This window comes from Gorilla gorilla, chromosome 1 (genome assembly GCF_029281585.2).
Source record: "Gorilla gorilla gorilla isolate KB3781 chromosome 1, NHGRI_mGorGor1-v2.1_pri, whole genome shotgun sequence".
NCBI lineage: Eukaryota > Metazoa > Chordata > Mammalia > Primates > Hominidae > Gorilla > Gorilla gorilla.
In genome coordinates, this window is record NC_073224.2 from 117,783,584 (window position 1) to 118,271,004 (window position 487,421).

At 37.8% G+C, this 487,421-nt stretch overlaps 5 protein-coding genes and 1 pseudogene across 19 annotated transcripts; 3 read left to right on the top strand and 3 right to left on the bottom strand.

The window, feature by feature from the left end:
• Nucleotides 1-5,876: 5,876 nt before the first annotated feature.
• Nucleotides 5,877-301,903, top strand: MAGI3 (membrane associated guanylate kinase, WW and PDZ domain containing 3). Of its 3 annotated transcripts, none has more exons than XM_055356397.2 (22): nt 5,877-6,742; nt 157,619-157,735; nt 188,632-188,751; nt 193,472-193,681; nt 198,556-198,730; nt 202,556-202,635; nt 223,388-223,445; nt 228,520-228,614; nt 231,593-231,781; nt 250,454-251,059; nt 252,282-252,313; nt 255,029-255,185; nt 257,784-257,875; nt 259,564-259,756; nt 262,380-262,568; nt 267,627-267,812; nt 279,914-280,016; nt 280,790-280,916; nt 281,498-281,641; nt 289,383-289,521; nt 290,376-290,494; nt 291,091-291,203. In XM_055356397.2, the coding sequence occupies exons 1-21, from the start codon at nt 6,427-6,429 to the stop codon at nt 290,483-290,485; spliced, it is 3,438 nt and encodes a 1,145-aa protein (XP_055212372.1). In that variant the 5' UTR covers nt 5,877-6,426; the 3' UTR covers nt 290,486-290,494; nt 291,091-291,203. The 3 variants fall into 3 exon arrangements, with proteins under 3 accessions (XP_055212372.1, XP_055212374.1, XP_055212351.1); XM_055356399.2 differs by having other exon boundaries at nt 290,404-290,494; XM_055356376.2 differs by lacking the exon at nt 290,376-290,494 and having other exon boundaries at nt 5,878-6,742; nt 291,091-301,903.
• LOC115933969 (heterogeneous nuclear ribonucleoprotein A3-like) lies at nt 64,510-65,842 on the top strand (annotated as a pseudogene).
• Nucleotides 301,904-305,373: 3,470 nt separating the features above from the next.
• Nucleotides 305,374-367,075, bottom strand: PHTF1 (putative homeodomain transcription factor 1). Of its 12 annotated transcripts, XM_063695673.1 has the most exons (21): nt 366,498-366,635; nt 366,135-366,324; nt 365,112-365,168; nt 361,689-361,820; nt 356,914-356,997; nt 346,156-346,225; nt 345,530-345,688; nt 334,262-334,418; nt 332,602-332,736; nt 321,148-321,307; nt 320,106-320,279; nt 319,912-320,001; nt 318,420-318,641; nt 314,743-314,871; nt 314,042-314,314; nt 312,818-312,949; nt 312,233-312,319; nt 308,966-309,121; nt 307,878-307,973; nt 306,415-306,540; nt 305,374-305,891 (listed from the first exon to the last, which is right to left on the bottom strand). In XM_063695673.1, exons 6-21 carry the CDS (start codon nt 346,199-346,201, stop codon nt 305,871-305,873), a joined length of 2,163 nt encoding a protein of 720 aa, XP_063551743.1. In that variant the 5' UTR covers nt 346,202-346,225; nt 356,914-356,997; nt 361,689-361,820; nt 365,112-365,168; nt 366,135-366,324; nt 366,498-366,635; the 3' UTR covers nt 305,374-305,870. The 12 variants fall into 12 exon arrangements, 10 of the variants coding, with proteins under 10 accessions (XP_063551743.1, XP_063551746.1, XP_063551737.1 ...); XM_063695676.1 differs by lacking the exons at nt 356,914-356,997; nt 361,689-361,820 and adding an exon at nt 350,373-350,501; XM_063695667.1 differs by lacking the exon at nt 356,914-356,997.
• Nucleotides 366,766-369,339, top strand: LOC115936018 (uncharacterized). The gene is made up of 3 exons (XM_063707423.1): nt 366,766-367,243; nt 368,507-368,575; nt 369,284-369,339. Exons 1-3 carry the CDS (start codon nt 366,766-366,768, stop codon nt 369,337-369,339), a joined length of 603 nt encoding a protein of 200 aa, XP_063563493.1.
• RSBN1 (round spermatid basic protein 1) lies at nt 369,337-422,099 on the bottom strand. The gene is made up of 7 exons (XM_004026374.5): nt 421,261-422,099; nt 404,772-405,445; nt 385,119-385,256; nt 384,663-384,805; nt 375,734-375,901; nt 374,611-374,719; nt 369,337-373,960 (listed from the first exon to the last, which is right to left on the bottom strand). Exons 1-7 carry the CDS (start codon nt 421,961-421,963, stop codon nt 373,487-373,489), a joined length of 2,409 nt encoding a protein of 802 aa, XP_004026423.4. The 5' UTR covers nt 421,964-422,099; the 3' UTR covers nt 369,337-373,486.
• Nucleotides 422,100-423,363: 1,264 nt separating this feature from the next.
• Nucleotides 423,364-480,713, bottom strand: PTPN22 (protein tyrosine phosphatase non-receptor type 22). 2 transcript variants are annotated; one of them, XM_031009065.3, is made up of 21 exons: nt 480,474-480,713; nt 468,264-468,372; nt 467,922-467,998; nt 467,396-467,491; nt 466,656-466,694; nt 465,468-465,539; nt 465,302-465,361; nt 463,832-463,974; nt 463,388-463,454; nt 460,934-461,011; nt 457,474-457,560; nt 447,799-447,875; nt 446,845-447,662; nt 444,150-444,233; nt 443,550-443,680; nt 442,351-442,378; nt 439,185-439,265; nt 438,829-438,944; nt 434,695-434,725; nt 429,131-429,208; nt 423,364-424,524 (listed from the first exon to the last, which is right to left on the bottom strand). In XM_031009065.3, exons 1-21 carry the CDS (start codon nt 480,558-480,560, stop codon nt 424,460-424,462), a joined length of 2,424 nt encoding a protein of 807 aa, XP_030864925.1. In that variant the 5' UTR covers nt 480,561-480,713; the 3' UTR covers nt 423,364-424,459. The 2 variants fall into 2 exon arrangements, with proteins under 2 accessions (XP_030864925.1, XP_030864928.1); XM_031009068.3 differs by having other exon boundaries at nt 443,634-443,680; nt 480,474-480,696.
• Between the last annotated feature and the right edge of the window lie 6,708 nt (nt 480,714-487,421).

Genomic DNA, 487,421 nt, shown 5'->3' on the forward strand with positions numbered 1-487,421 from the left:
TCAGGGATCTTGAGGTCTACTGGAAAAGATAAAACACATAGATAGAAATAACACTGGAGAAGGAAGAGATGACATCCACCTGTAGGACATCCAGGCCAGCCTTGGGGAAAAGGTGGCCTTTAGAAAGATGGGCATTTTGGCATTTTCCATTTCTTTCAATGTTCTCTTTGTCCTGTTTTGTTAGACAAACTTGACACCTAACTGCTTAACTAACTCCACTTTCCAAAACATGTTGGCACTGAAACTGATTTTCTTTTTTTTTTAGATGGAGTCTTGCTCTGTTGCCCAGGCTGGAGTGCAATGGCAGGATTTCAGTTCACTGTAACCTCCGCCTCCTGGGTTCAAGCGATTTTCCTGCCTCAGCCTCCCGAGTAGCTGGGATTACAGGTGCCCGCCACTACGTCTGGCTAATTTTTGTATTTTTAGTAGAGACAGGGTTTCACCATGTTAGTCAGGCTGGTCTTGAACTCCTGACCTAAGGTGATCAGCCTACCTCAGCCTCCCAAAGTGCTGGGATTACAGGCGTGAGCCACCGTGCCTGGCCAAAACTGATTTTTAATGTTCCTGTTGTTCTCTGAATTTGGGCTGGATTCATTTGGTCATTTGTAGGTAAGTGCACCTATGGGTAAAAATGCATGTTTATGTGTGAAACACAGTAATACTGATTTTAAACAATGAATTAGTTTATTTAACTGAAATAAAAATTTCCATGTTATTGCTTTTGTAATTGAGCATACTTTAGCATTGGCATACAAATTGGCCCATAACCTAGGCAAATAAAAACACTAACAAAATATAAAGTACAATAGAACATTAATACTGAATTTGGCTAAGCTCTTAATATTGGACTACATTACATATATTATTTCCATTATATGTGTAAATATAAATATTTTCTAACCCAGTGAAGGATTTTGTGAATCAGAATTTTAACAACTTAAGATTATTTTATTATAATTATCTGCGGGAAAAAAACAGGACACATTTTCTTATATTCTGTATAAAAGGTGCATATTTGTTCCATCTGTCCACTCCACCTTTTCCCCACCCTCTGCCACCTCAATAGTTGAGAATGACTTCATCTACATAATGATGGTTTGATTTATTCTTACTAGAAATTCAGGTTTCCATGAAACTAGTGAGAATATAAATAGAAATGAAATCTAACATTTCCCCCTCCATTTGTCTTGCTTTGGCACAGAGCCATGAACAACTCCAGGGCACTACTCACATAGACTCTGAATTGCACCACCATATGAGGCATCTCTGATTTTACAAAGAAGTAACTAAGTATGGGTCACTTCCAAAAATGGGAAATTTATACTTCCACTCTGAAGTTTTCTACTTAAAGGAATGGGTTTTTTGAGATGGAGCCTCACTGCAATGCCCAGGCTGGAGTGCAATGGTGCAATCTTGGCTCACTGCAACCTCTGCTTCCCTGGTTCAAGCGATTCTCCCACCTCAGCCTCCTGAGTAGCTGGGATTACAGGTGCCTGCCACCATGCCGGGCTAATTTTTGTATTTTTAATAGAGACAGGGTTTCACCATGTTGGCCAGGCTGGTCTTGAACTCCTGACCTCAAGTGATCCGCCTGCCTTGGCCTCCAAAAGTGCTGGGATTACAGGCCTAAGCCTCCGTGCACGGTCAGGAGTGGGTTTACTTAACTGTCATTAGAAACATTAGGCACAATATTATGAAACAAAACAAACTTTCCACCTTGCTTAAAAAAAATTATTAGAAGCAAATCAATGCAGTGTACACGTGGCAGACACTGTGAGTTGCTTACCCAAAAGCTAATCTCCCCTCCCTGTATTTACTAAGAGACCCCTCCCCGCCAAGTTTTGTCCCTATATTGTGCAGCCAAAGAGGCAGGGCCCCCTTCAGAGTACCAGAGGTGACACTGGATAAGTAATAGGATATTTCATTACCCTTGGCAAAGATTCATTTAGTAAAAGAAATTTGGGAAACTGTGGCCAAGAAGCTAGAGGAGAAGTCTTGCTGGAGGCCTTTCGGGGAAAGGCTTCCTTGATCTACAAAAAGGAAATGAGGAAAGGAAATATCCTTTTCCCTCCTTTCAGTCTTTAGCCATTATTGTGTGTGGATGTGATACTTGGAGCCTCTGCAGCCATCTTGGGACTGAACTTGTAAAGTTTCCATAGTGAAACATATTGATATGTTTTGGATATTTGTCCCCTCCAAATCTCATGTTGAAATGTGATCCCCAGTGTCGGAGGTGGGGCCTGGTGGGAGGTGTTTGGATCATGGGGACAGGACGGATCCCTCATGAATGGCTTAGTGTCGTCTTCTTGGCGATGAGTGAGTTCACACCTGACCTGGTTGTTTAAAAGTGTGTGGCACCTCCACCCTCTCTTGTTCCCACTTTCACCATGTGATGTGCCTGCCACTGCTGCACCTTTCACCATGACTGAATCCTACCTGAGGCCTCACCAGGAAGCCAAGCAGATACCAGGGCCATGCTTGTACAGCCTGCAGAACTGTGAGTCAACTAAACCTCTTTTCTTTATAAATTACCCAGCCTCAGGTATTTCTTTATAATGACACAAAAATGGCCTAACACACATAGCTATCTCTAGCTCTATAGATTAGATAGATTAGACAGGGATAGCCCAAAGAAACCTTGGAGATCACCAAATTCAATTGCCTCATTTATTTTTATTATTTTTGTTCCATGTTGTTTGGTTTATTAATATTCCCCAATGGAAATCACAACTATTAAACCAACCATTATTTTTGGAAAGTCGTGATAAACATGAATACGATTATTTAATTAGGTGTCATTTTAGAGATAGAAGCTTAAAATATGACCCCTTTATGTAATAATTGCCAAAATAATATCCTACCAGAATTAATTCAATAGCATGGGTAGCTTATTTCTAGAATATTTTAAAAACTGAACCAAAGCTTACTAAGAAGGGTGAATTTAATACAATGTTTTTAGCTTTGTCAAAGATAGTATAATTTAGCACAAACTAAAATAAAAATTTACTGTTTGCTCTATGCTGCACCCTATGTTATCAAATAGCTTGACTCAAATTACTTGACTCAAATAGCTTCATACAGTTCTCACAACAACTCAGGTAAACACTGTCATCAAACCCATTTTGTGGATGAGGAAATTGAGGATAGGCAAGGTTAAATAGCTTGCTCAAGATCACAGAGCTAGTAAGTAGAAAAGCTGGGATTTGTAGTAAGTAGAAAAGCTGGGATTTGCAGTCTGATTTGCTCAAGCTCTGAACCACTGCAGTTTTCTGCCCAAGAATGAATACAACTTATTCATGGTTGAGGCACGTGGCAAACACTGTTGGATGCCTACTTAGCAACTATTTCCCCTTTTCTGCTCTCAATCAGAACACTCATTTTGTTTAGGGGTGACTTGTGATCAATTTAATGAACTGTGGCCAATCCTATCTCTTTTTGCCAGTGACTGGTCTGATGTGGCATATGACCATTTTCTGGACAATAAGGAAGATTCTAAAGTCTGGGAAATATTTTTCTCCTTCATAAAAATGGGGGACAGCACTTCCTTTTCTTCTGTTCCTGCTCTGTGCAGTGACCTCTGTGGATGTGATGTCTGGAGCTATGGCAGCCACATTGCAATTAAGAGGTGACAAACCTGGAGACAAAAGCTCACATGCATGTGATGGCAGAGAGCAAACACAAAAAAGAGCTTGGGTCCTTGATGACATGATTGTGCTGCTCAACTAACCCTGAAACTATCTGCACTTGAAATTTATATTGAAGATACAGTAAATGACCTCATGCTTTAAGCTACTGCCAAATATTCTGTTCCTTGAGGCCAAAGGCATTCTAACAGATGCAATCTAGACACGGAAAGATGTTTTCCCAGAGTTCCTGCAAAAACAGATGATGTGTAGGTTATGAAGATTTTATCCAGGAATCCATTAGTATAGGTAGTAGTTTAGAAAAAAAATACTCCAAGCTTTGTCTCAGATATGGTTAAATCTGAGCCACCCACATGGTGTCTGTGCTGAATATTTTCCCCTCAGATGCACTGTTTCCTTTTCTGAAACTGACTGATATGAACTATATCAAAAGCCTCCCTTGCCCTCTGGCTTCTGGTTGGACTTGGCCATTGACATGCACCAGCAGGAGACTGGAGGAGGGTGGTGAGTTAGATATAAATCCCCCAGGTCCTTTGCTGGGTGTTTACTTAGGCTGACTGCATCCGTTGACTGAAGGTCACAGACTCCTGTCAGGTGGCCCTCTGTGTCTGGATTTTTCGGTAACTGTTCTTTCCCCTGATTGGACAGATCTAGGAGCTGTAGCCTCAGGGTTCCAGCTTCTCTTGTGGTTTCCCACACCCTGCCCACATCTTTGCAAAATGCCATTTGTTTCCTGCCAGGACCCTGACTGATACAATGGTGTCAACGAAATCACTGCAGCTATTGAAGCTTGGTCCAGTCTATCTGAGGTGTGGAGTTAAATAAGGGCTTTCACCTACTATTAAAGGGAGACAGGAGACTACACAAATAAATGTCATGCTGCAAAAGTGAAACAAAGATCATAGCTCAGAGAAAACACTTTCCACTTGAGGGCAAGAAATCAGAGAAAGCTACCTGGAAGAGCTGGCATTTGGGATGAGGACGGAGAGGAGTTTTAAAAGAGATGAGATGAAGGGCATTCCAAAGACAGGGAAGAGTGTAAGTCAAGCCGGGGAAGAGAGAAAGCTCAAGTGAAATTTCTGAAAAATTAGAGCTGGAAGGGATCTACGATATCTTTTATTTAATGTTCGTTCTCCCTTCACCTCCTTTAACTGAGATTTGGCCAAGGTCAAACAGCAAGTAAGTAGCATGTCAGGACTCCAACCAGATCTGCTGGCTACCAGGTTAGTTCTTAATAATCCACCTTCTACCTCCACCCCACTCCCTCACCTCAGACAGTCTGCTTACTTCTCAGTCTCTCCCACTAGACTGTAACCTCCTCAATAGCGGGGCTTCTGTTTTCTTCACCCTTGAATCCCAGTACCTAGCACAATATCTAACACAAAATCGTCATCGTCATCATCATCATCAGCAGCAGCAGCTACCAAACTTTAAGAGGCATCCACCCACTGTCAGGCACTATGCAGTTATTTTGTACATCTTCTGTAATCCTCACTTTTCACTGAGGACGCTGCGGCTCAGAGAGGTTGTCTAATTTGTCTTAGGTCACACAGCAGTGCCGGAATCTATTTCATAATATCTTTCATCAACCGGACTCCGAAGCCCTGCCTCAATGGGCGTTCAGTAACATTTGTTGAATGAACGAATGAACAAGCAATATCCACTCAATGCAAACTATCGGCTGTAACAGGCCACCCTAAAGGCCCCGGAACCTCGGCCGGCTCAGGACTCCGCACGTTGTCTTCCAATCTAAGCACACCAGCCCCTCTCTGCGCCCCGCACAGGCTCAGAGGCTCCGCCCGCGTCTCCGCCTAACTCGCCGGCCACGCCCCCACTTCGGGGAGCTCGGTCCCTCTCGGATTCGAGTTTTCCTCGGCTCCAGCCGCCGCGCAGAGGGCCTCTCCCGGCCCTGCGACCTACAGCCCGTTCCACTCCCCTGCCCCTCCTCTGCGCCCTCCCTCACTCTCCAAACTTCTTTTTTTCCACCCTCTCTAAACTTCAGTCATTCTAGTGCCCGCCTCCTCCACTCGCACCGACCAACCAGTGGTCCCCATTCTCGTTGGCGGTCCGCCTCCTGCCCGCCGGGGGCCAATCCCTGGCGCGAGAGTCCGGTGCCGGGGCTCGTTCCCAAGCGCCCAGCCTGTGACGGCAGCGCGCCGGGCGCCGCGCGGCGGGAGGGGGCGGGGCTCTGGATGAGGGATGGGCGAGGGCAGGGGGAAGGGAAAAGGGAGGAGGAGGAGGTTGCGGCTGGTTTGAAAGCGGCAGTTTCCTGGCAGCTTGGGCAGGCGTTGGTCTCCGCGCTACAGCTCCGCAGCGGCCACGATCGATCCCGCGACGGGTCTACGCGCGCTTCTGCGCGCCCCCGACGGATTTTTCCCGTTCCCGGCTCTTCCCCCTTCACCTCACCGCCCCCCCGCCTCAGCCTTTCCCGCCGCTCGGGCGCTGAGCCCAGGGACCAGCCGGCGGCAGTGACCCCGCCCGAAGCCCCCTCTGGAACCTCCTGGGGACAATTCCCTTTTCCTTTCTTCAGCCTAACCCGCGGTGGCCCTCGCGGAGTCCGGACAGCCCCGGGGAGCGCAGCCGGGAGGGGCGTCCAAGGGGCGTCTCGGGTCTGGGAACGGCCGGGCCCCCAGCGGGCTGTGGTCGCCGGGTGGGGGCCGGAGCGGCGAGGCCCCCCTTACCGGGCTACGCGGGCCGCCCAGGGCCCCCGGGCTGAGACGGGGCCGGAGCGGCGCCCGGGCCGCCCGCGCGGGGTCTCCCCCATGGTGCAGCGGGGTTCGGGATGTCGAAGACGCTGAAGAAGAAGAAGCACTGGCTCAGCAAGGTGCAGGAGTGCGCCGTGTCCTGGGCCGGGCCCCCGGGCGACTTCGGCGCGGAGATCCGCGGTGGCGCGGAGCGTGGCGAGTTCCCCTACCTGGGGCGGCTCCGCGAGGAGCCCGGCGGGGGCACCTGCTGCGTCGTCTCGGGCAAGGCGCCCAGCCCAGGCGATGTGCTGCTGGAGGTAAACGGGACGCCTGTCAGCGGGCTCACCAACCGGGACACCCTGGCTGTCATCCGCCACTTCCGCGAGCCCATCCGTCTCAAGACTGTGAAACCAGGTACGCCGGCCCTGCGTATCTGTCTCGGGGTGTTGGGGAGAGGGGCTTCAGGGTGGGCGTCCTGGGAGCGGCGGCACCTCCCCACCGCGTAATGTCCCGGGTAATCTTAGACCTCTAGGGTGTGCCTGACTCCTTGACGAGGGGGAGGGGTGGCGTTGGTGAGTCCCATTTTGCCGATGGGAAAACTGAGCTCTGGCTTGGCGCGGTTGCTCTGCTAGCTGTGCTAGCTGTCACAGAATTGCGACTAGAAGCTGGGTTTCCTACATTTGTAGCTCCATCTCCCCCCGCAGACAAGAGTTTTTGACTAGAGAAAGCCAGCCTTTTCCTCTCTCTGTTGTGCAAAAAGGCCCTTAGGATTGTAGCATTTTCTTTGGAACGATCTTACGCATCTTCTAACAGGGAAAAAGGGACTTTTCTATAGAGGCACTTGGTGCCAAGGTTACCACCTGGTGTACCTGGAAGGGCTTAGCTGCTTCAGTGGTTCTTGCACTCTAGCAGACATCTCAGAGCTGACAGCCTAACTCTGTCAGTCCAGGTGGTTCAGGTATCTGAGTACCGATGACGGTACAATATGTGATATGTGGCAGACTGGTGTGTTCTTGCAGGGAGCTGTTGAATAGAGTCTGGGTTTTGAAGGAAGACCTAGGTGCCTAGCGGAGTGAAAGCTTCTGTAACGCTTTTGATTTTACAGAATTTTGTTGAAGTGGTAGGTTAAAGGAGCCTCTGTTGCCCTGGTATCTTTTATGCTAGTAAAAATTGCTGCAAAGCACGTTATGTTTATGGCATACTCGTCAGTTTCAAAGCATTGATCCGAGACAGCATACAGTGAGATCTGATAGTATGTAGTAGTTCTTATGAATTTGTTATAGACAGCATTGTTGGTTTTGTTTCAGCATAGATAGAATGTGGTTCTGTCGTCTTAGACGTTTGTGGGAGAGAGAATTGTGATTGTAACATTATTAGAAACCAAACTGTTTTTCCTGAATGTGCTCTACTGAGTATACGGTGCATCAAAATATAATGGGCTGGTTAATTGTTACCTGGGCTAGGTAGCAGTCCATCCCTTGATGGCAAAATGCTAGAAAATTCTGGATAAAAATTTAATATGTTATCTTCTTCTCATTTCTTTCTCAGCAGCTCGCTTTGGAAATATTAATATATCTTTAATAGTCCTTGAGCTTAATGGGGCTTGATGGTTTGTGGTGCAGTTTACATATGTCTGTGTATTGTGGATATGTATACACACAGACTCACATGCTCCTAAGGTCATAATTAAGATTTTCTTTCTATAGCGTATTCCATCGTATTCATTTTAAGTGTATGGGTTTATGTGGTGAGGTTTTCTTTTTATTGTTGTTAATTTTTTAAAACTTTGGCAGACTTTAAACAGCTTTTTCTGTATAGTTTTGAGAATTTGTAAATTTTTTTCTTAACTCTAACTTTTACAGCCATGTGTGAAAGGCAGAGGAAAGACTTTTGGGGCTGTAATTCAGCTAGTCAGGCACTGTCCGTAATATGCAAAAGGCTATATAGACAGCATTTACTAGTCTAGCTGCCAAATCTTAGTTCAAATCCCATGAGTTAGTGAATAGTGAGAACATCTGCATCATTTCTTTGTGTTTTGTTTTGATTCGTTAGGGCATGGATGAGAATATAACTTATTTTTAGAAATTTTAAAGTTGATATATTGAAATGGAAGCTGGAGTATTCTAAATTATTGTGATCTTTTTTAGAAGACTGAAGAGACGCCTATTTCATAACATTAGTCTAATCTACCTGTTACACATTTTTCTCAACCTCTATATTATATTTAATAATAATTCAAGATTTAGAGCATTAGTAATATTAACTGTGTTGAATAAACATCCTATGCCCCCTTATGTAGTTGACATTATTAGAGTAATACACTTTTGCCCTCTTGACAGCCACAGACACTGTTCTATTTTAAAGATTTAGCCAAAATAAAGGGAATAACGTATTAATGGCCACAGAACATTTTGTAGTCATTAGTAATAAAGTTCTGAATACTACACTTATTTTTTGAAGAGACACTTTGTGTCAGTAATTTCTCAAGATACCATTATGTCTGTGTTATTAGAGATTAATATTGTTTCTAAGCAGGTTGTAATTTAAAATTTTTAATCTCTTTTAAAAATAGTATTCTTAGCTTCTTAATAGCCTCATGTTAGGTATTATATTAAATGGCTTTCTTAAATGGCTTTGCTTAAAAGCAACATTTGTTATAAAATAGCAAGATTTTTGCAGGTTAAACACAAGACTTTAAATACTAGAAATTAAGAATTTGAAGAGGTTATCTGTAGAACTTTTGAGTTTGATTAAAAACAAATATTATTTTCAGAAGAGGCAAAGATTCTTTATTGTGATTCATTTTGGAAAGGATGAAAATAGAGTAAGGGAATTTAAAAAGAAACTTGCCATAAACATTGTTTTATTTTTTGCTTTTATCTGAACTTTGTGACAGAAATTGATTTTTCAATTTAATAAGGTATTGTAAAGTGTACTTAGCACTCTCTTGTCTTGACTAGTTGCTTTTTATTAAACCATATTCATAACATGACATTTAGAGACTAGCACAGTGAAAGAGTAAAATTTAACCATTTTTGTAAGATGTAATACTAATCGGAAATGTTCTCATATTGTCTTCTGACAAAGTCCATGGCAGAAGGATGAGCTGGGTTGTAGAACATGGCTTTTGTAGCACTGATTCTTCCTAGCCTTCTTTTCACTTAGGTGCTAAGGGTCGCCCTCCCAAAGCCAGTACTATCAGCCAGGTGACTTAACATCTTTCTGGCAGCTACTGTCTTTAGCTTTGATTTTTTTTCCCTTTTTTTGTTGTTATAATCTTTAATAGAGAATTGAAAGTTACTCTTTAAAATACGGTTTCTAATCTGAAGCTTTTCCTGAATCAATTAGGTAATTTCTTATTGTTTTAGTATTAGTGTAGTACTTAGTAGTCAGTACTTTGCCCGCTTATAGAAGAATCTTTGGTTTCACCTATTGCTTGGCTCAATTAGTTACCTGTTTCTTAATTATGACCCTGTTGTTTATTTTTCTGCAAAGAGAAAAGTTGTCATTTGAGTTTGAACTTTGTCTTTTCCCAGTAGTAAAGTTGAACTTTGGACCTCCGGTGAAATTGTTTTGTGATATACTACTATGACTAGGTTTAGTTTCTTTGATTTTACTACAGAGTATATATTCTTAAACCATTTCTATTCTGATTAATATACAAGTAGTGAATTTTGTTCTAAAATTCCCCAGACTCTAACTGTGCAGAGTTTTATGCTTCTTCATACACCTTTAAGCTCATATTTCAGCAGTTTGCTTTCAGTAAGTTTCGGTAAATTATGTGTATTTTATTCCAGAGATTAAGTATCGGTACAATAAATACATGAAATCATTGTCTACTGCCATATGCACACATTACATTCAACTACCCTAAGCAAGTAGTGTATCCAGGGATGGAAATCATAGGAAACAATGTTATAGTTTGTTTAAATAAAAACCAAGTTGAAACAGTTCCTGGGTAATGTTAAAGGTAGGTAAAAGTCTTCACTGCTGACTCCTTGGGACATCCAATTTGTAAGGGAGTTTTGTTAAAATGGGCTAATTCCTAGAAATACACTTCCTGTTGGTGAAGAAACATTACTGGATGCTTTAAAATAAGAAATATTTATGTTATTCAAATAAAAATAATGCTGTGCCTTTCTTATCTCTTGAATCTTTTTGTTAGTTTTTTTTTTTTTTTTTTAGTGGGAAATTTGGGATTTTTGATGAGTTTTGTTTAGGTGGTTGTAATACATGAGGATGGGAAAGGTAAGAGAATTTAGAGTTAATTGTTAGCCTCCCAGGCTTACAATACATTTCTTCGTACCTTTTTTAAAACAAGAAAATCTAGAGACCTAGAGATTATTTTAGAAACAATAGAAAAAGAAGCAAGCCAAGCCCCTTTGCTAGGGAAAGTAGCATTACATTTTGATAAACCTTGAAGTTGAAAATTTCCTATTTCAAATTTTGGTAGTTTTTTTTCCTTTTTTCCCTAAAGCTCTTAATAACTCAGGGGTTCAGGTTTTGGATTCTGTTCATTGACACCTTCAATTCATATGAGTAATGGGCTTACACCTTAGCAATTGCAAGCTGATTTGCTTGCATGATATTTGATGACTTTTATTATATCATTAACATCTTTGTACTTAAAAAATATTTTCTCTCCATCATTCTCTAAGAGTACTATATCCAAATATCTCAGTATGTATATATGTATATACGTGTTATATATATATTATATGCATGTATGTATATGTACATACACACACACATACTTTTGTTAACTTTTCTCGTATATCATTTTCTAGTATATCATTTTGGGTACTTTATTGATCCTGCCCTCACCCCCAGACTTTTATAATTTAGTTTGTAAAACTTTATTTTCCTAGGTTGAGACATTTTAATAATTCTTTAATTTCTTGCTATCTTACTGGTACAAAGAAATACTTAACATTTGGCCATTTGATTTTTAGATGATTTTAAATTTTATTCAGTTTATTGCTAAAACTGATTTTCATGTAACATAACTCTGTGTTCCTGGGACGTATACATTATTTTTCCTCTGAGATCCTGGGACATACTTTATAAAACCTTTTGTTATGAGAGACAAATTTTTGTGATTTTTTTCTGCTAATTTATGTAAACTGGCGGCAAAACAAATCTTCTAAATTCATTCAAGTGTCTGACTTATGAAGTCAGTGCCTAATCTTCTCAAGTGATAGTTTCATACAGAGTCTTTACTATGTAACCCCTAAGTGCTTTGTAATTTTTGGGGGGACTTAGTGTTTTGGGAGTATGTTGAAAGAGAATCTTGTTTTTATGGATTACTTCAATATTATTTACCAATTTCAAAATCTGTGAATGTCAGGGTTGTGTGTGTGTGTGTGTGTGTGTGTGTGTGTGTGTGTGTGTAATTTGACAAAAGGTAAGTGTTTTGGTATTGAAGACTAGAACCGTTTCGCCTTTAATAAATTATTTTTTGTCTTCTGAAATTTTAAGCAATAATTTTCTTGAAATACTACATTTTGGTAGATAGAGTGAATGCCCTGAATTTAAAACTATTGTCTAAAGTAAGAGTTTCAGAAACTTAGAAGCTGGTGTTATGAGACATGTTTGTAGGGAAAGACGCAAATCTATTCATTGCTCTTCTAGCTAATTTTGCTAACAAAATATCTTGCTAATATTTTGTTTTTGAAGAACAACTATTATTCAGAATGTTTTCCAAGAAAAGATGCATATTTTATTTAATACAGAAAAAATAAGAAGTCATGTTACGGGCATGCATTCATTCCCTCAGCAAATACTTAGTGGTGCACCCACCAAGTGCCAGCATGGAGCTAGCACTGGCGGTAGAAACATGAGTCAGAAATTGTGTGTCTTCAAGAAGCTGGCAATTTAGTGGGAGCTTAATGACTCATTGGTAAGGAATACCTGTAGTAAGGGTTTTGCCTTTTTCACTTTTCTGCCAGTGTTTAAAACTCTTTAGGTAGGTCTTAGTATGAATTTTGGTGAAAATGAGACTAACTGGCTGCGTAGTATGCTATTCGAAAAAGTAGTGGAGCTGCATTTTAGAAAGGATTTGGGTTCTCAAGTCATCACAAAAAGAGGGAAATCAAATATAAGCAAAACTGTCTTTTCAAAAAGCTCTTAAATTGTGCATAAAATACTATATTGTACTGTTTGTAGGATGAGTCCTACATGCCACTTTTCCACCCATGTTGGAACCAATTGCAGTTTTTTGGTCGAATACCAGAAGAAGTAATTTGCTTACATTAAAAAGATATGTTTTACAAAAAAACTTTTAATTCTAAGAAATTATCCTCATCTGGGTATGTACAGTGAATTTATGGAAATTAAATGTGTACATGAAGTGAAAGAATGATTTCTTTTCTTTTTTTCTTTTTAATATCTTGGTAGGATCCACGCCATCTGCCCTTGTTTTCTGACTTGACTGGTTGAGGAATGAATTGTGAATAATTTTGAACTTGTTTGGGTTTTGAAAGATGACAGATTTTGGTTGACTGGAATTAGGATCTTTCCAGTAGTAGGTAAGAAGCAGAGGAGGAGAAAAACACAGGGCAAAAATGTTCCATACAGAAAGGTTTACAGTGTGGTCCATTTCAATAATTTTGTGTGTGTGTGTGTGTGTACAAGGGCACAAAATCCACATTATAGAATAATTGGAAAATAGAGGGAAGATCATATTAATTGTTTAAATGTGTAGGTAGTTCCATTATGAATAGTCTCCTGTAAGTTTTTTTTAAATGTGTTATCTCCTCGAAATAATGCTCTAAGGTGCTTCATGCTATTTCTGCCTTCAGCCTCATTCCACTCCTAATGTTATACTATGAATATTTTTATTTAACTGTTAATGTACCATTAGTTCTGTTCTTTATGGTTAATAGCCCTATTTGTGTTGTTTTGGAAGTCTAGCCAGTTTTATGGGAAAACACAATTTGCTAGCCTAGGAAAAAGGGAATTGAAAAATATATTTTCATCTTAATCCCGCCTTCCCTTTTGTTACAGCCACAGCCGATTGGCTTCCAGTGAGAAGGGTGGCATCATTATATCTCCATTCTTCCCTGAACCCTAGCAATTTATCCTGATGCAGCCACTCAGCTGCATTGCAGTGGTTTCCAGGAGCAACCCACTTACCTGCAGCCCCCACCCATTTCGGTCATCCCAACATGGCCAGGGGAACATAGATTACATTTTGAGGACCATAATTTGACTTATGACATATCTAAATACCTGAGAAAGGACACGCTGTCCTTATAGGTGATTAGGTACTTGTTTTATTAACACATACTGAGAGATATTGTTTTAGAGACTCTGTATGGGTTATAAAGGGTTAAACTTTTTTGCCATAATTTATTTGGAGTTTAGGGTTTGGTTTTAAAAAATATCATGCAGTGGTAATTGGAAAAAATTTTGTTTCAAATTTATTAATAATTAAGATCTTTTCTATTTGGAGGCTTCCCTTTTTATTGTCTTGGGTATACAATGTGAACGGTAACCGATCTACTTAATTAAAACTTTCTGGCATTGTAGCCTCTTTGCTTTTGCTGTTTTTTTGCACAGAATTTGAAACACATAATTATTATTTTCTGGCTTCAGGGGAGTTTGTGAGAGGCAAGCCTGTATCTCATTGTTGTTCTGATTGGGAATTACACATGACTATGAAAAATGGGATTTTACTATACATAATGGCATTTAACAGAAGTAGTTTTATGAAAGGAAAATATCCTACAAGGTAGGAAAAAAACAAGTATTTATTAATGCTTCATTTTCTGAACTTAAATAGAATTAAGCTAAATTGGCTTTGCTTTTTCCTCCAATAAAATAACTTTTAAAAATTCACTTTAATGGAGTAGTTCCAGAGATATATTACTCTTTGGATATGGTTATCTAGTTTGCAGCAAGTATCTTGTGATATATAGCTTAGATCTCAGCAGGAAAGAAAAAAATCTTAATTTACATATCAGTTTCTGTATTTGTAAGAATTCTGTAGCAAGTGACAGAAACGCTGTTGAGATTAATGTAGGCTAAGAAGAAATTTATTGACTTACATACATTAAAATCCAGGCATAGATCAGTAACAGCTAAGTTCATGTTCTCAAGTGTTGGTTATTAGAATTATTATTTGGTTCTCTTTTCTTCTGGGTTGGATTTTTTCTCAGCTAGACTGTCAGTGTAGCAGTGAAGGTAGCTCTGAACCCCCAAGTCATACAGGGTCCTTAAAGCTTCTCATCTTTTTGGAGTCTAATAACAAATCTCATGCAGGGACTTTGGCCCTGTGCCCATCTCATGGACCAATTATTGTAGAGAGAGGAGAGGACAATGAAGTGCCATGATTGGTCAGGCGTGGGGATATGTCTACCCTTGCAGCTGGGTATAAATAGCATAATATGATTAATAACTGTAGCAGAACCCCAAGACATAAGGGAGGGGGAGTTCCTGAAAGGGTGGGATGCCGAGGAATCAATACTACAGGAAATGATCTCTTTTAAAACATTTAATCTCTCTTACTTGGAGGCCAGCAGTAGTACACAGTTGTCATAAAACTATCATTTTTAGAAAAACAGATATTGGCTGTAAACCAAAACTGATTTGATTTCTAGGCACTGCTTTTACTCAAATATTTAAATAAAAAATTGCTTTTATTTAAAAGTTATTTCTTTTAAAAATTGAAATACTGATACCTTAATGTGCACAATTTAAAAGTATTTCTTGTAATTTTTATTTAATTTTCTTTGAAAAAATCAAATAAGATTCTCTAAAATCAATGCTGTTGATTTTTAGGGAGATGGAATACTTTGGAAGATTAACAGTCTTTGGCATTGAGAAAAATATTATTAGCCTAGTTAAACAATTACGTTTTTAAAACAATTTTATTCTACCATTTTGAAAATGAAATTCTAAACGAATTACTTTCCAAGGTGTTTTGCTTTTAAAACAATGGTCTTTTTAAACACAAATTGAGACAATGTCATTATTGTAGTATTTCTGAGGGCTCCCTAATAATACTTTTTAACCATGATTTCGTGGAAATTATGTGAAAGGAACTACTTCACTGACTCTTATATAAAATGGGTATATAAGAGTTTTGAAACATTACTTAAGTATGGTGTCATGTGGTACCTGTTTAATTACCAAAAATGTTATTTGGCAGATATTGCAGGATAAAATCTGATCCCCTTTTTAAAGTTTTTTATAGCCTCCACTGGGAGAACAGAGGTACTCAGAGCAGGGGTAGACAGTTGAAAGAGAGGGGTGGGTGCTCCAAATAACATTTCATACTATTTTTATATTCTATTACTGTATCAATGTCTTCAGCTTTGGTGCCATAAAAATAATAATTTTAGTAATAACTTTGAGTGTATATATGCCATGCACAGTAGGAGTTTTGTAGTTTTGCCAAGTGTCATCTGGTAGTTGGATCTTTAGTGAATATTAAATGTTGGTAGATTATTGGTGAATGCACTTATTGTACATAAAAATGAACATTCATGGAATTGGGTGTGATTTGCCAATAAGAATCATCATAGCAAGTACTTTGTATTGTTAGATTAGTTTGGGCACCCTTCGGATGACTTTAGACCATATTTGGAAAATTACTGCTTCTACTTCAAAAGCCTGTAATAATTAGAGTTCTCCAATATTAATTCCATATATTGATTAATTAAGCCATGAAATCTAGTAAAATGATATAGTCTTTATTACCTCTGTTCACAGAATTGTATCTCAATCCAACTTGGTAGCTTTCAGTAGAACACTTTGTCAAAATATTATTAACTTTAGCTAAGAATTCTATTCACTAATTTCAGTGTTTAAGTTAGAATGCACATGCTAGTGAAAATTTTAATTTCCTTCGAATAGAATTAGATTTGCTAACTAGAGCAATCTCACAATGTAATGCTGATGACTGAAATGACACTTCAGCCTCCCTTGGGTGACAACCCTAAGTTCAGACAACCTTACTCTAATAGGAATATTGAGGACTTACCACAACATATTAGCTGTCATTTAGAGTAATAACTTCCGTGTCAGGGCATTTTATACCTGTCTTATTTGGTTTATAAGGATGTATATATTAGCATTCATGTTTTCTTATAAAGAACTTTATATATTTTTATTCTCTATGAGTCAGATATTATCATCTTCCTTTACACGTGAGAAAATTGAGTTTAAGAGAGAGATTAACACGTGAAAGTTCACACAGACTCACAGGAAGAATTATGAACTGAAACAGCATTGAGTCTTTCTTTACTTTCTGGATAGAATATTAGTTCATTATATCCAAAAAACCTGTCTTCCTTTTTCTAGTAAAAGGAAAAAGCACAATTCTGAATTGTTTGCGTGGGTGTTAAATGCAGTAAAACACTGGGCAAGTACTTACAATAAAGGCTTCACTGCTTGGTTCTGTTTCAAAACAGAGTTTGTGGCCGTGCAGTTTAATCTGTACAGCTAAGCTGCATGATAAAGTAGTTATTTCCAAGAATTGCTAATCAAGCAGAAAGTTAGTATTCTTGCTACATTTGTAAGAGAATATTTTCGGCAGAATATTTTTATTGCTGAAAATATTCTCTATAATATGTAAAAGCCCAGATAAATATATTAGATACATATTTTAGGATAAATATACTTGGGAAAATTGCATATTAGAAATAATATTTTGTTCTTGTGTTTCCTTTCTACTTCCTCTGTAATTCACTCACCAGGAAGGTGTTAGCACATTTACTGAGAGCCTAGAAAATGTTCTGGTGAATGTAGAAAGGAACGTACTTTAGAATTAGGGATCTTTTATAAGTATGCAGACCCTTCTCACAAAAGTACACTTTGCTTGAATAAAATTTAGCTAAGCTAGATAAAAGAATAACTCATTGCATTTAAGTAGACCTTTCTCCTTCTGGGCTTCGAGTATTGCACACCTAAGATGGATCCTTTGAAGAGGCAGGTAAAGCGGGTTGTGGATTGTTGGAACCTCTTATTCTTTAAGTGTTTGCGCTGTTATGTTTTCTCTCTGGGCTAAAGTCAGTCACTTGAGTGGAAGGAAACACAGCAATCCAATCTTAGTATATGGATAAACAATTCGAGGCTTAGCAATGGCAGAAGTCATAGCATAAGCATGGTAGAGCAGAGACTAGAACTCAGATTGTTTAGTTCCTTTCATTGTTCTAGTTTCTGGCATAAGAGTTTGTGTAGAAAATTGGCGAAAAAAGGACCTGTTAAACATATTCTGTTTCTTTATGAAATCTGCATTCTCTTGGAACTAAGTGTAATGTGCTAGACTCAGTTTGTTAGGCCATCAGTGTGCATGAATGTGGTTAGAGGCAGTGGTATCCCCGAACCTGCAGCACAGGAAAGAATTTTAATCATTATATGCCATGGATTTTCAGGGCATTTTAAGCCTTTATAATGGTGTAACTTATGATTAAGATTTACACAGTCAAAATTGTTAGCTGGTATAATAGCTGAATAGTTAAGTATTTATTTTGGTTAGTTGCTTTAGCTTTAGCTTTGAAAAATCATTTTTCCTATCGGAGATTCTTCACAATGCTTTCAGTAAAATGTTTCTGAATAGTTCCTGCTATATGGTAGACTGCTAACACTGTTTCTTGCTCTCTCTGTGGGGCTGATGCTACAAGTCTGATTTAGAGTCAGCTGTGCTTTTATTTTTTTTCCTTGAGTGACTAGGGGATGCATTGGGGGAAGATAAATTTTAGGGCAAGAGGACACTCAGGGTTGTGGGAGATGAACTGTCAAGGATACCTTTGGCTCACTGTCCTCAAGCTTGTTCGGCTGCAGTGATGGCATAACTGAGAAGAGGGATTGTGCTCTTGCTGGGTGCAGGACAAGAAGATGTCTCAGGCCACGTAAAGCTGGCCACAGCAGAGGACAAGGTATTCCCTATGAGGCAAAACTGAAGAAAGGGGATTGAGGTGGCAGTTCTGGGGAAACTATGTTTGTTAGGTAGACTAATGGGAATGATGGAGTCTCGCTTGGGCTCTTTGTAGGTCTGTGGAAGAACAGCATGAATGTGGACATGAAAAAATCTTTCTGCAATCCATTTACCACATACTCCTTTGCAATATGAGTCAGGGTTCAGTGCAGGAAACAGAAAGGGATATAATGCAGGGAATTAATTGCTTAGGGAATCTTTTGAAAGGGCTGGAGGGCTGGGCTCTAGACTGAGCCTCTGAGAATGATTTCCAGGACACCTTGAAACAGTCCACAGTGGGAGCTGCCACCTCTGCTTGAGTCAGGAAAGTGGCAATCAGGAGGTTGCTACTGAAACAGTGGCAAGAAAATGCTACTGTAGCTGTGATCCAGGTGATCACGACAGCCACTGCTGTTAGCATTGTAACTGCTGGAAGTCTGGAATGTAGGATCTGGCCATTGCTGTGACAGCTTCTCCTTGATGCTGGTGAACTGGTGACTAGATGCTGTTATGATGAATCTGGTCCCTGCTGCCTTTTCCATTGTCTGTAAAATAATTAGAAAATGATGAATTATGTTTTTAATATAATTTAATTGTAATTTTATGCAACTAAATTCTTAATAGTGGCTGTGTTTGACAACTGATTTGTGAAATTCATAAAAATTTAATAATTGGCCTTGCAAGAGAGTACAGCCAACTCCATTGCATCACTGTAAAACCTCCTAGCTGACGGTTCTACTCCTTAATTGAAAATTCTCTCTTTTTTGTTTTAGTTCAAAGCTGGAGACTGGATACTGACATGTTCATGACCTTGTGTACAAGCTGAAAGCCGCTGAAAGCTACAGGCCAATGGGGCTCTGCTTTACTTCTGCCTTCCATATCTTGTGTCCTGCATCTTAATGGTGGAATCAGATTTGCATCCAGAATACTAGCTATAAAGGAGTCTGGAAAAGACAGTTTTTAGTTTTCCAACTTCTGCGTTTCAGGAAGGCATACTACAAGGAGGAAGTTGCTGAGTGATAGCTGATCCTTTCCCAAGCACTCATCTTCTTAAACATAGTATATTAATTACAATTTAGCCCATTCTTGATGACTCATTGTCATTTCTGTGAGCTTCTCTTTTCATAATGGCCTGTAGTTGGAATGATCATAGGACCAAGGGATTTTAACATCTGTAGTAACTTTTTGTCCTAGGTTAGCTTGTATCTCTCCCACCTCCCATAACTGCTGCTGAGACATCTATGTTTGATATCATTTGATGTCAACCTCCCCTGCAAGCCACAGGCAGGGAGAGCACCTCGCCCAAAGCAACCAGTTTATTGGCTGGTCAGCAACCTGTGATTTCTGTAGCTTAAAAAGATGAGTGGGGCTTACTGTCTTTTGAACTAAGACAAAAAGGAAAGAATTTCCAATTAAGGGTGGGAGCTTCAGCTGAGAGGTTTTGAAGTGAGTTGGCTGTATTCTTTTGCAAGACCAATTGTTAAATTTTCAAGAATTTTGTGAGTTGTCAAACAGCCATTTTTAAGAATTAAGTTGCATAATAATTTAATAAAAACAAAGATAATAAATACTCAAAACAAATTATTTCCTAATTATTTGCCCACATTTTACAATTATCTATGCTTTTGAATTTCTTTATATCTACTATATCTGTATGGTAGAAACACTATATAGTGGTTTGCTACTGTGCATATCTTCCCAGCTCCCTTTTCACTGTTATCACAGTTGACTATGGTGGTAGTTGTTGGCATTTCCTGAACATATCACACTGATTGTGGGGGCGGGGAGGGAGAATCAAAGTTGGAGAGGCCATGAGAAACCATGTACAAACTAAAATTATGGGAGAAGAAACTATGAGTGAAACGATGAGAAAAACCTAATGCATGATGTAGAACTGAGTGGTGTTAATAGCAGAGCACTGGAGGGAAGGGCCACAAAACTCTTCACCCCAAGGTCTAGAATCATTCTAGAATCATCCTACAAGCCTAGTTTTCATGAGACAGCCCTATTTTATTTATTGCTCTTGGAATTATATGAAATTACGAGTTTCTGTGTGTTGCCAGCTTTAATAGAATACCCTGGAATTTTATTTACTTTTAATTTTGTTTATTTATGCTTATGTGCCATCTTCTCATGAAAAGGAGGCAGTATGTTAAAAGTTTGAGTTCAGATTTTCTGATGTAGATAAATAAGCTAAAGAAGGCGGGGAGAAGTGTGATATATGAGAATTTCCAGAGCAGGGTATTCGTAACTTGTAAGTATTTAGTCCAAGTTCCCTCTCCCAACACATTTTACACTAGAATAAGATTGAAAGGCCAGATGTGGTGGCTCACGCCTGAAATCACTTTGGGAGGCCAAGGCAAGTGGATTGCTTGAGTCCAGGAGTTCAAGACCAGCCTGGGCTACATGGCAGAACCCCATCTCTACAAAAAAATACAATAAAAGGTAACTGGGCATGGTGGTGTGTGCCTGTATTCCCAGCTACTTGGGAGGCTAAAGTGGGAGGATCACTTGAACCCAGGCAGGTCGAGGCTGCAGTGAGCCATGCTTGCACCTGCATACTGCCTGGGCAACAGAGTGAAACTGTCTCAAAAAAAAAGACTGAAGGCTGTCTTGAGGAATGCCACTTATAAATACATTTTTAAAAATTCAGTAATATTTTTCATGTATAAACATTGTGGAGACTATTGTAGTTGCTTGTACAATACTGGGGCATTGGTGATATCTGTCTCTTTACTATTGTAGCTCCTGCCTACGCCTTTAGTAACTGCTAAGGTGCAGACTGTAGATCTGGACTGTCTGTGTCTGTGGCTCACAACCTCAACTTCTCTGCTGCCTTTGATTTGCTCCCTCTGCAGTTTTGTTTTCTCTGTACTCCGATTGCTTCTCCCATGCTTCTCTGCTTTCCAAAGAAAAAACTGGCCTTGTATAGATCCTGTCAGCTGATTGCAGTGCTCTTAACTTCTCCATTGTGAGTTGTTCAGTCTGAGGGGTTAGGTATAAACCCAGAGTGGTATTCTCTTTTCTGTTGTGTTTGGTTTTGCTTACATATTCAGGAGTTGCTCTTTACCCCCAGAACATCGGTATATATGTTTTTTTCTGTTTCTAGATTTAAAAATATTCCAGAAGCCTGGCCTCAAGATAGATAATATTTTACTTTTAATTTGGTGCCCTTGTTTTAGAGATTTGAACTGGATTGCATTTAGTAGACCAAACCCCATCTTTAAAAAAATCATCTTAAAAAAAAATAGTGGGCCGGACATGATGGCTCACATCTGTAAATCCCAGCACTTTGGGAGACTGAGGTGGGAGGATTGCTTGAGCCCAGGAGTTTGAGACCAGCCTGGGCAACACAGTGAGACCTTTTCTCTACAGAAAAAAAAAAAAAAAAAAAAAAATTAGCCGGGTGTGGTGGCACGTGCCTGTAGTTCCAGCTACTCAGGAGGCTTAAGATAAGAGGATCACATGAGCCCAGGAGTTGGAGGCTGCAGTAAATTATGATCGTGCTACTGTACTCCAGCCTGGATGACAGAGCAAGACCCTATCTCTAAGAAAAAGAAAAAAGGAAAAAAAAACTGGTTCAAATTGGATTTTTCTATTCTTTCATAAGATGATAAATGAAAAAAAAAAGAAAATAGATTTTTGAAAAGCAAATAATCTCTTGGAATTTCTTATTAAAGTATAAAAAATTATCTAATTGAGGCATGTTAATCCAATATTAAAGTATTAAAGGCTGAGTGTGGTGGCACAGGCTTATAGTCCCAGCTACTCATGAGATTTGAGACCAGGTGAACTGCCTGAGTTCAAGACCAGCCTGAGCAACATAGTGAGACCCTGTCTCTAAAAACAGGTAAATAAAAAAAAAATTTCCTCTGATTACAGGAGATAGGTAGAAAAAATGTGTTACAGTGCAGATGAGAATTTCCTTAGCACTTTTAATGTGAAGTTTATTTAGATTGGGTGGCCAGGGAAAGCATCCCTGAGGGGGGGACATGTCCATTGTGAGTTGAATGACTGGGAGGAAGGCATCTGCCCTCTGAAAATTTTTTACTCAGAGAGAATTGTAAAACACAAATATGAGAACCTGGTTCGATATAGGAATAGAAAGGCTGATATGGCTGGCACCAACTAAATGAGGGGTGAAAGTGAGAGGGATCAGATTGAAGAAGTAGACAGGGACCAGTGGGGGTCTGTTAGCCACAGTAAGGGGTTTGGATTTTATTTATTCTTAATGCCACTGGAAAGTATAAAGTTGGAGAATGATTGGTATGTATGTCAAAAAGTCATTGTTTGTGATGTGGAAGGAGGGCAAGAGTGGAAGAAGGGAAACCCTTTAGTTTGGATGAAAATAAATGATGGCTTGGACTTATAAGAATAGTGGCAGTGAAATGAAGTGGATAGATTTGAGATATGTTTTTAAAGAGGAACTAAATAAGACTTAACTGATTGATTGCAGGTAAGGAAGGGAGAGGACTTCAAGAGAACCTCTAGGTTTTTGCTTTGAGTAACTGGTGGTGGTACTATTTCCAGGAATAGGAAAGACAGGAGGTTGGGTGGAGTGATCAGATTTTTTGTGTGAAGGAGATATATCTACCACCAAGATTATTTTCTTCACTTTTTACTGTACTTGCTTTATTATACGTTAACCTATTCCTCCATCCATCAATCTGTCTTTTTTTTTATGCCTTTCAATGTAAATTGCAATGCATTTCCACAAGAAAGGCTTTTAAATGCCCAGTTTTTCTAATTTTACAGATGAGAAAACTAAAGCTTGGAGAAAAATATGCTCAAGGTCGTATAGCTAGTTACTGGTGAATCTAGGATCAGCATGCAGATTACCATTATTCCAGGACTCTAATTTGATTATATTTTAGCTTGTAAGAATAAAAGTGAAATTTGGAAATGGGACAGGTTTTCCCACGAACTCGTTTATGTGCTAAAATGTCTTAGACCCAAATTTCTATGACAAAAATGCAAAAGATGTAGTACTACAGTTGCATTTGACTGGATTACAATGTTAGCACGGCACTTAGGACTTGTTGGAAAGTACCTTCTAATGTTGTAGAATTGGTACATTTTCAGATGTTTGGTTCAGGAAGGTAGCTTGGGATTCTTCCAAGCATTAATCCTCTTATTGGCAAGGCATTTGCATTTTAATTAGCAAATGTGCCTTGCATACCTACTATGCACTAAGCCCCATGCAAGGCCCAGATATCATAAAAGAGAATGATTCAAGTTCCATACTTCAAAGTAATTCAGCCTTTGACTTCTGTGTCAATTTTCTGAAATTTCTCTTTTTTTGCTGTATGTTTGTTTAAAAATATAATAAAAACTGAAGTTCAGAAAGGAAGAGAAGCTTATTCAATCTAGGCAAAACTTCAGCCTCCTTGTTAAAATTTTATGCATATGACTGACATAGGCTACTGAATTGAATCAATAGCTAGTAGTGTGAAGGGCAAACAGATTTTTCATTTGCTTTGTGTAAGCACTTTATTTTCTAAGGAGTGAAAATAAGCTGTTTTAGTTTCTGTCCTATGGAATTAACTAGCTAGGTTATCAGTTAAGTTGGTATCCAACCTGGAAGTTAATGACTTAAGTTGGTACAGAAATATGAGACATGTTTGTCTTTAAAAGTCAAACTAATTGTCTGTCTTTAAAAGTCAAACTAATTATCTCATATTGATATTATTTTTATGCTTTCTTGTAAAATAAACATTTTCACTGTTGAGCTCTGAGAATTTGGATTTTGAGGAAATTAACCCAATAGAGCATTATGTTCTTTCCTTGAAGTGGTCATTCTCTGTTCTAAAATTTAATATCCTCCAACAACTCTCTCAGCTCATATCTTCCCAAACTCATTTCCCATTAGTACCTAATATGAATACTCAGTTACAGCCAAAGTATTTGTTACACATCTTCAAAATCCAGTCCTAAATTTATTTCCTTCAGAGATTTTTCTAGGATTAATCTATTACTTTTTATTTCTGTATTTTTCACCCCCAGGATACCTAAATAGTTCTGTACTTTGCCATATATTATTATTAATTTTATAGCTATTTAGTGCAGTAATTTAGACCTACCCAGCAGACTGTAGTGATAAAATTGATCTATTTATTACTGATGCTGAAAAAAACTTACCAAATTTAAGTTAATCTGTAAACACTTTCTATACTGGAAGGCGTCTTTATACCTTTGACAAGAAGAGTTTCTCTTTGGTGGAAAGTTTCAAGAGGAACACACATGGGTTAAAAAAGGATCTGTTCTTTTTTTTTTTTCTTTTTTTTTCCAGTTCACTCTCCCAAATTTGACAAGGAAAAAGAGAAATGGAATGGAATTTAGTTCCTTGTTAGTAAGAATTAGAAAAGTATAAAGGTAGAGGAGACCAAAATTGACATCAATTTGAATTTATTTGGGATATATCTTTCAACTAGAAGTTTACTTTTAAAAATCTTCTCTTTTTGGCTGGGTGTGGTGGTTCACACCTTTAATCCCAGCACTTTGGGAGGCAAGCAGGAGGATTGCTTGAGTCCAGGAGTTCAAGACTAGCCTGGGCAACATGGTGAGACCCTGTCTCTACAAAAAATAAAAAAATCAGCCAGGTGTGGTGGTGCATACTTGTGGTTTCAGCTATATGAGAGGCTGAGGCAAAAGAATCACCTGGGCCCAGGAGGTCAGTGCTCCAGTGAGTCATGTTCAAAATAGGTAAGATTGTAAAGTGAAATTAACATTTGGTACCTTGTTACTTTTTTTCTCCTATCCCATTCTCATTTTTACTTCTTGGTATTACTTTTCTGTGTCTGCACACTGTCTCCTGACTGTCTAGTCTCAGCATCCTTTCTTATTGGCACACACTATCACTTGGCATTTTTTCATTGTGTAATAGGTGGGTGTCAGGAAAGTTATTTGATTAATCTGTTCTATACTAGGTTATACTATACTGATGTGAGGAATTATCACTGCTAAACCTACTCAGGGATATTTTCCTCTTAACTTCCTGTGTGACCCCGAATAACAGAATTTCAAGCAAGGCTGTAGGAACTTTTCTGCAAGTCACGCCGTTAAACGTATTCTGCCTAATGTAACTGATTCTGGAAAGTATGAGGAAGATGTTAGTGGTTCCTAGCCTCCTCTTTTATCACCACATTTCTTCAGGCAGCTCCACTTGTCTTGCCTGAAGATGGTCTTTCTCCATGTGTTGTTTTTCTCTGTGTTCTTACCAGAGTCCTCTGTAACAGTATTTTGTTGTTCAAAATAAATTCATTACGGAATACCCTGCATTTTGAGATTCTTTGTATATACTGAAATATAAGTCAGCTTCATCTTTTCTGAGTGACAATTCTTTTGAGGCATTGGGAAGCCTCTTATATTAGAAGAAGGTCTAGAGCCTGGATTTTGGTTCTTAGTCCTAAATTTGAATCCTAGGTCTGCCACAGTTCTGTATTCAAAAGTTCCATAAAGAATCAGGACAAAAAATTGCTACTAACCATTTACCACCCAGAAGCCATAATAATAATTAATTTTATTTTTCTTTTACTATTTTAAATTATTTTGGCTGTGACCATCCTAGACGTGTGAATACATGGTCAAAAAATGTGAACTTTTTGGGAGATCTTGATAATGTTACATTGTATCTTTCTGGCTCTAGAGCTCATACATTTTTCATACTAAATTGTCTCAGTCTTTGGGGCTTTATTATTATTATTATTATTTTATTAGGCAGTTAGATCTTGTAGCCAAAAAAAGATTTTTTTTTCCTCTTTTGGTTCCAAATAGTCATCTGTTATTTTGGATTATTTGCTGGATTGTTAACTATACGGGAAACTTCCAGGCCTCATCTCACAGCAATGACTGTCATGTTGATAAACAATTATGATATCCCAGGTTATGTTAACCCTGCCTAAGTAGTTACATGGCCCAGTGAGGATGCCTAGTAGCTATAGGTGATTGGTTCTGTTTTGTCTCCTACACCTAAAATTTTGCCATAGGTAACTGTTTTGATAAACATAGGATAGCGTCCTTTTATTCTGTATGTAAAAAAGTACTATATGTAAAAAAGGAACTTAACTCCTCACTACCCTGTTTCTGTCCTCTAGACAGCCAGATGGATCTTGTGTAAAAGTAGAAGTAATCTTGGCTATAGAACAAGAACTGTTGATATTTCCATTTTAAAAAGTTGAATCAGTCTTAAGTTTGAGTTGGTGAGTAAAACAAAACCAAAACCAAACCTGGGATAAGCTACCAATAAGTTACCAAAGTATTTAAAAACTTGACAGATGTAAAACGTTAATATATAATTTATTCTTAGCAACTTAATCTGTTTATTGAGTGGCAGTGTTTCAGTAATAAAGCTGAGCTATTTGGATACAGTGACCTTAATCTAGTGGAAAACAGGAGGCTTTTAAATTGGCACATACACAAATCATCTTAGGATCCATAAAGTGCCTTATTGTTAAATTACTGTTTTTGAGTCTTGTATTTTCTCTGACTACTTCTGATAGTATTAGTAGGCATCTCTTACTGTATTTTTTTTTCAGAAGGCAAATTTAGGCTGTTTTTATAAGGTGAATGTAGGTAGATTTTCATATGTATTCTGGTATATTGGGAATTACTGCCAATGATTACTTCCCAGATAATCCATTCTAACCATCGAGTATCTAGAAATGATATGTTTTAAGTCACGATGATTCTTAAAAAACTGCTGAATTAAATAAGCTACACATTTTGCTGGAAATAAAACAAAACTTACTTGCTTCTTTGAAGGAAATTGATTTATTCCTTGATTTCTTCTCTGAATCTTGAATACAAATTAATTTTTTGGTTTTTTTTTTTTTCTGTAAAAGTGAGCTTGGAGACCAGTATAGCACAATATAAAGCACGGAAAGTTAAAATCAATTAAGAATGCTTTGTTTAAAAAGAGAGAAGACAGAAAATGTACAATTTGTTTGTGAAAGAATTCCATAGAAATAACTTATTTATTTATTTTATTATACGTTAAGTTCTGGGGTGCATGTGCACGATGTGCAGGTTTGATATATAGGTATAAATGTGCCATGTTGGTTTGTTGCATCCATCAACTCGTATTTACATTAGGTATTTCTCCTAATGCTATCCCACCCCCTCCCCCCCACCCCCTGACAGGCCCCAGTGTGTGATGTTCCCTGCCCTGTATCCAAGTGATCTCATGGTTCAGTTCCCACCTATGAGTGAGAACATGCAGTGTTTGGTTTTCTGTCCTTGTGATAGTTTGCTGAGAATGATGGTTTCCAGCTTCATCCATGTCCCTGCAAAGTTCATGAACTCATCCTTTTTTATGACTGCATAGTATTCCATGGTGTATATGTGCCACATTTTCTTAATCCAGTCTATCATTGATGGACATTTGGGTTGGTTCCCAGTCTTTGCTATTGTGAATAGTGCCGCAATAAACATACGTGTGCATGTCTCTTTATAGTAGCATGATTTATAATCCTTTGGGTATATACCAAGTAATGGGATTGCTGAGTCAAATGGTAATTCTAGTTCTAGATCCTTGAGGAATTGCCACACTGTCTTCCACAATGATTGAACCAATTTACACTCCCACCAATAGTGTAAAAGTGTTCCTATTTATCCACATCCTCTCCAGCACCTGTTGTTTCCTGCCTTTTTAATGATTGCCATTCTAACTGGCATGAGATGGTATCTCATTCTGATTTTGATTTGCATTTCTCTGATGACCAGTGATGATGAGCATTTTTTCATGTGTCTCTTGGCTGCATAGATGTCTTCTTTTGAGATGTGTCTGTTCATATTCCTCTGCCCACTTTTTGGTGGGGTTTTTGTTTGTTTTTTTTCTTGTAAATTTGTGTAAGTTCTTTGTAGATTCTGGATATTAGCCCTTTGTCAGATGGGTAGATTGCAAAAATTTTCTCCCATTCTGTAGGTTGCCTGTTCACTCTGATGGTAGCTTCTTTTGCCTTGCAGAAGCTCTTTAATTTAATTAGATCCCATTTGTCAATTTTGGCTTTTGTTGCCATTGCTTTTGGTGTTTTAGTCATGGAGTCCTTGCCCATGCCTATGTCCTGAATGGTACTGCCTAGGTTTTCTTCTAGGGTTTTTATGGTTTTAGGCCTAACATTTAAGTCTTTAATCCATCTTGAATTAAGTTTTGTATAAGGTGTAAGGAAGGGATCCAGTTTCAGCTTTCTACATATGGCTAGCCAGTTTTCCCAGCACCATTTATTACATAGGGAATCCTTTCCCCATTTCTTGTTTTTATCAGGTTTGTCAAAGATCAGATGGTTGTGGATGTGTGGTATTATTTCTGAGGCCTCTGTTCTGTTCCATTGGCCTATATATCTGTTTTGGTACAAGTACCATGCTGTTTTGGTCACCGTAGCCTTGTAGTATAGTTTGAAGTCAGGTAGCATGATGCCTCTAGCTTTGTTCTTTTTGCTTAGGATTGTCTTGGCAATGCGGGCTCTTTTTTGGGTTCCATATAAACTTTAAAGTAGTTTTTTCCAATTCTGTGAAGAAAGTCATTGGTAGCTTCGTGGGGATGGCATTTAATCTATAAATTACTTTGGGCAGTATGGCCATTTTCACAATATTGATTGTTCCTATCCATGTGCATGGAATATTCTTCCATTTGTTTGTGTCCTCTTTAATTTCATCGAGCAGTGGTTTGTAGTTCTCCTTGAAGAGGTCCTTCACGTCCCTTGTAAGTTGGATTCGTAGATATTTTATTCCCTTTGTAGCAATTGTGAATGGGAGTTCACTCATGATTTGGCTCTCTGTTTGTTAATGTTGTATAGGAATGCCTGTGATTTTTGCAGATTGATTTTGTATCCTGCGACTTTGCCGAGGTTGCTTATCAGCTTAAGGAGATTTTGGGCTGAGACGATGGGGTTTTCTAAATATCCAATCATGTCATCTGCAAACAGGGACAATTTGACTTCCTCATTTCCTAATTGGATACCCTTTATTTCTTTCTCTTGCCTGATTATCCTGGCCAGAACTTCCAACACTATGTTGAATAGGAGTGGTGAGAGAGGGCATCCCTGTCTTGTGCTGGTTTTCAAAGGGATGCTTCCGGTTTTAGCCCATTCAGTATGATATTGGCTGTGGGTTTGTCATAAATAGCTCTTATTATTTTGAGATACGTTCCATGAATACCTAGTTTATTGAGAGTATTTAGCATGAAGGGCTGTTGAATTTTGTCAAAGGCCTTTTCTGCATCTATTGAGATAATCATATGGTTTTTGTCATTGGTTCTGTTTGTTTGATGGATTACATTTATTGATTTGCGTATGTTGAACCAGCCTTGCATCACAGGGATGAAGCCAAGTTGATTGTGGTGCATAAGCTTTTTGATGTGCTGCTGGATTCGTTTTGCCAGTATTTTATTGAGGATTTTCGCATCGATGTTCATCAGGGACATTGGTCTAAAATTCTCTTTTTTTGTTGTGTCTCTGCCAGGCTTTGGTATCAGGATGATGTTGGCCTTATAAAATGAGTTAGGGAGGATTCCCTCTTTTTCTACTATTGAAATAGTTTCAGAAGGAACGGTATTAGCTCCTCTTTGTACCTCTGTTAGAATTTGCCTGTGAATCCGTCTGGTACTGGATTTTTTTTGTTGGTAGGCTATTAATTATTGCCTCAATTTCAGAGTCTGTTATTGGTCTATTCAGAGATTCACCTTCTTCCTGGTTTAGTCTTCGGAGAGTGTATGTGTCCAGGAATTTATCTGTTTTTTCTAGATTCTCTAGTTTATTTGCATAGAGGTGTTTATAGTATTCTCTGATGGTAGTTTGGAATACAAATTAATTTTTAAAGAATGTGAGTCTTCTATTTTATTTTATAAAAATTACAAAACATGATATAAAAAATAAAAAATAAAATAGTTACATTTACTACTTAGTATTAATAATAAAACTGTTTGGTGGGTTAATTTATTTCAATCCAAGCTAACATTTATTACTAAAGCAGATTTAAATAAATGATGCTTATGTGTAAGACACTGCTGGATATTATAAAAGACTTTAGAGTTCCTTTTATACCTGTAACATTAATTCCAATTATTATGTGAAATTTGGTGTATAATTTTCCTAATGAGATGACATTATTATCATTACAAGTTTCACAGTATTTGTATAAACGTGTTACTAGACCAAATAGTGTAAATCTGCGGCAAATCTTTGCATTTATAGAAACTAGAGCAACTTTAAATCCCAGATCCTCTTCCCTATAATGTTTTTAGTAGCTTTCTTCTAAGTGCTTTGCCAGTAGGACCTTTAGTAGCAGAAGTAATACTAATAAAGTAAACAATTATAGTTCAAGCAGTCTTTCTGCCAAAAGTTCATTCACATTTAAAGGAAAGTAGGAATGTTGGGTGTTTTTGAATTGTCTATGCCATTGCTTTCCAGACTGATTAAAACTGGCAGAAATTACTCAGATACTGTGAGGATGAATTTTGTAACCATCCCCATTCCCCACGCCTGATAGAACATCTAACACTAATTGGCTATTTTCAGAGGTTTGTGTATACCAGCAATAGTTGAGAATGAATAGTTTCTCCTTTTTTTCCTATCACTTTCTGCCTAGATTGCTTTGTGATGGCTGTGATCTTCCTTTGCCTCTCTTTTCTATTTCTCCGCTCCTATTATACTCCAGCCCCAATATGATTCTTGAGCATCACTTTTGTTTAGTTGTTCCTGTTTTTTTCAAATCCGTGATGATGTCTCCTATTGCCAACTAAAATCTTCAGTTTAGCATGCAAATCTTACAAGTGTGGACCCAGCCTACTCTTCCAGCCTCACATCCAGTTATTCTCTCCTACACCAATGACATTGGTCTGTTTCTCACCAGAATATGCTTTGTACTTCTTTTTAAGCTTCAAAAGTTTTAGTATGTTATCTCCTTACTCCCTCTCCCAATAGCTGCACCTTCTGTAGTCTTTAAATGAGTGCATTTTATATTTATAAGGTCGTACTGTATATGTAGTATTGGGTCTGATTATGGAGGATTTGAAAGCTAGTCAGACGCTAAAGCTAGTGAAAGTAGCCAAATGTTTTTGAGCAGGGGTCAAAAACATATATTAATTATATATAATTAATATATTTAATTATATATTAATTATATATAATATATTTAATTATACATATTAATTATATATATTAATTATATATAATTAATATATATTAATTATATAGTATTAATTACATATTAATTATATATTAAGTATATATAATTAATAAGGGAATATGTGATTAATCTGGCACTGATGTGTAAGAGACACTAGAAGAGTTAAAGATTAGCGTGGAAACCATTAAAGGAAGAGTCAAATTTCCCAGGATAGGTAGAACTGATGCCTGGGATGAGGAAGAGATATCAGGTATAAAAGTTAACAAATCTTGAGATACAGATAATGACAGAATAAGGGAGATTATGAAGGAGAGCTGGTTTTAAGGAGGAATATGATTTAGATTTTAAATAGGTTTGGTTGCAATGATGATATAAATGTGGACTTCAGATTAGAACCTGAGCATTAAGACTTATTTCTCAAATTCAGAATGGAATGCTTAGAGTTCTATTCAAATAAAAATGACAAAGTTGCATATTTATTAAGAAAGTATTTGTTGCTGGGAGAGTGGTTATAAATAAAGTACTATAAATAGTAAGGGTGATATTAGCATATACTTTGTTTCTAATATAATATTAAGTAACTATTGAATCACCTTTGACTAATTGTCATTGAATTAGCAATTAGTAATTTATTTTTTTAAAACTTTTATTTTAAAATTTCATTTATTTTCTTTTTTTCACTTCTCCATTGTTCTTTTAGACCTTTTTTAAAGTGTCAGATTTATTGGGTATAATTTACATACAATAAAATTCATCTATTTTAGGCATATGGTTCTATTAGTTTTGATGAATGTATAGAGTCATATAATCACTATCCCAATCAAAATACAGATTTAAAAAATCCCCCATAAAATTCCCTGGTTCCCCCCTGTAGATTGGTGATCTTTTGAGAATGCAATTTCACCTTATAATGTATTTCAATGAAATAAAAGTTTTCAGTTTTAATCAAATTATTATAGAAGTGGATTTTGGAGTATAGCCACGTCTTAAATTGGGGACCACATTTATTGATTTCTGATAGGTTAATTTTTATTTTCAGAGACAGGGTCTTGCTTTGTCACCCAGGCTGGAGTGCAGTGGTGACATCACAGCTCACTGCAGTCTTGAACTCCTGGGCTCATGGTAGCTTAATTTGAATTTCTTGTGTTTAACTGAGCAATTTAAGAACAGGACTTAATGTAAATCTACACTTTTACTTTCCTACTCCCTCCTCCCCTATCCTTTTTCCCATTTAATTTTCTGCCTAAGATCAGTTTCTTCTTATGATCTCTGTGTTGGGCTATGTATTCCTCCTGTATATGTTTCTTCCCTCATTCATAGCATTTATCACACTATTATAACTGATAGTTACTTGTCTGTCCCGTTAGTCTGTAAGTCTCACTGAGGTGCTTCATTGTCTTGATCATTATTTGATCCCTATCATCTAACTCAGTGATTGGCATAGTAGGTAATAGATATTTTCTGAATGTGTTTTTCTTGTCACCTAGACTCAAATACTTTAGAATAATATTAGACTCTTTAAAGCCTCTTCCTAAAAGAAAGAAAACCTAATTACCAAGTTTTATCAATTTTTCTTTCTTTATAATTTTTTTATATCCTCATCCATTCATTTTTATTTTCATATTCACTTCCTTGTCTGGGCTTTTTCGACCTAAGACCTGGGGTCCTTGGTTTCAGTCTTTTGTTTTTGTTTTTTATCTTGTATACTACCGCTATTTCAGTTTTGTGTAAATTTTTCTCTTATTCAGAAAGCTCAGTGGGATCTGTGTTGTTTACCACAGAAAATGTAAGCTTATGTGTCTAGCATTCAAGACCTTTATCATTTATTTAAAAGGTTTTGGTGTCTGATAACTTCAAATGCACTGTGATGGGTGATTTGTTAGGCTGTGTAGTTTGTCCCCAACCCACTTTTCCTGTTATCTTTTTCTACTTCCCTACTTAAAATTTTCCACAGTGTCTAATTTGGTTGCTTACTTTTCTCTGAACATGCTTTTTGCTTTCCAGCCATTACTTGTGCTATTTCACTAATCTGGTATGTTCTTCTCTTCCATTTCTTTCTGAGTCTTACCCAAATCAAGTCCCACCTTCAACATCTTTGACCATTCTATTCCATAGAGCACTCCCTTTTGACCTCGTTTAGGGGATTTAACTATCTATGCTATTCATTTGTAATACTGCCTTGTAGTCTTCTTCTTTCTCTTTTTTTAATTTATAAATATGCCATCTTCTTACACAAGATGGAAAGCACATGGAGTTTGAGGACCATTTCTTACATGTGCTTGAATCTCCTGCTGTCTTTAACATAGGGCTTGTGCCTAGTGGTCCTCAATAAATATATATTTGATTAGAGTATTTAGACACCTGTTTGCACTTATGTATAGAAAATTAATGAGAGAATATGATAGTGAATCATTTTATATCTGATAAAATTCCAAAATATAATGACTAGTACACTAAACTTTAGCATCTATGAACAGAAGTGTTGTAGAACAACTTTAAAGATTTTAAAGTGAATTTTACAGGAACAATATATATTACAGTACATTTATCAAACACTTATTTTTTTGCTACATCATTGTTTTCCTGGAAGAAATTAATGTTGGCAGATAAAGCTATTATATAACTAAATATTTTGTAAAAACATTTGGCTTAACTAATGCAGTGCTTGTTTAATTGATTTTTGATTTTTATAATTCTTATACTGTAAATAGTTTACATGATAAGTAAAAGTAAATATAGAGTTTAGGGGGCCCATTTTTAGGAAATTTTGATCATACACATTATATAGGGATTTTCTACTTTTATCTTCAATATCCACATTAGCTTTATTAATTAAGGAGTCATATGACTGAAAGTCTCAATTGAGAAGTCATTTATCAAATCTACATTCTGTACTCTTAAATCCTTATAGATGGGAAAAACCTGGGGACTCTACAGGTTAACTTATATTTTTATTACTCAGTTTGGGAGGAATAGAGGAATAAGGCCTTTTTATCTTTTAGAAGATCAGAATTGTTCAGAGTTCTGAACAGTTGTTTCATTTCAACTTGATATTGAGCAGTGAACTTTGTGATTATGCTTGATGAGGGCAAGTAAACCAAATGGATAGGGCTTTAGGCATCTTTGTTGGAGAGAAAGTGTAAGAGGCTCTTTTGGGCCGGGGGTGTAGAGTTCAGGGCTAGGAGGAAGAGAAAGCATGGAGTTTTAGAAAAAAGAAAGACTGGGAATATCCCAAGAGCAAGACCTGTATTTTTGGAGAGTGGTTGGAGACATCTTTTTCTTTTTGGTTTGCAAAGAGAGTGATTGGTTTCCATTACTGCTGTAACAGATTCCCACAGATTCAATGGCATAAAATAACATAGATTTATTATCTTACAGTTCTGGAGGTCAGAGGTCTAAGTGGGTATGGAGGGCTGCATTCCTTCTGGAGGCGCTAGGGAAGAATCCATTTTCTTGCCTTTTTAAGTTTCTAGAGCCTGCCTGCATTCCTTGGCTCATGGCCCCTTCTTCCATCTTCAGAGCGTTATCAGTCTAGCCTCTCCTTCCGTTGTCACATCTCCTTCTCTCACTTTGACCCTCCTACTACCCTCTTAGAAGGATCTTTGTGATGATACTGTGCAGTCCAAAGGGATAGAATTAGAATTTGTGGGTGGAAATTACAGAGACAGATTTGTACTCACATTAAGGGAGAACTTTCTAACCATCAGCTGTAAGGATGGAGTGGGCAGTCTCAGAAAGCAGCAGCATGTCCTAGACATTGGCAGTGTTGAATAGAGGATGAACAACCTCTTCCCAGAATTGTTGTAGATAGGATCTATAAACATTGGTGGGTCTACACGAGCCTTAGACCCTTGCCAACCCTGAGATCAAATGATTCTCTATGCATAGCTCAGTGCTATTATAATTTGGATATGAAACAATTCCTGCCTTAAGGAATTCAACTTTTACTCCATTAGTTGCTGTATTGCTTTATTGCCCCCTTTCAATACAGCAGTAAACATAAGGCCTAAAAGAAAGACTGAAAACAAGGGCTGTAGATTTAGGAACCTACTGCTTAGACAATCAAACCTACTTTTGTTTGATGAAGTTCTTTTGGGTTAAATATATTTTCACTTGTTTTGAATGACTCATTCTTCCATTCAGGTGAAAAATACTCAGACTTTTTAACAATTTGAATGGATGGCATTCCTAAAAAGTTATGTGGAAAGGAGTTTGAATATTTAATCTTACACTTTTCCAAATAGGAGAAAAAATTTTTTTTGGAATTTAATAGGCCTATGTGAAGGCCTTAGGTGAGGAACATAGCATCTGTTCATCTGTGTTGAATATTTCATGGTTTTGATTATAACCAACCAATATGAACCAATTTCAGTAGTTTTAGTTGAGAGATCTAGTTAGTAGTTCACTTTCAGGTAGACTCAAAAAGCTTTTCTGTATCTCAGGGAATACAAGTCAAATGTCTGTAAATGAGGGGAGTGGCTTTTATAAGCTGGTAGTCAGTGAATATTGCACTGGGAGAGCTGAAAAAGTTTATGTACTTTCAGACATCTTATAATGTATTATGTAGCAAATTTGTTTTCTCCATACATTTTTAATGACCTTATAGATTAAAACTTTTTTTTTTTGAGAGGGCTAACTGTATTTTTTTCTTGAAAGGTATTTTTGCTGAAACAGAGTGAAATTGAACATATTTTCTAACCAGTCTGGTATAGTGCAGCATCATGGTATTTACCTTTTTTCCCTGAGGCTGTTGTGCCTCATGTTTTCTATTTATGACTTACTAATGATACACAAAAAATTTCCATGGTTTCTGTAGCTTCTTCCTTATACTTCAAGCCTGTCCCACATGGTAAATATGCTTAGGGGTCCTCTTAGATAAATCCAATGTCAAGTTAAAAATTTTGTGCTATTCATTTGACAGTGAAAAAGAGATAGTCCCATTTGAGGATATGACCAGAGTATAAATCATTAAGTAATAGTGTTAGAAAGGGCTTTGACAAGTTGTCTCATCTAACTCTCTGCTTTAAAGAGGCAAGTGACCTAATTCATTAGTTTCCTCAAAATGCAGACTCTAAACCAAGGTTTCATAAAATCCAGGCTTTAGAGCCTTCAAGAACCCTCTGAAGCTGCATGCAAAATTTCTGTGATTGTATCTTTTTATGGGATGAGGGTCCATCAACTTTTATGTATTCATTCATGAATTATTCCCTACCTTTCTTCAGTATTTTAATAAATGTTATGTGAAGCTTGTACCAGGTACTTGGGCCATACTCTTAATATATGATTCTTCATAAACTTGATCTTTTGTTTTATCTACAGCCAGTAGGAAGTAGCCAATCTTAAAACAAGGAACCAGATATAAGGGACTATGGCTCTGTAATTACTTCTGTATTTGCTTTGAGGTGTATTTCTGGACTGCTCTTGGATTCTTGCTATACGCTAATGTCTGAAACCACCTTGATTTTTTTTTTTCAATCTATATGTGTTTGGATTTGGCTTTGCTTACTGATTGTCTGATGTGGAATTTGGTGACCTGGATGCTGGACTGAGTGCTTTCTTAGAATTCATGTTGTTTTTGGAATTTCACCTCTCATCATTAGTGTGAACTGACTTTAAAACTTTATGTAAAACATGCCCTGCCCATCTCTCTCTCTTTACCCTTTTACTGACTGTAAGGGAGTAAGCTTAGATAGCAATTCTTGTTTTTTATTTAATTGGAACTTTTATTGAGATAACTAAATTCACATGTAGTTATAAGAAATAATAGAGATCTTGTATACCTTTCCCTTAGTTTGCACCAATGGTAACATTCTTACAAAACTACAGTATAATATCACAGTCAGGATATTGACATTGATACCACCAATCTTGCAGATTTCCCTAGTTTTACTTCTATTCATTTGTGCATGTGTACGTGTGACAGCATCCTTAGGGTGTTGCTTCACTAGCCGGAAACTTCTGTGCCGGTGGCACCTCTACTTGAGTTTTGCTCGCACCTGCTGGGCTCGTTCTGCCCACTTGGCCTGGCAGGCTGCGTTTGGCTCATGATGCCTGCCCGGATCCCATACCTGCCAAGGGTGAGCCAGGACAGAGCGGTGAGGGGCATGTGAGTGAGCGAGTGCGGGGTCTGGCCACTGCGCACAGACAGGCATGCCAGCTGCTGCGGGGCAGGGTGGCGGGGCAGGCAGCTCCCGGCGCTGGCACAGGCGCCTGCTCCATGCAAGGGTGCATGTATACCAGACATACCGCAAGCAGCTTCTGCTGCGGGCACTAGTGTCTGGATAAGGGAACGTGGTGGCGCCTGAAAGCTGAGAGATACCAGGAACAGCAGAACCCTATTGCCCTCAGTGTGGCGAGTGGGGGAGGCGTGTTTCGGGGGGCATGTTTTGGCCCAATTGTGTTATAGCTCTTTCAGTCTCACTACCCAGCTCTGGCTTGCAGCTCCTGGGCTGATCCGGCCCCACCGCTACTTCCCATTGCATGTGTGGCTGCCTGGTGCTAGTGGAGGGCGGGAGGGCTATAGTGTTACAGAAACTCTGGCTTGGGGAATCCTGAGGTCTGGGCCGCCAGAAGGGTTGCCACCCTTCACTTCTGCAGTCTGAGAGTATGTCACTGCCCACAGCTTGGTGAGCCGACCAAGAATGTGTTACATACCCCTTTGGCTCCTGCCATTCAGTAGGTCCTGAGTTCTTGTCCCACATCCAGGAAGAATGAGATTATGTGGACAACTAGAGGATGAGCAAGGCAGAGAAGAACTTTACTGAGCAACAGAACAACTCTCAGTGGAGAAGAGACCCAAAGCACGTAGTTCCTATCTGTAGGCAGGTTGTCCTGGTAAGTATTCGGTTTTTTTTTTTGCGTGGGGGGGTTGTTTTTGTTTTTGTTTTTGAGATGTAGTCTCGCACTTTTGCCCAGGCTGGAGTGCAGTGGCCCCATCTCAGCTCACTGCAAGCTCCGCCTCCCAGGTTCACGCCATTCTCCTGCCTCAGCCTCTCGAGTAGCTGGGACTACAGGCACCCGCCACCACGCCCAGCTAATTTTTTGTACTTTTAGTAGAGACGGGGTTTCACCATGTTAGCCAGGGTAGTCTTGATCTCCTGACCTCATGATCTGCCCACCTCAGCATCCCAAAGTGCTGGGATTACAGGCGTGAGCCACTGGGCCTTGCTGAGTCTGGGGGTTTTTATAGGCACAGAAGGGAGAAAGTGTGTGCTGATTGGTCCATGCGCAGCCATGGGTAGGCCTGGAAAAAGCACCATCCCATTGGCCAAAAGGCATCAAGGAAGTTCTCACTCCTAGTCTCAGACTCCACCCGGTACTGGCAGCCCGGCCTCCAGGCTTCAGGCCTTCCCTTGCTTGAAGGTGAGGTTTCACCAGGGACCGTCCCTTTCCCGCCTGGGAATCTGTCTGCCAGGAGCCTCCCTTCCATGCTTGTCGGCATCCAAAGTTTCAGCCTCAGAAGCAGTGTCTGGAGGGGACTGAGGTGGCGGGTGGGGTGGGGGCGGGGGCTGGTTTGTCAGCGCCACCCCAAGTGCTTGCACACCCGGCCTAGTTGTGAGCCTGGGCAGGGAGAAGCCAGGGAGCAGGTGCAGGCACTTCTGAGCCCACGGGGGCAGGGGGTTTCCCGCCCTGCAAGAGCGCAAGCATACCCAGTCTGGAGCTGCTGCTGGGCGGCACCTGTGCTAGGGAGTGCGAGCTCCCACTTTGCCAAACCAGTAGGGCGCAGGACTCCTGCTGGGATCACCTGTTCCTAGCCCCTGCCAGCTCCAAGGAGTGTGCAGCTCCAGCCACCCCCGCCTCCTCCCTCCCCGCCCCCCGCTGCAGCTGGCATCCTCGCAGTGACCACTCCACATGGGCCGCCACTGACATCATATGTATATTTAGTTCTATACAATGTTACCATTTTTGTAGGTTTGTGTATCTAGCACCACAGACAAGATACAGAACAGTTCCATCACCAAAAGCGTCCCTCGTATTACTGCTCTTTTAGAACCATACCCACCTCTTTGCCACCCCTCCTTCCTACCCCACATCCAGGAAGAATGACATTATGTGGGCAAAAACAAGAGCAGTCCAGAAATACACCTCAAAGTAACCACTAATCTGTTTTCTATTTCTATAATTTTGTCATTTCAAAACTGTTATCTCAATGGAATTATGTGATATATAACCTTTTGGGAATGGCATAATCTCCTTGACATTCATCCAAGTTGTTGCATGTAGCAATTATACCAATTTTTCATTACTGAGTAGTATTTTTGTTTAACATTCACTTGTTGAAAGACATAGACTGATTCCAGTTTTTGGCTATTATGAATAAAGCTGGTATGAGCATTCATATAAAGGTTTTAATGTGACCATAAATTAAAAGGTAATATTGGCTCATGAGTTGGGAAATGTTCCCTCTTTTTCTATTTTCTAGAAGCGATTAGCACGTTATGTAAATCTGGGGCCAGGCGTGGTGGCTCACGCCTGTAATCCCAGCACTTTGGGGGGCCAAGGTAGGTGGATCACCTGAGGTCAGGAGTTTAAGACCAGCCTGACCAACATGGTGAAACCCCGTCTCTACTAAAAATACAAAAAATTAAATAAGTAAATAAATGAAAAATTAGCCGGGTGTGGTGGCAGGTGCCTGTAATCCCAGCTACTTGGGAGGCTGAGGCAGGAGAATCACTTGAACCTGGGAGATGGAGGTTGCAGTGAGCCGAGATCACGCCATTGCACTCCAGCCTGGGCAACAAGAGCAAAACTCCGTCTCAAAACAAACAAAAAACTGGTATTAATTTTTGTTTACATGTTTGGTAAAATTATCCAGTGAAATAGGCTAGGCCTGGAGATTTCTTTTTTCAAAGCCTTTAAATTACAAATTCAATTTTTTTTTTTTTTGAGATGCAGCCTTGCTCTGTCGCCCAGGCTAGAGTGCAGTGGCGCGATCTCAGCTCACTGCAAGCTCCGCCTCCTGGGTTCACGCCATTCTCCTGCCTCAGCCTCCCGAACAGCTGGGACTACAGGCGCCCGCCACCACGCCCGGCTAATTTTTTTGTATTTTTCAGTAGAGACGGGATTTCACCATGTTAGCCAGGATGGTCTCCATCTCCTGACCTCGTGATCTGCCCACCTCAGCCTCTCAAAGTGCTGGGATTACAGGTGTGAGCTACTGTGCCCGGCCTACAAATTCAATTTTTAAAATGTTTATAGGACTATTCAGATTTTCTTCATCTTGGTTGGGTGGTTTTTGAGGAATGGTCCATTTCTTCAAAATTATTGAATTTATGAGTATAAAATTGTTCATAATATTCCTTTATTATCCTTTAAATGACTGCAGGATCCGTCGTAATAGACCCTGTTTCATTCCTGACATTGGTGATTAGTATTTTCTCTATTTTTGTCTCTATTTAGTCTTCCTACATAGAGGTTACTAAATTTTGATGTTTTTAAAAACCTTCCAAAGAACCAGCTTTTTGTTTAATTGATTTGTTATTTCCAATATCATTTATTTTGCTTTTATCTTTATTTTCTTTCTTATGCTTTTTTGGGTTTATTTATCTCTTCTTTTTCTAGTTTCTTGAGGTAATAACTTATTGATTTGAGACCTCTTCTTGTTTCTACTATAAATTTTTAATGCTATAAATTTTCCTGTCAGCACTGCTTTAGCTACATTCCACATATTTTGATTTTATATTTTCATTTTCATTCAATTCTGTGTATTTTTAAGTGTTCCTTTGAGACTTCCTGTTTGTCATATGGATTCTTTGCAAGTATGTTGATTAATTTTCATATGTTTAGAGATTATCCTGTTGTCTTTCTGTCATTGACTTTTAGTTGGATTCCATTATGGTCGGAGAACACAATCTATGATTTAAATTTTAAAACATTTGCTGAGGTTTGTTTTCAGGCCCAAGATATGGCCTTTCTTGATGGATTTTCCATTGGTGCTTAAAAAAAAGTATATTCTGCTGTTGTTGGGTGGGGTGTTCTATTTATGTCAATTAAATTGTTAGTTAATTTTGCTGTTCAAAATAACCTTGCTGATTTTCCTTCTAGTAGTTTTATCAGTTGATGAGTGCAGCATGTTGAAGTCCCCATCTATAATTGTGGACTTGTCTGTGTCTCCTTTCAAATCTGTCAGGTTTTGCTTCGTGTATTTTGAGGCTCTGTTATTTGGTACATACACATTTAGAATTATTATGTTTTCCTAGTAGATTGACCCTTTTATCACTGTGTAATATTCTTGTTTGTCTCTAATAATTTTCTTTGCTCTGAAATCTACTTCAGCAGATGTTGATTTAGCTAATTCAGCTTTTTAAAATGTTTACATGATATAATTTTTTTATCCTTTTACTTTTAGCTTACTTAATGTTGAATTTGGACCAAGTTCTTGTAGACAGCCTATAGTTTGTTCATCTTTTTTGTATGCATGCTGCCAATTTTAGTCTTTTAATGAGTATGTTTAGACCATTTACATTTAAGGTAATTATTAATATGTTAGAGCTTAACTCTGCCCTTTTATTACTCTCTCTATATATATATATCTGTATCTATCTATATGTATATATGATCATATATATGTCTGTCTCCCCCCTCTCTTTATATATTTGTGTATTTATACATATATTACTTGTTACAGACAGTCACCCTGTTTAGGTTTAGCATGAAATCCTGCCACATTTTGTGGGCTGTGATTTCAATGATGTTTAAGTCCCAGAGTCTTTGTAATGTTATTTTGATCTGTGAAGTTTATCTGATACCACTGGGGCTCCCATGGTTCCCTCTTGGTACTGCCAGAGGAGGCAGAAGGGTTTTGCCCAGGCTGGGCCACCTCTGGGTGAAAAGGGAGTCTCAGGCCTTTGAGGCCAAAGATGCATCTCAGGAGAGACGCTTTTGAAGGAATCCCTCTTGCCAGTGCCATCTGGCCCCCCAACCCAGTCTCCCTTTGTGGGACAAGAGAATCTCAGACCTTGTGGGAGAAGGAGATTGCTTCCCCTGGCTGCTTATTAGCAAGCTTCCCAGTCATAAACCCTCTTGCCTTTGGCTTGTCAGCTTTACCTGGTGTTGTTGAAAGTATTCCTGTTCAATCCTGGGGAGGAATGAGCCTACCTGGACTGCCTTCTGTACCAAATTGGGGGTTGGGTCATGCTGAGACTGGCTGTCTTTCTTCTGTAGAGTAGAGGGCACATATAGTCCTGAAATCCCAAACTAGTTTGCTGTCCTCTTACTACCGTACCTTCCAAAGTTTTCTTTTGGCTGTCTCTTGCAGTATTTCTTGGGTTTATAGTTGTATATACAGGTGAAGAACAAGAGAAATCAGTCTAAGCTAGCTTGTCAGGACTGAAAGTCTCAATCATGTTTTAAAATATTTTATTAATTTTAATTTGAGGGTAACTTTTTCCAACGCTGCCTTTTTTTTGAGGATAACTCCACAACAAGAAATACATGTATATAACTATTTTAAAAATGAATCAAAATTGGCTCACTAAAATTTTGTTTCTTGAATGGGTAAACTTTAGTTACTTGAACTTTTTCTTAAGTGGAACATATTAACAGGAAAGCAATAGTCAAATGTTGAGGCATTAAAGTATATACAATGAATGTGTTCTGTGTTTGTGCGTGTCCCCATTCCTCATATTCTCCATTTTTTGTGCTTTCTCTGCTCTAATGGCTTTTTTCCTCACTCTGGCTTGCCTTTTCACTCTCTTAATGGTATCTTTTGATGAAGAGAAGTTCTTAATTTTAGTGTAGTTCAACTTGTTGTTAAAAATGATTAATACTTTCTGAATTCTGCTTAGAAATATCTGGCAAGCCCAAGGTAATGAAGATACTCTTTGTTTTCTTCTAACAGCTTTATTGCTTTGACTTTCACATTTAGATACACAGTCTATCTGGAATTGGGCATTTTTATTTATTATGTGAGGGCTCAAGATTCATTTTTTCCCCATACGGATTTTTAGTTCGTTCAGCTCTATTTATTGGAAAGACATCCTTTGCTCACCACGTTTGCAGTATTGCCTTTCTTATAAATCAGGTCTCTATATGTGGAACTCTTTCTGGACTCACTGTACCAGTGGCAACTGGTCCAACTCTTTCTGAACCACTATAGTGTTCAGTAGAAATATAATGCAAGCCACAAATGTGGGCCATATATGTAACTTTAAATTTTCTAATGACCATATCTTAAAAAGTAAAAAGAAATTTATGAATTTTATTTAATGACGTGTTTTATTGAACCCTACCTGTGAAAATATTAACATGTAATCAATAGGAAATTATTAGTGAGATATTTTACATCTTTTGGTACTATGTCTTTGAAATTGGGCATAAATTTAACATGTGTGGCACGTCTCAAGTTAGACTCTAAATTTTCACCAGAAATACTTGATCTGTATTTAGGTTTCATACAATCACAGTTGAATAAGTAGGTTCATATGCCCAAATTTGTCCAAATCATACTTCAGAGTTTTCCAGTAACTGAATCACTTATCAGTTCTTGAATTTAAATTAATTAAAAATTTAAACATTACAAATTCAGTTCCTTAATTACACTAGCTACATTTTAGGTGCTCAGCACTCACATGTGTCTTGTGGCTCTTATATTGGACAGTGCAGCTCTATTCTATTCTATTGTCAGTCTTTACTGTAGAACATACTTTTGTAATTACTGTCACTTTATCATAAGTCAGAGTGGTAGTATAAGTCCTCCAACTTTGTTTTTGGCTATTGCCTCAGCTATTACTAATCATTTAAATTTTCATATAAATTTTGGAATCACCTTGTCAATGTCCACTAGCATTTTTTCATCACAATTTACTACTGTTTACATTGTTAGCTGCATATGTGACAACAAGAAATCCAAAGTGATATTGAGCTATTGTTACCAGTGGAGGGTGCCCAGGCTCTTGGCATTTTGAACAAAGAATTGGACAAAATGCACAAAGCAATGGAAGAATGAAGCAACGAAAGCATATAGTTATTGAAATGAAAGTACACTCCACAGAGTGGGAGTGGGCTCCAGGAGGTGGCTCAGGAGCCCCTGTTACAGAATTTTCTGGGGTTTAAATACCCTCTAGAGGTTTCCCATTGGTAACTTGGTTTACACCCTATGTAAATGAAGTAGTGGCCCACAATCAGTCTGATTGCTTGTGAAGGTGACCAATCAGAGGCTGAAGTGAAGTTACATAGTTACACCCTATGCAAACGTGTGATTGGTTGCGGAAAGTGACCAGTCAGAGGCTGAAGTGAAGTTACAAAGCTGTACTCCTATGCAAATGAAGACTGGGCCCGTGACCAGTTTGGTTGCAGGAAAAGACCAGTCAGAGGTACTTTCATTTTTCATCTGCAACTGCAGAAAAAGTAGGGGTATTACAAAGGGGGTGGCCTCTGATCCCTTTGTTACTTGGATGTGGAGAGGTAGGGTTTTCCTTTTAATTCAGTTCTGGGAAGTCAGCATGAATTGGCCTTAGGTTCCCTGCCTCCAGACCCTATTCTCCTGCCTCACCATGAAGGCTGGATAGTTGACTTGGTTCTTTTCCTAACTAAACAACTGGTTCTGAAACACTGGCCTTAGTGTTTCAGAAACACTAAGTGAAACACTTAGTGAAACACTGCCATTCCTTTATCTGCACCTCTGCAAATAAGCTTTTCCAGATAATTCTGAATATCAGTTATTCAGGCCACAAATGCAAACCACAGGGTAGGATTTTAACATATAATATAGAAGTAAGGGGAAAAAAAGTGAATAAATACATTTCTTTTTTTCTTCTTATTTTATCAGAGTGGAGTCTATGAAGGTGTTAGGACCAGGGAAGAGGTTGGAGTAGCTGCTGATTTTGGAAATTACATACTGCTCTATCATTTCTAGTACTTAGCACAAGGCCTGGCACATACTAGGTATTCAAATTTTTGGCAAATAAATGGAAGCGTTATACTTAGCAGAACTCATTGATCAGATATGGTGCCATTGTTCTTGTAGTTCATGAGTGAGGCCCTCTATTACTGTAAACTGAGACTTTTTGGCTGAAATGTGTAAGTAATATTATACAAAGTCATATATGGCATTTGGCTTTGTGACTTTTTTTAGAATATGAAAAGAGGTGTTTGGGGACATAATTACAATAGAATTACTGTTTAATTTGGTATAACTCATGATTCATGATATGTGACTGGAAAGTGAATTGTTCTGATTTAAATAGAACACTATTGAAGTAAATCATCTCATGTTTTTAAAATAGTTCTCAAATTCTGTTCGTACTAGATCAGTTATCTGGCTGATTGTTCTAATAGAAGTATCTCTACATTTAAATGTCTTTGATTTCTTCATCAACCAAATGAACTGACTTATTAAATTCTTGTTCTAAAGGAATTTTCCTGTTGGAATAGACTATCCCAAAGTAACTTCTACAACAGTTGTTTTAAGCTAGGACATGTTCAAAAGCTTCATATGACTTATGGCATTAGGTTGAACAGTCAAGAAAGCATTAATTGGATTTATTTTTCTGATAATATGGCTCACTGAATCAGTTATAAAACATTTAAAACATATTTGATTTAAAAAGGCATGACAACAAAGGGTCATTTTAAATGAATAGATAACTACAAAAATGAATGAGCAGGAGACTAGGGAAGCCAGCGAGCTTTGAAACCACTGGATAACCTGGGGACATACACAGACCTAGTAGGTAACCTGGAAACTTGGAGTAAAAAGGGGCTGGGGCCTGGGCGATGGAGTGAGACTTCATCTCTACAAAAAAATAAAAAACATTAACCTGGCATGGTGGTGTATGCCTATAGTGCTAACTACTCAGGAGACTGAAGCTGGATCATTGCTTGAGCCCAAGAGTTCAAAGTTACGGTAAGCTATGTTCATGCCACTGTGCTACAGCCTGGGTAACAGATACTTGCCTTCACTATTTCTATTTTATATTAGACATTAATATATAACTTATTTGTAAGTTATTTAAAATATATCTTCAGTTGGAAATTGTAGCCAGTGTAATGACACAGGGCAGAGAGATGAAAGGTATAAGAGTTGGAAAGGAAGAAACAAAGTGGTATTATTTGTAGATGATACTATTGTCTATGTAGAAAAGTCCAAGGAGTCTACAGAAAAATCAATAGTTTAGCATAGTTGTTGGATATAAGGTAATGATTAAAAATAAATAGTATTTAAGTAAACCTAAAACCAAAATCTATTTTAAAAAAGACAATATTTATAATTTCACAAAAGTATATCGAGATGTAAGTGTGAACAGACATGTGTAAGATCTTTTCAGAGAAGGTAATAAGATTTTATTGAGTGAAAATTAAAAATCTTAAATGGAGAGAAAAAATATTTTCAGATAGGGCGACTGAATATCATAATTATGTCATTTATTCACAAAATGATTTGTAAATTCATGCAATTTCGTGCAAAAATTCCTGTGGTTTTTAAAAATGAAATTTGGAAACTTATTTTAAAGTTTGCAGAGGTTAAATTATCCTGGAAACTTGGAGAAGAACAAGTTAGGGAGCAGGCACTTGATCTACACTATGTAGTATTATATTACTGATGTCAATAATTTATAATTTTATGGAATGGTAGCTTCACAGAGATAGATAAATAGACTAGTGAAGCAGAATATAGGCACAGAAGCAGACCTTTATGGAAACTTAATGTATGTCAGAGTGACACTGCAAGTTTGTGGAAAAAGAATAAACTGTTCACTATATATTGCTGGGACAATTGGTTATCTACATGGGAAATAATGAAGTGGAATCTCTACTTCCCACCCTATATAAAAATCCATTTCAGGCAAATTAAAGGCTTAATAAAAATAGCCAACACTTATGTTGTACATATCATATTATTGACCTTGTTCTAGCACTTTATATACATTTACCCTTTTTATCATGTCAGTTACCTTCATTTTTTAAAATAAGGAAACTGAGGCAAGCACAGAGAAGTCAAGTAATTTGCCTAGGGTCACAGTAGCAGAGCCACATTTTAACCAGGCAGTTTGGCTCCAGTGTCTATGCTTTTAACCACTATGCTATACTTTTTCACTTAAATGTGTGGAACGAAACTAAAATTTTCAATATAAGGGCATTTGTTTATGACCGTAGGATAGGGAAGGGTTGTTTTTAAATTTTTGTTAATTTTTTTTTTTTTTTAAATAATTGGGTCTTTATATGTTTCCTAGACAGGACTGAAACTCCCTGCCTTCAAGTCATTTTCCTAAGTAGCTGGGACTATAGGCTGTTTCTTTTTTTAAAGGATGGATTTTATGTTTATAATGAAGGAAAAAAATAAATTTGGCTAACTTAAAGAGTTATTTATCAGGAGACACTAAAAAAAAGGCAAATCAGAAATTTGGAGAAGATATTTTTAATACTTATAATAAGACAGGATTGTACCCTGTAACCATAAATATGTAGAATTTCTACCATATCAATAAGGTATAAGTTTCTGTTGCTCCACATCCTCTTGCACGGTTGGTATTTTAGACTTTTAAAATTCTTCTGCCAAGCACGGTGCCTCATGCCTGTAATCCTAGCATTTTGGGAGGCCAAGGCAGGGGGATCACTTGAGGCCAGGAGTTCAAGACCAGCCTAGGGAATATAGTGAGACTCCATTTCTACAAATACTAATAATAAATAAACATTATTATTGTTATTATTCTGATCCTGGTGGTCATAGAATGGTATAGGTATGGTTTTAATTTGCATCCCTTGATTTTTAATGAGGGTAAGCATAATTTCCTCTATTAATGGCCATTTGTGATATTTTCTTCAGTGAAGAACCTGTGGGAGATGGAACATGGGGCTGACAGTTGGCACTATGTTGAGCTTGTGAGAGGTGATGTGATTCTACCTTCAGGTACTACTGGGTCTGTGCATTTTATAAAACCAGAGAGGCAACTATGATCAGATCTCCTGCTCTGGCTGATTTTTTATTTCTAGGAGATTTTTCGTTTGTTTGTTTTCATTTAGAGCTGTACTCCTGAGTCATTAAATAGAACACTATAGATTTGCTGGTGCAGTTCATAACATTTGAAGGGATTAACATTTGGTTTATTCTCTCTAAATCCATAGCTATTAGGAAATAACCTAAAACTTCGGGATTTACTTTGCAGAAATGATTTCCTTCTAATGTATGCTCTCTCAAAGGAATTTAGAATCCTGTTACATAAGAGGCTATACAGCTTTAATCCCATTCATTGATATTTAGTGACCAGTTAAACTTCAAAACAATTTTTAAAAATTTCCCTAATTTAAAAAGTAATAATAATTATGTGAAAAAATTTTGGAAAATACAAACTCATAGATAATAATAAACCATTTAGAGAACTGTGACTTAATACGGTATATTCTTTTGTCTTTTTTTTGTAACCTTTGTGTACATAGTTGAGAATAACAGCCCCATTTTAAAAGAGGAGCTTTAAATTCTTATTATGCCCCATTAAAAACCCCACAGGTAATCATAATTATTTAGAAATTTAATCACACAGACATTGAGTCACAATTTGTGATTTAATTTGATTACTTACGTATTTTCTTATTTTTATTCTTATCTCTTTCCTGGATGTGATTTTTTAAAAAGTTGTGGCCACTTTAAAGTCTTTTGAGAGATGAAATGGGAGCATGTGCCAGTTACCAATTAATTGCCTCTCAGCTCCAAATTCATCCTTCATTGCCCTGATTTGTGATATTAGAGCTGTACCCTGGTAGCTGTACTGTGCTACCCAGAAGATACCAGATTATCTTCTGACCACAAATGTATAAATGAACCTAGCCAAAACCAAAAGAACCACTTGCTGAATCTAGTACAAATTGTCAACATGAGCTAAATGGTGTTTGCTGTTTGCCACTACATTTGGGGTTGTGAGTTAATCATTAAAAGCACACTGATAGGCCAGGCAAGGTGGCTCATGCCTGTAATCTCAACACTTTGGGAGGCTGAGGTGGGAGGATGGCTTGAGCCCAGGAGTTTGAGATCAGCCTGGACAACATAGCGAGACCTTATTTCCACCACTACCACACACACACAAAAAAAAGCGTACTAGTTATACTACTCTATTTTCAGTGCTTAGAACAACACCTGTTACTTAGTAAGCATTCCCTAAATAATTAGTGAATAAAACAAATCAGGTCAACCCAAATTCGAGGGATGGAACAAGACCATTCAGTTTTTACAGCTGCTCTCTTTATTGAGAGAATCTCCTCTGTCCTCTGTGCCTCTCTATGTTTTATAACACACTGTATTATAACACTGGTTAATGTTGAATTGTGATTAAAAATTTATCTCCTAAGTAAGGTGTTTGAAGACAAGGATCAGTTTCTTATTTACCTTTTGCTGTTCAACAAATATTTATTGTATGCCTACTGTTTCAGTCACTGTGCTGAAGTAAACAGAACAGACAAGGAAGGTTCTTGCATTCATGAAACTTACTGCAAGTGCAGTATTTTTAATCATACTGCTTTTTACCAAGTTTAGTATCATTCTCCTTTATAGCAAGGCCTTGTTTTTTCATTTTGGCCCCAAACCATTTTTTATCCATGAGCCTTTTAATGTTATATTCTTGCAAAATTTTTATCTTTAGTCATCACTTTTGATTTTTATAGTTACATATTTAGTTGTTATGCAATATGTATGTTTTACATACCAAGTATGTTTAAGTTAATATACTATTTTCCTTAGTAGTTAACTCTTTTATTGGTAATTCACTTTTGTCCCCCGTTAGCAGTATGTCTTACGTATTTTAAGATTCAGAGTTGAAATTCTAAATTCCTTTTACTCACGGGAAATTAGATTTTAGTGTTTTGCACAATGCCAAATACATAGTGGACACTTAATAAGCGTTCGTTTGTAGTAGTAGCCTCTTTGGTTTTCTATTTCATAGAATTTCACCAAAGATGATTATTTTTGACTGACTTTTAAATGGCTACATGAATTCTTGACCCTCAGCCTAAGTAAATTTTTTCATTGTGGATCACAATGACACCTACTTTCTCTTTTCCTTCTTCATTTTACTCTTAAAAATATTAATGTGCAAATTTGGAAGTGTCAGTTTCACAATTGCTAACCTACTTGAAGTGTTTTGAAAAATGAAATTAAGGAAAATTTAGAGAAGTGATTTATTACCTTAAAATAATTAATAGCAAGATTCTTCTTAATATGTTATGTCATAGTCACATCATTTATTTATTTATTGATTCATTCTTGGTTCAGCCAGTCATCCATTTAATAAATGTGTTTCAGTCCTTATCATATGTGCAAGGTGCTAGTATTATGAAGAGGAATTCAACACAGCTGATATGTGGAGGGATGTCTTTAATTTATATTTAAATCTCTGTGTGAGATTTGAAATATTACAAAAGACTAGAGTATAAATCAGGTGGAAAAAGGGACAGCAAAGAACTGCAAGGAACTTAACCTTTTCTAGCATCCAGCTTGACCATTCTATAAAATATATTTAGCAAATAATATTCTGATATTTTGATTTGAAAGCATGAGGCTGTAGCTCTTTCATAAATGAAAGATTTTTAGAGGTACTTATAGCATCTGCTTATTACTCTAAATCTTTGTGTCATATATTGTTGCAGTGAGTTTGTGAGGATTGAATTCAGTATTTAGAAATAATGATTATTGAAAAACATGAATACAAATGTGCATCTTAGGAAAGTTATGTCAGATGAATTAGTTAATACCTGAATAGTTCAAAATGATGAATAATTGTTAGAATTATAACATATTATAAATTATCTTGACTACAGATTTAGGGATGTTATAATTTGATAATTCAGAAAAGGGCTGAATAACAATCATTCTCCCATTAATCTCTTTACAATTCCAGTGTGTTTTGTAAGAAATAATTTTCCATGAGTGAAATAATGTAATTGCCTTCTCTCTCTCTCTATATATATTTTGTATATAGATGACCAGATTAAGACATGAAAACATTAGTGAGATAAAAACCAAAGATTTCTCTAATGGGCAGTTTGTTTGTAAGAATGATGGAGATGATACAGAGTAGCTCATATATTTACATGCCTAAGTGAATTTTATTCTGTGTTTTTATTTAAACATGAATAATAAATGAATCTGTAGATCAGCAAGGAGGTTTAAAGTATTCAAAAAGCAAAAGTTAGGACATTTGGGGTTTAATTTTTTTCATTTACTTAAAATGGAAAGGATATTATTTAACCATTGAGCTGGATAATGTTAATAGTTCACGGAGGATGCAAAATGATTCTTTTTTCTCTTTTGGTGCTCCTTTAATGAATAAACATCATTTTTTTTAATACTGTCAAAGCACTTTGGAGAATGGAATTGTAGCTGCACAACTTATATTCAAGTGAAGTTACTCTTACAATTCTGTTATTCTGTTTTCTTTTTTTCCAAATTTTATTTTAAAGACAGTCTTTTTTTTTTTGAGACGGAGTCTCACTCTGTCGCCCAGGCTGGAGTGCAGTGGCACTGATCTCGGCTCACTGCAACCTCTGCCTCCCAGGTTCAAGCAATTCTCCTGCCTCCACCTCCAGAGTAGCTGGGACTACAGGCGTGTGCCACCACGTCCAGCTAATTTTTTGTATTTTTAGTAGAGACAGGGTTTCACCGTGTTAGCCAGGATGGTCTCTATCTCCTGAGCTTGTGATCTGCCTGCCTTGGCCTCCCAAAGTGCTGGGATTACAGGCATGAGCCACCGCGCCCGGCCTGGAAAATATTTTTTATCTCCCTTTATTTCTTTGATTATCAGCCCCACTCCCATGCTTAGCCTAGTTTTTACATACTTTTATTTAATATTAATATTTTATAAGTTTTAATATTTATTTTCAGTCTTTTCTTTCTCCTTCCCCCTCCAAAACAGGCTTGGAACTAAACTCATCTTTATCTATTAGTGTTAAATGAGAATAGTAAAGTTGGAATTAGAGCAAGTACATGTTATTTCTAAACTGATTACTAATTCAGTAATTCATAACTAATTAAATGTCTTTATTTTTCTAGACCCTTACTCTCCTCCTTTTTTCTTTCCTGCCCATCTCATTATCTTATGAGTAATTTGTGTTTTTAAGTTTTTTTCTCCCTAGATAATAGAAAGGGAAAGAAGGTAGAACATAAATAAGGATTACTTAATAATTTTTCATTCAGTTATTTAGCTGTGTTTGCCACTGGCAAAAATATTTCTCTACTATCTTTGTATATATTGAATAATACATTATTTTTAAACTATATATATCAGTTACTCTTATCAGTCCAAAAGCTTATAGAATTAATCCTCCTCCTCCTTTTCCTTTTCCCCTTCCTCCTCCTCATCTTCCTCCTTCTCCTTCTTTCTTCTTCCTTTCCTCTTCTCCTTCTTCTTCATTTTTCTTTCTTCTTCCTTCTTTCTTCTTTCTTCCTTCTTCTTCTTCTTCTTCTTCTTCTTTTCTTTTTTGAATATATAGAGACAGGGATCTCTCTATGTTGCGCAGGCTGGTCTGGAACTCCTGTGCTCAAGTGACCCTCTCACCTGAGCCTCCTGAGTCGCTGGAACTACAGGCATGAGCCACTGTGCCTGGCTCTGCAAGACTGATGTAGCAATCTTTTTGTTTGGGGCTGGGGGGACAAGATTGTTGCTATGTTGCCCAGGCTGGCCTCCAATTGCTGGGCTTAAGCAACAAGCCCCCTTCTCTTATCACTCCCCATTACTAGCTCCACCTGTTCCTATTTACTTATAGTCCTGAAATACAGTAGTCCCCCTGTATCCTGAGGGGATATGTTCCAAGACCCCCACTGGACGCCTGAAACTGGGCATAATACTGAATTCGATTGCTGGCAATCAGAACATGTTTCTGTTCGCATCTTCTACCCATAAATTTAATGCCTTTTCCATCTTAACTAAGCACTTATCACATACTGTGGCTGTAACTTTTGCAGTTTGAGGTGCTATATTAGTCCATTTTGTGTTGCTATAAACGAATACCTGAGGCTGGGTAATTTATAAAGGAAAGAGGCTTTATTTGGCTCACAGTTGGGCAGGCTGTACAGCAAGCATGGTACCAGCACCTGCTTCTGGTGAGGACCTCAGGAAACTTTCAGTTATGGTGGAAGGCAAAGGGGGAGCAGGTGTGTTGCTTGGTGAGAGAGAGATCAAGAGTTGCCAGCCTCTTTAAGGCAACTAGCTCTTACGTAAACTAATACAGTGAGAATTCACTTGTTACTCATCACCTCCCACTAGGTTCCACCTCCCACATTGAGGGTCACATTTCAACATGAAATTTGGAGGGGACAAACATCTAAACTCTTATCAGGTACAGTAGCAGAATTAGTACAAATATCTTTTTCCTTCTTCACAATCTCACAGATAGAATATTCATTGTTACTGTAGATCTTGGCAGCCTCAGAATTCGATTTCTTTTTCCCTTGTTAAGTTGAGAACTTTTACCTTTTCACTTAAGAGGAAGTGCTTTATGGCTTCCCTTTGGCATATCCAAATAGCCAGCATCACTGTTCTTGAGCTTTGGGGCCATTATTAAATAAAATGAGGATTACTTGAACACAGGCACTGTGATACCATGACAGTTTATCTGATAAGAGAGCAAGCTACTAAGTAACTAATGAGTGAGGAGCATATACAGCATGGACATGCCAGACAAAGGGATAATTCACATCTTGGGTGGGATAGAGTGGAACAGCACGAGATTGCTACTCTGAGCAGTGTGCAAGTTAAAATTTATGCATTGTTTATTTCTAGAATTTTCCATTTAATATTTTTGGACCAATATTGACTTCAGGATAACAAACTGGTAAGCGAAATCATGGATAAGCAGGGACTACTGTATTTCCAGATTTCTTTTCCCTCTGTGCCTTTGCACATACTGTTTCCTCTACTGAGAGCGTATTTCTGCTATTGCTCTTCCCTTTCTTATCACCTGGCAAGCTCTTTTTAGCCTGCTCAGAGGTTATTTCCTGAAGCCAGTTTATTACACTTCCTCCTTTTCTGTATTCCTCCTATAGCATCTGATGTATGCCTTTAAGATGACTATACTGTAGTGTTTTATCACCTCCCTTGACTTTGAGCTCCGTGAGAACATAAATGGATTATTTCACCTCTCTTCATGATTTGGACAGAACACTCAATTGTTAGACTGGAAAGGAGAAAGGAAACTAAAGTTTGAGTGTCTCTTATGTGCCAGGGAATGTGCTTCATTGTGTTGTTTCAGACACAATGGAATAAATTCAATTGCCACAATAAATTTTGTAAGAACATACTATCATAATTAGTATATATTTTTATTACATATTATCTCCATCTTATAGTTCAGAAAACTGAAATTAATTAATTTCCCCAGTTATTAAATACTAGAGCCAGGACTCGAACCAAGGCCTGTTTTGACTCTACGGTCTCCGGTTATTTCATTTTACCGTGCTGTTTCTTTACTACTAGTGTAATAACTGATGATATGATCTTGTGTAATGTAAAGAACATGGACTTGGACATCATACAGACCTGGATTTGAGTTCTAGTTTACCATTTAACTAACGTTGACAAGTGTCTTAATCGCTATAAATCTCTGTTTCCCCCCTTTAAAAAATGTGGTTGTTATCATTATTTACTTTAGAGGATTATTGTGAGAATTAAATGAAATAATGTATTAGAGGGTTTTGTGCAGTGCTGGGCACATGATACATGCTTTATAAGATGGTAGTTGTATCTTATCTGATCAACAGATAAGTTGATCAACAGGTAGTTGATCTTGTCATAGCTACATAGCTACAAGCAACAGAAAAACTTACAGTGCTAAGCTTACAGTGGCTTAGCAAAAAAACTTTTAAATGGCTTCACATAATAAAAAGTTTGGAGATAGTCTTCAGTGACTTAAGTTTCTTTCTTTCTCATAGTCTTAGGTTATCTGTGAAGTTGCAGGTGTTACATTTAAAGCAGAAAAAGGAATGGTATCATCTGTGTCTATATCTTTTATTAGAAGAGAAAAAACCCTTTCCAGATGTTTCCTTTGTGTCTCACTGGCTGGAATTGGTTACATGGACTACTGTAATAGCTTAGCTGCTCTCCTAACCCCAGTCTTGCCATTATCTAAGCTGTGAAAAACACTGGAAAAGTGGAGAACAAGTTGATTGTGATTAGATCAACAATTATTCTTCTACTAGGGATGAGCACATTGCTCCCTCATATAAAGTTACAGAAGTGTCTTGTACAGTTCTGGTGGTGGTGGTGATGATGATGCTATGTGATGACATAGCACTGAAAACCATTGCAAGGTATGCTTATCATTTCATTAGTCTGAAGCAGTTAATAAGTAAGCATTGTGCATTGTTTTAATCCATATCACATAAAGACTAAGAGTAGATCAGCTATGTCCTTATATTTAAGTGCTAACATTTTACAAAATTGGCTTTACAGGCATTTTCTTATCTCATTAGCTTAAGAATGCTTAAAAAAATGCTGCTTCTGTTACTTCTGATTGTTCCTACCCTTCTGACACACACATCAAACAACAAAACCAAGTGGACAACCACCGCTACCAGATATATAACAAAGAAACCCCTTAACATTGCTGGAGTCCCTCTGATAGTTTTTTGTCTCCTGCTCTTTTTGGAGATCTGTAGCTTCAATGTCACCTTCTGGAAGATGATAGTATTCTTAAGGCCACTTTTTCTACCCCTAATATCTCATGTTGGGATTTCCCCTTTCACTCTTACCAGACTCAGTGAAAACAAAGGGATCTGCTATAGTTCTGCCTTCTACCCCTCAGCTTCCTATTATTGGAGCCTTCCACAATTATTAGATCTCCTTCTGCCTTCTCACCCTGTTGATTTTGGGCTGATTGGGAGAGAAGAGGAAAACTGAACTGTGAAGCTCTTGCTGCATTGCCAGTGATTGGGAGGATATTACCCAGTGCTCGCTTGGGTTCTGGAATGAATTTTGCCATAGAAACTGGTATAATGGATGTTTGGGTTGTGTACTATTATTGCTTCTCTAGTTCAACTACATTTTGGCTTTGGAGGACTGGCCTGAGATCTATAAAATACCACTATATATGATTCCTTTAGGGAAATACTTTGACTGCCAACCAATTTGAAAACAAACATTCAGAGTAGAATATATTAATATCATGAGTTGAATGACCTATATTTGGGTTTTTATCATTCTGTACCTTGATAGGATGCTAGAGTAATACACACTCATCCCCAGTAAAAAGGCAGAAGCTAAGGACATGGAGAATTAGTTGCCTGATTAGTCCCTCTATAATAAAAAAGTTAAGAACATGGAAAATCCATCTTGGTTGCAGAATGAAGTATGTTCTTTCCTATGGGTACTTCATATGTATTAATTTTCTTTTTAATATTTACATGTTGAAGCAGTTATTTTTCCATTAGGTCTTTACTCAGAGAGCTTAGAGATCTATATGTGTAGAGAATTAACATCTGATTATTGCATGATTTCATTCTTTGGCTTAACTAAATTGTTTTACAAATCAAATAATTGTTTACTTTTGTATTTTAAAAATTTTCTTCCAGTGTTTTCTCAAGCAAATCAATGTTAATGCCAGATTTTCTAGATCCTTAGATTTGCTAGATGGTTTTCAGTCATTCAGAAGCCACTTATAATTTAGTAGAGTAATAAACATAATAATGATTATCAGGTTCAGCTTCCAAATATTTGAGAGGGAGCATATATATACTTTACTGTGACAACTTTTAGAAACTGTTTTGAGATAGATGAAGAAAAGGCAGAAGATATGTTGAGAAGCAGATGTTGTATGACGGAAGTACCCAGCTGTGCACTAACAAAATGAATCTCATGCCGATTAGTTAACAATTCTTTGGCAGTCAGAGACATATGTAAAGCAGTGAACACAGCATGGGGAAATAAAAAAAAATTAAAAGCATTTTCTAAGCCTAAAACATTGGCAGTATCTAGTCTACCATATGTGTTACTGAAGAATTGGTTTTATTGTGGATAAGTCATACCAAGGTCACTTACAAAAAAAATTGGTTAACCCATTAGAGTCTTCATTCTCAAAAATACATATGTGTATATATATATATATGATCATTATGTATTTCATATATATATACCGTGCAGGCATATTATATGTCATGTATACAATGATCGTATATATAATGATCATAGCAGTGAGTTTATATATGTATTATATATCATACATTTATATATATATAAAACTCCTGGGCTCAAGGGATCCTCCCACCTCAGCCTCTCGAGTTGCTGGGATTACAAGCTACTGTAACTGGCTCCATAGCCTTAGTTTAGATTCTTCATCATCCTTATCTTGACTATTGTGTTAGCCTCACAGCTGCTAGTTTTGTCTGATACAGTAGATAGTTTAGATTGTTTAATGATTTCTTCATAACATATATGTTAAAGTATAAGATCCTCAAAATTTATAATTTACCCTCAGTTTATATTAGCTGAGCATTTCCATCTTGTATTATATTGTAAATTCTTTGAGTGGAGCCTAACATCTTTTTATTCATCACTATGTTGTGGACATAGTAACTACTCAGCTAATAGTTGTTGACTTAATGAGATAGACCTAGGCAGATTCTTGGCTTAGCAATTCAGTATGCCTTGCTCAAATTAAAATGAATTATTCTGTGTAGTAGGAATAATAACATTATTTTAATATATTAATAATTCACACATAATTTTACAGTAGTAATTTATACAGCCCGCTGGTTCTGTTAATTTGAATTAATAAGATGTTAAGCTATTATGTGCAATGGTTCTGAGTTCCAGTAGTTCTGATTAGAGTTGAAAATTTTTAATGCACAGAATATAGTAATGTCTACCTTCTTGAAGACTAGCAGGAAGCTTTGTTTTGGTTAGAATTACTTTCTTTTTCCTAGAAGGGAATTAATGGAATTGAGTAATAACAAGAGCATACACTAGGTTTTGGATATTTATTGTGGTACAGAGTAAAAATTAGCAGACGACTCCTCATTAGAAGTTTTACTCTTGATCAGAAGTTCATAAAGCTTATTTTAAAAGTTTATAATCTTTACCTTGTATAAATAAGTCTTTAACCAAGATCATTTATGATGCTTAGAATGTACCAATGATTCGTTACTTACCCTAATGGAATATTATGAGTAACTGGTACAATCCCATCCGTAGTTTTTGTTTTAGTTTGCAACTTTTCTTTTTAAAGTCCCTTTTAACCTAAAGTTTGATGAATACATTGAAATGTGATAAAAATTGTTGGTTACCAGTTGTGACATTGTTTTTAAGAAAAGTGTTTATATCATGAAAACAAGTTTCTTACAGACAGACTATATGTTTTGTATATTTATTCATTTTGTAAAAATTGAGGTGTAATTTCCATATGGTAAAATTTACCCTTTTATAGTATGCATTTCAGTGGTTTTTAGTGTATTCACAAAGTTATGCAACTATCAGAAAAGGATTTTGGTAAGACGGAGTGGGAAGCATCGGAAGGTCTTACCTCACCTAGACAACAACTGCACTGGCAGAATCTGTCTGATATAACTATTTTGGATCTCTGGAGTCTACTGAAGGCTTTCACTTTCCAGGGAGAAGGTTTGGATCTAATTGTGGTTATTTTTGGTCAGTTTCAGCTCTTCGCATGGTAGCAGCTACCCATCCACTACCCCAGCCCCATGGCAGGCAGTTGTGCCAACAGGTGTTCCAGAAACAGTTTTCACACAGCTCATGGGAGCTAGAGTGGGCAAAAAGCACCTTGTCCTCCAAATATTGGGGATCTGTGCTCTGATTGCTACTTCTGCTCACAGAGGTGCAGAGAGAGGATGGCAGCCTTTGTTGTATACCTACCCCCATTGTTGCAGTCCCCTCCCCCTTCAGCTGAAGTGATTTCCAGGGGATTTAAAGGGTTAGCACCTTTACCTCCTCATTTTTCTCTTTTTGGGAGCAGACATGAAAGGCTAGAATATTCAAAAACAATGGCATATGTGAGGAAAAATTAGAAAGTGACTGTGCATGCCCAGGGAAAGGCACAGGTTTGGAAAAGACCTGGGAAAACCTTAAGTTTACATTTCAGGCTGATCATTGGCACAAAGACAATACCAATCAAGACAAAAACAATAAATAGAAACAGCAACAAAACCCAGCAAACCCTGAGGAAAGAGGAGAATCTGATTTCCAGAGTAACCATATTATTAGATTCTAGTTTTCAACATAAAAATGACAAGGCATACAAAGAAACAGAAAAGTATGGCTCATTCCAAGGAAAAAACTGAATCAACAGAAACTGTTCCTGAAAAAGACCTCATGTCAAATCTACTTGACAAAGACTTTGACCAACTGTCTTAAAGATGCTTAGGGAACTAAAGGAAGATGTGGGGAAAGTCAAGAACATAATGTATGAACAAAGTGGAAATCTCAATAAACAGAAAACCTAGAAAGAAACCAAAAAGAAATTCTGGAGCTAGAAAATACAATAATTAAAATGAAAAATCCATTAGCAGAATTTAAAGGCATGTTTGAGCAGGCAGAAGAATGAATCAGCAAACTTGAAGAGAGAATAATGGAAATTATTGAGTCTGAGGAACAGAAAGAAAAAATATTGAAGAAAAATAAACAGAGCTTAAGGAATCTGTGTGACACTATCAAGTGGACCAACATAAACATTGTTGGAGTCCCAGAAGGAGAAGAGGGAGAGAAAGGGGAAGAGGGAATATTTGAAGGCTTAATGCTGAAAACTTTTCAAAGCTGATGAAATACATGAATATAAACACCCAAGAAGTTCAATGAACTCCAAGTAGTGTGAACCCAAAGAGACCCACACCAAGGCACATAATCATACTTTGACAGCCAGGTGTGGTGGTTTGTGCCTACAGTCCCAGCTACTCAGGAGGCTGAGGTGAGAGGATCATTTGAGGCCAGGAATTCAAGGTCAGCCTGGGCAACATAGTGAGAACCCACCTCTCTAAAAAATAATAATAAAAAAAATGAGTCAGGTGTGTTGGCATGCACCTGTAGTCCCAGTTACTCAGGATACTTGGGAGGCTGAGATGAGAGATTGCTTGAGCCTAGGAGTTTGCTGTGATTATGCCACCACACTCCAGCCTGGGCAACAGAGCAAGACCCTATCTCTTAAAAAATCATATTTTTGATTGACAGAGAATCTTGAAAGCAGTGAGAGAAGCAACTTATCACATACCAGGGATCCTTAATATTATTATTGGCAGATTTCTCATCAGAAACTTTGGAGGCCAAAAGGCTGTGGGCTGGCATATTCAAAGTACTAAAAGAAATAAACTATCAGCCAATAATTCTATGTCTGGCAAAACTGTCCTACCAAAGTGAGGGAGAAATTAAGACATTCTCAGATAAGCAAAAGATGAGGGATTTCATTACCACTGGATCTGTCCTGCAAGAAGTGCTTAAGGGAGTACTGCAGAGTGTAATGAAAGAAGACTAGACAGTAACTCACAGCTGTATGAAAAAATAAAGATCTCAATAAAGGTATATACATGGGTAATTATGAAAGCAAGTATTATTGTAACAACAGTTTGTAACCCCACTTTTTTTGTTTTCTTCATGATTTAAGAGAGTAATACATTAAGAAAAACAATCATTAGTCCAAAAGCTAGTATTATTGTCACTTTGGTTTGTAACTCCACGTTTTTTTTCTACATAATTTAAGAAACTATCACATTTAAAATAATTATTAGTTTTTGTTTTTGGCCACACAGTGTCTAAAGATATAATTTTGTGACATCAACAGCCAAAAGGGGAGGAAATGGAGCTGTTATGGGAGCAGAGTTTTAGTATGTTGTTGAAGTTAAGCTGGTAATAATTTAAATTAGAATGTTTTAACTTTAGCATGTTAAATGTAATCCCCGTAGTAACCACAAAGAAAATAGCTATAGAATATACACAAAAGGAAATAAGGAAGGAATTTAAACATTTTAGTACAACAAAGTCAGTGAAATACAAAGAAGGCAGTAATGCAGGAAATGATGGACAAAAATGTATAAAGCATATGGAAAACAAATAGCAAAATGACAGAAGTATATATCAATAAATGCTTTAAACTTAAATGCATTAAACTCTTCAACCAAAAGACAGAGATTGGCAGAATGGATTAGAAAAACATGATTCACTTATATCCTGTCTACAGGAGGCTCACTTTAGATCCAGAGACACAAATAGATTGAAAGTGAAAGGATTGAAAAAGATACTCCATGCAATAGTAACCAAAAGAGAGCAAGAGTGGCTATACTGATATCAGACAAAATAGACTTTAAATCAAAATGTTGTAAGAGACAAAGAAGGACATTATATATTAATAAATGGTTCAATACAGCAAGAGGATACAAAAATTAAAATCTGACATATGCCACAACATGGATGAATCTTCAGAATATTATGCTGAGATAAGTCTGTCACAGAAAGACAAATACTATATGGTTCTACTTATGCGGTATAGAGTGTAGTCAAAAATCATAGAGACAGGAAGTAGTATGGTGGTTGCCAGGGGTGCAGTGGAGGATAGAATGCAGAATTAGTATTTAATGGGTACACAGTTTCATTTTGGTGTGATAAAAATGTTTTGAATAGTGATGATGGTTGCATGATGGTGTGAATGTATTTAGTACTACTGAACTGTACACTTAAAAATTATTAATATGTTAACTTTATGTTATGTGTATTTTACAACTATGACAGTCTATTTTGTGCTGCTATAACAGAAAACCTGAGATTAGGCCATTTATAATGAATGGAAATATATTTCTCACAGTTTTAGAACTGGGAAGTCCAAGTCAGGGACTGGCATCTGGCAAGGGCCTTCTTGCTGCATTGTCCCATGGCAAAAGGGCAAAGAGAGGGCAAGGGAAAGGAAAGGGGACCAAATTCATTTTTTATGAGAAACCTACTTCTGAGACAGTAGCATTAAATCATTCGTAAGGGCACAGCCCTCATGGGCTAATCACCTCTTAAAGGTATCACCTCTTAATACAATTACAATGGGAATTAAACTTCAACGTAACTTTGGGAGGGGATAAATATTAAAAACATAGCAATCACAATAAAACTGGGAAATTAAAAAAAAAATTGTGCGGCTGGGAGCGGTGGCTCACGCCTGTAATCCCAGCACTTTGGGAGGCTGAGGCAGGTGGATCACCTGAGGTCAGGAGTTGGAGACCAACCCGGCCAAAACTGTGAAATCCTGTCTCTACTAAAAATACAAAAATTAGCCGTGCGTGGTGGCATGTGCCTGTAATTCCAGCTACTGGGGAGGCAGAGACAGGAAAATTGCTTGAATCTGGGAGGCGGACGTTGCAGTAGAGCCAAGATCATGCCACTGCACTCCAGCCTGGGTGACAGAACAAGATTGTGTCTCAAAAAAAAAAAAAAAAAATTGTGCAACTATCATCAATATATAATTCCAGAACATTTTTATCACCCCAAAGGAAACCCATATTCATTAGCAGTTACTTTTCTGCTTAGCCCCTGGCAACCACTAAATGACTAAAAATAAAAGCTGAAGTTATGATAGGAATGTCTTATTCTAATTTTGGTAATATTCATTATATTTTAAGTAGACGGATGTAAATAATGGGCAAATAATGCTTTAATTATTTTCTTTAACCCATCTTAGAGCCAAGAAGCTTCTTTCAAGGCAGTAGTACATGGTGGAGGCTATCAGAGTTTCTAGAATAATTATCTAGGCTGAAAGTCATATCTGGGCTTTTTGGTGATCTTTCTATGTGAGCACGTACAGCTAATTTGACTAATTCTCTTCAAATATTTCTTGAAGATGTATGTTACAACAAGGCTTAGGTTATAATATTAGAATAGGCCTTCTCTTTTGAGTGGAGTAATATGATTATTCTAATAAAGATCCTTTCTTCACTGAGGCTACTGTTTGGGAGTTGAAGTAACTGGGAAATTTGAACCTACCCTTCTCCTTTCACATTATATCACCAGTATAAGAGCAGAATTGTCAGATATTCCGTTAAATATTGGATACGAAATGTTTTTTAATTGATAAATAATTTGTGTGTGGCAGTATTTCTACATTCTTGCCCTATAAACTAATATCAGAGTTCTTTGGTTGCTGTGACATGCCTCCTCAGATTAATAGTGAGATTTCTTCCTGTAGGTAACCCTAATTTCTTTTAAAGCAATCATTTATGGTATTATGATCTAAATGCCTTTTTTTTTTAAGGGATGGGATCTCACCATGTTGCCCAGGCTGAGCTCAAGCTATCCTCCCACCTCACCTTGGCTTCCCAAAGTGCTGGGATTACAGGCATGAGCCACCATACCCGGCCCTCGATGCATTTTTAATGTTACATTAGTTGCTAAAAAATAAAACATAAAAAAGAGGCCGGGCACAGTGGATCACGCCTGTAATTCCAGCACTTTGAGAGGCGAGGTGGGCAGATCACCTGAGGTCGGGAGTTCAAGAGCAGCCTGACTAACATAGAGAAACCCCATCTCTACTAAAAATACAAAATTAGCCAGGCGTGGTGGCGCATGCCTGTAATCCCAGCTACCTGAGAGGCTGAGGCAGGGAAATTGCTTGAACCTGGGAGGCAGAGGTTGTGGTGAGCTGAGATCACGCTATTGCACTCCAGCCTGGGCAACAAGAGCAAAACTTCATTTCAAAAAAAAAAAAAAAGGAATATTTTGCAATATCAGGGGGCAATAATGTGATATACTGGATAGTAAAAAGTTAATGAGGACATAGATGCCTAGTCTAAGCAAAATAGATAAGAAGTTGCTGATCGTAATTGATGATGAGAATGACGTCACAGTGGAATAGCAGATAATGCATGAGTGGTGAATTTCCTCGTTTAGTCTTACTTTGAGGCAGCAAATAAATCCTTTATAAGTGTTGCATTACTTTTATGGTGTGTGTGTGTGTGTGTGTGTGTGTGTGTGTGAGACAGAGAGAGAGAGGCTTCAATCCTTAAATCATGTAATATTAAGAAAAAACAAATGAATTCACTTAGAAGATTTGGGGCTGGATCTATATTTTTTCATCATTTTAACATTTGGGGGCTAAAATTTCCAGACCGTTGGAGACGACATCCATCCAGAACAGAGCAGATCTTGGAGATTCTGGATAAATTATCTGCAAGTGCATTTTTTTTTCCAATAGATTGAGTTTATTATCAACATTCAGTTTGCTGATTAAAAAATTTTTCAGTATATCGATATTGAACTCGAGTTGGAAGAGGCGAGTCCGGTCTCAAAATGGAGGGCCATGATCCAAAGGAACCAGAGAAGTTGAGAAAACTGTTTATTGGTGGTCTGTGCTTTGAAACTACAGATGATAGTTTAAGAGAACATTTTGAGAAATGGGGCACACTCACAGATTGTGTGGTAATGAGAGACCCCCAAACAAAACGTTCCAGGGGCTTTGGTTTTGTGACTTATTCTTGTGTTGAAGAGGTGGATGCAGCAATGTGTGCTCGACCACACAAGGTTGATGGGCGTGTAGTGGAACCAAAGAGAGCTGTTTCTAGAGAGGATTCTGTAAAGCCTGGTGCCCATCTAACAGTGAAGAAAATTTTTGTTGGTGGTATTAAAGAAGATACAGAAGAATATAATTTGAGAGACTTCTTTGAAAAGTATGGCAAGATTGAAACCATAGAAGTTATGGAAGACAGGCAGAGTGGGAAAAAGAGAGGATTTGCTTTTGTAACTTTTGATGAGTATGATGCAGTTGATAAAATTGTTGTTCAGAAATACCACACTATTAATGGGCATAATTGTGAAGTGAAAAAGGCCCTTTCTAAACAAGAGATGCAGTCTGCTGGATCACAGAGAGGTCGTGGAGGTAGATCTGGCAATTTTATGGGTCGCGGAGGAAACTTAGGAGGTGGTGGAGGAGCTATGGTGGTGGAGGTGGTGGCAGCAGCAGAGGTAGTTATGGAGGAGGTGATGGTGGATATAATGGATTTGGAGGTGATGGTGGCAACTATGGCGGTGGTCCTGGTTATAGTAGTAGAGGGGGCTATGGTGGTGGTGGACCAGGATATGGAAACCAAGGTGGTGGATATGGTGGAGGTGGTGGAGGATATGATGGTTACAATGAAGGAGGAAATTTTGGTGGTGGTAACTATGGTGGTGGTGGGAACTATAATGATTTTGGAAATTATAGTGGACAACAGCAATCAAATTATGGACCCATGAAAGGGGACAGTTCTGGTGGAAGAAGCTCGGGCAGTCCCTATGGTGGTGGTTATGGATCTGGTGGTGGAAGTGGTGGATATGGTAGCAGAAGGTTCGAAAAACAGCAGAAAAGGGCTACAGTTCTTAGTAGGAGAGAGAGTGAGGAGTTGTCAGGAAAACTGCAGCTTACTTTGAGACAGTCCTCCCAAATGCATTAGAGGAACTGTAAAAATCTGCCACAGAAGGAACGATGATCCATAGTCAGAAAAGTTATTGCAGCTTAAACAGGAAACCCTTCTTGTTCAGGACTGTCATAGCCACAGTTTGCAAAAAGTGCAGTTATTGATTAATGCAATGTAGTGTCAATTAGATGTACATTCCTGAGGTCTTCTATCTGTTGTAGCTTTGTCTTTTTCTTTTTCTTTTCATTACATCAAGTGTATTGCCCTGTAAATTGTGGTAGTGGTTCCAGGAATGAAAAATTAAGGAATTTTTAACTTTTCAAAAAAAATTTTCAGTATATCTGCATAAATGAAATTGGTCCATCATGTGTATTAGAGGAAGCTATCCTTACTCTGTTTGTTATCAGGATTATGTTAGCCTGAAGAATGGGCTGATAAACTTTCTATAAGGCTTATTACAGGCTTTAACCTGTAAAACTGATCTCATCGTAAACAGCTTTGAGAGTATATAGATAGTTGACTATTTTTCTTCTCTGGTTTCTTCAGATACTCTTCATCATCTTGGATTTGTTTTAATAATTTATGTATGTTAAAGAAAATAATCAAAACTGTGCAGATTTATAAATCTTTAAAATTGTACACAATATTATATATTTTAAAACTCCCTACATATGCAGTTTTATCACCCTTCTCATTTATGGTACACCATAAGACTCACTTATTGATGCCAAGTGTTCTCGAAAATGTCCTAAGGAAGATCATTGCTGGAACAATGTTATTTTTGAGACTTTTGTTCCTTATAAGGAAATAGACATCAATTAAGGAGGGAATTTTTTTTTTTGGAGGTGGAAATGGGTAGTAGGGTCAAGCAACTATATGTATATTTCCCTGGGGAACACGGCATTAAGAAGAGAAAATAATCCCAACTATTAACAATTTCATCTGTGCAGTGGTTTTTATTCTGCAACATTGTCTTTTCTATTTTTGTACATGTTTTCTAGAAAAGGTAAACATGTAGTAGAAATAAATGTGATGTTAATTGCTATGGCAGTGTGTCTGTACACATTACTTTTTTTCTCCTGTCTACCCACCTTCCATTGGCAATCACCCAACTTGTTAGGTAAATGAGGGTGGATGGATAATAAATGTTTCTTCACAATTACTTCCTTAGCTCTCAAAAGGGATTCTGAAGCATTCCATTATAAGTGCTGCTTACAGACATGCTGAAATGACCACTTTTTGCTCTAGAGTGATATTCTTTGCTTAATAAAGAACAAGAGATCACAATATCTTTCTTTCCTGAGCAGAAGCAGGGTAAACTGTTGATTCCTTTTTGTTTTTTTCCTGCAAAGAAAGGACCTTGCTTATGTCACCCAATTTCCCCTTTCAGGAAGGGGAAGTAATTTTTAGTAAGTCAAGGTATGTAGTAGCCATAAGGTCTTCTGTTTAGGATTAAGGTTCAGTGAAGTCATTTGGCATTCATTTATTTTTGGAGTTTTGATCCGAAAGCTGCTTCATTGCAGAATTTTAGTCTGAATTATGTTCTAAAGATTGATGATCTCTCTATGGGACTTCACTGTAACTTTTCCATTAGGACATCAGATTTAGCCAAGTATTTATGTGTTAATTTTGTTGGATTAACTTATGTGCATAGACATACAAACACACACACACACACACACACACACACACACACACACACACACACACTGAAGCCTCATTGTTCCCTTAAATTTTAATTTTTATTTGATATCTTTTCATAATCTATTGAGGAAAGTTACAATAAGAATGCAGTACTGTGAGTTTGCACTGATAATAAAGGTTGATCTATGACAGCCTCTTAGAAGCAACTACTTTAAAATATTTTATAGTGGGAAAAAAACCCACAAATGCAGTTGTTGTTTTGTATACTTTTTTCTCTGTTGACCTGAATAGGATTAAATAACCTCTAGGGTGATTTGCCCATTCAGCAAAGTGGCTCAGGCCAAAAAGTAAGGAGATTAAAGTAGGATGAGGGAGAAACAAGGAAAACATGACAAAGGAAAACCCAAGATTAGAAAGACTCAGTGTAGAAATTTTACTCAAAGAAATAAAGAGGTTTTTTTCTTCCTTCACCATCCCCAAAGCAATATAGCAGGAAATCTTACTTTGATTATCCATCAACAAGCAAGAGTGGAATTAATAAGTTGACCAACAAATTGATACATTCCACTGTGCACACAAAAGTCAGACCCTTATAAGTAAGCAGTTGCATGATATACTTTATAAGTATATACGAATATATGTTATAAGTTCTTCATGGGAAAGCAGACCAGCTCAGCCTAGCCTGAATGCCACCTAGTGTTCTCTCATATGTATAGGATACAAGTGGAGCCAATGGTTGATTAATTGAAAATGACAATTAAGGTAGGGAATTACATAAATTGATATAAATTTTCATGAGCATTTGATTTTTAACTTAAAGCATATACTGACTGGAGACTGCTATCATCTTTCTTGCATAAACAACCTATAATGCTTGTCTCCTGTTTCCAATTCAAATTTCCATAAAGTAGAACAAGAGCTTAGCAAACTGAGTATGGAATCCTACTCGATTTTTATATTTTTTATAACAGTTTTTCTTTTCTAGCATTTTGAGATTTACCTTTCCAAAGCTTTCAGTGTTTTCCCAAAACATTTATCTGTTTTCATAGAAACACCCTTTTTGTACTCATATTTCATAATATTTAATTAAATATTACATTGCATAATCACAAATTGGCATAAAAGCAGTGAGAATGAACATAACTTGGTAAAACAGAATGTGAAGGCATACTGCTATTGGAGTAGTCTGTTTGATTTAGCTTGCCTGTGGGCAGCTGCATGTTTTAAACAGGAAATGTAGAGCTAGCCCTTACATAGTGGAGATAGCCCATTTGGGGAGTTTCTGCTCTGTTTGATTTGGCTGATGCCTGTATTCTTCTTTAGGGATAAGTAGCTATGATAGGCCTTTATGGCTAAGACTTTAAACAATAATACTTGGTGAAGTGAGTTGTTAAGGAGCTAAATATACACATTAGTATGAGAAGAGAGCAACACGCAATCTGATTTCAGAGCTGGTGCACTTAACCATCATGCTATCTACTGCTTCCCCTTGTGGGAAGTATTAGCACGCCACTCTATGTCCATAATATAGCAAGTAGATAAGAAATGGTGCATAGGAAATAATATAATTATGCCGACCCTTTTCTATATTAAACATTATTCTCAAAAAACAGAGCATATACCTCAGATATCTCTAGAAGAGTTACCAAAACTGATCTTCTGTTAGGTTAACAGTATGCCACTAAATGAGTAAGAACAGGAATTATGCAAGCCATTTATGTAGATGAAATTCAAATAGAATTATAAATAACAAAACTGAAAAAGCCATTTGGTTGATAATTATTATTTGGGATGCATATTTTGCTTGTTTTAAATTAGTTTTCAGGGTCTTCTTCCTTTAGGGGTAGCTTAGCTCAGTCTTTAGCCTGATTCAGTTCAAGAGAAGAAAGGGTAACTACTTTTTACCCATAAGAGGCAGTGCAGCTTACTCTCTGGAGTCAAGCTAACAAGTATGACCTGTCCGTACATTTTAATTTCACTTAGTAGCTGTGTGACCTCGGGCAAGTTACCTTAACTCTCTTGTCTCAGTTACCTCATTATAAAATAGGGATTAGTATCTATTACACAGAATTTCTTTTATTTATTTATTTATTTTATTATACTTTAAGTTCTGGGATACATGTGCAGAATGTGCAGGTTTATTACATAGGTATATACATGTCATGGTGGTTTGCTGCACCCATCAACCCATCTCTACATTAGGTATTTCTCCTAATGCTGTCCCTCCCCTAGCCCCCCATCCCTCGACAGGCCCTGGTGTATGATGTTCCCCTCCCTGTGTCTATGTGTTCTCATTGTTCAACTCCCACTTATGAGTGAGAACATGCGGTATTTGGTTTTCTGTTCTTGTATTACACAGAATTTCAATGAGAATTAAATGGATTCATGTGAAGTTCTTACAGCAGTGCCTGGTGTATAGTAAATGCTCAGTAAATGATAGTCATCATCATCCTTATCAACCTTGAAAAAGGGAAATAGTGATATTATTGTTGAAAATATAGCCAGAAACATGAATCTGAAGTATGTAGTATTGGAGATTAGGTACAGAATAAACAAGAAGTAGAACCAGAGAAGGCATACGTGAAAAATTAATGTGTGGTCCAGAATAGATGTCATAGTTCTGGGCGTTACCTCTTGTTCATTAAAAGATAAATAGTGGGTCAGGGTGGAAATAAAAAAATAAGCTGGAGGAAGGAAATAATAAAAATGACATAGAAATACAGTAGGATAAATTCGAGAGTGGACTTTCTGAAAAATCCCAATAATATATGAGTACCTACAGCAAATCTAATTGGAAAAGAAAAAAGAACGGGGGAAATCATTTAAAAAGTTAAAAAGAGGATCAGGAAGAGATCCTAAATAGTGTGAGAGACTGCTATGCAGAGTTGTGCGGTAATATATTTGGAAATCTTGATGAAATCTAAAATTTCCTAGCAGATATAAAAATCAACTAGAGAAATAGAAGACTGTGATTATGTCATTCTTCTGCTTGAAATTCCCCTAAATAGCTTCCCATTGTTCTCAAGATAAAGATAGATACTTTCAACTTGTCTTCCAGTCCTCCCTGATCTGACCTGTTTCTTGCCATCCAGGCCTTGCATTCTTTTCCCTTGGGCTTCTGCACTCTGGCCATATTGATCTTCCTTCTGTTCATCTAATACTGTTCTCTTTTGCACCAGGACCTTTGCACGTCCTGTTTGTTTTGTGTGTTTTGAACACTTAATTTCTATTAATCCTTAGATTTCTACTCAAGTTTCATGTCATGGGGAAACTGAAACTTACTCTTCACAGACTAGGTTTGGGTCCCTGTGCCATCTGCTCTCATAGCTCCTTATACTTTGTTTTCATACTTAACACTGTTAACAATTATTTCTGGGTATTTATGTCTCTTTCTCCCCAAGTATATCATAATTTCTTTGATGGTAGAATTGATGGCTGTTTTGCTTATTCTTGCCTAGCACAGAGAGAGGTACTCAGTATTTTCTGATTAAATAAGGACTTGCATAGTCAAATAACCTTTTCCGTTTTTTCTTTTCTCTCTCTCTCTTTTTTTTTTTTTTTTGGAGACGGAGTCTTGCTCTGTCACCCAGGCTGGAGTGCAGTGGCACAATCTTGGCTCATTGCAAGCTCTGCCTCCCGGGTTCACGCCATTCTCCTGCCTCAGCCTCCTGAGTAGCTGGGACTACAGGCGCCCGCCACCACGCCCGGCTAATTTTTTTTTTTTTTGTATTTTTAGTAGAGACAGGATTTCACCATGTTAACCAGGATGTTCTTGATCTCCTGACCTCGTGATCCGCCCACCTCAGCCTCCCAAAGTGCTGGGATTACAGGCGTGAGCCACCACGCCCGGCCCCATTTTTTCTTTAATAGTGAGATTTAGAAACCCATCCTCTCTCTCTCTCCCTCTCAAACATAAAAAACAACCTAAGTGGTTTCGCAGACACATTCTTGTAAGCTTTCTAGGAAATAATTTTCTATATCCAACTGTTTTGTAACATACCCATATACATATAGAAAGCTATCCAGTTCATTTTATTTCAATCTCAACTTTGATAAAGTACCAAAAAGTAGTAATACAGACCTAGTTCAGTCATGAATATGGATGGGAAAAGTCAATATAAAATTCTAGCAAATCAGATTCAGCAGGATATTAAAAGAACATTTCGTAACATAAGTTATACATTGAATTTAAAAAGTAGGTGAATATTAGATTAAAAATGAAAAACCACATGGTGATCTTAATGCCACAAAAGCGTTTGATAAAACTCAATATTCATTCTTTATAAAGTATTTAATGGTTTGGATGAAGACTTCTTCAGTTAAAGAAAAACAAAGAAGAATTTCTATCCAAACCAATATCCCAGTATCTTGCTATATAATGAAATCATAGAGTCATTTCTATGAAAATAGGATAAAATAAACAGGCTTGCAGACACAGCCTTTTTTTTTTTTCCAAGTTCTAGACAATACAATAAAACATAACAGAAATTAGAAGCAGGGCTTTTGGAAAAAAGGAGATACAGTTCCCATTTATTTGCAGGCAGATTGGTTATACCTAGAAACCAAAGAGAAAATTAAAAACTATTGGAATTAGTAAGAATAGGTATGAATTAATATGAGAGTTGGGTTGGATACACATGTTTTTGAACTGATTCATGCAAAGGCTTTCCAAGCTCCTTTGTGTTTTACTAGGTTGTGTTTGCTTAAAGTTGGCTCGCTAGTATGCAGTCATGAGTCAGGGGAAGAGAAGGAGCCTGACTGGCTCCTATATTGTTCTGAGTCATATTTCTTTTTTTCAATGGAATTAAACCAACATGATTGTTGAAAGAGATCAAAATTTGGCAGGTTTTCATTTGCTTGATATTTGTAAACAGACTTTTCTTTCAGGAAAGGAATTTGGAGGAGGGCAGAGACATCATTATCTCTTTTTTATAAATCTACAATTTCCCATTTGACCCTTACAATTAATCTGAAAGTCAATTTGCGTTTGAGATTATACGACAGTAACAGGTTGATAAGCAGACATTTCTATGTCTTATTCGGTAAGAAATACTGAATTAAGTTGGAGAATGGAGGTCATGTGCTGCCCTGTACATTTCTCATCTTGTCCTCAGCAAGGACTATATGGTAATTTTCATAGATTTTGTCAATTAAATGACCGATATTTGAGTACCTTTTAAGTGCTAGTTCCTGTTCTTGGTGGTAGGATTGCAGTGGTGAGGAAGATATTTTCTGTTCTTAAGAGGATTACATTGCAGAGGGGATAGATAGATAATAAGCTGTGTATAAATAAGATAAATTTCATTATAAATAAGATAATACTGATAAATATAGAGAAGATAAAATAGGTATTGACCAATTATGAATGGCATACTGTATGGCAAGAGCTTTTTAGATGGAGTCAAAGAAGTCTTTGCTGAAAAGGTGACATTTGAATTGAGTCATGAAGGATGAGGAAGAGGAAGCCATGAGGGCACCTGTTCTAAGAGCATTTCCCAGCATAAAGAACTATGTGGTGACAATAAATTCAGGGACAGAAAGGAGGCCAATGTGGCTGAAGAACAGTGAACTAAGTGGGAGAGTAAGAAGAGGTAATGCTGGAGAAGTAGCCAAAAACCAGGTCACTTAGGAACTTGTGGGCCATAAGAAGGAGTTTGGATTTTTGGAAATGTGATGGAAAACCTTTAGATTGTTTGTTTGTTTGTTTTTCAAAGTGAGATGTTTATGATCTGTGTGGAAGACAGACAACAAGAAAACAAAAGTGGAAGTAGAAAGACCAGGTAGGACATCGTTGCTTGTGCTGGTGGCTTGGGTCCAGGTGGGTGCAATGGAGATTCAGGGCAGCAAGTAGAATTTGACTGATGGATTGGAGTGGTATGAAAGAAAGAGTCAAGGATGGCCCTAATTTTTTGATCTGAATAATAAAGTGCATAATGAATGCTGTTTGCTGAAATGGGCAACTCTTGAGATTGGAAGTGAAGCTATGAGTTGAGAGCATTTTCTCTGTTTTGGCTGTGTTAACTCTCAGTATCCCCCGGAAGTCATTATTATCATTTGCCATCTGAATCCATTATACCCTGTTTACTTTCAATTTTTATGTTTTTTACTTTTATATATTTTTGGAGACAGTATCTCACTCTGTTGCCCAGACTGGAATGCAGTGGCATGATCATAGCTCACTGCAGCCTTGAACTCTTGGGCTCAAGTAATCCTTCCACCCCAGGCTCCCAGGTAGCAGCTAGGACTACAGGAGTGTGCCACTGCACCCAGCTAGTTTTAAATTTTTTTATTGTTTTGTGGATACGAGGTCTTACTATGTTGCCTAGGCTGGAATGCAGTGGCACAATTATAGCTCACTGCAGCCTTGAACTCCTGGGCTCAAGTGAACTTCCTGCCTTGGCCTCCCAAAGTGCAGATACTACAGGTGTGAGCCACTGTGCCTGTTCATTTTCTAAGTTATTTTATAAATAATTAACATAAGTAAACATACAGGAATAATGAAAAACAACCTTATTAGAAACTTTAATAAGAATTTAACCATAGCAAACCCAATTTTTTTTATCCTGTAAGTTCCTGGTTTTGAAGACACATACATATTCAAAATGAGAAAAAGTCCTTTGAATATAATCATCAATTGCTATATACAAACCTGTAACATATACATTATATAAATACTGATTTCCAGATTTAAAATGAATCTCTTAATATGTTCTGGGTTTATCATTACTTCTGGTTTTTGCATTTTATTGTCAAAAGGCAGTATTTTTGAAAACTTTGATGGCTAAGATTTTGTTGAAGAAAGGATAAACACTTTCAATTGAAAAGTATTTTTGTTTTTTAGATTTATCAACTAATGAGAATGATCGATTTAATGAAATTTGTTATTTCTACATCAGTTATTTTTTCTCCACACTTTTTATATAGATACTTATCATCAGCATTTGTCTACCTATGAACTTCATCAAGTAAATTTAGCTTCATAAACATCATAAAAAGATCAATGAATACTACCACATATTCTTTTAACTAAATGGGATGGTCTAGGATCTTGTAACGTATTGCACAATGAAGTTTCCTGTTGAATGACTGTCTGGCTAAAAGTACCATAGTTCCTTCTTGTCCTTAAAAATCATATTGTACATTCATTCCTTCTTAAGTTTCAGAAAATTTATCTAGGATATCATCATCTGAAGATTCATAACCTGAGATTTCACTACTACCTGCCTCTTTACATTCACCATCTAATAACTGTGAAATATCTTTCTTTGTCAGTTTTCTTCTCTTTGCCATTATGGGTAGAAAATGAAATATTCTGAATTTTCAACCGTGTTTACTGAAACCCTCAAAAATACAAAGATGGGATTTCCAGCCTTCTTTTCAAAAGATGAGACAATACCACCAACCAAAAAAAGCCTGGGACCTGACGGATTCACAGCCAGATTCTACCAGATGTACAAACAAGAGCTGGCACCATTCCTACAGAAACTATTCCAAAAAACTGAAGAGAAAGGACTCCTCCACAACTTATTCTATGAGGCCAGCATCATCTTGATACCAAAACCTGGCAGAGACACAACAGAGAAAGAAAACTTCAGGCCAGTATCCTTGATGAACATTGATGTACAAATCCTCAACAGAATACTTGCAAACTGAATCCAACAGCACATGAAAAAGGTAATCCACCATGATCAAGTAGGCTTCATCCCTGGGATTCAAGATTGGTTCAACATACACAAATCAATAATTGTGATTCATCACATAAACATAACTAAAGACCAAAAACTACATGATTATCTCAATAGATGCAGAAAAGACTTTTAATAAAATTCAACATCCCTTAATGTAAAAAACTCTCAATAAACTAGGTGTTGAAGGAACATACCTCAAAATAATAAGAGCCATCTATGACAAACCCACAGCCAACATTGAACTGAATGGGCAAAAGCTGGAAACATTACCCTTGAAAACTGGCATGAGACAAGGATGTCCTGTCTTACCACTTCAATTCAACATAGTACTGGAAGTCCTTACCAGAGCAGTCATGCAAGAGAAAGAAATAAAGGGCACCCAGACAGGAAGAGAGGAAGTCTTCTCTGTTTGCAGATGACATGATTGTATGTCTAGAAAACCCAATAGTCTCAGCCAGGCACGGTGGCTCACGCCTGTAATCCCAGCACTTTGGGAGGCCGAGGTGGGCGGATCATGAAGTCAGGAGATCAAGACCATCCTGGCTAACACGGTGAAACCCCATCTCTACTAAAAATACAAAAAATTAGCCAGGCGTGGTGGTGGGCGCCTATAGTCCCAGCTACTTGGGAGGCTGAGGCAGGAGAATGGCATGAATCCAGGAGGCGGAGCTTGCAGCGAACCGAGATTGCGCCACTGCACTCCAGCCTGGGCGACAGAGCGAGACTCCATCTCAAAGAAAAAAAAAAAAAAGAAAACCCCATAGGCTCAGCTTGAAAGCTCCTCCAGCTGATACACAGTTTCAGCAAAGTTGCAGGATACAAAATCAATGTACAAAAATTTACTAGCATTCCTATACACCAACAACAGCCAAACTGAGAGCCAAATCAGAAAGGCAATCGAATTCCTAGTTGCCACGAAAAGAATAAAATACCTGGGAATACAGCTAGCCAGGGAGGTGAAAGATCTCTACAATGAAAATTAGAAAACACTCCTCAAATAAATCAGAGAAGACATAAACAAATGGAAAAGCATTCCATGCTCATGGATAGGAAGAACCCATATCATTAAAATGGCTATATTGCCTAAAGCAATGTACAGATTCAATGCTATTTCTATCAAACTACCAACAGCATTATTCACAGAACTAGAAAAAACTAGTTTAAAACCCTTACAGAACTAAAAAAGAGCCTGAATAGCCAAGGGAATCCTAAGCAAAAAGAACAAGTGCCAGAGGCATCATGTTACCCAACTTCCAACTATACTACAAGGTTACAGTCACCAAAACAGCATGGTACAGGTACAAAAACAGGCACATAGACCAATGGAACAGAAGAGAGAGCCTAGAAATCAGGCCACACATCTGATCATCAACAATGCTGACAAAAACAAGCAATGGGGAAAAGACTCCCTATTCAATAAATGGTGCTGGGATAACTGGCTAGCCATATGCAGAAGATTGAAGCTGGATCCCTTCCTTGCACCATATATAAAAATCAACTCAAGATGGATCAAAGACTTAAATGTAAAATTCAAAACTATAAAAACCCTGGAAGACAACCAAGGCAATACCATCCTGGACATAGAACCGGCAAAGATTTTATGACAAAGACACCAAAAGCAATCACAACAAAAGCAAAAATTGACAAGTGAGATCTAATTAAACTTAAGAGCTTCTGCATAGCAAAAGAAACTATCAACAGAATAAACAGCCAATCTACAGAATGGGAGAAAATATTTACAAACTATGCATCTGACAAAGGTCTAATATCCAGCATCTATAAAGAACTTAAGTAAATTTAGGGGAGAAAAACAACCCCATTTAAAAAGTGGGCAAAGAACATGAACAGACACTTCCCAAAAGAAGATATACATGAGGCCAACAAGCATATGAAAAAAATCTTAATATCACTGATCATTAGAGAAATGCAAATTAAAATCACAGTGAGATACCATCTCATACCAGTCAGAATGGTTATCATTAGTCAAAAAATAACATGCTGGTGAGATTGCAGAGAAAAGGAAACACTTATACACTGTTGGTGGGAGTGTAAGTTAGGTCAATCATTGTGGAAAGCTGTATGATGATTCCTCAGAGACCTAAAAGCAGAACTACCATTTGACCCAGCAATCCCATTACTGGGTATATACCCAGACCAATATAAATCATTCTACTGTAAAGACACATCCATGCGAATGTTTATTGCAGCACTATTCACAGTAGCAAAGATGTGGAATCAACCTAAATGCCCTCAGTGACAGATTGGATAAAGAAAATGTGGCACCTAAATATCATGGAATACTATGCAGCCATAAAAGAACGAAATCATGTCTTTTGTGAGAACATGGATGGAGCTGGAGGCTATTATCCTTAACAAACTAATGCAGGAACAGAAAACCAAATACTGCATGTTCACACTTACAAGTGGGAGCTAAATGATAAGAACCTACAAACAAGAAAACAACAGACACTGGGGGCTACTTGACGGGGAGGGTGAAAGGAGCAAGAGGAGCAGAAAATATAACTATTGGGAACTGGGCTTAATACCTGGGTGATGAGATAATATGTACAACAGACCCCCTTGACACATGTTTACCTATGTAACAAACCTTCACTTCTACCCCCAAACCTAAAATAAAAGGTGAAAAACAAAAGATGAGGCAATACTTTGAGTAATGCAATAAGAAAACTGAAGGAGGGTATAGTAGTACAGCATCCTTTTAGGCAATTCTATTATTCTTACAATTTTAGATTTTTAAAAATATAGTTGGGAATAACTGATAAATAATGATGAAATAATTTTCAGGATGATGGATTACCGAAAGATTTAAGATATAGGAAAAATAAGATCACTGAGGCCCTGTAATATATCTTAGATTTATGAAAGAGTCCAATGGACCCATATGGTAATTGCAAGACAAAATGAGTGTGTTTTAAAAACAAGTAAGAGTTCTGTTTGCTCTTGAATACCTCTAAGAAAGAATAAATTCATGAAATATCAATCCTTACAAATAGAACTGCCCAGAAACAAATTTAAAAAACAAATCTCCAGTCTAGTGGTCCCAGATAATACCAAGGGATAAGTTTGAAGTGTGTATTAAATATCCCATTGGAGATGTAGAGTAGTGGTTGTCTCCAGAAATCTAAACCTCAGAAGAGAGGTCTAGACTAGAGGTTTCAGTCTGAGAGTCATCAACCATTTGAAGCTTTGGATCTAGATGAGATCACCCAGGAAAGAGAGGATAAATTGGAAAGGGAAGAGGGCCAAGAATAGAGCCCTGTGGCACACTAGATTTTAGAAATCTCATTTAGGAGAAAGATACTGAGAGGGTGCAACCAGTGAGGTAGAAACCTGTGATATAACTTGGAGAATAGTGTTTTAGGTGGGGAGAAGTCAATTGGATCAAAAGATAAGAGGAATTTTTTAAAAAGTAAGGTCAGAGAAGTTTGATCATTGACTTTTTTAAGAATAGGGATCTTTGATGACCTTTAGGAGAGCTGTTTCATTGAAGTGATGAGGCTGAAAGCCTGTTTGTGATGGATTAAAATGAGGAAGTAGAGATAAGCAATAGAGGCAAATTTTACAATAGATTTTGCTGTGAAGGCGGGGGAGAGATGGTAGTTGGTGAGAGTTTCTTTTAACCCACTTTAGAGGATTGAGAGGAATTGGTAGAGTACCTGGAATTGGGGATGTCAATCAGGGAGATATTGGTACCTTAAATTAACATATTAAGGCTTGACATTAATACTGTCACATTAATACTGTATAGAATAGAGCAGAATTCTTCTCTCTCCTTTTCTCTTTTATGGATGTATAATAGAGGTACATAGTTTGGGGGTACATGTGAAAATATATTCCTATAACTTACAGAGATCAAATCAGTGTTCTTGGGATATTCATCACCTTAAAATTTGTCTTTTCTTTATGCTATAAACATTCAAATTATGCTAGCTATTTCAAAACGTACAATAGATTAAGTTATAGTCACCCTACTGATCTATCAAAGAGTAGGTCTTATTTCTTCTATCAAACCATATATTTGTACCTATTAATCAACTCCTCTTCATCTCTTCCTTGCCCATATACTTTCTGGCCTCTGTTAACCACCAATCTACTGTATCTTTATGAGATCCACTTTTTTGGCTCCCACATATGAGTGAGAACAAGCAATATTTGTCTTTTACTGCTTGGATTATTTCTTGACATAATTACCTCCAGTTTCATCCACGTTGCTACAAATGACAGGATTTCCTTCTTTTTTGTAGCTGAACATTATTCCATTGTGTATACATACTACATTTTCTTTATCCATTCATCTGTTAATGAGCACTTAGGTTGATTTATATCTTGGCAGTTGTAAATAGTGCTGCAATAAACATGAGAGTGCGGATATATCTTTGATATATTGGTTTACTTTCATTTGGATATATACCCAGTAGTGGAATTGCTTGATCATATGGTAGTTCTATTTTTTATTTCTTCAGGAACTTCTATACTATTCTCTGTAGTGATTGTACTTATTTACATTCCCACCAACAATGTATAAGGGTTCCCCTTTGTTTCCATCCTCACCAGCATTGTTATTGTCTGTCTTTTTGATAAAAGCCATTTTAACTAGGGTGAGATGGTATCTCATTGTGGTTTTTATTTGCATTTTTCCGATGATTACTAACAAGGAGCATTTGCTCACTTACCTGTTGGCCATTTGTATGTTTTATTTTCAGGAATGTCTGTTTAGATCTTTTGCCCATTTTTAAATCAGATTCTTTGGCTTTTTGCTGTTGTGTTGTTTGCGCTCCATAAATATTCTGATTATTAATCCCTTGTCATATGGATAATTTGCAAAGGTTTTCTCTCATTCTGTGGGTTGTCTCTTTGCTTTGTGGTTGTTTCCTTTGCTGTCCAGAGCTTTTAGCTTGATATAATCCCATTTGTCTATTTTTGCTCTGTGGCCTGTGCTTTCGACATCCTACACAGAAAATCTTGGCCCAGATCAGTGTCCTGGAGCATCTCCCCAGTGTTTTCTTCTAGTAGTTTTTCTTCAGTTGTTTGAGGTCTTAGATTTAAGTATTTTATCCATTTTGCTTTGATTTTTGTGTTTGGTGAGAGATAGTGGTATAGTTTCATTCTTCTGCGTATGGTTAATCCAGTTTCCCCAGCAGCATCTACTGAAAATACTGTCTTTTCCCCATTGTATGTTCTTGGTACCTTTGTCAAAGATGAGTTGGCTGTAAATGCATGTATTTATATCTGTGTTCTTTATTCTGTTCCATTGGTCTATGTGTCTGTTTTTTACCAGTACCATGCTGATTTGGTTACTATAGCTTTGTAGTAAAGTTTGAAGTCAGGTAGTGTGACTCTTCTAGCTTCATTCTTTTTGCCCAGCATTCCTTTGGCTATTTGGGGTCTTTTGTGATTCCATATAAATGTTAAGTTTTTTTTCTATTTTTGTGAAGAGTGTTACTGGTATTTTGTTAGAAATTGCATTGAATCTGTAGATTGCTTAGGGTAGTATGGACATAGTAACAATATTAATTCTTCTAATCAATAAACATGGAATATCTTTCAATTTTTTTGGCATCCTCTTCAGTATCTTTCATCAGTGTTACACAGTTTTCAACATAGAGATCTTTCAGTTCTTTGGTTGATTCTCAGGATTTTATATTCATTGTAGCTATTGTAGATGGGATTGCTTTCTTGATTTCTTTTTCACTTTGTTTGCTGTTAGTGTGTATAAAGGCTACTGATTTTTGTATGTTGAGTTTGTATTTTGCAATTTTACTGAATTTGTTTATCTGTTCTAATAGTTTTTTGGTGGAATCTTTAGGTTTTTCTGAGTATAAGATCATGTTGTCTGCAAACAAGACTAATTTGACTTCTTTTCCAACTTGAATGTATGTCCTTTATTTCTCTTGCCTAATTGCTTTGGCCAGGACTTCCAAGATTAAGTGGTATACAAGTGGTGAAAATGGATATCCTTGTCTTGTTTCAGATCTTAGAGGAAAGATCTTCAATATTTCCCCTTTGAGTGCAGTGTTAGCTGGGAGTTTGTCATATATAGCCTTTATTATTTTGAGATATGTTCCTTTTATACCCTTTGTTGTGAGGATTTTATCATAAAGGGATGTTGAATTTCATCAAATGCTTATTTTATCTGTTGAAATAATCATAGGGTTTTTGTATTGGTTCTGTTAATTATCGCATTTATTGATTTGCATATGTTGAACCATCTTTGCATCCCTGGGATGAATCCCACTTAATCATGTTGAATGATCTTTTTAATGTGTTGGTGAATTTGGTTTGCTAGTATTTTGTTGAGGATTTTTGCATCTATGTTCATCAGTGATATTGGCCTGTAGTCTTCTTTTTTTGTTGTGTCCTTATCTGTTTTTGGTATCAGGGTAATGCTGGCCTCATAAAAGGAGTTTGGATATATTCCCTCCGCTTCAATATTTTGAGTAGAATTGATATTTGTTTGTCCTTAAATGTTTGGTAGAATCATCAATAGAGCCATAAGGTTCCACACTTTTCTTTGATGGGAGACTTTTGATTACAGCTTCAATTGTGTTGCTTGTTATTGGTTTATTGAGGTTTTCTGTTTCTTCATGGGTCAATATTGGTAGGTTTTATATGTGCAAGAATTTACTCGTTTCTTGTAGGTTTTTCAATTTGTTGGCATATAGTTGTTTGTAATAGTCTCTAATGATTCTATTTCTGTGGTCTGAGTTGTTACATCTTTTCATTTCTGATTTTATTTGGGTCTTTTTTTTCTTAGTCTAGTTAAAGATTTGTCAATTTTGTTTATCTTTTACAAAACCAACTTTTTGTTTCATTGATCTTCTGTATTGTTTTTTAAGTTTCAATTTCATTTATTTCTGCTCTAATCATTATTATTTGCTTCCTTATACTAATTTTGGGTTTGATTTCTTTTTGCTTTTCTGGTCCCTTAAGATGTATCATTAGGTTGTTTATTTGAAGTCTTTCTACTTTTTGGATATAGATGTTTATTGCTATAAACTTCCCTCTTAATACTGCTTTTGTTGTATCCCATAGATTTTGTTATGTTGTATTTCCATTTTATTTATTTCAAGAAATTTTAAAATTTTTTCTTCTTAATTTCTTCATTGATCCTTTGGTCATTCCAGAGCATATTGTTTAATTTCCATGTGTTTGTGCAGTTTCTGAGGTTCCTCTTGTTATTGATTTTTAGTTTTATTACATTGTGGTCAGAAAAGATACTTGATATGATTTCTACTTTTCTAAATTTGTTCAGAGTTGTTTTGTGGCCTAAGATATGGTCTCTTCTGGAGAATGTTCCATGTGCTGATGAGAAGAATGTATTCTGCTTGTGTTAGGTGAAATGTTCTGTTAGTTAGAGCTAGTGTGTAGTTTAACTCTGATGTTTCTTTGTTGATTTTCTCTCTGAATGATCTATTACTGAGAGTAGGGTGTTAAAGTTCCCTACTATTTTTTCTTTTTAGAGACAGTGTTTCACTCTGTCACTCAGGCTGGAGCACAGTGGTATGGTCATAGCTCTCTGCAGCTTCAACCTCCTGGGTTCGAGTGATCCTCCTGCCTCAGCCTCCCAAGTAGCTGGGATTACAGGTGCATGCCACCACATATGGCTAATTTTTAAATTTTTTAAGTAGAGACAGGGCCTTGTTATGTTGCCCAGGCTGGTCTTGAACTCCTGGCTTCAAGCAATCCTCCTGTCCTGGCCTCCCAACATGCTGAGATTGCAGGCATGAGCCATCACACCTGGCTCCCTCCTATTATTGTATTGCAGTCCATCTTTCCCTCTAGATCTATTAATGTTTGCATATATACTTCAGAGCTCCACTGTTGTATATAAATATTTATAATTGCTATATCCTCTTGCTAAAATGACCTTTCTCATTATATAGTGACCTTGTCTCTTTTTATAGTCTTTGATTTGTAGTTTATTGTATCTGATATAAGTATAGCTATTCTTGTTCTATTTTGGTTTCCAGTTGTATGAAATATCTTTTCCACCCTTCCACTTTCTGTCTTTGTGTTTCTTTGTAGGTGCTAAGTTTCTTATAGGCGGCATAAAGTTGAATCTTGTTTCTTTATCTGTTCAGCCAGTCTTTGCCTTTTAATTGGAGAATTGAGTTCATTTACATTCAGTGTTACTATTAATATATAGTGATTTAGTACTACCATTTTGTTGCTTGTTTTGTAATTCCTCTCTTCCTTTTTTACTGTCTTCCTTTGTGGTTATTTTCTTTGGTAGAATGTTTTAATTCATTGCTTTTTATTTTTGGTGAAGCTATTACAGGTTTTTTGCATTGTGGTCACCATGAGGCTTACACAAAACATCTTATAACAAGGTATTTTAAAGAGATGACAACTTATCTTAGATCACAAAGAACTGAAGTTTTAATTTTATTTACTATAAGTTAAATGTAAGTAGCCACACGTGATGAGTGGATACTGTATTGGACAGGAGAGCTCACCGCTTTTGTCATGTGCCAGTAGGTGAAGAAGGGAAGAATTGGGTAGATCAGAGTTTTTCCGGTAGCATCTGCATTGAGATATGCCGTAAGTGTAAAACACATGCTGAATTTCAAAGATATAAAAAAGAATGAATTTGTCGTTAATAATTTTAATTAATGATTACCCATTGCAATGATGTAATATGAATATATTTGGTTAAATAAATTATAAAAATAATTTCACCTATTTTATTTTACATTTATGTAACCACTAGAAAATTTAAAATTCTACATGTGGCTCACATTTGTAGATCTCATATTTCTATAGGACAGTGCTGTTCTGACAGTGAGCTCCTCATGGGGAAGGACCCTTTTCATTTTAATCTTGACTATTACTGTGTCTTTAATATAGTAGATACTTAATAGTTGTTGAATGAATAACATAGTCTCTAGAAATTGTGACCATAAGCCTTTTGAAGAATTGAGGCTTTGAATTAAAGCATATATATGATAGATACATACATAAACACGCTTGCACATACAGGAAAAAACCTACATCTAGGAATACAAGAGTAATAGCACTTGTTTTGAGCCAAATTCTATTAATAATTGAAGAATTAAGTTCTCATAACAGCATCTGTAAGCAAAATTCTATTAATATTCCTCATTTACAGGAAACAGAGACAGGGACATTAAGTAACAAAATGACACAGAAATATTAAGTGATAGAAATAATTTGAATTCAGGCAGTCTGGCTTTGTAGTTTGTACCTTTAACCAGTATGCTAAAGAAATGTCATGTAATTTTGGTCATCCATAATTATCACTTTCAAAATTGTGAAAGGAGGGGTATGAATGAATCCTGGGCAGTTTTGGACTTGGGGGACTTTTTGATGCCTCTTTTGCTTTCCTGGAATGAAGAAAGTTTACTTAGGCCTTACAATCTGCTTTTAATTGCTTTAAGATTTATTAAAGTTCAGCAAGCAACGTCTTTTTTTTTTTTCTGTTCGGCATCAGCTTTTATGTTTATACTTCCAGTAATATTTTTTCAGCTCTGGGAGAAGTATAAAGAAAGTGTTGCCACTGGTAGTGTATGAGTGAAAAATTATCATTTGACTTTTGGGAAAATGAAATGGTTATTTATATAGTGGTCCCAAGAATCAACTTGTCTCTTATATTATTAATAGGAGAGATTTCTGCTTGGTAATAGATTTATAATACTTTACTTTTGGGGATGAAGCAAAAAGGCAAGAATATAAGTTTATTTCCCTTCAGCTTTCTGTTAACATTTCCCACAGAAAGTTTTATTTCATATCTAATTGTAAATCCAGTATGCTATTATTCTGAATAAATGTTTACAAATAAATAGTTATAAAACAGGAGGGTATAAGGTTCAAAGGAAAAGATGTATTCTTTTTCATTTTTAACATGCTGCCACAATTTCCCATATATGCTAAGTTTATCTGTTTTTTCTTTTCACATGATTCTTTTCAGTAGTGGCATACCTTTTGCTAATTCACACACATTTGTAAGGGTATTCAGGAAAACTTAGCTTAAAAAATATGCCATCAAAAGATTGAGATGGATTCTAGGTAGAAAAATGAATTTATTTGTAGGCATTATCATGTTGCATGCAGAAAATAGTCTTTTTTTTTCTCTCTCTCTTGCTTGCTCAGTCTGAGCTGACAGGCAGTTCTGAATATTGGGCAGCTCTGTTTCACACTGCCATCCAGGGACCTTGTTTTGTTTCTTCTCTCTTGTTCTACCATTCCCTAAGGTGTTGCATGTCTGCAGAGATGAGTCTGAATTGCCACCACCACCACATTCGCATTCTAGTTTGTGGAAAAAGGGGAAAAAAACAAGTGGAAAGCAAGCAGCTTTAGAAAAAGTATGAAGTTTAGAAAACTTCATAGCTACACACAACACTTCATGCTATAACCTATTGACCAGAACTTAATCACATGGACACATCTATCTGCAAATGTGGCCATCACCTCACATGGTAACTATATTAAAAAAAAAATTGAGAACATTTAAGATCTACTCACTTAGCAAATTTTAAGTTTACAATGCAGAATTATTAACTATGGTCACCATGCTGTCCATTAGATTTCTATAATTTATTCATTGTATAACTGAAACTTAGAATCCTGTAAACAACATCTCCCCATTTCCCCATCCCCTGATCTCACTCAGTCCCTTACAACCACCATTCTACTCTCTGCTTCTGAGTTTGAAAATATTCCATATATAAGTGAGATGGAGTATTTGTATTTCTATGATAGGCTTATTTCACTGAGTATAATACCCTCTAGGTTCATTCATGTTGTTTCAAATGACAGGAATTTCTTGTTTTTAAAAGCCAAATAATAATCCATAGTATATAGCCTTTTAGTTTGATGCAAACCTATTTGTTCATTTTTGCTTATGTTGTGTGTGCTTTGAGCATCATATCCAAAAAACTCATTGCCCAGACCAATGTAAAAAAGCTTTTCCCTGTGTTTTCTTCTGGTAATCTTACAGGTCTTACATTTACGTCTTTAGTCCATTTGAGTTGGTTTTTGTTTATGGTCTGAAATGAGGGTCTAATACTACAGACCAAATGGACCTACCAGATATATAAATAACATTCCAGCTGACAGCAGAAAATACATTCTTTTGAAGAGCGCATGGAACATTTTCCAGGAGGGATTATGTGTTAGGGCACAAAACAAGTTTTAACAAATTCAAGAAGATTGAAATCATATCAAATATTTTCAGTCACAATGGTATGAACCTAGAATCACTAACAGGAAGAAAATTGAAAAACTCACAAATATGTGGAAATTAAACAACATACTCCTGAACAACCAGTGGGTCAATGGAGAAATCAAAATGAAAATTTTTAAAAATTGTAAAGAAAAATGGAAACACAACATACCAAAACTTAACGGATGCAGCAGAAGCCTTTCTAAAAGGGAAGTTCATAGCAGTAAACACCTACATCAAAAAAGACTACAGGAAGACCTGCTTGAGGCTGTTTTACAGTTACCATTTTTTTTTTACAAGGAGAAGGAGTACACTCTAAAAACAATGATAAAAGTATAATATAGTAGATACATAAACCAGTAACATAGTTTTTATTATCATTATCAAGTATTATTTACTGAATATAATTGTATGTGCTATATTTTTATATGACTGGCAATACATTAGGTTTTTTTTATACCAGCATCACCACAAACACCTTAGTAATGTATTACAATGTCTACAACATCATTAGGCTATAGGAATTCTTCAGCTCCATTATAATCTTATGGGACCACTGTTGTATATGTAGTCTGTTGTTGACTAAAACATTATTATGCAGTTCATGACTGTATTGCATTGCTGTTTCTCCTTTCACTTCTGTTAATACGTGCTTTGTTTATTAATATTTAGATGTTCTGGTCCATATGTTGGGTGCATATATTTTTACAGTTGTTATATCCTTTTGATGAATTGACTCCTTTATTATTACATAATGACCTTTGTCTCTTGTGATAGTTTTTGACTGAAAGTCTATTTTGTCTGACGTAAGAATAGCTACCTCTGTTCTCTTTTAGTTACCATTTGCTTGGAATATCTTTTCCCATTTCTTCACTTTCAGCCTATATGTGTGCTTAAAGCTAAAGTTCCTTGTAGGCAGCATATAGATAGATCTTGTTTTTTTTTTTTTTTTTGAGACAGAGTCTCGCTCTGTCACCCAGGCTGGAGTGCAGTGGCGCGATCTCGGCTCACTGCAAGCTCCGCCTCCCGGGTTCACGCCATTCTCCCGCCTCAGCCTCCCAAGTAGCTGGGACTACAGGCATCTGCCACCACGCCCAGCTAATTTTTTGTATTTTTAGTAGAGACAGGGTTTCACTGTGTTAGCCAGGATGGAGATCTTGTTTTTTTAAGCCTTCAACCATTCTGTCTTTTAGTTGGAGAATTTAATCCCTTTACATTTAAAATAATTATTGATAGGTAAGTACTTACCATTGCCGTTTTGTTAATTTTTTTCTGAATGTTTTGTGGTTTGTTTCCTCCTCTATTTCTACCTTCCTTTGGAATTTGATAGTTTTTTTTTTAATAATGGTATGCTCTGATTCCTTCTTCTTTATGTTATTGTGTATCTACTACAGGTGTGTGTGTGTGTATGTGTGTGTGTGTGTATTTACCATGAGGCTTACTGAATACATCTTATAACAGTCTATTTTAAACTGATAACAACTTGACTTCAAACACCTACAAAAACTTTACACTTTAACTTTTCCTCCCACCACATTTTATGTAATTGATGTCACAGTTTACATCTTTTGTATTGTATATCCATTAACAAATTATTATAGCTAAGCTGTTTTAATACATTTTAAACTTTTATAGTAGAGTTGAAAGCGATTTACATACCACTATTACGGTATTAGCATATTCTGAATTTGAATTTATAGTAACTTTTTAAAATTCATGTATTTTCATGTTGTCAATTAGCATTCTTTCATTTTAAGTTGAAGAACTCACTTTAGCATTTCTTGTAAGGCAGGTTCAGTGATTACAAACTCCCTTGGCTTTTGTTTTTCTAGGAAAGTCTTTATCTCTCCTTTATTTCTGAAGGACACCTTTGCTAGGTATGGTATTCTTGGTTGACACTTTTTTTTTTCTTCCAGTACTTTATTTATTTATTTTTTTATTATACTTTAAGTTCTAGGGTACATGTGTACAACGTGCAGGTTTGATACATAGGTATACATGTGCCATGTTGGTTTGCTGTACCGATCAACTAACTCATCATTTACATTAGGTATTTCTCCTAATGCTGTCCCTCCCCCAGCTCCCCCACCCCCTGACAGGCCCCAGTTTGTGATGTTCTCTGCCCTGTGTCCAAGTGATCTCATTGTTCAATTCCCACCTATGAGTGAGAACATGCAGTGTTTGGTTTTCTGTCCTTGTGATAGTTTGCTGAGAATGATGGTTTCCAGCTTCATCCATGTCCCTGCAAAGGACATGAACTCATCCTTTTTTTATGACTGCATGGTATTGCATGGTATGTATGTGCCACATTTTCTTGATCCAGTCTATCATTGATGGACATTTGGGTTGGTTCCAAGTCTTTGCTATTGGGAATAGTACTGTAATAAACATACGTGTGCATGTGTCTTTATAGCAGCATGATTTATAATCCTTTGGGTATATACCCAGTAATGGGATTGCTGAGTCAAATGGTAATTCTGGTTCTAGATTCTTGAGGAATCGCCACACTGTCTTCCACAATGGTTGAACTAATTTACATTCCCACTTACAGTATAAAAGCATTTGTATTTCTTCACATCCTCTCCACCATCTGTTGTTTCCTGAATTTTTAATGATCACCATTCTAACTGGTGTGAGATGGTATCTCACTGTGATTTTGATTTGCATTTCTCTGATGACCAGTGATGATGAGCATTTTTTCATGTGTCTGTTGGGTGCATAGATGTCTTCTTTTGAGACGTGTCTGTTCATATCCTTTGCCCACTTTTTGATGGGGTTGTTTGTTTTTTTCTTGTAAATTTGTTTGAGTTCATTGTAGATTCTGGATATTAGCCATTTGTCAGATGGGTAGATCGCAAAAATTTTCTCCCATTCTGTAGGTTGCCTGTTCACTCTGATGGTAGTTTCTTTTGCCACGCAGAAGCTCTTTAGTTTAATTAGATTCCATTTGTCTATTTTGGCTTTTGTTGCCATTGCTTTTGGTGTTTTAGTCATGAAGTCCTTACCCATGCTTATGTTATGAATGGTATTGCCTAGGTTTTCTTCTAGGGTTTTTATAGTTTTAGGTCTAACATTTAAGTCTTTAATCCATCTTGAATTAATTTTTGTATAAGGTGTAAGGAAGGGATCCAGTTTCAGCTTTCTGTATATGGCTAGCCAGTTTTCCCAGCACCATTTATTACATAGGGAATCCTATCCCCATTTCTTGTTTTTGTCAGGTTTGTCAAAGATCAGATGGTTGTGGATGTGTGGTGTTATTTCTGAGGGCTCTGTTCTGTTCCATTGGTCTATATATCTGTTTTGGTACCAGTACCATGCTGTTTTGGTTAAGTCAGGTAGCGTGATGCCTCCAGCTTTGTTCTTTTTGCTTAGGATTGTCTTGGTAATGTGGGCTTTTTTTTGGTTCCATATGAAGTTTAAAGTAGTTTTTTCCAATTCTGTGAAGAAAGTCATTGGTAGCTTGATGGGGATGGCATTGAATCTATAAATTATTTGGGCAATATGGCCATTTTCACAATATTGATTCTTCCTATCTATGAGCATGGAATATTCTTCCATTTGTTTGTGTCCTCTTTTATTTCCTTGAGCAGTGGTTTGTAGTTCTCCTTGAAGAGGTCCTTCACATCCCTTGTAAGTTGGATTCCTAGGTATTTTATTCTCTTTGTAGCAATTGTGAATGGGAGTTCACTCATGATTTGGCTCTGTTTGTCTGTTAATGATGTATAGGAATGCTTGTGATTTTTGCATATTGATTTTGTATCCTGAGACTTTGCTGAAGTTGCTTATCAGCTTAAGAAGATTTTGGGTTGAGACAGTGGGGTTTTCTAAATATATAATCATGTCATCTGCAAAGAGGGACAATTTAACTTCCTCATTTCCTAATTGAATACCCTTTATTTCTTTCTCTTGCCTGATTGCCCCAGCCAGAACTTCCAACACTGTGTTGAATAGGAGTGGTGAGAGAGGGCATCCCTGTCTTGTGCCAGTTTTCAAAGGGAACACTTCCAGTTTTTCCCCATTCAGTATGATATTGGTTGTGGGTTTATTATAAATAGATCTTATTATTTTGAGATACGTTCCATGAATACCTAATTTATTGAGAGTTTTTAGCATGAAGGGCTGTTGAATTTTGTCAAAGGCCTTTCCTTCATCTATTGAGATAATCATGTGGTTTTGTCGTTGGTTCTGTTTATGTGATGGATTACGTTTATTGATTTGCTTATGTTGAACCAGCCTTGAATCCCAGGGATGAAGCTTACTTGATCGTTGTGGATAAGCTTTTTGATGTGCTGCTGGATTCAGTTTGCCAGTATTTTATTGAGGATTTTCGCATCGATGTTCATCAGGGATATTGGTCTAAAATTCTCTTTTTTTGTTGTGTCTCTGCCAGGCTTTGGTATTAGGATCATGCAGGCCTCATAAAATGAGTTAGGGAGGATTTGCTCTTTTTCTATTGATTGGAATAGTTTCAGAAGGAATGGTAGCAGCTCCTCTTTGTACCTCTGGTAGAATTTGGCTGTGAATCCCTCTGATCCTGGACTTTTTTTGGTTGGTAGGCAATTAATTTTTGCCTAAATTTCAGAGTCTGTTATTGGTCTATTCAGAGATTCACCTTCTTCCTGGTTTAGTCTTGGAAGGGTGTATCTGTCCAGGAATTTATCCATTTCTTCTAGATTTTCTAGTTTATTTGCGTAGAGGTGTTTATAGTATTCTCTGATGGTAGTTTGTATTTCTGTGGGATCGGTGGTGATATCCCCTTTATCAATTTTTATTGCATCTATTTGATTCTTTTTTTCTTTATTAGTCTTGCTAGCAGTCTATCAATTTTGTTGATCTTTTCAAACAACCAGCTTCTAGATTCATTGATTTTTTTGAAGGGTTTTTTGTGTCTCCATCTCTTTCACTTCTGCTCTGATCTTAGTTATTTCTTGCCTTCTGCTAGCTTTTCAATATGTTTGCTCTTGCTTCTCTAGTTCTTTTAATTGTGATGTTAGGGTGTCAATTTTAGATCTTTCCTGCTTTCTCTTGTGGGCATTTAGTGCTATAAATTTCCCTCTACACACTGCTTTAAATGTGTCCCAGAGATTCTGGTAAGTTGTATCTTTGTTCTCATTGGTTTCAAAGAACATCTTTCTTTCTGCCTTCATTTTGTTATTTACCCAGTAGTCATTCAGGAGCAAGTTGTTCAGTTTCCATGAAGTTGTGCAGTTTTGAGTGAGTTTCTTAATCCTGAGTTCTAATTTGATTTCGCTGTGGTCTGAGAGACAGTTTGTTGTGATTTCTGTTCTTTTACATTTGCTGAGGAGAGCTTTACTTCCAATTATGTGGTCAGTTTTAGAATAAGTGTGATGTGGTGCTAACAAGAATGTATATTCTGTTTATTTGGGGTGGAGAGTTCTGTAGATGTCTATTAGGTCTGTTTGTTGCAGAGCTGAGTTCAGGTCCTTGATATCCTTGTTAACCTTCTGTCTCATTGATCTCTCTAATATTGACAGTGGGGTGTTAAAGTCTCCCGTTATTATTGTGTGGGAGTCTAAGTCTCTTTGTAGGTCTCTTAAGGACTTGCTTTATGAATCTGGGTTCTCCTGGATTGGGTGCATATGTATTTAGGATAGTTTGCTCTTCTTGTTGAATTGATCCCTTTACCATTATGTAATGGCCTTCTTTGTGTCTTTTGATCTTTGCTGGTTTAAAGTCTGTTTTATCAGAGACTAGGATTGCACCCCTGCTTTTTTTTTGCTTTCCATTTGCTTGATAGATCTTCGTCCATCCCTTTATTTTGATCCTGTGTGCGTCTTTGCACATGAGATGGGTCTCCTGAATACAGAACACTGATGGGTCTTGACTCTTTATCGAATTTGCCATTCTTTGTCTTTTAATTGGGGCATTTAGCCCATTTACATTTAAGGTTAATATTGTTATGTGTGAATTTGATCCTGTCATTATGATGTTCGCTGGTTTTTTTGCCTGTTAATTGATGCAGTTTCTTTATAGCATCGATGGTCTTTACAATTTGGCCTGTTTTTGCAGTGGCTGGTAGTGGTTGTTTCTTTCCATGTTTAGTGCTTCCTTCAGGAGCTCTTGTAAGGCAGGCCTGGTGGTGACAAAATCTCTCAGCATTTGCTTGTCTGTATAGGATTTTATTTCTCCTTCACTTATGAAGCTTATTTTGGCTGGATATGAAATTCTGGGTTGAAAATTCTTTTCTTTAAGAATGTTGAATATCGGCCCCCACTCTCTTTTGGCTTGTAGGGTTTCTGCTGAGAGATCCGCTGTTAGTCTGATGGGCTTCCCTTTGTGGGTAACTCGACCTTTCTCTCTGGCTGCCCTTAACACTTTTTCCTTCATTTCAACCTTGGTGCATCTGACAATTATGTGTCTTGGGGTTGCACTTCTTGAGGAGTATCTTTGTGGCGTTCTCTGTATTTCCTGAATTTGAATGTTGGCCTGCCTTGCTAGGTTGGGGAAGTTCTCCTGGATAATATCCTGAAGAGTGTTTGCCAACTTAGTTCCATTCTCCCCATCACTTTCAGGTACACCAATCAAATGTAGATTTGGTCTTTTCACATAGTCCCATATTTCTTAGCGGCTTTGTTCATTTCTTTTTACTCTTTTTTCTCTAACTTTGTTTTCTTGCTTTATTTCATTAATTTGACCTTCAATCACTGATACTCTTTATTCCACTTGATTGAATTAGCTGTTGCAGCTTGTGCAGGCGTCACGAAGTTCTCGTGCCATGGTTTTCAGCTCCATCAGGTCATTTAAGGTCTTCTCTACACTGTTTATTCTAGTTAGCCATTCATCTAATCTTTTTTCAAGGTTTTTAGCTTCCTTGCGATGGGTTCAAACATCCTCCTTTAGCTTGGAGAAGTTTGTTTTTACTGACCTTCTGAAGCCTACTTTTGTCAACTTGTCAAAATCATTCCCTGTCCAGCTTTGTTCAGTTGCTGGTGAGGAGCTGCAAACCTTTGGAGGAGATGAGGTGCTCTGATTTTTAGAATTTTCAGCTTTTCCACTCTGGTTTCTCCTCATTTTTGTGGTTTTATCTACCTTTGGTCTTTGATGTTGGTGACCTACAGATGGGGTTTTGGTGTAGATGACCTTTTTGTTGACGTTGATGCTATTACTTTCTGTTAGTTTTCCTTCTAACAGTCAGTTCCCTCAGCTGCAGGTCTGTTGGAGTTTGCTGGAGTTCCACTCTAGACCCTGTTTGCCTGGGTATCACCAGCGGAGGCTGTAGAACAGCAAATATTGCAGAACAGTCAATATTGCTGCCTGATCCTTCCTCTGGAAGCTTCGTCCCAGAGGGTCAGCTGTCTATATGAGGTGTCTGTCGGCCCCTACTGGGAGGTGTCTCCCAGTTAGGCTACACAGGGATCAGGGACCCACTTGAGGAGGCAGTCTGTCTGTTCTCAGAGCTCAAATGCTGTGCTGGGAGAACGACTGCTCTCTTCAGAGCTGTCAGACAGGGACATTTAAGTCTGCAGAAGTTTTCTGCTGCCTTTTATTCAGCTATGCCCTGCTCACAGAGGTGGAGTCTAGAGGCAGTAGGCCTTGTTGAGCTGCGGTGGGCTTCACCTAGTTCAAGCTTCCCCAAGCCGCTTTGTTTACCTACTCAAGCCTCAGCAATGGTAGACGCCCCTCCCCCAGCCAGGCTGCAGTCTCTCAGATCAATCTCAGACTGCTGTGCTAGCAGTGAGCAAGGCTCTGTGGGCATGGGAGCTGCCGAGCCAGGCATGGGAGAGAATCACCTTGTCTGCCAGTTGCTAAGACCTTGGGAAAAGCACAGTATTTGGGCGGGAGTGTCCTGTTTTTCCAGGTAGTCTGTCATGGCTTCCCTTGGCTAGGAAAGGGAAATCCCCTCATCCCTTGCGCTTCCCAGGTGAGGTGACGTCTCGCCCTCCTTTGGCTCACTCTCCGTGGGCTGCACCCACTGTTCCACCTGTCCCAATGGGATGAACTACGTACCTCAGTTGGAAATGCAGAAATCACCCGTCTTCTGCGTTGATCACGCTGGGAGCTGCAGACCAGAGCTGTTCCTATTCGGCCATGTTGGAATGCCCTTCCCTTCCTCTTCTTCCTGTACTTTAAATATATCATCTCATTCTCTCCTGGCATGCAAAGTTTCTGCTGAGAAATATACTCATGGTCTTAAAATCGTTCCCTTGTATGTGACTAGTCATTTGCTGCTTTCAAAATTCTCTCCTTGTCTTTGACATTTGAGAATTTGATTAAAATGTGTCTTGGTAAAGATCTCTTTATTATTAATCTATTTCAGGTTCTTTGGGCTTCATGGATTTGGATGTCCATTTTTTTCTTCCAGATTTGGGATGGTTTTCATCATTATTTCTTTAAATAAACTTTATGCCCCTTTCTCTTTCTCTTTTATTTCTGTAATACATATATTGGTTCTTTCGATACTCCATAAGTGCCATAGACTATCTTCACTCTTTTTAACTCCCTTTGCTTTTTGTTCCTCTGACTGGATAATTTTAAATGACCCATCTTACAGCTTGCTGGTTCTTCTTTCTGCTTGATCAAGTGTGCTGTCGAAAGCTCTCTATGGAATTTTTCAGTTCATTCATTGTATTCTTCAGTTCCAGAATTTCTGTTTGTTTCTTTTTTGTGGTTTCTATTTCTTTTTTGATTTTTTTTATTTTGTTCATGCATTGTTTTCCTGACTTCATTTAATATTCTATCTGGATTCTCTTGTAGCTCACTGAGCTTCATTAAGATGTTTGTTTTGAATTCCTTGTCAGGTAATTTGTAGATCTGTATTTCTTTAGGGTCATTTAGTGGTGCTTCATTTTGTGCCTTTGTGGTGTCATATTTCCCTGATGATTCATGATCTTTGTTGCCTTGCATTAGTATCTGCCCATTTGAAGAAGTAGGCACCTCTTCCAGTCTTTACTGACTAGCTTTGGCAGGGAATGCCCTGCAACAGTCAACTATTTACAGATTCTGGTTAGGCCATTTTGCAGGGCCCATAGGGAGGGCTTGCCTAGTGCCTGGGTCTGTTGGGGCTGGCCTGGTACTGGGGGGAGTTCTACAGTTAAGGGCTCTCTGGCCAAGTGCCTGGGTCCACAGGGGCAGGCCAGGAGCCTGGGGCCATGAGAGCTGGTGTGGCAGTGGAATGGCCCTGGAATCTGGGTCCACAGGGGTTGACCTGGATGTTAGCTCTGTAGGAGTGGACCCGGAGCCTGCGGCTATAGGCATTGACCTGGTGCTAAGGTCTGTGGTGAAGTCATGTGCTCACATTACTCTCCTTGCCCCATACAAAGGGTATTTCTCTTTACACTGTGCTATGCAGGGTAGGAATGAATGATACAGGTAATGTGAAACTGTCCTTCTTACCATCTTCAGTGTGCCTTCTTATTTCCATGCTTCACTGAGGTGCTATACTTTCTCACCTGGATTCCTCAGGTCTTGTGAAAGTTTTTTTTTGTGCATGGATTGTTGTTCAAATTGATGTTTCTATGAGGGGACAAGGGCTGGAAACTCCTATTCTACCATCTTACTGATGGCACTCTAGTGTGACTTTTGAATCCGCCAGTAGGAAACCTTTTATCATACTAAGAAGCACAGATGTGTTTAGCTATTTTATTTGAATTTGGAAGGATAGTCAGAAGGACCTGGTCCACAAAAGCCAGAAGAAGGGACTTGATTCTCAATATACTACTATTTAATAAAGTCAGAATTGGAAAGCCTACAGATTCCTGTTTCATATTATCACTACCTCCATATTACTTATACTATGCATCTCTCTTCTTTCCTTTTCTAGAAGCATTCTTTCTAAAGGCTTGCTTGCTTTTTGTTTTGTTCCTAATTTTCCTAGTTTTCTTCAAAAATTTTCTGCCATTTAGTAATGCATATTGCTTTTCTAGAATTATGCATCTCAGCAAAGATTACATGAGGATTCAGAAATACTTTTTAGCATGACTTCTTTCTTTTATACCCCAAATCTTAGAAACCTAGTTAGGTCCGCCTTTGTAGTTCACTGTCTAAATCTATTTTCTTATATTTTGATTGTTCAGGTAAAGGTTTTTTACTAAAATAATGAACACCATACATTGACAGAAACAAATGGATGAATTTCACCAGAGTTACTACATTCAATTATGTTAGCTATCTAATTCACTATATAAAGCTTGTAGCTTTGAACTAATTAGGGTTGTAGATTTTTACCTTTGTTTTTTTTTCTTTTTTGAAAAAGAGAAGCAAGCTTCTGTCTTGATTTTTAATTCTTTAATTTAGTGCAACTGTAACTGGTGGCATGAATTTGTTATTACTATTGGCAAATTTCTAAATCTTGTAACCCAAATTGCTCATTCTATTTTTTTCAGATCAAAGCCAGTGTTTACCATGCAATCCCATAAACAACTGCATAATAAACTTAATTCTATTTTTGTATTTGTTTTTAGTTGATGCTCTAACAAATCACCACACATTCAGTGACTTGAACAACACAAATTTCTTAAATTATGGTTCTGCATGTCAGAAGTCCAACATGGGTCTCATGGGGCCAAAGTCAAGATGTCACAGGACTATATTCCTTTCTGGAGATATTAGGGGAAAACTCATTTCCCTGCTCAAGGTTTAGACAAGCTCTTTCTCATTTCTCTTTCATTCTCTCTTTTTTTTTCATCTCTTTCAATGTGATTGTAATCCCATGAAACATAGTTCAGCATTTAGGAAGAAACAAACTTAAATTATGTAATAGTCATTAATTTATGTAATAAACTTAATATAAAATTAAATTTAAATATTTAAGATTATAACTATAAGATAAAAACTGTGAGTTTTATCTAACTCACAGTAGTATTCCAATTTTCTAGTTATTTCTTTAATTGTGATACTCAGAAGACAGGAGAGAGAGACTATACTGTTGATGGTGATGGTGATGGCTGTTATAATGTTGAACCTTTGAGGGTCTTAGTTTCCCTTTTATACACATGAAAGTCATCTGGTAGTCTTTTGATAGTTGTCTTAGTTATTAAGATATTTGAGAGTTTCCTATTTAATTCAGTTTGTTCAGCCTATTTTTTTTTTCATTGAGACAGGGTCTCACTCTGTAACTCAGGCTGCCACAGCCTCAATCTGCCAGGCTCAAGTGATCCTTGATCCACCTCAGTCTCCTAAGTAGCTGGGACTACAGGTATGCATCACCACACCTGGCTAATTTTTTTATTTTTCATAGAGGCGAGGTCTCACTATGTTGCCCAGGCTGGTGTTGAACTCCTAAGCTCAAGCAATCCTCTTGCCTCAGCCTTCCAAAGTGCTGGGCTTGAAAGTGTGAGCCACTGCACCAGGCCTCAACCTACTTTTTTTTTTTCTTAACAACTGGAGATCTTATTTTCTGACTAAATCTAATAATTTTTTATGGAAAGTGTAAGTATATTTGTGAATTGACAGTAGGGTTAAAGGCATGATGCCCTTTGGAATTGCTTTGTTAACATCAGAAGCAATATCTAAGATCCCTTTTTTTTTTTTTTTTTTTGAGACAGGATCTCTCTCTGTTGCCCAGGTTGGAATGCAGTGGCATGATCTTGGCTCACTGCAGCCTCAACCTCCTGGGCTCAAGCTATCCTCCCACCTCAGCCTCCTGAGTAGCTGGGACCACAGACATGCACTACCATGCCCAACTAGTTTTTTGTGTATTTTGTAGAGATAGGGTTTTACCATATTGCCACTTTCTGTTTTCGAACTTCTGAGCTCAAGAGATCACTTTGGCCTCCAAAATACTGGGATTACAGATGTGAGCCAATGTACCCATGCAGATCCTTTTCTTACCTTTTAAAAGATTACTGGAAAATTTGAACATGCCTCAACATTTTAACATATGTGAATGCCATTTTGATATGAATGCAAACTGGTGCTGATATTTACATATGGGATCTATCCGTAGTAACTGACTTTTGATGCTCTTTCTTTTTAGAGGTTGCTGTGGACTGAATGTTTGTGTCTCCCCACAATCCCTATGTTGAAACCTAATCCCCAATATGATGATATCTGGGGATTGAGGCTTTGGGAGGTAATCAGGTAATGAGGGTAAAGCCCTCATGATGGGCTTAGTGCCATTATAAAGAGAGACCCAAGAGAGTTTGATTTCTCTCTCTGTCCTCTGGCTTGTGAGGGCACAGCAGGAAGACAGCAAACCAGCAAGAGTCATCACCAAATGTGACCATGCTGGTACTGATTTTAAAGTTTCCATCCCCCATAATTGTGAAAAATAAGTTTCTGTTTAAGCAACCCAACCTGTGGTATTCCGTTATAGTAGCCCAGACTAAGACAGAGATGTGTAAATTTTATTGTGCTATTAAATAAAAGTACCGGTGCCTCAAAGCTCTGTTGTTTAGATCTAAAAGATCTAAAGGTATGAAATCAATATTGTTGAGGCAGGATGAGGTGGTTTGGATTTGTTTATTTTTCGCCAACTTTTATTGTGAAAAATTTCACACGTCGGAAGAGTTGCAAGAATAGAACAATACAGTACAATAGTACCAGTGTGTCTTAATTATTATTTTGCTGCAAAAGCACACTTGTACTTTTTCTCTCTAATGTGATTGTGTGTGTGTGTGTGTGTGTGTGTGTGTGTGTGTATGTGTATGTTTATCTGTTTTCTTCCCTGACCCATTTGAGAGTGAGTTGCAGATATTTTACCTCCAAATATTTTAGCATGTATCCCATTTAGGAAGTTTAACATTGATACAATATTATGTATCATATCGTTCATATGCAAGTTTCTCCAGTTTTCAGATTTAGAAATAGCAAATGATTCTAAAAGGGCATAATTACTTTGAAAAATTGAAAATCACTGAAAAATCTGGAGTTTTAAAGATGATTTACCATATGGGAAACTGTGGCAAATTTTAAATGAATATCCTGAAGTATGATTCTAATCCAGATTGAATTCAAGCTGTGAATTTTTGTTTTATTTTATAAATTTTTTTATTTCAGTAGATTTTGGGGGGAATAGGTGGTGTTTGATTACATGAATAAGTTCTTTAGTGGTGATTTCTGAGATTCTAGTGCACCCATCACCCAAGCAGTGTACACTGTACCCAGTGTGTAGTCATTTATCCCTTGCCACCCCTCACCCTTTACCTCCAGTCCCCAAAGTTCAATATATCATTCTTATGCCTTTGTATCCTCATAGCTTAGCTCCCACATATGAGTGAGAACATACGATGTTTCGTTTTCCATTCCTGGGTTACTTCACTTAGAATAATAGTCTCCAGTTCCATCCAGGTTGTTGCAAATACCATTATTTCATTATTTTTTATGGCTGAGCAGTGTTCTATGATATATATGTATATATACCTACCTTTCTCCCTTCCCTTCCCTCCCCTCCCCTCCCCTCCCTTCCCATCCCCTCCCCTCCCTTCCCTTCCCTCCCCTAGAGCCTCGCTCTTTCGCCAGGCTGGAGTGCAGCAGCGTGATCTTGTCTCCCTGCAACCTCTGTGTCCCGGGTTCAAGCAATTCTTTGGCCTCAGCCTCCCAGGTAGCTGGGACTACAGGTGTGCGCCACCACGCCCAGCTAATTTTTTTTGGTTTTGTATTTTTAGTAAAGATGGGGTTTCACCATGTTGGCCAGGGTGGTCTTGATCTCTTGACCTTGTGATCTGCCGGCTTTGGCCTCCCAAAGTGCTGGGATTACAGGTGTGAACCACCACGCCTAACCCATATATACCATATTTTCTTTATCCACTCATTGTGATGGGCATTTGGGCTGGTTCCATATTTCTGCAACTGCAAGTTGTGCTGCTATAAACATGCATGTGCAAGTATCTTTTTCTTATAATGACTTCTTTTCCTCTGGATAGATACCTAGTAGTGGGATTGCTGGATCAAATGGTAGATCTACTTTTAGTTCTTTAAGGAATCTTCACACTCGTTTCCATAGTGATTGTTTGCATTCCCACCAACAATGTAAAAGTGCTCCTTTTTCACTGTATCCATGCCAACATCTATTATTTTTTGATTTTTTTGATTATGGCCATTCTTTCAGGAATGAAGTGATGTCACGTTGTGGTTTTGATTTGCATTTCCCTGATGCTTAGTGATGTTGAACATTTTTCCATATGCTTGTTGGCCGTTTGTGTATCTTCTTTTGAGAGTTATCTATTCATGTCCTTAGCCCACTTTTTTTGATGGAATTGTTTGCTTGGTTTTTTTTCTTGCTAATTTGTTTATTTGTAGATTCTGGATATTAGTCCTTTACCAGATGTATAGACTGTGAATACTTTCTCTCACTCTGTGGGTTGTCAATTAACTCTGCTGATTATTTCTTTTGCTTCGCAGAAGCTTTATAGTTTGATTAAGTTTCATCTACTTATCTTTGTTTTTGTCGCATTTGCTTTTGGGTTCTTAGTCATGAAGTCTTTGCTTAAGCCAATGTCTAGAAGCGTTTTTCCAATGTTATCTTCTAGAATCTTTATGATTTCAGGTTTTAGATTTAAGTGTTTGATCCATCTTGAGTTGATTTCTGTATAAGTTGAGAGATGAGTATTCAGTTTCATTTTTCTACATCTGACTTGCCAATTACCCCAGCACTATTTGTTGAATAGGGTGTCTTTTCCCTACTGTGTGTTTTTGTTTGCTTTGTCAAAGATCAGTTGGCTTTAAATATTTGGCTTTATTTCTGGGTTCTCTATTCTGTTCCATTGGTCTTTGTGCCTATTTTTATACCAATACCATGCTGTTTTAATGACTATGGCCTTATAGTGTAGTTTGAAGTCAGGTAATGTGATGCCTCCAGATTTGTTCTTTTTGCTTAGTCTTGCTTTGGCTATGCAGGCTCTTTTTTGGTTCCATATGAATTTTAGGATTTTTTTTATGGTTCTGTGAAGAATGATGGTGGTAGTTTGATACTGCATTGATATTGAGAATTGCAATTCCAGTTTGATATTGGGAATTGCATTGAATTTGTAGATTGCTTTTCTTTTGGCCGTATGGTCATTTTCACAATATTGATTCTACCCATCCATGAGCATGGGATGTGTTTCCATTTGTTTTTGTCATCTGTGATTTCCTTCAGCAGTGCTTTGTAGTTTTCCTTGTAGAGGTCTTTTACCTCCTTGGTTAGGTATATTCCTAAGTTTGTTTGTTTGTTTGTTTTGCAGCTATTGTGAAAGGGGTTGAGTTCTTGATTTGATTCTCAGTCAAGCTGTGAATTTTCAATATATTTTTGGGCATAAAAACTATCTTTAAATGGTGTGAGGACTTACTATGTATATTTTGATGTTTTCTTATAGTTTATATACTTTCTTGTGAAGACAAAAATAGGGGGTCTTCAAAGTCTTTTTTTTTTTTTTTTGAGACAGGGCCTTGCGATTTCACCCAATCTAGAGTGCAATGGCATGATCATAGCTCACTATAAACCTGACCTCCTGGGCTTGAGTGATCCTCCCATCCCATCCTCCTGAGTGGCTAGGACTACAGTCATGTGCCACCACATGGCTTTATTTTTTATTTTTCCGTGGAGACAGGATCTTGCTATGTTGTGCCACCACATGGCTAAGTTTTAATTTTTTGTGTGTGGCAACAGGGTCTTGCTATGTTGCCTAGGCTGGTTGCAAACTCTTGGCCTCAAGCAATCCTCCTGCCTTGACTTTCCAAAGTGCTAGGATTACAGGCATCAGCCACTGTCCCCAGCCTACAAAGTCTTGAGATACGAATTAGGGGAAGGTTTCTTGTCAAGTTTTCTTTTAACTCTAAAATTCTATGGCTTTCAATAATTTAACAGATATTTAAAGTATTAAATATGTAACATTGTTTTGGGTGCTCTAGGGAATGTGGATAATCCTTGATCACCAAGAATTCAAGGGAATTAAGAAATTATATACAAATAAATGCATGAAAGTAAACTGTATATGAAGAGTTGTAAGAAATATTTTAACAAAGTGCAGTGAAAATTCAGAGACTGAAGAAACTTGGCTGGGTGGTAAGAATAGAACAGATAAGCTTCATTGTATTGTAAATACTTGTTAACAGAAATCCAGGGTCTCTACTATAATTTTCCTGTGTATACAATAATTTTAACTGGAATTAATTGTATTAACCCATTTATGCCAGAGGTTGCAAATTTTTTTTGTGAAAAATCAGATCTTGGTGATAACCTTGAGCAGTAGGATAAAAATAACTCCCACAAGCTTAGTGTTCCAGTAATGGAACACTAGGCATAAATGTATTAATAAGCATGAGGTATGCATAATTCAATTAGATTAACCAAAAATAGGGGAATACTTATGTTTGTGATATATTGCAAGTAAAAATTATTGAAATTTTTGTTGAAAATAATACATTATAACAAATTTAAGTGTACTAAAGTAGAAATTAAAAAGAAAAATGTCATCTATAGCCACCTCATTCATAGATAATATCTATTGACATCTCTGTTTTTTTTTCATTTTTTCTATATTGTGTGCATGCTTATATTTGATGTTGCATTCTGCTTCAAATTAGTTGATAAAATAATTTTTTTTCACTTTAGTACCACACTTTTGCAAGCATTTTTATTGGCAGCATAATATTATATTGAGTAGTTGTGGCATGATTTACTAAAACATTTTTCTATTGTTTAACAAAATAATTAATTCTTTGTAGGAACAAGCAACTGTAGAAATGGTAAAGTTATGATAGAGAACAAACTTGTTCCAAGATCTCTTGGAAGGATCTTCCTTAATTTTTTATCCTGACAATTTAATACACCAAATATTTTACATGATTTTTTTCTTGCTTATTTTTTTTACTACTATTTTAACTTACCGTTATTAAATTATTTATGCTTTTCGTTACATCTAGTTTAGAAAATTTAGTGTTTCATTGACTATTTGGAAAGATTATTCTGTATATGCTCAGAGAAGTGGTAGAAGCATCAAGCCAGCTGATGTGGAGCCCAAAGGGTTTGGTGCAGGAACATCTGTAGTGGTGCATGGCCAGGGACAGCCATCCCCATAGGCTCAACTTGCTCCTATAGGAGACTTTAGTGCTAGGGGAACTGTCAGTCCTCAACTCTGCAGGATGGTCTTGCCCATCAGATGAGGCAGGTCCAACCTGAGCACCCCTTGGTCTGCTGACCCCTCCCAGGCCCCATTCCTGCTTGCAGGGCAGCCTCAGGTGCCCTGGGGGGCCTGCATTATAGCTTCTGTACTGGTAGACCACGGGTGATCAGCGGAGAGTTTCAGCAGGGTGGTTTCTATGGGCATGAACCAGCCTGCATACTCCCTCCCTATATTGCAGTTTCCCCTAACCCATGGCAACTCACTCAGCTGGCGTGTATCTGTGTGGGCGAATTTTGCTTTCCTTTGCCACACCAGTGTGAGGGAGTACAGTCTGACCCCCTCCACCCGCCAACTGCCATTGCAGGCAGAGCCTTGGCAGACACAGCCAGCCTTCTCCAACCAGCACCCTGCCCTTGCACTAACACTGCTGTGGGAGTCAAACTGGGCACAGAGAACAGCAGATCCTCCCCAGCCCTGAGTGACAACTCCTGCTTGCAGGGCACAGAGAAGGCACCCAGACCTGCACCTGCCAGTACCCCGCCCCTGAGCCAACACCATTTCTAGCATGACTGTGCACACAGTAACCAGCAGGGGCCCCCTGCGCCCTGCTCCAGCTGCATTCCCTTCACCACTCTGGTGAACACCCACACGGAGACAGGCACCCTGGCACCTACTAGCACTCTGCCACAGCTGCTGCTACCACTGCTGCTGGCACGTGCAAATGAGGATGGATCCTGCTGTCATTGCACTATGAAATGCTTTCATTCACACCACCTATCAGAGTGTAGTGACCAGCGGTCTGGGAACACCTTAGGCCCCCCCCGCCGACCCCAGCACAGTGGATTTCTAACCTCGAGGAGCCAGAGAACAAAGAGCCAATGCAAGTCCACCAGAGTTAGAGCACACAGTCCAGGAGTTGAGAGCTGAGCAGTGGCCCTCTAACACCTTCCAGAAATGAAGCCAGTCTGCTGAATTCACCTATACCACAGTCAAACTCTTATGGTCATCAAATAGGATAAAAGGAAAAAACAAACACCCAAAGGTCAGCAACCTCAAAGATTGAAGGAGGATAAGCCCACAAAGATGAGAAAGAATCAGCACAAGAACCCTGACAACTCAAAAAGCCAGAGTACCTTCTTTCTTCCAAATGGTCACATCTCTGTTCCAGCAAGGATTCTGAACCAGGCTAAGATGGTTGAAATCACAGAAATAAGATTCAGAATGTGGATAGGAACAAAGCTCATTGAGATACACGAGTATGTTGAAACCCAATCCAAGGAAGCTAAAAATCAGGATAAAACAATGCAGAAGTTGATAGACAAAATAGCTAGTATAGAAAAGAAGGTTACAACCCAACAGAGCTGAAAAACACACTACAAGAATTTCATAATGCAATTGCAACCATTAATAGCAGAATAGACCAAGCAGAGGAAGGAATCTCAGAGCTAGAAGACTGGCTTTCTGAAATAAGACAGATAAGAATAGAGGCAAAAGAATGAAAAGGAAGGAACAAAACCTCCAAGAAATATGGAATTATGTAAAGAGATCAAATTTATGACTCATTGGTGTTCCTGAAAGAGATGGGGAGAATGGAACCAACTTGGAAAACATATTTCAGGATATCATCCATGAGAACTTCCTCAACCTACCTAGAGAGGACAACATTCAAATTCAAGGATTGCAGAGAACCCAAGTAAAATACTTCACAAAGAAGATCGTCCCAAAGATACATACTCATCAGAATCTCCAAGGTCAAAATGAATGAAAAAAATATTAAAAGAAGCTAGAGAGAAAGGTCAGGTCACCTACAAAGGGAAGCCCATCAGACTAACAGACCCCTCAGCAGAAACCTTATAAGCCAGAAGAGATTGGATGCCAATGTTCAACATTCTTAAAAGAAATCCCAACCCAGAATTTCATATACAGCCAAACTAAGCTTCATAAGTGAAAGAGAAATAAGATCCTTCTCAGACAAGCAAATGCTGAAAGAATTCATTACTACCAGACCTGCCTTACAAGAGCCCCTGAAGGAATCACTAAATATGGAAAGGAAAGACTGTTACCAGCCACTACAAAACACACTGAAGTACACAGACCAGTGACATTGTAAGGCAAGTACATAACAAGTCTGAAAAATAACCAGGGTCTGTGACAGTGTCAGGTCCAAACATACTAATACTAACCTTGAATGTAATGAGCTAAATGCCCCAATTAAAAGGCAGAGAGTGGCAAGCTGGATAAAGAATCAGACCCATTGGTATGCTGTCTTCAAGAGACCAGTCTCACACGGAGTGACATACATAGGCTCAAAATAAAGGGATGGAGAAAAATCTATCAAGCAAATGGAAAACAGAAAAAAGCAGGGGTTGCAATCCTAGTTTCAGACACAACATACTTTAAACCAACAAAGATCAGAAAGATCAGAAAAGACAAAGAAGGGCATTACATAATGATAAAGGGTTCAATTCAACAAGAAGTGCTATATCCTAAATATACGTATATACACCCAACACAGGAGCACTCAGATTCATAAAGCAAGTTCTTAGAGACCTTCAAAGACAGATTCCCACACAATAATAGTGGGAAAGTTTAATACCCCACTGACAATGTTAGATAATTGAGCCAGAAAATTAACAAAGATATTCAGGACCTGAACTCAGCACAGGATCAAATGGACCTGATCAACATCCACAGAACTCTCCACCCCAAAACAACAGAACATACATTCTTATCATTGTCACATGGAACATGCTCTAAAATTGATCACATAATTGGAAGTAAAACACTCCTCAGTAAATGCAAAAGAACTGAAATCATAACGAACAATATCTTGGACCACAGCACAATCAAATTAGAAATCAAGACTAAGAAATTCACTCAGAACCATACAATTACATGGCAATTGGATAACCTGCTCCTGAATAAACTATTGGATAAATAATGAAATTAAGGCAGAAATAAAAGAAGTTTCTTTGAAACTAATGAGAACAAAGAGACAACATACCAGAATCTGTGGGATACAGCCAAGGCAGTGTTAAGAGGGAGATTTATAGCACTAAATGCCCACATGAAAAAGTTAGAAAGGTCTCAGCTTGACATCCTAAATCACAACTAAGAGAACTAGTGAAATAAGAGCAAAGAAATCCCAAAGCTAGCAGGAGACAAGAAATAACCAAAATTAGAGTGAATTGAAGGATATGGAGACATGAAAAACCATTCAAAATATCAGTGAATCCAGGAGCTGGTTTTTTGAAGAAATTAATAAAATAGACCATTAGCTAGGCTAATAAAGAAGGAAAGAGGAAATTGAAATAAATGATCAGAAATGACAAGGGTGATATTACCAGTGACTCCATGGAAATATAAATAACCATCAGAGAATATTATGAACACCTCTGTGAACATAAACTAGAAAATCTGGAAGAAAATGGATAATTTCCTGGACACATATACCCTCTCAAAACTGAACCAGCAAGAAATTGAATCCCTGAACAGACAAATAACAAGCTCTGAAATTGATTCAGTAATAAATAGCCTACCAACCAAAAAGAGCCCAGGACTGGACAGATTCACAGCTGAATTCTACCAGATGTACAAAGAAGAGTTGATACCATTCCTACTGAAACTATTCCAATGAAGTTAAGGAGGAGGAACTCCTCTCTAACTCATTCTGTGAGGCCAGCATCATCCTGACCAAAACCTAGCAGAGACACAACAAAAAAAGAAAACTTTAGGCCAATATCCTTGATGAACACTGAAGCAGAAATCCTCAAGGAAATACTGGCAAATCAAATCCAGCATAACATCAAAAAGCTTATCCACCATGATCAAGTAGGTTTTATCCCTGAGATGCAAGGTTGGTGTAACATATGCAAATAAATAAATGTGATTTATCACATAAACACAACTAAAGACAAAATCCACATGATTATCTGAACAGATGCACAAAAGGCTCTCAATAAAATTCAATACTACTTCATGTTAAAAACTCTCAATAAACTAGGTATCAAAGGAACATACCTCAAAATAGTGAGAGCCATCTATGACAAACCCATAGTGAACATCATACTGAATGGGCAAAAGCTGGAAGCATTCCCCTTGAAAACTTGCACAAGAAAAGGATGCCCTCTCTTGGCATCCTTTTTCCATTCTCTTGGAAAAGAATACCACTCGTTTTCAACATAGTTTTGAAAGTCCTGGTCAGGGCAGTGAGGCAAGAGAAAGAAAGAGCATCCATATAGGAGGAGAGGAAGTTAAATTATCTCTTTTTGCAGATGACATAATCGTATACCTAGAAAACACTCCAGTCCCAGCCCAAAAGCTCCTCCGGCTGATACACAAATTCAGCAAGGTCTGAGGATACAAAATCAATGTGTAAATATCAAACTTTCTTATATACCAACAACAGTCCAGCTGAGAAGCAAATCAGGAATGTAATCCCATTCACAATTGCCACAAAAAGAATAAATACCTAGAAATACAGCTAACCAGGGAGATGAAAGATCTCTATGAGGAGAACTACAAAATATTGGTTAAAGAAATCAGAGATGACACAAACAAATGGAAAAACATTTTATGCTCATGGATAGGAAGAATATTGCTAAAATGGCCATACTGCCCAAAGCATTGTATAGATTCAATGCTATTCCTGTTATACTACCATTTACATTTTTCACAGAACTAGAAAAAACTGTTTTAAAATTCATATGGAACCAAAAAAGAGCCCAAATAGCCAAGGTGATCCTAATCAAAAAGAACAAAGCTGGAGGCATTATGCTACCTGACTTAAAACCGTACTACAGGGCTACAGTAACAAAAACAGCATGATACTGCTACAAAAGCAGACAGATAGACCAATGGAATGGATTAGAGAACCCAGAAATAAGGCCATACACCTACAACTATCTGATCTTCAACAAACCTGACACAAACAAGCAATGGGGAAAAGATTCCCTAGTTAATAAATGGTGCTAGATAACTGACTAGAGATATGCGGAAAATTGAAACTGGACGCCTTCCTTATACCACATAAAAAATTAAGCTGGATTAAAGACTTTAATGTAAAATCCCAAACTATAAAAACCTTGGAAGACAATGTAGGCAATACCATTCTGGGCATAGGAGTGGGCAAATGTTCATGACAAAGATGCCAAAAGCAGCTGCAATAAAGGTAAAAATTGACAAATGGGATCTAATTAAATGAAAGAGCTTCTGCATAGTGAAGGAAACTATCAACAGAGTGAACAGACAACCTACAGAGTGGTAGAAAATATTTGCAAATGATACATCTGTCAAAGGTCAAATATCTAGCATCTGTAACGAACTTCGATTTATAAGGAAAAGCAACCCCATTAAAAAGTGGGCAAAGAGCATGAACAGACAGTTTTCAAAAGCAGACATACATGCAGTCAACAATCATGAAAAAAGACTCAACATTACTAATTATTAGAGAAGTGCAAATCAAAACCACAGTGAGATACTGTCCCACACCAGTCAGAATGCTATTATTAAAAAGTCAGAAAACAACAGATGCTGGTGAGGTTGGAGAGAAAAAGGAACACTTATACGCTGTTGATGGGAATGAGTGTAAATTAGTTCAACCATTGTGGGAGACAATGTGGCAATACCTCAGAGACCTAAAAACAGAAATGCCATTTGACTCATCAATTTCATGACTGGGTATATATCCAAAGATTTATAAATCATTCTATTATAAATACACATGCACTTATATGTTCATTGCAGCACTATTCACAATAGTTCGCAAAGACGTGGAATCAACCCAGATTCCCAATGATAGAATGGATAAAGGAAATATACACCATGGCATTCTAAGTGGCCATCAGGAAGAACGATCATGTCCTTTGCAGGAACATGGATGGAGCTGGAGGCCATTATCCTTAGCAAACAAACACAGGAACAGAAAACCAAATACCACATGTTCTCACGTACAAGTGGGAGCTAAATGATGAGAACACGTGGACACAGGGAGGGGAACAACACAGGCTGGGGACTATCGGAGGATGAAAGGTGGGAAGAGGGAGAGAATCAGGAGAAATAACTATGTGTACTAGGCTTAATACTTGGGTTACTAAATAATCTGTACAACAAACCCCTATGCTACAAGTGTACTATATAACAAACCTGCATGTGTACCCTTGAACTTAAATTTTTTAAAAGTTTATTAAGGTGAAAATGGTTATTGAAAAATCTTAATCTCTGAATTAGTAACAGTTCCCACATGCTAAATGATGTATCACAATATCTCTTTATTTAAACTATAAAACTAGGCAGAAACTGAAATTATTTTCTAGTAGGAGAGTCTTTTAAAAGGTAGGATTCATAAGGGTTGTTTACATATTATGCGTGGGTCACTGACAATCAATGTGTCTGTAAACAACTCTGTTGTAGTTAGGGCTCTTTTCCCTTTTGAATTTTGATTGCTCAGCCAAGGGTTCTTTGTTGATAGCTGGTTTGAGTACTTTTATATACTATACTTAATTCAGATTAACGAGCTTTGTTAATACTGATTTGAACTAGCTAGATTTTATTTGTTTACTTGTTTTTGTTATTTTTAAGAACGACTAATTCCAGATCTATGCTAATTTAAATATGTCCTCAAAAAGGGGGCACATATTTAAAAAAACAAACCAAAACATACATTTATGTTGGAAAAATCTTCTTAGTTCATTGTTAGTACCCTAATTTTTGTAGGTTTTCATAGGAATTAATTCTTTCAAAGCACCTTGTAGACTATGTTGTCGGCAGCTAGATGCTCCATTTACTTCAAGAAATGCAACAAAATTGAAACCAGTTTAACTGCTAAGTGATTCGAAGTAATGCAAAGTACACTGACTACTAAATCATAGAGGATCTAATTTTTTTAAAAAACCCATTTGTTAGGCTCTCATATAAATATAACACCTAAAACAATAAGCACATATACTGTTATATAATTCAAGAAGATTTTTAGCTTGTAGACTTCCAAAGAATGTGGCATTTTGTTTTAGTTTTTGAAGTACCTTTCTCTTTTTTTTTTTTAATTTCAGTAGGTTTTCGGGGAATGGGTGTTGTTTGGTTACATGAATAACTTTAGTGGTGATTTCTGAGAATTTGGTGCACCCATCACCTGAGCAGTGTACACTGTACTCAGTGTGTAGTCTTTTATCCCTAACTCCTCTTCCACCCTTTCCCCCGAGTCCCCAAAGTCCATTGTACGAAGATACTGTACTTTTCTTTTAATGCCAGTTTATAATGCATGTTCGAACTTTTAACTTCACTAAGTCTATGAAGGTAAGATATACATAGTAAGAACTAAACCTGCTAAAGATCATCCTGTTTATGCAACATCATTAATTTAACAAATAAGCAGAGTAATGCATTTAGGACAAAAGTTTATGTTCGTTATTAGGGATATAAAGTCTGTTATCCCCAGGATCTTAGAGACTAAGAGAGTAGTATAAACAAATGTTTATAGTAAACTCTATAATTACTATAGAAAATATCACAGAAGCACAACAGCTCAGCTAACTCTGCCATATTAAAGTAGAGCAGTATTATGACTGAATAAATCAAAACAGCTGACATCATTAGACCTGCTATGATTGATAAGAGGTTTTTCTCTTTGACAAGTGGTTGTGATATATGTAAGAATTCCTAGTTTTTCTTTAATATGATAGATAAACCTGACTAATGATTTTGAAGCATTTAGTGGTTGAAATCTTTCTGTGAGCTTTTTGTTTATCTTTTATTTTTAGCCCGATAGTCTGATAAAGGAACTGTGCTTTAATTTGCTTCTTTTTTGCTTGTTGCTAATGCTTTTTATGATTTCCAAATATTTCAACTTCATTGTTGAAAAATGAACATATTTTCAGGTAGATATTATATTTTAATGGATTACAACTTAGATTTTAAATTTGCTGAAATTTTTCTTTGCCAGGGGTAAGGTTTCTGGTCAATATAAATAGAATCATCATGTGTTTTTGTCTCCAAAAAATTAGCTGCATATTTTCTGAATTTGAGGTTTGAATTAAGAATTGGGAATGCCAATTGATAGATGGATGGATAAATGCTTATGATAGCTCACTGTCTATGAAATCCTATATGTGTTTGTTAAATGTGACTGTCAGCACTAAGTAAATCAGTAAATAGATTACTTTCCCACCCTAAGGATCTGCAGAGTGTCTTAGAATTTCACAAAAGGAGCAAACCTCTGACTTGATGGAATAAATTTTGATAATCAGTTTCTTGTTTGTTTCTAGCATTTTGTTTATCTGTTTATTGATCTATTTCTTAGTATAATTATGATTGCATTTTATATTGGACTATTTTTTTTTACCTTTTTAAAAAAACCACATTGAGCCAATTTTCAATTGTTTAAACTTTCAGCATGTTTAAATATTTGTGTTTATAGTTTTCAGAATTTTTGCTCAGTTTTGGAATAGTACCGATTACCAAAGGTAAACCTGACCCTTAATGAGCAAGTAAATTTGTAGGCTGTATACATTTTTTTAAAGTAATTGTTATCTAGGCCAAATTAGCCTTCAAGATACATTGTCTATTGACTGAGGCTCCTTAGATCTCTTATAAAATGCATTATATTGCCTGACTTGCATATTATATTATCTAGGTAAAGCAATGTAATTAAAGCTTAACTGAGGTCATGGGTGGTGGCTCACACCTGTAGTCCCAGCACTTTGGGAGGCGAAGGCAGGCAGATCACTTGAGGTCAGGTGTTCAAGACCAACCTGGGCAACGTGGGGAGAGCCCGTTTCTACAAAAATACAAAAATTAGCTGGGCGTGATGGCGCATGCCTGTAAGTCCCAGCTACTTGGAGGCTGAGGTGCGTGGATCACTTGAGCCCAGGAGGTGGAGGTTGCAGTGAGCTAAGATCACACCACTGCACTCCAGCCTGGGTGTCAAAGCAAGACCCTGTCTCAGGAAAAAAAAAAAAAAAAAAAAAAAAAGCTTAATTGATTGAACCAGATTCGAGAAAACAGTGCTAAATTATAATTTTCTCAATACTGTAAATATCTTTTTCAATCTTCAGCTTCATTAACTTCTATAATTTGAAATTATCCCAATTATTACCTGACATGTACTAAAATTCCCTAAAATGGATCTTGAGTAACATTTTCACAGTACGATAATTTTTCTCTCTGTATGTATTATATTTATATAGTCACATATATGCACATACATTATACAAGCATTACTTTTCTATAACTGTAAGGTCAGAATTTGAAGTTGTGTTTTCTTTATCTTTTTATTTCCAATACTTGGCATCAAGTTGATATTCATTGGAAGTAAAGGAGGAAGGAAGTGAATAATCTTCAGATACTAAGAACATTACACTTAAATTATTATTAAATCTAATTTGCATTCTCATATATTGGCTTAGCTTGGTTATTTGTAACAAGAATATAAAAATATATGTGACTGGGAATGACATGAATAGAAACTTCTGGAAAATGGAATGGTAAGGTCTAGAGAAGTGGTAAATATTTCATCACTGGAAATGAGCAAGCAGAGGTTAGGTTATTCTTTGACATTGATATTGAAGCAGAGAGTCTCTATAATGGGTAGAAAGTTCAAAGTGACCTTTAGGATCTTTTATCTTCAAATTTCTATGAAAAGTATATTTACTTTAATAATAAGGTTAAGATGTTGGAGTGCATACAGTAAAAAACTAGAAAAGAACCAGATGTTAGAAAGGAGATTTCTTAACAAAATACGGTTAAAGAGGATTTCTCGTATTTTATATGGAAAGAAGGAACTTTGATATTTAAGTAGGAACCATCTTCTAGGGGACCCTGTTGATTAAACAGGAAATCTAGAAACTAGACAAAAAAAGAATTTGGCTATATGAAAGTTAAAACTTATATTGCAAAAGAGAACATAAAATTAATAGTCCAAATAAAATTCAGAAAATAAAGTATTTGTAACAGAGATGCCAGATAACAAATTTGTATCTATAATATGGAAACAACTCTTATAATTTGTTTAGAAGATAACCCAATGAATAATGGGCAAAGGATATGAATAGGCAATTTTGGAGGATCAAATTTAGATGGTCAGTAATGTTTCAAAAGATGCTCAGACTTATTAACTGTTAGTGATATGCAAATTAAAATAACACCAAACTATCATTTTACATGCATAAGGTTGTCAAAGATTAAAATAGTCAAAACACTTACTACTTTGGCATGGGGATGTGGGAAGTGATTTGAATACATTGCTGTTGGAAATGTAAGAGTTATTTTATCTCTTTTTTGGAAGGCAATCTGGCAATATTTATTAAAATGGAAAATACACATACTCTATGCTCCAGTAATTCCACTTCAGGAAATATATCCCTAAGAAATAAAAGTACTGGTATGTACAAGGATGTTTATTTCAGCACTGTTTATAATATCAAAAATTACAAACAAAATAATGCTTATTAATGGGATGGGTAAATAAATTATAGTATATTGCAGCACAGATCATTATATTACTATCACGAAAAGCACTATATAAATTAGAGGGACTTTCTGTGAGGTACTATTGAATGAGGAAAGAAAGATATACAGAAGTATGTATTAATATATCCAATTCTTTTGTAGAACAGTGACCAAAATCCTGTGTGTGAGTTTACGTATGAGTGTGTGAACCTACACATTTATATGTTCATATGGCAGGGCAGTATGTAGCAAAAGAGAAGAATTCATACTCAGTGGTTAACATGTTTTTAGGGAGTTATAATAATACAACAGGAGTAGGAAGGAAAAGGGAGGTAGGCCCATACCAGGTAATTAGATGTGAGAATGGAACTCAAAGAGCAAGTCAAGACTCAAGATTTAAATTTGGGAGTGAACTATAGAGGCAATATTAGATGCTAACAAAACCAAATGTAATGGCTAACCCTTTAACATCTATCTGTATTTTTTGTCATATATTTTAATCAGTTTCTGCTTCACCTTGGTCAGCAAAAGCTCAGCAATAGGTTTTGTAATATTTTCTGTTTTAACTAGCTCAAATAAACACGTTAATTGAAAACTTCTAACAGCTTTTATTTATTCAACAAATATTTATTGATTACCTGCTTTCTGGCAGGCATTGTTATGGCCCCTACAATGACAAATAAGACATACAGGGTCCCTACATAATAAATAAATAAATAAATAAATATATAATGTCAGATCCCATAAAAGCTATGAAGAAAAAGCATTTTTTCAATGGATAAAAAGGGACAGAGCAGGGAAGGGAAAAGGAGAGGAGGTTTAACTGCTTTGGATAAGGTAGTGAGGAAAAGTTTTTCTTTCAGAAGGTGAATTTGACAAAAGATCTGAATGAAATGAAGAACCAGGCCAACTGTATATCTGGGAGAAGAACCTTTCAGTCAGATAGAACAAGTAAGAAGACCTTGAGGCCTTGACTTATTCTAGAAACTTGAAGACCAGAGTGACTAAAGCATAGTGTGAAAAGATGAGTTCCAAAAGGTAGGTAGGGCCTGATCTTGTAGGGCATTGTTGCCCTTGTAAAGAGATAGGATTTTATTCTGGTTGTGATGGGAAGCTGTGGAGGGTTACGAGCACTGGAAGATTATGACATTGGAGGCTGCGCTAATTTGGATTTAAGAAAGCTCACTCTGATTACTCTGTAGAAAATTGATTATAGGGTATAAGAGGAGAAGCAAGAAAGACTATTGCTCTAGAGTAGGCAAGAGATGATGGTGACCCTATTAATTAGTAGAAGTAGTGAGAAAGGTGTCAGATTTCAGATACATTTTGAAGGTTAAGGGAGGGGTGCTTGAAGATCATGAGAGAAAGGACTGATATATTTTAGTCGAGTCCACTTTGGAATCACACAAAACTATTTTTAATTTTGAATATACTTTAGTGCCCCCAGCATTAATTATGCAGGACGTTTAAGGCTGTTTAAAAGCAAAGCAGATAAATTAAAAGGAGGTTAGTGGTTAAAACTTCTCTTTCCTATAAATCTCAAAGCAATCACAAGACCCCTCCAAACCTCATATCCGTTTTTTTTTTGCTAATGGTTGTAGATCACACCAGTGTTCTACATTTCATATTCTCTCAGAACTTGCTTTGACCCTCAATGTCATTCTGTTGTAATGATAATGAAAGTTAAGGTAACAAAAACCACTTACTGTTTATCATGTGCAAAGTATTGGTTTAAGTGCTTTTGCTATATTAAATCATTTTATCCTCAAACAACCCTATTGTAACAAAAACCAAGTTCAGTAGCTTGCCACTCACAGAGTCCAATTAACAAGAGCAAGGTCTGGTATAAAGACAGCTACTTTTTATTCCAAAGGTAGCTTATAGGAAGAAGTATAGGCTTCCTGCCTTAAGGGTACCACTTCCCTTTTGGAGCAGAAAGAGGGTGCTTTTAAAGGGGTTGCCTGGCACACCGGCATGAATGGCATGCAGGGGAGAAAGCAAGCAGGTGGGGAGTCGATGTACTAGCTTTGGTGCTTTATCTACTGGGTAGTTGAGCTGGTGACTGCTGGCGCCTTCTTGGGCAGGCCTAGGTTGTAAAAAGCATCCCCAAACTCTCCAGATGGGAGAGAGATTCATAGTGGGCATGCTTTGGGTTGTAGATGGACTGTTGTCTCTTGAGGCAACCTCCTGATGGGTGAGAGTTCTGCTCTGGAGCTTCTAAGTACATAGTTAGATGAACTTGCCCTGTAGGAAATGTCTGGTAAAGAGGAAGTAAAATAGAGCTAAGTAAAAAGTTGGGGAAAGGAGGGAAGAGAAAAGAAGAGAGAGAGAGAAAAAATAATTAAACTATCTCTTGGAAAATTGGGATACACTATGAGGTAGCTGCTGTAGCTGTTTTACATGTGAGGAAACTACTAGTATATATGTACTGTAAGTGGCATTAGATAAACTCAGCACCTAAGCCTACTCAGCATGGCATATTATATTTTATAGTATCCTCTCCACTACTTGTAAGGGGATAGCGTTTATGTTATTTCTCTAATCTTTTATATTTTTCTGTTTTACATGGTATTGAAAAACTGTAAGCAGAAGGTTTGAGGGAATAGATAATGCTTTAAAATTTTGGCGTCTGTAAATCTAACCTTTTCTCTTATACTTCCAAGTTTGAATATCCTGTTGATTTTTTTCTTAGACCACCCAAATATCTTGAAAATTACCTTGCTTTTGAACCTAAACAGTGTCTCTCAGATAACATTTCACCTCTAGAAGTTACACAAAAATCTTTCAACAGATAATGTCTTGATTTTTGATTGACAGAATATAGTCATTGTATTACCTTATCTTTGTATCCTCAGTGCCCACATAGCACTTGGCACACAGAAAATGCTTAGTGAATGTTTACTGAATGACTGAATGGAGAGAACAGTTTCTCTGTATAATGTGATCTCATTTTTACCTACTACAGAAAGACAGGTTTGCTTTCTAAGATGGGAAAATATGATCACTGACTGCCCCAGATTAGACACCCCAGTGGAAAGAGAGAGGTTCTATCTTCCAGTATTCATGTCAACCTTATTGAAGAACTCTGGCCCTTTTGGGGGTCATGTGCCTGCTCTTTGGACCAATCATTACTGCCAAAAAATATGAGCTATTACAACTGGCTAAGCCTAGGTCAAGTTTTCCTTTTAATGGCCATGGAGGTATATTGCATTACTGAAAGGAAAGCTATGTGGAGCTTGAGCAAACAAAGAATGGCAGCTGTAATTATCCACAACAAAAATTATATAGAATTAAAATTTCCAAACAAGTCTCAACTCTTATTTGCAATTTTATGAAAATTATAAATTTATGAAAAAGTGCAAGTTAAAAAGAAAAGAAACATGCTGTGTAAACATGGGAAATGTACATTTTAGTATTTTTGTTAAGGGGAAAGAGAAGCAGAGGTGAACTCTGTGAAGTGATTGAAAATAGAAATCTTAAGGGTAGGCACCTCTCTTTTCAAGTTTCCATACAGAGATTTTAATTCCTTTGGTCAAAAGGCTGCAATTCAAGTTGTTTTTGCAGGTCTGGCTCATTTTTCCACTGTTTTCCTCATGGGCTCAAAGGTCCGTTGAAGTGGTAAATAAACGTGCTTTGAAGCTATCACAACTCACCTTGTGTAGTTGAACTTGCTTAGGGGCCGTTATCACAGTTCCTAGTAAGCCAAGCTTGTTTCTGACAGCTATGGAGGATGTGAGAAAGAACAGAATTGGATAGAGAACCATTTGGGAAATGGGAGAGATGTGAGTGCTGATATGCTTTCCCCTCCATCGCTAATAAACTTCTAGTGCTATTCCTTGTTCTTTTAAATGTACCTATAGCACATTTTGCTCTATGCAGGAAGTATTCCCTAATGAAAGAATGGAGTTAGAGCAAAAGGAAACATCTAAGCTTTATTGATCTGTGCTTATCTTACATTGCTGCTCTCTGCTGAGAAATTGATTGTTTTTTTTAAAAAAAAAACTTCAAGGGCCTTTGTTGGATGTTGCCATTGCTATTGCAAAATAGGAAAACAGTTATGCATAAATTATCTGGAGAAAATATTTTCCTTGATTTTTTTTCTTTCTAAAAATGTGTGGGAAGAAATTATACAAAGTGAGTAAATGGTGGTATTATTTAGAAACCATTCTATTTTCACTTAGGCAACCCTAACATTAAGCAAGAGGATCTTTGTGGGGAATTTACTGTTAATATTGTTTGCATATTTACCCAAACAGCTTGATATAAGGGTTGTTTTTTTTTTAGTTCTTAAATTACCATTTTCAGATCTAGAAATTTTTCCCAGCCCAAATAACAACAAAATCGTTTACTCATTTTAAAACTTTATTATTTAAAAAAACCCCACTAACAACCCTAAAATGAATGACTCCGTAGTTATTTTTACCTTCTTTTTATGAATTCCCTCAGCTGAAATTAGGATAATGTTTTGTTTTTTTCATCACTATTGAATACTATTCAATTATCTTTTCATAGAAATGATGTCGTTGTTATACACATGCAGTTTCTGTGGCATTGGAATGAGCGTGACACCGTAAAAATAATTCTTAAAGATTGTCAATGTAGTGTTTTCTATATCATTGTTTACGAGAGTTATGGTTTCTGTTGTTTTTAGTGCATAAAAATGCAATTTTTAAGTACTTTTAAAAATCAAACATTTGTAAACCATAATCTCCTGCATATTGTTGGTACTGTAAATGCTACTTAGGTAACAGAAATGTTATAAGTATTTGATAAGATGCTTCTAAACATTATACATAAGAACAGTAGGCATTTAAGATAAACAGAAGTGTAAAATACATTTAATCCTAGGCCTTGACTGTTTTTTTTTTTTTTACATTCTGGATAATATTATCTACTCCCATGACATTTCAAGTGGATTTACTTGTGTAAATGTGCACATGATTCAAAGCACCAAATATCTGTTTGGTCTTTTCAGTAATTCTTCTTGGGTAGCTATCCCTTCTGCTAATAACTTCATCTTTCATCAAGACTAAAAATAAACTTTTGAGATATTGCCCTTAAGTTTTTCTCTACTTAGACTGTTTCTCTTTCACGCTGTTGCCAGATTATCTTTCTAAAGGCAAAATCTTGGTCATATGACATTCCTGCTGAAATATCTCCAACATCTTATGTTGTATAGAGGAGAAATTCTAAACTCTAGCATGAACTTAGAGGCCATCAGCAATCTGTCCTTAGCCTAATTTTACTAGTTTCGTAGTTTGCCCAGTGATCCTCCTCTAACCACCATATTATTAAGCCACATTTAACTGCATGCTGTTTCCACACCTGCCTTTATGAATCCATCTTCACACGCACTGTTTGCCCTGAGTATCCTTATTTTGCTGCTCAAATGTCCCTTGATTTCTCTAGGATTCTGCATGCTTATAACACTGTGCCTAGATCACTATAACATTAATACATTACATTATAGTTAATTGTTGAAGTCTTTCTCACTAGGCTAGGGACCCTTTAAAAGCATGAACTAGCCAATATTTTTGTAAATCCCTTATCCTGTGCCCATTGTGGGGACTTGACATGTGGTAGGTGACATGCCTTTATATATTGTATTGGGTGCAGTTGCAGGGTTTAAACATTTTTTCCCTCTGAAAGAACTTGTTTGAACTGTAAAAGTATCTAAGGAATATAGTACCTTTTTCCCCTATCACATTCTTCCAAAGTAGGACCTGTTAAGGATATTCTGGTAATTTAGTTGTGGGTAGGGGGAGGTAACCTTAAAGTATGAAATATAAAATCTTGTTATAATTCACTTGACAGTAAATATTTAAAACTAAGTTAAATAGCCCAAGAGAGTTATCTATACTAACACAAGTTAGGAAGGAATGAAAAGATGGTTGTTAGAAACAAATGCTTCGTGCTGCAAAGAAGAATCAGCACTCTGGCAAAAAGCTTTCTCAGCAAGGCAATTCACTTCTGCAGAAGGGTGCCACTCATACCTGGCGTGGTCACAAGAGCACACCGAGCAGGGTATGGCAGGGGTTTCTATCCCTAACAAAGTTCCTAGCACTTCTGTGTCCTTTCCCCATTGGCTGGGTTTGGACCTCACAACCTAAGCTAGCTTGATTGGCTAAGGTTTAAAATTGAATACAGTTAATTTCCATGTATTAACTTTCTAGACAACCTTGAACAGGTCCTTGTACAATTAAAAGATTGGGTCAGATCATCTGGCAGATTTCTTATTGGGTAGTTACAAATGACTAGATAAATAGTAGTTCCATAAAATTTAATTTCCAAGATAGGACATTTAATGAATTTACTGAAGCTGATATTGGGCTATAACTTAAATGGTTTTGACTCAGTGAAAGTTGAGTTAATGAAGGAAAAATTCACCTTTCAGGAGCATTTGCTCCCAGGGGTGGCAAATTAAACAGCATTATTGTGATTATGATCTTTACCTCTTCCCCCAAACTCCCTTACATAACCAAAGGTTTCCTCTTAAGTCTTCTTTATTTCTCTTTAAATGTAGAGGTCATTTAGTTCTTTAAGGGGGAAAAGACAGTAATTTGAAAACGTTCAAATGCCAACATTTTTTTCACATTTAAAATCAGTAAAATAATTATTCTTAGGGCAAGACAAAATGGGTAAAAATGACTCATATATATTTGCAGGACTACGGGAGTCATAATAAAGCAAAACATTTTTTTCTGTATGTTCAGTGTTAGATTTATAAAATCAAAGTCATACAAAGACAGATGTTTAAGCACATTAATCTTCTATTATAATGTTTAGACCTCTCTTAGCTTGGCTTTAATTGTAAAATCGCAGGCCTTGAAGAGAGAATAATTAACTCTATTACTGCAGCAACCACTTAAAGATCTAAATATTTTGGAGTGTTCTATTTGAAAATTAGAGGGAGAACTAGTCACTACAAAACCATCTACAGATCTTTGTGTTCTTTTTATTCTTTCTCCTCAACATGTAGTTTGTTGCATTTGTAAGGGAGAGAAATAAAAATATGTTTTTGGGCATAAATTTTAAGATTTTTAAAGCCTGTTCTTTTCATTCTGTCTTCTTCAGAGTGGTCTGCTGACTGATGAGGCAAAACATTTGTACCCTTGGACATATCTCAAAATAATAAGAGCTATCTATGACAAACCCACAGCCAATATCATACTGAATGGGCAAAAACTGGAAGCATTCCCTTTGAAAACTGGCACAAGACAGGGATGCCCTCTCTCACCACTCCTATTCAACATAGTGTTGGAAGTTCTGGCCAGGGCAATTAGGCAGGAGAAGGAAATAAAGGGTATTCAATTAGGAAAAGAGGAAGTCAAATTGTCCCTGTTTGCAGATGACATGATAGTATATCTAGAAAACCCCATTGTCTCAGCCCAAAATCTCCTTAAGCTGATAAGCAACTTCAGCAAAGTCTCAGGATACAAAATCAATGTACAAAAATCACAAGCATTCTTATACACCAATAACAGACAAACAGAGAGCCAAATCATGAGTGAACTCCCATTCACAATTGCTTCAAAGAGAATCAAATACCTAGGAATCCAACTTACAAGGGATGTGAAGGACCTCTTCAAGGAGAACTACAAACCACTGCTCAATGAAATAAAGGAGGATACAAAGAAATGGAAGAACATTCCATGCTCATGGGTAGGAAGAATCAATATCATGAAAATGGCCATACTGCCCAAGGTAATTTATAGATTCAGTGCCATCCCCATGAAGCTACCAATGACTCTTCACAGAATTGGAAAAAACTACTTTAAAGTTCATATGGAATCAAAAAAAAGACCACGTCGCCAAGTCAATCCTAAGCCAAAAGAACAAAGCTGGAGGCATCACGCTACCTGACTTCAAACTATACTACAATGCTACAGTAACCAAAACAGCATGGTACTGGTACCAAAACAAAGATATAGATCAATGGAACAGAACAGAGCCCTCGGAAATAACGCCACCTATCTACAACTATCTGATCTTTGACAAACCTGAGAAAAACAAGAAATGGGGAAAGGATTCCCTATTTAATAAATGGTGCTGGGAAAACTGGCTAGCCATATGTAGAAAGCTGAAACTGGATCCCTTCCTTACACCTTATACAAAAATGAATTCAAGATGGATTAAAGACTTAAACATTAGACCTAAAACCATAAAAACACTAGAAGAAAACCTAGGCATTACCATTCAGGACATAGGCATGGGCAAGGACTTCATGTCTAAAACACCAAAAGCAATGGCAACAAAAGCCAAAATTGACAAATGGGATCTAATTAAACTAAAGAGCTTCTGCACAGCAAAAGAAACTACCATCAGAGTGAACAGGCAACCTACAAAATGGGAGAAAATTTTTGTAACCTACTCATCTGACAAAGGGCTAATATCCAGAATCTACAATGAACTCAAACAAAATTACAAGAAAAAAACAAACAACCCCATCAAAAAGTGGGCAAAGGACATGAACAGACACTTCTCAAAAGAAGACATTTATGCAGCCAAAAAACACATGAAAAAATGCTCACCATCACTGGCCATCAGAGAAATGCAAATCAAAACCACAGTGAGATACCATCTCACACCAGTTAGAATGGCAGTCATTAAAAAGTCAGGAAACAACAGGTGCTGGAGAGGATGTGGAGAAATAGGACCACTTTTACACCGTTGGTGGGACTGTAAACTAGTTCAACCCTTGTGGAAGTCAGTGTGGTGATTCCTCAGGGATCTAGAACTAGAAATACCATTTGACCCAGCCATCCCATTACTGGGTATATACCCAAAGGACTATAAATCATGCTGCTATAAAGACACATGCACACGTATGTTTATTGCAGCACTATTCACAATAGCAAAGACTTGGAACCAAGCCAAATGTCCAACAATGATAGACTGGATTAAGAAAATGTGGCACATATACACCACGGAATACTATGCAGCCATAAAAAATGATGAGTTCATGTCCTTTGTAGGGACATGGATGAAATTGGAAATCATCATTCTCATTAAACTATCGCAAGAACAAAAAACCAAACACTGCATATTCTCACTCATAGGTGGGAATTGAACAATGAGAACACATGGACACAGGAAGGGGAACATCACACTCTGGGGACTGTTGTGGGGTGGGGGGAGGGGGAGGGATAGCTTTAGGAGATACACCTAATGCTAAATGACGAGTTAATGGGTGCAGCACACCAGCACGGCACATGTATACATATGTAACTAACCTGCACATTGTGCACATGTACCCTAAAACTTAAAGTATAATAATAAAAAAGAAAAACAACATTTGTACCCTTGGAGTTTTCTTAAACCACAAATCCAAATTCCAAACCTCGAATGTAACTCCAGGATATGAAAGATGGCAAAGAATAATATTACAGTGTAAAATTTGAAGAACAACTAAGAGAGGAATTCTCATACTTCACTAAATTCTCACATCTAGTAGTTCTGTGTCAGTGCCCTTATTGCCCTTACCTGACATTTAAGGCATATATTGTGCACCTTTGTAAGTAAATCTGTGTGGATACAATATAGCTTTTTGAATAGATGTTGATTTTGGTTTCTGAATAAAAGTTTCTCTTCTGATGAACCTCACAGTGGCAAAATGAAGATATGAGAAGGAGAAAACCATTTCTTGAGTAAAAATGGTAAAAAAAAAAATTTTTTTTTTGATCTCACGGCAGCAAACTTCCAAAGGCCTTTGATGTTTGCCATTTTGCTGTGATAGTTGACTAATCTATAATGTTTGGGACTATTGAGTTTTTGTGATTTGACATTTGTTGTATTGGAATCTGATCTGTAAACTAGTAGCATGGCTTGATGTAGAGCTTTGACTAAAGAAAATGAGAGAATGAAGACTAGGAAATAAATTTTTACTATCTCTTCTCAAATGTTTGTCTAAAATTAGTCAAGAACTTCATTTCATTAAAAAAGTTAAAGTTTTTTTATTTATATATGACCTCCAAAAATGATCGAATATTTTTTGAATACAAATTCTGTGCCAGTCAGCACACCAGCTTTTTACATGATTATCTCATTTAATCCTTAAAACAACCTTATGGAATAGATGTTATCTTCATTTACAGATAAGGAACATTGGGTTCAGAGAGAGAAGTATTTTGTTCAAGACCATTTTTTCAGCTGGTAAATATATGACAGAGGTAGGACTGAAAATTCAGGTTTTGTCTGATTCCAAAGCCTGTGTGCTTAGTCACTATTACAAAAACAAACTCATAGTTCTTGAGTGAGGGAATTATTTAAGGCTTAAGTTACATTTACCTTTTAGTTTAAAAGACAGTATATGTAGTGACTGTGTATCATGATGATCCGTGGTACTGATTATTGAAATCATTCCATAGAGGTAGGCATGTGCAGGTTGTTGAATTGTACTATTATAGATCAATTGTGCCTGGCACTGTTAACATTTTGAACTGGGTAATTAATTTGTTGTGGAGGACTGTCCTGTGTACCATAGGATGTTTAGCAGCATCTCTGGCTATACTCACTAGATGCGTATACCACTCCCTTGTGACAATGAAAAATTGTCACGACTTTCAGAAAAATCATCATCCGTCTGTCTCCAACAGAAGAATGAACTCATGTTTAACTTCATGTAGGTACAGATGGGATATTTATCAATATGTATATAGTACATAGATTAATAGACACACATATTTCCTTGTTCTGTCAGCTGACAAGGTCTAGAAGCAGTGACTGCTCAGTAGCAGTAAGCAGACCTTACATTCAAATCTCGGTTTCTAATATTCTCCAACACAAGGAACCAGGACTCCTTTTAGAAATGGCAGATTCTAGGACTGGGTTGGAAAAAACTACAAGATGAGCCTGGAGCATTTTGTAGTGCCAGAAACTAAGGAAGTTCTCACAAAAAAAAAAAAGACAAAAATCCCCCACAATTATAAGAGTATGCCAAAGGGACACAGAAACTAACAGGAGAGCTCTCAACTGCCAAATCTGGAATAATTTATGCAAAAAAAATAAATAGAATAGTATTGGATTATAACCCAAAGTATAAAACAAATATCCATGAGCCCATATTGATATAAATAAATGATCTTGTAAATTAATAAATTGAAGTGAAGTAGACAAATCTCCTGTGAGGAATTCCAAATAATTTATGTAACTACCTGCCCCCAAGGTGTGGGACATGACTCCCCACTCCTTAGGTATGAGCTACCCATAGTGACTTCCTTCCAAAGAGCACAATCAGTATAGGAGAGGGAAAAATAATGCTCCAGTGGAGAAATCTGATGAATACTACCTTAGCCAGGTATTTAAAGTTAACTTCAGCAGTGATAAATCATATTGATAGTGTATGTATCCTTAACATGAAGTAATAAGAATGGCACTTTACCTTACTCGTCTTCCTCTCAAAAACATGTAACCCCAGTCTCATCGTGAGAAAAACATGAGACAAACTACAATTGAAGGATATTCTACAGAATACCTGTTTACCACTCCTCAAAATTTTCAAGGTCATCAAAAACAAGGAAAGTCTAAGAAACTGTCACAGATAAGGGAAGCCTAAGGAAATATGACAAGTTAATGTGGTATTCTGGATGCGATCGTGGAAAAGGGAAAAAAAAACTTCAGGTAAAAAATTAGGAAATTTGAATAAAATATAAACTTTAGTCAATAATGTATCAATATTGGTTCATTAATTGTGACAAATATACCATAGTAATATAATATATTGATAATAGGGGGAATTGGTATAGTATATGGGAACTCTATACTATCTTTACGATTTTTCTGTAAATCTAAAACTGTTCTAAAATAAAAGTTTTATTTATTTATTTTTTAAAAAGGCCTCAAAACATTGCCATATGTCTCTAGGGAGCAAAATTTCACCTAGTTGAGAAAATCACCATTATAGTTAATACCATAGAGAAAAAAAGTATATTTCATTTTTGTTTCTGTTGAGTCCCTAGTGGAGAAATAACATTAATGGAAATGCCTAGGATACCTAGTAGGCACAAAGGTGCAAAGTACATATTTACTTACCTTTTCTAATCTCTCTCCCCTTCCCCCTTAAAATTTTAGTGTCCTTGAGGGTTTTATATTTTTGCTTTTCTTCTCATTCTGGTAGCTGTCTTGGATTACCTCATCTGTGCCTGTAGCTTCACATATCATCCATATGTTGATACTACCAATTCAAAATCTTTAGGCTGATCTTAGCTTCTAAGTCTAGCTTCAGAGTAAGCATCTATCTATACTTTTATGTCCCATAACATGTCAAATTCACTAGATTTGAGTCACAAAACCTGATATCTCCTGCATTCTCTGTCTTGTTCCACCAACTGAATATGTGGGAATCATCCTAGATCTACCTTAAGGCCTGAATTATTGTACCCTCTTTCTCTCACTATGTCTTCCACATCTATGGGTTTAAAACAGAAATTTGATCCTCCTAATACCCTTTCTCTTAATCTTATAATGGTTCCTCATTGCATGTAAGAAACTTTTTTCTCCACTGTCACGTACTTCAATATCTCTAAAATTGACCCCTTCCTGTTTTGAGCCCCTGAATCTATTTTACTGGTTTCTGTGGTAATACAAATAACACACCACTGACATTGCTGACCTGTCTCCCCTTCTACTCCACCTAAGCTCCTAGAGTGCAAAGAGTCTATCTTTCTGTTCCCATATTGGTTCATTTATGATGACTGAATGAGTGAATGTGGTTTCAGATTTATGGTTATAGATTTTATTCAGTGTGTTCAACTTGACTGGTTTCCTGTGTTTTGGTATTTCTCTGAGTATGGCTTTATAAATTCAATAGTGGTAATGAGATGTTTTTTATTTATATTAGCAGTGGCTTTCCATTGAATATTATGATTTACCTCATACTTAGTTCCTTATATACATTTTAGGAGTTGGGAAAAGCAAGGTAGTTAAAAGCATATCAGAAAGGAACCTTACTGTTTTTTTGTGTCTACATATAGTACAATAAAAGCATAATTTTTAGTATCTTTAATGTAGATGTTTGATTAGATATTGAAACCTTTCAACTATAATTAGATTAACAGATCTCCTGCTCCATCGTCATTCCCATTTATTAGTTGCTTCCTTTCAGACTGTGATTTAAAGTTTGAGTGATGCGCCTATTCTTTCTATAGCTAACAGAATTGTTCCAAAGTGCAGTGCAGCTGCTACTGAAGCTCCTTAGGTCAATACATTTTTCTGTAATAGAAAAACATGTGTATTGTGTTTTGTCTCCATAGGGATCTTAAATCTAATCCATTTAATTTAAAATAATTTTATTTATCTAGAATGTTACTTAATATTTTGTATAAAATATGCTTATTCTAAGAAAATGTTTAAGAGTTCTTGTCAGTGATTATTTTAAAATGAAAACAGGTAATGCAAGAGGCAGCTGGACAATTTTTGGATATATATTGTCTCCAAGTTATATTTCTTCAGAGGAATGAATAACAAGTTTGTTTCCCCCATTACTACGAACTACACATTCTTTTTGGAGGGAAATAAAAGGGGGCACTGATGCTTTCTGACATCACCCTAATTCCCTCTATGAAAACAGAAACCAAAGCCTCAAGAATTTGGGCTACTAAAATGTAATATTTGAGCTCCAGAAACCTGTTCTTAGAAGTATGCCGATTGGGATTTATGTGAACTTGGGGGTGGGGGAAGAGGGGTGGAAATGAGATTTCTTAAGAATAATTCCATTACTTTTGAGGCTGAGACCTAGTTCATAACTTCAAAGTATGATTGGGTTTTTCATAATTAATTATCTTTTTGCTTTCTTGCCCCATGAGGGAAGTCTATAGTAACTACTGGATAGAAGTAATTATTGTAAAACATAGTTCAAAGTCAAAATCTTAATGACTCCTATTAAATTTCTTTTTGATATGACTTTTTATGGAAATCTGTTAAATGTTTGATAATTTTCATTATCCCAAAATAATGAGACTATTATCTGATATGGCATACTGTGTCAGAGGTCTCCAAGACCACTTCCAAGTGTGGTGATTTGTTAGGATAACTCAGAGGGCTCAGTGCATAGTCCTACTAATAGCTTTGATTTATAGCAACAAAAGGAAAAGGCAAATGGTGCAAAGACCAAGGAATCCAGGCTCAAGCTCCCAGTGGAGTCACACAGGATGCCCTTAACTCCTCCAGTATTGAGTTGTGACAACACATATGAAATGTCATATGCCAGGGAAGCTCATTAGTGACTCAGTGGCCAGGATTTTTATGGAGGCTTGTCACATGGGCAGCCTTAGCCTAGCACATACCAGATTTCCAGACTCCCAGAAGAAAAGTAAACCACATTGTTTGCACAATTTAGGCAAAATGAGATATTCTTATCAGGGAATAGTAGGAACTCTTCCAAAATCCAGAATCCCAGGGGCTAGCCAAGGGCTAATCTTGCAAGGAAGCTTTTCTAAGGATAGCATCTCAGCCCTGTTTTATTGTCTTTTCACTGCATGTGCAATGTAACTTGAATGCTTATAGGTAAAGTTTGTCTATCATAATTACTGCAGTTTTGGAAGGTGGTCATACATCCATGCCTGTTTGTGATGGCTAATATCCATAGTTTGAAATAAATATAAACATGGTCAGTTCAGACTTCAACACATCAAGCATGTTAACTTTTGGAACAGATGCTATTTTTTTAAATAGAAATAAAAAACTGCATGTTACAAAATGATCACAATAGGAATGAATATATTGAGACTTTTTTTTTTTTTAGTTCTTCATGTGTAAGTTCCATAAATGTGTTTAAACTCAGCAAACATTTGAGTGCCACTGTATGCCTATTTCTGTTCTAGATACTAGGGACATAGAAATGAATCAGGCATGATTCCTGCCATGAAGAAGCCCATATTCTAAGAAAGATGACAGGAATGTAAATAAATATATGTTTATAGATTAGTATAAGGAACATTATTTTGTCAAATTGTATTTTTTAAGAGATTTTAAAATAAGCTTACTTATACTACTATTTATGTGTCAGTGTATATTCCACGGACACTGCTATGTAATCTTAGGGCTTTTAAAAAAATTTTTTAGTGTCCTGTTTTCTTACTTTCTTTCTTCTTCTTCTTTTTTTTTATGAGATGGAGTCTCACTCTGTCGCCTAGGCTGGAGTACAGTGGTGCAATCAGCTCACCACAACTTTGGTCTCCTTGGTTCAAGTGATTCTCCTGACTCAGCCTCCCAGGTAACTGGGATTACAGGCGTAAGCCACCACACCTGGCTAATTTTTATCTTTTTAGTAGAGATGGGGTTTCACCATGTTGGCCAGCTGGTCTCAAACTCCTGACCTCAGGTGATCCACCCGCCACAGCCTCCCAAAGTGCTGGGATTACAGGCATGAGCCATCGCACCTGGCATAGTGTCCTGTTTTCTTCAACTCTCTTGATTTTTGTGCTAGAGAAAGTGAGAGAGGGCATGCTTAATTATAAAGTGGTTTATCACAGTAAGCCACTGTGCTGGAACCTATTTAGGCTCTCCCTACATCAGCCATCACAAACATTTTAGTAACTGCCTTTAAGAAAAATTTTGCCATAGTGCTATTCTTTTTTTTTTTTTTTTTTTTTTTTTTTTTTTTTTTTGAGACAAAGTCTCGCTCTATCACCCAGGCTGGAGTGCAGTGGCTCAATCTCGGCTCACTGCAACCTCCGCTCCCGGGTTCAAGCGATTCTCCTGCCTCAGCCTCTGAGTAGCTGGGATTACAGGTGCCCACCACCACACTCAGCTAATTTTTATATTTTTAATAGAGACGGGGTTTCACCATGTTGGCCAGGCTGGTCTTGAACTTCTGACCTCAAGTGATCCACCTGGCTAGGCCTCCCAGAGAGCTGGGATTACAGGTGGGAGCCACCACACCTGGCCAGTTAGTGCTGTTTTTTTTTTTTTTTTTTTTTAAGATGGGGACTTGCTCTGTCGCCCAGGCTGGAGTGCAGTGGCGCGATCTCAGCTCACTCAGCTCTGCCTTCCGGGTTCATGCCATTCTCCTGCCTCAGCCTCCTGAGTAACTGGGACTACAGGTGCCTGCCACCACGCCCAGCTAATTTTTCTGTGTTTTTAGTAGAGACGGGGTTTCACCATGGTAGCCAGGATGGTCTCAATCTCCTGACCTTGTGATCCACTTGCCTCGGCCTCCCAAAGTGCTGGGATAGGTGTGAGCCACTGCACCCAGCCACAGTTAGTGCTATTCTTAATGTCCAGTACTTGCAGTAGTCATATTTTGAATTTTATATAAATCTATACAAAAAGAAATCAATTATCATAATTTCCTGTTTCCCCCATGCAATCTGCCTTTTTATTCCTGCCTATTCTTCTGAAATAACTGAATTATTAGTCAGTTTTGCTTTCTTTCATTTCTCCTTTTGATATGACTTCCTTAATATAATGAGCTTGGAATTTGCTTTAGGTGGTTGTTCAGTTTATCTTCTAATCATGTATCAGAGTCTTCTATCATGCCCACAGCTCCACAAAATAACTCAAGAACCTGAGCTCTGGGTGTGGAGCTTTACTAACTCTTCTTCTCCTTTGCTTTAAATTTTTACACTAACACGTGTATTTTTTGGTCTGTCGTATATTTATTTATTTCTTTTTTGAGACAGGATCTCGCTCTGTCACCCAGGCAAGTGCAGTGGCACGATCTCTATTCACTGCAACCTCTGACTCCCAGTTTCAAGTGAGTCTTATGCCTCAGGCTCCCAAGTAGCTGGGATTACAGGCCTGCGCCACATGCCCAGCTAATTTTTGTATTTTTAGTGGAGATGGGGTTTCACCATGTTGGCCAGGCTGGCCTTGAACTCCTGACCTCAAGTGACCTGCCTGCCTCAATCTCCCAAAGTGCTATGATTACAGGCATGAGCCATTGCACCTGGCCTGTCATATACTTTTTTATAATTATTCATGTGCTTATCTTTGCCTTCTGTCCTCTCAGACGCTGTGCTTTTTTACCACAATTTATACAACCAGCTGTGTGACTTTGGGTAAGTTACTTAACCTCTTAATACCTCTGGCTACTCACCTATAAAACAGAGATAATAATACTTACCTCACAGGGACCTTGTAAGGATTGCATTAATATATGTAAATATCTTAGAATGATGTCTCCAGCCCACTTGATAAATGTTATCTTCCCCAACTTTTTTTAAAAATTCAAACCTTCAAAAATGGTAAGAGTGAATAAGTATCCACATACCCTTTGCTTGAACTAATTTTTTACTTTATGCCAAATTTTCCTTATTTCTGTAAGTGTGTGTGTAATTTTTTTAAACGAAACTACTTGAAGGTAAACTGCATATATTATGATACTTCAGCACATATCTACTAAGAGTAAGGACATTTTCCTATACAAGCACACCCAGGAAATGTAAGAAAGAGACGATAAAAGTATTTACTATGCAATCTGATATGGTTTGGCTGTGTCCCCAGCAAAATCTCATCTTGAAATGTAACTACTACAATTACCATGTGTTGTGGGAGGAAATTGGATCATGGGAGTGGTTCTTTCCCATGTTCTTCTCATGATAGTGAATAAGTCTCACGAGATCTGATGGTTTTATAAAGGGAAGTTTCCCTGGACAAGCTCTCTTTTCTTTTCTGCCACCATGTGAGATGTGCCTTTCACCTTCCGCCATGACTGTGAGGCCTCCCCAGCCACGTGGAACTGTAAGTTCATTAAATCTCTTTCTTTTGTAAATTGCCCAGTCTCTGGTATGTCTTTATCAGGAGCATCAAAATGGACTAATACAGTAAATTGATACTGGTAGATTGGGGCACTGCTGAAAAGAAAACCAAAAATGTGGAAGCGACGTTGGAACTTGGTAGAGGCTGGAACAGGTTGGAGAGCTCAGAAGAAGACAGGAAAATCTGGGAAAGTTTGGAACTCTCTAGAGACTTGTTGAATGGCTTTGACCAAAATGCTGGTAATGATATGGACACTGAAATATAGGCTGAGGTGGTCTCAGATGGAAATGAGGAACTTGTTGGAAAGTGGAGCAAAGGTGACTCTTGTTATGTTTTAGCAAAGAGACTGGCAGCATTTTGCCCCTGCCCTAGAGATTTGTGGTACTTTGAACTTAAGAGAGATGATTTAGTGTATCTGGTGGAAGAAATCTCTAAGTAGTAAAGCATTCAAGGGGTGACTTGGGTGCTATTAAAGGCAATCAGTTTTAAAAGGGAAACAGAACATAAAAGTTTGGAAAATTTGCAGCCTGACAATGTGATAGAAAAGAAAATCCCATTTTCTGAGGAGAAATTCAAGCCAGCAGCAGAAATTTGCATAAGTAACAAGGAGCCAAATGTTAATCCCCAAGTCAGTGGGGAAAATGTCTCTAGGTCATGTCAGAGACCATTGCGGCAGCCCCTTCCATCACAGGCCTGGAGACCTAGGAGGAAAAAATTGTTCAGGGGGCTGGGCCTGGGATCCCTCTGCTGTGTGCAGTCTAGGGACTTGGTGCCCTGTGTCCCAGCCACTCCAGCTGTGACTAAAAGGGGCCAAGGTACAGCTCGGGCCATGGCTTCAGAGGGTGCAGGCCCTAAGCTCTGGCAGTTTCCATGTGGTGTTGAGCCTGCAGGTGCATAGAAGTCAAGAATTGAGATTTGGAAACCTCTGCCTAGATTTCAGAGGATTTATGGAAATGCTTGGATGTCCAGGCAGAAGTTTGCTGCAGGGATGGGGCACTCATGGAGAACCTTTGCTAAGGCAGTGCAAAAGCAAAATGTGGGGTGGGCATGCCCACACAGAGTCCCCACTGGGGTGCTGCCTTGTGGAGTTGTGAGAAGAGGGCCACCATCCTCCAGACCCCAGAATGGTAGATCCACAGACAGCTTGCACCAGAAAAGCCGCAGACACTCAACACCAGCCCATGAAAATAGCCAGGAAGGAGGCTGTACCCTGCAAAGCCACAGGGACAGAGCTGCCCAAGACCATGGGAACCCACCTCTGGCATCAGCATGACCTAGATGTGAGACATGGAGTCTAAGGGGATAATTTTGGAGCTTTAAGATTTGACTGCCCTACTAGATTTTGGACTTGCATGGGGTCTTTAGCCCGTTTGTTTAGCCAATTTCTCCCATTTGGAATGGGTGTATTTATCCAATGCCTGTATCCCCATTGTGTCTAGGAAGTTACTAACTTGCTTTTGATTTTGCAGGCTCATAGGCAGAAGGGACTTGCCTTGTCTCAGTTGAGACATTTGACTGAACTTTTGAGTTAATGCTGAAATGAGTTAAGACTTTGGGGGACTGTTGGAAGACATGATTGGTTTTGAAATGTGAAGAGATGAGATTTGGGAGGGACCAGGGGCAGAATGATATGGTTTGGCTGTGTTCCCACCCAAATCTCATCTTGAATTGTAACTGCCACAATTCCCACGTGTTGTGGGAGAGACCCCGTGGGAGGAAATTGAATCATGGGGGTGAGTCTTTCCCATGCTATTTTCATGATAGTGAGTAAGTCTTATGAGATCCGATGGTTTTATAAAGGGGAGTTTTCTTGCACAAGCTCTCTTCTCTTGTCTGCCACTGTGTGAGACATGCCTTTCACCTCCCACCATGATTGTGAGGCCTTCCCAGCCATGTGGAACTGTGAGTCCATTAAACCTCTTTCTTTTGTTAAATTGTCCAGTCTCAGGTTATGTCTTTATCAGCAACGTGAAAACGGACTAATACACAGGCTGTGTTCACAATTTCCCAATTGTTCCTAAAATTTCCTTTATAGCTTTTTCCCTTTTTTTTTTTCTTTCTCTCTCTGTTTAAAAACGTCTAGGAACTAAACAAGAATCACATTTGCTTTAGTTGTCCTGACTCTTCAGTCTGTTAATTTAGACCAGTCTTCCTTCCTTTTTTCCTGTCTTCTTGTGACTTTGACATTTTAGAAGACTACAGGGCAGTAGCTTGCTTTGTAACATGTTCTTTTGAAAACTGCACATACTGATTGAAAGATAACAGACTTTGTTAAATTATATTTCCTCTCTGTGGTCTTCATTGAACTAAATAATTAAATGATAGTAAAAGTAGCCTTCATTTAATAGTTAAATTATTTAACTATTATATGAAATAATTTAACTATTAAATGAAGGCTACATTTTATTATTTAATTATTTAATAACTAATGTGGTTTAATTAATTAAACTTTAAAGTTTTGAGAAGATAAATAAATAATGGAGATAATTTGGGTTATGTGAAAGATCATTAAAAATAAAATACATATTGGCCAGGTGTGTAATCCCAGAACTTCGGGAGGCTGAGGCAGGCAGATCACGAGGTCAGGAGATTGAGACCATCCTGGCCAACATGGTGAAACCCGTCTCCAGTAAAAGTACAAAAACTAGCTGGATGTGGTGGCGCATGCCTGTAATCCAATTTACTCAGGAGGCTGAGGCAGGAGAATTGCTTGAACTTGGGAGGCGGAGATTGCAGTGAGCCAAGATTGCGCCACTGCACTCTAGCCTGGTGACAGAGTGAGACTCCATCTCAAAAAAACAAAACAAAACAAAACAAACATATTTTGAGTAGAATATTCCAAAAGATTGGGTTTATAAAGAAAAAAATTAGACCAAAAAAGTTGTTTTATTTGAAAAAGGCTTTAAAAATATTTCAGTCTCATTTTATTAATTCTTTAATATTTATTGAGCTCTTGCTAAGTTGTTCCTGTTCTCCTAATGTTTGAAATCCAGGGAGTGAGGCAAGCTGTTAGGAAAGTGTAGTATAGTGTGATAAGGCATGTGGGTATATGTGATGAGGAGCTTACAGGGTCAGGGGAGCAAATAAGAAGGGCAGCTGACTTAGAACTGGGAGATTAGAGAGACCTCTCCAAAGATATAGTATCTGTGTATAGACATATTAATGTAGGTATAAAGGTATTATGAGACAACCAGACAAGGGGTTAGGGGAAGAGTGTTCCAGAGAAAAGGAACATCACATCCCAAGCTCTACGTAGGAGAGAGAGAGAGAACCTAATATTTGAGGAATGTCAGAATGACGGTGGGTATGCAGTATGGAGAAGGAAGTACAGGGTGGCAGGAGAAGAGGCTGAAAGGGAATGCTGGAGGTCTTACAAACCACATTAAGGGATTTGAAGGCTATTCTTAGCTCAATTGGAAGGTTACGTACAAAAGTAGAAGTATGATATAAGCAGATTTGTACTTTAGGAAAATTGGAAAACAAAGCTGGTGGCAGGGAGTCCAGTTAGGAAGCTGTTGGCTCAATCAGGCTAAAGATGTTGGTGACCTGGATTAAGGTAGTAGTCATTGAAATGGAGAGAACTGAATGAGTTTGAGAAATATTTGGGAGATGGTATCAACCGTATTTGGTGATTGAAGAGGAGGTATAACATATTAATTAAGAAAAAGATTGTAGAGCCCAGACATCTGGGTTCAAGTCCTAAGTCTGTCACTTAGTAGCTTTGTAAATTTGGGGCAGTTATTAAACCTCCCTATGCCTCATTCTCCCCATCTGTAAAATGGGAAGAAAAACAGTACTCATTTTATAGGATTGTTGTGAGAACTAAAAGAATTAATATATGTACAGAGTTTAGAACAGGTGCCAGGTACATAGTAAGTATCATATAAGTGTTCTATAATAGTTATTGTTGCAATTGTTAATATTATTATTACTGATTTGATATGTCAGTGAGGGGGAGAAAAAGAGCCAAGGCTAACTCCTAGATTTTTAAAATGGCAGTTGAGGTGAATTATGGCAGATTTTATGTGTGTGTGAGGGGCGGGCAGGGAGGAGGTATGATGAATTCACATTCGGATTTGCTGAGTTTGAGAGGCTTTTCCAGTTGGCATCGCTCAATAGGCACATGAATTTGGAAGTAGGGAGAAAGAGTTGAGGATATCAGTTTGAAAATTACTAGAATATAGGTGATAATTAAGCTGTGGAAATAGAATGAATTCACCCAAATGAAGAACTAGTTAAATAGGGAGAAAGGCATATAAAAGATTGTGTTATCTTTAAGAATTTATTATTTAGGCCAGAAGCCAAAGTATAAAACTTGGTGCCAAACGGAAAGTTTAGAAAACTTTCAGCATTCAATACAACTTCATTTAAATTAGGTTGGTCTTCAGAGGATATTGAGCTGAGTAAAATGGGCAGCTAGATGAAAGAAAATCATCTATTGAGGAAACTGCAGAGACGTCACTTTGCTAACACAGGGAAGATGTTGCTGATTATTTTCTGTTTTGGATCTGACTTAAGGAAAAAAGATAAAAGATTGATTCTTAATTGGCAGAATAGCAAAGAATGAGTTCTTAAGTCTTTCTATAAATTATTTGTCTTAAGTACCTATTGCTAGAATTAGTTAATATTGTATTTACTAAGGAATTCTATATTTTTTCAACTATTATGAAAATTTTCAAGCATACAGAAAATTAGAAAGAACAGGACAATGAATACCCATATAACCACCACTTAGATTCCATACCCACCTATCTATAAGTATGTGTGTGTATGTGCACATGTCTGTGTTTAGTGAAACCATTTCAAAGTAAATTGCAAATTTTATGACACTTTAATCCTAAAATATTTAGCATGTATTCCATATTATACCTCACAGCACCACTATCACATCTAAGAAAATTGACAGTAATATCTTAATATTAGCTACTATCCAGTTTATAGTCAAATTTTCCCAGTTATCACAAAAATATTTTTTATGGCTTTTTTTTTCCCTTCCTGAACAGGATCCAACTGAAGTTCACATATTGCCTTTAGGTGTTATACCTCTTTAGTCTCTTTTGTTTGAAAATCTTCACCTCCCCCAACCTTTTTTTTTTTTTTTTTTGAAAGGAGGACAGACTTTTTAAGAGAGCAGAATGTTCTAAATTCTAAATTTGTCTGATTGCTTCTTCATGGTATCATTTGTCTTGTTCATCTATCCTTTGTAATTCCTATAAACTGGAATGTAAACCAAGTTGATTCTATTCAGATTAAATGTTTTGGCAAAAATACTTCATAGATGACACTGTAAACTTCATATTGTATTGCATCAAATGGCTATCAGATTAGCAATAATAAGTTTCATCTTTTCTGTGTAATAAAATACTTTTCTCCTTTGAGATTAGCAGGAAATCAGTGGGAATAATTTCATACTAAATGGCTTAGCATTTATTGATGACTGAATCAGTTATTTCATCGGGAGTTGCTAATTCTATCGTTCCTTGTACATTGTTAGCTGGCATTCGTAGGTAAATAAGAATTTTGCACCTGGAAATGAACAACATAATTACTTATTTGCTTTATCCTACTGTACACAAAAATAGGTTTAAAATGACAAAACCCAGTGTTAATACTATAAGCATAATGTGAGGTTCAATATTTTTAATAGTTTTTATTGTCCTTAGAATATATGCCAATAAGAATGTAAGTCAGAATACTATATTCAAAAGTGACTTGAAATATTTTTTGTTCTCACGTGGTTATGTTACTGATTTGACAAGCAATTAAGTTCATTTGTTTCTACTTGTTTTCAGTCAAAGTTTGCTTATTTAGATATTATATTTAGTTTTATTCTCTTGAATTTATAAAACTTTTGTTGGTTCAGAAGTCACACTATATTATAAAGTATAGTTGGAGAAGTTTGGCTTTTATTTTGTATATCTGCCCTCTACCTCTGTCCTTTTACCACCCTGTCATAGGTAAACATTTTTATTCATTTCTAGTTTAGCCTCCTAGTGTGTTTCTATGTGTTGTGATATAACTGTGTAACTGTCCTTGTTAATTAGCGTTGCTATAATGAAAATTCCATAAACTGAGTGGTTCAAACAACAAACATTTATTTCTCACAGTTCTGGAGGCTGGGAAGTACTAGGTTGAAGGTGCCAGCAGATTTGATGCCTGATGAGGGCTCGATTCCTAGTTCAAAGATGTCCATCTTTTTGCTGTGTCCTTATGAGGCAGAAGGTTAAGGAGCTCTCTGGGTTCTCTTTTATTGGACGCTGTTCCCATTGATGCAGGCTCTGTCCTCATGATCTAATCACCTATCAAAGGCCCCACCTCCTCATACCATTACACTGGGGATTAGGTGTCAGCATATGATTTTGGGGGAACATAAATATTTAGTCTGTGGCAGTACTACAACTCTAACTATCCTTATTTTTTCTTCTATACTGGATGTATCATCTTGTACTCCATAGTGGCATGCCTAGTATATTTGATGCCTAAAGCAGATAACTTTTTAATATATACCTCACCTATATGACAAAATTATTTTCAAAAATAACCATGAAATAAAACAAAATATAATAATGGGTAGAAATGAGATATAAACATTATATTTTATTTTATTGAATGTTGAATATATAATCATGCCAATAAAAATAAATTAAAAATAAAATAAATATTACAGTACAGAAAATGTTTATTAAAATATTTTCACCAGAAAATTCATCTTAAGTTTTTCTATTTTGTTTTTTAAAAAACTTCTGAAAGTTTTTCTTTTTCTGGAAAATGCAGAGAAAATGACTGTGTGATAGTGGACATTGATGCTATTTGACCCACTAGTTTATAACTGTGCATTCAAATAAACAGTGCCATTTGGTTTCTTCTAGTAATGTAAAAGCAGCATCTTTTGTTGTTTCCCTTACCATTCTTCACATTTTTGTTCTTTTCTCAATATAAATGTCCATTTCCTCACATTTTATTTTTGCGTAATGATCATAGCCACAGTTTCCATGTACTGTTCTTTAAATAACAGTTTTAAAGCTTTATGTTTTATTGTCCATTGTTGAAAGTTGATTCCAGCTGTCTGCAAACATTTTTGTGTCTGATTAGCTCATCTAAAACTTCCTACCAGAAAGGAAAAAAAAAAAAAAAAAAAAGACAACTTAACGCAGGAACAGAAAACCGAATGTTGTATGTTCTCCTAAGTGGGAGCTAAACAAGAATACATGGACACAAACGGGAACAACAGACACCAGGGCGTATTTGAGGGTAGAGGGTGGGAGGAGGGAGAGGATTAAAAAAAATACCTGTTGGGCACTATGCTTATTACCTGGGTGACCAAATAATTTGTACACCAAGCCCCCATGACACGCACTTATATAACAATACTGCACATGTACCCAGAAACCTAAAATAAAAGTTAAAAAAAAAAAGACAACTTAGAAAAGAGAAACAAGGCCAGGTGCAGCGGCCTTATGCCTGTAATCCCAGCACTTTCGGAGGCTGAGGCAGGAGGATTGCTTGAGCCCAGGAGTTCAAGACCAGCCTGGGCAACATAGTGAAACCCTATCTCTAAAAAAATACAAAAATAAGCCCTGGTGGTGTGCACCTGTAGTCCCAGCTACTCGCGAAGCTGAGGTGGGAGGATTGCTTGAGCCTAGGGGGTCGAGGCTGCCGTAAGCTGTGATTGTACTACTGCACTCCAGCCTGGGCAGCAGAGCAAGCCCCTGTCTCAAAAAAAGAAAAGGAAAGAAAAGAGAAAAGGAGAAACAGCATACACTGATCATTATTTATTTGGAATATATTATTTAAATGCAGAAATATATGGTGTCATAGGGGCTAGAGACATAAACTGTACTCAAAGGAAACTTGAATAATTTTGAAACATTACAAAATTAACTTCTGAAATAAATGTAACTGAGTCCATGTGCATCAGAGGCTAAACTGTGAGTTCTCCACTTTCTTTTTTTTTAAGTTAATTTTCATATATAAATCAGTGTTTATTGAGAAATAAGTAATAAAAATCTGCTAATTTAAAGCTTACATACAGGTTATTAAAACTTAACAGTCACTGGAACAATTATTTAGAATTTAGAACACAAATTCTTTTTCAGGGAGTATTTTTATCACTGACATTGTTTAGAATTGCTGGCACTTGATGATAAAAAGCAGAATAATTTTTAGTTAGGTTTAATTTTTAAGTTCTCTATGTAGAATGCACCCCCTTGTTGTGGGCCTCAAGGGTGATCTGCTTCTACCACCCTACCTTTGGTATGCCACTGTATCCACTAGCAAAGTATGAGACTATCTGTTTCTTCCCAACCTCACCAACAGAGTGTTGTTGAATGTTTCATCAGTCTGATGGTGAGAAATCATGTTGTTTTAATTAGCATTCATCTTATGAGTGAAGGCTTTTATAAGTTTAAAGGTCGTGCATTTCTTTTTCTATAAAATGCCTAGTCATTTATTTTGCCATTTGTTTTGGTGGTAGTTTTTCCCCGACTCTATGTTTGAACATAAGTGGTATTGCGGGGGGTGGGGGGCAGGGGTGGGGGGCTGGGGCGGGGACAGGGTACCTTTCTCGAAACCTTAGTACTCAACATGATACACAACAGAAATCACCATGTCTCCCTTTAAGGTGGCTAGTGCATACTGCAGCCACACTAAGGAACTAAAACAACTTCATATGTATGAGCCTAGGAAACTGTTGAAGTAGAGCTTTTCAAATTGGACTCACAATTTCACCTGTTTTTATACATTGGAATTTCTTACACAGTTTCTTTTAAGATATAATTCAGTTCTTAAGTCTCTGAATCACTGCTATAAAGTGAGAACAAACATCAGTGGTTCTTTTAAATTTTATAATATACCATAATACAATAAGAGCTACATAATTAGAAATTAGTAATTTAACCAATAAAATCAGTTAAATTGGTTTCTTCACTGAATTGAGTTAGGCAATTTAATTAAAATAATTATCACATAAATATAGCCCTACTGCTTAAAGACTATTTATACTTTGCTAAGAAAGAAAAATTGTATATTCATTTTATAGAGTCAAATATGAATGTTTGTATTGCAGTTATTAAACTTTTATATTATATGTAAACAGCTTCCCAGAAACAGAATTGAACATGAAATTTTATCTCCATGTCTGCAAATTCCCTTTCAGTCAGTATTTATATATATATATTATCTTTGTCTTTATAGTATTACCTGCATGTTTGTATTGGACCTTTTCTACTTTTTTTTTTAAGTTGTAAAAATGGTAACAACATTTAAGACAAAAGTGTAAAGACAGAGCATAGCCACTCATAATCTTATCACTAACAGCTTTTTAATTGTCAGTTGTCTTATTTTTTAAGGTCTCTTCTAAATTGTCACATCTGTTTCTTTAAAAATCCTGATCTCTAAGAATAATTTCTCCTCAGTGGCACTTTTTGCCTACTGGTCCCTCTTTTAAATACAATAGTATTCTTCAATAGCAACAAAAGTGTACTTGGTTTTAATTTTGAATTTAAAATTTAACAAAGTATCTCGTGTTTACTGAGGTTAAGGTACTTGTGAATTATTTATTAGAGAGTTTGGAAATGTTAATTTTAAGTGTGTGTATTGTAAATCTATCTCATCATGTCAAAAACAAAGTAATAGAATCATGTAATATATGAAGGTGCATGTTATTGAAGAGCTACAAAGAATTGATGTTAGTGCTTACTTGAACTTACAACAGACTTTTTCCAACTGAATTGAGATTAATTTACATCTCTCTAGAAAGCAGTAACTTTTGACATCCATTCATTTTGACCATGAAAAATAAGGTGGTGTGTGGATTGTACCTCTCCCCTGTATCTATTGGTCTCGTTACCTGTGTGCCTTGTTTTTTCTCATGTGACACCTGTTTATTTTTTCATCACAGTAGCTAAATAACGTAGTATTAGTATTTGCCTACGGCAGCTCTAAGTTATATGGTTTTCTTTTAGCTTTAGTCATAGACCTCCAGATTACTTGTTTCGTGTCTCTCTGAAGAAAAAAATAAAACAAAATGTGGTACATATACACCATGGAATACTATGCAGCCATAAAATGAACAAAATCATGTCCTTTGCAGCAACTTCAGTGCAGCTGTAGGCCATTACATTAAATCAATTAACACAACAACAGATAACCAAATCCACATGTTTTCATTTATAAATGGTAGCTAAACATTGAGTACACATGGATAGAAAGAGGAGAGCAATAGACCCTGGGGTCTCCTTCAGGGTGGAGGGTGGGAGGAGAGTGAGAGTCAAAAAACTACTTATTGGGTAGTATGCTCACTGTCTGAGTGACAAGATCATTTGTATACCATACTCCAGCGTCACTCAATTTACCCGTGTAACAAACCTGCACATGTATCCCCCGAACCTAAAGTAAAAGTTGAAAAATAAAGATAAAAAGATAGATGAAATTTAGCTATATATCTATTAATTTAAAACCACCGTTACCACCACAACTCAGAAAGACCTTGTTGCCAAGCGAGCAGAATACAGATAACACACCGTGTCTTTCATCACAGAGTTTTCATCTTAATCTCCCTTGATTTGGACTGTTTAAATATCTTTTCTTTTTTTTTTTTTTTTTTTTTGGAATCAGATTCCCCGTCCCCATAGCTAAAGAATTTAAATTTGTCTTTATGATGCTGTTGTTTTTTCCTTTTTCTTGGGACACGGTGAATATTAATATTCTCATTTCAATGTAATTTCTTTTTAATTTTTGAGTTTTCTTCAACTGTGCTTCTCGTTTATTAAACATTAGTTCATTCTCTTTTCTCCTGCAGGGACACCTATAATTTGAAGTTTGAATCACAGCACTTCCCCTGCACATCTGTAAGCATTCATTCACTTCACGTCTCAGCTAATTTCTTATGTTTAGTATGTTTCATGACTCTGCCTCCTATTTCACCAATACAATTTTCTGCTGCGTTGATTCTTCTAATGCTGCTTCTACTGCCAGTATTAATTGGTTTGTGGCTAAATTTATCCTGTGCTGCTGTTAGTGCTCTCCAACTGTTCTGCTTTTCCCATAGTCCACATTGTTGCCAGAATGATCCATCTAAAACACAAGTCTGGCTGTGTCATGAATCCTGGTAAAATATTTAGTGACTTCACCACAGAGTAATGCTCTAATCCTTTAAGGTCATGAGTTAGATCCTTCTTTCATCTGAGCCTCCCGCCTATCACTCTAGTCATATAATCCCTTGCGGCCTTGCCTTTCCTTCCATGCCATTCAGCATGCCCTTTCTCCTGCCTGGAATGCCCACTGTGCTCCCTCTATCTATCCTCTCCATTCATTCTTCCAGTCTATGTTGCCTGGCTTCCCCTACCAGTCACAATTATTTTCTCTTGGGTACATGCTCCTATGTACCTTGTACATGCTTCTTAACTGGCTTTTGTAGTTGTTTGTTTAGACTGGTTTATGATATACTATAACACTGGGGTGACCATTATGACACCAAAGACAGGTATTACTTTGTGATTTTTATATCCCCCATGCCTAGCATAGTGCTTGGTATTTTGTTTTATTACCCTTCTGTCCTCTTCGTTTTATTTATTTTAAGGGAGAAAGTAATGATCACCTCTATCATGTGATTTTTTTTTCTTTTTTATGGGAAGTATTTTTATTGGAATCAGACTGTTTAATTGTTTTTCTCCTGTCCATGTTTTCTTGTACATAATTTACTAATCCCTAAGATGTGGTCTTAACAGTAAATTGCCTTAAATCACCATATGGTATTCAGTCACTGGGTCAGGGTAGAGGAACCAGTTCTGTAAGTGGCCTGCAAAAGGCCCAGTTAGTATTCATTTCAGTAACCAAATTACAGGCTTAAGTCAACCAGGACTGACTTCTCTAGCTTAATTGTTTGGTCTGAAGCCTGGGATGGTGCTCAGCTTTGACATGTGTTCCTAGTTATGCAGCTCTGAAATTTGAAAGCAAGCTGTACTTGGCCAGGGTGGTCTTATTCTCTTGTTTTTATTGTTTGCCTCAAAGATTATATTTGCTCTAATTCTTAAGCACTTAAAAGAATAGGGGAAAAAACAGAAGCTTTATAGATTTCTAAAAAATGGTTTACTTTTGTTGTTCGCTTAAAAAAAAAAACCTCTCAATAGAAAGTTATGAAGAAGAGGATAAAAATTCTTCATTGTCTTGCCACTGAGAAATAAGCACATTTTAGAATATGTTTTGCATACACATATAAGAAACGTGTACCAATTTTGTAAATATTGTATACTAAATGCTATTCTGCACCTTCCTCTTTTTTTAACTCAATATATTTAAACATTATAAATCAGTAGTTGAAGACACGTTTCATTATTAATGATGTACTCATCAGTTCCCTATAGTTGGACACATTTTTTTACATTTGTATTTGAATATTACCTTAGTAGATCATTTTCTAAGAGGATATGCAAGTATATGTTAATAGATATTACCATAATGCCTTTCAGAAACGTTGTGCAACTGTATGCCCTCATTAATAGTGCATGAAAATACTTATTACTGCACATCTCTTTCAAAGCTAGATTATTGTCAGTTACTCTCTGTGAGGTAAAGTCTTCCAATTTCCAGCCCTAAATTCAGAGCTCTTCTCTGAATTACACATAGTTATATCCAACAACCTACTTGATATTTCTACAAGGTGTCCGTCTCACCAACATATCAAAACAACATGCCCCAAACCAACCTGATTTCCTGCCTCAATTCTGAAACCTGTTCTTCTCCTTTCTATTTTTCTTTTAATAGAACTTAAATTTACCTGGTTTCTCAAATGAGAAACCTGGAGTCATTATTATTTTTTGTCTCTCCCTCTCTCCCTGAATCTTCCTGTCAAATGTACCACCAAGTATTATGGCTTCTACCCACAATCCCATGTATAGCCAAATACAAGAAGAGCCTGTTCTTAAGCTGTCCACAATTACTAGAAGACATGTGTTTAAAAAAAAAAAAAAATTTGATTAGACAGTATGAATCTAACTGTTAGGGATATAATCAAATTTCTACTTCTAATATTTAATTTAATTATACATATATTTAAACTCACAATTTAGAGATACAGGGTTTGCCACTGTGTCATACAAAAATTTTGTTGGTGCTTTTTCAGCACTGGAATGAGTCATCTAATACAGTTTTCCAGATCATCTCCTCCTCCCTTCCATCTAAGTTGTTTGAGATAATGTATTTTTTGAATCTGTGTATAATGCTGTCTCAGTTCCAAGTACAATTAGGGCAGAATTTTTCCCCCTACTTTGTCTGTTGGCATATATTCATGATCTTGTTACCTAAGCATGGACTGAATCGTTTTTTTCAAATGATCACTGAAATATTGCTTGATGGTGACATCTAACGCACACAGCAGGGAGGTAATACGTCATGGAATAATTACTAAATCTTCTTACTTTGCTTACTTTTTTCTTTTTTTTTTTTACCAGTTGTGTCAAATTATCTCTTGAAGCAATTGTTGTTGGTTCCAGCTAACGTGACTGTTCCAGAGAGTACTTTGTGATTTTTCAGAACAAAATAATTTGTATGTCAGTCTGTAATCTGAAATATTCTAAGGTTCAAATATAAGATGATTTCCTCTTCTAAGGATAGTTTTTGATATTGAAAAACTCTTCATATATATGGGTTTGTACAGTGAATCTCAAATCCATCTCCTTTTCTCCTTCACTACCACTGTAAATCAAAATCATCTCTTACCTGGACAGTGGCCCTCACTGTTTAATTGCATGCCCCATAGCTATTCTTGCCCCCCTGTACATTCTCCACACAAAGTTACTTTTTTAATATGCCAGTCTAATTTTCTTACTTCTTTACATAAAGCCCATTAGTGCTATTTCTTGACTACCTTTTCAGTTTACCTTGGTACCACTTGGCTCTTACCATTAGCACATGAAGTCTTCAGCTTGATATAGATAGCAGATAGCCTCTATTTAGCTATTAAAATGCCTGCATTGGTAGTAGTGGGTAAGGAGGGAGCTAGAGCCGAGGGAACATTTTGGTAGCTTTATCTCCGTTTCTCTATGAATTTTTGTCTTTTGCTCCTAGGCATTGGGAATTTTTGCTTTCCCTGTTGGGAGTAGGCATGGTGGCTTCATTTGGCTACCTCTGCTTCAGGGTGAACTCATGGTGAATTAGAAGGTACTCTGCCACAGCTCATACACTTTTTGTCATGTACTATTCCACTCTCAAGTTACTGTCGTCTGCAGCTTTGAAGTAGGTTTGCCTACTGACATCACACCTCCCAGTTAAGAACCTTGTACAGAAGAAAAATGGCCAATGAGTTTGGCCAGTGAGTTCCACCTTCAGTCCCGCCGTGCTTTCTGATAGCTCACGTAATCTGGGGATGTCAGTGGAGGCCTTCCGGATATTTTCTATTCAGAGTTTGCAAAACGTGCTGTCCTTATGAGCTAGAGAGTTGCTTGTCAGCTTCTGGCATTCCCTCAGTGTAGTCCAAATTGTTTTGTATTTTCTGGAGTTGATAACTTTTTTAAGAGATAATAAATTTTTTCTTTCATTTTTGATTATTTTTTCTCATTTTCTGTGTTGAAAAGAGGGATTTTTGTAAAAGTGACTTATATTGTCATGTTGCCTAGAAGACTCTTCCAGTTCTTGAACAGACATTTTACATTTTGAAGGATCATTTTAAAAAATATTTTAAATGTGTTATTGATTAAAGAGAGATTAGAAATGGAAATTGGAAATACTTAAATTATTTTGTTTGTTGAATGTATGTTGACTCTCTCTGGACTCAGATTACTTTTGATGTGTAATAGAATTTTGGGGCTCTTTAACCATTTACTGCAGAAAAGTTCTGAGGGTCAGTATATATTTTTAAAAGCTATCAGAGAAAAGAAGACTATTAAATTATTCCTTTCATATTGGTTAATTATATCAGCCTACTGCCTGAATCCAGAGGTTGAAATTGTTTACAATAATGAAGTCTCTTAAAATACACTATGAATTCTCTAATTATCATCTTTTTTGGGTCAATATTCCCTTTCAGCTGTCTCTTTATTAGCTGTTGTAATGAAATATCAGTAACAGATCTTCCACCTCAAGTCTTGGACATTCTGTTGAAGCACATAACTTTTGATTTGTAAAGACTACTAAACCCAGTTATTCTGTTTTCAGTGAAAATGACAGTGCACAATAGATGGTTTTGTACCCTCCTGTCAAAAGGATGAAGCATATAATATGACTCAGTTATTGGTGTGCCAGCCAGGCATTGGTTATCTGGCATTACGACAGGTTTGCTAATGATTCCTGATGTGAGCGTCACAAAGAAAAAATTGTAAATAGCCTCAGGATAACACTTCTAAAATGCTGTTTTTTTTTAAGTACTAAATGTTCATAATCCCATAAAAAGTTTAGAAAAGAAAAGGACCCAATTTTGATTATTTATTTTTTCACTTTTTCTACTCTGTTCTGCTAGGAAGGTCCCATCTTACTTTGCCCTTCCTGATATATGACCTTTTAAGGGGAGGTTGTGGTGATTTTGTTGTGTCTTGTCTAGAATGGTGATTTCCATCTTATTTTTCAAACATAGGTTTTAGTTCTTTAGTTTATCCGTTGACTGAGAGTTTCAGTTAAAAGAGAAATGATTGCAATTTATCCTAGGAATGGTGAAAATAATATTTATTTTGAAGACAGCTGACCAAAGAAAAGCCTACACAAATAGTCTCAGCTTTCATGTAGAACTTGGAAGTTTTTTGTCATAATGGTACACTATGTTAGGCCTCCTTTTCCATTAATGACCTTTAAAGGGCACAATTTTTCAAAATTTGGTTTCTAGTTTGTAAAACTTTTTTTTTCATTATAGTAACATATTTTCACTGCAGAAAATTTGAAAAACAAAAGCTATGAAGAAAAATGTTTTTAAAGAAAAAAGTTTATTTAAGGCCGGATGTGGTGGCTCACTCCTGTAATCCCAGCACTTTGGGAGGCCAGGGCGGGTGGATCATGAGGTCAAGAGATCGAGACCATCCTGGCCAACATGGTGAAACCCCATCTCTACTAAAAATACAAAAATTAGCTGGGCGTGGTGGTGTGCGTCTGTAGTCCCAGCTGCTCGGGAGGCTGAGGCAGGAGAATTGCTTGAACCCGGGAGGTGGAGGTTGCAGTGAGCCAAGATCGCGCCACTGCACTCCAGCCTGGTGACAGAGAGAGACTCCGTCTCAGAAAAAAAAAAAAAAAAAAAAAGCAAAAAGTTTATTTAAAATGCTTTTCAAAATCACAAGGTAATTACATCCTTTGATAATACCTTAAGTATTGTTAAGTATTTAAGAATGAGTTTGTTTTATGTGTGTCGCTTACATTTTTTTTAATTTTTTTATTTATTATTATTATACTTTAAGTTTTAGGGTACATGTGCACAATGTGCAGGTTAGTTACATATGTATACATGTGCCATGCTGGTGCGCTGCACCCACTAACTCATCATCTAGCATTAGGTATTTGCATATCTTCAGTTATGTTTAATTTGGATTCATACCAAATATTTTATTTTGTAACTTGCTTTTTTTCATTTAAAATATACCATGAGCATTGGACTGCATTGTCATATATTGAAGCATTACTTTATTTTTTTTTTGAGATAGGATCTCATTCTGTTCCCCATGCTGGAGTGCAGTGGTGCGATCATGGCTCACTGTAGCTTCGACCTCCCTGGCTTAGGTGATCCTCCCTCTTCAGCCTCCCAGGTAGCTAAGACTATAGGTGTGTACCACAACGCCCAGCTAATTTTTTGTATTTTTAAAATACAGACAGCATTTTACCCATCTCTACAAAAAATAGAGATGGTCTCGGACTCCTGGGCTCAAGCGATCCACCCATCTCAGCTTCTCAAAGTGCTGGAATTACAGGCGTGAGCCACCATACCTGGCCAAAACATTACTTTTAATGATGTTGCTTAGTGAAAGGGTTTGTGTGTCTTTGAAGGCTACAGTAAAAGTATTTTTCTAATATGAATTCATTGGAAACACTATCAGTATAACAATCACATTATTTAAAATGTCATTTTTGCACGTTTAAGACAAGTGTTTATTCAGCACTATGCTAGGTATTTTGGAGGATACAGAGACACACAAAACATAGTTTCTGACTTCACACATGCTTAAGATCCAGTGAGGGAAGCAGACACATACCCACTGTTCTGTGGCAAGAACCAATGGGGAGGAGAGATGAAAAGAGGACCTTCTTAGTGTGGACTCCAGAGTTCTGACCACGTCTTGTTTTCAGAGCAGGTGGACAAGTGGTCAATGTGCAGGTCTTTTGCTTTAACCTTATTTATGTGTACACAGCACTGTAGATTTATGTGTACACAGCACTGTAGAGCAGTAGCTAGAGTAGACACAAAACTGAAACCAGTAGATAAAACAATTGGGTGTGGAGGTTAGAAGGGTAGAGCTGGGTGTTGACAGACTGGTGTAGTTGCCTCAGAAGTGAGAATATAGATATAGATGCAGTAGCATTTTCCTCTGGGGCACCACCTCTTTTTCTTTACATCTCAGATCCCTGGCCATGTGTCTGACAGTTTTTTAGAGAAATGATTGTTATTTGTAAATACATCATACACAGAAACACTTGCTTTTTTAAGCAAATAAAAATCATAAAAACAAAAAAAAGTCCACAGCATGATGGGTTTTAGTTATACATAATTTGAATATAAGGGAGCAATTTTGATGCTGCATTAATGTGGAATTCTACATGTGATAAACAGTGTTAGACTTTTAGAATATATATTTTTAGTTTGGTAGAGCTCATGGATTTTCCAGATATATAGGCTACTTAAGCCAAAGAGTTCTTTCTCTAGCTATGATTATAATTCTTCTGATTATAAATGCATTAAATAATAAAGGAAGGACGAAGTGGAGGAATGTAAGAAATAAGAAAGGAGGGGAGAGAGAAAAGAAAACCTTTCTGGGCATGTGTAAGGAAACCAGCAGGCTTGACCTTCAAATGCCAGTGATGTGTAGGACCCAGGGCAACAGATGAAATCTGACCAATATATTTGTGATGGCCCCTTCCAGGAACCTATGGAAAGTGGACACTCCCATTTTAACGTTTACTATTGCCATAATTCGTAATATAGACGAAGAATGTGACCTTTGTTAGCAGGAGCCTTTCTTGTGACTGCTGAGGTGGTGGCTCTATTATGTAGAATATAATAACATTGCTTCATTGCTTTAGTCTGTTTCTTCAAACTGTAACTTGAAAAACTGACTAGTTTTAAAAATGGAAATGGCTCAAGAGACTCCAGAGTATTTAATGCTTTTCACACTTGGGACTGGAGAGGAATTTAATTATATAAATTATTTTAAAAATCCATTAAGTTCCTGCTTGCCTGTAATGAGCGTGGCATACTTAGAGAAATGTGTAGATATAAACCTTCTGAGTTTAAAACCTTGGATATATTCTTTTAAGTAGGAGACAGACTAGAAATAATGAGAAAGCATTTGAGCACAGATGTGGAATATAGAGGTGACCAGAAAGAATATGTTGATAGTTGTTAGCTTATGGGAATTGCAAAGGGTTTTAGTGTCAGACCTGAGTTAGTGGATGTTCTTTTAAATTATTGTTACAAGGTTCTGCGTAACCTACTGGTCTATGGAACTCTTATCTCAGATTGTGTGGACTCTTCCTCACTTTCTAAGAGCCAGCAACACTGGATTTCTCTCAGTTCCTCTAACCACTGTGTTCTTCCCCAGCTCAAGTAAGTGCTGTCGCATGTCTTGTTTCCTCTACCAACATTTCCCCCACTGCCCTTTTTGCCTTGCTGGCTCCTATTTATCTTTCAGATTTCAGCTACAATGGCACTTAGTGAAGTCTTCCCATAACTCCCAGATTTAGGATCTAAGTTGTAAATTCCCACAATACTCTGTACAGTAGTCCCCCCCTCCTTATTCTTGGAGGATATGTCCCAAGCCCCCCCAGTGGATGCCAGAAACCATGGATTGTACCGGATCCTACATATACTATGTTTTTTGATCTAATAACCCAGACAGCTACTAAGATAGCCACTGAGTAACTAATGTGTGGGTAGCATGTATGGCATGGATATAGAGATGATACAGCAGGACAAAGGGATGACTCACATCCCAGGCGGGATGGAACAGGACGGTATGGGAGTTCATTGCAGCACTCAGAATGGCATGCAATCTAAAACTCATTAATTGTTTATGTCTGGAACTTTCCATTTAATACTTTCAGACCAAGGCTGACTGTGGGTAACTGAAACCATGGAAGACAAAACGTCAGATAAAGAGGACCTCCTGTACTTCTCTTTTATAATGTTTCCACGTTTGAAATTTCTTCTTCAGTGTTTATCTTCCCTGCAAGACTTTAAGTTCTCTTTGGGCTCACTCTCATTCACTGAGTTTAGCCCTAAGTACCTACTCCTCAGAACTCAGAAATGACTAGACTGTGTCATGGAAAAGTAGGCTCTTATGAAACAGGAAACCTGTACTCTATAAGCTTATGCAAAAGAAGAAATTCATCAAAAGGGACCATGTCTCTTACACACGTACATACGCGTGTGCACACACACACACACACAGAGAAAGAGAGAGGGAGAGAGAGAAAGAAACAGGGATATTCTAGGACAGCGCTTACAATGTTTACAGTGTAGGCTCTGAAGACAGATTGACTGTGTTCACATCCCAGGTCTGTCACTTACTAGCAGTGTAACCTTGGCCAAGTTACTTGACTTCTCAATACTTTAGCTTCTTACCTATAAAATGGGAATAATAATAACACCTACTTCAAAGGTTATCATGAGGAGTGAGTTAAAACATATAGCATATACTATAATAAATATAATTAATATGTATATAATAATGATAATAATTCTAAAATAACAGCCCTAGTCATCAGCGTTTCCATTTCTTGTTCTTGTCTCATTCCTATGCCTCTTCCACAGAAAGAAGTGTTTTTGGCTTTTCTTGCTGTAGACTTGTTATACCCAATGGTGCCAGAAGATAATCGATTCAAATGGTTAGCTTAGCCTTATTTTATATTTCAGTCCAGATACCATTTTGTGAATATGTTTTAAAATGTTAATAAAGAACAGAATTTGATGAATTGACATATAAACTATAATTAAAACCTACTTTAAAGATTCATAGAGCTTGCTGCTTTAATGAAGAATTGAAGAAATTGATGAAGAATTTATTTTAGTGTTTTGACTGAGCCAAAATAAAATCAGTTTCATTGTTGAAGAAACACAGTTTAACATAAACTTGTAGATAGACTATTAAAGAGTGCTGTATCAGTTAAGTGAGCACTGTCTTCTAAAATTTCATGTATTCAAGGATGGAGAGGGTCAAATGAATAGTTAAAAATACAAATTAAGGCCAGGCATGGTGGCTCATGCCTGTAATCCCAGCCAGCACTTTGGGAGTCTGAGGCAGGCGGATCACTTGAGCTCAGGAGTTTGACACCAGTCTGGGCAACATGACAAAACCCTGTCTCTACCAAAAATACAAAAATTAACCTGGCCTGGTGGCGTGTGCCTGTGGTCCCAGCTACTTGGGAGGCTGAGGTGGGAGGATTGCTGGAGCCCCCAAGGCAGAGGTTGCAGTGAGCCAAGATCGCACCTCTGCATTCCAGCCTGGTTGACAGAGTGAGACCCCATCTAAAAAAAAAAAAAAAAAATTAAACCGATTCACTTATTCTATTTTCTAGGTACACACTAAATCTATAAAAATTAAACTAAATCAGTAAAAATAAACCATAGCCTTGGCCTTTAGATAGCTGACAATTTATGTTTAACAATGTATATGGTATTTTTGAACAGCTTTTGTGCCATAGAATGAATATGTTTTACTATGAAATGTATAGATACTGATTATCTAGAAAAGCATTGTAAATACTTTTATTTTTACAAAGAAGTAGACAGTTTGATTTATTATTTTTTAGGGATCCCCTTCCTTGAGCCAGGGAGCCAGTCTGGCATTAGGCTAATCTCACCACTTTCATGGAGGCTTCCCTTACTGCTATAGATCTCATGAGGTAGAAGAAGTAATAAGAGGGACTGCTATTCTGAGTCCTGGTCTAATGGAAAAGGACTAGTTTGTAACATTGGTTGTGTGTTGATGTGGTTGTATTGAGCAGTTTATTGGGAAAGTCACCAAGTTGTCTTACAGACATCATTGTAAAGAAGAGAACTGAAACATGGTTATGCCCATCCTTTGCCTTTAAGGAAAACAGATATTTGCAAGATTATAGCATCTATGGCTGTGATTTCAAGGCTAGAGAGTTCTAAAAGAAAAATTATTAGAAGAAATTCTTATAGGTGTACAAAATGCCCTGAACAGCTCAGGTTTCTTAAAGGATGTGCATGATTAATAGATGAAAGGAGCACATAATCATCACACAGTTATACAGTGCTAAGACTTTAAGAAATAAACATTTAAGAATTTTCTTTTCAAAGGCCAAAATTTAAAAGGAACTAAGATGCCTCAGAGTGCACAAAGAGCTTTTAAGGTTGTGTTTGGAGCAAGAGCAACAAGAGGGAAGAAATAGCTCACTGTCTGAAGAAGATATTCTTAATGTCTGTTTACAGGTAAAAATCAGACCTATACAATTCTTACTTTGCTTCTATAATCTTGCAATAGGAGAAATCCTTTTCCTATAGTAAAAGGTAAAACAAACAACCTGAAACAGAGGAAATTAAACAAACAAACAAAAAATATGAGAAGATGGAGTATCATTCACTTTAAATGAATTTAAATTTTCAATACTGAAATGTATTGCCTCCCAGGAGTTGACGGACTCAGGTATAATCGTAGGGTTATTGTCACTTTTTTTTTTTTTTTAACAAATATAGTTTTTTTGTTTTTTTTTGTTTTTTTTTACAAAATCACTGAGAATATGGGGTAAATACTTGGAGACGAGAGAGAGACAAATGTCCTAGTTTCCAAAAAGGAATAAAGTATATTGCAAAAACCCAAGACCAATTCCCTATTTTAAACTGTGGTAAAATTTGAAGAGATTGTAAAAAAATGAAATATTGTGTTTAGAAGAGAATGGGATGATCACCATGAATCAATATGAATTTATAAGAATAAGACATGCCAAACTGACCTCATTTTTTTTTGCTTTATTTTTAGTTTTATAATTGCTATTGGATTAGAGAATAGTAAAGACATGTTGTATCTTGACTTTCGCCAAGTGATTGACAGTGTTTCCTTAACTATCCTTGTGGAAACATGATGAAATTAGATTGTAATTAGATTGATTTACAGCTGCTTGCCTGGCCATTGCCATTGCAGCATGCCCAGCGTTTAGTTAAATCATAGTTACTTTATATACTGGTTCCTCACAGAGAACTGGTGGTGAACATTAATTTGCATATATTCAGAAAGTATGGATTTGTAGTTAACGAGTTTTTTTAAGGATTTGTGTGTTGAAACTTGAGTTCCTGGATTTATTCATGATCGAGGTTTCTGTTAGGGACTTTTTTGCAACCAAGCTGTATTTGTAAGATATATAAATCTGTTTTTAATTTACATATGTAACTTTGACTTATAAATTACTTAGAAGCCAAGGCGTAATATCAGCATTTAGAGCAAAGTCTGGCTATGTTAAGAATGCTAACGTTATGAAGAATCTTTTCTTTGTTCAGTAACAACTATATTAAGCTCACTTGGATGTTTTTCATACCCTTGAAATGTCATTCCTGTGAACTATCCCTAAACAAAAGGCAGATGTTCATATACAAATTGATAATACAGATATATTCAGCAGTGTCTTTCTGAGTTAATGTGTCTGTTGGCCTTCTGGTAATCCCACAGTCAGCTGCCTGTTCAAGATATTTACATATTTTTTTAAAAAATACAAATTCCCTGGAATCATATCAAAGAGAGAACCATATATTTTGTCCCCTTAGGAAGTTCTTTTGGCAGTCCATGATGGCTGCTACATCCAATATATTTTTTAATTAATTGTTACTTTTAGAGAATGCAAGTCCATAGTTAACTTATTAAACTTTCATAATTGATATTTCTTTGATGCTTGTAATATTTTGTTTCTAGCCTCAAAAAAGTGTGATAACTTTTTTGAATACTTGCAGATGTTTACATAAAATATCACAATTATTTATTTATTTGTTTATTTTTGAGACAGAGTCTCACTCTGTTGCCCAGGCTGAAGTGCAGCCGCACGATCTTGTCTCACTGCGACCTCTGCCTCCCAGGTTCAAGCGATTCTCCTGCCTCAGCCTCTGGAGTAGTTGGGATTACAGGCACATACCACCACACCCTGCTAATTTTTGTATTTTTAGTAGAGATGGGGTTTAATCATGTTGGCTAGGCTGGTCTCGATCTCCTGACCTCAAGTAATCCAACTGCCTCGGCCTCCCAAAGTGCTGGGATTACAGGCATGAGCCACCGCACCCAGCCAAAATATCACACTTACATAATTGTCCCTCACACTTTTCTTTACAACTGTTCGTCTCGGTGTTACATCCAGAATCCCAGTAGAAATGAAGGGTGAAAAACAGAGTGCAATTCCAGCCTTGGCCTCTCAGTCTTAAGATCTTGTAGGCCCTTAAAACAAGAATTGAGGCCAGGCACAGTGGCTCATGCCTGTAATCCTAGCACTTTGGGAGGCCGAGGTGGGCAGATCATGAGGTCAGGAGATCGAGGCCAACCTGGCTAATACGGTGAAGCCCCGTCTCTACTAAAAAATACAAAAAATTAGCCAGGCATGGTGGCGGGCGCCTGTAGTCCCAACCACTCGGGAGGCTGAGGCAGGAGAATGGCATGAACCCAGGAGGCGGAGCTTGCAGTGAGCCAAGATTGCGCCACTGCACTCCAACCTGGGCGACAGAGTGAGACTCCATCTAAAAAAAAAAAAAAAAGCAAGAATTGAGTTGTTTCAATTATTTTGCCTTAAGAGACCCATTATGCTGTAATTTATGATTTTATTGTGGCTTTGTCCTTAATTATATCTAATTTAATGGTTATTTTATAGATTAAAATGCAATCTGAGTTTTTAGCATTTTATAGTTATCTTTGTACGTTATACCATATCTGACAGTAAAGCTTCAAATTTAAAAAAAAGGAAATCGTGAGTTAATAAAACAAAGTATTGAGTCAGATTGTCTTTTTAAATTATTCATGTATTGTCTTTTATCCAAATTAAGTCTTTTTCTGAAAATACGTTGTATAGCAGATTTTTAGATGTCGGAGCCTACATTATGTTGTTTTTAAGTGGGGGAAAAAACAATGATGCATTCTCTGTCCATTCAAAAACCCTAACCAAACTTCCCCAAATATCACAAAACACCTTTAGACAACTATATAGCGATCTACCAAAAGTTTTGTATAACATTTACAAAACATTTGAGACATCTCTTACCTGATTTTAAAAATACTTAATGAATTCATTATTTGGTATATTTTTGTTCAATAAGTAATGAGACTATACAGTATTGACTATAAATTAGCATTTTATTCTATCCGGTGATGAATAGTATACTGTACGATTCTGTATTATACATTTAAAAAATGAAATAATATTATTTTTATCTAAATAAGGCTTGGGTTAGTGGGATCCCTAAATGCTTAATAGAAACAACCTCTGGGACCACAGATTCTTCTGTGTTCATCCTGGTAAATATCTTTCAGGTTTATTAAAATCACAAAGGCTCCCCCTTGCTCAGCATCTATTTTTAGCAAGACAAAGGAAGGACTTTTTAGGGTTTGTGTTTATTAGTTTAGGATCTGAATATGTTTGCTGAACTTTTGACACACACTGATTTCCTGCTTATATTAACACCGTCTTGCATAGGTTATGTTCATTTATACATATGAGAAGAGCAAAAGAGGGAGTTAGAAATGTAATATTGTGGAATAATAGTTAAAAAAATTAGCTGATCAATAGTATTTGGTTTATCTAAACTTGTCATAAGTGCGTTGCTCTAAATAAAAGAGTATACTTTAATCAACTGTTCTTATTCAATAAAATAATCTATTTTGCCTTAGCATTGATTTTTTCTAATTATCTGAAGCCTTGTCTAATGAAAAATGGTTTGGACTGCTTGGAGTTTCATTTTAAGTTCAACCCTTACTATAAATTCATTGCTATCAGATTTCTGCAATCCTGTTTTTTCTGCTTAATATTTCTTTGAGAGCCCTTATATCTCTCTATTTATTTCCCATTTTCCCCACAAATAATAGAAAATTTTTGACTTTCTTAATTATTCACATTGTATCTAGGAGTCAAGCAAGTGGACAGAAAATGCCTGTTAAATCTAGTGATAGGCAGAAGACCCTAAGGTAGGGCCAGTTTGGCCTTTTCGAAGATCAGAAAGATGGCCAAGAATAGGTGGAGCAGTGTTTGACAGTGGGAAGAGTGGCCAAATTAGGATCAGGGATGGCTGGAGCCAGAACATGTAGGGCCTTCTAGTCCCTGTTCGGGATTTTAGATTTTGTTGCAAGTATAAGATATCTGGGGGGACCCTAAACAGAGTAGTAATTATCAGATTTATGTTTTAAATCTCACTCTGGCTTGTAAGTGGTGGGCAGCAGGAAGGAGACAAGAATGATGCCGATTAGAAGGCTGGGACAGAATTCCAGATGAGGAATCAGTGGTGGCTTAGATTAGGGTGGTGGCAAATGAAATGAAGAAAAGTCAAATATGTCTTGGAAGTAGAACCGACAAAAGTTGCTAATGTGTTGGATCTGGATGGGTAGAAGTGAAAAGGAGAAATCAAGGATGACTTCTAGATTTCGAGATTGTTTTGCAAGTTGATGGTGCTTTCTACAATAGGGAAAATGTTGGGGAGGAAACATTGGGGGCAGATGGAATTAAAAGTTCTGTTTTGGCTATCTGAAACTTGAGGTGCTTATTTGACTTCCAAATATATCTGCAATATATATGCATCAGTTTGATGAGTTTGGAGCTTGGCAGAGGTAGATCAAGGATGGATACATGATATGAATGTGGAAGTTATCATTATATAGATAGTATTTAAAGCCATGGGACTAAATGAAATTACTCTGAATATTTTTGTCACCTTCTCTGACCTGTACCTTCTCCCTCCCTTGCCATGTAAAATTATTCCCACATTATATTGCAGGTACATATTTTAATTATAGTACCTATAAATAATTTGGTGTTCTTTTCTTTTTAGTAAAATTCTCTGATTTCTTTATCCTGTTTATAGCTAACTGGTTTAAGAGTATTCAGTTACTAGCTTCTATATTTAAGTGAACGTCTAAAAATTATGCATTTATTTTCTGTTTTTTTTGTCTTTGCTCCAGGCAAAGTCATTAATAAAGATTTGCGGCATTACCTAAGTCTTCAGTTTCAAAAAGGATCAATTGACCACAAACTGCAGCAAGTGATCAGAGATAATCTCTACTTGAGAACCATTCCATGTAAGTATGTGATGGAATAAAGGAACTGAAGCAGAAATGTCCTTTCTTAACTAATTAAACATCTACAGATAGTTTGATGGAGTATTTCACATGAAATTGTGAAGACTAAGTTGGGAACAAGAATGAAACAAAAATTGGATAAGAAGAAAAATTTTCAAAGAACTTGAGAGGTTTTGTTTTTAAAAGTAGAAAAATGGAAAAACTGGGCCGGGTGCAGTGGCTCACACCTATAATCCCAGCACTTTGGGAGGCCGAGGTGGGTGGACTTGAGGTCAGGAGTTCAAGACCAGCCTGGCCAACATGGCGAAACCTCGTCTCTACTAAAAATAAAAAAATTAGCCGAGTGTGGTTGCGGGCACCTATAATCCCAGCTACTTGGGAGACTGAGGCAGGAGAATTGCTTGAACCCAGGAAGAGGAGGTTGCAGTGAGCCGAGATCATGCCACTGCACTCCAGCCTGGGTGACAGAGCGATACTCTGTCTAAAAAAAAAAAGGCCGGGCGCGGTGGCTCACGCCTGTAATCCCAGCACTTTGGGAGGCCGAGGCGGGCGGATCACGAGGTCAGGAGATCGAGACCATCTTGGCTAACACGGTGAAACCCCGTCTCTACTAAAAATACAAAAAAAAAAAATTAGCCTGGCGCGGTGGCAGGCGCCTGTAATCCCAGCTACTCAGGAGGCTGAGGCAGGAGAATGGCGTGAACCCGGGAGGCGGAGCTTGCAGTGAGCCGAGATAGCGCCACTGCAGTCCGGCCTGGGTGAAAGAGCGAGATTCCGTCTCAAAAAAAAAAAAGTAGAAAGTAGAAAAACTGGAAGATTCTATATTGTGAGTTTTAAAAAGTGATGACTAGAATTTAAGATTATATAATCCCAGCACTTTGGGAGGCTGAGGTGGGCAGATCACCTGAGGTCAGGAGTGTGAGACTAGCCTGGCCAACATGGTGAAACCCCATCTCTACTAGAAATACAAAAATTAGCCGAGCATGGTGGCAGGCGCCTGTAATCTCAGCTACTTGGGAGGCTGAGGCAGGAGAATCGCTTGAACCTAGGAGGCGGAGATTGCAGTGGGCCGAGATCATGCCGTTGCACTCCAGCCTGGGCAACAAGAGCAAGACCCTCAACTCAAAAAAAAAAAGAAAAAAACGAAAAAAAAAATATATATATATATATATATTTACATGTTGTTAACTAGATTTTATTCCTGTAAATCAATTTGTAAAGCCTTATGCAGTAAGAAGAATTTTTAGCTCCCAGTGCCTTGCATCCCAAGAACAAGTATTTTATTAGAACTTTATTTTAAAATAATTTTAAAATCTGCCCCTTCCCCAACAAGAAAAAAAAAAGAAGAAGAAGGAAAGGGACTCTCTCTTACTTGGAATAATTTCTTTTTTCCCTCCCTCCGTGGCTTCTTCCCTTCCTCCCTTGACTATGTAGTGGCAAAGAGCTAAGTAAAATTGAGTTCAAAATCTTTACTTTAGCATCTTACTGGCTACTTTACTTGGGCAAGTTACTTAATGTTCCTGATCCTCAGAAACTCTCTATATAGAATTAGAATAACAAGACTTACCTCATATAGCTGTTACTAGGATTTAAGATGAGAGCATATATGTAAACTGCTTGGCCTAGAGAGGCACTCAAGCAGTGTTTGTCCCCTTCCCCCATTCTAACTGGATCTCCTGCCTCTCATTTCACCTCGATTCAATCAGTTTTTAAAGTGCACATTTCTCAGCACTATAGGAAAGGGAAAAAAATTTAAAAATAAAGTGGACATCTGATTCTTGTCCAAAATCTATAGTTTATCCTTCAAAGATTTCTACTGACAAAGTTCCGACTCCTTAGCATCGCATAAAATATTTTTTGTTTTTTTAATCTGCCTCCTTATCTATGATTTCCTCCTACAAATCTACCTTGTAGCTGCAGATTGTAACTTCTGCCTTTATTTCAATTTGTATTTGCCTGATGTGTCTTTGTCCATCTTGTTATTCTTAAAGTCTCTGAATCTCTGTTTTACAAATAGTTCAAGACTTTACCCAGTAGCCACTGTGAAACTTCTTAAATTTTTATTGATGTGATCAATATCTTTAGCCTCAGTTCTGTCATGGTTTTTATATTTACCATATATAAGCCTTTTGTATGAAAAGCTTTTCACCATGTAGTCATTTTATTTGATCTCTTTTTAGGAAGGTTTGTAGGGATCTTTTTTTTTAATGGTTACCTTGATACCTTTATATAATAATCTTTGTTCCTCCCTCCCTATTTTTTTGCTTCTGTCTCTACTATGAGTAATATTAAAATTACTTAGTCATCTCTTCTTTTTCCTTCCTTCTCTGCCATCATCTGACTTGAAGTAATATCTTTTTATTCCTACGAAATATAAGGTAATCAGTAAGTGTATTCCACTTTGCATGTGCTTTTCTCATTCTTACCCTACTTTTTTTGATAGTTGGGCTGTTGTTCTACATTGGCTAAGCAAATAGTCATTACATTACTGTACTTTCCTCCTTTATAATTATCATTTATCTTTTATTCTGTGTGTAAATACATATTTAATATAACCACCAATCCTTATGTTGTTATTTTTCACTAATTGTAGTTGTCTAAAGCTTTTCCTTTACTCAATTTCCCAGCAAAGGCTCACAAGATCATCTTAGGAGTTTGTTTGTGGCCTTTATACTTTGATGTTTGTTTGGATGGATATAAAATTTTTGACTCATTTTCTTTCCTTGACTATCTTAAATATATTAGTCAACTATCTAACTGTTTTTGGCATAAAGCATTGCTCTTAAAGAGTTTGGTAGCAATCTCATTTTCATTCCTTTGTAAGTAACTTGATATTTTGCCTGCATGGGATGTCTCATTTTTAGTTTCGTAGCTCTAGAGCTTCCTCTTCCCTTGTTGAAACAAGATAATAAAAATATGTACTTGTACTTTCTAAGATAGGTCTTTTTTTTCTACTGCCCTCTGCCACTTTCACTTAAGTTTTTCTTTTAATTTTATTGTTCCAGTTTTGCAGTTTCCTCAGTGTGAGGTTTTTATCCTAGAAGGGAGCTAAAATTTATTTTGTTTCATTTCACAGGGTCCAAGCAGCTGTAGCCCTTTTAGATCTCAACAGGCCCTCTTAACTTACACACAAATTGAAGTGTCCAAAGCTCCCTCTAGGAACCTAGACGCAATGACACATCAGTAGCAGGTAGCATACTGAAGGGTCACATGTGATCTCTAAATATCATACTTTCCTAAAAAGTTTGAGGTCTCCTTGGAGATAGTTCTGATTCTAGGTCTGGTACAAGGAAAGTACAAGATGAGCTTTGGAGCATATAAGTGTATCAGAAAGTATATAGTGCTTAAAACATTATAGAGACATATCAGAAGGACATAGAAGCCACCTAGAAGGGGTGCTTGATACTTACTCCAAAAATCTGAAACAATTTGAGCAACAACGTTGAAAAAAGAGGGCACTTCTATTATTGTCAGATATTGAGCTGTAGGTGGAACAGGACTATGATCCCTGAGAGAAGAAGAAAGGAGACCACACACAGAGGAATCCTATAATTTCCTCAACTTTTTACTTAGAGGCACTTTCTGGACCACAGCACAAGGAGGGAGAGTCCAGGCAGAGTACAATGGACTCTGAGTTGAAGGGACAGAAATATGAGTTCAAGAAGCCTGAGGTATCTGGAATTTGCAGGACAGAATGTCACAGAGGAGAGGGCTATGAAGAAAAAGAGCTCAAGCAATCTGTAAAGGCACCCCCTTGACTCTGTGGCTGAATACTAAGCTGAGAATATGTAGGACCAGACTCTTCAAGGTTAAACCAAAAAATCTCTCGGAGTTTTAAGTTTAACAATTCCCAGAGCTTACCCAGGGGCCAGGAGACATTTGAGTTCTAATCAGCTTGGTGGAAGAATCCCATAAGGGTCCTCCCTTACTAGCAGGGCTAAAATAGTCAGATAAAGCTCCTCTAGGCCTGCTTTAACAAAGCTTAATTAAGCAAGACCCCAAAGGATCAAGTGAATATGCATGCAACTTAACTGCTAGCAAAAAAGGAAGAAAGAAGGAAAGAAGTAAATCAACACTCTTTAAAGAAAGACAGTGTCTGGGCTCAGTGGCTCACGCCTGTAATCCCAGCACTTTGGGAGGCTGAGGCAGGCGGATCATGAGGTTAAGAGATCGAGACTATCCTGGCCTACATGGTGAAACCCCATCTCTACTAAAAATACAAAAATTAGCTGGGCGTGGTGGCGGGTGCCTGTAGTCCCAGCTACTTGGGAGGCTGAGGCAGGAGAATTGCTTGAACCTGGGAAGTGGAGGTTGCAGTGAGCCGAGATCGTGCACTGCACTCCAGCCTGGTGACAGAGCGAGACTCCATCTCAAACAAACAAACAAAAAAATAGAAAGACAACAAAATGGAAACATTGTGTAACAAAATATTCAAAGTGTCCAGCATCTAATAAAAAATTACTAGACCTGCAAAAAGCAGGAAAATGTGACCCATAATCAAAAGAAAAGTCACCTGATAGAAAAAGAAACAGAAATGACACATGATGGCATTACTATACCAGGAGTTTTAGTTATTAGAAATATGCTCAAGGATTTAAAGAACAGTATCAACATAATGAAGAGAAAAATTATATATAAATATTCATATGTGTGTGTGTGTGTGTGTGTGCGCACGTATGAATGAAGTGGAACCTTAAAAATTCACTGAATGGACTCAACAGGAGATTCAAAACTGGAGAAGAAAAGATCAGTGAACCTGAACACGTAGCAATATAAACTAATGAAACTGAAGCACAGAGAAGAAAATGACTGAAAAAGTGAACTTTTTTTTTTTTTGAGCAACCAGATGACAATGGGGAGGGGAGAGATTTCTACTTCTGCAATGAAGTACCAGTATCATAACTAGTACTAGATTTACCCTTTTGTAATAAAGAACTGGAAATTGGACGAGGAATATGTAACAGCTGTTTTCAGACATTGAAATACAGGCAGAACAGGACTATGATGCATTTATATTTACCCTTGGCAAACTATCAAGCCAAAGTGGAGGAAGGAGAAAAAAAAGAAATAGTGACTGAAATGTTTCCACATTTGATGAAAATAATAAGTGCACAGATCTGAGAAGCTCAATAGATCCCAAGGAGAAGAAATGTGAAGAAAACCATATCAAAGGGCATCATAATTAGATTATTAAAAACCATTGATAAAAAGAAAATGATGCTGGGCATGCTGGCATGTGCCTGTAATCTCAACACAGCAGGAAGCTGAGGTGGGAGGATCACTTGAGCCCAGAAGTTCAAATCCAGCCTAGGCAACATAGTGAGACCCCATCTCTAAATAAAGTGAAATAAAATAAAAATTTTTGAAAAAGAAAATGCAAAATACAGAAAAAAAGATAAATTACATGCAAGGGAACAAAGAATGACTGCAGTATCCACAGAAACAGTATAAGCCAGAGTCCATCAAATAACATCTTTAACATGCTGCAAGGAAAAAAAAATGCCAACCTGGATTTCTATGTACAACAAAAATATCCTTCAAAAATGAAAGAGAAGTAAAGAATTTTCAGACAAAAAGTGAAAGAAGTTTTCAGCAGCAGATATACACTGTAAGAAATATTAAAGATTGGACAAAATGTGCAAACAACAAACAAAATGAAATGTTAAAGGAAATTCTTCAGGTAGAAGAGAAATGATATCAGAGCAATAGAACTGAAAGGAAAATAGACAACTTTATAATTACAGTTCAAGATTTCAACATCCCCTTTTAGTAATTAATTTTAAAATTAAGTAAAAAATCAGTAAGGTAATAGAAAACATGAACAGTATTTTCAACCAGCTTGGCCTAGTTACTATTTATTAGAAGATGCCACCCAACAGCAGCAGAATACACATGCTTTCCTAGTGCAGATGATACATTTACAAATATAGACCATATTCTGCACCACAAAACAAGAACTGATAAATTTAAGAGGATTTAGACTTAAATCATATGAAACATGTTATCTGGCCATCATGAAATTAAATTAGAAATTATTAACGATGGTGGGAGGATTGCTTGAGGCCAGGAGTTTGAGACCAGCCTGGGCAACATACCAGGACCCCGTCTCTACAAAAAAAAATTTTTTTAATGAGGCAGGCAAGGTGGCACATACCTGTAGTCCTAGCTACTCGAGAGGCTGAGGCAGGAGGATCCCTTGAGCCCAGGAGTTTGAGGCTATAGTGAGCTATAATCATGTCAGGAGTGAGACCCTGTCTCTTAAAAAAAATAGAGAAAGAAAGAAATTACTAACAGAAAAATATTCAGAAATTAATAATTAATAGCACACTTCTAAATAAACTGAATTGAATAAATCACAAAGGAGATTACAAAATATTACACATATCAACCAACAAATTGAAACGTATCAAACACAATATATGAAAATTTGTAGGATGTAGCTAGAGTAGTATTTAAATGGAAACTTACAGTATTAAATACTTATATTAGAAAATAATGAAGATTTCAAATTAGTGATCTAAACTTCTACCTTGAGAATCTTAAAAAGGAGGAAAATACTTATTTTAAGTAGAAGGAAGAAAATAATAAAAAGTAGAAACCAGTGCAATAGAAAATAGAAAAAAATCAATGAAATACAAAGCTCATTCTTTGAGATCAATAAAAGTGATAAACCTCTAGCTAGACTGCTTAGGAAGAAATTAAGCACAAATTAATGCTATCCGGAGGCCGGGTGCAGTGGCTCATGCCTGTAATCCCAGTGCTTTGGGAGGCTGAAGCAGGAGGATTGCTTGAGTCCAGGAGTTTGAGACAAGCCTGGGCAAATAGTGAGACTCTGTCACTACAAAAGAAAACAATATCAGGAATGAGAGAGGTGACATCACTGAAAATCCTATAGATGTTAAGTGTGTAAGTGTATGATAAAGATTTTTTTTTTTTTTTGAGACAGAGTCTCACTCTGTCACCCAGGTCCTGGAATTCAATGATGTGATTAGAGCTCAACTTCCATTTCTTCCATTTCCTGGGCTCAAGTTATCCTCTTGCCTCAACTTCCTCAGTTACTGGAACTACAGATGTGTGCCACCATGCCCAGCTAATTTTTTTTTATTCTTGTTAGAGACGACGTCTTGCTACGTTGCCTAGGCTGGTCTCAAACTCTTGAGCTCAAGCGATCCTCTGGCCTTGGCCTCCCAAAGTGTTGGAATTACAGACGTGAGGCCCCACACCCGGCCTAATAAGGAATATTCTGAATAACTTTATGCCAATAAACTCAACAACTTAGATGAAATGGACAAATTCTTTAGAAGACAAAAACTACCAGTGCTCACTCATGAAGAAATAGGTGAGCTGAAAAATCCTCTATTAAAGAAATTGAATTTTAGTTTTTAACTTTCCTATAAAGAAAACTTTAGCGGAGAGGGGTAGGCACCATCTCTGCTGTTTGGTCGACTCAGCAATTCTAGCATGCGGGCTTTGGAGAGTCCAAAAGTTTCAGACAAGGGAGGGTCCCCCCAGCAGCACAACACAGTGGCTTTGCCAGATCATGACCAGACTGCTGCTTTAAGCAGCCTGGATCACTTCCTTCTCACTGGGCAGGGACTCCCAGCTGGGCCCTTCAGCCATGCCCACTGGCACATACTATGGACAGAGCTCTGATCTCTCCCTGGGGTGGAGTGCCCCGGGGAGGGGAGGGCTGCCACCTGGGTTGGATGGATGACTCAACTGTTCCAGCCTGCAGGCTTTGGAGAGTCCAAGCTGATGGGCAGAAGCGGTTCTCCACCAGGACACAGCTGTTTTGTTGAGGTGTGGCCAGACTGTTTCTTTAAGCGGGACTCCGATCCGCTCCTCATCTCAGCTGATCCTCCCAGCTGGCTCTTACCAGCCAGGGCCTCCAGCCACCACCCATGTTCTATGGAACTGACAGAGCTCCAATTTCTCCCTGGGACAGAGTGCCTGAGGGGCGGGCAAGCTGCCACCTTGGCCGTTTGGGCTCGTCAACGGGTCCAACCTGTAGGCCTTGGAGAGCCCAGCCCAATAGGGAGCTGAAGGGATCCCCAACACAACACAACACAACTCCTTTACCAAAAAGCAGCCACACTGATGCCATTCATCCTGACTGGGTGAGACCTCCTAACTGGAGTATCCAGCCACCTCCTACAGGTACGTTCGGGCTGGCAGCGGTTCAGTACCCACCCGGGACAGAGCTTCCAGAGGAAGCAGCAAGCTGCCATCTTTGCTGTTTTGCAGACTTCACTGGCAATACCTCCAGGTACAGGAAGAACCAAGGCAACTAGGGTCTGGAGCAGACCCCCAGCACGCTCCAGCAGCCCTGCAGAAGAGTGGCCAGACTGTTAAAAGAAAAACAAACAAATAAACAGAAAACAGCAACAAAGAAAAACCACAAAAACCCCATCCAAAGATCAGCAACCTCAAAGATCAAAGGTGCATAAGCCCACAATGATGAGAAAGAATCAATGCAAAAAAAGCTGAAAACTCAAAAAGCTAGAGTACCCCCTCTCCTCCAAATGACCACAACACTTCTCCAGCAAGGTCTCAGAACCAGGCTAAGGCTGAGATGGCTGAAATGAGAGAAGTAGGCTTTAGAAGATGGTTAATAATGAACTTCACTGAGCTAAAGGAGCACATTGTAACCCAATGCAAAGAAGCTAAGAATTATCATAGAACAGTACAGGAGCTGACAGCCAAAGCCATTTTAGAGAGGAACATAACCCCCTGTTATAGCTGAAAACACACTACAAGAACTTCTCAATGCAATCACAAGTATTAATAGCAGAATAAACCAAGCGGGGAAAAGAACCTAAGAGCTGGAAGACTGGCTTTCTGAATTAAGACAGGCAGACAAGAATAAAGAAAAAAGAATGAAAATGAATGAACAAAACCTCCGAGAAATCGGGGATTATATAAAGAGATCAAATCTACGACTGACTGGGGTACCTGAAAATGATGGGGAGAATGGAACCAACTTGGAAAACATAGTTCAGGATATCATCAAAGAGAACTTCCCCAACCTAGCAAGACAGGCCAAGCCAACATTCAAATTCAGGAAATGCAGAGAACCCCAGTAAGATACTCCATGAGAAGATCATCCCCAAGACAATTCATAATCAGATTCTCTAAGGTTGAAATGAAAGAAAAAATGTTAAGCACAGCCAGAGAGAAAGGCCAGGTCACATACAAAGGGAAGCCACCAGATAAAAACAGTGGACCTCTCAGCAGAAACCCTGCAAGCCAGAAGAGATTGGGGCCAGTAGTCAACGTTACCAACCCAGAATTTCATATCTGGCCAAACCAAGCTTCATAAGCAAAGGAGAATTAATATCCTTTACAGACAAGCAAATGCTAAGGGAATTCATTACTGCTAGACCTGCCTTGCAAAAGCACCTTAAGGAAACACTAAATATGAAAAGGAAAAACCATCATTACCAACCACTACAAAAACACACTGTGGTGCACAGACCAGTGACGTTATGAAGCAACCACCATAAACAAGTCTGCAAAATAACCAGCTAGCATCATGATGACAGGATCAAATCCACACATAACCATGCTATCCTTAAATATAAATGGGCTAAATGCCCCAATTAAAAGACACAGAATAGCAAGCTGTATAAAGAGTCAAGATCCATCAATATACTGTCTTCAAGAGACCCATCTCACATGCAAAGACACACATAGGCTCAAAATAAAGGGATGGAGGAAAATTTATTAAGCCAATGGAAAAAAACAATTCTAGTTTCAGACAAAATAGACTTCAACCAACAGACTTTAAAATAGACTTTAAACTAACAAAGATCAGAAAAGTCAAAGAAGGGCATTATATAATGGTAAAGGGTTCAATTCGACAATAAGAGCCAACTACCCTAAATACATATGCTCCCAATACAGGAGCACCCAGATTCATAAAGTTCCTTTTTTTTTTTGAGAGGGAGTCTCACTCTGTCGCCCAGGCTGAAGTGCAGTGGTGCGATCTTGGCTCACTGCAGCCTCCGCCTCCTGGGTTCAAGCAATTCTCCTGCTTCAGCCTCCTGAATAGCTGGGACTATAGGTGCCCACCACCACACTTGGCTAATTTTTTGTATTTTTTTAATAGAGCCAGAGTTTCACCATGTTGGCCGGGCTGGTCTCGAATTCCTGACCTCAAGTGGTCTACTCATCTTGGCCTGCCAAAGTCCTGTGATTACAGGCATGAGCCACTGTGCCTGGCCATAAAGCAAGTTCTTAGGGACCTTCAAAGAGACTTAGACTCCCACACAATAATCGTGGGAGACTTTAACACCCACTGACAATAGTAGGCAGATCATTGAGACGGAAAATTAACAAAGATATTCAGGACCTGAACTCAGCTCTGGATCAAGAGGACCCGATAGTTATCTACAGAACTCTCCACCCCAAAACAACAGAATATACATTCTTCTCATCACTGCATGGCACTTAGTCTAAAACTGATCACATAATCGGAAGTAAAACACTCCTCAGCAAATGCAAAAGAACTGAAATCATAACAATCTCTCAGACCACAGTGCAATCAAATTAGAAATCAAGATTAAGAAATTCACTCAAAAATTAGTTGAGTATGGTGGCACATGCCTGTAGTCCTAGCTACTCAGGGGGCTGAGGCAGGAGAATCGCTTGAACCTGGGAGGCAGAGGTTGCAGTGAGCTGAGATTGCGCCACTGCACTCCTGCCTGAGTCACAGAGCGAGACTCCATCTTAAAAAACAAACAAAAAAACAAAAAACAAACAAACAAAAACAATAAAAAAAGAAAAAAGGAAAGAAAGAAAGAAGTTCACTTAAAACCATACAACTACATGGAAATTGAACAACCTGCTCTTGCATGATTCTTGGGTAAATAGTGAAACTAAGACAGAAATCAAGAAGTTCTTTGAAACCAATGAGAACAAAAAGACAACACATCAGAATCTCTGAGATACAGCTAAAGCAGTGTTAAGAGGGAAATTTATAGTACTAAATGTCCACATCAAAAGGCTAGAAAGATCTCAAGTTAACAACCTAACATCACAACTGAAAGAACTAGAGAACCAAGAGCAAACAAACCCCAAAGCTAGAAGAAGACAAGAAATAACCAAGATCAGAGCTGGACTGAAGCAGACAGAGACATGAAAAACCCTTAAAAAAATCAACAAATCCAGGAGCTGGGTTTTTGAAAAAAATAATAAAATAGACTTCAAGCTAGATTAATAAACAAGAAAAGAGAGAAGATTCAAACAAACACAATCAGAAATGATAAGGGGGAATACCACCACTGACCCCACAGAAATACAAACAACCATCAGAAAATACTATAAACACCTCTATGCAAATAAACTAGAAAATCTAGAAGAAAATGGATAAATTCCTGGACATATACACCCTGTCAAGGCTGAACCAGGAAGAAATTGATTCCCTGAAGAGACCAATAGCCAGTTCTGAAATTGAGGCAGTAATAAATAGCCTACCAACCCAAAAAAGCCCAGGAGCAGATGGATTTACAGCTGAATTCTACCAGAGGTACAAAGAGGAGCTGGCACCATTTCTTCTGAAGCTATTCCAAACAATTGAAAAGGAGGGACTCCTCCCTAACCATTTTATGAGGCCAGCATCATCCTGATACCAAAACCTGGCAGAGATACAACAAAAAAAGAAAACTTCAGGCCAGTATCCCTAATGAACATCAATGCAAAAACCCTCAGTAAAATACTGGCAAACCGAATCCAACAGCATATCAAAAAACTTATCCACCACAATCAAGTCAGCTTCATCCCGAGGATGCAAGGCTGGTTCAACATACACAAATCAATAAACGTAATTCACCACATAAATAGAACTAAAGACAAAAACCACGATTATCTCAATAGATGCAGAAAAGGCCTTTGATAAAATTTAACAACCCTTCAGGTTAAAAATTCTCAATAAACTAGATATTGAAGAAACATGTCTCAAAATAATAAGAGCCATTTATGACAGACCCACAGCCAATATCATACTGAATGGGCAAAAGCTGGAACCATTCCCCTTGAAAACCAGCATAAGACAAGGATGCCCTCTTTCACCACTCCTATTCAATATAGTTTTGGAAGTTCTGACCAGGGCGATCAAGAAAAAGAAAGAAAGAAAGCATATTCATATAGGAAGAGGAAGTCAAACTATCCTTGTTTGCCGATGACATGATCTCCTGTATCTAGAAAGTTCCACCGTTTCTGCCCAAAAGCTTCTTAAACTGATAGGCAACTTCAGCAAAATCTCAGGGTACAAAATCAATGTGCAAAAATTGCTAGCATTCCTATATATCAACAACAGGCAAGCTGAGAGCCAAAATCCAGAATGAACTCTCATTCACAATTGCCTCAAAAAAGAATAAAATACCTAGGAATACAGCTAACAAGGGAAGTGAATGACCTCTTCAAGGAGAACTACAAACGACTGTTGAAAGAAATCAGAGATGATGATGGCTGGGCATGGTGGCTCACGCCTGTAATCCCAGCACTTTGGGAGGCCAAGGCGGGCATATCACGAGGTCAGGAAATCGAGACCATCCTGGCTAACATGGTGAAACCCCGTCTCTACCAAAACAAAAAAATTAGCCAGGCGTGGTGGCGGGTGCCTATAGTCCCAGCTACTGAGGAGGCTGAGGCAGGAGAATGGCGTGAACCCGGGAGGTGGAGCTTGCAGTGAGCTGAGATCGTGCTACTGCACTCTAGCCTGGGAGACCGCGAGACTCCATCTCAAAAAAAAAGAAATCAGAGATGATGACACAAACAAATGGAAAAACATTCCATACTTATGAATAGGAAGAATCAGTATCATCAAAATGGCCATACTGCCCAAAGTAATTTATAGATTCAGTGCTATTCCCATTAAACTAACATTGACTTTCTTCACAGAATTAGAAAAAAAAACTATTTTAAAATTCATTTGGAACAGAAAATCAGATGTTCTCACTTATAATTGAGAGCTGAATGATGAGAACACATGGACACATGGTGGGGAACAACACACACTGGGGCGTGTTGGAGGGTTGGGGGTGGGAAGAAGGACAGCATCAGTAAGAATAGCTAATGAATGCTGGGCTTAATATGTAGGTGATAGGATGATCTGTGCAGCTAATACCATGGCACACGTTTATGTAACAAACCTGCACAACCTGTGCATGTACCCCTGAACTTAAAAGTTGGAAAAAAGAAAACTTTAGGCCCAGGTGATACTGGTAAATTGTTCTGAATATTTGAGAAAGAAATAATACCAATTCTACACAAACTCTTCTAGAAAATAGTGGAGGGAACATTTCCCAACTCATTCTGTGTTGTGAACATGATTCTGATTCTAAAATCAGACCAAAATATTAAAAGAAAATGTTAGGCTAAAATTTTTCTTGAATGTAGACTCAAAAATTCTTAACAGTATTTTAGGAAGTCAGTATATATAGCAATATGTAAAAGGATAATACATTATGATCAAGTGGAGTTTGTTTCAGGAATGCCAAGTTGGTATAACATTTGAAAATTAATATAGTAATATTAGAAAACAAAAACCAATTAATTTTTTCAATAGATGCAGAAAAATTATTTGGCAAAATTCAACTCCCATTTATGACAGAATCTCTCAGAAAACTAGTCTGCCATTTATTACCCATTGCCTCTTGGCTATAAATCTACTTTTTTGCCTGCTTGTGATACTGTAACATTTGTCTCCTGTCCATTGGCACAGTGTTAAGCTTTCAATAGCGAGCACAGAAAGGATACTGGAAAAAGAAGAGAGTTCTTTTCCTGGTTCCAGTGTATCTTTTTCTTTTTGCTCCTGCTGTCCAAAAAGACACTCAGCAAGTTTCAGCAGTACCCTAGCAGTCAGCTTCCCAGTGACAAGTTCAGTGGCACACCTGCAGGAGACTTCCTTACAGCAAGTTCAGCAACACCCTCATAGGTGATTTCATGAGTACCAGCAGTGCACCAGCTGACTTCTTATAGTTTCCTGGTGAGTTCTGTGACATCCCATTTGGTCCCCCAGTTTTCAGCAACATCCTCTGAGAACCAGTTTTCCTACGGGTTTCTGGCAAGTCCAGCCAATGTCTTAGCTGGTTTTCTATTTACAAACCTCACTCACCACCATAGGTAGCTTGCTGGCGAATTTCACTGATACCCCATGCAGTTTCCCGCCTGTTAAATCCCTGACCCACTAACTGTGAACTAGCTCTGTCCTCAGGCAACCCAGGAAAATTCCCCACCATCCAGTGGGCTGTTACCATACCCTCTTCGATGAGGTCTGAATCCCAGACCTTGGGAGAGTCCCTCCCTTCTAAGTTTGTTCCTTATTTAAATATTCTCCCTCAGCTTTAGCGTGATATTCTTTAGAGTCTTCGTTTATTCCTACTTAGTTAATTCCCTGTAAACAGTTAACAATTCTGTATATTAAACTGTCTCTGTTCCGATTGCCATGTGGTTTCTCTCTCTTCTCTGGATCTTGATACAGAATTAGTACTAGTAGTGCTCCCAGGAGACAGAACCTCTAAGAAGGGATTTCAGAATTGGTTTTGGTTGTCTTGGCTGATCTTACGTGGAGTGCCAAGTTTCTTCCAACGAGAGGTGGGATGCTGATAATTCATGAGAAGCCATGGCATCACAATTTAATTACAGTATCACTTATGGTTGATTGTGAAGAAATGACAAATGAACCCAGTACCTTGAGAGCCCAAATGACTGCTGCACTTGACTGTTATGGCAGTAGTTATGGCTACGAACACTGTAGTTTAGGATAGATTCTCCTGTGTGGCAAGTGCTTACAGAGAGAAACTGGCAAGATAAAATCAAATGGTTTACTATTGTTGTTATTATTATGAACTAATAAAATAAGATTTTGTTACTATTTTTCAATGATCTCTACTTGATACAGATGTCTGATAATAGAAAAACTTAAAAGAAGGAGACATTGGTTGGGCATGTTGGCTCACACCTGTAGTCCCAGCACTTTGGGAGGCTGAGGCGGAAGGAACTCTTGAAGCCAGGAGTTCAAGATCAGCCTGAGCAACATAGCAAGACTGCACCTCTAAAACAAATGAATGAATGGAAGCATTAACACAAAATAAACACCAAATAAAAATCATTTAAAATTTGAAAGATAATCACATACATATTTAGTATTTGAATTTTTCATGCCTAAAATTGTATTTATTTATTTATTTATTTTTGATTTATTTATTTATTTTTGAGACAGAGTCTTGCTCTGTTGCCCAGGCTAGAGTACAGTGGCACAATCTCAGCTCACTGCAACCTCCGCCTCCCAGGTTCAAGTGATTCTCCTGCCTCAGCCTCCTGAGTAGCTGGGATTACAGGTGTGCGCCACCATGCCCTGCAAATTTTTGTATTTTTAGTAGAGATGGGGTTTCACCGTGTTGGCCAAGCTGGTCTCAAATTCCTGACCTCAGGTGATCCGCCCGCCTCAGCCTCCCAAAGTGCTGGGATTACAGGTGTGAGCCACCGAGCCCAACCTTGAAATGAAATTTTAAAGCACAAAGTATCAATTGTTTTATCTGATGGTCTTGATCTTTGTTTGGTGATAAATATGCCAGAAAAAAATGTATTTCATTTTGCACTGACATTCATCAAATTATTAAGAATGTATCCAAAAACATCCTCATATCGGGCATTACAAAGTATGTTGTTTCACGTAATCTCATTTTCTTTTTTAATTCTGAAAGCATTTCGTCTGCTTCTCCTGATTTTGATTTTGCTGTTGAAATCTATTAAATATATTGCTTTTATTTCAGATTTTAGATCTGTTTCTTATTTCATGTTGGAATGTTCCACAACAGCATTCACTTTCTCTCTTTGCATTTTTTCTGTTAAATATTTACAAAGCACTGAAGCTTGTAACAAATAATCAGTGAAAAATGCCAGAAAATATTATTGGGTAGTATTCAAATAACCTAACATTTAGATTTCTGAGCATGGTTAACAGCATTACACAGAGTTGTGTGTTGAAACTGCCAATTTAAGGACTTACTTAGCCTCCAAACTTGTTATTTCTTGGAACTCAACTCGTAGGATTTATATGAAGTATAATATACATATCATCTTATTAGTATTGTTTTATGTAAGAAAGACCCACCACTAGCAGATATGGCCATGAGCACACACTTGTGGGAACAGCTGCAAGTAAGACTGACTTGAGTATATTGTGACTACTACTCTCCCACATGCTTCTGTCCTGGTTCCTGGAAATATCAACCTTAACCTTTGATTCTGCCTTTCAGTGTTTCCTGCTCTTGCTTTCGTTTGATATCAGCTGATTTCTTCAAGCCAGATGTCTCTATGTCAAACTGTTAAACTTTAGTTTGTGCAGGAGAATTAGAACTTTTTTTGTCATTTTTCATATCTACTGATTTGTTGTAAGATTTAGAGAAAGCAAATTACCCTAGAAACTCCAGAAAGAATTCTTACTTAGAAACAGTAACATAAATCAACTGCAGCTCTCATATATTGCATGTGGGAATGCAAAGACATCTACTTTGGAAAATAATGTGATGTTTTCTTATCAAATTAAACATACACTTAACCATAATACCTAGTAATTTCACTCCTAGGTATTAACTCAACATACATTTAAATATATGTCTACCCAAAGTCATGTAAGTTAATAGCAGCTTTATTTATTATAGCCCAAATATGGAAACAACCCAAATTTCCATCATTGGTGAATGGATAATTAATTTTGGTATATTCATACAGTAGAATACCAACTGAATAAAACAAGACAAAAGATCAATGAGGAAACAGAGGACTTGAACAATACAAGACCAAATGGACCTAACCGACATACAGAACATTTCCTCCAATAACAGCAGAATATACACTCTTATCAAGCATGCATGGAAGATTCTCTATGATAAACCACATTAGACCACAAAACAAGTCTTAATAAATTTAAGATTTAAATTATTGCAAAGTATCATCTCTGACCATAATGGAATGAAACTAAAATTAATTAGCAGAAAGAAAACAGGAAAATTTGCAAATACATGGAAAGTAAACAGTGTGTTCTTAAACAACCAGTGGATCATGAGAGAATTTAGGAAATACCTGGAGATAAATTTTTTAAAAAGATACAACATACTAAAACTTATGGAATATAGTAAAAGCAGTACTAAGAGGGAAGTTTATAGCAGTAAACAGATTAAAAGAGAAGAAAAATCTCAAGTCACCAACCTAATCTTATACCTTAAGGAATTAGACAAATAAGAATAAACTAAATCCAAAGTCAGCACAAAGAAGGAAATAATAAAGACTAGAGCAGAGATAAACTGAATAGAAAACATTAAAAAAAAAGAAAAAAATCAACCAAACCAGGAGTTGTTTTTTTTTTAAAAAGAAAATCACTAAAATTGATAAACCCTTACTTAGATTAAGAAAAAAAGACTTAAATTTCTAAAATTAAAAATGAAAAAGGAGATATTATAACTGATGTCACAGAAATGAAAAGAATTATAAAGACTGCTGTAGTGAAAAGTTAGATGCCCACAAATTGGATGGTCTAGAAGAAATGGATAAAGTTTTAGAAATATAAACCTACCAAGACTGAATCATAAAGAAATAAAAAATCTGAAAAGACCTATAATGAGTGTGGAGATTAAAGCAGTAATCAAAAACCTCCCAACAAAGAAAAGCCCAGGACTAGGTGGGTCCCCTGGAGAATTCTACCAAACAGTTAATACCAGTCCTTCTCAAATTCTTCCAGTGAACGGAAGAGAAAGGGACACTCTCAAACTCATTTAAACTCATTACCCTGATAACAAAACCAGACAAAGACACAATAAAGGAGAACTACAGGCCAATATCCCTGATGGATATTTGATGCAAAAATTCTAAAGAAAATACTAGCAAACCAAATTATATTGCACATTAAAAGATCATACATCTTGACCAGCTAAAATTTATGCCTGGAATGCAAGGATGGTTCAACATATAAGAATCAGTCAATATATTATACCACATTAACATCTCAATACAGAAAAGCAAAATTCAGTACCCTATCAGGATTTTTAAAAATACTCAACAAATTAGGAGTAGAAGGAAACTACCTCAATATAATAAAAGCTAACATTATGCTTAACAGGAAAAGACAGAAGGCTTTTCCTGTGAGATCCTGCAATAAAGCAAGGATGCCCGGCCTTGCCATTACTATTCAACATAGTACTGGAAATTCTAGCCAGAGTAATAAGACAGCAAAAAGAAATAAAAGGCATTCAACTTAGAAAAGACTTAAAAGATCTCTCTTTGCAGATAACATCTTAAATGTAAAAAGAATTTGAACAACATGGGTGAATCTCAAAAGCATTATGCTAAGTAAAAGAAGCCAGACAACTACTGGAATCAAATTAATATATGATTCCATTTGTATTAAATTATATTAAAGGCAAAACTATACTGACAGTAGGTCAGTAACTGCCCACAGTGGAGGACTACAAAGAGGCCCAAGGAAACTTTGGGGGATAATGGTTTCCAAAGTTCACATAATTGTAGTATTAGAATTAGTGCATTCTATTGTAGGTAAATTATTTCTTTCATATCATCAATATTTAGAAAATGAAAGTTTATGAAAATATTACTTACCATAGCATATAAGTTTTTAAAAAATACCTAGAAATTAACCTCTAATGAAATGTAAGAACTCTATAGTGTGAAATTGAGGGATGCTAAAGAAGATCTAAATATGCTGACAGAGATTTCCTATTCATGAATTAAAGGCAGTATGGAAAAGATATCAGTTCTGCTCAAATTGACTGGTAGATTCAATGTAATTCCATAAAAATTTCAGCCTTTTTAGCCTGTTTATCTGATTCTAGAATGTATATGGACAGGCTTTGAATACAAAAAGCAAGATAGGTGGACTTGCTATACTATATATCAAGATTTATTAGGAAAATAGAATAATTATAACACTGATAGTGATACCAGAATGGTCAGTAGATAGAAAGCCTAGTAGTAAACACCCAAACTTATATAGACATTTCCATGAAAGAAGTGCTGTGGCTGATCAGAAGGGAAATTAATGACTTTTAATAAATTATTTTGAGTAGTCATTTGGAAAAAAAGGAAATTGGACTGGTACTTCTCACCAGCTCCCCCATCCCCACCATCTGTTTTTTGTGTTAAAGTCCTAGGTGTGAAAGGCAAACCTGTTGTGCTTTTTAAAAAGAATATAGAATATCTCCATAGCTTTAGGAAAGGATTTTTTTCAACTAGACACAAAAACCATTAGCTGTAAAGGAAAAGATTTATACACTTGACTACATTAAAATTAAGAGCTTCTGTCATCAAAATACAATTTCTTTAAAAGGTGAAAAAATCAGAATGTGACAAGATACTCTCTGTTCCTCTACATTTATTTCTGCAGTACAAAAAAGTTTACATGTGATTGGCACATATGTAGAAAATGACATGAATTTAACTCAGGTTATACTAGTTTCTATGCCATTTTCCTCAGCAAGCTAATGTTTTTTTATCATCAAATAACTACAAGTAAATAAAATAAAAGAACTCATCTGAATATTGCAGCTGAGGAAGAATATGGCAGTGTATATGATACCTATACACTTCAATTTACCCTCTTTTCTTTTTGACCGTGTGTTCTGTTTTAAAAATCTTTATTGCACTATTTGCCCTATCTTCATTATTTAGTAGCCTAACCCTTTCTTATACCCCTTTCTGTCAAGCCACCTTTTCTTTTCATTCCTTTCATTTTCTTAAAAGACCAGTATTTTATTTACTCTGTTATTTTTAATTGGGGATTTAACATGTCTTTTAAACTGTATTAATATTTTAAATTAGGACCATTATTTATTTTGTTAGTGTTCTAGTTACAAAGTTGCAAAGGTTTCGAGAAGTCAACCATGACTCTATTTTCTCCATAATCTCTCTTATTTTGGGTGCATGATTTTTCAGAAAGTGCTGTTTCAAGAAAACATATTTCACAGAAATCCCCCATTTGCAATACATATGTCTGACAATGGATCACAGTACTTCGTCAATACTAAGACAGTTATTTCACATTTTAACATCTCTACAGTTGGGAAGCATCTTAGAATAGATGAAATCTTTCAATTATAATTGCCAGGGTTTTTTCTTTCTTAGAGATAAAATAATGATGCAGTTTAGAAGCGGTTGGTTACTTAGATTTGATGATTTACTATAATATTCAGAATATAAAGAATTATAAAGCAATTTTATTTTATTTTTTATTATACTTTAAGTTCTGGAATACATGTGCAGAATGTGCAGGTTTGTTGCATAGGTATGCATGTGCCATGGTGGTTTGCTGCACCCATCAACCTATCATCTAGATTTTAAGCCTCACATGCATTAGGTATTTGTCCTAGTGCTCTTTCACCCTTGCCCCCCACACCCCGACAGACCCCAGTGTGTGATGTTGCCCTCCCTGTGTCCATGTGTTCTCATTGTTCAACTCCCACTTATGAGTGAGAACATGTGGTGTTTGGTTTTCTGTTCCTGTATTAGTTTGCTGAGAATGATGGTTTCTAGATTCACCCATGTCCTTGCAAAGGACATGAACTCATTCCTTTTTATGGCTGGATAGTATTCCATGGTGTCCATGTGCCACATTTTCTTTATCCATTCTATCATTGATGGGCACTTGGGTTGGTTCCAAGTCTTTGCTATTGTGAATAGTGCTGCAATAAACATACATGTGCATGTGTCTTTATAGTAGAAGGATTTATAATCTTTTGAGTATATACCCAGTAATGGAATTGCTGGGTCAAATGGTATTTCTAGTTCTAGATCCTTGAGGAATCGCCACAGTGTCTTCCACAATGGTTGAACTAATTTACACTCCCACTAACAGTGTAAAAACGTTCCTATTTCTCCACATCCTCTCCAGCATCTGTCATTTCCTGACTTTTTAATAATCGCCATTCTAACTGATGTGAGATGGTATCTTGTTGTGGTTTTGATTTGCATCTCTGTAATGACCAGTGATGATGAGCTTTTTTTCATATGTTTGTTGGCCACATAAATGTCTTCTTTTGAGAAGTGTCTGTTCATATCCTTCACCCAATTTTTGATGGGGTAGTTTGTTTTTTTCATGTAAATTTGTTTAAGTTCCTTGTAGATTCTGGATATCATACCTTTGTCAGATGGATAGATGGCAAAAATTTTCTCCCATTCTATAGGTTGCCTGTTCACTCTGATGATAGTTTCTTTTGCTGTGCAGAATCTCTTTAGTTTAATTAGATCCCATTTGTCAATTTTGGCTTTTGTTGCTATTGTTTTTGGTGTTTTAGTCATGAAGTCTTTGCCCATGCCTACGTCCTGAATGGTATTGCCTAGGTTTTCTTCTAGGGTTTTTATGGTTTTAGGTCTTATGTTTAAGTCTTTAATCCACCTTGAATTAATTTTTGTGTAAGGTGTAAGGAAGGAGTCCAGTTTCAGTTTTCTGCATATGGCTAGCCAGTTTTCACAACACCATTTATTAAGCAGGGAATCCTTTCCCCATTGCTTGTTTTTGTCAGGTTTGTTGAAGATGAGATGGTTATAGATATGTGGTGTCATGTCTGAGGCCTCTGTTCTATTCCATTGTTCTGTGTACCGGTTTTGGTACCAATACCATATTGTTTTGGTTACTGTACCCTTGTAGTATAGTTTGAAGACAGGTGGTGTGACGCCTCCAGCTTTGTTCCTTTTGCTTAGGATTGTCTTGGCTATATGAGGTCTTTTTGTTTCCATATGAAATTTAAAGTAGTTTTTTCTAGTTATGTGAAGAAAGTTAATGGTAGCTTGATGGGGATAGCATTGAATCTATAAATTACTTTGGGCAGTGTGGCCATTTTCACAATATCGGTTTTTCCTATTCATGAGCATGGAATGTTTTTCCATTTGTTTGTGTCCTCTCGTGTTTCCTTGAGCAGTGGTTTGTAGTTCTCCTTGAAGAGGTCCTTCATGTCCCTTGTAAGTTGGATTCCTAGGTATTTTATTCTCTTTGTAGCAATTGTGCATGGGAGTTCACTCATGATTTGGCTCTCTGTTTGCCTATCATTGGTGTATAGGAATGCTTGTGATTTTTGCACATTGATTTTTGTATCCTGAGACTTTCCTGAAGTTGCTTATCAGCTTAAGGAGTTTTTGGGCTGAGAAGATGGGGTTTTCTAAATATACAACCATGTCATCTGCAAACAGAGAAAAATTGACTTCCTCTCTTCCTATTTGAATACCCTTTATTTCTTTCTCTTGCCTAATTGCCCTGGCCAGAACTTCCAATACTACGTTGAATAGGAGTGGTGAGAGAGGGGATCCTTTTCTTGTGCCAGTTTTCAGAGGGAATGCTTCCAGCTTTTGTCCATTCAGTATGATATTGGCTGTGGGTTTGTCATAAATAGCTCTTATTATTTTGAGATACGTTCTATCAATGCCCAGTTTATTGAGAGTTTTTAGCATGAAGGTGTATTGAATATTATTGAAGGCCTTTTCTGCATCTATTGAGATAATCATGTGGTTTTTGTCATTTGTTCTGTTCATGTGATGGATTATGTTTATTGATTTGCATATGTTGAACCAGCGTTGCATCCCAGGCATGAAGCCAACTGGATCGTGGTGGATGAGCTTTTCTAGTGCTGCTGGATTCAGTTTGCCAGTATTTTATTGAGGTTTTTCGCATCGATGTTCATTAGGGATATTGGCCTGAAACTTTCTTTTTTTGTTGTGTTCTGCCAGGTTTTGGTATCAGGATGATGCTGGACTCATAAAATGAGTTAGGGAGGAGTCCCTCTTTTTCTATTGTTTGGAAGAGTTTCAAAAGGAATAGTACCAGCTCCTCTTTGTACCTCTGGTAGAATTTGGCTGTGAATCCCTCTGATCCTGTGCTTTTTTTGGTTGGTAGGCTATTAATTACTGCCTCAATTTCAGAACTTGTTACTGGTCTATTCAGGAGTTCGACTTCTTCCTGGTTTAGTCTTGGGAGGATGATGTGTCCAGGAATTTATCCATTTCTTCTAGATTTTCTAGTTTATTTGTATAGAGGCATTTATGGTATTCTCTGAAGGTAGTTTGTATTTCTGTGGGATCAGTGGTGATATCCCCTTTATCATTTTTTATTGCATTTATTTGATTCTTCTCTCTTTTCTTCTTTTTTATTCTGGCTAGTTGTCTGTTTTGTTAATCTTTTCAAAAAACCAGCTCCTGGATTCATTGATTTTTTGGAGGGTATTTCATGTCTCTATCATCTTCAGTTCTGCTTTGATGTTGGTTATTTCTTCTGTTCTGCTAGCTTTTTTTTTTTTGAGACAGAGTCTCACTCTGTCACCCAGGCTGGAGTGCAGTGGCACAATCTCGGCTCGCTGCAAGCTCCGCCTCCCGGGTTCACACCATTCTCCTGCCTCAGCCTCCCAAGTAGCTGGGACTACAGGTGCCCGCCACTACACCCTGCTAATTTTTTGTATTTTTAGTAGAGACAGGGTTTCACCGTTTTAGCCAGGATGGTCTTGATCTCCTGACCTCGTGATCTGCCTGCCTCAGCCTCCCAAAGTGCTGGGATTACAGGCGTGAGCCACTGCACCCAGCCCTGTTCTGCTAGCTTTTGAATTTGTTTGCTCTTGCTTCTCTAGTTCTTTTAATTGTGACATGAGGGTGTCTATTTTAGATCTTTCCAGTTTTCTGATGTGGGCATTCAGTGCTATAAGCTTCCGTCTAAACACTGCTTTAGCTGTGTCCCAGAGATTCTGGTACATTTTGTCTTTGTTCTCATTGGTTTCAAAGAACATCTTTATTTCTTCTTTAATTTCGTTATTTACCCAGTAGTCATTCAGGAGCAGGTTTTTCAGTTTCTATGTAGTTGTGCGGTTTTGGGTGAGTTTCTTAATCCTGAGTTCCAATTTGATTGCACTGTGGTCCGAGAGAGCATTTGTTATGATTTCCGTTCTTTTGCATTTGCTGAGGAGTGTTTTATTTCCAATTATGTGGTTGATTTTAGAATAAGTGTGATGTGCTGAGAAGAATGTATATTCTGTTGATTTGGGGTGAATAGTTCAGTAGATGTCTATTAGGTCTGCTTGGTCCAGAGCTGAGTTCAGATCCTAAATATCCTTGTTAATTTTTTGTCTTGTTGATCTGCCTAATATTGACAGTGGGGTGTTAAAGTCTCCCACTATTATTGTGTGGGAATCTAAGTCTCTTTGTAGGTCTCTAAGAACTTGCCTTATGAATCTGGGTGCTCATTGGGTGCATACATATTTGGGATAGTTAGCTCTTGCTGCATGGATCCCTTTACCATTATGTAATGCCGTTCTTTGTCTTTTTTGATATTTGTTGGTTTAAAGTCTGTTTTATCAGAGACTAAGATTGCAACCCCTGCTTTTTTTTTCTTTCCATTTGCTTGGTAAATATTCCTCCATCCATTTATTTTGAGCCTGTGTGTGTCTCTTTGCACATGAGATGGGTCTCCTGAATACAGCACACCAAAAGGTCTTGACTCCTTTATCCAATTTGCCAGTCTGTGTCTTTTAATTGGAATATTCAGCCCATTTACATTTAAGGTTAATATTGTTATGTATTAATTCTATCCTGTCATCATGATGCTAGCTGGTTATTTTGCACATTAGTTGATGCAGTTTCTTCATAGGGTCGTTGGTCTTTATATTTTGGTATGTCTTTGCAGTGGCTGGTACCAATTTTTCCTTTCCATGTTTAGTGCTTCCTTCAGGAGTAAGGCAGGCCTGTTGGTGACAAAATCCCTCAGCATTTGCTTGTCTGTAAAGGATTTTATTTCTCCCTCGCTTCTGAAGCTTAGTTTGGATAGATTTGAAATTCTGGGTCGAAAATCGTTTTCTTTAAGAATGTTGAATATTGGTCGCCTACTCTCTTCTGGCTTGTAGGGTTTCTGCAGAGATCTGCTGTGAGTCTGATGGGCTTCCTTTGTAGGTAGTCTGACCTTTCTCTCTGGCTGCCCTTAACATTTTTTCCTTCATTTCAACCTTGGAGAATCTGACGATCATGTGTCTTGTGATTGCTTTTCCCAAGGAGTATCTTAGTAGTGTTCTCTGTATTTCCTGAATTTGAAAGTTGGCCTCTTTTGCTAGGTTGGGGAGGTTCTCCTGGATAATATCCTGAAGTGTGTTTTCCAACTTGGTCCCATTCTCCCTGTCACTTTCAGGTATACCAATCAATCATAGGTTTGGCCTTTTCACATAGTCTCATATTTCTTGGAAGCTTTGTTTGTTCCTTTTCATTCTTTTTTCTCTAATTTTGTCTTTATGCTTTATTTCATTAAGTTGATCTTCAGTCTCTGATATCCTTTCTTCCACTTGATTGATTTGCTTATTGATACTTGTATATACTTCATGAAGTTCTCGTGCTGTGTTTTTCAGCTCCATCAGGTCATTTATGTTTTTCTCTAAACTGGTTATTCTAGTTAGCAGTTCCTGTAACCTTTTATCAATGTTCTTAGCTTCCTTGCATTGGGTTAGAAGATGGTCCTTTAGCTCAGAGGAATTTGTTATTACCCACCTCCTGAAGCCTACTTCTGTCAATTCATCAAACTCATTCTCTGTCCAGTTTTGTGCCCTTGTCAGAGAGGAGTTGTGATTATTTGGAGGAGAAGAAGCATTCTGGTTTTTGGAATTTTCAGCATTTTTGTACTGATTTTTCCTCATCTTTGTGGATTTATCTACCTTTGATCTTTGACGCTGATGGCCTTTGGATGGGGTTTTTGGGTGAGCGTCCTTTTGGTTAATGTTGATGTTATTGCTTTCTGTTTGTTAGTTTTCCTTCTAATAGTCAGGCTCCTCTTCTGCAGGTCTGCTGGAGTTTGCTAGAGGTCCACTCCAGACCCTGTTTGCCTGGTATCACCAGCAGAGGCTGCAGAACAGCAAAGATTGCTGCCTGCTCCTTCCTCTGGAAACTTCCTCCCAGAGGGGCACCCACCTGATGCCAGCCAGAGCTCTCCTGTATGAGGTGTCTGTTGACTCCTACTGGGAGGTGTCTCCCGGTCAGAAGGCATGGGGGTCAGGGACCCACTTGAGGAGGCAGTCTGTCCCTTAGCAGAGCTTGAGCAGTGTGCTGGGAGATCTGCTGCTCTCTTCAGAGTCGGCAGGCAGGAACATTTAAGTCTACTGAAGCTGCACCCACAGCTGCCCCTTCCCCCAAGTGCTCTGTCCCAGGGAGATGGGAGTTTTATCTATAAGCCCCTGACTGGGGCTGCTGCCTTTCTTTCAGAGATGCCCTGCCCAGTGAGGAGGAATCTAGAGAGGCAGTCTAGCCACAGCCGTTTTTCTGCGCTGCAGTGAGTTCCACACAGTCCGAACTTCCTGGCGGCTTCCTTAACACTGTGAGGGGAAAACCGCCTACTCAACTCTCTGCAATGGTGGATGCCCCTCCCCCCACCAAGCTCGATCATCCCAGGTGGACTTCAGACTGCTGTGCTGGCACTGAGAATTTCAAGCCAGTGGTTCTTAGCTTGCTGGGCTCTGTGGGAGTGGGACCCACTGACCAAGACCACTTGGCTCCCTGGCTTCAGCCCCTTTTGCAGGGAAGTGAACAGTTCTGTCTCACTGGAGTACAAAAAAAAACTCCTGCAGCTAGCTCAGTGTCTGCCCAAACAGCCACCTCGTTTCGTGCTTGAAACCCAGGGCCCTGGTGGTGTAGGCACACGAGGGAATTTCCTGGTCTGCAGGCTGCAAAAGCTGTGGGAAAAGCATAGTATTTGGGCCAGATAGCACAGTCCCTCATGGCTTCCCTTGGTTAGGGGAGGGAGTTCCCTGGCCCCTTGTGCTTCCTGGATGAGGCGCTGCCCCACCCTGCTTCTGCTCACCCTCCGCGAGCTGCACCCACTGTCTAACCAGTCCCAACGAGATTATCTGGGTACCTCAGTTGGAAATGCAGAAACCACCCACCTTCTGTGTTGGTGTTGCTGGGAGCTGCAGACCAGAGCTTTTCCTATTTGGGCATCTTGCCAGCTCCCACAAATCAATTTTAAAGACACAAACCCAACAGAGAAATGGGGAAAGACTTGAATAACCACTTCACAACAGAGGAAATCTATATGGCTTCTAAATGTATTAAAAAGAATGTTTAATCTCATAAAGCAATTGCTTTATGAGGTTGAAGTGAGGGGTAAAATCTTGAGTAGCCCTCCTATTTTTCGGATGTCTTGTTCATTGTTGAGGTTGTGGATGATACATCCGGAGCATATGAATAGTATGGCTTTAAATAAAGCGTGGGATTAAATAAACAGTGAAGTGACTTTACACACCCAGGATATTGGAAAAATCTTATAAGCCTCATGACAAGTATTGGTGTGGACAGAAGAGGATGCATGTTATGTGATTCCATTCATATGAGGTTGCAAAAGTGGCAAAACTAAGCTATGTTGCTTAAAAATGCATTATTTAGTTGGTACAATCATTAAAAAGGAAAGGAAATCATCATCACAGATGTCAAGATGGTAGTCACTTTTGAGGATGGAGGGAGGGAGAGGTTTATCATCAGAGACACACAAGAAGGTTTTTGAGGTCCTGGTAATGTTCTGCTTTTTGCTTGGGTTGATTTGCTTATAACTAAACAGAAAGGGTAAATGATCAGTTATGTCACATGTTATTCATAGGTCAGTTAAGATGAGGGTAAGACTTGGCCATTGAGTTCAGCAAAATGGAGACTGTTGTTGAAACATAGCACATTGTCTCAGTGAATGGTTGGGGAAAAGATCTTATTTGAATAGGCTCAGGAGACAGTGAGAGGAGAATTGGAGACTGTGTATGGCTCCAAAGAACTCTTTGGAGCAATTTTTATGTATAAAGGAGAAACGTGGTGAGAACTGGGGGTGAGGGGGGATGTAGAAAGCTTTATATGAAATATACAGTATTAGGAGAATATAAAGATAAATTTTATGGAATGCGAAAAGTAATGGGGTGAAGGAAGGAAGATAACTTTATGTGTATTGGGTTGTATGGTTTTGTGGGGGGAGTGAAAATTTATAATACTTTGTAAAGAGAATTAACATTAAAACTATTTTCTAGTCTTAGAAATATATGGTAGAATTACACATAACATTCATATCTGTCAATGAAAAGAATTATGGACAACATCCTGCTCAACACCACCTTGCAGAAAGAGAAAGCCAAAAGAGATTAAGTAGTTGCCTAAATTGTGCCATTAATAATAATCGCAGACCAAAACAGAGTTCCTCCTGCCCTTTCGATCAGTGCTGTTTTTATAGTATTATCTATAATATGGCTTGCTTTTAAATTGTTTTTTAGTCATTATGTTTTATAGTGGAGTTTATTTGGATATCTCAATTAGCCTTTGCTGTATAACAGACTACCCCAAAACTTAGTGGCTTAAAATAGTGATGTTTATTTCTCGTGATTTCATGAGTTGGGCTCAGTCGGGACCATTCATGTGGCTATAATCATTGACAGCTCAACTGGAGCTGGAGGGGCTAAGATGGCCTCATTCATGTGTCTGGGGCCTTGCTGCTTTTTGTTGGCTTGGGCTCTCTTTATCACTCAGTAGTCTAGCCTGGACTTCCTTGCATGGTAGCAGGAGCATTCCAAGAGGGTGAATATGGAAGTCTAGATCCCTAAACTTGGACAACATCACAGCCTTTACGTTAAATTAATCAAAGCATATCATCAATCCAGTCCAAATTCAAGGGGTGAGGCAACAGGCCCCACCTCTTAGGAGGTGCAGAATATCGTCATCATATTCTTTCCATGTGTCATAGATAATTACAAATTATAATTTTAATCCTTGAATTTCCTTTTTTTTTTAAGAGACAGGATCTCACTCTGTCGTCAAGGCTGGAGTGCAGTGGTGCTGCAATGATAACCCACTGCATCACTGCATCCTTCAACTCCTGGTCTCAAATTATCTTCCCACCTCAGCCTCACGAGTGGCTAGGACTACTGGTGTGCATCACTATACCTGGCTAATTTTAAAAATTTTTTTATAGAGACGAGGTCTTACTATGTTGCCCAGGCTTGAGTTAATGTCTAATGTTAACGTTTATTTAATATGGAGCTAAGAAGCTGTTGATTCAGAGAATCTAACAATGTAGTTTTGGTCAATATATGAGAAATATAAAAATTTGAAAATAAAAAAGTATTAAAAATTAAAGGAAAAAAGGTGTTTTCCAGATTTTATATCCCCTATGATGTAAAACAGGTAAAGAAATGCTTATTTTTAGAAAAAAAAATTGGGTTAAAAAATGGGGGAGAAAATTCAATATAGTCTTTGTTGCACAGAATGTTGACATAATCATTATTTTCTCAGATTATTACCATTAATTTGTTATCATAATCTTTGGGTTTTTTTTGCATGTTACAGAATATAGTAGAATGTAATGTGACTAAAAACAGTAGGAGCAATTAAGAGTTTCCCATGAATTAACTTACAGTAATAATAAGAGCATATTGCCATGCACTGTCCTAAATGCATTTGTTTACAATTTCACTTAATTTATTTGACAGCTATGTATATTCAGCACCTACTGTGATCTTTGCACTGTGTCAAGACTTGGGGCTATTACTCTGAATCAAATCGACATGGTTTCTGCATGTTGCCATACCCTAGATAGAAATCAGGGAAGGTTCTCTAAAGGAACTTTCTAAGCCAGGACCTGAAGGATGAGTAGAAGTTAGCTGAGGTGAGAGTGGGAAAGGGAGTAGGAAGTCCTCTAGGGACATGACAACGACCTTGAAAGTATGTGAGTGAAAGGAACATTAAAATAATTGAAAAATATACGTAGTATACTAAAGCCTAATGTGAAAGGAATGAGGCAAGAAAGAATTTGGGGAGGTTGCCAGGGGCCAGATCACAAAGGGCTTTGTAAAATGTGTTGTTATAGAATCTGGATTTTATACCAAGGATCATGGGAAGCCATTGATAGGTTTAGAGAGAGATTTTGTTTGTTTCCTCAGACTGTGTTTTAGAAAAGTCACTGACTGCAGTGACTAGGAGGAGTGTAGCTGGGAAGAGGTAAAGGTTGACCTAGGGGTACCAACAATACAGGTCCTAGATAATGATATGAATTCAGTGATTATGGGAATGAAAAGAAGTATTTAGAGATACTTATGAGGTAGATTTGGTGACTGGATGTGGAGTAGAGGGAGGAGCCCAAGACGACTGACTCTCAGATTTCCTACCTGGAGTGCTATTACTGAATAGGGGCCTGAGTGGAGGAACAGGTTTGAGAAGGAAAGTGTTCTTGTCCTAGACTTGCAACCAATTCCCAGTGAAAATCCTGTATCTCTTTGTATTATCTAGTATTTGAAATGACATTGTGTAAAAGTGACTCTTGTTTAGTAAAATTCAGTCAAATGTAGCAATGCTGCCGTAACCTGAATTTATACCTTGAAGCTGAAAGATTGTACTTTAGCATTTAGTGATCTGTTACTGTAGTTAATTTTATGAAACAATTTACTTACTGCTTAATTTTTAAAAATTACTTGAAGAGAATAATGGCTAAGAAGCCATATGTGAATACCTATCTTAAGCCTTTTATTCACGTATAAAGTAACTTTATAACCAGTGTTTGTCCAACTTTTAAAAATAAAGTTCATTAAAATAACTTATAAAAAATATTATTTTTTGTCTTTCATGACTCTAGTAAGTAGAATGTTTACATTTATGCTAGAGATGAAAAAATTAAGTAGGATAACTACTTTAAAATAAGTCTGTCTTTCACCAGGTGTGCACATGTATCAAAACATGTTGTATGCTATAAATATATACGATTTTATCTGTGAATTTTACCTTAATAAAGTTGGGGCAGGGGAATGAAATATCTCTTATGTGTTCTCTACAAACTGAATATTCTTTTACTTTGAATATTTTGTAAGTTTAAAAGTACTTTACAACCTACTTTTTTTTTTCTTTTTTCTTAGGCACTACAAGGGCCCCCAGGGATGGAGAAGTACCAGGAGTGGATTATAATTTCATTTCCGTTGAACAGTTCAAAGCACTGGAAGAGAGTGGAGCATTGTTAGAAAGTGGGACATATGATGGTATGTCCCCAAATAACATCACTACCACCCAAAAAACCATCTGAACGACTGGAATTATTTCAGAGGGAATTTGACCAGTAAAGTACCACTTTTTGAAAAACTTTTCTTCCTCTCTGTTTTTGAGAAAATTTTCTTTTGATGGGGAGATTTGTAATTTATTAATTAAAATGGGATTAAATAATAAGCAAAAAAAATCCATCATATTTTAAAGTTGATTGTGAACAGTATACTAAAAATCAGCCAGACTGGCCAGTTTATATATTTCATAGTAATTCACATTCATCATGTGAACTCAGTGAGTATTTGTTGATTGCATTTTATTTGTGGTTGGAATTCAAAATCTGTACTCTAAAAAACTTACATGTACCTTGACTATCCTGGAAAAAAGAGAATATAAAATTTGGGGAGAAAACAACAAAAACAGAATAATTGGTTTTCTTTTCATTTCTGTTTCCTCTACCCACTTGATTCCATTGATATTTGATATTTGAGATCAATTTCCATTTTTAAATGACTCTGTTAGATCTATTTTTCCCCTTATGTAACATACCCTTCCCTGGCAAGCTTATCCACTTCCATAGCACCCTATGCTATGGTCCATTATTGCTTTTTCATACTATTATAATTGCCTGTTTATAAGCTCTGTGATAGTAATGGTCATGTCTTTCTTACTTGATATTATCTTCAGTGCCTAAAGATAGTGTTCAATAAATATCTAACCTGGAATTCAGCGTATCTAAATATGCATTTGTATTCAATCCAAAAGAGAAATTCTTCATCATTTCTCTCTTTAGCAGCACCATGATCTCAGAACAGTGAAATCATTATTTACTTTCTCCTTTTTCTCACATTTCACATCCATTTGCCAAATCTCATCATTTCTTCTTTTGTAGCTGCATTCACAATACCCTTCTTTCACTTTCACCACCTCATTGTAGGCCCACTAGAAGAGCTCATGTGTGGACTATTGCTGTTGATCTCATTTTTTCCCATTTCTTCCACCCTACCCATTGCTACCATGCTAGTCTTCTTCAAGAGCAGCTTTATCATGTCTCTCTCCTATTCAGAACTTTCAATGATTTCCTTTCATCTGCTAAGTTTAACCTAACTACCTTTTCTGGGCTTAGCACCCATGACTCATTCATTTGTTCATTCGTTTTATCCTGTTTTATTCATTAAACAACCATTTATTAAGTACCTACTATGTGCCAAGTACTAAAAGAGAATCTCGGAATACTGTAATGAACAAGATTAAAGTGCTTTTGAAGTTTTTGTTTGTTTTTGTTTTTTTTTTAAGAAGCCCTCTCCCCTTAAATGATGAAGATGCTCTACATTTTCTTCCATTAAATATAAGAGCTTGGTATGGACGAAGTGGCATATTACATATTATTAATTGCTGTGTGCTCAATTCAAAGAAAATGCAAATTAAAATAGTTGTACGTTATTTCACATCCGTAGATTGGCAACAATTTTACAGTCTGATAATTGCAACAAATGGAAACTCCCATACACTGCTGGCAAGACTATAAAATGGTATAATCCTTCTGGAGAGCATCGTGGCAGTAGCTGGTAAATTTGAAGATATACATAACTCTGACCTAGCAGTGCCCCTGTCTAGACATCTACTCAGGAAAAACTGTTGCCCATATGCATATGTAGACACATATGGGAATATTTGTTATAGTGTGAAACAGTGACAGAATGGAAACAACTCTCCTTTAGTAGAATGAATAACATACATTTTAATTTGTTCATAAAAATGGACTGCTATACAGCAGTTCAATGTACTGGATTTATAGGTATCAACATTAGTAGGTCTTAAGAGGCATAAAAAGTATAAAATTATATAAAGGTATAAAATTGTATGAAAAAGTTACAAAAGGATATGTACATTATACTATTTATGAAAAAATATGTGAAATATTATGAAAATACTCTGTGAAGCTTTTATGAAAACAATAGTATTTACGTGTTATAGATGCATATATACATATCCTAGATGTATATTCAGGAGGAAAGACACATATCAACTTCAGGACAGCTCAGGGAGGGAGTGGCTATAGGGACAGGAAGTTAGGGCTTTAATTGTAGATGTGACCATATATGTATATATCCTTAAAGAGAAAAAAAAGGGAGATTTGAAAGCAATCTAGCAATAATATCTAGATGATGTGTATATAAATAAATACATGTACATATACTTATATAAGTAAATTTTATAAATAGATATTTCTAATACTATTCTGATACTACAGTCTGTAATTTTATATATGTTTGAAATATTGAATAGTTGGCAGTTCTGCAAAAATGAAAAAGCCTTCAGAAAATAAAAAAAACTTCAAAACAGCTCTAAAACAATGAAAATCTTTGTCAGTAACTATAGTTAGGGTTCACAAACCTTGGAATTGTATACTGTATCTGAAAACTTGGTATTTACCAACATCTCAAGAAAAAATAGATCTAGTTTATTTTATTTATTTATTTATTTTTATTATTATTATACTTTAAGTTCTAGGGTACATGTGCACAACATGCAGGTTTGTTACATATGTATACATGTGCCATGTTGGTGTGCTGCACCCATTAACTCATCATTTACATTAGGTATATCTCCTAATGCTATCCCTCCCCCCAGATCTAATTTATTTATAAACAATGCTAATTTTTTTTAATCTAAGCCCCATAATTATCTTTTTAAACAAGGAAACTGCCCAAAATTATTATGAAGTCCTAAAATCTTTTCAGTGATTATGGATGGCAGTTATCATATCCTGCATTTTTATATTTTCCCCTTAGAAAAAGGTTAAATTTTCTCGAGTTAGATAATAATTACCAAGAATTCTCAGTAAGATGTGTTTCTAGTAGTACTACTACCTTACTTAGAAAAAGTGGACTTTTTATTTCTGTCATGGTATATCCAGTGTCCTTGATACTGTGATTAATGGGCATATTCAGGAAAAATAGAGACCCTCGAACCTCCTAATCCCCAGCCAAATCTCTGTTTGGTGTATTTCTGTGCCGGCTGCCCCAGAGAAGCGTGACTGGCTTTTTCATTGGTTCTTTGCTTTACTTCTGAGCTAGAAAGTTTGCAGAAAATTTAGTCTGTTTTTATACAAATCTTTGCATCCTTCTGTATGACTGGAGTAACTCCATTTCAAATATGGATTTGGAAACAAGGGAGTAGGTGAGTAGGGAGAGACAGGATGTCATTGAAAAGTTTTTTAGTTTCATTTTATTGTTTTGTCTTCATTATTTTAATGACAATTACTGCTGAAAGTCAAACTTCCAAAGAATTCATGTTAAATGTTTTCCCCCTCAAAACATGCACAATTTAAGGTAAACTATGTAATGTCTAGATTTGTCTCAGCATTATGGGGAAGAACCTGTGCTATTTTCCATCTAGGAAAAAACAATCAATTATCTACCTCATTAATTTACCTTAGGTGAATGAGCATCTTAATTACTTCCTTAGGAGCTAAGGAATTTGATTAGAAAATATGATTTTAGAAAAATCATGAGTATTTTACTCTCTAATCATATATATATTTCTCTAACGTTAGCATAATGATTAATAGAATGTCAAAAGTAGTAGGAACCACAAACTGTTAATGTGGCTAGACCTGTTGAGTGCTTTCCCATATTATTTGGCGGCCTAGTGGGAACTGCATGACAAATTGAGAAGATACTCAATGGTTTTCATTCTTTCCTGGAACATTTATTTTTACTGCAAAAATTACAGATTCTCAAGAGAAAATTAAAGTATTTCTTGCTTTCCTGAGAGTAAGCCAATACTGAATTATCCTGCTAATGTCTCTGTTTGTTCAATAAATTGTCAGATAAAATAATAGAATGCTCAGAAAAACTTTTAAAAATTACCCTTACATCAAAAGCCTACATTTTTATATGATCTGGTTAGTTCTTAGCTTAACCTTTACCTACATACTTCCTCATTTTACCAAAATAGTTCATTATGTTACACATTAGAACAAAATTATTTCAGTTAGTTTTATACTCATTTACCCCCACCTTTTATGCCAATTAGTCTTACATGACAGCATCAATGCATTTAAATTCACAAATTATGTCCTAATTCAGAACCCATGTAAGGCAATCCCTGTAGGAATGAATAATCTACTTACATACAGTCAACCTCCTGGCCTTAAACAAATAGTATTAAGATATTAGATAATATATGTGAAGAGCACTTGAGAAATTAGTTCTTTCCCCTATTTCTGCTCTCTCTTCTCGTAAGATGAGTGCTTTGAGCGCTTTGGCCTCCTTTTGGCCAATGGTAGATATTTCTTTTTTTTTTTTTTTTTTTTTGAGGCAGAGTCTCTGTCACCCAGGCTGGAGTGTAGTGGCGCAATCTCAGCTCATTGGAACCTCTACCTCCTAGATTCAAGTGATTTTCCTGCCTCAGTCTCCCAAGTAACTGGGATTCACAGGCATGTGCTACCATACCTGGCTAATTTTTGTATTTTTAGTAGAGATGGGTTTTGCCATGTTGGCCAAGCTGATCTGAAACTCCTGACCTCAAATGATTCACCCATCTCGACCTCCCAAAGTGCTGGGATTACAAGTGTGAGCCATCATGCCCACCCCTATGGTAGATATTTCAAAACTTCTTTGTGAAAAACAGGGCAGAGACATACACTAGGTCAAATTGCTCTGACTCTCACTTCAACATTAGTAATTTCAGCTGCTATTTTATTCACTTCAGGAAACTTCTATGGAACTCCCAAGCCTCCAGCAGAACCCAGCCCTTTTCAGCCAGATCCAGTTGATCAAGTCCTCTTTGATAATGAGTTTGATGCAGAATCTCAAAGAAAACGAACTACATCTGTCAGCAAGATGGAAAGAATGGATAGCTCTCTTCCTGAAGAGGAAGAAGATGAGGACAAGGAAGCTATTAATGGCAGTGGAAATGCAGGTTTGTAAATAGATGAACAACTTCTAACTGATCTTCTAGATTGATTTTACTATTACGTTGAATTAAAAGCACTAAAATTTTTTACAAAGCATATGGAGAGCAAGTGATGGGATTTTAATTTTTTTGTAAAGGTTGTATGTGGAGCAAAGTGTATTTCTGTAGACCATCCTATAAGCTAAAGTGAGTTGTCCCAATTTGGATAAATCAATGATAAACTATCATTAGTAATAAAATATATGCCATTACCCTGCTGTTTAAAATATTTGAGATTTGCCTCTGATGTTGCAATGTGGGAGTCTTGTTGGCCTATGTCTTACTTTACAGGATGTAAACAATATATGGATGTTTTAGAATGTAGACTTCAGCCTAAACAAAGTAAATAGGGCTTGAAAGTATGCTGATAAAAATTATCTAAAAGGTTGGTTTATAATATTTTGAATTTAAATTTTGGATTCCCTCAAAGAAAAATTTCAAATATGAGACCCTTCATTAAATGTAAAACCAACAGAAATTCAGTGGTGAAGAATCTGCTCCTTTTGAGTAGCCCTAATTAATGTGGTGATTGCTTAGAGGGTTATTATACTTATAACTGAGAGTATAACTAGGAAACCATATAATCACAGCTGAGCTTATTCAATGGTATTCATTGCAAAAATTCCATTCAGAACACTAGAATGTAAACTTCATAGGGCTGGAGTTTTCCTTTTTTTGTTTACTGTTCTATCCCTTCCATCAAAAACATGCCTGGCATGTAATAGGAACTAAAATCCTCAAATTTGCAGAACACATTTCCTTATCATTTTCCCAAAGCACCCTAATCTTTTTCTTCATCAATTATTAAAATGTGATATGTATATTTATTGAGTTAATACATTCGTTGTTTATGTCCCACTCCAGAGTGTGAGTTCTGTTTTATAGTCCTGTCTTTCACATAATACGTTTAATGTTAAATGGATTACCCCAATGTATCTAAATGTAAATACTAAAAACAGGTTTTAAAAGGTTTAGGTGAATTCACATCTAATTTTTAGGAGCTCCTAAGGGAACTCATCACACCATTGAGCCTTTTAATGTTGATATCAGCTTTGCTATCTCACAAAATTAAGTCTGTTAACATTTAAAAATGCTAAACAGTAGGATTGGAGACCATGAATCTTTCCCGATATGGGAATTTATATGTTCTTGATTTAAGGGAAAAGAAAATGTTCTTTTTTTGCTTCCTAATACAGAGCCTTTAATTGATCACTGCAGTTCTTTTAGCGGTAAACTTGTTTGTAATCTCTGTAGTTGATGCTTCATGTAAGTCACTTGTTAAACTGATGTTATATACTCTTTGATGTTAATATTTAAAGGGAATATATCCAAGGGTGTGTGGGAGGCAGTTCGTATACTACCTGTTATGTATAGATACCGTAGGACACTTACATTGAATTACATATTTCTTTGTCATAGAAAATATACAGGACATTTAAGTGAAAAAATACAAAGCACCTGCCTACAAACAGAATTCACCTTCTGAATAAGTATGAACTGTAGTTGTCAGTTAACTAATCAAAGTTGGGGAAATATGCTTTGTGTGTTGCTTTTGTTGTTTTTTGTTTGTTTATTTGTTTGTTTGTTTGTTTTGAGACAGAGTCTCCCTCTGTTGCTCAAGCAGGAGTGCAGTGGTGCGATCTTGGCTCACTGCAATCTGTCTCCTAGGCTCACACAATTCTCATGTCTCAGCCTCCTAAGTAGCTAGGATTACAGGCATGTGCCACCCTGCCCAGATAATTTTTGTATTTTTAGTAGAGACAGGGTTTCACCATGTTGGCCAGGCTGGTCTCGAACTCCTGGCCTCTGGTGATCCGCCTGCCTTGACCTCCCAGAGTGCTGGGATTACAGGCGTGAGCCACCGTGCCCAGCCTGTGTATCGCTTTGGAATCCCTGCCTTGAAAAATCAGAAAATTGTTCGGGAGTAGAAATGAGGAGAGGATAGGTAGAGGTTTATTTGTGCACACCAGTATGTTTATTATTTTATATCTTGCTGAAGAAATAACCCAAAAGAATGTTAAAATGGCCATGTACAATAACATATGTTACGTAATAATTATTTTTTTTCTAAGAAATGGTTTTATATAAAGAACATCTTCCCAAGTCATTGGCTATTAAGCAAACTCCTTTATTCAATTTCTTGGAACTATATTAAGAAAAGTGTTATAGATCATATACTTGCTTTTACTTGTCTCCAACATGGTTATTTCCCAAGAATGTAACTCCTTTCCAGATTGATTTTTCCGTTAGGTACCTTTTAATTTCTATCATTTTTTCTGCATACAAAATAAATCATGTGTTTGATTCATTTATTCAACAAATATGTAGTGAGCACTTACTAGAATACTAAATGCCATTGTGCTAAATGCTAGCAATAAAGCAGTGAACAAAACGGACAAAAACCCGTCATGAACTATACCTTCTGGTGGGAGAGACAGAACTGGCCAACTTAAATGAATAACATACATGGTGTGTTAGATGGTGCTACAGAGAAAAATGAAGCAGAGCAGGAGGTGGTAAGATGCAATTTTAGACAGTGTGGAAGAAAAGACTTGAAAGAATCAAGTGAGTAAACTCAGGATATCTGGGAGAAGAGCATTCTAGACAGACAGAACTGGAGGTACAAATGCCCAGAGATGGGAACATACCTAGAATATTCAGGCAATAGCAAGGAAACCAGAGTGGTTGGATACAATGTGGACAATGCATTCTATGTGGTTGGAGCAGAGTGATGGAAGGCAATAGAATAGAATAGTAACCAATAAGATCATTTAGATAATGATGGGCATGAGGAGGGAAGAATGCATATAATAAAGCATCTTGTAGGTCATTGGAAGAATTTTGATTTTTATTCTGAAATGAGAAACGATTATGGGGTTTTGATTCAAAGAGTAACACGGTACAACAGTTTTTAACAGGCTTATTCTGACTACTGTATTGAGAATAGGCAAAAGGAGGACATGGGCAAAATACCCTAACTGGGATACCAGTTAGGAGGTTATTGAATGTGCAAGGAAGAAAGTGATCAGATGCTGCTGATAACTCAAGTAGGATGGAACTGAGAAATGATCATTGGATTTAGCAATGTAGAGGTTATTGATGACCTCGATAAGAATAGTTCAATGATAAGAATTCAAAAGCCTTGTTGGAGTGAGGTCCAGAGAGAACTGGAAGAGTGGAAGTGGAGGTAGCAAATATAAACTCTTTCAAGGTGGTTTGGTGTAAAGAGGAGAGAAATAGGTTGGCTGCCAAGGGGTAAAGAGAATTATTTTCTTTTTACTGAACTGGGAACATGTTTTTATGTGGTTGGATATGATCTAATAGATAGAGAAGATTGGTGATGCAGGAAGGAGAGTGAAAGAATTGCTGTAGGCAAGAGAAGATGGGATATAATTTATAATTGGAGGGTTAGCCCTAGCTAGGAGTACAAACAGTTCTTCCATAGTAACAGATGGTGGAGTCAATGGGCACAGTTGCTGTGTAGATGTGATGGTGGGAGTTCGTGGAAGTTTTCTTCTGCTTGCTTCTATTTTGTTAGTGAAATAAGACACAAGGTCATCAAATGAGATGAGGGATAAGGGAAAAGTAGTGGATGGTTTAAGGAGAAAGAAGGTATGAAATATTTATCTTGGAGAATGTCAGAGTGAATCAACTAAAGAAATGTGCTATGATCATCATGCATCATTAAATGCCCACATAAGGTTAGTGATCATGAATTTAAAGTAAACTTGTCAATATTGCCTGTATTCAGCTGCATATGCTGACATGGAGTAGGTGGAGAGTAGGATTTAAGCAGAGTTCTGATTTAGCCAGGCAGTATTATGAAGTAAGGTTAGGGCAAAGGAATCAGGAATATTTACAAGGGAATAATTATAGTGGTTCATCATGGAATTTAAGTTGGGTTAGCAGGGCAATGGGGAAATGGGTAGAGGATAAAGAATAGTGAAAGGTAGTAAATAGTAGGGCATGGTTAGATAAAGAATGGTTGGAGTTGAAATACTATAAAGAAGGATATCTAAGGATATATAAGATCTCTGTCAGATTCTCTGAATCTGAGCCATTGCCTGCAATTTGAAGTTGTTATAGTGATATTACATAGCATCGTTTAAGTTTTAGAAACAAGTTTTAAGTACACAAATTGTAAACTCCCTAGACAGTACCCAAATTTTAGTATTCTTACCTACATTATGGGCTTTGGGACTCTAAAAGGATTTTAATATTACTAAACAGAATTATATTTAACAACAGGAACTCTATTGAGTGTAATTTTTAAAAATTACTATTATTTAAAGGCCAGTGTTAAATGTGTACAAGGCAGCTTAGTATAGCAGGTAAGAGCATGGACCACTTAGATTCAGTTCATGGCTTTGCTGTTTATTGGCAGTGTAATTTTGACTAAGTTAACTTAACCTCTCTGTGCCTTAGTTTTCTCAGTCTATAAAACAAGGAGATTAATAATAGATACTCACAGGGTTGCTGTGATGATTATGAGTTAACATACAGAAAGCACTTAAAATAGAGCCTGACACATAAAAGGACTACATTAGTGCTGCTGTAGCTGCTGTGGCTTATTAGGATTTATACTGAATTAATTCTAGTGTTGTTTTTTGCTTCTTTCCAAGACTAGCATCAGAGGTGCTATACAGAGTTAATTGTCAATTACTATGGGAAAAGAGTTGAATATGTTGGTTATTTTAAAATTTATAGCAGAATGTGGACATAATAGACAAGAAATTTGCCATATTTATGTATTTGGAATTTTTTTAGAAAGGAAAGGTGCTGTTTGAAGAAGAATATAACTTTACCCACTTTTCACACCTTTCTGTTTTGAACAATGGCAGAAAACAGAGAGAGGCATTCTGAGTCATCTGACTGGATGAAGACTGTTCCAAGTTACAACCAAACAAATAGCTCCATGGACTTTAGAAATTATATGATGAGAGATGAGACTCTGGAACCACTGCCCAAAAACTGGGAAATGGCCTACACTGACACAGGGATGATCTACTTCATTGAGTAAGCAAATGTCTCTGTCTCTTCTAATGTGCCCTAACATGTTGAGGATTGTCTAAGATTTTTTTAAACCTCATTTTAGACACATACCTTTTTCAGAAGACTCATTTTTTTCTTTCTTTAAAAATATTTTTCATAAAACTTACAGTTGATTTTTAATCAGATTTAATCTGACACTTCATTTTTATTTGACTTGGATAAAGGAATAGTGTATTTGACTTCTGGTTTTATAAGAGCAGGAGGATCAAAAACAGTTCACGAATGGTGAAAAATGTAAAGAATAAAGGGTATTTTGCTTGGCTTTTTAAAAAGCTTTTAGGTAGGTTGTCCAGCTTAATGAGATTTCAAGAATTGTCATCATGAGTAGGAGCATATTATTATCCGAATTAAATATTTTCAGTCCTGGAGTTTGAGTTTGATGTGTTCAGGCAATATAGTTGAATGATGTAGGAAGAAAATATCACTGATCATCAGAGTAATTGGTACAAATTTAAGTTCACAAAAAACATTATTTTTATGGAAAAGCACTATTAATATAATATTTATAGAGATACTGATTACCATATATATTAGATCAACCTAAAATTGTATGTTGTTTGTACTAGAGAATAATATTATGCAAATAATTATTGGAAGTTTTATCATGAAGAATTTTTATATTCTCACGTAGCTGTAATTCTCATCGTAATTTGCCCAAAGGTAGAATATTAATGTAGTAAAGTTACAGAATATAACAATTAAATAACGGTTAAAATATTTGGATCTAGGCACTACACTCAAAGAACATATACTCAGAAATGAATTTGGAGTGGGGGTCTTGAATCTGTTTCCTCAGATGGTCCCAATTCCGTACCCTTCCAAAAGAGTGAGCGTCTTGCTATACCAAATAGGATTCTAGTTTTTAAAAGACATGGATCTTTGGATGTGTAGCGTTCTTTTTACTATAGATTGCACATTATTGATGAGGTTATACATTTATATAAACATTCATGACCACAATTATACAAAGCAGGTACAACCAGGTGGTATATTCTTCTTTATTGACAACTTTAAGGGATTTGTTAAGGGAAATTTAGACTTTTGACTTTCATGCTGACTTTAGAACTAAGCCCCAAAATAAGGTGTAGAGTCATTAGAAGTAGCTAAAATATCTTTAAAAACAGATTATGAGACATTTAATCTGGCAGTAGTACTTCACCCTGCAAACAGGGCTAAGTTAGTAAATTAAAGAGGGAGAAGAATTTATAAAAAGAAATCTTTTTATAGTTTAATATATGTAAATGAATGAAAGATCTAAATGTAAGACCTGAAACTATAAAAAGGAAGAAAACATAGGGAAAAAGCTTTACAACATTGGATTTGCCAAGGACTTTTTAGATATAACACCAAAAGCACAGGCAACGAAAGCCAAAGTAGACAAAAATGGACTACATCAAACTTTAAAATTTCTGCATAGCAAAGCAAACAATCAACAGAGTGAAAAAGCAATATATAGAATAGGAGAAAATATTTATAAACCATATATATTATAAAGGGTTAATATGTAGAATATAGTTAAATATTTGCTGCTAGATAGAGCCGTTTCGTTTGGTATAACCAATATGGTTTGATCTGTATTACTGCTGCTGTTGAAAAATGCAACTGTAAGAAAATAATGTTCATATAGGTCTATAGACTTTAGTTCTTATGTTTTGGGAATAGCCCCTATGGATATTTCTTTTCATTGAAAAATTTTGGGTAAAATTTTAGCAAATTGCCTAGATCTGCTGATTTAGCAATAAAATTTTGGATCATGGGAACCTAAGTTAAGCTTTTCTCAAGTGGCAGTTTTTAGTTGGGTTTAGCAAGGTATTTTCGTGTTGTTGTTGTTCTTATTGTTGTTTCCTAACAATCTATGTGGCTCCTAGGCCCCTGAGTTCTCATCCTTTGCATTTTCTAAAATTTTTTTTTAAGCAAAAAACTTTTAAGTTTGGGGAGATTATTTCTCTAATAGCATGAGTAATATAGACTTTCTAGAGATAATCTCACTTTTTTCTACAGAAATAAGCTATTATTCAGCATATTAAAAAGTGTTTTGGCCGGGCGCGGTGGCTCACGCCTGTAATCCCAGCACTTTGGGAGGCCGAGGCAGGCGGATCATGAGGTCAGGAGATCGAGACCATCCTGGCTAACATGGTGAAACTCTGTCTCTACTAAAAATGCAAAAAATTAGCCGGGCACGGTGGCAGGCGCCTGTAGTCCCAGCTACTCGGGAGGCTGAGGCAGGAGAATGGTGTGAACCTGAGAGGTGGAGCTTGCAGTGAGCCGAGATCGGGCCACTGCACTCCAGCCTCTGTGACAGAGTGAGACTCCGTCTCAAAAACAAACAAACAAACAAAAAAGTGTTTCTATCACATTCTACCAGCTAGTATTATACCTGGCAGTGGCTGCATAGCTCTGCAAGTAGCTCAGCGGTTACAAAAGGTATAGAAGATGTGAGTAATTCCCTGAAACCTTATTGGCTTCATTTCCTAAGAGTGGTCAAGGTACAGATTAGTGAGTTTATTTCATGTTAAACACACTCAGGAAATATAACTTGTTTACATTCATTGTTACTAATTAATAACAGTTAATTACTTCAGTTAAGTATGACATGGTATTCCAATAATAACTTTAGGCAAGAGAATCACTTGAGCCGAGGAGTTCAAGACCAGTCTAGGCAACATAGCCAGGCCTCTCTCTACAAAAAAAATTTTTTCAGTTGTTAGGCATGGTGGCACACGCCTGTAGTCACAGCTACTTGGGAGCCTGAAGCAGGAGGATCACTTGAGCCTAGGAAGTCAAGGCTGCCGTGAGCTGTGATCATGCCACTGCACTCCAACCTGTGCAACAGAGCAAGACTCTGTCTCAAAATAATAATAATAATAATAACAATAACTTTAATTTACATTTTATTCCCTTCCTATGTATTTTCTTCCATGACTTTTTCTTTCTTTAATATCCTTGGACGTCAGATATTTAAACTAACACTGTTTGTCCACTAAGCAATGAGATAGTTTCATTTCGGCGTTAGTATCTGCTGCATGGTGACCTCATCTGAAACTAACTGGCTATGACATATAATGAAATTAAACAGATACTGCTCTCTAAAGTCATCTTTGGCCTATATCATAAAATGAAGCAGGGGCAGGATATTTTTATTCCTCCCTTTTTTCCTGTGTGGATCATGCTGATGAAAACTTAGTTTTGTAAAGCGGAGTTTAACTATACCTGTTGTTTTTACTTGCATGTGGCAGAAACAGCCGCTTTAAAACTCTTTGTTTTATTTTATTCTATTTTGTTTTAAAGAGTCCCTGAGGGCAGGAGCTCTATCTGATGTTTATTTATCTTTATATTCCAGCTTCCCACACAGTACCTACGTATCACAGGCACACAAGAAATATAGTACTTTTTGAAGGGAAGAAGAAAGGGGTTCAGCCAGTGAGCAAACAAGGTTTTCAGTGCAGTATTGTTGGCTAGATAATGCACAGTATGTGGCTATGCGCCCACCTTTTGAAACATTTTTAACTGCTTAAATAGTGTCTGTTATTCCATACTTGGCATTTTAGGCCTTCTTTAAAGTCTCTTGATTCTCAAGTTAGTGCCTCTAGCATTACCATTCCTTTATGGAAATTTTGAAGTAGACTGAGAACAATAGGGTTAATGAATGAATCTGAGGAATACAAATGGAGCCTGTTGGAGATTAATGTTCAAACATCGTATGTCTTTTAGTCACTTTTAATCTTTACTTTTGAAATAATTTTCTCCTCCTTTATTTTACTGTTTCTAATTAAAATCTTTATTCTACAGCCACAATACCAAGACAACCACCTGGTTGGATCCTCGTCTTTGTAAGAAAGCCAAAGCCCCTGAAGACTGTGAAGATGGAGGTAGAGATTCAGAAACTTACTCTATCATACTTATTCTCTTAATCCTTTCTTGCTCTTCTTGCTCAGATAATGGGTTTTCCAAAACCCTAAACAAACCATAATGTACACAAGCAAAAAAGCAGTGGGTGGATATCATAATCAACTGATTGTGGTAATTATGTCATTACATCTAACTTTATGAGAGATTTCATTTCTTTTTCAGGATTACATAACTCTCTATAAAAAATAACAACAACACTAAAATACATTTGCCCTTTTTGTTGACATCTGTCCTGAAGACAGACTTTTAAAATTCTAAATAAATATTTAAAAATTAGGCACATCCTCAACCATAAGCTAGGTCTATCATGTCTTATGAAGTTTTTAAAGTATATTTAATTTAGTATACATTACAGTAGATATGCAAGTATCTATAGCTATTCCTTAGCCATTTACAGCAGCAGTAGAAATTCAATGAAAGTCTTTAATATAGGCCCCCACACATATACACACTTACTTTTTACTGCTTAAAGGAAAAATTATTTCTCTAAGAATCATCAGATGATAGCACTTATCTGTCCTATATATTATAGGTTATATTTAACAGTGTAGTTTTGAGCTGGGTGTGGTGGCACAAACCTGTAGTCCTAAAGCTATATGGGGAGCTGAAATGGGAGGATTGCTTGAGCTCAAGAGTTTGAGATCACAGTGAGCTGTGGTCATGCTACTGCACTCCAGCCTGGGCAACAGAGAGAGACCCTGTCTCTAAAAACTAATAAATAAACAAATTGTTAAAAAGAGTAGAGTTTTGTAAATAAGTATAGAATTTATTCCATCCAAAATTGTTTGCTATGTCTTTACCTTTGCGGATGAATAAAATTTGCATTTTTGTATTACTAATCAGAAACTATGTATTAATTGGTTTTAAAAAATAAGTGGCATAAAATGAGGTTCACAGTAGTTCTCCTTGTATTGAAGTCCAATCTATAAAAAGAAATTAAACAGAATTTCCACATATATTGTTCAGCATGATTATAATATAATATTAAGAGTTTTCTAGGAAGAAGCAATCAGAAAATGGAATTGTTTAAAATTCCCTCTACAGTGGCATCAAAAAAGTTAGATAGCTTGAAACAAATCTTCTGAACAATGTGCAAGTTCTCAACACTAAAAACTACGAAACATAATTGAAAGACATTAAGGAAGACTTAAAATAATTGACAAGAGGCTGGGCATGGTGGCTCATGCCTGTAATCACAGCCAAGGTGGATGGATCACTTGAACCCAGGAGTTCAAGAACAGCCTGGGCAACAGGGTGAAACCGTGTCTCTACTAAAAGTACAAAAACTCACTGGGTGTGGTAGCATGCGCCTGTAGTCCCAGCTACTCAGGAGGCTGAGGTGAGAAGATCGCTTGAGCCCAGGAGGTGGAGGCTGCGGTGAACCATGATCACGCCACTGCACTCCAGCCTGGGTGACAGAGTGAGACCCTGTCTCAAAATACTAATACTAATACTAATAATAATTGACAAGATATATTCTGTTCATTAGCCAAAGAACCTTAAAAAAAGAAAAAGATAAAGTTGGAAGACATAGGGTACCAGATCTGAAGACTTATTTTAGAGCTACAGTGATAAAGACAGTTTGGTATTGGCATAAGGATAGATAAATAGATCAGTGGAACAAAATAGAGAGTCTAGAAATCGATACACATGTATGTAGTCACTTTATTTTCAACCAAAGTGCCAACTGATATGGAAAAATGAACCTCAATTATGCCTCACTTCATACAAACAGTTAATTTCAGATGAATCAAAGACCTAAGCATAAAAGCTAGAACCACAAAGCTTTTGGAAGAAAATATAGGAGAGTGTCTTCATGAGTCAGAATTGGCAAAGATTTCTTAAACAGGCCACAAAAAATATGAACCATAGAAGAAAAAGTTAATATTTTGCATGTAATAGAAATTTTAAAATTCTCTTCATCAGAAGACACCACTGAAAAATGAATAGACAAAGTCACAGACTTTGCAATATATATTTGCCAAAGGAATTAAATTCAGAATCTATAAGAACTGTTTACAACTCAATAATATTGCCAAATTTTAAAATGGGCAAAATATTTTAATAAACATTTCACCAAAGAAAATATACAAACAGCCCATAAAAACATGAAAAGATATTTAAAATTATTAATCATTAGGTGTTTTGCAAATTAAAACCACTGTGATCTACTACTTTACACCCACTAGAATGAGTATAACAAAAAAAAAAAAAAACAGATGGTAAGTAATCTTGGGGAGGATAGGGAGAAACAGTAACCCTTGTACATTGCTGTGCCATTGGAAAATGGTATAGCCACTTTGGAGAACAGTTTGGCAGTTTCTTAAAAGGTTAAATATAAATTTACCATATGACCTAGTAGATTTTCTCCTAGGTATCTACCCAAGAGGAATGAAAATAAAAGTCCTCATAAAGACTTGCATGCAAATATTCATAGCAGCACTATTCATAATAGCCAAAAGGTGGAAACAACCCAACTGTCCATTAACCAATGAGTAGATAAATCAAATGTGCTATAACCTACAATGGAATACTATTGAGCAATAAAAAGGAACAAAATACTATACATGCTATATGTATGAATCTCAAAAACATGCTAAGTGAAAGAAATTAGACATAATAGGCCAGATATTGTATGGTTCTATTTGTATGAAATGTCCAGAATAGGCAAATCTGTGGAAACAGACAATAGGTTACTGGTTGCCTTGGGCTAAGGATAAGAATAGAGATTAACTGTTAATAGCATGAGGAATCTTATTGGAGTTATGAAGACGTTTTAAAACTGGATTGTGGTGATGGTTGTACAATTCAGTAAATTATTAAAAATTATTGAACTGTATACTTAAAACAGATGAATTGTATATATGTAAATTATACCTCAATAAAGTTGTTTTTAAAATGGCCAAAGGACTTATGCACTTCACAAAAGAAGATAAAAGAAGAGTCAAGAAGAACATGAAGAGGTGCTTATCGTTAGTTATCACTACAATGAGATACCATCAACACCCACTACAAGGGCTAGAGATACCATCTACATCCTTTAGAAGGACTAAAGTACACTGACGCTCAGCAGAAACCTTACATGCCAGAAGGGATTGGAGTTCTATCTTTAACCACCTTAAACAGAAAAAGTGTCAGCCAAGAATTTTGTATCCAGCAATACTAAGTTTCATAAATGAAGAAGAAATAAAGTATTTTTCAGACAAGTAAATGTTGAGGGAATTTGACATTACCAGATCAGCCCTACAAGATATGGTAAAAGGAGTTCTAAATCTTCAAACAAAAAGTTGATATGCACCAGAATAGAACCTCTTGAATGCATGAAACTTACAGGGCAGCCAGGTACGGTGGCTCACACCTGTAATCCCAGCACTTTGGGAGGCTGTGGTGGGCGGATAATGAGGTCAGGAGTTCAAGACCAGTCTGACCAACATGGTGAAACCCCATCTCGACTAAAAATACAGAAATTAGCCAGACATGGTGGTGGGCACCTGTAATCCCAGCTACTCAGGAGGCTGAGGCAGGAGAATTGCTTAAACCCAGGAGGTGGAGGTTGCAGTTAGCCAAGATATGCACCACTGTACTCCACTCCAGCCTGGGCAACAGAGCGAGACTCTGCCTGCCATCCCCCCACCCCCCCTCCAAAAAAAAACTCACAGGACCTATAAAGCAATAGCACAGTAAAGAAAACAAAGTACTAGGTAACAATCAACATGATGACTGGAATAGTACCTTATATCTCAATATTAATGTTGAATGTAAATGGTCTAAATGCTCACTTGGAAGAAGAAGATTGGCAGAATGGATAAGAATTCACAAACCAAATATCTGCTGTCTTCAAGAGATTCATCTAACACATAAGGATTCCTATAGACTCAACGTAAAAGAGTGGAAAAAGATATTTCACACAAATGGAAACTCAAAGTGAGCAGGAGTAGCTATTGTTATGTCAGAGAAAACAGATTTTAAAGCAACAACAGTTAAAAAAAAAAAGACAAAGAAGGTCATTATAAATGATAAAATCATCAACAAGAAGATATTGCAATACTAAATATATATATACCTAACTCTAGAGCCCCCAGATTCATGAAACAATTACTATTAGACCTAAGAAAGGAGATATCAACACAATAATAGTAGGGGACTTCAACACTCCACTGACAGCACTAGATAGATCATTGGAGCAGAAAATCAGCAAACACTGGACTTAAACTACACTCTAGAACAAATAAACCTGACAGATATTTACAAAACAATTCTAACCAAGAACTGTAGAATATACATTCTTCTCATCAGCACATGGAACCTTCTGCAAAGTAGACCATATGATAGGCCACAAAACAAGTCTCAATAAATTTTTAAAACTCAAAATCTCTTGTGGGCATTTAGTGCTATAAATTTCCCTCTACACACTACTTTGAATGTGTCCCAGAGATTCTGGTATGTTGTGTCTTCGTTCTCATTGGTTTCAAAGAACATCTTTATTTCTGCCTTCATTTCGTTATGTACCCATGCCCACAAGAGAAAGCAGGAAAGAGCCAAAATTGACATCCTAACATCACAATTAAAAGAACTAGAAAAGCAAGAGCAAACACATTCAAAAGCTAGCAGAAGGCAAGAAATAACTAAAATCAGAGCAGAACTGAAGGAAATAGAGACACAAACAACCCTTCAAAAAATTAATGAATCCAGGAGCTGGTTTTTTGAAAAGGATCAACAAAATTGATAGACTGCTAGCAAGACTAATAAAGAAGAAAAGAGAGAAGAATCAAATAGATGCAATAAAAAATGATAAAGGGGATATCACCACCGATCCCACAGAAATACAAACTACCATCAGAGAATACTACAAACACCTCTACGCAAATAAACTAGAAAATCTAGAAGAAATGGATAAATTCCTCGACACATACACCCTCCCAAGACTAAACCAGGAAGAAGTTGAATCTCTGAATAGACCAATAACAGGCTCTAAAATTGTGGCAATAATCAATAGCTTACCAACCAAAAAGAGTCCAGGACCAGATGGATTCACAGCCGAATTCTACCAGAGGTACAAGGAGGAACTGGTACCATTCCTTCTGAAACTATTCCAATCAATAGAAAAAGAGGGAATCCTCCCTAACTCATTTTATGAGGCCAGCATCATCCTGCTACCAAAGCTGGGCAGAGACACTACCAAAAAAGAGAATTTTAGACCAATATCCTTGATGAACATTGATGCAAAAATCCTCAATAAAATACTGGCAAACCGAATGCAGCAGCACATCAAAAAGCTTATCCACCATGATCAAGTGGGCTTCATCCCTGGGATGCAAGGCTGGTTCAATATACGCAAATCAATGAATGTAATCCAGCAAACAGAACCAAAGACAAAAACCACATGGTTATCTCAATAGATGCAGAAAAGGCCTTTGACAAAATTCAACAGCCCTTCATGTTAAAAACTCTCAATAAATTAGATATTGATGGGACATATCTCAAAATAATAAGAGCTATCTATGACAAACCCACAGGCAATATCATACTGAATGGGCAAAAACTGGAAGCATTCCCTTTGAAAACTGGCACAAGACAGGGGTGCCCTCTCTCACCACTCCTATTCAACATAGTGTTGGAAGTTCTGGCCAGGGCAATTAGGCAGAAGAAGGAAATAAAGGGTATTCAATTAGGAAAAGAGGAAGTCAAATTGTCCCTGTTTGCAGATGACATGATAGTATATCTAGAAAACCCCATTGTCTCAGCCCAAAATCTCCTTAAGCTGGTAAGCCAAAAGTCTCAGGATACAAAATCAATGTACAAAAATCACAAGCATTCTTATACACCAATAACAGACAAACAGAGAGCCAAATCATGAGTGAACTCCCATTCACAATTGCTTGAAAGAGAATAAAATACCTAGGAATCCAACTTACAAGGGACGTGAAGGACCTCTTCAAGGAGAACTACAAACCACTGCTCAATGAAATAAAAGAGGATACAAAGAAATGGAAGAACAATCCATGCTCATGGGTAGGAAGAATCAATATCGTGAAAATGGCCATATTGCCCAAGGTAATTTATAGATTCAATGCCATCCCCATCAAGCTACCAATGACTTTCTTCACAGAATTGGAAAAAACTACTTTAAAGTTCATATGGAACCAAAAAAGAGCCCACATTGCCAAGTCAATCCTAAGCCAAAAGAACAAAGCTGGAGGCATTACGCTACCTGACTTCAACCTACTACAAGGCTACAGTAACCAAAACAGCATGGTACTGGTACCAAAACAGAGATACAGATCAATGGAACAGAACAGAGCCCTCAGAAATAACGCCGCCTATCTACAACTATCTGATCTTTGACAAACCTGAGAAAAACAAGCAATGGGGAAAGGATTCCCTATGTAATAAATGGTGCTGGGAAAACTGGCTAGCCATATGTAGAAAGCTGAAACTGGATCCCTTCCTTACACCTTATACAAAAATTAATTCAAGATGGATTAAAGACTTAAACGTTAGACCTAAAACCATAAAAACCCTAGAAGAAAACCTAGGCAATACCATTCAGGACATAGGCATGGGCAAGGACTTCATGTCTAAAACGTCAAAAGCAATGGCAACAAAAGCGAAAATTGACAAATGGGATCTAATTAAACTAAAGAGCTTCTGCACAGCAAAAGAAACTACCATCAGAGTGAACAGGCAACCTACAAAATGGGAGAAAATTTTCGCAACCTACTCATCTGACAAAGGGCTAATATCCAGAATCTACAATGAACTCAAACAAAATTACAAGAAAAAAACAAACAACCCCATCAAAAAGTGGGCGAAGGACATGAACAGACACTTCTCAAAAGAAGACATTTATGCAGCCAAAAAACACATGAAAAAATGCTCACCATCACTGGCCATCAGAGAAATGCAAATCAAAACCACAGTGAGATACCATCTCACACCAGTTAGAATGGCAATCATTAAAAAGTCAGGAAACAACAGGTGCTGGAGAGGATGTGGAGAAATAGGAACACTTTTACACTGTTGTTGGGACTGTAAACTAGTTCAACCCTTGTGGAAGTCAGTGTGGCGATTCCTCAGGGATCTAGAACTAGAAATACCATTTGACCCAGCCATCCCATTACTGGGTATATACCCAAAGGACTATAAATCATGCTGCTATAAAGACACATGCACAAGTATGTTTATTGCGGCACTATTCACAATAGCAAAGACTTGGAACCAACCCAAATGTCCAACAACGATAGACTGGATTAAGAAAATGTGGCACATATACACCACGGAATACTATGCAGCCATAAAAAATGACGAGTTCATGTCCTTTGTAGGGACATGGATGAAATTGGAAATCATCATTCTCAGTAAACTATTGCAAGAACAAAAAACCAAACACCGCATATTCTCACTCATAGGTGGGAAGTGAACAATGAGAACACATGGACACAGGAAGGCGAACATCACACTCTGGGGACTGCTGTGGGGTGGGGGGAGGGGGGAGGGATAGCATTAGGAGATATACCTAATGCTAAATGACGAGTTAATGGGTGCAGCACACCAGCATGGCACATGTATACATATGTAACTAACCTGCACATTGTGCACATGTACCCTAAAAGTTAAAGTATAATAATAATAAAATTATAAAAAAACCTCAAAATCATATGAGGTATCTTCTCAGACCACAGTGGAATAAAACTAGAAATCAACTCCTAAAGGAACCCTAAAAACTATACAAATGCATGGAAATTAAACAGTCTGCTCCTACGTGATTTTTGGGTTAAGAACGAAATCAAGATGGAAGTGTTAAAATTATTTGAAATGAATGATAATAGTGACATAAGTTATCAAAACCTGAGATACAGCAAAGCAGTGCTGAGAGGAAAGTTTATAGCACTAAATTGCTACATCAAAAAGTCTGAAAGATCACAAATTGACAACGTAATGTCACACCTCAAGGAACTAGAGAAACAAGAACAAACCCAAAGTTAGTGGAATAAAAGAAATAACAGAAGATCGGAGCAGAATTAAATGAAATTGAAACAAACAAAAACAGTAGGCCAGATACTGTGGCTCATGCCTATAATCCCAGCACTTTAGGAGGCCAAGGCAGGCAGATTGCTTGGGAATTTGAGACCAGCCTAAGCAACATGGTGAAACCCTATTTCTACAAAAAATACACCAATTAACCAGGTATGGTGGTGCCCACCTGTGGTCCCAGCTGCTCCAGAGGCTGAGGTGGGAGGATTACTTGAGCCTGGAGGAGGCAGAGATTGCAGTTAGACGAGACTGTCCCACTGCACTCCAGTCTGCGAAACAGAACGAGATTGTCTCAAAAAATAAAAAAAATCAAAGTGTGTGTATGTGTATGTATACACATATATATATATGTGTATACATACACAGAAGATCAAAGAGACAAAAAGCTGGTTATTTGAAAAAGATATACAAAATTTATAGACCATTAGCTAGATTAACCAAGAAGAGAAAAAATTCAGATAAGCCCAATTAGAAATGAAAATGAAAATGAAATGGAAATGAAAATGAAAATGGAGACATTACAACAAACACCACAGAAATACAAAAGATAATTTGAGGCTACTATGAATAAGTGAAATTGAAACTGTGCACACAAAGTAGAAAATCTAGAGGACTGGATAAATTCATGGAAACATACAACCCTCCTAGCTTAAATCAGGAATAAATAGAAATCCTGAACCAATAACTAGCAGTGAGATTGAATCAGTAATTTAAAAATTGCCAACAACAACAACAAAAAGCCTGAGGCCAAATGGATTTACAGCCAAATTCTACCAGACATTCAAAGAATAATTGGTATCAGTCCTACTGAAAGTATTCCAAAAGATTGAGAAAGAGGGAATCCTCTCTAACTCTTTCTATGAAGCCAGTATCACCCTGATACCAAAACGGGGAAAGGACATAACAAAAAAAATAAAACTATAGACCAGTATCCCTGATGAAAATAGAAAGACCCCAAAAGCAAATGCAACAAAAACAAAAATAAATGCGACCTAATTAAACAAAAAAGCTTCTATACAGCAAAAGAAATAATCATAAGAGTAAACTGACAACCTTCAGAATGGGAGAAAATATTTGCAAATTATGCATCCGACAAAGGACCAATATCCAGAATCTACAAGGAACTCAAACAAGTCAGAAAAATAAATAAATAAAACCCACCAAATAATGCCACCAAAAGGTAAAAAGTGGACAAATTACATGAATTGGCATATCTCAAAAGAAGATACACAAATGGCCAACAAACATATGAAAAAAAATGCTCATCATCAGGGATGTGTAAATTAAAACCACAATGAGATACCACCTTATTCCAGCCAGAGTAATAAGTCAAAAAGCAATAGATGTTGGCATGGGTGCAGTGAAAAGAGAACACTTATACACTGCTGGTTGGAATGTAAATTAGTACAGCCTCTATGGAAAACAGTATGGAGCATTCTTAAAGAACTAAAATTAGATCTACCATTTGATCCAGGAATCCCACTCCTGGGCACCTATCCAAAGAAAAAGAAGTCATTATATCAAAAAGACACCTGCTTATGTATATCTATCATAGCATAATTCATAATTGCAAACATATGGAACCAACTTAGGAACCAACCTAAGTACCCATCAAATGATGAGTGGATAAATAAAATGTGGTATTGCCAGGTGCATTGGCTCATGCCTGTAATCCCAACACTTTGGGAGGCTGAGGCGGGCAGATCACAAGGTCAAGAGATCAAGACCATCCTGGCCAATATGGTGAAACCCCATCTCTACTAAAAATACAAAAATTAGCCAGGCATGGTGGCATGCACCTGTAATCCCAGCTACTCGGGAGGCTGAGGCAGGAGAATTGCTTGAATCCAGGAGGCGGAGGTTGTGGTGAGCCGAGATCATGCCACTGCACTCCAGCCTGGCGACAGAGTGAGACTCTGTCTCAAAAAAAAAAAAAAAAAAAGAAAAGAAAGAAAATGTGGTATATATATACCATGGAATACTACTCAGCCATGAGAAAGAATGAAATAATGTCTTTTGCAGCAACTTGGATGGAGCTGGAGGTCATTATTCTAAGTGACTCAGGAATGGAGAACCAAATACTCTATGTTCTCACTTATAAGTGGGAGCTAAGCTATGGGTACACAAAGACAAGCAAAGTCGTATAATAGACATTGAAGATTCAGAAGGGAAGAGGGTCGGATGGGGGAAGGGATAAAAACTACATATTGGGTATAATGTACACTACTTGGGTGATGGGTGCACTAAAATCTCAGATTTCACCACTATACAGTTCATCCATGTAACCAAAAACCACTTATACCCCAATATAAATATACATATATAATATATATTATATAATATATGTAATATTATTTTTAGATATAGTAAAATAAAATATACTGACAATACCAAAGGTTAATGAGATTTTAGAGCAACTAGCATTTTCATTTATTGTGAGTGGGGACACAAAATTACCTGAACATTTTTTAGAACTTTTCACAGTTTCCTATGAGGTAATATCTAAAGAGAAATGAAAACATATGTTCCCCAAAAGACTTAACTAGAATGATTATGACAGCCTTTCTCTTAATAGCTCAAACCTGGAAACATCCCAAATACCTACCAAGAAGAGAATGGATAAACCAATTGTGGTATATTCATGCAATAAAATACTACTCATGAATAAAAAGAAAAAAGTGTTGATAACACTCAACAGCATGGATGAGTCTCAGAAACATGTTGTAAAAGAAGCCAGACACCAAAGAGTAGGTTCTCAATTACTCATTATTTAAAGCTTGAGAACAGGCAAAACTCATGTGTGGCAATAGAAATCAGAAAATGACTGGGGAGAGTAGAAGTGGGGTAAAGTGAGATAATTCCCTGGAATGCTATATTCTCCATCTCAATTGAGGTGACAGTTACACAGGCATATCCAGTTGCCAAAACCCACTTTTTATAATTGAACAAGCATTCGATTTTTTTTTCCCCCGAGACAGAGTCATGCTCTGTCGCACAGGCTGGAGTGCAGTGGCGCAATCTTGGATCACTGCAACCTCTGCCTCCTGGGTTCAAGCGATTCTTCTGCCTCAACCTCCCAAGTAGCTGGGACTACTGGCACATGCCACCACGCACAGCTAATTTTTGTATTTCTAGTAGAGACGGGGTTTCACCGTATTGGCGAGGCTGGTCTCGAACTCCTGACCTCATGATCCGCCTGCCTCGGCCTCCCAAAGTGCTAAGATTACAGGTGTGAGCCACTGCACCCAGCCAGATTTTTTTTTACCATTAAAAGGGCACTTAAGAGTTGTGCATTTTATTGTTTGTAAATTATACCTCAATTATTATTCTTTTTTTGAGACAGAGTCTCTCTCTGTCACCCAGGTTGGAGTGCAGTGGCGCAATCTCCGCTCACTGCAGCCTCCTCCTCCTGGGTCCAAGTGATTCTCGTGCCTCAGCCTCCCCAGTAGCTGGGACTACAGGCTCATGCCACCATGGCTGGCTAATTTTTGTATTTTTTGGTAGAGATGGGGTTTCATCATGTTGGCCAGGCTGGTCTCGAACTCCTGACCTCAAGTGATCCACCCACCTCGGGCTCCCAAAGTGCTGGGATTACAAGTGTGAGCCACCATGCCCAGCCCAAGAAATAATTTTTAAAATAATTTTTATACCGTAGTTGTTTATAAAGCTTTCCATAGTAAGTTCCTTCTTATGGTGAAATCAGCCATTCTAAAGGCAAACTAGAATATATAATACTATAGAATTTGACTTTTTTTATTGTGAACATGGTATTTGTCTTCTAGAGCATGTCCCTTTTACTGGCTTCCATTCTTTTTCCTGGTCTCTAATTGTTTCAGTTCAGTTTTCTGCCTTTTCTTGTTTTCTTTTGTAGAAAGTATTTATTCTCATAGCTTTATCAGTTTACTATAGCCTGCCCCATTATCAAAATCTCTAGTATTGTCCTTTGTTCTGAATTATATTTCTGTTTCCTCTTGCTTTTGAGTCTTTGTTTTGATTTCCCTACTAATACTTCAAATAAGCTTATTTAAAACTAAATTGACATCTTTCTCCTAATACAACCCCGTCCCTCTTGCTGTCATATACGTACCATTCTCATAATCATCTATGCCAAAATCTTTGCAATTATGTTTGCCTGTTCCTCTCTTCTTGCTCTACTTCCTGATTTAGTTTTCACATCCTGTTGCTTTTTCTTTTTTCTCCTTTTGCCAATATATTATTATGCAAAAGTTTCAACATATAGGAAAATGAAAAGAATCATACAGTGAACATACATATGCCCACCACTAGGATATTACAATTAACATTTTGCTACATTTGCTTCTTCACATGATTATTCATTTATTCTTTCTCTATCTGTGATTTTTCTTTTATATTATATATTCCTTTCCATTCTCCTAATCACTACACACTTGGATTATTCTTGGTCTTTCTTCCTCCAGTTATTTCTCTCTCTTTAATACATCTTTTATGGCAGTGGTTTCCAAAATGATCATACTCAAACTATCTACTGGTACCCAGTAGAAAATATTAGAACTAATTTTTCATAATGTTGTTACTGAAAGAAAAAGAAACAAACTAAGCTTCACTACTATTTTACATACAGATTGGTAATGGCATTCTTAGTGATTCCGTATGTCGGATTATCACATACTCTAACCAGAGTGCCTTGAGGGAGGAATGGATGAGACACCTTTGCTCTTTTTTCAAGGACACTGTGAAATTTTACAGTTGATTTGTGCCCAGTTAAGTGGATTTATAGACTAGTTATATAGTTTTTAAACTAACCTCACATAAAATGGAAATGTCACTTTAAAAGATTTCTACAAAAACACTACTGATTGAAGATGATACAAATATGCAAACCCAGACTAATAGCAAGAAAATGGAAGAGCTGATACTGTTTGTGTATCATATATGACCATATATAAGCTTTTTTCAACTTCAAGGTAAAATCATGATAATTGCTTGTTTAATCACCTCCTTTAAAAACATCTATTTTTGTATATGTTTTATTATATACATATTAGAAGAGGGGCAGATGTCAGATTTTTTACTAAAAAGGCTACATGATCAAAAAACCTTGGAGATATTATGTAAGACCAAATTAATCTTTCTAAAACTAATTTTCTATCTATCTCTCCCTTGCTGTCCATTGTCAGCAGAATAAAGTCCAGACTCCTTGGTTAAGTATTAAAGATTTTTTATAATTGAATCATATTCTATATTTATTTTTCAAAGTATTCTCATGTCATAAATCTGACATATTTTTCGTCTTTGCCATATACCCATTTCTTCTGCCAGGAACCAGTCTTTGTTTCCTGTGTCTACGTGGCTCATACCTATTATCCTTGTAAGCTCCAATCTAAAGTATAATTTCTCTGTAGCCCCTTCTGTCATTTTCTTGCAAGTCAGAAGTAGATGTCCTCTCCTCTGTGCTCAGTAGTACCATATGACATGTCTCTCTTGTAGCACTTATGTTGCATTGTAACTAGATACCACACTCAGAGCAGTGATTTTTGACACATTCATCTGTATATCCTTTCAGTAGAGACTTCAATGTTTGAAAAGAGGGAAAGAGGGAAGAGAGGGAGGGAGGGAAGAAGGGAAAAGGAAGAGAAAGGGAAAAAAAGAAAGAAGCTACTCTATCCTCCAGATTATTTTGGTCGCCCTTTTGGAAATACTTTTCAATCTCTATAAGGCTCTGAGGGGCCAATAAATAATAAGCCCGTCTTCATTCACCAGTTTATAGTCAATAGAGAAATAAGACACCAGAGACAGACAGATGAAGTCAGAATGTCAGCAAATGAATGTTAGCCCTGCATGTACATGGCCTTGCTGTTATTTTACCCCTGCAGGAGGGAGATATGAGTACTTAGTCTTTGGCCTCTGTGTTCAACTGCAAGCCTCCTCCCAACAGGCAGACATGGCAGAGAACAGACCAGAATACGCCTCTGCAGGCAGGCTGTTAACCAAAACAGTGAGAGAACTCAAGAGTCCCTGAGCCAAGCATATTGAGTTCATTGTGTAAAACTCCCCAGTCAGATAAGACATTCTTTCTTCCTTGGGGAAGAAAGTGAAGGGGCTCCGAGAAACTGGAAATGTTCCTCCCATTCTTTATTCTCTAAGGAATTTGAAGAATTGGATGAACATTTCCCCCTAATGCTCTTTACATTAAGGCTGAACATATGTCTTGGTTGGCCCAGGACTGATCCAGCTTTTTCCTGTTGCCCCAACATAATTATTAATAGTATCCCCTTTTATTCTCAAAAGTGGACAGTACATTTTATGATCATCCTAAGTATATTTTTCTTAAAATAGAATGATCAAAATTGCATTCAGTATTCTGGGAATGTTTGAAACTCTTTAATATGGGCTACTCTCCCATTTGCAAAACTGGGTACACCTTTTTAACATTGCCTATACTTATCTTCGGGGGAGCCTACAATTTAGAACCTTGAGTCTATTTGTTTTATGCTCAGCCAGCCTTTTCCACTTTCCTCTCTACACTTTGTCTCCCCACGTAATAGCCCCACGGAAGACTATTTTCAGGATGAACTATGTGTGATTCACATTAGTATTCTCTGCAGTGCTTTGCACAGAGTAGATGCTGAAAAGAGAAGAATAATATTTTAAGTGTAGGTTTTATAGGTTAAGATATTGTTTGCATTCTGCTGAACATTTAAGATCTTCTAGAAAGACCTTACAGTTTCTAAAACATGCCCTTTTCTTTCCAGTCTTCTGATATTCTGAACCCAGCTGTGTATTCAAATACAGTGTAAGGACACAGCTTGAACAGCTTGGTTTAATTGATGTACATTTTATCTTCTATTCAAATAAAATAGTGTTTTGGTTAGGTAGTTGTCTTGAAAATACAACATTAGGAATTCATTTTACCCTCAACCCATCCCATTTCTCTTATGATGAAAGAAAGATTAAATTTTTGCTAAAGGCAGCTTACAAATATATTGAATGTTGACATTTCAGAGCTTAGAGAATGATTAAAAAAATTATCAACTGAATAGAGCTCCACCATGAGAAAATAATTGTAATTCTTACATTTAAACAAGAAAAATCCTATTTTGGGAAGAGGAAAGAAAGATAAATTCATGGGATTTAGAACCAACCAGCTGCTTGATATGCCCAAAATAGTTTTGTCTTTTGAAATAGCTTTTTAGGGGAATACTTTGGCTTCATACACAGGAAAAGATGGTTAGGTTAGGTCTTTCCTGTATCAAAAATAAACAAACACATTTTCTCTTGGCCCTAACCCTCCCCATAGTTTTTATACTATCTTTTTCACAAGCAAATTTTTGTTTTAAGTCATCTATTCTTAAGGACTCTACTTTGTATTTTTCTCTTCAGTTACTACAATATTCTGACTTTTGCCTCCTACCTTTTCAGGGTTACCAGTAACCTCCTGATCTTATAGACTCTTTTTAGCCCTTATCTTTATGCCTAACAGCTTTACAAAGTGTTTGTTTGTTTGTTTGTTTGTTTGTTTGTTTGTTTGTTTGTTTTGAGACGGAGTCTTGCACTGTTGCCCAGGCTAGAGTGCAGTGGCGCGATCTCGGCTCACTGCAAGCTCCGCCTCCTGGGTTCACGCCATTCTCCTGCCTCAGCCTCCCCAACAAAGCGTTTTTTAATGCTGACCATGCCCTTCCTCTTCTGTCTTCTTTTACACCATTCCCCCTGATGATTCTTACTTTCTCCATCTGCCGCTTAAAATGTTAGTGCTCCTAAGGTTCTGTTCTTCACCTTTCTCTGCTCGGTTTATCTAGGTAATCATGTCTGCTGTCATAGCTTTAACTACAATGTCTCTCAAATCTTTATCTTCTTATATTTCTCTTTGGAGTACCGGGTTCATACGGCCAAGAGCTTGTTATTTATCTGTACCAGGATGTTCTACAGATCACTCAAATGTAACACCTTCCCTTCCTGCCTTCAACAGATATGACATCCCCCCAGCTGCTTGAACCAAAAACTGGTTGTCATCCTCGCCTTTTCCTCACTGTCTCATCTCTGTTGCAGTTAACTACCAAGTTCTATCAATTCTAACTTTTAAAAACCTGCCATTTGGGTGGATCACGAGGTCAGGAGACCAAGACCATCCTGGCCAACATGGTAAAACCCTGTCTCTACTAAAATACAAAAAATTAGCTGGGCATGATGACACGCACCTTTAGTCCTAGCTACCCGGGAGACTGAGGCAGGGGAATCACTTGAACTGGGGAGGCGGAGGTTGCAGTGAGCCGAGATCATGCCATTGCACTCTAGCCTGGCGACAGAGGAAGACTCCATCTCAAAAAAAAATAAAAAATAAAAACCTGCCATTTCTTGAGTGTCCATTGGTGGTAGGCACATTACTAGGCACTTTTAATATATCATCTGTCTCCTAAATTCCTCTAAATCCACATTAATTTCTAATTTCTATTCCCACAGCCATTTTCATAATTATTATTTTTTTTATTTTTTGAGACAGATTCTCACTCTGTTGCCCAGGCTGGAGTGCAGTGATGAGATCTCAGCTCACTGCAACCTCCACTTCCTAGGTTCGAGCAGTTCTCCTGCCTCAGCCTCCTGAGTAGCTGAGATTACAGGAACCCACCACCACGCCCGGCTAATTTTTGTATTTTTAGTAGAGATAGGGGTTTCACCATGTTGCTTAGGCTGGTCTCGAACTCCTGACCTCAAATGATCTGCCCACATTGGCCTCCCAAAGTGCTGGGATTACAGGCGTGAGTCACCATGCCGGCCCATTTTCATAATTATTCAATAAATATTTGATAATGTATCACTTTTATGCCACAAAAGCTAGAAACCTGGGAATCATCTTTGCCTCTTTCCTCCCTTCCCTTCCTCAATCCTCATGGTAGTCATTAAGTTCTGTTACTTTACCTTCTTTGTTTTATTATCCATTCTACTACCCCTGCCTTAGTTCCAGTCTTCACAAGTTCTTATGCAGTCTATTAGTGTTTATCTTATTTGTCTGCCTTTATTCTCATTGCACACCATCTATTTCGTCCTTTATTACTGCTGCCCATAATCTTTTTCAAATATAAATTAAATCATGTCACAGTTCACCTTAATCAATTCTCTATCATCGTCAAAATAAAGATCAAACTTCTCAACACAGCACTCTAAGAATGTTGGAATTTTGTGCTTGTTCATAAAATTCATTTCCCTTTGCATACAACTTTCATTCTAGTTTACCAAATTATTTGTAATTATGGAAAATACCAAGCATTCTTAATACCTCAATGCCCTTTAATCTATCTGGAATCATCTCCCTCTCCCTAATCCCAACTTATTTATTTATTTATTTTTTTGACTTGGTCTATCACCAGGCTGGAATGCAGTGGCACGATCTTGGCTCATTGCAACCTCCGCCTCCTGGGTTCAAGCGATTCTCCTGCCTCAGCCTCCTGAGTAGCTGGGACTACAGGCGTGCACCACCACACCCAGATAATTTTTGTATTTTTAGTAGAGACGGGGTTTCACAATGTTGGCCAGGATGGTCTCGATCTCTTGACCTCATGATCCGCCCGCCTAGGCCTCCCAAAGTGCTGGAATTACAGGCGTGAGCCAACTTATCTTTAAAGACTGCTTAAACATCAGCTTTTAGAAGGCTTTCCTGATAGCAGTCTTACCAGGCAATTGGTATTCCTCTGCACTCCCCAAAAAAGATTATGTTTATCTTTATCTTATCATTTATCTCTTCTGTCTTCCTGTCTAGACTATAAACTCCTTGAAGTCAAGAACTGGGTTATATTTCTAATTTTTATTTCTGCATAAGGATGATGGGGAGAGGAGGATGAGAAGGGAGGAAGGAAAAAAGAAATAAAATGAATAAATGAATTGATCCACTAAATAGTGTATAAAATTACTAGGTATTTTAGTCTTGATTTTTATTACCTTCACTTTAAATGAGCAAATAATAACCAGTTCTTTATCTGTGTTAAATTGCCCTGTGTGAAAACAAAACAAAACCAAACAAAAAAACTTGCTAATGGTATCAGTGGTAAAGGTGTAAAATTAATAAAGTAACCCAGAAGATAAATGGCTGCATTTGTTTGCCCTCCTAAAGAAAGGACTGTTAATCTCTTAGTTGCTAATTACCTTGAGTGCTAACTAAAATGCTAAATCAACTTTCAAGTTAAGATTAAAATATATTTATGTTGATCTTTTATCCTTACTATTAGTACATCACTTTTAGTGATTTTTTCAGATATCAAATGGACTATTTCAGCTATTTCTATAGTCCTTAATTTCTCCAAACTTCTCTAAAGACAAAACATAAATCTAATTGTGGTACAGTTGTAGAATTCCTCCTTACTCAACTCTATTCAGTTCCCATGCTATTTCAAGAAAATTTCTATTAAAGAAAAAAATATTTTTCATGGAAGATCCATAACTGTTATAGTGCAGTTTTACAGATATATTCAAAAAAATTACTCTTATCCATGAAACAGTTGTTTAGCGATAAAATATATCTATTTGATAGATTTGCTTCATAGCTAAGGAGGATTAAAGTGAACTAAAGTACATCTCAGTTCTTTTTAATGTTTTGTTCTCTTCTCACATATTTCAACTATTTTAGTATTTCATTTGTTCTCATCTTTCCCACCTGAGACATTTCAACCAGGTCCTTCAAAGGAAAAACACAAAAACTCATCAAACTTTGAAACCACCAATCAATATATATGCAGAAAAGTATGGTGGAGAAATGGGGTAGGGGTGATTCAGACATTTTCACCAGGAGGCTAGTCATCTGTTCTTTTCTTATATTCTGAATGCAGAATAATAATTTTTCTTAGAGTAAAACAGTATAGCTTGTCAAGTTTATTATAATGGAATTTTTACTTACAAAGTTGGTATGTCATAACTGAGGCTAAATGATATCAAACTAATAAGTCTTGTGATGCTTTCTAAACCTGTTTGCTGTCCAGCGTACTTTTTGTGTGTGTGTCTTTCAGCAGAGCAGAAGCATTCTTTTTTTTTTATTTATTTTTTATTTTTTTATTATACTTTAAGTTTTAGGGTACATGTGCACTTCGTGCAGGTTAGTTACATATGTATACATGTGCCATGCTGGTGTGCTGAACCCACTAACTCGTCATCTAGCATTAGGTATATCTCCCGATGCTATCCCTCCCCCCTCCCCCCCCCCACAACAGTCCCCAGAGTGTGATATTCCCCTTCCTGTGTCCATGTGATCTCATTGTTCAATTCCCACCTATGAGTGAGAATATGCGGTGTTTGGTTTTTTGTTCTTGCAATAGTTTACTGAGAATGATGATTTCCAATTAAAAAGTCAGGAAACAACAGGTGCTGGAGAGGATGTGGAGAAATAGGAACACTTTTACACTGTTGGTGGGACTGTTAACTAGTTCAACCATTGTGGAAGTCAGTGTGGCGATTCCTCAGGGATCTAGAACTGGAAATACCATTTGACCCAGCCATCCCATTACTGGGTATATACCCAAAGGACTATAAATCATGCTGCTATAAAGACACATGCACACGTATGTTTATTGCGGCATTATTCACAATAGCAAAGACTTGGAACCAACCCAAATGTCCAACAATGATAGACTGGATTAAGAAAATGTGGCACATATACACCATGGAATACTATGCAGCCATAAAATATGATGAGTTCATGTCCTTTGTAGGGACATGGATGAAATTGGAAATCATCATTCTCAGAAGCATTCTTAAGAGAAATTGAAAATAAAAGCGTGGGACATCATAGTGCACAACAGTGGACTTTTAAAAAAATTCTTTTTTGCTCAGCTGCTATATAAAATGGATAGGACTAGAACCACCTGCTAGGAACATTCTTCCCAGCTTATCCATGTTTTACTAATAAGATGGTTCTTCAGAAACCTTAACTTTACAAGGAATGCAGACAAAGTGGGAGGGAAAAGATTCACATTCACATTGAAAAGCTCATGTCAGTTCATGTTGAAAAGGCTAGAGATTTGTTTTAACTTTCAGAAATTCAACTACCTTCAGTATTTCTGGTTATATTTTATAGGTCACTTACTGAGAATTAGTAATATATAAAAATGCTATGTAAGGCATTTATTTGTTATCATTCACAAATACAGATTACACAAAGCACTGTGGTGGTTAGATTAGTGTTCCTTCAGATACTCGGATCTTGTTCACCAAGAGAAAGCAGGTACTTTTGTAGGTTTTAAGCAAATCTAGATTGCTCACTTGAAATGACAAAAGTCCAAGGCTAGGGTTTCCTTTGAGGAGAAGTGGGTCTGAACATAACATCAAAAATGACTATGTATAATAGTAAAAAATTGAACAGATACCTGCTTCTTCTATTGGACTACAAGGGTAAATATGTCTCGTGTCAGCATGATCAAGGTTTTTAAATGAAAGAAGTACACAGTAATTTTTATTAGCATTTTGATGGCTTGTGGTTCATATGAACACCTTTTTGTTTAATGCCATCTTCTGTTCTGGGCTTCTGATTGCTTGCTGAAATTCTCCCTGGCTGGTGAAGAAGCCACTCAGACTTAAATTTTGTTTGTTCCTTGAAAGTGAGCCCTCAGGTTTCTGACACCCAAATATTAGTATAATGAAATAATAAATTCACTCACTGGTGAATTCTTTTCTGTCAGTTTTGAATCTGGCATTTCACTCAATTTTCTTTATTTACAGAGCTTCCTTATGGCTGGGAGAAAATAGAGGACCCTCAGTATGGGACATACTATGTTGAGTAAGTTTTTTACCTCAGTTAATATTCTCCCAAATATTTTCCTTTCAGCATATAGCTTTAGAGAATACTGGATACAGCACTTTATGCTTCTGTGATCCAGCTGTTGAGTTTTTCAACTAGGGGAATGAAAAGGTAGGGGCAGTGAGCATTTGCTTCATTGACCTTGGGCTTCCTGGAAGTTGGCTTTGAATTTCTAAATATAGAGAATAAGGGGGAAGTTGCCTAGAGGATTAATAGCTAGAGATGGTATTGTTACTACTACAGCCTCTAAAGAGAAAGTCAGTTGATAGAAAACTGAAATGAGGGCAACGGACTAGATGAATTATCAAGGTCGTTTCCAACACTACCACTGTATCCTTCTGAAAGCAGTGGAAGATCTTTAGGGCATTATAACATAATTATCCGAAGTTCTGAAGCATACACCTAAAGGTATGCTCTCTTTTAAGGAGTTATTCAAGGAAAACTTAGTATTCTTTTTAGGGGTGAAAGTTGCTTCTTAGGCAGCTGTTATGGTTAAATTTAAACATAAATATATATTGGAGAGGAGTGCCAGACACCTGCCTATGTTAGCCAGAGAAATTAAGCTAATATCAATGTCTAATTTTGCCTTCTCTTTTCTTTATCTAATTGCTACAATGTTATGACCATTGGGATTGCTTTCTTTCCAGATGCTAAACATTGAATTTGACCTCAAGCCTCTAGCAGCAGGCAAATACTTGTATCAGAAATATTACTATTTACCTGGAGACTAGGAGTTAAACCTGCTGCCTAGGTAGCAAAGACAAAATGTTATTATTACCTGAAAAAGTAACAAACACAATCATCTTTAATTTTATAATTGTTTCTTAATGTTTCAACACTTATAGGCATAAACCAATGCCATTTCCTAGTAGTTATCCCTAAAGTAAGCATCTCTGACTCCTGTTGCAACTGTAGTCTTTATTCTATTGTGCAGGTTGTTACTGGAGTCACTGTGGTTAGAGGGATTTTTGGAATGACTTCTTAAAATTAAATGTGTCTCCTAAGGAAATGACTCAATTAGATTGACACTTAAGTATATAACTTTAGAATTTCAATATCTTGGTTCCTTTGAAAGCTATGCTAATTTTGTTTCCATTGTGTTACTTAATGTCTTACTGATACTGTGATGTAAAAAGTATACAGCAGCTCTTTTATTATTATTTTTTCCTAAGACATATTTTGTTAAAGGAAGAAACAACCATTTTTCACATCAAAGGAGTATTTGGGGGCCAACTGAAAAGGTTTTGCAGGATTTTTTTCTTCCCCTCAAAGTTTAGTCTATTTAAATTGGGCTCTAATCAGCTATTTGCCATTGACACTGCTGAACATTTCTGAGATAATGATTCTCATTCTCTTTATTATCCATTCCAAGTGAATTTGAATACATGGTCAAAAGGTGAAAGTCATTTGCCTGTTATAAAACCTTGAGCTGAATGATCTGGTCCCCATTATGCAAAGATATAATATTAAAGCAACTTTAGGGCAAATCCTGAAGCGACCTGCTCCTAGTTGTCAGGGAGGTACATGAAATAGCCTGAATTAGAAGCAACAGCAGCAGCGACATGATTTTGTATGATTATTCCCAGAATGAGCTCATTTTACAGGAGGGTTTTGTATTAGACTAAGAAGGAGCAGACTGTACTCAAGATGCACATTAGTATGGAGTCAGCTGAGCTGTGGAGTGTGGCTTGATTCCCAGATTAGTTAGGTTTTGAATCTCGACCATAGTAATCTGCAGTGAGTTTACTGATGGAGATAAAAAGCTGTTACTTGAATGGCTATTCTTTGGCTCTCTTAGTTTGTCAAACCAGATGGCACGATGATTGCTCTTGGCAAGAGCCTTATAGTAGTAACACCAACTGCAGTGGTAGTTTTTCTTTGTATTTATTTTAGAGGATGGGATTCTGAAATGGATGAAGTTATTTTTTAAAATAAAATTTTTCCAAAAATGTAATATGCTTATAATATGCATAAATATAAATATGCATAAGCTATAAATATGCTTATATATTTAGAAATGCGGTCTTGATTATATTGCATTACATGTCTTTTTAAAATTAACATATAATTATACACATTTTGGGGGTACGTAGTGATGTTTCAGTACACCTAATATATAGTGATTAGATCAGGGTGATAAGCATTAAATGTCTTGATGCACCTAGGTGACAAAGTCAAAATATATACTTGCTTTCACAACTAAAACTTTTTTTTTTTTTTTTTTTTGAGACGGAGTTTTACTCTTGCCCAGGCTAGAGTGCAGCAGCACGATCTTGGCTCACTGCAACCTCCACCTTCCGCCTCCCAGGTTCAAGTGATTCTCGTACCTCAGCCCCCCAGTAGCTGAGATTATAGGCATGCGCCACCACACCCACCTAATTTTGTATTTTTAGTAGAGATGGGGTTTCACCATGTTGGCCAGGCTGGTCTTAAACTCCTGACCTCAAGTGATCCACCCGCCTCGGCCTCCCAAAGTGCTGGGATCACAGGCGTGAGCTACCATGCCCAGCCATCTAAAACTCTTTATGAAAGAATATTTTGTTGAGATAAATTTTTAAATCCAGATATTAGACATAAAATTTTAATACAGATAATGTGTCAAATTGTGTACTAATATTTAATCATTCTTGTTTGCTTTGTTTCTTTCTGATAATCTGTAATATTCTCCTCTCTTATTTCCCACAGCTAGTTATTTGGAAAACAAAATTTGTTGTGTCTTAATAATAGTGTAGGTATAAGTAATTAAATGAAAGGACAGTATTTTCACTTTTTTATTTTTTGATTTTTTTTGAGTGGCATTTTAGTCTAGATAGTCTAAGATAATGAAGACAATAACTTCCTCCAGTAAATCTTATATTCTTTTATCAAATTTTTAGGAAAAGGATTACTCATTTGCATATGTCTACTCTCCTCTCCCACACATTACAAAGGGTATAAATACAAATTACCACTTTTTATGTTCTAATGCCTGGGTGGCAAAGTGAGTCATTCTAGCCAATGACTTTAAAGTGAAAGTGAGCCAAGGTTCTTTCTGAACAGGTTTATTCTTTTCTGAGTGTCAATTTTTAGTTGTTTTTCAAAAGAATATGTAAAATATCAGTACCTAAATAAATTTTTTAAAGTAGTTCCTGGGATTTTTATTTTCACAGAGTTAAACAGTTAACTCAATGGACAGTGTATCCCCCGCATATTATGAAGCAGAAGCATACTTGAGTGTCAGTGAAATCAGAACCCAAAGAATGTCCAGTGGCACTTACCATATTTAGAGCTCTTAAACTATTTAATAAGTAACTACGTCTGTTGTGGAACTGATATGTAGTAGTAGCCTGAGTGACATGGAGAAAGCTAACATTCCTTTTTTTGAAAGTGTTTTTTTAATTTTTAAATTTTTATTTTAGTCCCTGCTGCCCATTTCTCTACCACCACTCTTAATGTTTACAAATGGCAAAGCTCCAGTGTGGACAACATAGTAAGACCCCATCTCTACAAAAAAAAAATTTTTTTTTAATTAGCTGGGCATGGTGGCACACACCTGTGGTCACAGCTACTCAGGAGGCTGAGGTGGGAATATCATTTGAGCCTGAGAGGTTGAGGCTGCAGTGAGCTGTGATTGGACCACTGCATTCCAGCCTGGGTGACAGAATGAATGCCTGTCTCCAAAAAAAAAATAAAATAAATAAATAAAAAGGCAAAGTAAATGTTCAACTTGTGTGACTATTTATATGTACATTTTGTAATATTCAGTCTACCTAAAGACAATCATGTTCTGAAATTCTCATGATTTGGTATTTAATTGTTGGTGTTCACTCATGTCACCTCTTTATTTTTATTTTTTATTTTTTTTGCGATGGAGTTTCACTCTTGTCGCCCAAGCTGGAGTGCAGTGGCATGATCTCGGCTCACTGCAACCTCCGCCTCCTGGGTTCAAGTGAGTCTCCTACCTCAGCTTCCTGAGTAGCTGGGATTACAGGCATGCACCACCACGCCCAGCTTATTTTTGTATTTTTAGTAGAGATGGGGTTTCACCATGTTGGCCAGGATGGTCTCTGTCTCTTGACCTTGTGATCTGCCTGCCTTGGCCTCCTAAAGTGCTGAGATTCCAGGCGTGAGCCACTGCACCCGGCCTCACTTCTTTAATTAAAGTGGAAAACTGTAGCATATGCTGAAATATATTTGTACTATGGAAGTGTTAGAATATGATTTCCATTGCTTCTGAATTAGACCTATTCGAGGTCCTAAACATCTTTTTTACAGCATTTCCTTTCTTAACCAACTCCACTTAACTGGCTTGCCAGAAGAATAGTGCTCTTTTTCTTCTGTAAAACATACTATTGCCCATAGCGTGTTGAATAGTTTGGCTAATCTCCTAGCGGCTAGTCTCCCCAGGCTTCCTGCTTTCTCTCAGAGAGTTGTATGCATTCCAAGAGTCAGTAGTGAATGTTCCCAAATCATAAATGCCAGTTGAACCTATGTTATAATTATTCATTTAATTATGGTATAATTATGAAGAAATTTAAGTGTGAAAGAGTTATTCTATACTATAGTTGATAAAAGCAAGTCATTTTCTTAGTTGCTACTGAACGGATATAGGTGAGTCAGTGGAAAAGTAATAGTAATATAATTTAAAAAGGATTCTATACACAAATTTCTTTCAAAGTGCCTTTACAGCTTGCTTCATTTTGGAGAAAAATTAAAACCCTTCTATCATTAACTGCCTTTTTTAAAAACATTAAATTACCAAGAACAAGTACTTCTGATTGCATCAGATAAGAAGGCTATAGTTTTGAAAACTGTTATTGGCTATATTGGGTAGGTTTATGAAGAAGCTATAGTAAATATAATATCAAAAGCTTCACAGCTTGGCATCTTCTGCAGGACTTTATTTAGCGACAGAAAGCCCCTCTGCTATCATCTGTCAGTCTCTCCATGTTCCATAGCCTAAAGATACGTATTTGTCCCCTAATCTGTGATGATGGAATGGTATGATAGACTATTTAAGAATATGTTACTGTTTTATTTTAAGCTGAAATGTATATTTTTCTGCATTCTACAGTCACCTTAACCAGAAAACCCAGTTCGAAAATCCAGTGGAGGAAGCCAAAAGGAAAAAGCAGTTAGGACAGGCTGAAATTGGGTCTTCAAAACCAGGTAAGCATTCTTTTCAGTCTTTTCTTCTAAGAATAACTTGTGAAATTTGTATGCTGAGTTAATAAAAGTGAGTTTGAACTTTTTATTTCTATGACTTTGACACTAGATAAAGAGTGTCTAGTTGTTACTGTAAAGATATGAATAATCTTAATAAAACATCTGAACATTATGAGAATACTGAGATTTTTCTCAGGAGTATACAAAAAGCATGAAGTTGTTGGGAGAAGGGATTTGGGCAGCTTTTTTATGAATTTGAGATTTTGTTTTGAAGATTGGAATGTTTCCTTATATGTTTAAGGCTAGACCAATATTAGGTCTCCAGTTCATCGTGAGCTTTTCCCAAGTTAATTGCTTAAGTATGGTGTCTGTAACCACTGAGGATTCTTCATTAACCAATATTAATAAATACTAAATATATCAAATGACTTACCTACATCATTGAGTCTCAAGTGGGATGGTAGCTATTAGTAACATCAGATTCATTTAGGGAGCATTTTTTTAAAAATATAGATCCAGAAATTTCGATGAGTCTAGTCATGTGTATTTTGAAAACACTGCTCAGGAAGTTCTTACATTCTACTTATCCCTCCCCATCCCTTTTCCAGCCCTCATTTGTCATTAATAACCAGGGGTATATATGGCCATATTGTAGTAATCCAGTAGATTCTCCACTTCGGTTGCCTATGAGAGAAATAGTTCTTTCTTATAGTTACTCTTCAAAAACATCGTCCTCCTCCTAAAGTTCTGCATTTCGTTTAGCAAACATTTTGAGTTTAACAAATACTTTTGAGCACTGACTATATCCCCAGTGCTTTGCTAGGCTCTAGGTATTCAAAAATGACTAAGAGTAAGACAGGGCTTGCCCTCAAGAGTTCATAGTCTAATACAGGAAACTGATGGTTATAATACATGGAGATAGGTGCCATCATAGAATAGTAGCTATAATGGTAAGCTGAGGGTCAGGTTTGAATCCCAGCTGTGTAATCTTGGGTACGTTTCCTAAATCTCTAAATGCTCCTATTTCTTCATATATAAAATAGGAATAATAATGGTACCCACCTTTTAAGGTGGTTATGAGTATGTAAATTAACAGATGTAAAGTGCCTACAATGGTATTAAGCACATGTTGACTAATAAATGATAGTTTGATTGTTATTAATAGACATGTACAAGTTACAGTGGTGGCATAAAGATGGGAGTACCCAACTCTGCTTTGGTGGGAAATGTCAAGGGGGCAGGAGAAATTTCAAAGCAGAAGAGATAGAAACTAGGTCTTGAAAAGTCAGGAAAAGTTAAAGCAGGCAGACAAAAATTTTAAAGGAGCAAGAAAGCATACCAAGTAGAAGGAACAGAATGTTTAAAATCACAGAAGCATGAAATGGTGTGCTGAAAGGCCAGAAGGCAAGTAGGTGTGGTTACAGCATAGGGTATTTGTAGGGTAGTAACAAGCGATGAGGTTGTAGGGATAGGCAGCCATGAGAAGAGGTTGAGTATGTCATATGTTGCTGGAATGTCAAGGAAGTTGAAGATTGAAAAATATGTGTTGGATTTGACAGTAGGGAGGTCATTAGTCACTCTAGCAGGAGCAAGTAGAGAGTGAAGTAAAATTGCAATAGAATGAAGAGGGTATGGGAGGTCAGACAGTACAACTGTTGGCAAAATGATAAACATAATTACCATATATTTATAGTAACTGCTGGAATTCCACTCAGTGTATACCCAAGATGAATGAAAATATGTCCACACAAAAACTTGAGTGTTCATATCAACATTATTCATAATAGCCAAGAAGTGGAAATAACCCAAATGTCCATCAACTAATGAATGGATCAACAAAATGTGATGTTTATCCATACAGTGGCATATTATTTGGCAATAATATAATAAATATATTTTATCTTTAGTAAGTACATATTTAATTTAATATTTATTATATATTAATAATAAAGAGCAATAAAGTACTGACATATGCTACAATACAGATGACCCTCAAAAACACTGTCAAGTGAAAGAAACCATTCAAAAAACCACATATTGTCTGATTTTGTTTATATGAAATGCCTATATTGGGCACGTCTATACATGGATAGTAGATTCGTGGTTTCCTAAGGCTAGGATATGGATGTGGGTTGGGGAGAAATTGGATAATGACTGCTAATGGGCATGGGGATTTCCTTTGAGGAGGGAAGAAAATGTTCTAAAATTAGATTATGCTGATAGTCGCATGACATTGAATTGTACACTTGAAAGGGCTAAATTCTACGGTATGTGAATTATATCTCAATAAATTTGTTAAAAAATAGATAATGGCAGAACATTTAAAATCTTTTTTACAGTTAATTTAATACTTCATAAATTATAAACCTGCACAATTTGATTCTCTCAGTTTTTGTCACTTTCCTAATGGCAGGCATGGTTGAGGAGAAGAGAGAAGAGGTTCTGGAAGGAAGTTGTTATTTGCAGATGTGAATCACTAGGGTCATCTAACCCCTAATAATGGGCATTTCAAAAGAACTATGTATTTTTTTTCCTAAATTATCCACTAAACATGAGTGAAAGGGATAGAAATATGAAGCTATTTACTGATAGTAAAAAGATTCACTCCTTCCATCAGTTATAAATCAAAGACTGCAGAAAGCCTGAGCTGTGAATTATAAAAATTCTCAATATACTCTCTTTCATAAGTTTGTGACACTTGACTTCATCTTCCTGGTATAGTACTTTGTACATAAAACTCAGTAGATGCTGAGTTTTATAGTACAGTTGAATAGTATCCAAACTTTCAGGAATTGAGTACTAAAGGTTGTATCATTTTGACTTCATATAATGGACTCTGGGTTGAAAGTAAGCACAGACAAGGCAATGAGAAAGAGATTAAGTTGAGAATAACATTAAAAAGTTGTATAAAAGATTGACTCTGAGTGCTATATTCATTGTAATTATTTTTGTTCTCAAACCCACTTCTCATTTTGGCACAGATATGGAAAAATCACACTTCACAAGAGATCCATCCCAGCTTAAAGGTGTCCTTGTTCGAGCATCACTGAAAAAAAGCACAATGGGATTTGGTTTTACTATTATTGGCGGAGATAGACCTGACGAGTTCCTACAAGTGAAAAATGTGCTGAAAGATGGTCCCGCAGCTCAGGATGGGAAAATTGCACCAGGTAAGAAATTTTTCATAATTATTTGAAGAGTAGTGATACTATAACAAAAATTACAGTGAAGAGATTTTATATACATAAAGAGAGAGAAATAATTAAATTATATAACTAAAGAAAGAGATTCCAGTATTAAAATAGTTTATCCTTTAATTTAAAAAAAAGTTGTATGGGTATACAGTAGGTATATATATTTATGGAATACATGAGATATTATACTGTGATACAGGCATGCAATAAGTAATAACCACATCATAGAAAATGGGGTATACATCTCCTCAAGCATTTATCTCTTGTGTTATAAACAACCCGTTTATACTCTTTTAGTTATAAAATGTACAATTAAATTATTGCTGACTGTAGTCACCCTATTGTGTTATCAAAAACTAGGTCTTATTCATTCCTTCTAGCTATATATATATATACACACACATATATAATACACATATATATACACACACATATACACACACACACACACACACACACACACACATATATATATATATATATATATTTTTTTTTTTTTTTTTTGAGATGGAGTCTTGCTCTGTCGCCCAGGCTGGAGTGCAGTGGCGCGATCTCGGCTCACTGCAAACTCCGTCTCCCGGGTTCACGCCATTCTCCTGCCTCAGCCTCCTGAGTAGCTGGGACTACAGGCGCCCGCCACCACGCCTGGCTAATTTTTTGTATTTTTAGTAGAGACGAGGTTTCACCGTGTTAGCCAGGATGGTCTGGATCTCCTGACCTCGTGATCCGCCTGCCTTGGCCTCCCAAAGTGCTGAGATTACAGACGTGAGCCACACCGCACCCAGCCTTTCTAGCTATATATTTTTTATATTCCTTAACCATCTCCACTTCCCTCTCACCGCCCCCCTAACCCTAACTACCCTTCCCAGCCTCTGGTAATCATCCTTCTACTCTCTAGCTCCATTAGTTCAGTTGTTTTAATTTTTAGCATCCACAAAGAAATGAGAACATTCAAAGTTTGTGTTTCTTTGCCTGACTTATTTCACTTAACATAATGATCTTCAGTTCCATCTGTGTCATTGCAAATGACAAGATCTCATTCTTTTTATGGCTGAATAGTACTCCATTGTGTATATGTACCATGTTTTCTTTATCTAATTATCTGTTGATGGACATTTAGGTGGCTTCTAAATCTTGGCTATTGTGAAAAGTGCTGTAACAAACATGGGAGTGCAGGTATCTCTTCAATATACTGATTTCCTTTCTTGTGGGTATATACTCAGCAGTGGGATTGCTAGATTGTATGGTATCTCTATTTTTAGTGTTTTGAGAATCCTCCAAATTGTTTTCCATAGTGATTGTACAAATTTACATTCCCAGCAACAGTGTATGAGGGTTCCCTTTTCACCACACCCTCTCCAGCATTTGTTATTGCCTGTCTTTTGGATAAAAGCCATTTTTAACCAGGGCAAGAAGATACCTCATTGTGCTTTTGATTTGTATTTATCTGATGATCAATGACCTGAGCACTTATTCATATTGCTGTTTCTATGTCTTCTATGTCTTCTTCATGAGAAATGTCTATTCCAATGTTTTGCCCATTTTTTAATCAGATTATTAGATTTTTCCTATAGAGTTGTTTGAGCTCCTTATATATTCTGGTTATTAATCTCTTGTGAGATGGATAGTTTGCAAAGATTTTCTCCCATTCTGTGGGCTGTCTCTTCACTTGACTGATTGTTTCCTTTGCTATGCAGAAGCTTTTTAACTTGATGTGATCCCGTTTGTCCATTTTTGCTTTAGTTGCCTAGGCTTGTGGAGTATCACTGAAGAAATTTTTGCCCAGACCAATGTCCTGGAGAGTTTCCCCAATGTTTTCTTTTTTTAGTTTTATAGTTTGAAGTCTTAGATTTAAGTCTTTAATTCACCTTGATTTGATTTTTGTATACAGCGAGAGATAGAAGTCAAGTTTCATTCTTCTACATGTGGATATCCAATTTTCCTAGAACCATTGAAGAGACTATCTTTTCTCCAATGTATGTTCTTGGCACCTTTCTTGAAAATGAGTTCATTGTAGGTGTATGGATTTCTCTATTCTGTTCCACTGGTCTATGTGTCTGTTTTTATGCCAATACCATCTTCCTTTAGTTACTATAGCTCTGTAGTATAATTTGAAGTCAGGTAATGTGATTCCTCCAGTTGTGTTCTTTTTCCTCAGGCTAGCTTTGGCTATTCTGGGTCTTTTGTGGTTCCATATAAATTTCAGAATTGTTTTTTTCTATTTCTGTGAAGAATGTCATTGGTATTTTGATAGAGATTTGATAGAGATTGCATTGAATCTCTAGATTGCTTTGGGTAGTATTGAAAAGAATGTTGATTCTTCCAACTATGGACATGAAATATCTTTTCATTTTTTGTGTCCTCTTCAGTTTCTTGCATCAGTATCTTATAATTTTTAATGCAGAGATCTTTCGCTTCTTTGGTTAAGTTAATTCCTAGATATTTAATCTTATTTGTGGCTATTGTGAATAGGATTACTTTTTTATTTATTTTTCAGATTGTTCACTGGCATATAGAAAGGCTACTGACTTTTGTATGTCGCTTTTGTATCCTGCAACTTTACTGAATTTGTTTATTAGTTCTAATAGTTTTTTTATTTGTGGAGTTGTTAAGTTTTTCCAAATATAAGATCCCATCATCTGCAAACAAGGATAATTTGACTTCTCCCTTTCCAATTTGTATGCCTGTTATTTCTTTCTCCTGCTGATTGCTTTAGCTAGAACTTCCAGTCCTGTGTTGAGTAACAGTGGTGAAAGTGGGCATCTTCATTTTCCAGATCTCAGAGGAAGGACTTTCAGTTTTTCCCTCATTCAGTGTGATACTAGCTGTGGCTCTGTTGTATATATGGCTTTTATTATATTGAGGTATGTTTCTTATATACCCAGTTTTTTTAGGGTTTTATCATAAAGGGGTGTTGAATTTTATTAAATTTTTTCAGCATCAGTTGAAATTATTATGGTTTTTTTGTTTTTGTTTTGTTTTGTTTTGTTTTGTTTTCTAGACTGAGTCTCTGTCACCCAGGCTGGAGGGCAGTGGCGTGATCTCAGCTTACTGCAACCCCCACCTCCTGGGTTCAAGTGATTCTCCTGCTTCAGCCTCCAGAGTAGCTGGGATTACAGGCACTCACCAGCACGCCTGGCTAGTTTTATATTTTTAGTAGAGATGGGGTTTCACCATGTTAGCTAGGCTGGTCTCGAATTCTTGACCTCAGGTGATCCATCCACTTCAAATGATTATAGTTTTTATCCTTCATTCTGTTGATACCATGTATCACACTGATTATTTGCATATATTGTACCATCCTTGCATTCCTGGGATAAATCCCACTTGGTCATGATGAATGTTCTTTTTAATGTGTTGTCAAATTTGACTTGCTAATATTTTGTTGAGGAGTTTTACATCAGTACTTATCAGAAATACTGGCCTGTAGTTTTCTTTTTTTGATATGTCTTTGGTTTGGATATCAGGGTAATACTGGCATCACAGAATGAGTTTGGAATTATTCTTCCCTCTATTTTTCAGAATAGTTTAAGTAGGAATTGTATTACTCCTTTAAATGCTTGGTAGAATTCAGCAGTAAAGCCATCAGATCCTGGGCTTTACTTTACTGGGAGACTATTATGGCTTCAATCTTGTTGCTTGTTATTGGTCTGTTCAGGTTTTAGATTTCTTTGTGGTTTGATCTTGGTAAGTTGTGTGTGTCTAGGAATTTATCCATTTCTTCTAGGTTTTCCAATTTGTTGGCATATAGTTGCTCATAATAGTCTCTAACAATCCTTTGAATTTCTGCAGTATCAGTTGTAATGTCTCCTGTTTCATCTCTGATTTTATTTACTTGGATCTTATCTCTTTTTTTCTGTTAGTCTAAGGTTTGTTAATTGTATCTTTTCAAAAAACCAACTTTTTGTTTCTTTGATCTTTTGTGTTGTTTTCTTCATTTCAAATTCATTTATTTCTACTCTTTCTGCTTTTCTTCTATTAATCTAGAGCTTAATTTGCTCTTTTCTAGTTCTTTAAGATGCATCATGAGGTTATTTATTTGAAGTTTTTCTTTTTTTATATATATAGGCACTTATAGCTATAAATTTCCCTCTTAGTACTGCTTTTGCTGTATCCCATAGGTTTTGGTGTGTTTTGTTTCCATTATTATTTGTTTCAAGAAATTTTTCCAATTTCCTTCTTAATTCCTTTATTGACTCACTGGTCATTCAGGAACCTATTGTTTAATTTCCATGTGTTTGTATAGTTTCCAAAATTCCCCTTGTTATTAATTTCTGATTTTATTCCATAGCAGTCGAGAAGATACTTGATATAATTTTAATTTTTTGGAATGTTTTAAGACTTGTTCTGTAACCTAACATATGGTCTATCCTTGAATGATGCCGTGCTGAGGAGAATATATATTCTGCAGCCATTGGATGAAATGTTCTGTAAATATCTATTAGGTCCATGTAGTCTATAGTGCAGATTAGGTCTGATGTTTCCTTGTTGATTTTCTGTCTGGAAGCTCTAATGCTGAAAGTGGGATGTTGAAGTCTCCTGCTATTATTGTATTGCGGTCTATTTCTCTCTCCTTAGCTCTAATAATATATATCATATATTATATAATAATTATATATATAAAATATATAATTGTAATATATGATAAAATACCTCTCTCTTTAGCTCTAGTAAAGCAAGTAACACTTGCTTTATGTGTCTGGGTACTCCAGTGTTGGATGCATGTACATTTACAATTGTTATATCCTCTTGCTGAATTGACCCCTTTATTATTATATAATGACCTTTTTGTCTCTTCTTGCAGTTTTTGTCTTATAATCTATTTTGTCTGATATAAATGTAGCTACTGCTACTGTTTTTTGGTTTTCACTGGCATGGAATGTCTTTTTCCAGTCCTTTATTTCCATTCTATGTGTACCTTTACAGGTGACATATGTTTCTTCTAGGCAATAGATCATCAGGTCTTGCTTTTTTTATTCACTCATCTTCTCTATGTCTTTTGATTGGAGAGTTTAGTCCATATGGATTGAGTGTTATTAATGATCAGTAAGGACTTACTCCTGCCATTTTGTTATTTGTTTTCTGGTTGTTTTGTGATCGTCTCTTCCTTCTTTCCTTCCTTCCTGTCTTCCTTTTAGTGAAGGTGATTTTATCTGTGGTATGATTTAATTTCTTGCTTTTTATTTTCTTGTGTATCCATTGTATTTTTTTTATTTGAGTTTACCAGGATGCTTGAAAATACTATATTATAACTCATAATTATAAACTGAGGACAAATTAACACTGATTGTATAAACAAAGAAGCAAACAAGCAAAAAGAAAATGAATAAAAACTATACAATTTAACTTCATCCCTTCCTTTTAAATTTTTTGTTATTTCTCTTTATGTCTTATTGTACTTTGTCTTGAAGATTTGTTATAGTTATTATTTTGATTGGTTCATTGTTTAGTCTTTCTACTTAAGAGTATGTTACACACCACAATTACAGTTTAATATTCTATGTTTTTCTGTGTGCTATTACCAGTGAGTTTTGTACCTTCAGATGATTTCTTATTGCTCATTAATGTCCTTTTCTTTCACATTGAAGAACCCCCTTTAGCATTTCTTGTAGGACAGATCTAGTGTTCACGAAATCCCTTAGCTTTTGTTGTGTGGAAGGTCTTTATTTCTCCTTCATGCTTAAAGGATATTTTTGCGAGATACACTGTTATAGAGTAAAAGGTTTTTTCCCTAAGCACTTTAAATATGTCATGCCACTCTCTCCTGCCCTGTAAGGTTTCCACTGGAAAGTCTGCTGTTAGACATATTGGAGCTCCTTTGTATGTTACTGGTTTCTTTTCTCTTGCTGCTCTTAGGATCCTTTCTTTATCTTTGACCTTTGGGAGTTTGATTTTTAAATGCCTTGAAGTAGTCTCCTTTGGGTTAAATCTGCTTGGTGCTCTATAACCTTCATGTGCTTGAATATTGGTATCTTTCTCTAGGTTTGGGAAGTTCTCTGATATTATCCCTTTGAATAAACTTTTTACCTCATTTTTTCTGTACCTCCTCTTTTGGGCCAATAACTCTTAGAATTGCCCTTTTGAGGCTGTTTTCTAGTTACTGTAGGTGTGCTTTATTGTTCTTTATTCTTGTTTTTTTTTTTTTGTCTCCTCTGACTGTGTATTTTCAAATAGGCTGTCTTCAAGCTCACTAATTCTTTCTTCTACTTGATCGATTCTGCTGTTAAGAGACTCTGATGCATTGTTTAGCATGTCAGTTGTATTTTTCAACTCTAGATTTCTGTTTGATTCTTTTTAATTATTTCAGTCTCTGTTAAATTTTTGTGACAGGATTCTGCATTTCTTCTCTCTGTTATCTTGATTTTTTGTTGTTGTTTTCTCAAAACAACTATTTTTAATTTTCTATCTGAAAGGTCACATATCTCTGTTTCTCCAGGATTGGTCCCTAGTGCCTTATTTAGTTCATTTGGTGAGGTCATGTTTTCCTGGATGGTCTTGATCCTTATAGATGTTTGTTGGTGTCTGGGCATTGAAGAGTTAGGCATTTATTGTAGTTTTTGCAGGCTGGGCTTCTTTGTGCCCATCCTTGGGAAGGCTTTCCAGGTATTCGAAGGGACCTAGGTCCTAAACCCAATAACAATAAGTACCACCTTAGTATTCTTGGATACGATTCAGAAGAATTATCTGGATTAATAGGCAGAGACTCTTGTTCTTTTCCCTTACATTCTTCCAAACAAACAAAGTCAGTCTCTCTCTCTCTCTCTCTCTCTCTCTCTCTCTCTCTCTCTCTCCCTCCCTCACTCTCTGTCTCTCTCTTTCTCTCTCTCTGTGCTGAGCCTCTTGGAACTGGGGGCTGGGGGACATAAACATCCCTGTGGCCACCACCACTGGGACTGCGCTGGGTGAGACATGAAACCAGCACAGCGCTGGATCTTGCCCACAGCCAGCTGTAACCACTACCTGGCTGCCACTTAAATTAACTCAAGGCCCTGGAGCCCTATGATCAGCAGGTGGCAAAGTGAGCTAGGTTCGTGTCCCTCTCTTCAGGATGGTGAGTTTCCCCAAGCCGCAAGTGGATTCAGAGATATCGTCTGGGAGCCAGGGATTGAAGTCAAAAACCTTAGAAATTTACCTGGTATTCTATTCTACTCTGGCTAAGCTGGCATTCAAACCACAAGACAGACAGAATTCTTCCCATTCTTCACCTTCCACAGACAGAGAAACCTCTCCCTGTGGCCACCAACACTGGCCCATGTGGGTGTGTGGGGGTGTTGCCAGGCCACTGCTAATGCTCACCTAAAGCACAAGGGCTCTTCAGTCAGCTTGTGATGAATGCTGTCAGGCCTGGGACTCACCCTTCAGGACAGTGGGCTCTCCTCTGATCCAGGCTAGGTCCAGAAATGCTGACCAAGAGCCTAGGCCTGGACTCAGGGACCCCGAGAGCCTGCTTGGTGCTCTACCCTACTGTGGCTGAGCTGGTACCTAAGCTGCACGACACAGTCACCTTTACCTTTCCCCCTACTTTTCTCAAGCAGCAGTCTTTCACCATAGTTACCACAGCAGGGAATGTGCTGGGTCATGCCTAAAGCCAGCATGTCTCAGAGCCCAGTATCCGTGGTGTATTTATTACCTGGGTATTGCTATTGGTTATTCAGGGCCCAGGGGCTCTTGAGCAGGCAGGTGATGAAACCTGCGAGGTCTCTGCTGTGACAGGGCAGCACTGAGTTCAATGAAAAGTCCGTCAGCCACTGTGCTGTCTCTCTCACAATCACATAGATTTCTCCATACCAGGTGGCTGCTGCCGGGAGCTAAGGGAGAGGTGGCATAAGCACTCCCTTAGCTGCCCTGGCTGGTGTCTCATAGGTTGCAGTCAGGTGTCTCTGATCCCAGCTCAGCACTAGGACTTGTCTAGGAATTGCAGTCCTTGTGGCCTAGACTGCCCCTCATCTCACTCGGGGCCCAGAGCACTCCAGCCCCCAGTGGTGAGGCTTGCTGGAACTCAGTCTCCAACCACTGGAATGGGCAATTCCCCTATGGCTAGGGTCGACCCAAATGCTCCCTTTGTTGGCATATGTCAGCTGAGTACAGCCTGGTTCTGCTTTCCCTTGTGACAGGGGAGCACTGAGTTCAATGCAAATCCTGACAATCGCTGTGCTCACCCTCTCCCAAGCATGCAAATTCTCACCACCACTGCAGGGAGGATGGGGGAGTGGTAGCACTGGCAATTCCAGACTGCCTTTCCTATCTTCTTCAGTGTCTCTTTCAGTGATATGAAGTCCAAACCAGGCACTATGATTGCTCACCTGCTTTTTGTCTCTTGTAACGGTACTTTTAGTGTGTAGTTAGTTGTTAAAATTTGGTGTTTCTGTGGGGGTAGGGGGATGAGTAGTGTAGGCTTCTATCCCGCCACTTTGCTCTGCCCTCCGTCACCATCTATCCTCTAAACTAAATGCATATTATCTTTGATGGTGGGCCATTTTACAAACAGGTGAAAACTGTTGGAGAAAACATTAAATTTATTAATATTTTGAAATATTTTATATAACTTTGAGATAATCCTTTTGCTGTATAAAACTAAAGATTTAATCATCTCAGAAAAGTATTTGTTTGATTTTCTTGAATTATAAAGGATACTTTTGGAGGAAACATTTACCTATAACCTTATTTGAAAAAAGGTCCTGTGTGGTGTTTATCATGGTATCAAATTGTTAAATCTTGCCGTTTTTCCCAAGTTTGTTTGATTCCTTAATCTTACTGGTTATTAAATTGAACTCCTATGTTAAGAATTGTAGACATAACATTACCATTTTTACAAAGTAGTGTAAACTTGTCTTTTCTATAGTTTCCTAAAGCCTTTACTTGGTAATTGCTGGATATTTTAATATGGCTGGGAGTGTTTGTGGTTCAGGAACTTGGAGAAGGTTGAAGACTAATTTCTGATTGCGGGGGGAAGTTTAAGCATTGTTTTCCAGAAAGATTTTAGTATTAATACCGAGGTTGCTTTTTGCAGTGTTTGCTAGACTTTTCTAATCCTCTGTTATTTCACATACCATGAAAATATGGAGCAACATTCAGATGGTTGAATTGTCATAGTATTTTTTGATCTCTCATATTATGCTTTCCCATTGAGGTAACAAAAACTTAAAACAGGAAAACTTAAAATAATCAAGTTATACTTGTAAACAAAATTATTTTTTTCTACTTTATTACTTTCTAAAGTTAACAAACTTTAGAGATTAAAATTAATAGTAAGGTTCTTTTGTTTTCAGTTTTGACCTTTTCAACATTTTATCCATGAAACACATGTCTTAGCTATTGTGTATGCTGTCAGGATTTCAAAATGTAGTTTCATATTTGCCTAATATGCTTATCTAATTTGCATGGCAATACAATATTTCCGTGAAAATTCTGGGAGCTTTAATACCAGATTGAGTTTTTTAAAAGCCATCAGAACAAATTAAAGCACCTTTGTTTGGCAATAACCTTTTAAATAATCATATTCAAATAAAAGCTAATTGATGAGACAACAGGGGCCAAATTTTAAGTCAAGACTGTATTAAAAAATACCCAACTGATGACCGTCAACTGGTAATGATTCTACAACCAAAATAGTCTTACTAATGTCAAATCAGGAAAGCAAAACCAACTTTTAGAGGGATTTATTAAGCTGCCTTCTCAGTGTCTTCAATAATGCATTGTTTGCTTCTGTTGAATTTTTTGTCGCTTGTTTCACCTTTTGAAATCTGATTTATACATCAAATTCAAAATTGCTGCAAAAAGAAGGATACTACCAGAAAATACACTCATAAATTAACATCATTCTAATCTTCAGTTCAAAATTTGTCAAACTAGAATGAATTTTTAAAGTACATTGTTAGCAATGGCTTTTGTTTTGTTTAGTTTTTTTGTTTTGTTTTTTTATTATTATTATACTTTAAGTTTTAGAGTACATGTACACAATGTGCAGGTTAGTTACATATGTATACATGTGCCATGCTGGTGTGCTGCACCCATTAACTCGTCATTTAGCATTAGGTATATCTCCTAATGCTATCCCTCCCCACTCCCCCCACCCCACAGCAGTCCCCAGAGTGTGATGTTCCCCTTCATGTGTCCATGTGTTCTCATTGTTCAATTCCCACCTATGAGTGAGAATATGCGGTGTTTGGTTTTTTGTTCTTGCAATATTTTACTGAGAATGATGATTTCCAATTTCATCCATGTCCCTACAAAGGACATGAACTCATCATTTTTTATGGCTGCATAGTATTCCATGGTGTATATGTGCCACATTTTCTTAATCCAGTCTATCGTTGTTGGACATTTGGGTTGGTTCCAAGTCTTTGCTATTGTGAATAGTGCCGCAATAAACATACTTGTGCATGTGTCTTTATAGCAGCATGATTTATAGTCCTTTGGGTATATACCCAGTAATGGGATGGCTGGGTCAAATGGTATTTCTAGTTCTAGATCCCTGAGGAATCGCCACATTGACTTCCACAATGGTTGAACTAGTTAACAGTCCCACCAACAGTGTAAAAGTGTTCCTATTTCTCCACATCCTCTCCAGCACCTGTTGTTTCCTGACTTTTTAATGATTGCCATTCTAACTGGTGTGAGATGGTATCTCACTGTGGTTTTGATTTGCATTTCTCTGATGGCCAGTGATGGTGAGCATTTTTTCATGTGTTTTTTGGCTGCATAAATGTCTTCTTTTGAGAAGTGTCTGTTCATGTCCTTCGCCCACTTTTTGATGGGGTTGTTTGTTTTTTTCTTGTAAATTTGTTTGAGTTCATTGTAGATTCTGGATATTAGCCCTTCGTCAGATGAGTAGGTGGCGAAAATTTTCTCCCATTTTGTAGGTTGCCTGTTCACTCTGATGGTAGTTTCTTTTGCTGTGCAGAAGCTCTTTAGTTTAATTAGATCCCATTTGTCAATTTTGGCTTTTGTTGCCATTGCTTTTGGTGTTTTAGACATGAAGTCCTTGCCCATGCCTATGTCCTGAATGGTAATGCCTAGGTTTTCTTCTAGGGTTTTTATGGTTTTAGGTCTAACGTTTAAGTCTTTAATCCATCTTGAATTAATTTTTGTATAAGGTGTAAGGAAGGGATCCAGTTTCAGCTTTCTACATATGGCTAGCCAGTTTTCCCAGCACCATTTATTACATAGGGAATCCTTTCCCCATTGCTTGTTTTTCTCAGGTTTGTCAAAGATCAGATAGTTGTAGATAGGCGGCGTTATTTCTGAGGGCTCTGTTCTGTTCCATTGATCTGTATCTCTGTTTTGGTACCAGTACCATGCTGTTTTGGTTACCGTAGCCTTGTAGTAGGTTGAAGTCAGGTAGCGTAATGCCTCCAGCTTTGTTCTTTTGGCTTAGGATTGGCTTGGCAATGTGGGCTCTTTTTTGGTTCCATATGAACTTTAAAGTAGTTTTTTCCAATTCTGTGAAGAAAGTCATTGGTAGCTTGATGGGGATGGCGTTGAATCTATAAATTACCTTGGGCAATATGGCCATTTTCACGATATTGATTCTTCCTACCCATGAGCATGGAATGTTCTTCCATTTCTTTGTATCCTCTTTTATTTCATTGAGCAGTGGTTTGTAGTTCTCCTTGAAGAGGTCTTTCATGTCCCTTGTAAGTTGGATTCCTAGGTATTTGATTCTCTTTGAAGCAATTGTGAATGGGAGTTCACTCATGATTTGGCTCTCTGTTTGTCTGTTATTGGTGTATAAGAATGCTTGTGATTTTTGTACATTGATTTTGTATCCTGAGACTTTTGGCTTATCAGCTTAAGGAGATTTTGGGCTGAGACAATGGGGTTTTCTAGATATACAATCATGTCATCTGCAAACAGGGACAATTTGACTTCCTCTTTTCCTAATTGAATACCCTTTATTTCCTTCTCCTGCCTAATTGCCCTGGCCAGAACTTCCAACACTATGTTGAATAGGAGTGGTGAGAGAGGGCATCCCTGTCTTGTGCCAGTTTTCAAAGGGAATGCTTCCAGTTTTTGCCCATTCAGTATGATATTGGCTGTGGGTTTGTCATAGATAGCTCTTATTATTTTGAGATACGTCCCATCAATACCTAATTTATTGAGAGTTTTTAGCATGAAGCGTTGTTGAATTTTGTCAAAGGCCTTTTCTGCATCTATTGAGATAACCATGTGGTTTTTGTCTTTGGTTCTGTTTATATGCTGGATTACATTTATTGATTTGCGTATATTGAACCAGCCTTGCATCCCAGGGATGAAGCCCACTTGATCATGGTGGATAAGCTTTTTGATGTGCTGCTGCATTCGGTTTGCCAGTATTTTATTGAGGATTTTTGCATCAATGTTCATCAAGGATATTGGTCTAAAATTCTCTTTTTTGGTTGTGTCTCTGCCCAGCTTTGGTAGCAGGATGATGCTGGCCTCATAAAATGAGTTAGGGAGGATTCCCTCTTTTTCTATTGATTGGAATAGTTTCAGAAGGAATGGTACCAGTTCCTCCTTGTACCTCTGGTAGAATTCGGCTGTGAATCCATCTGGTCCTGGACTCTTTTTGGTTGGTAAGCTATTGATTATTGCCACAATTTCAGAGCCTGTTATTGGTCTATTCAGAGATTCAACTTCTTCCTGGTTTAGTCTTGGGAGGGTGTATGTGTCGAGGAATTTATCCATTTCTTCTAGATTTTCTAGTTTATTTGCGTAGAGGTGTTTGTAGTATTCTCTGATGGTAGTTTGTATTTCTGTGGGATCGGTGGTGATATCCCCTTTTATCATTTTTTATTGCATCTATTTGATTCTTCTCTCTTTTCTTCTTTATTAGTCTTGCTAGCGGTCTATCAATTTTGTTGATCCTTTCAAAAAACCAGCTCCTGGATTCATTAATTTTTTGAAGGGTTGTTTGTGTCTCTATTTCCTTCAGTTCTGCTCTGATTTTAGTTATTTCTTGCCTTCTGCTAGCTTTTGAATGTGTTTGCTCTTGCTTTTCTAGTTCTTTTAATTGTGATGTTAGGGTGTCAATTTTGGCTCTTTCCTGCTTTCTCTTGTAGGCATTTAGTGCTATAAATTTCCCTCTACACACTGCTTTGAATGTGTCCCAGAGATTCTGGTATGTTGTGTCTTTCTTCTTGTTGGTTTCAAAGAACATCTTTATTTCTGTCTTCATTTTGTTATGTACCCAGTAGTCATTCAGGAGCACATTGTTCAGTTTCCATGTAGTTGAGTGGTTTTGAGTGAGTTTCTTAATCCTGAGTTCTGGTTTGATTGCACTGTGGTCTGAGAGACAGTTTGTTATAATTTCTGTTCTTTTACATTTGCTGAGGAGAGCTTTACTTCCAACTATGTGGTCAATTTTGGAATAGGTGTGGTGTGGTGCTGGAAAAAATGTATATTCTGTTGATTTGGGGTGGAGAGTTCTGTAGATGTCTATTAGGTCTGCTTGGTGCAGAGCTGAGTTCAATTCCTGGGTATCCTTGTTAACTCTCTGTCTCGTTGATCTGTCTAATGTTGACAGTGGGGTGTTAAAGTCTCCCATTATTATTGTGTGGGAGTCTAAGTCTCTTTGTAGGTCACTCAGGACTTGCTTTATGAATTTGGGTGCTCCTGTATTGGGTGCATATATATTTGGGATAGTTTGCTCTTCGTGTTGAATTCATCCCTTTACCATTATGTAATGGCCTTCTTTGTCTCTTTTGATCTTTGTTGGTTTAAAGTCTGCTTTATCAGAGACTAGGATTGCAACCCCTGCCTTTTTTTGTTTTCCATTTGCTTGGTAGATCTTCCTCCATCCTTTTATTTTGAGTCTGTGTGTGTCTCTGCATGTGAGATGGGTTTCCTGAATATAGCACACTGATGGGTCTTGACTCTTTATCCAATTTTCCAGTCTGTGTCTTTTAATTGGAGCATTTAGTCCATTTACATTTAAAGTTAATATTATTATGTGTGAATTTGATCCTGTCATTATGATGTTAGCTGGTTATTTTGCTCGTTAGTTGATGCAGTTTCTTCCTAGTCTCGATGGTCTTTACAATTTGGCATGATTTTGCAGTGGCTGGTACCAGTTGTTCCTTTCCATGTTTAGTGCTTCCTTCAGGAGCTCTTTTAGGGCAGGCCTGGTTGTGACAAAATCTCTCAGCATTTGCTTGTCTGTAAAGGATTTTATTTCTCCTTCAGTTATGAAGCTTAGTTTGGCTGGATATGAAGTTCTGGGTTGACAATTCTTTTCTTTAAGAATGTTGAATATCGGCCCCCACTCTCTTCTGGCTTGTAGAGTTTCTGCCAAGAGATCCACTATTAGTCTGATGGGCTTCCCTTTGTGGGTAACCCGACCTGTCTCTCTGGCTGCCCTTAACATTTTTTGCTTCATTTCAACTTTGGGGAATCTGACAATTATGTGTCTTGGAGTTGCTCTTCTCGAGGAGTATCTTTGTTGCATTCTCTGTATTTCCTGAATTTGAATGTTGGCCTGCCTTGCTAGGTTGGGGAAGTTCTCCTGGATAATATCCTGCAGAGTGTTTTCCAACTTGGTTCCATTCTCCCCATCACTTTCAGGTACACCAATCAGATGTAGATTTGGTCTTTTCACATAGTCCCATATTTCTTGGAGGCTTTGTTCATTTCTTTTTATTCTTTTTTCTCTAAACTTCCCTTCTCGCTTCATTTCATTCATTTAATCTTCCATCACTGATACCCTTTCTTTCAGTTGATCGCATCAGCTCCTGAGGCTTCTGCATTCTTCATGTAGTTCTCGAGCCTTGGCTTTCAGCTCCATCAGCTCCTTTAAGCACTTCTCTGTATTGGTTATTCTAGTTGTACATTCGTCTAAATTTTTTTCAAAGTTTTTAACTTGTTTGCCTTTGATCTGAATTTCTTCCTGTAGCTTGGAGTAGTTTGATCGTCTGAAGCCTTCTTCTCTCAACTTGTCAAAGTCATTCTCCATCCAGCTTTGTTCCGTTGCTGGTGAGGAACTGCGTTCCTTTGGAGGAGGAGAGGCGCTCTGCTTTTTAGGGTTTCCAGTTTTTCTGCTCTGTTTTTTCCCCCTCTTTATGGTTTTATCTTCTTTTGTTCTTTGATGATGGTGATGTACAGATGGGTTTTTGGTGTGGATGTCCTTTCTGTTTGTTAGTTTTCCTTCTAACAGACAGGACCCTCAGCTGCAAGTCTGTTGGAGTTTGCTAGAGGTCCACTCCAGACCCTGTTTGCCTGGGTACCAGCAGTGGTGGCTGCAGAGCAGCGGATTTTCGTGAACCGCGAATGCTGCTGTCTGATCATTTCTCTGGAAGTTTTGTCTCAGAGGAGTACCCGGCCATGTGAGGTGTCAGTCTGCCCCTACTGGGGCATGCCTCCCAGTTAGGCTGCTCGGGGGTCAGGGGTCAGGGACCCACTTGAGGAGGCAGTCTGCCTGTTCTCAGATCTCCAGCTGCATGCTGGGAGAACCACTGCTCTCCTCAAAGCTGTCAGACAGGGACATTTAAGTCTGCAGAGGTTACTGCTGTCTTTTTGTTTGTGTGTGCCCTGCCCCCAGAGGTGGAGCCTACAAAGGCAGGCAGGCAGGTCTACTTGAGCTGTGGTGGGCTCCACCCAGTTCAAGCTTCCTGGCTGCTTTGTTTACCTAAGCAAGCCTGGGCAATGGCGGGCGCCCCTCCCCCAGCCTCACTGCCGCCTTGCAGTTTGATCTCAGGCTGCTGTGCTAGCAATCAGCAAGACTCCGTGGGCGTAGGACCCTCCGAGCCAGGTGCGGGATATAATCTCCTGGTGCGCCGTTTTTTAAGCCCGTCGGAAAAGCGCAGTATTTGGGTGGGAGTGACCCAATTTTCCAGGTGCCGTCTGTCACCTCTTTCTTTGACTAGGAAAGGGAACTCCCTGACCCCTTGCACTTCCCGAGTGAGGCAATGCCTCGCCCTCCTTCAGCTCGCACACGGTGTGCTGCACCCACTGTCCTGCACCCACTGTCTGGCACTCCCTAGTGAGATGAACCCGGTACCTCAGATGGAAATGCAGAAATCACCCATCTTCTGTGTCGCTCACGCTGGGAGCTGTAGACTGGAGCTGTTCCTATTCGGCCATCTCGGCTCCCACCTGTTTAGTTTTTTTGTTTGTTTGTTTGTTTGTTTGAGACCAAATCTCACTCTTGTCATCCAGGCTGGAGTGCGATGGCAGAATCTCGGCTCATTGCAACCTCCGCCTCCTGTGTTCAAGTGATTCTCCTGCCTCAGCTTCCTAAGTACCTGGGATTACAGGCGCACGCCACCACGCCTGGCTAATTTTTTTTCTTTTTTTGAGATGGAGTTTTACTCTTGTTGCCCAGGCTGGAGTGCAGTGCTGCGATCTCGGCTTACTGCAACCTCTGCCTCCCAGGTTCAAGCAATTCTCCTGCCTCAGCCTCCTGAGTAGCTGGGATTATAGCACATACCACCACACCCAGCTAATTTTTTGTATTTTTAGTGGAGACAGGGTTTCATCATGTTGGCCAGGCTGGTCTTGAACTCCTGACCTCAGGTGATCCACCTGCCTCAGCCTCCCAAAATGCGGGGATTACAGGCGTGAGCCACCACGTCTGGCCTAATTTTTTTATATTTTAGTAGAGGTGGGGTTTCGCCATGTTAGCCAGGCTGGTGTTGAATTCCTGACCTCAGGTGATCCACTTGCCTTGGCCTCCCAAAGTACTGGGATTACAGGCATGAGCCGCTGCGCCTGGCCTGAGCCACCACGCCCAGCCAATGGCTTCTTAAACTCAAGAAATAAGGTGGTATTTAAAGATAGACTGACCCTGTCAAAAAGTGGACAAAGGATATGAACAGATACTTCTCAAAAAAAGACAATTATGCGGCTAACAAACATATGAAAAAAAGCTCAACATCACTGATTATTAAAGAAATGCAAATCGAAATGACAGTGAGATATCATCTCACGCCAGTCAGAATGGTGATTATTAAAAAGTCAAGAAACAATAGATGCTGGCAAGGCTGTGGAGAAACAGGAACGCTTTTACACTATTGGTGGGAGTATAAATTAGTTCAATTAATGTGGAAGACAGTGTAGCAATTCCTTAAGGATCTTGAACCAGAAATACCATTTGATCCAGCAATCCCATTACTGGATATATACCCAAAGGAATATAAATCATTCTACTATAAAGACACATGCACATGTATGTTTATTGCAGCATTATTTACAATAGCAAAGACAGGAACCAACCCAAATGCCCATTAATGATAGATTGCATAAGGAAAATGTGGTATATATACACTATGGAATACTATGCAGCCATAAAAAGGAATGAGATCATGTCCTTTGCAGGGACATAGATGAAGCTGGAAGCCATCATCCTCAGTAAATTAACACAGGAACGGAAAACCAAACGCTGCATGTTCTTATAAGTGGGAGTTGAACAATGAGAACACATGGACACAGGGCCGTGAACAACAAACACCAGGGCCAGTCGGGGGTTGGGGGACGAGGAGAGGGAGAGCATTAGAACAAATAACTAATGCATGTGGAGCTTAAAACCTAGATGACGGGTTGATAGGTGCAGCAAACCACCATGGCACACGTATACCTATGTAACAAATCTACATATTCTGCACTTGCATCCTGGAACTTAAAGTAAAATTTAAATATATATATATTTATGTATATATGATATATAAAATATATCATATATAAATATATATCATATTAAATATATATATGATATATATAATATATATACACATAATATATATGATATATGATATATTATATATGATATATAAATATATATGATATATAATATATATGATATATAATATATATGATATGTAAATATATGATATATAATATATATGATATATAAATATATATGATATATAATATATGATATATAAATATATATGATATATAAATATATATGATATATATATATAAATCTATATATATATTGGGGTGGAGGAGGATTTCTGGCTATAGGGGCTATAGGAACTTGACAGGATTCTTGCTGAATGCAGGCTGAGGTGATCAGGTAATCACCTGGAGAATGGTGGGGAATGAGGACTTAGATCATATATCAAGAGTGGGTGATTCTGGCTAAACCAACTTAGCAGGATTCCTGCTAAAGCTGGGCTCTGGAGGACATGCCAAGGATGAGGCCTACTGAAAAAAGAGCTCAGAGGAACCTGTCTAGAGTTTGGTTAAGGACAGCGTCTTTTTCAGTGTATGTATATATACATACATACACACATACATACAGATATATAAATAAAATTAATTTATTCAAAAAATATAATACAGTTTGTACAAGTAGTCAGTGGAGTTATTTGCTCCTGTACTAAATACCTACTACAATGTGCCTAGCTTTGCATGGCTACTTAGATATGACTCAGAGGGTATACTAACAATGATAATATAAATTATCAGGGTTTTTTTTTTAATGATTCACTTGAGCTTGAAGTCAAAATTCTTTGCTACTGAAATAAGTAGGATTTTAAACATTTATACATACTTTTTAGAGAGGAGTTAGAAAAGGGAGAAGGTCTGTGTTAGAAATCTATCTTTTCAGCAGTTAATAGAGGTTTCCAAAATTCAAATTTAGTTGCTAAATTGTAGTTATTTTTGCCCCCTAGCAAAAAAATTAACTTATTTGTTGATTTTAATATTTTTAACATGATTATGTTTTTCCAGGCGATGTTATTGTAGACATCAATGGCAACTGTGTCCTCGGTCACACTCATGCAGATGTTGTCCAGATGTTTCAATTGGTACCTGTCAATCAGTATGTAAACCTCACTTTATGTCGTGGTTATCCACTTCCTGATGACAGTGAAGATCCTGTTGTGGACATTGTTGCTGCTACCCCTGTCATCAATGGACAGTCATTAACCAAGGGAGAAACTTGCATGAATCCTCAGGATTTTAAGCCAGGAGCAATGGTTCTGGAGCAGAATGGAAAATCGGGACACACTTTGACTGGTGATGGTCTCAGTGGACCATCAGATACAAGTGAGCAGAGAGTATCCATGGCATCGTCAGGCAGCTCCCAGCCTGAACTAGTGACTATCCCTTTGATTAAGGGCCCTAAAGGGTTTGGGTTTGCAATTGCTGACAGCCCTACTGGACAGAAGGTGAAAATGATACTGGATAGTCAGTGGTGTCAAGGCCTTCAGAAAGGAGATATAATTAAGGAAATATACCATCAAAATGTGCAGAATTTAACACATCTCCAAGTGGTAGAGGTGCTAAAGCAGTTTCCAGTAGGTGCTGATGTACCATTGCTTATCTTAAGAGGAGGTAAGTAAAAGCACAACATAGAAAAAGTTTCAGTGTTCAAGCATTTGTATCTACTGATTGTCTTTCCTTACAGTTTAGAATGTGTTTTCCCAGCGGACTTAACTAGTAATTAGTGTGCATTTTCCTTAAGGTTCTGTCTGATTGTTTCCATAAGCAGTATCTTTTTCAGCAGTTTTAAAAAAATTATTAGTGATTTCATTCATGTCCATTATGGATTTATTTCCCTCTGTATTCTTTTGAAAATCTGATTCATGGCTTTAATGATTAGAGAGAGTCACAGCATTGTGATACTTCAAATGAAATACATCCTCTTAATTTCATTTCTCTGTTGATGACAGTAATAGAAATTGACTCTTTCAACCAATGGTGCATCATCTGGACCTCTGTAATGCACCAAAGATGTTTTGAAAGAGCTAGCATCTCTGTGGATAAGTAAAATGTTGGATGGTGTGTTAATCTGTTCTGCAGAGGCAATCATGATAGCATGTGCTCATAAAGTTTTTATCTTAAGCTCTAGTATCTGCCTGTAAATGTTAATTAAACCACACAGTGCTTATGTGAGAGAAATATAATTTTTATTTTCCAAGGTCATCAGCTGACATGAACTCCTCCCAGACATTTACAAATTCAGTTCCAAGGAATAATCACAAAGTTGAATTTTAATATGCTTTCTTAAATCCATACTTATAAGTGACTAGTGTCTTAAAGAATAAAAGCCACTTACTCTTTTATCTCTCTGGATTTTACTTTTCACTACTGAGGCAAACGAGCACTTCAGCTTCTTTGGGAGTTGTTTCTTATTCTCGTTTCTTTGATTCACATTGGTTTCTTCTCTGAGTGATGGTGGAATGTGCTCCAAGTAAGGTAGAAATCTGTGAGTGCTTGAGAGTAATCCAGGGCTTCAACAAGTATAACAAAGACACCAACGTTCAATGTCACACAGGTTTGATGTCAGTTTCCTCCCTCGCCACTTACTGGTTCTTTGGTATAGGAAAGAATCTTAGTTTACCTTCTCTGTAAGATGGTCATAACATTTGTGCCTTCAGATTGTTATAAAAATGAAATGAGATAATATATGTATAATGCCTGGTACATAGGAGGTTAGACACAGAATTTACTAGCCTACTAAAAGTTGAAGCTAGTTTTATCGTAAACATTAGCAGTATTTGTGATTTGGGAATGCATCCTCTGGTTTTAAACTTTGGCTCATTTTTTTTTTAAGGTCCTCCTTCACCAACCAAAACTGCCAAAATGGTGAGTATACACTGGTCCTCAAATCTTTTCCCCAACACACTGAGAGATGCCACATTCCCCTCTGTAAGAGGAGCTCACTGTGGTGATGATCATCGACTGGGAGAAGTTAGGAGGCATGCTGCCCTTGGCTTGTATTTATTAGAAACTAGGGAAGCGTTTGAAAAAGCCCCCTAGTGAGGAGATGTGCTCCACTGGTTAAGTATTGCAACTGGAGGATTACTAAAGGCCTATTGTACCAATAATCCTGTTCTCTAAGTTATAAAATGTGAACACATTAAAGAACCAACCTAGAGGTCTTTTTACTTTTGTGTTTCAGAGAAACAAGGTAGGAAGGACCTAGATGTTAAGACAGATGATAAACTATTACATCGTCTTGCCCCTGCCTGAAGAGAAGACGTACTAGTTCACATAATTTTGTGGGGACTATAAATATGCATGCACCTTTAGATAATCTTCTTACTTTTAAGACTACATTAGGCTTCTTTTTTTATTATTTATTTTTTATTTATTTATTTATTTTTTGAGACGGAGTCTTGCTCTGTCGCCCAGGCTGGAGTGCAGTGGCACTATCTCGGCTCACTGCAACCTCCGCCTCCAGGATTCAAGCGATTCTCCTGCCTCAGCCTCCCAAGTAGCTGGGACTACAGGTGCACGCCACCACACCCAGCTAATTTTTTTGTATTTTTAGTAGAGACAGGGTTTCACCGTGTTGGCTAGGATGGTCTCCATCTCTTGACCTCATGATCTGCCCGCCTCGGCCTCCCAAAGTGCTGGGATTACAGGCATGAAACACCACGTCCGGCTGACTAAACAAGACTTCCTAGAGTAATTGTGGCCTTCTATGCTAAATTTGCTTGTTGTCAAAGTGAAAGACCTGAAACAGTGTCTTCTTTGGCATTCTTCTAAATAATCACATAGCCTGTTTAAGGACCTGTGCAGAGAATAAGAACTTTAAAAAGGAGTGCATCAAATACTGCTGTTGTGGAAGAAACTCTACAAGGTGCACATTTGTAGCTATTTAAATATCCACAATGTTTTGGATATAAAGACAATTTTATTTAAAATTCTAATTTCGTTCTAGTTTGCTCATTTGGAGTCTTTTATCTCAAAATCAAAAGATGGCCTTCCATAACCATAAACTATAGACGGCTATATTAAGTGAATTAGTTCTTTCTAGCCCACCAAGTAGGAATCCTCTGCAGATTTGCTGTTTTATAGATTAAAAAGAATCCCTCAGCTTCTGGCCTTTTTTTTTTTTTTTTTTTTTTTTTTGAGACAGAGTCTCACTCCATCACCCAGGCTGGAATGCAGTGGTGTGATTTTGGCTCACTGCAGCCTCTGCCGCCTAGGTTCAAGCAATTCTTGTGCCTTAGCCTCCCAGTAGCTGGAATTACAGGTGCACGCCACCACACGCAGCTAATTTTTATATTTTTGGTAGAGATGGAGTTTCACTACATTGGCTAGGCTGGTCTCAAATTCCTGACCTCAGGTGATCTGCCCACCTCGGCCTCCCAAAGTGCTGGGATTACAGGCATGAGCCACTGCGCCCGGCCAGCTTCTGCCCTTTTCATTGACTGCTTATACTACTTGGGTCCAGTGTGAACAGAAATTGTTTTTGTCCATTCAGTTCAAATTGCACTGTATTCTACATTTCTCTGGTTCCTCTAGTAATCATTTTTAACTCCTGTGCCACCATATTTATTTCATAATGGATGCCACTGCAGTCGCAGTGGCCCTAATGCTTTATAATTGATGGAAGGGTCTGATGAACTTTAACCGCCTCTGACAGAATGCTAAGATGTATGGGGAAGGGTAGGAGACTACTGTTAGCTTCTCTGCCTTCTCATTGGGTCTGGGTGATTGAAGGGTCCCCTCTAGCACAACACTTTGTAGTGGCTGACCCCTGATTACTCCCTGACAGACTGGTGCCGCTGCATTCTAGTCATTGTTAATGATCACAAACATCCATAATCTCCCTCTCCTAATAATAATCCAGGAAAACAAGCTGGTCTCAAAACCATATTTCTTAGGCCATTTATTGGATTTCATTGTTAACATTTTATTAAATAAGTCATTTTGCTTGGCTGTTATCTTGGGAAAGTTCTATCTGAATAGGAAAAATATCAAAATATGCTACTATGCTTTCCCTTATCTAATTGTCTTGCATGGTACATTTTCTCTTAATATATGTGAATTGGCCAGACAGGGTTTTCACAGTGCCATCTTTATAACCTAAATTAGAGTTAACATCTCCTGTTTTCTTAGAAAGAGTATTATCTTAAACATCTTCCTTAGAAATTAAACTCAGTGAATGGGAGGTGGGCCGTGCTAAGAATTTTATGAAGATATTCTCTGAGTCTCCCTCTTACTTTACTTAGAAGTGCTGCCTTGTGTTGTATTTCTATTTATCTTCATCTCAAAGTCAATTTGTGTCTTGGTGGTGGAGAAAAGGGCAAAATTGTTTAAACATAGGACTAACTAAGGCTCTTCAGTTGATATTACTATAAACTTTTTTCTAATTTAAGTTAAATATGTTTCAACCAAATACACATTGCTATGAAAATGAATTCCTGTAACTGTAAATCTGCTGTGTCTTTGATCCTGCCACCTATACAACTATAATCAGTTGACATATCCATTTCAGATATCAGTTTTATGAATTAATCAACCATCTGCTTTTTAAAAAATACTAAGTAAGGCTCTTTTCCATTTCAGAAAACAGATAAAAAGGAAAATGCAGGAAGTTTGGAGGCCATAAATGAGCCTGTTCCTCAGCCTATGCCTTTTCCACCGAGCATTATCAGGTCAGGATCCCCAAAATTGGATCCTTCCGAGGTCTACCTGAAATCTAAGACTTTATATGAAGATAAACGTAAGTAGTTGTGGAATATTTCAGGAGAGCATATAACAAGATAAATTTGGATTTATTTTAGACTAGGACCTTCCCATCTTTCAGAAGCATATTGAAAAGTTATTCCTTCATTACCATTTTAATAGAACTCTGGACTTCTTCCATGTATATTCAACATTCACACAATCATTTTTTTCAAAATCATGCTTTAAGTGCTAGTTATCTACCAGATGCCATACTAGGTAACCAGAATACAGAGATAAATAGGTTACATAGGACCTGCACCCAAAAATATTATTAGAACTAAGTGGAAAAAGACAAATATGTAATCAAATAGTATACAAATAAGTACACATAATAAGCCTAACAGGTACAGTGATAGAAAGATGAAATGGATAAATTGGGATCCAAAGAAGGAATATTCAGTTTTATCAGTGTGGGCAGTAGGAAGTGTCAGGAAAAGCTTCATACTGGAAGCAAAGCTTTAACTAAGTCATCAGGGATGAAAAAGTGTCTTTCAGGAAGATAAAAGGGAAAGATAGAAGGAATAGCACATGCACACTGGCCTTGCATGACTTGGGCTCTGCAAGTAGTTCACTTTCGCTGGGTGCAATTGGCAAGGAAAGTCACAGAGGAGAGCAGGAACAGATTGAGGAAGGCCAATGATGCCTTTCCAAGGGAGCTGGAGTTGGTCATATAAATAACAGAGAACCACAGAATACCTTTAACTATAAGGAAGGCATAGTTTTATGTTTTAGAAAGGTTTTTCTGGCAGGAGTATGAAGGATGAATCAGAGGTGTATGCAATTTGAGGGAGGGTGTGCAATTTGAAGAAGAAACTAAAGAGTTGACTCCTTAAAGGAGTCCAGCTGAGAGATAAAAAGAGAGACTGCATAAGGCAGAAATTCATGCATGTTCCTACTAATTCACTTACTAATGATAAATCTTTTCCGAAGTAAAATTGTAGATTTGAGTAGGTATAATTTTTTAAAATTTATTTGTTCTTAGAAAGAGATGTAAATCTACCTTGGAAAAGATATGTACAAGTGGAATATATGTATAGTTGACTTAATGCTTATTTAACTAGTTGCAGAAGTACATCTTGATAATCCCAAGCCATATTCAGAAAGATGAAAACCAGTTGTATGCACAGCAAAGCAATAATTTAAATTAGCATAACTATGTAGAATCCCTTTCTTCATACTTTCCATTCATAGCCTGATACATTATTAATACTGGTATAAACTCTGCAGTCCCATCAGGCTTCACCCATAAAATAAGCGAGTTGAACTGATGACTCTTTTTTTTTTTTTTTCCCTGAGACAGAGTCTTGCTCTGTCACCCGGAGCTGGAGTGCAGTGGCACAATCTCAGCTCACTGAAACCTCTGCCTCCTAGGTTCAAGCAATTCTCCTGCCTCAGCCTCCTGAGTAGCTGGGACTACAGGCGTACGCCACCATGACTGGCTAAGTTTTGCATTTTTAGTAGAGACAGGGTTTCACCATGTTAGTCAAGCTGGTCTCAAACTCCTGACCTCGTGATCCGCCCACCTCGGCCTCCCAAAGTGGACTCTTTTAATCTCTAAAGTTCTACAATTTTAATAGGAAGTATATATCAAAAGATACTGCTTCTATAGAATATTATCAGGAATTTACTAATCTCACTTTTTACATAGTTCCCTGACATGTTTATTTCTTCTCTCTTTACAGTAAATACTTCTTACCTATAAATAACATTAATATTTTCCCAAAGAAAAAATTTTAGTCATGAAATAGATTTTTGTGACTTAATATTCTTTTTTTTTTTTTTTTTTTTGAGATGGAGTCTTGCTCTGTTGCTCAGGCTGGAATGCAGTGGCACGATCTCAGTTCACTGCAACCTCTGCCTCCCAGGTTCAAGCAATCCTCCTGCTTAATATTCTAAGGAATACAACCTACCCTTTGAGGGTAGGACAGTATGCGTTAGGAGATTAGACCCTGGAAATCAACCTGGATTTAAATCTTAGCTTCACCACTTGCTATGTGACAATGGCCAACTTACTTAGACCCTCAGTTTTCCCACCTAGAAAATGGGGCTAATAATAAATGTTAGCTCTTAATTATTTTCCTTTAAAATGCTATCATTTTGCAAAACTAGGCTAGGTAAGTAGTTCATATGGAATACTTTTCTGAGAGAAAGGTATTAGCTTGAGAGCAGGAATAAGGTATTTTACAGGCACTCTATACAGGAGCACCTGTACAGATTTAATGTACCTTACCCAAGTGTTAACTTAGGTCATTTGCACCTGTCAAATATCAAACTCAAGTTTGATCATTCTGAATTCAACATTGTTATATTGATTGGACAGCATTAGAAGTTAATGGCAGTGTAATACTGAGTATATGGAAGTGAGAGTAAATGTTTCTAAACAGTCTTCATACAGTTTTGTTTAGAGCTCAAAACAAGGATTTATAGTTGAATTGTGTGTGTGTTACACTCTTGTGCAAATTTTCCATATTAAAAAGTTCTGAGATTATAGTTTATTGAGTTACTCTATAATATCCTACTAAATACTGAACTTTGTTTTGTTTTAATCCTTTTAAAATAAATCATAGTATTTATATTTTCTGATTTTCCTCAGCACCAAACACCAAAGATTTGGATGTTTTTCTTCGAAAACAAGAGTCAGGCTTTGGCTTCAGGGTGCTAGGAGGAGATGGACCTGACCAGTCTGTAAGTGTCACTTCTTTGGAACATGGCTGTTTCTTGTTCAAACGTTTTGAGTGGTGATTTGGTGGATTATGGTGTGTTTTAAGTTTTTTTTTCTCTAACAGTTTCATTAATATGAAGAATAACTGCATTTGTATTATTATCATAGTCCCTCAGTTATTGTGGTGTAGCTGAGGCTAAAAACTGTGGGTAAAAACTGAATATGTCAGCTGCAAATTAGACAGTGATTAATTTATTTACTTCTCTGTGTGAATAACTACATAAAGCTTATTTTAAGTTTATATTTTCCTTTGCCCTCATTAAACAGAGTCTAAGACATTTTCCTTCTCTAAGAAACCTATAATCCCATGTCCTCTTTCCCACTATTACTCTATCTTCTGGATGCTCCATAAATGGTTGGCATGAACCTGTGCATATTGTTTCACCTCGTCTTATTAATAGGTTGGCATTTTCATGCTCAGTACTTTGCATGTCATTTCATCTGTTACCTTTGAAACTAGAGGAATATAAAATAATTAATATTTTTGTCCAGAGGCATAAGGGTTATATTTGCAAAGCATTTGAAGTCTAGGATTTTGTTTACACATGATTCTCACATAAACTTGTTTTAGAGAACAAATGTAGTGGGTTTTGTTTCTAAGTTTTGCTCTTGGTTTGAATAACAAAGAAGTAATGTGTTCTGTAGCATTTTTAAGAACATATTTGCATTTTATTTTATATAATATCAATATATTATATATCAAAAAATATGGTTGGAAGTTAGGTGAAGAACAATAATCTTTAAAAATTACAGGCTTCTTATTTCTGAATAGAACATTTGATTTATGTAGTATAAATTTGTTCTAATTGGTCATATTGGTTACAGTTACAACAGTCATTGGAGACACATAAAGCTTAAGGCAGGTTGCCCTGTGTAGAACAAATGCTAGATACTTTAATTGTTCTTGGTGGTATTTGTGTTTTTGTTTTATTGCTTCCTATTTTGTTGATACTCATAATGTTCACTTAGACATTTTAAGAATTTGTCTCAAACAACTTAGAAGAAACCTTTCTTTTCTCTTAAATGTCAGATTTTAGCAGCTCTGAAACTAGCCCAAACGTTCAGGATTGCCTAATTATAGGATTCTAATGCTGGTGAGCAAAATGAACCAGATTTGTTCACCTAGATGCAAGTGAAGCTTCAGGCCACTCTGTTCCCGCTGAGATTTAGAAACAAGAAATGTCTCTGTGCTGTGTATATTGAACTTGTACCGTTAGTCATATGTGATGGGAGTACCGTTGAGAATGATCCCAGTTGCTGTGAACAGTATGTAGAAAATCTTGCCTGATGACATTGAACAGACTTTTAATAGCTACTCTGCAGATTTATATTTTCTGAGTTTAGTGTTTTGTTTCATTGTAATGATAGGGATAATGGTTGTGCTTTTTGAGTTATCGAACAACTTTGTATTTTCTATTTTCTTTGTACACAGCCCTGAGGATCTATGAGGGATTACATAATACAGTGTGGTTATTTGAAGTGCCATTTTGGAGAATGGGCACTTTCTCAGATAATATCTTTCTAAAATATAACTGTTTTCATAGTTGAACTGCAAAAATCTGTTGGTTTGCACAATGCTAAGTTAGGAATTCCTTAACTCTTCAGCTAAACTTTACACTGTGGACCAAACTGTACTTTGTTATCTTATCAGATATATATTGGGGCTATTATTCCCCTGGGAGCAGCTGAGAAAGATGGTCGGCTCCGCGCAGCTGATGAACTAATGTGCATTGATGGAATTCCTGTTAAAGGGAAATCACACAAACAAGTCTTGGACCTCATGACAACTGCTGCTCGAAATGGCCATGTGTTACTAACTGTCAGACGGAAGATCTTCTATGGAGGTATGTGAACTTGTTCCTGCTCTGAAAAGTTAAAAAAGAAACAAAGATACTAGTCTACTTCCTGTGTAGTTTTGCAGGTTATTTTATTACATTCAGTAGTATCTAAGATAACCCATTTGGTGTGATCCAGGGCCTCACTGTGGAAGGCTATGCAAAGACAAAAGGATTCAGAAATAATACTACTATAAAAAAATAAATTTTGGGCTTCTATATTAAGATTATTTTCATATATTGATGCATTTTGCAAATGTATTATAGGTGGGAGTATTGATTTAAATCCGGTTTTGTTTTGTTTTGTTGAGTTGAGGTAGAGTCTCACTCTGTCACCCAGGCTAGAGTGCAGTGGTATGAGCTCAGCTCACTGCAACCTCCACCTCCTGGGTTCAAGCGATTCTCCTGCCTCAGCCTCCTGAGTATCTGGGATTACAGGCACACACCACCACATGGCTAATTTTTGTATTTTTAGTAGAGACGGGGTTTCGCCACATTGGCCAGGCTGGTCTCGAACTCTTGACCTCAAGTGATCCACCCATCTCAGACTCCCAAAGTGCTGGAATTACAGGCGTGAGCCACTGTGCCCAGCCTAAATTTGTTTTGTTTTTTTTTCATAACAAATACAAAATTATTTAGTCATACCAAGATATCCCACTAGCTGAATATACAAAGATTTTTGGATTCCAGTGAAATCTGAACTACTAAAGGAAAGTAGGATGTTTCTACTTGAGAAGTTTTAGTATAATTTAACATTTATTGAATGCTTACTATGTCCTAGATGCATGGATTATTTTATTTAATCTTCACAACACTATGAGGTCATTATCTAGTTCTATGATTACTCAGAGAAAGGTTGAGAAACAAATAACTGGTAAGAGGTAGGGCCTGGATTAAAAGTTGCAGTTTAATTCAGAGATCAGGGTTTAAACCATAGCATTAGGATATGAATATCTCTTATAGTTTCTCGTCAGTAGCTTTATGAATAATTAAATAGAAATTCTTATAAGTGAATTTTTTCCACTTTAAAATTAAAAAAATACAACTCTGTAGCACAAGAATATAAGCCTCATGAAGGTATGAATTTTTATTTGTGTAGTTATCTGCTATAAGCTCGGCACCTAAAAGAGTGCCTGTCTGGTACAAAGTGGACATTAATAAATGTTGTTAATTGGATGAATATTTACATCACTCTTAAAAATGAGGCACTGTATTTTTTATTGCAACATTCAAAGTAAAGGCCTGCCTCCTTTGGTAAATACCAGGCATTTAGAATGCATATAGATTGCAATGCAGTACTGCCTCAATTTGGTTGTGTTGGAGGCCAAATGTAACTACTTACAGTAAAATTGTGATGTTATACAACCCACGCTCTTCCCTGGAAAGAATCATGAAGAAGTTTCATAGTAGTTTGGTATTATTGGAGACATTTTAGCTAACACATTCTAACTATGCATTTTGAAAAAAAAAAAAGAAAAAAACATATTCTTAAAACCATGTGAATTTTCAGCCAGAAAGAGACCTTATAAATATGGACACGACTGCAGTGTGTTGTGGTTATTATTAACGATGATTTGTACCAAATTACGGCAAAAAATATGCCCTTTTTAAAAAATCAGTTAGGACTTTGTGTCATTCTCAAGTTCTGATGTCATCCTTGAAGAGCAGAAAAAGGTGTAGGTTAATTGGCCATTTGTCAGGAATTTCATATGACCCTGTCTATGCCCAGAAGTGTTTGCTATTCATGTGGACAGCTTGTTATGTGTCCCAGCAAGTTGAGGGGTGGCGGTTGGGGAGGTTGAAGGCTGAGAACTGCTAATGATGAACTCATCTTATATCATCACTCAGGAAACTGCAGTTGCGAAACACATCATATAAGACAAATCCTGTACAGGTAGCAAACTGTTATAATGGGGCAGCATTTCTGCCCTGATGCTTTAACCTCTAAGACAGACATCAATGAATATCAGTCACTGAGCTAAATTATATTTATAATTGATTTTAAAAGGAAGTTCATGTGTCATTCCTCATTATGTGTTTCATTAAAATTATTGGTCCATGTTATAAACGTTGATGGAACTAAAACAGTTTTAGGAAGAATTTTTTTACTATCAAATCTCACAGAAACTTTGAAAAGCTTCCTTTAAAATGAGATCATGAGATCAGGAGTTCGAGACCAGCCTGGCCAATATGGTGAAACCCCATCTCTTCTAAAAATACAAAAATTAGCCAGGCATGGTGGTGGGCACCTGTAATCCCAGCTACTCAGGAGGCTGAGGCAGGAGAATGGCATGAACCCAGGAAGCAGAGGTTGCAATGAGCCGAGATCGCGCCACTGCACTCCAGCCTAGGTGACAGAGCAAGACGCCATCTCGGGGAAAAAAAAAAATGAGATAACATGAGATTGTATGTATTTTTCAGTAATCCACTCTGAGTATTTGGGAAGTCTGATGGACTGCTGTTGCCTACATCTGCACTCAGATTATACCTGAAGCTCACATGTGGGGCTGCTTTTCTATTCTTTTTGTTATTAGAAACTGAATTTTTCTGTGAGAGGCTTAGCATAAAAACACTTTAGTCACCAGAAATTATGATGTTCCAGACATATCAAAACTGATCATGTTTATTATAGAAAAACAACCCGAGGACGACAGCTCTCAGGCCTTCATTTCAACACAGAATGGATCTCCCCGCCTCAACTGGGCAGAGGTCCCAGCCAGACCTGCACCCCAGGAGCCCTATGATGTTGTCTTGCAACGAAAAGAAAATGAAGGATTTGGCTTTGTCATCCTCACCTCCAAAAGCAAACCACCTCCAGGAGGTAAGGGCTAATGTATCTTATTGTCTCTCCCTGCAAGTCCAGTTTTCTGAGGCTCCCACTGGAGTTTATGAAATAATTAGGAACTATGTATAAAATGCCTTAGGTACTTATCTTTTTAAGAATGGTGAATACTTTCCTTATTTTCAAAATTAGGTAATTCGAACCGAACCTTCCAGGCTTCAAGTTTATCTATTATCTCACATTCTATAAAATATTTAATAAGTCTCAGTAGCTCCATTTGCATCAAGGTTATACTGAAGACAGTATGTCATAGATATGGATTTAATGAAAGGTATAATGCTGACTTTTAAGAAAATGGGGACATAGGTTTTGAAAATTAGGATAAATCGTGTATGTGGAAAATAGAGACTAGAAGCAATTGAGAAGAAGCAAAGCAGATTAATAGAAAAATCTTGACCCAAATATGTCGTAGATATTTTATGTTATTATTTAATAATAATTGCCATAGTCCAGCTATAAATTACCCTTGTTGAATGATAAGAGGCATACCTTTTATAAATGTTTCATTGAAAGGTAAAAATTTTGTCAACAATTGGAAAATGGATCTAAATATCTTGAACCAAGTTTAACAGAATATTCTAATCCAGAAGATGAATGTATTTATATCAGTTCCATGATCAAAGGAGGAATTACATCTGATATATTCAGGGCTGTTACGATTCAGCAAATGAAATATTTGTCTTGATATTTCTATAAAATAATAATTTTTAATATAATTATAAAATCCAGTTGAATATGAGAACCAGCTCCAAGTCAAATAATAAAAATCTTTGACCACATGAAAATGTGCCCTTGCCTTTACAAGTCAGTTTGATTATATTTTGAATAGTGAGATCCTTTTAGACCAAGTGGTTGCTAAAACCTTAGTTTAAAAAAAAGAAAACACTTTTAGGAAAGTGTTGTGAGCCAAATCAGTTTGCAAAAATCTTGCTAAAATTAATGGAAGTGTATAAGGGAAAAAGAGTCCATGACATGGATGAGTTATTGCTATAGTATTAGGTCACTGCTCACTGATACTAGTTTCCATTTTCCCAAAGCAGTTGCCATGGAAACACTTGGACCTGGAACTGTCACTGATGCTGTGAGGATGATAATATGGCCTGTGTCAGAAAAATGAAAGGAAAGCAGCTTTTAGGTGGTTTTCATGTTATATCATTGGAATCAGTATTTCCAAAAACAGATAACCATTTAGGATAATGATATTGTCATTCTCGTAACATACAATAACACCAGGCATTCAGATTAACTAAAACAGTGAAAGTATTACTCTAGTAGATAGATGCTAACCACTTTCTATATTGAAGATATTCCCTTTCTAGCACTACAGAAATTTGGGGAAAGTCTGGTGTTCACTATAAAACTAAGCTATATAGAGGAATTCAGTAAAATAAGTTTCATTGCTTAAATATATTTAAGCATATTTTTACATTTATTTAATATTTATGTTATATTAAATTTTAATATATTAAGTATTTTTATTTGTATATATTGGTAAATTTTCAAAAATTTAAAAATCTTTAAGTAGTTTTATATTTCCTTGTTTCAATCATTTTTTACTATTGTGATGGTTTTACCTATGGAGATACTTCATCTCTTTAAGATAGTGTCATTAAGTGTTGTGTTTTGTAATCCAACAAACTTGGATTCAAGTCCTGCTTATGTCTTTTAATAGCTGTCTGATCTTGGGCAAATTACTTTCCCTCCAAGAGCTCCAGTTTCTTCCATAAAATGAGGATGATAGAGACGCTCCCTGTCTCATGAATGTGAGGATTAAAGGAGACAGGGTATGTGAAGCCCTTAGCCAAGGCCTTCAGTAAATGTTAGCTGCTGTTGCTTGTTGTAACTTCTGCTGCCATTGTTATCATCATCATTATTTAGAAAATTGTCACCGTCTCTTAACTTTTCTTTTAAAAAAAACTTTTTAAAGTTCGTCAATACTTAATCATGAGATAGGAAAGAAAGCCCAATTAAAATGTAAGATTGAGGCAGCAGCTAACATGTGGCAGGAGATGAGTATTTGCAGCTCATTAATTATCAGGCTGAATGGTAAATTAGGCTCAGGTTGTTGATGAATTTTATGTAAAGTACTTGAGATTTTCAGTCATGGTGTAAAACCAGAATTGATAATTTCACTGAAATGCTAGTTAATAATCTCATAAAATGTTGAGGCCTGAGAGTATTCTTGTTAGAATTTTATTTTTCACATATAGACAGAAAAAGGGTCCTGGAGAAAGCTCCAATGAGGAGTTTTCACTCACAGAGACTGAATACTTGCTGCAAACTGTATGACAGAGAAGGTTTGGTTCAGAAAGGAGTTAGCACAGGTGGAAAGGCAGGAAACCTGTCTCAGAATAGATCATTATTTTCTTTTTCTTTTTCTTTTTTTTGAGACAGTCTTACTCTGTTGCCCAGGCTGGAGTGGAGTGGTGTGATCTCGGTTCACTGCAACCTCTGCCTCCCAGGTTCCAGTGATTCTCGTGCCTCAGCCTCCCGATTAGCTGGGATTACAGGCATGTGCCAACACAGCTGGCTAATTTTTTTTGTATTTTTAGTAGAGACGGGGTTTTGCCATGTTGGCCAGGCTGGTCTCGAACTCCCTACCTCAGGCAATCCACCCACCTTGGCCTCCCAAAGTGCTGGGATTACAGGCATGAGCCACCGTGCCCGGCCAGATCATTCTTTATGGACCTCATCTCAGGTATTTTCTGATGACGTATGTCTCAAAAAGAGTTCCTAGTAGCATCTGTGGTACCAGTTATGGAATTCTGAGTTTCTCTACTGTTGACTTTTTCAAAGATCAGGGATCCAGGTCTAGCATCCTCACAATTTGTCTAAGTGCTGAATGAATGGAGTACTTAGAAAAGGCCTCTATTTAAGATTAAAAAGACTCGGCTAGTTCTTGCTTTACTAGTACTTCAGAGCTTTTAGTGTTATTCCTTCTTATCATGTAGTTTTCAGTTCTGGTTGCAAAGGATTTCTTTGAAAAGGGAACATTTCCAGTTACTGTTCTTTGTTTTCCTGAAAAGAAATGTTTTAAGAGCACTAAAGTGATCTCAGGATCTGGACAAGCCAGGCTATGAGACAGATTTAGGCCAAAGATGAATGAAGATGTATAAGTTGGCTTTATGGCAACTGCCTGTAGACTTTGTGTATCAACAAAAACAAGGCAGGACTGAAGGCTTTTCCCTAGCTATGTGAACTCTAAGGGGTTACCTTGAACAGTTTCCCAGTCCGTTTAGAAAATGTTCAGAAGCTACCTTTCTACTGGTCTGTTTGCTATTTTTAACTGTTCTGGTGACACTGCTATAAATACTAAGACAGTAACAATCTGACTGCTTTTACCTTCCCTCACCCAGACAACCAGCCCTTTAGGAAGTTGTATACCACCATGCACCAATTCTTTTTACCACATTGCTCGCAGACTGAGAAAGGGGACCACTAAGATTTCAGAGATTAATTCTATTTAACGCTTTCCCAAGTCTGAACAAACTCCTTTTAGTGAGCCAAGGAACTGAATGATTTTCTTCTCAGAGTATCTAGAAAGAACTAGATACTTTATGTTTGAGTAAATCTTTTGTAAGGAGAATAACTGAGATATTGACTTAGAAGGTCACCACAGGGCCACCGTATGACCTGCCGTATGTTTCTGGTGTGCCACCTGTTGTAGAATTAGTGAATCAACTCATAATGCCTGATATGACATGGCCCTTTCTGCACTGGCATTTCTCTAATTACGTTGTTTGTAAGGAAAATAGAATAATAAGTGCTTGACATAATTCAGAGCTAAAAGGCACTTCCTTCCAACATTGACTTACTCTATTTTAAGATAAAATCTGCCACTGTGTATTCCTAGAAGAGCCAGGGCACTGTCTGTAGGGAAATAAATCATCATCAAGAATAACTTTTCTACTCCAAATGAAGGTCTATTTAAATGTCCCTTACATACTCCTAGATATGATTCAGAAATACTAGTAAGGAGCAGGTTTTACTATGGAAATTAAACATCATTCACAGTGCCATTCAAAAATATGAATTATCCCTATTCAAATCAGTCAGTAGTCAGCAGGAGCCCACATACCTGATAAGTTTAAAGTTTACTGACCTAGGCTAGGAAATTCTCAGAGAACATAAAAGGAACATTTGTTTCCTAATGCAAATGCTGCCTGTTGCACGGTGGAAAATATTTTGTTTGACAAGATTTCCTGAATATCTGAGAACTCATTTCAAGCTATAATAATAGCAGAGTGTCTTAATAGTTAGTCCAGGAAGGCTCTTAGCATTATAAGCTAGAGATACAGTAGAGCTACACAGAGCATCTTTGCAATTGTATTAGACTCAGCTTTGTGTATTTGGTTTAGAATTTGATCCATGAGTCAAGTAGTCTTAACAGTTAACATTTAATGTTCCAATTCCACTCAGCTTTTCAAATTTTAAAAACAGCCAAAGGCATAAATAAGAGGAATTAATTTACATGTGGAATTAAGTATGATTCATTTTAATTGTCAGTCATTTCACTGTACCTGAATTTCTGACCAATAACTACCGAGTGCTAAACCTGAGTTTGACCTGCATTTATTTACAAGGTTCCTTATGGGAGCAAGTGCCCCTTTAACAGAAGCAAAGATAATCTTATCGTAGCAGTTTTTAAAATAGCTAAAAACTTGTTGTGGCTTAAATGGCCAACAATAAACAATGAGACATCTGATCAGTCAGGTGGTATCAGTCAGATTAGTAGCTCTTAAACAGAACAATTACGATGAGAATGTAAAAATTAGAAAAAGGTTTCTGGTAGGTAGAAAATAGCAAAGAGGTTTATATGCTATGATTACAACTGTGTAAAGAGTATTTATGCATGTGGGCAAAAGTGAGAAGTATGAAAATAGTTCCATTTGAATGCGATGATGATGTGTGGTACTTTTATGTTTTTAAATAATTTTCTTTGATGTTATGTTGAATTTTTAAATGACGTTGATTATAAGTCTAACACTAGCAGAAATCTTAAATAATTGAAAAACCTGGGTTTTTTTTTTCCCATAGTTATTCCTCATAAAATTGGCCGAGTCATAGAAGGAAGTCCGGCTGACCGCTGTGGAAAACTGAAAGTTGGAGATCATATCTCTGCAGTGAATGGGCAGTCCATTGTTGAACTGTCTCATGATAACATTGTTCAGCTGATCAAAGATGCTGGTGTCACCGTCACACTAACGGTCATTGCTGAAGAAGGTAAGGAGCCAGTAGACGCGCCTGCCCCAAGCTGATCTGAGAGGCACAAAGCCTGTGTGAGGCAGTGGCCTCCTCCAGCACTGCCAGAATCACTGCGGGGATATAACTGTGTATGCACGCTGGAGTCTTATTCTTCCCCTTTTCAATTTAATGAACTTAAAAGACAACTTATTATAAAGTTGTCAGCAGCTCAAGAAAAATAATCCAGCTAGTGAGTGTGGACCGTTTATTTATGTGCTAGAGAAGCAAGCACCCAGAAGTGAAAGAGACTGGCAGTACTTTTCAGATCTTATTTTCTTAAAATAATGTCTTAAGTCTTGGCTTAAGTGAGAGAAAATCCTTTAAACAGTTCAAAGAAAGTCACTGTTGATATCAAGTCTTTTATGTCAGGCCCATGCCACAATGTGCCTTTCCTTGGGGACAGGGCTTTGTTCTGGGCAGCCGCTTTGTAAACAGGGTAAAGGAGTGTGTGGGAATGGCTAGTAAGTGGGGCATAAAACACATACTGGCAGCCCTGGAGTCTCCCAAACATGTTTAATGTCTTGCCTTGCTGTAAAGCTGCCTTTTGATCATTAAGAATTTCTAATTAGGAACCATCTTTAGCCAGTCCATATTCTTTGTGAATTACAACATAACCACTATGTAATGCTCTCATTTTTCCTGATTTTGCAAAACTAACAAGGAGAAGCCAAAAACAGAATTATGAAGGGTCAGTCTTTGATGTTAAAATTCCTCATACTATAATGTGTATTCATGTTCCATTTTCTCCCATGACCCTCTAATCTAGTTGGTTTCCAAGTCTTTTATACTTCCTGGTTCTACCTTTTGTTTCTGTTCCTACCACACCACTCTCATCCATTTATTTCTAAGGTATTACTTAAATCTGTTCAAGATGCTGTAGGGGTTATTTCTGCATGTACATGAATTGACTTCACTGCTCACTTAGGCCCTGTCGAATTCTGGGCAGGATTCCAAGATGCTGTGACATCCCTGCCTTTGTTCTTTCCCTTCTCCATTCTGTTCCTATACTCTTCTCAGACTCTGCTGATTCTTTTCTAAAATAATCCCTTGTAGAAGCTCCACTGCTTCCCCACTCTCTGCCCGGAAAGTGTTCTGTGATTTTGCTCTCAGCCTTTTAAATGTACTTCTCAGTATTCTCTCCACACCCTCTCTAAGCTGGGCCTCACTGGCCTCTGTGTACATGGCCTTCCCCCCCAACCCCAACTCCCATAGCACCTCCTATCTCTGCACTTCACTGGACATCATTCTTACATAACTATATCCCTGTTTAAATGGTCTGCTCTTTGTAAACAAAAAACATATTGGTTGACTATGATACTAGATGCTCAGCACTTTTTTTTTTTTTTTTGAGACAGGGTCTCACTCTGTTGCCCAGGCTGGAGTGCAGTGGCACAGTCCTGGCTCGCTGCAGTCTCAACCTCCTGGGCTCAAGTGATCCTCTGACCTCAGCATCCTGAGTAGCTAGGACTACATAATTTTTAATTTTTTTTTTTTTTTTTGAGATGGGGGTCTCACTGTGTCGTGTAGTCTGGTCTCGAACTCCTGGGCTCAAGCGATCTTCCTGCCTCAGCCTCCCACAGTGCTAGTATTACAGGCGTGAGCCACCATGCCTGGCCAGCAAATATTTTTTGAATGAAGGAATGAGTAAATGAATGAGTGAACAAAGTAAAAGTTAGGAGATGTTAGTTCTGAGGCCTTCTGTCCCATTACCTAAGCAGAGGCTATTTAAACCCAATAAAAGAAGTAAGGTTTTTGACAAAGGCCACAGATACCTATTAGCTAGTTACATGACAAAAAAGCTACATAATATTTCTAATCTTCACTTTTTTAACTGTAGAACTGGAGTAGTAGTATCTATTTCAGGATCATCATCAGGGGTTAAAGGTGAAAATATACATAAACTGCATAAATACCCTAGGGTGCTCATCTAATATTATTTTACCTACATGACTGGCTCCCTCATTCAGGTCTCTGTTTAAATCTCACTTCCCAAGGAAATAATAATAGTATTTAATAAGTGTGTACTATGTGACAGGCACTGTCTTAAATGCTTGACATATATTAACTAATACAATAATCCTAGGCAGGCACTATGGTTTTCCAATTCTTGTAGATGAGGAAACTGAGTCACAGAGCAGTTAGATGAATTGCCTGTGGTTAAAAAATGTTCTAAATGCTTACTCTCAATATCTATGTATCTTGTCTGTGAACGACACTTTGGGTAGCCTTGGGATAGATTGTTAGGAAAAAAAACTACTTCTTTCTCCAGTAACTTTTCCCCCAAAATTACTGTTTAATGTTGATGGTATTTTCTCTAAGAGATTATCAAAGATTGTTCATAATTTTCTTAGAATAAAAGTTGCCTTTCACATTCTGGCCCAAACACTTGTGGACAGACACTTAAGATTTCCTGTGTAACATCAGTTCATGTTCAGAGAAAAGAGAAGGGTGGAGGGAAGCTCCCTAGAAGATATATACTTAAAGTATATTTCATATGCAGCCACAGCCTCTTAAAATACAGTCACATTTTATATGTTAAATCACATTTCAGTGATCACACACTATTTTATTATGCTCTAGGTTTTTTTAAACTATGAAAACATTCAGAATCTCTTATTTTTCTTAGGAAAAAACAGAAAATCTTCCTTCTGTCCATAAAGATCTCATTCATGGAGTTTGTGAGCCTTCCAGGTTCTCATAAAATTCAGTATAAAATCTATCAACTGCATTAACGAGTCAAATGAATATTTATAACTCTAAAGCTATTTTCAGAAACCACACATTCAGATCAATACCTTAGGGCAGCAGAGCTTCCCATCTGATACTTCTCCCCTTCTCTCCATCAGCCATTCCCCATTGACAGGTAAAAGACAGTTACCTAGAAAATGAACTACTCTTGGTCCCTCCATCCTTTTTTCCCCCTTTGCTAGATGCTGTTTAATATTTGTGCCTATGTTGCCAAGGATATGGTAAGGCAAGTGTCATATTTCATAAAAGACTTCCAAACTGTAGCCAGGACTTGAGACTGTTCTCTATCATATGGCATTCCCCACAACACTACCGCCTCTTCCTCTGCCATGGTATCTTGTTTTTAAATATGGAACATAAATTTACTATATCTGGTAGTTCCTGCTTACTGTAAAAAAAAAACTTAAATTATATAATTTTTCAAAATTAATTTCAAATTTTTTGTCAGGCCTTGTTAATTTTAAGAGTGAACATGACTTACCAAAGGCTACCAAGCACTCCTGTTGGAATTGATTCTGGTAGTGTTGCAATACTTTTGTTTTGTTTTCAATTGATTTATCTGTTTATTCCCATTTGTCTCCATTTTCCATTCTCATTTCTCTCACTGCTCCCATTGGCAAGCATTCTAGTATGTTTTATGTACTGCATTTTATTTGTACATCTTTTAAAATACATTTTTTGTTGTGTGTTGGCATTTATTTTTGAGTTATGTAAATATTATAGATTTTACACTGGGTTTTTCTCAGAACCATGTTGTTGTTGTTTTCTTTTAATGCCATTTTACTGTTCTAAGATCCAATCCAGTATTCCTCGTGACATTTAGCTGTTGTCTTTTTTTTCTTTTTAATTGGGATAGAATTCATATACTATAAAATTAATTATTCTAAAATATACAATTCGGCCTGGCGCCGTGGCTCATGCCTGTAATCCCAGCACTTTGGGAGGCCAAGGCAGGTGGATCAACTGAGGTCGGGAGTTCAAGACCAACCTGACCAACATGGAGAAACCCCACCTCTACTAAAAATACAAAATTAGCCAGGCGTGATGGCACGTGCCTGTAATCCCAGCTACTCGGGAGGCTGAGGCAGGAGAATCACTTGAACCCGGGAGGCAGAGGTTGCTGTGAGCTGAGATTGCGCCATTGCACTCCAGCCTGGGCAACAAGAGCGAAACTCCATCTCAAAAACAGAAATAAATAAATATATATATATATATATATACTACATTTTATTGCTCCAAAAAGAAACTTCATACCCATTAGAAATCACTTCCCATTCTCTCGAAACCCCCATCCCTAGGCAACCACTTATCCACTTTCTGTCTCTGTGGATTTGCTGGGTATTTCATATAAATAGAATCATACAATATGTGGCCTTTTGTGTCTGGCTTCTTTCATCTGGCAAAATGTTTTCAAGGTACGTCCTAGTTGTAGCATGCATCAGTGCTGCATTCCTTTTTATGACTAATGAACAATATTTCATTATGCATACATATATTTTTCTTACCTATTAATCATTTGATAGACATTTCAGTTGTTTCTACTACTGTGAATAATGCCACTACAAACGCTGTTTTATAGGTTTTTGTGTTGTTTTATGATTTCATTTTTCTTGGTCGTATACCTAGGAGTGGAATTGTTGGGTCGCATGATAACTATGTTTAGCTTTTTGAAGAACTTCAAAACTGTTTTCCATAGCAGCTGCACCCTTTTATATTCCCACCAGCAATGTATGAGGCTTCCATTTCCCCATATCCTTGCCAACACTTATTTTCTGTTTCAGGGGTTTGTTTTCTAGCCATTCTAGTGGGTATGAAATGGTATTTCATTGTGGTTTTGATTGGCATTTGGCTGATGAGTAATGACGTTGAACATCTTTTTCATGTGCTTATTGACTATTTGTAAATCTTCTTTACATAGAGAAATGTCTATTTAAATCCTTTGCCATTTATAACTCAGTTATTTGTCTTTTTTATTGTTGAATTGTTTTCTGAATACTAGACCTTTATCAGATACATGGTTTGCAAGTATTTTTCTCCCATTCTCCATTTGTCTTTTTACTTTCTTGATACTATCCTTTGATGCACAAAGTTTTAATGCTGAATAAATCTAATTCCTCTATTTGCAGGGGCGGTGCTTGTGCTTTGGTATCATAGCATCATATGCTTTTAAGATTTATCTGCATTGCTGGGTGAACATAATTGATTGCTTTTAACTGCTTGACCGTTTTCCATGAGTATGTACCACAGATAACCTGTCCACTTCCCTATAGACAGTCACATTGCCTGCAACACTACAGTATTACAAACAATTCTATAATACACATCTTCACATATCTATGTTAAAAAACAGTGTGAGAAGCCAGGCATTGGTGGCACATGCTTGTAGTCCCAGCTACACAGGAGGATCACTTCAACCCAGAAGTTTAGGCCAGCCTAGATAACATAGCAAGACCTTATCTCTTAAAAAATAAAAAAACAGTGTGAGAATTTCTGGGAGTGAAATTACTTGATCAGAGGGTATACATGTACTTGATTTAATATTGTCAGATTGTTGCATCCATCTACTCCCACCAGCAAAACATTGAGGATTCTGATACTTTACTTCCCCACCAGTACTTTGTATTATCAGCTTTTGAATTTGCTAGCCTAAAGCATGAAGGTGTTGTCTTATTATTTAATTTGCATTTCTCTGATTGCCCATAAATTTCAGCATCTCTTCATATGCTTGAGTTTTTTTCTTGTGGGATTTCTGTGTTGTTGATATTTAGTGGATACTCATGAATTATATGGACTTCAGTAGTACAGTTTTGTTTTAGAGACTATATCTATCTTTTTCTGCCATCTGTATGTTCTTTGACCATGGTACCCTTTATTTTACAGAAATTCTTAATTCTTAAATTCAAATTTGTCACTTTTTACCTACAGCTTAAACTCTTGAGGTTTTATTTAAGATAAGTCATTTTTTCCCCACATCACAGAGATTTTTCTTTTATATGGTCTAATACCAGATTTGTAATTTTGATTTTTGTACTTAGGTCTTTAATCCATCTGGAGCCTACCTTTGTATGTAGTTTTAGGAGGGATGTAGTTTTATTTTTTATTCTTAAGATGAGCCAGATTTCCCAACACCAGCTATTAGACAGCACTTCTTTGCCTTATTTATTTGTGATGCCATCTCTCCTATATATCAACTTCCCCTTTAAACATGAGTCTCCAAGTCCTCTATTCTGTTCTGTTAGTTTATTTGTTCTTGGGCTGGTGATATATGTGTGTGTGTATTTTTTATTTTTTTTAATCTGTAAGTTTGTGATACATCCTAATATATCTGCTTATTAGGGGAAACCTATCTGTCTCCCTGTTTCTCAAAATTGACTATATATTCATGGAACTTTTCTATATAAAATTTTAGAACAAATTATTAAGCTCCTCCAAAAAAAATCAAAGTGCAGTTTTTTGGGGATATATTGTGTATATGCGTATATAAATATATATGTGTGTATGTATATATATTTTGGGGGTGAAGAATATCTTTACATATTAAGTCATCTCACCAAAGATCATGGACTGTATTTCCAATTATTCAGCTCATCTTTTATGTCCTTTAATAGAGTTTTAGAGTTCTAGTATGTTCTCTCATAGGGTTCTTATTTACTCTTGGTAAGGTGAGTCTCAATAGATTATAATGTTTATTGCTGTAGTTTAACTGTGGATTTTGTTTTTATCTTTTGAAAATATACTTTCTTTTAAGTGTATTATTATAGGCATACCTTGGAGATACTGCAGGTTCAGTTATAGGCCACTGCCATTAGGTAGTGAATATTGCAATAAAGTGAATCACATGAACTTTTTGGTTTTCTAGTGCATATAGAAGTTATATTTACACTATACTGTAGTCTCTTAAGTGTGCAATAGCAGTATGTCTTAAAAAACAATATACATACCTTAATGAAAATATACTTTATTGCTAAGAAATGCTAATGATCATCTGGGCCTTTAGTAAGTTTTAATCTTTATGCTGATGGAGGGTCTTGCCTCGATGTTGATGGTTGCTGACTGATTTGGGTGGTGGTTGCTGACTGATTTGGGTGGTAGTTACTGAAGGTTGACGTGGCTGTAGCAATTTCTTAAAATAAGACAATAAAGTCTGCCACACTGACTCTTTCTTTCACTAAAGATCTCTCTGTAACATGTGATGCTGTTTGATAGCATTTTACCCACAGTAAAACTTCTTTCAAAATTGGACTTTGTCCTCTCAAACTTTGCCACTACTTTATCAACTAAGGTTATGTACTATTCTAAATCCTTTGTGGTCATTTCAACAGTGTTCACAGCATCTTCACCAGGAGTAGATTCCATCTCAAGAAGCCACTTCTTTGCTCATCCGTGGGAAGCAAATCCTCACCTGTTCAAGTTTTGTCATGAGATTACAGCAATTCAGTCCCAACTTCAGGCTCTACTTCTAATTCTGTTCCTTGCTGTTTCTACCACATCTGCAGTTACTTCCTCCACTGAAGTCTTGAACCTCTCAAAGTCATCCATGGGAACTAGAATCAAATTATTCCAAATTCCCGTTAATGTTGATATTTTTGACCTCTTCCCCATGAATCACGAATGTTCTTAATGTCATCTAGAAACCTTTCCAGGTTTTCAGTTTGCTTTGCCTAGACCCGTAGAAAAATCACTATCTGTGGCAGCTATAGACTTACCAAATATATTTCTTAAAATACTAAGACTTGAAAGTCAAAATTACTCCTTGATCCATGGGCTACAGAATGGATGTTGTATTGGAACTCATGAAAACAACATTTATCTCCTTGTATTTCTCCATCAGAGCTCTTGAGTGACTAGGTGCTTTGTCAGTAAGCAGTAATATTTTGAAAGGAATCTTTTTTTCTGAGCAGTAGGTCTCAACAGTGGGATTAAATTATTCAGTAAATCATGCTGTAAACAGATGTGCTGTCATCCAGGCTTTATTGTTCCATTTTTAGAGCATAGGCAGAGTAGATTTAGCATAATTCTTAAGGGCCCTAAGATTTTTGGAGCGTAAATGAGCACATGAATTTACCAGCTGCATTAGCCCCTAGCAAGAGAGTCAGCTGCCTTTGAAGCTTTGAAGCCAGGCATTGACTTCTCCTTTCTAGCTATGAAAGTCCTAGATGGCATCTTCTTCTAATAAGAGGCTGTTTTGTCTACCTTGAAAATCTGTTGTTTAGTGTAGCCACCTTCACCAATGATATTAGTTGAATCTTCTGGAAAAGTTGCTGCAGCATCTGTATCAGCACTTGCTGCTTCACCTTGCAGTTTTATATTATAGAGATGACTTCTTTCCTTAAACCTCATGAACCAGCTTCTTCTAGCTTCACACTTTTCTTCTGCAGCTTCCTCAGCTCTCAGAATGGAAGAAAGTTAGGGCCTTGCTCTGGATTAGGCTTTGGCTTATGGAAATACTGTGGCTGGTTTGATCTTCTATCCAGACCACTAAAACTTTCTCCATATCCAGCAATAAGGCTGTTTCATTTTCTTGTCACTCATTTGTTCACTGGAGTAATATTTACAATTTTCTTCAAGAACTTTTCTTTTGCATTCGCAACTTGGCTAACTGGTACAAGAGGCCTAGCTTTCAGCCTGTCTCAGGTCTCAACAAGCCTTCCTCACTAAGCTTAATCAAGTCTAGCTTTTGATGTAAAGTGAGAGATATGCAACTCTTTCTTTCAATTGAATACATAGAGGTCATTGTAGGGTTATTAATTGGCATGATCAATATTGTGCATCTCAGGGAATAGAGGGGCCTGAGGAGAGGGAGAAAGATGGGGAAAGGCTAGTTGATGGAGCAGTCAGCACACACATATTTATCGATTATGCTTGCCATTTTATATGGGTGTGATTTGTGGCACCCAAAAACAATTAGAGACAAGTAGCTTGAAATTGACATACCCAGTAAGCAAAGGTGGAAAACCTGGGAATTTCCAGTGGGTACAAGAATATAAATATCAAAGATCACTGACCACAGATCACCATAACAGATATAATAATAATGAAAAAGTTAGCAATATTGGAAGAATTACCAAAATGTGACACAGAGACATGAAAGTGAGCACATGCTGTTGGAAAAATGGCACTAATAGACTCGCCCAATGCAGGGTTGCCATAAACCTTCAATTTATAAAAAATGCAATAAAGTGAAGTGTACTAAAATAAAGCATGCCTATACTTACAGACAGAAAGCCCAGCAAAAATGTAATTCTCATCGAAGGAGAGATATACTTAACCCATTGCTTTACTATTTTAAGAATTATCAAATAAAATTCAGAGAGAAGATAGGCCTGTTTGACATTATGGAATAAATATTTGACTTTGTGAAGTAAAATAGCTTATAACAGAAAAAAAATGGAGAAGCTGTGTAGCACGGGTTGAAGGACTAAAAATGAAAAGAATCCCAGTGATAGGAAGTTTTACTTAAATTTGATGAAGACAACAAAAAACATGTAACTTTAAAAGTAAGCACCAATTTGTGGTACATTTTGCCTGGAACTGAAATGTCTCATCTGGAATGGAAGGTAGAGGAAAACTTGAAATTGATCAGATTACTTCTATTGTCCTGCTCTGATGTTATACACTCATTACAATAGCCAAGCTAGTAACGCCGATAAATTATCTCTCTTGACCACATGCAAAGGTACAAGTATCTCCCAGTCATCTCATTGGCAAATGGAATTTTCCCCATCATTTTCCATCTCCTTAATAGTAACCATGAATTTACAGCGACCGAAGAGAATCCAACTCTATACTGGGCAGTAAAGTTTAGAGACAGGTAACTTGAAATTGACATACCCAGGAAGCAAATGTGGAAGAACTTCTGGAAATTTCTAGTGAGTACAGGAATATCGAGATAACTGAGATGTGATTCTTGCAATCAAGGAGTTCAGAGTCTAGTAGGAGAGACAGGTGTTCTGCCAGCTCTGACACAATGTGGGAAATGCTGTGAGAACATTGTGATCACAGTGTGCTTAAGGGGCCAGGTAGGATTTCACAGAGGAGGTGACAATTTGAACATGAGGTGAAATGGAAGGCCAGGAGTGCCCAGGTAACAAGTATCTTATGAGCAAGAAAACGTCACCATAGGTTGTTTTTGTTTGTTTGTTTGACATAGAGTCTTGCTCTGTCGCCCAGGCTGGAGTGCAGTGGCATGATCTTGGCTCATTGCAACCTCCACCTCCTGGGTTCAAACGATTCTCCTGCCTCAGCCTCCCAAGTAGCTGGGACTACAGGCACATGCCACCACACCCAACTAATTTTTGTATTTTTAGTAGAGATGGGGTTTCACCATGTTGGCCAGGCTGGTCTTGAACTCCTGACCTCAGGTGATCCGCCTGCCTTGGCTTCCTGAAGTGCTGGGATTACAGGCATGAGCCACCGCGCCCAGCCCACCATAGGTTTTTTACACAAGGCAGTGGCATGTTTCAACTTACGTGTTAAAACTGGAGTCTAAGGTGGCAAAGAGAGCAGTTAGGAGGTCAGTATAAGCAACTTGTTAAAGTTACTCAGGAAAAATAAAATTCATGATAGCAATATAAAACAGCAACAAATTTCCAGGTCTCCAAAAAAAAAAAAAAAAAAAAAGGTTCATAGCCCACTCTACTCCCACCCTCCCTTCGTGGAATACTTGACCTTAAAGAGGAAACACAACCCTCTGGGTAAGTTCTGGTCCAGAGGTTGGTTCTGCATCTCCAGGTCTAGTACACATTGTTAAATCCATGTTCACACCCAAGCCCAGCAGCCAGAGGGCGTAGAAATCCTCAGGGGCCACCTGGCTTGGCCATATACCATTTCTTCCTCCTGCCACTTTCTACTCTCTGGCCTGTGTTTTTAGAGTACTCTCTAGCTTCTAGATACAAGAAACTTTTCAATAAAAATAAGCAATTTATCTGTGTTTTTAGTCTCACAGCACTTTGAAAAGTAACAACTTAACCCAAGCAATAAAATAGTGATGGATGTATTGTAGTAAAGCCTGAAGTTTCAGCTTTCTCAATGGAAACTGCTTCTTAATTATCTCTTATCTTTAACATGAGATTTTCACTATTGTATTCTAAGATTCAGGTTATATCAGCTTCCACATGTTTTTCTAACTTAAAGTATCCTCTACATTTAACATTCTTATAAAGCAAGGTAAAGATTTCAGCATATATGTTTAAAGAGAAATGCAACCCCAAGTGAGAGATATCATTTTGATGATGATGATGATGATGATGATGAAAATGATGATAGTTATAATAGAAACTGTTATATTGTAACTATTATATGCCAGGCACTATTCTAAGCATGTATATTTATAAGCTCCTTTGATACTATAACCCAGTGAGATAACTGTATTTCCCCTTTTATAGGCAAGACAATTCAAAGCACAGAGAACATAACAGATTTTCTGAAGAACACACAGCTAGTAAATGATGCGGTCAGGCTTAAACTCTGTCCATCTTGCTCAGAGTTCATGGTCTTAATCATTAAGCTGTGCTCCCTCTGATACTTTAAATATCCTATGCTTTTATATTTAAACATAATAAAATGTTCAAAAGTTTCAACTTCAAAAATATGAGTCTGCCAGCCTTAGGCATCTTGTTTAATTGTCGCCTCCTTGCCATCTACTTCTAGGTGCAGGCAGTCACTATGCTTAGCTATGAAAGCTTCCTTCGAGGAACAGCAGGGAGTCCAGAGCTGTTGGGAATGATACAAAACAAATGTAATGTTTTTCACCTATATTTGTGTTCTGAGAAAATGGAAGCAGTAGAATATTTATAAATATTTGTTAGCACTCAGGATTCTATAAGTTTGTCTTTGGTTCTCAGTGTCAGGCAAAATAACTGCTCCTATATTGAAGATGCAGGTTCAAAGGTGTGAGTGTGGTTTGCAGACTGGCCTCCGTGTTCCAGCATTCCTGAGACCCGGCTTTGTTATCTAGAATGGGTTACCAATTATTAGGTGTGTGCTCTGGAAGCCCATAGAATAGGCAACAATATAGTTCCTGGAGCTCTGTCTTCTAGATAAATATTATGTTCATTTCTGAATTTTATGTTATATGGATGACTAAAACACAGGTGAAAATGGGGACATAATATGATTCCTGTTCTCCTGAGACATAAACGTTAATCAAAAGCCACAGGGAAAAAGATGTTAATGCGCCAGTTCCAGACAGCTGACAATAGCGCTGTTCATGCTAAAGCCACTAAAGTCAGTATAGCAATAGCCATCTGTTATTGTCTCACCTTCACAGATCCACTTGGCCTTCACATTTTTATGTACAAATTCTTATTTCTATTGTTTTCTCATTTGAACAGAGCATCATGGTCCACCATCAGGAACAAACTCAGCCAGGCAAAGCCCAGCCCTGCAGCACAGGCCCATGGGACAGTCACAGGCCAACCACATACCTGGGGACAGGTGGGGCTATTTTCAGGTTTTTGTTTTTGTTTTTTTCTTATTCTCTCCTTATTGCTCTGCTATTCAGAACCCCACTCCCCATCATCCACCCCCATACAGTAATGCAGATGCCAGCTGTTGAGGTCAAAATGACAACTCTTGCCTGTTCCTCAAATACCGTCCCCATCACCTCCACCCATTCAGTACCTTTGTCCCTCTTCCAGCCTCCATCCCAGGCACAGCATAATTATCCAATCTTGCCTGACATGCGAGGATTAGAAAGAAATGACATAGCATCTGGCTCTGCTACTCTTGGTCCTCATTGTTTTCATAGGGAAGCTGCAGACCCATATGGATTGCTGTCTTATCAGACCACCTGAGCAGAGCAGGTTTTATGTGTATTTCTGTCTTCTTTCATTGAAAATATTAGCCTAGATTTCCAGAAATCCAGCATCTTCACGGGCATTGGTGCTGCAGGAGAGCCATTTTTCACTGTGACAGGGTCAGCTTAACTGCCCTCTGGCGTAGTTATTTGATTGCAGTTTTCTTTGATATAAACTGCTCTGAGATGTCCTTAAAAAAATTGTGGATGTTGACAGACTTCAAAGTATGTTGGAATTAATGACCAGGTTTCTCCTAGCACCCCTCTGATTTTAGATATAGTCTGTCTTCATAGTGGTTTGTCAGAGGGAAAATGGCAAGGTCGAGCTTTTAAAAGAAAAGAAATTAATCTGCCTTTAGACTGTTTTTCATTTTCTCAGTTCAGAGAGTGACTTGATTTCTCTCTCTTGTAGAAGTGCCCTAGAAGGTGAAATTGGAAAAGATGTCTCCACTTCTTACAGACATTCTTGGTCAGACCACAAGCACCTTGCACAGCCTGACACCGCAGTAATTTCAGTTGTAGGCAGTCGGCACAATCAGGTAAACAAACATTTCCCCAGATGGGGAGTGATATTTTGAGTTGCCATACCACTGGCATTGGTGAATTTTTATTGCAAATCAGTTCAGATAAATTTGTTTCCAAAACTAATAATTCTCGAATACCTGCCATGTGTTTGGCATTCTGCTGGCATTCACAGGAGAATGTTAGGAGTGAAAGAAAAGTTTCCCCTACAGCAGGAGAACTTTGAACCCTTGGTTAAGTACTTAGAAGTAAATAGTATTTTAGATAATCAAATTCAGGTTTTTTTGTTTGTTACTTGTTTGTTTTTCAGGAAAATCAGTCAAACGCTACTTAAAGGAAGCACTTTCCAAAATTCTGTTCTCTGATTGTTCCATTGCACATTGACCAACTAGAAAAGACATGTAACCTTCAGATTAATTTAGGCTGCATTTATAAAAATTAAGTAGCCCTTTAACCAAAACCTACATTCCTTCTTTACAATATAGAAATGCACATTGAGAGTATAAATCATTTCTTCCAGCTATAGAAGTAATCTTTCTTCAAAATGTAAATAAACAGTCCATGAGAACTTGCTTTTCTTATACTTCTTTCTCTCTAGAGCCTTGGTTGTTATCCAGTAGAGCTGGAGAGAGGCCCCCGGGGCTTTGGATTCAGCCTCCGAGGGGGGAAGGAGTACAACATGGGGCTGTTCATCCTTCGTCTTGCTGAAGATGGTCCTGCCATCAAAGATGGCAGAATTCATGTGAGTTGGTTTCTGTCTGTAACCTTAGGTTCAGGCTCTAGACTAGAAACTTCGAAAGATATTAGTAATTGATTTAAAGGGAATGCAGGAACCTCCTAAATCTAAAAAGCAGGATTTGTCATCACTGGTAGCTAAAAAAGGCAAATGCTTGTCATTTTGCTTTTCTAACGCCCTGATGATTTCATTTCTTCTCTTCAGTGTGCTAAACCATATTGTAGTTATGCCACTTTTGCATTCTTGACCTTGGTCAATAAGAAAATTCATTTCTTATTCACATAGTCAACATCTGAGGGTAAACGAATTAATAAATACACTTTTCATCTTAATAAGAGTCTTGAGAAAGCGAGGATCAAATAGAATCTTTAACTTTTTCCAGGAGGCAATAGGCCCAGGATTTTTTTTCCCCACTCTTAGCTACCGGGAGAGGTAACTAGAGGCTGAAAAGCGTGGCTCTCAACATTTCTTATTGTTTGAAGGACTAGAATTCACATCAGTAGTATTCCATCATAGATGTTCTCAACTCTGAAACACTGTGACTTCGTATAGGGCACTGCAGACCAAATTGTTTATAGATCTGCATAAGATAGTTTTTCCTTCTTCTCTGGATGTTAATTAAAGAGGAATCTTATATAGAAGACATTTGCTGCTGGGCGCGGTGGCTCACGCCTGTAATCCCAGCACTTTGGGAGGCCAAGGCGGGCAGATCGCCTGAGGTCGGGAGTTCGAGACCAGCCTGACCAACATGGAGAAACCCCGTCTCTACTAAAAATACAAAAATTAGCCGGGTGTGGTGGTGCATGCCTGTAATCCCAGCTACTTGGGAGGCTGAGGCAGGAGAATCGCTTGAACCTGGGAGGCAGAGGTCACAGTGTGCCGAGATCACACCATTGCACTCTAGTCCGGGCAACAAGAGCAAAACTCCATCTAAAAAAAAAAAAAAAAAAAAGACATTTGCTGTCTTCAGTTTAAAAAAAAAAAAACTTAACTCACTGGCATTCAGTTAGGTGATACATTGAAAAATTTTAATTTCTAGACACCGTTCCCCCTACTACTCAAAAGAATTTTGGATTTCCTTTCCCTGCCACCAGTAGGCATCAGAGAAAAGGAACTTTTTTTTTTAAATTTTAAACTAAGTAATTCAATTAGAAAGGCAAATGATCCTGGTAATTATTAGATGGTATATTCTAGTAATTATTAGAAAAGGTGCTTCTGGGTGATTGCAGTTTTGAATTTTTCATTTCACTCCCATTAGTCATTTCATAAACACATATTGAGTGTTTGCATTACCCAAAGCTTTATGCATGCTACTGAATGAGTTGGGAGAGTGACTCAAAACAAATAAGATATTATCCTCCCTCAAAATGACCAGACACATGCACAAGTTCAAAGGGGTGAATAGAGAAGATTTCACACAATAGGTGGCATTGACAGGTGCATAGGATTTCAATAGGGAGAAATTAAGGAGAGAAAACATTCCAGGCTGAATAAATGAGCAATGGGGTAAAACTAAGGAAGTATAAGTCATGTACAGGGAACTTCAAATGGTTGAGTTTACTTAGATTTTATTTAGAAAATATGTAGACAAATAGACGAAATGAGAATATAAAAGCAGATGGATCACAGGCATAAAGGTCCTAGACAGTGGGAAGCCATGGGAGGCTTTTTAGCCAGGAATTTCCCCTCAGAGCAATCTGCTGATAAAAATCTGTTAGTGGTGTGCAGGATGGATGAAGGGAATCCAGGTAGCTGTAATTTATGCATACAGTGGTAGTGGTGGGAGTATAACTTGAATGGTAACGCTTTGGATGGAAGATAAGAGATGCATATAAGTTCAACTTTCAGTGAATAAAGGACCAGACTAGATGACCAACAAGTATCCTTTAAATGAGGGATGAAGGAAAAGGAAGAGTAAAGGATGACTCAGAAGCCTTGCCCCATCTGTACTACGAAAACCATCAGGGAGGCCAAGGGGAGAAAGGTTATGGCAAAGACTGATGGTGTAGTAAGTTGGAGTCATGTTGAGGTGAAGGGAACAGCTAGTAGAGCAGGTGTAAATGTTCAGCAGGCAATTACTACTACTAGTGGTAGAAGCCCAGATTGTGACATTACTGAGAAGTGATGATTGAAACCTTTGTGGTAGATAAGATCACTAAGGAAGAATATTTAGAGAGTACTCAGCCAAGGGCAGAGCTCTGAGCAAGGCATGTAATTAGTGGACTAGATAAAATAAAGAAAATGGGAAGGCGCAGCATGCAGAGCCACAGAGCCAAAGCTGCAGAGTGTTTATGACAAAGAGGGACCGATGGCCAAATGCTTAGTACAGCTCATCAAGAACTGCTGAATCTACTTTCTAATAGAGACAATTTCATATGGTGACAAGAACATGGGTTTGGAAATCAGACAGGACATTCTCCTGAGTTTCCTCATCTGCAAAATGCAGAACCATATGTAAAATACACGGTCCAAGTAAACTTCTTAAAGTCTTAATAAGAGCATCTTGAGACACTGTTTACAGAGGATGGCATATTTATTCCTGGTTTTCTTGGTCCTTTCCCCTCCCCTCCCCTCCTATCTTCTCTTCTCTCTCTCTCTCTGTCTCTCTCTCTCACACACACACAACCTATTCAGTTACTTTACATCTGTGTTTCAATGCTTCTATTGTAAATAGTGTCACAAAAATCCAATTAAATGATAAATTAGGATATAATTGTTTTAAATGTTGGTTCCAAATATAACCCTCAGATCCACTAATCTCAGTAAACAAAAGGCAAACAGGCCTTAAAGCAGACAAAGTCTAGTTCTAAACATGTCATTCTCAGCCAGGAGTGGTGGCACATGCTTGTAATCCCAGCTACTTGGGAGGCTGAGGTGGGAGGGTTACTTGAGCCCAGGAGTTCCAGACCAGTCTGGGCAACACAGCAAAACATCCTCAGTTAAAAAACGACATGACATGCTTTATGAATGAGCAGAAACTTTAGAATCTAATGATGAAATCAGCTTTTATTTCAAGAATAAACTCTGAAAACAAAAGCAAATGAGCAATTAACTGTTAGACCCCAGTGTGCTCTAACCTGCAAGAAAATGTCAGCTTTTCAGAGAAGTCACTTTTTCGGCTATTAAATTATCAAAATCTTGACTTGATACAGCTCATGAGGGCTTTGCATATAACTAGTGCTCAATAAAATGTTATTGATGACAACTTTCTCTGGTGGCCGCTGTCCAAATGATAAGAGTTTATCTCTAGCTGACACTCGCACCACGGAGCCACCTGAGTGCCCGTCTCTGCCTCCCCCGCTTGCCTCTCCTCTTCTCCCTTTATTAGGTTGACAGCTGTACTTTGTGTCCTATACCTATTATTCCGTATCTCCAGCACCTGATACGGTGCCTTGAATATTCATATCAGGTGCTCCATAGATATTTGTTGAAAGAGTAAAATGTATGGATAATAATTCTAGATACTGAGAGAATTATTGTGTGTGTGTGTGTGTGTTTTTATTTTTAACATCAGTTCCCAGCACTTATTACTGGGTGAACAGGACTGGGGATATATGAAGTAATTAGCAACAATCTTAGTGTCATTAAGAAAACAAGAAATGTTAATTTGTAACATAGATGGAAGGGTATTGAGAATCATTGAGAGGTTCTTCCTTTCGGTCTGGTTAAGATTTAGAGAGGAGGGAGAAAAAAAGTGTTCTGGGATAAGGAACTGAGAGATAGCTGAATGGAAAAGGTTCATATTAGGGAATGGTGTCAAACTTAAATATTTAACGTAGAACATAATCAGATTTAGAAAATATTAAGTGTTTGCTGTCTTTGAGGCAACATGTATTTTCCTACACAACATGCATTTTTACTTATATTAGTCTCAAAAACTCTGAGATAGGTGACATTATCCCCACTTACAGATTTAAAACTGAGGCTCAAGGAGACTTAGTCACTTGCAGAGATCACTCAGCCTGTGCAGGCCACAGTGTGACCCAGGTATGACCCTAGTCCGTCGTCCTCGAAGATCGGTTCATGTGCTTTCCGCTATGTCAGGTCTTGGCTTGAGTCCAGTTTGGATTGGATTCATTGATAGGCAGACAGTTTCTTAACAGGTTGTGAGACAATATAAGCCATGTGGTAGAAATATTTTGTCATTTTAATACATTTGTAGTGGATGTTGTTTTTAAAACGACAAGACTGCCTATAAAAAAATAGTGATTTGTTTAAAAAAGGGAACATTCTTTTTCCCTATTCTTCCTACTTCTTTTCTTTTGGTTCTATTTTTTTTCCTTTCTCTTTTCTTTCCTCTCTCTTCTCTGTCCCCATAATTATTTTTCAATAATACAAAACTGAACTTGAATCTTTGTTCTATTTATCAAGATGTTTTCTCCAAATTATTTTTTATCACATTTTTAAAGTGACTTAAAATGTTAAAAGGATGTTTACTGGGTGAATTTACTCCTCTGAATTTCCCTCTCAGAAGAGTCTTTTTCATCTGTAGTTTTGTGTATGTAGGTCTCTGCAGAATTTCTCCCGCTCTGAGGGCCTGTCTACCATAAATCTTAAAGCAATGGCTCCCCCTCCTTCCCCTCATTCAGTTTTAAAGTTAAACAGAAATGACACCTGGTGGCAAGTCTGTTCAATTACAAGTTTTTGTGTTTTTGTTTTTGTTTTTTTTTTTTTTTGCAGTTTATTGCAGTAAAAGAATAAAAAGTGTTCTGGGTTGGAGAGCTTAAGCTAAAGAATGTGATTGAAATAAATTATAACCTCAAACATGTTTTACAAGATATGCCCAAAGCAGTGTCCAAATACTATCTACTTTAATTTTCTTTATCAGCAAGATTATATATCTAGTGCTAATTTATTACCTACATTGCCTCATGAGAATGATTCTTCTTCCATCATTTATCAAGGGAAATCTAAGTATTGGCTTTTGTTTCACTTATATATTCTGGATAGTAAGGGGTTTCTAAATTATTCTCCATCCTGTTGTCTTAGTTTGGTTTTATTAAGGTGTTTTCATCTTACATATTAAATCCATCAATCTTGTTTCTGATATTCTCCATTTGTTCAAGAGTAAGCCTCCCTTGTTTAAAATAAGTATGCAATAAGACCTCTAGTCTATTTCATAGTTGACTTGAATTTTTTTGCATTGTATAGAATGGAGTGCAGTCTACAGTTAAATCTTCATAATGATACACTTTAAAATAGCTTGAAAACTAATATTTGCACTTGGTATATAATCATGTTTTATCTTAAGTCCTCCCAGAATCCCACGAAGTAGGTACTAATATTATCCTCATTTAACAGATGAAAAAAATGAGACCACAACACTAGAAAGAGGTGGAGCACAAGATGTGAACCACAGCCTCCTGACCGCCTGTGCCATGCTGTATCTGTAGAAAGAGTTGGCCCACTGACCTTTGTTAAATATTGAGTCCTTCTGTTTTGTTACTTCTGGATTGGCTTATTATTATTTCTATTCTTTAGTCACCTTGCAGCTAGCTTCAACTCAAAGGAACTTCTGGATTGTTTTAGTAAGCTCTTACAAATATTTGAGTATTTGCTTTTTGGAATTTCAGTAATATGCCATTGTTTAATTTTTCTGTTTTGAAGCCAGTATCCTTCATTTTACATGTCACCTTGAAATATATTTTTTCAACTTTTTTTTAATAAGTTCAGTGGGGCACATGTACAGGTTTGTTACACAGGTATATTGCATGATTCTGAGGCTTAGAATATGAATGAGTTCCCATCTCCCAGGTAGTGGGCATAGTACCCAATAGGCAGTTTTTTAGCCCTTGACCCTCTCCTTCCCTCCCCCATCTTGTATTCCCGTGTCTGTTGTTCTCATCTTTGTGTCCATGTGTACTCAGTGTTTAGCTCCCAATTACAATTGAGAACATGAGGTATTTGGTTTTCTGTTTCTGCGTTAGTTTGCTTAGGATAATGATGGCCTCCAGCTCCATCCATGTTGCTGTAAGGGGACATGATTTCGCTCTTTTTATGGCTGCATAGTATTCTATGGTGTGTATGTACCACATTTTCTTTATCCAATGCAGCATTCATCAACATGTGCTTGCTTGAAATAGATTTAAAATCAGTACCATCATTATGTTTAATTAGGTCTGTTCCAAAGTTATACTTGACTTTTACATATTTTCCCTTTTTCTTTTAAAATAACTCAGACATTTCTAGTAAATCACAATGGTACTAAGGTATATCTTATTCTGATCCCTAGTTTTATGTTTATTTTCCTGAGAAATGATTTTTTTTTTTTTTTGAGACGGAGTTTCGCTCGCTGCCCAGACTGGAGTGCAGTGGTGCAATCTCGGCTCACTGCAACCTCCACCTCCCAGGTTTAAGTAATTCTCCTGCCTCAGCCTCCCAAGTAGCTGGGATTACAGGCATGCGCCACCACACCTGGCCAATTTTGTATTTTTAGTAGAGACAGGGTTTCTCCATGTTGGTCAGGCTGGTCTCGAACTCCCGACCTCAGGTGATCCGCCAGCCTCAGCCTCCCAGAGTGCTGGGATTACAGGTGTGAGCCACCATCCCTGGCCCTGAGAAATGATTTTACACTAACATCATTAAGTTTATGCCAGTTACTGGTTTTAAATAAGTGTTCATATTAATCTATTCTCCAAGCTTAAGTTTTTAAGAATTTTAATCTATAAAGATGTCATTTATTCAAATACCTCATGTATATACAGGACATAGCAGCAGTTCAAAGGAATGAGCAGTTCTCCCTGGAGGCCAGGAAAGGCTTCAAAGATAAGAGCCCTCTGCCCAGGTTTTAGGAGATACATTTAAAATTCAGCTCAAGTTTGAAAGTACCCTTCACATTCGGACATAGCTCTGTAGTATCATTTGGATTGTTGTTAGTAAAATGTCTAACGTGTACCCAGTGCTCTCCTGCGAGAGTTGATAAGAGGACAAATGGCAGCAACAGGAAGAGACAATGTCCAGGTTTACTCACGCATAAAAACCCTACACAGGAAGTGCCCAGGTTTACTTATGAAAATCCTACACAGGGCCGGGCACGGTGGCTCACGCCTGTAATCCCAGCACTTTGGGAGGCCGAGGCGGGCGGATCACGAGGTCAGGAGATCGAGATCATCCTGGCTAACACGGTGAAACCCCATCTCTACTAAAAATACAAAAAATTAGCCAGGTGTGGTGGTGGGCGCCTGTAGTCCCAACTACTTGGGAGGCTGAGGTAGTAGAATGGCGTGAACCCAGGAGGCGGAGCTTGCAGTGAGCCGAGGTCTCGCCACTGCACTCCCGCCTGGGCGACAGAGCAAGACTCCGTCTCAAAAAGCAAAACAAAACAAACAAACAAAAAATCCTACACAGGAAAGTTTTATATGGCTATTAAAGATCTGGGCATCTTCAAATCAAGAACCAAATTCTAGAATTTGATTAACATTCTAAATTTGATTTCTATAAATTTAGAAAATTCCAAATCTGATTCTAGAATTTGATTCTTGATTTCAAGATGTCCAGATCTTAGTTAGTAGCCATATAAAACTTTCCTGTGTAGGATTTTTGTGAGTAAACCTGAACATTGCCACTTCCTGTTGTTTGTTGTCATCTGTCCTCTCATCACCTCTCACATGGCAGTACTGGGTACACGTTAGGTATTTTACAAACGAAAGAATCACTTAGCAAGGTTGAATGGCTCAAGAGCTGACAAAAGCAGAATTTACAAAGGATGCATAGTTTCAAGTTGTTCCTGTGAATGTTCTCTGTCTAGGTTGGTGACCAGATTGTTGAAATCAATGGGGAACCTACACAAGGAATCACACATACTCGAGCAATTGAGCTCATTCAGGCTGGTGGAAATAAAGTTCTTCTTCTTTTGAGGCCAGGAACTGGCTTGATACCTGACCATGGTAAGTAAAGTAGCCCACTAGTAGCTGAAAAGTTGTATATTAGGGAGGGGACAGAAGAAAAAGGAATATATATTTGGAGAGGATAGATATTTTACTAGTTAATTCAGAGGTGAATGCTAGAACCATGAAAAGCTAGTTACATAGCAGAGTTATCATAAATAGTATTAGAAAACAAGTGACTTAGGCAGGACTTTTGTTGGAATGGAATGTATTTTAAATTTAATCAGAAAAAACATATAGTTGTTTTTGTAGAGAAATGTGCCTATTAAAAAAGTGTATTAGAGGCAAACAATTTAAATACCATAAAAAATGTTTTAAATCTCTTCAAAATATCCCAGCTTTTTCTCTTACTTAGCTAATTACACATTACCAACCAATATTTTTATTTCTGTAAAGCAAGATAAGTTTATATTATAATGAATGCGCAGCATGAAAACGTAGGCTTTTCTGGTGACTCGGCAAAAAAAAGTGGCTATCACCCTACCTGGAGACAGGGAGTTGGACCTGAGACCATTTCTGTCCTGTATTAATGTTAAACTTCCTGGGTTTCCATGGCATGTTTTGAAATATCATGGTATTTGAAAGTCACTGTTTTTTGAGTGCACTATTCTAGAAATAAAGGCAGTACCACACCCACGCAGTACTTGCCTCATCTAGCTCCCCACCCCCTGCCCTACCCCACCCCACCCCATCCCACCGCTTTTGAGGGATAAGTGTAGACATAACCTCCTACAGTACCCTTCCAGCTTATGATTCTCTGACTGTATTATCTTCCACCATCTGCTTGTAAATCATATGTTCCCAGTGACATCTTTGCTAACTGCACTGATTTTTTTTTTTTTTTTTTCACATAGTCCTAGGCTTTTTCTCTTCCCTCTTCAGGTTTGGCTCCTTCCGGTCTGTGCTCCTACGTGAAACCCGAGCAACATTAAGGCTTTCAGGGCTTTTCTTGGTCTTTCCTTAAAAAGACTTGGTAAATTTGCATGTCTTGTAAATCACTTTCTTCTTTTGTTTTCTTTTAAATTAAAAATGATGCTATTAAATACATCTATTTCTATCTTCTGCACTTTTCAGTCTTCTTTTGACATTAAATTTGACAGCTTAATGCAAGAGAATTATTACAAATGCCCATGAGCCTCATTCTGGTTACCACAGTTTGGTTTCCTTTATTAATCAGTGATTTTGCCATATCCTAAACTGTATCAATTCATAATAATTAGTGAGCTTCTTGGGCCACGTAATTTGGTTCAGCTTTATAACTTGTAAGTTCTAATTGGGCTTTACTAATAGAGAATTTACAGATCATATATTATCTCACTAATTATATGTAATTGGAAAAAATGAATATTATTTTATGTATACAAACAACCCGTCCTTCACGTATGAACAGATGTCTGTACACATCTGCCTTTATAGACAGATATGTTGTAAACATATACAAACTGTATAAAATACTCATAGGCTTTTTAAGCAGTTACAACAATTCAAATGGCTGTCAAAGTTCAAAACGTATTGCTCCTATTTGTAATTCTAAAATTTAATAATATTCCATTCAAATCACTTTTTTAGGTGATTGGGATATTAATAATCCTTCGTCTTCAAATGTGATTTATGATGAACAGTCACCATTACCCCCATCTTCACATTCTGCTTCCATATTTGAAGAGTCTCACGTGCCAGTAATTGAAGAATCTTTGAGAGTTCAGATATGTGAAAAGGCAGAAGAATTAAAGGACATTGTGCCTGAAAAGAAAAGCACTTTAAATGAAAATCAGCCTGAGATAAAGCATCAGTCTCTTCTCCAGAAAAATGTGAGTAAGAGGGATCCACCCAGCAGTCATGGGCACAGTAACAAGAAAAATCTATTAAAAGTAGAAAATGGTGTTACACGAAGAGGTAGATCCGTTAGTCCCAAAAAGCCAGCCAGTCAACATTCAGAGGAACATTTGGATAAGATTCCTAGTCCTCTAAAAAATAACCCCAAAAGAAGACCCAGAGATCGATCCCTCAGCCCCAGCAAAGGGGAAAATAAAAGTTGTCAGGTCAGCACCAGGGCAGGTTCTGGACAAGATCAGTGCAGAAAAAGCAGAGGTCGGTCGGCCAGCCCAAAAAAGCAGCAAAAAATTGAAGGAAGCAAAGCTCCATCAAATGCTGAGGCCAAATTATTAGAGGGTAAGAGTCGAAGAATAGCAGGCTATACGGGCAGTAATGCTGAGCAGATCCCAGATGGGAAGGAAAAATCAGATGTCATCAGGAAAGATGCAAAGCAGCATCAGTTGGAAAAAAGCAGAACAAGGTCTCCAGAGAAAAAAAGCAAAAGAATGGTTGAGAAATCTCTTCCATCCAAAATGACTAATAAGACTACAAGTAAAGAAGTATCTGAAAATGAAAAAGGAAAGAAAGTAACCACAGGAGAAACAAGTTCTAGTAACGATAAAACAGGAGAAAATGTCCAGCTATCAGAAAAGAGACTGAAGCAAGAACCTGAAGAGAAGGTAGTTTCAAACAAAACAGAAGATCACAAAGGGAAAGAACTAGAGGCAGCTGACAAAAACAAAGAGACTGGAAGGTTCAAACCAGAAAGTAGTTCTCCAGTTAAGAAAACACCGATAACTCCAGGGCCCTGGAAGGTTCCAAGTGGAAATAAAGTCACAGGCACTATTGGTATGGCTGAGAAACGGCAGTAACCTTTAGTATAAAACAAAGAAAAACAAGTTGTAATCTTTTCTTACAGCAGCATTTTTCCAGAAAAAGCCTTTTTTTTTTTTTAGATATTCTGAAACAGATAAGTACATGTTAATGTGAGCATCAAGTTACCTAGGCTGCATGAAGGGCCTTAGGATTGCTAAGAACCAACTGTCCCCCTGGCCGGCTGCCCTCCCTCGCACTCAGGAAGGAGCTGCATCCACATGCTCATCTGACCCGCCCTGCTCAGGCTGCCCAGCTCGTCTTCATGAGTGTCTGAACAAATGACATATGTTGATATTAACAATGTGGTCACAACTCACTTTGTATTTGTGCCAAGTTATCTACTGTATCATGTCTGTTTTTATCCTTTTCGTTCAGCTGTTTCCACAGTAATGAAAAAGTTAGGTTTGGCTTGGAAGTTGATGTTCTCAATAGCATGTTGCATGTTTACAGAGAGAAATATGTGAGTCCTTGCAGAAGAAGAGACTGTTAACTCATCGTTAAAGATGGCCGTTGTCTCTTCTAACAGCTACTGATGATGTCCCACTTTAAAAATAAAACCCCCAAACATCACTACTTTCAGGGAAAAAAAATGTAGTCCAATATTGATGCTTTCTTATGGCTTTTTATTTTAATTTGGCTGGATACGTTGTTTCAAATAACTGTTAAAGATATTACTTACAATTGAATGTTCGAAATAAGAAAGTACTTTAAGCAATAGAGTTCATCTCCTGCTGTGTTATCCAACCTCGATGTATACTTACAGCATCTCAGGTCACCCTTTTTATTTCAGTTATTTAATTATGAAACCATAAAGAAGCATGTGGAAATAGTGTTTATTGCTCTTTGAAGAAAAACCACCAACTATTTCTGGATATTTTGGCTGTACCTACTACTAAAGTCATTAGTCTTTAATACATAATACATATTTGAAAAGTAAATGTATTATATAGATTATGTGAGGGACTTAATTATGAAACCAATTTCACAGTCCAAGTACCAACTCTTCTGGTAGCAGGTGCACAAGCTTGGCTGTTTAAAAACAACCTGTGTAGGGTATTCCCAGCAAATGAGGACAAATGTGTAGACAGTACTTACTGGATCTTATTTAACTTTTAGCTACATTACCTAACTTTCTTATTTAAAAACAAGAAAGGGAGACTAAACATCTGCTTAGCTTGTACACATTTTCAGAATTCTTTTTAAAAGTCTAGTTAAAGATGTTTCTTAGAAGTTGGAGACTGTTAACAACTTCCATAAAATAGATCCAGGTTTTTCAGTTCCCTGAAGCAGCATTCAGTAGCATCTATATAAATAAAGGCACCTTCTGAGAATAAAACTATTTTATGGAGTGTGTGAACACACTTGTTCTGTCACCTGGGTTCATCTTGTTGTGAAGCACATTATGTCCAGGTCCTTCCCTCTGGGAGTCTGACTGTGAAACTCTTTAACCCAACAACTGAATTAGCCCCTGTAGATAAGACATGCTTCCCAGAGTGAGATTTTTGAAATCCCCTTTTCATCCAGAACTATAGTTACCCACCTATTGTAACTATTCAAATAGAGCAAAATTAGGAGGCTTGATAAATACTAAGAATTTAGTACCACAGAAATTATTTATTATTTTCCCTGTAGTCCACAATTAGTGATAACGAATCCTATTTTTGTTAACTGTGACATAACTTTGATGTCATATGTTGTCCTATGTGGTTCTTCCTAAGTAAACTCTGTACTGATTATATACTGACTTAGCAATGTGGCCTTGGAATGCTGAGCAAAATGTGGATGTACTGGTTGTAAATGTTTATATATTGTACAGTACCTTTATATATACACTTGAGGTTCTGATTAGAGAAAGATCTGTAAATTGCTCATTATTTTTTATATAGATATTTAAAAAAAAAACAGTTGATGGCCTGCATTTCTTTTCCTGTCACATTGGTTTAATGTTGCTTTCTAATGGTGGAGCTAGGTCCCATCATAGTCTGAGTCCTCAAATAGATTTTGTCCCTCCAAGTAACAAACCTTCAAAGTCCTAAAATCAGGAAGAGTCTTATAATAATGATTTTACCTCTATAGCTATACTTTTATTTATAAATAGAGTTTGAAATTGTTTAGAGTTGAATATCATTATACCCATTTTTCATCTTTCATTGTAAAGAAAATAGCTTTGGATAAATAATTTGCTACTGAAAATCCTTTCTTAACAAACACTGTTGGGGAGAGAAGAGTTTCTTATTGGAAATTCAGCTACTAGACATTTATAATGGATATAGTAATGTAAGAAGTCCAGTTACTACAAGGTCACAAAATCCCATTTCATCAGACTAATGATTCACATTATCTTTAAAGATCATTTATTTAGTTTTATACTTACTTACTTCTTTTAGAATGTTTTGACTTAACTCCGTATGAAAAGTGCCTAAAACCTACTTCAAGACCATGGTTAATTTTATACTCTTAAGGTGAAATATAAATTCCCACTTACATTGCAAGAACTCATACTAAAAATAAACCCACGGTCAGGCACAGTGGCTCATGCCTGTAATCCCAACACTTTGGGAGGCCAATGCAGGCGGATCATTTGAGGTCAGAAGTTCGAGACCAGCCTGGCCAACATGGTGAAACCTTGTCTGTCTCTACTAAAAATACAAAAATTAATTAGCCAGGCATGGCGGCGGGTGCCTGTAATCCCAGCTACTCAGGAGGCTGAGACAGGAGAATTGCTTGAACCCAGGAGGCGGAGGTTGCAGTGAGCTGAGATCACACCACTGCACTCCAGTCTGGCTGACAGATGATGAGACTCCGTCTCAAAAAAAAAAAAAAAAAAAGTATACCCAAACTTCTAGTTCCCAGACCCCACAGTGAAGATGTGCCATAGCAGAGGCTGCGGAAACAAACAGGCAGTAAAATCGTTTTGTTGTTTCAGTGAACATATTTTCTTACTGGTCACAACAGGGAGAAAAGCTTTGAGATATTATTACATTGTCTCCCTAGTGAGATTAGAAGGCTAAGATCCTATGATATTGTCTTTAGTTACATCAGTCTTGAACCAGGCAGCTTTTGAACAGGGACAACTCTTTTATTTCAGAAGTCTTGGATCCAGAAAGGCACTTGGTTTTTTATTCTACATGAGAATACCTTGTTACTTCCCTTTTTAATAGCAAGATTCAAAAGAGAAATAAATGTAATCATGTAGAAGTAAAACCAAATGCTTTTAAACATGTAGACAAAGAATTTTATGTTTAATATGTCCACCATTCAAAGAGTAAGGATTTATAAGGCAAGGAGTATTCAGATTAAACTGTATAAAACAGTCTCACTAATGACTTCCAGAAAGCTGTATTTAAGTTGAAGCTTAGTCCACAGTGGAGCTAAGGAACATTGATATAAATAAACTTGTTACAAAATGTGACATTTCAGTCTGGTATGAGGAATACATCAGAGCAAGTTTTTACATCATCATGGCATGCTCCAAGGCCTAAAAACTATTTGTGCTTTTGAAACAATAACATTTATTTATTCAGGTGGCTCTTTTCTGGTTCTATTAGAGTTTATCGGAAATATGACTTGTTTAAAGCATGTCATTATTACATGGAATCTATAATCTTTTCTTTTAGCTAGCTGAATTAACTTAATATATCAACTAAGTTGGATATTTTTTCAACATTGCTAGGCAAGTAGCCTTAAGAATTATAAAGCCAGGCATGGTAGTAGACACCTGTAGTCCAAACTACTCAGGAGGCTGAGCTGGGAGGATCACTTGTGCCCAGGAGTTTGAGTCCAGCCTGGATGACACAGTGAGACCCCATCTCAAAAATAAATCTTTTTTTTTTTTCCCTTGAGATGGGGTCTCACTCTGCCACCCAGGCTGGAGTGCAGTGGCACGATCTTGGCTCACTGCAACCTCTGCCTCCTGGGTTCAAGCAGTTCTCCCACCTCAGCCTCCCCAGCAGCTAGGACTACAGGCGCGCACTACCACACCCAGCTAATTTTTGTACTTCTTGGTAGAGATGGGGTTTCACCATGTTGGCCAGGCTGGTCTCAAACCCCTGATCTCAGGTGATCTGCCCACCTCAGCTTCCCAAAGTGCAGGGGTTACAGGTGTGAGCCACTGTGCCCAGCCAAAAGAAAAAAAAATTTTTTTTAAGTAGTATAATAAGGGAGTATGAAGGCTTATAAGGAGTTAGAATTCTGGCTGGGCGCGGTGACTCATGCCTGTAATTCCAGCACTTTGGGAGGCCGAGGCAGGTGGATCAGGAGGTCAGGAGATCAAGACCATCTTAGCCAACATGGTGAAACCCGTTTCTACTAAAATACAAAAAATTAATTAGCTGGGTGTGATGGCGCATACCTGTAATCTCAGCTACTTGGGAGGCTGAGGCAGGGGAATCGCTTGAACCTAGGAGGCGGAGGTTGCAGGGAGCTGAGATCATGCCACTGCACTCCAGCCTGGCGACAGAGCAAGACTCTGTCTCAAAAAAAAAAAAAAAAAAAATTCTATTTAATAGAAAACTCTGAATCTTTCTTATTTATACATTAAAATAGGAAAACATAGCCAAGAGCTTTAATTTAGCTTAAACCTATATCTTGACAAATAATCCTGTGGGTATTTTGCAATATTGCATTCAAGTCAAGCCTAACTATTAGCAAATACACAAATCAAGAGCCATATTTTGTCCTTAATAAAAGATAATCGGCTGGGCACGGTGGCTCACGCCTGTATTCCCAACACTTTGGGAGGCCGAGGCAGGTGTATCACGAGGTCAGGAGATCGAGACCATCCTGGCTAACACAGTGAAACCCCGTATCTACTGAAAATACAAAAAATTAGCCAGGCGTGGTTGCACGTGCCTGTAGTCCCAGCTACTCAAGAGGCTGAGGCAGGAGAATTACTTGAACCTGGGAGGCAGAAGTTGCAATGAGCCAAGATCGCACCACTGCACTCCAGCTTGGGTGACAGAGCGAGACTCCATCTCAAAAAAATTTAAAAAAAAATAGAAAAATAAAAGACAACCATTTATTAACTAGAGTAATACCCTATTATACCTTATAGGCTCAGGATATGCTGCAGGAAAGGTATAGAATTATTGCACATTTGTGAAACTCACACTTCACTATTCAACATGGGCCCCAATAACAGCAGGGAGCAAAGGATTACTAAACTAGCCAGTACATGAATAGATTAGGTTTAATGAATTAACTCCCAAGTGACACACTGTATTTGGGAGAGAGACTCATCTAGCCTATTATGAGTGTGTAGATCTAAAAGTTTTCACACATAAATTTCATTAATTTGAAAGATTATTTTTAAACTGCATAGGTCCACTTGCCTCCAAATAAAATGAACCTAAAATAAAAACAAACTATACTTTGTGAGACATCCGGGTATTCAGAATTTTTCTACCTGTCTCTGAAAGTCAGAACCATACTCCAATGAGGCAAGTATTTGGTTATTCAACTTCTCAAAGTGTTTATATTATACATGGGCCATATTGTACATATTTAGAAAGTCTGTAGATCAGCAGTCCCCAACCTTTTTGGCACCAGAGACTGATTTCATGGAAGGCAATTTTTCCACGGACCTGGGGGCAGGGAGAAGGGATGCAGGGAGGGGGTGGTTTCAGGATGATTCAAGTGCATTACATTTACTGTGCACTTTATTATCATTTCATTGTAATATATAATGAAATAATTATACAACTCACCATAATGTAGAATCAGTGGGAGCCCCGAGCTTGTTTTCTTGCAACTAGATGTCCCATCTGGAAGTGACGGGAGACAGTGACAGATCATCAGGCATTAGATTCTCATAAGGAGCACACGACCTAGATCCTTGCATGCACAGTCCACAACAGGGTTCACGCTCCTCTAAGAATCCAATGCTGCTGCTGACCTGACAGAGGTGACCTGATAGAGGTGGAGCTCAGGCAGTAATGCAAGCAGTGTGTGAGCAGCTGTAAATATAGATGAAGCTTCACTCTCACCTGCAGCTCACCTCCTGCTGTTCAGCGTGGGTGTGGGTGGCTGGGGACCCCTGTGGTATATTATACACCCATAGCAACTTTAGGAGAGATAATTTTTCCCAATATAACTGCAGATTATAAAATTAAGTCAACAGTTATTTTTCTTACCCTTCTATGGTTATTACTATTCCAACTAAATGTATGAATGGCCTAATCTAATTGTTTTTACATCTTGGTTTAATTTCTCAGTAACAAGTAATTATCACCAAAATCTCATTCCTTTTTTGAAATCAAAACAAAAGCCCAAGTTCCTAGAAATTATTATACAGGGATAAATGAAGCACTGAAGGTGAGAGAACCATGAAATTACAGTTGATCCTGAACAACATGGGTTTGAATGGTGTGGGTCCACTTATATACAGGTCTTTTTCTGTAAGTATATTGGAAAATTTTTTTGAGATTTGTGGCAATTTGAAAAAACAAACCATGTAGCCTAGAAATATAGAAAAATTAAAAAGTTATGTAGATACTAGCCTATTTTATCATTTACTATAAAATACACACAAATCTATTATAAAAAGTTAAAATTTATAAAAATACAAACACAAACTGTACATGGCACCATTCACAGTTGAGAGAAATGTAAACAAAGATACAGTATTAAATCATAACTGCATAAAATTAACTGTAGTACATACTGAGCTACTATAATTATTTTGTAGTTACCTCCTGTTGCTATTGTGGTGAACTCAAGTGTCAAAAGATCTGTTTAAAACACCATGTGATGCTAATCATCTCTGTGTGAGCAGTTCATCTCTCCATAAACCGTGGATCACAGTAAAAAGTGATCCCTTGCGGTTCTTGCATATTTTTCATGGTTAGTGCAATACTGTAAACCTTGAGGACATAAAAACTGCAGGACCCATATGAAGTACCACCAGTCATAGAAGTGCTCCCAAGAAGCACAGAAGAGTCATGACATTACAAGAAAAAGTTGAGTTGCTTGATACCATAGATTGGGGTCTGTGGTTGCCCACCATTTCAAGATAAATGAGTCCAGCATAAGGACCATTGTAAAAGAAAGAAGGAAAGAGAAGAAAGAAGGAAGGAAGGGAGGGAGGGAGGGAGGGAGGGAGGAAATAAAAGAAAAACTCATGAAGCTTTTGCTGCAGTTATGCCACCAGGCATGAAAACCTTGCACTTTTTGTGAAACAGGTTTTAACTTGCATTTAAAATGCAGCTTCATGTGAGTATGGGAGTGCTCTAAGGCATATCTATAGATTCCAATGTGATTCAAGAAAAAGCAAAGTTGTATGACAAAGCAAAAGGAAAGTAGATTTGCTGATGAAGAGGCAGCAGACGAGTTCACAGATGCCATTCAGAAGATAACTGAGAAGAAAAGATATCTGCCTTAACAGGTTTTTAATGCAGAAGAAAGTGCCTATTCTGGGAAATAATGCCACAAAGGAAATTTATTAGAAAGATAAGCAAGCACCATGATTTAGGCAGGAAAGGATAAGCTAACACTGTGCAAATGCAGTTGTGTTTACGATCAGGACTACACATATCTGTAAAGCTGCTAACCCCCAAGCCTTGAAGAAGAAAAAAAACAGCTGACAGTCTTTTGGTTGTATACCAAGAAGTCCTAGACAATGAGAACCCTTTTTCTGGATTGGTTCTGTCAATGCTTTGTCCCTAAAGTCAGGAAGTACCTTGCTAGTAAGACACTACCTTTGAAAGTTCTTTTGATACTGGACAATGCCCCTGGCCACCTAAAACCCCATAAATTCAACACCAAAGCGATGAAGTGGTCTCTGTGCTCCCAAACACAACATCTTTAATTCAGGAATAAGGGGGTCATAAGGGCTTTTTAGATCCATTACACACAGTACTCTGGAAAGGACTGTCAATACTGTGAAAGAGAACCCCAAGAGAGAACATTATGAAAGTCTGGAAGGAATGATTATGCCATGCCACTGAAAATGCCATCATTGTTACAGAAAAAGCTGTGAAAGCCAACAAGCCCAAAACAATAAATTCTGGCTGGAGAAACCTGTGCAGATGTTGTGCATAACTTCATAGGATTTACAAAAGAGTCAGTCAAGGAAATCATGAAAGAGATTGTGGATGTGGCAAAAAAAGTGGGGTGTGAAGGGTTTCAAGAGAAATTCAGGAGCTAATAAACACCACACCATAGGAATTAACAGATGACTTGTTGATGGAGACGAGTGCTTCCAAATCAGTGCAAGATGATGAGGAAGAAAACTTAGAAGCAATGCCAAAGAACAAGATGATGTAAGACAATCTGGCAGAAGGGTTCCAATTATTCAAGGCTGCTTTTGACTTCTTTTACAACATGGACTCTTCTATGATATGGACACTGAAACTAAAGCAAACAGTAGAAGAACGATTGGTACCATATAGAAACATTTTTAGAGAAATGAAAAAAGCAAAAAGTCCAATTACAATGTATTTCTGTAAAGTTAGACCAAGTGTGACTGCCTCTTGTGCTTCCCCTTCCACCTTTGCCACCCCTGAGTCAGCAAGACCAACCGCTCCTCTTCCTCCTCAGTCTACTCAATGTGAAGATGACAAAGAGGAAGACTTTTATGATGATCCACTTCTACTTAATGAATGGAAAATATGTTTTCTCTTTCTTAGGATTTTCTTTATAACATTTGTCTTTTGTCTAGCTCACTTTAAGAATACAGTATATAATACAAATAACATACAAAATGTGTTGATTGTTTATGTTACTGGCAAGACTCCCAGTCAACTGTAAGCTATTAAGTTTTGGGGGCATCAAAGTTACACATGAATTTTTGACAGGAAAGGAGGATGGTGCCCCTAACCCCTGCATTGCTCAAGAATCAAATGTATGACCCTCTATCCTAACAGAAAAAAAAACCTACACAAATGGTAAATTACTTGAGGTCTATTCTTCATTCAACACATTTTTATTGAACACCTATTATATGTTCTGGGGACAAGAAGAAGTCTCTGCCTTCAAGGGACTTACACTCTAGCGGGAAAGGAAATGACAGACAGTCAAAAAATAAACACGATAAAATTGTGGTAAGTGCCATGAAGGAAATCAATAAGGTGATGTAACTGATAATGGATAAAATGGGTAACTACTTTAACTAGGGTCATCAGAGAAGGCCCTCTAAGGAACTGACAGCTGACAGCTGAGAGATAAGCAGCAGCCAGCCAGAGATGAACCTAAGAAAATATATTCCAGGCAGATGAAACAAGCTTGCACAAGCCTGATATGAGAAAGAACTTGGAATAATAGAAGAGCAGAGGGAGGTCAGTGTGGTGGTGAGGTAAAGGAGTGAGGCTGTAAAGTAAAGGAGGTGAAGCTGGAAGGCAAGGTAAGCATGATAATGAAGGGCCTTGGAAGCCACCAAAGAGAAAGCTAGGAAAGGTTTAAGTAGGAACAATGTTAGTTTCCAAATTTTGAGGCTCATTCATGTGGCTATGAAAAACCAACTGTAGGAGACAAGAATGGAAACAGACCAGTGGGTCACACAGTAGTCCAAGTGAGAGTGAAGGAGGTTTAACCTAGTAGCTGTGGAAATATAGAACTGGCATGACATGGTAGTAGATTAGATACGGAGCTTTCGGCCTGAGCAATTGGAGAAACTCACTTACTAAGGTAAGGAAGAGTTGTTTTACTCTTCAACTTACAAACAACTGAAAAACAATTTTAAAAATATGAAAAAAAAATGGATTTTAGATATTAGACACCAGGCAGCACAGGACAGTAGAATTAAACAAGGTGAGTCCCATGATTGCTCCAAGATTATTGCATACAGGCAGTTTTACAAGGAGGCAGTTTCTAGGCTGTGGTGCAAGAAGGGAGAACCCAAAAAGAACCAAGCAGTCTTGCTGAGTTGAGGAGACAGAATTGAGAATTTGGGGAAGGCCTGGGGTCTAGAATTTTAGGTAGGAGTACCAGAGAGAATGCAGCTGCACAGAAAGGGAGGGGCTCCAGAGACATGCAGAGGGCTCCTTTCAAGTCTTTGGCTGAATATTGATCAGCACAAGCATGTGAGGGAATACCCAAGAACAGGTTAAGAACCTCCAAGAAGCAGGCAGAAAAATTCCAAAGTTCACACAAGTCTGGGAATAGTTCATGCTACTACAGCCAAAGAAAAAACCTCATAATGAACAGAGCATTAGGTAGAATACTCAGAAGGATATTGCTTCAGTAAATGGAGAAAAACTAAAGGCTGCTCTTGCCCACCTAACAAAGCTTAAAAGCAAGCCTTGAAATAATCAGACTGTTTCCAATAACTTTACAGTGTTCCAAAACAAAGCTCTCAAGAATATTTAAAAGACTACCAAGAATACACACATACACACAAAAACCAACAGCATAAAATTCATAGCCAATAAAAAATTACCAGGCATGCAAAACAGCAGTACAATGACCCAAAATGAGGGGGGAAAATGACCCCAATAACTGTTTTAATATCTTTATATACTATTCCTATTATAAATGTATTATGTTAAATGAGGTAGAGAAAAGAATACTCATGTTAAAGATAGACATGGAAGATATAAAAAAGACCAAAATCAAACTTCTAGAGATGAAAAATGTATAGGATGGGATCAATAGCAAATTAGTGCAAAAAAAGCAAACTTGAAGGCACAGCAAAAGAAACCATCCAAAATTAAAACAAAGAAAAGGCTGGAAAAACATATAAAGCATCAATGAGTTGAGGAACAACTTCAAGCAGTCTAATATACATGTAAATTTGAGTCCCAGAAGGAAGAAGTAAGAGTAGACTATAGAAAATTTATTTTAAGGAATAGCAAAAATTTTTCCAAACTGTATGTGAAAATAGAAAACTACATATAAAATAATATGATTACAAACCCACAGATCCAGTAAGTTCAACAAACCCCAAGCACAGAACACATGAAGAAAGCTAAACCAATGTACACTATAATTGAATTGCACAAATTCAATGGTAAAAAGAAAAATCTTAAAAGTAGCCAGAGTTTAAAAAAAAAAAGAAATAAAGAAAAAAGACACTTAACATACAGAGGAGCAAAGATTAGAGTGACTGTAGACTTCTTGTCAGAAACAATGCAACAACCCAGGAGGTAACAGCACAACCACATCTTTAAACCTAGAATTTTATACCCAGCAAAAGCATCTTTCAAACATAAAGATTTAAAATCTTTCTCAATAGGGTAGGCCTACACACCTTGCTAAAAGGATTTTGGATTTTTACCTTCAAAGTGCTAGTAAGCCACTGATGGATTCTAAATGATGAGACTTACATTTCAGAAAAGACATATTACATTTTTGAGATGAGTGGGTTAGGTGTGGGGGAAAGAGGAGTCAAGCATACATAAGAGCAGAGATAGCAGAAACTTGCTCAAAAAACAAAGGATGCTGACTTAAATAAGAGCAGTGGCAGTGGGGAGGAAGAAGAGTGGACTGATTGGAAAGATATCTAGAAGATAATTATTCAAAGACTCAGTGATTGCTTGGATGCGAGGTATGAGGAAGAAAAATGAGTCAAGAATCATTCCTAAGTTTCTGATATGATTAACTATACTTACATATAATTTTACCCACCTGAAAAATAATTTAAACCAATATACACCATCAAAACCACAACTGAAGCAATCCACACAATTGAATTAATACACTCTAAACACTGCTTTTAAACTAAGAATTAACTGTGTAAAAGTTGTACATAAAAATAGAACAGCATTTTTGTAGAAGAAAAAGATGAAGGCATCAGTTTTCATTTGAAATTTGCAGTGAGCTCAATTTTGGATTTGAGATCACTGCTACTGTTCCCTATGGAAACAGTAAAAGCACGGTTTCTATGAACCATCTGTTGAGATGCTGAAGTGCTTCTACAGAACACTGCCTTCTAAAGGTTTATCACTATAATGGAGTTTTACCATTTAAAAAATTATAACTCATGTATAAAAGGCTGCATATTTTTGGTAATCAACTTCTAGTTCAGCAACCTTGCTTTCCATATTTCTATCTTCACAGTTAGGAATTATCAGTGAGATTTTTTTTTAAGGACTTTAAATAGTAGTAACACATTTCTTGTAGATTTGCTGAGTACTAAATACTTTACACTGTGCAAGTACCTTACATGACAACCTCATTTAATCTTAACAACCTTATTATGTAGTTATTATCTCCACTTGTAGTTATTATCCCCATAAATGGGTTAACAAGTGAGAAAATTGATATACAAAGAGCTAATATGTGGCAGGGCCAAAGATTTGAACCCAGAAAGGTCTGACCTCAATCCCTGGACTCTTCAGAGATCCACCTCTAAACCTCACAAATATTCCTGCTTATTAGAAAATGTGCAACTGATCCTCTGATTTTGAATGAATACATGCTTTACATGTAATAACCAAGTTTCTAAATTATGTTTATTTAAAACTTCACAAAACCTTATCATTAAAATGTTCAAGCTTTCAATTTGCCTCAAAGAGATTCTTGCAAATTAGCCAGGTGTGGTGGCGGGCACCTGTAATCCCAGCTACTCGGGAGGCTGAGGCAGGAGAATCACTTGAACCCAGGAGGCAGAGGTTGCAGTGAGCCAAGGTGGTGCCACTGCACTCCAGCCTGGGCAACAGAGTGAGACTCTGCCTCAAAGAAAAAAAAAAAAAGAGAGAGATTCTTCAAAGCAGGTAACTTAATGAGCAAGAATTATAAGTAGACTATTAGAGCTTTCATTAACATATGTATATGCATGTGTATAACAGGATGCTGCATTACAGAACCTATATCATCAGAGGCATGGCATGGCCGATTATAGACACTGAGGACCTGAAAATGTACGGAGGGTTTAATACATTAAGTTGCACAACTGATAAACTATCAATGATGCTTGTGATAGGACACATAGCACTGTGTTAGGAACCACAACTCAGATGATCTATATGGAAACAATGCTTCCATGGCTTCCACATAGAATGTGGAAACCATGTTGTATGATGGAAATGGATGAGTAGGCATATACTTAAATTTTTCATGCTGAATTACATGGCATATTGTACGCACGCATCGTTCGCCAACAACTATACAGTTATTAACTCAAAGTCGTAAACGAACAAAACAGTTCTCCACAGTTTAACAGAAACTCACAGTTTAAAAGTTAATTTTCTTCCTTCAACAACAAAGAAAACCTAGAAACTGAAAGTCTCCAGTAAAGTTCTTTTATTCGGATTTAACCTAAAATAGTTTGCTTGATCTCTCTTTAATAGAGAAATGAAATCTCCAGTTCTACAGACTATAATGGAAAAGTATTGAATTTGCATATTTCCAATAAAAGATATTTGCTTCATGCTTTGGGCATCTATCATAGTTGCCCAAAAGACTATGTCCAGTAAACATAACTGTCACAGTACTGAAGCGCAAACTTACAAAATTGTCCTTGTGTTACCACAACACACACAGTCTTTAGTCAGCTGACTATTCATGTTGTTTGAAAAGCATGAAAATACAGGTTTTTAGCATGCACACCCAGCTGGAAAAGGACTTGCTCCTCCAGAAACACCATTCATTCGCTTTGGCAGAGCTGAGAGCACCTGTGCATGTGAACAAGCAGGTGGGTATCTCACTGGTTTCTGCAGTCATCACTTTCCTTGATAGGTAAGTTTTGATACCAGCCAGGGGAGAGTCCAGGCATTTAACTCAGCTTATGATTTAATTTTCCACAGCTAAGAAAACAAAATCACCAAAATAAGTTAGTTCTAGGAAAACCAGGTGGGATTTATAGGTACACTTACATGACTATAAACTAAGAATCCTTTATAAAAGAAGAAAATGTATCAAGTCTGGCAATAGCAACCATAGAACATCATAGAGAAAAAACATTTAAAACTTCCAGGATCAAAAATAATACAATGCAGTTCATGTACTGGTTTTCATTCATTCTACATCTGTACATTCCCCAGGATCAGAGTAAGACCATTACCCAGCTCAGGCTATTAAACTGATATGAAATTCAAACTTGTTTTTTTTGTTCCATTCAAGAGCACTGTCTGTTATATTTGTGTAAAATGAGAAAACCGAAGCTGAAAAGCCTGTGGACCACCAATCAAAATGGCTATTTCTTTACCTCAAGAGTTATTTGCATGCTAGAAACACACACACACACACACACACACGTGTGAAGAACACAGATTTCTGTATATAGTAATTTTTAAGACTAGGATGCTACAGAGTGGTGGGGATACTTACTCTTATATTAAATCCTAGAAGATCACTTATAACACCTGAGACAGCAGAAAGGATAACTACTCTTGTGATATTATAGATTAAGGGATTCATTGTCAGTCCATAGAGTCTAAATGGTGTGTCCAGCTCCTACAAAAAACATCAAAGAATTGAAATGAGATACATGTTTTCTCATAGCTACTCAGTGACTTCTTGCTGTGTTTTGTCTTGGGTATAGATGAATGCTTAAGGCTGTCTTTCCTTAATATTCAAAGAGCTACCTTCAAAAAATCCATAATGTGTTCTCACCTACTTTTCTACTAACTAAGATTTTTTTTAGGTGGATTTGAGCAATATGTCATTTGTAGTTTTATATATATATATATTTATATATTTTTATATATATATATTTATATATATACACACACACACACACACACACACACATACACACATATATAAAATATGACAGACATCAGCAATCATCAGAACCTGGGTAACAAAATTGGAAATTTTTTCACAGTAGTTATTAACCCAAAACCATCAGGTCAGCATTTTGAATCTACACAGCCTAGCATCTATCTCTTACTGGGTTCTGAGAAGTAAAACATTAATTAATGTATTTAAAACAGGTTAACTCACTTTATTTTTCTGGTATAAAACCACCACATGGTGGCCATAGCTAGAGCTTGGGTCCTCTACATGGAAAGTCTGGTATGGGTCTTTAGGCCATGGTCACTAAATTCCTGATAGGGAGACTTGGTGAACATGTCTCTTACCAGAGGTTGGGGGTGAAATAGCTGTAGGTCTTGGAGATGGCATCAAAGGTGCCCTTGGCAAAATTGGCCAGGGTAGCAGCGCAGTCCCCAGTCAAAGTGCAGCAGTGGTGGGTAACCACCATCAGCAGCAGGTTCCTGGACACAGGGGCCAAGACAGTACCAATGCCTCTGGAGGCAGGGATGAGGCCACCAGCACAGAGATGCAGGCTGCCAGTCACCTTGCAAGGGTAGTGTGAGTGTGAGGCTTGCTAATCTTGTTCCCCCAGTAGTCTCCTCACACAGGGAGGATAAAGAGCTTGACCATGATTATAGCCCCATGGATGGTGCTAGCTACCTCCTTGGAGCACTAACACCCAGACCAACATAGCCGTTGTAGTCCTCAATGGTGACAAATGCCTTGAACCTGGTCCTTGATGCACAGAGAAGAGGCAGATCTCCTCCAGGGACTTGATCTTCATGTCCTTGACCAGATGGCCCAACTTGGTGATGGGGAGCCACTCTTTGTCCTTAACCTTGCCTCCAGGAGCTCTGTGACCTCACCTCTGGTCCTAACCACCACTGTGACCCCTACCCCTGATGCCACTGTGGAAGAGTCCACTTCCAGGACCCCTCCCAACCCAAGGTATCATCTGCCATTTAATGTTTTCTTAGAGAAAAGACTGATTTAACTCAAATGATAGTAAAAGTGTATCATAGCCTATGACTTACTTTCAACAACTTGGTGGACAGCTTTAATACATTGTTTACTAGAGTAAGCTGTTCTTTCTTATTTGGCTTTTTTTCCATCTTAAGATATAAATTAATCTAAGGGAAGGAATAGAAATTAAGGTAAATTTCTTAGAAAAAATATATATACTGCATAAAATCTGGCATATTTCAAAGGTCATGTTTTCAAGTAAAATAAATTTTGAAATTCCAATAGCTATTGTTACAGAGAACATATGTCATGTGCTCTAGCCCCCATTCCTGATCAGTCTCCCTCTGGCAAAGAAAAACTATTTAGTGATGAAAAATTAATGATGAAGCAATTTAAATATCAAAACAATGAAAAATTTTAATATTACTTGCAACATAACATAATTAGCACGTAAGCACCTTGAGTTCAAAACCTCTATCTTATTCATCTCACTATCCCCCTAGATAATCTAACATCCTCATTAAACATTTATGGAACGGAAGAAGATAACTCCTTTTACTTTACTAATTCCTTATATTTTGCCTTGTAGGAAGAATTCTCCATTATGATTCTAAGACAAAAAAAAACAAAAACGAATGATAAATGTTTTTATTCAAAGTTTACAGAAAAACTTGAAATTAAAAACAAAATTAAAAAAACTTTATACTACTCTGTATTTACGAGAGATATTTCTCAATCTTAGTGTCTATTCACATACTGAAAACCAAGTATCTTCCAAACACTGAATAATATATTCTATGTCTGATACAGAAGAATTCAAGAAGCTTATTATACATGCTAAATGACAAGTACTCTAAAGATCTAATACTTGACATAGAATATGAGATTAAAAGCATGCTCCATTACCACCAATAAAAATCTCTCCATAGTATACAAAGTCTTTTCAATCCATTAGATCTTAATTCTCACAGAGCAGGAGGAGATATTACATCCATTTTATTAGGGATAAGCAACTACAGAGCAGCAAAGTGACTTGTGAGGTCCTGTAGCTAGAAAGTGACAGCTAGACCGTGATTAAACCCTGAATCCTCTGCAGGAACCTTACAGCGTATTACGCTACCCCTAACCACTAAACCCAATTGACAGGACTGATCGATACCTGTTCTGTAAGTAATATCGAAACATTGCTGTATTTCTTATTGGTTTCAGACCCCAGTGAGGCCAGACGCAATAAGAAAAGTAGTAAAGCTGTTTCCCAGATCAAAAACTCCCAGTTATAAGCATCATTCAGGAAAGTTTTATGTCCTTGGAGAACCTATACAAAGGATCAAAAAAAAGTTAAGTTTTTCATTTACCTTAAAATCATGTAATTACTCTTTTACTCTGTCAATTTAAGAACATTTCCAAAAATCCAATATTTTAATACTGAAAGCAGAAGAGCTTTAATACTCATAAAGTATTACCTATTTATTTAATCACTATATATTTCTCTAAGCTTTCTAGATTTTCTCCTTTAGCAAGGGTCTAGAAGTAACAAAGAAGGAAAATACCACAAATAAAATAAGACAAATGCATTTGCAGCTACTTTAACTATCAGTGTGTCCACTCACAACTATATGGCAACCATTATTCAAAGTAATAACTTTGCTTTATGTCAAGTGAGCTCCCTAAAACATGTGGCTCATTCCACTGGTATGACTAGAAAATCCTAAGGATCAGTTCTTTATTCTGTTTTAGGCTCCAAATAACAATAGCAGCAGCAACTACCATATATTGAGTGCCTATTATGTGTCAAATTTTCCAGTAAAAGGTTTTTGTTTTTGTTTTTAAATTTGTTGATTTAAAAGTAAAGAAATTTACTCAAACAAGCCCAAAGTGAGATGGAATTTACTGAAAAACATACAAATAATGCTCACAGAAACCTTGTGAAAAACAGGAAGTCACCAAGCAGCTGCCCTCTCCATCTCGCTTCCCCCAGGGCTACGTAGGCTCCCATCTCCACTCCTCTTAGCCAGCTCCATTGCCTTACAAGACCTTTGTTTTCTGCCTCCCCACTGAGTTTGACTCATATTAGCTTTGGCTTGTCATGGCACCCTAGCAGCAGACTTCTCAAGATAAAATGTGGAAATCAGAAAGCAATAGAATCCTAAAAGTGCTGAAAGGAAATAACTGGCAACCTGGAATTCAATTCCTGGTAAAAAAAAAAAAAAAAAATCATTCAAAAGTGAAAGTGATAAAATATTTTTTCAAACAAGCAAAAACTGAGGGAATTCATCACCAGCAGACTGGCACTAAAATAAATACTAAAGGAGTTACTCAGGTAGAAGGAAAATAATCCCAGAGAGAAACACAGAAATTCAGGAAATAAAAAGCAATGGAAAAGGTAAATATGTGAGTAAATATGATTAATTACACAAAACAATAATAATTACATCTTGTGGTTTTAAAATATATGTAAAATTAAGGTGAAGGACAATAATACAAAAGGTGAAGAGGTAAATGGGATAAACTGTTCTAAGGGCCTAGCATTATCAAGAGAGTGATAAATTAATCAGTTTATTAGACTATAAAAAATTAAGCATGCATGTTGTAATCTCTTTACTACTTACAACAATAGTAAAAGAATATATAACAAGTTAATAGGATTAAGTGGAATATTTAAAAATATTTGGTTAATAAAAAGATGACAAGAGGAGTGAAAAAGGAAAATTAGCAGGTAGAAAAAGTAAGAACCAAATATATTTGTAGTTACAGTAACAACATTAAGTTTAAATGGGCCAGACACTCCAAAATCTAAGACTGTGAGGATGATTAAAAAAACAAGTAACCAACTGGGCACAGTGTCTCATGCCTGTAATCCCAGCACTCTTGGAGGCCGAAGCAGGAGGATCCCTTGAAGCCAGGAGTTCGAGGCCAGCCTGGGGAACAAAGCCAGACTCCACTTCTATGAAAAATTTAAAAATTAGCCAGGCTAGGTGGCATGTGCTTGTAGTCCCGGCTACCAAAAAAAAAAGGAAGAAGAAGAACGAACGAACAAACACCAAGCAACCATAAGAGGAAATGCTGATTATGAGAAACACACCTAAAATATGAGAACAAAAGAATAAAAACAGGTAGACAAAGATATAACATGTAGAAATGAATCAAGACAGCTGGTGCAATGAAATTAACATCAAATCAATAAGAAACATTACAAATAGAGACATTTTGTAGGGTCATGAAAGGCAAAGCCTGACATTTTTCCAGATTAAAGGAGACTAAAGAGACATGACAATTACATGCAATATGTAATTCTGAATTGGATCCTGGATTCAGAAAAAATAAATAAATCACTATAAAGGACATAAAAGTCAACTGCCCAAAAAGATGGATAACAAAGCTAAATCTGGATGTACCCAGTTACACATAAAGCAAAAACTGACAGAAGAGGAAACACAGACAAATCCACAATCAGACTTAAACACACCTCCACCAATGGCTGACAGAATAAGCAGACCAAAAAATTCAGTAAGGATGTAGGTAATCTGACACATAAAGGACACTGCTCTCAACAATGACAGAATACAAATCTTGTCAATGTGCTAATGGAAAATTTAATAAAACTGAATGTATGCTGGATAACAAAGTAAACCTCTACATATTTCAAAGGACTGAAAATATTCAGAGTATGCTTTGACCACAGTAGAATTACATTAAAATTCAATAAAATTCAAAAAGTATAAGATAAACCTGTAACTTGTTTTAATGCAGAAAGCACAGAAGTGCTTTACAAAAAGCAGACCCTGTCAAAAGGATACAGGAGGGGGTTTCTAGGGGCTCCCACTGGCCAAATTTGGGACAATGTAGGCAACAAAGCAAATATAGTAACAGATTTTTTTTTTTTTTTCATAGAGATGGGTCCTCATTATGTTGCCCAGGTTGGTCTTCAACTCCTGGCCTCACACAATCCTCCCACATTAGCCTCCCAAAGTACTGGGATTACAGGTGTTAAGCTGCTATGCCCAGCCTATAGTAATAGATTTTAACCCACTGTATAAAAACGAGAATACACGATTCCACAGTATAATAAATAAATGAATGAATAAATGAGAGGGAAAGAAATGAAAGATCTACCTTGGAGTGACAACTAATAAATACAGAAGGAATAATGTAGTCAGAAAATCAGTTATTTTGCAATCATATGATAGTTTTATTATCAATTAATAATTACCAACTAAAATTAGAGCGATCTTACAGTTTGAAAGGACTTCAGAATTACTTGTATTCCCATTTTGAAAAGTTAGAAAAATTACCAAACATCCAAAATAGTAAAAAATGTAGATGCATTAAAAATACATACTTAAGGACAGTGACCTAAGTCTAAAACAGAAAGTGAACTCCATAATAGAATTTTCATTTTTCCTTAAAGCAGATGTGAAACTTTTACCTGAGCACAACAAATGAAAGCAATCGAAAGTGTCAGTAGGAAAACCGAGGATACAACCACATCAACTGAACGCTGTGGCCCCCGTCTCTGTGGAGTGAGACACATGTGTTAATGTTTTAGTTACTGGCAGACAGCAACCGCCCTCACATTATTAACACTCTGAATTGTACTACATTCGTGTGAAAATAATGTTTATAAGAAGTTTCTGAGATAGGATTTTAACATATTTTGGACATCATCAACTTTAAGTACTGAAATCCATGCATTTCCAAATTAAGGGTGACTGATTCATTGACATACTTTCGGCTGGAGTATTTCCCAAAAAAGTCAGAAAAATATAAACTATTTAATTGTCACTTTGCCTCTAGGAAATTTAGATTTTCTTTTCCCTTTCTAAGCTCTTCTTTACCTACCCCTACCAGCTTTGCAGAGAGATGACATCCAACTTGCTGTCCAGCAAGTCTGTCAGCTGCTGATATAATCTGCCTGACACCCAGTACTACACTGTCTACTGAGTAACTGCTGCCAGGAGCTTCAGTGAGCATATTCTTGCACATACTCTATTGTTAATCAAATAAAACTCACCTTTAGATAGGAACGCAGTGATAACCATATTTTAATATTCTCCACCTTCTTAAGTCTGAAATGAGGTATTTCATATTTCCTAGCTTTCCTGGCAGAAGTAATATGGCTGAAGAGTTTTGCAAATAAAAATCTCTAGAAGAGGTTTAAAAAAAATCACAGTGAAATGTATGTATGTGTCTGTGTATTCATATAATTGCCAACGATATTCCCAGAATACAAAAATGTTAAAAAGAATGAAGTTCTAATCAGTGATCAGTAAGACGGGCAGTGAAAATTTTCATTAATAGCTCATTACCCTGTTGTTTCCAAGGCACGTTACATAGTAATATACTTCTTCACAATGTGGTACACTCAACATTTGCAAGGAATATTCTTTGGAGACCCCCAAAGAATGGTTGGCGTTTATGGATCCACTACTTCACAGACTCAAATGTTTATACATGATTCTGGCTTATTCTCAAATTACATTTCCATTCAAAATCACATTTCTGGGGCTGGGCATGGTGGCTCATGCCCTGTAATCCCAGCACTTTGGGAGGAAAGACGGGTGGATCACTTGAGCCCTGGAGTTCGAGACAAGCCTGGGCAACAAAGTAAGACCTCACCTCTACAAAAATACAAAAAATTAGTCGGGTGTGGTGGCGCAGGCCTGTAGTCCCAGCTACTGGGGAGGCTGAGCTGGAAGGACTGCTTGATCCTCAGGAGGTCAAGGCTGGAGTGAGCCGTGATCACACCACTACACTCCAACCTGGGCAATAGAACAAGACCTGGTCTCAAAAAAAAAAATAAAATAAATCACACTTCTTCTGCATATCACCAATATTTTAAACCCTCCATCCATAATTTTTATCAAATTTCAATAAATTTATTTCTCACTTGGCCATTTTTCACAAAAACATTATCACATGTAGATAATTATTTTATTCTATGGATAAAAAACAAAAAAGGGACACTGAGGTGCAGATGCTAAGCAGTCGGCTAGGCTCACTCACTGGCTAAGCCACTTATTCTACACATGAGGCCTGGCAAAATTTCAGATTACAACGTGTAATATGTAAATAGTCAATAACACAAACAATAAATCCACAAATATCAAAAGTCCACTTATCAATCCTTTATTGCCCACATTAACTTGAAGAGAGACCAAATCAAGAGAACAAAAACAACTCAATGGAATATCATATACTAAAACAGGTAAAAAATTTTACTTATTTCTCCACTGACCTGTTTATATGTTCTCTCTGCCACACACATCATGAAAAAAAACATCCAAGTAAGACACAATCTTTCAAAAAAATTAATTATGGACAAAACAATAATAGGTGTAACAGGTGGTGCCCCACAAAAGAGAGTCAAGATCTCCTCAGCTGAAATGGACTTTAGTTGGTCAAGGCTCTTCTCACGGAAAAGTCGATGTAAGAATGGAAAAAATGCTAATCCAATAGTGACAACATTTCCCAGCATCTGATAACCTACTCCTTGCTGATAGGCATTGACCTGTGAATTAATTTAAAATTTCCACCATTATTGTGTTAGCTAAATGGAGTTACAAAGCAGTATTTATCAAACACTATTTAGACTATTAAAAACACATTCTAAAAGTATAAATACAAATGACATACAGATTTATGACTTTCAAATCTTATTAAAAATTGGGATTCAATGAGATAAGGAATATCTGTAGAGCATACCTGAACGGTTGATTATGTTAATAGAGACCAGGTATAACAAATAATGTATATACTACCATGTAAAGACTGTGACTACAAAATTACATATATATGTTAATAATATTATATATAATATGATATATATGTGCTTCAAAAGCAGAGTCATACTGTTTTAATCACTAAGAGATTCTTATAAAATAGCTCCTGATCACTTCGTATATTTTTTGAAAAATCTTAAAACATATTCAGTCTTACCCTGCTCATGATGATGCCACTTATTTCTAACACAGACATATCCATCTTTTTGCACTCATTCCCCTCCCAGATTATTGCACTAACTCGATCAGAGGAAGGACTTGAATTCTGAAGCCAGAATAAATGATTCTGAGAAGAAAAATATAAAATTGTTTCTATCCATGCCTTCTTGCCTCCATTAGTTTTTCTTTCCCAGGCTCCATTCATTTGCCAACACTCTAATAACCACCTCTATAATGCTGGTCCTTTCTTTCTTTCTTTCTTTCTTTTTTTTTTTTTTTTTTTTTTTTTTTTGAGACAGGGTATCACTATGTTGCCCAGGCTGGTCTCAAACTCCTGGGCCCAAGCAATCCTCCCATCTGCCTCCCTCTATACAGCCTTCTGTGTAGCAAGGACCATAGGCACATACCACCATGGCTCACTAGGTCCATTTTTCCTTACTAAGCCAGTCTCTCATCTAGAGAGAGACTAAATGTCTTCTGTTATGAGGAGAAATAGCAGTCCATGATCTCCAAGGTTGCTTCCCTCTCTAAAGGTATGGAAGTGAGGATAAGCTTAGTGTAGTCATGGGCTATTAAGAAAGAATTTCTAGAGCTACGAGATTACACTGAGAGTAATAGGAAGTAAAGGAAGAGAGATACTAAAAGGCCTTATAGATCACATGAATGACTGAGGAGTTAAGTCTGTTTCTGGTCTAACCAGGACACAAAATTAGTGAGGCTTAGAAAAGCTCAAGTGGAGACAGTCACAATGAAAACAGCTCCGTCTCCTCCTCTGCCATATCATGTCTTATTCTTTAAATACTAGCTCAAGTCCCATTTCACCAACATGGTCCTCTCTGACAGCCTCAGTCTTACTAACTTTGCCCTTCTCTGAAATGAAAACCTTCTACAGTCTGTATCAGACAAATTAACATCTTATTATATGGTGCTTTTATGTTGTCCTCTATTTGTTTCCTATATAATTATCTTGTTCCCAAACTAAAAGATAACCTTCTAGAAAAGGACCATCTGGCATATTTTTTCTCTTCTACCACCATGCTTAGCATAATGCCAACAAGCATTTATTGATTTGAATCACTGATTTGATTGATTCACTGACTTATACAATTCATATTAAGCACCTACTATGTATCATGCCTGTGGATAAAATGGAGAACAAGATAGATGTCCTTGCTATCAAGGAGCTTATAGACTTCTGAAGGAAGTTACTATACAGCATGGTAAGGAAAGGCAAGAGTGCTTTAGGAGTATATAAGAAAGGCTTCCTGAAGGAAGCATCACTCAAGCCAAGACCTGCCTGGAAATAAAAAGGAATGAACCAAAAGAATTGGCATTAGAGAAAATTATGTCCCAGGCAAAGAAACCTGTATGCATAAGGGCCCAGAGGCACATGAGGCCTGGTACATATCAGAAACAAAGAAGGTTAGTTGAGTCGAAGTTCACCATGTGAGGAGCAGGGAGGGAATGGTCAGAGATGAGACTGTATTAGAACAAATAAAGGAACAGAAGCAAGCAATCCAGAAAGAAGAAAAAAGGATTTTAAAGGAAGTGGCATTATCAGATTTGTATTTTAGAAGTATCACTCTGGCTGTAGCAAGGAAAATGAAAGGAACAGAGGCAACCCTACAGAAGCTACTGTAATGATCCAGTTGAGATAAGATGATGGCCAGCAGGGTGACCAGAAACAGAGAGATGCAGGTATTTAGACAGCTGAATCAAAAGAACATAAGCGATTAAGGGTGGAAAGAATGGGGCCAGCTGGGCGCGGTGGCTCACGCCTGTAGTCCCAGTACTTTCGGAGGCCGAGGCGAGTGGATCACTTGAGGTCAGGAGTTCGAGACCAGCCTGGCCAACATAGCGAAACCCCATCTCTACTAAAAATACAAAAATTGGCCAGGTGTGGTGGCAGGCGGCAGACACCTGTAATCCTAGCTACTCAGGAGGCTGAGGCAGGAGAATCACTTGAGCCTGGAAGGCGGAGGTTGCAATGAGCTAAAATTGTGCCACTGTACTCCAGCCTGGGTGACAGAGTAAGACTCCATCTAAAAAAAAAATGTGGTCAAGAATGACTTCAAGCTTTTTGACTTGGGTGGGTAGTGTGGTCTTAAGAAATACAGGGAATAAAAGAAGAATAGGCTACGTGAACAGGATTGGAAAATGATTTATTGCATTTGACATGGTGAGTTTACCACACTCAATTATTCTTATGTATGTCTTAAAATTATATTGCAAATCTCAAAGCAGGGGAGTGCTAAGGAGATCAACATCATCATGATACTATGCATAACTACTGAAAACTAATGTAATTTAGATGAATCTTCAGACTGAATGCAAAAAATATTTAGCCTCACTGCAAAATCAGAAAAAGTAGCATAAAATTTTAATGAGAGCCAGGTATGGTGACTCACCCCTGTAATCCCAACACTTTGGGAGGCTAAGGTGGGAGGACTGTTTGAACCCAGGAGTTAAGACCAGCCTAAGCAACATAGTGCGACCCTGTCTCTACAAAAAATTTAAAAATTAGCCAAGCATGGTGGCTAATCAGGAGGCTGAGGTGGGAGGATCACTTGAGCTGGAGAGGTTAAGGGTGCCGTGAGTCATGATTGCACCACTGCACTCCAGCCTGGGCAACAGAGTGAGCTCTGTCCCAAAAAAGAAAAAAGAAAACTTTAATGAGAAAATTTACACTGTTTCTTGTTCATTTTTTAAAAATTATATACATTTAATGAAGCGATTTTTTAAATGAAAATGTATAACCTAAATCAATGGTATTTTTGAATCAAGAATATTTGACAATTAAACAAATATATATCCATCATCCACTATTTGCAAGCCAATGTGGAAATATTTAGCCTAAAGAACAAAAACCTAAGAATCATAACAATCATTGACATTAAGCAACTGAAAGGTTGATAAGAGAACTATTTCTTCATCATTCAATCTATCCAGAAGTGGAATAAGCTGTATCATTAAATAACAAGCACTCCAGCTCCAGAAGTATTTAAGAGGCCAATTGATCATCTGATGGAGATATAAATAATAATGCTAACATTTATTGGGTATTTACTCTTGCCAGGTATTATGCTATGTACTTTATATTATCTCATTAGCTATTTCACACTATTCCTAAGAAGTAAGAACTATTATCACCACATAACAGATGGTAAAAAATTTACACAGATGTAGAATTAATCTCTACATTGGCTGGAAGGTTGAAATACCTTCTAATGGCTATCTGATTTTATGATATTAATATAAAACCTGAAATTAAAAGCATTATTTATTTTATGCATTGTTCAAAAAGCAAGCAATACCATTTCCTAGTAATTCATATGTAACACTGTGATGTTCATGAAAATATAAGGTATATTCTCTATATGCAAACTCTACTCATACAAAGTATAAAATACACATTAAGGACCATTCTAAGGAAAATAATAAGAAAAAGTAATATACAGAAAAATTTAGGTTAGGGCAACTCTAGGTTACTTCTCCCTGAGTTCTAATCCCAACATCTTCACTTATAGACTATGCTCAGTTTCCTCACCTCTAAACTGGGGATAATAATAGTATCTACCCTACAAGATTATTGTAAAGTTAAATGAGATGACAGAGTGCCTGACACACAGTAAGAACACAATAAATACTAGCTATTCTTATCATGTCTGCACAGACCTGCTGAAAAACATCCTCTTTGGGGTCACGTTTGGTCCCTGAGTGAAGGGTATTCACATGGGCCCCCTCACTGTCACTGGTGACAGATGACCGGCACTCTGGGCCATGTAGCAGGTCGTCCCATAACATATCCTCAGTCTCCGAGTCATGGCGGGTGCTTTCTGAGTCTCTTCTTGACATGTTGAGGCTTCGAGAGCCACCACTCACACCCGATCTAGAGCCCTTTAAAGGAAAACAAAAAGCAAAAAATGTTATTCATCTTTAAAAATAATTACATGTGAAATAAAATTAAAACAACTTATCTACAGCAATGGCTTGAAAGCCTTCAGAAGTCAATCACCATGAATTCATTTTCTCATAGGGCTTCACGTAACAACAATGCTTTTTTATTTTTTGATACAGGGTCGTGCTCTGTCACCCAGGCTGGAGTGCAGTGGCATGATCATAGCCCACTGCAACCTCAAACTCGGGCTCAAATGATCCTCCTGCCTCAGCCTCCTGAGTAGCTGGCACTACAGGTGCATACCATCACACCCGGATATATATATATATATATATTTTTTTTTTTTTTTTTGTAAAGATGTGGTCTCATTTTGTTGCCCAGGCCGGTCTCCGACTCCTGGTCTCAAGCTATCCACCCACCTCAACCTCTTAAAGTGCTGAGATTACAGGCGTGAGCCACCATGTCCAGCCAATAATAGATTTTAATATTTAAATGTTACACTCTGATGTCTCTAGCAAGCAGTACTCCCTCTAAGAAGCTATTGCCAAGTTATGGAACTGATCAACTAAGGTGTTCTGGGAGGGGAGTGATTCCTGTAAGCACACCAAGATGACCCACTCAATTGGCTTAGCTGAGCTTTTTGACACACACAAAGTGATCCCAACTCTAAATATTGTGAACTTGACTACAGACCTACTTGTGAACAGGACTCAGCTCCAAAACGTTAAAGGATAATCAGTCAAAGAAAAGTACAAACATAAATATGAAAGTTATTCCATGACCACAATTGCCTTGTTAATCAAAATAAAAGAAAAAACCACACCACCACCATCTATTCTGCTCACCTCTGAGTTACAATTTTCCAAATAATATAATATGCCCTTTAGCTCTCAAGATGAGATTTACTACTCCCATCTTTCAGAACTCCTTTCTCAAAAATCTGTCTTCATCAGCATCAATCCAATTTATGATGTTTAAAAATAAACTTCATATGCCAAGTGAATATTTAATAATCTCATTATTTAGGGATTAAGTAACCTTCTGCTGGGCATCATCTGTGATACTTTTAAGCTTAGGGTCAATGTAGGAAAATATTCTTTCTAGGTGTGTAGTCATTAAAAGCTGCTAGATAAGGAGATGGATAATTGGAGACAGGGAAGGGCTGGCAAATATTAATGTAAATGCAACTTTAGGGTAACCAATAAAAAAGGAATGGATAAAGTTATTACACTCAAAAATATACCTTGATTTCTCGAAGAGATACTTTACCTGGCTGAAGGCTGCTGATTCAAATTCTGATTCAGCCAGACTATCTGAATCCCGCACAATGTGACACCACCTTGTAGTGGTTTTCTTTACCTGCCAAAAATCAAACCAACAAGCAATAGGAAAATATGTTAAATGCTTTGTTACTAACTTCAATGATTCAGTCCTATACTTTCATAAACTAAAATAGAAATTACCTGAGAGTTTAGGTGCCTTGAAAGTATTGATTTTCTATTCTTAACTTCACAACCATTGTCACTTGAGGCCCCTTCCACACTCCTACGCAATAATATCATCTGTGTCCGTGCTTCACCATCTTCTTCACTTGACAGGTCATCAGACACCCCATTACCCAAACGCCTAAAAACCTCCTACAAAGAGAACAGCAATACCTTCACAGGGGACAGCCCAAAATATTCTAATAAGCTGCATGTGTAAAAACAAAAAAAAGTCATACAAAAACTACCAAGCAGCAAAAGTAAACTAACCCAAAACTGAACAAATCCATATATTACTTAATCTCAATTAAGAAAAATATTAAGTTGAAACTAAATATCCTAAATGAAGAGGCAGTGTTATGTAGTATTCAAAAACCAAGACTCAAGTCAAACTCTAAGCCTGAATCACAGCTCTTCTACTTACTAGATACATAACCTTGAGCAATTTACTAAATCTGTTTGGAGCTGAGTTCCCTCATCTAAAAAGAAATTATAATAAAAGCATCTATTTCACAGGTTTGTTGAAAATAAATGAGATGTTAGTATACGTAAAGTACTCAGAACAATGCCTGGTTATAGTAATGGCTCAATAATTCTTAGACTAAATGCCACAATCTAACCAATAAGAAAACAGTTTAAGACTATAAAAGTGTGTAGCTAGTTTTAGACATAGAGCAGACCATGTCTACTTAAACCTACAAAATAATTTCCCAAACTCTTACTATACTATCACTGCTTCTCTGGAATATGACCCAGCACCCTCTTCACTAATCTGTTTATTAAATCTACCAGCCTACTGCTAAGGCTGGATAACTCGCAAAATTAATAACAAGTCCAGTACTAGAAATTTTAAGACTAAGTTCCAGTCTTCATGTGGTATCTTCTTTTCATATCCTGTGGTTTTACTTGTTAGGACAAATTTATAAACCTACTAGTACCTATTTTATATCTCTAACAGAATCTTAATAGGAAAATGTTACACGGGGAAAAAAAACCCTTGTTAAATCCATCTAAATCTTACCCTACGGCACTTTTCTCCATCTGAAAATTTTGCTTTCTCTCTTGTTTGCCACATTCTAATCTCTGGTCGACATTGTCTCCTCTTAATGATAGGATGGACACAACTTGGGTCATTGTCAGTTTCCGTCCCTTTGTTAGATATTAATTTTACTCTTTTAATCCTATTTTTTAAAAAAGGAAAAGAAGATTAATTTTTTGAAAGTAACACCTTTCATGAAACCACTTTCTTTTAAGGAATACGCTACATTATTCTGGAAATCAAGAAAATTCAGGAATCATATTTTTCAGGACTTTAGCTTGCTAAGTAAGGGTGTAGAATGACAAAATATTCACTCACAGACTCAGAATGTGAGTCTATTCTTCAAAGACTCATGTCAATTAACTGAAAGGAAGCATATACTTTTCAGTGTTGCACAAAAGTAGGTTCACAGTCCTCTCCACATCTTCTCAGACACAATGCAACTCCTACCTTATATCATCTGTTACTGCCACTCCACTAGCCCAGTAGACTTATGGTGCACATGACCTACTGAGACACCAGCTACCCAGCTGGTGGCCAGGGAGTGTGTTTTTGCCACCCTTACTGCGAAGCCAGGCAGTGTTGTTCACAGCCCAGGAAGAGACAGAAGAGTAAAAAGGAATTTGTCTTGCAACTTGGATACCAGCTCAGCCAGAGTAGAACAAGGGACCAGAGTCCTGAGGCCCCCATTCCAGGACCTAGCTTATGGATGACATTTCTAGACACACCTTGGACCAAAATGCAACCAGCACATTTGAAGGGAAGGATCCAGTCCTGGCAGGAGTCATCACCTGTTGACCAAAGAGCCCTTGGGCTCTGTATAATCAACAGTGGTAGCCAGGCAGTACTCACTGTGGGCATTGGGTGAGACTCAGAGCATGCTGGCCTCAGGAGTGACCCAGTATATTCCCAGCTCCGGTGGCTACAGGGAGAGACTCTTTCTGCTTGAGGAAAAGAGAGGGAAGAGTAAAGGGGACTCTGTCTTACAGGCAGGGTACAAGCTCAACCACAGTGGGGTAGAACACCAAGTGTGCTCTTGAGGTCCCTGATTCTAGGCCTTGGCTCCTGGATGGTATTTCTGGACCCACTCTGGGCCAGAGGGGAGCCCATTGCCCTGAAGGGAGATACCCAGGCCTATCAGCATTGACCACAAGCTGACCAAAGAGCCCTTGGACCTTGAGTGAATATCGGCGACAGCCTTGCAGTACTTGCTGCAGGCCTGGGGCAGCGGTGGCCATGGGGAGAGATTCCTCTGCTTGAGGAAACGGGAGAGAAGAATGAGAAGGAGTTTGTCTTTTGGTTTGGGTGTGAGCTCAGCTGCTGTAGAATAGAATGACAGGAAGATTCCTAAGGTTCTCAACGCCAGGCCCTGATAGCATCTCTGGATCTGCCCAGAGCCAGGGTAACTTGCTGCCCTAAAAGGAAGGACATAAGCCTGGCTGGATTTGCCACCTGCTGATTGTAGTGCCCTTGGGCTTTGAGTAAACATAGGTGGTAGACAGGCAAGTGGTCACCATGTGGACCTTGGGCAAGACCCAGTGCTGTGCTGGCTTCAGGCCTGACCCAGGCCAGTCCCAGTATTAATGGCCACAGGGGTGCTGTGTCACTCCTCCTGGCTCCAAGCAGCTCAGCACAGAGAGAAAGAGACTCCATTTGTTTGGGAGAAAGTTAGGGAAGAGAACAAGAGTCTCTCCCTGGTAATCCAGAGAATTCTCCCAGATGTGACCCAAGACCACCAAGGCAGTAACCTCTACAAGTCTGCAGGAGCCACAACATTACTGGGCTTAGGGTGCCCCCTAATGCAGATACAGCTGCAGTGACCAAAGACTTAGATCACAACGCCCAATTCCCCTCAAATACTTGGAAAGCCTTCCCAAGAAGGACAGGTACAAAGAAGCCCAGACTGTGAAGACTACAATAAACATCTAACCATTCAATGCACAGACACTAATGAACATCCACAAGCATTAAGACCATCGAAGAAAACATGACCTCACCAATATCTAATAAGATACCAGTGACCAATTCCAGAGAGACAGAAATATACAACCTTAGAGACAGAAAATTCAAAATAGCTATTTTTAGCCAGGCACAGTGGCTTATGCCTGTAATCCCAGCAGTTTGGGAGGCCAAGGGACAGGTGGATCAGTTGAGCTAAAGAGTTCAAAACCAGCCTGGGCAACATGGCAAAACCTCATCTTTACAAAAATTAGCTGGGTGCAATGGCATGTGCCTATAGTCCCAGCTACTTGGAAGGCTGAGGCAGGAGGATCACTTGAGCCTAGGAGGTGGAGTTTGCAGTGAGCCGAGATTGTACCATTGCACTTCAACCTGAGCAATGACAGTGAAACCCTGTCTCAAAAAAAAAAAAAAAAAGGCTATTTTGAGGAAACTCAAACAAATTCAAGAATACACAGAAGGAATTCAGAATCCTATCAGATAAATTTAACAAAGAGAGTGAAATAACTAAAAAAAAAAAATCAAACAAATTCTGGAGCTGAAAAATGCAACTGACATACTGAAGAAATGCATCAGAGTCTCTTAACAGCAGAATTGATCAAGCAGAAGAAAGAATTAGTGAGCTTCAAGACAGTCTATTTAAAAAGACACAGAGGAGACAAAAGAAAAAGAATAAAAAAGAATGAAACACACCTAAAAGATCTGGAAAATAGCCTCAAAACAGCAAATCTAAGAGTTACTGACCTTAAAGAGGAGGTAGAGAGAGAGATAGGAGTATAAAGTTTATTCAAAGGGATAATAACAGGAAACTTCCCAAATCTAGAGTAAGATACCAATATTCAAGTACAAGAAGGTCATACAATACCAAACAGATTTAACACAAAGATTACCTCAAGGCATTTAACAATCAAACCCTCAAAGATCAAAGATAAAGAAAGGATCCTAAAAGCAGCAAGAGAAAGGCAACAAATAGCATACAAAGATGCTCCAATATGTCTGGCAGCAGACTTCTCAGTGCAAACTTTACAGGCTAGGAGAGAGTGGTATGACATATTTATTTACTTACTTATTTTTCCCTTTTTTTTTTTTTTTTTGAGATGGGGATCTCAGTTGCCCAGGCTGGAGTTCACTGTCACAATTACAGCTCACTACTGCCTCAATGTCCTGGGCTCAGGTGATCTTCTTGTCTCAACCTCCAGCATAGCTGGAACCACAGGCACATGTCACCACATCCAGCTGATTTTTTATTTTTTATTTTTGTAGAGACTGGGTCTCCCTAATGTTGCCCAGGTTGGTCTTGAACTTCTGGCCTCAAGCAATCCTCCCATCTTGACCTCCCAAAGTGCTGGGATTATAGTCATGAGCCACTATGTCCAGCCGGTCTGACATATTTAAACTGCTAAATGAAAAACCTTTTTATCCTACAATACTATACCCAGCAAAAATAAACTTCAAACAAGAAGTAAAAATAAAGACATCCCCAGAAAAAAACAAAAGCTGAAGGATTTCATCAACAACAGACCTGCCTACAAGAAATGCAAAAGAGAGTTCTTCAAATTGAAAGAAATGACATTAACGAGCAATAAGCAATCATCTGAAGGTACAAAACTCATAAGTAATAGTAAATACACAAAAAAGACAGAATATTATAACCCTGTAATTGTCGTGTGTAAACGACTCATATCTTCAACAGGAAGACTAAAAGATGAACCAATTTAAAAGAATACAACATTTCAAGACATAGACAGTACAATAAGATATAAATACAAACAACAAAAAGTTAAAAAGCAAGGGGACAGAGTGAAAGTGTACAGTTTTTATTACTTTTCTCTTTGCTGGTTTATGAGTTTGTTTGCTTGTTTATGCAATCAGTGTTACCAGTTTAAAAAAATAGGTTATAAAATATTATTTGCAAGCCTCAATGTAACCCCCAAATTAAAAAAATAATAAAAGATGCATAAAAAATAAAAAGAAATAAATTTTAAAATACCACTAGAGAAAATCACCTTCACTAAGAGGAAGATAGGAAGGAAAGAAAGAAGAGAAGATCACAAATGAACCAGAAAACAACTAACAAAGTGGCAGGAGTAAGTCCTTACTTATCAATAATGGCATGGAATGTAAATGAACTAAACCTTCTAATCAAAAGACATAGAGTGGCTTAATGCATTAAAAAAACAAAATCCATGATCTGTTACCTACAAGAAACAAACTTTACCTATAAAGATACACACAGGCTGAAAATAAGGGGATGGAAAAAGATATTCCATCCCAATAGAAACTAAAAATTAGCAGGAGTAGTGTATTAGTTCGTTTTCATGCTGCTGATGAAAACATACCCGAGATTGGGAAGATAAAGATATTTAACTGGACTTACAGTTCCACATGGCTGGGGAGGCCCCTCAGAACCATGGCGGGAGGTGAACGGCACTTCTTACATGGTGGCGGCAAGAGAATATGAGGAAGAAGCAAAAGCGGAAACCCCTGATAAACCCATCAGATCTCGTGAGACTTATTCACTATCACGAGAATAGTATGGGAAAGACCAGCCCCCATGATTCAATTACCTCCCCCCGGGCCCCTCCCACAACCCACTGGAATTCTGGGAGATGCAATTCAAGTTGAGATTTGGGTGGGCACACAGCCAAACCATATCATTCTGCTCCTTGCCTCTACAAACCTCATGTCCTCACATTTCAAAACCAATCATGCCTTCCCAATACTCCCCCAAAGTCTTATTTCAACATTAACCCAAAAGTCCAGCGTCCAAAATCTCATCTGAAACAAGGCAAGTCCCTTCCGCCTATGAGCCTGTAAAATCAAAAGCAAGCTAGTTACTTCCTAGATACAATGACGATACAAGTATTGGGTAAATACAGACGTTCAAAATGGGAGAAATTGGCCAAAACAAAGGGGTTACAGGGCCCTTGCAAGTCCGAAATCCAGTGGGGGAGTCAAATTTTAAAGCTCCAAAATGATCTTCTTTGACTCCAGGTCTCACACATCCAGGTCACGCTGATGCAAAAGGTGGGTTCACATGGTCTTGGGCAGCTCTGTCCTTGGGGCTTTGCAGGGTAAAGCCTCCCTCCTGGCTGCTTTCACAGGCTGGTGTTGAGTGTCTGAGGCTTTGCCAGGAGCACAGTGCAAGCTGTTGGTGGATCTACCATTCTGGGGTCTGGAGGATGGTGGCCTTCTCACAGCTCCACTAGGCGGTGCCCCAGTAGGGATGCTGTATGGGGGCTCCAACCCCACCTTTTCCCTTCCACACTACCCTCACAGAGGTTCTCCATGAGTGCCCTGCCCCTGCAGCAAAACTATTGCCTGGGCATCCATCTTCTGAAATCTAGGCAGAGGTTCCCAAACCTCAATTCTTGACTTCTGTGCCCCTGCAGGCTCGATACCACGTGGAAGCTGCCAAGGTTTGGAGCATCCACCCTCTGAAGCCACAGCCTGAGCTGTACATTGGCCCCTTTCAGCCATGGCTGGAGCAACTGGGACATGGGACACCAAGTCCCAAGGCTGCACACAGCATGGGGACCCTGGGTCCGGCCCACAAAACCACTTTTTCCTCCTAGGCCTCCAGGCCTGTGATGGGAGGGGCTGCCATGAAAGTGTCTGACATGGCCTGGAAACATTTTCCCCATTGCTTGGGTATTAATGTTAGGCTCCTTGCTACTTATGCAAATTTCTGCAGCCAGTTTGAATTTCTCCCCAGAAAATGGGTTTTTCTTTTCTTCTTTTTCTTTTTTTCTTTTTTTTGAGACAGAGTCTCGTTCTGTCACCCAGGCTGGAGTGCAGTGGTGTGATCTCAGCTCACTGCAAATGCCGCCTCTTGGGTTCAAGCAATTTCCCCTGCCTCAGCCTCCCAGGTAGCTGGGATTACAAGTACCCACCATCATGCCTGGCTAATTTTTGTATTTTTTTAGTAGAGATGGGGTTTCACCATGTTGGCCAGATTGGTCTTGAACTACTGACCTCAGGTGATCCACCCACCTCGGCCTCCCAAAGTGCTGGGATTACAGGCGTGAGCCACCACGCCTGGCCTGGGTTTTTCTTTTCTATCGCATAGTCAGGGCGCAAATTTTCCAAACTTTTATGCTCTGCTTCCCTTATAAAACCGATTGCCTTTAACCACACCCAAATCACCTCTTTAATGCTTTGCTACTTAGAAATTTTTTCTGCCAGATACCCTAAATCATCTCTCTTAAGTTCAAAGTTCCACAAATCTCTAAGGCAGGGGCAAAATGCCACCAGTCTCTTTGCTAAAACATAACAAGAGTCACCTTTGCTTCAGTTCCCGACAAGTTCCTCATCTCCATCTGTTACCACCTCAGCCTAGACCTTATTGTTCATATCACTATCAGCATTGCTGTCAAAGCCATTCAACAAATCTCTAGGAGGTTCCAAACTTCCCACATCTTCCTGTCTTCTTCTGAGCGCTCCAAACTGTTCCAACCTCTGCCTGTTACCCAGTTCCAAAGTTGTTTCCATATTTTCAGGTATCTTTTCAGCAACGCCCCACTCTACTGGTACCAATTTACTGTATTAGTTCATTTTCATGCTGCTGATAAAGACATACCTGAGACTGAGAAGAAGAAGAGGTTTAATTGGACTTACAGTTCCACAAGGCTGGGGAGGCTTCAGAATCACAGCAGGAGGTGAAAGGCACTTCTTACATGGCGGCGGCAAGAGAAAGAAGAAGCAAAAGCAGAAACTCCTGATAAACCCATCAGATCTTGTGAGACTTATTCACTATCATGAGACTAACACAGGAAAGACCAGCCCCATGATTCAATTACCTCCCCCTGGCTCCCTCCTGCAATACGTGGGAATTCTGGGAGATACAATTCAAGTTGATATTTGGGTGGGGACACAGCCAAACCATATCAAGTAGCTATACTTATATTGGTCAAAATAGACTTTAACTATAAAAAGAGTTAAAGAAGGTCATTATATAATGATAAAGGGGTCAATGCAGCAAGAGGACAAACAATTGTAAATATATATGCACCCAACACTGAAGCACCCAGATACATAAAGCAAATATTATTAGAGTTAAAGAGAGAGACAGACTCCAATACAATAATAGCTGGAGACTTCAACCTCATTTTCAGCATTAGACAGATCATCCAAATAGAAAAATCAACAAAAAAAATTGGACTTAATCTACACTACAGACCAAATAGACCTGACAGACATTTACTGAACATTTTACCTACTGGCTATAGAATACACATTTTTATCCTCAGTGCATGAATCATTTTCAGGGATATACCATATTATAGCCAAAAAACAAGTCTTAAAACATTCCCGAAAATTAAAATGATATCAAGTATCACCGGGAGGGTACAGCCTCCCTCCTGGCTGCTTTCATGGGCTGGTGTTGAGTGTCTACGGCTTTTCCAGGTGCACAATGCGAGCTATCGGTGGATCTACCATTCTGGGGTCTTGAGGACAGTGGGCCTCTTCTCACAGCTCCACTAGGAAGTGCCCCAGTGAGAACTCTATATGCGGGTGCCCACCCCACATTTCCCTTCCACACTGCCCTAGCAAAGGTTCACCATGAGTGCCCTGCCCCGGCGGCAAACTTCTGCCTGGACATCCAAGCATTTCCATACAACCTGTGAAATCTAGGCAGAGGTTCTCAAATCTCAATACTTGACTTCTGTGCACCTCTACAAAAAATACAAAAAATTAGGGAGGGATGTGGTGGCACATGCCTGTGGTCCCAGCTACATGGGGGACTCACACACAAGAATCGCTTGAACTGGGAAGCAGAGTTTGCAGTGAGCCAAGATCATGCCACTGCACTCAAGCCTGGGCAACAGAGTGAGGCTCTGTCTCAAATATTAATAACAATAAGATAAAATAAATAAATAAAAAGATCATTCATCATGACCAAGTAGGGTTATACCAGGGATGCAAGGATGGTTCAACATACATACAAATCAATTAACGTGACATATCATACCAAAAGAATGAAGTAAAAAAACCATATAATTATTTCAAATGATGATGAAAAAGCATCTGATAAAATTCAATATCCCTGCATGATAAGAATTCTCAAAAATCAGGGTATAGAAGGAACATACCTCAAAAGAATAAAAGTCAAGTCACATAACAGACCCACAGCTGGTATCATACTGAATGAGGAAAAACTGAAAGCCTTTCCTCTAAGATCTGGAAAATGACAAAGATGCCCACTTTCATCACTGTTATTCAACATAGTACTAGAAGTCCTAGCTAGAGCAATCAGACAAGAGACAGAAATGAAAGGCCTACAAATTGGAAAAGAAGAATTCAAATTACCTTTGTTTACAGATAATAAGATCTTGTATTTGGAAAAACCTACAGATTCCACCAAAAAACTATCAGAACTGATAAACAAATTCATTAAAGTTGCAGGATACAAAATTGACATAAAAATCAATAGCATTTCTTTTTGTTGAGATGGAGTCTTGCTCTGTCGCCCAGGCTGGAGTGCAGTGGTGTGATCTTGGCTCACTGCAAGCTCCACCTCCCAGATTCACGCCATTCTCCTGTCTCAGCCTCCCAAGTAGCTGGGACTACAGGTGCCCGCCACCACGCCCGGCTAATTTTTTTGTGTGTGTATTTTTAGTAGAAACAGGGTTTCACCGTGTTAACCAGGATGGTCTCAACCTCCTGACCTCGTGATCCTCCCGCCTCGGCCTCCCAAAGTGCTGGGATTACAGGCATGAGCCACTGCGCCCAGCCAAAAATCAATAGCATTTCTATATGCCAACAGCAAACAATCTAAAAAAGAAATCAAGAAAGTTACAAGATTTCTAATAGTTACAAATAAAATTAAACACCTAGCAATTAACCAAAGAAGTGAAAGATCTCTAAAATGAAAACTATAAAACATAGATGTAAGAAATTGAAGAGAACGCAGCCGGGCGCAGTGGGTCACGCCTGTAATCCCACCACTTTGGGAAACCAAGACGGGCAGATCACGAGGTCAGGAGATCGAGACCATGGTGAAACCCCATCTCTACTAAACATACAAAAAATTAGCCGGGCGCGGTGGTGGGTGCCTGTAGTCCCAGCTCCTCGGGAGGCTGAGGCAGGAGAATGGCATGAACCCAGGAGGTGGAGCTTGCAGTGAGCCGAGATCATGCCACTGCACTCCAGCTTCAGCGATAGAGCGAGACTCAGTCTCAAAAAAAAGAAATTGAAGAGAACGCAAAAAATATGGAAAGATATTCCATAGTTTATGAACTGGAAGAATGACTATTGTTAAAAATATCCATATTAACCAAAGCAATCTACAGATTCAATGTAATCCTTATAAAAATAACAATGACATTCTTCACAAAAATAGAAAAAACAATCCTAAAATTTATATGGAATCGGCCAGGCATGGTGGCTCACACCTGTAATCCCAGCACTTTGGAAGGCCGAGGTGGGCAGATCACCTGAGGTCAGGAGTTCGAGACCAGCCTGGCCAACATGGTGAAACCCCATCTCTATTAAAAATACAAAAAAAAAAAAGAATTAGCCAGGCGTGGTGGCAGGCGCCTGTAATCCCAGCTACTCGGGAGGCTGAGGCAGGAGAATTGCTTGAACCTGGGAGGCGGAGGTTGCAGTGAGCCGAGATCGCGCCATTGCACTCCAGCCTGGATGACAGAGGAAGACTCCGTCTCAAATAAATAAATAAAAATAAAAATTATATGGAATCACAAAAGACCCAAAATAACCAAAGCTATCCTAAGTAAAAACAACAAAACTGAAGGAATCACATTACCTGACTTCAAATTGTACTACAGCACTATAGTAACCAAAGGAGCATGGTAGTGGCATAAAAACACATCGGCCAATGGAACAGAATTGAGAATCTGGAAATAAATCCATACATCTACAGCGAACTCATTTTTTTTTTTTTTTTTTTTTTTTGGAGACAGGGTCACACTCTGTCACCTAGGCTGGAGTAAAGTGGTGAGATCCTGACTCACTGCAACCTCTGCCTCCCAGGTTCAAGCGATTCTCCTGCTTCCACCTCCCAAGTAGCTGGGATTACAGGTGCCCACCACCACGCCCGGATAATTCTTGTATTTTTAGTAGAGACAAGGTTTGGCCATGTTGGCCAGGCTGGTCTTGAACTCCTGACCTCAAATGATCCCCCCGCCTCAGCCTCCCAAAGTGCTGGGATTACAGGCATGAGCCACTGTGCCCGGCCAACAGTGAACTCAGTTTTGACAAAGATGCCAAGAACATACATTAGAGAAAGGACAGTCTCTTCAATAAATGATGCTGGAAAAACTGAATATTCACATGCAGAAGAATGAAACTAGACCCTTATCTCTCACCATATGCAAAAATCAAATAAAAGTTAATTAAAGAACTAAACCTAGGTCCCCAAACTATGAAATGACTAAAAGAAAACATTAGGGAAACTCTCCAGATGTTGGTCTGGGCAAAGATTTCTTAAGTAATACTCCACAAGCACAGGCAACCAAAGCAAAATGGACAAATGAGATCACATCAAGTTAAAAAGCATCTATATAGCAAAGGAAACAATCAACCAAGTGAAAATAAAACTCACAGAATGAGAGAAAGTCTTAAATTATCCATCTGACAAGGGATTAATAACCAGAATATATAAGGAGTTCAAACAACTCTATTGAAAAAATCTAATAATCTGATTTTAAAATGGGCAAAAGATCTGACTAGACATTTCTCAAAAGAAGACATATAAATAAATGGTAAACAGGTATGTGAAAAGGTACTCATATCACTGATCACAGAAATGCAAATCAAAACCACAATGAGATATCATCTCACTCAAGTTAAAATGGCTTTTATGCAAAAGACAGACGATAACAAATGCTGGAGAGGATATGGAGAAAAGGGAACCCCCATACACTGTTGGTGGAAATGTAAAGTAGTACAACCACTATGAAGAACAGCTTGGAGGTTCTTCAAATAAAGAAAAATAGAACTACCATATGATCCAGCAACCCCACTGCTAGGTATATAACCAAAAGAAAGGAAATCAGGCCAGGTGCGATGGCTCATGCCTGAGGCCTGAGGTCAGGAATTCGATATCAGCCTGGGCAACATGGTTAAACCCTGTCTCTAATAAAATACAAAAATTAGCTGGGTGTGGCGGCGGGCACCTGTCATCCCAGCTACTCAGAAGGCTGAGGCAGGAGAATCGCTTGAACTCAAGAGGCAGAGGTTGCAGTGAGCCAAGATCGTGCCACTGCACTCCAGCCAGGGTGAGAGAATGAGACTCCGTTTCAAAAAAAAAAAAAAACAGAATACTTCCATGATAGATTACTGCATTCACAGGTAACAAAACAGACAGTGAAGACAACATTTTGAGTAAGCAAGCCCTCTGATAACCCTTAAAAATCACACCAAGATAAGTCTATACTACTTACTCCTATGGCCTGATGATACTATACATTCTGTAAACACTATGTGAATACAAAATTAAGTAAAAAAGACTCCCACCTGTTGCCAAAGATAGTCTCCCAAAAACCACCAATAATGGGTACAGATTCCAAAGTTTCTATTCCTCTGACTTTATCAGAGGAGTTATTTCCATTTTCTCGGCTCCCATCACCATTTACAGTTTTTCGTAATTTTCTACAAAAAAAAATTTCAATAATTTCAGATTATTCAAGACCCTTTCTATTTCTGCCAAAAATATCCCCACAGAAAATTATACTGACAAATTACTACCTTAAATCAAGTACAGTTTAACTTCATATTCTGAGGATAAACTATGCAAGAACTTTCTGATTTGAGGGCAAAACCAGATTCCAAACCAAAGTCCTATGCTACCATTTTGTTCAGTCATTAAAGAAATAGAACCGCTATTCAGAATCTACTAAAAAAAAAAAATTCCACTTGTATGACCAAGAGTCTGTTCAGGCACATTCAACACCACTAGCAGAAGGAGCAATTTCTTTAAATATGGATGTTAGGAATCTACCTCTTATGGCACATTTTATAAGGGTAACATAGAATAGTAGCAACTGATCACTTTTTATTGATATCCTAGACAAAAGATATATACTATAGATATCAATAAGACATAGCATAGCATTTTATTTCCTTAGAAAACATTCCATTAATTTAACTGAATTTACAAGAAATCTTTTTTAAAAAGTTTTTAAAATAACATTCAAAAATAAGAATATGTTGAAATTCATTGCACCTAATGGAAAATTCTTATTTAGTAATTGCTTATGCAGGCAAAAATCTACAGATATTCTGAGGGAAGATAACATAACTTTTGGAAAATAACACTGCATATACCTAAGAACATTTCAACAGTTCCAAAACTCACATATACCATATAATAATCGATTAAAATATAACATGAATTCAATATGTAAAGAAAAGCCAAATAAATCCTTATTAAAAGTTTAGATGGCTGGGCGCAGTGGCTCACGCCTGTAATCCCAGCCCTTTGGGAGGCCGAGGCGGGTGGATCACCTGAGGTCAGGAGTTCTAGATCAGCCTGATTAACTCGGTGAAATCCCGTCTCTACTAAATTCAAAAAAAAAAATTAGCTGGGTGTGGTGGCATATGCTTGTAATCCCAGCTACTTGGGAGGCTGAGGCAGGAGAATCGCTTGAACTCGGGAGGTGTCAGTTGCAGTGAGCCGAGATTGCGCCATTGCACTCCAGCCTGGGCAACAAGAGCAAAACTGTCTCAAAAAGAAAAAAAAAAAGTTTAGACCACTTAGAAATCAATTCTTATTACACATCTTTGAAAAAAGGTAAAACTTTGGTAGCGCTAACCAAATGTACCAAGATCCTTGTTTACAGTGAATTTTCACCAAATTTTGATTAAGACTGAATTTCAAAGAGAAAGTTTTCTTTGAAGCCAATATATGATAAATTTTATAAATAATAATATAGTATAGAAATTTTCCTTTTAAACAACTGTACTGAATGACAAAAATCCCAAACTGGAACTGAAAGTTTGTAACAAGGTTTTCTCAGCATCAAGGAGAAAAGTGCAAAGTAATGCATTCATTTTCTAAGCCAAAAAATAATGAAAAACACAAAAGAGGGAGATTTTAAATTAATCAAAGGTTTTATAAATCTCTACAATAACTCTCCCAGAAAATATACAACTACAGTGTAATTTCTCATCTTACCTTCTTCTTCGATTTCCATTGTTTCCTGATGGTCTTGTTATCTGAGTAGACACAATTTGACAGTGGACAGTTCCCATGAGTAGCATAAGGCACAAGGGTCCAAGTACTTCACTTATGTTCACAATAGGCATCATCAAATATAAGACAATTGCTATAACTGAAAAGAAGAGGTTTTAAGATGTAAAAAATTAGAGCTCCTCTTTAAAATTAATTCTAAAAACTATACAAACTGTTTCTATAAAAATCTATCATTTAAAAAAGTACACAAATAAATAGTTTCCTACAATACCCATCCAGATGCACATTAGCTGAGTGAAAAACTGAAGCCCTAGATCCCTCGGCAAGTGAAGAATACTGTGTTAAAAGGATTTACCTTTCTAGCAGCATGATAATTTAGATATTTCAAAAGGGTTTCCACCACAAAAACAACTAGATGCTGTATATAAAACACATTTTGAAGTGCTGCGTTGCTCAAAGGAAGAGTATTTTCCAAGGCTACACAGAAAGCAAACAGCAAAGATGGGGACTGAACCCAGGTAGTCAGGCTCCAGAGTCCTCACTCTTAACTACTATGCTATGTTACCTTTTCATTTCATATATAATGAAGAAGAAATACATATATGTGTATATATATATGAAATGCAAATCAAAGCATATATATAAAATGTTTAAAGAAGTAAATGAAATGGAAAAATATCAAAAAGTATCTCCATATTTTAACATATTTCAGATTTTCACATAAATAGTAATTCTTGTGCTATACAAACTATTCCTGTGCAGAGAAAAAGAAAGTTACCTATTCCATGCCCTAATAAAATCCCAATACTCAAACACAGTAATGAAAGTACCCAGACAATAAACTATAGATCTTGTTGACTTGAGAATGTAAATATAAATTTGCCACTAAAAAGTAAGCACCATGAAGACAAGGAGTTTTGTCTGATTTGTTCACCACTATATCTAAAACTAGTACCTGGAGCACAGAATAGACACTCAATATTTGTTGGAAACCAGTACCTGGAGCACAGAATAGACACTCAATATTTGTTGGATAAATGATTGAAATACTACCAAAGTGAATTTGACATTTAAAAGTAGAAAATTTATCTCAGCATTTAGAAGAATATTTGGCACAGATACAACAGGCTTAAGTATTTGTTGACTCAACTGAATTAATGTAATAATTTCATACAATGTAATTTTGATCACATCTATACAAATCATCTCAATTGACAGTTATGTAATAAAGAATATGGTTGGCGGCTGGGCACGGTGGCTCACACCTGTAATCCCAGCACTTTTTGAGGTCTGGTGGGTAGATCACTTAAGCCCAGAAATTCAAGACCAGCCTGGGCAACACGGCAAAACCCCATCTCCATAAAACTCCAAAAAAATTAGCCGAACATGGTGGCACACGCCTGTGGTCCCACTCCCAGCCTACTCAGGAGGCTGAGGTGGGAGGATCACTTGAGCCCAGGAAGTCGAGGCTGTAGTGAGCCAAGATCACACCACTGCACTCCAGATTGGGCAACAGAGTGAGACCTGGTCTCAAAAAAAAAAAAAAAATTGGTTGGTGAAGCGGAAATGGACAAATGGGGTCACATCAGGTTAAACCAAGATCACAACACTGCACTCCAGCCTGGGCGACAGAGCAAGACTCCGTCTCAGGGATGGCGGGGCGGAGGGCCAGGCCGAGGGAAGCTTCTACACAGCAAAGGAAACAATCAACCAAGAGAAGAGACAACTCACAGAATGAGAGAAATTCTTTGCAAATTATCCATCTGACAAGGGATTAACAACCAGAATGTATAAGGAGCTCAAACAACTCTATAGGAAATAACCTAATAATCTGATTTTAAAATGGGCAAAAGATCTGAATAGACATTTCTTAAAAGAAGACATACAAATGGCAAACAGGCATATGAAAAGGTGCTCATATCATTGATCACAGAAATGCAAATCAAAACCACAATGAGATATCATCTCACTCCAGTTAAAATGGCTTTTATCCAAAAGATAGGCAATAATAAATGCTGGAGAGGATATGGAGAAAAGGGAACCCCCGTACACTGTTGGTGGAAATGTAAAGTAGTACAACCACTATGAAGAACAGCTTGGAGGTTCCTCAAATAAAGAAAAATAGAACTACCATATGATCCAGCAATCTCACGGCTGGGTATATGCCCAAAAGAAAGGAAAATGGTGGTTGGGCACTGTGGCTCATGCCTGTAATCCCAGCACTTTGAGAGGCCAAAGTGAGCAGATCACTTGAGGTGAGAAGTTCAAGACCAGCCTGGGCAACATGGTGAAACCCTGTCTCTACTAAAAATATAAAAATTTGCCAGGCATGTTGGCAGGCACCTGTAATCCCAGCTACTCGGGAGGCTGAGGCAGGAGAATCACTTGTACCCAGGAGGCAAAGGGTTGCAGTGAGCTGAGATTATGCCACTGCACTCCAGTCCCTGGGTGACAGAATGAGACTCTGTCTCAAAACAAACAAAAAAGAACAAAAGAAAGAAAGGAAATCAGTATATCAAAGAGTCACTCCCACATTTGTTGTAGCACTGTTCACAACAGCCAAGATTTGGAAGCAACCTAAGTGTCCATCAGCAGATGAACGGATAAAGAAAATGTGGTACATATACACAATGGAGTACTATCCAGCCATAAAAAAGAATAAGATTCTGTCATTTGCAACAACACGGATGGAACTAGAGGACATTATGTTAAGTGATATAAACCAAGCACAGAAAGACAAACTTCACATGTTCTCACTTATTTGTGGGAGCTAAAAATTAAAATGACTGAACTCAAGGAGACAGAGAGTAGAAGGCTCTGAGGCTGAGAAGGGTAGTGGGGGTGGAGTAGGGGATGTGGGGATGGTTCATGGGACAGAACGAAAAATACCTAGTATTTGATAGCACAACAGGCTGACCTATAGTCAATAATTTAATTGTACATTTAAAATTAACTAAAAGAGTATAACTGGATTGTTTGTAACACAAAGGATAAATGCTTGAGAAGATGAATACCCTACTTGCCATGATGTATTATGCATTGCATGCCTGTATCAAAGTATCTCATCTACCTTATAAATATACATACCTACTATATACCCACAAAAATTAAAAAGTTAAAAAAAAAAAAGAATTTGATTGGCATTTGATCCCAGTTCCTGGGAGGTGACCTCTAAACCCTTGAATTTCCTAAGTGACAGAAGTACCTTTGCTATTCATTGTGGGCCCCTTGTGCCAGGCCTGATAGTTTATGCTAACAAGGTACCTAAGGATGGCTGCTGGCCACACCAAAAAGACCAACTATGTGATTAAAGGCTTGGATCTTTGAGCCATATTAGGAGACCTCTGAGGAGTGAAGGGTGATGGAGACTGCATTCAACCACATGTCAATGATTCCATCAATCAGGCCTAAATAATAAAGTCTCAGTAAAAACTCTACATACCAAAGCTTCGGGGAGCTTCCCTGGGTGGCAATATTTTGCATATTGCTACCTGAGGACAACAGAAGCATCCTGTTTGGAACCATCCCAAACACTCCTATACCTCTCCTCTCATTTATATTCTGTTGCTATAATGAAACTATAATTGTAAGTTTAGCACTTTCTGAAGTTCTGAGAGTCATTCCATCCAATCATCAAACCTGAGGGAATGCCTGGGGGACCCAAAACTATAGCTACCTGGTCAGAAGTGACAGTGATCCTGGGGACCCCCAAACTGGAGGCTGATATCTGAAGGGAGAGCAGTCTTGTAGAGGATTGTGCCCTAAACCTGTGAAGTCTGGCCCAACTCCAGGTAACAGTAAAAAAGAAAGCATTGTATTAAGAAAAAACACACACATACATTTGTTCTTGATTTGTAATTCATCTCAAATGCCCGTATTTTCTAAACTATTAAGAATAAAAATATTTCCTTAACATGCTAAAGAATATATAAGTAAAATCAATACATATTATATGTTAGTGAAGATATTCTGAATCAGGAACAAAACAAGGATGACCACTCACTGTTATCATTTAACGTTACTCTGAAATGTTGACTGATTCGGTGAAAGCAAATGAAATGTATGTGAAAGGAGAAAACCAAATTGTCATTATTTGCCAACCATATGGTTGTATCATTATAAAATCTAATACAAGCACTGAAAAACAATTAGAATTGATGACAAAGAGTTTAATAAAGCGGCTGGTTATAACAATTTTAATTATAAACCAATAGCTTTCAAATGTGACAGCAAAAACCACTTAAAACTTGTAAAAATAGACTTAAAAAGTCATGTATTTTCAGCAGCAGCAACAAAGACAAAATATTTTAATTTCAGGTGGAAATCTCTAAGTGTCTCTCAGAAGATGAATGTATAAACTAAACATGGTATCTACATACAATGGAATACAATTCAGCCTTAAAAAGGAAGAATCCTGAAATATTCTACATGGGTAACCTTGAGGATATTATGCTAAGTGAAATAAGCCAATTGCAAAAGGACAAATATTATATAATTCTGCTTATATGATGTTCCCGGAGTAGTCAAAATCATAGAGGCAAGGTAGAATGGTGGTTGCCAGGGACTATGGGTAGGGGAAATAGGGAGTTTAATGGGTATGGAGTTTCAGTTTGGGAAGATGAAAAAATTTCTGGAAATAAACGGTGGGTGATGGTTGTATTCCAGTATCAGTATACTTAATGCCACTGAACTCTACACTGAGAAATGGTTAAGATGGTGAATTTCATGTTGTGTACATGTTACCACAATAAAAAAAAATTGAATTTAACAAGATCTAAGCAGGGCTTATAAGAAAAAAATCCAGGGCTGGGTGTGGTGGCTCACACGTGTAACTCAAACACTTTGGGAGGTTGAGGCAGGAAGATCATTTGATCACTTGATGCCAGGAGTTCAAAGACCAGCCTGGGCAATATAGCGAGAGCCCATCTCTAAAAAATAAAAAATAAAAAAACACCAGCTGAGCATGGTGGCACACACCTATAGTCCCAGCTACTCAACAGGCTGAGGCAGGAGGATTGCCTGGGCTCAAGGCTGTAGTGAAATACCATCACGCCACTGCACTCCAGCCTGGGAGTAAGAGTGAGACCCCGTCTCTATTTAAAAAAAAAAAAAAAGAAAGAAAGAAAGAAAAAAATCCTGCAAAGCTTTACTGAGGGATAAACAGAAGTCCTGATTAAGGCCAGGCGCTGTGGCTCACACCTGTAATCCCAGCATTTTGGGAGGCCGAGGCGGGAGGATCACCTGAGGTCAGGAGTTCGAGACCAGCCTGGCCAACATGGCGAAACCCCATCTCTACTAAAAATAAAAAAAAATTTGCCAGGCATGGTGGCGGGTACCTGTAGTCCCAGCTACTCAGGAGGTTGAGGCATGAGAATCACTTGAACCCGGGTGGCAGAGGTTGCAGTGAGCCGAGATCAAGCCACTGCACTCCAGCCTGGGCAACAGAGCGAGACGCCGTCTCAATTTAAAAAAAAAAAAAAAAAGGAAGTCCTGAGTAAAAGGAGAGCAATATCATATTTCTGTATAGCAAAGAGAATATTGTAAAGAAGTCAAATTTTCTGTCCATCCTCCAAAAATATATGTATACATCTATATTTGTGTATGTGTGCTGGGGAAAGGGGATAATCAGAGAATTCCAATCCAAATTCCTGTATTGTTGGTTTTGGGGGGTCTTTTGGTTTTAATCACGATAAAATAATGCTAACCTATTTTGGAAAGGATAAACAAGAAAGCATGAGAGAAAATGTGGGAAAGCAGAATAATGAAGAAACACTTGGCCAGGCGCGGTGGCTCAGGCCTGTAATCCCAGCACTTTGGGAGGCCGAGGCAGGTGGATCACGAGGTCAGGAGTTCAAGACCAGCATGGTCAACATGGGGAAACCCCATCTCTACTAAAAATACTAAAATTTGTTGGGCGTAGTGGCATACGCCTGTAATCCCAGCTACTTGGGAGGCTGAGGTAGGAGAAGTGCTTGAACCCAGGAGGCAGAGGTTGCAGTGAGCTGAGATCACACCATTGCACTCCAGCCTGGGCAACAGAGTGAGACTCCATCTCAAAAGAAAAAAAAAATTTTTCCTGCTCAATGTTAATCCATATTAAACAGCTGTGTAGTAATGAAAGCAGTGTGGCATAGATATGAGAATAACCAGAAATTAATGGTACAAAGTATGTAGTCCAGAAACATACCATGGCAAACACAAAAATTTAATATATAGCATAGATATGAGAATAACCAAAACTGATGGTACAGAATATGCAGTCCGGAAACAGACCATGGCATATATGGAAATTTTATCTATATAGGATGCAGTATCTATCAACAAGGAAGGAATAAATAATTTAATAATAAATGTGTGGAAAAAATACTTAATTTCACCCTTACAAGTGACCAAGGAAATGCATATTCAACAAGCAAAATATCTTTTGCATGTCAAATTAGGTAACAATCTTTTGTTGAGGGGGCGGGCAGAGATGCAGTCAGGGTCTTACTCTGTCAGCCAGGCTAGAGTGCAGTGATAAATCATTGCTCACTGTAACCTCGAACTCCTGGGCTCAAGTGATCCTCCCACCTCAGCCTCATAGGTAGTTGAAACTACAGGCTTGCACCACGCCTGGCTAATTTTTTTTTTTTGTAGAGATGGGATCTCGCTGTGTTTCCCAGGCTGGTCTCAAACTCCTGGCCTCAAGTCTTCCCACCTCAGCTTCTCAAAGTGTTGGAATTACAGGCTTGAGCCACTGCCCCCCACCTAGATAACAATTTTTAAAATTATAATAATGCTGGTAAGACCATGGTAAAACAGGTACTCTAATCTATTGCTTTCCAAAACAACTGTGCCATCAGCAATTTCATTATATGTACTAAAAGCCTTAAATGTCCACATTCTTTGATCTGTTAATTCTATTTCAAAGAACAAATCCTAAAGAAATAATATAAAATAAGGAAAACTTTGTTCCTGCTGGCATTATTAATAAAAAACACATAGAAACCACCTAAATGCCCACAATATGGGAAGATGCTATAACGTATGTCCCCAACAAAATTCATATTGAAATCCTAATCCTTAATGTGATCGTATTACGAGATGGGGCCTTTGGTAGCTGATTAGGTCATGAGGGCAGAGCTCTCATGAATGAGATTAGTAACCTTATCAACGAGACTCCAGAGAGCTCCTGTGGCCCTTCAGCAACATGAGGACCCAGAGAGAAGCAGACCCTCACCAGACACTGGATCTGCTAGTGCTCTGATCTGAACTTTTCAGAACTGTGAGAAATAACTTTTTGTTATTTATAAAGCACCTAGGCCATGATATTTTTGTTGTATCAGCCCAAGTGGCATAAGACAGAAATTGGTACTGAGAATGGGGGGTCCTACTATAACAAATACCTAAAAATGTGGAAGCAGCTTTATAAATAGGTAATGGGTGGAGACTAGAAGAATACTTAAGGTACATAGTAGAAAAAGCCTAGATTGCCTTAAACATTTTTAAAAGAGATTCTGGTGAGGAATCAGAAAGAAAAGAGGAGGCCGGGTGTAGTGGTTCACACCTGTAATCCCAGCACTTTGGGAGGCCAAGGCTGGTGGATCACCTGAGGTCAGGAGTTTGAGACCAGCCTGGTCAACATGATGAAACCCTATCTCTACTAAAAATACAAAAATTAGTCAGGCATGGTGGCAGGTGCCTGTAATCCCTGCTACTCAGGAGGCTAAGGCAGGAGAATCACTTGAACCCGGGAGGCGGAGGTTGCAGTGAGCCAAGATCACGCCACTGTACTCCAGCCTGGGCAACAGAGCAAGACTCTGTCTTGAAAAACAAAATAAAACAAACAAACAAAAACAAAGAAAGAAAAGAGGGGAGCTAGAGAAAAAGCCTCAATCTTCTTAAAGAATACCTAAGTAACCATGAACAGAGTATTGGTAAAATAAGAGGTAAAGTCCATTCTGATGAGGTCTCAGATAGAAATGAGAAATAATATGTTATTAGAAACTGAAGGAAAAACAATCCTTGTTACAGAGTGGTAAAGAACTTGTTGAACTGTATTTGTGGTCTAGGATTCTGTGGAAAGTGAAACTCGCAAGTGATGAAATTGCATATTTAGCTGGAGCTATTTCTAAGCAAAGTGTTAAAGGTGCAGCTTGGCTCTTCCTATGTGCTTATAGTAAAATGTGAGAAGAGAGAAATGACTTAAAAGACAGAATTGTTAAGCAAAAAGGAAGCATAACTTAAAGATTTGAAAAGTTCTCAGCCTATCCACATTGTAAAAAGTGAGAAAGCATGTTAGAGAGGTCCCCAGTCACATATAACCAGTTGGTTATAGTTTGGGGATGAGTGCCCTTATAGAAGTGGCCTTATAAAATGACTCCTAAGAGCTCCCTTGCCCCTTCCACCATGTGAGGACACAGCAAGAAGACTGACACCTATGAATCAGAAAGCAGGCCCTCACCAGATACCACATCTTCTGGCACCTTGATCCTGGACTTCACAGCCTCCAAAACTGTCAGAAATAAATTTGTGTTGTTGATAAGCCACCCAGTCTATGGTATTTTTCTTATAGCAGCCTGAACAGACTCATACAGAAAAGTTACATAAATTACAGTACTCTTACATAATGGACTATTAAAAGCTATATAGGCCAGGTGTGGTGGCTCACACCTGTAATCCCAGAACTCTGGGAGGCTGAAGCAGGAGAATCACCTGGGGTCAGGAGTTCAAGACCAGCCTAGACAACACAGTGAAACCCTGTCTCTACTAAAAATACAAAAATTAGCCAGGCATGCTAGTGTGTCTCTGTAGTCCCAGTTACTTGGGAGGCTGAGGCAAGAGAATCACTTGAACCTGGGAGGCAGAGGTTGCAGTGAGCCAAGACCACACCACTATACTCTAGCCTGGACAACAGAATGAGACTCTGTTTCAAAAAAAAAAAAAAAAAAAAAGCAGCTATACAAAGATGTTTATGATAAATCCATATGATAGAATCTACATATGACTCTACATATGATAGACTGTACAGACATTAAAATGATAGTTTTAAATGATGGTATGCCCATATGATGAATTATTATGCAGCCATTAAAATGACCATTATGAAGACTTAATTTAAATCAAATAAAATTTAAAATTCAGTCTCTTACTGACACTAACTACTTTTTGAATACTCAATAGCCACGTATGGCTAAGTAGCTACTATACTGGGCAGCACAGATGCGGAACATTTCCATTACAGATATTCTAATAAATGACACTTTCACAACTTTAAAAAAATTAAACCTATAGATTTGTAAATTTATACATATATTTTTCACTCTATATCTTAAAAAAATTTTTAACTGACACAAATAAAAGAAAAGAACCCATAATTCTTTCACCTTAACCCAACTTTCTCCCACTCTTTGTTCTAATTCATATCTTTTTGCAGAGATGTAACCATAGTATATACTGCCTACTTCCTTGGTAGACAATGGGGATAAAGTCGTAAAGAGAATATATTGGGTCCCTGCACACAGTTAGAAAACATCAGGTAGCGACGTGTAACCCAGAAATTAAAATTGATTCTTATGATAGTGACTAGAGGGTATTAGGGCTACTTAGAAATATAGATAGGAGGCCAGGCGCAGTGGCTCACGCCTGTAATCCCAGCACTTTGGGAGGCTGAGGCGGGTGGATCACCGGAGGTCAGGAGTTCGAGACCAGCCTAGACAACGTGGAGAAACCCCATCTCTACTAAAAATACAAAAAATTAGCTGGACATGGTGGTGCACACCTGTATCCCAGCTACTTGGGAGGTTGAGGCACGAGAATCACTTAAGCCTAGGAGGCAGAGGTTGCAGTGAGCTGAGATCGCACCACTGCACTCCAGCCTGGGAAAAAAGAGCCAAACTCCGAATGCTTCAAACAAAACAAAACAGCTCTGTGTGAAGAACAAAAAAAAGGATATTATGTCTACAGCCAGCACGAGCAGAGTGGTAAGAAATAGGAGATGATGTCTGAGAGGAGAGCGGGGACCAGGTCCTGTAGGGCATTATAGGCCATGGTAAGAACTTTGGGTTTTTATTCTAAGGTCAACAGAAGTCACTACAGGGTTTTAAGCAGGAAAATGACATTATATGGCTTCTGTTTTTAAAAGATTTTGCTAATTGCTGTGGAAAGAATGATTGGTAGAAAGAAGGCTCAGAGTAGATGTTATTCCAGTGGTCTAAGCAAAGAAATGCTGGTGCTGTGGACAATGATCATGGCAGTAGAGACTGAGATAAATAGAGTGAAAAATTTGGAGGAAGAACTCACAGACTTGGTGACATATTACATGTGAGAGTTGATGGTAGGGTAGAGTAGGAAGATTTAATTTTTCACCTGAATACTGGGTGATTGATAGTATCATTTAATGAACTGGAGACATAAAGAGGAACAAGTTTACACACACAGGCATATGTGTGCAGCGCACACACACACAAGTGAAGAGTTCCATTTTTTATATAATTAACTTCAAGATACCAATTAAATCTCCATATGGAAATGTCAAAGCAGGCAATTAGATTTATAAGTCTGAAGTTCAGCAGAGAGGTCTGGCCTGAAGATATAGATTTGGGAATCACCTGTATATCAACTGTATTTAAAGCAATAGGCCTTAATGAGACTACTTAGAGAACAGAACCTAGGGTGCAAACTTTAGGTAATCCAATATTCAGGCTAAACGTGGTGGCTCACACCTGTAATCCCAACACTTTTGGGCCTAAGAATTCAAGACCAGCCTGGGCAGCGTGACAACATCTTGTCTCTACAAAAAAATACAAAAATTAGCCAGGCACAGTGGCATACACCTGTAGTGCCAGCTACTTGGGTGGCTGAGGTGGAAGGATTGCTTGAGTCTGGGAGGTCAAGGCTGCAGTGAGCTGTGATCATGCCACTGCACTCCAGCCTGGGTGATAGAGAGAGACCCCGTCTCAAAAACAAAAACAAAAAACACACAAACCCAATTTCAAAGCCTCAAAGGTCAGACACAAGAAAAGACTGAGAAGGCCTGGCCAGTGAGACAGGTAGAAAGAAACTCAAGTGAGGAGAAAGAGTTACACAAGTATGTTTGCTCTCTCGTAGCAGATCATTTTAATATGAACCCCGAATGGCATATGTCTCTTCATTCTGTGTACTTTAAACTGTCAAATGAAAGGGTAAATGTAAAATCAGTAGGTCTTCATTATTTAATAGCAAAAGCAGCAAAAAGAAACTGTCATTGCTTATTCCAATTTCTCCAATTACCTTGCATGAAATAAAGTAGTAACAGCCAAACAAAGATTCTTAAAGAGGTAACCTGAATCCACCAATTGCTGAACAACGGAAAAAATACAACTCGAACAAGCCCCTTCCGAGTCAGAGATGTCCATGGAATTTCAGGTTTTGCTTTGGCAAATGTTGACCCTTTAAACATACAATAAAACAAAACATCAAACATTTATATACACTGTATTGAAGGCCACCTGTAGCACTACATTAAAAACAGGTGAGTGCAAAAATCAGCACAAAACCTGTTCAGTTAAAAAACAAAAACCCTCTTAGATGTTTGTTAAATGTAATAACTTCTTGCCTCAATCACTAGGACAGAAGCTCAAAATAAGTCAGGCTTACTTGAATGTTATACAACATATTTATCTTAATTACACAACAGCAAGTCTCTATGGTTCATCCCTCTTTTACATGTATGCATGTAATTTATAGAGCCACACAGTACTAAGACAGAGGTGGAAAAAGTGCTAAAGCCTGAATGATGAGAGTAAAGTGTTACATTTAGAAATTAAAGTATACCATCATATAGAGAAGATATTGAAAATTAAGCATCCCTGTGAAATAATATAATAATGTAGATAAAAAACAATTTTAAGACTAACCTCTGATTAAGTCAACGTCAATCAAGTCTGGCTTTATGTGGCCCATCTTTTTCGGTTTGTTTTTCAAACCCTAGGATAAAACAAAACAAAAATAAAATCAGAAATAAAGAAAAGCCCTTTTATTTATTTATTTATTTTTGAGACGCAGTTTCGCTCTTGTAGCCCAGGCTGGAGTGCAATGGCGCGATCTCGGCTCACTGCAACCTCTGCCTCCCGGGTTCAGGTGATTCTCCTGCCTCAGCCTCCTGAGTAGCTGGAATTGCAGGTGCCCACCATTAAGCCTGGCTAATTTTTTGTATTTTTAGTAGAGAGGGGTTTCACCATGTTGGCCAGGCTGGTCTCAAACTCCTGACCTCAGGTGATCTACCCGCCTCGGCCTCCCAAAAGTCTGGGATTATAGGTGTGAGCCTCTGCGCCCAGCCAGAAAAGCCCTTTTAAATACAAAAAATAAACTTACATTTCTTTTTCTCTATATCTGATTCCCTTTTACTGGGGACACTTTAATTCTAAAGCTCCTTAAAGGAACTTGCCATTAATACATATTTTGTTTTAGTTTTTAATCCTCTCCACTAATGCATCAATATACTTTATCACTTTTTAAAATATTTGAACAGTGCCAACAGATCAATATGTGAAAAACAACAGTCCCCTGAGCCATCTCTCCTCTCCTCTGAATTTCACTCCTCAAAAACAAGTAACTTCCATCTTTTTTTTTGCTTCTACTATTTTTAATTGACACGTTATAATTGTGCATATTTATGGGGTAGAATGTGATATTTCAATACAAGTATACAATGTGTAATGATCAAACTATATCTATCACCTTGAACATTTATCATTTCTTTGTGTTGGGTTCATTCAAAATCCACCCTGCTAGGTATCTGAAAACATATAATAAATTGTTAATTATAGCCACCTTACAGTGCTACAGAACACTAAACCTTATTCCTATCTAGCTGTACTTTCGTATTTGTTAACAACCGTTGGCTATCTGTCATTCCCTCCCTCTTACACTTCCCCACCTCTAATAACTACTATTCTACTCTCTAATTCTATGAGATCAACTTTTTAGCTTCCATGTATGTGTGAGAACACAAAGTATTTATTGTTCTTTGCCTGGCTTATTTCACTTTGCATAATGTTTTCCATTTCCATTCATGTTGCCATGAATGACACAACTTCATTCTTTCTTACAGCTAAATAGTATTCCATTGTGTATATATACCATATTTTCTTAATCCATTCACCTGTTGATGGACACGTACACTGAATTCCATGTCATGACTATTGTGAACAGTGCTGCAATAAACATAGGAATGCAGATATCCCTTCGACATACAGATTTTCCTTCCTTTGGATATATACTGAGACTGCTGGATCATATGGTAGTTCTATTTCTAGTTTTTTGAGGAACCACGAGACTGTTTTTCATAATGGCTGTACTAATTTACATTCACACCACCAGTGTATAAGAATTCCCCTTTCTCTGCATCCTTGCCAGCATTTTTTTTTTGTCTTTTTGATAATAGCCATTCTAATTAGGTTGACGTGGTATCTCATTGCAGTTTTGATTTGCATTTCCCTGATGATTGGTGGTATCGAGCATTTTTTCATATACCTGTTTGCCATCTGTATTGTCTTCTTTTGAGAGATGTCTATTCAGCTCATTCACCCATTTTAAAATTGAAGTATTTGGATTTTTGCTATTGAGTTATTTGAGTTCCTTATATATATTAATCCCTTTTCAGATGAAAAGTTTGCAAATGTTTTCTCTCATTCTGTAGGTTGTCTCTTCAATCTTGATTGTTTCCTTTGCTGTGCAGAAGCTTTCTAGTTTGATACAATCCTATTTATCTATTTTTGTTTGTTACCTGTGCTTCTGAGGTCTTCTCCATAAAATCCTTACCCAGACCAATGTTCTTAAGCATTTCCCCTATGTTTTCTTCTAGCAGTTTCAGGTCTTACATTTAAATCATTAATCCATTTTGACTTGATTTTTGTATATGGTGAGAAATAGTGGCCAAGTGCAGTGACTCACCCCTATAATCCCAGCACTTTGGGAGGGGCCAAGGCGGGAGGATACTTGAGGTCAAGAGTTTGAGACCAGCCTGGCCAACATGCTGAAACTCTATCTCTACTAAAAACACAAAAAGTAGCTGGGCATGGTAGCGGGCACCTGTAATCCCAGCTACTCAGGAGGCTGAGGCAGGAGAAGCACTTGAACTGGGAACATGGAGGTTGCAGTGGGCTGAGATCACACCACTACACTCTAATCTGGGTGACAGAGCAAGACCCTGTCCCTTAATTTAAAAAATAAAAATAAAATAATTTGCACATGCTAATTCTTAATTATGTCTTAAAAATTAGATATTCAATCACTAAAATTAATGCCAAAATTAAAGGTTACCGTTATTTGCTGTTTACCTATTACGGACATTGAACCAGTATTGATCTTTAGCTTTGTTTAAACAGATGCAGTCAATTTCTCTTGTGAATCTTATATATTTCTATTCAACTCACCATAAGCTGTAGATTTTACAGAAAAATGTTCTAAAACCTTAAATGTAATAAAATTAAAGAAGGAATCAAAATTTGAAAATGAGGCAACTCAAGGAAAAAACCCTTTGAAGAAACATGTACACTAATTTTTGAAATATGCATAATTTTCATGAGAATAACAATTATCTTGTGTACTATATTCAAAATCAGAAATTAAAAATTTAAAGGTAAAAATATTACTTTTTACCTTTTTGGACATTTGTCCCAGTGCTAAGCTTTCTGGACATTTGTACCAGTGCTATTCCCCATCACTTTAGAGCCAAAATAATTTTTCTACTTTCTTTGCTTTCTAGACTTTTCTCCAACAATGTTACAGAGTTAGAATTAGCATTAACTAGAGGTAAAATTATCCAAAGCTCCCTTAGCAATAGAAACACATTTATTCACTCAGTCAACAAATATTCGACAAGTATCTTCTATATGTCAGATAATCTGTTTGAGCTAGGTATAAAATAATAAGTCAAAACATGGCTCTATCTTCAAAGAATGTACAGTATAGAAGGGAAGACAAACAATAACGCCAAATGTACAAGGGTTTCTCAGGAAAATACCCTCTGAATCTCCCCATTTTTTAATTTCCTAAAGGGACAGAAATCATTAATAAATTTATGACTACTGATCTTATGGGAGATTACAAAAGTCACAATATACTGTTGTATATTTTGCACTGAGGGAGAGTAAAAAACACATTCCATACTTTAGAATCCTTCTGCTTTATTTTCCACCGTGCATGTATGTATAATAAGAGGAAGTACATGCCAGGCACTATCCTAAGCACTTTTACATATAGTCATGCATCACTTAATGTCAGGGATACATTCTAAGAAATTCATCTTTAAGTGATTTCACTGTTGCCTGAACATCATACAGCGTAGTCACACAAATCTTGATGGTATAGCTTACTACACACCTAGGCTATATGGCAGCCTATTGCTCCGAGGCTACAAATCTGCCCAGCATATTACTATGCAGAATATTTAGGCAATTTTAAACACAGTGGTATTTGTGTCTAAACCTAAAAAAGGTACAGTAAAAATATGGTATAAAAAATGGGGCTGGGCGCGGTGGCTCACACTTGTAATCCCAGCACTTTAGGAGGCCAAGGCAGGAGGATCACCTGAGGTCAGGAGTTCAAGACCACCCTGGCCAACATGGTGAAACCCCCGTCTCTACTAAAAATACAAAATTAGCCAGGCGTGGTGGTGGGCACCTGTAATCCCAGCTACTCAGGAGGCTGAGGCAGGATCACTTGAGCCCGGGAGGCTGAGGTTGCAGTGAGCCAAGATCGCACCATTGCACTCCAGCCTAGGCGACAAGAGTGAAACTCTGTCTCCATAAAGAAAAAAAAAGATAAAAAATGGTACACCTGTATAGGGCACTTATCATGAATAGTGCTCTCAGGATTGGGAGTTGCTCTGAGTGAGTCAGTGAGTGAGTGGTCAATGAAAGTGAAAGCCTAGGACACTGCTGTAGTACACTATTGTAGACTTTATAAACACCATAAACATAGGCTACACATTTTTTAAAACCTTCCTTTCTACAATAATAACTTTTTTTTCTCTGGGACAGAGTCTTGCTCTGTTGCCCATGATATAGTGCAATGGCACGATCACAGCTCACCACAATCTCATCCTGCTGGGCTCAAGCAATCCTCCTACCTCAGCCTCCCAAGGAGTTTTTTGTTGTTGTTGTTGTTGTTTTTGTAGAGAAGGGGTCTTGCTTTGTCACCCAGGCTGGTCTCAAACTCCTGGTCTCAAGTGATCCTCCTGCTGTGTCCTCTCAAAGTGCTAGAATTACAGGCATGAGCCACCTCACCCAGTCTGTTCTATGATAACTTAACTTTAGCTTACTGTAATGTTTTTACTTTATAAGCTTTATAATTTTTTTAACTTTTTTACTCTTTTGTAATAACAGTTTAAAAACACACATTTTCTTTATATCTTCATAAGCTTTTTTTTTTTTTTTACTTTTTAAATAAAAACTAAGACACACATAGCCAAGGCCTACATATGGTCAGGATCATCAATATCATTGTCTCCCACCTCCATATCTTGTCCTACTGTAGGGTCTTCAGGGGCAATAACACACAGGGAGCTGTCATCTCCTATGATCACAATGCCTTCTTCTGGAATACCTCCTGAAGGACCTACCTGAGACTGTTTTACAGTTAACTGATTTTTTTTTAATAAACAGAAGGAGTCCACTCTAAAATTAAACAATTCAAAGTATAGTATAGTAAATATATAAACCAGTAATATAGTCATTTATTATCATTATCAAGTGTTAGATACCGTACATAACTGTATGCTATACTTTTTATGACTGACGGTGCATTTGGTTTGTTTACTCCAGCATCACTCCAAACACATGAGTAATGTGTCGTGCTATGACTTTAGGATGGCTACAGAATCACTAGGCAATAGGAATTTTTCAGCTCCATTATAATCTTATGGGACCATTGTCGTATATGAGGTCCATTGATGACAGAAACATCATTATGTGGCACATGACTGTACTTAAGTTAACTTGACTCATTTAATCCTCACAAATGTCCTATGAGATTGGTACCTTTATTATCCTCACTTTACAGATAAGGCAACCAAGGCAGAGATTCCAACCCTTTCATTCTCATTCCAAAGTCTGTGCTCTAACCACTACACTATCCTGCCTTTTGCTATATGACACAAAATGCATCCCTAATCAAAGTAGAGAGAGGTTTTGTTTAAATCAAACAAGACTGCTTAACTTTGAGAGGTTCAATGGGCATTATGAGTGGATTTCCTTATTGGCCACAACCTCTACCTCAGCAAAAGATTGTAGGACAGAATCAGGATAATCACTAGTTGCCAGAGTAGTGGTCTGGAAATTCTCTGCAGATCCCCAGCTGTAGGCTGTACGCAGCCCTCTCTACTGTCTGCCCCCAACATAACTGTGCAACATCATCACAAGCTCAGAACCACTTGACAAATGAAGTCCCCACTTTTTGGAAGAGGAACAAAAACACTGGAGGTATTGATGCAATATAATTGGACTTTGTATTAAACAAGGAATAAAAAACAAGTGAAACCCTGTGACAAATCTCTATTTCCTAGTGTGCTGAAATTTTCTATTTTATTACAAGCAAAAGAATTGAACTATTTATACAGTCTGGTGCAGAGAGGGAAGTTACCCCTGATTTGGGGCATATGATCAACAACAAAACAACAATTACAAGGCAACTATAGCACTACAGGAACATCCATAAAGGACACCTTATTCACATTTAAGAAGTCCAAGAAAGATTTCCACAAAGAAAAATAGTATCTAACCTGATACCTGAAGAATGTATAAGAACTTGTAAAGTTGCACATGGGATATAGCAAAATGAGGAATCAAGAAACACATATGATCATGCCTGCAATCCCAGCACTTTGGGAGGCTGAGGCAGGCAGATTCCCTGACCTCAGGGCGACCACCCTGGGCAATATGGTAAAACCCTGTCTCTTATACTAAAATGCCAAAAATTAGCCGGGAGTAGCTGCTATGAGCCTGTAGTCCCAGCTACTCAGGAGGCTGAGGCAGGAGAATTCCTTGAATCAGGGAGGTGGAAGCTGCAAGGAGACAAGATCATGCCACTGCACTGTAGCCTGGGTGACAGAGCAAGACTCTGTCTCGAAAGAAGGGAATGGAAGGGAAGAGGAGGGGAGGGGAAAGGAGGGCAGGGCAGGACAGGGCAAGGCAGGGCAGGGCAGGGCAGGGCAAGAAAGAAAGAAAAGCATGAGAGGACCCAGGAATAAGAGATAGCATGGTAAAAACTAAAGTAAGTTTGAGAAGGCCTAAAGCACAGAGTGGAAGTGAAAAGAGGTCAAGACATTGGTGAGAGAGGTAAACTTGTGAGATGAGAAGAAGCCATAATGTGAAAACTATAACCATGCTAGGAGTATGATTTTATTGTAAGGGTACTAGGAAGTCAGGAAACAGTTTTAAATATGAGAAAAACAATCAAATTTGTGTTAAAACAGAAACCAAAAAACAACAACCTGGCTCTGTTATAAAGAACAGATGGAGGGTAAAGAGAGATAGGAAGCAAGAGAAAGCAGTTAGAAAGTGAAAAAACCTACTCCAGTAATCTAATCAGGAGTAGACAAAATTTTTCTATAAAGGGCCAGATGGCATTTTAGGCTTTATGGACTATATCAGGGGTCTCTAACCCCCAGGGCATGGAATAGTGGTCCGTGGCCTGTTAGGAACCAGGTTGCACAGCAGGAGGTGAGGGGCAGGTGAGAGAACAAGGGAAGCTTTATCTGTATTTACAGCCACTCTCCACTGCTCAAATTACCACCTGAGCCCTACCTCCTGTCAGATTAGTGGCGGCATTAGATTCTCACAGGAGTGCAAACCCCACTGTGAACTGCACATTCAAGGGATCTAGGTTGCGTGCTCCTTATGAGAATCTAATGCCTGATGATCTGTCACTGTCTCCCATCACCCCCAGATGGGACTGTCTAGTTGCAGAAAAACAAGCTAAGGGCTCCCACTGATTCTACATTATGGTGAGCTGTATAATTATTTCATTATATATTATAAGGTAATAATAATAGAAATAAAGTGTACAATAATTGTAATGTGCTTGAATCATTGTAAAACCATCCCCCCACACCAGTCCATGGAAAAACTGTCTTCCATGAAACTGGTCTCTGGTGCCAAAAAGGTTGGGGACTGCTGGACTATACAATCTCTGTCACAACCACTCAGCCACTGTAGCACTAAAGCAGACACAGACATTGAATATAAATATGTAAACCACTAAACCTGGCTGTGTTTCAGCTAGATTTGCACATAAGCAATAGTTTGCCAACCAGATGAGTAGACAATAGGTTAGACCAGGTAATTAGAAGCGTGAACTGGGAAGAGTACTCATACTCAAAAGATATTTAGCAGGTTATCATCCAGAAGTATTAGTAACTGAAAATGTGAGATTAGTGTGAAGGTGAAGAACTCTAAACCCTGACTTTAGTACTTTAGCAATTCACTGAATAGGAAAGGTAAGAAAACGAAAAGTATTGGGTCATGGGAGGAAGGTCACATTCAGCTCACATTCCACTGGCCAAGCAAATCCCATGACCAAAGTGGAAGTCTGTGGGGCCAGGAAGAATTCTTCTCTTATAGGAAGGCACTGCAACTCACATGACAGTAAGTGCAGCCATATAATCTTCTTACAGGTAAGAATAATTACAGGTAGTGAATAATTAGGAAAATTACTATAATATACAGTTCAGTCCATCTGACTCTAAATTTCTTGCCTAAATGATAAGGAGATTTGTTGGTTTTGGCACTGGTATAAATAAAGCATATTGGTATAGCCAATATACGTAAATACTCACATACCTCTAAATCTACCTATCACATATGGAAATATATGTATATCCTTTTACTCAGGTAACATCATTTAATGTATTATTTGGTTTTGGAGGAAAAATGTTGTAAAATTACATCTTTATTTGTACTAAAATAATACTCATATTACAAGGTTAATAAAAAATAACATTCCAGTCTCACCCTTCCTTAGCCTTGATTCATACATCCTAGCTATTTCTTCTCTTTACTTCTAAAAAAAAAAAATGTTTACAGTGCTTTCATCAATTTCAGATGTTATCCATTCATTTCTTACTGTTGAAGATGAGGAAATAACTCTTATTTAGCCTTTCTATGCCTCAATTCCTTCACCTACAAAAAAGGGAAGATAATAGCACATACCTCATAAGATTATCATCAGGATCAATTGTGTGTGTTGCTTAAAACAATGCAAGACATACTACACACTATTAATGATTACAGCATCACCAAACACGCACGCCCTCCTGAACTATAGTTTTTTCCAATAGAGTTTTATCACAAATTTTTGTTACATCAATGTTTAGAGGGTTATAATTACATAAATATTGTTCACAGCTAAGCCAGCTAGTGAACTATTATATTTTCCTCCCACAAATTTTTTGCTTGTCCTAGAACTGTAATTGCCTCATTTTTTAATGCACTTAATCTTCTATTACCAATTCATCTTTAAACTCCCTCTGTTACATATCTGCTTCAAATATGCTCAAACACAACATATATCAGTTTAGTTTTCCCCCTTCAAGAGGTCTATACCAATTTTCTGTCCTCATACTCCATTCTGGACTGGTTGTTTTCTAGGTCAGATATAAGCTATCATCCTGAGACATTTGCAATTATCCTGGAATTCCTTTTACTTCGCTGTGTTGGCTGTCCTGTTTTCTGACACTATGAATTCCTTTCTGGCTTATTCATGGATTATAATACAGTACATGTCCTCCCACAGCTTTCTGAGAGAGGGAGTATGGGATATGAATTTTGAGACTCTAAGTTCAAAATATATCAGTGGTGCCTTTGCACTTGATTAATAATTAGGCTGGGCATAAAACTTAGGTTGAAAATCACTTTCTCTCATGTGCCATTGTCCCTCACCTTCCACTGAACATTCCATTATCTTTTAGCTTCCAAATGAGCTAGAAGTTGCTGCTGAGGGGCAGTATCTCTGACCCCCAATTTTTGTCTACATGATCCGTTTTGATCCTTCACTCTACTCCATGCTTAACCCAAGCTCTAATTCTAAATGTTCTGAAATTTCATGATAATGTTTCTCAGTGCTGATGACTCAAAAGATCCTTTTATTTTCCTTTTTCTTTTGAGACAGAATCTCGCTTGTCGCCCAGGCTGGAGTGCAGTGTTGTATTCACGGCTCTCTGTACCTTTGAGCTCCCAGGCTCAAAGGACCCTTTCACCTCAGCCATCTGAGTAGCTGCGAGTACAGGCACACACCACTACACCCAGCTGATTTTTAAATTTTATTGTAGAGATAGGATCTCACTTTGTTGCCCATGCTGGTCTCAAACTCCTGAGTTCAAGGGATCCTCTTGCCTCAGCCTCCCAAAGTGCTAGGATTACAGGCGTGAGCCACCACGCCCAACGAAAAGATCCTTTTAATCTGGAAATACATACACAGTACTGCATTTCTGGGGCAATTTTTTTTTGAATTATTTATTAATTTCTTCTTCTCCATGTATTTCCTTTTTCTGGAACATCTATTAGTTGGATATTACATTTCCTGCATTAACTGCACCCCCTTTGCTATTTTCTTTTTTGTTGTTCATTTTTATACTACTTTTCTGGGAAATGGTCTCAAATTTATCTTCTACCTTTTCCACTGAATTTATTTTAATTTTTATTTATTTATGTGTTTATTTTTGAGACAGGGTCCCACTCTGTCACCCAGGCTGGAGTGCAGTGGTGCAATCACGGCTCACTGCAGCTTCAACTTCCCAGGCTCAGATGATCTCCCACCTCGGCCTCCTAAGTAGCTGGGACTACAGGCATGCAACGCCAAGCCCAGCTAATTTTTTTGTATTTTTTGTAAAGACAGGGTATCACCATGTTGCCCAAGCTAATCTTGAACTCCTGGGCTCAAGCGATCAGCCTCGGCCTCCCAAAGTGCTGAGATTACAGGCGTGAGCCACTGTACCCAGCCACCCCTGAATTTATTCTGATTATTTTTATTTTCTAGTCTTCTTACTTTCTAATCTATAGTCTATTTTTTAAGCATTCTTAATTTTTAAATTGACAGATAATATTCTATGTATTCAGTGTGTACAACATATTCTGAAGTGGATATACACTGTAGAATGACTAAATTAATATATACATTACCTCACATGGTTATTATTTGTGTGGTGAGAACACTTAATATCCACTCTCTTAGCATTTTTCAAGAATACAACATACTAACTATAGTCACCAATGTTATACAATAGATGTCCTGAAGATATCTCAGTCTTTTTATAGTACCCAGTTCTTTAAAGGTAGTAATTATATCTTTAAAAACACTGTTTTTATGATTCCTGCATTGCTTCTTTTCTCTTTTCTTCTTTTTCTTTAGGTCTTAAATATTTGATGATCTTTAATTATCCATTTATAATTAACAGTCACTAACACACTGAATGCAAGCTCAGTGTGCAATGCGTGAAGCATTTTGAATAGTGGACCTCACTATAGAGGCGTGGCCAGTCATTTCACTTTTCAGTATCCTTAGGCTCTCTTTGGTTACTCAGTTTTGATGAAAAGAAATTCCAGTCTTCTGTTTGCAGATTATAAATCTGACGACCAGACTTTCACTTAATCCCCATTATTAGTGCAGCATCTCACCAGACTCTGATTTGTTTCTGGTCTTCCAGAATCCAGAACTTCTCTGGCTCAGCCTCTCCAGAGAGCAAGCTTCAATCCGGTCTTCTGTCAGAGGAAGATAAGGGTAACTATGTGGCTACATGGAATAAGGAAGATCTGGGGGTAGATCTATTATCCCTTATACACATGTTCAAACAACCCTGTCTTTAGTTCTTTCTTACTCCTACAGATTATACCTGATACATCTAATTCCTGAGTCTTTCAGAAGTTAATTACAGGGGTTTTACTTGTTTCCTATTGGCTTTCCCTATTGCAGGCACTTAAGAGTTTTACTTCTTTCATTTTCCAACCTTCGAAATTGTATTGATAGCTCTCATTTACTGTAGTCTCTTCTTCCATTCTTTTAGTCCTTGCGGGCTGCCATGATTTTTTCTTATTTGTTGTACTTTTAAAGAGGTTTCAGGAGAGATTAGTGCATGTATTTGAACTACCATTTTTTGGGTTTTGTTTTTTTTTTTTTTTTTTCAGGACAGGGTCTTGCTCTGTCACCCAGTCTAGAGTGCAGTGGCACAATCATAGCACACCACAGCCTCAAACTCCTGGGCTCAGGCGATCCCCCACAACCAGCTTCCCCAGTATCTGGGACTACAGGCACATGCCCACCACACCCAGCTAATTTTTTTATCTTTTTGTAGAGCTATGTTGCCCAGGCTGGTCCCAAACTCCTGGCCTCGAGCAAAAACCTCGGCTTCCCAGAGTGCTGGGATTATAGGCGTGAGCAACCACGCATGGCCTCAAACTGTCATCTTTAATGAGGAGTGTCAGTGTCATCTATCATATGGCCACCATCCTGCTTAAATAAAACATTATAAATACAGCTGAAGTAGTCTCTGTGCTTCTGATTAGCCTTTTTTATTCTCTAAATACAAAACCATGCTATCTTCAAACACTGATTTTTGTTCACTCTAATATTAATTTTTAAAAATAAAACACACAAAAAAGAAAAGATAATATTAATTAATATTAATTAGAATGTTTTGCTCATCTTAGCAAATGTATCTCAAACAGTATGCTAAAGAGTAGTAAAAGGGGCCAGGCATGGTGGCTCACGCCTGTAATCCCAGCACTTTGGGAGGCTGAGGCAGGCAGATCACGAAATCAAGAGATCGAGCCATCCTGGCCAACATGGTGAAACCCCATCTCTACCAAAAATACAAAAATTAGCTGGGCATGGTGGCATGCGCCTGTAATCCCAGCCACTCGGGAGGCTGAGGCAGGAGAATCACTTGAACCTGGGAGGCGGAAGTTGCTGTGAGCACTGCACTCCAGCCTGGGCAACAGAGCAGGACTCTGTCTCCAAAAAAAAAAAAAAAAAAAAAAGATAAGTAAAAGGGGAGATTCTTATTTTAGGCTTATTTTGGAGGACTAAGTTACGCTCCATCACTGAAAATAATATTAGACATTAGATTTAATATATTCTCTCAATTAAAAAATTTTAGGGCTGGGTGTGGTGGCTTACATCTGTAATCCCAGCACTTTGGGAGGCCAGGGAGGGAGAACTGCTTAAGCCCAGGAGTTCAAGACCAGCCTAGGCAATGTGGTGAGACCCTGTCTCTACAAAATATAAAGTATTTTTTAAAAATTTAGAAAACAAATTTTAATTGTGAATATGTACACATTTACATTTTTGGTGTACTATATTATGATTTTTCCTACTTTTATCTATTGGTATAATTTTTAAAGTAGCTTTATTGAGGTATAATTTACATACTATTAAACTAACCTATTTTTACAGATTTAGTAAATAATTTAGATTTTTAGTAAATTTGTAGAGTTGTGCAATCATTATCACACTCAAGTTTTAGAACATTTCCATCACCTCAAAAAGTTCCTTTCTGCCTGTTTGCAGGAAAGCCCTGTTCCCCTCAATCCATAGGCAACCTTTGATCTGTTTTCTATTTCTATAGATTTCTAGAAATTTCATATAAACAATCACACAATATGTTGTACTTAGCATGACATTTTTTATATTCATCCATGATGCAGTATGTATTAACAGTTTTTATTGCTGAATTGTATTTCATTGTATGACTATAACACATTTGTTTATACCAACTGATTCACCAGTTGATGGACACGTGGGTTTTTCCTACTTCTGGCTATTAAGAATAGTGCTGCTATGAACATTTGCATGTATTTATGTTTTCACTTCTCTTGGATAGAAAATGTTAAATATAGTAGATACCCTAAATATAGGTAGATACCCTAGGAGTGGAAATGTTGGGTCATGTGAGAAGTACATATTTAACATTTTAAAAACCACCAAACTATTTTCCATTTTCCATGCCCACCAGCAGTGTAGAAGAGTTGTAGTTCCTCCATCACCTTGCCAACATTTGGTATTGTCAATCTTTTTAATTTTGTTCTAACAGATGTATTAGAAATGTAGTAATGTAAATCTTCCAACACTATTCTTTTTAAATTTGTTTTGAATATTCTACATCCTTTGTATTACATACATATATTTGAGAATTAGCTCATCAATCTCTACCAAAAACAAAATTCTGCTGGAATTTTGAAGGGATTACATTGAATATATAGATACATTTGGAGAAAACTGACATTTTAACAATATTGAATCTTCCAGATCATGAACATGAAATGCTATTCCATTTATTTAGACCTTCTTTAATTTCTCTAAGCAATGTTTTATAGTTTTCCATGTATGAATCTTACACTTTTTATGTCATTCCTAAGTGTTTTATTCTTTGTTGCTATTATAAAATTGTTTTCTTAATTTTATTTTTGAATTACTCATTGTTGGTATATAGAAATACAACTGATTTTTGTATACTGATCTTGTATTTGAAGACCTTGCCACATTCGTTACTGTAATTTTTTTTTTTCTTTTTTTTTTTTTTTTTTATGAGACAGAGTCTCGCTCTGTCGCCCAGGCTGGAGTGCAGTGGCGTGATCTTGGCTCACTGCAAGCTCCGCCTCCCCGGGTTCACGCCATTCTCCTGTCTCAGCCTCCCCAGTAGCTGGGACTACAGACGCCTGCAACCACGCCTGGCTAACTTTTGTATTTTTAGTAGAGATGGGGTTTCACCGTGTTAGCCAGGATGGTCTCGATCTCCTGACCTCGTGATCCACCCGCCTCGGCCTCCCAAAGTGCTGGGATTACAGGCGTGAGCCACTGTGCCCAGCCTACTGTCATTTTTTACATATATTCTTAGGATTTTCTAAATATGGGATTATGCTGTCATGAGTAAAGGCAGTTTTCATATTCCTTTCCATCTCAATGCCTTTCATCTCTTTTCCTTTGCTTATTACATTGGCTGGGACTCCCAGTACAATGTTAAATAAATATAGTAAGAGCAGATATCCTTGCTTTGTTCCTGATTTTAGGGGAAAACATTCAGTCTTAACCATTAAGTGTGAAGTTTGTTGCAGGCTTTTCCTAGACAACCTTTACTATGTTGAAGAAGTTCCCCTAAGAACCTAGTTTATTATTAATAGGCATTGAATTTTGTTAAATGCTCTTTCTGTATTTACTGAGAAGATCATATGAGTGTCCTTTATCCTATTAATATGGTATATTACATTACTTTGTTTTCAAATTAATGCATTCCCGGGATAACTCCCACTTGGTCACAGTAGATAAGCCATTTTATGTGTTGTAGAATTGGTTTTGTTAATATCTTGTTAAAGATTTTCACACATACATTCATAACAAATGTTCTTATGATGTCTTTGTCTGGTTTAGGTTTCAGGGTAATACTAGTCTCATAGAATGAGCTGAGAAGTATACTTCCTTCTCTATTTTCTGAAAAAGTTTGTGTAGAATTAGTGTATTTGTTCTTGACCTAATTAACTGCTACTCATGCTTCAGATCTCATTTTAATCAATTCCTTAGCGAAAGCTTATCTGACCTTCTTAACTAGGTTCTTCTTTTTTTTTTTTTTATTTTTGAGACGGAGTCTCGCTCTTGTTGCCCAGGCTGGAGTGCAATGCATGATCTCAGCTCACTGCAACCTCTGCCTCCCACACTCAAGCGATTCTCCTGCCTCAGCCCCCTGTGTAGGTGGGATTACAGGTGCGGGTCACCATGCCCAGCTAATTTTTGTATTTTTAGCAGAGAAGGGGTTTCACCATGTTGCCCAGGCTAGTCTTGAACTCCTGAGCTCATGCAATCTGCCTGCCTCGGCCTCCCTGCTAGGATTACAGGCATGAGCCACCGTGCCCAGCCTTTTTTTATTTTTAAAGGCAGGGTCTCTGTCATCTTGACCTCCAGGCTTAAGCAATCCTCTCACCTCAGTCTCCTGAGTAGCTGGGACCACAGGCAGATGCCATCATGGCCAGCTAATTTATTTTTTGTAGAGACAGAGTCTCCCTATGTTGCCCGGGCTAGTGTCAAATCCATGGCCTCAAACGATCCTCCCACTTTGGCCTCCCAAAGTGCTAGGATTACAAGCATGAGCCACCATGCGCAGCAACTAGGCTCATTTATTTCCCTTATTATAAGTATAGTAGCTTGTAAACAGACCTCTTCTCGGTATTTGCCACAAAGTAATTTGCATTTATTAGAAGGATTCTTTTTATTATTCTCACCCACTTTGTCATAAATTCCATGAAAATAAAAATATTGAATATGGCTGGGCAGAGTGTCTCACGCCTATAATCTCGGCACTTTGAGAGGACAAGGTAGAAGCACTGCTTGAGCTCAGGAATTTGAGACCAGCCTGGACAACATGGCAAGACCTTGTCTCTACAAAAAATTTAAAAATTATCCAAACCTGTTGGTGCATGCCTGTGGTCCCAGCTGCTCAGGAGGCTAAGGTGGGAGAATCACTTGAGCCCAGGAGATTGAGGCTGCAGTGAGCTGTGTTCATGCCACTGCACTCCAACTTGGGCAACAGGACCAGACCCTGTCTCAAAAAAAAAAAAAAAAATGATTGAATCTTTTTACTCACCATTATGTAGGCATAGCTAGTGTCTGCCACATTGTAGGTAAGCAGTCAACAAATATTTGTTAAATAAATACATAATGGATGCTTTCATTTTATTTTTGGTATTTCTTTCCCTGTTTTACTTTGGTTGATTACATTTTCTTTCTCTAGATTCTTCAATATTAATATGATTCATTGTAAACCTTCCTAGTCAAACTAGACATTTTTTGTTAATATAGACATTGAGAATAATAAGTACTACTCTGGAAATATTCCATAGATTATAATGTCTATATTTTTATGTCTATCTTTCAAAAACACAGATATGATGTGACTCCTCTACTCAAAAACCATTAAAACCTTTCAATTTTCTACAGAATAGTATCTAAAGTTCTTAGTAAAGCAGTCAAGTAACCTTCAAATAGATTTATGGCCTATCACTCCATCTATGTACCTTATTCTCCAATCATATTGGGCTACTTACTCGCTCTTCCTCTAAACAAGTCTTATACTCCTGTTTGTTAATATTTTTCCTCTTGTGCTGAGCACCCAACAAAATGCCTTAAACACTGTAGTTCAATAAATGCTTATTGAAGAGTTCATACCATTTTTCATGACCCAAGTTAAGATTTTTAAAATTTATCTTTCATAATTCTGAATTATACTTTTACATATATAATTTTAAATCATATAACAGTACTGTGATATGTTAATATTTTTATTTTAAAATTTTTTTGCTTTTTTATTTGTTCTTTTATTTTTTGTTTTCATTTTTTGTTTTCAAAAAATTGTATTTGTGTTAACGTATTTTTAAATTTAGCATTAATTTTTTGTATGCTATACTTTGGTCATTTTTTGTTTAAGACTTAAGCATATTAAAAAGATATCTGGGCTTTTCTCCCATCACTATCAGACTGTGAAACCCATGAAGGCAACAATCACATCTATCTTTTTCACTGTATTCTCAGCACCTAGTACAAGAGTGGCACATTAGCTGAGTAATTTTTTTTTCAGCTTTCTACTATCACACTGAAAGCTCAGTAAATGTTTATAGTTATTTTACATTTCATTCTTTCCACCGCCGCTAAATTTAAAAGCATACATTAAGGTGTGGTTAGGTAGATTACCCTATGAGAGAACAACGAGTAAAAAATATGCCTGATGGATAGGGTTCAATTAACTATAGCAACAGACAGAGTTCCTAGTATGAATCAAGATGTTCTAAGAGTAGGAAACAAACACACTTCCTACCCTTAGGCCTATGAACACACACAGGTTAACAAATAACTTTGATATCACGCACTAAAAGGAAGGTATGTATTAAATGGCATGGAAAAGAGTGAAGGAAATCAGGCAGGGCGCGGTGGCTCATGCCTCATGCCTATAATCCCAGCACTTTGGGAGGCTGAGGCGGGTGGATCACGAGGTCAGGAGATCGAGACCATCCTGGCTAACATGGTGAAACCCCGTCTCTACTAAAAAAAAAGTACAAAAAATTAGCCGGGCATGGTGGCGGGCCCCTGTAGTCCCAACTATTCGGGAGGCTGAGGCAGGAGAATGGTGTGAACCCAGGAGGCGGAGCTGGCAGTGAGCCGAGATCGCTCCACTGCACTCCAACCAGGGTGACAGAGCAAGACTCTGTCTCAAAAAAAAAAAAAGGGTGAAGGAAATCTTTAAATTGGCTAGGGGAAGAAGGTTAGATAACAAGGCTAGAGATCACAAAACAAGATCAAACTCCACTTCTATGCTGTTTCCATTACACAACCCTTACTATCAGCGATGTTTAGCAGCTCACAAAAAAATAACAGGACAGGCTTTAGAGAATCACAAAATAAAATCTGGGGACTTATTCATCCTAACCCCATCTCCCAATAATATAAATAATCAAGGACTATACCAAATTGTGAAAAGTTAGTCGGCTACTTGTCGTTCAAGTAGCTTTCTATTGATTGGCCTATTTAACAGAACAGATAATATTAAGTTGCATCCACCCACTTTTAAGTATTAATGAAGGGTCTGCTGCAATACTTTTTGAAAGGTAATCCAAAAACAAGAATCAGCTGGCATTTATCAGCACTTTGCAAGGAAGTGAGGCCCTGAATCCATAAGATTTAAGTAAGTATTAAAGTCGCAGAGAGTTATATTCTTTTGAGAGCCAAGGATGGTTCTTTAGGCTTTTCCACATCTCAAGACTATCCAATTACATTTGGTTACCAAGCAACCATTCCATGATGAATTTGTACCAGCATCCCCAAATGGCTTAACCCCACAACTCTGACTTTGGAATATCAGAAGATAATTTAACCCGCTCCTCCCCTATTATAAGTTAATAAACTGGCATTCTGAATTATATAACAGTTTTTGGTCACTTGGTTAGTATAAAATAAGAATCCTCTCAGTTCTAAGAGCTGTGTAGAAAAAAGTTTAAGAACATGAAAAACTTAAAACCATACTCTAGGCCGGGCGCGGTGGCTCATGCCTGTAATCCCAACACTTTGGGAGTCGGAGGTGGACAGATCACAAGGTCAGGAGATCGAGACCATCCTGGCTAACACGGTGAAACCCCGTCTCTACTAAAAATACAAAAAATTAGCCGGGCGTGGTGGTCGGCGCCTGTAGTTCCAGCTACTCTGGAGGTTGAGGCAGGAAAATGGCGTGAACCCGGGAGGCGGAGCTTGCAGTGGGCCGAGATCACGCCACTGCACTCCAGCCTGGACGACAGAGTGAGACTCTGTCTCAAAAACAAAACAAAACAAAAAAACAAACAAAAACACATACTCTAAGCCAGTGATTGAATAAAATGGGGGACCATAGGCTGGATTCAGGCCACAAATGGATTTTATTTGGCTTGCAAAGGAGGAGGAGGAAGAGAAGGAAGAGTCTCTTAAAAATCCGACATAAAATGCACAATATATTTCATATAAAAATGTGTATTTCCAGCTTCTCTTGAAAAATCTGAAACTCTGGCAATATTTGGACCTGCACTGCCATGTAGTAAAAACTAGCCAGAGCTAAGTAACCCCAGCCCTATTTATATGGGACATTTGCTCTCTAATTCATCATAGAACAACTCACTCCTTTCTGTTTTCCTGATAGTGAGGCCAAAAATCAAGTGTCACTTCTCAGTATGCTTGCACTGCTTTTCTTATAACCTTCAAAGATTAAAGAATGCCATACTGGTAGTTAAATGCAGAGTTTACCAGGTAAGTACAATTCCACTCTTCATATTAATGCAGTGAAACATAGGCGGAATCAAAGAAACCAATTTACCTTAATCTGAGTCTGTTCGATTGACTTTTCCCATATCTGCTGATCGTAGGCTCCAATCTGAAAGAGGGAGTAGTCTATTAGTTAAACGATGCAAAGGAAATCCATACATTATTAAGTCAAGCCTCATAAAAGTCATGAGCCTATTAAGTATCAATATGCTATGTGGAAGATGTGCTTCTCAAGAGTTAGAATAAATTAATACTTCGAAGGACTGTTTCCTTCAAAAATCTAAAATAGCTGGACCTAAAAGTAAGTTCAAAAGCAATGCCCAAAATATTTCAAATTAATATTACCTAAAAAGATATTTCCACTTCTTGGGCGCGCATGGTGGCTCACGCCTGTAGTTTGAGACCAGCCTGACCAACATGGTGAAACCCCGTCTCTACTAAAAATACAAAAAATTAGCCGGGCGTGGTGGTGGGCGCCTGTGATCCCAGCTACTCCAGAGGCTAAGCCCGGGAGGCGGAGCTTGCAGTGAGCCGAGGTCGCGCTATCGCCCTCCAGCCTGGGCAACAAGAGCGAAACTCCGTCTCAAAAAAAAAAAAATCCACTTCTTAAGGAAAAGAGCACTAGAAAAACTAGAGAGGAATAAAAGATAAGGAACAGCTCAATAAGATTGTTGATAGTATCAATCTGAGCTGTGCAGATACAGGTTTCATGTCTTTTTTGTTTTTAAGCAGTTTGATCAGAAGCAAACTTTCAAAGCATTGCGGTGGCATTGTGTATGCAGCCTGAAGGGAGGTGGCTTGTAAACCTTATTCTGGGACCTGGAACCGGGTTTAAAAGACATAATGACCTTGTACATCTTTTTTTTTTTTTTCATTTATGTTGAAGTATACATGAACACCTGGCACTACCAAACTCGGGGGAAAGTAACATTATATTATTTGTGGGAGCTTTTTGCAGGAAGAATGCTTTACAAATTTAAAAATATATATATATATACATATATGTACATATATATACATATATATATATATACATATATATGTGTGTGTGTATATATATATATAGGTGTATTACCTTCTTTTGGTACCACGATATAGCATCTCTCTCATTTGAGGCCATCTGTGTCTCCAGCCAGAGAATGGGATTTCACTGAAAATGAAGGAAAACCAATCGGTGAGTCCAGCTGCTGAAGGTTACTCTCCCAGGTCGGGTAGGACGCGAAAACCGCTTCTCTCAGCCTCTCCATGAGCTGCTCTTTCTCCAGCTGTTTGCCAGGGAAAACACAACAAACAAACAAAAAAAACTGGCGCAGCGGCGACCGGAGAAGCCTCTGCAATATATCGGGCGAGCGTGTTCGTGGGTGCGGGGGAGGGGCAGGGGCCGCCGCTGGAGTCGCCCGGCACCCGCCTCCTTCGCTCGCCGGCGTCCGGCTCTCACCTAGTGCCCGTTGCCCCGCGGGCCGGCGCCCGGGACCTTCGTCCTCAGTGCCCGGGGTCCCACCGTGAGGCCGGGGACGAGGCGGCAGGCCAGGCAGGCCGCATCTTCCCCTCTAGGCGGAGACGCCGGAGAGGCCGTTACCATGGAGACCGCGGAGGCCGCCCCAGCTTCGGAGGCAGCCGGCCGCCCAGCGCCCTGAGGGCGGCAAATCGATCGCCGGTCCGAGGCCGCCTACACGGTCACGGACTGACCAGAAAATAAGCAGAGAATGAACTGGAAAATGAGGGGGATTAAAAGTGAAGGCCTCCAGTCGCCACGGCGACAGCAAAAGCCTTTGTGCCCAGCTGGAAAAGACAGGTGCAAAGGCCCCGGACCCCGAGAGCCCGGGAGCCCAGGAGCCCGGGAGGCGGCGGCGGCGGCGGCGGCGGCGGCGGCGGTGGCGGCGCTCGTCTTCTCCGGGCCGCGCCGGGATGCAGTGACTCAGCCGTCTGAGATCTGGGCTAGAGCCGCTCAGCCGACCACCGGGCAGCAGCCTTCGGCTTCCGCTTTCCGGCTTTCGCCGCCGAGGTGGCTCCGCCCCTGGCCCGGGCCTTCCCGCCCAGCCTCGGTCCAGGCTCCGGGTCCGAGGGCCTGGGGAGTCGCGCGGCGATCGATGGCCAAGAGCAGCTCCCTCAGATCACCCTTCAGGCCTCAGCTTAAAAGTCACTTCCTCACAAACGACTCTCCCATCCAGCGGTCTAAAGGAGGTCGGTCCTGATACTCTAGTAGCTCCCGGCTCACGTCTTTGTGGCACTCATTTTCGTGTTTCATGGCTTAATCTCTGTTCCCCAGTGGGCTGTGGGCTCCATGAGGTCAGAGACGGGCCTGGCACAAGCCTGGCACTTAGGTTCCCAATGTTTGTTGAGCGAACGAATCAATGTTTGCGTGAATTTACGCTGCCCTGGGAGGAAAGGCCAGGCTGCGGCTTAGTGACTCCCTTCCTCTCCCGCCCCTCAGCAGCTCTGGGTCTGGAGCTTTCTAGTGCTCAAAAGTGTAGGGGGGAAAGAGGAACAAGTATTGGGCAGTCACAGCTTTTTCCAAATTAGGGTAAAGTTAGGTGGCGGCAGGAACAGGTTAATTAGGGCCGATAGAGGTCAGGAGAAAGGAAAGAAAGGTTGAACCCTCAAGTGAATATTTAAGGATACGTTAAAAGGATTTTTAGGCTGCTTTTTTTTTTTTTTTTTTTTGGCCATTAATGGAACACTGTCCCCTTACAGCCATTCTCCCCACCTTATTTGAAGCCGTGTTCTTGCTAGCCCACAGCGTGTAGCATCTGGGTCAGAGAAAGCTAATGACAGATGATAGCTTCCACTCAAGAAAGCCTAAGAGGCGCTGTACTCAATGTTTTGCAGACATTATTTCTTATTAGCTATTGAGTGGGCACCAGGTGGAAGTTATCCCATTTCACGGATGAGGAAAATCGACTAAGCTAAAATAACTCCCACAGGACTAAGTTTTACAAATTACTTCACCCAGCCTGGGCGCAGTGGCTCACGCCTGCAATCTGGGCGCTTTGGGAGGCCTGAGGCGGAAATGTAGCTTGAGCGCAGGAGTTTGAGACCAGTCTTAGCAACATGGCCAGACCCCGTCTCTAAAAAAAAAAAAAAAATTAGCCGGGGGTGGTGGTGCGCACCTGTAGTCCCAGCTACTTCGAAGACTGAGGCGGGAGGATCGTCTGAGTCCACGAGTTCGAGGCTGTAGTGAGCTATGATTGCACCACTGCACTTCGGCCTAGGCAACAGAGACCTGTCTCAAAGTAAAAATTATTTTACCCTTATTTTTATATTGCACACATTGGCAGTGGTTTCCTTCTGCTTTTGCTCCTTGACAGCTTTTCCTTTCCTTAGTGCTAAACATTACAATTCTGTTGGGCTTCAAGACAAATGGCCAACTTGAAAAAAGAGATAAATGACAAGTGAAAAACGTCGAATTTTGCACACATAAATATTTAACCTCAATTACATTAATAGCAAAAGTACTTTACTTCACTGTTTGGCACACAGAAGATTTTCGGGGAGTGTCTCGAGGAACTGAATCAGGTAAGAAGTATTAGAGAATAGTGGTAAGTAGCAAACCATTTTTCAGGTGCCCTGTTGGAAACTATTCAGTGCTTCCTGCGGCTACCAGCGAACAAGGTCTGAATCCTTACTCCCAACCAATAATCTGTGATCTTAAGCAATTTATTCAACTAACAAGCCTGTTTTCTCACCTGTATTATGGAGATAGTCACCTTCTTAAGGATGTGAGGATTAAATGAGAAACCGTCATATAAACTGCCTGGCCCATGGCAGTTACTCAAAAAATGTGAAGTCCCTTTCTTTTCCTTTCCTAGACAGAACCAAAGGCTATCAGTGCTTAGGACAGGTACCTCAATTAAAGATAAGTTCACACAAAAACTGATGAGGAAAGAAATCCATTTTGTTGTGTCACATTAATACATCACTGACATAAAAGTCTATATGCCATCTTCATTAATACTCAATGCACTTTCAAGAAAATCCACATCACCAGAATAAAAATTTAAGACTGTCCTCTTTTAAGTAGATACACACTAATTTAAGCAATTAAGAGGCATAACTACAACAAATGTCAAGTGTATTTTTTCTTCTTCCCCCAAACTAATTGCATCTCAATATGGATGGAATTTTCCCCAGACATCTTTAGGAAAGAAGTCATAAGATTTTCTAAAAATTTTTTTTGAAGTAGTAGGGGATACAGTAGGTGAGGGATTCGTCCTCTAAAAACAGGTTCCAGGTATTTAGAACTCACATATGCTATGCATTTTGTGATGAAACACCAGTAAAGGACAAATCAGACTTTTTTTATTAAAAAAATACTTTACAGGGAAAAAAAAAACTATGCATTCCATTGTCCTATTTTACAAAGAAATAGCTTAACAATTTAACACACTTAGACAGCTACAAAAAAGCACTGTGTTAAAAGGATTATTCACACAAATTTAGATTTAAGACTATTCATTAAAAACCTTTTTAAAACACTCGTTAATGTCAATAAACAAACTAAGGCCACACAACGCAAATAGTCCGCCAGGCAAATATACATTTCATCTATATGCAAAGACCTCTTAGATAAATAAAAGCCACAGGAAAAAAAGTCTTAGCTGCCAATCAAAATGGAGTTTAGTCACAGAAAACACTATTACATGAAAATTTACAACATGTGATAGTAGTACATAAGTATTTCTTTAGAGAGAATTGAAAAGTGCTATATTTTAAGAGACAGTGGTCTCAACTACATGCACAAGTGGATCCTAAAAAATGTATGAAGAAAATGGAAGGCCATAATATTTATGGAGAGATACTTGCTTTTAAAGCAACAAACTTTCAAGACAAGGATAGGTCCCTTACGTGCTAAAGAAAAACATTTGTACTGTGCATTTCCTCTACTTGCATGGCCGATAAATACAGCTACGACCTATTTGAAAAACAAAACAGCACAGATGTGAACCTCTGGCATGTGCTAGCTAGTGAAAGGTTCTTTTTTAAAAACCTGTAGCAATGATAAAACAGATCAGAAAGATACAAAATTATCCTAAAGGCATAAATGCAAACAAATTTTTTATGGCAAATACAGATGAAAATATAATGGGCTAATATTAATGATTAAGAATATATTCAACTAAGCATTTTCATGGATTTGGGAGTCTTGTTCCTATATTAGCTTTCATTCTAGACAATATTTATATAGGGAAAGGCAATAAGCAAGTTTTTTCCAGTCATTAAGTGTGACTTTTATGCCTAGTAAGACTGATGCAAGACATCTTTTCCCAAAGTTTAGTAAACAACTTTAATAAGCTCCTTTTTCCCCCTACAAGAGCTTGTAATATTAGTCAACTGGTATTCCAACTGTCTCTTAAGGGGAAAGGGCACTTTTCAAAAGTCTTTCACTAAAAAACAATAAAAGTACCAGTTAAACAAATTCTAAGTACTGAATAAGCAAATTAAAGGTACAATTAAACCTAGGAACCAATTTTTAGAGTTAAAACTTTGGAGGAGAGAACATACTATATCGGTTTTTATTATTATTGCTTTATGAATTTGGGTTACCGCTTTGAATCATCATCCTACTCCTAGCGTATCTTGGTATAGAGAATTACTTCTGGGGCAAGAGGAAGACTTTTATCCTTTTTAATGAATACCATGAAATTATTCTACTTTACTAAGTTAGGAATATTCATTTATTGGGTCCTTTCCATAAGCACATTTAAAAACCATCCCTCTGCTCCACAAAATATTAAAACTTATAGCCACATTGTGCAAGTAATCTCAAGAGCTGGCACAACGGATAATATACCAAAAAGGAAGATCAGCTTAAATTTCAGTTACAACTTCACTGCCATCACTACTTTAACAAATCAGAAGACGCCAGATTGCTCCATGCCTCACTCCACCAAACCAAATAATTTAATGATTTAGAAAAATTGCAATCATTTGTATCACTAAACTAGGATACAGCTTTGAAAGCAGTAAAAAACGCAAAACTTCTGCTTTTATACTCATCAGTCTTTAAAGCATGCTATTAAAATCTAATACTCACATAGGACATTCAGTTTTCAGATACGTTACTAGCTAAATGTTTCTCTTCATTCTATTGCAATTCTAACATACAATGAATTTATTAGTACATGATTTTAAACATTTTTATTGTACTCTTTTAATGTGTTTATATTGGAGGTGAGGGTAGAATGTTTTATAAAAGGAAAATGGGGATTTGCTTTTGATTGTAGGTCTTTGCAGATCCGCTGGTTCCTGAGTGATAATACACAGTGCTGGCTGTCAGGAGACAGTCTCCTTGTTTATTAGCAATGACCAGCTTGGATGACAGATGGCATCTGCTGGATGGCAAGTGGGAGATGGGGAAATCGGATCTTGGAAGACAAGAAAAAATTAAAAAAAAAAATTTTTGCTTTAACAGCCTTCTCTTCATGATTATTTTTAAAAGCAAATGTTGCCTGAGAAGAATTTTACTTTGCACAGCCTGGTAAAGCTCTTCTGGACAGAAAAATAAAAACAAGAAATAACCCAAACCCACACACTTTGTGATTAAACCCCTCCCCAACAAAATAACAAAAAACACCCTCAAAGGCAGGTCCCGTTAAAAACTAGTCTGGATAAACTGGAATTTACCCTAGAATCTATACCCAAGATTTAAAAACACCCCTGCAATAATCACATTACCTTTCATACCATTCTAATTACCTTATTTACAAAGATAACTAAAGCCAACATCACTTCCAATTCATAAATGGTTTACATTGAAATGTATCCCTATTTGTCTTCATCCTTTGTAACAGAGAATACATACATATACATATATATAAGGAATAATACAGATTCTAACTAATCACTGCAGTATTTGCTGATGGTTACTTTTCTATCGGTTTACACAGTGACCTCTATACTTTGCTAATATGCATTTAACTACACAACAATATTGCACAAAGTAATATTTATATAAGATTTAACCTATTTCAGAATATTTTAGAGAAAATTCATATTTGATATTTCAAAAGATGCAGCTAAGTTTTCATGGTGACAGACATAATAAAGCAGCATCTTGTATTTTTTTTTTTTTTTTTTTGCCTATGTTAATGTAAATATTTCAAATCTTACCATCCAGGAAAAAAAAAAAATCTCCAAATTGCACTGTAACCAGGGAGATATAAGAATCTGGTCTTAGGTGTGGGGAGTACTCTTCCATTAATAAACAAAAGGCCTACTGTATTATTAACTAAGAGAAAGTATAATGTGAATCATGTTAACATTCTAAAATAACAGAAAGTTAAGACCATACTAGCAGTGTGAACTGTGCCTGTTTGAAAAGAAAATTTAAATACTCAGGCACTAAGCATTAGCCTACCTGAAACTCTAGGATGAAGTCTAGTGCTGTATTCTTTCTTAGAAAATAGCAACACAGAGTAATAGTAAATAAACCCAGGTATTCACCAGTTAAAACTGTGAATTGAAGTGTCTCAGTAGTAGATATTTATCATGAAGAGGTTGATGCCAAGTGACAAGAATAGTTTATCATAAGATTGATGCTCAAAATATGGCAGCCTCATCAGAAAGACTATTATTATTCTCTAAGTTTAATAGTTGTGATCAGTTTAGGAAGCAAAATTATCCCCACAAAATGTGAGGATGCCAGGAAGCAGAACAATAGAGTATCATGTCAACATTATCTCTTTTACCCAAAATATCTTCAATAGTTAGCATATATTCTAGAAGAGATTAATGAGCCATGGATAATGAATGACCAAGGACTATTCATCTTTAGATTTTTTTTTTAATTGAAATATCCACTGGGTTTTAAATAACAGATACAAAAAAAAGACAGTTTGGATCAGAAAGTGCTGTGCTTTCTCTTTTGTTAAGAAACCAGAGAGCCACTGAAATTTCCTTGGAAACTACTTGTTATTTGTGGTTAGAACTAAATTACTTACTTGCCCATGTACCAGATGCAGAAATTCTTTCCTGCAACCTATGCCATTTTCACTGTAGAAATTGAACCTGTGCCATAAAGACACGAGTACTAAACCATAAATCTTATTTATCCATAAAAACAGCAAATATGGCAAGAGACAAGGCAAGATAAAATTAAGGGAAGTGAATAATTTACCAAATAAGAATCTGTTATTCCAGAGAATTCTCATTTTGATTTGAAGAAGAGATTGAATTGTTACCTCACACCTTAAAACAGAAAGTAGCAGCAGACCCACTATTACATACTGTACTAACGGGATAAGATACAACTCTTAACTTTGCATAATCTGTGTAAAAAAGATATGCTTGACATTTGTGGAATGTCATTTCTCTTTATAGAATTATAGGCAAGATTTCTCCAATAAAACTTAACTTAAGCCAGTTATAAAACTATAACTTCACATCAAAATTTAAAAAAGTTAAAAAATGTGTTTGAATATGTACATATCACACAGAAGTGGTTGAATGTTCTTGCAGATTGTGTTGCTGGTCAGAGTCCAGTCTACTTTCCACTTTTAAAACTGGAATAGGCTGAGTCTTCTGATCTTGCTGTAGATTAAGTTCTGATGCAGGTGGGAAAGATGATGAAGCAGTTGTCAACAGCTGAATCTCTGTGCATGCTTCTTCAGATTCAGTTTTTATCCTCACACATTGGGAGTCAACTTCTAATTCTCGCTTTCCAGTTAAACCACAGTCCATGTTAGAATTGCTTTCTGTGTTTTGAGTGGCTTCCACAACAGGGTGGTACTGTTTAAGCCTTATATGCCAGGCTAAGCTACACACCGCCGAAACTGTTTTGAACTGATGAATGACATTTCTAGGGATGAAGTAGATATCATTGTCGCAAAGCTGAATTCTAGCATAACGAATGCCTTCCCGCCTCATTTGGTTTAGTTTAGCTTCATCTACCCACTGTACGCACTGAAGAAAGAAAAAAGTTACGTGAGACTTTAAAATATGTAATAATTTAGTCAAATGAAATATTATAATTAGCAAAGGAAAACAGTAGAAATAAAATGTGTTATAACAACAATCAAATTAAAATTAAGCAACACTAAATGATAGGTAACTCTCTAAAAATTCTTGTAATGCCTGGGAAATTATTTTCCTCCTATTTTACTACCTCTTTAGTAACAAAGTACAGGTTAAAATCAGAATGGCCTAGAGAATCATTTAGGTATTTCAAAGTACAGCTAAGTATCAATATTCTTTACCACACATAAAGGCAACATGTTTTCTTTTCTTTTAGTGTGTCTTTCAGCCTTTTGCAGTTGAGGGGACACAGTGCAATGGGGTTAACAAGTGAGACAGCTCATGGCCATAACTGAGCCGCCTGGGACCTCTAACCATCCCAGGCCCACCTGGTATCCCAAAGATTGAAAGGATTTCAAGCATTCTGCTAGGGAAGCTCTGTTTAAATGATTTTCAGCACCACCCCCACCCTAGTCTTTAACAGTAATAAAATTAAACTCACTATCCCACATATCAGACTGTAAGATAAAATTCAAAATAAAATGGGTATAGATATTTACTTCCAATATCGCAAATGGTGATCAAAAATAAGTTATTACCTGGGAAACTGGAGGTTCATGAAGATCTAACTGAAGTCTTTGTACAACATCAGTAAAATCCTCAGCATGAAAACAAATCACATCTTTGGTTATGCGAGGTTGGTCACTCCTAAGATTAACAAAATTAAGTTTCAGAGACAAACATCTCACAATGAAAAATGATGACAAATTTCAGTTCTTTTGTTCTTGGAAATGCTTCTACCAGCAGAGAAATAGATGCATAGTTTCTAAGGACTAGATATACAATTTTTTTTTAATTTGAAAAAAACTAAAGCTTAAAAAGCCATAAAAATCAGATTTGCTGTTGTAAAATTAAAACAAAAATGGCTAAAAAGAATAGTTTTATTCTGAACTAGTTGCATTTGCAGTCCTCGCCACTTTGTATCTCCATGTCCTGAGCTTTGTTAAAACTGGGCCCCAACAGAATATAAAATGGTTTAGCCACTATGGACAACAGTCTGGCAGTTTCTCAAAACATTACAAATAGAACTACCATATAATCCAGCAACTTCACTCCTGGGTGTATAGCCAAAATAATTGAATGCAGGGACATGAAGAGATATTTATACACCCATGTTCACACCAGCATTATTCACAAAAGCCAAAAGGTAGAAGCAACCCAAGTGTCCACTGATGGATAAACTGATTAACAACATGTGGTATATACATACAATGAATTATTATTCAACCTAAAAAGGGAAGGAGATTCTGACCCTTGCTACAACACGGATGAACCTTGAGGACAATGCTAAGAGAAATAAGCCAGTCACAAAAAGATAAACACTATATGATTCCATCTATATGAAATATGTAAAGTAGTCAAATTCATAGAAACAGAAAGTAGAATGATGGTTACCAGAGCCTGGGGGTGAGAGTAAAAGAGGAATTGTTGTTCAGTGAGTATAGAGTTACAGCCTTGCAAGATGAAAAGGTTCTGGAGCTCTGTTTCGTAACAATGTAAATATGCTTAACTCTACCAAATGTACATTTAAAAATGGTTAAGATGGCAAACTTTATGTGTATTTTACCACAATTTAAAAAACTGGTCCTAAACCTTTTAAATAGAGTCCACATTGTCTTATACAATATTAACCAACCTTGCAGTTGAGTTCAATTAACTCACCATTCACCAAATTGTACAGCTTTCAAAACTCCAACAGCAGCCGTACTCTGCCAGTCAAACCCCTGACCGACATGATCAGCATGAGCTCTAGTCCTATCTTCAAAGAGAACTTCGCGGGGTTCACTGGTCCGAGGTAGGTACTGGAGATTTTTTATTTCATTCATTGATCTAGAGTTGATTTGGTTGTTAAACAAAGGGTAAGCAAGGAAGAAAGAGACCAAAAAAAAATTAATTAATAGCAGTAAGGCAAAAAAGTCTGGTAAAATACCAGATTTAAATAAGATGAGGACTGAGAAGGGTTCAATGATTATGATCATTCGCATTTAACACACTATATTATAATGCTTAATGTAATTACCTTCCTCTCCCTGTGTGCCATAATGAAGCTGAAAATATATCTTAGATTAGGCTCAAATGTAGTGCTTCTGTTCTAGCAATAGAAAATAAAAGTCAAAGTTTAAGGCTTCTTTACCCTCATTCATCTTACTTCCAACTCTCAAAATATGCTACTAGTGAGGCTGCCCTCACAGTTAACAAAAATTCTGGATGGAAATATAGCTATAATTAAGCATTAATCAAGCTGCACTTAGACCCACTTTCTTATAACTAAAAGTCAGGTAACACTAGATACTGACCATTTGCATCCCCATTGTTCCTACAGATAGAATTTCTTGAAGCGGGAAAACTTTTTTGTGGAAAAAAAAAATATATATATATATATACTTTTTTAAAAAAAGAATTCTAGTGTTAGCATCATAAGGCTTTTGTTTAAGATAGAATCTCTGATGTTAAGAACGGCTTAAGCAGATCCTGAATTCTGGCAAAACAGCTGCTGCCAACCAATTTAAAGACCCCCACAGAAAAACCTAATCAGCATGATAATAGTTTATTCATCTCTTTGTCCATGACTTCACTTTGTACTCTCGGACCAATAAACATCTCCACACATCAGCCCATTCCCAAACCTTTAAAAACCCTAACCCCCAAACTCCTCAGGGAGACAGATTTGAGATTTCCTCCCATCTCCTCCTTTAGTGGCCCTACAATTAAACTTTCTCTGTTGCAATCTGCTGTTTTGGTGTACTGACTTGCCATGTGCATCAGGCAATGACCCTATTATAGTTAAACTAGAGTTCTGATTCAAGATTGCAAACCAGGCATCCATGTTATCTCCTTCTACATTAAAACGAAAGTAAAAGTCTTCAAACCAATAATAGGGGAAGTGGGGATTAGATGGGAGAATGGATTAGAGTACAGATGAAACAGAATGAGCCATGAGTTGACAGCTGTTGATTGTATATTAAACACACAGCAGTTTATTACATTGTTTCTGCTTTTTTATGTGCTCAAGAATTTCTAAATATAATAATCTAAAGATGATAGTGAATAAGAAGCAACAAAGAAAATGAATTAATGAATGAGCAATATCAACAAACTTTTGCAAGATGGAAAATGATCCTAGTACCTGAGACTAATAAAACTGAGCAGAGAAAGCCACAGGTATAGAATACACAAGAAGGGATCAGCAGCCAAAAAGGCAGCAGACCTGCCCAACAGACCTTGGAAAAGCCTGAGTCCAAAAAGAAGCCAGGCATAATAATGATGAACAGAAATGAAGTGAGGCTGAGAAAAGGGGAATTAAAGTGAAATTCTGCAAATAAACAAGTCACCCCTGCAGGCAGAAATGTAGACAGACATTTAGCCCCACATGGAGTAGACTATGGCTACCCACCCAGCATCCATTCGTCCCCTTTAATTCCCTGACAGAACCCTAATTTTCATTAGGCATCTCATTCTGCCCTGTATGTGACCTCATTCACAAGCTCCAGAGTTAATTTCTGATGAGTCCTGGTAAATTATGGTAAGCTCATTTCCCCTGACAGTGACTGATTTAGGAATAGACATGAACTGATTCTGTCTAATAGTATGAAAGGAAATATGCTCAAGAGACTTCTGGGAAGTTTCCTAGCTCCTAAGAAAGAAGTACAAGAAAAGATACTATCTTCTTCTATTAGATATAGCCAAATCAAGATGTGATGTCTAGAACTGCCTCAGCCATCTAGCAACTATAAAGGGAGCTAGTGTAAGTAAATAGCCTAAGCCAAGAGAATGTTAGAACAGAGAAAAGGAAAGAATCTGGTCCCTTGATAACAGCACTGACACACTGACCACATGGTGCCTAGAACCAACCTCTCTTGACTTCTCGATATACAAGACAGACATTTTATTTTATAAACAAGTTTGAACCAAAATTTTTGTTGCTTATAGCCAAAAACATCCTGATAAACTTTCAGCCAGAAAAACTGCACATTCTCTAAACACATGGAAATTGCCACAACAATAGAACATAATCCTCTGAAATTTGGGCACGTCATTTAGTGTCCATTTCTATGCCTGTTCACTCTAAGTTGACAACTGACAATTGTCTACCTGTTGACAATACTCACCAAAATATAAATAGAACTCGCAATAGACCCAGTGCTTTATTTTAACATATGAATGGGTCAACCGAGAATCACCAGCTTCTGAAGATAGCAGCCTGACAGAGAAAAACCAAAATGAACAATGCTAAAATTTTAAAACAGCAAAGAAAGGTTAGAAGACAAAGGTCCAGTAAATGTCTCCGAATCAAAAGCAAAAAGATAATAAGAAATATGAGGACCATCAAACCAGGAGATCTATTATTCAACCAATAGTAGTTTCAGAAAGAAATAAGAGAAAATGAAGAAGAAATTACCAAACCAAATAAGTAAGAAAAATTATCAGAAAGGAAAGGAGACATGAATCTTTCAATTTAAGGTGACTACTAAACAACAAAAAGTATAAAAAATAAGAATGAAAGACTCAAGACATATCATTGTGAAATTTCAGACTGCTGATGATAGAGGATGCTATAAGCTTGCAGACAAGAGAAAAATAGGATACCTACAAAAGAATAAAAATTACACTAGCATTAGGACTTCTCATAAATAATATTAGATGCCAGAAGACAATAGAGCACTGCTAAAAACGCTGAGACAACACAACTTCTGGACTTCAGCTAAATTATAAATCATGTTTATTAACAGAAAAAGAAATTTTCAGACATATAATAACTCAGAATACCTCCTTTTTCTTAGACTATTCCTTGAGAATGTGTTTAAGCAAGAGAAGGAAATAAATCTAGGAAAACAACAACCATAGGTTAATGCAGAAAAGCATTAAATAGGAAGTCCTAGGTGGATAACCGAAATAAGCCTTCTATAGGCAGAACACAGAGTTCCAAAAGATATCCACATAAAAAAACTGATATGTTACAGCAGACAGTATGAAAAAAATTCTAAAAGGCATGAGGATATGATAAAAGAACAGAATGCTAGGTAACTACCAACACCAATGCCCTCTCAAAAAAAAAAAAGGTTATAAAAGAAAGCCATAGTCAAACAGATGAGAAAGTGAGCGTGGTTCTGGAAGAAAGTAATGTACCTTAACTCTAACCCTATAAGCAGTAAGGAGAATGGAAGCAATAAATAAAAAAGATGGGAAGCAATAAAGAGAACAGAAGATATTTAGGATGGTCAAGAAAAGTTTATGTTCCTACCTAAAAAAAAAAAAAAAAAAAAAAGGAGGGTAATCAGAAACTTCAGGAAAAACAGAACACTTTTTTTTTAAAGAAGTTATGATACCAAATATAAAACTTTCAAAAAATGTGACATGGTTTTAAGTATGTAGGTGAAATATAGAAAAGAAAGATGCTTTTGCATATTCTTCCTTTGAGTGATGACATAACATTGAAACCTTAGAATATGAATTAATAACTTAATAGCTGGGTCTGCAGTAAACATAGCTAGCCATAAAATTTTAGAATCCACTTATTGACAAGGCATGTAAGACCTAATGATAATTTTAAAAACAGAATATGAATTAACCCCAGCAATGTGTAGGGACAGCTGACTGAAAGAAGAAATGAGGAGGAAGAGGATAAAGTAGGGGTCATCTAACTATTCAGAGAACATGTAAGAGGACGGAATACCTGCTATCATACCAAAAAATCAAAACCTGTATAAAAACATGACATGTATATCATACATATATGCAACTATTATATACACAAGATTAAAAAAATTTTTTAATTAAAAAAAAACCCTGCCAAAGCCTTTTTAAAAAAGTATTATAAACAAATGGGTTTTGCCTCTCGTAAAAATATATTTGCCTCTAGGAAGGAAAAGTGGGCAGGATTTTCCATTGTAAGTCTTGCTGTATTATTTGATTTTTAAAAAACTCTGTACACATATTTCTTTAACTCTAGAGTTCATAAATCCAAAGATGAGCTTCAGTAGCAGTGTCCTTGGTAACTGAACAGCTTCTCACATTTTTATTCCACCATTTTCCACAACAAGTTTTCACTAACACAAAAAGATGGACATTAGAATTTACATTTTGATTCATTCAATTCTAATTCAAAATGCTTCTGAATGCCTCACTTAAGAATATTTAATACCAACAGAAATAAAATTTGATGGCACCTCAGATGCATTATTAAATAAATGATGTTGGTACAGCTGCCTAACTACCTGGAAAAACATGTAAATCTCTTCCTCTATATTGAAGCCAATTCCAGGTGGATTAAATATGTAAATACTGAAATCACAGAAGTACTAAGAGAAAATGTAGGTGAGTATTTTATAACACTGAATAAAAGAAGGCTCTTCTAAGCCTATTGCTAAAGGAGAAACCTCAAAAGATAATCATATAAACAAAAACTTCTGTAAGTAAAGAAAAAAACACTGAAGCTGAAAGACAAAAAAAGAGAAAAACTTGGAACAGAAGGGAAAAAAAGCTTAATAGTCATAATATATATGGGATTTTTACAAAAGAAAAACACCAAAATAGAAACATGTATAAAGGAAATTAAAAGGAAATCACCAAAGACAAAATAAGAAACCCCTCAAAAAATAGCAAATTAAAATGAGACATTTTTGGGTTGGGCGTGGTGGCTCACGTCTGAAATCCCAGCACTTTGGCAGGCCGAAGTGGCTGGATCCCTTGAGGCCAGGTGTTTGGGACGAGCCTGGCCAACATGGCGAAACCCCTCTTTACTAAAAATACAAATATTAGCCAGTCGTGGTGGTGCACGCCAGTAATCCCAGCTACCTGGGAGGCTGAGGCATGAGAATCACTTGAACCCGGGAGGCAGAGGTTGCAGTGAGCCAAGATCGCACCACTGCACTCCAGCCTGGATGACACAGCAAGACTCTGTCTAAAACAATTTTTTAAAATAAAATAAAATGAGACATTTTTATCCAATCAGATCAATATAGTTAAAAATGTTAGTGGAGAGTATGAGAAAAAGGGAACTGTATTATACGAGTGGGTATATGAATTGGTATATTTCTGGAAGCCCATTAGAAATGTGTATACTTTGAGACTTTAGGAATTTTTACTAAGAATATAAACACGCATGGCCGGGTGCAGTGGCTCACGCCTGTAATCCCAGCACTTGGGGAGGCTGAGGCAGAAGGATCACAAGGTCAAGAGATCGAGACCATCCTAGCCAACATGGTGAAACCCCGTCTCTACTAAAAATACAAAAATTAGCTGGGCGTGGTGGTGCATGCCTGTAGTCCCAGCTACTCGGGAGGCTGAGGCAGGAGAATCATTTGAATCCGGGAGGCGGAGATTGCAGTGAGCTGAGATCGCGCCACTGCACCCCAGCCTGGCAACACAGTGAGACTCCGTCTCAAAAAATATTAAAAAAAAGAAAACAAACACGCATATGCACAAACATACATATTTACCAAACTTCCATCCATATACAATCAGTGGTATGCTCTATATATTTTACATCTGACTTGAGGGTCAGGGGAGGTGGCTGATTTTAGCTGATTTGCTGATTTCTATGGTATAAATACACCTAACACGAATGATTTCCAGTTACTAACGTGACATCACGCAATGTGGAATTGGAAAGTGATGCTAATGATGGCCTTTGTGAACAGGTACAAACTGGCTCCAGCACACCAGTATCATGTTTTCAAAATACTGTTTACACTGAAAACCTGGGAAAAAGTTACACTAATAAAGAGTTGGTGAGGGCCAACTCTTCTTTAATTAAAATTAAAAAAAACAACAGGCCGGGCACGGTGGCTCACGCCTGTAATCCCAGCACTTTGGGAGGCCGAGGCAGGTGGATCATGAGGTCAGGAGATCGAGACCATCCTGGCTAACACGGTGAAACCCAATCTCTACTAAAAATAAAAAAAAAAATTAGCCAGGCATCATGGCGGGAGGCTGTAGTCCCAGCTACTTGGGAGGCTGAAGCAGGAGAATGGCGTGAACCTGGGAGGAGGGGCTTGCAGTGAGCGGAGATCGCACCACTGCACTCCAGCCTGGGTGACAGAGCGAGACTCTGTCTCAAAAACAACAACAACAACAACAAAAAACAACTAGCCAGGCATGGTGGCAGGCACCTGTAGTCCCAGATACTTGGCGGGGCTGAGGTGGGAGGATCACTTGAGCCTGGGAGGTGGGCTACAGTGAGCCCTGATCATGCCACTGCACTCCAGCCTAGGTGACAGAGTAAGACCCTGTCTCAAAGAAAAAACAAAAACAAAAACCAAGAATTGGTTAAATAAATCTTGATACAACCATACAGTAAAAATTCCCAAGTTTTAAAGTAAACATCACACAAAGAATGGATTTTGTAAAAAGATTATTTATGGCTATATATAATTTGAAAGGTTAATATGCCTAAATGGTGGCTACCTTTTTTTTTTTTGGAGATGAAGTCTTGCTCTTGTCCCCCAGGCTTGAGTGGAGTGGCACAATCTCGGCTCACTGCAACCTTCGCCTCCCGGGTTCAAGCAATTCTCCTGCCTCAGCCTCCCGAGTAGCTGGGATAACAGGCGGCTGCCAACATGCCCAGCTAATTTTTGTATTTTTAGTAGAGATAGGGTTTCACCATGTTGACCAGGATGGTCTCGAACTCCTGACCTCAGGTGATCCGCCTGCCTTGGCCTCCCAAAGTGCTGGGATTACAGGTGTGAGCCACCATGCCCAGCCTGCCTTCTTTCTACTCTTCTTTTTTTTTTTTTCTTTTTGAGATGAGTCTCACTCTGTCATCCAGGCTGGAGTGCAGAGGCACCATCTTAGCTCACTGCGACCTCGGCCTCCTGAGTTCAAGCGATTCTCATGCCTCAACCACCTCAGTAACTAGGATTACAGGAGCGTGCCACCACACTAATTTTTGTATTTTTACTAGAGATAGGGTTTTGTCATGTTGCCCAGGCTGGTTTTGAACTCCTGGACTCAAGCAATCTGCCTGCCTCAGCCTCCCAAAGTTCTGGGATTACAGGTGTGAGCCACTGCACCTGCCCTCTTTTTACTCTTTCCTATTACTTTTTTCTTAAGTTTATAAAAATCAGGAAACAAATGATGGTCATTTTTTGAGGAAAGATTACAGAACAAAAAATGTTTATAGTATTTAACAATTTAATAAGATTTCAAGATTCGTCATCATCCTGCAACAAAAACTGCTATAATCTAACAATGTGCAGAACTTTCAAATGACTCCTGGGTTTTTACCATGCCACCACCCTGCATTCGTACATAATTTTTTCAAAGTATTTTCATACATTTCAAGTACCTAAGATTATTCCATACTTAGCTCAAGTATCATTCTCCTATGAGCCTTAAGTTAAGGTTTAGATTAGTCCATTAAAACTCACTTCTGGACACTTATTTTGAATTGCTATTTTCATAGTCTAAGCAGGTATAAATCATTTTCAGTCTCATTAAATTAGATTTTTCAAAGTACTAGAGAGTGAGTTAATCTACATTTGTCTTAAAAGTCTGAAACACAAAACATGTTAGCACAATATGAATTACTGAGGCTCGGTCCTATAGAACATTATTGGTTTCATGTAGCAAATACTGGTTACCTAGTATATGTCATGAGGACAAAGATGAATAAAATAGTCCCTGTCTTCCCAAAGCACACCTCAAATGTTAGTAAAAAATAAAAACATGTAAAAACAAAACTTTAATGAACAGAACATTGTAGGGAACAATTAATTACCTAAGGAAGGAAAGAAAAACTTCACAAAGGAGGTGACGTCCAAGTTAAGTTTTGTTTGGTTTTGGTTTTGGTTTGAGTCAGGATCTTGTCGTGGAGTCCTGGGCTCAACTGATCCTCCTACTTCAGCCTACCAGGTAGCTAGGACTAAAGGCATATGTCACTGTGCCCAGCTCAAGCTGAGTTTTGAAAATGTATTAAGTTTGCTGTGGGACGGTAACCCCAGCACTTTGGGAGGCTGAGGCACGAGGATCATTTGAGGCCAGGAGTTCAAAGCCACCCTGGGCAATATGGTGAGACCCCATCTCTACAAAAATAAAATACACAAAACAATTTTTTTAATCAGATGGGCATGGTGGTGCACACCTATAGCCACAGTTACTTGGGAGGCTCTCCTGAGACCAAAAGTTCAAGAATACAGTGAGCTATGACTGTACCACTGCACTCTAGCTCTGGGCAACAGAGTGAGACCCTATCTCAAAAAAAAAAAAAAAAAAAATAGTGCAAAAGCAAAGAGTTATGATAGACTATGGTTTGGAAAGTGAATTCAGTATGGCCGGAGAAGACTAAACACAGATACATCTAGAAGAGGTACAGTTGACCTGATTATTAATGTAAACCACACTAAGGGGTTTGATCTTTTATCCTGCAAGCAGTTAGGGCACAGGTTTTTAAAAAATAAGTAAAAATTAAATTTGTGTTTTAGAAAAATGCCTCACTGTGATAACTGTGATGATTGGACAGAAAAGAGGAACCAACAACTAAAACATTTACTTAAGGGAGCCCAAGACAAATGGTTTTCAAACTGTGCTCATTTTTATAAGCAACCAACTAAAAAAAAGTAGTTTTGCTTATTTGAGAAAAAGAAATATTTACCGTCGTCTTTTGAAGGGTGACTTTGGCATATCTGCTGTAGGGATCATCTGTTCTCCTGGCCTTACCCACATTATAGGCCCATCATCACTCTGGGACCTACACTGGAGTCGGAGGCTAGAAAGTGTACCCCAGGGCAAAGTCATCTAGAAATCAGATGGATTAGTCACATTAAAAAATTGTTTCAATGATTTATAAGTTAATCCTCCCACCCAAATAAAAGTTCTAAGAAGGCTTTTTTACAACTGTATATAAAGAAATAAATGCTATTTACATAGTAATTTATATTAAAAAGAATAATTGAAGTACTTTGTACTAATATTATTATATCTAAACATTTCTGTGCAAAACACTGGATAAATTTAATTTCAATAGGCAATATTAGCTAAATACTCTTCAACATATAAAGTGCCCACTTAAGTAAAGATCAAAACTTTAATAATCTTAATTAACACTCACTTTCAGAAATGGTGATTCTTCTAACATATCAAGGAACTCTGGGAAATAATCACCAACTTCTTCATCTACTGCTCCAACGAGACTTATCTGCCGCATAGGACCTGCTCGGTAGGTGCCACAGCAGTATGTCCTGTTGACCTAAGATAAAACAAAAGAGGGAAAAATGGACTGAGGTACAACTATAATATAATTAAAGAATTAAAATAGGTTATTGTTTCCAACGTTGCCATTTCTTCTACAAACTAAGAACTGAATGGTCAATACCTTGAATAAAGTCAGAGAGGCACCCAAGCACACTGACAAATACACTAATACATATGCCACAAGCAAATTTCAATGTGTGAGTTAACCTGAACATCTCAAAGAAATATTGAAGACATTAATATCTATTTAATACTTAAACTTCTCTAAAAATGATTTTTTTAACTTTGTAATATTTTAGAGTGTGATCTTTATTTAAGAAAAAAACATATAAAAGTAAAATCATCAGGGCAGGGAGAAAAAAAGACCATGGTCATATTAATCTTCCATGTTCATTTTGTACTCCCTAGCTTCAAAGTCTTCACTTTAGCCCAGATACCAGGATACGAGGCTCACTGTTACCAAGACAGGCCAATCTTTTTTTTTGCTTTCTTTTTTTTGAGATGGAGTTTCACTCTTTGTCCCACAGGCTGAAGTGCAATGGCATGATCTCAGCTCACTGCAACCTCCACCTCCCAATTCAAGCAATTCTCCTCCCTCAGCCTCCCAAGTAGCTGGAATTACAGGTGTGCGCCACCGTGCCTGGCTAATTTTTGTATTTTTTTAGTAGAGATGGGGTTTCAACACGTTGGCCAGGCTGGTCTTGAACTCCTGACCTCAAGTGATCCACCCGCCTTGGCCTCCCAAAGTTTTAGGAGTACAGGTGTGAGCCACCAAGCCTGGCTGCAATCTTTTTCTCTACTCAACTTATGACAAACTTACTTCTACCTCCAGTGATTTTTCTCTTGAATCTGCCCAATCTGGAATGTCCTCTTTTCTGTCAACCCAAATCGTATCCATCTTTCAAAGAGCAGTTCAAAAGCTCTTTTTTTCCAGAAGTCTTTCTGGTCACACTCCATGATCTCTCCCTTCTCTGAAGTCTAATGTTACCTATGAGCAACATACATTTTCTCTATATCAACTCTCCAGTGAATTTAGGACATATCCTACATAAATATGCAGCCCAGAGCATCCTATCTAGCATTTGAATGGAATCTATCATTAATTCCATACAATCTGATACTATTCCTCTAGTCATTTCATGTATGTTCTTATCTTATGTAATCTCCAATTTAGAGTTTCTCAAGGATAGAGAGATGGATCCTGTACATAGCAATGGACTAGACTAGAAATGCTGTATTTAACCAGAATTTCCACTTCAGATCAGTTACCTAGCATTTTCTACCTCTGTTAAAATGCAGATTAAATTTAAAAGCCTAACATATAGCTGTACCTTTATATAAAATGGCTCTTTAATGAACATTTAAAAAAATTTAAAGAATCTACTGTCATGTTTTAAATACCACCTATTTTGCCTTAATAGGAAACAGTCTACATAAATGACCATCTAGGATATCTTACCACAATTCTTCACCATTTGTTCTTTAGCAGCATTTTTAGAATCAATTTTTTTCCATAGACAATTTAACATCACCCACACATATATACACAGAAAAAAAAGGCCGTAGATCTTGTTCTCAAATAGCAGGAGTAGGGATTTTTTAATTCCTTACAAATCCTCCCCCCAAGATCACTTTAGATGATTCTTAAGCAGCAGCCACCCAGGCCAGAATTACTTTAATATATTCATATGAATTACTTTCCATAAGTTTGGTATGATCATCATGCCATAAAAAGCCAGGGGTGGCAGCATGGAACAAAGGCTCATCATGGGATATAGAGATAAGGAAGGGGAAGAAACGTAAGTCTTTTTAAATCATTATTCTAACCTTTCTAAGCACTCTAAAACAACTAAAGTAGATTTAACCTTCAGCAACATTTCTAGGAATCATATGCTTTTAGGGGTAATAAGAAATTATCAGTCTCGGCCAGGCACGGTGGTGCATGCCTGTAATCCCAGCACTTTGGGAGGCCGAAGCGGGTGTATCATGATGTCAGGAGCTCAAGACCAGCCTGGCCAAGATGGTGAAATCCCATCTCTACTAAAAATACAAAAATTAGCCAGGCGCGGTGGTGCATGCCTGTAGTCCCAGCTACTCGGGAGGCTGAGGCAGAGAACTGCTTGAACATGGGAGGCGGAGTTTGCAGTGAGCCAAGATCGTGCCACTGCACTCCAGCCTGGGTGACAGGGCAAGACTCCGTCTCAAAAAAAAAAAAAAAAGAAATATCAGTCTTCCCCAAACACCTCTCCCAACTATTCCCAGTCTCAGAAATTCCTTTACTAAGAAAGGCTTTCACTCTATACAGGCATTTTACGGGACAAATGTCCTAAAGACCTATCATAATCTTTTTAAAATCTTTTTCCCAGCCAGAAGTGACTCTTAAGACCTATCATAATTTAAAGCAGCCAAAACTCAAGACCAGTCCTAAAGAAGTACACTGCCATGTGGCAGTTTTCAATTTACTTGGCCTGAGATTATACAACTCAATGCATTATTAATTTGAAGGAATTCATACTACTTTAAATTTTACACACAAAGTGAGACTGAATTAATATTCTTATATCACACCACTCCAAGTTTACCTAATTCAAATACCACTAAACTCAACAGCACTGAACTTGAAGACAACTTAGAAAGGTAAACACCTAGAATAATCAACATGTGACATGAATAAATATGAAGCATCTTTTCCTATTTGTAAAGAGAATAAAAAGTAAACCTAAAAAAGAGGAAGGCGGGAGCAACAGAAGACAAAGAAAGGGTATGACCACAAAATATAGCGACCTCATAATTTCGCCAAGACCAACATGTTTATTTTCATATATACACAAAGAAAAGCTTCTCATCTTATGAGGATCTTCAGGTTCACACCTTTGTGTGAGTACCAATGTTGTATCCATAAGTGACCAAGAATTAACAATGTTCAATTTTTATTTCCTGGCAGAAGAGCCATCAAGTAAACAACTATGCTACAAAATACTAGGACTGGATTTTGAAAGCTGCAATGTATAAAGCCTATTTGGATAACTGTAGCTAACTTAGCCTAGCTAGAGAAAGCCCTTATTAGTAAACCACAACCTTCCTGTTTTCATTCCTTTACTTACATGAAATTAGACCTCTAGCTTTCTGTGACCTACGTTTTTTTCTCAGTATCAGTCCCCTCCTTCTTTCAGCTGCTTCCATATCTAGCCTAAACCTCAAGGTTTATCCCTCTCTCATAAACACACTCTCATCCTCTATCCCAGTCCTTCCACCAGCCCTGCCTGCAAACCCCAGGCCTGAAACATTCAAACTATCAATCCCACCTCTGGACCTTTCCATTCCACAGGCCAATAAATCTCTTTCATCATTTAAGCCCATTTTAAAATTGACTATCCTGCAACTTGCCATCAAAAGCACCAAGATATATATACCTTTTTCACATAGGAATCCTACTTCTGTAATAATAGTCTGTATTACCTGTCTCTACTGCCTCACCTCACCTTTTATTCACATCTCATATCATTGCAATCAGGCTTCTGCCCATACCACTCCCCTGAAACAAATCACTGATGACCTCTTCACAGCCAAATTCAAGGAATGCTTTTCAATCACCTGCTTTCTTGATTTCCCTTTCCAGGCTTCCTCCTCTCCAAAACGTGGTTGTTGCAGAGTTGGCCCAGTTTTCTTTCCACATATTATCTGTGGGTGGTTTCAATTATACTACAGATTTAACTACCACCTGTACCCTACTACATTCCATATCTACATCTCTAACTTAAAACTCTGCCTCAGATTCAGATCTTAACATACAAATGCCTCCTGGGCAGCCCACAGACACCCTCAAATTTAATACCTACAAAACAGAGCTCGTTTTTTTGTAAGGTTCCCTTCCCCTCCCAAACCTTCTTTTTCTCCTTCTGTATGTACTTTGCCGGTTAATAATATTCATTTTCTCAGGTCCTAAATCAGGAATTGATAAATCCCTCTTCCTCATCACTTAAATCAAAATCTATCCTTCTAACTAAATCTGCAGTACCACTGCCTTAATTCAGGAAATTATCATTTCTCACCTAATTGTAAAACCTCTTAACCAGTATCCTTGCTTCAGGATTCCTATCCCCAAGAGCCATCCTACATACTGCTACAAATAATCTAGGAAAAAACATCTTATCATTCAACCTTCCCATTTTAAATCCTTTAGTAGCTCCATATTACCTGTAGCATCAAACCAGAAAATCCTTTTTAAGGAAGACAAAGCCCCTCCTGATCTGTTATTCCAAGGGAATAACAGACCAAGATTTGCCACATTCTCCACATTTGCCACATTCAAAATATACATTTCGCAAATTCTAAATAATTTCTGCTGCCTCCACAAGTTTTCACATGTTATTGTCCACCTTTACAACTCCTATATTTCCTTGATGGTATAAAATGACTCAAAATAAGGTTTCAAGCTCAAAGAACGAAAGTACATAACATTTACAGATTTTAGGTAAGTTAGATTTGGAGTTATAACTAGATCAAAAAAGGTAAGGAATAGATGCATAGATTTGGAAACTGTCTATAACGTATAATTTTTTAAGTGACTAAGACTTGAGAGAAAGAATAGAGACAGAAGCAAGAACTGCACTTAAAGGAAAACAGATATTTGACAGACAGGAGGAAGAGTTAGCTAAAGAAATTGTGAAAGGATGAGTTAAGAAGTAATGCAATTAAAATGATGTAAGAATAACATTTCAAAAAATGGTCAAGGACAACTATTTTTTAAGAAAAACAAACTGGCTGTTATGAATAGTGCTGCAATAAACATGCAAATGCAGATCTTCAACATACTGATTAAATTTCCTTGAGTTGGACATATACCAAGAAGTGGAATTGCTTGGTCATGTGGTCGTTCTATTTTTAATTTTTTAAGGAACATCCACACTGTTGACCATAATGTCTGTACTAATTTAGATTGACATTAACTGTATAAAAGTTCTCCTTTTTCCATATCCTCACCAGCATTTATTTTTTGTCTTTTTGTTAACAGCCAGAACTGGGGTGAGGTGATATCTAATTGTAGTTCTGACTTCCATTTCCCTGATGATGAATTATGTTGAACATTTTTTCATATACCTGTTGTATGTCTTCAAATTTTTCAGAATGTCTATTTAGGTCTTTTGCCCACTTTTAAATTAGATTATTTCGTTGTTGTTGTTATTGGGTTGTTTGAATTATTTACATAAATTTTAGGCCACAGGGCAGAAAATACTATCTGGTCCTTAATAGAAAAAGTTTGCCAACCCCCAATTTAAACCACTCACAAAAGAAATCAAGCAATATGTTTGAATACAAACTTTGTGAAAGAGAACAATCTGTATTATTCAATATTATATATCTGTAATACAAAGTGCCTGGTATGTAGTCATAAATATTTGTTGAATTTCTGTATGTTAAGGCTAGAAATGAAGTAATCAACCACAAACTCTGGCAAAAAGAAAAAAAAGGGGTGGGGGGGAGAAGAAGAACTGCTGATTACCGGTCTATCACTTGCATTTAAAAATTTAATAAATGCAAATGTTTGTGATACATTTAAATAATTAACAGCATAACAATGAACAGCAGTTATGACCACAAATTCAACATGCACCAACTTTCAACCTGAAAAGGCTGACAAGAAAAAAAAAAGAGAGAAAAAAATAGATAAAACAAAAAAACATTCACCAACTGTAGGAAACTAATGCCAAACAAGCAAAGTATTCCTTCTTTTTAGTAAGAAAATTTCCTGGGCATATGGCCAATGAGCTAGGCTCCCTGACAGCTAAATGCGGCCTGTGCCTAAGTTTGGGCCAATGAGACAGTCACATAAGTTACATATGCAATCTTCAGGGCATACCTTTATAAGGAAGTGGCTTGCCTTCCACTTCCTTTTTCTCTTTTGAGGGCTGCAACACAGAGTGGTAAAGAGCTAGTCTCAATCATGCACATGACAACACCAGTAGGAATGACAAAAATTAAAGACAAGGAAACTAGGATCCTGGATGACAACAAGGAACAGAGTTGCTTACCTCTGGACTGCTAAACAAGAGACAAACTTTTGTTCTAGCCACTGCACATTGGTCCTCATTGTTATGGTTTTTTAGCCTATATCTTGTATACTTTGTAATAAGGGAGGCAATATTCTGCATTGCACAGAGATATCATCTGGGGTGTGATCTCCCGATCTGGCCTAAAAAATATCTATAACTAGGGCACACCCAAAATAGAACATTTAAAGTGATTAGGGACTTGCAAACCATACAAAATGGAGGAAGAATGCAAGAAATCAAAAGTATTTCAAAAGTATTTAACTTGAAAAGATTAAAGGAGGGACACAACAGTCTTCAAATACTTGGAGGCCTGTAACATGAGTTACAGGAAAGCAGGTGTCATTCATTTACCACAAGTCTATTGTACAGTCATGTGTCACCTAATGACAGAAATACATTCTGAGAAATGTCATTAGGCAATTTGTGGTTGAGAACATCACAGATTGTACTTACACAAATCTAAGTGGTATAGCCTACTACACACCTAGGCTATATGACATAGCCTATTGCTCCTAGGCTACAAAACTTACAGCATGTTATTGTACTGAATACTGTAGTCCAGTGGTCCCCAACCTTTTTGGCATGAGGGACTGGTTTTGTGGAAGACAATTTTTCCACGGAAAAGGGTGGGGGGTTGGCAGGCATGGTTCTGGATGAAACTGACCCACCTCAGATCATCAGGCATTAGTCATATTCTCATAAGAAGTGTGCAACCTAGATCCCTCGCATGCACAATTCACAACAGAGTTCACACTCCTATGAGAATCGAATGCTGCAGGTTATCTGACAGGAGGCGGAGCTCAAGCAGCAATGCTATTATAGCTTGCTGCAGCCAGGTTTTTAACAGGCCACAGACCAGTAATGGGGGACCAGTACAGTTGAGGACCCCTGCCATAGATACCTGAAACACAGTGGTAAGTTTTTATGTATCTAAACACATTTAACTTCCCATGCTTGCAGAATAGGAAGTTGTTCTGGGTCAGTGAGTGAGTGGTGAGTGAATGTGAAGGCCTAGGACACTGCTGTACACTACTGTAGACTTTATAAACAGTGTACACTTAGGTTACACTGATTTTTAAAATTTTTCTTTCTTCAATAATAAATTAACTTTAGCTTACTGTAATTTTTATAAACTTTATGAGTTTTTTAATTCTTTGACTCTTGTAATAACACATAGTTTAAAACACATTGTACAGCTATACAAAAATACTTTCTTTACGTCCTTATTCTGTAAGGTATTTTCTACTTAAAAACTTTTTTTTTACTTTTTTTAAACCTTTTTTGTTAAAAACAAAGATACAAATGCACACATTGGCCTATGCCTACAACAGGGTCGGAATGATTAATATCACTGTCTTTCATCTCCACATCTTGTCCTGCTGAAAAGTCTTCAGGGGCAATAACACTCACGGAGCTATCATCTGCTATGATAACAAAGCCTTCTTCTGTAATATCTCCTGAAAGATCTGTCTGAGGGTGTTTTACAGTTAACTTTTTTTTAATAAGTAGAAGTATGTTCTAAAATAATGATAAAAGGTATAGTAAATATAGTTAAGTGATAGGAATTTTTCAGCTCCATTATAATCTTATGGAATCAGCGTTACATATGCAGTCTGTCATTGACTGAAATGTCACCACATAGCACATAAACATATATTTTATGCCACTGTACTCAACAAAGGTATAGCAAACCAGACCTATTCCTGGCCACTTGAAGCTTACAGTCTAGTAAGGAGAGGCAGACACTAATCTAAATAAACATTTAATTATAAACTGTGATCTTCAGAATGTAAGATGTATGACACTATGAAAAAGAACATGGGATCCTGATCCGGGGAATAAAGTATTCCTTGAAGTAACATTGAGCTCAAATCTGAAGAACAAGTTCAGAGGGAAACAAAATCTCTTAAGCATTGCCCTTTCCAAGATCTAAAAGAAAGCTAATGATAATAAACACAGAAAGCAAAAGAGAAAAATAAAGATGAGACTGGAAAAATCAGCTGTGGCTGGATTATGGAGATTCTGGAAAGCCACTAAAGGATCTGAAAAGAAGGAAAGTTACCCAATTTGCCTTTGGTTTTTTGTTTGTTTAGTTTTCTCAGAGGGGCACAAAAAGTAAAGAGATCAGCTAGGAGTATTCTATAATATGCCAAATAAGAAATGTTAGGCTAAGCTAATAACTTGATTTTAAATAGGGACTTATTTTTAAAAGAAAAACAAAGAGATCTGAAAATTATACAGGAGATAAAATCGTCAAGATGTGGACAAAGACTGGATATGATAGATAAGAGAAAGAAGTATGAAAGATGACTACCAGGTTCTGTACTTTGGAACCTGAAAGAACAACTACTCTCTCTTCTGGAGGAGGATCAGGTTTCACTGTTTTGGACATGATGAGCCAGAAGTATGTGATAGGTTGAAAAACGGCTTCCAAAGAACCTAACCCCTAGAACCTAATCGCTAGAATCTGTGAATGTTACCTTATGGTAAAAGGGACTCTGCAGATGTGAATAAATTAAGGATCCTGAGATGGGGAGAGTCTCCTGGATTATCCAGGTGGGCTTAAATGTAATAACACGTGTCTTTTTAAGACTGAGGCAAAGAGATATTTGAGAAGGCGATGTGATGATAGAAGCATAGCCTGGGGTAATATACTGTGAAGATGGAGGAAGGGGCCACAAGCTAGGAAATGTAAGACACAAGAAGCTAAAAAAGGCAAAAACTTGATTTTTTTTCCCTCAGAGCCTTCAGAACTGTAAGAAACTAAATTTGCGTTGTTTTAAGCCATTGTTTGGGGGCCAGGTACTGTGGCACACACCTGTAATCCCAGCACTTTGGGAGGCCAAAGCAGGCAGATCACTTGAGTCCAGGAGTTCAAGACCAGCCTGGGCAACATGGTGAAACCCTATCTCTAATAAAAAAATAAAAAAATTAGCCGGGCGTGGTGGTGAGTGCCTGTAGTCTATTTCTAAATTTTCTGTCTTGCTGAACAGAGCTCATAAACTAATTACACTGATTTAATAATTAAATCTTTAGAATATATTGGTACCAGGTAAGGCACTCCTCCATCATTACTTTTTCTTTTCTGGCTGTTCTTGCCTACTTATTTTTGCATATAGACTTCAATATCTGCTTGGTTGTCTCAAAAAACAACTATTTCTATTTTATTGGGATGGTGTTCAATTCATAACTTAGGAGAAATTGTCATTCTGATATTGATTCTTCTTCCCCAGGAACACAGTAATATATCTTTCCATTTAAGTCCTCTTTTGTATGATCATGTTTCAACACTAATAGGAAGAATCTGATAAAGATGAAAAGGTGAAGAGGACTGCTGTTTAAACATGGTAGACTGGATGTATGATTTTTTTCTATTCCTTATCAAAATCCCACTCAAGTGAGAATAAAATAGCAAGGCTAAAATCCCAGATAGTCAAAGAGAACGGAAGTAAAAACTACAGATACAAGCTATCAAAATGTTTTTGGAACGTGAAAAATGTACAGGGAAATTTGCAAACTGAGAACTCTGGCTAACTTTTATAGAAGGCAAGAACAAAGCATGCAACTAAAAACAAAAAAGGTGGGTTTAAAATCTGCTTGAGTCAGTGAGACCCTTCCACTTACATTCTACCTTCCTATCCCATGCTCCTTTTTCCTCACCTTATTTGTGGTAAAAGTGAACCAAATGACTACAGACACAAGGATACAAGGCACAAGCATGGGAGAGAACCATTATACTGGAAGCAGGGAATTAAGCAAAATCCCAGTTATTTAACAATGCAATCGCCTACCTCCTTCCAAGAATTCTAGCAGACAGGTGTGTAACCTACTCCATCCCCTGACAAAAACGTGGTAGATTTTTAGCTGTAGAAACTAAAGGCCCAAGAAATAATATCTTTAAACACTAATATTTAGAGCTTTTCTCACAATATGACCACATTCCCTATCCAGTCTTCAAATGACAAATCCCACCCATGTGTTCACAGAGTTTCTAATGTTTTATAATGACTCATGTTTCAATATGAACAGATCACCATGTTTGATGAAAACATAACCAGAAGACTAAAATAAAAATAAAAAAGAACTTGAACAACTTAAGAGTATAAAAGAAAACTTAAAAACAATTAGTATCAGAGAGATGAAAAAGGGTATTGTATCCACGAAACAATAGGAAGTTATTAAAAAAGGAACAGAGAACAAGAACAAGCTCTCAAACTGAAAACATTACAGCTGACAGTAATCAACATTAAGAAGCTAGTTAAATCTACCCCCAGAAATCAGGAAGAAAGACAATGAAAAATATAATAGGAAAGATAAGAAAATTGAGGTTCAATCGGGAGGCCTAATATACAATTAATAAAAGTTTCAGAAAAAAACAATAACTGAGAAAGAAAATTAACAAATAATACAAGAAAAAACTCCATAAAGGATGGATTTCCACATAAAAAAGGGTGGTGGGGGGTAGGGTTCAACTGCACTGATGATGTTTTATTTCTTGGGCCAGAGTGATTGTTCTTCTTTATATCTGCGTCTGAAATATTTCATAGTAATTTTTTTAAAGAAAAATGATCCATCTCAAGGCACATTATCCTTGGTACTCAGACATTCTGTAGTAGAAATTCTGAAAGCTTCCAGAGAGAAAAAAGCAGAACAGCTAAAAAAAATCAGGAATCATTATGGCATTGGATTTCTCAACAGCAACACTGTAAGTTTAAAGGCACTGAAGCAATGCCTTTATAAAGCTAAGAAAAATGACCCATCAATCAAATGTTACAGTTAAAGAAAAATTTTTCAGATGTGAGGATTGAGCTACTGAATTCAGGCAAGAGTCATGGAATGCCAGACAGGAGAAAGGACAAATAGAAACCCCAGGATACATGCGTGGATAAAAAGACCTATCAAAATAGGAAGATCCCTTGGCCAGGAGTTTGACATCAACCTGGAAAACACAGGAAGACCCTGTACCTTGCCCCCACCCCGACCCAAAAAAAGACATTTACACAAATGCTTACTGTAACACCATAATATTATAAAACTGTAAACAACCTCAATGTCCAAGAATAGGAGAATAAATAGTGAGTGTGATACTGTGCAATATGTATCTGGTCTTCATCCCTATTTCCTGAGGTAGGGCTCCTAAACTCCTTGTTATCTCCAAATAGCTCTATTTTTGTATGCTAATATTGACTAACAGCTTTAGGGCGGGGCTGGTCACCTGAAAAATAAAGGTACAATTAGAGGGTTGGGACGGTCAGCCCTACCCCCAACCTCCAGGGAGGGGTGCTAAAGGTCAAGCTGACCACCAACGGCCACTGGCTTAATCAATCAAGCCTACGTAATGAAGGCTTCATAAAAACTGAAGAGGTTCTGAGAGCATCTGGATAGCTGAACATGTGGAAGCAGACAGGAAGATCAACAGGAACTCATACACTTGCTGGGAGGGTGGCATACCCCAACTCTACGGGGAAAGAAGCTCCTGTGCTCGGGACCCTTCCAGACCATGCCCTGTGTATCTCTTCATATGGCTGTTTATTTGCACCCTTTAACATATCCATCACACTAAACCCATAAACATAAGTATTTCCCTGAGTTCTCTGAGCTACTCTAGCAAATCCACTGAACTAAAAGAGGGGATCGTGGGAACCCCAACTTGAAGCCAGTTGGTCAGAAGTTCCAGAGGCCTGGACTTGTGACTGGGGGGAAGGAGGGGTCAGTCCTGGGGACTGAGCCCTCTATCTGGGATCCAAAACTGACTCTGGGTAGTGTCGGAATTGAACTGGATGACACCCAGCTGGTGTCTGCTGAAGAACTGATTGCTTGCCTGTTGTGGGGAAGAAATCTCCCACATTTGGACAAGGAAGTCTTCTGTGTTGATTGCTGTTGTTTGAGAGCAGAGGAAAAGTAAAGTGTTCAAAAACAGTGATACAGTTGCCCAACAAAATACCAAATATAATGGTTAAAATTAATGTAGAGTTAGATGTATCAAAATAATCTTCAAAAACAATGTTGAACAAAAATAACCTGCAGAATGATACACACAATACACTGTAGTTTTAAAATACAAAGGTACAAGTATTGTTTTTATGTTCATTTGGTATTAGTAAAATGTTAAAAGATAAAACGACATGATAAGCCACAAATTCAGAATAAAGATTTACTTCTAGGGAGAAAGGAAAAGTTTATTTAGAGAAAAAAAAAAGCGGGGGGAAAGACACGAAGCAGAAATTCACTTAATATATTTTATACTTTTAGTTACGTGGGGAGTGGGAATGGAGAAGGGAAAGGTTGGAGGGGTAGTAGCGGGTAACTGACATCAAAGATCCTAAGCTAATGGGTATAGAGTTTCTGTTTGGTATGAGGAAAAAGTTCTGGAAACGGTAGTGGTAATAGAACAATATATATACCCAATGCCACAGAATTATACACTTTAAAATGGTTAAAATGGTAAATTTTGTGTATATTTGACAACAGTTTTTTAAAAACCTTAGCAGGCTAAGGGATGGTATTCATAACACAAGTAGACAAATTAGCCTGACAAATTAGCCTTTGAGGAGGAGATAGAATATCTTCTCTACTGTAACAGGAGAGAATGAGGAAAAGATGTATACAGATAAAGTTTAAATAGTATTTATGAAGAACAGGTAAACAAGCTAACCAAAGAAAAGAAGTAGGCTTCCTAGGCAATGTTGACAACCCAATGGGAAGCATTATAAAATGTCATGAAGAGACAAAGTCCCCAGTGATGGCCAATCAAAACATGGTTTTTTAAAATTTGCACTTTGTAGAGGTCAGATAAGATTATCTCTTAGTTTATGATGCTCTGAAATTCTAAAAAGATGCTATCTACAGGTCAAATGAAAGGAACTAGAGTAATGGTAGATGGTATATGGTTTAAAACAGTGTTTCTTAAACTTGCCTGATCATAGGAATCAAGTCGGTCAAGGTACTTATTTCATGCCTCACTCCAGACCTCATGAATCAAAATTTCCAGAAGAGGAACCTGAGAGTCTAACGTATATTTGAACTAGCAACCCCAAATTATTCTTAGGATCTGGCAAGTTTGGGAAACTCTGGCCTGGAAATAGCACCTGAAAACAAAGAACAAGTTGAATTCTACCGCTTTCCAGAGTTTATGTACTGGAGCGCAGTGGAGGAAGAAACAGTATTGGGAGGACTGGAGGGAGGTAAGTAAGAGACCAAAGAACAGAAAAAACTAAAGCTGCCATGCAAGCAGGAGACATAACGCCAACAGGAAAAACGCAGTCTTTGGTAAAATCAGAAGGCAAAGTGGGGAGGGGAGAAGGATGTGGCATCAAAGAGAAATATGCCTATTAAAAAAAATAATAGTTTTGCATAAAATTTATTCTCTTTATAATATCTATAAAATGTTAAACAATTATCTTTGAATATATATACTGCTGTCAATACATATGTAGTGTTTAAATTAGAAACTCAACTTCACAGTTATCCTGTAAGAATTTCTGAATTAAGTAAGCTCAGCTGTGTCCCCAATACATAGAGCTTCTACAAAGGACAATTATAAATCTGTTAATAACTCAGGAGAACACCAAGCTAAAAAAGCACTATGTGGAAAACCCTGTGTATGGGGGTTGAGAGCGGGTGTGGATTATTCCACAGAACTCACGTTTCAGGAAGAAGCCTATTCAAGCTGACTTTTTAAAACACAGAAAGGAAAAAACTAGCCAGCAATCTTCCTAACCTTGTGCCTTGTGAATAGAAAGGCATTCCTACTTTAAAATATATAGTGAAAAAACAGTGTGACTGGGTCAAAGTGAGTACTTAAAATAAGAGGAAAAAAAAAAGAATCAAGCCTACCATTTTTATTTATGCCATTTTATTTTATAAAACCTGCTACTTAAAATGTTTATTTCTCCTTTTCTATAACACACTAATAATGCATACAGTTCCTTAAGGGTTTCTCAGCTATTTCCCAAGCTATATACTACTCTACTAGTTCTATTCTTATTAGTATTACCAATTCATTATAAAATGTTAATCAATCAAAGATCAGAGTGCATATAACAAGCCCATATAAGGCCTTGTCCCAACACACAACGAGGGAATAGCATTTTTTGTTTTTCTCTGGAACCGTAGACACTAAAATTGTACATGCCAATGCTACAGAACATTATCATTTTATAGAGTAATAAAAGTAATATAAGAAATAAAACTATCTAAAGTTAAAAAGCTTTGATTCTCAGTGAAACCTCAAAATTATATATGAAAATTTTTGAAAAAGATACTTGAAACATGCAGATTTGCCAATCTCCCCTCCCCCCAGCAAACACATAACACACACTCCTCTCCATGTACATCCTTCAATTACTTAGTTGCCAGAAGATCTCAGAGGTGATATTGAAAACAATTCCCTTTTAACTTCACTGTATTTTTAGTGTTTGTTATTATTTGCGCTTGCAATTTATGTATAGATTTTGAGACCTATATGGCCTTGGTGGTCCATTTACTAGCAACATCAGCATCACCAGAAAATGCAGACTATAAGCAAAGCTAGTGCTCACACCTGTAATCTGAACACTCTAGGAGGCCAAAGCAGGAGAATCCGTTGAGACCAGGTGCTCAAGACTAGCCTAGATGACATAGTGAGACTCTGGCTCTATAAAAAAATTTTTAAATTAGCCAATTGTAGTAGTACACACCCGTAGTCCTTGCTATTCTACTCAGGAGGCTGAGGCACTGGAAATAGCACCTGAAAGCGAAGAACAAGTTGAGTTCCACCACTTCTTGAAGTTTATGTACTGGGGTACAGTGGAGTAAGAAACAGTAGAAAGACTACTAGAGCCTAGGAGTTCAAGGCCTCAGTGAGCCATGATCACACTTCATGATCACACTTCAGCCTGGGCCACAGAGTGAGACCCCATCAAAGAAAGGAGAAAGAAAGGAAGGGAAGGGAGGGGAAGGGGAAGGGAGGAAGGAAGGAAACTCAACTTTATAAAGTTATCCTGTATCAACTGCTAAGAGTTAAGTAATCAAACAAGGATCAGCTTACTGTTTCAATGGACATATAAATTTTTCTGCTCTGGTATTAGAACATTTGAGTTTTCTAGAATGTTAAAAGAAAACCCTATATGTGGATCCTAGCTTTAGCCACCACAATAATTTAAAAATATAAAAATAACAGAAGTTTTCATTTTTCTTGCACAAAATCTACATTTTACTTTCTCCTGATTAGAGGAGCTGAGTTCTAAAGCTTCTCAAAGTTTAATGTGCATATGAATCACCTTTTAAAAATGCAGATTCTGATTCAGAAAATCTGGGTAAGAGCCCAGTCTACACTCCTAGCAAGCTCCCTGGTGGTGCCAAATTCATACATAGAGCAAACTTTTAGTAGCAAGGTTCTAAAGAAAAGGCATAATTTACAATAGTATTTAGCTGTCCACGGTTTGCAAAGCACTAATCTTGATAATGTCTCCAATTCAATTCCTAATTGATAAACCTACCACTTTCCTATCCTTACTTACTGGATCCTTCATATGGATAAGATAAACACTTCATTCTTAAAATGCAGAAAACTTCTAGTCTTTCTTCTGCCTGCCTTTCTTTTTGGTCTTTTCCCATGTTCATCATACTTACTTGTGGGTGCATCACAAGATTCCACCCTTAGTTTCATCTCTTTTCCACTGCTATTGCTGGTTCCATCTTCTGCATCTCTGCATCTCCTGCATTAATGGGTTCAACTTCTGCATCTCCAACCTAGACACATCTCTCAAACTTGGATCCATACATTCAATTCCTAAGAGTTCTTTTTTTTTTTCTTTTTTTCTTTATTGAGACTTGCTCTGTTGCCCAGGCTGGAGTGAGTGGCGCGATCTTGGCTCAGTGCAACCTCCACCTCCCAGGTTCAAGCCAGCATCCCAAGCAGCTGGGATTACAGGCGCCCGCCACCATGTCAGCTAATTTTTGAATTTTTAGTAGAGATGGGGTTTCACCACTTTGACCAGGCTGGTCTCAAAACTCCTGATCTCAAGCAATCTGTTCACCTCAGCCTCCAAACTGCTGGGATTACAGATGTGAGACACCATGCCCAGCCTCCTAACAGTTATTTCTAACCGTAAATTCCCACGGGTACCTTCAACTCAAAATATCTCAAACTGAACTCATCAACACCCTCTAGCCCCAGAAACCGGCTTTTTCAACCAGGTATTGGCTTTGACCAGCATCGCCATCCACCCATTTGTCCAAACCACATCTGAAGACTATCTCTCTCTCTCACCAAGACTAGTTAAATCTCAACCTTCTAATTATTTCTCAAATTTCTTCCTTTCTCTCTAATGTTAGTACCAGTTTGGACGTGGAGCATTTATGACGTGGTTACTATCGTAACTAACTGGTATTCTTGCTTCCAATCTCACATCCTGCACCACCAATTCCATCCTCCACACTATTATGTAATCTTTGCAAACATAAATGGATGGCAAGCATTTCCCTATTAAAATTCACCAATGACTCCCAATTATCTTTAGGAAAAAGTACTAACTTTTTAAAAGCATGTCATCTAAGGCTCTTCACAATTCTAATCATGTCTCTCTCTCTCTGGTCTCAACTCCTTCCATCCCTTAACAGTCAGTGCATACTCTTGCCATGTCAACCTATTTGTAGCTCCCTCTAAGTGCCACATTCTCAAATGCCTCTGTGTATTTGCATAGGCTGTTATTCGCTTAAAATGTTCTTACCAAGTTAAATATTAACATGCTTTCAAGATTGTACTCAAGCATCACATGGCTTAACATGCCTTTTCGAATTACCTCAAGTCTGCATTAGGTAACACAGACAGTGCTCCCTCTATTACAGGGTTTTCCCTATGCATACCTCTACTCAAATAGTACTCTGTATTATAATTGCTGGTTTACTCAACTCCCCCACTAGACTGAGCTCATCAATTAGTCCTTTTAAGAACACAGTGCCCAGTACATCGTAGGTTCTCAGTAAGTGCTTGCTGAATAAACTATCTTGAAATATAGTCACGAATAATTATTATGGCTACACATTTAAACTATAAACAACTTCCAATAACTATGTCTCTAAAGCAATAAAAAATTTATTTGACTTTATTTCTAGGTTTAACAGAACTTCACAAAATGTCAAAAGACTTCACGAAAAGTCCACACTGCCCTAGGTATTTGTTTAATTCCCAACTATCTAAAGGGATTTGTTAAAAATATTAGAAACAAAGCCTTTTGCATGCTGTTTCACACGGAGATACTTTAATTTCACTGACCAGAGTGTTAGACAAATAAAAGCACTCATCTCTTCTCCATGGTAAAATGATGTGAACATTGTTCAGGTGGCCTGGGTTTGCATCTGGACTCTTCTACTTACTAGCTATATGACCTTGGATAACAAACAATGAACATCTCCCAGCCTCAGTTTCTTCCATGGGAAACACAGATAAAATTGCTTACCTACCTACCCACTAGGTTGTTTCAAATATTCAGATATGAATGTGAAAGCATTTCTATAAACCATGAAGTGCTAAATCAATTTGAACTACTGTGTTAACTTCTATCCCAATATCTGCTAAAGTTGCAAACTTACAAGTTTAGTGGGCTAATCCAACCTCCCATATCCACACCATACTCTTCTCTAATGACTGAAAAATTCATAAATAAAATTAAGTTCCAGGACCACCAGAGCACAGGACTCATTCAACAGTCCTCAATATTCTTATGTGGTTGAAGTGTTTAATATCTAATTTAATCATAATCTGAAATGTTCTTAAAAAGTGGTTATTTTTTAAATCTCAAAGTAAGTATCAAGGTAAGTTGTTGGTACAGTCATTTAAATTTCAGCTCCATTTTAAAAAATTAATTGGAGGACAAAAATCAGCAGGGAATATTTCAAGATATTTTCTTTTATTAACTATTTAGACTGGATACTGTCTGTTGACATACAAATTTGATCCACTTTAACTAATATGAATGTTAAAAAGTCACCCTTACAAAACTGGGACAGTTTTCCCCCAAATTTCTGGCTTATTTCTCAGAAATACTTGTTGGTCTATCAAAAGAGAAAATTTGCTGCATTTTTCTAAACTAAAAAAATGATAGAGCATGTTGATTCTGCTCTCAGCAATATCTTTCCTTGTTAAATAGGGAATTTATGGGGATTATGGACTATATTAGGAGAAATGTTTTCAGTCTCATCTGTAATATTTATAAAAATAGGATTCCTTGACCTTCAAAGGGCAAAACTTAAAAAAAAAAAAATGAAAATGAAAAAAGAAAATCTACTACAAAAGTCAGCACTTCGGTACCTGGTTGTGGTAATAAGGCCAAAATCCAAGACGAAGCCCTTTATTGCACATGGTGTTCCAACATCTTGGGCAGCCCCATCTTGCGACCTCTCCACATTGGCTGCTCCTGCTCTCTCTACTGCAGAGAGAACTTCAATTAGAGAAATTCTGAAGCTCATAAATCTAAACTGGATACTCCCCTCATTGGAGGCAAAGATGGTAAGACTCATTAAAAAGATTCAAGTTAGAGGAGGTTTCAAATAAATCTAAGTGGCTTGAAACCACTATAATTCAGGCAGCTGAGAGTCTTATTACGGCAACAATCTATTTACCTAAAAAAAATATATATATTAAGGGAACAGAATGGCAGCAAATTACTAGACAACCTGAAAAAACAGAACATATAATCATAAAAGTTTAAAAAGTGAAAGTCTCCACTAAAGTTGAATTTATAATATATACTGCAGAAACTTATAGCTGACCATTCATATTCAGTTCTTACGAGAAAAGCAAGTAAGAAAAAAACTAGGACACATTATTAACTTCTTATTCCCTAAAATAACTTCACTGAAAAAAATGTTTGGTTAAAACCACTGGTTAAGAAGCAGACGTTTCCCTGCTGACTTAAGCCTAGCTGCCCATGCAAGGCTTCAAAAAATGTCTTCACCTACAACAAGGAGCAGAGGCTATGGCGGTCTTCCTAATGACACTTCCAAGTCACATAAATGGGGTATATTTCTGGGATGGACTGCCAACAAGTTACTGAAAGAGATATAAAAACTCCAAAAACCTGGCATATAAACAGGCCCATGCCCTCACGTGTTTTATTATGATATAAAAGCAAATCTTAACTAAAGTTATCCTGAGACTAACAGATCTCAATCACATCCTCCATACTAACATTACCTGATTTGTGAAAGACCAGGTAAGTTTTCAAGCTAGTTTTCCATAAAGATTTGTAATGATGCATAACATGTATAAAGCATTCCTTCCAGTAAATAAGAAGCCCCACCCGAACTCAGTAATTAAGATTTTTCAATTAGAGGAAGAGAAACAATTTGAAGCACCTTTATTACCATAAATTTGTTATCAAAAATGTGCTGGTATGTGCTGTGCGACAGAAAGAGGTTAATTCTGTTTAGAATCGTATTTACTAAATAATTTTTAACAACAATTTTTATCTTACCTGAGTGTGAAAATTTGAAATGGTGGTTGTTTCAATATCTTTCTTGCCCAGAATTTCCATTTTCACTGGAGTGTTGGGGAAATTAAAAGCAAAGTAGTCCAAGAAGTCTGGGAGATAAGCAGCCGCTCCATGCACTATTGCTAAAGCATAGTAAGCAGCATTTTTCTCATTTTCACTGAATGTCAAAGCAAGAAACTCCTCAGAAAATCTCTCCATCTCCATTGGAGACAAAAATGAGAGTTCATCCATGTAAGCATGAAGGACAAGAGCACCACCATTGGACTGGTGTTCCTCATGAATAAAGTTGCTAAATTTAGTACCTGTTTTTAAGAAATTTCTACGAATAGAATGTTCCTGGTGAGTCATAAAAGGTGTTTGTACTCCCTGGGGTACCCGATATTCTTGCATACCCAAATTTAATCGGCACAGCTGTTCATCTTTCAGATACCTGAAGGACTCCTTATTAAGTCCTGAAGTGCTATTTATTTGTCCTTGGGTGAGAATTTCTTTACTGATGCGGGTCAGGCCAGCACAGACGGTTTGTACTTCCTTATTGTACATTTTAAGGCGTCTTCCTCGCACGTCTTCTCGGTGTTTCTTTTTCTTTTTCTTCTTTATTTTCTTCAAGACAAAATCATCGGCTCTCTGGGTTTTACCATTTTCATCTGGTGTTTCTGGCCACAATAATTAAAAAGAAGTTAGTTGCTAGGACTAGTGTCAACATACAAGCTTCTTAAGGTACTTGATCTCATTAAATAGCCTATCCTCAATTTCTCTGAATTTGCTATTACAACTTACGTGTTTAGAAAACAAATGAGACAGAGATCTTAAAATATAATAATATTCTGGATTGAAGAAAAGAATAAAATTGAAGGTATCCATTTTTCAAAGCAGTATATTACCGATAATGGAGAAAAATCAGAAATAATTCACACATCCAAAAAACAGAGAATGGTTAAATAAATCATGATATTGCAATGGTATGAAACATTATACGATAGCTAAATATGATGATTCTGAAATCTATGTAACAACATAGATCCTTTTGTTCAGTTATCATCATAAAATTTAAATTTAAGCTAGACACATTTTGCTGTCAGCCTATGAATTACTATGATACATACAGGCAAATCAACAAAGGCAAAGTAAGCCATGAGATATCATTTTTTCCTATCAAGTTGGCAAAGTCTGCGGTTTCTGGTCATTCTCAACTACTACTGCTGGAAGTATAAACTGGTACAACTTTCTGAAGGGCAATTTCATGATACGTGTCAAAAGTCTTTTTTTTTTTTTTTTTTTTGAGACGGAGTCTCGCTCTGTCGCCCAGGCTGGAGTGCAGTGGTGCAATCTCGGCTCACTGCAAGCTCCGCCTCCCGGGTTCATGCCATTCTCCTGCCTCAGCCTCCCGAGTAGCTGGGACTACAGGCGCCCGCCACTGCGCCCGGCTAATTTTTTGTATTTTTAGTAGAGATGGGGTTTCACCGTGGTCTCGATCTCCTGACCTCGTGATCCGCCCACCTCGGCCTCCCAAAGTGCTGGGATTACAGGCGTGAGCCACCGCGCCCGGCCCAAAAGTCTTAAAAAATATTTCTAATCCTCAGACCCAGAAATTCCACTTCCAAGTAAAAGTTATCTAAGAAAATAATTGAAGATTATATAAAGATATCCATGACAGTATTATTTAAAACGACACAACAGGGAATGCTCCTAAATGTCTAATAACAGGGGACTGATTAAACTCTGGTAGTTACATATTATAAAACACTACCCAGCCATTATAAATTATATTATAGATGAAAAAACTGACATAAAAATTAGAAGGTTACAAAATGCTTAGACTGTCATTCTTTCAGAAAGCCTTTTCTTCCCCACCCAATCTGGATAGCTACTCCTGCTACGGGCTCCCTTAAGCTTTGTATCCCCATCTCAGCACTTATACTCTGTGTTACTAACATTTCATTTTACACCCTCCCCTAGACTGTCAGCAATCTAAGTTCAGGGATGTATACCTTACCTTTCTCTCCTGAGCACTTAACACATGTACATTCTGATCCCATTTTTATATAAACATTCATTCATCCAAACATTTAAGTACCTACTAAGTGCTAGGTATACTTCTGAGCACTAGGACCATAGTGCTGACTAGGACATACACAATCCCCAATCTCTTGGATCTTTTTCTCCCCGCTTTTTGAGGAGTATGGAGTCCCCACATGTTGCCCAGGCAGGTCTCAAACTCCTGGGCTCAAGCTATACTCCTGCCTCTACCTCCCTAAGTTCTGGGATTACAGGTGTGACCCATGGTGCCTGGCATCTCTTGGATCTTATGATCTAATTGTACAAGAAAAAGAAAGTACCAGATAGTGATAGGTGGGATGCATTAAGTTTGGGGGAAGCTCTTTTGGGGAGGTAACATTAAGAGTGATTCCTAAAGAATAAGACAAGCCAGGCATGTAAAGGTCTAGGAGAAAATATTCCCAGAAAGAAGAAAAGGACCTAAAGAGATGAAAAAGTCTGTCTGATCTATAGATGCTTTCCACACACACACACACACAGAAAAATATCTGGAGAAATATATACCAAGCTATTAATGGTAGTTATCTATTGGTTGTAGAATTCTAAATGTCTAGCTTTTCTGCTTATCTGTATTTTCTAATTTTCTAAAATAAACATATTACTTTCATAATTTAAAAACTTATTTTTAAGTTTTAAAGGATTATCATGGATTGACAAGCCCAAGATGGAATGGCATCTTTTGTTTACTAATTGGAAAATATACCTAGCAGGAAACTTTCAGGATTAAATACCAGGTAGAGTCCTGACGAACCTTAGTTTGGTCTAGTATTTACTGCATAGAATTTACCCACCAAACAATCGTTTTTTTCTAACATAATTGAAGTAATTTGGAGTTAAGACAAATATTCCAATTAATCCTATTATTACATCTAGAAAAACAAGTTCAACAAATTTTAGAGTTAAGAATTTACTTGGTACAATATGTAAATATATGACAGTTCCAATACTCCATATAAAATCACTTCAAGTCAATTAGCTACTACAAGGGTTACGAAACCTTCTAAAGAAAATACTTGGGGTGAGACACGTAAGATGGAGTAGGACATGGGCCCATGAGGGCCCACAGAAGGGACACCTCACCCAGACTCAGGTTAAGAAGAACTTGTTCCCTCTCCCTCTCCCTCTCCCCACGGTCTCCCTCTCCCTCTCTTTCCACGGTCTCCCTCTGATGCCGAGCCGAAGCTGGACTGTACTGCTGCCATCTCGGCTCACTGCAACCTCCCTGCCTGATTCTCCTGCCTCAGCCTGCAGGCGCGCGCCGCCACGCCTGACTGGTTTCCGTATTTTTTTGGTGGAGACAGGGTTTCGCTGTGTTGGCCGGGCTGGTCTCCAGCTCCTAACCGCGAGTGATCCGCCAGCCTTGGCCTCCCGAGGTGCCGGGATTGCAGACGGAGTCTCGTTCACTCAGTGCTCAATGATGCCCAGGCTGGAGTGCAGTGGCGTGATCTCAGCTCGCTACAACCTCCACCTCCCAGCCGCCTGCCTTGGCCTCCCAAAGTGCCGAGATTGCAGCCTCTGCCCGGCCGCCACCTCGTCTGGGATGTGAGGAGCCCCTCTGCCTGGCTGCCCAGTCTGGAAGGTGAGGAGCGTCTCTGCCCGGCCGCCATCCCATCTAGGAAGTGAGGAGCGCCTCTTCCCGGCCGCCATCCCATCTAGGAAGTGAGGAGCGTCTCTGCCCGGCCGCCCATCGTCTGAGATGTGGGGAGCGCCTCTGCCCTGCCGCCCCGTCTGGGATGTGAGGAGCACCTCTGCCCGGCCGCGACCCCGTCTGGGAGGTGGGGAGCGTCTCTGCCCGGCCGCCCCGTCTGAGAAGTGAGGAGACCCTCCGCCTGGCGACCGCCCCGTCTGAGAAGTGAGGAGCCCCTCCGCCCGGCAGCCGCCCGGTCTGGGAAGTGAGGAGCATCTCCGCCCGGCAGCCACACCGTCCGGGAGGGAGGTGGGGGGGGCCAGCCCCCCGCCCGGCCAGCCGCCCCGTCCGGGAGGTGAGGGGCGCCTCTGCCCAGCGGCCCCTACTGGGAAGTGAGGAGCCCCTCTGCCCGGCCACCACCCCGTCTGGGAGGTGTACCCAACAGCTCATTGAGAATGGGCCATGATGACAATGGCGGTTTTGTGGAACAGAAAAGGGGGAAAGGTGGGGAAAAGATTGAGAAATCAGATGGTTGCTATGTCTGTGTAGAAAGAAGTAGACATGGGAGACTTTTCATTTTGTTCTGTACTAAGAAAAATTCTTCTGCCTTGGGATCCTGTTGATCTGTGACCTTACTTACCCCCAACCCTGTGCTCTCTGAAACATGTGCTGTGTCCACTCAGGGTTAAATGGATTAAGGGCGGTGCAAGATGTGCTTTGTTAAACAGATGCTTGAAGGCAGCATGCTCGTTAAGAGTCATCACCACTCCCTAATCTCACGTACCCAGGGACACAAACACTGCGGAAGGCCGCGGGGTCCTCTGCCTAGGAAAGCCAGAGACCTTTGTTCACTTGTTTATCTGCTGACCTTCCCTCCACTATTGTCCTATGACCCTGCCAAATCCCCCTCTGCGAGAAACACCCAAGAATGATCAATAAAAAAACAAAAAAAAGAAAATACTTAAAAAAGCAAGTCAAAGTCTTTACTAATGCCAAATAACTTTCATTGTATTTAATATTTCCTTCTAAGAACAATAAAATGAAAACCCTTTATTTGCAAATATCACTTGTAATTAAACTGTGATAAGATACCAAAATTTACATTTAATCAGAATACTGTTAACCTGGCAAGAGAAAAAGTCATCTTTTATTCTATATACAACTAAATATTTGAGATATTTGAGAATTAAACACTTAGTAATAGTCATTTATTTGGTAAGAAGTATACTTCTTACCAAATAAAATTCATCTAAATACTTTCCCCAATATTAAATCAGTAATTTTAGGCAATTCTCCCAAGCAACTAAATGTTAATGCCATTCAGTATAAAGGTTAGACCAATTTAAAAATAGTCATCTAATTACCCTCTTCTATTAATGTTTTAGCAATTTCACAGGAAAACAAGAAAAGAAAATATCTCCAAATAGATCTTGTTATTTTAAGCTTCAGAAGAGGTATTTGGTATGCAGAAAATGAATTGTGACCTAGATCTGCCACTGAAATTAGCACCAAGAAAGAACTGCGTTGATTGTAACACATTTTCTATATTACTATCAACTTTCCAGTGGTATTTCTAACATGGCCAAGTCTCTGTGGGTTTCACTTATACGAGTTTCACAAAATTCACTTATATGAAAACCATTCAATTAGTCCAACATGGCCCATCTCAAAAAAAACAACAACAAAAAAAAGAGAAAACCACTGTATAAAGAAAAGAATCTTACATTGTAATCTCATAAATCAACATGATAAAAATTTTAAATATGAAGTAAATTTCAATCTATCTTCTCACTAATCCTGTTTTTCATTTTTTTTTTTTTTTTTTTTTTTGAGACAGAGTCTCTCTATGTTGCCCAGGATGGAGTTCAGTGGCGTGATCTCTGCTCACTCCAGCCTCCGCCTCCCAGGTTCCAGAGTCTCCTGCCTCTCGGCCTTCTGAGTAGCTGGGATCACAGGCATGTACCACCACACCCGGCTAATTTTTTGTATTTTTAGTAGAGACAGGGTTTCACCATGTTGGCCAGGCTGGTCTCAAACTCCTGACCTCAAGTGATCCACCCGCCTCAGCCTCCCAAAGTGCTGGGATTACAAGGGTGAGCCACCACACCCGGCCTCAGCTTTTGACTTTTATCTAACTTAGGGTAAGATACAGAAAGCTTGACTTTTTTTACAGAGAAATTTAAGACTACCCATTTCATACTGGCTAACAAATCTCCATGAGTAAACAAAATTTATTACTGAATTACCGTGGTGGCAACTAATTGAGAATGGCATATGTATAAACAAGTTATTAAAGGTTATTATCAAACACTGGCCACTGTTGCTTTATGAGAAAAATAACAATTGCCCTGCCTTGAATTTAAAACGTTATTTGAAAGTCAATGTCCAAAGTCTTCTTCACAACTTTTCTATTTCTGGTTTTAGCTTTCCAACAGAGAATCTATTCAGCACATTTTTAGTATTTCCCCATAGTGCAAAAGCTAAAATTTATTGACTACAGTTCTTTATAGAAAAAAAGCCAACCTACACTATACCTGTGATTAAGAAAAGCTTTCACCTATCCAACTGTGTGATTACATATAAAGAGAAATACATAATTCTACAGAGGAACATACAAACATTCACTTAAGAAACAAATTGCTGGCTGTCTTTAAAAAGGTCATTATTAATACATGACGTTATTAATAAGATCCTCGTATGTGCTAATACTACCAATATTATCAATTATTGTCATCTGATTTCACACAATTGAAAGTTTTCATCAATGCAAAAAAACAGCTTTCTACATTATTAAGTTCTTTTTTTTTTTTTTTTTTGATAGGGTTTTACTCTTATCCAGGCTGGAGGGCAGTGGCGCAATCTCAGCTCACTGCAACCTCTGCCTCCCAAGTTCAAGTGATTCTCCCACCTCAGCCTCCCAAGTAGCTGGGACTGCAGGTGCACATCACCATGCCCAGCTAATTCTTGTATTTTTTGGTAGAGACAGGGTTTCACTATGTTGGCCAGGCTGGTCTCAAACTCCTGACCTCAAGTGATCTATCCGCCTCGGCCTCCCAAAGTGCTGGGATTACAGGCATAAGCCACCATGCCCGGCCTACAAAACTTAAGATCTTAACAGCAATTCTTATACTCTAATTATGGCTTAGAAGTCGGAAAAAAAAAAAAAGGTAGTATCTTTAGTTCGTAAAAATCACGGTAGATGAACAAAAGCAAAACAAGTGTAATTGCTTACATCTTATTATTCATGATTTTTTAAAGGACTAAAGTTGTTTTCTGAAAATAAATTATTTTCAGTCTTCTTGAGAGTTCTTCCAGTTCTATATAAATACCTGACTAAAAAGGAAAAACAAAAAACTACTCATTTTGAAAGCCAAACATTTGTGAATCATTCTATGTTTTTAACACTGCCTTACTTTACCCACCATCTCTCTATATTATGGTGTTTTAAGAGCGCTGTCTAGGTTTAAATCCCTGTTCTATAACTTTCTAGTATACTTTCTAGAAGTATACTTTCTAGAACTTTTTTTCCCTAAGCCTTTACTTTTTTTTTTTTTTTTTTTTTACAGCAGTTTCAGGTTCCTAGAACTATAACCACACCTGGCTCCCACAAATGCGTAGTCTGTCTCCCTGATTATCATCACCCCCAGCCAGAGTGGAATACTTGTTACAACTGATAAGTCTACACTGACACACCATTATTCGCCTGCCCGCAGTCCATGGTTTACATTCAGGTTCACTCTTGTTGTACATTCTGTGGGTTTGGATAAATGTATGACATGTATCCACTGTTAATTAAGTTGCATAAAGAGTAGTTTCACTGTCCTATAAAATGCTCTGTGCTCTGCCTATTCATGCAACCCTCTCTAAAACCCCTAGCAACCACTGATCTTTTAACTTTCTTGATAGTTTTGCCTTTTCCAGAGTGTCATATAATTGGAATCATAAAATGTGCAGCCTTTTCAGAATGGCTTCTTTCACTTGGTAATACGCATTTAAGGTTCCTCCATGTCTTTTTATGGCTTGATAGCTCATTTCTTTTTAGCACTGAATAATATTCTACTGTCTGGATGTACCAGTTTATCCATTTACCTACTGAAGGACAGTTTGATTGCTTCCAAGTTTTGGTAACTATGAATAAACCTATTATAAACACCTATCTACAGGTTTTTGTGTGGACACAAATTTTCAGCTCCTCTGGGTAAATATCAAAGAGTATGACTGCTGGATCGTATAGTATGTTTAGTTTTGTTAAGAAACTGCCAAACTGTCTTCCAAAGTGGCTGTATCATTTTGTATTCCCAACAATAATGAATGAGATAGCATATCTTTTTGCAAGTTAATTCTTTGCACTGCTTCTCATTGGTAAAACCGGAGGAAAGAACAGTATCTCGTTATAAAATTAGTGTGCAGAGTAAATGAAAAACACATGTAAAGTACTTATAATAGTCCTAGAACATAATAAATACTCAATACATCTTAACTACTATTATTGCCAAAAACAGTTGAATTCTAGAGGCAGTAGAGTGTACTATTTAAGATAAGAACAGGTGCTGTACTGTTAGATAGACCTAAGTCAATGTCCCAGCTCTATTGTTTACTAAGGTCTCTGGGTAAGCCCATAAATCTCTTTAAATCTAAATTTTCTCATCTTAAAATGTTATAATAGGCCAGGTGCAGTGCCTCATGCCTGTAATCCCAGCACTTTGGGAGACTGAGGCAGGAAGACTGCTAGAGTACAGGAATTCAAGACCAGCCTGAGCAACACAGCAGGACCCCATTTTTACAAAAAAAAAAAAAAAAAAAAAAAAAGTTAGCTGGGCTTGGCGGTGCATGCCTGCAGTCCTAGCTGCAGGAGTGAGCTAGGCTTAGCTACAGGCTGAGGTGGGAGGATCGCTTGAGCCCAGGAGTTCGAGGTTACAGTGAGCTATAATCACTTCACTACACTCCAGCCTGGGCAACCCTGTCTCAGAAAAAACAAAAAGTTATTAATTCTAGAGTCTATCTCACAGAGTTATTTTAAGGATTAAATGAGACAATGACTATAAGGCCCTCATCACAATATGTGACACACAGTAAGTCTCTTATCATCTTGATTATCAAGAGAAACACATAAGAAAGATCTCGGAAAGAGGAAAGAAAACTTATTTGCCAAGTGTCTAATAGGGACCATATATGTTATTTTATTTTAATCCTCAAACCAATGAAGTATGGAGAAAGAAACAGCCTGAAACAAGATATGTAATTTATATTAGGTCACAAAGCTAGTACACAACAGCCAAGATTCAAACTTCTCACCTATCTGACTCCAAAACAAATTCTTCTAACATACTGCACCCTACACTCTCTTCCTTTCTGCCTCCACTATCAGACATCTCCCTGCAATACTCCCATTAGATGATCAACTAAGATTATCTGGTTACAATTAATGGACCTGAGGTAGCTTGGAATAAAGGGAGTATTACTTCAACAAATATCTTACTTAGTGCCATTTCAAAAGTTTTCGTGCCCTTAAGGGTGTTTTTGCCTCTCTCAGGGTGAGCAAGGAAAAATATTAGTCCCTACAGTTGTTGTTCTGATAAATAAGATTATCTGTTTATTTCAATTCCCTTATAATCCCAATAATTCTCCATTGCTAACATCAAAAAGAAGTGTTTCTGGACTTAAAATCCCTGCTTTTTGACATGAGAGAAAACTTCCATTAAACGTCTGGCTCAGGAACACTTACACTCGGTGATAGCAGTTAGGCAAGTGGTCAAGAGTAAAAAAAAAAAAAAAAAAAAGAGATAAGAAAGATGACTCACAAGAGCATACATATGAGCAATCCGGTCATGTAATGACATTGGAGAAGACAGCCCATGGGGGCTGTCCTTCCTTTCTTTCCTTTTTAACAACATATTAAAATCATGAATTTACTAAGAATAATTTACTAAGAAGCATTACTTCTTTTCATGGATTTTTAAGGAAGTATGTTTGTCCTACTTTTTTTTTTTGAAACGGAGTCTGACTCTGTCGACCGGGCTGGAATGCAAGTGATGCAATCTCAGCTCAGTGCAACCTCCGCCTCCCAGGTTCAAGTGATTCTCCTGCCTCAGCCTCCCAAGTAGCCCAGCTAATTTTTTGTATTTTTCGTAGAGACAGGGTTTCACCATGTTGACTAGGCTGGTGTCAAACTCCTGACCTCGTGATTTGCCCACCTTGGTCTGGGATTACAGGCGTGAGCCACTGCGCCCGGCCTGTCCTATGTTTTTATGAGCAACAAGAGGGAGAGAAAAAAATTAAGATTTCAAAACACATAGGTAACCGCCAGTTTAGTTACACTCAAGCCTATTGCCTATATGAAATAAAAACAACATTTAAATATCTCTGTTAAATAATCAACCCCAGTGTGCATAGCAGAAAGAGAGGTCAACTGGGCCATGAGGGAAAAAAAATTGAGTTCTGTATTCAGCTCTATCACCAACTAAAAAATTTTAAGCATTTCACTTCATCTCTCTGAAAATCACTTTACTTTCTGTTTTAAAGATGAACAAGTTTACCCTAGCATTTACAGATTAAATTTTTGTTTCAACTGTTTATGAACAACTCCAAATGTCTGAGATTGTAATAATTTGTAATTAATCTCCACATGAATTCAGATTAAATACTGTTGAACTGCTGTGCAGGAAGGAACATGTCTCTTAAGTGAACTCAAGGGTGGCAAACTTCTCTAAACAGCCGAACAGCAGGCTTTGCAGGTCTTATGGTCTCTGTCTCAATTACTGTATTCTGCTACTGTACTGCAAAAACTACCATAGACAATATATATGAATGAACAGAGCTATATTCCAATAAAGCTTTATTTCTGGACACAGTTTAAATTTCGTATGATTTCCATGTGCTACAAGGTCGTTTCAACTATTTTAAATTGTAAAAACCATTGTTAGGCCAGGCACAGTGGCTCATGCCTGTAATCCCAACACTTGTGGGAGGCACATCACCTGAGGTCAGGAGTTTGAGACCAGTCTGGCCAACATGGTGAAACCCCATCTCTACTAAAAATACAAAATTAGCTGGGTGTGGTGGTGGGCGCCTGTAATCCCAGCTACTCAGGAGGCTGAGGCATAAGATTCCCATGAACCCAGGAGGTGGAGGTTGCACTGAGCTGAGATCGCACCACTGCACTCCAGCCTGGCACAGAGCGAGACTCTGTCTCAAAAAAAAGAAAAAAAAAAAATCATTGTTACATTACAGGTTGTACTGATTTTTGAAAAAAGTGCAAAAGCAATTCAATGGAAGATTAATCTTTTCAACAAAAGGTGCTACAGCAACTGGATATCCTTAGGCAAGAAGAAAAAAAATGGCGACCTAAACCTCACACCTGTACAAAATTAACTCAAATGGATGACAGATTAAAATACAAAAGTTAAAATTATAAAACTTTTAGAAGAAAACAAAGGAGAAAATCTTTGGGATCTAGGGCTTGGTATGTTAGATATGATGCCAAAAACATGATCCATTAAAGAAAAAAAAACTTAGTAAATTGGATATCAACAAAATTTAAAATTTTTGCTCTGTGAAGTACCCCACTGAGAAGGTAGAAAGGACCAGGCACAGTGGCTCCTGTCTGTAATCCCAACACTTTGGTAGGCCAAGGCGGGAGGATCACTTGAGCCCAGGAGTTTGAGACCAGCCTGGACAACACAGAGAGACCCTGCCTCTACCAAAAAAAAAAAAAAAAAAAATTAGCCAGGTGTGGTGGTGCACACGTGTGGTCTCAGCTACTCAGAAGGTTGAGATGGGAGGATCACTTGAGCCCCAGAGGTTGAGGCTAGAGTGAGCCATGATCACGTCACTGTGCTGCAGCCTGGGTAACTGAGTGAGACCCTCCCCAAAAAAACAAAAACAAACAGGCTGGGCGTGGTGGCTTATGCCTGTAATCCCAGCACTTTGGGAGACCAAGGCGGGCGGATCACCTGAGGTCAGGAGTTCAAGACCAGCCTGACCAATATGGCGAAACCCCGTCTCTACTAAAAAACACAAAAATTAGCCAGGCATGGTGGCAGATGCCTGTAATCACAGCTACTCGGGAGGCTGACACAGGAGAATCGCCTGAACCCAAGAGGTGGAGGTTGCAGTGAGCCAGGATCGTGCTACTACACTCCAGCCTGGGTGACAAAGTGAGAATCCACCTCAAAAAAAAAAAAAAAAACAAAAATAACAAAAATAAAAACAAGCAAACAAACAAAAAGGATGGAAAGACAAGCAACAGATTGGGAGAAAATATGTGCAAACCATACAAAGAAGCTGCACCTGTGATCTACAAAAAATTATCAAAACCCAGTAATAAAAAATATACAATTCAAGGGCCGGGCGCAGTGGCTCACGCCTGAAATCCCAGCACTTTGGGAGGCTGAGGCGGGTGGATCACCTGAGGTCAGGAGTTCGAGAACAGCCTGGCCAACACAGTGAAACCCCGTCTCTACTAAAAATATAAAAAAGTAGCTGGGTGTGGTGGCAGGCACCTGTAATCCCAGCGATTCGGGATGCTGAGGCAGGAGAATCGCTTGAACCCGGGCAGCAGAGGTTGCAGTGAGCCAAGATCGCGCCATTGCTCTCCAGCCTGGGCAACAAGAGCGAAATTCTGTCTCAAAAAAAAAAAAATTATATATATATATATATACATATATACATATATATACATATGTATATATGTATACATATATACATATATATACATATGTATATATGTATACATATATACATATATATACATATGTGTATATATATACATATATACATATATATACACATGTGTATATATATACATATATGTGTATATATATATATATGTGTGTGTATATATATATGTATATGTATATACACACACACACACACACAAAATTCATTAGAAAATAGGCAAAAGGTATAAAGAGACATTTTACTGACCAGGATATATAGACGGCAAATGATGGTATGAAAAGATGTGTATTATCACTAGCCATTTGGGAAATGCAAATTAAGATCATGATGATAAATCACCACACGTCTATTAAAATTGCTAAAATAAAAACAGTGACAATACCAGATACTGGCAAGAATGTGGAGAAACTGGATTTCTCTTACATCACTGACAGGAATGTAAAATGGTACCAACACTCCAGAAAATACTTTGGCAGTATCTTAAAAAACAAACAAACAAAATAAATATATATAGTCATCCTTGGTATCCATGGAGGATTGGTTCCAGAGCCCCCCGGGGCAACAAAATCCAAGATGATCAAGTCCTTCATATAAAATGGCATAATAATTGCTTATAACCTATGCACATCCTCCCCTATATTTTAAATCATCTCCAGATTATTTATACCTAATACAATGTACATGCTATATAAATAATTGTTATACTGTATTGTTTAGGGAACAGTGACAAGAAAAAAAAGTCTGTACAAGTGCAGTACAGACAATGTTTTTTTGAAAATATTTTCATTCCCAGGTTGGCTGAATCCATTGATGTGGAACCCATGGATACAGAGGGCTAATTGTATTTACCATACGACCAAAGAAATGAAAAGTTACATGCACACAAAAACCTGAACACCAATTTTCATAGAAGCTCTATCTATAATAGCCAAAAACTAGAAATAATCGAAATGTCCTTTCTTATACGGGAATGATTCAATAGGTGAACCATGGTACATCCATACCATGGAACACTATTCGGCAATGAAAAAGAGGGATGGATCTCAGGGACGTCACGCTGAGTGAAAAAGGGCAATCTCCAAAGATCACATACTGTATGATTCAACTTATATAATCGTCTCAAAATGACAAAATTACAGAGATGAAAAACAGGTTAGTGGCTGCCAGTGGACAGGGACAGTAGAGAGACAGAGGGAGTGCCTAAGGCTGTAAAGGGTTTGTGGTGGTGGAATAGTTCTGTATCTTGATTGTAGTGGTGGTTACACTAATCTACATATGATAAAATAGCATATAACTACATACACATTGTACCAATGTCAATTTCCTGGTGTTGATATTATACAATAGTTATGTAAGATGTAGCCACTGAGAGAAACTGGTAAAAGGTAAGGACTTGACTATGTTTGCAATTTCCTGTGATCATTAATTATCTAAAAAAAAAAAAACAGTTAAAATAGTTTCCAAAAATCTGAGGATAAGCGAAGGAAGGACATAGCTTTGTAAGTAACAAGAATCTGCCCACTCTCCTTATTAATCTTAGAGTTGTTTTAAGGACCGTGCATAATAAAATAATAAAGGCCGGTTTTAACTAAGTGCCTACAATGAGCCAGGCACTGCTGTAAGTACTTTCACACAATGCCCTATTTAATCCACACAAGTTCCTTATAAATGAAATACCACAATCCCATTTTACAGACAGGAAAAGTGCGGTTGAGAGAGGGTAAAGCAATTTGTTCAGGCTCACACAGTAAGTGTTAGAGCCATGATTTAAACTCAGATTAATACCAGAGGCATGCCTCCTGCATACCACTGTAACAATAAAGATGTTCAGAGGACAAAAAAGGTATCAGTCAAACTATGTGCAAAAGCCTGGATTAAACAAAGTTAAACCAGTTTATTTTCTGTAGGGTTTTCAAAACTTTTAAAATGCCAGTTTGCCAATTCATGTTACATATGTAGAAGGCTACAGTACACAGTTTTTCTCAAATGTATTTGACCAAAAAATTCTTTTTCACCCAAAATATAGTTTGGGTATATAATCCAACAATCTCTCAGCCAAAAGTTAAAATGTTTAAATGGGCTTATCTTAACCCACTTCTCTTCTTCACATGTTGGCAAACTGCAGATATTTAGAGTGGTGTTGTCCAGTGTGGTAGCCACTAGCCATATGTGACTAATTATAAATTAATTAGAATTAAATAAAATCAAAATTTCAGTTCCTCAATCATGCCACATTTCAAGTCTGTTCAGGAACCACATACGGCTACCATATTGGTCAGCACAAATACAGAAAATTTCCATCATCTGAGAAAGTTCTATCAGTCAGCATTAGGTCAGAAGTGTGTTTTTTAAAGAACATGGGGCCTGTGCAATCTTCAGAGAAACAGACTGTAAATTATTACACATGTTATTGCCACTATCCCCCATAAAACGGGGCCAGGTCAGAGATCCTTGATGATATAAAGCCACTGTAATGTCAAAGCACAGGGAAAAGGTAAACAAAGGAGTGGAAAAAATGAATAGCAGGAAGAGAAAGCAACATCATGAAGCCTGGAGATGAAGCTTGAAGCAGGATTCAGGAGCCTGGGTTCTACTGCCTGTTACGCCAATATTCACCTTTTTAAAAAATATTTAATTTTTTTGCACTTCGTGCGAATTAACTGTGATTTGATTGAACAGGACTCTTTACTACTTTGGGCCTCAGTTTCCTTTTCTACAATACAAATTTAAGCCAGAGGATCACTGATTCCCTGTAGTTCTGTACAGTTAAAACACACACACACACACACACACACACACACACGCACACACAAGAAATGAGAAAGTAGGGAATAAAAGTAAAAATAAAAAGAGAGCAAGATCATTGCATATTGGTGGTGAAAACTGGCAGTCCTGTCATCTTGCCACAAGTTCTACTCCCAAGATTCGGATGCCACCAAATGAATAAAAATTTAATGCTATTCAATAAATACTTATTGAGCAATTATTTGCAACGAACTACAGTATTCGGAAATAGCACCACCAAAAAAAATGATTAGCCTTAAGACTCAATACGTGGAAAGAATGCAAGACTCACAAAACTTTAGGTTGGAAGATTGGCTCATTAACATGTAATAACCTAACTGGTCCAGTACTAAGAAACAAGTATTTCAAATATTCCTGAGGAAAAACAACTAGCAAATTATATAAAATAATATATAAAGTACAAACAAACGGCATAATCAAAAGCATCACATTTCTTCCACAAAGAATATAAATAAATGCTACAGGTACTTGGGAACAGGAAGACATCAGTTCTGGCCAATCTAATTTTTCTAGAACTCACATTTAATTGGATACTCTGACATTTTCTAGTAAAATATTCTTGAGGGCTATTGGAATTAACAGATCCACAAAGTGTGCTAGACAGAATCAAATGCAACTGAAATTCCGGCCTCTACTATCTACTGCACAAATTCCCACTTTTTCAGAGGCACTGTTGGTCCTATTTCCTAGTATCAAGGGGTAGAGAAAACCTTCCACATGCCTATTCCAAGAATTTAAATAGCTAATATGAAAACTTTAAAATGATTTTTACCTCTAGATTAAAAAGAACCAAGATAAACTGCGTCTGATATTTTACCTTGCAGAAGCTAAGTCAACCAGTGAGTCGTGTAACCTTTATATGAATTCCCTCCTGAAAGACTGGAACCATACCCCTGACTATTCTGGAGCAAGGGAGAGCAGATACTAAAGCTCTCCAGCAAGCAAAACAAGGAGAAGGGATTTTAGCAACATGCCTTTTCTTTGGAAAGGCATGTTTTTAGTACCCCACCTACTAATCTAACGCGGCGCGGAAACCTTGCAGAATTTGAAAACAAATGCTGAGAGGCTCCAGGGGACTGGTAAAGGGATTAGCAACTGACAGCTCGGCCTCGGAGCGAGAAGCCTCAAGTAGTTAGATCAAATCGTGTCAACGATCTGAAATCCAGGGTCCACCCCAGTGAGCTTAGAGAAGTACAGCAGCAGAAGGTAAGCAGGGGTTTGGCGTCTTTCAGTCCTAAAGATGCGGGACATCGGAACTGAGAGAGACCTAGAACCCAAGCCGGGCAGTTTGCCTGCTCTCACCTCTCTTGGGGGCTTTGATCAGAGGCACCCCTCCAGTCCTCTCGCCGTTTTCCTGCTTGTCCTTGTGCTTGAGATCGGTTCCGCAGGAGCTGGGATCACCATCGGGGCCGCGGTGATGATGGTGCTTGTGCCGCTCCTTGTGGCCCTTATGCTTGGGCCCGGCCGCGCTCACCGTCAGAGGCGAGAAGGTAAAGAGGGCCGAGGTGCTTGGGGCCGGGAGAGGGGCAGCGACAGCGGGCCCGGCGGGTGCCAGCGAAGGTGGCGGCGGAGGCGGCAGGAGAAGAGGCTCAACAGGGCCTGGGACAGTTGGGGCTGCATTCGTTGGCGGCAGCGGCCCAGGATGTTGGCGGCTGCGACGCCGCCGGTGAGGGGGAGCGAGAGGGGGCTCCTGGCTCGGCCGCCCTCGCTTCTCCTGAGACCCCCCACTGCTAGATCGGCGCTGCCGTTTCACTCCCCGCGGGGAGACCCCAGCATGAGGTTTCTCCTTCCCCTCTTTGTCCGGCTCCTCCTGCGCCGCCACCGCCCGTACTACGCGAACCGCTCCGACCTGCGCAGCCATTTCACCCACAAACACACATTTAAATGGCCCGACCGCCCCCCCGTCCGCGCATCGCGCAAGCGCCGCCCGCGCACTGCCCGCTGGGCATTGGAGTCTCTCCTCCGCCCTCCACTTGTCGGCCGTTCTTCGTCCAGAGATGAACATGCCGGAAGCGGCCGTTCCCAGCTTTTCTCCGCAGGCCTCTCCAACCGAGCTTCTATTGTAAAGCACCCTATGCCGCGCAAAGCGTCATGGGAGCTGTAGTTCCGCCGCGCCCCGCGCCGCGTCCACGGCTCTGAGTGGAGGAGCGGAAGGGGAGCGTGCGCGAAGTCACGCTTCTGGCTGCGACGCAACCGCCGCTGGGCGGTGAGTTGCCGCCAACCGCCCTAACGGCCGAAACAATGTTAATGGCTTTCAGAGTCTGGCGGCGCGTTCCCATTATCATCTTCCTGTGACCCTTCCTCATTTTACACGGAGGAGGTGGTCTCCACAGTGATTTTAAATTTAATATTTCTCTCATAACCTTTGTGAGATAAAAGAATCTTCATCCTTTTAACTTTGACGAGAGAAGAAATGAAGGTGAAAAGAGTATTTAGTAATATGTAAAATAAGGGTGGTTTTGCTGTAAAAATATGATAAGGCCGCAATTCAGAAATGTTTTCAAGCATCTGGGGCATTGCTATGGTTACAACTACAAGCCTACGAAGTCAGGTGCGAGAACTGCTTGGAGTCCTGGTGAGGACGGCCCCTCCTCGCCATCCGGCCACATCCCCTCTAATGCCTGGAAATGTGCAGCATTTATTTTGAATATATCCCTACAGTTGCGAAAAATTGTAGATGGAAAACCATGTTTAAGATTTTTTATAAGTTTTTTTTTTTTCAAATCTTAAGGATAAGGTTGCATAAATTTGAAAAGTGTGCCTACCGGAGAACACCCCAAAAATCATCACTGCTCACTACGGATAGTTGTTGCTCAGAAATTCATTTAGAACTTCATCCTCGCTTTAGCTTTTACCTGGGGTTCTTTTAAGTATTTATTTAGAGACGGGCGGGGCGGGGCTCGGTGTCTCAGGCCGGTAATCTCAGAGCTTTGGGAGGCCGAGGCGAGAGGATTGCATGAGGCCAGGAGTTCCAGATCAGCGTTGGTAACATAGTGAGCCTCTGTCCCTACAAAAGTATTTTTTAAATTATCTGCGTGTCGTGACACGCGCCTGTAGTCCCAGGTACTCGTGAGGCTAAGGTGGAAGGAGTGGTCGCACCACTGCACTCTGGCCTGGGTGACAGATCCAGACCCTGACTCTTAAAAAAAAGAGACAAGGTCTCGCTTTGTTGACCAGGCTGGCCCCCAATTCCTGGGCTCAAGGAATGAGTAGCTGGGTCTACAGATGCACTCATGGTGCCCTAAGTAACTCATGGTTACCTAGGATTCTTTTAATGTATTTGTTTATTGATAAAGACATTTGGAAGTAATTGATTACAATGATATATACTCAGCAGATAAAATTACTGTGGTTTGATTTCACTAGTTTCTGGAGAAGTATTACCTAAACACTACTGCAACGAAGTCAGTTTAAAAACAAAAAAGTTTATTGAGTGTCTATTGGATACATTGTACTACAAGAGACAGATAATAATACTTCATTCAATTTGCCCTATTGGGCTTCCGAATGAAAAATACTGAAGAACAAATGATGTTTAAACAATACTACATGTTTCTAAAAGTTATAAATAAAGTTATTTAAATAAAAATATTTTTAATGCATTAGGGGAAGTCAGGTGGATTCTTTGTAAAAACAATTACCTGCCAATTTATTTACTACATAAAATTAGAGTTGAAATAGATTTTCTTATGGCAGATCCATATTCATATAGAAATTCATTTTAAACTAGTATTTCTGATTGGTTAGATAAAAATTGCGCATGATCTGAAAGATCCTGTATAAACATATACAATTTATATCTTTTGCTACCAAAAGATAGCTATTATATTTCATTGATTACTTTTCTAGAATTGGTAATTTAATGACTTTGGTTAAAACTTATCAGGATTGCAGTTGAATTCCTTGTTGTTACATTCAAATAATTGTCATTATCTGCACATTTTATTCTAATAAATATAATTTCTCATTTTCTTAATATTCCAGTTTTCCACAACATTTGGGAAGATTTACAAGGTATACTCCATTTAGGCAAAAATAACTGTCAGGGAATAGTCATTGTCAAGAGCAGTTTGTATTGCAACCCACAAAGTAAGTTTTTTTTTTAACTTTTTATAGTATATTCTGGCAATGTAGAAATTAGTTGAGATCCAAATCTTACAAACCTTTTGAAGTTTATGTTTATGTAAAAAAGTAAAAGAAAATAAAAATAACTGGCAAAAATCAAAAATAAATCCATTCTAAAAGTGTTTCTCATATAGCATTCTCTACATAAGCTCAAGTGACAAACTTTTATTTGCAGTTTTCAACTCAATGTAAATGATATGAAAATGCAAAACTGGCACTTATTGGCATTTTGCTTTTCTTTTAAAAGCTATTAACACATTAGCATATCTTCATATTTGATATTATGCATATAGAGCACTTATTTTAACTAGCAGTATTCTAGTAGTTTTATTTGCAGGTGTACTTGCAGCCCATATTATTATAAATCTGGAGTTTTTTAAATATTCCAAGTTGGTGGTGGATTCCTTGGTCCTTTGGGTTTTGAAAAACGGTTTGCAAAACCTGGGAACAAAAATAAAGTTGAATGAAAAGAAAGATGTTTTAAGTATAGAAATGAATACTTGGATTTTAGAGTATATTATAATATATGCAAATACATGGTCTTTTTTTAAATGTTAGGCAGCATCTTGACCAGTTTAGTAATAGATTTTAAAGGGATTATAGTAATCTAAAGCTTAAATGATAACAGAATACTAATAACACTTTAAATTTGAAGAGCACTTACAAATTTAATAATGGTAATAATAGAATGTAGGACCCTGGTTATATATAGGCTTTGATAATTTAGTATGTAATATCATTTGTCTATGACTTTTTGTCATCCACTCCATCCCATTAAATGAAGTCAGGAAATTTTAATTTCACAAAAATATAGCACCGTTACTTATAACATTATTGTATTACATCTAGTTATACCTCTGTCGGTCCAGAAATCCTTCAATTTACTAAGAGATTATGTTTGAAAATCTTAGAAAAAATAAACAATCCTGAAAAACTAAGTAGGTAAGTAAACATTATTATTTATCTTTCTTCTTCAAACTTGTTCCCCCTACCCCACCCCAAAGAAGGAGGATTAGAAAATTTTTCACAACTAATGAAGGCTATTTCTGGATGCTTTCAAAAGATGTGCATGTTGATGATGTTGGTTCTTTATCATTTCAGCAACATGTGACTTTATGACTTTTCTTTTTGATGGTAGTGTCTTTTTGTTTGTTTGTTTTTTGTCTGAGACAGAGTCTTGCTCTGTTGCCCAGGCTGGAGTGCAGTGGCGCGATCTCGGCCCACTGCAACCTCCGCCTCCCGGGTTCAAGCGATTCTCCTGCCTCAGCCTCCCGAGTAGCTGGGATTACAGGCACCAGCCAACATGCCTGGGTAATTTTTGTATTTTTAGTAGAGTTGGGGTTTCACCCTGTTGGCCAGGCTGGTCTCAAACTCCTGACCTCAAGTGATCCACCCGCCTTGGCCTCCCAAAGTCTGGGGATTACAGGTGTGAGCCACTGAGCCAGGCCTAATGGCAGTGTATTTTTAAGTTATCTTACACTTAGCAACTTTAGGGACTTAAAGTAAGAAATGAAATGTTTGAAGTATAGGGGAATAATAAAATGAAAAACTCAAAGATATACCTAAACCTTTAATTTCATCATCATACAAATTGTATTATCTACCTTAAAAAACTGATGTAAGGATCAAATGAGATATTTGTGTAAAAAGCGAATGGGGCGGGGTGCAGTGGCTCACACCTTTGAGTAATCCCACACTTTGGGAGGCCAAGGCAGGTGGATCGCTTGAGCCGAGGAGTTCAAGACCAGCCTGGGCAACATAGTGAAACCTTGTCTCTACAAAAAAACACAAAAAAATTAGCCGGGCATGGTGGCTTGCACCTCTGGTCCCAGATACTCAGGAGGCTGAGGTGGGCAAATCATTTGAGCCCAGGGAGGTCAAGGCTGCAGAGGGGAAAAAAAAAAAAGAATTAAAAAAAAAACAGCATCCAGCACAATGCCTGGCACATAGTAAGTACTCAAATGTTCCTCAGGCCAGTCATGGTGGCTCAAACCTATAATCCGAGCACTTTTAGAGGTGAGTATGGAGGATAGCTTGGGGCCAGGAATTCAAGCATATGGTAACTACTCAAATGTTGCTTAAATTTCAACCCAGAAGCCAGGCGTGGTGGCTCACACCTGTAATCCCAGTACTTTGGGAGGCCGAGGTGAGTGGATCACCTGAGGTCAGGAGTTCAAGACCAGCCTGGCCAACATGATGAAACCCTGTCTCTACTAAAAATACAAAAATTAGCTGGGCATGGTGGCGGGTGCCTGTAATGCCAGCTACTGGGGAGGCTGAGGCAGGAGAATCGCTTGAACCCAGGAGGCTGAGGTTACAGTGAGCTGAGATCGTGCCACTGCACTCCAGCCTGGGTGACAGAGCAAGACTCCATCTCAATTTAAAAAAGAAAAAATTACCAACCTAGAAAACTATGCCAGAACTGGAAGAGAAGGAGAGTAGGGAAGGGGAAAGAAGATTCAAGAAAAAAAAGCACATTCAAATTTGTTAATGGTGATGATAAAAAAAAATTGGTGGAGGGGACACACAGCCTAGTTGATGTACATTTTACTCTTCCGAGTGGCAAGAAAGAAGATGGAAGGAATACTTTTGGTTAAATAGTTTCACACACAATAGTCAGAATCATCCTGTCAGTACAGATCACTTGATTGTAACCCAAGTGGACTAGGAATAGAGATAAGGACATATGTTAGTATTGAGTACCTAAAATTTTAGGAATGCATATATTTGATCTCTTTCACTGGCCAATTCTCAGTAGTTTAAAACAGTTTCGAGCTACCTTTTTTTGCATGTGGGCCAATTCAGGGAAAATAAACCTGAATCATAAATTTTTTCATTCAGATTTAAGTACTTTTTTGAGTAACATGCACTTAAATTGATATTGCCTAAAAAAAGTAAGTGCTGATTTTTGGGGGTTTTTTTCCAAGACAGAGTCTTGCACTGTCACCCAGGCTAGAGTGCAGTGGCATGATCACGGCTCACTGCAGCCTCAACCTTCTGGGCTCAAGTGATCCTCCCACCTCAGCCTCCTGAGTAGCTGGGACTACAGGCACATGCCACCATGCCTGGCTAGTTCTAAAAAAAAAAAACATTTTTTTGTAGAGACAGAGTCTCACTGTGTTGCTTAGGCTGGTCTCAAACTCCTGGCCCCAAGTAATCCTCCCTCCTCAGCCTCCCAAAGTGCTGGAATTACAGGCATGAAAATGCTGCTTTTTAAGTAGGTAAAATGTTCAAATCTAGGCATATTTGAGAGGAAGCAACATGGAGGCAGCTCTCTAATATTTTATCCTCATATTAGATTATGTAGACTGTTGTTAAGCTAGGTAGGCCTAGAGTACTCAAGTTGTATCACTGATTTAGAGTAAAGAAGGAAGCAGAGAACATTGATGTTCCAGGTAAAGTTGGGAGCTTTTTTCTTTTTCTTTTTTCCTTTTTTTTTTTAAATGAGATGGTCTTGCTATGTTGCCCAGACTGGTCTTCAACCCCTGGGCTCAAGGGACCCTCCCACCTCAACCTCCCAAAGTGCTGGGATTATAGGCATGAACCACCTGGCTTGCTTTTTTCATAGTTTTTACAATATTCTGTGTGAATGTTTTAGCTAAATGATTTCATATAAATCATAACTTATTTTTTAAATTATGACTTTTTTTTTTTGAGATGGAGTCTCGCTCTGTCACCGGGATGGAGTGCAGTGGCGCAATCTCAGCTCACTGCAACCTCCGACTCCCTGGTTCAAGCGATTCTCCTGCCTCTGCCTCCTGAGTAGCTGGGATTAGAGGCATGTACCACCATGCCCAGCTAATTTTTGTATTTTTATTAGAGACAGGGTATCACCATGTTGGCCAAGATGGTCTCGATCTCTTGACCTCATGATCCGCCCACCTCAGCCTCCAAAAGTGCTGGGATTACAGATGTGAGCCACCCCTCCCAGCCTAAATTATAACTTTTTAAACCTCAGAGTTAATGAAATCCAAACAAAATTTTATGGCAAAAAAGACAGATCCAGATATTTTAGTTAAACATTTTGTGAAGATGACACAGGGACTCTTAACTTAGGCGTGGCAGAGATTGCTCCCCATCCACCAATATCTTCTTTGCTTCTTCCTCAAATAGAATTGTATGTAGGCAATTTTGTCTGTCTGCCCAGCAATATTACATTTCCCAGTCTCTTTTGCAATTTAGTTATAGCACATGTCTAAGTTCTCTTCAAGGGAATATGAGCTGATATGATCTGTCCATTTCCAGGCCAGTGCCTTTGAAGACCAGAAGAGTAAGAAGAGGAGGCCACACCTCCACTTTTTCCTCTTTTCTTGCCACCTACAGTCTGCATGTGGCGGCAACCTAATTTTGATTGTGTAAGTAAGGACAATACCATTAAGTGACAGTTCTCAAAGTGTGATTCAGGGACTCCTGGAGGCCTCACACTCTTTCAAGGGGATTGGTTAATAATAATTTTTAGTAGTAATAGCCTACCGCAAATTGCTATTCTTACAAAAAATTATACCTGATACTACTTTAAATAGTACATAAATATGTATCACATAGGACAATAGAATGCTTAGAAGAATATAAAATTATTGTTTTAAGTTTATAGCTTATACTTAGGAGCAATTGGGTAAGCAAACCTTAAAACCGTCAGAATTGTGCTTCATTTCCTACTATTGAATTAGTTATATAAGATTAAATAGTGGCAACTGCTGTTCTTTTTATCATACTTCTATGTTTTTTATAAATTTGCTTTAGATATGAACCAGAATATCACAGCATCTCAATTTCTCCATTTGGATAGTCATATTTATTTACTACATGCCAACACAATAATTTGGTTACCTAGCTTTATTTTCCACATATACTAGATAATTTAGTTCTGTGTGAGATGTTAAGAGGTAGTTAAGGTTAAAAATAAAAAGATAAATTGCATGGAAAAGAATATAAACATAAGGACCTATACATGCAACCTAAAATCATATTTAAAGTTGAATCAGTTATACTGTAAATGAGTAATTTAGGTAATTTTTTTAACTCTTCCATAAAATAACACACATACCAAAATTCAGAAATGAGCTGGAGTTATTTGACTGAACAGATTCTGCAGGCTTGTTTGGTGGGCAAGAATTACAGATACCTAGAATCAAAAGAAAAAAATATAAGGGAAAGACTAAAGACAGACTCAGATGACTGTTGATCAGATCACATATAATTGTTAAGAGTAATTAATAATCCCAAATAAACATATCACTGTCAAATGTTAACAAAATGTAGGTGCTTACAAATGGGTTGACACTATAATATTCTCATTTGTATTTTTGGTTTTTTCTTAACAGGTTTCTTTTCTTTGCAAACAGATTGTATAGTAAAGCCCAACACTAAAGAAAATTGCTAAAGAAATAAGATCCAATATATCATGAATCAGCATTTTTTTGGTTTTTTTTTGAAATTCACATTTTGGCTTTGGACTTCATATTACTTTTTCCTCTGACCACTCTTAGTACATTTTTACATCATTTCTTCTCCACAATAATTCATCCATGACAAGTCTTTTATTTGTATTATATAATCCTCTACCCTGGAATCTCTTTTTCTATTCCACTTTCCAGCCTGATTTTTTTCTAATTATAAGTGATTCTAATTTAGGCCCATAACCGGGCACGGTGACTCACGCCTGTAATCCCAGTACTTTGGGAGGCTGAGGCAGGCAGATAACTTGAGGCCAGGAGTACGAGACCAGCCTGTCCAACATGGTGAAACCCCGTCTCTACTAAAAATACAAAAAAAAATTAGCGAGGCATGGTGTTGCACATCTGTAATCCCAGCTACTTGGGAGGCTGAGGCACAAAAATTGATCCAACCTGGGAGGCAGAGGGATGAGGTGAGCCCAGATTGCGCCACTGCCCTCCAGACTGGGTGACAGAGCAATACCCTGTCTCAAAAAAACATAATAATAATTATTATTATTTAGGCCAATAATCTCCCAAAAGTATTGTTATGCTGCTTTGTTTTGCTATTTTAGTTACTTATAGGTATAAGTTAACTTATAAGTTACTCATAGGTCATACATGTACATTGATATATTCATGTATCAGTTTCTGCAGTTTTGAAAACAGTCCCTTAAAAACTTTGTCCACATTTTGCACATTCTCTGTCTTGGCAATGGAAAAAGATAATTTCAGGTTTGTATAAACTTTCTAACAAATTGCATATAAATGGGAAGATATTGGTAAGTGTTTTTGTGTTGTTTTCAACATTTTCAGAATGCACTGTGTGAACTGCATATGCATATTAGGTATGCATATTTGCACATGCATACGTAATACTAGGATTCTAGAAACACCTTCCTTTTCGAGGAGGTACCTGAGTATGAATCACTAGACTACATACTGAATTTCAATCAGATCTAATTAAGATACATATTTATTTTATACTTACTATATTACTATAGTAAGTATATTATACTTAATATATTAAAATACTTAATATAAAGTATAAGTATAAAATACTATTCATATTTAAATACTATGTGCTAAGCATTGCTGTAGGCACTGAAGATAGAGACATTAATAGAAAGTAGTAAAGGTGAGGAAGTTCAGGAGATATCAGTAATCTGTATACTGCATAGGAGCTGAAAGTTATATACATCCTTCAGAAAGAAAACAAAATTGTCTCAAAGGAGAATATTGTTTTTTTTACAAATGAGGCACAGATTCGACATATATATATCAGAGGAAACTGCTATTTTGTTATTTTGGCTCATCATGGATTTTTTTGTTTTGTTTTGTTTTGTTTGTTTGTTTTGGGTTTTTTTTGAGACAGTCTCACTCTGTCGCCCAGGCTGGAGTGCAATGGCACAATCTCGGCTCACCACAACCACCGCCTCCCGGGTTCAAGCGATTCTCCTGCCTCAGCCTCCCGAGGACCTGGGACTACAGGTGCATGCCAACACTCCCTGGTAAATTTTTTGTATTTTTAGTAGAGATGGGGTTTTACCATGTTGGCCAGGCTGGTCTCAAACTCCTGACCTCGTGATCTGCCTGCCTTGGCCTCCCAAAGCGCTGGGAATACAGGCATGAGCCACTGCACCCGGCCTATCATGGATATATTTATGCTGCCTGCCTAAACTTCATTCCCTCTTCTGATAATAGAACTTGAATTTTCCTTTAGGAAACTACCCCTCCCCAGTTTTCAGTTCCCATGCTTCCATTAGAGCTGATTGTACCTTTAGATTAAGGAAATGACCTATAACTAGGGCTGATTTTCAGTTGGTATATTGGCGTGGTCACACCAGATGTATAGGTCTGACCTCATTCCTGATTGGACAGTGTCCACATGTAATAAGTGTTAAATATTAGGGCATGACACTATCCTGCCTAATCAGAACATTGACTATAATTGGTTCAGGGATGGGCAAATGAACCAAGTCAAGACAATCAGACCCAGTTGGCACTAGTCATCACAGTGTGGCTTGAAAACCAATAAAGAGTTATTTTTTTTCCATCATAAGCCTGAACTCACATGATAAAAACCTGCCTATGAATGAGTTAACACAGAGTGAGACTAACCTGAGAGATGTGAAGTGAGAATTTAGGTTCTGATTACATCATTTGGACCATTGTTACAAGCCAGTAAATTCCCCTTTTCTGCTTAAGTCAGCTTAAGTTAGGTTTTCTGTCACTTGTAACTAAAGGATTTCTGAGCAATTAAAGTTTCCCACCAACAGTTGACAGCTTCCACTCTTGTCACTCTATAATTCATTCTGTATGTAGCAGCCAGCATGATCGTTTTATACTTTTCTGTGAAGCATGTTTAAAAATAAATAGGAAACAGAGCATGTAACATCTCTGCCTAAAACCCTTTTATGGATTCCCATTACACTTAGAATAAACTAAACTACTTACCATGCATGACCCATAAAAATCTAACTGCTCCTCCCTGATCTTTCCAGCTTCGCCTTACTCCTGTCTCCTCTTTACTTACTACCCTGCATCTGAGATGGCTTCCCTTTGAGTTTCTACAATACACCAAAATCTCATACCTCAGAGATTTTGTTCCCTCTATCTGAAATACTCTTCTCTGGACCCTTTGGCTGGCTGGCTGCTCCTTCATGTTTTGGGTTCAATTGTCACTTCCTTAAAAAGGGTTTCTTGGGCCGGGCACAGTGGCTCACGCCTGTAATCCCAGCACTTTGGGAGGCCGAGGTGGGTGGATCATAAGGTCAGGAGATCAAGACCATCCTGGCCAACACGGTGAAACCTTGTCTCTACCAAAAATACAAAAATTAGCTGGGCATAGTGGTGTGCGCCTGTCATCCCAGCACTTGGGAGGCTGAGGCAGGAGAATCACTTGAACCTGGGAGGGGGAGGTTGCAGTGAGCCGAGATGGCATCATTGCACTCCAGCCTGGGCGACAGAGCTAGACTCCGTCTCAAAAAAAGGGGGGGCTTTCTTGGACTACTCATTCTAAAGTGGATCCCCTTTGTTATCCTCTCATAGTTACCCTTTTGTTTTCCTTCATAGCATTTATCATGTGATATTAAGTATATATTTGTGAATATGGTCAACCAAATTTTGTTTAATGTTGTTTGTTTAATGTTGGAATCCCTCACCAAACTTACATTCCACAAAGGCAGAGCCCATATCTGTTCTGTTCACCATCATATACCAAGTGCCTTACAGAATGCCTGGAACATAGTAGACACTCAACAAATATTCATTGAATGAATGAATGAATGACACTAGGCTTAGATACTAGCTTAAAATAACAGAAGAAGAATCCTAATTTCATTAAAAGTAGGACCAGCTTTACAGACCAGTGGGAGATCCAGGCTACAGGGAGAACACATGGAATTCCAGAATCATGAACCATCTGGAAGGGGCTGAGGACACATATGAAGTACAGTCTAAAGCTTCAGGATCAATTTTGGGAGCCAGATGTTCTTCATTTAAGGGCAAAAGACCAGAGGATCAAGGTAACTGAAAAATACAGCACAGCCTAGATCCAGAGAATGAACTGGGAGCTCTTACTTAGAAATAAGACTCAATCTCTGAAAGTTCCACTATACCTTCAAAGCTGTGCCAACCTAAATCTACCTGAAGTTTCTGTTTCTTTATTTGATATTCTAGGCAGAGTTAGAGCTAGAGAAAGAAAACTGTTTTCTGAGTTAGGTGGATCAAACCAATCTTTGGTTAACCATTTAAGTCACTCATTTCTTTGCACTTGGCTGTTTTATTTCCCCTGTTTCCTACCATAATTTCCATTTGAAATGTTTAAATTCTCTTTTGACTCTTTTTAGGAGAAAAGGTATGTTTTCCAACTATACTTCAGCCATCATGAATTGGTGTCAGAGATCAGCTATAATGGCAGTGATAGCAAACTAGCTCAAGAACCTGGAGCTTTTGGGTAGGGAGATAGAATGAAAGCCCAAAAGGAAACCTTCTTTCTTAGACTATACCTTAAATCAGATTTTCTCAGTGCTTTTTGTCTCTCCCTATAGTACCAGTTTAATGTCAAATAACTGCTCTTTCACTGATTAACCAAATGTATCAAAAATTTTTTTAAGATTATCACCATGGTTCTTTTTTTTTTTTTTTTTTTTTGAGACGGAGTCTCGCTCTGTTGCCCAGACTGGAGTGCAGTGGCGCAATCTTGGCTCACCGCAACCTCCGCATCCCGAGTTCAAGCAATCCTCCTGCCCCAGCCTCCCGAGTAGCTGGGACTACAGGCGCACGCCACCACACCCGGCTAATTTTTGTATTTTTAGTAGAGACGGGGTTACACTATGTTAGCCAGGCTGGTCTCAAACTGCTGACCTTGTGATCCACCTGCCTCGGCCTCCGAAAGTGCTGGGATTACAGGCATGAGCCACCACGCCCGGCCATCACCATGGTTTTTATATTTTTTATTTGTAAATAAGATTTCTAAGATAATTTTCCACAGTTTCAGGACTCAATGGATTTTATTTTCATTACAATATAGCAAAAATAGTAAGCAACAGACTTTTATTGCTAATAATACTTAGTAAAAATGGAAATGTGTCAATGCTTTGCTTATTTCATGAAGTCAACACATTTGTTCACAATATGCTTTGCTGTGACTATTTTCAAAGAAAATACATCTGAGGTTAGACTGCTGGAAATTTTAAATAATCCAATTGTATGACAGCATCTTAGGATGGGTAGAAAGTACCAAACATTGGCCGGGTGCAGTGGCTTATGCCTGTAATCCCAGCACTTTGGGAGGCCAAGGCAGGAGGATCACTTGAGCCAAGGACTTCGAGACCAACCTGGGCAATATGGTGAAACCCCATCTCTGCTATTAAAATAAATTTTAAAAATATATTTAAAATTTTTTTAATGCCATTGTACTAATTATTATTCTTGTGTATTAAACAGAAGACTTCTCATCGCCTACTCCCTGCCCAATATTAGTATTGTGAAGCCTAGCAAAAAAAAAAAAAAAAAAAAAGGAGGCCTATGGGTGATTGTTGTGATTCATAGGACCCTATGGAGGCTCTGTTTAGGAATAATATTGTTAATCTTTTCACAATATTGGTTGGTTATATAAAGAAAAATTACAAAATTGAGAAAATGATATTTTTAAACGTAAGTACCAACTTACTCTTTTTCATGTTTCGCAAAATTTTCAAACTCTACAAAAGTAAAGAAAGGAAAAATGTTAGTTTTTTTTCCTGTGAAACTTGAAATACTTTAATCAAATAGAAATATAGACTTAAGTGAAAAGAATTTAATTTCCTTAAAAATAGCCATGAAAATGTACAAAGTTGTTTTTCCATCTTGCCATTTTTAATTCAGTGCAAAACCTCTACTTGATTTTATCTTGCTATTTATATCACCCATGCAAGTATCACACTACATATTTTGAAATAATAGTATCAGAGGCTGAGCGCAGTGGCTCACACCTGTAATCCCGGCACTTTGAGAGGCCAAGGCAGGAGGATTGTTTGAGCTCAGGAGTTCAAGACCATCTTGGGCAACATAGCAAGACCCCTGTCCCTACAAAAAGTAAAAAAAAATTAGCTGAGTGTGGTAGCAGCTACTGGGGACGCTGAGGCGGGAGGTCTGCTTGATCCCAGGAGTTCAAGGCTACAGTGAGCTCTGATCCCACCACTGTGTTCCAGCCTGGGCGACAGAGTGAGAACGTGTCTTTTAAAAAAGATTAATAAATGTTGTTGTTGTTGTTGTTGTTGTTGTTGTTGTTGTTGTTGTTGTTGTTGTTGTGATGGAGTCTCGCTGTGTCGCCCAGGCTAGAGTGCAGTGGCATGATCTCAGCTCACTGCAACCTCCGCCTCCCGGGTTCAAGCGATCCTTCTGCCTCAGCCTCCTGAGTAGCTGGGACTACAGGCGCCTGCTACCATGCCTGGCTAATTTTTTGTATTTTTAGTAGAGACAGGGTTTCACCATATTGGCCAGGCTGGTCTCAAACTCCTGACCTTGTGACCTACCTGCCTTGGCCTTCCAAAGTCCTGGGATTACAGGCGTGAGCCACCGTGCCCAGCCAATAAATTTTTTTTTAATTATGCTATCAGAGTATTGACAGGGAGCAGTGGAGTGCTGGCAAGGTGGCTCATGCCTGTAATTCCAGCACTTTGGGAGGCTCAAGTGGGAGGTTCCCTTGAGGCCAGGGAGTTCAAGACCAGACTGGGCAACATGGTGAGACCCCATCTCTACCAAAAATTTTAAAAAGCAAGGCATGGTGGTGCAGACCTGTGTTCCCAGCCACTCGAAAGGCTGATGCAGGAGGATCACTTGAGTCCAGGAGGTCAAGGCTGCAGTCAGCCATATTTATGCCACTGCACTCTAGTGTGGGCAACAGAGCAAGACCCTGTCTAAAAAAAGAAAGAGAAAGAGAGAGACAGAGGAAGGGAAGTGAAGGGAGAAGGGAAGGGAAGGGAAGGGAAGAGAAGGGACTCAGAGGGGTAGAGGGGATGAAATTCCCACTTCCCTCCTTTATTAGGACCATTTCAGAATCCACAATGGCTTCTGAATATATCCATGATACACAGCCATTTCCATTCTAGCCAAGAATTTTTGCCAGTCATTTTCTGTATTCAATTTACGAAGGCCACCTTCCAAACTGTTAGCCATACTTCCTTCCCCCACTTTTATGGTGGAGTCTCTAATTTATCTCTTCAAGGAACCTACCCAAATTTCTTCTTTACTCCACATTTCTTCAGCATGTATGTTTTTAATCTGCTTCATGGCATTTTATTCTTCTTGATAATTTTCATGTTTCTCAAAGGTGTTCTGTTCCAGCAGATTAACTATACTATTTTCAAGGGCAAATAGTTATCCTTTATGACATTTCTGTTTTCCTAACACCTAACAGAAATGTGCTCTTCCATGGAATAGATATTTAATAAATTATTTATTTGTAACATTTTTAGTTATTTTTTTAAAAATAGATGATTTATTTACAAGTCAGGAAATCCTAGTAAAAATGCTCCCATCCTTGTCTTCAATCTACTACTCAGTTTCTAATGCTCCTCCTGTAGATAACCACTGTTAGTTTTTTATCCTCTGTTGTTAGTATCCTTCCAGCGTTACTTAGGAATATATAAGTAAATACACATATGTATCATATTCCTTTTTTTAAGTAAAAGTTAATAAATTATATATAAATATATTGAGAAAGTCCTAATTCTTTTTTAGCTGCAAAGTATTCCATTTGTATGGATATAACATGATTTATGATTTATTTAATCAGTTCCCCTAACAAGTAACACTATTAATTATGTTGTTTCCAGTCATCTGCTCTTACAGATAATGCTGCAATGAATACTTGGTATACATGTCATTTCATGTGTATGCAAGCATATTTGTAGGATAAATTTCACTTCTAGTGGCTCACACCTGTAATCCCAGCACTTTGGGAGGCCAAGACAGGAGGATCGCTTGAGTCCAGAAGTTGGCAACATAGGGAGACCCCATCCTGGACAACATAGCAAGACCCCATCTCTAATTAAAAAAAAAAAAATTGTAAAAAGAAGTTGTACCACTTGACATTCTCACCAACAACACTGAGTGTGCTTATTTCCCCATAGCCTCCCTAACAGAGAGTGTAATCAAACTTTTGGAATTTACCATTCTGATGGATGAAAAGCAATATGTCACTGTGGTTTTAATTTGTAATTTTTTCATTATGAATGAAATTGAACATATCAAATGTATAAAGGGCATACCATGCTCATTTATTTTCTTCAAACCATCTGATCACCTATTTTTGCCCATTTTTATTTGGGGGTTATTACTTTATATGAATTTCTAACAGTTCTTTATCTATTAGAGTAATAACCCCTTTGGCTGTGGTGCCAGTTGCAGATTTTTTTTCCTCCAATTTGTTCTTTGTCTTTTGATTTTTAAGGTGATTGTTTTACCATGCATACATTTTCTCTTTTATTTAGCTGAATTTATCTATCTCTTTTCTTATGGCCTCCGGATTTTGAGTAAGTTATAAAGGTCATTCACACTCCCAGGTTATAAAAGACTCTTTCCAAGTTTCTTTAGGTCTCCTATGGATTGAGGTTTTTGTTTTTGTTTTTTTAACATTTTAATCATTTAGCCACTTAGAATTTATCCTGGTATAGATGTAAGGAATAGACCCTGCTTTTTTTCAGGTGGTTGTTTGATCCAACAACAGTTATTAAACCATCCATCTTTATCCCCTGATTTTGAGATACCACCTTCATTGTATACTAAATTTCTACATATATTTGGATCTATTTCAGAACTTTCCCTTTTACTCTGCTCGTATATGTTTCTTTTTATACACTAACATGCCATTTTATATTTATATTTAAATTTTTGAGATGATGTCTCACTCTGTCACCCAGGCTGGAGTACAGTGGCATAATCTCTGCAGTCTCCACCTTCCAGGCTTGACCAATCCTCCCACCTCAGCCTCCTGAGTAGCTGGGACCGCAGGCACACAGCACCATGCCCGGCTAATTTTTTGTATTTTTGGTAGAGACGGAGTTTTGCCATGTTGCCCAGGCTGGTCTCGAATCCTGAGCTCAAGTGATCTGCCTGCCTTGGCCTCCCAAAGGCTGGGATTACAGGCATGAGCCACCATGCTGGGCCTATCATGCCATTTTAATTGAGGCTTTGCCATATTCGAATATCTGCTAAGGTGACTCTCTTTCATTGCTTTTCTTTTTATTTATTTTTATTTTTAAAAATTATTTTAGAAAGACATTTATCTAAACTATTTTTATTTATTATTTATTTGCAGGTTTCTGACTAGTCCTGCTTCCCCCTACTCCCATGTGAACTTTGAATTCAGTTTATCTAGTTCCAGAAATAAACAAGTTGGTAGTTTCCTTGGGCATCTTTTATATTTATAAATCAACCTTAGGGAGAAGTGGATTTTTTTTCTTCATTTATTTTTATTTTTATTTTTTAATTTTTATTTTAGGTTCAGGGGTATGTGTGCCAGTTTGTTATATAGGTAAACTGCGTGTCACAAGGGTTTGCTGTACAGATAATTTTGTCACCCAGGTAATAAGCATAGTACCCAATAGGTATTTTTTCTGGTCCTCTCCCTCTGACAAATGCCTCTTTAAGTTGTATTTTTTCTTCTTTTTCATTTCCTTCTATTAATTTTGACTGTTATAATATCAACAATTAGTTTTAATAAAGATATTTAATCTAATTTTCCATCTTAATGCTGGGGAGGGGGAAACTTTCAGTAAGGGAAAGTTTCTGGCATGTTTCACAAAACTCATATCTTCTTTACCTTACTCCTTGTGAAACTTTTTCCAGGAGTCTTCAGTGTCTGTTTTGAAGATGTTGAATTTTCCATGGTGACAGGATAGCTAGTAGAATATGTTTCTATAGATTGGGCCTGCATACCTTAAAAAAAAAAAGGAGAAAAACATGTTCCATTGCATACCTTCTTAAGCCTTCATGTTACATATAATAAATTGTTAGCTTGGCTTTTTTAGGCATTATTTTGACTATATATTAGGGGCTTTTAAAATGTATTCTTTTGTGTAATCATTTTTGTACCTTTCCATTTAGGTCCTACTTTATTGTTAATCTTTTAACATTTTCATTTTTATGATTTTTTTGAGAGAAAGTGCTACCACTTACAATCTTCATCGGCAAGAAAGAAGGACTCTAGAGTTCTTTCTGGGAGAGGAGGTGGGGGAGAAGAACGATCTTGATGTAGTTCTGTGATAAGAAAGTATACAATAAACCAGAGAAATCCATCAATTAAAAGTCATAAGTCAACACCCTTTTCTCTTTGTATAATTTTTTAATCAATCAATCTTAACTGACAATCACCAAATAAAATATTATCTGAAAAATGACTGGAGCCTCAAGAACTTTGTTTTTCTACCTCGTTAGCCAATGAGCCTATGATTCATCAAAAATGTATAGCTCACTTCAGAAGTATTCTCCCAAAGACACTGAAACCGAATATAATCAAGCTTCTAGATCTAACAACCATTTTGCATGAAATATTGGGCATAGAGGATGTTAAATAAAACCATTGTGATACAATTAGCCAAATCTAGAATATTAAGCAGTCTTTTAAGACGAATGACCCACTCTCTTCAACAAATAAATGATGTGAAAAGTATAGAAAGGAGAACGGTTATATATTTAAAAAAATATTAAAAAAAGAAGGGAGAGAACTGTTACAGATTTCAAAAGGCAGATTTAAGAAGACAAACATACAAATCAAATGAAATGCTTAGATTTTGTTTGAATCCAGATTTGAATAAACCAACTGTAAAAAGACATTTTTGAGACAATTGAAAACTGAACAGTCTGGATATTAGTTACTATTAAGGAATTATTATTAATTTTATTGGTGTGATAAGGTAGGTTTTAAATGTGTGTTTGAAATTTTCCATGATGAAGATTTTCAGTAATGGACATATTTTCCCATGATGTAAATTTCTAAAGATACAGATGGTATTCTACTGACATAAGCATTTAATTATATGGTGCTGAGTATTACTATTATATTAATTCCTTTTGAAAATGAAAATGCAGTAAAGTACAAGAGGTTCATGTGTCATTGGTCATTGGGTTTGTTTAGTCCTTAGAATTTGTCTTATCTATAAATTGTCTTATTTCTTACATGCTGGGTAATACATACAAGTGTAGTACTTATTTCTAGCACCTAATAAAATAACTGGCATACAGTAGGCATTTAATAAATACTTAATAACTACTCTGAAGTAGTTCATCATCTTCCAGTTTGCTGTTAGGGAATATTCTGAAAACTAAAGTTGTTCGTTAACAGTATTCTAGTAAATATTTCCCTAAAATTCCATTTCATCTTAATACTCCCCTAACAAAGAACCCATAATGCCTGTTACTTACTACATTACATCTAAATTCCTCTGCCTAACTTTGGATGTAAATTCCTCTGCCTAACTTTGGGTAGTAAAATACACATAAGATTTGCCATTAGTGACATTTAGCACATTCACAGTATTGTACAACCATCACCACTATTTAGTTCCAGAATACTTTTTATCACCCTAGAAGGAAACTCTTAAGTTTAAGTCATCACTCCTTATTTTCCTCTTTCCCCCAGCCCCTGGCAATCACTAATCTGCTTCTATCTTTATGGATCTGTCTATTCTGGATATTTCATGTGACTAGCTTTTTTAAGTCCTTCAGAATCTTGCCCCACATCTTATTTACCCAAATTTATTTTCTGTATTTCACAAACTAGAATATCTATTGCAAAAAAAATAGCCTACTCACCATTTCTCCATACACATCATGCTCATTTCTACCTTTGAGTCATTGGTAGGCTGATCCCTGCTGCTGGAATTCCCTCCTTTTTTCTCTCTGTCTATACAAATTATTTAAAGTTCTTTCTTCCACTCAGCGAAACCTTTCCTAACCACTCCAGTAATGCCATCCTGTTTTCCCAGACTCCTGGTGATTACAGTCAGTGCCACACAGAATATCACTCAGTGGTTCCATGTGAGTATTAATTTTATCTACTCTATTTGAATATAAGCATTAAGTAGTACTCTTTCTCATACATCCTGCCTATTCTAACCCTGTGTAAGGTGCACAGAAGTTGCTTAGTAAAATGCTTATTTGACGATTAATAAAAATTATAATGATAATATTTAATGAGGACTTATTTGACAAGTACTAGGCTAAAAGCTTTACGACATTATCGTATTTAATCCTCATAAAAATTATCTAAGGGATTCTATTATTCTTTTATAAATGAGAAAAATAGATGGAGAAAGTATTAATTTAACCAAGTTTATGCATGTTGATAATTCTTCATAGACCAGGGATTTGACTTAAAGCCTATCTGACTCTAAAGCCCTTGTTTTTGTTGTCATGTTTTGTTTTGTTTTTGAGATGGAGTCTCGCTCTGTCACCCAGGCTGGTGTGCAGTGGTGCAATCTCAGCTCACTGCAACCTCCACCTCCCAGGTTTAAGCGATTCTCCTGCCTCAGCCTCCCCAGTAGCTGGGACTACAGGCGCCCGCCACCACACCCAGCTAATTTTTATATTTTTAGTAGAGACAGGGTTTCACCATGTTGACCAGGATGGTCTCGATCCCTTGACCTCATGATCCGCCAGCTTTGGCCTCCCAAAGTGCTGGGATTACAGGTGTGAGCCACTGCGCCTGGCCTGTTGTCATGTTTTTTAGAGACAGCATCTTGCTCTGTCATACAGGCTGGGTGCAGTGGTGCCATTATAGCTCACTGCAGCCTCAAATTCCTGGCAAAGCCCATGTTTTTTAACCTTCATGTTATCTGTATATGTATTTGAATAATATGACAGTATGAATAAATATGTTAAGGGCAACTACCACTTGTGATAATGTAAACAAAGTACCTGGAAGTGCCCAATAAATGTTAGTTTTTGTTCTTCAATGCATGAAACCGGCAAAGCTCAGGCAAGTACTGGAGAGGCAACAGCAAATTAAAGAATTAAGTGGCCAGAAATAATTTTTTGAATCACACTGTTAACAGTGGGAAAATCTCTATAGTGGAAAAGCTGCAAAGTTTTAAAAGATTCTCTCTGAAATAATTTTTATATATTATTTCAGAGAGGTTATATATTAAGGAGCAGAATTCTAAAATCCTGTCTTCACCTTGCTCTTAACAAAATTTCTAGTCTGGGAAAGCCAGAAATAAATCAATGAATACTGGAAGCTATTATGGGAACCAAGTAACTTCCTGAAGTGAATTACTCTAAACTTAACGAACCATTCTTCCAATCTTAGGGCTAAATGTCATCTAAAGCCAAGAGAAATTTTTACCTGATTTAGGACTTCGGAGTTTTACACTCTAAAAGAAAAAAAGAAAGGAAAAGTGAAAGAAGAATATGTATACAAATTATACAAACTCAAAGCAAAAAATGGCATTTTTGAACTTATATGTAATATAGCTGTAGAGATAATTATGAAATGTAGACCCTATTTTTCCTAATTTGTAAGTGTGCTGAATTATGAAATGGCATCTTTCACTCTTACAATGATTTTTATATCCCATGGCAATTAGTCCTAAATTGATCCCCTTCTGACTTATTTCTGTCCCACCTGAAACATTTCCCTGAAAATTTAATTAGAGGTAAGTTGCGGAAATTGAAGTTACTTCATAACATTGGAAAGAGGGATTGTTCTTTCCTCTGGGAGTTGTTAAGGTAAATATATGTGCCTATTATTAATGACAATAATAATTACTAGTACATTAGAATTATAATTTAAAAGGCAGAGAATATTTGCCTATCAGCATTGCAATTGTAGGTGCTTTAAAATGTTTAATTATTTTTCTGATCTCTCAAATTTTAAGAGAATTGGTTCACAGACTATACAGAAATGCATAACACTTTTAGATACACTTCTGTTTTTCCTCCAGAAGCAGGACACACCTACTTTCAATAATTATTTTCTATTTAATCCACAAACCCCTCCCACCCCCATCTCTGACTTCACCATCAACCACACTATTCCAAAAGGTTTATCTTAAGTAATATGCACACCTGTCATTCTCTATAACATATTATCACAGCAAACATGATACAGCCTACCAAATGACTACAGTGAACAAGCTTCCTACTTAAGTATGAAACATTTATTTTTGCCTTAACTATCCTTCAAGAATCAGCTCAAATGTTTCCTCTTTCACTAAATCTTCCTTGATCACTTCCAACCTGGAGGCATCTCCTACACTTGAAATTCTTTACCTCTCATATGACATTGATCATATTTGCTTTGTTATAATAAATATAGGCAAAAATAAAGATTTGTACACATCCTATATCTCTACTACTAGACAAGAAGCTTCTTACAGGCAAGAATTGTGTCTTATACATCCTTTTTATCCCAACATCCTCTAGCACATTGTTCTATATTTAGTATGTGCTTAGGATTTATTGAATGATGGGTGTTAAAAATACAAGGAGTAGAACTGTAGTCTATTGAATCTAAATGAGTAGAGTCATTAAAAAATTATTGACCTTGCTTGGTCTAAGTCTCACAGAGTCATCAAATTTCTTTGGTTCAGATGTTCCACCCCATTCCAGTGATGTTCCAATTTTTACCTTCACAGCTGAGGATAAGGATTTGGGAACATTTGGTGAGAATTCTCCTGGAAGAAAGTGAATATGGTTCGGTTCTTAGGAATAGTATTCTTTTAGACATCAAATGTTGCTCAGCAAATAGTACATAAAACATTGAAAGGACCTGAGAAGTAATCTAGTTAATTCACACTTCATTTTATTTTTTGAGACAGGGTCTTGCTCTGTCACCCAGACTGGAGTGCAGTGGCACAATCATGGCTTACTGCAGCCCCCAACTACTGGGCTCAAGTGATCCTCTCGCCTCCACCATCCAAATAGTTGGGACTACACATGCATGCTGCTATTGCTCTGCTAAATTAAAAAAAAAATTTAGAGATGAGGCCTCACTATGTTGCGCAGGCTAGTCTTGAACTCCTGGCCTCAATGAACTCCTCAAACTCAAGGCTCACACATCAGCTTCCCAAAGTGCTGGAATTAAAGGCATGAGCCACCATGCCCGACCCACACTTTATTTTATACTTACTGAACTGTACTCACCAGCTTCCTCAACCACAATAAATGATTCAGGTGTCCGTACAGGAAGTGGAGGGGGGATTTCATCATCTATCCTTGGAGCAGTTGCTATCCAAAATGTCAAAAATATTGTAACAATTGTTAATTAGAACAATCCAAAGGAAATTCTTATATTCTAATATTAAATATAAATTTACCATAATTTATATTTAAATTCCGTTGAAGCAACATTATCAGTAAAGTTGGCACTTGTTCATTCAAGGAAAAAGCAAAATAAATTCTCTTAAGGTACAAACCCAGGAGGTTTTTGCTTATTCTTTAACATTTATTGTTTGTTTTAAAAGCTCAAAAGTAGGGCTGGGCGCGGTGGCTCACGCCTGTAATCCCAGCACTTTGGGAGGCCGAGGCGGGCAGATCACAAGGTCAGGAGATCGAAACCATCCTGGCTAACGTGGTGAAACCGCGTCTCTACTAAAAAACACAAAACATTAGCCGGGCGTGGTGGCGGGCCCCTGTAGTCCCAGCTACTCGGGAGGCTGAGGCGGGAGAATGGCGTGAACCCAGAAGGCAGAGCTTGCAGTGAGCCGAGATTGCACCACTGCACTCCAGCCTGGGTGGCAGCAGGACACTCCGTCTCAAAAAATAATAATAATAATAATAATAAATAAATAAAAGCTCAAAAACATTTTGATTGAGTCACGGTGTATCAGTTAACATAAAATATTAATTTTGGAAGCTTTGAATTAACTTTTACATAACTCCTTTTGTTTTACATAGACTATATAATAAAGCATTATAAAGTGCTTTGACGTGTAAAAGGTTCAGTTATACATTAGGTAAAATCATAAAGATTTCAGTATCTCTTCATTCTATACAAAATCCAAGAATATGGGTATTTTTCCATTTTACAAAACAACAGTATAGGATAGTCTTCTGTATTTCTATACAAACACTCAGTTTTTATTAAACATTTTAAATGGTATTACAAGAAACTGCCACCAGATGGCACATGACGATATTGTTACAATCCCTGAAAATAAGGGTATGTTTTTATTAATTAATTTTTTTTTTGAGACGGAGTCTCGCTCTGTTTTTTAATGATGCAGATGCTCAGAGAAGTTTAAGGTATTTTGAGTATCTAAGAAAAGAAAATACATTTAAATGGTTAAAAATGTATAAAATAATCTAATCACAGAAGGAACTTCTTAGATCCAGATAAGATATTTTTGCAACAAAGCTACAAATGATCTACACAACTATTTATTAAGAAACTCTACAATAAATAATGTTATAGAGCAAAAGTTTTCTCCACCTCCTACCTATGTAGAATGTGCTTTACAAATTATTTGATGATATACCTAAGGGAGTTAAACTTGTTCATTGCTTTCCCTCATCATCTTCCACATCAAATTATTGTCATCATCTCTAACAGGGTGCTCATTTCTACTTTCAAACTAATCAGTAAAACAGAACAATATGCATTCTATGCAAAAATACAGAATTATAAAAGAGATAAAACATGAAAGTAAAGGTATACATAAGATAAAATTTTTACACAAAATACTAAACATGTATTGTCATCTACGAGATTACTACAAAAGAGCAAGAAATCAGGTTCTCCCCTTCCAAATCCTGCAGGAAGAGAATTCAATTTTTAGCAATATGTTCAACTCATTTTAGCCACATAATTGTGCAACAAAAAATCTGGGTGCTATTGATCAAATTTTTTTCTGCTCTTCCTTTGGAAGCTGCTTCTATATGTTAAGAGTAAATTCTGAAGCTAGGTGTGGTGGCTTGCACCTGTAATCCCAGCACTTTGGGAGGCCAAGGTGGGAGGATTGCTTGAGGCCAGATTTTCAAGACCAGGCTGGGCAACATAGCAAGACCCCATTTCTAAAAAAAAAAAATTAGCCAGGTATGGTGGTGTGTCCCTGTGGTCCCAGCTACTTGGGAGGCTGAGGTGGGAGGATTGGTTGAGCCCAGGACATCAAGGCTGCAATGAGCAATGTTCACACCACTGCACTCCAGCATGGGCAACATAGTGAGATTCTGTTTCAAAAAATATTTTTAAAAAACAGTATATTGTGAGCCTTTGATATACATTCCTAGAAATGAGGCGTGCCTTCTTTAGAAGCACTCCTGCTGGTACAGATCCTGTACCAGATCTTGATTGCCTCCATTGTTGCCTGTTTCATGGAATATTATGTTTGATGTTGCTATTTTCAACTTATTACAGCATTAAAACACTCCTGGAATGTATTTATTTGAGGAGTAGCAGGAAGAAGAAAGAGAAGAAAGCAGGCTAGGCGTGGTGGCTCATGCCTGTAATCTCAGCACTTTGGGAGGCCAAGGCAGGCAGATCACGAAGTCAAGAGATCAAGACCATCCTGGCCAACATGGTGGAACTCCATCTCTGCTAAAAATACAAAAATTAGCTGGGCGTGGTGGCGCACGCCTGTAATCCCAGCTACTCAGGAGGCTGAGGCAGGAGAATTGCTTGAACTCTGGAGGTGGAAGTTGCATTGAGCCGAGATTGCACCACTGCACTCCAGCCTGGGTGACAGAGCGAGACTCCATCTCAAAAAAAAAAAGAAAAAAAAGAGAAAAAAGAAAGAAAGAGAAGAAGCAGAGGAGAAGAGGGAAGAGGAGAAGAAACCAACTATTCTATAGAAACAAAATGAAATCTAAAATTCTATGCAAACTTTAAAAAATAACTTACCTAGTACAGCTGACTCCTGGTTCAATAGTGGGGAAATATTGGTTGGAGAATTCAGTGATAAAGAATCATGTGAATTGTAATAAGAGAAGAGGGATGTAGAGGATGTTGGCAACAGAGAAGAAGGAAAAACAGTTCCATCTTGCTTCTCAGGTAAATCAAGAGACATCTTAGAACTGGTACCACTTGGAGGCCATGATGAAAAATAAGGATTTTCCACTAAAGGTATGTAGGAATATACACCAAGAGCACTAGAGTCATGGTGCTTTACATTAGAGGCATTACGTATTTGGTGTTTAGAGTCATACGGCAGTGAATAATTCAGTTCTGCTGAAGAAACATGCATTACTTTTTGAGCCTGCATCTCTACAAAACAAGAATCATGTGGTTGAGATTCCAAATAAGAAAAGTTTTCCTTGCTGTCCACCTCCTTGGTTTCTCTCTGCTGTATCAATTCAAAAGGAGTTGATTTGGTCCGTGTTATTGGCACCTTTGAGTTAAAATATCTTCCTGCTGCATTTACAGGTTTAGAATTAGAACATCCCTCAGACAAAAGAGAGCCCAAATCCAAACTTTGATGCTTCTGAAGAGGCTCCCCAACTATTGGAAATGCCTTTGTCTGCCATTTCATGGTTGCGTCAGCATTTTTGTCAAAACCGTAATTTAGCTCCAGAAAGTCAAAAGAAGTGCTCGATTTAGCAGGGTGCAAAACTAGCTCTTCCTTTGCGCTTATTTCAGAAGTCCTAAAGTCAAAGGAAGAAGATTCTTTGATTTCCATTTTTGTCCTTTGTTGGTTCATCATTTTTGCTGCTTTTGTGGTACTAAAACAAAAAGAAAGCGTAATGATGACACCATACCCCAAACAGGCCTCTTCCTAGCATCACAATGATGTATAAGCATGAGATTCATCTCCCAGACACAATTAGTCAACATTTAGATATATAAAATTGTACTCACCTTTTTGGTAAATTAGGAGAATAAGAGTCTGCTTGGAGAGTGTGATTTTTCTCAGGAATACAATACTTTGCTTGACTCTTTAAAAGAAATAAGTCAGAGGCTGGTTTTCAGTGAAGCAATGTCAATAAGATATTTTAATATTTAGAAGGCTGAAAAGTAATTTTTCGGGAAATAAAAAGATTTAAAATAATTCATGAAAGGGTTAGATTAGCTTCCAAAATATTGAACTCAGCAAGAACTCGTTCATATACTGAGATGGCCAGAATAAAGGATTAATAGTATTATAGAAACTAGAAAGGATTTGTGTATATCATCATCTTTTCAAATGTGGGAGTTTTAAAAATGTACTTTGGTGGGTAACTTTAGTCTCAAAAACACTCTGCCTTTAGAAATTTCAGCATCTCAGCCCTTTACAGGTACTTATTAGGTCTCTGGACCTATTTCATCTTGTTCTACTCTTTTCCTCCTCACTATGCTCTAGGTTTACTGGTTTTCTTGCCATTACTTTAGCATGCCAAACTTATTTCCAAGTCAAGGCTTTTACACTTACTATTCCCCCTGATTAATATATTTTTGCTCCAAATTTTGCATGGCTGGCTCCTTCTAAGTAATTAGATCTCTGCTTAACTGTCATCTGCATAAGGAAACCTTCCCTGACCACCCAACCTAAAATCACATTTCTTCCCCTGTCCAGCCATGCTCAATCTTCTTCTTTTTTAAGAGACAGGGCCTCGCTATATTGCCCAGTCTGGCCTCAAACTTCTGGGCTCAAGCAGTCCTCCTACCTCAGCCTCCCAAGTAGCTGGGACACTACAGGTGTGTACCACAGTGCCTGGCCTCAATCTTTTTTTTTTTTTAATTAAGTTAGGGTCTTATTCTGTTACCCAGGCTGGAGTGCAGTGGCACAAACATGGCTCACTGTGGTGTCGACCTCCTGGGTTCAAGTGCTCCTCTCACCTCAGCTTCCCAATCCTTATTTTTTATAGCAATTATCATATTATGAAATGTGTTATTGTGGTTCATAGAATCTTAAAATATAATTGATTATAAAATATATCTTCATTTCAGAGATGTTAAAATCCATTTTGAACATCTCAGTTGATGCAGAAAAAGCATTTGACAAACTTCATGTTAACATCACTTAACAAAATAGGAATATAAGGAAATGTTCTCAACATGATAGAGGCCATATATGAAAACCCATAACTAACATCATATTCATACATGAAAGACTTAAACTTTCCCCTAAGATCAAAAACAAGACAAGAATGCCAACTTTTACCACTTCTATTCAACATTAGTACTAAAGTTCTAGCCAAAGTAATTTTTTTAATTAATTTTGTTCTTAGGCAAGAACAAAAAAAAGCATTCAAATTGGAAAAAAAGGCTGCGCACAGTGGCTCACGCCTGTAATCCCAGCACTTTGGGAGGCCAAGGTGGGTGGATCCCTTGAGGTCAGGAGTTTGAAACCAGCCTGGCCAACATGGTGAAAGCTCGTCTCTATTAAAAATATAAAAATTAGCCAGGCATGTGGTGCACACCTCTAATCCCACCTATTCGGGAGGCTGAAGCAGGAGACTTGCTTGAGCCCAGGAGGCGGAGGTTGAAGTGAGCCGAGATCGTACCACTGCATTCCAGCCTGGGCAACAGAGTGAAATTCCATCTCAAAAAAAAAAATTGGAAAAAAAGGAAGTAAAATTATCTTTAGTCTCAGATGACATGATTTTATATATGGGATTCCACAAAAAATCTGCTAGAGCTAATAAACAAATTCAAAGTTGCAGGATGTAAAATGAACACATAAAACGAGTTGCATTTCTATACATTAGCAATGAACAATCTGAAAAGAACATTAAGGAAACAGTTATATTTATAATGGCATCAAAAAGAATAAAATACTTAGGAATAGATTTAACCAAGGAGGCAAAAGACTTGTATACTGAAAACTACAAAGCTTTGCTGAAAGAAATTAAACAAGATATAAATAAATAGACATTCAAAGTGATCTACAAGTGCAATGCAATTCTTATCAAAAACCCAATGGCATTTTTACATAATTTGTTTAAAAAACAGACTAAAATTCATGGAATTTCAAGGGGCACTGAACAGTCAAAACAATCTTGAAAAAGAAGAGCAAAGTTGAATGACACACTACCTGATTTCAAAAATTGCAACAGAGCTACAGTAATTAAAACAGTGTGGTACTGACATAGTATAGACTAAAGACCAATGGAATAGAAGAGCTTTGAAAAAAACATTTACATATGGTGGGCAATTGATTTTTGACAAAAGTGCCAAGAAAATTCAATGGAGAAAGGAGAGTGTTTTCAGTAAATGATTCTGGGAAAAACTGAATATACACATGCAAAAGAATGAAGTTGAGGCTGGGTGCGGTGGCTCATGCCTGTAATCCCAGCACTTTGGGAGGCTGAGGTGGGTGGATCACCTGAGGTCGGGAGTTTGAGACCAGCCTGACCAACATGGAGAAACCCCGTCTCTACTAAAAATACAAAATTAGCCAGGCATGGTGGCGCAAGCCTGTAATCCCAGCTACTCAGGAGGCTGAGGCCGGAGAATCACTTGAACCAGGGAGGTGGAGGTTCCGGTGAGCCGAGATCACGCCATTGCACTCCACCCTGGGCAGCAAGAATGAAACTCCATCTCAAAGAAAAAAAAAAAAAGAGAATGAAGTTGGACCCTTATCTTATGATACAGAAATTAACTGAAAAATTGATCAAATACCTAAACATAAGAAGTAAAATGTAAAACTCTTATAAGAAAATGGGCAAGCTTCATGACATTGGATTTGGCAACGATTTCTTGGATAGGACACCAAAGGCACAAACAACAAAAGAATAATAGGAAAATTGGACTTCATTGAGATTTAAGACTTTAACACACCAAAGGACACAAAGGCAAAAAGGCAACCCATTGACTGAATGTAAGACGGTATTTGCAAATCACATATCTGATAAGGGATCAATATCCAGAATACATAGAGAACTCCTAAAACTCAACAACATGTAAACAACTCTTTTTTTTTTTTTTTTGGTGGAGGGGGACAGAGTCTTACTCTGTCACCCAGGCTAGAGTGCAGTGGTGCGATCTCGGCTCACTGCAGCCTCTGCCTCCTGGGGTCCAGCAATTCTCCTGCATCAGCCTCCCAAGTACCTGGGATTACAGGCACACGCCACCACACCCGGCTAATTTTTGTCTTTGTAGGAGAGACGGGATTTCACCATGTTGGCCAGGCTGATCTCAAACTCCTGACCTCAAGTGATCTGCCCGCCTCGGCCTCCCAAAGTGCTGGGATTACAGGCGTGAGCCACTGCATACAGCCTCAATTAAAAAATGAGCAAAATCTGGGCACCATGGCTCATGCTTGTAGTCTCAGCTACTGGGGAGTTTGAGATGGGAGGATTCCTTGAGGCCAGGAGTTCAAGACTAGCCTGGGCAACATAATGAGACCCTGTCTCTAAAAAACTAAGTTAAAAAAAAATTAGCTTGGTGTGGTAGTGCATACCTATAGTTTCAGCTACTCAGGAGCTGAGGTGGGAGGATCACTTAAGGCCCAAGAGTTTGAGGCTTCAGTGAGCCATGATGGTGCCACTGGACTACAGCCTGAATGACAGAGCAAGACCCTGACTAAAAAAAAAGTGGGGGTGGGTGGGAGAAGGCAAAGGACTTGAAGAGACATTTTTCCAAAGAGGATATACAAATGGCCAATACGACCACAGAGAGGTGTTTAATCATTAGGAAAATATAAATCAAAATCACAATGAGATACCACTTCACACCTAATTAGGATGGCTGCCATCAAAAAACAAAATAGGCCAGGCGTGGTGGCTCACACCTGTAATCCCAGCACTTTGGGAGGCCGAGGCCGGCGGATCACGAAGTCAACAGATTGAGACCATCCTGGCTAACATGGTGAAACCCCATCTCTACTAAAAATACAAAAATTATCTGGGTGTGGTGGCATGTGCCTGTAATCCCAGCTACTCGGGAGGCTGAGGCAGGAGAATCGCTTGAACCCGGGAGGTGGAGGTTGCATTGAGCCAAGATTGCGCCACTGCACTCCAGCCTGGCAACAGAGCGAGACTGTGCTCAAAAAACAAACAAACAAACAAAAAACAGAAAATAAAAAGTGTTGGCCAGGATGTAGAGAAATTGGAATCCTTGTGTACTGTTGGTGGGAATGTAAAATGGCACAGCTGCTATGGAAAAGAGTATGGCTGTTCTAAAAGAAAACTAAACATAGAATTACCACATGTAATTCCACTTCTGGGTTATACCCAAAGTAATTAAAAGCAGGGATACAAATATATATTTGTATACCAGTGGTAATCACAGCATTACAGCAGCCAAAAGGTGGAAGGAACTCAAGTATCCATTGATAGATGAATGGATAAACAAAATGTGTGTGTGTGTGTGTGTGGTGTGTGTGTGTATAAACATATACAATGGAATATTATTCAGCCTTAATGAGTAAGAAAATTGTGACACATGTTACAACATGGATGAACCTTGAGGACATTACGCTAAGTGAAATAAGCCAGACAGAAAAGGACAAATACTATATGATTCCACCCATATCAGGTACCTACAGTAGTCAAATTCATAGAGACAGAAAGTAGAATGATGGTTGCCAGGGGCCAGTGGGAGGGGAGAATAGGGAGTTATTGTTTAATGGATACAGAGTGTCTGTTTAGAATAATGAAAGTTCCAGAAATAGTGATAGTCACTTAACATTGTGAATATACTTAATGCCACTACATTGTACACTTAAAAATGGCTAAAATAGTAAATTAAAATGATATATTGTACCACAATAAAAATATTAATTGGAAAGTATCTCTTCCTTTTCTATTTCCTAGTATAGACTGTATAAAATTGGTGTTAATTCTTCCTTAACCATTTGATAGAATTCTCTAGTGAAACTATGTGGGCCTGAGATTTCTTTTTTGGGAGTTTTAAAATTACACATTCAATTTTTCTAATCACTAAGGGGCTACTCAAATTATCTATGTCATGCTGAGTAAATTGTGGTAGATTGTGTTTGAGAAAATAATCCATTCTGGGCTGGGTGTGGTGACTCACGCCTGTAATCCTAGCACTTTGGGGGGCCAAGGCAGGAAAATCCCTTGAGCCCAGGAGTTCAAGACCAGCCTGGACAACATAGCTCCTATTTCATTCCTGATATTGGTAATTTTCATTTTCTCCCTTTTTATCTGTGTCAGTTTTTAAAAAGGTTTGTCAATTTCATTGATCTTGTTAAAGAACGATTTTTTTTTATCTTTTAAAAAAACCAGGCTGGATGCCTTGGCTCACGCCTGTAATCCCAGCACTTTGAGAGGCCGAGGCAAGCAGATATTCAGGAGTTCAAGACCAGCCTGGCCAACATGGCAAAACCCCATCTCTACAAAAATAGAAAAATTAGCTGGCCATGGTGGCACATACCTGTAGTCCCAGCTATTTGGGAGGCTAAGGCAGGAGAATCGCTTGAACCTGGGAGGCGGAAGTTGCAGTGAGCCAAGATCGTGCCACTGCACTCCAGCCTGGGTGACAGAGTGAAACTCTGTCTCAAAAAAACAAAAACAAACAAAAAACCAATTCTGATTTTTATCTATTATTGTTTCCAATTTCATTGATTTCTGCTCTTTATTTCTTTTTCTATATTCTTGAAGTGACAGCTTAGATTATTGAGACCTATACTGTTTTCTAATGGATGCACTTAGTGCTATAAAGTTCCCTCTCAGTACTGCTATTGCTTCTGTCTCATAAATTTTGGTATGTTGTATTTTCATTTTTGTTTAATTCAGTGTGTTTCTTTATTTCCTTTGAGACTTTCTCTTTGACCCAATAGATTATTTAGAAAAGTGTGATTTGATTTCCAAGGATTTGGATACTTTTCCGTTACCTTTCTGTTACTGATTTTTTCTTTTTTTAATTAGTTAATTAATTTTTGAGACAGGGTCTTGCTCTGTCACCCAGGTTGGAGTGCAGTGGCACAATCACAGTTGACTGCAGCCTTGACCTCCCAGGCTCAAGCAATCCTCCCACCTCAGCCCCCTGAGTAGCTGGGACTACAGGCACATGCCATCACACCTGGCTGAGTTTTTAATTTTTGTAGAGACGGGGGTCCCCCTGTGTTACCCAGGATCATTTTGAACTCCTGGCCTCAAGGAATCCTCCCACCTTGGCCTCTCAAAGTGCTAGGATTACAGGCAAGAGCCACCATGGCTGGTCTCTGTTACTGATTTCTAATTTGATTCTATTGTGGTTAGAAAATATATTCTGTATAATTTCGGTTTTTTTGTTTGTTTGTTTTTGTTTTGTTTTTTTTGAGACAGAGTCTCGCTTTGTTGGCCAGGCTGGAGTGCAGTGATGCTATCTCGGCTCACTGCAACCTGTGCCTACCAGGTTCGGGTTCAAGTGATTCTCCTTCCTCAGCCTCCCACGTAACTGGGATTACAGGTGCCCACCACCACACCTGGCTAATTTTTGTATATTTAGTAGAGATGGGGTTTGGCCAGGCTGACCAGGCTGGTCTCAAATTCCTGACCTCATGTGATCCGTCTGCCTTGGCCTCCCAAAGTGCTGGGATTACAGGTGTGAGCCACCGCTCCCAGGCTAATTTCAATTTAAAAAAATTTTTCAAATTTTTCAGATTTTTATGGCTCAGGATATACTCTATCTTCATATATATTTTCCATAAGCACTTTAAAAGAATGTGTATTCTTATTAGGTAGAGTGTTCTGTAAGTGTCAACTAGATTTTGTCAGTTAGTGGTGTTGAGTTCACCTTTATCCTTGCTGGTTTTCTGTCTAGTTCTATCAAAATTGTTGAAAGAAGAGTATTGAAGTCTCTGGCTATGACTGTGAATCATCTGTTTCTCTCCTTTAAGTTCTATGAGTTTTTCTTCACATATTTTGCAACTTCGTTGTTTGGTCTATATACATTTAGGACTATTATGTCTTACTGGCAGATTGACCCTTTTATCATTATCTTTCCCTATCTCTGATAATTGTCTTTGCTCTGAAGTCTACTTTATCTGATATTAACATAGCCACTCCTGCTTTCCTTTGATTCATGTTTACTGATATATCTTTTTTCCATTCCTTTGTTTTTAGCCCTCTTATATATTTGAAGTGAGTTTCTCATAGACAACATATAGTTGAATTGTTTTTTAATTCTCTATGCCAATCTGGCAATTCACTCTACCACCAGTAAATATTGGTGTATTTAGGCTTATATGTTTAATGTAATTATTAATATGGTCAAGTTTCATTCTGCTATTTTATTTTTTGTTTTCTCTTTATTCTTTCTGTTTCTCATTGCTCTTTTCTTTTTCCTGATGCTTTCTCTTTCCTGCATTTTTTAGAATTCCATTTTGATTTACCTATAGTGTGTTTTATTATATCTCTTTGTATAGCCTTTTTTTAGTCATGGCTCTAGATATAGATATAGATATATGGTATCACACTCTACTGCTGTTATCATTTTACCAGTTCAAGTGTGGAAGCCTTACCTTCCTTTATGTTTCTTACCATCCTCCTGTTATAATCATTTAAAATATTTCCTTTAATACATTTAGAACAACATCAGTCAGTGCTATATTTTTGCTTCAATTGTAAAACATAATTTATAAAACTCAAGAGGAGAAGGAAAGTTTATTATATTTACCCACATTTGTTTATTATGTTCTTTCTTCCTTCTTTCATCATTCCCTTTCAGTTTAGAAAGTTTCCTTTGCCATTTTTTTAGGGTAGGGCTACTGGTAACAGATTATCTTAGTTTTTCTTCATCTGAGAATGTCTTGATTTCCCCTTCAGCCCTGAAGGATGTTTTCACTGGGTGTAAAACTCTGGATTGACAGTTATTTTCTTTCAGCACTTGGAAAATATTGTGCCACTTCCTTCTGACCTCTATGATTCCTAATGCAAAATCTGCTGTCATTCTAATTGTTTTCCTCCTACAGTTAAGGTGTCATCTTTTTCTGGCTGATTTCTAAAACTTTTTTGTTGTTTTTTGTTTTCAGAAATTTAATTATGATGTATCTTCCAGTACTTTTTCAGCCCTGCCCTTTCTCTTTTCTTTCTGGAGTTTTGATGACCCAATGCTAGATTTTTTTTTTTTTTTTTTTTTTTTTGTCCCTTAGTTCCCTGCAGCTCTGTTTATTTTTTTTTCAGTCTATTTTATCACTGTTGCTCAGACTGGGCAATTTCTATTGTTCTACTTTTCAATTCATTAATTCTTTTTTCCGTACCCTCTATTCTGCTGTTGAACCCATCTATTTTGCTTCAGTTACTGTATTTTTAAGTTCTAAAATTTCCATTTGGTTCTCTTTATATCTTGTTTCTTTGCTGAGACTCTTTTTTTTTTTGATGAGGCTTTGTATTTTTTAATTTGGTTTAAGCATGTTTTTACCTTTTTTATTTTTTTATATTTTCATTCTTTTTATTGTTTTGTTGTTGTTGTTTTAACCATGTTTTTAATTGCTCATTGAAGCATTTTTATCTTGGCTGCTTTAAAATCCTTGTCAGATAATTCTGACATCTGTATCATCTCAGTGTTGTCACCTATTGTCCTTATTTAAATTCAGTTTGAGATCTTCCTGGTTCTTGGTATAATAAGTGATTTTCAACTGAAATCTGGGTATTTTCACATTGTTATGAGACTCTGAATCTTAGTTAAGCCTTCTCTTTTTGCTGGGGCCTTTTTTTTTTTTAACAGAGTGTTGCTCTGTCACTTAGGCTGGAGTGCAGTGGTGCGATCTCAGATCACTGCAACCTCCGCCTCCTGGGTTCAAATGATTCTCACGCCTCAGCCTCCCGAGTAGCTGGGATTACAGGTGCGCATCACCATGCCCAGTTAATTTTTGTATTTTTAGTAGAGACGGGGTTTCACCATGTTGGCCGGGCTGGTCTTGAACTCCTGATCCCAGGTCAAGACCAGCCTGGTCAATATGGCAAAACCCCACCTTGGCCTCCCAAAGTGCTGGGATTACAGGCGTGAACCACTGCACCCGGCCATTTGGAAAAATTTTTTTGTAGAGACAATTGCTATGTTGCTGAGCCTGCTCTCAAACTCCTAGGCTTGAACAATCCTTCCACCTTGGCCTTCCAAAGTGCTGGGATTACAGGCATGAACCACCTTGCCCAGCCAAGAGATTATTTTTTAATTTTTATTTCTCTTTGAGACAGGGTCTCACTTTGTTGCCCAGGCTGGAGTGCTCTGGTGCCATTTCAGCTCACTGCGACCTCCACCTCCCAGGTTCAAGCAATCCTCCTGCCTCAGCCTCTGGAGTAGCTGGAACTACAGGTATGCCCCACCACTCCTGGCTAAATTTTTTTTTTTTTTGGAGATGGGGTTCACCATGTTGGCCAGGCTGGTCTTGAACTCCTGACCTCAGGTGAGCTGCCTGCCTCGAGCTCCCAAAATGCTGGGATTACAGGTGTCAGCCACCGGACTTAGTGAGATTAATTTTTTAAGTTAAATTACATCAAATTAATTTGTCATTTTCCACAGGAAATTTTCAGTGCAGCCCTATTTTGAGACCTGACGCTCTCAATTTAGTTGTGACAATAGATAAATCCTGCAACAAATCTGACATCCCTTGACCAAAAGCAAGTATGAAAATTTTTTTGACATAATATCTAGTTTAAATTTTACCTCTGTTCCAGAATGTTTATCTCTGATAACATCCATCTGTCTCTTAAATAGTTCTAATACAGCATTGTAGACCAGTTCATATTGTTCCTGAAGAGCATCACAACCCAGAACAAATGAAAACAAAAACAAAAAAATTGGTGAACAACAGGACCAGATTTTAGGAATATGAACACCAATCAAATCCTAATTTAGCAGACCCAAAAGGACGATCGGCATGTTATTAAACTTACTAACAATGCCTTATGCTTACGTAGTTCACTTCAGATTTCAAAGCACTTTTATGCTACTGAAAATAGCTAAATATTTGATACACCTCTAACTAATGCACAGGAATCTTATGACTTGTTTCTTTTATGTTCTAACCCTACTTTCTTATCTTTCTCTCCACCATCATTTCTCTGTTTCCCTTGCTCACATTAAAAAAAAATATTTCATTCTAGATGGATTTTTTGTAAGCAAACTTAATCTTTTCTGGAAAAAGAGATAATGGTTGGTGTATAGATAGATAATTTCAATGTCTATGCTTTAATTTGGTCCTCACAATTGCTCTATAAAGTAGATAAGCTATTTATACTCATTTACAAACAGTTTATCCCAGGTCATTCAGAAGGAATTTCCAGGACTTGGCTTAGAAACTTAATTTCCACACTCTTAGTTCAGTGCATTTAGATAAAGTTGCTAAAATTTTGTCCTAATAAAGATACCAAAAAAAGTAAACCACTAAATAAGGTTTTGAAATTTGTGGTTACAAAAGGATTTCACCATAGAGAAATGAGACCTCTACTATTACAAGGTTTATGAGTTATTACTACTCTGTTTTTGCCTGTACTTTCTCAAGCACTTAAGTTTGAATCTACTTTTTATCTGAAAGGGCCTAATCAGGGTTTTACCTGAAAGGGCCTATTCAGGGTTTTCCCTGACACTTTACACATTTCTGTACAAATAAAGAACAATTTTTTTTCAAAGATAATTTTAGCAGGAAACAATGCAGAGTCTATATCATTCAACACAGCCATTAGTATGCTATTTATTTATTTATTTATTTATTTATTTATTTATTTATTTATTTATTTTTTGAGACACGGTCTCACCGTGTTGCCCAGGCTGGAGTGCAGTGACGCAATCTCGGCTTACTGCAGCCTCGACCTCCCAGGCTCAAGTGATGCTCCCACGTCAGTCTCCCAAGTAAGTCGGGACTGCAGGCACCTGCCACTACACCCTGCTAATTTTTGTATTTTTTGTACAGACAGGGTCTCACTATGTTGCCCAGGCTGGTTTTGAACTCCTGAGCTCAAGTGATCCACCTGCCTCAGCCTCCCAAAGTGTGGAGATTATAGGCGTGAGCCACCACATCTGGCTAATTTTTTTAAGAAAGAAAAATCAGGGCTGGGCATGGTGGCTCACGCCTGTAATCCCAGCACTTTGGGAGGCCGAGGCGGGCAGATCACGAAATCAGGAGTTCAAGACCAGCCTGGCCAGCATGGTGAAACCCCATCTCCACTAAAAATACAAAAAAAATTAGCTGGGCATGGTAACGCATGCCTGGAGTCCCACCTACTCGGGAGGCTGAGGCAGAAGACTTGCTTGAACCCGGCAGGCAGAAGTTGCAGTGAGCCAAGATCGCACCATTGCACTCCAGCCTGAGTGACAGTGTGAAACTCCATCCCAAAAGAAGGAAGGAAGGAAGGAAGGAAGGAAAGAAAGAAAGGAAGAAAAAGAAAAATCAGACAGGAAGCTCTCATCTGGTTACAGTGCCATTTCCTGGTTACAGTAGTGTCAGAAAAAACAGCTACAACTGTCAAGTTCAGTTAGTTGTTTGATAATGCCAAAATGTGAAGGCTTTTTCAGCATCTTCCAACTCTTAAAAGTAGGCCTGAAATGGAATTTGTTTTTGAAATGGGGTATGGTTTTATTAAATTAGTATTGCTATTTATATAACTAGGTTCCATACTTCTGGAATCTTTATGCATTTACATGGATCAGCCTTCTTTCAAGTCTGACAGCATTAAACCAGCTAATGCTTTCACTTCACATAAGCTTTCTCCCTCACAGGTTGAATATAGAAAACACCTACACTCAACACATGAAAGTTATTTTTTTCCACCAGCTATTAGTGGAAAATCTGTGCAGGCCAAACAGTTTTATATTATAATAGCTCTTTATTTTATCCCTTTAATTCACAACTTCTAGACTAAAATATCTGAATTGCCATTGTTAGTTGTTTTATCTCTGAAACTATTTGCATCTTCATTTGTAAGTGTTTTAAACACTTTAAGGTCTTGCTATTTAAGTAGTTAAAAGTAGTTCTAACAAATTACACAAAAGTGCCTGTTAATAAACATCAATACACGTTTGATGAATGAATGGGTCAATTCTAAATTCTATATTAAAAATGGAGACCACTTAGAAAACTAAAACTATTGGGTAAAACTATTCGTGTAGAAATATGGGTGAAATTAATATTGTAGGCAGTGAGAGATTTGGGCTAGGAGAAGGGAAGAGCATTCCTAATGGAGTGAACAAGTATGGGTATTCTGGGGTAGGTTAAAAGATTGTGATACATAAATAGAGTGTGATTGTAATTTTTTTTTTTTTTTTTTGAGACAGAGTCTCACTCTGTTGCCCAGGCTGGAGTGCAGTCGTGTGATCTCGGCCCACTGCAACCTCCACCTTGCAGGCTCAAGCAATTCTCCCGCCTCAGCCTCCCAAGTAGCTGGGATTAGCAGGTGCCTGCCACCATATCCAGCTAATTTTTTTATTTTTAGTAGAGACAGGGTTTCAGCATATTGGTCAGGCTGGTCTCAAACTCCTGACCTCAGGTGATCCACCCACCTTGGCCTCCCAAAGTGCTGGGATTACAGGTGTCAGCCACCACGCCCGGCCCAATTATGTTTTTTCTTTTTTAAGTATGCATGCAATAAGAATCAGGAGAAACTATAGAAAAATAGTAATAGTGGCTATCTGTAGGTAATAGGAATATGGTTTTTATTTTTATTTTTCAGTGTTTCCTAAAATGAGCACATAGACTGAATTCTCCATATTCTGTTACCACATCCTGGGTAGAAATTACAAATCCCAGATTTTCTATGCTTTCAGGGATGAATTTTATCACCACAAAATTTCAAATTAACATGACCTAGCTATTTCAAGTCCACAAGTCAGTTTGTTGAATACTTTTACAACATCCTTTGTAAGGAAGTAAGTAATATTACATCGGCATCTTAATATTTTCTGAACAGACAGTAAAATAAGGAATGAAAGGAATTTGACCCAGGACAAGGGATACAGGAAAAATATTGGGATATTCAGAGTTAGAGAAAATGGCAATGGACTCTAGAGCACGTAATGGTAAATTGGTGTTATATCTGAGCAGTCAGCTGTTTTTGGATGCCTCACCATTAAACATAGAGATGGAGCAAGACTCAGACACATGTTCTGATCCATTCACTATAGTTCATACCTGCGTTTGAACTAATGAAGGCCTCTGTGTCCGCATTTCCCGGATCAAACTGAAAACACTGAAGTTCTCAGGAATTATCTATCAAATTAAAGGGGAAAATATTCCTTTCAATATTTTGTTAATAAATTATTGCTACTTTTTCATAGTCTTGTACTTCCATGGCATCTGCTCCTCTAACATGGGGTAATATCAGAAAAATGATGCATTTTTAAAACAAATGAGGTTTCTTATCACTTGCAACATGATTTAGAGCCTGGTATTTTCCCTAGAAAAGACTAAAGAAACTCTTCAGAATGATTTCACACGGTGTAACCAAATGTCTAAAACTATAGATATAATGAGGGACAGGATTCAGTAGATGCACAAGTATGAGAGTTGCATAAAATAAAAGAGGTTGGTAGGTAGGTCTAAAGGCCATATTTTAAACTTCCCATTTCCTATTAGACATTAAAAAATGATTTATAGATTGGAACGCAAAGTATGATTGCAGTAAGTTGAGTCCATCTATTAAAGCATCTTTGGATAAAGGAAGGGTAACTATATAATTTAGGACAGTGGTCCTCAAACTTCATCATGCATCACAATCACCTGGACAGCTTGCTGGGCCCCCATCTCTAGAGACATGATTCAATTCAATGGGGTGGGGCCCAGTAATTTGCCTTCACCTTAGGTTAGGTGCACCTAACCCCCTTGGGGTTCAACCCCTACACTATTGGAATCTCCAAAGATTGGAAAACAAACATTAAAGGATATATAAATTACAGACTTCCTGGGAGTCTGACAAAGTAGAAATAGAAATATTTGACCTATTTTCAGTATTTCACAAGAACTAACAGAAATCATATGTCTACTAAAACAGCTGCACAAGCTAAGTGAAATAGCTAGTTTCCTTGGGTTTTGATTTTTGCTTTTTGTTTTTTTTTTGTTTTGTTTTCTTTTTGAAACGGAGTTTCACTCTTGCTGCCCAGGCTGGAGTGCAACAGCGCGATCTCGGCTCACTGCAGCCTCTGTCTCCCGGGTTCAAGCGATTCTCCTGCCTCAGCCTCCTGAGTAGCTGGGATAACAGGCATGTGCCACCAGGCCCGACTAATTTTGTATTTTTAGTAGAGACAGGGTTTCTCCATGTTGGTCAGGCTGGTCTTGAACTCCCGACCTCAGGTGATCTGCCCACCTCAGCCTCCCAAAGTGCTGAGATTACAGGCATGAGCCACTGCAACCAGCCAAGTTTGCTTGGTTTTGATTAGAATTGTCAACTCAGAATGGCAACAGTAGAACAGTGATATCCAGTAAAATATAATGTGAGCCACATATGTGATTTTAAATTTTCTTTTTCTTTCTTTTTTTTTCTTTTTTTTTTGAGAAGGAGTTTCACTTTTGTTGCCCAAGCTGGAGTACAATGGCGTGATCTTGGCTCACTGCAACCTCCATCTCCCAGGTTCAAGTGATTCTCCTGTCTCAGCCTCCCGAGTAGCTGGTATTACAGGCATGCGCCACCACACCTGGCTAATTTTGTATTTTTAGTAGAGACAGGGTTTCACCATGTTGGTCAGGCTGCTCTCAAACTCCCAACTTTAAGGTGATCAGCCTGCCTCGGCCTCCCAAAGTGCTGGGATTACCGTGTGAGCCACCATGCCCGGTCAAAAATTTCTTTCTTTTCCTTTATGTATTTTATTTTTATTTTTATTTTTTTGAGACAGAGTCTCTCTCTGTCACCCAGGCTGGAGTACAGTGGCTCAATCTCTGCTCACTGCAACCTCCACCTCCCGACTTCAAGCAATTCTCCTGCCTCAGCCTCCTGAGTAGCTGGGATTACAGGCACATGCCACCACGCCTGGCTAATTTTTTTTGCTTTTTTTTTTTTTTTTTTGAGACAGAGTCTCGCTCTGTCACCTAAGCTGGAGTGCAGTGGCGCAATCTTGGCTCACTGCAAGCTCCACTTCCTCAGTTCAAGCCATTCTCCCGCCTCAGCCTCCTGAGTAGCGGGTACTACAGGCGTCCACCACCACGCCCGGCTAATTTTTTTGTATTTTTAGTAGAGACAGGGTTTCACCATGTTAACCAGGATGGTCTCGATCTCCTGACCTCGTGATCCACCTGCCTCAGCCTCCCAAAGTGCTGGGATTACGGGCGTGAGCCACCGTGCCCGGCCTAAATTTTCAAATAGACACATTCAAAAATGAAAAGAGGTGAAATTAATTTTAATAACATATCTTAGCCCAATATATATTGCATTTCTAACAAGTTCTCAGGTGATGCTGATGCTTCTTGTCTGGGGACCACCCTTTAAGACCCACCTACCTGGGAACTAATTTAATCATCTGACAGAGTGGGTCTACAAGTACATTTTCTAGAAAAGATGAATCATGAAGATAGATGTTTTGAAAAACCAAACAATTACTAAGTATGAAAGCAGTAGACTAAGCAAATGGGAAGTGCCTGCTGAGAGAAACTCACCCCATCTTTTAGCAACATCCATGTATAATCAATAGCACAAATAACACCAGTCCTTCCACAGCCAGCACTGAAATGAAAGATCACAGTAGCATGTATGCATGTATGCATGTATACCTAGAGAGAATGGACCATTGACAGTAGCTGGAAAATTTCACCAACAGATTTGAGGAAGAAGATGCCTGGGGACAATTAAACTTTCCAAACCCCACCATTTCCCAGAGCCCATTTGTCATGCAAGAGGTCCTAGGCAACATCTCAGAGCAAGAGTCTCTAGAACTGTACTACTCACAAGTAACTTATCAGAAAAACATGAATTTAATGCTTAGGTTGAAATTATTATCGTTTGTTTCTGCTATTAACATTTTCCCCTTTCAATTACACAGTCCTGGCCAGACTCTGACATTTGGTTCATTTTGGGTAGAAGGTTTATATATAGTGCCATACCTGCAGTGAATGCATATGGGAACACTGTCATCCTCTTGGTAACAACGTACATCCCAGATGAGCTCAAGAATAGGGTCTATAGATGAAGGTACATCATGGTCTGGCCAATTCTTGTAATGAAACTGGTAGATAGTTCGAGTTTCCTATAAAAAGTAGCCAGATGGGAGGGGAAGAGGGGCAAGGGCTGAAAAACCACCTATTGGGTATTATGCTCACTACCTGGGTGATGGGATTATTCAGTGGCATGCATGCAACAAACCTGCACATTTATGCCCTTGTGTCTTATATTCATAAGATTAAAGTTGAGGCTGGGTGTGGTGGCTTACGCCTGTAATCCTAGCACTTTGGGAGGCCGAAGCAGGCAGATTACTTGAGGTCAGGAGTTCAAGACCAACCTGGCCAACATGGGGAAAACCTGTCTCTACTAAAAATACAAAAGTTAGCCAGGCAAGGTGGTGAGCACCTCCCCAGCTACTGGGGAGGCCACAGCACAAGAGTTTCTTGGACCCAGGAGGCTCAGGTTGCAGTAAGCCAAGATTGCACCACTGCACACTCCACACTCCAGCCTGGGTGACAGAGCGAGACTCTGTCTCAAAAAAAAAAAAAAAAAAAAAAAAGTTGAAATTATTTTAAAAATAGCCAGGATAATAAGACAACTTGTGGTTAGAACTCCACCTCATTATACCAAGACATCAGTCCGGCATACTAAGTTGTATCTATATCCTTTTTGAAATTTATTCCGGTTTCTTCTCTATAGATCTCAGGTGACCAGATGCTTCTGAAAACCATTAAAAGTGATTTCAGGTCACTTACTATTGGTTTATCCCCATCTGCCCCATTCACAAGAGGAAATAGCTAGATATGAAAATAGTTCAAACCAGTGTTTCCTGACTGGTATGCCTCAAATGTGTCACAATCATGCTGATATATTAAATCTTTTTGCCTTAGAGAAGCTGGGCAGGGCCTAGGGCAGCCTAAGCTCTCAAACTGGTCCCCAGTCTCTATGCACTGTTCAGCTTCTGTTCACCCTACAAATATTATCATTTTATATGTGTGCCATGGTATAGAATAGATTGAAGACATATTATAACAATGGTCTCTTCTTTTTTTCTTCTTCTTTGAGACACAGTCTTGCTCTGTCACCCAGGCTGCAGTGCAGTGGCACTATCTCAGTTCACTGCAACCTCCACCTCCAGGGCTTAAATGATTTCTCCTGCCTAAGCCTCCTGACTAGCTGGAACCACAGGCATGCACCACCATGCCCAGCTAATTTTTTGTGTGTTTTTAGTAGAGACAGGTTTTTGCCATGTTGGCCAGGCTCAAAGTTCTCTTGAATATGAAGACTCATTCACGACATCAAAGACCCTACCACTCCCCATTGTCTTATGCCCAGCCTGAGCTACACACATCTATATTTACTTGCCTGGTCTCTATAGGGTTTTGAGTTTATCATTCTTATTTTATACTTACACTATTGAACTTAACTTTTAGAGTCCTGATTATATAATCAGATTTCCTTTCTTCAGCTTCCTAAAAAGAAAAAGAAGACTCAAGTATTAGTGATTGCAAAGACAAGCTCTCTATAAGGTAGCCCCTGGAGGCTTTACTCAGACATGAGAACAGACATTACACTTACACAGGATACAGAGAAGGGGCCAAATTCCAGCTGCATCTCTCCTGGCTCAGCCCAGTAGCGCTCACACTTTTTCTGTTGCACAAAGCAGAATACAGTGATTTCCCTCCATATATTCTAGTCTCTTCCACTCTCTCATTTGGAAGCAAATTCAGCTCTATGTCCTTCACCTTAGGTTAGGTGCGTCTAACCCCTTTGGGCTTCAACCCCTACATTATTGGAATCTCCAAAGATGGGAAAACAAACATTAAAGGATATATAAATTACAGACTTCCTGGGAGTCTGAAAAAGTAGAAATAGAAATCTTTGACCTATTTTTAGTATTTCACAAGAACTAACAGAAATCATATGTCTACTAAAACAGCTGCACAAGCTAAGTGAAATACCTAGTTCCCTTGGTTTTGATTAGAATTGTCAACTCAGAATGGCAACAGTAGAACAGTGATATCCAGTAAAAATATAATGTGAACCACAAATGTGATTTTAAATTTTCAAACAGACACATTAAAAAATGAAAAGAGGTGAAATTAATTTTAATAACATATCTTAGCCCAATATATCAAAACATTCTGACAGGTAACCAATATAAAATAATTATCAGATATTTGGCATTTTTTACTAAGTCTTCAAAATCCAGTGTATATTTTATATTTATAGCTAATCTCAATTAGGATGCCAAATTTTGGAAATATTTCCATTTAGATTTAATAAAACTTACATTTGAAAAATTTTCACATACTCAAACAGCTTTCCAATAACTGAATTGCATGTCAGTTTTTAAGTTTAAATCAATTAAAATAATTGAGTTCCCCAGTCACATTAGCCATATTTTAAATGCTCAATAGCTGTATGTGGCTGGTGGATGCAATATTGGACGGCACAGGATTAAAAGCTCTGGCTGGCAGTTAAAGGTATCTAATTAATAGAAATGGGCAAGTGATTTGTTAATCTTAAAAGCATACCTTGTTTTTAACTGTAAAACATAGGGTCTACTGAGAAAACAAACAAATAGGATTCTTAGGAGAAAAAAAAAAAAATCCTCTAAGAATCACGTGGCATTCCCAAACTGAAAACTAGGAAGATGACATAAGTTTTATCTAGGTACACTCAGGTAAGTTCTGCTGCCAATTTCCCTCTCCTTTTTCTTCTTTCCTTTGTTTTAAGGTCAGCAGGTACTAGAAAGTAACTTACCTTTCCCATTTCATACTCCATGCATGCCATAACAATGATCTGGGGGATGAAATAGATAGAAACTTAAACATTCATATATAGTTAGAAAGAGCAGTTAATACATGGATCCCAGAGTCAGAAAGTATTAACTGTTCTTTTTTCTGTTTTGTCGGGTTTTTTTAACCAAAAAATAAATCCTGGTGACTTATAAAATATTGCTGTTACTCTTCCTTCATTCTGACAATACTTCCCCTCTCTCTGTTCAGACCAGTAATCTTGTTACCAAATGAGCCTGTCAAGGTAAGAACTTTCTAATTTTTAAATTTATTTTTATTATTTTTTAAAACTTATTTATTTTTGAGACAGGGTCTCATTCTGTCACCCAGGCTGGAGTGCTATGGCACAATCTCAGCTTACTGCAGTCTCAACCTCATGGGCTCAAGCGATCCTCCCATATCAGCTTCCTCAGTAGCTGGGACTATAGGCACACACCACCACTCCCAGCTAATTTTTGTATTTTTTGTAGAGACAGGGTTTTGCAATGTTGCCCAGGCTGGTCTAGAACCCCTAGGCTCAAGCTATCCACCCCCCTTGGCCTCCCAGAGTACACCTGGCTGAGAACTTTCATTTCCTTGGACAAGAATGGCATTGTGATTCTGACTAAAAGATGCCTGAACCCTGAAGTTCCACTGACCAATTTTTTAAAAGCACTGTTTTTAATAAAGTAGAGAATAAAGTAACAAAAGCAACACCGTACTTACAAGGACACTATATTCCCAAATCATCCTCCAGAAGTCCAGGAGGGTTGTAGATAAAGGACCCTGGGTGGCAATATAAGCCTTGGGTCCATAAACTCCCTAAAGGGGAACAGAAATTACACGGGGTGACTACAAATAATACCCTGTTCTCACCTAGTCCTCCGCTTCCTTTTTTTTTTTTTTTTTTGAGATGGTCTCACTGTGTTACCCAGGCTGGAGTGCAGTGGCATAATCACAGCTCACTGCAGCCTTGACCTCCTGGTCTCAAGCAATCCCCTTACCTCACCCTCTCCAGTAGTTGGGACTACAAGCGCATGCCACCACACCTGGCTAATTTTTTAACTTTTTGTTGAGATGGGGTCTCATATGTTGCCCAGGCTGTTCTGAAATTCTTGCGTTCAAGTGATCTTTCTGCCTCAGCCTCCCAAAGTGCCGGGATTACAGGCATGAGCCACTGAGTCCAGCCAGCCCTCCCCTTTTTTTGGGTATCTAGAGAAATATGGAATGCTTTTATTTTCTTTCACTGTACCTTAATGAAGTTGGCATTGATGTAGCTGGAATCCTCATCAGAGGTTATCAGGGATAGTTCTACCCGGCTATAATCATCTATAATACAAAAGACAGACATAGTACAATTAAGAGGGCTTAGTCAGCAGATTTAAATCAGGGCCTAACACTGTGAATAGTGTACGCTCATGAGTGAACAAGTGAATGAATGAATGAATATTCTTTTGCAGTCAGTCATAAATAGTACAAACTAAGTTGTCAATGCCATGTTCCAAGATCAGGATCAGTAAGCGATGGGTACAAAGAGATAGTAATGATTGAGTTTGGGAGAAAGTATGAGTTTATAGAGAGAAATGGAACTTACAGGGCAAAATATCCTTATATCTGTTTTTCTTGATATTCTTGGGCTTCTCAGCCACAGTTGTAGGATAGGTTTTGTCTGCCTTGTACTTGGTAGATTGCCTTTTCAGCTTCTGTAATAAGATTCCAAGAAAAATTAATCTTCCTAGATTAATGAGGTAAGAAGCTATTTCTAAAGAGCTTTCCTTTTCCACTGGCAAAACATTCTACCTCAACCCTTTTATTATCTTCTGGTTCTGACTCCGTTCAGGACAGAGCTGCAGAGCATAAGGAGACCTGAGTTCAGTGACATTTGGGGAAGTGAAAAGATCGCACTTACTGCAGCTGAGCCATAGATAGCGTGAACTTAAAAGTGAAACTTGTGAATATTTTAAGAACCAAATATCTTCTGGAAGCAAGCTATATGCTCCACCCAACGGGCAGATATTAAAAGCTTAATTTACTTTGTTTATAACTGCTTTTTAGTTAAATGGTCAACTGGAAAATAATTAAGTTCTATTAGTCTTTTTACTTCAGATCGCTTTTTTTTCTAAGTGGAAGTGGAGCTTAAGCTGAATAAAATTTCTCTATATCTAGCAAAATTTCAAAGATTTCAGTTCCAAAAGCAGTCACTTTTTTTTTTTTTTTTTTTTTTTTTTGAGATAAAGTTTCACTCTGTCACCCAGGCTGGAGTGCAGTGGCTTGACCACAGCTCAATGCAGCCTCAACTTTCTGGGCTCAGGTGATTCTTCCACCTCAGCCTCACCTCCCACCTCAGCCTTACCTCCTGAAAGCTGGGACCACAGGCGCAAGCATCACACCTGGATAGTTCTCATATTTTCAGTAGAGAAGGGATTTCACCATGTTGCCCAGGCTGGTCTCAAACTCCTGGGCTCAAGCAATCCACCTTCCTTGGCCTCACATAACTTTTATTACTGTAGATTATCATAATTGTTCTATTGTATTACTAGCTATTATTGCTAATCTCTTATTGTGCCTAATTTATAAATTGACCTTAATTATAGATATGTATGTATAGGTAAGAACAACATAGTGTATGTAAGATTTGGTACTATCTGCAGTTTCAGGCATCTACTATAGGTCTTCAAACACATCCTCTGTAGATAAAGAGAGCCTACTGTAGTTTGAATTCCTCTGGATTTTCAGAACTGGATTTGAGAGGAGAGATACTGAACTGATATCTTTTTGTTTGTTTGTTTGTTTAACTTTGAACCCCAAGAAGCTACTGAACTATCTTTATAGCATATTTTTACTTCAAGATGGATATGGATACAAGTGGACTAATTTGGGAATTTAAGGACACATGAAAGACTACACTGAATTTCAGCTGAGGTTACACTAATTTTTCAAATCTCCCTGCTCTTAAGCAACCTCAGAATGATCATTTTCAGGTTGCTGTTGATCCCAGGGCTGCTGAAAAGATCTCAAGTCCCAGAACAGTTTCTTCTAGGAGTCTCCAGAACTAAGCTCAGTGCATACTCCTTGTTATACTGTTTTTATTTATTTTTGTTTTATTTTGCTTGTGGAACGCTTTCTAGGGAGAATGCTATACACAAAGCCCTTTGCGTAAGATATGTTTCAATTAATTTGGCAAAATGTTACAGATAAAGGTGATGGGTGTGTGTGTGTATGTGTGTCCTATATTTGTTTAGCTGCCTTCGCTGCTACCTTCAACAATAAGGCAGAATGGCTTTCATTTTTCATACTCCTTTCCTCCCCCTGGAGTAATCTAGCTGGATGACAAAAGCAGACACTCTTAGCAAAACATCACACAGGAAATGCCTACAGAATTATTCATTTGTAATGTATGAAAGATTTGATTTTTTTTCCCTCAAACATCTTATCTTAAGGTCATACCACTGTGAAGCCTTCCTTTTTCTTTCTGTTTTTTGTTTGTTTGTTTGTTTTTGTTTTTGTTTTTGAGACAAAGTCTTGCTCTATCACCCAGGCTGGAGTGCAGTGGCATGATCTCGGTTCACTGCAACCTCTGCCGCCCAGGTTCAAGCAATTCTCATGCCTCAGCCTCCCAAGTAGCTGGGGTTACAGGCGCCCGCCACCATGCCTGGCCAATTTTTTGTATTTTTGGTAGAGATGGGGTTTCACCATGTTGGCCAGGATGGTCTGGAACTCCTGACCTCGTGATCTGCCCGCCTTGGCCTCCTGAAGTGGTGGGATTACAGGCGTGAGCCACCGTGCCCGGCCAATTTTTTTTTGTATTTTTAGTAGAGACAGGGTTTTGCCATGTTGGCCAGGCTGGTCTTGAACTCCTGACCTCAAGTGATCCCCCCACCTCGGCCTCCCAAAGTGCTGGGATTATAGGCATGAGCCACCGCGCCCGGCAGGCTTCATTTTTCTCTTCCACCTCTCTTCCTGCCAGACTCCCGGGCTCCAATACCCCAAGAAAGAACAAATTAGGGCAAAATTAGGGCAGAAAAAGTAATAAACTACACCAGAAAAGGAGGAACCCTGAAAGTAGAAAGCAAAAGGGTATAAAAGAGGAAGCAGGGTCATGGGGTTGGGTTTAAGTTTGTGAAGAAAAGATATGAGATCTAAAGGGTGAAGGTATTTCTTTGCCAACTACAAGGTAGGGGTGTGAGTTCCCTAGAGGAGGTACCATCAAGAGAAGTCAGGGGAATAGTTGCCAAGAGGATAAAGTGAAGAGGCTGGGTGCGGTGGCTCACACCTGTAATCCCAGCACTTTGGGATGCCGACGCAGGCAGATCACTAGGTCAGGAGTTCGAGACCAGCCTGGCCAGCATAGTGAAACCCCGTCTCTACCAAAAATACAAAAAAAATTAGCTGGGCGTGGTGGCAGACCCCTGTAATCCCAGCTACTCAGGAGGCTAAGGCAAGGAGAATCGCTTGAACCTGGAAGGCAGAGATTGCAGTAAGCTGAGATCGCACCACTGCACTCCAGCCTGGGTGACAGTGTGAGACTCCGTCTCAAAAAAAATAAAAATAAAAATAAAAAAGAGAATAAAGTGAAGAGAGAGCTCAACATCCCTCGTGGGCCCTGAAATAGGGTGGAATGTGTGAGAAACCAGATTCTGTGTGTGCTTGATAAGCTAATAGTAAGTTCATTTGGTTTGTAGATGATACTACCCCTTTCGTTTCAAGAAAGGAGAGGAGAATGGGGATCCTGGCCAGTATAACAAGGAGTATTAGATTCTAGAAATTCGGATTGAGTCATTTGCATGTTATTCTCACAGACTAGTAAATAAAATAAAGTCACTCCCAAAAGAGGACAGAAAGTAAAAGAAAGCACAAGACCACGATATCTTTGCCTTGAAGGACTACATTACTGGATAGAAGACGTAGCATTTTAGAGACATTTTAGCGAGAGGAAAATTAAACTTGGCCCTCCTGTGCTAGGTGGGAGAACACAAAGTCTGGCTGTCTCGAGAACTCTGCAAGGTAGTTCCTCAGTGCCTTGCAAATATAGGTCAGTATTATACCAAGCCTCCATCAGGACAGAAAAAGTGCAAGTGGTAAGGAACGGCATTAGGAGCTCAGGCTTCTAAATCCAGTAATCAGGAGAACTACCAGTAGGAATGGAGGACAAGACTGAATTGTACGAGCGTGCAATGCAATCATCTTCAACAAGACTGACAAACTTATTGAGGTTAGTTTCCAGTGCAATAGTGGGGCAAATGGGTAGGTGGGTAGGCAATAGCTAAACTGGGGTGAGTAAACCAAGAGGTTCAACTTTAGATACATAAAATGTGAGAAAATGGCAAGAAATGTGTGTGTTGGTTGGTTGGTTGGTTGGTTGGTTGGTTGGTTGGTTGGTTTTTGAGACAGAATCTTGCCTTGTCACCCCGCAGAGAGTACAGTGGCGCAATCTTGGCTCACCGCAACCTCTGCCTCCCAGGTTCAAGTGATCCTCCCAGCTCAGCCTCCTGAGTAGCTGGGATTACAGGCACCTGCCACCATGCCCAGCTAACTTTTGTATTTTTATTAGAGACAGGGTTTTACCACGTTGGCCAGGCTGGTCTTGAACTCTTGACCTCAAGTGATCCGCCTGCCTCAGCCTCCCAAAGTGTGGGGATTACAGGCGTGAGCCACTGCGCTCAGCTAAGAAATGTGTTTGAAGTGTCCTGTGAGTAAATGAAAATGTAGGACTAGATGGTCTCTAGTGAGAGGCTGGAGATGGTGTTAGAGAAATCAGCTTCAGAGGTGATGTGATACATTTATTCTGGTGGTGGCATTTTTAAAAATTGCACCTTAATGTGCACAAAGGTCAAGAAATGCTGATAAATATGTTCAAGTGATAGGCTGATTCACAGGAATGAGTAGTGTCAATTCATAGATGTTTGTGCACTTGCTCTGTAGGAAGTACCTTGTTGATAACTGTTTGGTTAGTATCATTACTATAATATACACAGAACCAGGATGTATCTATGTCTCCTTTATAGAACCAAGATGTAGCCAGATCTTTGATATGTCTATGGTCTTCTAATGAATCTCCAGAAGTTGCAATAGTACCAGTCTGATTTCTAGTATAGTTTAAACCGTTAGCACTTAAACCTGGCCTTCAGAACTAGGTATCTTCTTTCTGTTAGGATTCAATGAATCCTTTATATTTAATAAATATATATATATTTTTTGACATGGGGTCTCACTCTGTCATCCAGGCTAGAGTGCAGTGGCGCGATCTCGGCTCACTGCAACTTTGCCTGCAATCCCAGCTACTCGGGAGGCTGAGATAGGAGAGTCACTTGCGGTGAGCCAAGATCGCACCATTGCACTCTGGTCTGGGCAAAAACAGCAAAACTCCATCTCAAACAAACAAACAAACAAAAAACTGAAATTGTGATAAGTGCTATGAAAAATAACAAATGGTGCTAATAAGAACTTACAATAGAAGATTTGATCTATTCAAAGAGGTCCAGAAAGCTTTCTCTGGCCAGGTGTTGTGGCTCATGGTTGTAATCTCAGCACTTTAGGAGGCTGAGGCTGGAGGATCACTTGAGTCCAGGAAGTCAAGTCTGCAGTGAGCTATGATCAAGCCACGGCACTCCAGCCTGGGTGACAGAGCAAGACCCTGTCTCCAAAAAAAAAAAAAGAAAGAAAAAAAGAAAAGAAGAAAAGAAAAGAAAGCTTTCTTTGAAGAATTGACCACCAAATTGAGATCTAAAGAATTATTAGTCGGGCATGGTGGCTCACACCTGTAATCTCAACACTTTGGGAGGCTAAGATGGGCACCCTAGAGGTTGAGGCTGCAGTAAGCCATGATCACACCACTGCACTCCAGCCTAGATGACCAGGTGAGGCCCTGTCGCAAAAAAAAAAAAAAAAAAAAAAAGGCCAGGCATGGTGGCTCACGCCTATAATCACTTTGGGAGGCCAAGGTGGGCAGATCACGAGGTCGGGAGATCGAGAGACCACCCTGGCTAACACAGTGAAACCTTGTCTCTACTAAAAATACAAAAAATTAGCCGGGCATGGTGACACACACCTGTAGTCCCAGCTATTCAGTAGGCTGAGGCAGGAGAATAACTTGAACCCAGGAGGCAGAGGTTGCAGTGAGCAGAGATCGCGCCACTGCACTCCAGCCTGGGTGACAGAGCGAGACTCCGTCTCAAAAAAAAAAAAAACAAAATTACCAAATGTTATCTTGGTAAAGAGAAGTGTGAGGAATGTTCAAGGTAGAGGTAACAACATGTGTGCAAGGCCCTATGGCAGAGGAAGCATGGCAAGGACAAGAAAATGAGCATGCTATAAGAAGCTGGAGAGACACCATATAGGACATTGATAGCCATTTTAAAAGGTTCTTTGGGAGGTAAATGAAGTTTTATTTGTGAAGCAGTTTTAGCACAGAGTCTGGAACACAGTTCTATGGATTAGCTGTTGTTACTGTGGAAAGTAGATGAACAGAAAACGTATATAAGGAAATGCAGATTTAAAATAATCATGGAACATTTTCAGGCTCAGAAATCAAATGAATGAAATTAACATAATAAAGTACTATTTTATGCTAATTATATCAGAAAAAAAGTCATGATTTTTACCTGATACAGTTTAAGTACAGAGGTTAAGAGGCTTTGAAAAAAAACAGACCGGTTTCAAATCCGGGCTTTGCCATTTCATGGGTAAAATGAACATAATATTTTCCTCTTGGGGTAGTTGTAACGATTAAATGAGATCACGTACGGCAAAGCACTTAGCAGATTGCCTACTACATAGTAAGTAGGCAAAATGTTTTCATCTTTTATTCTCTTTTATATTTATTAAGTCTAGCAAGGTGGTAGAGAAGATGATAAATTCACATATTGCAAATTAGAAAAACTCCTTTGGAAATACATTTGGTAATACTTAACCAATTAGATGCTAATAGTCTTTGACCCAGTAATAACATTTTTGGGGATCTAGCCTAAGGATTAATCCAAAAGAAGGGAAAAACCACATGGAAAAATATATTCATATTAGTGTTATCAATAATCATGAAAAATTAGAAATAACTCAACTGTTTAACAATGGAGAAATAAATTATTTGGGTATTACTATGTCTCAGGAAGTTTATATACTTATTATCTTCACAGCAGTTCTTCAAAGTGAATATTATTCCCACATTTTACTGACTTAATCCAAGGTCACACAGCTAATCATGGGCATAACTTAAATTCAAACCAAGATTTATATGACTCCAAAGTTTTTATGACTTCAGGTGACAAAGCAAGACTACCTGAAATTGAAATTCAGTTCCACCACTTACTAGCTATGTGACCCTGAGCAAGTTAATTGACCTCTCTGTTTGTTTCCTCACCTATAAAATGGAAATGAAAACAGTACCATCCTCAATGGAGCAAATGAGTTTATATATGAGTGTTTAGAACAGTGTCTGTAAGAGGTATAGAAGCATTCTCTGTTATGATTATTATTCTTTCATTATAAAACCAGATGGACAGGCTGGGCGCGGTGGCTTACACCTGTAATCCCAGTACTTTGGGAGGCCAAGGCAGGCAGATCACGAGGTCAAGGGATCGAGACCATCCTGGCCAACATGATGAAACCCCGTCTCTACTAAAAATACAAAAATTAGCTGAGTGTGGTGGCACACTCCTGTAGTCCCAGCTACTCGGGAGGCTGAGCCAGGAGAATAGCTTGAACCCGGGAGGTGGTGGTTGCAGTGAGCCGAGATCATGCCACTGCATTCCAGCCTGGTGACAGAGTGAGACTCCATCTCAAAACAACAACAACAACAACAACAACAACAACAACAACAACAACAAAACCCACATAGACAAATATATGTCCATGTGATGATGCTGCATCATCAACTATTAAAAATCATATACATTTTAATCAGCCTGATAATTTTGGTATAATGGTAAGTGAAAATATGAGAACACAAAATTGTATCTATGCTATAATTACAATAATATTAAAAAATTATATAAATGGACAAGAACTAGAAGGTCCCCAAAAAAAAGCTATTGTTGGTTTCCATGTGTGTGTATGACAGGGTCCCACTCTGTCTCCCTGGCTGGTGTGCAGTGGTGCAATCTCAGCTCACTACAACCTCCACCCCCTGGGGTCAAGTGATCCTCCCACTTCAGCCTCCCAGGTAGCTGGGATTACAGGCATGTGCCACCACGTCTGGCTAATTTTTTAATTTTAGTAGAGACGGGGTTTCATCATGTTGCCCAGGCTTGTCTTGAACTCCTGGACTCAAGCCATCTGCTTGTCTCAGCCTCTCAAAGTGCTGGGATTACAGGCACGAGCCACCTCACCTGGCCAAGATCCACAAAAAAAGTTTTGATTTGTTAGAATGTTGGTATTATGGTGAGTTTACTTTCTTTTAACTTTCAATAATATTGTTTTATAACAATAATAAGGAATGTTTGAAAATACCTTTAGAAATTTCAACAGTATAGTTGCATCCTGCTGTTTCTGCTGTGTAGAAACTATACTATGTCTTTACCCTAAAACTTATCCTAAAACTAGGTCCTTTGAGAGACTCAGTGTCATTGGATGAAGTAGAACACTATTGGATAAGGATTAATGTTACAGCTCTGTAATAAGACAGATCTGAGTTAAATTTCATCTCTGTGGCAGAACAGCTGAGTGAGCTTAGGCCAATTATTTAACTTCTCAGAGCTTCAGTTTCCTCATTTGTAAGTCAAAATCACATTTGTAGCTATTTCACAGGGTTTTCTTAAGGAGTAGTAAATAAGAAAATGAATGTTGATGTTTCCTTGACCACCTCACCCAGACTATCACAATTATATTAAATATTTAATATAGCAATTAGTTGTTTAATGTCTGCCTCTCTAAGACATATCTATTGCCTTATAACATAAGCTCCACTAAAGCATGGAGCATTGCATTGCATTCCTAGCATCTAGGGCATTACTTTGCACACAGTAAGCACTCAATGAATGTTTATATGAATGTATAAAAACCTTAGATGGGTGGTCAGTGGTAGTTTCAACTACAGAAAAGTTACTGAATTTAGTCCTGGCACAGGGAAAAGACATAAGCAGCATGGCACTGGCTTCAGCTGCCATTAACAGGACTGCCACATCCAATTATGAATACAGTCCTCTCACAGTATCTGTGGGGGACTGGTTCCAGGACCACCCCCTTCAATTACCAAAATCTGTGGATGCTCAAGTCCCTCATATAAAGTGGCATAGTATTTACACATACTATACATGACCTCTTGTATATTTTAAATCATCTCTACATTACTTATAATACCTAATACAATGTAAATGCTAGATGTTGTTATGCTTTATATTTTATATTTTTTGTTGTTGTGTTATTTTTGGTATTTTTTTCAAATATTTTTGATCCATAGTTGGTTGAATCCAAGGATGTAGAACTTGGGGATACAGATGGCCATCTGTATTGTTCTCTGTACAAAGATGTATGGCCAAGAAGGAAGTGGAGACTGAAATCTGAACCATGGACCTGGGGAGAGGGTAAAGGGGTTAGGATGCTCAGGGAATCTACCTGGAAATAGAGATGCCTTTTGATAAGTCCCTTAAAGCTACCACCAGTTAAGTGAACAGTGGCCTTGTGTCACAGAATCAGTCCTCAAACCTCGGAAACATAAAATCCTGGGAGAATACATTAAGGGCTTAAGATGGGACACAGAACATGACCAGATGGAAAGCCCTCTGATTTAGCGGCAATATCTACCTTGTCCAAGCAAGCAGTCTAGCCTCATTCACTACTCCTCTACTCCCCCAAAGCTCTCTATCTGGTGTCTCATCTGAAACCTTTAGATGGAGCTGAGAGGAAGACTCTATTTTTCCACTGGAGGACATGAGTCAGTGAACAGTGAGGTTACACTTAATCACTACCCAAAAACAAAGTCCTTAAAATCAGGAGCTAGAAAAGCAAGGAAGTGATTAATATAAAAGTCAGGATAGTGATTATCCCTTGGCCAGGGTAGGACAGGACAGGAGCAGATGGGTGTAGGGGACCTGATGGGGCATGGGTCTTCGGGGGTCTGACAGTTTCTTGACTTGGGTAGTGGTTGCACTGCTAATGGTTGCTTTATAATTATACTTAAATGTTTTATGTACTTTTCTAAATGTGTATTATATTGCACAATATTAAGCAGCTAAAAAAAACTATAACAAGTTTTTAAGCAGGGAAAAAATGACCAGATTTGGCTGGGCGTGGTGGCTCATGCCTATAATCCTAGTACTTTGGGAGGCTGAGGCGAGTGGATTACCTGGTTGGACAGACCAGCCTGGCCAACATGGTGGAAACTTGTCTCTACTAAAAATACAAAATTAGCCAGGTGTGGTGGCTCATGCCTGTAATCCCAGCTACTTGGGAGGCTGAGGCAGGAAAATCGCTTGAACCAGGGAGGTGGAGGCTGCAGTGAGCTGAGATGGTGTCATTGCATTCCAGCCTGGGTGACAAGAGCAAAACTTTGTCGCCCCCCCAAAAAAAGACCAGATTTGTATGATTAAAAGATCACTTGGGTGTTGAACTGAAAATTGACTGAAGGTGGGGCAAGGCTAGAGGCAGAGAAGCCAGTTAGGAGGTAGCTGTTATATTTTGGTGAGAAATTATAATGACTTTAGCTGAGAAAAGGTAAAATATTAGGGATATAGTCTACATTTTTTTTTTTTGAGACAGAGGTTCGCTCTTGTTGTCCAGGTTGGAGTGCAACAGCTCTATCTCAGTTCACTACAACCTCTGCCTCCCGAGTTTAAGCGATTCTCCTGTGTCAACCTCTTGAGTAGCTAGGATTACAGGTGCCTGCCACCACGCCCAGCTAATTTTTGTATTTTTAGTAGAAATGGGGTTTCATTATGTTGGCCAGGATGGTCTCAAACTCCTGACCTCAGGTGATCCACCCGCCTCGGCCTCCCAAAGTGCTGGGTTTACAGGTGTGAGCCACTGCCCCCGGCCAATCTACATTATTTTTAAAAACACAACCAAAATAAAACAGAGGCCGGCACTGCCCCTCAGCCCACTTTTTACATCTATGCCTTGGGTTACCTTGGCTTAGGAATTATAGTCCAGGGGCAGGGACATGTATACACATGTGCTAGAACTTCCTACTTACCTCCTTTCAGGTAACTCTACCAGAGGGGCTCAGACTGATCAGCCAGTGGCAGTGAGAGCACATTTTTCATAGTACCACAAGATTATCCATGTTGAGCTGACATCGGAGTTCCTATCATAATATCTAATCACTCAATAATATCTAATTACTCAAGACTTTCAGAGTGTTTTCACATCTGCTATCCGGTACCAGAGTGATAGCTCCAGGAGGCAAAGGTTTTGGTTCTTTTTGTTCACCGCTGTATTTTTAGTGCTTAGAACTGAACTTGGTACATACTAAGTGCTCAATAAATAGTACTCAATAAATGACCACATTTAATGATTGTTATTGATATTTAATCATCACAACAATCCTGTGAGGATAGGTAGGACATGAATTATTATCCCCATTTTATAAGTTAGAAAACAGAGAGATTTAAGAACATGTCAAATACTTCATAATTTGGTGAAAAAAAATCATGATTTAATTTCAGGTTTGTACTTCAGTTCCCCTCTTCCCACCCATTTCTTCACAACTGAAGAGCTAAGGTTTAAAATTCTTATATCTCTGAAACGCCAGCTGTAAGTATTCTAAAATACATGATAGGTACTATTAGACACCCTGTGTTATCTGATATCTCAGCTTGTAGGGTGAATGAGGCCTACCCAGCTGCCATTGCATCAATAATCACAGTTCTCTCAAAGGAGATTCATTGTTCTTCTGGGTAATCTAATCCACCCAACCTGAAGCTACCTTGTACTCATGTTTCTCTCCTTGACCTACGCTTGTCTCTACTCTCCATCCTAGCCATTCCACTTCTCCAAGCAAAAGAAGTTAAGGAAGCCCTGTTATTGAAAAAACACACGTTATAATATATTTTTCATATGAAAAAGAAAAGAAAAATGATGGCCAGACATAGTGGTTCATGCCTGTAATCCCAGCACTTTGGGAGGCAAGATGGGAGGATTGCTTGAAGCCAGGAGTTCGAGACCAGCCTGGGCAAAAAAGCAAGGCTCGTCTCTACAAAAAAGAAAAAAATAAATTTTTTAAAAATTAGCCAGGCATGGTGATACACACCTGTGGCCCCAGCTACTCAGGAGGCTGAGGCAAGAGAATCACTTGAGGCCAGGAGTTCAAGGCTACAGTGAGCTATGGTTGCACTGCTGCACTCCAGCCTGAGTGACAGAGTAAGATTCTGAATCTTAAAAAAACAAACAACAACAACAAAAAAAAACTGTGGCAGTGGGTAGTTTTGGTGCTCTTCAAAAACCTTTGTCAACCAAATAGAATCCCAGAGGGGAGGCTAAAAATGTAATATTGCATGAAAAGTTAACATTGGTCTCTTCCTTCTTAATATTAATTAAAATTAGTAATATAAAGCATAAACCACAACTTAGATACCTGGGGAAATCTGGATGTTCAATTAATATTAGTGTTTTTACATCTGGAGTTGTATATGTCTTCTGTAGGATTCCTAACCAAACTCCAAAGCAAACAAAATATTAAAACCAGTAATTTTGAGAGAATACCTGAAATACATGCAAACCACTCAGAGAAGTCAAACTTTTTTTTTTCTGTCTTCCCCGCCAAGGTCTGATATTTACTTTATCCCAAGAGCAATTTGGTCTCGGAAAATTGGACCCCCATAGTCAGTTAAATAGTGTATGTAACTACCCTGAGAGGGTCACATACAGGACTCACCAGAAATTCATTGGCAAACTCCTCTTTCGTAATTTTCTTGCTTTGGGCCTCATCCAGGAACTTCTGCAGAATTTCTCTTTGGTCCATGCTGCAGAGCAAGAAAAATAGTCTATAAGTAGGTTGAGGGAGGGCATATCAAATGTGTGTCATGGCCGAGACACCTCCAAAAAGCCACTGCTGCCGCCTGAGCAGAGCATGCTGAAGGCTGTGGTTTACTGACTTCATCACAAGCCCTAGAGGAAATTAGTGCGTAACCACCTTCTGTGGTCACATAACACAGCCATCATCTCACTCCAGGGCCCTAGCGCCTTCCTTCTCAGCAAAGGAACCTGGTTACAATTCAAATTTTTAACAAACAAGAGGCTAACCAGAACGTAAAGTGTGGTCTGCTTAACTGAGATTATTCCATTCCATCACCCATATGCAAAACTCACCTTTCTTCTTGCCTCCCAGAGAAAAAGCAGAATTACAGGTCTCCTGAATGAGTTCTGTCTCTCCCCATTTTCCCAGTGAGCACAAGGGCCAAGTTGACACCTTCTGTTTCCTTATGTCCCAAATGAACTCTGCAAAGTTCAGTTAGGCCCAGGAAAGAAGACAGACACTGTTTAGAGTGACATGTCTTCTACCCAGACTGTTCATCGAAAGGTTTCTTGTCAGTGTGATCAATGAGAAACTTCTGTTCATCACAGAAGGTATTTTTATTCATAACTTTTAAGTCTGCTATATATACCTCAAACTCCCTTTTGAATGAAGCAAAGTCAGATGCTTCTGACAGTCTGTGTCTCTCCCAGGACTGGGGAAGTGCTGACCTCCATTAAGGGAAGTGTTGATTTCAGCACCTCTTCAACCCTCCCAGTAGCCTTTGAAGCTTCACTTGGGTTCTGGACATAAAGACTAAGAGTGTTGGTCTATATAGGATCTAGAGCAAGTGGCCCCCACAAGGAGCACCTGACCACAGTTAGCTCAATACCCTGCATATGTAATGCTGGTAAACTTGATGGAACAAAAAGAAAGTAAAATCAACCACCTTGCTGACAACATTGTAACTTTTAGGGCAGAAAGCCTGAAGAACTGTTTCTAAAGAACACATTTCTACTCTGCAACCAATGTCTTAGGAAATAAATTTGTTTCAGGAAGTTATGCTGTGCCTGTGGCATTTTGGCCCTGAAAGGCAGGCTCTTCTAGAAAAACTTTCCGCATCTCAGCTTGCATAACCTCTCAATGGGTACAAGTGTACCCAAGTGCCTAATTCAGTGTGAGAACATCCCAAAATCAGTATATCATCTTTGTTGAAGGCAGAAGTTCAACAAATGTTAACAAAATTAGTCTTGATCCTGAAGAAAACTGGGAAATGTGTTGTTAGGACTTCCTCTATTTAAGATATTAGCAATCCTTTCTGTTTTGCAACATTATTCAAACTTCCTTCAGGATATCATGATTCTGAACACTGCTTAATCTGAACATTAAAGATACTGCATGCTCTTTACTAAGTACTGCAAAAAAAAAAGAAAGATCATCGAGATATCTTGGTTATAGACAACTTAAAGACAACATTTCAAATTAAGAAACTCAATCCCAGTACACATAAATTAAAATAAACCCTCATTCTTCAGCAATATTTGTTAGGAATAGCATATTTCTTAAATTATCCCCATCTAGAATTAAGAGAGAATTTCTTGCTGCTCTAAGTAACATGATGTTTACTTTGGCTATTTTAAAACATAAAATATGGGAAATCTTTGATTTATAAAAATACAAAATTTCAAGTTTATAATAACTAAAACCATGTAAAAGTATGTACATAAAGACTAAAAGAAGCAAAAAAGAATCAATTGTGTAAGTGTGATGGGATAAAGTTTGCTTTCTAAAATTATCATACCATTTTTAAAATTAGAAATAAACATTTAAAAATCCATTAAGTTGTTCAACAAATTTATTGAGTACCCACTAAATTCTAAACATTGTCTTAGGAGATTGGCATACAACACTGAGAAAGCCAGAATATGGTAAAAACAAAACAAAACAAAACAAAAACATCCTTAGCCAGTTAATAAAGCAAGTCAGAACTAAATATATAGACGTGATTACTGATAAAAATTAAAACACTCCTTAGGTAACTTTGGGAAAGAAAATAAAAATAAAAACATTCCAAAATAACTTGTTTAATTGCAGAGTAGCAAAGCATAATCCTAAAAGGAAAATGATTTTCTATGTTTGGACAAAGAAGATAATATAATTTTATAATTCCTCTGTACTCTTAGAATGTCCTCAATTACACAAAACTAGAACTTTATTAATTTTTATTAATTGATGAGGCAAACCTGCCTAATAAAATTTAAATCTATTTTTCTCAAGCCTATATTTCAGAACAATCTCTTACTAACTTTCTTGTTTCTTCTTAATGAGGGAGAAGACAGAAATAAATAGGAGATAACAAAAAAAATTTTGCTTAGATGCCTCCATAGTCCTTTTCCTCAAAATCTAAGAATCTGTAAATAGTGTCTTGGCAGAACTTCACACTTTTTTAAAAAAGCAAGCAGCAATCTATTCTACTGTAAACCCAAAAGGTATAGAGACATTGTGAAATAACCAAACCCCCAAAACCCACTTAGCTACAAGGCCATTTCCTGAGCAGACCACTCAAGCAAGCAAAAAACAAACTGAAGAAGAAAACAAAAAACTTTAATTATTTTTTTGTTTTGGGTTTTTTTTGTTTGTTTGTTTGTTTTGTTTTGAGACAGGGTCTTGCTATGTTACCCAGACTAGTCTGGAACTCCTGGGCTCAAGTGATCCTTCCACTTCAGACTTCCAAGTAGCTGGAGCTATTATTTTTTTTTAAAAAAAATATAAGCTACTACTTAATTTATCACACTTCCTTCTACAGAGCACAATGCTTTTTGATGAAGATTGTGTTGACTCATTTGTATCTTGCGGGAAGATAAAGAGCTGGGGAGGGGAAACAAGACATGCAGTAAAGGTTGGCAAATACCTAAAAGAGTTTCAGAATTTATGATGAATCATTTAAACCAGTCTGGCATAAAACCTAAGTGAACACAATTCCATGCAATAAAAAAAGACTCACAAACATTTTGCCAGAACCATCAAGTAAATTGTGGGAAGTAAATTGTGGATAAGCACCTGAAGAGGAGTGACAAGGCCACATCTCACTGCTGCCTCGTGTGGCTGTAGTGTTTGGTCAGAAGGAAGAACACAACAGAGAAGAGTGCTGGTCACCATGTCACCTGTTCCAAGAAGAGGGGAGTATGCTAGTTTAAGGGGAAATATCAGTATCACAGAGGTCAGGAATTAGATTACAATAAACATTAATCGAGGAGAATTTCAGGGAAGACTACAAGGGTAAGATAAACTATTCAATAGGAAAAACATTCAGGATTCTCAGAACATCCTTCTCTCTTTTAGATGAGGAGGAGACATGTTTTACCCTGGAGAAGATACTTACCCAACCTTAGCTTTAGTTTCACTACTCTTGCCTTTCCCTACATCCCAGGGTCATTGATTTGATATGGGATATATATACTGTCTGTGAAACATTCAGTCCTTTGTAAGCATTCTTTTGATCACCAAGGCCTATTGGAAATTTCTCCTCAATGTCTTTTAGATTCAACCTGTCTTTTCCATTCCCACTTAGCCCCATTCCCACTTTCACACCTGGATTCCTATAGCAATAAACTTAGATTATCTTCCTATCTATATGTTTCCATTCTAGTATCTCCTGTTAACCAAGGCTGGATGAAAGTTCTTAAAACTGCACTTTAATGCTAAAGAATCAGAATAGTTATTGATGGTCTACGGGAACAAGTCCAGATTCCTTAGCTTGTCACCAAGCCCCTCCCTGTCAACTATCCCCACCCAACCTATCCAAGCACATCACCTACAGACCTTGTTCGTTCTACTACCAATTCTTTTTCTACTTCTCACCTTTACCCCTAAGTTTCACCACAATGAAAATAAAACCATAAAGTTCAATTTTTCTTCAAAAATCTTGCCCCTAACTCTGTTTCGCCATGATCTTCCCTTAGTCTGAATCTCTTCAATATAAATCTGTATATTCAGCTATAGAAGTTTTCTTCATTTATTCAATTTCCTTGTCTCCTATAAGTTTATTTAAGAGTTTATTCAAAAGATGCCACCTGTATTTTCAGATTTATCAAAGGCAATGATAGTGTATTCTATGCGTTTGTATAACCCACAGTGCTTAACATGGTCTTGAGTATACCTAAAGTAAGTCTGTTGTGATAAAGTAGCTAATGTGGTTACGCTTTGGTGAGGGATCTACTCTCACTTGGTTACTCATTATATCAATTACTCCAAGTCTCTTGTCTGGCACAGTCTGTGCTTCTTGTCTCTAGCTAGGCACTTTCATGATGCCAGGAGCAGATGGGCCTTCCTACATGGAGGCACAGGAACCTGGCAAAGGGTACTTTCCTGAATGCTGCTGCCCAAGCAGCAGGGCTATTATTATGAAAGGAATGGTGTCAATACTGAGCTTCAGAGTTCATCTCTGAAGAACTGCAATGGCCAGAAATAAATGACCTCCTTTATCTCTAGAGTAGGCTTGTTTTTCCTTTTATAAATGAACACAGAAGAGGCTTATAAAATACCTTTAATGAAGCTTGTTTGATTTTCTCATGTTTTCACATCATCCCTGGTAGGAAAAGTCCCCTACCCATCTTTCAATCTACTGCTTGTCACTACAGCATTCTGAGACTTCACTAAGTCCTTCAGTTCACCTGCTGCAGACTTCATAGTCAACCTCCCACTACACAGGGAAGCATACTCTGCCTTTGGTTTCAGAATCCTCAAGAAGCAAAGGTCAACCAATAACTTGCAATTGAAGTTTTTTTTTTTTTTGGAGACAGAGTTTTGCTGTTGTCACCCAGGCTGGTGTGCAATGGTGCTATCTCGGCTCACTGCAACCTCCGCCTCCTGGGTTCAAGCAATTCTCCTGCGTCAGCCTCCTGAGTGGCTGGGATGACAGGCATGTGCCACCACGCCCAGCTAATTTTTGTATTATTAGTAGAGATGGGGTTTCACCATGTTGGCCAAGCTGGTCTTGAACTCCTGACCTCAGGTGATCCACCCGCCTTGGCCTCCCAAAAGTGCTGAGATTACAGGCGTGAGCCACCGAGCCCAGCCTGAAGCATTTTTTTTTTAAATAAAGAGCATCAGGACTCTTAAAGCTTAGCATCCTGTTCAAATATAATCAAACTTGAAGTCTCATCTGAGTCCATCAGCTATTCATTCATTTAATGAATATTTTTAATATCGATGTACATGCCAGATAATGAAGAGGAGGGGTGTTACAGAAGTATACAACAAATTGTATCATTCAGCAATCCTTTATCCTAGTGGGGAAGATGACTATACAGATAATTACAACTTAAGGCCATTTTTTGGATAAGAAACATAAAAGTGGTACAAACAAAAGTTCAAGGAGGAAAAGACCACTTCTTATTCTGGTTATATGGATAGCCTTCGTGGAGAAAGTGACAGTTGGGTTGGGTCTTGAAGATGTCTACAGGTAGAGCCTCAGAAAAAGCAATATGAAACATAGAGAACAGTAGGAGGAGGGCAGCTTTAGTGACTGGCTCGGTTTTACTAGAGCATTGGGATTGTAGAGGAGAATCATGATTGATTAAGGCTATATAGGGCAGTTAGGGCCAGATACTGGGGGAATTTGAATATCAGACTGTTATTTGATGAACAGTAGGGAGCAGCTGAAGGTTTTTTTTTCTTTTTAAAAACAACCTTATTAAGGTAGTGCTGATGTACAATAAACTACACATTTCAAAGTATGCAGTTTGATAAGTTGGTGTGAAATCATCACCCATAAAATCACTACAATCAAGATAATGAACATGTCTAATCACACTCAAAAGTTCCACTGAAGGACTTTAAGAGAATGGCATTCAAAGCAATGCTTTTGGAAAGTTATTTCTTGATTTAAAAAATAAATGCCCCCTTCTGATAAGATGTTTAAGTCTTGTAATCTTCACTGGTATGTTAAATTTAAAAATGAATGATACCATATCTAAAAATGAATCAAAATAATAGACAAAGAAACCACAGCTTTGATCAATCTGATGGCAGTATATAGGACAGACTGGAATGGAGCAGGAACAGAACAATCTATTGAAAGCCTAAGTAGGAGGCTTTATTAATAGTCCAGGCAGTTGCTAATAAATCTGGTAGAAGAACCAGGACAAAAATGAAGTAACAAATGAGAAAAACTAGTTGGGTGAGTTGGACTGGAGAGAGAGAGACAAGGTAAAATTGACTGAGGTTTTGAGCTAGTTGTATCGCAAACAGGGAGAGTATGGGGATAAGAAAGGTACACATAAATAAATAATAAGCATCTGTGGGTATGGAATTGAGAAGGGAAATAAATCATATTTAGGAATCACTCACATTGATGTGAAAGTAAAGCCATTAAGAGTGGTTTGCATCTGTGAGAGACAGGGTTAATGGAGAGAGAAAAAAGTCAAGCTAGAACCTTATGAACTGCATAACATAGAATTCCAAATTGCTAATGGCACAGTGTTTAAAATATTCCAAGCACTCACCCTTTACAAAGTGTATTTGTTTTATTTATCTCTCACAAAAATCTTATTAATAAGTTACCAAATCATCTCTATTTTACAAATGTAGAAACTAAGGTACAGAAGAATTATGTCTCTTGCCCAGTGTCACATAATTAGCCTATGGTGAAACTAAAGTGTTAAAATCAGGCAATCTGAATCCATTTTTAATTCCTGGGTTACAATGTCTTCTTCCTGCAGCCCAATCACTTAAGCTCTCGTAAGAGAGAGTCTCTTAAAATACACAACACCTAGGCCAGAGCTGCTTAACGCATTTGCCTAGTATAATCCCCGTGGGCACCATATCTTCAAATCTCAAGATAATGCAGTATACTTGGAACTGTTTTAT

Coding starts and splice junctions, on each gene's coding strand:
- LOC115936018 (XM_063707423.1), top strand. CDS start 366,766: ATGAACTGGAAAATGAGGGGGATTAAAAGTGAAGGCCTCCAGTCGCCA. Junction 367,244..368,506: donor CATCCAGCGGTCTAAAGGAG/GTCGGTCCTGAT, acceptor TTACATTAATAG/CAAAAGTACTTTACTTCACT. Junction 368,576..369,283: donor GTCTCGAGGAACTGAATCAG/GTAAGAAGTATT, acceptor CTCTAAAAACAG/GTTCCAGGTATTTAGAACTC.
- MAGI3 (XM_055356376.2), top strand. CDS start 6,427: ATGTCGAAGACGCTGAAGAAGAAGAAGCACTGGCTCAGCAAGGTGCAG. Junction 252,314..255,028: donor CAACCAAAACTGCCAAAATG/GTGAGTATACAC, acceptor TTTCCATTTCAG/AAAACAGATAAAAAGGAAAA. Junction 289,522..291,090: donor TGGCTTGATACCTGACCATG/GTAAGTAAAGTA, acceptor TCACTTTTTTAG/GTGATTGGGATATTAATAAT.
- PTPN22 (XM_031009065.3), bottom strand. CDS start 480,560: ATGGACCAAAGAGAAATTCTGCAGAAGTTCCTGGATGAGGCCCAAAGC. Junction 438,945..439,184: donor CTTTCTTGCCGATGAAGATT/GTAAGTGGTAGC, acceptor TTTTTTTTTAAG/GTATGCAGGCCCAATCTATA. Junction 434,726..438,828: donor AAAGTTTCACAAGGAGTAAG/GTAAAGAAGATA, acceptor TTACTTTTGTAG/AGTTTGAAAATTTTGCGAAA.
- PHTF1 (XM_031009097.3), bottom strand. CDS start 366,179: ATGGCCTCAAATGAGAGAGATGCTATATCGTGGTACCAAAAGAAG. Junction 320,002..320,105: donor CAAGGCACCTAAACTCTCAG/GTAATTTCTATT, acceptor GATTTTTGGCAG/GTAAAGAAAACCACTACAAG. Junction 318,642..319,911: donor AATCAGCAGCCTTCAGCCAG/GTAAAGTATCTC, acceptor TTTCCTTTAAAG/GGCTCTAGATCGGGTGTGAG.
- RSBN1 (XM_004026374.5), bottom strand. CDS start 421,963: ATGTTCATCTCTGGACGAAGAACGGCCGACAAGTGGAGGGCGGAGGAG. Junction 385,257..404,771: donor TTTCAAATTTTCACACTCAG/GTAAGATAAAAA, acceptor GTTTTATCTTAG/GTCAACAGGACATACTGCTG. Junction 373,961..374,610: donor ATGAACCTCCAGTTTCCCAG/GTAATAACTTAT, acceptor TTCTTTCTTCAG/TGCGTACAGTGGGTAGATGA.